Source organism: Dermacentor andersoni, chromosome 9 (genome assembly GCF_023375885.2).
Source record: "Dermacentor andersoni chromosome 9, qqDerAnde1_hic_scaffold, whole genome shotgun sequence".
In the NCBI taxonomy this organism is placed as follows: Eukaryota; Metazoa; Arthropoda; class Arachnida; order Ixodida; family Ixodidae; genus Dermacentor; species Dermacentor andersoni.
Window position 1 is genome coordinate 139530004 of NC_092822.1, and position 443685 is coordinate 139973688.

Genomic DNA, 443685 nt, shown 5'->3' on the forward strand with positions numbered 1-443685 from the left:
CGCTAAAAAAAGCGCTCGCCAACTGCCTGGCCTGTTTGCTTAAAAGAAACTTATGAAGCGATTACATGTCCGCAAGCTCGGCGACTGCCCTGGTTCTCAGTGACCTGTTTTGAGTCAATCTTGACAAAACGCCCTAGAGCCCCAGTTTGCATAGTTTTCTTTTAAGAGCTTTGGCTTCGTAGACGATTGTATCATTTATCTTGATTCCTAACCACCACAGTAGTGTGGAGCTGCTAACATAGTAATCACGGCACGTAAGTGCTCCAACCCATTAGCTGTGACACAGGAGCTCCCTGTTTCAGGAAGAGTGACATTGCTTGACATTATGCTTGACAATATGCTTCTCTTATGTACTGTGGCATAAGGCAACTCTCCCCCAAACAAAAGCACTCGTGCACTACGCTCGCTACGATTATCACCTTCATTGCTGTTCTACCCGACAATTTCTAATATGCTCAGCATTTCTGTCAGCGATACAAGAATGAATATGCCTTGGCCTCTTCAATAGGGCCAATTACCGACAGGCCAGTGAAGGAAGGTTTTACTGAGCTCTTGATCAAAGAATACGAGGCTAGCCATCAAGGTTATCCCCGAATTTTTGAGGAACAAAGGCTCAGATTCATGGTTGTGAATGCGCTCTCCGGACATGATCGTGTAGATATTCACCTGCTATTCTCATAAAAAAAATTAGGGGGTTGAATGTAGTAAAACCACTTTCTGTTTATGAGGCACGCCGTAGTGGAGGACTCCGGAAATTTTGACCACCTGGCGTTCTTTACCGTGCACCTTAATCTAAGTACACGGGTGTTTTCGCTTTTCGCCCCCATTGGAGTGAGGCCGCCGTGGTCGGGATTCGATCCCGCGACCTTGTGCTCAGCAGCCCAACACCATAGTCACTCAGCAACCGCGGCGGGTCCATCCTCTTGGTCCCTCGTGGCACCCCTTTTTGTTCCTCTTACCCTCACCTCTTAGCAAAGTATTAGGCTAGGAGACTTCTCTCCCAGGCCAAGCTACCTGCTTTCCGTCTGCCACAGTGTCCGCTTTCTCTTTGAAAGTAAATGCAATTCAACTTCGTTCCCCTGTGGACGTGCAGTGCCTTGGGTTTTGCACTCACCTACGTTTAGAAATGATGGCTCTTTTACAGGAGTCTCAAGAACATCATTGATAAATCCACGACTAAGATTCGCCGCTTCGTAAAGCCAAGCCTCCACAGCCAGTGCGCAATAACCGTGGCCACACTGTACGCTAAGGCGAAAAACGGGTGAGTGGACGCTTTTCCTAAATCAGTGCGCAATTTCTGGTGTGTTGATCGGGGATAAAGATCCGAAAAATAATTTAAACGATGTTGCGGCAAGCATCGAACTGTTCGTGGCCACAACTTCGTGGTCAGTAGGCAGTATTTGCCCGTGTTCTGTCGTTGCAGCTTATGCGTTTCCTATGAAGTAGATGACACGCTGCATATGTCTTCAAAATCAGTTGAGCATACTAGACGCGCAGGGTTCATTAAGGCTGCAGGGAACTGACAGCGAATAATTGAGAACATACAAAACCAATTGTTAGTTGGTTTGAGAATTCATATGGCAGTGAGCAAGGCACTATTCAATAGCGTGGAACGAGATGAAGAGTTCATGATTTTCGTGCAGTACGTTGAGGCTACGGAAAAGTTTACATTTTTCCCGAAAGTAGTCACTGGAGTCCCCAATCGTGACAAGGGCACTCGCAGAGAGATGAAGATGTGTTCTAGCGCTTATGGCAGACCCTTACAAACCACGAATCACACTTTACCGATAACCTTAGAAAAAGAAAGAAAGAAGCGTGCAATGTATTTTTTCAGAAAAGACCTGTGTGAAAAGACACTTGAGAAGCTAAAAGCCAGCGTAACCAGTGATGGGCCGAAAATTCTTAGCTGTAAGGTTGAGAGACAGCAAGACGACAGTATTGATTACACAGCAAACGCGGAGCGGTAATATTTTAGTTAAAATTAGTACCAAGTAGTGGACTTGGGGCAGGTCATGTACCACGCATAACAGGTACCCTTTGGAGGGAAAATACGGGGAAGGCGGGAGATGGAAATTTAAAATTAGGAGCAATACAGCAAGGTAAAAACGGGAGCTGACGTTTCAGTAGGTGGACTTGTCTTTTTCAAGGCTTTTCTTGGTTTTGTCTCCCTTGTCTTTAACAGGTACCCTTTGTAGTAATATAGTGGACACAGGGGGAAGGAAAATACACTCGCGGACAGCATAAGATAACATGGTTTGATAAACTTAAAAATATTTCAGGCTTCCCTTGGAGTCGGCCCACGCAAGACGCAGGATATTTTGAGGTCTCCAGGAGGAGACCTCGTTCCCTAATTGACGTAACTAGACTAATGATGATGTCTAGGGCAGCATGTTCAAAGACTTAGCTACGTAAACTAGCGTAGCAGACGTAGAGCAAGTGACCGAACCTTGCGTCGTGAGCGTGTTGAGGTTCTACCATTCCAGGACTAAAGTTAAGATGAAAAATTACAGCTGAGCACGTCATCTATTGGATAAAACAAGTAATCGTGAAACAGAAAATTGTCATCCACACAATTGTACAAGCTATAAATAGACCGACACAGGTGTCTCAGAGAGAAAGCTTCGCAGTTGATGAAAAATTCCGCCTGGCTTGGGGATCAAACACAGGACCAATGCTTCTCCGTAGTGGTCGCTCTGCTCGCTTTCTTCCCGGTGAGAGAAAACCGTATCCTTTGTAGCCTCGGGCTGCTACCTGGCTCCACCTTCGGCAGAACTCATCTTAAAAACAAATAATCAGTAGGCGTCAAAAGTAAATAGCATAGTCAGTGCCAAGTGAAGGAAATATTGTCTGGAGGGGCAATCAGATGGCCAAACCACCAGAATAGAAAATTCGGAAGTACAAGGTGCGTTAGCTTGACCATGGGCAGGAGAAATGCCTGGTTTCTGAAGGGTCTTTGCGCCGCACTAAACTTAATCTAGGCTGTTCATGCCGGTGATGAAGTTGCACTTTCTGAGCCCTTTTATTGAATATATCGCTCAACTATACTACGTGCCGCCACACCTGCAGCCGCTTAGTTGTTACGCTGCTTCGTCCATGCTACGCGCTCATTCCATAGTCAAAATCAAATAATGCCGTTTACCGTTACGAAACAACTAACGGGCTACGAGAAACGCTATTCTGCAGGGTTGCGGAATAATTTTGATCACTTGCGTGTTCTTTAACGCGTTTCTATGCCTAAGGACACGATCGCTTTGGGCATTCCTCCCCCATCGAGATGCGGCCACCCCGAGCGGAAACCAAATCCACGAGCTCGGCAGCCGTACACCATAGTTCTCGGTGCTCCAATTACGGAAGCCTCCTATTTCAGCGTCAATCGAAAAGGAAAACGCGCAAGAGCGTCTCTGCTGCAATGTCGTACAGCACGAGTCGCCGTAGGGCCTTTGTAAATCACAAGGCCGGGCCACTTGATTGGAAAGGCAATATACTGTCACGTGGTGGTGACGTTGACGAACACAGTAGCAATACTGTGAAAGACAAAACTAACTTTTATTGGGCGAACCTATCCCACAACAAGAGGCTACACTTATAGCACAACGATAGCGGCGAACACGGTCGGCGATCGTCGAAAATCTGATCAGCGGGTCAAGTGCGTCGGCTTTTATACATAAGTCGTCGAATGTTCTAGAGTAATCGCTGGGACCCGCGTGCCTTCCACAAAGTTCTACGCCATTCGCGTCGCGCATGCCGTGCAATCAGATTACACAAGGTTCGGCGACAACAGACAGCGGATAGAAGCATCTTTAACATTCTAGAAACTTCCGGTACATTGAGACGCGTCCTGCGCTGAGCGATAACACTTCGTGGACGGTAAAAGCGCTCACCCATAAAAAATAAACGAGTTCACGTGTCAATACTTTCCACCTGCCAGAAAAATGGGAGCATGTCCATCATTTCATTGCCAAAGGTGATTTCGAACTCGGAAACGGCCTCTTCTATTCACTTAGTACAAGAAATTGCCTTAACGCCAATGTTGGTTTTCCATGCGGTGCAGGGCACTCCTCGGATCCAAAGGACGCCTGCTGTTCGCGCTGTGGTGTGTCACGTGGCGCGAAGTCTTGTGGATTATGGCTTCCGGCATTGCCTACTACCTCACGCTCATCGCCAGGGCCTTAGTGCTGGAGTGAGTGTGGTATAAATCTGCAGCCATAAGGTATATTGCTGGAATGTGAAAACAGAAAGCTGGCCAAATAATTATTGGGACGTCTGAATGATATAAGTTCGTGGTTTTGTTCTGCATTTTGTGACTGTTGCTTCAGTACGTCCAGCTGTGTTTCAAGTTTAACTGGTAAACTGCGCCACAGCAAACTTCTCATGGGTAATAAATATTACATCTGTAACTCTGCCGAAGACAAGGTTGAAGAACAGAGTTCTAGTCCTAACGCACCCAGGGCTGAAAACTCTTTCTTAAAATCAACTCGGTCGGGTAAGGTGTACTCCGGCAATGGCTAGGACAGGATGAGGGGAGATAGCTCGAAAGTTAATGCGTCCGTACTATTCACTAATATACGCAGTGTCTACCCCAAAAAAGATAACTTAAATGCGCTAATTTGTGTCTATAATGCTGATCTTGTCGTACTAAAGGAAACCTGGCTTTTTAGGCGCATATATAATTTGAAATTATTTCAGTGTAAGAGAAAATTTGATGTGTATCGTTGTGACCGCCCTGATAAAATGGGTGGAGGCTTTCTAATTGCCATTAATGAAATTATTGAATATTATCCTATCTATATTAGTATCAATCAATCTAGAAAGGGTGCGGTGTTACACTGCCGTTAATTTTAAAAACCTGATCTTGGGTGCTTGCTACCGTCGCCATACCTCGGGTCACATTTTTTGTGCAGATGTTCATGATTGTTTGAATCAGATTTTGTGCGCTTTCCTGGTGCACCACTTTTTATTCTAGGCGACTTTAATTTTCCCACGATCAGATGGACCCAGTTGTGTCCCTTTTCGGAACCAACATGCGTGGACGCAGTCACATTTCTTAACGCACTCTCCGATTTTCACCTATAGCAGAATGTTCACCTACCGACGCGTGTAACACCCACTACTCCATCCATACTCGATCTCGTCCTTACATCTGCTCCTGACATGACGTCACTCGTTACTCACATGCCTGGATTAGGTGACCATGACATACTCCATTTTACATTCTCTATTCCATCTACACGTGCACAAAAACGGCTCAAAAAATAAGGAACAACAACGGTGGCAATTACGATGCTATTAACATTGAACTTTCCTCCTTCCTTGATAACTTCATTTCAACCTACAATGAGCAGTCTGTCGAAGAACATTGGAATTCTTTTAGAACAAAACTACTTGATGTAACTAGCAAATTTATTCACTGAAGAGCTATTTACGACAACGCTAACGCTCCCTGGTACAACAGATCTCTCAAGCGGTTATCGAACAAAAAAGCAGGCTGTTTCCTAGTGCGAAAAAATCGCCGAACCCGTAGAGATGGGCTGTTTACAAAGCCGCTTCTACGGCATATTCAGAGGCACTGAAAACGACGAAATCTACCTTTTTGCATTCAACGCTTCTGTCTTTACTCAAAACTAACAGTAAATGCTTTTGGAATGCAATGAAAAACAGCAACAACAACGACGCATCTCTCAATAGCAATGGTGAACCAGTTCCGAAACATCGTTGCGCCTCAATCTTTAATGACACCTTTACAAACTTGTACTGGGACCCAATCTTGACTATTGCTTGAGAGCACATCGTACACCAATGGGTCCCATAATGCTAGACCAGCCGGCATTCGTGCTATTACGAAAAGACTAAAACAATCATCTTCATGTGGCCGGGATGGCATCAACGCTATTCTTGCAAAACACTAACGAGTACAGCTCTATTATTCTAAATTACATTTTCACCAAATCGCTCAGCGATGGATGCTTACCCAAGGATTGTAAAGTAGCCAAGGTCGTGCCTTTCTACAAGTCTCGTGACGCAGACAACCCAAGTAATTATCGTGCGATATCGCTAGCATCTGTTCCGTGCAAAATATTAGAACACGTCATCTTTACTCACTTAACTTCTTGGAGTCAAAAAACTGCTTTCATCTATCCAAGCATGGTGTCCGTAAACATTTCTCGTGTGAAAGACAGCTACTTACATTTACTAATGACCTTCACGCATTCCTTGTCGCCGACCTCATAACTGATTGCATGTACCTGAATTTTGCGAACACTTTTGATAGTGTAAAGGATGAGCTTTCTATGCTAAAGCTAACCAGCCTAAACGTTGACCCTGTAGTACAGCACTGGATACGCGACATTCTTTCTAACCGCACTGAATTCGTCACGGTGAATGGAACCGATTCTCTAGAGCCACCAGTTTCCTCCGGAGTGCCACAGGGCTCCCAGTTTTAGGCCCATTACTATTTTTCATTTACACTAATGATTTACCTGCTAGCATCGCTTCTTTGGTCTGCCTTTTGGCTGGTGATTGCGTTATCTACCGCACCATTTCTAAATGTACTGACACATTAATCCTTCAAACTGACCTAAATAATATTTCTGCTTGGTGCGAAATGTGGAGAATGAACCTTAAAATTCTTAAATGCAAATCAATGAGAGTATGCCTTGGCCCAACTACCTTCTTCACAGCACGGCGCCTGAATCCGTAACTACACATAAATACCTCGATGTACACATTACTAATGACCTTTCATGGAAGTACCACATCGAGCACGTAACATCAAAGGCCAATCGCATGCTTGGTTACCTGAAAAAAAACTTCTCTCTCGCACCTTCATCACACAAGCGACAGTTATATATCACTTATGTCCGATTTAACCTCGAATATGCCTCATCAGTCTGGGACCCTGGCCTTGCAACCCTTACCAATAACTTAGAGGCAATGCAGAAACGTTCAGCACGTAATTACCATCGAACTTCCAGCGTAACTAACACGAAATCGATACTTAATCTGCCCCCGCTTGCAAATAGACGGAAACTATCTCGACTTGGCTTGTTTGATAAGATCTATCACCATAACCATGTTCTTAGGACCCGACTGATTAAGCCGCCTAATTTTGTTTCATCTCGACTTGACCACCACCACAAAATCCATATCCCTCACCAAAATACTATAACATATACGCACTTTTTCCTGCCCAAAACCAGCTTTGACTGGGACCATCTTCCCGCCTTACTAGTTAGCATTACCAAATGTGACCATTTTTGTGAAACTCTTGCCAGCGCAGTTTAACGCATTCCATCAATTTTTTAGTAAGCGTCGGTAGGAAACTTCATTTTTTAGTGTGTTAATCGGCTGCAATAGTATTTCTTTGCGTAATTATTATACAAGCCTTGCATGACAGTGTTTGAAATTTCGTTGTTATTAGAAATTACATTCGTTCCCATTCTTTGAAATTTCAATTGTGTACGTGCAAATAACTGTACTTAGCTGAAATATTGACCCCTCCCCTCTATAATGCCTGCATGCCTTGAGGGAACAATAAATAAATGAACTGTGGACAATTTCGAGGGGGGATATAGTATAGATATATTTTATGGTCAGCTTTCCTAGAGAAGTTCCTGAATTTCCCAGAAACTTCCGCGACCAGAGTGAACCAATGGCATTTCCAACATCGTCGCAAATAGAACAGAGCTACAAACTGACATAGCAAGGTGCAAAGATAAGTTAGCTGCTGACCTATCATGAGAAAGAAAGGGTTCTATGTCCTGCGGCCATATAGAAAAGGCTTAGCATGTCAAACCTCATGCACTATTTAGCGAAGAATAATTTGAGAATCAAATACCTTTACTGAAATGTGTGGATGTTATTGCTACACTCATGTCAGTGTACTGTAGCATGCGTTTCTATTCGAATTCAATTGGAGTATCTATAACCACAGGTCAAAAGCGTCATACCTGCCATGCGCCAGACGTTCACGAATGCTTAATGTAAGCGTTGTTGATTATTTATTTATTTTGAAGGGTTCGCCATTTGTATAAGTCTTTTGCACATACTTTATGCTCGATATAGTTTGTAGCGATTAGCTCAATATGTCCGTTGCGACCCCCATCACCACCCCCGCCCGGCAATCCTATATGCTGTGCCCGTGAGGGCCCTTATGCTCAACAAATAGAAAAACAAAGAAGTCTGGCTGAACACATTCATGCTGCATGTCCATGTAAGCAAAGTTTTCTTAGTTTTGGAGGACGGTGCATCAGAAAACAACGTGCACGTCTCTTAGTTGCGCATTACGACGTGTCCGTGCTTTCAGATCCTTGGATGATTGCGTCCTAAATCCCGCGGAGAAATTAAGAGCACATGTAGCGCGAAAACAGAAAAGTCTACTGGGACTGATCAACGCTGTGGGATATGTCCAAATTAGGTGCTCTATAAGCCGATAAAATTCTATGTATATTGTGCCACGATTTCCAAAAGTTGTGAGAGCACGGCATTCTGACATCAGGGTGCGCACGCGCAATTCATACCTGTTAGAAACAGGCACCAAAGTTTGAGGCACTGGCTAAGGAAGCTTCGTTTATTAAAGAGAAATATTATTCCGGTGGGACCTATCTCTCTATGACTGTTAACGTTAATGCGATTAGCCTTCAAGCAGTGTAGCGATACACCGTATTGCTGAAGACATATTTGTTTATCATCGGAAGCGGTCACCCTAAAATTTACACTACTTCGCCTATACACGTGATATAAGCTGTCTTCGAGATCGGCCTACTTTGCTATTACACTCACTTGACAGGGTCGGCCGTGTCCATGATTACTTACATGGCGGCGGCTCTATGACGATGACGCAGTGACGATAATGGAATGATGAAGAAATGCCCTCCATGGAATGCGATATGACGCCGCGTCACAATCTGAGGACGATCCCAATATAACGATGACATAACGACGACAGCGCGACCACCGCGGCATGAGAACAATGGCGCGAATCACGTGATGACGACAACGTGACGACGGCGATAACGTGACAAGAATCGGATGACGAAGATGAAACGACGACGACGAAATGACGACTATGGCATGCAAATGGTGATATAATCACGATTGAATGATGATAGGATGGTTACGCTAGAATAGGGAATGACGTCGATAAATGACAAAGGCGTAACGACCGAATTGGATCAATCTTGAGAAAAGTAAACTGTCGAGCTAGTTGGTTTCATGTGGTTTTTTGCAAAGGGGAGCGCAGAATAATCGTTGCGAAAAAAGAAGACGCGGAAGGGAAAGACGCCCAGATGCAACCAAGTATAATTTCAGAGACGAACAACCAGGAACGAACGGTATTGCACATGCGCTGCCATCGAGAACTGTAAAAAATGTTAAGATATATATGTATATATATATATATATATATATATATATATATATATATATATATATATATATATATATATCATCATCAGCCTGGTTATGCCCACTGCAGGGCAAAGGCCTCTCCCATACTTCTCCAACTACCCCGGTCATGTACTAATTGTGGCCATGTTGTCCCTGCAAACTTCTTAATCTCGTCCGCCCACCTAACTTTCTGCCGCCCTCTGCTACGCTTCCCTTCTATTGGAATCCATTCCGTAACTCTTAATGACCATCGGTTATCTTCCCTCCTCATTACGTGCCCTGCCCATGGCCATTTCTTTTTCTTGCTTTCAACTAAGATATCATTAACTCGCGTTTGTTCCCTGACCCAATCTGTTCTTTTCTCATCCTTTACCGTTACACCTATCATTCTTCTTTCCATAGCTCGTTGCGTCGTCCTCAATTTAAGTCGAACCCTTTTCATAAGCCTCCAGGTTTCTGCCCCGTACGTGAGTACTGGTAAGACACAGCTGTTATACACTTTTATCTTGAGGGATAATGGCAACCTGCTCTTCATGATCTGAGAATGCCTGCCAAACGCACCCCAGCCCATTCTTATACTTCTCATTATTTCAGTCTCATGATCCGGATCCGCAGTCACTACCTGTCCTAAGTAGATGTATTCCCTTACCACTTCCAGTGCCTCACTACCTATTGTAAACTGCTGTTCTCTTCCGAGAATGTTAAACATTACTTTAGTTTTCTGCAGATTAATCTTTAGACCCACCCTTCGGCTTTGCCTCTCCAAGTCAGTGAGCATGCATTGCAGTTGGTCCCCTGAGTTACTAAGCAAGGCAATATCATCAGCGAATCGCAAGTTACTAAGGTATTCTCCATTAACTCTTATCCACAATTCATCCCAATCCAGGTCTCTGAATACCTCCTGTAAGCACGCAGTGAATAGCATTGGAGAGATCATATCTCCCTGCTTGACGCCTTTCTTTATTGGGATTTTGTTGCTTTCTTTATGGAGGACTGCGGTGGCTGTGGAGCCGCTATAGATATCTTTCAGTATTTTTACATACGGCCCGTCTACACCCTGATTCCGCAATGCCTCCATGACTGCTGAGGTTTCGACTGAATCAAACGCTTTCTTGTAATCAATGAAAGCTATATATAAAGGTTGGTTATATTCCGCACATTTTTCTGTCACCTGATTGATAGTGTGAATATGGTCTATTGTTGTGTAGCCTTTACGAAATCCTGCCTAGTCCTTTCCTTGGCAGAAGTCTAAGGCGTTCCTGATTCTATTTGAAATTACCTTAGTAAATACTTTGTAGGCAACGCACAGTAAGCTGATCGGTCTATAATTCTTCAAGTCTTTGGCGTCCCCTTTCATATGGATTGCGATTATGTTAGCGTTCTTCCAAGACTCGGGTACGCTCATGGTCATGAGGCATTGCGTATACAGGGGGGCCAGTTTTTCTAGAACAATCTCCCCACCATCCTTCAACAAATCTGCTGTTACCTGATCCTCCCCAGCTGCCTTCCCCCTTTGCATAGTTCCCAAGGCTTTCTGTACTTCTTCCGGCGTCACCTGTGGGATTTGGAATTCCTCTAGACTATTCTCTCTTCCATTATCGTCGTGGGTGCCACTGGTACTGTATAAATCTCTATAGAACTCCTCAGCCACTTGAACTATCTCATCCATATTAGTAATGATATTGCCGGCTTTGTCTCTTAACGCATACATCTGATTCTTGCCAATTCCTAGTTTCTTCTTCATTGCTTTTAGGCTTCTTCCCTTCCTGAGAGCATGTTCAATTCTATCCATATTATACTTCCTTATGTCAGCTGTCTTACGCTTATTGATTAACTTCGAAAGTTCTGCCAGTTCTATTCTAGCTGTAGGGTTAGAGGCTTTCATACATTGGCGTTTCTTGATGAGATCTTTCGTCTCTGCGATAGCTTACTGGTATCCTGTCTAACGGAGTTACCACCCACTTCTATTGCACACTCCTTAATGATGCCCGCAAGATTGTTGTTCATTGCTTCAACACTGAGGTCCTCTTCCTGAGTTAAAGCCGAATACCTGTTCTGTAGCTTGATCCGGAATTCCTCTATTTTCCCTCTTACCGCTAACTCATTGGTCGACTTCTTATGTACCAGCTGCTTCCGTTCCCTCCTCAGGTCTAGGCTAATTCGATTTTGTACCATCCTATGGTCACTGCAGCGCACCTTGCTGAGCACGTCCACATCTTGTATGATGCCAGGGTTAGCGCAGAGTATAGAGGTCTATTTCATTTCTAGTCTTGCCGTTCGGGCTCCTCAACTTCCTCTTTCAGCTATCTCGCTTGCGGAAGAAGGCATTCATTATCCGCAAATTATTCTGTTCCGCAAACTCTACTAATAACTCTCCCCTGCTATTCCTAGTGCCTATGCCATATTCCCCCACTGCCTTGTTTCCAGCCTGCTTCTTGCCTACCTTGGCATTGAAGTCGCCGATCGGTATAGTGTATTTTGTTCTGACTTTACCCATCGCCGAATCCACGTCTTCATAGAAGCTTTCGAGTTCCTTGTCATCATGACTGGATGTAGAGGCGTGGACCTGTATAACCTTCATTTTGTGCCTCTTATTAAGTTTCACAACAAGACCTGCCACCCTCTCGTTAATGCTATAGAGTTCCGGTATGTTACCAGCTATGTTCTTATTAATCAGGAGTCCGACTCCTAGTTCTCGTCTCTCCGCTAAGCCCCGGTAGCACAGGACGTGCCCGCTTTTTAGCACTGTATATGCTTCTTTCGGCCTTCTAACTTCACTGAGCCCTATTATATCCCCTTTACTGCCCTCTAATTCCTCCAATAGCACTGCTAGACTCGCCTCACTAGATAACGTTCTAGCGTTAAACGTTGCCAGGTTCATATTCCAATGACGGCCTGTCCGGAACCAAGGATTCTTAGCACCCTCTGCTGCGTCGCAGGTCGGACCGCTGCCGTGGTCAGTTGCTTCGCAGCTGCCGGGGACTGAGGGCCGGGGTTTGATTGTTGTGTTCATATAGGAGGTTGCGGCCAAGTACTGCACCAGGGTGGCCAATCCTGCTCTGGTGAGGGAGTGCCTTACCTGTTCTGGTCACCGGGATCAGGCCACACTGGCGTGTTTATCAACACGCGGATTTTTTTTAATCCGGTGGAAAATTGCGCGGCACCGGGATTCGAACCACGGACCTCTTGCACGCGAGGCGGGTGTTCTACGTCTACGCCACCGCTGCACAATTTCTATAGAATTCTCGATGGCAGCGCTTGTGCAACAACGCTCAATCATTTGTGTATATATATATATATATATATATATATATATATATATATATATATATATATATATATATATATATATATATGTATATATATATATATATATATATATATGTTTCGGTGGCAGCAGCAGCAGCAGCAAAGTCCTCGCCCTGCGATCTCCGATTACCCTAGTCTTGCGCCGACCGATTGTAAACAGCGCCTGCGAATTTCTGGTTTCATCGCGCCACCTATTATTCTGCCGTTCTCGACTGCGCTTCGCTTCTCTTGGAACACATTCTGCCACCCTAATCGTCTACCGGTTATCTGCCCAGCTCTATTTTTTCTCTTGATGTCAATTAGAACATCGGGTATACCCGTTTGCTATCTTATTCACACAGCTTTCTTTATGTTTCTTAACGTTATGCCTAGCAATCTTCGTTCCATCGGTCTTTGCGCGCTCCTTAAGTGGTTCCCAAGCTACTTTGTCAATCTCCAAGTTTCTGCCCCATATGTCAGCACAGGTAAAATTCACTGATTGTACACCTTCATTTTTTAATGATAATGGTAAGCTTCCAGTGAGGAGCTTACAATGTCTCTGGTATGCGATCCAACCCATTTTTATTCTATGAATTCCCTTTTCATGATCAGGGTTTCACCGAGTCTAGAGGCTGATTGGCGATCCTGAACTTCCTTGCCGGACTATTCATCATTGTTTTTGTCTTCTGCATATTAAACTTCGACCTCACTCTTACACTCGCTCTGCTAAGGTCCTCAATCATTTGTTGTAACAGGTCTCCAGTGTTGCTGAACAAGACAATGCCATCTACAAACCGAAGGTTGCTGAGATATTCGCCGTAAATCTTCGCTCCTAAGCCTTCCCAGTTTAATAGGTTGAATACTTCCAAACACGCAGTGAATAGCATTGGAGAGACTGTGTTGCCTTTTCTGACCGCTTTCTTTATAACCTTCCTACTTCTGGAGAATTAAGGTAGCTGTAGAATCTCAGCAGATATTTTTCAAGTGTTTTACGTAAGTGGCCTGTACTCCTTGATTACGTAATGCCTCTATGAGGACTGGTACCTCTACTGAATGAAATGCCTTTTCATAATCATTGAAAGCGATATAGTGAGGCTGTTTGTAATCTGCGGATTTCTCGACTACCTGATTAATGACATGGAGGATCCATTGTAGTGTATTACTTCCAGAAGCCAGCCTGTTCTCTTGGTGAAGTCCAGTGTTGCCCTTATTCTGTCGGAAATTATGTTAGTGAAATTTTATATAATACTAGGAGTAAGCTAATGGGCCTATAATTTTTCAATTATTTAACGTCCCCCTTTTTGTGTATTAGCATAATGTTTGCATTCTTCCATTTTGCTGGGACCTTTGAAGTCTATAGACACTTCGTATAGAGAGCCACCAGTTTTTCAAGCATTGTGTCCTCCATCTTTGAGTAAATACACTCTTATTCCATCTTCTCCTGCCGCTTTTCCCCGTTTCATGTCTTGTAAGGCCCTTTTAAACGCATCGCTAGTTATAGAAGGAGTCTCTGCAACCTGTTCATTACTGCTGTTCATTATTTTACAGTTCACATGAATGGCTTGGAGCCTGCCATAGAGTTCACCATTGAAGAGGAGACCGACGGCGGTCACCCCTTTCTAGACGTACTAGTTTCCCCACAATTCTAAAGTCTAAAGTTCAACGTTTTCCGAAAACCCACACATACCATCCGTTACTTTCACTTCAATTCTGTACATCCTGATTGCCAAAAAGGTTTGTTTGTTTCATCACTCCACCGTCGAAAAAATGCCCATTCCACGCGAAAAGATCAGGTGGCTGAAGCTGAGCACGTACGCCGCTTTCAGTCGAGCTGTGACAATCCTCATCATGTAACTGAATCTGTGAAACGCCGACTTGACCGTCCAAAGTTGCAACCAAACACAGGTACCCAGAAACGAGCTGCCAATTTATATGTGCCAGGCATCAGTGAAACCATGGCACGTGTATTTCGTTCGTATGACGTACAGACCGCGCATGTGCTAGCTCGAAAACTGAAGAATCAGCCAGTCCAAGTCAAGGACGAGCTCAAGAAAGAAAAATTTCTTGGTGGGGTGTACTTGATTCCTGGCGCCGACTGCCCACCTGTGTATACGCCTCGTGCACCGCCTATAGAGGCGCCACTGAAAGCCACCTAGTGGACGCTTCCAACAGTACACGCGGGAGCAATAGCAGACGACAACCCTTTGCAGCAAGGATGGCTGAAGTTCGTGACTGCGATTTCTCCTTTGTTCGGGTGCCAGGCTGCTTCTTCTGCGGTGACAGCTGTAGGGAAGATGCTGACCTCTGTGCAATCGGGTATGATCACGGTGTTACCGGTGTTTGGGACAACATGGTCCACATACGTGCAAGGCGTGCCCCGCAGACAAACGCCATGAACCCCATTTACATGACGTGGAGCTCATGTTGACTAGGCGATACATTTTGTTGAGTGATGCGATCTCTCGATGTTTTTTTTTTATTCTACCCTTGCCACAATGCTGCTTCTGTACCTGAATAATAAGCACCCGTCGTTAGTGTAGACTTATATGAAACAAATCCGCACGGTGCAATCTCTGCATATGCCATTGTGATTTTTCTGCCGATGAATACATGTGACATCGCCGAATAACTGCAGTCGAAGTCGCCTCAAGAAGAGTGATTGCCAATTTATTGATGGAAACGCGTACACTAGCCAACGAAGTCTCCAAACACACGGGTTAATAAAAGCGCGTGTTAGTGATGTACCGCCGATGCATTTCTGCTGCATACGCCGATGAACTACCATTCCCGCTGCAGTTTGTGCAATTTTAAATTCCCCAAGAGAGCTGCTTGGAAACGTACAAAGCTAAAGACTGACTAACCTTTCAGTATTTTTTTATATTACTAGAGAGAGGTGCCACATGATATACTTAAAGGCAGAGCAGCGCCAGACAAAGTAGATGAGCGCTGGCGGCAAGCGCCGGTTTAGTCGTCTGCAGCGTAAGTATAAGAAAGAATTCAGGTGAGTACAAAACTCACAAGCAAGAAGGGACTACGTTGTGAAACAAACAAATCACTCGGCGTGTTAAGTTTGCTCAGGCAGCATCGAGGTGTGATGACTTCCCAAACGGGACGCGAACTTTTCAGCGACAAATGCAACAAAAATACCATATGCAGCAGCTATTAGCAATTCTCGCCGTGAACTACCTATTTTCTAAACACATTTCCAAAAACGCAAACAATATCTAAGATGCACTCGGGCGAAAAGAATAAAGCTGTTAAAGAAGCACTTCCTTGGTATCATTCCGATAAGACACAGCGTGATTTAATCCTTTACAAACAAGGCAGGGTGAAAACTTCGCAGCTCAAAAGAATCGACAAGAGTTATACATGGAGCAACTAGCAACAGTTAAACATGTGCGAAGCCACGCATAAAATGGATGTAAAACATGAAGTGCGCAACAGCTGGTGCGAGGATTTACCGCGTCACATGAAACCAACAATTTCAGTTCTTGCAAACTTCAGTAGCTTTAACATACAACGCAATGCGCTCGTGTAGTCGTGCTGCCTAGCTAGCGCGACGCGATAAAAACGCGGAAAACAATATAAGCGGCAAACAGCATTCCGAACTTTAGCGAAATGCTTTTAAACCTCATTCTGCACTGCAGACGAACTTCGTTGCTCACGCGTCTAACTATGATCGAGCGGAAAAAAACACCGACGAGACAAAGGAAAGGATGAGAACAAAAAATTTCCCTTCGAAGCGACGATCCATTTTTGCTCCCGTTGCTCCCGCTGATGAGGCTTTGCCGGGAATGATTAGAACCGTATCGCCGGCACGTTTTCACCGGTATTTGAGCCCCCCACCCTGCAACAATTCTTCTTCGACATTCCCTGAAGCTTTGGCTACCCCACACGTGCGGATGGTGTTGCCTATCTTGCTCTGAAAACGTGAATAAGACGGAGAAGCACGATCAGCGACACAACAAACTACGGCGCGCGCCAGGCTCCTCTCCCGCGTGTTCTGCGCAAGGCCGCCACCAGTGGCGCGTCCGTCGGCGTGCACGGCGCGTATATCGGCCAATTAGGTGACTATGAACGAAGGTTACACGATCACCAAAGGGACCTCAGAAACCGGCACACAGATCAAAATGCACTTGCTTAGCACTCTATGTCTGCCGCACACGACATAAACTGGGCAGATATACCTGTGATTGCGCAAGAAAAGGACAGAAAGTCGTGGCTCTATCGCGGATCATTGATGATCCAGACGACAGCACACACGCTTAATCGCAATGACGGAGATTTGCCTCCAATCTATGCAACATCGGAGCTGTATGTGTCACGTCTTCCTTTCGTCCTTGTCTTTTTTACGCCCTATAAGCCTCACGATGTCTTACCAACAAGCCCTAATCACTGCATACAACTATGAAAGATGCGTGGGTCCGTTCATGCGCCGTACTTAAAGACGAACGCAAAATCGTTTTGCCTCATGGTGAACAAGGTTCCCGTGGAGGAGCCGAAACGTCATTCCATCTTTCCTTTTTTTTTTTTTGGTCTGTGCCATCTAATTTTCGTCATGCTTCAGATAGGGGTATGTATTGTGGCTCGTCTGGGTACTGTAACGGTCAGTGTAAAATTCTTCCGTTGCGTTTGCTATAGGTTGCTGATGACATTTCCCTGCTTACTTTTCAGTGCATACATCTTGGTTTGTCCTATTTCAAGTTTCTATCTCACTGATTTCATGCTGTGTCCATTTTTTACGGCTTCCTCAGTCTTTCTCACCTTATAACTTCGAATATCCCTTATTGTCTTCTTGTTGATCAGTTTTGACAGTTTTGCGAATTTCTCTTATCTCTTGAGTTGGACACTTTCATTATTTGCCGTTTCTTTAATAGGTCCTTTTTTACTTGGGAGAGCTTGCCTGCTGCTTGCCTTGGTTGTTGGATTTCGAGACGATCCCACCGCTGTCAACCAGATGTTGGATCTGGAGGACAACCACAATTACTGTCCCCCAGATTTTTGGACCTTGAGTTGGGTGTGGGAGTTGGCCGAGGTTGAGGAGGACGTCGGGATGAAAACTGGAGGTTTATTTACATTATTTACAGTGAGAGTACGAAGAAATGAACACTCATGAAGTCACAACGGGCCGGCAGCAACTCGGACGCTGCGACCCGTGGCAAGAAGCTCGAAAGAGATGAATGAAGGAATGCTCTCTTGCTGCTCCCGGCCTGTGTCTTTTAAGCCCTTCGGTGTCTCGAAGTCACGTCACGTTCGGCCAATGGGCGAGCCCGCTCAGGTGACGCCATTTTCGGCCAATCGGCGAGCCCACTCAGCTGTCGTCATTTGCGGCCAATGGTAGGCGCCCGTGCGATTGTATCACACCCGGCGCACAGGGTCGCTCCTTGGGCCCCAATTGTCCGAGCGCTTACTTCTCTCTGCGGTATTGCCATCCTGACTTGCAAGCGCCGTGACAACGGCGGATAAGTGGATTGCTGCCAGGGCTTCACGGTGCATTACAGCCGTCTTGCTTCGGGACCCACGTTACCTGGAACAGTGCCAGGCTCCGCTACACTTTCGGGAAGAGTCAAGCAGTGAATAGCTCCACCTGCGGCGCACGAGGTGGGGGACGCCAACTCGTTTGCACGTGCCGCGCCTCGGCAATGTGGTATACGTGCTTCTGCGCTCCTTAATTAGGTGTGACGCTATTCGATGTGGTCTGGTGAACTCGAAGGAAGCTCAGGAAAAGGTCCCGTATCTAACAGGTCCTCCTCGCCCCGGAAGCTTGGAATGGCCGGTGAAATCAATTCGCTGGCCATGAGGAACGCTGAAAGAACCTGCAGGGGTACTGGTGTCGAGCCTTGTTTGAAGAACTTCGGGATCCTGGGCCCTGGAGAACGTACGTCAAACAAACAAACAAAAAACACAGCGCTGCACCACGTTAAGCACAGGCTCTTCACCCCTGACTCGCCAGGCTATTACTGAGTCAAAATGAACCCTGATCTTTTATTTCTCCAATTTTGACCAAGCAGTTCCAACCACCTTTCCAAACCGCTATCCATTTCTCCCCGAATGCCGACAAGGCCAGAGTGACATTGTTGTTGCTAAACAAAGGGCCGTTGTCGTTGCAAACAAAAAAGGAAAATAGCCGAAGATAACTTAAGTTCCATAACTACATGAACATCATGTTTCCAACCTATCGCAGTGGCGTACTTATCGCACGTATTGAGGCCACTGAACAGTCCGGTCAACTCTACATGTATATAATCGCAAGCGCGTTAGCTTTGTGGTCCCTATTCCGAGCTCGTACTTGCGTCGTAGGCAAACGTTTCTTCGTTCAGTCCCTACAGGACACGTAACCTAAACAAGAACTTAATTTCCGCAAATTACGCACTCCGCAGAACCCTTTAAAAAATGCGTCTCCTAATAACTCGTTCCACGCATGCTTATTAGAGAAGTGAGAATACCGCTGCCCTCAACACACACGAGCAACCCAGTCATAAATCTGATTCCTTCCGTCCGCACAGGACACGCGCTAATGGAACTAAGAACGCTTCCCAGCGCAAATCTTGCACTTACTGAAAACCTACGTGGTTAACCTTAGAAAATAAAAAGCGCATAAAAAAATAACGTTAACTAATACACACGTGCGTTACGATAGGCCTCTCACCGATAACCTTGACACTCAGGTTACTCACACACACAAAAAAAGAGCCTATCTACTCAATAATGAACATCTCGCGAAACTACATGCTTACATAAAACTTATCTTTCCAATCTCGGAGCTTCTCGAACAAAAACACAAACAAAGCTGATTTTTTTACATATGTGAAAGAAACTTATCTCGCGAAAATTATTCGATGCTCAAAAAATAAAACAAAACACGTTTCACTTCTACGGAAGCTCTCTTGGCCTCCCGTGCCAAACGTTTACGTCTGACTCATACTTTGAGCCGTACTCGAGGTGGTCGCGGTTCGAAAGCTATTCAGGCTACCCAGGTACAACAAAAGGGCGGACTCACTATCAGCTCCTCCAAGACGTTACAGTCTCCTGCCAATTTGCGTCCTGGCGCCCCTATTTCCTCACGAACTCGATTGACCGCGTGGCGACTCCCTACCACCTGGTCTCGTCTTGCCACCTTGCGCTTCTTTGTACTACACGCTGAACTTCGAAAAGAACGACGGACCGACAAGGAGCATAACTGCCCCGTGCCCTTTTTCCGCGTTCGTGCAGAACATGCTTCTCGGTCTCTTTTTGACCTGTGGCTCGAACGCCTTTGATGCGTCAACATCGTCAACAACGACCACACCTTTCTTTTCCTGGCGCCCTGCCCTTTTGGGTCTCTCGCCGTCTTTGGCTGCGCTACATTAGTCACCGCATTGCTATCTTTACGGCGCTTCTTTCTGCGGCGCTTTTTCTTCGAACACTGTTTAATGCCGCTTTCCTGTGCCTCGTGCTGGCCAGTACACATTTCGTCGGCCCGGATCGGTCTCCTACCCGCACAGTCTGATTGATTTTCATTTAAATCAACACTCTCTCTGCGTCGACTGGCGGACAGCTCAACCTACTCTTGAACAATGCAGCAGGCTTTACTCGAGCTATGCAACTCGCACTCTTGCGAACTGCCCTCTACTACATCGCCCAGCTCACGCTGTGCGTCGGCACACAGCCCTTCGGTCTTGTTCGCTGCCTCACGCGCACAGTCTGAATGATTGTTAACTGAATCATACCTATCTTGGCTACCTTGACTGGCGGAGAGCTGCACCGACCCCTGAACAATGCAGTTGTTTTCTTTTGAGCTACGCAGCTCGCAATCCTGAGAGCTGCCCTCAACTGCATCGTCCAGCTCGCACTTCACTTCGGCACGCAGATCTGACTCGACATGGGTGCTCGCGTCTGTCGGCTCAACAGTACTCTCTACCTGGTTAGCAACCTCGCTAACATTACAAGCGACGCACACGCGCGGTAACTGTGCCAATTTCTTCGCAGCTGGCTTAGCTGTCTCTACAGTCCTCTGTTGGCACACCACCTCGTCGCTCTCATTCTGGCCTTTAACGGCCTCTGCTGCCACTAAGGCATCGTTAACTTCTAGCACTTTGAGTTCGTTTATGAACGTGCTGCTGATCTCGCAGGTGCAACTCCTTCCCTCGGCTTTCGATTGAAATCTGCTGTCGACTTCCTCCCAATTTCGCTGCGTCCAGCCTACAAATTCCTCAAGCCGCTCTTGACCTCGTGCGTTTAACTGCTGCAATTTTTGTATCTGTTTCTTCACTGCTGCCATTTCTTTTTCAACCTGTTGCCGTTCTTGCTCACGCTCTTGGTGTTCTTGCCTAATTGATTCCTGTTCCGGTCTTTTTTTTAGAGTTCGTTTACCTAGTCTTTCGATGAGTTTCAAATCATTGCCACTTTGCAAAATGGTCTTACGAATTTCTGATTCTGTCAAGTCCTCTTCTACCTTTACCTCGATCTCTTCACATAACCACAAGAGGTCAGCTCGTCAAACACATTAGGACCATGGTCGCTACTTTAAGCTTTGGCTTTGCTGCCACACAATATTTCCTGTGATACCCACGCAAATCAAAATACAAGTAAAAGATCCCCAGCGAATTGAATCAACAAACACAGCGAAATTGAAGCCTGGTAAATCTTACAGCCAAAACCAAACGTTTACCCACTGAAGCAGCACCATATCACCAGTCCTTCTCCGCCGTATCCTGTCAGTTGCAAGAGGTGGTCAATCTCAAGTCGCCTCCAACTTGATCAGGATACAGGTCGGTCACCATGTGCCAACGTCCGTCAGCTGCCGTTGCTGTCACAGAGTCGTAGGCCGATCTACGGGCCGTAGGCCGATCTCACCGCTGCCATCCAGTTGTGGGATTTGGGGACGATCCCACCGCTGTCAACCAGATGTTGGATCTGGAGGACAACCCCAATCGCTGTCCCCCAGATTTTTGGACATTGCCGTTGGGTGCGGGAGTTGGCCGAGGTTGAGGAGGACGTCGGGATGAAAACTGGAGGTTAATTTACAATATTTACAGTGAGAGTGCGAAGGAAATAACACTCATAAAGTCATACCGGGCCGGCAGCAACTCGGACGCTGCGGCCCGTGGCAAGAAGCTCGAAAGAGATGAACGAAGGAATGCTCTCTTGCTGCTCCCGGCCTGTGTCTTTTAAGCCCTTCGGTGTCTCGAAGTCACGTCACGTTCGGCCAATGGGCGAGCCCGCTCAGGTGACGCCATTTTCGGCCAATCGGCGAGCCCGCTCAGGTGTCGTCATTTTCGGCCAATGGTAGGCGCCCGTGCGATTGTGTCACACCCGGCGCACAGGGTCGCTCCTTGGGCCCCAATTGTCCGAGCGCTTACTTCTCTCTGCGGTATTGCCATCCTGACTTGCAAGCGCCATGACAAAGGCGGATGGGGGGATTGCTGCCAGGGCTTCACGGTGCATTACAGCCGTCTTGCTTCGGGACCCACGTTACCTGGAACAGTGCCAGGCTCCGCTACACTTTCGGGAAGAGTCAAGCAGTGAATAGTTCCACGTGCGGCGCACGAGGTGGGGGACGCCAACTCGTTTGCACGTGCCGCGCCTCGGCAATGTGGTATACGTGCTTCTGCGCTCCTTAATTAGGTGTGACGCTATTCGATGTGGTCTGGTGAACTCCAATGAAGCCCAGGAAAAGGTCCCGTATCTAACATTGTACCTTACCTCCTGCTTCAATTGCTGCCTCTGAAGCCCAGCCTAGTTACAGTTTCGTTCATTACCTCTATGTCATCTTTATGTCGCTGTTCTAAGACTGCATATTTGTTTGCAAGTGCCAGCGTGAATTTGTGTACTTTTACCCTCTCTACTGCATCTAGGCTGGCCTGTTTCCTCTCGACCAATTTTTCTCCTTCTTTCTTCAAATTGAGGTGAATCCTAGCCCTCACTAACCTAACACCCACAAAAGCTCACAAAAATTAGTGGCCACTTTGCTGCGTATTTTAAGGAGGCTTCGCAGTAGAAATGGTGGACAGATGCACAGATGGAAAAGGACAAAGACCCCGTGTTATCCGGGTGGCAGCGACGGAGGGAAACAGGAGGGACAATAGTAACCCACAGCCTTCCCCTGTGCCTGCTAGTGCAGCCAATTCACACAGCAGCATGCAGCTGCCTGAACGCTTCATTTATAGCACTGACCAGGCTCAAGTCGACGTGCGGGGGAGCGGGGTGGAGTTTGAAGGACGAAAAATTAGGGCGAAAAAAAGAAAAGCGGAAATGCTCTGCGCCAAAGACAGGCAAGGACGAGAGGGTGTTGGTGCGGACAAGCACGAACTTTCAACTATATTTTCTTTCTGTCAAAGGCGTCTATACAGAGAGCTTACTACACATGCGAAATGGTGCCACATACAAGCAAAACTATTGGAATCGGAGCATTATGATACGTCACCCCAACATGCCATACCATGACACTTTCTTCGCTGCTAAACCTAAAAAAAGAAATGGGAGCTTCACTAATACTTCCGCTCTATCTCGAGTCAATAGAAAACGGTCCGATCAGCTCTCTGGCCAGGCAATTTTTGATTTTGCCGAGAATCTTGATCCAGAATCCTTGGTTGTGATCCAGAATCTTGAATCAGGAGGCATTGTTGCCTCCTTTTGCCGCGCCTCGTGGACATCCTGTACCACCTATGTATGTCCAAATAAACTCAATTGAATTGAATTGAATTGAATCATAGCCGCGGATCGCGCATGTAAACTCTACAATGCGCAAGCAATTGCGCAATACCGTTGTTTCTTGTCGAAAGCTCATTTTTGTTTGTACGATCAGTAAAGCAGCGGCTATAGTTTGCGCGAAACGCCGCACCTAGCTACTGCTATATATATATATATATATATATATATATATATATATATATATATATATATATATATATATATATATATTGGTTGTAAATAAAGGAGGCAACCGGGAACATTATGCAATAAGAAAGCGAAAAAAGCGCTGCGAAAAAATTACCACGACCACAATAATCAGACCTTCTAGCTTAGAGATCCCAAGGTAAGCACATTACCACTGCGCCACGCCGGCACTTGTTGTTTTGTAAATAATCTACCATGTCAGCACAGAGCCACAGTTTCAGTTAGTGCGTACATGTCTCGCACAGACATGGTAGAAGCGCTATCGCACTGCCTTCAAATTTGCACCTCTTTCAGGTAGAAGTTGTTACTCGTCTTGAACGGTATGCCTTGAAGTGGCACAGCACTCAGTTTTCTTTCGCTAGTGGTATGGTAATTGCAAAAATGTCTTAACCGCCGACGCGGGACGCTGTACGGGCTGTCGCTGCCGATTTTGATAGGCGTTCCTTGTTTATCGCGCAACGGAAATGACACATTTTATTGGTTCAATAATGAGCTTCAGTCGACTTCTGTGTAGTCAGACTATCTCCCTCAGAAAAGGTTCGGCTAGTAAAGCTGGCAACTTCGGCGACAGCCCATATACTGGAACCCCGTCACATCGGAGCGCGTTGCTTCGGGTGCTGACAGTGTAGAAACAAAAGCAATGGTTTTGTTAAAAGTACAGATGCGAAAGCTCAGCTATAGAGTATTTCTTTTCTCGTTAGGCTTGTTCGTTGCTGAGCCCAGATAGCTCGCAGACTAAATTAGCGGGTACGCTAGACCTAACCTTCGGAAGAAGGGAACAATGTCAACACGAGTAAATGTTTGTATTTGAGCCTGAGAGACTTCTTGCTATATTATTTTAGTACAAAAGAAAAAATTGAAGCACGAGAATTGCCTCAGGTTTGTAATCGATACGATAACATGAATGAATGCAATTTTGATTCTGCAGTTAAAGTAATTAGTGGGTTTCACGCGCCAAAATCATTATCTTATCATGAGACACGCCGTAGTGGGGGACTCCGGATTAATTCTAACAACATGAGATTGTTTAAACTGCACCTACATATAAGTAGACGGGTGTCTTTGTATTTTGTCCCCAACGAAACGCCATGGCGGCGATTTCCCGTGGCTTCGTGCTCAGCAGAGCCACTAAGCAACCACGGCGCATATTTGTGCACTTAATGCGCCAGAAATGCAGGGAACAGGGATAGAAAGGTTTGTCAGTAGATAACCCTGACGGAATCCCCGTACCCTTAGAGACAGTTAATGGTAGCGCCAACAGTGGTTGTTGCCAGTATTAGAACATTATACAAGATCATAAAATAATCGCTTGTGGAATGCGAAGGAATGTGAACAGGAAAAGAACGTACGTATAGCGAAATACAAAAAAGAGAAAGACAGACCAATTTTGATAAAATCAGTGGCAGGTTTCCATTCGAACGCGTCGAAACGGCTGCTGGGTTTGTATATTACATGCCGGCTTCATACAACTGCTACAACTCTCAGTCATCTGTTTCATAACAAATATAAACGCAGTAATCGGCTGCGTAATCGCTTACAAACAAATGTAAAATCATTACAGGAAATTGTCACCGGCATGATATGAGACATGCGGTGAACGTGCACGAAAATAAGCTTGCGCTGCTGCGGAGGAATGAGCCCTCGTTGACGCCAGGTGAATAGAATAAAACTTGGAGGACGCTTAAGCTTCCATTGTAAGAGTCGAACGCAATGGCATTATCTGGCTGTGTCGTTAATTTCATACAATTACCTCATTCGTAACTGTCATATTGTCACGGGAATGAGAATAGCCAAAAGGGATAGGAAATTACATTTACATAATATATACAGAGAGAGGCGGCTGCAGCATAGATAGCAGAACAAGAATACGAGCGCTGCCCCGATCGTCGTCTTCACCGTCTTTCTGGCGCATTCTTCCATGCTCGGCTTCATGCGTGCTTCAGTGCGCGGGAATAGCGCGTAACATCGAAGCCCCGCCGGCGAGAGCGCCGCCTCGGCGCCTAAGGAGCGGTCGTGTCCGGCAACCTAAAGCTTAAGCCGGGAGACGTGCACGATATCAGTGGCGGACGTGGCGTCAGTGATCTGGCATAGGACCTGGTAAGGCCCGGAGTAGCGGGAAAGAAGCTTGGACGACAAGCCAACGTGACGGCAACGCTTTCAGCGGAGTAATTAGTAATACTTATTAGTAATTAGGAATACTACAATTAGTATTCAGTAATTCAGTACAATATTCGTAATTATTTATGTAGGCACCAGTGCCTGTATTTAACACAATTCATTACGTTATTAAGTTAAAGACAACAACCCTTACTAGGTGTCCCTACCACACCTAGTCTCCGCGGCCACTAAGGCATACCTCAAACGGCAGCTGGAAAAGGGATTTGTGTTTGAGTTTCCACGCAACAGAATTATGTTTTCTCGTATATTTAAATTACAATCCAACGCAGGTTGTGTGTAAGGCGTACATTAGTGTAAGTCGTAAGTCGTGTGTAATGTGCAGGTTGTGTGTAAGTCGTACATTACGAATTTTGCGACACATTTTATACTGAGAAATTCTTTCAGTTCAGTAACGCTTCTGCGCCACGTGGAGGGCGGGCGTGGTTCGGGATGCTTGGTTCGAGATGATTTTTCTCCAAAGGCTTTACTCGCCTGGCACCGATTTCGATCTGCCGACTTTCGGCGACAGCTCCTTCGTTTCGGCGCCTCTGTCATCACTGTATCGGCGGTGAACAATTGGCTGACCGTCGGCAGAACGAAATTGGTGTCGGGTCGGTGTAGTGTGAGTGAGCCTTAACGGACAGCATTGCCGACGCCGACAACAGGCTTTCTTCAACAGGAGGCCTTAAAGCTATCGCGTTAAAATACGAAGTATTAAAGAAAGGAGGCGTTATCCACTTTTGCGTATTTTCGTTCAAGAACACACCCGTGCGACCCAGTTTCAAAAAAAAAAAGAAAAGATTTGGCATTTTCACGAGAAAGGCAAATCAGCGATTGCGATAGCAAATTGGTCGGCAGCTTGACGAGGTAAGGATATTAGTTTTATCGGCCGTATAAAATAGCAAACACTCGCTTACTAACTCAATAAAAAGCACTGTGTCACACGCGCACAGGTAAACATGAACAAATCTCGATCAATGACCGCGGAAACTCGCTGTCACAACGCTGGAGTCGAAACGCGGCAGCAGCAGCGAGCGAATTGACCTTCGTGCTGTCTCTCGCTTCAATCGTCGAACTGATCGTCGAAAGTGCAGCGCATAAAAAGCCACCTGCACTCGGCGTGGCGTACTTTGTTCCCATCGCAGATCGCTTTGAAGATGAGGCTCGCGCGGGTAGCGCAGTTTTCCCATATCGCCGATCGCTTTCGTGATCACCGTAAGCATCCGCCGCCGGAATAAAACGCCCTCCTGCCTCACGAGCCAGAGAAGACGGCGCGCTTCCGCCCTGGCTTCCTCCTGGGGTGCGGGAGATTGAGCCGCGATCGCCGGCTGTCCCTCGCGAACTTCCACTCGTGCACACAGCGTACGGCGTGTGCCGACGAAGCTAGCGTCGCCGCCGTTTATAGGGAATGCGCTTTGAGTGTTCATATAGCTGCTATCGAAATAAAATGGGCTCGTTTCAAACCGGAAAGCGCTGGAGGCTGGTGTTTGTTATAGGGATTTTTTTGCCCGATGTCCGGCACAAACCAGGAAGACGAAAAAAACGCAGACCAGGAAGTGAAGCGCATAACTAAAACCAAGAAGCTCAAGTGGGTCTCTCCCTGGTTTGGGTCGTGCCGTGCGCAGTTCAAGAACAGCGAAAGGCCATCTTTCTGCGACGGCGTGTGGAAACAGTTGAGACAAAGACAAACTGATGGGAGCGAGGCCCAAGGTTCAAGGGCAAGCTATCGACTGGAGTGTATTTTAAAATGCATGGCCGAAAAAAAAGAAAGAAAGCGATGAAAACACCGTCGTAAACGAGAAACACGTTTTTCTTCCATTGCCGCTTAGGACACCCACTTCTTGGCTTTCCAAGCTGATAGAAGGAGCAATCACATATTCACCTGCAGTTCCGGATAACGTGGTATATGCTTTCAAAATTTCCTTATTTGTTTTACAGCGAAGCTGCTTATGCGGACCCTATGCCTTCGTAGTAGGACTTCACTAAAACGGGGCCACGTGACCTAGTGGGAGAGGAAAGGAAGAGCTAAACAGGGTGACAGGGGTCGGAGTGACCCCTTTCCACCTGTGAAACTGCTACCTTATACGCCAACCTTATACGGTTGTCGCACGGTGCCTTTTCGGCGATCGAGCCAGATTGGCATCGAAATTATCGATGATTGATTCCACCCTGCCACGAAAGAAACAAATGCTATGCTGGCGTAGAACGACAGAAAGCTGAGCTAGTTGGTAAGGATTCACTGTGCAAAAAAAAGGTGTTGTCCACTTCTCTACTCTAGTGTCCTGTCCGCACGCCTCAGCTCTTTTTCGCATAATGAAGCTATGCTGGCGGTTTGCGAACGGCGGTTGAGGCCAACGAACAGCGCCCAGCGATTGAAACGCAATACTAGGAGCCCGTGGTTGCCGGCCCTTCTTGCTGGCACAAGAAGTGCCGGCAGCCACGTCGGTCGTCGAACCAATGCAGTCAGTCGTCAAAGCGATTGCAGCGCCTGCATCTCCAGTGGCAGGCCTTGCGCCCAATGTACGGAGCTTTGGATTAGTGGCTCCACACATTCCATGCCTGCTACCGCTATGAGAAGATCACAAATAGCGCGTGCTCCTGAGGAAGAAGCTTCCTACCGGGAAAAGAATGGTAATACAAAAGATCTTCAATACAGACTACTTTCGAAATTTTACTTGCATGGTGTAACACTCGGTGTAACAACCACAGGTTCACTGCTCGGCCATCTTCGCAGGCTGGAAGGGACGGTGATTTTTTATCTGCGATCTTGCTAGAATTGAAATGCCAGCGAAAGTGGGCTTGCATTTGCATCTTCCGCAATGGATATTTTTGCTCTTCACTTGTTCCATTTCGTTCCTTAGTGTTCCTCCTCGTGTATGTTCTTTCTTCACGCTAGCGCAAAAACACGGAACTCCCGTAACTAGCCCGATTTCAAGCTTTATTGAACGCCTACCGACTAGCCGAATTCATCACTATAGCTAAGCACAGGTTTGCCAAGCAGGGCGGCCATTTAGGACAAGGTTGTGCGCGCTGTTTTTAAGATGGGACTGCTCTGTTTTATCACCTTGAGAAGTGACCAATAGTTCATATTTGCACCTTGCTGCAGAACTGTTGTAAGCAACGTCGAATACAATATGAAGAACGACAAAATTCAGGACACTGTGGTAATATGCGCTCTTTAACCGGACGTAGGGAAAATAAATGGAGACAAAAAGGCTTTGTATATTGTGGAATTTATTAAAAAATCGTAGGAGCAATAGACCAGAGGAGGAAAAAAATACCTTGAGTATAATCGCTACCCTCTGCCATATGGCACTACCTGAAAATTAATGCAAAAATGCTCCGAATGGTGAAGCCAAGAAGAGAAAGCACCTTAGTATACAGCGGGCCTCATTTCGTCGTTTATTTTTTCTTTCTTTCGAAAATTTAAATGGCGAAAGTTGGCGGCTACACTGTTTTCTGATTAGTTTTGAAATTGCAAAAAACTATACAGGCAAGCCATCTTTTGCCGGTGTCACTGTTTTGGAAGTCGCATGTTTCTTTCCTCTACATTGTTAATTTTCGAAAAATTGATTCCTTTATATTCATCTTAAATTTACATCTACTTATTAGAAACGCAGGCAGATATAATGAAGATGACCTAAGGAGAACGATGACGTTTTAACTTGTATTCCGTGTAATGTCCGTGTCTCAAGCTGAAGAAAAAAAATTATATTACGGGGTGTTACGTACCAAAACCACTTTCTAATTATGAGGCAAGCCGTAGTGGAGGACTCCGGAAATTTCGACCACCTGGGGTTCTTTAACGTGCACCTAAATCTAAGTACACGGGTGTTTTCGCATTTCGCGCCCATCGAAATGCGGCCGCCGTGGCCGGGATTTGATCCAGCGACCTCGTGCTCAGCAGCCTAACACCATAGCCACTGAGCAACCACGGCGGGTTCAAGCTGAAGAAACTAAACCCAACGGTTAGCGGCTCATGGCAACTATACATATGTGACCCTATTGAATATATGAGAGTTCACGTTCAAATTATTTAGCCAACTTCTTACAAGGAGCGAGAAATTCACATGACTAGTGCATGTTTTCTTTTTTTTTCTCTGCCACTTTCCTAGGACTTTGATTGCGGGAACATCGCGCACGTCGTGCATGGTCGTTCTCTTCGCGATGGCCTGCATCGCCGAAGGCGCTTTTACCTGCTACACGAATCATATCAGCCTGCGTTTTTCAGAGCGGATCCAGGTACTCACCCAAGGCGCGATCTTACGAAGGGTAAGTTACAAATATTTTTGCCAAGATATTCTACGCAATATTGAAGTACTGGCGAAAGTCAGCGGTGAGGTTCCATGTTTGTTCCTGTGCCGACAGAAGCCGGAAAAAACCGTCTTTTAAGTCAGCAGACACTGACTCCAAGGAAAGCAGAAAATAAATTACCTGTTTTTATTGAAATGTAGCCTTAATAAAAGAAGGTGCAAAAAAGCGTGCTACACATTTCAAATTCCGGCCTTGAGTAGCCCTATAGCTACATATCCAGGACTGCATTAAGCACACGTACACAAATATCCGGAACAGTGGACGTAGGGACACATGCCGCAGCAGCTGAAAATGGTGATCATCGCGCGCATCATGCGAAGTTTCTGGGTTCCATAGCCACCTGCAGCACGTTGTGGTTTGTGGCGTAGCTTTGGCATTACACCTTAGCTTAGCCTTTGAAATGCCTTCAAAACGGAGGCATGGCTTTATCTTTATCACATTGCCTCTTCGGAATCCGGGCAGACCAATTCCGTAGGCACTATGGATCAATATTGTGAGCCAACCGAACAGCTGCGGACGCTTTTCAGTGGGAGAGAAGGAAGCGCGAGCTGACGCAACCAGCGCCGATAATAGCCATCGCGGAGGATGATCGTTGTCACCGTGACAGTCCCCTTCCGCCAGTACCGGAACGGATGAGGGCACGTTATCAAAATCCGATCATATTTTTCGGCTGTTTCGAGGGCAACGAAGAGAGTGCCATTCAGTGCTCTCGTGTAGAGTCGGGCGACTGGAAAGAACCATGCAAATGCAGCCTGAACAGCCCTTTTTAATTACGCAAACAAGATCGGCCTTCTGGGAGCGCTTTATTGCGCTCCAAAACGACCATTCGAAGCTGTCAGCCATGTCTCCATTGCGCTGCCGGGTACGCCGCACAGAAAGCGACAGTAGGATAAAGCGCCGTTGTGTCAAACGTCGCTGCTCAGCGGCATCGAATGTTTTTTTTCATTTTCATGTTACAGTCGAATGCCTTCATAACAAAATCCTTGGTCACATAAGTCACTTCGCTGAAATGATGGCGCACCATACCATTCGCAATGGAGCAGACCAAACGCCTATAATGAGAGACAACCTCTAGTTAACGTGAATTCAAGAGATACTTTGTTAAATAGGTCGCTGTTTCTTGCACGCACTTCGTCTGACAGAATGTGCAACCGCAGCCGACCTCACCATGCCGACGACATCCTTCGTGATGGGGTGACGCCAGGTGAAGCTGCAGGTGGTCAAACCCAGCTGTCGCCTTCCTTGCCGTCCTGAGTGTTTACAGGCTATTCATCACTGCATCCTTCGTTCGAATTCGAGTGCTTTACGCCTTACAGAAGACTCCGAGGATGCCGTTGGTCTTCAGTATACGGTAACATCATCAAATGCGATGTATTGTTCAACCGACGTTGTTAGAACAAGCAGCGTACGAGTTGAGCAATAGCGGAGGCAGTACAGCAGGACTGTGAAGTTCACTGACATCGGCACACTCGGCCACTGCGTCACTAGCTCTACCGTTAGCGCAGATGCGTGGCGACTGCACAGCACACTTTTCGAGCAACCTTTGAGCTGTCGTCGTTCAGGAGAGCACGTTGTTGGGCGAGTCGGTCGTACATACTTAAAGAAGGGAATTGCGCTAAAAAAGACACGGACGAGTAAGGATATGGACGGGCGGGCATGTTTGTTGTTGTTGCCTTCGTTGTAGAGTAAACGGGAAAGATATGGGCGGGGCATGACGAATGATTCTTTACAGAGGTTATTTTTTGAAGAGGCATTCGACTGTATTTTATTCCTAAACTTGCAATTCGTACCTGCGAGCAAGAGAAAGAACTGAAAGAAAGATTCTCTTCGCCTAGGATCCGTAAAGGTAACGTGGAAAAAGGTGGCGGTGATGCCGCGTTCCAACACATCATGACATTAGAGTATAGGCGAAGTTGCGCTGTAGAATATTATTCACCTTTTCGCGAATACTCTAAGGAAACATGACACAAAGAACCGAGCCCACATTAGCTCACTCAATGTGTGCTTTCTAAGCTTTGGGCAAACGCTGTGCATTTCATATCCATTTTTAACATCCAGGACGCATTACATAAGGAAGGGCGCATACGCAGGTGTAGAGTATCAATGGTTGTACTTGGCTTATGGAACAATAAAAGTGAAGAAAGAACGCCACTAGCTCAGAAAAAAAGCTCAACAATGACACACAGACGGTGATCCACAATGAGCGAACTCAAACAGCAAACGAAAAAAAAAATGACGTGCATCTACACGGCATTATAAAGCATGAAAACAAACTGTGTTCCTCTGTGGTGATTGAAGAAATAAAAAGCAAAATGGCATCCATCTATCTATCTATCTATCTATCTATCTATCTATCTATCTATCTATCTATCTATCTATCTATCTATCTATCTATCTATCTATCTATCTATCTATCTATCTATCTATCTATCTATCTATCTATCTATCTATCTATCTATCTATCTATCTATCTATCTATCTATCTATCTATCTATCTATCTATCTATCTATCTATCTATCTATCTATCTATCTATCTATCTATCTATCTATCTATCTATCTATCTATCTATCTATCTATCTATCTATCTATCTATCTATCTATCTATCTATCTATCTATCTATCTATCTATCTATCTATCTATCTATCTATCTATCTATCTATCTATCTATCTATCTATCTATCTATCTATCTATCTATCTATCTATCTATCTATCTATCTATCTATCTATCTATCTATCTATCTATCTATCTATCTATCTATCTATCTATCTATCTATATACTGGGATAAATACACGAATATGCAGAGGGAGATCATGACTAAAGTTGAGGTAGACGTGCATATGCTTATTATTAGAAACGACAAGGTAGTTTCTGATGGGAAACGTTACCGTGAGTACAAGTAATAATCTCGTCTGCAATTATTCCCATTGTACTACTGTGTTGACGAAAGGAGCGTTCATCGCTAAAGTGCGGCTACTTATAAGTGGTACAAGAAGACTGATTAAAATTGTTTGCATCACGCTGTTTTTTGTGGTTATTTCTTGTATTCTGCCGTAATAGTTCTTGCTTTACCGTTTCTTTTTATATAACTTTGTATAACTTACCGTGCCTTTGTAACCACTCCCCTCTGCAATGCATTTGCATTTGAGGGCATTTGGAATAAATAAATAAACGAGCGGATGGCTGCGGGATGAGCAAGATATGACGTCACTGGGGGCGGTAGTAAAGCATGTGACGAAGGCACAGACGCGATGATACGGCGAGATGCAACAGGAGTCAGGAAGAATGAAGGGATGCTGGTGTAGTTGGAGTAATGGAGAGAGAGAGAGAGAAATGCTTTATGATAGAAATGCGGAGAGGTCTACCTGAGAAGTTGGCCTCTGGCTTTCTTTCCCGCAACTGGGGTAAGGGTTAGGGAGACACAGAAAAACAAAGAAAGAGGAATGAGGTGGCCATGCAAGACTGCAGTGAATGTTAGTAATCAGTTCAGTGCTCGATAGCTACAAATATGGATCCTCGTCACCGGACGAACACATGAATGTGAAACAGTTAATTAGTGGTTTGCGATTATAGCTCGCCATTGTGAAAACCAGGTCTGTTGGTAACGCAGTGGTTCAGATGGTTTACACTCTCGAAGCAGTGCTTGTGGCTAAACAAAAGCGTGCAAATGCGGTTTTCTTGAGGGCCCGTGTCACGCATGCCTGCATGCACAGTACTCGTGTACTTCATGCCGATGTCGATGATGTGCTCTTACACCTGATCAGTGTACCTTGTGCCTAAGACCCATCGCGTAGCATGACATACGCACTCCGTAGAGTTCTATCACCCTGCAATGCGCTGGGAACAGTACGTGTCGTGCACACCTGCGAAATGTTTGAATATTCGGCGCAATAAAGCGAGTGGCACGATTTTGAATGGCTTCAAAATTAGTGCTTAGGTTGGGAAAACCGCTAAGTACACGGTACACAATGAATATGCTGTTTGAGGACGAACAAATGCAACACAGGGAATGTAGTGTACAAGTTGCGTCGAAGGTGTGTGAAGCACGAGAGCGGATGATTTCGATGCGCCGTGACAGTGAGTGCTTCACATATACTCCAAAGTACTTATAACATTACGTGGTATACTAACAACTGAGTTAAGTTTATAGCTCTTATGGATGACGATGTACTTGCAAGAGAACAAGGTGACTTGCACATGCCGAAGTAAAAGGATGTGCCATGTTTCATACCAGGCTCTCGTAGTGCATAGATCGTTTTGCAACGGTCTGATATGGTCTGGGTTGTGAACGGCATCGTAAACGACGCAGTCATCTAAAGAAACCCTTTGTTTAGGTTTTGTGTCTGACTGGAAATCATTTACGGATATGCGTAACAGCAATGGCATATAGCCCAGAATCTTGTGGGACGCCTGACGTCACATTAACCAGAGAGGAAGCACATTTGTTAGCGGTGATGAGCTGCCTGCGCCTTGTAAGGAATGATGAAGCCAAGTGATTAGGTTGGGAGATAGAGCGAGGGATGACAGCCGAGCGAGAAACGTGGCGATGGGAAAGCCAACGATTCTATTTTGTATGTTGCAGCCCATTCTCGATAAAAGTACCAACAATGTTAGATGCAGTATATATAGGAGTATTTGAGCGCCTTGACAACATATACGAGCAGGTCGCCCACATGGACGCATTTGCGTGGACACACTTGCTTCCGCAGGAGTGCGATATGCATGCATATAAATATGGGAACATGTTTCTAACGAAGTCCTTGCTGACGTTAGCACTTGTGTGTGTCCCCTTGCTTGTCACTGTCGCCAATGCGCTTACACAATATTAATTATGCCTTACCAACAGGGTAGAACATGGACTCTCGTTATATGCCCGTGAATTTCACAGTATTCAAGTCTACCCATTCTGTTAGAGGAATTTATGAGCGTTAAACTTAGGGAAACGCCTCAACACTTGCAGGTGCTCAACTACTCTCCCACGGCACGTGCCTGTACATCATCTGGTTACATTGTGTCCGTAATGGGCGTAGACTGTACCATCATCTCGTTCAACGCTCAGCTCATGGTCTCACCGCTGCCCGGGCTGGTCAGCATGCCAATCGTCATCTACATGCTGAGCACCCGCATAGGCGTAGGCCCTGGACTATGCTGCGGATCCGTGCTCCTTGCCGCACTAGTGGGCTTCTGGGTCTTCGTCGTGACTTACCACAAATTCCAAGTGAGCGCACCGTAGTGTACCTGATTTAGTGGCTACCGGCAGATAGCTGTGTTTCCATTTTAGTAATTATGATTTATGATGTATTGCCCACAGTTTTAGCTACAGCAAATGATCGATGCTGGGCAAGTGTGATCTATAGCTATATGTTCCCAGCATATGAGATCTTATGAAGTCTAAAATCGCATTCTAGCTAATGTGGTATTACAAGAGGATGAGCGGGGCGCGTGAAAGGTGACAGTGCTTGGATCATCGCCCTCAGATCATGTATGGAGTGCAAAACCGTATTGCAGCTGTTCGGGTGGCAAGGGATGCGGAGGGGGAAAGTCGGGAATAGGTTCACTCACAACTTAAAACTCTGCATGGAGCCTTCAGTAAGAGTATTTGGCAGTGTACGGTAGGAAAAGCCGAGAGGGAGGTGAGTGAGTGGTAGCCGATAATAGCTGCGTTGCCTAGCCTTATTCTGCGTGGTTTCTATAAAATGACTGCAGCTTTCGGTGCATAGAATAGTTGGGATGTAGGTGGAACCTGAATGATTGGCAGCGTGTGGCTAACGTGCTCGAGTTCCTAACCTCTTCGGAAATTTGTTAGCTTCAAGGCAATGGCTAAGTATGGTGCGTGTAACCGTTTGTAGCCCTGCCTGGCAAGATAGGCTTGGTGGATGTAGTTGAAAAATGGTCACTGGCGATCATGCCTTAGTAACACAGGACTTTGTCCAAAAATCTTAGCTGGGCTGCTAATTAGCGTGATGGAAAGTTTAATTTTAAGTTTTCGTTCTTTTGACGTAGCAGCACGGACATGACGTCAGATGATGGCGACCGAGCGACGCCAGCGCCAAAGACAAAGAGGTGGCCTAATAGCAAGGCCGCAAGATACCAAGCGGCAGTTCGCAAACCAAACAGGCAGCTGTCGGCGGGGCCTTTTCCTGGAATCAAACTGGATCACTGTTCAGTCTTTGGCCTTACTACGCTTTTTAGCCGCGCCATCGCTTTCCTGAAGGCGCAATGCAGTAACGCCCTTTAATGATGAATGAAGACTCAAAATTGTTCTATACCTTCCTATATGAACATTCTCATAGCCGCCCCATTCTTTATGCGCGTAATATCACTACAATTCATTAGTCACTGCGACAAATGTTGAGATGTCTGCGAGTGAAAAGTCGCCACCGGCAATAGCTGCTCACTTCCCAGCATAGCACATTTTCTTACGGACTCCTTAGATTATTGCACTTGCGAATGTAGGGAAGGGTTGCAGTGGCTGCGCCAGAAGAGTGTAAGCTTCGAAGCTACAAAGCACACATGTCAGCAGCAACAACACCGAGGCCAGTGGAAGAAAATGCTAGGAAGCCCGACTTGTTGCTTATGGTCTTGTGCAATCGGCACGCCAAGCGCAATTTGGCGGATAGAAGTACAAGGGACCAATAAGACAAGCACGGGTGCTTCTGTTTCTGCATTTTACGTCTGTGTTATTTTCTTCCGAATAACACGTAGCGCGGCCCTTTCAGACTGTAGAAGCGCAGGTGGCGGGCACCCACGTCCGAGAAGAGGGCCAGTATTAGCTAACGAAACGTAAAAAAATATCAATATAACATTTCAGCATGAATGTAGTGTGCTCAACTATAACGCCCAACACCTCTTGCGAATGAAACCGGTTGCCGAAACCGCCCAGTATTCCAGCCTGTTCTTGAATACAGCAGAAATACATTCGCGAAGGCCTACAATAACGCAGCGAGTCTTCAGAGATGCACATTGTATGCATTGTTTTGTACTGCGAGAAAAGGAGCGTATGATAGCTTGAAGCAAAAATATAATGCGTAATTGAACACTCTAAATTCTCTCAGGAAATAGTTCAACTCCAAAATGTCCCCCCTTTCCCTGGTGGTAACGCAGTACGGTTATTCTCGACAATAGTATTCTCTTGTAAACAGGAATTCCCTGAAAGCAAGCATGGGTTCACACAATGACTGACGTATCATGAGGTCATCGTCTACTTTGCTTCTTGATTTGGCGGAACTCATGACAAGAAAGTGCTGCCATGAGCAGTTGTTTAAGAGGCATTGACGTTGTCTTTGTTCCGCAGAGGCGCAGCATGAAGTTTCGTGACGATCGGGTCAAGCGCATGCTGGACCTGCTCAGCTCCATCAGGACTGTGAAGATGTACGCTTGGGAACAGAGCCACCTGGACTCCCTTAAACGCCTCAGGGAGAGGGAACTAAAGGATGTGCTCAAAATTAATCTAATCAGCGGAACTGTTGATGCTCTCTACAGCGCAATGAGCTCCCTGGTAAGGTCTAGCGGCTGCGCTAACGACAACCTTGGCGCGCACTCACTCGCAGCCTGTCGGGCAGGATGGTTCAGTAACACACGCTACGGAGGGTTCACCAGCGAGTGCGTTGGTCGAACTCACTTTCCTTTGACGAAGCTTGATAGCAGTAATTCAAATAATTTCAACAATTACTCAATGCAGGGTCCGCACCAATTCTGAAATCACTGTTTTGTGGTTCATGCAAGCGTCCTACCGTTACCGTCAGCAGAAGTTGCAATTTCTCCTGTGATCAACTTGGATGCAACGTTGTCGTGTTCTAGTTGATTAGGATTGACCATGATAAAGTAGTAATCTAAGGCAGTAATATTTTTCAAATATTACCTAAAATAGGAAATATACACGGTTTCGTTTCATTTACCGAGCGACACTCTCGTTAACCTTAAATTATATTTTTCTTTCCAATTTAGCAGCGGGCTTCCCAATTGACATTTGCTGCGATAACGTGGACTCGCTCAAAGTGTCACTAAATTTGACCATCATACCAGGGTGATCATGGCGGAAAGAAAGTGAACACCGACCCCCGCTTCACAAGTTTTAAAGTGGCCTTCCGCGCGAGACCCTAACGGCTCGTTTGTTTTCTTATGAAGCTTAAATTCTGTGCTCGATGTCGGGTTTTCTTCACAATAATTCGTTAAGTATAACAGCATGAAATCGGAACGGCACACTCAAAAATTGACTGTAATATGCGATGCGGATGGTGCTGTGGACCCACATACAGACTATTATTATTATTATTATTGTTTTTACTATTTGTTTTGAAAACATATGTATACATGGCAGGAAAGGGAAAGGGAGGAGCAGGCTGGCAACTGCCCCCGGGACGGTCACAACGCCTGCCTACTTTTCAGAAAGGAGTAGACAGAAACACAGAAATGGAAGATAGGTAAATGTTTGGAAGCAAAACTAGAGTTTTCAACGCACGAATACATATCCTCTGTCAGGGAATCCGAAAATAATGCGGTTGGATACCCAACATAAAATAAATACGAGGGCGAATCAGAAGTTTTCGCCCTATTTCTTTTTCTTTTTGTAGTCGAATTGCGGTTGTAAATGCGAAGTCAACATATCCATTCCGAGTGGTGGGCCTTTCTTGGCCCGGCCTTATCTGCCGGTATCTGCGCCGCACGGCGCCGCTGTCAATAGTTGAGGATGGCGGTTGTGTTTCACACGTCCACGGCGTACGAGCAAGGGAGTGTGGTTCATTTTCTATGTAACAAGGGACGAATGCCCAGCGAAATCCACTGGGAAACGCAGCCCACGTAAGGAGAAATGTGTGTCCTTTTGGGAAGTGTGGAGTGGTTGGGTTGTGAGTTCGCAAATTGGCGCGGAGACTTGCACGACAATGAGTGTTCGGGGAGGCCGCGTGCGTCGCTGACCACAACATGACAGAGGGCCATCCCAAATTTAGTGCAGTGATAAGACAAATGTCTGAATCGGTGTGGGGACTACGTGTAAATATAGTGTAATCTACGTAGAATTGTACGTATATTTGCAATTGGCTGTATGTTTTTGTGTTGGTTAATAAATATAGGGGCAAAGAATTTCTGATTCGCCCTCGTAAAACAAGGTTCTATGTTTTATTCGCGTGGTTATGAGGTAGCAATAGGAGACGTTACGTTTTGTTGCTGCATCACGCATGCAGTTAAGGAGCAACGAATCGCGATAGAATCCTGATGCTTACTTGTCCTATTATCACGAGCAAATGGTGCCTTTGATGCAACAACAAAAAGGTAAAGAAAGATACCGACATGTTCAATAAAGGTTTAGTTGTTGTGAGTACGGTTTGGTACTACCGTTTTATTGGAGTACACCAACAAAAACGCGGATAGCAGCGTTGTTAGTTTCCTATGGCGAAGCTGCAACAGCGCGCTAGATGGAGCAGTTTCCTGTTACGTTACATTTCCTTGCAACACAAGTATTGCAGTACAGAGTTGTCCTCACTTGAAAAGATTTACGTGAACAAATAAGGGAACACAGCAGTAGCGGCTAAATGAGGCCCGCAATGTGCGATTCCACATAGCGTCGCGAGATGTCACCACCATCGTTGTTGTTCACATTTTCATTGTACCGCACCACTAAAAAGCTAACTTCGAAGTGTCTCAAGACCCCCCTAATTTTAGGGAGTCTTAGAAGTAGTGGACCCAATCGGCCCCGCATCTGCAAAAGCCCAATGAGGATAGCTATACACACCTGTTAGTAGGTCGTCGCATTTCTCTGAGCACGGCGACATGCATGTCCAAGGTGCACGACACAGAGTTGTTTGTCTCATGTGGCTACTACAATCGTGCTATGCTTCTTGCTCCATAAAACATAAACGCTTCAAATTGCATTGTGGGCTTTTCTGCGTTTTGTGTACGCGCATTCGTTGGCGTCCCCTAACTTTCGCTCACTTATTTCGAAAACTTTTGCTTATGGAGTTGACTGAGGGACCAGGTTTGCAGCTGTGTGTGCACACCCCTGAACAAAATTATACGGACCACAGGGTTGCCGAAAAAAAAAAAACTGAATTTATTCGTAATTAACAGGCATAAGCGCAGAAACTGACGCGTGCACTAGAAATTTGCAACGGTAAGCTTGGACTGTAGTCTTATTTCAAGTTACAGTCACAGGAAGAGGCGACAATCAGGGTTATGCCTCAATCTCTAGTCCTTATACTTTTGGTCACGGGTGTACAAAAAAGCAAAAGCAAAAAGAGCACACAAGAACTTAAGCGACTTGTAGTTTAACCTAAGAGAACAATCAAGAAGCTAAGCGAAGGCGGTTTGGCTAAGATTAACTAATAAACAATAAAGACTGACTCTCTTCTATCAACGTCACTTAACTTTTCCGCAGCCACCGCCAACTGAATCCTGTCTGTAAACTTTCTAATGTCAGTACGCCACCTAGTCTTTTTCTGCACATGACTTTTAATTTTTTTTTATCTTTTCGTAGCCCTTCAGTTAATTAGCAGATTGGTAGCTCTAGGTCCTGCAATGACAACCAAAATTAATTTCATCATCCCAGTCTTAGCTACAGCATATGTTAGATTCGTACACTTCCTTCCTCTTAATAACCACTACGCTTATCACTTTCCGGTGTTTCACTAAACCTAACAAGACTGTTCTAATGCGCAGCTGACGTTAATAATGTACGGAACACTTGCACTCTTGGACCCCACGCGACTTTTGACGGCATCAGAAGCTTTCTCCAGCGTCTACTTGATCTCCCTCATCGAGAACTTTTGTGCATCCCTGACTATGGCCATGAGGGCCATGAACGGAGTAAGTGTCTACTAAAGACTTTCTTCCACTCAAAGGACTTTCACGGCCACAGAATGCACAAGCTCCCAGAAACGCTTCTGTACAAGCAACTCCTTTAGGGTACTCTCGTTGTCTGAAAAAATTACTTCCGATAACATTCTCTATTCGTTAGCCAACAAGTTCATAAACTCTTCAATATATTTCCGCACGAGTCCAGCGTGCGAAATCGCTGTCTGTGTATTCACTGCGATTTTCGATATGTGCACCAGAAAAGAACTGTAGGCTGCTAGAATTTTCGGTATCCCATAAATTTAGCTTTATGAAGTGCAAGAAATCATGGTAAATGTGGAATACCGAAAGAAACATAGTTATTTATTCACAAAAACCGCTATCTTAACTGAACCGTGCTCATCTGTTTCTGACGAATATTGCAGCTATTTAATATGTAAAGCACCACGCACGGGCAGCGGAGTAAATCTCCATTCACGATGGGGGGGGGCAAGGAAATCATATTACTGAACAGCACAGCCAAAAACATAGCTGCTTATTTTCATGTTTGTTCTGCGGTGCCCTAGCGTCGCTGGACGTATCAAGCGAACTGTGACGACAACAAAAGGTTGCTAATTTTACTATCCATCAGGTACGATAACTAGAGGGGACAGTTGCTAAAGACGCATGCGAAGCAGCCTCCAGAGCAGTCGCGTTTCCTCTCTGCACTTTAGCTTCAGGTCTCGGTCACTTGTGTGCCGCGTGGCTTGCGCCGCTGGCCTCGCTCGCTGACCACAGCCGGCTCTCTCGATGCGCGCCTCTCATGACCGACTAGGGCGCGAAAGCAATGAAGCGCACGCCGTGCTGCTCCCCGCCGAGAGAAAAACACCACACGCGATGTGTTCTCCAGACATGAACACAACTACATCTCTTGGCAGATGGCGACGGAAAATGAAGCAAGAATTTCCCTTATTTCTTCATTCTCATTGCAGCAACCAGCTTGTTATAATTTACAGCGGTCTGAGAGATGTGTTTCATCAAAAGATGGCCATCTGTTTTTCTCGAGCACAACTCTGCAACACTCGCTGCCTATTTCCATCTAAAATATATAAATGAATAAGAATGTTGTAGCTTTGGTAGTAGCCTTCGATATTTTGGTTGCAGAACTGCTGCCTCAATAAATGTTGTTTCAACAGACAAACCTATCACTTGGTCGTGTGGCCACGCTCTGCACTGCTGAAGAAGCTTCAGACGATTGTGCCGCTGGAACAGACTCCTGTGTTCAAAAAGGTACGTAGTTGCTTACGGCTACAAAGTTCCACGGTTAGGCTGTGTGCTTCAATCCAACGGTAACCTTCCGTTTTTACTTGCATCAAGCCATTTTTCACAGGTTTGTCTTGCGGAGAATTCATACTCTAATTTAAAATAAAGATTGCACTGCTTCTTGCACGCTTGGGTAATTGCATTCCTCTGGGCCATGGGCCATGCCTTAATCGCGTAGTTCCTTTTGCAAAGGCTGGCGATGATTACGAATATGATGACCTCCCTTTCAAGACCTAAGCAATGAAAAACACGAGCACGTTGCTTGCGCCACATTTATTGCGATAACCATTATATGAAAACTCCAGGAGTGTTTTTGGACTGGGCGTCAACGTGACGTTCCGTACACAGGTCAAGGGTGATAACACCGTTGCTGTCTGTGTGGACGCGAGGGGGGCCGACGATGGCGGCTCAATCTAGCGCACGCGAAGGAGGAGAGCTGACCCGTCGTCTTGCGTCGCGCGTAAGGGGCCAAACATTCCGCCCGTCCGTTCCGCCCTCGCCGGCCCGCGTGCCGACACCCAAAAGGCGGCTGGTGTCGCAAAACTCGGTGCACGCTCAGTCCCAACGAGCGGATCGCATGCGCACACCTATTGTACGACGCGGCCTATTGACAGCTGGCAACCGTTCGGCGGGGCAAAGGTGCTCAAGGTTGGCAACTATCTTTGACAGCTGACATCGTCTCTTTTACGTAGAGGAGGCGCTGCAGCAGACGAAACTGGCATATTTTTGCAGATATGATTCAAGTTTCCGCGTCACGGTGAAAATGCGACTCTAAACTGCCACATTCTGTTCTGCAGCCGCATGTGTTGCAGTGGCACCGTCATCCTTCTTCGAAACACTGCACAGTCATCGTATCTGCGCCACCTTTTACAGATGTATTTCAATTGCATCATGTCGCAACATGCGACGTATTCTCGAACGATTACTTTCAGTACGTCTTGCCTTGGCTGGTTGAGCAAAACCTCTCGAATTATCCAACGTGTTGCGTTCTACGTCACGCTAAAGTGATAGTGTCGCTGGTAGCGATTCGTCCGACATCGGTGTGTTCGGCGCGATGACCCAGTTTCTGTAGTGCTAGTGAGAGCTTGCAAGAATATTGAACACAAGCACATCTGTTGTGAAATACAGCTGCGTAGGTCGCCAAAAGACGCCTCTTTACCTCTGAGCACACGTAAATGTATGAGGCTCCGAGTACAGCTTGCTGATATGCTTGCATTTGCTTGCTCATGCTTTTTTTCCACTCTGCCAATTTTAAGAGAGTGCTTAAAGCACTTGGATGCATGAAATGCTCTAGAATTTTTTAGATATATAATGCCACCAAAGATGAGGTATCAAACATGTATAAAGGAAATTTATTACTTGCTGCTTGTAAACTTTCCAAACAAAATATAACGGTAAATGAAGTGCTCAGCGATGAATGAAGTTCTCACTGCGTGCAAAAGGGTTGTGCATAAGTGGTTAACTTCATGCAACAAGGAATCGAAGGTTAAGCAGTGAGTGTACAATTCATTATGACTGGCATAAAAGCAATATGTATGTATAGCGGTGAACTTATGCACATATATACTCATGAGATGTTTCCAAGGGGAGTATGTTTATATTGCTGACAGCAGAACTTATTTTGAGTGAAATCAAACAATTGCATTCTTTCTTTTCAGACTGGGTGGCCAATCTGTTGCCACCTTACTACATAGACATACCTAATTTAGCATTTCAACAATGTACCAAACATTACCAAAGTGCACAAAGTTAAGCGGTACCATTACGGGCATGCTCCCTCTCTCATCCATGACAGCAAACAAGGATGATCGACTTGAGACTGTTCGATACTGTCAGCATCATACATGCGTGTTCTATTTTGGTTGCTCTACATCTAAAAAATAACATCACACAGGATGCACATGATACATGAACTATTGTATGCTCTACTCACGTTATTTGAGTTAGTTGGGCATGGGCTATTTGTTGTATGTCTATTTATGTAGTAACAACATAGCTAGCTGATGCACAGCCATATTCTAGGAAAATAAAAAATGCATAGCATAACATAAGCAGCTGGTCAGTACCTTTATTTTGTTTGAAAGCAAACCGAAATTATCAAGTGACTTAGCTTAGTAGTGAGTTCAGTGACCTCTCATGGTCTGAAAAGGTTGACGTAGTTAGTGGTTTTGTGTTTGTCTTCAATTCGTAGCTGCTTTAACATGCCCATGAAAATAAAAGGAAGGCTCAAATGGCGGAAGACAGGGCTGCACAAAAAGTGAGGAAACATTCATTTCCATTTCCAGCAACTGTAGTTAAGGAAATTTTTGACGATGTATTTGGCGTAACCATATCGGGAGTCGAACGCATTCGCTGTCTTGGTAGGCCAAAGCAGGGCGATGAGCAAAAATCCAGGCCTATCATTATGAAGCTTGTTGATTACCAAAATAAAACCAACATTATGAAAAACTGCTCAAAATTGAAAGGCTCCAAAATTTCCATCGGTGAGGATTTTTCCCAGCCTATTCGAGAAATTAGAAGGAAGCTGTGGGCTCACACGAAAGAATATCGCGATCGACAGGAAAAAGTACGCCTTGTGTATGATAAGGTTAAAGTAGAGGGAAGGCTCTTTTCTTGGGACGAAAACAGCAATAAAATGATGGCGGTAACAAAAAACGCCAAGCAGAAGGCAATGAAAAAAGATCTACCAAGCGAGCCACGTATCACGAGAAGCCGAAGTCAGCAACAATAATCAACATAAATGCTCGAAGTCTCATTAATAAGGTAGATCAGCTAGAAGCAATACTCCTGGCACATGCACCTGATATCGTCAGTATCACAGAAACATGGCTGCATTCCGGTATATCCGATAAGGATGTTGTACCCCCAGGATATGCGATAGTGCGCAAAGACAGGGAATCACGCGGTGGGGGTGTCGCGCTTCTTTTTAAGGAAGGGATCCACTTTTCTACTATGCCCGACGTAAAAGATACTGAAGCTCTGTGGTGCAACGTGCATCTTCAAGACACGATCGCTAAAGTGGGCGTGTTCTACAGGCCCCCGAATGCTGAAAGTGGGTGCCTTGAATCTTTACTTGACTATATGCAATCGCACGTGCACGGGGGCTCGATTGTACTTGCTGGTGATTTTAACCTTTCCGAGATTGAGTGGTGTTCCCTTGTCCCTGAAACAAAAGCTCAAAGCATACTACTGGACATTATGCTTGGCATTAACCTTGATCAGCTTGTTGCCGTTCCAACTCGTGCACAGGGAACGTCATCCTCCATCTTGGACCTTGTATTTGTCAGTAACAGTCTACCTTTAAATGAGTCGCGAGTAGACATACTTGATGAACTATCCGGCCACAAAATGGTCTTATGCTCATTGCCATTCACTAGCCCACCTACATTACGTGGCCAATTAAAGCAAATACCCGCCTTTAACAAAGCCAATGATGACGCTATAATGACGTACCTTGCACACGAGTACCCGGAATTTCATGATTTTTGTACCGATGAACGTTATAGTATCGATGCGGTTTGGTTAGAATTCAAGTTTCATGTCATGCACTGTATGCGTAATTTCGTCCCAACTGTGTACAAATAAACTCGCAAACGCAATCCGTGGATCACGCGTGAAATAATTCATACTAAACGTAAAATCAAGAGGTTACGAAAAACTAGCAAGCAACGGAATGTTGCAGGCTACCGTTCTCAAGTAAATTCCCTTACTAGATTACTTAAGGAACAAGTACGTAATGCTAAACAGAAATTCTGTGGCTCTACATTGCACGAGTTTATTAAGAACGCGCCTCACAAATTCTTGCAGTATATGAATGCAAAGCGGACTAATCCAGCTTCACCAGATGCGCTTGATCAGGCTAGAGCTCATGATTTTAACGACTATTTTTGTTCTGTATTCACAACTGATAATGGTACTGCGAAAATTAATCCTTCGTTTTACATTCGGGATAATCGATTGCTAGGCACGCCTACTTTATCGGAGGCAGGTATTCTTTCACTCCTATTAGGCATCAATGAAAAGAAAAGTAGCGGTCCAGACGCCATTCCCTACAGCTTTTTGAAACGGTACGCGGAGCCAGTCAGCAGATATCTTTATCTCATATATTCCAAATCTTTGAAAGACTGTTGCCTTTCGGGTGAATGGAAAATCGCAAAAATTACTCCCGTACTCAAATCGGGTAATGCAGCGTCTCCTTCTAATTACCGGCCTATTTCTATCACTTGCAGCAAAATTCTAGAGCACATTGTATTAAAATATCTCATAAGTTTTATTGAGTTGAACAATATCCTGCACATGAATCAGCATGGCTTTAGATCTGGATTATCCGCTGTTACACAGCTTGTCGAAACACTGCATCACCTGGCCCTCGGCATTAACGAGCGCATTCAAACTGACGTCATTTTTCTCGACTCCTCGAAGGCGTTTGACCGCGTCTCGCACACTGAACTACTCCTTAAACTTAATTACATATTAGATGATGGCCCAATTTACCAATGGATTACTAATTACTTAACTGGCCGCTACCAATTTGTACAGTACGGCTCTCACTCCTCCGACCTTGCTCCAGTGTTATCAGGCGTTCCCCAGGGATCTGTATTAGCTCCAGTTTTGTTTTTAATATTTATAAATGACATAGCTAACTATGCTGAAGTGAAACTCAGGCTCTTTGCTGATGACTGCATGCTCTATAATGAAGTACGACACCGCGATGACCAGGTGAAATTAAATAATGCCTTGAATAAGATAGCTCAATGGTGCATAGACTGGCAAATGACAATAAACATTGATAAAACCGTATTCATGTCCAATACAAATAAAGCGTCTAAGCTTGATTTTCCATACCACTTTAACGATGTGCCACTTCGAAGTGTAAACCAGTATAAATATCCAGGTCTCATAATGTCGTCTAATCTCAGCTGGACAGAGCACGTGCGTCAAGTGTCAAATAAAGCATTAAACGAACTGTTCTCCATTAAACGGGCCTTGTCCTATTCTACACATGAAACAAAGCTTCTTGCATACGTCACTTTTGTCCGTCCAGTCTTAGAATACGCCAGTATTGTCTCGTTCCCTCACACTGCGAACGATATCACCATTTTGGAAAGGGTGCAGCGGAAAGCGGTGCGTTTTATCTTTAACAGATACGGACGCCTTGATTCACCTACTACTCTGTTACAGCGTGCTGGTCTAGCTACCCTTGAAAGTCGCGCAACGCTTTTTCGGCTCAAATTTGTATACCAACTATTGCATAGATCTTTCCGTATAAACCCTGACTCTTACTTTAAATTTCGGGATACCAGACCGACCAGAAGACGGCACGCATGGGAACTTGTAGAATATACGTTTATTAATAATACGTTTCGTTATTCTTTCTTCCCACGCTCAATTCGTGAATGGAATGCACTGGATGTAGTCACAAAACAGCAGCCAACACTGGCAAAGTTTATGGATTTAATTGAGCATGCTGCATGAGCCTAAAAATTGTCAATATAAGTAACCAAATTGCTTTCGTCATGCAATCCATCCCGATTCAGTTTGTGCTAGGAACGCACTTGCCTACACTTTTTGTTCTGTGGATTATGTATTTGAATGATGCCTTCTACCCTGCATTTGTTTTTTTATTTTCCTGCTGGTTGATGTACATTGGTTTTGTTGTGTGTATTATTATGTATGAATGTACTACTACTATTCTTGAATAGTCTCCAATCATTATGTCCTCATTTATTGAATGTTTTAGTAGTGTTAATTGATGTGACTTGTTGCTCACCCCTGTAAAAATTCCCATGGGCAGTTGGCAGTATTCTATAAATAAATATAAATAAATTAATAAATAAATTTTTTATTTGCATAACAAATCAGCGAATAGTTCCTTAGGTTCAGTTTTGTGAATAATGCAGAAGGTGTTCTGCGTAAAACTGAAAGATTGTAGTGCTCCATTATCTACTCACTATTCGGGCAGCCAAGTGAATGATACCCCCATTAGCACTGTAACAGCACAGAAATTCGCAGTAAGGAGGCCATAGTGGCTGAGCCTCTGTTTTAGGCTTGTAGCGCAGCTGCGGACGAGCAAAAAAGGAAGGAGGTAGAGGCTGTTTTTCCGTTCCCTTTGATTACCCCTACCTCCTTCCTTTTTTGCTCGTCCTGAGCTGCGCTACAAGCCCAAAACAGTCATGACAAACCAACTCTCCCAAACTGCCACGCTTTTGAGCGTCTGTGCCAAATGTAAAATTGTTCCAGAAGAAAACACGCATACTGGTGAATTTGGTATGCATTCACATCTACTTTTCAAATCTACACATCACAAGTATTCTTTCATTCCTTGGTGCATTGCTCACCATCATACAGACTTTGTTTCAGCGCTGTGTGTGTGCAGTAATATAACTTGGCAAATCAAAGCTTTGGTTATTCAGTACACTGAAAGGAACTTTGCGTGTGGGTTAGATAATATAATACTTCTACATGTGGGTCAGCTTAGTATCATCAGCCGCTTTGTTTACTCGTCGTTCACTGTTACGCCTCGACTATACAATGCTGTAATCCTGAAGGCGCACTAAAACAGTTTGGCTATGCATAAACATCCTTTACATCGCACTTAAATTGATGTGGTGTAGATCTGCTGTCACAATCTGCTTATACGCATAACTGCCGAGCATTCAAAAAAGCATTTGAAATGTAAGGGTCGATGCTCAGCTTAGCAGTTGTGACATTTTACATTTATTGTGCAAGGCCAAATCGATGGACAGGAAGGATACCACACAAATGCTCGCGTTGTGACCTCGCAGTCACAATGCAAGTAGTTTTCTGAGGTTTTTAGCTATGAACATTTGAAGCAATCTGTAAATTCAAAACTGTATTAAGTAAATTGAGACACCATGAAAAGCAACAAAACCCTATGGTGCACAAATTTTTTTGTCACATCAGCTCTTTGTGGTTAAGGTCAAATATATATCTGCGCTATTTGTAGCTAAAACAGCATGCATTTCACATTTAGAGCTCAGAACGTTCAATGGAAAAGATTTTTAATGTGTTAGACATACATAAGGTACCTTGTCCAACGCTTTGCACACAGATAGCTATGTTCGGCACAGCTTGAGTAGCACATTCATAATGGACTGCTACATACCAAAATCTGTGTTGCAGCCTTCCTTTAATATTCTGCCCTCCGACACAGAAGTACAGACAGTAATTTTTCTTTATGTCGATATTCAAAAGGCAAACAGGTTTTCGGCATCACAGGTCCCAATCTTCCACACATTGCACTTATTGTATGTCCTGAATGTGCATTCTTTTGCGGTGGCATATCTTCTAATGTGAAAATAGTTTGTTCGACGTAGTTTTACCTCTATATTTTTGAACTTACCCATAAGTTCTTTGCTCTACTTGTATATACCTGCTTCCGCACTGGTATCTGTGCTGTGCCTTTATTAGTGCAGCAAAAGTTGTGAAAGATGTCAATTCATAGAATAGAAAGCCTATTCAATATAAACAAGAAACTTGCAAGCAAGGTAATCATGACAAACGGGCATTGCAATTTGTTGGGCGTGTTGGTAAACTGACTTGTAAAGCATATTCAGCGCCAGCAAACAAGGACAGAAGGGAGACGACACCACAATGCGCTATACACCACATAGCGCATTGTGGTGTCGTCTCCCTTCTGTCCTTGTTTGCTGGCGTTAACTGTGCTGTCCATGACAAACCAGCTGAGATGGCGGCACAATTCTACGTTTCACTTGTGATGGCACAAGTGTTCTCATTTGTGCCACCAGATGGTTGTGACTGGTATGCTCGCGAAGGTTTGGGTCTAGTAAAGCAATGAAGGGGGCTAGTTGGTGAACGTTCATGGTTATATTGCGCTCAGTTTTACAAACACGATATTAAGGAAGGACAGGACGTGGACGGATGTAGCGCAAACTACCAACTGTTTAATACTGGTAAAGAACGCGCTTATATACAAGGAGATATGGAGCGAGGGGGGGGGGGGGGGAAGGGTTACATATAAGATATGACAAGGTGACGACGTGTGATCATAGTTCGGGTCAGGCATACATTGTTCACATGCACCCGTTCGCCCTGGCAAACTCGACCTCAGCTTTGATAAGCGCGATGGACGGAGTGCTTACGCACATCTCTTTTTCTTTAGCTATCGCAAGCGCCTCCCATATTTCTCGCTCCGTTTTTGTTTTTGATGTTCCAATGACTGTGGTGCTTTCTATTAGTGGGGCGCATTTGCATTGTTTGCAATGTGCAGCCAAGTTGCTAGGTGCTGTCAGAAGCTGACACGTGTATTTGTGCTCCCGTAACCTATCATTTAGACAACGTCCAGTTTGCCCAATGTATACTTTCCCGCAATTTCTCCTTGTATATAAGCGCGTTCTTTACCAGTATTAAACAGTTGGTAGTTTGCGCTACATCCGTCCACGTCCTGTCCTTCCTTAATATCGTGTTTGTAAAACTGAGCGCAATATAACCATGAAGGTTTGGGTCATTCATATTTCAAGGGACGAGTAACTGTTGCACACGTGCAACATCTTCCTCTGCCTATTCAATGACTTAACTAAATGCAGCAGGTTCAGCTGTGTGATTATTGGTGTAGCTGAAGTTATGTATCACACATAGTTTCCGCACACTACCTGATTGGCGAAAAGCATGCAGGAATTGGTCTTGTGAGCTTTTGGTTCAGTGGTGGCTTTCCACTAAACTGACTGTTGAAGAGGCAAATTTCACTTCATCAAAAGGCCCAAGTGAAAATGAGCCTAGAACTCATCCCGCCAAATACAGACACCATATATGAGTGAAGAAACAACACATGACAGAACGATGAGCAATGGAATTAATCTCACTAGTAGACAAAGAAGCGAAGCTGCATGGTGTATTTCACTGCTGATATACTAAACAAAAACCTGTATACGAGTTGTTTGGATGGCATAATCAACAAGACCCCTCTAATAATCGATGGCAAAAGCTGAATAAATAGCCGCTGCCTCAGGTACTGCATTGGTCTAAAATATGCATTCTCGCATGCAGCGGATACAGTCCATAAGTTCGTTTACATACAGGTATGAAATGTAACTACACCATGTAATAAAATTTAAATAAGATCAGATTAATCCCATATACAGCATCTTTGTCGGGGTATAGTTTTAGCAACATGCCTTGATATGAGGAGTTGTGCTGTTTTATTCACGCGCACGTGCACGTAAATGCATAGTACACATACATCTGTGTTTACGTGTTACTGTGTCCATCAAATGAACAGCAAAACTTATACAACAAGACAAAAAAGAAATAATTATTTCGTAGCAGTCTAATTTCTATTAACTACGCAGTGATTTTTTTCTCACATGCAGCAACTCAACTCGGTGCTGACATTGCTAATCTAAGCTAAACATGGGTGTCATTTCCACAATATGATAAAATAAAGAAGTGACCATGTGTATGGCCATAAAATTGATGGTTTTACAATATCTTATCTGTCTCAATGGGTACTAAATTTGTGTCAAAAAGGAAAAATTCAGCACACTGGCAAAACAATGGGGCCAACATAATATAGGGAGGAAACACGCTGCCGACGAGTCACTTGCAGACTTTGCAAGCAGTTCGTCCTCATTGGCTGGCTTCGAACACAAACTAATGTTGACATAATTGTGGAAAACTTGTGTTCAGGATATACTCATGACAGCCAATAGGCACGTTTTATAGTGAGAGCAGTTGACTGTTCAAGGGCAACGCACTGTGGCCATGAACATGCTCAAGAATGACAAGAGGCGAGGCACCTTTTTCCATAGTCTCGCAGTGCAGCTGAAAACGGTTCAGGTAATTAGTCGAACCGTGGCCTATGCAAAATGAAGATCAGTGAGAGAGCAACTTATAGTGTCCAACATCCTACACTTACGAATGATAGGTACCAGTAGGTATTCACCACAGAAGATCAGGCTGATCTGTCAGATGCATCGGAGCTGAACTACCAATGCATGTCCCCAGTAGAAATAACAGTTGAAGGTGTCGCATGCCTGATAAATAACCTCAAGCTAACCATATCCTGTGGCGTGGAGGACATTAATCCTGAAATTCTGAAAAACACCGTCACAGCATCTAGTAAAATTCTGTCTCACATCTTCAGGCAATCTTTAGAGACTGAACAGCTGCCTTGAGATCGAAAGATAGTAAAGGTCATACCCATATTTAAGTCGGGTAATAAACACGCGCCGGAAAACTACCGCCAATATTATTAACATCTATATGCTGTAAAATGCTAGAACATGTAATTGCATCAAATGCCTGGAAGCCAACGAATTTTTTTCCTGACCAGCACGGCTTTCGAAGGGACTTCTCTTGTGAAACGCAATTACTAGAATCAACAACTGATTTGCATGCTAACATCGAAGAGGATCTCCAAACTGATTGTGCTTTTCTAGATTTCTCAAAAGCGTTTGACCTCGTAGCACATTGCTGTTTGATTTTGAAATTATCTGCTCTTGAATTAGACTCTCCCACATTAACATGGTCCCCCAATTTTCTTTCTAATCGTCAGCAATTCACAACAGTTAACAATTTTTCCTCTCGTCTTACACACGTTACTTCAAGTGTAATAAAAGGCAGCGTTCTTGGGCCATTACTATTTCTAATATACATTAATGACTTATCCAATAACATTTCGTCTCACGCGGCTGCATTCTTTATCGTTCCATCAAATGTGCCGATGATCATGCAATCCTCCAAAAAGATCTTGAACTTATTTCTATTTGGTGTAAGACTTGGGCTAATGAAGCTTAACGTTTCTAAATGTAAAATGATCTCTTTTCGCCGCAAGCATACCAAAGCTACGTTTCCATATCACATGCATAACATCAGTATTTTGCATGATACTCAATATAAATATCTTCGTGTTCACCTAACTTCAAGTCTATTGTGGTCAACGCACATTGCACACATATGCGCGAACGCTTCAAGATCATTAGGGTACATAAGACGCAAGTTCAATTCAATTTATTTCCAGAATTACAAGTGTTCTGGTGGATACCAAAGGCTAAAAGCTGTTGGAAAACAGCTTGACTAGGCCGATGGTCCATTACAAGGCATACATGGTGGTTGCATCAAAATTGTAACATTGTTAGACACTCAGAATAAGTTAATTACATAAATGCACAATAACAAGACCGAAAATAATATAAAGACTAAGAGAAAAGACAATTGATACATCAGAAAAATGGAAGTATGTGTGTAAGGGTTACTAACAAAACTAATACAAGTCGCTCTGATATAGAGAGTAGATAATACAGACTAAAAAATGAAAAAAACATTCGATACACCAGAAGATAGAAATACATGTGTATGGGTTACAAAATTAGTAATACGTACAGTTGTCTGTGAAAGAACGATAAACAATCACTGATCACATGTTTACAAAATGTATTCGCAGTTCCTCCGATGAAGAGGTATATGTACCTTTATATTTATTTAAAATATGTGGTAGATTATGTTTTAATGACTGTAGGTTATATTTATTACGAAAGCACGGGACATACCATGTATCACTATTTCTTGTATTGGAAGAATTGAATTTTGGTGCCAAAGATGCAGTAGACACTAGGAAATTTTTGAAGGCAGTATTTGAGAAATAAAATGAATTTAGAAGGTGAGACGTGTAGAAATATTATATTTTTATAATTTTATGCTTTAAGAACGCTGGCCGCGTTGTCTCCAGATAACCCATGTTGTCAATGTGCCGAATCATTTTCTTTTGCAATGAAAGCATTTTGATAATGTTTGTCTTTCCTATAGTCGCCCACACTAAGCTACAGTAATTTAAATGGGAAAAAATAAGGCATAATAAATGTTCAGTTTTGCTTTGGTTGGAAGAAGACGCCGACATCGAGACAGAACGCTTGTGATAGCAAACATTTTTGTGCAGATATTTACAATATGTTTATCCCAAGTACGGTGCGAGGAAAAAGTGACGCCTAATATTTTATGTTCATCCACAATTTGCAGTTATTTACCCGCACACACTAAGGTTTGATTACTAGTAATAACTTTATTTTTTGCGCGAAATAACATTACTTTAGTTGTCGTAGGGTTTATTTTTAGGCAATTAGCAACTGACCATTCAGATAGCTTATTGAGTAGATAGTTACATTTTTCCATTAATTCTTGTGGATTCGGACCAGAAATGAGAAGATTAGTGTCATCGGCATACACGATAAATTTTACAGTTGTATCAATATTAGCAATGTCATTAATGTAAAGGTTAAAAAGCATAGGACCTAGTACGCTCCCTTGTGGCACACCATTTAGTAAAGGAACAAAACTTGACTTGTCGTGTTTTATGCATTCTGATTGTTTTCGATTAGTAAGGTAAGACTCAAATAATGCTAAAGGAGTACCTCTAATGCCATTCTGTGATAATTTCCATTGCAAAATTTTATGATTTATACAATCGAATGCCTTACTGAAATCAATGAATAGTGTCAATGTGAAGAGATTTCCTTCTATGTTTTTTAATACATGCTCCTTGAGTGTGAGCAAAGCAGTTTCTGTTGACCTACCTTTACGAAAGCCAAACAGAGCACTAGATAGAATGTTTTGTATGTCGAAAAAGTTTGATAAGCGAGAAAAAATAATCTTTTCTAATCCTTTGGAAAATACTGGAATGATTTAGATGGGTCTGTAATTTGACACGTCGTTTCTGTTGCCTCCTTTAAAAAGTACAGTTACCCTACTCATTTTCATCTTTTCTGGAAACACCCGAGACTGTAAAGCTAGATTAAACATATGCGTTAAAGCGGGAGTGATGTATTCTAAAACATACTTGATAGGTTTTATTTGGATATCATCAATGTCAAGAGCTTTACTATTTTTAAGGTTCATGATAGCGCTAAATACCTCAAATTCACTAGTGGGATTGAAAAATAAGCTGTTAGAAACGGAAAGAAACGATGACGTATCAGGCCGAGTTTGCTGTGGCACGGTTATACTTGCAAAGTACTTATTGAAATGGTTTGCGAGTGCTAAACCTGAAATTTCATTGTTATTATAGATTATCTTGTCTGGTGAGGTAGCATGCTTTTCGCGGCCAAGAACCTTATTGATAATTGTGCACAAGGTTTCAGGATGTTTACCAGTGGCGTATGCAAACAGATGCTCATGATAAGCATTCTTAGCGCGTCTAAGTTCTGTATTTAGTTAGTTTCTCTGCTTTTTAAACAGTGTCAGCATTTCAGGCGAGCGTGTTGTAAGAAATCTGTCGTACAGTTTATCTTTGTGTTTTATCATTTTAAAAAGTTCCTGTGTAATCCAGGGTTTTCTTATTTTTTTTGATTGCTTAATCTTTTTGAAGGGAAAATGTGCGCTGTAGATTTGTATAAACGCTGACATAAACTTGGAATACGCGACGTTTATATCACTTATTTCGTATAGGAAAGACCAGTCATAATTGCAAACTGTGCGTTTGAAAAGATCCATATTTCTATCAGTTATATCTTGTATAGTAAACACATGTGACTCTGAACAACTTTTTCTCACATTGAAACGATATGTCATAAACACAGGACAATGATCAGTGACGTCCGACGTTACTGTTCCAGTATGCTCTACGACAGTGTCAATATTCGTGATAAGAATGTCGAGACATGTAGACGAGGACAACGTAACACGAGTTGGTGTGCTAATTAGGTTTACAAATCCCGCACAGCCAAGTCTATTAGTAAAATCCAGTGTAGCAGCAGTATTTTCAAGAAAACTTATGTCAGTGCCTCCCCCGCAGACAAGTCGAAATTCGTTAGCAGATACATATTCCAGTAAATTATCAAAGAAATTTAGAAAGCCAAATATATTTCCATTTGGCGGGCGATATACGACCGAAATTATATCGGAGGAATGTTTAAGCGTTAAAATTTTATAGTCGTTTGTTGTTTTACAAAACTCTGATACTTCTTCACAGTTCCATCCCGACGAGACATAGATTGCTGCACCCCCTCCTTGCCTATTAGTTCAATTTAAAACGCAATCAGCATAGCCATCAATGTACAGCAGAGCACTGCTGTCATGATACCATGTTTCGGTAAGCATAATGATATCGAACTTGAAAGAAAACAGATTTAAAAAATTACTAATAATTTCTTGTTTGCTGACTGCAGATCGAGCATTCAAGTGTAGAACGGAAATGCTAGAGTTAGAATGTAATTGTAAACGATGCGGTAAGATGAAATCGTGATATGCCATGGCAATTCTTAGTGAGCGTTTCCAGTTACGTCAGAAACAGCAGACGTAATCCTAGCAAGATCACGTTCTTCCAATATTTGCACAGCGTCAGATGTATCACTTTCCCTTGGATAGATTTTCCCGTTGCTGGTGCACAAAGATTTCCATTTAAGCTCATATTTCCTTTTCACTGCCATGCCAAGCAGCCTCTTCAGCGCTGGGCACATATGTTCGTTCACATAAACGGGGCATGTAGATTCCAATCGTAGGTCTCTGTTTGATTATTGTCTTCTTTGCTTTTTTCAAGGTGGCGTCACGTTTAGCTCTAGATTTAAACTGAACGACAATGTTTTTTTTATCCGGGTTGCGTGTTGGAACCCGGTGACAACACTCAACCTCAGATGAACTGATTGGCTCATGGATTGCAGTGCCTATATCAGACAAAATAGTAGCAAGGTCCTCATTTTCTTTCTTTACAACGCCCTGTATTTCCAGATTAGCGTTTCGTGAGTACTGCTCCGAATGCGTGAGTCGCCTTTCAAGTTCACCTGCTTTTTTTTCCAGAGCAGCACATTTAGCACGCAGTTCGTCGTTTTCCTTTGCCTGACTTGAATTCTTTGAGACCTCAGAATCAAGTATTTGTCTCATTTCCTCGATTGACTTGTGCATAAAGTCAATACTCTTACTCATTTGGCGTTGCTCATTGCGCACCTCCTAGATCTCGTTCCTAAGGTCACGTTCTGATGCATCTTTGAAGGCTTTGAATTCTTGTTTAATTTCTTTGACCAATTCAGCTCTTATCTCTTCCTTCAGCTTTGCGAGTTCCTTAGCCATATCGGCAGTCCTAACATACAGCAATTAATGCGCGAAACAAGCAAATACACACTCAAACTTGGCAGTGGTGACGACACCGTATGAATATAAATGCAAAGGTATATGTACAGTAGGCACTAACCTGTAGTAAGAACAAGCAGTAACGTTTAGTTGAGCGCCAAGCAGCGTGGTCACCACTGCCAAGTGAAAGGACGGGTGGCTGGTAGTCTTCTTTTATAGCAAAAGCGGTATGGCAAGATGCCGAGATATTTCCTGGAGCTGATGATAGGCACCACGCCTCCTGGTGGTAACCAGTCCAAAGGCTACGCCTTCCGTGCTTTCGCTGACCACGGCGATGCACGTGACGAAGACCGCTTCTTTCCAAAACGTCTAAATGCAGCTCCAGCAGAAACGGCGATCTGTAGTAAGAACAAGCAGTAACCTTTAGTTGAGCGCCAAGCAGCGTGGTCACCACTGCCAAGTGAAAGGACGGGTGGCTGGTAGTCTTCTTTTATAGCAAAAGCGGTACCGGAAGATGCCGAGATATTCCCTGGAGCTGATGATAGGCACCACGCCTCCTGGTGGTAGCCAGTTCAAAGGCTACGCCTTCCGTGCTTTCGCTGACCACGGCGATGCACGTGACGAAGACCGCTTCTTTCCAAAACGTCGAAATGCAGCTCCAGCAGAAACGGCGATCTGTAGTAAGAACAAGCAGTAACCTTTAGTTGAGCGCCAAGCAGCGCGGTCACCACTGCCAAGTCCAGTTGCATAATTCTACTAAACACGTTCGTAAACTAGCATATCTATCATTTGTTCGGCCTCAGCTTGAATACGCGACATACATCTGGTCTCCGCATCAGAAATACTTGATCGAAAAACTCGACTCTATCCAGAATAGGGCTGCGCATGTTTTTATTTCACGTTCTTATGACTATAACAAAACATAACACAAATTAAACCTGACCTCTCACTACAGACTTTGCATGATCGGCGTGATATAACCCTTCTATCATTATTTCCTAAATATGTTCACAATACAGCACCATCAGTCCTGCCTTTTGAAGCTCCTCAATACTGGTCACACCGGCTGTACGATCAGTTCAATTTCATGCGTATCTACGGAAAGACTAATTCTTTTAACTACTCCGCTGTTCCAAGAGCCATTTGTCTTTGGAACAACCTTTCTAACACCATCGCTTATGATAGTGGCCAGGAAAAATTCCGGCATCTTCTAGCAACGCATTTTTCAAACTCTACATAACCTAACGTGTTATTTTTTTGTTTCCTGTTATTATTATGCTACTACCCCTTAAATACTGTTTATTATAGCCAAATATTGTCCCGCTTGCTCTGTAATTCTATTGGTTATATTTTACTTTGTGAAAATTTCTCACCTCCCGCGTTCTAAAGCATTCAGTTTGTCCTTTGCACAATTTTTTGCACTACATTACTGCATGTTAGCGCATTTCTTACACTGTATTTCTTGTATATGTATTCACATATGTATTCTAATTGTTGTATAACCTTTGAGTGTACGCTCCCCCCTTACACAATGCCTCTAGAAGCCTGTAAGGTATCCTTAAATAAATAAATAAGTATGCACGTAGATGAAAGTACACCGGAAAAACATTTAATGGACATACTTTGCCGTCCCAAGTCAGTTTAATCCACATTTGCAAATGACTGTAGGCAGAATGAACACGAGGATAGAAAATAAAGCACTTATCAGGCGCCTAATGCTGCTACTTTTGCTATTGTTCACTTTAAACTGAAGGCCCGTGCCAAAACGCATGACACAAAGCAGATAATCCGATAGAGTGGATATACAAAGTAACAGAAAACTTTTGCTTACCCAATTCTGCCTGCATTAGTAACCTGACCATAGCTAGCTAATGAGGAAGAACTCTAGGCAAAATTTCTTACACTCAGTTCTGCTGGCTGCTAGCAGAATATCATATATGACCATGCCTGTGACACTTCTTACGTGTCATTGCTTGTCTTACGCGTTCATTTTAGCGCCCATTTTTCTATTTGACAGCAAATGTAAAAATTTTACTTAGTAAGGAGGAAGTATCCACCTCTTGCCTATAACTTATTCATCTAACATGCCACTGGCGTCTTCACAAACAGCCTTTGTGCTTAGCCACCAGCCAAAAACAAGCAGTTAGGATTTTTGGGTATGTAAGCCGCTCGCATCACAAAAGATAAAGCAATTTACTTCGTGAAATATATAAATTCTTGCTATTCACATCAATGTCCACATGATAAAAAGCAAGGCTGCCTGAAATGTTCATTCATGACATTAGTACTGTCAGGCGTGCGCACATTTCAGGACAGTGCTGTATGTCTTGACGCACGTAACTATAATGATGTTCCATAATCTTCCCCACAATAGAACCACCTTCAAAAGTGCAGTAACAACTTTCGAAACAAACGATACGTGCACGAAGCAGAAAAGGCCGGTGTCATAGGGCTTATCTACAAAGGTACTACATATGAAAACGTAATCGGCAACCATGCTGCACAGTTCACTTCTGAGCACACCTACATCGCGTAGAACGAGCACTTCTACACCCACAACGCTGCGACACATCGCACATATGTATTGCCATTTGTAGCTTGCGAACACATTTCGTAACAGCTCGAACGTCGTGGTCACATCGGCGCATCGCAGCCGGCAAAACAGTTTACACGCTGTATAGCACACCCGGAATCGCAGCGATAACAAAGCAATACAAACTTACCGCTACTTATCGTATCATAACTTTTGAAAGTTGCGAAGGACTGGCGTTCGCCACTTCGCAGCAACGCACCGCATACACAGAACAGATACCGATCGTGTACACTGGGTGCGCCGATCGGACACTATTTATTTCTCCACGCCCTGAACATGTGTCCTGCTCAGAATGCACGTGTATGTGATGGACTTCTCGTTTGCGACGTGCACGCGGAGCATGGCACAAAAAATCACGAAGTCGACGGCTTCAAATATTTCTTCCCGACGTTCTCGAAAAGACAACGCACTTCCTGCGCTTCGTCTGTTTGGGTCGGCGATCACACGCACTGATGAGGCCTGGAAGGGTACACCGGCTTGCTGCCTTCGACGACTGTCTCCGTGGGTGCCAGATAACTTCAGTACAAATCACAAGGAGAAAAATAGGCTGTTTCTGACGCGGCTGCAGCTTAGGCCTCGCGTCCCCGCTTCGGTTCGAGCAAGCGCCATGTTTGCCATGACGACGGCTGACGCCGTCCGCCTCGGACCAGCCAGTGAGAGACCAGCAGGAGTGTGGTTGGCAAAGTTGCGACCGCTCGTCCGCATCGGCTGGAAAGCCATCCGCGCGCAGGAGGACGAGGGCGTAACGGATGGGCAGACTGACCATGTAAGGTCGTAAGGGAGTGGGAGGGAGGGCAAGCGGTGCTGGGCTCGAGCAGCAACTGCATACTTCGTGACCGGGCGCAACGGGAACTGATGATCGCGGTCGCACTTGCTCACGCCAGCGTTTTGACAGCGAGTGTCCGCTGTCATCGAGTGTGATGTATTCTTGTTTGCCTGTACACGTTGACACCATGCTTGTTCATTCAGTTAATCCGCCGCGGTTGCCCAGTGGCTATGGTGTTGGGCTGCTGAGCACGAGGTCGCGGGACCGAATGACGGCGGCCGCATTGGTGCGAAATGCGAAAACACCCTCGTACTTAGATTTAGGGGCACGTAATTTAGCCGCAGGTGGCCCAAATTTCCGGAGTCCTCCACTACGGCGTGCCTCATAACCAGAAAGTGGTTCCGGCACGTAAAACCGCATAATTTTTAATTCAGTTAATGAATGAACGCTACTAAGTTCGTGCGACCGATAAAATTACTATCTTCACTAGCTATCGCTGTCGATTAATTTGCTATTGCAGTGGGTGCTTCTTGGCCTTTCGGGCAAAACTGCGACATTTTTATTGCATTAGCGATTGAATGGACGCTCCAGGCGCATTTCTGTCGTCGCGGTGAGATTCCGCATACAATCCAATAGCGATAAAATTGTCGCCGCGCACCGGTGTGCTGCACGTGCGAGTGAAAACTTGCGAGGGTGAGCCGCCTATCGCGGCTCCACCTGGCGCACTCAAGCAAGAAAAGCGAAGAGGAAGTGCACTGTAGCGCGCAGGGATCCCGGAAGAGGGTCGGGTGAGGGGGCGCGTTCTACTCCGGGCCGCTGTATCTCGAAAGCCACCTGCGACGAGGACAGAGTCTGTCGCGCGCTGTGTGTTCGCGACTTCGTTCGCGTTGATGAGAAGGGGCTGCGTCTCGCAGTTTTATACCCGTCACATTTTGGTTAATGTGCGAAGGTACGCATCTTTGCCACGGAGCTCTGTAGCGGACGTCTCATCCAGCCTGGGAACATGCTTCCAGCGCTAGAATAGCAGCTTGGGATTGTTAGTTTTCCATTATGGTGTTAACAGCGCAAAACGTAGACGAGACACGAGACGAGAAGACGACACCACAAGCGCTTGTGGTGTCGTCTTCTCGTCTCATGTCTCGTCTACGTTTTGCTCTGTTAATACTAGGATGCTTCCAGCGGAAGGCACCGTGTCTGCAGCTGCATTGCCCATTACGCCTACCCAGTACGCTGCTCTTCTTCAGCCACGAGGCCCCGGCAAGTTAACCGGCCTCGATGGTATTGACGTAGAATGGTTGCAGATGTATGAGTGCGTCAGCAAGGTGAGCAGGTGGCATCTGACCATAATGCTGACCATTGCCATGTTCTACCTCCACGGAACACCGCGAGCATGGTTTTGCACACACTATCGAGGCAGAGCTAACAAGCTGGGAACTCTCTAAAGAGAAGCTGTACGACGATTTTGGCAATTCGACCGGTCGACAACTAGCTGCCAAGCAACAAATTGCCACGCGTGCCCAAACTGCTACCGAATTGTATGTTTCCTGCATTCAAGACGTCCTTGCCCTCTGTCAGAGAATCGACACGTCCATGCCAGAAGTGGACAAGGTTGTATAAATCATCAAAGGCATCGCGGATGACGCATTCCATCTTCTGGTCTTTAGAAACCTATCGACTGTCGACACCATCATGAAGGAATGCCGCCGTTTCTAGCAGTCGAAGAGTCGCCGCATACACAATCAGTGTACACGGCTTAAAAATACTGTAGTGACCTCTCCTTGTACCAACATTGTATCCGAGCCGCGAAGGACGTGACAGCAGCAAGACTGCCAGAACAAGAAAAACGCAAGGTTTATTCAGAAGTGTTGCTTTTATAGCCGACCAAGTGATAACGGGCTGACCGCAGCTCACATGTCAGGAAAAGGCGCACGGTCATGCACGTGCCTGATACATCGTTTCGTGTGAACAAACAAAACAGACTCTTGACAGATTATTTAACCAATTTGATTAAGTGCCTCGTCATAGTGAAGGCGTTGCGGGGTCTATTGTTCCGGGACGATCTTCTCGGAGCTGGAGTCCGCACAGAATCCAGTGTTGGCGTTCCTTCTGTGTTGGCTGTGCACTGTTGTGCCCCATCAGCTATTCATGACGATTCCGAGGCCTGCGATGTTGACCCGGCCGAAGAATGCATTGCAGGTACCAGAGGGTTGTCGTCAGGCGTGATCGCTTCGGTTGTGTCGTCCCCGTCTTCGCCGCTCGTCTCAGCATACGGCTCATCCGTTCGTATGAGGTGTTTGTGGTTGCGCCGCAGAACATGCCCATCTTCAGTTACCAGCTGGTAGGACCGTGGAGCTTGCGTGCCTCTTACACTCGCTTTCCGGGACCACGTTCTCGCTCTTCGCAGCCGTACCAGCAGTTCACGTTCCCTCGAGAAAGCCTCGGCAAATGTTTGTGTTGTGCGTGCTGGCAGTGCTTCTTCACCTCGGTGCAGGGTACTTCGTGGAAGTCGGGAAGATTGGCTCGCAGGCGCCTCTCCTGCAACAGTTGACCAGAGGATCGCCCGTCCTCGAGTGGAGCTGAGCGATATGCCAGTAGTCCTTGCCAGAAGTCGTCCCCGGACTCCTGGGTTTTTTTCAAGATGCGTTTGACAATCTGCACACCTTTTCCCGCCAACCCATTTGACTGCGGGTAATGAGGACTAGAGGCTACGTGTGAAAAATCATAGTTTCGTGCAAACATGGCGAAGTCATAACTTGAAAATTGAGGTCCATTGTGCATGAAAACTTCTAACGGGACGCCATATCTTGCGAAGACAGCGCTTAGTGCAGCTATCGCAGTCCTCGAGGTAGTGTCCTGGAGTTGTTGGACCTCTGGAAAGATTGAGAAGGCATCATAAGCGACAACGCAGGAGTCTCCAACAAAGTACAATATTTCCACTCCAACCCTGTACGACTGGTATCTGGGAACTGACCGCATCAGTAGAGGTTCTTTTGGTTGCGCATAAGCATATTTCTTGCAGGTTGAACAGCTTACATGTAGCGCTACAATTTCACTGTTAAGGCCTGGCCAAAAAACAAGGCGGCGTGCCCTCTCTTTGCACTTGTGAACACCAACATCTCCCGCATGAATTCTGGACAAAATCTTCTTTGGCATGCTCTGGGGTACGATTACTTTGGAGCCTTTAAAAGTATCCCATTCACAACAGATAGTTCTTGCGGAAAAGGCTTGAGTTCACCCTCAAAGGGTTGGCTCCTTGACAAACGTTCCACCACTACCTGAAGGTAGCTGTCGCGCGCAGTTTCTGTCCGCAATTCGCACGCTGCCGTTGGCGTCACCATGTAACCTAGGGCCTGCACTGCGTGAATTTCCATGTCGTCCATGTTTGTGTCTTGTCTGCTGCAGTCATCAGCCGTGGATCATGATAACATTTCAGTCAGAACTAGGTTCTTTCCCGGAATGTAGCGTAAAACAACGTCATAGTTAAACAGGCGAAGAAAAAAAAAACATTTGCAGTCGCGGCTGCATGTCATCTATTTTCTTCACAAGTACCAGGGGGCTTACCCAGTCAGTAGGCTCCTGTTGTTTCACGATGATTTCAGCCCGCACCATTCTTTCGAGTTAAGTTTTGCGAGGCTCCTCCTGTGCCAAAGAAACACGACGAGCTGGCTGGACAACCGGTACTGAGCCAGGCTAAAGTACCCGAGACAGGCGTCACGTGGTAGGTGACATCCCTCTATTACCTACTTAAAGCTAACACGCCAAGGATGAGGAGGCCGCTTCTTTGCAGCAGCAATGAGCTTTGGGTTTTCACAAACCGGCATACCCGAATTTTGTCAGAGCTGACGTGTCTCGCGACTCGAAAGTCCTTAAAAATATATCCCAAATATAGCCATGTAGCTAACTCAGAATTTGCGATGTCAACCGTGATAAAAAGTAGCCCTATTCGTCTATTAATAGCCCAATCTGGCAACCCTGAATCTACACACATTTTCTTTTTTCTGGCGCCTGGCTGCAAGATGGCGACACCATCTAAAAGCGATGGCTGACAATACTTCGACCGCAGCAGTGGAAGGTAGAAGGGAATCCCAGCCTGCTCATGCGGGTCGTTGGCCGTTGATGAATAAAACTTTATTTGAAATGGCTCTTCGTCCGTGCCGTCCGCCGCTTTGGTGCCGTGTGATCATGTAGTAGCACCCGGAGCGGGGGGTGTGTTGGCACCCTGGACGTGCCTTATGTGTTGCACAAGGAGCGACCAAAAAGCGGCTCGGTGGGGTTCAGGCGGAGTGGTCCAGCTCTCCCAACAGTAAGGGATAGATGGGCTCAGGGAAGAGGTGGGGAGATAGTAAGGCGAGGACTGTGCACGGGGGCAGGTCCAGTACGTGTGGCGAACGTCGGGATAGCCGCCGCACACCGGACATGCCGGATGGCTGCGGCGTTGCTCAATAATGTGTTGCATGGCGTCATTCGCCAATGTTAGAGTTTGAGCCTGACGAATTAGGGAGCCATCGTTGCGGGTGAAGGAGGAATCGGGGGCCGGAAGGGTACATGCAGACGAGCGCAGTTCGCGGAGCCTAGCGCGGCTTTGTTTGCGGTGTTCAGCGTGGCGCATTCTGGCGCAATAGGTGTCAGGCCATGGAATTGGAACGTTCGGTATTTTAGACTCGCGAGCGAGGGAATGAGCACGCTCATTTCCCTGCATCCCCTGATGGCCCGGCACCCACTCCAAGAGGACGTGTAGTGACGGATGTTGTTGCATGTGTAGCGCGAGGGATGCCACAATATGACAGGGAAGTAGGTTGTTTGCGAAAGAACGAAGGGCTTCCTGGCTGTCTGAGCGAACGGTTATGGTTGGCGTTGAGTGAGGGGGAATAGTAATGGCTTCCGATATGGCAAGGATCTCGGCGTCGGTTGGAGACGGTACTCCGCTATGCCAACGAGTGATGTCACCCTGAGGGCCGATGACTGCCGTCTTAGATGCGGTCGGCGAGAAGGCGGCGTCAACATAATAGGTGTCATGCGCTGGGCCAGTTAGATGGGTCGCCCGCGCCTGTCGCCTGCCTGCGTTGCGTTCGGAGTGCATATTCCTTCACATCCAAGGTGTTGTGCAGGGTTGCGCGTTCAACATCGATGCTACGGGCGTACCTGGGAGCACCCATTTCAATGCGGTGACATCTTCGCAAAGAAGCCTCGAGTCGTTTGGTCTGGGTGCGTGTAAGTGCAACGTATGGCAGGCCATAGAGGATTCGGGAGTAGATTGCTGCCTCAGCAATTTTACGGAGTTCGTGTTCACGCAGGCCTGTGTGGCGCTTGCTTACGCGTGTCATCATGTGTATGACCTGACTTGCCTGATGGAGAATGCGCCGTAGCCACTCCGCACTACGTCCATTCTCTTGCCACAGAAATCCGAGGATGCGGACGGATTTTCTGCGCGGTATAGGTTCGCCGGTCATAGTCAAGGTGATGTGGGCGCGTTCAGCAGCTGCTTTGCGCGTAGAGGAATTCAGTACGACGACGTACTCTGATTTTTCCGGGGAGCATGTGAGGCCTAGCTGGTGTGTGTAGGTGTCGACGATGTCTAAGCCGGTTTGAAGTGTGGCTTCCTGTTCGCCTGGGTTTCCGGTGGCACACCAAAGTGTGATACCATCAGCGTATATTGCATGGTGTAAACCTGTAACGAGGTTGAGCTTCGCGGGGAGGTCCTTCATCGCCAAGTTGAAGAGAGTCGGTGACAGAATGGAACCTTGTGGCGTCCCTCGGTTTATAGGGAAGCACATGGATGGCTGTGTGTCCGGACCGATGAAGCGCACTTGCCTAGCACTGAGGAAGCCGCAGGCGTAGCGAACCATGCGTTCTCCAGGTTTGGTGGCTGCTAGGTTGTCAATGATGACTTGGTGCAGAACATTATCGAAGGCGCGTTTGATATCCACGCCTACAATTGTCCGGAGTTGTGCCGAGCTAGGGTGATCGTAGACATCTGTGCTCATTTGCAGGGCCACGTCTTGGGTGCATACGTGCCTGCGGAAGCCGATGAGTGTGTCTGGGAGATGGCCCTGGCTCTCAAGGTGCCATTCTAGTCTCGTCAGGGCCATCTTTTCCATCAATTTTCCCGCGCACGATGTGAGGGATATCGGTCGAAGGTTTTAAGCGTGTTGGGAGGTTTGCCAGGTTTGTGGAGGAAAATAACTAAAGCTTTCTTCCATGACTGTGGAATGTTCCCCGTCTCCCATGCATGGTTAATGAGGTGTAGAAGGTGCTTCTGGTGGTTTTCTCAGGCACGTTGCGGAGCATGGTATATGTTATCTGATCCGGACCCGGAGTTGTATTGCGTCGGAGCTGCATGAGTGCTGACCGCAGCTGCTGGAGTGTAAATGCGGAGTCAATCCCTTCTGGCTTCGTTGCTGATTGCGGAAAGGGTGCAAGTGGTGGTGGGTTGAACTCCGGGTAAAATGTCTCTCGCAGTTCTTGGATAATTTCTCCTGTGGAGCGCCCCGTCTGCATTTGATATCGTTGGAGGGCGTAACGAGGTTTGGCTTGGCCCTTGAGAGTGCGAAAGATTTGCCATACTCTAGGTGTGTGAAGCTGGCCATTGAGGTCTTCACATGTTTGCCACCACCGTTGAGATGCCAGTTCAGCGTATTTCTGGCTCTCCTGAGTTATGGTGTGTATACGTTGGTGGAGCGTCCTATTATTCTTTGCACGGCGCCACCAGCTCATCAGTCTGCGGCGTCGTTCCCAGAGGGCTCAGAGGTGAGTGCCGACCTAGGGTTGATCCTCTGTGGCGGCAATGCGGGAAGCATGTTGGGACACAACCTGCAGTACATTGTTTGTCCATTCTCTGGGGTCAGTGTTCTCATCAATCTCATCCAGTTCGAGTCGTTTACGCGCCTTGTTCCAGTCAACGACACAGATGGTTTTGTGGCGGGGTGTCGGACTTGGCCTTTGTGTACGCAAGGGAAGCCGGATCTCAATAATAGTGTGATCGCTCCCCAGAGTGTCTTGGGTATTCTCCCATTGAATGTTGGAGCGGCTGATTGACCAAGTGAGATCAGGGTTTGTGTCCTTCTCACGTGAGTTCCCCAGTCTGGTGGGAGTGGTAATGTCGTTTAGGAGAGAGACTTTGTAGTTTGACATGAAGGTGTCTAACTTGCGGCCGAGCGCTGATGTTTGGTCATATCCCCAAGAGGGGTGTCGACAGTTGAAGTCTCCGAAGATTAGGACAGTATGGTGAGGTGTTAAGCGTTGCTGGGAGGGGTCGTAGCTTGATAACGGCCAGATGTTTTGGTTTGGCGTCCAATAACAGTTTGAAATATCTAGACTTTGACCATGAACATCTGCCCTCGTGCTCACGTGCTCAGTAGTCGGAGTATTCATATGCGTAGTGTCGAGTTGGATTGTGGGCAAGGAGCTCTTGACGTAAGTCACCGTCACTGTAGGTGTAAGTGGGTCTGACGTGCCCCGTTGTTTGTATGTAATACTAGGAGCAACAAAATATTCATAGCCAGTGAGGGGAAAGGCACCGTGGGTCTCCTGCAACACAAGAATATCCGGTTCTGTTTTCATGAATAGCATATGTTGCAGGAGATGTTTCTTGCGTCTGAAACCACGAGAGCATTGCCATATCGTGAGAGATGGGGATGGTGGGGTTCGGATCGGAGGTATTTGCCTAGAGTTAGTGGCCACGTTGCGATTCAGAAGAGTTATGAGGGATGGGGCGTTTGTGTGCGTGCATAGTGTCCTCTATATGTTGGAGGCGGGTGGAAATTTGAGCAAATTGGTTTGACAAGGGGGTTAGAGTAAAGCCCCTCAATTTTTCAAAAGTAGCGCCATTCTTAGATCTTTCCGCCACCCCGCTCACCCTGGCGCGTCCCTCTCCACGACTCCTGTCGCCCCAGCCTCCTCCGCTCCCCCATTGGCCAATCTGTGTCACGTGGAAGCAGGCGCCGTGCTTTTGTATATTTTTTTCTTTCCAGCGCAGAGCAGGCGCCGTGCTTTTGTATATGTTTTTCTTTCCAGCGCGCGCCGACCTCCATTGTTGGGCCTGCGCGACGAAAGTACGCAGGCGGACTGACGGAGTGCGTTAGCGTAATAGAATGTGTAGGGCGGAGAACGTAATTGCGGTGCCATGCTGCTGCGCCTTCGGTTACCGCAACAGACACAGCGAGGGCAAAAAGTTTTTGCTTTGCCGTCCGGCGGGAGCAACGCAAAAAGAAGTGTGGATTCACAGGATCGGGCGGGCTGACTTCGAGGAAGTGGCGCAAAGAACGCACGGCTTAGTGAAGTAAGGGCCACGGCTTCTCACAACCTCTTATTTCGAGCCTAGTTCACGCCTTCCGCTTCGAAAAAGTGTGTGCTCATGCTCTGCGTGATTTTTAGCGCGTTGTTTGACTTTTTTTTTTCGAATGTGCTCTCTTTGTTTCATGTAGTTTCGTCTTGCGGTGAAATGCACGCATCTGCAGCTGGCCTGTGACATAAAAGCGACTTTATTCCGGGTGTGTTTTGAGCTCCACCAGAAGTTACCAAATTCTCGACGCTTTTGCAAGGCTCAATATGACTTACGACGCAGTCTTCTAGCTTCGAATGTACGCCCGCATGTATTGATTTGGTTTGTGGTGATCAACGTTTTTAACGTTCCGAAGTGACTAAAGCGAGGATAAAGACGGGGAATGCGGGAGATGGAAATTCAAGACGACGAGCACAACGTGAACAAGGTGAATGTAGTTGCCAACGTTTCGACAGGTGGACTTGTCTTCTTCAAGACAAGGCCTTGAAGAAGACAAGTCTACTTGTCGAAACGTTGGCTCCTGCATTCACCTTGTTCACGTTTTGCTAACGCTAGGATGCAGGTCGTAGTGGATGGCTCAGGATAACTTTATCTAGCTCGCCTGGGGATGTTTAACGTGCACTTTGATCGTAGAGTCGTACGTGGGCCGGTAAATTCCTCGTTGGCGTTTCATAATATTCGCGCGGGCGCGCTAGCGCTGCTTTAGAAGTTGGCGCCTTGGCGCAATTGTATTTCTTCAAGAAATTTTATTTACTAGTTGTAACAACTTGCCATTATTTCGTATTATTGACGGCGCCTCCAGGGCACCAAAGCGGCAACGGGAACACCAAAGCTAGAACCAGGGCTGGATGGGGCTCGCGGAAGCCTGTGCATGCCAAGGGGGTATAAGATCGCGGACAGCCAATTTTGTATGCGAACACTCCCTGCGACGCCTGCATTATTGTAATGTCACGTGCTCTTCAGAGGCCTCCGTTAGCCATTACATGTGCCCTCCTGGAGCAGTACTTGTAAAAAAAAAAACAATCTGTCGTCACGATTACCAAAGCACCCGCAATGAAAAAAACGGCCCTGTTGCCAGACATTGCTGCACACAGCCATACCGGCTGTGTGCGGTCAGCAATCTCTCACGCGCCGGCCGAACAAAAGTATCCTGCAGGTACGTAAATGAACCTACGAAACCACGTACACATACTATCACGCTGTCAACACCTGAAACTTCGGTAATTACGCCCGTGTTTGAGTACACCGCGTGCTTTCGTCGTGTTTTAGCAACACGAACTATCAGCGTCGCGCGCTTTACGCCTTAAATACGCCTTGAATAATGTCCTTTTCTCTATTTCTTCCGCAATTCCAACACGAAATTCTAAAGGCCAGTTACCAACTGACGAAGAAAGATCTCGATTGAAAAAACTGCTCCGCAGGGCTCGAACGAACTTTTCTGCGGATTTCCTCCCGTAGCGTGTTAGCCGTCGTCTGCTACGGCAGGCCCACCACCGGCGGCGCCACCGTCGAGGCCGCGCCGAGCGGAGGAGGAGGGAAGTGAATGGCGTTACTTTGGGAGATTGAGGGGCTTTAGGTTAGAGTGGTCAGAATGGCGCGTTGTATCTGTTCAGTAATTATAGTTGCGATAGTAGATTCGATCGCTTGTTGCACGATGAGACGAATACGTGCATCTAACTCCTCTGACAGAAGGTCTGAGCTCAATGGGGAGGGCTGCGGAGCGGGCGCAGTTTCTGGGAGAGCTGTACCACTCACCTTTAAAGGCGTAGACTGCGTCTGTCGCTGGTTAGGTAGCGCAGGCCAGTTAGGGTCGTCAGCAGCAGGATTGGGTTTAGGTAGTTGCTGCCACGAAGGACGACGCGGATCGTGTTGATCACTTTGTGATTTAGCTGTCTGGCTGTGTCTGAAGTCCATCATCTGCTTGTGGGAGGGCTTCGGTTTTGTTTGGGCCCATTTTGACTGGGCTTGCGGTGGTGACTTTGACTATGGTTGCGACTGCGGCTATGGCTGCGGCTGCAGTCAGTGTCGAGTACCGCAAACCGGTTGCTGGTTGGCACGCCGGAGTCTTCTCGAATAGGCGGTCGAGAGAGGTGGTGGGCTGCTGGGTGATTTGGATTGATCCGTGTCGGTGCTTTGCGCCGGCGAAGTGCCTCCTCTGCAGCGCGGCGGTGTGGGCAGTTTGCGTCCGTAGCCGGGTGGTCACCCCCGCAGTTGCAGCAGCGCATATCGCACTCGTGAGGAGTAGTTGACGTGTCAGTTCCAGGGGGAAATGTTGCCCACAAGATCTAGAGCACGAATATGTTGAGGCGTTGGGGCAGACATCAGATCTGTGTTTCAGGCTGTAACAATGCCAGCACTGAAGGCATTTCGGCTTGGGTGGGTAAAGCCGGTAGACCGCTGAAAACAGGATGGCGCTCTTTGGTATTTCAGGCCCCTCTACCATGATGATGAGAGACGCCGTCTTGCCAAGTCGCCGAAAAGACAGGATTTTTCGGCCCCGAATAAGGAGTTCTTCCCGTACGGCGTCTTCAGAAAAGGAGAGTGGTACACCGTGCAGGACGGCGCGGGCGTTCTGTGGGTCGTTGGCGCAGTACGCACTCACAGGGTGCGATTTTCCGCAGACATCCACGGACTGTAAGGCGAGTAGTTTGGTGGTGGCCGATGCAAGCTACGCGTCGATGGCGATGAGGTTTCGGGTAGTTCGAATTTTCACGACTGTGTCCTGCCTCTCGAACTTGGCAAGGTGGGCCGCCCGACGAATTTGTACGCTGAACTCGATTGGTGTTACTGTGGAGAGGTTAAAGCCATCGGTCAACTTCACAACTATGGTGGTGGCCTCGTCCTGCCGTGGTGCTGAAGGGGTCGCGCACGTAAATGCTCCCTATAAAGCGTCACCAAAGTCCATGCCCTGTGGGTTCAGCGTGGTGGACTGCGCAGGCTGCGATGCAGTCGTAGCTGTTGAGGGCGGCGGATCCATGCCGAGCACGGCAGCGACGGCGGCGAAGCGCCTGCAGTGCGGCGCGGGGTCGGGGGACCCTGTGCTGAGGCCGACCGAGGCCGCCGGTGTTTAGGCGAGGCGCAGTGCGGCGGGCCAAAGTTCGCCCAGCGATGACAGGGAGCTGTCATAGTTCGGCGGAGCTCTCGTTGCGCACGTCCGCTCGGGGCGAGCACCGAGCGCCGAATCGCCGTTGATGGAAAGGGTGAGTGGGTTTAAACGCAGACAGCCGCGATGAGCCTGGAGAGTGGGCACCGGAGGAGATGGTCCCGCGTTGCGCATTCGGTGCTCCGCCTCGCAACCACGCGGACAGTCGGCTTCGCGCTTCCAAGGGGAAGTCGAGTTCCGCAAACAAAAATGGCACAGAAAAGTGTGCTCCTGCTTCAGACCCAAAACACCAAAGTGGCCAACATGAACGCATGTGGTTAACCGTTATATTATAAATATGCGTTTCGTTTGCACGGCACTGCATTTCCTCTATAAAGTACCTGAATAAAGTGTTCGGTTTTATTTTGGACACATATCGAACGAACACAAACACCTGTTTGAGCACTCCTTGAGTATTTAGGGAAAGCTTCGCTGTATATAGATTCCAAGAGGGCACGGTAGATCTGCTGACTTTTTTGAGAGAGGGCCAGCACATCTTGTCTGTAGGACAAGTAGGGAGGGCTCATTTGACACCTGGGTACGTACTGCCAGCTGTTCCTTGGCGGCAAGGTGTTTAGTAGAAGCTGTTTGCCAAAAAGGCTGCTGCTTGAAGGCATCCCAGCTGGTGAGTTCTCACTCCTGTGTCTGGAAGCAGACTTGCGGTGTTCCAGTCAAGTATAAGATTTCATTAGCCAGCACGGTATCATCATAGTGGTTTTGATGACTAACGCACTCGTGCATACCAGGCAGTCGTCAACGTCAAGAGCCTTCTGGCGTGAGAATGTGCAGGCATCACGGGCTTGGGGAACTGCGACATGCGATGTAACCGAAACTGGAACAATGCCTTGATTTGGACGGGTTGGTTCATCTTGACAGTTTTCATAAAAGGCACTAAAGACGAAGACGATAGGAACACATACGAGAGGACCTAAAAACAGGCTGTCGAAACTGCAGTTGCCGGTGCTACCGAAGTATCATCACCAAGAGCCATGGCTGAAAGGTGGATGGCACGGTCGCTGCGTAGATCGGTGGTGAGGTACAAGAAACATCCACCTCCATTAAAATCTTACGAGGAAATAAACTATGCCGAAACTGTTTAACGCAGTGTATATACACGAATCACAAGCGCATGCAAGATCGAAGCGAGTCCGCGAAAACACAAGGCGCGTCGTTGCCTTCATCCAGAGGCCACCCTCTTCCTTTTCGGCTATCACATAGCAATATTGACGCGTATACTCGTTTATCTTTCTCGGGTGACCGCGTTTCCTTGGCTAACAAATGGTAAACGTTATCACTCAGCGCACGACGCGCCTGCATGTATCGGGAGTTTCTCGAATATTATTGATGCTTCGATCTGTTGTCTGTTGTCACTGAGCCTCGTGTAATATGATTGTATGCGTGACGCCAATTGTGTAGTACTTTCTGGAAAACACGCGGGCACCATCAATTACCCTGGAAGCTTCAACGACTCATGTAAAAACTACGCGCTTGACCCGCCGATGAGATTTTCGACGATCGCCGACTGTGCTTGCCGTTGTCTTTCAGCATCGAGTGCCGTCTTGCTGGTCATAGGTTCGCCCAATAAAGAATGCCTGTTTTCAAGCCACGCTTTTAACAGTGTGTTACTCTGCACCGTCACGACAACGTGGCAACATATGCACATTCATTGGCTGTTTGAGAAATCCCTAACTTCAGCACAGTCTTCTTCTAACTGGACAGATAACCAGGCATCGGCATTGCGAAGACTCGCGGAGGTTGTCCAACGTGCATAGCTAACCGTATATGGCTCTTGATGAATTCCACACTATAGTGATTCTAGGCATGGTGCAAGTTTCTCTTTTATACATACCTAAGAACACTGCAGAAGTGATCGTGCTATCTGTTTTTGTTGTTCGTGCCGTTGGAGGAACAATGTTCCAACCTAAACTTATCTAACGGCTGCATCTACTTGTTTTTTGAGCAGCTCATTTTCACGGGCACTGATTCGAACTTGAGACGCAACGACGAAACCCATATTATGCGGACAAACCATGAAAAGCGACTTCATTTACCAGCTGCTATTATCTTGCGGAAAGTTGTACGTTGGTCAGAGCGACAGTGTGAGAGTGCTAAAACACAAGCACGCCCTGACCACCTTATTCCGAGTTAGCAGACCAAACGCTGTTCTTTGCGATGTTCTACTAAAACCATCATTCTCGCCCGCAGCCATAATGAGCTTAAGTGAGAAATCATAAAGGCTTTTCATACTTCACTAGTTCAAGGAGAATATATAAGCCAACTATCGATATCTAAAAAAATAATTAAATTATGGGGCTTTGCATGCCAAAGCCATATTTTGATTATGAGGCACGTTGAAGTGAGGAGCTCCGGATTCATTTCGACCACCTGGGGTCCTTTACGTGCATCCATTGCAACGTACACGGCCGTTCTTGCATTTCGCCTCCATCCTAATGTGGCCGCTAGAGCCTGGATTTGTCCCGTTTCCTCGGGTTTAGTACACAATGCCATAGCCACTACGCTACCATGGCGGGTCAACCATCGATATGTCTATCCCATGAAGTACAATACCTGCTACATTTTTGCTCCCCCTAATCTTGTTGTCCATGTGAATGTATGAACTCCTGTTTATGTTGCCGGAACTCAAGTTTTCTTTTCCTGTTTTCTTTATTTTGTTACGCTATGCAGTTTTTGTTACCTACGCACAAGGGGCCGTTTCGCAAACGTTTATATTCCGCGTTTCTCGAATGAACTGCAGTTGAAAGAGCGCGCACCATCCTGTTCCTTTCTCTCTGTCTGCGCCCGTGGCGCTGTTTTGTAATTACGTCTCCCCTCTACCACCTGCCCGTACGTTGTGATGTTCACTGTTCCGTGACTTTGGTTGTCGGTTCTAGAATTCTGCCCAAGTCCGCCTAGAAGCCAGCGATTCTACTGATCGTGGCAGCAAAAGTTTTGCGCTCATCTTAGACGTTGCTCTCAGTGTCACATAAACCCGTACATCACTGTCTCGCGCAGGGGAAGTGTTTCTCCAAGACTGCACCTACTCGCGGACAAACCGGGAAGACTGTGCGCCAGCGCTGGAAGGTATTCACCTCAGCGTGCCAGCTGGTTCCCTCGTGGCGATCGTCGGTTTCGTCGGTAGCGGCAAGTCCACGCTCCTGTCTGCCATCCTCGGGGACTTGCATCGTGTTAAAGGCACCGCTCGCATCAACGTGAGTGAAGTGCCGGACTACACATTAAAATGAAAGAAAAACTAATGTTAAGGAACGCATCTGTACGGGAGACCGATTACTGCGAATGTCACGCCTTCACACTGCTAGGACCAAAAGCCAATTGTGGAAAGCTACAAACATGTGACGCCGGATGACCAATTTGAATTATCACCAGCAAGCCTGGGAATTATGGCAGTTCTGTAGACCTGCTAAGAGTAGAGCTTATTAAAAACATGTTTTATAATGCACCGTATCGGAAGTATGCTAAGATAAATGGTGTTTAAACGTTTAGGTTACCTTAATTTGAGTGTTTGTTGAGATTGAAATAAATTCTGGTGTTTTACGTTCATAAGCCGTTTTACGCATGAGCACAGGTTATGAGGTATGTCCATAGCTGGATCCTCTGAATAAATAGTTCTCTCCACCTTGCGGGTTTCCGCAGAACCATTATGTCCTCTGGATTATTTTTTACCACCTTGGGTTCTTTCCAGTGCACGGTACCCTACACGGCAGTTTTTTTTATTTTGCTCCCATAGAAACGCGCCCCCTGCGGCCGCCATTCGATCCCGTGCCCGGGCTGAGCAATGTCATGCCAACGCCACTATACTCTACCACGGTGCATGTTTATTGAGATACGTAGCTGTTGTCCACAACAACAAGAACGAGTCAAATTTTGTTGACTTAGTAATTATAGCTCACAACCATATACTGGCTGATTAATACCGAGGTTTCTTCCTATTTGAATCAAGTGGAACTTGGACCAGTATTCTTTGCGTAAATTATCGAAGACCGTTTCCGGAAACAGTTGCGCAGATCTCCCCCACTAATGAGGGCTTTTCGGTATGGCTCAACTATTGCACGGACAAAGTGGAAAATCAAGACGCACGCACTGCGTACGTGCTCTAGTTGCGCTATACAGAGACCCTTAATGGTGACGTAAGAACAAGTCCGAGTCACAGAAACCCCTTTCTTTGGTTTTATTTTTGGGGCTGCGGGTGGGTGACCGGACATTCGCTGGCTGGCCCGAACTTCGGTCGATTCGAGGCCGCACACATTATTCCTGGCGCAATGTGAAGCTTTAGAAGAGCGCAGTTTGCGCTCCACTTCGCTCAGATTGCACGTGGGCAGGCACTGTTGCGAACTGCGCAGATATCGTATTTTAAGAAGAGAGGTGGATCATTGTATGACCTCGCCTTCGTCAGAAGGCCGTGGCAGAAAGACAGCACACAAATTGCGTCACCTATAACTAAAGCAGTGAGGATCCTCTGCCCCACTGCCGCCATTGCGTAGCCGAGTGCGCTAACCACTGAGCCACCGCTGCACTCCGTTGCGACAGTGATGAATGAGAGCGTGACGATGATGGTGATGATGATTTTTTTTGTCATCCCCTTTGAAATGCGGCGGTTACAAACCTAGCCTGCTCAATTTACGCAGATCTGCTATGCCTGTTTTTCATCCTAGCATTTTTGCACACACCTCCTTAATCTATTTGTTTCCGCGAAACTTCAGTATGTTTATCTTGTACCGTTACGTATACCGGTACATGATCCGGTCGTATGACTCTCTTCCCTGCTTTATTTTCCACCAATACTCTAAACGCCTCCTGCTTATCTCGACTGCAGAACGATTGGTACTTCAGTCCCCTTTAAGTCCAAGCGCTTCTGGAAGGCGTACGTTGCCTACTAGTCTCGCTGGGTGAATGCCTTCGCATTCTGTTAGGATGTGCTCAGTGATCTCCGGATTTTTTTTTTTTTTTTGCAGCGTACGCATGCTTCTTGTAATTGGGAATATTCGATGCGGTATGTTTTGGTCTAGGCAACCGGCTCGAGCCTCAAATAGCAAGGCACTTCCCTTGGTGTTATCTTACAAGCTTTGTTTTCTAATTTGTACTTTCTAATTCTTGCAAATCTGTACGGTCTATCTTTCCATTTGCATTTCATTTCGCTGTTTCCGTTTCTCTCACTTTCTGCTTCCTCTTGGTTCTTTATCTGCGCTTTCAATTATCTTGTACTTGGTTGGCAGCGTTCTTGACCTCTTTCTCGATTCTTTGTCGAGGCTTTTCAGGCACGGATAGTCGGGCACTTTAGCCGCCTATTTCTTTTGATCCGAGTCTTTCTTCAAAACTAATTTTCCTCTGCGCTTCTCTTACTTCAAACGGGGCCCAACCCATGTGCCCTTGCACTGCCTTATTTGTAGTTTTGCCGTGGGCTCCCAAAGCCAACCGGCTCATCGATCTTTCGTCAGCTTCCGTCAATATCAGATTTCAGGCACAGAATGGCATTTCCGAACATTCACGCTGGCACCATGACTTCTTTCCAGATTCCATGCACCACTTCATATCTATTGTGGTTCCAAAGTGCCCCATGTTTCATTATTGCTGCATTCCGTTTCCCTTTTATTTTTAGGTTATCCTGGTGGGTGCTTGAGTAAGTCTCCTGCATCTATGTGTACGCCGAAGTATTCATATTCTTAGATTACGGGTTTGACTTGTAGAATCGACGCCACGTAGTTACTGGCCTCTTCATTAAAAATTGAATATTCATTAAAACCTGTGCACGTGGCTGGGCTCTGAATGGCGGGCGATTCGCTAGATGGCAGATTTAGCAGCTGCGGAGCGAGAACGGCGAGATGCGGCCGCTGGCCCTTCCGCGTCGACGGCCAATCGCCGGCGCCGTCGCAGAGGTCGGACGACGACGACGGCGTCCACCGTAATGAGGTGGAGTTCGCCTACGAAGCCGATGGAGAAATGTAGTGTCAACACCATGGCGCCGCTCGGCAAAGTAATGTCATCGTGCTGAAAAGTGGCGCCATCAAGAACAATGTGCGCGAGACACGACTTTAATGAGAACCCCGCACGTAAAACTACGCTGGCAGATCGCAATATGGCCGGTTCGTCGTTTTGATTTCGAAGGGTGGCAGTTTGAGCTAGTCGGTATTCCATGGTCTAATAAGCTTTAAGCGCGAACGAAGTGGAACGACAAGAAATGCAGACAACACAACAATGTTTTGCGTTGTTGCCATCTTAAAACAACGTTACACCCGGAAATGTAACATAACCGCAACAGTGCCGTAGCCAGAAATTTCGTTCGAGGGTGGCTCACGTTGCAGCAAGGCCTCCTCCTTATAGAATTCGTTTAGGGATCAAATACATGAATAATAACTGTATTGCCATTGCCAAAGATGCTGCAAACGAATTCTTGAACGCTCCGCACTGGCGAAACAAGTAAACTATGTAATATTTCATAAAGGAATGCACTCGTATGTCCTAAAAATTGTGCCAGAAATAACTGATATCAGTGCTTCCATGTCTTTTGGCTATTTAATAGGTTAAGAATATATCACACGGACTTCAGAACTCTATCTGTTCGAAACCAGCAAAACAGTGAATGCCGCTGATATGAAAAACGTAAAGGGCACGAAATGAGCAATTTGGCATATATTTGAATGAAACTTTTTTATTTTTATTTACTTTGTCAACCTCGTTTACGTTTTGTACATAAGCAACTGCGAGGCAAAAATCACAATGACGCTGTACTTCGCCCCAATGTATTGCGCAGGAGCAGCTGTCACCGTTTGAGTATTGTAATTGCACCGAAATTGTAGTGGCAACAGAGAACACATAAAAATTTGGAGTTCTGCAAAATATATATTTGAAGTGCGAAGATACAGTGAAATATACAAATCCGAAGATACAGCTATATAAAGGGCAAAAAGTTTCACTGGAAAGAAGGTTCGCTGCATGTATACCAAAAAACTCGCCGCAATATATTGAGGACGACGACGAAGAAGAAGCGCTCGTCCCTAGTCAGAGCTCGGCTCCGTGATTGCTAGCCAATTACGCAGTGCTAATTACCTCGTAGCAAAGTTTTGCTTGCACCAATGTGTCCGTGAAGGCGAGCGGCATCGACCGATACCAGCTGACCCCAGAGGTGCGTTTTTCTTTGCCACATTTGGTGACTGCATCTACTGCCGCCGTGCGGAGGATTGCTAGGCTTAGGCGTGTTCCGCGGACACTCGGCCCAACAACACCGTCGCACCGACAGCGGCCTGCCGTACATCCCGGCGGCTGCCGCTCGTCAGCTCCGAGATGGAGGCGCCCTCTGAAACAACAATGATCGTGGACAATCACTTGTGCGTTCAAGTTCAGGGAACAGAGATCTCACCCGAGGAATACCACAGCGACGCCGGATGGACGCTCGCGGGGGAACGCATGTCGAGGCTGCGCCAGCGGACCCCCGCCAGCGGCAAGCCCGACGGACCCGCTGGGAGTCAAACAAGCACGAGGTCAAAATTCTACAAGAACGCCAGAGCCTCGGCCATCAAGGCAGCACGCATGCCAGCCATGCCACTAGAAGAAACCAAGATAGTTGTCAGACCCAGAGGGGGACTGGACATCGTCAAGGCCGGCACCACCACCGTCGCTGCGGCCATACTCACTGCGGCCAAGATCACGAGCGAGGAAAGCGCCGCGGACACCATCTGCCCCAACACACAACAGAACATCATGGTCGTAAGTACACCGAACGAAGACAACGCGGCAAGGTACGCTAAAATCCAGGAGATATCCATTCAAGGCAAACCCTACGAGGTCAGCGCATATCGCACGGCACTTCACGACACCGTGAAGGGCGTCATCAGAGGCATCCCCATCGACGCGAGCGCCGAAGAGCTAGATAGAAAGATCGTCAACGAGAGGAACCCGCTAGCAGTGGCCTCAAAAAGGATTGGAAGCACGACCACTGCGATTGTGGTGTTCCAGGGGCCCAAGGTACCGAACTTTGTCCGATACGGAGTCACCCTGATACCGTGCCGCCTCTACAAGAAACAGATCGACGTCTGCCAGCAGTGCGGCCGAGTGGGACACCGCAAGGACGTTTGCCCGACCCCCACAATCAAGACGTGCCTGGCCTGCGGACTCACGAACCCTACAGAAGACCATCGCTGTACCCCAAAATGCCAGTTGTGCGGAGGCGAACACCCGACCGGAGACCGAACGTGCAAGGCGAAATACAAGGTCCCCTACGTAGTGCGCAAGCGACAATGGGAGCGCCGACAGGCCGAACGCCAGCTGCTGTCGGAGAGCGATTTCCCGCCACTCGACAAGCCGCCAGCTGCGCGAAAGTCGAGGACCCCATCGGAAAACCGCGCGCCCAAATCCAAAGACAGCAGTTGTTGCAAGAGAAGCCTCAGCAGGAAAACGTCACCATCACGTGAGCGAGTGAGCTGGGTCGACGCAGCGAAAGGAAACAACATAAGGAACGCACAGAAAATCACCGAAACCACGAAGAAAGAAGATATTAATAAGGTCCGGGAGGCAAATGAGCTCCTAAGACAAGAAAACGCGGCGTTGCGAGCGACCATCAACAACCTCATGAAGGAGATCGCCGAGATTCGTCAGTTGCTGCTCGGCAACGACGAGCCTCTACAGAGACCCACGCCAAGCACAAGCAAGGCCGAGGAAACGACAACGAACATCCCGGAGAAAGCCATAGAGGAACCGGCACCGAAGAAGCGAGCCATCGAGGCCACGCGCACGCACACAGAAAACGATCGCATCGACAACCTCGAAGCGAAATTCGAAGCGACATTCAGTAAACTCGAACAGCTAATCACGACAAACATCGCAGCAGTGACAGCACTGAAACAAACAATGGAGACCTACCAAGCCGATAACACGAACAGATTCGCCTACATCGAAAGGACCCTACAGCCGATGGTAGGCCACCCGACGTTTGCGCCCCTCTTCGCGCATCATCCACCCAACCAGGGAGCCCCGTACACGCCAACGCAATCATGGCCGCCAACGCAACACCAGCAACAGCAGGTGTAACCGCGTGGCAGTGGAACTGTCGCGGCTTCGGAAGGAAGAAGGCAGTCATCCAACAGCACATCGTACATGCCGCGCGCAAGCCAGACGTTATACTACTACAAGAAACACTAAGCGACGCACCGTCCCTCCCCGGCTACAGAGTGCACAAGGGACCACCCGACGGCAGAGGCCTGTGCACCCTGGTCAGGAAGGGACTCACGTTCGTCGAACATGACTTGCAAAGCAATAACAAGATCGAGCACACACTCACCGAAATCATCCCGGGCAAGAAGAGGAAAGGAAGCATATTTCTGCTCAACGTCTACAGCAACCCATCTCAGAGAAAACATAGATTCAAGACATTACTGCACAGAGCCAGCACCGCAGCGGGCCGCAACACGCTGATCGCGTGCGGAGACTTCAACGCGATGAACCCTGCCTGGGGCTACAACAAGTACACAGCAAAGGGCCGCGACCTGTACCAAGACGCCACGGAACTCGACTTCACCCTCATCACGGACCCGACACATCCGACGAGAATTGGTAACTCCGTGTCCCGGGACACGACTCCGGACCTCACGTTCGTCAAGAACGACATCCGGGGCGCGATCACCTGGAGAAACACGGGGATCGACCTAGGCAGCGACCACACCATCGTGGAAATCGGCATACCGGAACACAACGACACCAGCGTCAAAACTCACAGATGGATAGACTGGGATGCCTTTCGAGACGCCAGAAGCCAGAAGAGCGACGGTGACGACGAGATCGAAGACATCGACTCGTGGACGGCCGAAATCACCATGAGCGTACGCGACGCGACCAAAGAGATTGAAACGGGCGCGGAGATCGACAAAGTAGACAGCCGGCTTGCGCATCTCATCGAGGCCAAACAGTCGATACTCAATCGCTGGAAGAAACAACGGCTTAACCGTAGACTGCGAAAGAAGGTGGCGGACCTGAACCGAGCGATCGAGGATCACTGCCGCGCTCTCTGCATGCAACAGTGGAACGAGATCTGCAACGCGGCAGACGGGCAGATGCATAGCGGGAAGACGTGGAACCTACTGCGGCACCTGCTCGACGAAACGAAGACCAAGTCGCACCAAAGGGACAGACTCGCCAGGCTCATACATCGGGCGGTCTCAGCACACGGCGTCGATGAAGTCACCAGGCGCATTAACGACAAATACCTGCCGACTACACCTACCGAACAACACGCGCCGTACAGCGGCCTGCCTAACGCGAAGCTCGATCGTGACATCGACGTCGAGGAGGTACGCGCGGCCCTGCACGACCTCAACAGCCGGTCGGCAGCCGGCCCGGACCTCGTCACGAACAAGGCGCTCAAGAACCTCGATGACGGCTCGATTGAAAAGCTCGCAAAATACTACAACAAGTGCTGGAGAGCGGGCGCGCTGCCAAAGCTGTGGAAGACAGCCAAGACCATCCTGATCCCCAAGCCGGGGAAGCCGCCGGACACGGATAACCTTCGGCCCATCTCGCTCACGTCCTGCGTGGGCAAGGTGCTGGAGCACGTCCTGCTCAACAGGTGGCAAGACTACCTGGAACGAGAAGGGCTGTACCCGGCCACTTTGATCGGCTTCAGACAGCATCTCAGCACGCAGGACGCGATGCTGCAGCTCAAACACCAAATCATCGATGATGGTGGCAGCGCCCGCGACAACAAAGCCATCCTAGGGCTCGACCTGCAGAGCGCCTTCGATAAGGTGAAACACTCGGCGATTCTGTCCCAAGTCTCCAAGCTCAACATGGGGGAAAGATCCTACAACTACATCAAGGACTTCCTCACGGACAGGACCGTCGAGCTACGAGCAGGCGACCTACAGACGCAAGAGAAGAAGCTCGGGAGCACCGGAACACCGCAGGGATCGGTCATTTCGCCGGTGCTGTTCAACCTGGTAATGATCGGAGTGGCCGAAAAGCTCGGGCGCATCGAAGACGTCAGGCACACCATCTACGCGGACGATATCACGATATGGGTGACCGGTGGCAGCGACGCCCACATCGAGGGCGCGCTGCAAGCCGCCGTCGACGCAATAGAAGACCAGCTGGAAGGCACCAGACTGAGATGTTCGCCGAGCAAATCGGAGCTTCTCATACTCCCACCTACCAAATACAGCAGAGGCAAGTCCAGACAACGCGAAAGCGAAAAAATCAGAATAGTGACCAAATCCGGCAACGTGATCCCCGAGGTCGGCAAAATTAGGATCTTAGGCATGGTCATCGAAAAGCACGGAAGGAACGGCGAAACCATCACCCGTCTCAAGGCAAAAGCAGCCAACGCGATTCGACTCCTCAAGCGAGTCACTTCCCGAAAGGCTGGCATGAGAGAGGAGAGCCTAATTAGGCTCGTCCAATCTTTCGTCATCAGCCACGTCGCGTACGTTGCAGCCTACCACAGATGGCTGCAACATGAACGAAACAAGATCAACGTGCTCATCAGAAGAGCGTACAAGACGGTGCTGGGCCTGTTCGAGTCCACAAGCACGACCCGCTTGTTACAACTCGGGCTACACAATACGCTCGAAGAAATAGCCGAAGCGCAACGGACCTCTCAACTGGAGCGGCTGTCCATGACCGAAGCCGGGAGGAAGATACTGGACGATCTGGGAATAAGACGCTCGAACGAGGTGGAGATGAAGCTCCCCGTCCCCGAAGAGGTCCGACGCCAGACCAGAATCGACCCCATACCGAAGAACATGAATCCCGAGTTCAACAAGGGAAGAAGAGCGGCGAGGGCCAAGGCTCTCATCGACCAGCATGCCAACGACGAACACGCGCGGTACGTGGACGCGGCCGAATACCAACGGAACGCCTTCGCAGCGGTCGTCATAGAGGCGTCAACCGGCGCCACAAGGACGGCAGCGAGCGTGAGAAGCACCGAAGCGGAACAAGCGGAGGAGGTGGCCATCGCCCTGGCCATCGCCGACGCAGACTGCCACACGGTGCTGAGTGACTCAAGACAGGCGGTGCGAAACTTCTCCAAAGGGCAAATCTGCAGGGAGGCTGAGCGCGTACTGCGAGCGGTAAAACCAGACGAACGAAAAGTACGACTCAAGTGGTTCCCGGCGCACGCGGGCGACGCGTCGGAACGCAATGAGAACCATAATGAGACGGCACACGCCGCGGCGCGAGCGCTAACCAACCGCGCCCCGGCGACAGACCGTCCGACGTGGTTCGGAACTAAGGACCGCATGACGGATTACAATGAAATCGCGAAGGCCTACCGCTTGGCTCGCAGGACTCTTCCACCCCCGCACCCGAGATTGAGTCGAGCGGAGGCGGTAGTGCTGAGACAGCTCCAGACCGGATCGCTACCGAGCCCGAAACTGATGAATCGCATGCACCCCGAGACATATCCGACAGATATGTGCAGAGTCTGCCGGAGGGAGACCGCAGACTACATGCACATCTTGTGGGACTGCATGAAATATCCAGAAGACGCTAAATCAAGAACACTCCCACCGCGGCTCGAGGCAGCCGCAAGGAGCTACGACCGAGACGATCAGCTCTGGGCCGTCCAGCAGGTCCTCGAGGCGCTCGAAAGGCACGGACCCAGCAAGCCGGCAACGGCGAGCGGAGACCCGCGCCGAGTAACGGCAACTTCGAGGATGACGTAGGCCCTCGTCGGGGCGCGCGAGCGCCCAACTGCAGGCATAAATGAAGTTTCTCCAATCCAATCCGCAATATATTTAACTATACGTATAAGTCTCCAATTGATCTAGGTATCTTAAGCAAAAAAGTCACCGCACGTAATGCGTCAAACAAGGCAAACATGTCGCGCAGTGACATATTCGTAGATCACAGAATCCTCAGGCCCGCCCCCCGACGCACCGCGGGCGTCGGAAGGCGGCTTCCTCCCCGCTTTTCTCTCTTGCGCACAGAAGACTGAGCCGCCATAGAAGGCTCACGCTTTCACTTACACATACCGCATGCTGCGTACGACGGCGATGTTATCAACCTTGGACTGCATACGTAGCATGTATGACTGAATGCTTTATTTTCAACAGACCTAATACAGAGCCTGCTAGAGGGGCAGACGCTAAAGGCTTAAAATGCCTGACAAAGGCCTCTCACCCATTACAGTTTCGCAAGCGGCTTTAGGCAAAGATAACTGTCACGCTTTCATCACAAACAAATAAACAAAAAAACACGAAAAACACAGAATATAACCATTTTACGTTTTTATAAGAACAGTATCTATGTATGTCTGTATTACATACATAATGTATGAAGTACATATATACATTGAGCATACATTTCACGTGCGTGTTTTTTTTATTATGCAACTATACCCATACAATATATGAAGATGTTTGTATACACACATACATATTGCACGCCTTTGCATATTTACACACACCAAAAGAAATCAAATAGTAAGTGGAGAAACAACCACAGCGAACATTTCTGAGAGTAGTTTAATTCTGAAATGATTAATACATATGTTGTTATTTTTGAAAATATTTATAGTGGTACCAAAATCCAATTTTTCTTTGAACTTATTTAATATATCAGCTACCTGATATTCCGTTTTCTGTCGTCCGTATTCAGTTCGTATTTTAGGAGTGCGTCGTTTTTGGAATCTTAGACAATAGCTAGGAATTTTTTCATCTTTTGTGTAGAGTTTGTTTCTGTGTATTGATTGCAATAGCTTGAAATAGTATAACTTGTCTGCCCGCAGTATACCATGTTTTATAAATAAGGGAGCCGTTCTTAAATCTTGCATTTTACCATAATAATTTTCAAAACACCGTAAAATCTTTTTTGGAGTATAACAAGCGTGTTGTTTTTTTGTTTTTGTGGTGGTACCCCAGACAAGTAAACCATATGTAAGTTTGGAATAGAAAAGAGAATAATAAAGAGTTCGCTTTGGCCAGAGTGGGTTATCCTGTACAAACATCCAACTGTACGTGCTAAACCTGAAATGAGATAATTTATATGTGTAGTCCAACTTAGTTTGTCTTGAAACTACACCCCGAGAAATTTTTGTTTTTCAACGTGTTTAATTGCGCTTTCTTCAAATTGTAGCATTATGTTTCTGTACAATGGTTTGTTAGTAGGAAGAAATATCATGTATGTAGTTCTGGAGGCATTTAATGTCAGCATTTTCTGTTTTAGCCATCTGGATAGATGAAAAAGATATGCATTGGCATCGCGCTCAACTGTCGCAAGGTTATGGCAACAAAAATATATATTTGTGTGATCTGCGTACATGATGACGTCAGAGGTACCAGGGATAGAGACAATATCATTTATAAAGATGATGAATAATAGTGGCCCAAGTATGGAGCCCTGAGGGACGCCGTGTTTTAGTCTCATTTCCGTTAAAAATGCTCCGCTATTCTTTACAAGCTGAAAACGATCTGATAAGTAGCTTCTGAGAAGATCAAGAGCAACGCCTCGGACTACATACCTGGATAATTTGTTTAGTAATAAATCGAATTGTATAGAATCAAAGGCTTTCCTGAGGTCTAGAAATAGACCAAGCGTTTATTTCCTATTTTCCATATTTTCGATGATTTTTTCTTTGGTATTTACTAGAGTCTGCTCAGTTGATTTGGGCTTGCGAAAACCATATTGGTTTTCTGCTATTAGTTGACGTTTGTCAAAGAATACCAGGAGTCTTTCATAAATAAAGGCTTCAAAATTTTTTGATATTGTGAGAAGTACAGATATGGGACGATAGTACGGTAAGTTGTTTACAACACCCCATTTAGATAGATTGCATTGCATTTAGATAGATTGAAAGAATGTATTTGCATTGAGAGCGCCAAAATTGCATTCTGTTTCGCAAGAAGATACATAGGAACCGGCGTTAACAAAGTGAGTATTCATAGCATCAGCCAATCTTTCCGCGCGCAGCGTTTCTCCATCTATGGTGAGCTCCTTACAGTACCTTTTTTCCTGGAAGTGAGCGAGTTCACCAGAACCCATATCTTTCTGTGGTCGTTGCAAATTCTTTCAAGCGTTTTCTCGTAGTATTGGTGCTTTGCTTTTTTCAGATCAGACGTGAGGGTGCTTCGGTATTTTTTGTATAGTTCGAATTTATCAGGCGCCCGCGTGCTTACAAAGCCATAATATAACTGATTATTTACTTTGATACGATAATATAAATCTGAGGTAACCCATGGCTTCCTTCGCTTTTTTTATTTCTAGAAGATATTTTTACTGGGAACGCAGCAACATAGCAAGCGCGAAGCAACTTTATGAATCTATCATACGCATCGTTTACATTTTCTTTGCAATAGACAGCGTGCCAATCAACTTCTTTAACTATATGAAAAAACGTTTCCCTCGTTTCGTCATTTTTTCGTCGCTCAGTTGTCAGCTGTTTAATTGGTTGGCTGTCTTTTTCTAGAGCAAATGAAGCAAAAAATACAGGGGTGATCGCTTAAGTCATAGGATAGAATCCGAGTTTTTGATTCGCATGGGTTTACATTCGAAGCACATATATCTAGTACTGTTGCACTGTGCGTAGTAATCCTGGTTGGTTTTGTGATGTAGTTTGTTAAACCGTAAGTGGAAAAAACAAGTTCTAACTTTTTCGCATATGGGTCACCTGAAATGAGATCTATGTTCATGTCGCCCATAACGACACAAGGAGTATTAGAAGTAGTGGACTCAAGTATTGTGTCCAGAAATTCTAAGAATTTATTTTTATGCCCCTGGGGTGGACGATAAAGCGCAATAATTAACACTTTGCTAATGCGCATGCTTAGACACTAAGTGTCTGCGTTCGTAACTGATACGTGTTCAAGGATCTCATTAGACGATGTAACCCTGAAATAAATGGCTATTCCACCACCTTTTTTTCCATCACGACAGAGGTATTCTGAACGGTAGCTTCAAAAGTGTGGTGCGTGTGCTTTGTCTGTTATCCAAGATTCCGTAAAGATTAAAACGTCAATATCAGAAGATACGGACGATAGCAATGCCGCTATATTATCTGCTTTTCCCTTTATGCTTCTGCAATTTATGTGTCTTACTGTAAGCCCTTTTTCTGTTGGGGATAACGCGCTATTAAATTCATTGACAGTACAATATCTGCAGTTGTCGATCAGTTCAGCCATAGTGATATGAACAGCACAAATGAACAAACAAAAAAGGAAAAAAAAAGAAGGCAAGACTATTCCTACTCGCTGTGGATTTGCTCCAAGTCTGGCGTATCAGCGATGTGGATAACAGGGGATTCCACATTTTTTCGTGCAAGCACCCTGCCTCCGGACGTCCACACAAATTTACAGTGTGCTTCCTTCTTTTTGTGAATCGCAGCCGCAAGCAAGTTTTTATTTTTAGGTGTCAAGTGCTCATTTACAAAGATTGGTCGTCGTTCTTTCGTGCCAAACAGCGAGCTGTTGAGCCTTTGCTTCCTACTTTTCGACAGCAGAGCATTTCGCTTGCTTCTTCTAACAAAGCGCACAATTATATTCTGGACGCCCGGTTTCGGCGTGCGAACCCAGTGACACGTGTCACCGTCGTCATCTTCGACACATTCCCCCACTCTCTCGCCTATTTTTTGCATCGCGGTCAGTGGGTTGCAGCCAGCGGGGGCTCCTTTCACCTCCAGATTGTTTAGGCGCTGATATTGCTCGACTTCCTCGCACCTCTGTGTTAGCTTTGAATTTTCAGCCTTCAAATACATGTTTTGTTTCAGCAGTTGCTGCATTTCCATCCTCAAGCTTTTTATGTCGGCGGCCGTATCTTTTACGTCATTGCAGATTTCAGTGCAGTAGCACACGCCATCCTTCAGCTCTGGAATACCTGCTTTAGTCTCCCGCGTCTCCGCTCTAATATCAGGCCGGAAAGTCTCAAGTGCTTTGGCTAAGTCACGTAGTTCTTTCAAGTTTGTATCTTGCTTTCCAGCATCCTTTCCCGCCATGTTCAAAAAATCAAAGCAGTCGAGATACACACAATGTTATGCACCTTGGCAGCAGCAGCAGCACTAGGAAGTGCGAAAAAAAATTTTTTTTTTCAATGGATGGAAAGAAGCACTAACCTGCAATGATACAGGGCAGATTTTTAAGGACGGGGTCTTTCGGTGCCACTGCCGCTGCCAATGTCGCCTCCTTCCGCGCTTCTTTTTATACGGTTGGTCCGTTGACGGCAGCGTCCCCTCGTTGCAACGATGATGTGAACGCTGCGACGTGCCTTGCAGGAATGCAGACGGTGGCAGACGGTTTTGCAGACGGTGACGGCAGGAATGCGCCTGGAGTTTCCATAGAATTGCTATCGCAATAATATAACAGTATCCGGCAACTGAAGAGTCCTGTGGACCATTACTTTCCGCAAAAGAAGCAGAAGTACAAAAATCGAACCTTCGCCATGTCACAATTCGCTTAGCGACAACAATGTCTTTCTTTTTCTTTTGTGGGGCTGCAGTAGAGAAATAAAAAGAAAATACTCGTATGAAAGCATGCGGCCACAATCGAATGCCTACTTTGAGCCCCTAATGTGGCTACCGAAGTAATATTGAAGAAAACGAGAGACGCTTCGTCCACTGACAACCATGCGCATACTGCTCGGTATCCTACACCGGCGAGATAAAACACTTTCTGGAGAGGTTGCGATAAGATCGACGTGATTAAGATCGACGTGATGGTGAAGCCCTCAAGCGAACGCGTTGCAATTCGTCGAGTCTCCACAGTGATGGCGGCGAGGGACCATTGTTTCTCTTTCACGTGTGCTAGCCGGAAAGCGCTCCAAAACCCTGCCAGGCCAAAATCCACTCGGCCAGAGAAAAACAAACGCGCCCCCAAGTGCGCCGTGCGGTGGTCAGAGCAACACAAGAAGAACGGATGGGCTCTGGCTGGCTCTGGTAGCCCGCGGGTAGCGAGAACAAGAAAAGTGAAAAGACTCAATGTGTCCTCGTGAATAAAAGTGAAAGCAGAAAAAGTAATTAAAAACGTAGTTACCTTTGCTGGCTTTACTTTCTTGACATTGATGCTTTGGTGCAGCTGAAAAAAATTTTGATATTCTTTTCCTTGACATGACAGCACAAATGAACCACCACAACGCTTCATCTTGTCGGGCCTCGCTGCGTGCTTTCTCAACTTGTCTGATAGTGTGTTAATTGGGCTTGATTCTTACTATGGCCCGATGTACGACTTTAGAAAAGTCAATGCATCTTTGGCGTCAAATGTTTATAAGAGCAGTGAACCCACAAACTTCCGAAATTCGAAATCAAAAGCCCGACTTTGGAAATGCCAATGCACCTTTCGCATCGAAAGTTCATGAGAGCTGTATACCCATAAAATTTCGAAATTGAAATTGAAAAGATTCCGCGTCCTCCTCAAGATGCCGCGACGAGCCCGGTCGCCAAGAAGACGCCCTTGAAACTTTCGGCTAGGATGGGGCTCCTTGAGCGATGTGACTCAGAAGCATGGCCGTTGCCACGAAATCCTGCCCGAGTTCGCAATGTGCGCGCCCAAATGTTGTTTCGAGCACGAAAAAGACACTCTAGACAACATTTAGAATGATTTCCGGCGCCGTGGGTTGTTTTCGTCGGTGATGCATGACAGCACAATTTTTTTTTCGGGGGGGGGGGGGGGTTAGAGCCTCTTAAGCACCCCCCCCCCCCGCCCACCCGTTGGCTACGCCCCTGAGCCGCATTGAAGTCAGCAACGCTTCAACGCAGCACTAAATTCAGTAGAACAGTCAGCGACAAGTAATGCTCTCGTATTTCCACATCATAAGAATTGCTAAGGTGCCCATAGTTCTAACGCAAGAGCGTTAAGGGCCCCGTGCCGCAGAAAATTCAGTGTCGGTGTCGGCGGAGTGTCAGTGAGCGAAAATTACCCTACGCTATTAGGCATATGTATATGCCACGCTTTGTTATATGCAGGCGGTATATGCGGGCCATATTGCCACACCATACTATCACTAAGATTGCTCATATTCCGTGTTAAATTCTCGAAAAAAGTTATTGCATGGAATTTTGAGGACGGCAGGCCACAAACAAATGTCATTAAAGAACACACCGACAGCGCATGCCTTTTATGTTGAATCATCTCAGGCAGAAGTGCGAAACAATACCATAAACCTCAAAATGGTGTAATTTTTTTGGCAGGGTGGGGTCCTACCTCAGGGATCAGTTCACGAAGAGGCTGTGTTTCTACCAGAAAGCTCGCCTCCGTGCATAGGGTGCGCCGCCAGCGTTTCCGGGTAAACAGTACGGTTACATAAGCTGCCGTTGCTGGCAAGCGTCAGAAGCAGTGAGGGATCTTTGAATGCTATCACGTTCCACCCTTAAAGGCGAAGCTTAAGTGTCCTGCAAATTCTTAGATTAGCGTGTCTTGCCGAGCCGTGCGCCATTAATTCGGCTGCAAAACTAACAAGAAGGCAACTGGACGCACCCATACGCTGCACTCAATCGACTTAAAATAGCGGAGTGAGAGAAGCGTTCTACGTTCCGTCGCTCACACAAGGGAAGGTGTTCTGCGAGAGCCCACCTAATGTACATGTCCGTTTCGTCTGCGGCTGAATTCTTGATTGGTTGTGGCGCCTCGCTGCTGCGGATGCGCAGCTCAGCCCAGCCAATGAGCACTTCAACAGCAGATGAAATCGACATGTCCACTAGGTGGACCTCCCCAGCGCTGTGCGCACGCTGTGCGCCTTCCCTCTAAGCAGTTGTGTGAAAATTGTTGGAATACACCAGTCTGGGTGAACTGTATGGTGAGCGCTCAGCTTAAGGTGCCTATTGTATTAACGGTAGCAGCTTTATGTCACATATGGAAACAGGGCAAAATTAATTGGCGCATAGATACACGAATAGATTGTAGTCATACAAGCACACCACAAACATGAGCGCTTTAGTGATGCGCCATTTCATCGCTCTGCTGAGCGCGACAGAAGCTAACCGTGTAGCAATGGCCGACAGAGGAATCTGTACCCGTAATAGAAAACGAGCACTTAAAATACAATCCTCACAGGCACACAAGCATGTTTCGCACCAGTTTCCGCTAACATTCAATGATACTCTCAAGCTCACTTTAATGCTCACGTGAACTCGCTCTCTAGCAGCTACTCATGCTGGAAGGTCACATCTACTTTCACATTCACTTCCACACTGACGTCCACTCTTGCTAACCGCCATCCTTATTAGCACCTAACTCAGCAGCAGCCACTCACGTTCGCACTCGCGTGCACTCACTCACACCCTTCGGTACTCCCGCCTGTATGAGTCCGTGCATGAAGCCATGAGCGATAAATGAAAATGAAAATCTTCCGTGCCCGAGCTCTGTCGTGGCTGCGTGATGTCTCAAATCGTAATCAATGAGCAGCCAGGTTCCTAAATTATATTCATGCGAAAGGATTATATATCTCGAGCCGAAAAACCGGCTGTGCCCGCAATGAGTGGTACCGAAATTCTCACTATACTGATGTCAACAATGTTTTGTACAGTCATTAAGGTGAAGTACCATACCGTACGCTCCGTGAAAAAAGAAAGTACAGTCAGCCATACCTATAGTCCTTGCAAAAATAAAGCAGGCTATGAAGGTGGATTAAAGTGGTTTAAAGTTGGTAAAAATTAGACAAAGGTGGATTAAAGTGGGCTTTGACTTTATTGAAATTTAGACAATATACAGTTGTCCGGGTGAAGAAGGCTAAAGGTGACACACGTGGTCACCTGACTAGGCCCTAGATACCCTGAATTCACGCAGGCACTGTTTCGACATGGTAAGTTACGAAGTACAAACAATTTTTTTTTACAGGAAGACTACAACAATTCACATACAGCAATATACATACATTGTACATTCAAATCAATCTAATTAAGAATGTATCATAACTACAAACATGTTCTATTGACCAAAATATACAAAGCAAGGAATCCAACTGGATCTCCTATACGACAAAAAGAATGTTCACATGACAAGTATGTTCACGTGACAAAAAAAAGGAAAAGAATTTCTAACTGGTTTATACACGATTTAATAAAAATCTCCTTGCCTGGTTACGGAAAGCATGCAAAGAGGAACAGTTTTCCATGATGTCTATCTGAGCAGAATAAAGATTTAACAGATTAGGAATTTGCCAACTTAACAGCTGTGTCCCGTAATTCGTCCTACATTTAAACTTGATGAAGTTGGTTCTCCTAAACTCATAATGGGAATCATGTTTGGTATACATAAAAGCGAAGAGTTGTCGATCAATTTTGAAATCTGAATACGCAAGCTCTGATAATCGCAGTTTATATAGTGATTGAATGTCCAGGAGGCGATTCTGCGAAAAATATACAGATGTTGATTCACGTTGTGGTAGATTTTCAATAAAGCGCACACTTTTTTTCTGTAATCGGTGGAGGCTTTCCATGTTAGACCTAGTAGTGGTGCCCCAAACAAGCAGGCAGTAATGCAGTCGCGAATGAACAGTATTAAAATACAGTTGATGTAGTATATAACGAGGCAACAATAAGCGAAACTTATTAAGCATAGCAATACAGTGTGCAATATTGCACTTAATATAGTGAACATGGCAAGACCAACGAAGGTTTTCATGAAACTGAATACCTCAAAATTTATTTGTGTTACCTTTCTTAGCGGTCGCGACTCGAATGCCACATCATTATTAATATAAACAGGTCTGTTAACAGGGGTAAAATTAATGTACTTGGTTTTGTCAACATTTAATGAGAGTTCATTTGCAACCAGCCAGTCAGATAGATCCTTAAGCCATAAGTGTACACGCGGAATTAAGGAACCTAAATTGTTACCAGAAAAAAATACACTTATGTCGTCAGCGTAAAGGATAATAGAAGGGGTTTGTGGGATAGATACCATGTCATTGATGTATAAAAGAAACAGTAGGTCCTAGGATTGACCCCTGAGGAAACACAAATTTGATTAGCTCAGAATTACACGTGGCATTATTAATAACAACATACTGGGAACGACTGGAAAGGTAGTTCTGCAATAATTTAACTGAAGTGCCTCGTATTCCATAATGCGGTAGTTTGCTAAGAAGTGTATTATGTTTAATAGAACCAAACGCTTTGCTGAAGTCTAGAAAAATACCTAGTGTGTACAATTGATTTTCTATGTTGTTTCTAATTTTCTATGATTTTCTAAGTTTATCCTTAATACTGAGCAAGGCGGATTCAGTTAATTTCTTCCTCTGAAATCCGTACTAGATGGAAGAAATTAACTGGTGTTAAGATAGGTAGTAATCGATGTATTAATCACTTTTCCTACTATTTTAGAAAACAACGGTAGAACTGATATAGGTATATAATTACTAATTATATTTGCAGCACCGTTTTTAAACAAAACAGCAACTCTTGCCATCTTCATTTTTTCGGGGAATATACCTGTTGTCAAGATTAGATTTGTTATAAGACAAAGTACATTAAGGGCATTATTACCTGTTGGGCAGTATACCTGTTGTCAAGATTAGATTTGTTATAAGACAAAGTACATTAAGGGTGGACGACGACGAAGTTTCCCTGCTAAGGTGGCTGCTCACCGCTCCTGTGAAAAATCTCGCCTTCCGCGTAAAAACGTTCCATACATCAAGAGATTGGACCCCAACACATCTGAGGACGCCCCGGATGCTCATGCGCAGTCCGGTTTTTTGACATTCAGCGAATGTCACTCCATCGGCCCTGCAGCTGAGTTGTACACTGGGACTAGGCCTAGCGCCTCCGGTGACGCTCTGGAGGCGGTAGATTCGCCGGCGCCGCTCGTCACGACGGCGTTACCGGCCGCACAATTGACGCCTGAGCCTGGATCCCAGCTCCTGGCTCCTGCTCCAAGTGCTTCGGCTACAGCCCACCCATCGGCTTCCCAAAATGCACATCAGACCGTGAGTGATCTGCCCTCAGGGCGGAGCCCGGCGATGGCTTCCCAGACACCGATCGGGAATGGGACTCCAGTTGTTGTGCATGATGAAACGAGTACTCCTATGGACTTGTCTTCTGCGCTACCATCTGTGCCGTCGGCCGCCCGTGGTTCTCAGAAGCGTCCTTCGGAGCAATCTGCACCAGATTCGTGTTCGGTCAACAGCGGCTCCCAAGGCAAGCGTTCCTGTCTAACGACTGACCACCCAGTGGTGTCGACACCGGGCTCAGTTTGCTATAAAGCAACCATTAAAGCTCTGGCCCCCACAAGCCTCACGGAGATTCCGAACAGGATTATTCAGGCAAACCTAGACGCTTGTCTTGGCACCACAGGCTTCCGCGGCTTCACGGCCCGGAAGAAGTCAGATACCATCGCTGTGTGGCTCCCGACATTGGCTGCTGTCGAGCGTTTGCAAGCGCTTCAACGTCTCTCGATAACGAGCGAGGTCACCGTGCCGGTCCAGGTGTACCTGGTAGAGGGCTCGGATCTACAGCGCTGTGTCGTTTACAACGTTGACGTTGGCGAGGACCAGACTGCTCTCCAGCGTGAGCTCTATTGTCCTACTCACCGTGTCATTCAAGCGCGTTACATGGGAAAGGGGCGCTCTTGCATCGTCACCTTGCAGGGCCCACCAACTCCCCCAGCCCGCCTGTACTACTATGGCTGCATTCTACCGCCTCGGCCATATAAACCCAGTGTCGTCTATTGTTACAAATGTTTCCGACCGGACCACATGCGCCGATCATGTCCATTTACAGCGCCAGATGAAGCTGTATTAGCTGGCGCAGTGTCTTATCGATGTGGACTCTGCAAGACCGACGACCACGAGATCACTTCTCCAACTTGTCCCACAAAGCAAAAGGCCACTCAGAAGGTTCGTCGCGGGATTCCTAAGCAATGGCCTCAGCATGCTGCAACACAACCAGTGCTGACATCTAACAGGTTTGCGGCGCTCCAGTGGGATGAGGACGACTGGCCAGAGCTTTCCGAGCCCGACCCGCCTGCACCCCATTCCCAACAGACTTACAGTGACAAAGTTCGCAAAGACTGCCGTCGCCCGCTGGTTATACAGAAGCAGAGCGGGCCGGAACATCCGCGTGATGATATGGCAGCAGTTGACAATCAAATTGCCCGCCTTTTAGCGGAGGTATCCAAGCTCCGACAACACCGTGAACTACTTGCGCGTCGGCGACGTGCAGTGGAATCTCACACCACTACAAGTATCGATTCCGCTGCAACATTGTCTCTGTCACGCCCCGCTGTATCGGTCGCAGAGTCTACCAGATCTTCAGCTCCGTTGCCGGATAACTCTACAACATCCCTTTTGCGGTTCATGGTCAGCCAGTTATCCAACCTGACATCTGTGATTTTGCAACGTCTTGACTCGTAATCAAAATGGCGGGCACAGGTGTTTGTGGCGTGCTTCAATGGAACTGTAGAGGGCTCTCCACGAAAGTGGGGGAGCTTAAATCCCGTCTACGTATGAACAAGCTGCAGGTGTGGGCCCTGTTACTACGGGAGACCAACGCCTTGCCTGCCATTCCGGGCTTCAGTGGATACGTGTATCCTTCGATGAGTGACCATCGCGTGCACACAGCTGCCCCTCCAGGAAAGGCGGCAGTGTATGTGGATAGGCGCTATCCTCAGGTCTGCCTTTCTCTTGAAAACTGGTGTAACTCATATCAGGAGGTAGTGGCAGTAGCTGTGAAGTTACCCAAGGCAACTGTTGTGGTAGTGTCATACTACATAAGACCAGCCGGTGGCTCTTCTTCAAGAATTAATCTGGGCTGGTTGGTGAATGTCCGTCGCCAATACCCAGCGTGTCCTATTTTAGTTGGTGGTGATTTCAACGCCCCTCACCCAGATTGGGGGTACCCTACTTCTAGCCCTCGAGGTAGGCGTGTGCGGGACGCCTTCGCGGATGCGTTGTTTGTACTACTGAACCATCCCGATTCAGCAACGTGAGCTGTGCCTCAAGCTCGACGTACAACATACGCACCGGATCTTACGTGGTGATCGGGTCCCGGCACTCCCACTTGGCACCTGGAGCCCGACTGCTGGGGTAGTGACCACCACTGTTACGTTTCGCCTACGACGCGCGGTATAGCCGGCGCGGATGCAACGGACGCCGGGGCTTCGTTCAAAGCGGCGGACATTTTGGCCCGTTCGACGCCGCCGCAACGCCTCCCTGCCAAGCGCGTCCAGGCGTGTTTCAATGCCACGTGTCTTCGTGTGTGCGTGTGTGTGTGTGTGTGTGTGTGTGCATGTTGGTGCCCACGCTTGTCAAGGCGCGGCAGCCGGGGAGAGGAGCTCCCCAAGTGTGAAGCGAGGAGGTCTGACCGGCGCCGGCTTGGCGGATGCGTCACTACACTCGTCTCAACGTGTCTCTCAGCCTGTCCGTGCCCCGCCGTCACGTGGCCTCGTCACGAGGCTTTCCTCTTGCCCTCGACTCCGAGAGTATAAGAGCAGCTGCCCCCGGACGCCAAGAGAGAGGCTCCGATTTCTTCTGTTGAGTAACGTGCTCTCCCGTCTCTCCACTTCGGTCGACATGACCGGCCGCTCTTTTGCGATGCTAGAATAAACAAGTTGTTCTGTTAGCAGTCGACTCATGCTTTGCCAGGACCTTCGGATGCTTCCAGTTGTGCCCCAGGCCGCCAGGCCAACGCTACCCTTGGGGCTTGCGACCCATTTGCAACAACTCGTGCTAGCGGTGCGATTGCAATAACGGGAGTCAGCGCCGAGATTCCAACACCACCCTATCATCATCGGCCTTCATCCGTCGCAGGCCCGCCGATTGCGCCGCAAGTGTTCTGTGGTCAACTGGGACAAATTTCGCACCGTTCTCCAAGATACCTCTGTGGACTCGTCACCACTACTTGTTGACCGCATACAAAGCGCGCTCAATGAAGCTACAACCATCAGCTGGGTAGACGTCGATCGACCGGCACCGGATATCGGCCTGCTCAACTTGTGGGCTGCTCGCAGACAAGCTGAGCTGGCAGCATGGGCACGTTGCAAGTGCTAGGCGGCGCCCTGTCTTTCCGACCCCTAGCGCCATCTGACGAATAGTTGCGCGAATGTGGTAGGATTACTCACGGCGTCAGCAGCCCGCGCTGCGTGTTTGGCGTCCTGTCAAACGGCAGCGATGGCGCGAAACAGCGTGCCGATATTAATTTTAACCGGGTTTCGGGAATTACAAGATCTTCATAGCTTTTTTAGGGAAAAGAATTTAGAGAAATGAAGTCGTCTATTTGAAGTGGGGCACGTCTACGGCGTGAGCGAAGTGCTGAAATCGCACTGATCGGAAGTGACTGCTAGGTTTATTCCGCAAACGAAAAAAAATGCAACAGCGAGATGCGTGAATCTCAGCTTAAGTTACTTCGTTATCTATGGTGTTGACGCATGAAATTATAGGCGACATTGATTCTTGAAGATCGGCGACAGCAGACAAATCCTAGCGGGGAGCTGCGATTGCCGTGCTGGTATCGCAGGGAAGTGCAAGGACGCCGCGGTAGTTTCCCTGTACATACAGGACGGCAAATACGAATCCAAAACATCTCATCCAAGAACGTGGGGCGTACGAACGACTCGTAAGACCTACCAGAGGTATTCTAACGTTGCTCTCCCCAAACACAAAAAAAGGGGATGAACTTACCAGTTGTACGCTGGGAAAATATTTTCGCCCAAGTTACTGGAAGTGCGATACTTTTATGTTGCGATTTTTCAGTGCGTGCAAAGGAGGTTCCAATAAACCACGTTGTCAAAACTTTTGGTGATCTCATCTGCCCCTTCGTTGATATGCTGGGCGCAGAAGGGTGTATGCCAGCTCAGCCGGCTGCTACCCCTCCTTAAATCTCTCAGCAAGCCCTAGCGCTGTTTGAATGGGAGACGATTGGGAAAGAGTTCCACAGCTTTACTGCGGTATAGTGTGGGAACAAACTACTTTGTTTGCTGCATATGCCGGTACGCACTGCAGGCAGTGACGTAGCAAGGGGGGGGGGGGGGCGTGGGCTCCGGGTGCAAGGGGCCAGTGGGGGGGGGGGGGTGTCATATACGTCTGGAGACGCGCGGAAATTGTTGATATCCTCGCCTTCCTCGAATAAACCCGGGGCAGGTGGGGGGGGACAGAAGACCTAGCTACGCCACTGACTGCAGGTGTCCCGTTGCTGCCATCATTGCTGTAAAAGCAAAGAATTCAGCGTTATAACGCACTTGGCATAACGCCGGAACATAAAACAGCTTATGCCGTCGGACGAGCGCTATCCAGTGCTGACGCCGCTCTGGTTCATATGGTCGGCTTGGAAACCTGTAAAACTTTGTTCCTCGTGAGTTGGTGTACGTGCTGTGGCAGCCCACTACTCAACAGCTGGGGCTGCACTTCGGCATTGCTCAGAAAAGGCAACAGCTACGCGCGAAACAGTGCACATACAGGCTTTCCGAACGCAAGCGAGCCGGTCGTATCCTGCCGGTTCCGCGCTCGCCGCCGCGAGGGGCGCCCTAGTAGGCGCGGGAACTACGTGCGCAACCTGCCTATACCGAGACCCCACTTCTGCACGAGCACGTACAAGACTGAATTTCCTTATTGCTAAGGCCCGCAGATATGAACGCGACCTCTCGCGGAGGCACTGGCATACGTGGTGTGAGCGGTTTTCATCCAAGACATCGAATGGTTCTCTCTGGCGAACCTTCCGTGCCATGGAACACGGTGGCCGCCGTCCAGACGCGGCAGCCACAGCCTGCTTCGCTGCTGGCTTGTCGCCGGATGATTTCGCCAGAGAAGCAGCCCGGAAGTTTTTCCCGCAGTACGACGTGTTGCCTCAAACAGCAAATGGTGCTCCCTTGGCAGGCATTCAGACACATATCGACAGGTTACCATCTACAGCAGACTCCGAGGGGATTGCAAGCTCTTTCACCATGCCTGAGTTGCTTGCAGCGATAGATGGTACCAGTCGCAAGACAGCACCAGGTCCAGACTCTATAACTTATGAGGCCTACAAGAACCTGAGTTCCGCTGTGCTGCCTCAACTCCTCGACACCATTAACAAGGTATGGCTAGATGGCGTTGTCCCTCCAGGCTGGAAGTCAGCTATTGTGATCTCGATTCCGAAACCAAGCAAGCCGCCGACTGACCTTGGCAACTTCCGACGCACTTCCCTAACGTCAACGTTGTGCAAGCTTGCTGAGAAAATGCTAGCCACACGAACGTCGTGGTGGCTAGAGCACCACGGTTTCTACCACCCTGCTCAAATTGGCTTCCGTCCATCCATAGGTACTGAAGATGGGCTGGCTGTCTTGGCATCCTCGGTTTTATCGTCAACTCGTAGCCACAGTGTCCGTACTGTCCTCGCTATGGACGTCGAAAAGGCGTATGATAACATCAGTCATGCTGCCATCTTGGTTTCAATTGACATGCTGCATTTTCCCCCTAGAGTACGGAATTTTGTCAAATCTTTCCTTGAAGACCGACATTTTGCAATTCGCCTCAGTGGTGACGCCGTCGGCTCATTTGTCCCTCTTCGTGGCGTACCCCAGGGATCTGTATTATCACCCACATTATTCAATATTGCTTTCATCCCGCTTGCATGGCGCTTGCACGATGTACCCGACATAAAGTTCCTGTTGTACGCTGATGACATCACGGTATGGAGCACTCATCACGACCTGCAGACTCAAGCCGCTGCTCTTCAATCAGCTTTAGATATCACGGCGACTTACGCCTCTTTGGTCGGCCTTAGGCTTTCCGTCAGCAAATCTGCTTACATGTCAGTCGCCAATCGCTGGGGCCGGCGTAAACTCTCTGGAACACCCATTCGTCTTCATCTGTACGGAACCCCTCTTCAACAATGTTCAACTATAAAAATTCTGGGTCTGATGGTACACGGGTCGGGAACCGGAACTGCTTGGCTCTCCAGCGCTAAAAAGCAGGCAACTCAGACGTTGGGTCTGATTAGGCGCATTGCTCCTAAAATGGGCGGCGCCCGCTCATATGTTGCGCGACAATTGATGAAGGCGGTAGTGCAACCACGCCTTATTTATCAAGCCCAATTCCAGCATTTGACGAGGGCACAATGGGATCGCCTTGAGGCTGTTAATCGCGAGGCAATGAGGGTCATCACTTGCCTTCCCCGCATCACCCCGATCGTGGCTCTCCAAGAAAATGCACAGCTCAACACACTAGATGAGCTGGTGCAGCAGCGACGTGATGCTCGCAAGCTTAAGACCAGCCTTTCACACGCACCGTGAGCTCTCAGGGCTTACGCTTTCTCGAACTCGCTTCTACCACCACCATCGCCAGTTCTTCCTCCATGGAGTTTTGTACAGCTGAGTGATAACAAGCCAACTGATATACATCGCCCGACATCAACTCACGCGGCGGCGTCGCTTCGTGACCGAATTGTAGCTCAAGATGCCCACCTGCCGCTTGGCTCCATCGTCATTTACGTTGATGCAAGCATTAAGGGCTGTGAAACAACCACTGCAATTTATTGCCCATGCGCACCTGCCCTTAATAAGACGACCCGGTTTCAAGTCCAAGAACCTCCTTCCTCCTTTTGTGCTGAGCTCCTTGCTATCCGAGAAGCGTTGTGCTCTGTAGCCGCCTTTCCCATGGTCCCCACGGCCCGCATCGTCATCCGCACTGATGCCAGGCGACGCGGCTTCTGCGACGCGTCAGTCGCAGCCCTGACATATGCCAACAGATCCATCTTCTGGCGGCACGCATCCCGCAGCCAATATCTGTCGAGTGGATCCCACGCGACCTTCTAAGCTTCCAAAGCCGTGCGGATTCTGCGACCCGTCTAGCGACCTCTCCATCGTCACTGCCTCAACTCTTTCACCTAGATGATGCCACCCTCCTTTTAACAAGAAAGGAGCACCTCCGGCGCCGCACACGTGCTCTCATACCTCCGTGTGCGGTAAACCTCCCCCGCGGTCTTACCCGTGCAGAGGAGGTTGCGCTTCGGAGGACCCGGGTCGGGGTAGCCCTCACTCCTGCCGTGACTAGGAAGTGGCCGCACTTTCGCCCGCTATATCCTCGTCCTGAGTGTCCACTCTGCAAGTCGCGAAATGTTGAAGCCGACATCCACCACCTGCTGTGGGTTTGCCCGCACTGAAACCGACGAGGCTCCGGCACCTCGCAGCAGCGGGACTCTCGCCGCATAATCTGAGCCATTGCACTGCTTGGACGCAGGGACCGCATTATCGATCCCTCTTGGACTTCATTAAGTCAGCAAATCTTTTTTCATTCATTTAATCATCCTTATTCACCCCCATCACATACCCTTGTATGCCCTGAGGCATTTATCCTCGCATTAAAAAAAAAGTACATTAACTATTAGGTCAGCAATTGCTTTAATTGGTGCTACCTTAATGCCATCAAAACCGCAAGAACAGTTATTTTTTAAACCTAATATAATATCATTGATCTCTGCAGGAGTAGCTGGATATAAGAAAGGCTGTGCTGAAGATTATATTCCATGTATTTCCTAATATTACTGGGCGTTCCTGCAGGAAAATCTCCAAATGCCAAAAAATGTCTGTTGAACTCATTGGCAAGAGCTTTACCACTCAGAACCGTTCCTCCAATTGTCATTTGTGTAGGTATATTTTTTTCTGTAGAAGGTCTTTGACTGTACGCCACGTTTTTTGAGGATCAAAGGAGATATCTGAAAATTTATGAGCGTAGTATTGAATTCTTGATTTTTTTATATCTGCACCTAAGTGATTTCTTACTTTTTTATACTCTTTCATAACTGTCAAGTCTTTAGATTTTAGAAACTTGGAGAAAAGCCTATTTCGTATTTTGATTCGCCTGAGCAGGTCACGTGTAATCCAAGGCTTCCTTCCTTTTCTGCACTTTTCCATTGTTACAACTGGAAAGCGCATTCGTACGACTCTGTTATTTTGTGCAAGAATTTGTCGTATAAAATATTAGGATCTTCGTCACACTGCAATTGGCTCCATTCGACAGCTAAGACGAAAATATTCGATTTTGCTTTGGTTTATAACGCGGTAACTATTTGGTGGGCAAGTATGTTCGAATATTTGCTTAGTTGACCTTTCCATAAAGCAGAAGGTTGACAGGTGATCGCTGATGTCGCTCAGGAGTACTTCTGCCGTGGTACCACGAATATCACTGTTTGTTAGGCATAGATCAATAAGTGTTTCACTGGAGCCTGTGATACGAGTAGGCGTTGCGATTATATTGGAAAAGCCATCGGCTAACATCATATCAACAAATTCGTTGACAGAATTTGACTGTTCTACTAGGTTATTATTAAAATCACCCATTAATACCACAGGTCTAATTTGTAAGGAGAGGTCGCCCAGTACTATTTCTAAAAAGTTGAAGAACTCTTGGAGACGCAGAAGGTGGCCGATAAATTACGCCAAAGATGAATGCATTTGTCCGAATAAAAGTGATTCACAGGAAGGGGTCAAAACTGTGAACTGTGGAATTATTTCGTAAGAAAAACTGTTTTTCATGTACAAAGCTACACCACCTCCTTTTTTAGTTTTCCTAAATAGTGCTCCACACCTATAACCAGGAGAGCGAACAACATCATTCGATTCAGTATACCAGGTTTCAGTGAAAGCCAGCGCATCCAATTCGTGGTTCAATGACGACACAAAAATATCATTTTCTTCTTCTTTGTTTTTTAAACTACATGCATTCAGATGATAAAAGGAAAAGCATGCGGATTTTGAAAACTTCATACATTTAAAATAGTTAACATCGTGATAAGGACTGTTATCCATTTGAACTGTCATTCACAGTAGATTCACAGAGAAATAGCACATTATATCATGTTATCAATGTCACTTTCACCGCGGATGCGAATCGCGTCGGCGCCTTCAGTTTTTCGTGCAAATATGTGACCATTTTTTTGCCACACAAACCGATAGTTCTTTTCCCTGCCTTTTCTACTTGCTAGCCAAAGAAGGCGTTTGTTGAAAGGTGTCAGGTTGTCCATAAATTTCACGTTTGGTGCTTCATTCTCAAGGCGCGAGCGATTGCGCATCCACTCTTCCTTATGTAGGACGGATGAAAACCGAGCAAGAAGGATAGGCTTCTTTCCCTTTCGTGCAGGTAGCCTATGAAGCGCATCAAGGTTACTGTTCTCAAGCAGTGGTAGCTGAAGTTTACATGCGAGATCATTCATTTTCGCGAGCAGGTCTACGTGTGCCTCCACTGCGAGGCCATGTACTTACATGTTTTGCCTGCGACTGTACTGTTCCAGCTCATTTAGCTGCAGTTTCACTTCCTTCGGGCTTGCGGGCGTTCCCGACTCTATGGCCTCGACCCTACTTTCCAAAACTGTAATGTCAGAGTTTTGCTTGCCTACCTTACTTAATATTGTATCATATTTGTCAGAAAGGTGCTGTATCGATGTTTCAATGTCACGGACTGTTTTCAATAGTTGTGTCAAATTGTCAACTTTAGTCACGAGGGTAAGCATGATTGTTACCTTTTCATCTAGCTCTTTCAATCTCTTCTGAATGTTTAAGTCTTCCGTTGGTGTTACGGTGTTGCCACATCTTTTTTTTTTCCAAGTTCACATGTTGCACAGTTCCAGCTAGATTTCAGTGAATCACCCCTGGCACGGAAATCGGATGTTTCCACCCCCGAGCATTTCCCTAGATGGTACGAGTACTTGCAACCAGTGCATGTTATATACATGTCATCTTCAGGCAACGCACTATGACATGTCAAACACTCATTTCCTTCCATGTCCGAGATCACCACGAATACTCTAGTAGACACCTCACTGTGGCAACAGTGGGCACAATCAGATCTACAGCCCTTACAAGAGAGGCTAAAAGTACCACCAACCTGTGAACAAGTGTAGAATTGCTTTAAGAACGCGTTCAGTCTGCCGTCCACTGCTGCCACTGCGTGAATGCCAGCAGAGCCGGTAGTGTCCGTCCTTTTGTATCCAGAGTGTGGTCACGTGGCTTGTCCGCACTTATCGATGCGAAGATCGGCACGATGATTCTTCGGCTGTCAGCCAGGCGTGCAGGCGGAGCTCTGATGATACTCCAAGGCCTTCGTGATATCCCAGTGGCTTCCTGTGAACAAGTGTAGAATTTTTTAAGAACGCGTTCAGTCTGCTGTCCACTGCTGCCACTGCGTGAATAACTACTAAAGTAGATAAAAGTGAATACTACTAAAGTAGATAGAAGTGAACGCTACTGAAGTAGATAAAAGTGAATAAACGTGGATTAAGGTTGATACAAATTAGAGCAAGGTGGATTAAAGTGAATTAAGGTGGAATAAAGTGCATTAGGGTGGATTGAGGGTATTACAAATTAGACCGAGACGGATTAGGCTAAAGTTGGGAAGTCATGCTGCTTTTGCATTCAAGTCATGCAAGGATACTTAAGTGACAATCACTTTCTGCTGTAGCAGTTATACGGACTATCAAGGTGCGTACCCGCCGGTAGGGCCACCGTCGCCATGCTGTCCTACGCTCGACAGCGCATGCGCGGCTCTTGCACTGAGGGTCAGGGGGCATCCGAGACGTGGAGTGCGTTTGGTTGCAAAAAACGACGAAGCGATGTGGATGCACTATGAACGCTGCAGCACTCAATCGGTTCGGTGGTGGAGCCGTGCTGTCTTCCACTGCTGGCATGAGGGTTGTGACCGCAGACGAAAAGCAAGCTCCTGCTCAGCTGCTGTGGGCACTAGTCTCAGCGGAATGGACACTAAGATAACGTTATCTAAAAAGAATCACACCCATTGCACGCTTCGAATGTGGGTTACCAGCAGAGAAAGGCAAAGCACATCACTGAGCACTTATTTCGTGGTTTTTCTCTACCGCTTCTGCAGAATACTCTGCGGACACTCACAGTCGCTACTGAGAGCGGCTCAACCTGACGAGGTGTCCCAATTGAAACGCGCCATGTGTGTCAAGTCGCTTGCTTGCCCGCAAAAAATTCACAAGGGCGTCCTATGCTGCTTTTCGATGCATGCGTCCGTGGCGTAATGATTTCCTCTTTGGCCACCGGGGTGACCGGACGTGGAATGTCTGGCTCTTCACGAGCGGTTTCCACGGCCCACTTGGGCTACGGTAACAGGATTGCAGCTGAAGTCGATAAGCATTTCGAGATTATTTTGCAACATTTGCCAAGACGATGTGTCGTTTTGAACAGAGTGTTCTTGCATGGACAAGTTCGAGCGCCGCCCTTCACGGGTGAAGATTTCCGGCGCGCTTTGGAAAAAGAACGGCTGCTCCCTAACGTCGTGGCTTTGCGCGCCTACGAGATCAACCACGTGTGGGCCGTGGCATTAAACCACCCGAAGGGGAGGAAGTGGCTGGCTAGATTAAAAGCACTTCAGGTCAAGGGGCGAAGCTGTCTGGTTATCTACCCGCAGAAGCAGAAGGTGAGGCTCCGGCTTCATTGGTTGCTACACGGCGTGGCAGACGACGACGCGCGCACGGCGTTGGCGCCGTTTGGCAAGGTGAGCGAGGTCACTCGGGAGCGCCAGCGTGCGGAGGGAGTGAACGAAAAAGGTTCGACAACCCAAACTGTGTTCCTGAAGCTCAAGAATGGACTCAAAGTTGACGGCCTGCCAGACCAGATTCACGTCCCCGGTGAACTAGCACTGCTGGTTGCACCACGTCGGCTTATGCAGGGCTTGCGCTGCCATTGTTTGGGAAAGGTACATTCGTCGCGAGTACAAGTTGCCACGGTGCTCAGTCTCACTCGTCCCAGCGTTTTAGCCACGTCAACGCCGAGTGCATCCGTTCCTACGCTTAAGGGGCGGGAACAGTTGATAACGAGTATTCAACGGTGCACATTATGGATGTGACCGAGGCAGATGACGCAGTGAGAGGTAGCGGAGATGTCACCACAACTGGGCTACATCGCGATGCCTCAACTCCAGTAAGTGAAGATCGATCAGAGGCATTCCGCAGCCAGCCGGACCCTGCAGTAAAATTGGCTGAGGCAATAGATAACTCGGCAAAAGGTATAAGTTCTCAAGTAGCCGAAGCGCCTGCACTAGTGTCTAAACAAAGGACCGCGAAAAGCGTCCCGTGAAGTGTGGGGTGCTGCCGGCGCATCGCCAAACGTCAGCGATGTCTTTTGCAGCACTGGCGTTGTCTCGGCGGTTAAAAGACACCTGGAATACGCCACAAGCCAAGAAGACAAGGTCGGTGCGCGAAGTACATCGCTCGGTCACATCGAGGGACCGCCTGTGAAAACGTCATCCGGCAGGGGCACGAACCACAGGGCAAGGCCTGGAAGCACAACGCATAGGAAAGTTGTCGACAATCCACTATCGCAGAGTGGTGAAAACATCCTACCGGGCGGTCCCGGAGGCATTGAGCTAGACACGCAAAGTAAGCGCCATGCTCCGGGCCTAGCTTCTCTACGAATCAATAATCGTTCCTGAAACGTCACTTGCACTGGCCACTTTAAACGTTAGAGGTTTGGCGTTTAGGAAAAAAACGAAGTCAACTGTACGGGTTCTTAATGGAAGATGATCTTGACATCTTCGCTGTGCAGGAGACAAAAGTGGAACGGGATGAGAAGAGGGTAAACATGCTGTGGAGGTTCACTGCACTGTATCACTGTGTAGTGAGCTACGCTATTGGCAAGTCTGGAGGGTACGTCTTCCTTGTTAAAAAGAACCCACGACAGGCAGTGCAAAATGTTTCTTCCTGTTTTTCCAGTAGATTTGTGCTGCATGATTTCACATATTGTCATATTGCATGGAGTTATATGTGTGTTTATGCTTCAAGTGTGGTACACGAACGGGTAAATTTCTTTTCTAACCTAAGACAGTATATGTGCATTGTTAAGCAGCTTGTTTTGGTTGGGCATTTTCATTGTGTTTTGAATTCAAGTGATACGTCAAGTGGTAGAATGGTTAAAGGCAAAAGCAGTGATGTGTTGTCAGAAATGATTGCAGAGTATGAGCTAGGGCATATTACAGAGTGCCCGGAGGGCTTCCGAGCTCTGAAGTAGACTCATATTCAGGAAAGCAGTCATGCCCGCTTAGACGTACTGTACCTGTCAGTGGATACGATCACAAAGTGCCGCAGTTACGGTGTTTCGATGATTTCGTTTACTGATCACTGTCTTGTAAACAGTCAAATAGGACGAAAGAAAGAAAGACTTTTTCATGGGTGCTATAGAAACTGAATTCAAATGTATTAAGGGATGAATCTTTCAATGCAGCAGTGATGCACGAAATTAAGAATATTGATGAAGATAGGATAGGCAGTGGGAATTTTTCAAGCAACAGATAAAATTAAAGCGCTAGAAAGATCCATCATCTAATTGTTTGAATCCAAAAAGAAAGAGAAAGGGCTAAAAGGGAAGCTGAAACGGTTTTCAAATTCCATGAATTACTGGGATTGGGAAGAACAGACCTATAATGTATGGTTCTGAAATTTTTTTTCTTCGTTTTGTTAATATAAGGGGCGGAAATTGCTTTCTAAATCCCCCCGCGGACACGCCCCCGTCGCTTCCCGGAGTGCCGGGTGAGGAGGCAGCCGGAGGAGAGAACCGGCGAGAGTGACGTCATTCCCGGGGAGTGTGCCGGCGGGCCGGTTTGCTGTCATGTGCTGGCGTGTTTATTTCCGTCCTGCGCATTACTAGACGACGCTATGAGAGATGTGCCGCCGCTGACGTTTGCTTTCTTTTGCGATTTGCGTGAACTGTGCTTTCTTTCTGTGCTGCGGGAGTGCCTACAGCCAAGGGCGCCCAGCATGCCCTCGTTCTGTCCAGCATTCGGCTGTGCGCACACAGGCGGGCGAGACAATGTGGTGTTTCACATGTTACCGAAGGCCAAGAAGCTTGCAGCGCAGTGGGTCGGTGCGGTAAGGAGAGAGAATTTCGTGCCCACGAAATCAACTATGCTGTGTTCGAACCATTTCCGCGACAGTGATTATCATCGGAGATTGACAACGATGCGGGCAATCGGTATGCCAATTCCGGTGTTCTGGTGCCGACATTTATGCACTCAAGAAATGCGAACATTTGCAGCCATGAACGTCTGGTAACATAGCTTTAGCGTAGCCAGATAGCCTTACGACCAATGCGGAAACGTGTTGTTGCTAGCGTTGATAGGCTTGCCTAGCGACATTCGACGTACGGTTGCAGTTACCGTAAGGTTACCGTCTTTAGCGCACGGCGGTGCTAAAACTTCCCAATATCTGTAAGTCAGCACTAGCATGCAGCACACATACCGATTCTTGATCGAGCCACAATCGCAAAGTCGTCGAACCATGATCTGAATATTGCACATGTAATCCCCCTGGCCATATAGATCTGGATGTGTATGAAAGCAGCTTCCATGACTGTACCTCGCAGCACTGTATGTGCGCGCTTTGAAACGCGGTACTTATGTAGGGGACCCTGTATCAACACGTAAAAACTTTAGACAAGCAACGGCAAGGTGCTTGACATCGCGCAATTGCACTCGTGCTTACAATCTAAAGAGAAGTTAGTGCTTCGGCATTCTTCCAGTAGCAAGTTCCCAGTGACAATTTAGCGCGTTTTTTCTCCTTTCATTGCAGCGTGCAGCTACATGAAAAAAACATACGTACCAGCCAATATTTCCGATGCACGAGAAGGTGCACACATCGTTCTCGCTGTTGGCACACTGAACATCGTCGTTGCCGGCATCGTTTTCTGTATCGGTTGTCGGTTCGAACATGTAAGGCGAAAATACAAGCTGTCCGAGGCATCGAGAACGCTTCATAATGCTTACAACTCATTTGTGAAGCCAGACCAGGACAGCGTGCTACGCTCTGAAACGGCGGCGCCGACCGGTGATCCCCGTGAATGACGTCACAGCGGTCCCGACTAATCACGGGCAACAGGGGCGTTCGCGCGATGCCCTGAGGCGCTGGTGCACGTTTTCTTGCAAAAAACAGCCGCTTGCGTTTGTTTCCGCCCTTTTAAAACTAAATATTCGTAGAATGCCGCAGGGAACTCATTTTTTTCGAAAAGTGTTTCAGCTTCCCTTTAAGACGACTCTTTAAGAGCTGACAGAGCTTGAATGCGAAAAGCCAGGTGTATGCCGAAGATCTGCGTAGTATCAAGCAGAAACTAGAGCTTTATGATGAGGAGCGTTATCGTGGAGCACTCGTGAGACCAAGCGTAGATACGATGGGTACGCCCACTTGGACTCGAAAAAGTGCAGAAGCACGTGTGTGTTACTGAAGACAACAGGATAGAAATGGCAGCATAAGACGTGCTTTTGCTCGGCATTACGAAGCGCTTTTTGCTTCTAGACCTGTGGATGCAGCTAGCTTTAAAGAAGAATTTCTTGAGAAAATGCCACGGCTTCACGTCGACACCAGGACAGTGTTGGAATCACCCATATCACAAACGGAAGTTGAAAAGGCTATAGGTAACCTGAATCTCGGCAACTTGCCAGGGTCCGACGGTCCGAGCGCTTCGTTTTAGAAGAATTTAAAACTGAATTATGTCATGTGCTTATGTCATGTGTGTCATGTGTTTTTAATGAGGCATATGCACTAGGTGCCCTGCCCCGGTCATTCGGGGACGTACGTACTGTAATATTAGCAAAGACAGAAGAGACAGAGAAGTTAATATTGGTTTCCTCATGAAGGCCTATATCACTAACTGTTTATGATTATAAAATCTTAATGGAAGTACTAACAAGGCGACGACAAAAAAGTAATTAAGGAATTCGTTGGTTGTCACCAAACATGCGGCATTATGCGGTGTTCGATTGTGACTAATATACATAGGATTCGGTGCGATACGGAGTGTTAAGACATTATGCAAGCAGGGGTAGCAATTTTACAGCTCGATCTTGAGAAAGATTGTGAAGGTCATAGTATTTAGCTTGCCATTCTAGACCATGGTAATGTCGGATCTATCATCAGAGATGGGTAGCTTTGGCGTACTGGAACTGCACTGCGCGTTTAATTGTTGACAAGTTAGTGGGGGCCCCCGTCAGCCTAAAGCGTTCTGAACGCCAGCAATACCCTCTGAGCCCCCTTCTATTCAGTATATATATAGAAACAATGTATTGAAAACAGCGGTATTCACGGCTTCGCGTTACCTGCGTCGGAAGTTAAAATTCTGGCGTATGCGATGACGTCGCAGTTTGTTGTATAGATAAAGAAAGTGTAGCTGCAGCTATCGCAATAGTGAAGGGTTTCGGTAAGGTTACTCTAAGCCTGGTAAACTGGGGAAGTGCCTTGGTTTCTGACATGGCATGGCCTTCGACCCCGGTCACTTTCGCCAACGTTAAGTGGCTGACGACACCCGTTCAATACCTAGGCGTCCCGCTGGAATATTACAAAAATAGCGATGAGTATTGCCAAGAGGAAACAAGATAAACGTAGATAAAAGCGAACAGGTGGTAAGGTGGCATCTGTCGATGTTTGGATAAGCTGCAGTTTGTAATTTATTTTATGTCGCAAAACTCTGCTGTGTAATGCAGGTATTGCATTGTTCAACTGTAAACATACAGGAGCTGCACCGAGTATCCGCAGTATTTGTGTGCGCTTCGAATTGGGAACGATGCAGTAGCAAGAATTAGTTGAGATGAGTTAAAGATGGAGGTTTGCGAATGACGCACCTCTTTATACGACAGTTCATAAGCCGGTTCTTATTTTTCCGTGACTTAAGCGATCCTTTTTTTCCCGCCGTGTTCCAAGTGAAGTTCAGGAGCGCGTTACCTGGCTGTGTAGTTTGTACAGAGAATATGTCCGGTCCTGGTTGTGGTTTTCTTAAAGAACTTATTTTAACTGTATGGTTCTTGTGCGTTATATATTCTAATGAATATCTTTTCTCAGTGAAACGTAAAAAACTGCACAAGGATGTACGCGACGTAGTTCTCTCTGTCCAATGTACAGGGTGATATACAGTGGAGGAGAAGGGCAAGACGTGCTCAAGCGGGTGAAAATAATGAAAGTAACACGAGGGACCAAGTCCTTCTTTTTTAAGCTTCACAAGGGTACATTGGCTGCCAAAACCTTTTTCGAAGATCACGTTTTTTTCTTACTTTGGGGGTCACATTGCTTGATCTGTAAGAAACCAGAAACTATAGATCATGCAGTTCTACATTGTTGGCCGGGTGTCTTCTTTTGGGATGTACTTCAGAGAACCATAAAGAAATTTATGTTAGATCCCCAGGCTATAGAAAACGAAGATGGACTGCCGTTTTACCTTATTATGCTAATTGCCCTTCACTGTTTATGGCGCGCCCGTATGGCGAGGTTTACCTGCGATCTGTATGCTCGGCCCGCACAAATGTATTTTTGAGAATACGTGTCGAGGTTAGTAGAAATTCAGAAAGCACCAGGATATGTACCTGCATGGCTGCCCTTGACTGCGCTCAAAGATTTCTAAAGTAGTCAGCCCAGTAAGCCTGACACTTGGTGTTGAAAACTTACTATTTTATCTTGTTTTCCCCACTGCCATTTGTTGTTTTATATAGTAGAACAAAAGCGGCAATAAATAAAGAAAAGCGTCCGTGGCGTAATCGTTTCAATGTAGTGCTTCTGTGCTAGAGGTCCTGTCCTCGAGTCCTGCCTGCGGATGAATTTAATAATGTTTATTTAATTATTTATCACACAGTATTTGTTGCAAATGACAATTTTACAAAGTAGAAGAGACGTCGAAAGCCAGAAAGACGAAGTTTAGGCAAATCCATGTACATTCCGTAATTCCCTTGCTGGCTGAACCGCCCCGGTTGCAGCTACAGTAGGCAGTAGCGCCACAGTTCCCTCTGGTAATTATTTTATGAAACTGTGTACTTTGTGGTTTCTCAGCTTCACTCCGGCTATTGGTTTGCTTTGCTTCCTCATTGTGGGCACGGAAGCTTTGAGGCACGGACATTGAAAACTTTGTAGGAGGTTAGACCTATACGGCTCCACTGTAAAAAAAAAAAAGTTCACTCCCCATCCCAGCCCTGCGGAGATGGATGCCCAGCAAAGCTGTTGAAGAAGGAACACTACAACTTCTGAGGGTGGTATGCAATACTTTATTCGTGGTTCGGGTGCTTGTATGGACGTGGTTCTGTATTGAAACATACGTTGTTCTGCATGTTGTATGCGTGATTCGAATGAACGTATGCACCACCGTTCCCTTCACTTAACTGAGTGCTTGTCGCGGATAACCCATTGCTGATGGTGATTATTTCTGTTCATGGACGGACACGAAAAATGCCAACCACCGAGTGGCTAACAGCTTGGCTGTAATATCTCACGGGTCGCTGACTAACGACGGTGGTTTCTCGTGGTCTCGTGCACCATCCTTACAGGTGCCAACTTCTCGAAGTTGCTATTTGAAACGTGTTGAAACTCGGCGTATCATCTAAAATATATTTTTTGGAATATGCTGTCCAGTAGGTTACGTTGGTGTATTGCAGCCAGTTTCAGCAGATTAATGAAGTGGCAACGTCGAATATTCCTGGCTATAATCCTGACGTTTTAGTATTGTGCCATGAATGTCCGCGGGTAGCGAGGCTTTTATTTCCAGCGTCAGTACGCACCGGCGCACTGCTAATGTTAGAAGCCACGCAACGAAAGGTGGGTTCGAGCGGACTTTGCAGGTACACCACTATAAGGCGCAGAATGCCCGGATGGAAGTGCCAGAGAGAAGCCCGGCGGCAGTTGACGGTTCATACATGACTTGTTTCGGCGGTGACGATGCGGTGTGTCGTTACATTGTTTGAGTGCTAGTCGCATTACCGTTGTTAAGAACTGTGCACCCAGGGCCAGGCGTTGACCTGGCGGTCTGTAGCTTGACCAGTATGTTGGGGCCCAGGCAGAGAAAAGACAATCGACGTAACCAGTAAGAAAGAGGCAAAGACCTTTTATTACATTGTTACGGAGCGGTAAGCTCTGCAAGCATCCTTACAGAGAGCGACACACAATCAAGCTTGCTCAAATTAAGGCTGGTGGCCGGGGTGTCTTTTAAAGAGTCTGGAACACCCTCACTCGATACATCGATACATGTATCGAGCCACCGCTCGATACATCAAGACAGCTCAAGGGACTTTCTAACGGCAACAGTCCCAGCAAAGAGGAAATCTCCCACGTGAGCGAGCGCGCTCACACACACACACACACACACACACACACACACACACACACACACACACACACACACACACACACACACACACACACACACACACACACACACACACACACACACACACACGCACACGCACACGCACACGCACGCACGCACGCACGCACGCACGCACGCACGCATCGCCAGCGTCTCTCTCGCTGAGGAGGAGAAGACAGAGGGAACGCACACACCAAGCTTTGTGAACACACGAAGCGCGCACGAAGTCTAACGTGATTGCGCCGTGTCGGCTTCCTAGGCGTTTCTTCAACACGGGGCGGGCGGCTCGGCGTCTTCAAAACGTACGGGCTATGGCCGTTGCTTTGGCGTCATGACATAAATTGCTCACCACATCGTGGCCTGTGCCCGAAATTCTGCTGCGGTCTTGGGTGGGTTGCGCAGCAGTCGGCGAACAGCTTTGGTTTTATACCACGCATCAGTAGACGTACTCTCTCCTCCTCAGACATTTTCGGGTGGGCGTGACAGAAAAGATACACCATCTCTTCCGTGAATACAACGACGTTCTCGTTAAGGAACTCTACACGGGCTTGCAATAGAAGTTCGGCTCTTTTTCTTTTGATGGCGCTTGTGAAAGTCTTTAGGAACTTGTTGCAGAAAAGACGTCATGTCTTTAACGAGGACACTAGATTTCCGAACTAAGTCCTGACGGAGTATTCCAATGAAAACTAACGTGACGGAGCTTGCCTTCTGGGTTCCACTTTTTGGAGGTTCACACTCTTGCAAACGTTTTGAGGAAGACCTCCGGGTCTTCCGATGGAGCTCAGCAGAATATATGTGGTTCCCTAGGTTAAAAGACATGTCTTTTGCCGCAATTGAAAACTCACAAAAGGGAGACACACCTTTCCTTCCTTTTGTGAGTGTTCCTTTTGTGAGTGTTGAATTGCGGCAAAAAACATGTCTTTTAGCAAGCACCAACTAGGCCAACAAGCAGTTCTGTTGCAACATATTCCCTAAGTTGCTGAAGCACAACCATCGATGGCGACATTAATGTTCTCATTGGGGATGCGGATTTGGTGCTGATCTTGCTTTTCTTCCCTGGCAGACCGTGCTTCAGGCGCGACTTACGTAGTCTGTGGCTTGCTCGATGATCCGGGTGGCGTTGGTGTTGCCTTCGCCGTTCAGACTTGGATCACGGCTTTGCGGGCGCGTCCTTTACATGAACGCACGAGCACCTCCACCAGATGTCACGTTGTAGTGACGGTGAAAATTGCAGTAGCAAAGCTTTGAATTATGAAACAAACTCTTTATTTGTGAATCTATGCCCACAAAAGCAAGCGCCACTCAAAGCACAATGGTAGCAGTGAGTGCAGTCGAAATTGAGTGCAGTGAGTGCAGTCGAAATTTGATCTGCAGGTCAAACACGTCGCCTTTTATACATGACTCGTCGAATGTCCCAGCATGATCGCTGGTGCTCACATACCTTCCAGAAGAGACAACACTATTCGTGTCGCGTATACAATCTCATTAAACAAGGTACTGCGTGAACATACACGAAAGGTAGAAACAGCGATAACATTCAAGTGAGTTCCGAATCATGTAGATGCCTCTTACGCTGAGCGATAACGCATGCGTTCACTTTGATCTAAAGCTCTATAGCTTTACAGCGCAATAAGCACTTGAACGCACCTAGCCGCAAACATGTTTCTTTTGCGCAGCTACCTTGACAATGCCTCTAGAAATGCGTGACTTCCGAATCCAATAGCACCTAGCTAAGCGGAAATAAGCTCTATTTTGCCAACAGAAATGAGCGAAATGTTTTTACCCTAAATCAGCAAAATAAAAGCGAGCACGTTCCATAACCTTTCATTGTACCTACGCGACACAAATGATGAACGCCAATACATGACACTTATAGCGTGCCAGTGACACAGAACTTATCTGCTTCTGTAATCTAGCTTTTGTTCTACTGATTCTGGGGCTCTAGTGCAGGGATTGAGTAGAACTCGGGCGCAGGGTGTAAATAAAAGCGGATCACCTCTATTACGCACCACTCTAAGTTTTAACTGGTATCTTTGCGTCGTTGAACTAAAGCTTCGCCAACAGGTAGCATGAGAGCCACCGCTACTAAAACATGCTGCTACAGGCTTATTTGTTATTGTTTCTTTTGTTTTCGATGCCCCAGGGTACTATCGGCTACGTGCCTCAAGCAGCTATAGTGTTCAACGCGACGTTGCGGGACAACGTCCTCTTCGGCAAACCGTATGAACCAATTCTTTATAGACGAGTGCTGGAAGCCTGTGAACTCCTCAAGGATATCAATACGTTTCCTGCACGGGACCTTACTGAAATAGGAGAGAAGGTGAGATACTACTCATTGTTTAGTATTCATCAGTAAGTCAGGTGTTCAAAACCCGAAAATCGAGAGTAACGCCACGAATACGGTGGCTGTATGTTTGTTGCAGTTAAGGTGCAGTTTCCATCGAAGAAAGCAGTGCTAAAAACACGGACTACGAAGGATAGTCAGAAGACAACACGCGCGACGTCTGCCAACAGTTGTTTTGATTTTACGTACATAAATATGTACATTTAAGAGGAAGGAGAGTAGGGAGGAAGGAAAAGAGAACAGACTGGAACTTCAAGTCATGCATGGGTCTGAAGATAAAAGTAAATGTATACATAATGAACAGTCCCAGAGAAATATGTACTTTTTGTGCGTGAGGATGATTGAAGGGGCTCTGACGCAATTGGCGCAGTGAAGAATAGCCTGATTGCTCCCAATCTTGTCGTCCTGTCTTCTTCCTTTCTCATCCATGTCTTTAGCGCTGTTTTCTTCGATGGATTCATAAAAACGAGCTCGTGTTCATACGCTGCTAAGTTACGATGCGCAGTTTAATTAGGTTGTGCCTACGGCAATAATAATAACCTTGCTTCTATAGTAAACAAATATAAGGTGTAACGGACGAAGAAGACGACGTGCGCATTGGTTGGAAGAAGGCGAAGTGAACAAAGAAATTCTCAAATTTTATTTTTCATTTTAAACTCGAATAGCCATTTCTTGGCCAATCCGCCATAATGGGTAGGAGCCATATGCTCGATAGCAAACAACAGTACGAGGAATAAAACCTGAGGTCGGACCGCGTCTGTCTGCGTTACACGTCGTTGGGTGGCAGCGGTGGGAGCTCGTCTTCTGGTTCCCACGCCGGTGCTCGTGCAGCCTCGAGGAAGTTATTTACGGCGACCCCGTTCAGAAAAAACTTAACCATTCAGAATGCCAACCCGTCGCGGTGACTTAGCGGCTGTGCTTTTGTGGGATCAAATCCCAACCGTGGCGGCCGATTTTCGATGGGGGCGAAATGCGAAACATACCCCTGCATGGGGCCACGTTAAAGATGTCAAAAATTAACCCGGAGTCCCACACTACGGCGGGCCTCATAATCAAATCATCGTCATCATTATCATTTATTATTCCCTTAAGGGTTCCATCGGGGACATTAAATAAAGGGAGGGAAACAGCGATGGGAAAGTGCCATACATCAGCTCAAAAAAAAATGCAAACAAAGGCAACAGAAAAATAAATAATAAACTGTAGAAAACATCAGGTATAAACAGAACAATGAAAAAATCTCAAACTGAGTAGCAATAAATTAAAAAGAAAAGTGTACACGTAAATGTGAAACACGCTAAACATAAGTGGCAAAAAAGAAGAGAAGGAAAAACAGGCGATGACACAAGCAAGTCGGATCGCTGGGAGAGGAAACGTGAGGAAAAGTGGCTATTTTGGGTTGAAATGGTCTGATAGTAAATGTCTGAATTTGGAGGGATGTGACTCTAAAACCACGGTTTTGGGAAGATTGTTCCATTCTTTTATGGCGATGGGGAGGAAGGATTTGTTGAAGGCGTTGGAAGAACCATGCAAGCGCTGTACGCTAAGGGAGTTAAACAAACGATGAGATGAGCGTAACGGAGCATGTAATAAGTTCTCGCGCAGTGCAGGAAAATTAAAGTATAATTAATGAAAAAGACAGAGCATTGCAAGTTTCCAGCGGAGTGCTAGGGGTTCGAGTCCGAGAGTCAATTTCATGTCAGTAACGCTGTGCCAAGGTGAGTACTGGGAAGTTATGAAGCGGGCTGCCCGGTTCTGAATGGCTTCGAGCGACTGAGTCAAGTAAACCTGGTGAGGGTTCCATATGGCTGAGGCATACTCCATTTTAGAGCGGACGTATGTTTCGTATGCTAGTTGCCTGATGGATGGAGGGGACATAGCCAGAGATCTTCGGATGAAACCAAATGTTCTGGAAGTGTTAGCACAATGTTTCGTGATATGGTCCACCCAAGTTAGCTTGTTAGTTATTTCGACTCCTAGGTACCCGTATAAGTTTGTTACTGATAACGCCGTGGAGTTCAGCGAGTACGGGAAAAGGGTAGCGGAACGTTTACGTGAAATGTGCATGCATTTACATTTTGAAATATTAGGCTGCATAAGCCAGTCAGAACACCATTACTGGTTTTTGTTTAGGTCATCTTGTAATGATTCCTGGTCGGTATTATCGGAGATGCGGCGATAAATGACGCAAGCGTCCGCAAAAAGACGGACGGATGACGGATGGATGGCAGGTCGTTGATGAAAATTAGGAAGAGAACCGGAGCAGGAACGGAACCCTGGGGAACTACAGAGATAACGTCAATAGTTTTAGACGCATGGCTGGCGATGACGGTGAACTGTGAGCGGTTAGTTAAAAAGCAGCGAATCCTGGATAAGATAAGAGGGTCGAGTGATAAGCATGCAAGTTTACACAATAGACATTGGTGAGGAACGCGGTCAAATGCTTTTGAAAAATCTAAGTAGATGACGTCTGTTTGGAATGAAGAATCTAAATTAAGGTGAAGATCGGTTGTAAATTTGAAAAGTTGAGTTTCGCAAGAGAAGCCTGCCCTGAAACCATGATGTTTGTGAAAGAAGAAAGAATTGTGATCGAGGTGATTCGCAATATGGGAGTAGAGTATATGTTCAATGAGCTTGCATGAGATGCAGGTTAATGAAATGGGACGATAATTAAAGGGGTCCAGCACGCTCACCGCTCTTAAAATTGGCACAATTAATCGTGGTTTTAGGTCGTGAAACGCTACAATTCACTCATTCAGTTGAGAATGCCAGTCACTGCAGTGGAGAATTCAGTGGAGAATGCCAGTCTGATCAAACCCCGGACCTCAGTCTCCAGCAGCTGCGAAGCAACTGACCACGGCGGCGGTCAGACCTGCGACGCTGCAGAGGGTGCTAAGAATCTCTGGCTCCGGACAGGCCGCCATTGGAATATCAACCTGGCAACGTTTAACGCTAGAACGTTATCTAGTGAGGCGAGTCTAGCAGTGCTATTGGAGGAATTAGAGGGCAGTAAATGGGATATAATAGGGCTCAGTGAAGTTAGAAGGCCAAAATAAGCATATACAGTGCTAAAAAGCGGGCACGTCCTGTGCTACCGGGGCTTAGCGGAGAGACGAGAACTAGGAGTCGGATTCCTGATTAATAAGAACATAGCTGGTAACATACAGGAATTCTATAGCATTACCGAGAGGGTGGCAGGTCTTGTCGTGAAACTTAATAAGAGGTACAAAATGAAGGTTATACAGGTCCACGCCCCTACATCCAGTCATGATGACAAGGAAGTCGAAAGCTTCTATGAAGACGTGGAATCGGCGATGGGTAAAGTAAAAACAAAATACACTATACTGATGGGCGACAACAATGCCAAGGTAGGCAAGAAGCAGGGTGGAGACAAGGCAATGGGAGAATATGGCATAGGCACTAGGAATAGCAGGGGAGGGTTATTAGTAGAGTTTGCGGAACAGAATAATATGCGGATAATGAATACCTTCTTCCGCAAGCGAGATAGCCGATAGTGGACGTGGAGGAGCCCGAACGGCGAGACTAGAAATGAAAAAGACTTCATACTCTGTGCAAACCCTGGCATCATACAAGATGTGGACGTGCTCAGCAAGGTGCGCTGCAGTGACCATAGGATGGTAACAACTCGAATTAGCCTACACCTAAGGAGGGAACGGAAGCAGCTGGTACATAAGAAGTCGATCAATGAGTTAGCGGTAAGGGGGAAAATAGAGGAATTCCAGATCAAGCTACAAAACAGGTATTCGGCTTTAACTCAGGAAGAGGACCTCAGTGTTGAAGTAATGAACAACAATATTGCGGGCATCATTAAGGAGTGTGCAATGGAAGTCGGTGGTAACTCGGTTAGGCAGGATACCAGTAAACTATCGCAGGAGAGGAAAGATCTGATCAAGAAACGCCAATGTATGAAAGCCTCTAACCCTACAGCTAGAATAGAACTGGCAGAACTTTCGAAGTTAATCAACAAGCGTAAGACAGCTGACATAAGGAAGTATAATATGGATAGAATTGAACATGCTCTCAGGAACCGAGGAAACCTAAAAGCAGTGAAGAAGAAACTAGGAATTGGCAAGAATCAGATGTATGCGTTAAGAGACAAAGCCGGCAATATCATTACTAATATGGATGAGATAGTTCAAGTGGCTGAGGAGTTCTATAGAGATTAATACAGTACCAGTGGCACCCACAGCGATAATGGAAGCGAGAATAGTCTAGAGGAATTAGAAATCCCACAGGTAACGCCGGAAGAAGTAAAGAAAGCCTTGGTAACTATGCAAAGGGGGAAGGCAGCTGGGGAGGATCAGGTAACAGCAGATTTCTTGAAGGATGGTGGGCAGATTGTTATAGAGAAACTGGCCACCCTGTATACGCAATGCCTCATGACTTCGAGCGTACCCGAATCTTGGAGAAACGCTAACATAATACTAATCCATAAGAAAGGGGACGCCAAAGACTTGAAAAATTATAGACCGATCAGTTTACTGTCCGTTGCCTACAAAGTATTTACTAAGGTAATTGCAAATAGATTCAGGAACACATTAGACTTCCGTCAACCAAAGGACCAGGCAGGATTCCGTAAAGGCTACTCAACAATAGACCATATTCACACTATCAATCAGGTGATAGAAAAATGTGCGGAATATAACCAACCGTTATATATAGCTTTCATTGATTACGAGAAAGCGTTTGATTCAGTCGAAACCTCAGCAGTCATGGAGGCATTGCGGAATCAGGGTGTAGACGAGCCGTATGTAAAAATTCTGAAAGATATCTATAGCGGCTCCACAGCCACCTTAGTGCACCATAAAGAAAGCAACAAAATCCCAATAAAGATAGGCGTCAGGCAGGGAGATACGATCTCTCCAATGCTATTCACAGCGTGTTTACAGGAGGTATTCAGAGACCTGGATTGGGAAGAATTGGGGATAATGGAGAATACCTCAGTACCTTGCGATTCGCTGATGCTTGCTTAGTAACTCAGGGGACCGATTGCAATGCATGCTCACTGATCTGGAGAGGCAAAGCAGAAGAGTGGGTCCAAAAATTAATCTGCAGAAAACTAAAGTAATGTTTAACAGTCTCGGAAGAGAACAGCAGTTTACAATAGGTAGTGAGGCACTGGAAGTGGTAAGGGAATACATCTACTTAGGGCAGGTAGTGACTGCAGATCCGGATCATGAGACTGAAATAATCAGAAGAATAAGAATGGGCTGGGGTGCGTTTGGCAGGCATTCTCAGATCATGAACAGCAGGTTGCCATTATCCCTCAAGAGAAAAGTTTATAACAGCTGTGTCTTACCAGTACTCACCTACGGGGCAGAAACCTAGAGGCTTACGAAAAGGGTTCTGCTTAAATTGAGGACGACGCAACGAGCTATGGAAAGAAGAATGAAGGATGTAACGTTAAGGGATAAGTAAAGAGTAGATTGGGTGAGGGAACAAACGCGAGTTAATGATATCTTAGTTGAAATCAAGAAAAAGAAATGGGCATGGGCAGGACACGTAATGAGGAGGGACTATAACCGATGGTCATTAAGAGTTACGGAATGGATTCCAATGGAAGGGAAGCGTAGCAGAGGGCGGCAGAAAGTTAGGTGGGCGGACGTGATTAAGAAGTTTGCAGGGACAACATGGCCACAATTAGTACATGACCGGGGTAGTTGGAGAAGTATGGGAGAGGCCTTTGCCGTGCAGTGGGCATAACCAGAATGATGATGATGATGCCAGTCTCTTGGTATCCGCCCCCGGTCTCCTACACATTGGGGACACTCAATTTAGGGCTACTGTGGCTTTGAATGAACTCGATCGTCTCAGCCCATGCTCTGGCGGCTGGCCGGCGTGGCAAGGTGCAGGAATGCTTTGAGTATTTTCCCCTTGAAACACAGTCCTACGTCATCTAGTTGGCGAGTGCACTCGCTCTCCGTTTCGTCGATGGGCATTTGAAGCCTGTCTATCGCGCGTCGCAGGGACTCCGCCACCGAGGACAAGAATCTCTACCAGAGCTGGCTTATGACGTCCACTGAACTGTATGGAAAGCCTATGCCGGTCGGGCCGAGGAGGCCATGAAGCTGTCACATCGCATGTTTTATTGCGGATGCCATTGAAAACCCGGAGGTTCAAAGATACCTGCGCCTGAATCATCCAAAGAGTCTTTTTTCTCAAGTTGTGCCTTTAGTTGGAAAGCAGCGGAAGCCACAACTTTACCGACGCTCGGAAATCGTACTGCATCGTCATCGCATCAGCTTACATCGTGTGTCCTCCCCAGTGGTATTTCAACAGCAGTCAGTCAACATTCGGGCACCTGCACATTTGGACATTTGGACATTTTCGGGCACCTTGGAGATTTTGTACATTCATCTTACCTTCTCCTGAGCGGGTCCGCGGGTCTATTGGACAACTACTGCTTCCACAGACGGGTTAAATGTCCCCGTGGAGGCCATTGCTGATTCAGGCGCTGTGATTAGCATAACCGATGCCAACTTTCTTCAGTTTCCGACCTTAAGGACAAGGTGTGGTATACGTCCACCCCTTCACGTCTGTCAACGGGCCACGGACGCATGAAGGTCCGCGTACACCGTTGACTAGTCCGCGATGGTGCTATTTGTCGTTGTTTGGAAATAATGCCGGACAATAATATTGATCTGTGACTGGTGCGTAACTAAACATTTCTTTTCCCCGGCAAAGTCAGCAACATTTCATCGCTTACGGTTCGTAGTTAAAAGAAACAAAATGTGTTGGCATTGAACACCCAACTGTGCTTAGTTTGCCCATTCAAGAACACCCCTTGTCATCGGCCCTCTGCCTTGCTTCTCTCACTGCTTTAATGTCCTTGGGCGGACAAATAATTGCAACTGTGGGAAGCTGCATCTACGACCGCTTCCGCGCCGCAATACAAGCCATCCACGCCAAATTCTCTGGAGGTATACCATGCATGGCAGCGCGTCATCGTGATGGCTCCTTCCACGATAATGAAAATGTTGAGACACGCCAAATTACTGTCGCCCTTCGTGTACCAAGGGGGGCGGCAGCTTGGGTTCTTGTTTTCTCCCGTGATGGAATGTGGTCGGGTGACCAGGAAGTTGTCGCACATTTGGAGTCGTCTCTCGGAAAGAAGTGCCTGGTGCAAAAATGTGTCGCCAAAGTTTTCGTGCTGAATCTGCCTATTAAGCCTGTAGATGTCACGTGGTAGCGACGGTTGAGGACACAGCAACAAAACTTTTAATTGTGAAAATAACTTTATTGGGCGAACCTGTGCCCAGACAAAGCAGGCTACTCTCAATACTCAGCGAAAGCGGCGAGAATCGTCAAAAATCTGATCAGCGGGTCAAGCAGGTCGGCTTTTAATACATCAGTCTTCGGATGTTCCAGAGTAATCACTGGGACCAGCGTGTCTTCCACAAAGTTCTACACTATTCGCGTCGCGCATACATACAATCAGATTACACAAGGTTTGGTGACAGACATCGGATGGACCACTTGATAACATTCCAGAAACTGCCGACGCATGCAGGCGCGTCCTGCGCTGTGCGATAACATTTGTTAGCTGGTGAAACGCGGTCGCCCCATACAGATAAACAAGTGCACGTGTCAATATATATATATATATATATATATATATATATATATATATATATATATCATATTTCACCCAATAAAATTCAGTGGTGAGTCTACGCGCGTCCTGTCCACTTATACTTCTGTTCTCCGTGTGTTTTTGCGCAGTATTACGAGATGAATGCCTGCAGAACCAGGCTATAGTCATTCTCCGGTCTTCCGGAAAATGGTTACTCGTCATTCCATCGGTTACGAGAGCAGATGTATTGGCTTTATGTCACGACCTTCCATCTAACGGTCATATCGGTGTACGCAAGACGGTTGGGAAAGTTCTTGAAAGATTCTAGTGGCGTCACACAGTAAAAGACAATCGCGAGCTATGTTTCACCTTGCATCATTTTTCAGAAGAAAAAGCATTGGCCTCATCGGCCAAAGCCTGCTATCAAGCCTATTTTTCCACCCGAAGCTGCGTTTGAAGCCGTGAGGAATATTTCTAAGAACACCGAGTAGGTATAGTCCCGTGATTGTCTTTACACCAATCACCTGAGCAAATGGGTATAAGCAAATGCTTTCAAGGATGTCTCTGCATCAAATCTGATCGTCTTTTTGAACAAAAACCTTATCTTGAGACACGAGACACCTCGCTAGGTGATTAGAAATCGCGGCACGCCTTTCATGCCATGGGTCTTCACACGTGTGTGTCAAGATCATGGCGTAAACCATGATCCCACATCTCTGTGCCGTCCACAAAGAAAGAGCGTAGTGGAACAAACCAACCGAACCTTAACATACATACTGACACGTGCACTTGCGTATGTTTATCGGGCGCCGACGGTTCGCCGCCTAACAAATGTTATCGCACAGCGCGGGACGCGCCTGCATGCATCGGAAGCTTCTCGAATGTTGTCGACGCTCCTATCCGCTGTCTGTTGTCGCCGAACCTTGTGTTATCTGATTTCATCGCGTAACGCGAATGGTGTAGAACTTTGTGGAAGACACGTGGGTCCCAGCGATCAGCCTGGAACGTTCGACGACGGCTGTATAAAAGCTGACGCGCTTGTCCCGCTGATCAGATTTTCGATGATCGCCGAGTGTGTTCGCCGCTACCGTTGTTCTTTGAGTGTAGCCTGTTTTTGAGGGCACAAGTTCACCCAGTAAAACGCTCGTTTCGTTGGTCACAGTTTTGCTGCCTTCTTAACCATCACTACCACGTGACATCTGGTGGAGGTGGAGGTGCTAGTGCGTTCATGTACCGAACGCCCCCACAAAGCCGCGATCCAAGCCCGAAGCCCGAGCACAAAAGCGACATCGCCCAAGACCAGCGTGCTAGCCGCAAACTGCAAGGACTGCCCCCAGAGCACGGACTTCTGCTTAAGACGACAAAGAAGATCGTGGCCAAGACAACCCCAATGGCGGCCCCAGCGTCTCCCGTTATCCTGCAACAACCTCGGGACCCACCGATATTCCACGGAGCAGCTACTGAAGACCTGGGACGTCATTCTCGGCATGGACTTTCTGAACCAACCCGGCGCAATCATCGACCTGAAGTCGGAGTCGTTAACGCTGTCGGAAGATCGTGCGATGCCGCCGGAGAGCTCTCGTAGTCGCCACACCTTAAGCGTACTTGAAAGTCAAGTCAGCATCCCATCCCGCTCCAGCATCGTCATTTCCGTCGGCACCAAAAGACCTGCCGACGTAGGCGTCATCGAGGGTGACCAACGTCTATTGATAGACCGTGAAATGTCCGTCGCAAGAGGGATCGCTCGACTGCGCGGAGGAAACACGAAAGTGTTGCTGACAAATTTCAGCCGGGAGTTCAAACACATCAACAAAGGCACGACGATCGCATACATCGATGAAATTCTGGATGCCAGCAATGCGTTTCTCCTCTCGGATTCTGCAGCATCTACCCCGACGACCGTAGTTCCCGAGCCAGACTTCGACATAAATCCAAGTCTCTCCGTGATTAAGCAGCAACAGCTCAGAAGTCTGCTTCGACGATACAAAGACTGCTTTTCGACGTCATCAAGAATTCGACAAACACCGGTCGCAAAGCATCGCATAATAACCGAAGAGTGCGCTCGACCACTCCGCCAAAGCCCTTACCGAGTTTCGACGCGAGAACGCGAAGCTATTAGGCAACAAGTGGACGAAATGCTGCGCGACGACATCATTCAGCCGTGCAAAAGCCCGTGGGCATCTCCTCTAGTCTTGGTGAAGAAAAAGGATGGAACCCTACGTTTCTGCGACGATTATCGTCGTCTGAACAAGATCACGAAGAAGGACGTATGCCTCCTCCCACGGATAGACGACGCATTGGATCGACTCTGCAACGCTAAGTACTTCTCGTCGTAGATCTCAAGTCTGGCTATTGGCAAATAGAAGTCGACGAAAGAGATCGCGAAAAGACCGCCTTCATCACCCCAGACGGCCTCTACGAGTTCAAGGTTATGCCATTTGGACTGTGCTCGGCGCCTGCAACGTTCCAGCGCGTGATGGACACGGCTTTAGCGAGATTGAAGTGGCAGACCGGTCTCGTTTACTTGGATGACGTCGTTGTCTTCGCCGGAAATTTCGAGGATCACCTTAGGCGGCTCGAAAAAGTACTAGAGGCCATGAGGCCTCACTCTGAAGCCGGAAAAGTGCCGCTTTGCTTACGCTGAGCTTCTGTTCCTAGGCCACGTTAACAGAAAATACGGAGTACGCCCTGACCCGCAGAAAACAGATGCCGTCTCAAAGTTCCCGCAGTCCATCGACAAGAAGGCAGTGCGCAGAGTCCTTGGCATGTGTGCCTACTACAGGCGCTTTGTCAAGGACTTTTCACGCATCGCTGAGCCGCTAACGCATCTAACCAAATCTGATGTCGAGTTCAAGTGGCAAGCGCCGCAGGCCGACGCATTTCAAGAACTAAAACGACACATGTAGTCGCCGCCGGTAGTTGCAGATTTCGATAAAGACGCCGATACCGAAATCCACACTGACGATAGTAGCCTAAGCCTCGGTGCCGTCCCAGTCCAGAAGAAAGACGGACACGAACGGGTGATATCTTACGCTAGCCGGTCACTGTCAAAAGGGGAAGGCAATTATTCTATCACCCAAAAGGAATGCCTGGCCATCATTTGGGCTACCGCAAAATTCCGCCCTTACCTATATGGGAGGCCATTCAATGTGGTCAGCGACCATCACGCGTTGTGTTGGCTAGCTAACCTAAAGGACCCTTCAGGACGGCTGGCGTGGTGGAGCCTCAGACTACAAGAATACGACATCACTGTAACCTACAAGTCCGGACGAAAACACTCAGATGCCGATTGGCTATCACGCGTCCGCATTGACCCACTGCCGCAAGATTACGAGGATGACGATGCCTTCCTTGGAATGATAAGTGCGGGGGACTTCGCTGAACAACAACGAGCAGACCCGGAGCTAAAAAGCCTGGTCGACTATTTGGAAGGGCACACCGACGTTGTCCCTAGGACATTTAAGTGCGGATTGTCTTCGTTCACGCTTGAAAACAACCTACTCGTGAAGAACTTCTTATCAGTCCGCGCCAACCACCTTCTTGTTGTTCTGTCGGCGCTGCGTCCAGAAGTACTGCACGCGCTACATGACGATCCGACCGCTGGGCACTATCCCGGACATTATCGAGGATACAAAAAACGTATTACTGGCCGCGCCTAACCGCCGATGTCGCCCGTTATGTCAAGACATGCCGAGACTGTCAGCGGCGCAAGACACCACCGACAAGGCCAGCGGGATTACTACAGCCGATGAAGCCTCCTTACCGACCTTTTCAGCAGATCGGGATGGACTTGTTGGGACCATTTTCGACATCAACTTCCGGAAATAAGTGGATTGCCATGGCGACGGATTATCTCACCCGCTTCGCTGAACTTAAAGCTCTACCGAAAGGCAGCGCAGCCGTAGTGGCGAAATTTTTCGTCGAGAACATACTGCTACGACATGGTGCTCCAGAAGTCCTCATCACCAACAGAAGAACGGCATTTACAGCAGAGCTCACACAAGCGATTCTGCAATACAGCCAGGCAAGCCACAGGAGGACAACTGCCTATAACCGCAGACAAATGGTCTGACGGAGGGCCTGAACAAGACCCTCGCCGACATGCTAGCAATGTACGTCGACGTCGAGCACAAGACGTGGGACGCGGTCCTGCCGTATGTAACCTTTGCTTACAACACGGCGGTGCAAGAAACAACACAGATCACGCCATTTAAGCTCATTTACGGCAGGAACCCGACGACAACGCTCGACGCCATGCTGCCCCACGTCACTGACGAAGAGAATGTTGACGTCGCTAGCTATCTCCAGCGCGCCGAAGAAGCCCGACAGCTCGCCCGCCTACGGATCAAGAACCAACAGAGGACCGACAGCCGACATTACAACCTCCGACGACGTTTTGTCGAGTACCAGCCCGGCGAGCGTGTTTGGGTTTGGACCCCGATACGCCGACGAGGACTGAGTGAGAAACTATTGCGACGCTATTTCGGACCCTACAAAGTAATTCGACGTGTTGGCGCACTGGACTATGAGGTCGTGCCAGACAGGATTTCGCATTCACAGTGGCGCCGCGCACGATCTGAATTGGCCCACGTGGTGCGTCTTAAACCATTTTACGGACGCTGACGAACTTCCTTATTTTGTTGTTTTCTTTGCTACCTGTGGTTTTCTTTATTATTTTCGTTTGCTTGCAGCATCGAGTCGATGCTTTTTAAGAGGGGGGTAATGACACGTGCACTTGCGTATGTTCATCGGGCGACCACGGTTCGCCGCTAACAAACGTTATTGTGCAGCGCGGGACGCGCCTGCATGCATCGTAAGTTTCTGGAATGTTGTCGATGCTTCTATCCACTGTCTGTTGCCGCTGAACCTTGTGTTGTCTGATTTCATTGCGTAACGCGAATGGTGTAGAACTTTGTGGACGCCATGCGGGTCCCAGAGATTAGTCTGGAACATTCGACGACTGCTGTATAAAAGCTGACGCACTTCACCCGCTGATCAAATTTTCGACTATAGCAGAGTGTGCACGCCGCTACCGTTGTTCTTTGAGTGTAGCCTGTTTTTGAGGGCACAAAATCGCCCAAGAAAACTCTCGTTTCCTTGATCAGTTTTGCTGCCTTCTTAACCGTCACTACCACGTGACAATACTGACCTGTTTTGTATGCAGTGATCACACGTACTGGGAGACGTACCTTGCGGTATGTACCGTATGTATACCTCATATCAGGATACTACCGGATATTCACCAGTCGAGCGGTACGGACGAAAAGCTCTGCCAGAGGATCTGCTGCTTCACGAAGTTGAAGACCTCGGCAAGACGTTGAAAGTTCCTTCTCCACGAAGAATCTTGAGGATAGGAGCAGGCAATCGGAGAAACTTTATCGAGAAACCGAGGCCAGTTCATTGCGTTCAGACCAACAAGGCTCTACTGCGACCGTTCTGTCAGGGGATTTCTGGCACTTGCGGGGCCACACCCGCCAACGCGGACACTGCGCCATGTTTTTTTTTTTCCACGCTATAGCGACAATGTCTCATTAGGTACGTTACATACGCTGAGGAAAAGAGTACGGTGCTTTCCGGCGCACGTTAGTAACTTAGAACGCTACGTTCCTGCACCCAAAGTTCCGTAGTGGACATATAATAGAGCGCTCAAAGCGCTGTTCACGCGACGAAACAAAACGGGAAAGTGGCAAGGAACGCATGCGCCAAATATCCCTCAGAGCTAATCGGCTTTGGCACAAGAAGAGAAAGCGTGCCATAATGGCCAAGTGGTTGCACTTATTGAGCTGCTGCGCTCGGAAAAGAAAGGAAGAACGATTTTGTCGCTTTTAGCCTCTTCCTGTCGTTTCTTTTCTTTCATTTTCACCGTGTGTGAGCCTACGGTTGTATAATATATCAAATTTAGTTGAAAGGCAGCGCTATCTCCTCGTCACATTTTGGGTTTTTATTTTGTTCCTTCTCTTAGATAGTGCGCTGACCACCATTAGGGATATTTAGCGTCTCCGCTATTCCGATAAACACAAGCTTGCTGGGCGCTTCTCCGGATGAGCGTAGACAAAAACGTTAACTTACTGCACGGTGCCGCCACCTGGTGAGGCAGAACTCAAATATACAAACACAGAGATAATATTGCAGTAACCAAGTGTATTCTGCGTCGGTGGCTGGGGTAAAGTTTCGTCAGCGGCGTGATCGTGTTGCTGCCGAAAATTCTGACCAGCAGCGACATAAAATACACTTGCTTACTACAATGTTAAAAAATTATATTTGGGGTTTTACATGCCAAATCCACCTTATGATTATGAGGCACGCCGTAGTGGAGGACTCCGGAAATTTGGACCACCTGGGGTTCTTTAACGTGCACCTAAATCAAAGTACACAGGTGTTTTCGCATTTCGCCTCCATCGTAATGCGGCCGCCGTGGCCGGGATTCGATCCCGCGACTTCGTGCTCTGCAGCCCAACACTACAATATCAGCTCTGTGTTCGTCTGGTTGAGCTCTGCACCACCAACCGCCTGCACCGTGCAGGCCATTCAGGTTTGCGTTTCCGCTCATCCGCTAAAACACCCAGTCCGCTAGGGTGTACCTGAATACCAGACAAGCTGAATTTCTTGTTATCGCTTCAGGGTGGGTCTACCGTCCTGTCGCATAAAATTGTGTAATGGCTGTTTTGTTCCCAGAACAAGCGTCGCATGGAACCACCTTCGCTCCACTGTCGCCAGCATAACTGATGTCCTCTAGTTCAAGATTGCTTTACAAGATGCCTTGTAATTTTTTTAGCTGCACGTCTTGTCACTCTTTTTTCACTCCTTTCTGTAGTGTCTTAGGGCCCTGAAAGTATTTTAATACATTATTAAATAATCACTGAATTTCAACGTCAATGCATTGGGAAGCAGATATTGTGAATCGATATCGCGGACGCGTTCTTTGGCTCAGAATTTCCGCAAAGCCGACGGGACATCACTCAGCATTGCTGAGTGTCAGTTTCGCAATTTAACGTGCATCCTCGAGCGAATAATTATAGAAGCTTTCTTTCAGGCCCTTTCAAGTCTTCTTTTGAAGCTTGCTTGAAGTAAAAGAGCAAATTCACGGCATGCAGTTTGCACTTTACGCCCTCGATGCACGAACTTTCTCACCTCGCGAGTTCTTTTTTCTTTTTTATTCTGGACAAGAGAGCCATGACGGCGCGAAGATGTCAACTACGTCTTGATTTCTCTTCGAGATTATGCCTACTTAGATAACTGGTCTTTTATTTTTTATACCCGTGGCTGTTCACTCTCTAAAATATGTAGGATTGCCGTCAATATAGTAAAGGTTGCGCCTTTCATCTTCCCAGGGTTACAACCTGAGTGGCGGCCAGAAGCAGCGCTTGTCTTTGGCCCGGGCTGCCTACCACCAGTGCAGCATCTACGTCCTCGACGACCCGCTGAGCGCACTCGACCCGCAAGTAGGATCCAAGGTCTTCAAGAAGCTTCTCGGCAAGAACGGGATGCTCAGGGACAAGGTATTATACGGCAATGAGCAGATATTTCCTCGGCAATTACGTTTTGGTACGCACAAGCTTACAGTGGGGAGGGAGAAGATATGCCTGCGAAAATGTTTCCTGATTTAAAGGCACGAGAAAGAATTACTCCCTTAATACCAGGCGGTGTTACAAGCGCCAGAACGTTCGCAGTGTTTAGGTTATTCAAATTCCAGGGTGCCAAATCATGTTCTGGTTATAAAGGCACGCTCTAAGGTGGGGCTCCCGATTAACTTTGACCACCTGGAGTTATTTAACATGCGCCTAAATCAATGTACACGAGTTCTTTTGACCTCATCAATATGCGGCCGCCGCGGCCGGGATCGAACGCGTGACCTCAGTAGTAAGGCATGCCGGCCTCAGCGTCTGATCTTACCTTGTGTGGGGTAAACATGCGACAGAGTTACATGTGGCGTGAGCATGCCACAAGCGATTGCTTCGGCTGATATCGGTTAGAATAAATATTCGTAGATCGCTCCAGACATCTTTTTTCGAGAGGAGAACTATCTTCAATATGGATTGTAGTCATCTTCGTTCGCAGAGGTGCCGCATTAATGGTGCATTAATGGAGAGACAAGGCTCCTTCGTTCTCTTTCCTATCCTCTCTTACGGTCCGTACCAATGGCTTCGTTAAAATCGTTTCGCCTCTTCAACAGTTAATAGATCAGTTGCAGAGTATGGCACCGGCAACTCACAGCATGACGTCGGCCACTCAGAGCTGTCAGCGTTGCATTAATCTTTTCTGTTCTAGCAATGATTGTGTGACGATTCGATTACACATTCGAAGATATCTGCGGAGCAATCTTCGGTCGAGAAAAAGAGAACTTCATTCATTCTGGAGGTGCCGCTCCCGGTGGTGAGATTAAAAGACATGGATCTGTCTGCCTCCTCTTTTCTATCCGGCCTTTTGCACTTCTGGCATATTATCACTTCTTTCACCTCGGTCTTCAACTGTCGGCACGCTGCAGGGCGTCGCATCAGCGAACCATTCTGCTAGTAGGCGAGACCATGCTCTTCTGGTGCAGCATTTTTCCTGAGAGCTATAACATCCGCCAGCCGCTCTGTGTGACCATAGTTCGAATCCACTCGGGGAAATGCCCATTCATTTCTTTATAAACTTCCCCCAAAGCAATTTGAGATTCCCGCAATGGACGGCACTGGACACATACGGATGTCAAGTTGACCTGGGGAGTACCGGTGTGCAAATTGCCACCTAATTTTTACCCGCACTTGGCCGCTGCTGAAAGTTGCTGCGTTGGTTAAATTGGTGACATAAATTGTGCCGTCTCTTCCTGTGTATCCTTGTTCGGAAGGGCACACAGATGCCCCGAAGTAGCTAGGCAACGTGTCTTCTACATTCGCACCGTATTCTCAGTGAGAGCTTCGGTAACTGCTAGCGGATATCTTCGTCATTTCTTTGTGCAAGTCTCTAGTTTCTTGAAAAGTCTCGCTATTGACTTCGTAGCGTAAGGGGCTGACCTGCCTGTACGATGAAGGCGAAGAAACCAGACACCGGGAAAGGTCGTTGTGACTGGGGTGACTAGCGGTAGGAGGAACGTGCGAGGCCCGATCAGTCCAATAAATGAAAACTACATGTTGGGATCATATGGTGTCGAAGCCAACAAGGCAGACATTCGCCGAATTTTCGAAAAGTACACGGTCGAGAACGTAAACATAAGATTCCATGGAGAAAAAAAAAAGGAGCCCGGCGTTTCCGTGCCGCCAAATTTCCAATAGGCGGGTGTCCTTCCGGTCGTCTAGAATTCTTGTAGGGCACCAGGCCGGTAGCATGATTGTACCATTTTATCGGTAAGTACTCGGCGGCAACACTCGTCTGCCTCGCCAAAGTTGTGTTGAGGACGAGGGGCGCCCAGAGACGGTCCCAAATGTCTATAGGTCCCCATTCCGAGATGACCTCCCATATTCAGGTGCTCCACCGAGCACCAAGTCGCGTGACACTTCTAGCCATTAGGAAAAGCCGGTGGGCTTTCGGCGGCACCGCGTTGAGCACCGCCATGCGGTGCGTAAATTTAGACGAAAGAAAGCAAAAAAGAAATCGGCATAACCGTTCTCCTGATGACTGTCGACGGCGATGCGTTAGAATGGAATCACGCTTATATTGCGCTCAGTTTTACACAGACGATATAAGTGAAGGACGGGATGTGGACGTAAATGGATAGCTAATGAAAAAGAGATGTGCGTAAGCATTCCGTCCATCGCGCTTATCTATGCTGAGGTCGAGTTTGCCAGGGCGAATGGGTGCAAGTGAACGATGTATGCTGACACGAGCCATGATCACATGTCGTCACCTTGTCATATCTTTTTATATCCCCCCCCCCCGCGCCATATCTCCTTTTATATAAGCGCGTTCTTTAACAGTATTAAACAGTTGGTAGTTTGCGCTACGTCCGTCCACGTCCCGTCCTTCACTTATATCGTCTGTGCAAAACTGGGCGCAACATAACCATGAACGTTCACCAACTAGCCCCCTTCATTGCTTTACAGAATGGAATCAGTCTAGCCGTGCAACGTCTTGCCACTGTCGAATCGAGTTTTTTATGAGGCGTGTAATTCAACGGAACTTCACTTTCGCGCTTCTCAAAGGACACTCGGCGCCATCTAGCGCCGTCGCCGCTAAGTGCGAAGCCTGGCGTGGCATCCGAATTGCACCTGTGAACGCTGAGAAACCCGTCATGCGGTGACCGGGCTCCTCTCTCGCGCTTCTTTCTGGACGCGCCGTCTATCAGCGCTGCCGAGAAGCCCGCGCCTGGCCTCCGAGAACCATGCCGCGCCGGTGAACATTGAGGATTCTTGCCTCGCTTGCCGCGCCCTAAGTGGCACGTACTCGGTAACCAGAGTTGGCGAGTCATTCATTGAACAGTGGCATATACCCAGTGCGTTCGTGGCGTAGCTTGATAAAGCGTTGGTCTGAAAGGCGTTCATTCCTAGTTCATTTGTGATGCATCCCGCCAATGCGTCGTGTTGCGGTCCTTGAAAAACCTATGCGACTTGGGCTCGATTCCGCTCAGCATCGAAAAAATTTAAGGGATCTTTTTCGTCACTGTAGGGCGGCACATTGCTAGTGGCACATACCTGCTGACCCAAGATGGCTTCAAAGCCATTGATTGAAGAGCGGTACACACCTACTGGCAACGTATAGCGACCCAAGATGGCATGCATCAAAGAGATTCATTGGAGACCACCACAGACCGACTGGCACATAACTAGTGCTCCGAATCGGTCTCAGAGTTTCTTCGAACAGCTGTGCCTAGCCAGTCGCGCATCCACAGTGACCCATGTCGCTGTGAAAGAGCTTCGTTGAAGAGTGGTGCATATGTACACATTGCCGCGTACTCAGTGAACCAAGTTCGTCCGATGGTTGGTTTGAACGACGTTATTTCAGCAGCGCAGCACGATGTGCTCACCACCCGGCCAGTGACCCTGGTAGGCGGGAAAACAGTTAGATACATAGATATATATCCCCGAAAAGTGCGTGAAGTACCCAAAGAATACTAATCCAGTATTAAACGAAAGAGAAAAAACTATTACCAATGCTAAAGCCAAGGCTAGCTGGCTACTCGCCATTTAAAGCATAGTTACAGGGCTGAAGGAAAACAGACAAATTTCACAAGGTGGGCGCTAGTTCCTTTCTTGCTTAACGCCGTAGCGAAAGAAAGAGAAAAGCAAATGTAACAAAGGCGCTGCAAAGAAAAAAACTAGTTGAAGAGGTCATCTCTCTCGAGAAGCAAATGCATGGAGATTTTTGTCGTGTATTGGATGGATACACCATGTGCGTTGTAAGATGGGCAAGTCGACGCTCTAGCCTTTGTGTATAACCTGCCTTGTGTGCAAGCTCTAAGTATTTGAGCACATCATCCTGCACCCCTCACAAACAAGAGTACACTGGCAGAATCGCCGCATCCCTTGCCAAGTGGTGGAGCATGCGTGTCGTATGCGATAGGTACTGGAAGTAATGTAATTAAATATTAATTTTCCTTAGGCACATTCTGTTTGCAATATTTCTCTTTTTCTCTTATCTGCAGTGTATTTTGCTGTACCATACCTAATATGTCTTCTATGCAGTTTAAAAAAGGTGTTCATTGGTTTTTTGTAAAAAAAAATATTTAAGCAAGTGCAACAACGAACTTCGCGATATATAATGTCTTTAAGAGCCGAAGCGTACAATTTAATAATATCACCACAAAAAATATATGACCTAATACTCGTTCAATTGGCGTAGGTACTCGTAAACACTCCTGTAATTTCTTGTCCCTTTTCGGTAGACCCGGCTTCTTGTGACCAATCAGGGCTACCTACTAAAGCATGCCGATCAGCTGTTCCTGATGTGTGGAAAGACGGGTGTCTCCTACAGCCATCCAGAAGAGCTGCTCAAGGATACGAGGGCACCTGCCACACTCATGCTCGGCAACTCTGGTACTTCGGCGTTGGAGCGCGAGAAAACGTGAGACCGCTCTGCTCCTGTATATTTCCGCTTTCGCCAATAGGCGGCGTCCAGAACGTGGCGTCCGTGACATTCTTTTGGCTGTGCGATTCTTTACGGTGCGTACAGTCTGCAAAAGCATAGCCTTCGAGATTGAGTTCTGTTGCTCAGAGGGAGCCATCGCATGGTCTTGGACTTGGACGCCGTCTACACTGAAAGGAAAAAATCAAACCTAACTGGCCGCCTTCAGAAACCCACATTTGCAAAATTCCTATGGCGCGCTTTTTTTCTAGACCATGTAACATATTTCGGTAGGCTACAGAGTTGTAACTAATCGCAGGCTACATTTTATTGCTGCGAGCGCAAGCAGTGCATCCGAATTAAAGTGATCCAATGACCCTGTAACGCCGAGCACTTATCACGCACCATGCGGCGGTCTAAGCATAAATGGACTAATGCATTTACGCTATTAAAAACTGAAGATAAGCATTTGTGTTTGCTGGCGTATCTCTATGTCTCCTTGGACGTATCATCATCATCATCAGCCTGGTTATGCCCACTGCAGGGCAAAGGCCTTTCCCATACTTCTCCAACTACCCCGGTAATGTACTAATTGTGGCCATGTTGTCCCTGCAAACCCCTTAATCTCGTCCGCCCACCTAACTTTCTGCCGCCCTCTGCTACGCTTTCCTTCCCTTGGAATCCATTCCGTAACTCTTAATGACCATCGGTTATCTTCCCTCCTCATTACGTGTCCTGCCCATGCCCATTTCTTTTTCTTGATTTCAACTAAGATATCATTAACTCGCGTTTGTTCCCTCACCCAATCTGCTCTTTTCTTGTCCCTTAACGTTATACCAATCATTCTTCTTTCCATAGCTCGTTGCGTCGTCCTCAATTTAAGTAGAACCCTTTTCGTAAGCCTCCAGATTTCTGCCCCGTACGTGAGTACTGGTAAGACACGGCTGTTATAAACTTTTCTCTTGAGGGATAATGGCAACTTGCTGTTCATGATCTGAGAATGCTTGCCAAACGCACCCCAGCCCATTCTTATTCTTCTGATTATTTCAGTCTCATCTGATTATTTCAGTCTCGTATAACATTGACAAACCTTGACATTGACGTATTACGTGGATGTATAACCTGGACGTATATAGTAGCGACATTGCGCCATAGTGACAGACACGCTGGTGGTATGTACCGACAAAGTGCGGCCCCGTTTAGATGGAGTAAACTCTACGTATAATAAGCTCAATGCATGTGCTACAGTGCAATCTTCGAGAAGCCGAAGTCAAGCCTGCGCACATCTACAAAAGCACTCCCAGTGTGAAAACTAAAGCCAGTCAATAGAAGAGACATTGTACTGACAAAAATTTACCAAAACTATCACACGTGTGCCTCACTTATTCGATGGTACTTCACGGTATTTGTGTCTATGTGTGCTACTTCTTGTTACCGCGCTGCTGTAAACGGCACTTTCTGTATGCTGCGAGGGCTGCGGCTTATGCACAGCGTAATTTCTCAGAATAAACGCATTTTTATTAACAGAGGCTATGAATGTACGCAGAGTTGTTGCAGACAAGTTGCTAGGCAATCTAGACATACTTTGCTACAGGAAACTTATGTTTCAGGAGAGTAATTACTCAAGCTTATTTAATACCTTTTTATTTGACACTGAGAGGCAAATGCTTATAGAGCGAATTTGCAGGTAGCCCAACTTTATTGACCCCCGTTTCCTTAAAGAAATAGAAGATTAAAAAGAATTATGGGGTTTGACGTGCCAAAACCACTTTCTGATTATGAGGCACGCCGGACTGCGGAAATTTCGAGCACCTGGGGTTCTTTAACGTGCACTTAAATCTAAGTACACGGGTGTTTTCGCATTTCGCTCCCATCGAAATGCGGCCGCCGTTGCCGGTATAACTTGAATATCGCACCCAATTTATGGTATCCTTCATCGGTATCCATCATCGTCCTCGTGAGGAAGAAAAATGCCACATTGTGGGTCCGAGCTGATTTAACAGGGGAACTAGACAAGAAAAACGTCTAGTGTTTGACACACGAGACCCCTTTGGCAACGCTCAGTATTGTTCCTGAATGAGCTAGGTGTGCTGCTATAGGCTGACATAAGTAAAATATTAGGCGATTTGGGTCAAGGCTTAGGAACGTGACGAAACAGCTTCTGCTGTCTTAGATACAGCTTTCGACTTCAAACTTGTCCCGTCCTATACTTACCTCGGCATCACTATCAGCAATGACTTATCATGGCGCGAGCACGTAACAAATCTAATATCATCTGCGAATAAAAAACTAGGCTTTCTTAAACGTCATTTTCACGACGCCCCTCAAAATGTAAAGCTACTTGCTTATAAATCATTAATCAGGCCAAAACTTGTGTATGCATCCGCCATCTGGAACCCACAGCAAGCATACCTCATTGACTCATGAGACGCTATGCAAAACAGAGCCGCCCGTTTCATTCACCGCTCATACTCATTCTATATTAGTGTTTCATCTCTCAAGCTACAGACCGATTTATGCAGTCTTTTCCTCCGTCATCGTATTTCTAGCTTGTGCCTATTTCACAAATTTTATTATTCCCAGCTCAAAGAGCAGCCATACATGTGCGCACCGCCGTCACGCACGTCTCATCGAATTGGTCATCCGCTGAAAATTTCACGCCAACGTGCCCGTACGACTATATTTTCCAAGTCATTTTTCCTCCGAACAGCAAGTGACTGGAACGACCTTCCCCATGAAATTTCAGCCATCACCTGTCCATCAACCTTCCTAGAAAAAGTTACATTCCACCTGTCATCATGAAAAAAATTGTTTTGGTTTCTCATGTTAACCCCACCCCTTATGTAAAACCCTCTACAGGGGGCCTTTAAGGAAATAAAAATGAAATGAAAAGGTAATTTTATGTTTACTTTGAGCAGCTCCTCCAGTATTTCACAGCCAATATCTCACAATACTTGGCAGGCTCGAAATAGCATATATGTATCCTTGAGCTCAAAGAGGGTGTTGTCTTCTCGTGCTGCTCTTTTTTAATTTTTGTCACCCAAACAGACAGCAGGAACCGTTTCTTTACATGCAGTTTGTTTTCCGCCAGTATCGCTGCTATCAAGTTTGTCGCAAAACATGCCCATGGAATCAGAACATTCTTGAACGTAGTCGCTGATTCTATAACGAACGTCATGGACGAAAACTAATCCGAAACTTTTAAATGAAGTCGCGGAATCATCCACTATAACATCAAAAAAACTCGAATTCTGTAGGCGCGTCTTACGGCAAGTTTTATAACAGCGATACTGGTGAAAAAACTCTGCCAGAACTGATCTCACGATGACTGTAGACGGTAACGCGATTAAAATTCGAGCAACGTAGCGACACATCGTATATCTGAAGTCACATTTACTTAACATGCGCATTGCTCATTCTGAGACTATTGTTACCTGCACTATATGTGGCATACTCCGATATTGACATACTTTACCAGTGGCACTTGCTTGCCAAGGTCGCCACAGCTAAAGGCATGATGGCGATGACTGTATGGCGCCAACGCATTGATGACGATAAAATGACGCAGAAAGAATGACGTTGATGGAAGAAGTGCAAAGGCGGTATAACTACGGCGGCATGACGACAATTGTATGTCAATTCCTAAATTATGAGAATCGCAAACGACGATAGCATTATGATGACGACATGAGGACAGTGAGACGACAATAGTATATGCCTACAATAGCGTGACGACGGTGGTATGACGACAACTGGATGATGAAGTGAGGATGGTGACGATGGCATGACTACGATGGCATGATGACAATGCTATGACCATTCATGATAGCGACTGTCTCAGGACGACGCAATGATGGTATGACAACGGCAGCGTAATCGCGATTGAATGACGGTAGCATGATTACCATAAAATGATGAAAAAGAATGGCGTGGGTGGACTGACGAAGGTGGTATAAAAAGAAAGGCAAGACTACAAGTGTTACTGAAGTAACAATGATGTTAAAACGACGATAGGATGACAAATACCTTACGACAATGATAGGACGACGGCTGTTTGACGACAACAGCATGACGAGTCGGATTTCAAAATTAGAATTACGTCGATGTAAAGGCCGTGACTGCATCGCGACGACAGTATGACAACGAATGCATCACGGCGACTGTATGACACTGACGGCATGACAAGGCTGTGAGTACAACACGATGACAACGAGTGCGTGATAAGAATGGCGTGACGACAACTGTATCAAGAAGCCTGTAAGAGGATGCTTGGGTGGCGACGATGGTATTACGAGAGTCAGATGACGAAGCTAGAGTCATGATGACGGCAAGACGGGAACGGCATGCTGCATAATCAAGCCTGAACGATGCAATATGATTCCACCATGCCAGTATGATTGCAAGAGAATGACAAAGAAAGATTGATGCCACTAGAACGATGAAACCATCATGAAGGTAATGGGATGGCGTTACTGAAGTGATGACAATGGTCAAACGAAAGCGTGACAACGGCTGTGTGATGGCGATGGAGTGACGGCATTCACATGGCGAAGTTCGAAAGACGACAATGGAACCCCCCTTGTGACTTTACGAGGGCGTTGTGACAATGAATGCACGACGACTGTTGAAGATGATGGTGTGGCCACGACAGCTTGAGTACAGTCGGCTCAAAAGCAGCTAAATATTAAATTATGGTTTTACGTGGCAGAACCACGAGCTGATTATGAAGCAAGCCGTAGTGAGGGACTCCAGAAATTTGAGCCACCTGGGGTTCTTTAAGGTGCACCAAAATTAAGTACAGGGGTGTTTTCGCATTTCGCCCCCATCGAATTGCGGCCGCCGTGGCCGGGATTCGATCACGTGACCTCGTGCTTAGCAGCGCAACACCATAGCCACTAAGCAACAACGGTGGGTCTCAAAAGCTGTAATGGCAAAGATGAAACGACCGCGGCTGCAACGCAGCCACGAGCACATGCCTAGTGACCCAAGCTATAAACAACTGGACCCACGAGTTCGTATTAAAGGCGTGATGAGGACAGCAGGACGAGTCTGCCGTTGGAGTGAAGATGATTGAACGACGACCCCGACGGCATTACGATGGTGGTGTGACAACATGCATGCCGACTGTATGACGACCATGGCGCGATGACGACGGAACGGTGACACTCGGATGACAAATCTGTATGACGACGATGGTGGAAGGACGATAGCACCACGAGCACATACCGAGCCGCCCAAGCTATTAGACAATTTCGACCACAGGTTCGGGCAAGAAGGCGTGATGACGATGACATGACGAGAGTCAGATCACAAAGCTGGAATTAGGACGAAAGAATGATCATGCCGAAGGTATTTATTTATTTATTTATTTGTTTATTTGTTTGTTCGTATACCTAAAGGCCCATTCGGGCATTACATAGGGGGGGAGGAAGCCAGTTACAGTCACAAACGTGTAAAAAAGAACATTGGTAAGATACAGTGACATAACTATATATACAGAAAGAATAACATACGCAAGTAAGCACTCAACACAGAAATAATCACACATTTACAGTGACATAACTATATATACAGAAAGAATAACATACGCAAGTAAGCACTCAACACAGAAATAATCACACATTTAGGAAAATGTTCAGCTTGTTAAGAAAAACATCATGGTTAATGGTAGATACAATGTCCCTCGGTAGTTTATTCCAATGATATATTGCCAAAAGTAATGGTTAATCACGATACAGATTATTGCGAGCAAAAAAGGGGTTCACTTAAAATGGGTGGTCGAAACGCTGAAAAAGACTATAAGATACATTGATGTAAGATTCGTGGAATAGGGAAACACTATGATAAAGAGCGTGAAAATGTGATAACAATGTTGTTAGTCGGCGGTTTTGAAGAGTGGGCAACGAAAGTGATTCCTTGATATCCGTAACAGTGTAGTTTCGCGAGTATTTCTTTGTGATATATCTTGCTGCCTTGTTTTGTATTACTTCGAGTTGATCGTTCAGATATGTTCGATGACCACCAGAAGAGAGACAAAGACAAAAAGAGAAGGAGAGACAGGAAGGTTAGCCAGTGTAAATACCGGCTGGCTACCCTGTGCTGGGGAAAGGGCTAAAGAGAATAAAAGGAGAAAGAAGAAAAAAAAAGGAAAACAATTCACACAGTAACGCGATGCTACGCGCAACAACAGTCAAAAGCGGTCGCACAATTCACAGGACCTTAAAAACATCAGCGAATCCCTTAAGGCCTTGAGTGACGAAGCCCGTCCAGACCAGTGTCCTAGAACTTTCTCTTCTGTGGAGGGGCGATTGTCCAGTTTTTCGAGCGCGGTCACGAGCACTTTTCTTGGCACATCGTAATGTGGACAGTCACAGAGCAGGTGCGCGATCGTCACCTCACAGCTGCAGGTGTCGCAACCAGGGCTTTCGGCCATTCCAATACGGAAAGATTAGGAGTTCGGGAATACCACGCCGATCCACAGGCGGTACAGAAGGGTTGCTTCCGCTCGTGGTACCCCTGGTGGAAGAGCGTCGTAAACGTGGATCCAATCTGTGAAGACGTGCGTTCGTGAATTCACTGGTGTTCCACATAGTTTGCGTAAGCTCGCGTGCGAGGGAGCGAAGAGCTGTGGCTGCATCTTTTCGTGACAGTGGTATGGGCATGATATGGGTACCATCGTGGGCCGACAGGGCAGCTTTATCCGCACTGTGATTTCTCAAAATTCCGCAGTGACCCGGTAACCACTGGTAGATGATTTTGTGCCCCTTGTCGATTGCGTGATGGTGGAGTAGTCGGATGTCTGCGACTAATTGCACATTCGGTCCGTGGTTAAAAGGGGACAGCAGACATTAGAGAGCTGCCTTTGAATCACAAAAGATGGACCATAAATGCGGTGATTTGGGGCCAATGAATTCCAGAGCAACAGCCATACCTGCGAGTTCTGCTGCCGTCGATGATGTAACGTGAGACGTCTTGAATTTCATGGTGTCAAATTGAGGGCAATTACCGCAACGAACGCACCCACGCACACATGGACGGTTCTGTCTCCTCTGCCACGAGAACATACCTAGCGGCCCGAGCAGGTAGACAACTTCGGGCACTTGGTCTGCTTAGGAGGACATACATGCATACACACACATATACACACACGTACATACATACATACATACATACATACATACATACATACATACATACATACATACATACATACGTACGTACGTACGTACGTACGTACATGCATACATACAGACAGACAGAGATAGATAGATAGATAGATAGATAGATAGATAGATAGATAGATAGATAGATAGATAGATAGATAGATAGATAGATAGATAGATAGATCAAAACGGCTGAAGTAGGCAAATATTGCTAATCGCCTTAAATGGAAGTGATGCTGTGATGAGGTGCGGAGAACTTTGAGGTGAGAATAAATGAGGCGTAGTTTGCATAATGTGAATAACGGTGTAGTGCACCTCCAGATTGGAACCACTCAAAGCTTTTAAATTAGGTGGATTACTGCTAGGTTGGCTTTGAGCCTGAATTGCAGCAGGAAAGATGCAGTAATTTAATGCGGGATGGAGAACTTTGCCATTACCTTATTATTCTTCATAAATGAGACAGGAGATAAAAGTATAAGGGAACATTACCGCCGAAGGGAGTCGAACCGATAGCCTCGGCAGAAGACGTACGCTGCTCTACCATTTCAACTACTGCGGCAGCTGTCCACCAACTTCACTATTTGCTTGAAGTGCCTCCCTTAACAGTGTTAGCCAGCGCTATTGACAATTATGGCGGCTGGTGTGAGATATCCTACTAACCACAGACGTCGCGTGCTACTTGAGTTGGCAGATGGATAACGAATCGTCGCATGCTGCCTCACGTCTACCATAGTCGCTGTGTAATCATTCAGAACAACTACGGGAACCTAAAGGGTCCATAATTAGTGATAGCCCTATGAGGTCAACAGACAATGCAGCCGCCAAACCCATGGCGGAAATTAGGTTACGTAATTGAATTGTAGTATTGATTCTCATTTTGGGTTAAATTTTGTGATAAGCGTAATTTTGTATGGAACGGAAAAAAAGAAGTGAGAAAGGCAAGAACATTCAACTTCCCGCTGTTGGGCTCTGAATTCGCAACATCCGCATGATGAGTGCGACTTAATGCCAATCGAGCTTTGATGGCGGCTATAAAAGACCGCGGCTGCGGCAGTACACCCTATCTTCAACCACAGGCATCACGTAGTACCTTTCTCTTTACTAAGAATGTGAAGCTTATCGCAAACTTTAACACTCACTCGTAATTGCTTCTACAATTCAAAGGAAATTCGTTTGATGTATCTTTTCTATCTTCATTGTCTCTTGGTTTCATATGGCTGTTAGTAAATCTATACTGCAGTCATACTCGTAGCTTTAACGCATATGTTGCCGCCGAAGAAGAGCAAAACTTTATTTGCACAAACGACTTCGTTGCCCTTAAAACGTGGCAACAGCGTGTGGTCAGGCCCTTATTCCAATGTACTTCCGGCCGTCGCCGTCCTTTCTGGATAGGGCAGAGCTGGATAGTAATGCCTCCCACCTCACTCTCGTGTTGTCCTCTTCTTGCCCTTCGGTGTGCGCGGTGCATTCCCATGTGATGTCGTAGAGTGTCAGCGCGCTCCCACACCATGGGCATATGTCTCTGTACGTTGTTTGGTAGTGCATGTGCAATCTGTGGAGGTTTGTGTATGTATCCGCTTGGAGCCCACTTTACGTCGCAGAGTCCACGGCTGAAAGGTTCTTGTTAGAGTCTTCTCAATTCCCTGTAATATTGCACGATTTCATTATAACTGGGATCGATAGCTGTCGGCAATTAGTGAATCCTCGAGCCGCCTCATCTGCATGGGAGCTCCTAGTAACATCTGTATCGGGCATGCGCTGTCTGCGCTACCTTATGAGGACAGCACTGATATCATGTGTGCGTTGGACTATTTAAGAGCGCGCCAATAAACCCTTCGCGGCTTCTTGTTCCTGCCGTGTAGTTGCCTCGATCTTTATCAGACACACGTCGCGTACGGTACATGGTGTCAGAAGTGGGCACTTCGGGTCGAAGCGTGGATCCGGCGGAATCCCAACGATGGAACTACTGAAGGCACCGCCGCCCTTGCAACTTACCCGCAAACTCTCTGAGCAATGGAAGCGTTTCAAACGGAAATTTGACTTGTTCATAGTGGCAACCACGACGAAGGAGCAACCCCGCACGGAAGCTGCAAAAGCGGCACTCCTTCTGAGTGTGGCTGGTGACGAAGCACTTGACGTGTTCAACACGTTCAAGTTTGAAGCACAAAGATCCAAGGAAGACTACGCAACAATCGTTGAAAAGTTCGAGTCTTACTGCTCTTAGGTAAGCAACGAAGTCCATGAGCGATATATGTTTCGCTCGAGGAAGCAGGCAGATGGGGAACCGTTCGGAAAATTTCTTCGCGACCTAAAAAAGCAAGCTGGGCAGTGCAATTTCGGAGAACAGCGTGATTCAATGATCCCGGATCAAATGGTGTTCGGCACGAATAACTCAAAGTTGCGCGAAAAAATGCTTCGCGAACAACAGTTGACTCTAGTGAAGGCGGAAGAATTTTGCAAGGTCGCTGAATCTGTGGCGCAACGAAACCAGGTCCGGAGAGCCACGGATAGCCACATTGACGCTATTGCGGGGCCCGTAACTGCACCGAAAAGCAGAAACACCCAAGATGGCAACAAGCAGTACCGCTGCACAAAGTGCGACCGGCGGCACAGACCAAGGCAGTGTCCTCCATACGGAAAGAAATGCAACGTATGCCACTTGCCCAATCATTTTGCGGTGTGCTGTCGAGAAACGTCCAATATTGCCGAAGTCAGCAAGGACGACTTTGACGGTAACTTTGACATCCTAGATGTTGGTGTTGGGAACAGAAATGCCAAAGACTGGATAGTGGAAGCTGAGGTCAAGGGCAACAAGGTCTCCTTCAAGGTAAACACCGGGTCACAGGCCAGTTTACTGCCGTTTTCGGCATATCGGAAAATGAGTGCGGCGGGACCGTTGACTGCTGCTACCTCGGTACTACGGGCCTACAACGGAGGCGTCATAACACACGTCAGAGCAACGTCGCAGGAGGTGACGGTAGGAAATACTTCCGCCACAGTCCAGTTCTTTGTCGTAAAACACGGCAGTTAAGCCATACTAGGACTGGAAGCGAGTGAAGCCTTGGGCCTTTTTCAACGCACAGTGGCCACTGTAAGCGCCTCAACAGACTACGAAGCAGTGACGACTTTCCAGCACCTCTTCCAGGGATTAGGCTGCTTGAAGCAACTATACAGCATGGTCCTGCAACCAGCAGCGGTTCCTGTCGTTCAACCAGCGCGGCGAATTCCCCTTTCCCTGCGGGGCCCTCTTCAGGAAGAGCTGCGAAGACTGGAGCGCGAGGCCATCATCGCAAAAGAGAACGACCCCACGAACTGGTTAAGCCCTTTGGTTACCGTCAAGAAAAAGGACGGCAGAATTAGAATTTGCATGTACCCCCGGAAAATTAATGATAACATAAAAAGAGAACACTTCCAGCTCCCAAGGCGCGAGGATATGGCAGGGGAATTGGCCGGCGCAACTGTATTTAGTTGCTTGGACGCAAACTCCGGCTTCCACCAGATCGCACTTGACGAGCAGATGTCGAAAATATGCACTTTTGCTACTCCTTTTGGCAGGTACCGTTGCCTCCGATTGCCCTTCGGCATCGCCTCAGCGCCTGAAATCTTTAATAAAAGGACGATGACTCAAGTATTTGAGGGCCTTCCCGGTGTACATGTGTACATTGACGATATTTTGGCATGGGGAGCAAACAAACAGCAGCATGACCAGGGACTGGTTGCGGTCTTGAAAGCGGTCGGAAAAGCCGGCTTAACGTTCAACGCAAAAAAATGCCGGTTTGGTGTTACGAAAATACAATTCCTGGGCGATATCATTGGACGTGACGGCATCTCGCCAGACCCAAAACTTCTTAAAAGCTTGCTTGAAACGCCAGAACCCAAAACCAAATGTGATGTTCAGCGCGTGCTCGGTGTAATCAACTACTTTGCAAAGTACGTGCCACGGCTTTCTGAGCGGACTGCGCTTCTCCGAGCGCTTATCAAAGCACACGCACTATTTGAGTGGACTGAAAACCACAGAAAAGAGTGGAAAGGTATCACTCAAATTTTAACCATGACACCCGTACTCGCCATCTTTTATCCCCAAAGTCAGCCCAAAATAACATGTGATGCATCAAAAGATGGCATGGGTGCAGCGCTCTTGCAGTGTCACGATGGTGATAAGTGGCACCCAGTGGCATATGCATCCCGTGCGCTAACACAAGCTGAGCAGCGTTACGCGCAGATTGAAAACGAGACTGAGCATTTCGTTCGGCTGTGAGAAGATTCACCACTTCGTGTACGGCTAAGTGTATTTCCTGTAAGTTTTTATTGAAACTGACCATAAATCGTTGTTATCTATTGCTGCGAAAGGGATCTGCGACATGCCTCCCCGCCTTCAGAGTTTTTTTTTTAAGACTTCTGAAATATGATTTCGTTTTGCAGTACGTACCAGGAAAACACCTCGTCTTGGCCGACATGCTGTCAAGATCGGCTCCGGCTAGTCACGAGGACATCGCTGGCGCCGCTGACGACGTGGAAGTGCACGCAGTGCAAGTCCTGGGCTATTTGGTCACGGGCGCTACGCGACAGAAGCTGGTGCAAGAAACCGCGCGTGACGGTTACTTGAGCACTGTCATCTCCAATTTGTCATTTGGTGAGAGCCTGCAGGCTCAATTCAAGTCGTTTTCGTCATAGCTTTCCGTCGTGGATGGTATATTGCTGAAAGGAACAAAAGTGGTCATACCTAAAAGCATGCGATGTGAAATGCTAGGACGAATTCATACTGGGCACCTAGGATTGCATAAATGCAAAGAAAGGGCACAACGTTTGGTTTTTTGGCCTGGGCTCAGAAGCGACTTATCCCTGCTGATTCAAAGTTGCTCTACTTGTCGGAAGTTTTCATACAACCAACCGAAAGAACCGTTACTCATGCGCCCAATCCCATTATGTGCATGGGTTCGAGTTGGTGTAGACATTTTTTCTTTTGGGAGAAGTTCGCACGTCGTAGCGTTTGACGCGCTTTCAAACTTCCCGGAAGTCCAGAAGCAACAGGACACCACTGCATGTGCAACAATTTCCGCACTTAGGGCAATGTTTGCCAGGTATGGCGTACCTCTGGAGGTGTACACTGACAACGGGCCGCAGTTTTCAAGCTATGAATTTGCAGAATTCGCAAGAGAATATGACTTCGCTCATGTCACATCCAGTCCGCGCTTCCCACAGTCCAACAGAGAAAGGGGTACAGATCGTGAAACTTCCCTTCAAGAAAAGTGAAGACTCACGCGAAGACTTTTGGCTAGACTTTTTGGCCTACCGCTCTACATCACTTGTGGACGGCCGATCACCTGGAGAACTTCTTCAAGACAGGCGTCTCAGGTCGAATGTACCCGATTTTGACGACGTGCAGCCTACGCCAGTCAAGAAACATCGTCAGAACAACGGCGGAAAGCATTTATCACCCTTGGGCAAAGGGTAGATCGTAAGGCTCAAGGACATAACATGGTCCCCGAAAGGTATTGTGATGGGTAGAACGCCTCCGAGGTCCTACAAGGTGGAAACAGAAGGTGGTCGGGTGTTTAGACGTAACAGACGGCATCTCCTTGAGACTCGCGAACAGTGGACAGCAGACGAGAGTGATGATGATGACTGCGGTTCGTCTTACAGCTTATGGCTCTTCTGCTTCTGTAATGGTTCCTCTGGAAACCGAAAGACAGGGCTTTTCGGTTTACGACAACTGACACCATGTTCTTTGCGTTGGCCCGATATGGTGAAGCATCCGTGAGTCCGTCATGGTCCAAGTAGATTGCTGTTTTTTCTATGTCTTATGCTCTAGCCTATCTCATTCCTTCGTGTAATGTCGAATCCATGTTTTGTTGTATTGATGATACCCCATCCAAATATCCGATCTGGCAGGGCAGCTCGTTAGTGTTTGGGTGTGCTTGTATACATTCTCCAAGGCCGACTGCTTGAAGAAGAGGTCTGCCGGCTGTCGTTGGCGCCAGTCGACTCCTCTGCGCAGAGTTGGTCCTCAGCCAGCTCATCAAATGTATTGTGGAGGCAGAGGGCTAGAAGCTTCTATTTGAAATCGATTATAAATATTTCTTTTGTAGAACAATGTTCGATCGTAAATTTTGCTATTCAACTTCTATTATGCAAATTGCACTGCAAATACTGTGCTGTGACGTTTTTAGCCCAACCTTCGTCGTACTCTTTGAAACAAAGTAGTGTATTTCTTTTTTCTTATTGGTTAATTGTATCAATGTAATACTTTGACTGATAGACCGAGTTCCTTGACAGCTGATCTGAAAATAAAGTTGAAATAAGTAAAACTATGGTTAAAAAAGGCCAGAGGTCTAAAAGACGTCAAGATTCATGCTAACGACTATCGTAAAACGTCTACTACTAATCACCCTCTCTTTTGAATCACAGCATTGAAGCTTACGACGTCCGCCGGGGTGAATCCACAGCAAAAATGATTAAAGAGGAGAAAAATGTATCCACGAAGGTACGTGCATGAACATTTCTTTGCACTAATCTAACGCTAAAGTGCTGAAACACAAGGGGAACAATTCATACTACCCTCTTAACTAAATTCTTGAAACTCTGGCAATAGATGGTTCCAGTTTGCTAACTAAAGGTACTATTTTTCCGAGTATATAAAAAAACCCAAGGGGGAATCCAGGCCATCACGAACAGTATCTTGTACAAACTCATCGCCAAAGTCAATGCTTAAAGCATTGTTTCATAGTTTACGGAGTACACGAATAACACACGAGTAGAACGCGCGGCTTACTACATATTAACAAGTTCATTGCCAAATTCATTATTAGTAGCTTTATAAGCTTAGTCAATAGGCTGATTGCGACACAACAAGACTACATGACAATAAGTAGATGAGAATATGCACAATAGAAACAAAACGTTCCAACAAGCACAGTAAAATCAGCAAGAGAAATACGCTACAGAGCAAGCACCGTGCGCATTGAATCAGCTATATTTTCAATGAAGCTCAAATGCGATAAGATGAGTTTCAGTGCTTTATCATCAACATCGAATGTACTAAAGAGTTTCTCGTGCCAGTTTAGAATGTAATTTTAAACAATGCCTATTTAGCCAGCTGGGAGTCAAAGATAAGTCACGAAGTTTATTCGCATGTTTATCTAGTAGATCACATAATTAAACCATCGCTTATAAGAGCAGCGATCTTTACCGATGAGCGAAGATTTTGCATCCTCACGAAACGCTTCCTTTATACACGTCACTCGCAGAGCGCCGTGAATGTGTTGTGGACCACATTGAAGTTGTGCGGCTGGAGTCTCTGGCCGGGCGTGGTGTGCTTCGCGGTAAGCGCTGTCACCACTTCGTGGCAGCTAGTGTGGATCAAAGACTGGACGGACGCAAATCGACCGGACAGTGCGAGCAGCCCTTATGATTCCCGCTGGATGCGTGGACTGGTGGGTTTGTCCGTCGCGGCCGGTGAGTACGAGCACCATTTGTCTTGTGCACTTTCTCCACCGTTAAACAATAATGGAAACATCCACAACACTTACAGTGCGCCGTGTAAGGGCTAGGCGTGCCTCTCTCTAAAGTGTTCTCTGAGACTAGATCGTCAACGGCAGAAAACTGTATTCTCGGGTTCTACGAGTCAAAACTACGATCTGATTATGAGGCAAGCCGTACTGGAGGGAGGGCGCCGCGGGTTAATTTTGACAACCTGGGGGTTCTTTCACGTGCACCGTGGTACAAGAGAGCCTTTTCACTCCGCCTCCATCGGAATGCTGCTATCGTGGCCTCGATCGGACCCGCGACCTCAGCAGTGCAATGCCCCGGTGGGTGGTCAATCGGCAACCGCGCGTCACATACTGCGAAGTTGTTGGGCTCGAGTTCGAGCTCTACGGGCAGTCTAAAAACGAATTAGTAGCTTCCTCTTTTATCGCTTACGAGAAAACTGATTTTAATGTCAAAACACTTCTTTTTATAGCGCTAGTCAAAGCAAGAGCAATCAAACGCTTTAAGACGCGATGGCGCTTTGCTGACGTTCTGTCTCAGAAAAATATGGGGCGATATCGGAAATAGCGCCGTCGAAAAACATGAATATAATGCGAATTATGGCGGCCACATTGCCCGGTACCGGATGTAGTGCTTAAAAAACACCGGACGAACACGACGTCGCGGGATCGAAATTTCGATGGGGGCGAAATGCGAAAACACGCGTGTACTTAGATTTAGGCGCACGTTAAAGAACCCCAGGTGGTCGAAATTTCCGGAGTCCTCCACTACGGCGTGCCTCATAATCAGAAAGTGGTTTTGGCACGTAAAACCCCGTAATTTCAAAAAAAAAAAGACACCATGTAGCATAGCCATGGCGTGCTCGCAATAAGGCCAGACCAGTGAAGCATCAGCGTTGTCAGTAGAACAAAATGAACGTTTATTCAAAGGTGTAGAGCGTATTTGTAAGTAGCCGAGTGGCAGGAAGATAGGAAGGAGCACGTGTTAGTAGTGATAGTCCGAAGTCTGAAGGATCGCCAGTTGAGGCGATAAAAGGTGCGCGCGCTTCGAAAACACGTGAAGTTGCAGCATACCTTCCTCCTCAGAAATGAAAGCGTTGCACTGGCTTGCGTTCTCTCGTTGAGCGTCTCAGAGTTTGTTGGGCGACACCTGTATGCAGCAGGGCCACCGGAATATCTGGTGCCGCAAAGTCTGGAGAACGGGTGCCATTTGGAATGCGCCGAGCAGTTATGCCTTCATCCGGATTCACCGTTTCCGGATGGTGTAGTTGTGTTGCTGGGTCTGGCTCACTGCGATGTCTGGTGGTTTTAGTTACTGGCGGTTTGTCCCCTGGTACTTCTTGTCGCGGGCGGACCTGGTCTACGTGCCGCTGGACGACTCCGTCTGATGATTCCACGGTCACTATTCTCGCTCCCGACGTCGCCTTCACATGACCGGGCGTCCACTTGCTCCCCACACCGTAATTGCGGGCATACACTTCCAGGCAGCGGCAGCCAGTCATCTTGGCCCTCTTTTGGTCCTGCAAGTGCTGGAGGAAAGCAGGTGTCCAAGCGTGAGCGTATTTGATAGCCCAGAAGTAGCTCTGCTGGGGATTTACCTGATTTTCGCGGAGTCCTCCGGTAGTTAAAAAGCAACTGTACTAGGTTATCTTCCAGTTTTCCTTTCATCATTTTTCGAAGACCATCTTTTATAGTTCGCACTGCCCTTTCCGCCGGACCATTAGACTGGGGATGGTATGGAGCGCATCGAAGGTGCACAATGTTGTTGTTTGCCACGAACAACGCGAAGTCTTGACTGGCAAATGGGGTCCCGTTGTCAGAAACGATCGTGCGCGGTATTCCAAACCTGCCGAAAATGCCACGCAGACAGTTAATGGTAGTCTGCGTTGAGGCATGCGACAAAGGTATTACTTCGAGCCATTTGGTGTGTGCGTCCAGTATCATTTTTCCGCAGATCGGACCCGCGTAGTCAATGTGAATACGGGACCACCTTTCGCCTTTTTCAGGCCAGTACGACGGGAGCTGCAGTTGGCATCGGCAGATTTTGCACACAGTACTGACACTGTGCAGACACGTCTTCAATATTTTTGTCGAGGCCTGGCCACCAGAACAAAGAGTGTGCGACAGATTTCATTGCCGGTGAACCCTGGTGCGTTTCATGTAGAAGATGCAGCACTCGCTCCCTTGCTTCGGTCGGTATTATGACCCTATCACTCCAGTACACCAGTTCATGTGCTACGGATAATTCAGAAGGGTTTGGGTGCGAGCTAGTTGGTACGGATCATTCATATTTAAAACAGCGACAAAAAACACGGACAAGGGAGGACACAGGACAAGCGCTGACTGCCAACAACACCTTTATTGGAGCCTGCGCAAATATATACGGTTTGCAACAGGCACAAAGAGAGTGAAAGAAGGGGAGGGGAAGGCGAGTCATCGTCGTTCAACTACTGCTGCGCATGCGTCAGTAACATTAAACAAAATAAAATAAAATAAAATAATATTTTGTTTAATGTCACTGACGCATACGCAGCAGTAGTTGAACGGCGATGACTCGCCTTCCCCTCCCCTTCTTTCACTCTCTTTGTGCCTGTTGCAAACTGTATATATTTGCGCAGGCTCCAATAAAGGTGTTGTTGGCAGTCAGCGCTTGTCCTGTGTCCTCCCTTGTCCGTGTTTTTTGGCGCTGTTTTAAATATGAACGGATAATTCGAGAATTCGAGCTTACGGTCAAAAAACGGCAGTACGGCCCGGGCCATTCCGTTTGCGTTTCTGGGCCACCCATGTAATATGTACCGTTTGACCTCGACCAGGACAGGATCAAAAGCCGTTAATACTTTCAGCTCACGCGTTGTTATGGTGCCATTGTTCAGCTGGTTTAGCGACAGCACATATACATATTCGGGTGGCTCACCGTCATCATCAGATTCCGGAGATCTCTGCGGAAGTCGGCTCAGGGCGTCAGCGTTCAGCGCCTGTCGTCCTGGTGCGTACTGTAGCCGGTAGCGGTAGGCCCCCAGGTGGAGTGCCCAACGTTGTATCCGTGCGGCGGCCATTGTGGGCGTCTGCTTGTCCGATTTCAGCAGGCCCAACAATGGCTGGTGGTCAGTCACTAAGGTGAATTCCCGACCTAGAAGGTAGTCACGAAATTTCGTGACGCTGAATACCAGTGCCAGTGCCTCTCGCTCGAGCTGCGAATAGTTGCGCGCCGCCTGCGTTAATGTTCGCGAGCGGAAACCGATGGGCCGGTGAGCGTTACCGGTCGTGTGAAACAAGACAACTCCCACACCGTACGGAGACGCGTCACATTCAAGTTTAAGTTCCTTTGAAGGGTCGAAATCAACTAGAACCTTGGCTGCTTTAAGGCTTTGCTTGGCAAGATCAAACGCGAGCTCTTGCGGTTGTTTCCATTGCCAACGTGCGTTCTTTTCAAGCAGTTGATACAATGGGCCAAGTGTGGTTGACATGTTGGCAGAAACCTCGCGTAAAACGTAATTATGCCCAAAAATGAACGTAGCTCGCTGACATTACAGGGGCTCGGTGCCTTCATGATAGCGTCAAGGTTTTTCTCTGTCGGATGACGCCCATCACGATCGACCCGATGGCCTAGATAAGTTACTGCTGGGCTGCGCAAGTTGCATTTCTCGAACCTTAGCTTTACACCGCGCTCTAGGAAGCGCTTTTCAGCCTTTCGCCGCCGTCACTCGCTTTTTCGGAAATGAGCACATCGTCAAGATAAGCCTGTGCTTCTAGAAGGCCAGCCAATACCTCATCCATTTTTTTTTGGCATATCGCAGGCGCAGAGGCTATGCCGAAAGGAAGTCGATTGTAGAAAAATAGGCCTTTTGGCGTATTAATGACGCAAACTTTCTTCGCGTTATCGTCTAGCGCCACTTGAATGTATGCATCTCGTAAACCCAGAGTGCTGAAATAGTCCCCATCGTGTAATCGGGCAAACATATCCTCAATGATTGGCAATGGGTATAGCTCAGTTGCACACGCTGGATTTACTGTGGCAGTGCATTAGCCGCAGATTCTAACTGCGCCGTCTTTCTTAAGCACTACGACTATGGGCGTTGCCCATTCAGAGTGTGCCACCGGCGACAGCACGCCCAGAGAAACTAAACGGTCTAGTTCGAGTGACACTCGCTCGCGTAGCGCGTATGAAATGGGTCTGGCCTTGCAGAACTTGGGTACGGCGCCTTCCTTCATGTGCAGGCTGGCTGGAGGACCCTTGATCAGCCCCAGTTCCTCAGAGAAGACGTCGTTGCAGTCATTGAATATGCTGTTTACGCTGCATTTGCTCGATTCATTTGTTGCCGCCGAGTTCTCTACAAAACTAACCACTGGAGCACCTGCGCTGTTCAGCTGCTGGATTAAATCGGGAACGCAGAGGCTTGGTCCCACACAGTCCATGACTGTCAGCGCACACTCCACTGTGACCCCTTTATGGCAAACCTGGAGCGCAAGCTCCCCACGTACTGGAAGGCGTCCTGTGTAGCAGGATAAATTGAGACTGGACGGTCTCAGTTTTGGCCATTGCTCACGGTGCTTATAATATAGTTCACGCGGGATGACACAAACAGGCAACCCGGTATCAACTTCCATGCTCAGCTGCACACCGCACCAAGCAAACGTTCGGCGGATCGGCGGTTCCAGACAGCTTTTTCGTTGGGATACCAAAGTTCAAATGTGGGCGGCTTCGGGTTCCTCGTCGGCTGAGGCTTCCGTCCCCACGAGGGTGTTAGTTTGGGCCGTCCTTGCAGTGCCTTGCTCTCGAGCCCCGCGACTTCGACATTTCCTTGCAAGGTGGCCACGTCATCCACAGCGGTAACAGCGAGCGTTAGACCAGGGGCAACATGCGTCATTATGTTTTGTACTACCGCACCTTGCACATTCTTGACGTGCGGCAGCCCTCCTCTCATCTACCAGAGTTTCTTTCTGATACCCCTGTACTTTTAACACGGGCGTCGTTGCCGGTCTGATCATTTCTTTTACATCACTATCCGCAGCCTCAGCTGCAAGGGCCATCGCTTCAGCGTCTTGTAGCGTTAATTCTCGCTTTGCCAGTAGCTGCTTCTGCAGGGCACCTGGCCGTATTCCACAAACAATGCGATCTCGAAGCATGGGAACCAAAGCATTGCCAAAATTGCAATTGTCAGCTATTCGGCGAATATCTACCAGGAATTCATTAATAGGCTCGCCCTCCGCTTGACAACTACTGAAGAACTTGTAGCTTTCGGTGATTTCGTGTCTCTTGGGACTGTAGTGCTCACTCAAAACTTCGACGACTTCTTCATACGTCAATGCATTTGGCTTGCGCGGAGCCACCTTCCCTGCCAGCACTTGGATCGTATGCGTATTTAACGCAGCAACAAGCAATGCTCTTTTCTTAGTCGAGTCTTCAATCGCATTCGCTTCAAAGTATGCTTCTACTTTAATAAGGTACGGCTTCCACTTATCTTTGCCTTCTTCGAAGTCGGGAAGTAGGTGAGCCATGATGGCCTTCGTTTCTCGGTTCTGCGTGGGTTCCGGTTCAGCGTCGACTTTCACTGCATGGGTGATGTCCATCCTCGTCGCCACTGTAGCATAGCCATGGCGTGCTCGCAATAACGCCAGACCAGTGAAGCATTAGCGTAGTCAGTAGAACAAAATGAACGTTTATTCAAAGGTGTAGAGCGTATTTATAAGTAGCCGAGTGGCAGGAAGATCGGAAGGAGCACGTGTTAGTAGTGATAGTCCGAAGTCTGAAGGATCGCCAGTTGAGGTGATAAAAGGTGCGCGCACTTCGAAAACACGTGAAGTTGCAGCACACCAGACATCATGCGAATTAAGGTGGCCCACTTGTCCAGCACCAAGCATAGTGCAAACAAAAACCGTATATAGCGCGAATTAACGTGGCCCAAGCGGCCGACAACGCACAGAGTGCGAACATACTGTATATGGCGCAAATTAGAGCCCATGGCCCAATAGGCTGACACAGCGCATAGTGCAAAGAAAGGATGTAGTGCGAATAATGGCGGCAAAATTGACCGGCACCATACATATTCTAAACAAAGAAGGATGTAGTGCGAATTAAGGCGGCCTAATCGGCCGAAAGCACACACAGTGGAAACAAAACAAGCCTACAGTGCAAATTAAGGTGGCCCAATCGGCCGACACCACAGACGGCGCAAGCAAACAGAGGATCCAGTGCGAATTAAGGCGGCCCACTTGTCCAACACAAAGCATAGTGCAAACGAGCACCGGATGTATTGCGAATTGAGGTGGCCCGATTGCCCGACACCTTGAAAATTGCCAATAAACAAAGAATTTGTTGCTTTGCCCCCTATATATTTACCCTATATCCAGTTTCAAGTGCAGAAGTTCATTCTGTCATATCATCACTTAAAACAACAGGGGCGGGTTTTGATTCCATTCACCGTTCAAGAATAAAGTTAATTAAAGATACAACTTCGCAGGTTCTTGCTAACATCATTAGTAAAATGTTTAGGAATGGTACGTTTCCGACCTCCCTCAAAAACGGAAAAATAGCTCCCATTTACAAGAAAGGTAACCGTGAATGTTTAAATACCTACAGTTCAATCTGCATTATTCCATTTTTTTAGCAAAGTAATCAAAAAGCTTTTGCACCAACGCCTCATGTCTTACTCAAAAACGTTCGACCTACTCTCTCCCCATCAGTTTGGCTTCTGTCCAGGGTTGTCAACTGAACTGGCACTCATTAATTGCACGCACCAAATTAAACTTGTTACTGGTAACGGATCACTATTTGGTGCAGTTTTTGTTGACCTTACTAAAGCTTTCGACACCATAATTCACACAATTCTCTTTCATAAACCCGAAAATTACTGGTCCAGCTTTGACTCCTATAAAAAGGTACTTTAAAAAACAGGTCGCCGGTTTTCGCAGTCGATGGCAGCATTTCCAGTGCCAAGACAACTAACCAAGGAGTACCTCAGGGTACTCTAGGCCCTTTGCTGTTTCTATTCTATATCAATGACTTGCCCTTACCACTTCGCCACACTGACTGCTTACTATATGCGGATGATACAACTGTATACTCACCTCACGAAAACATCACGGTATTGTAAGAAAAGCTCAATTCTCATTTAGATAATGTCAGCGTTTTGTTGGAAGAATAACTATTTGCGCATTAACCCACAAAAAACTACTTTGTAATATTTCATCACAATTATTAAAGTGGCTCCCGTGGTGCTCACGATAGGACAAGAAGTATTACCGGCTACTAACAGCAACGAATTTTTAGGTCTTACTTTAGACGAGCATTTAAAATATAATCTTAGCGTTCATTCACTAATACAGAAAGTGTCGTTTGGAATTTATGCAATCAATAAATCCCGTAACTATTTCCACAGACACATTATTCTTTCACTATATGACATTGATAGCCATCTCTCTTATTGCATATCGTCTTGGGGTAACACTTATTACTGGCACCTCGACGCCTTTCAACACCATCAAAATCAAGCGCTCCGACTAATGACCTTTATTAATATTTTTACACACTCTAAACCTCTTATAACTGAGGTTAAACAGCGCGAAAAAGACGAGGACACAAGGAAACAAATACCACAGACAAGCGCTGACTGCCAACTGGAAGTTTATTTGGAATTCACCGGAAATTTATACCTTTTTCAGCATGGGCATGCGCACACCAGTCGTAAAAATATCTGCGAAACTGCAACATTATAATCTTTCTCCAAAAAATGTTAGTACTTTTCCCGACAAGGCAAGAGAGGGAGTGCTTACACATTTATTTCCTTCCTTTCTAACGTGAAAAGCCTCTACGATTTCCCTTTGTCACATAAAATGGGGGCTATAGCTGATCCTATACAGATGCCAGTGCGTTGGACGTAGAATTGGCCATCATAATTAACAACAGTTGAATGAAGGTAAAGGTCTAAAAGCGTTGAAAAACACCTACAGAATTCTGAAAATTAACTTCTCCGAAATCTTCTATCCTATCGCGCACAGCGCACAGCAAACCATCTTGCTCTGTATCTGAATCTAAACCTCTTTACCAAAGCCTGAATATTCTGTAAGTAACAGAATTGTTGAAACAAAGGCTATCACGTCTTCATGCTTAAACGTTATCGCACCTTAACCTGGGCTCTTACAAATTATTTCCTAAAAAATACAAACGTTAACAGGTTTTCTGCAAAGGATAATTTACTACTTTCCCACGTTCGAACAAATTCTGGAAAATTAACTGCTGTCTTCTCTGGGACATCATTTTGGATTTCTATAGCATATGAAATTAAATCATCACCGGTACACATGTTTCGATAGCTCCACAAGAAATATCTATTGGACAAGTTGCACTAATTATTATTTCTGCTAAATCTTGTTTTATTTATAATATCTGTAGCTTCCGTATATATATGTATATTGTGTAAAATCTATGTGTTTCTATTGTTCCTGTTCGTATCAATTTTGCTTTAACTTATTGCGGCAACGCTTTCTAGAGTGATGTTCTTCGGTTTCTGAATTCATTATTTTACATAATTTCATGGCCTGTGCTATTCTTCAGTTGCATATGTTCTCCAGCTTACACTAATTGTTGTATATTGTCATAACATTTTATATCATGTTTTCATATTATTTGCTTGTCTTATTTTTGTACTATTGCGTTTCCCCTACCTTTTCGGTTAATATTTATTGCTCACGTATCCCTTTTATGGCATGCTGCAATCCATACTTGATATGTATAGTATATGGTGGTCCCCCAGACAGTTTCATAACTATGTGACCACCAAATGCAATAACATCACTAATGCTTTTATCATGTACGCAAGAAAATGTGAATAAATTTGAATAATCAAGTCAAAAGAGTATAGTGCAAATTAAGGCGATCCAATTGGCCGACCGTTTGGCAGGCATTCTGAGATCATGAACAGCAGGTTGCCACTATCCCTCAAGAGAAAAGTGTATAGTAGCTGTGTCTTACCAGTACTCACCTACGGGGCACAAACCTGGAGGCTTACGAAAAGGGTTCTACTTCAATTGAGGACGACGCAACGATCTATGGAAAGAAGAATGATGGGTGTAACGTTAAGAGATAAGAAAAGAGCAGATTGGGTGAGGGAACAAACGCGAGTTAATGACATCTTAGTTGAAATCAAGAAAAAGAAATGGGCATGGGCAGGACATGTAATGAGGAGGGAAGATAAGCGATGGTAATTAAGGGTTACGGACTGGATTCCAAGGGAAGGGAAGCGTAGCAGGGGGCGGCAGAAAGTTAGGTGGGCGGATGAGACGCTGACGTCGTGCCTCGGAAAACTCTACGAGAAAATCGTCACCAAGCGCGTCCAGCGGCACCTAGAAAACGGAAGATACTATCCAAACTCGATGTTTGGGTTCAGGGCCAACCTCTCGACGCAAGACGTTCTGCTGCAGCTCAAGAAGGAAGTCCTGACTACAATGCCGAGAAAGGGCGAAAACGTCGTCATGGCCCTCGACGTCAAAGGGGCCTTTGACAACGTCAGCCATGAGGCCATCATGGAGGGCCTCAACAATACAAACTGCGGCAGGAAGACCCACGACTGCGCCAGGGGCTTCCTCTCGGGCAGAACGGCGACGGTCGGCCTGGGCGAGCTGAGGAGCGGTATCTTTGGAACGCCTAGCAGAGGTACGCCCCAAGGCTCGGTAATCTCGCCCGTACTATTTAACGTGGCGATGCTGGGCCTAGCGAAGAGACTCGAAAAGATCCAGGGAATCCGGCACGCGATGTATGCGGACGACATCACGGCCTGGACCACCTGCGGAACCTTGGAAGAAAAGCGAGCGGTGCTGCAAGATGCGGCCAAGTGCGTCGAAGACTAAGTGAAGGAGAGGGGCCTCAGGTGCTCCACCGAAAAGTCTGAACTGCTAAGAGTCGGCAGACATCCCACCAAGGCGAAACTGGATGTCAGCCTCGAAGGACAACTCATCCCCGAACGCAACATGATACGCGTCCTCGGCATGTGGCTGCAAGGCAGCAGGAAGTGCAACCACACCGTCGGCCTCCTCAAGAAGTCGACCGAGAACGTGAGCAGAATGATAAGCAGGGTCTCCCACAAGAGGCACGGCATGAGAGCAGAAGACACTCTCAAGCTCGTCAACAGCCTGATCGTCAGCAGAGTCATGTACTCGCTACCCTACCAAGTGAGGACTAAAACGATCAACGAAGAGATTGACGTCGTCCTGAGGAAAGCCTACAAGACGGCGCTGCACCTGCCGAGAAACACCTCCAACGAAAAGCTGATGCAACTAGGGGTGAGCAACACCTTCGTCGAAATGGCGGAAGCACAGCGGAAAGCGCAAATGAAAAGACTAACGGGGACCTGCACGGGGTGAAACCTGATCGGTAGGCTGGGCTTCGAAATAGGAGACGTAGACCGGTACGAGGACGTACCGGCGGGAATTATAAAAACCTTTAACGTAAAGCCTATACCGAAGAAGATGGATCCCAGGCTCCACGAAGGCAGAAGGAAAACTAGGGCCGAATACATAGAAAAGACAGTGCCTACAGAAGAGAACACTCTCTTCACGGACACGAGCATAAGTGTAATAGGAAGCGAGGCAAAGGCCATCGCGGTAGTAATGAACAAGGAGGAAAAGCTTGTCTCGTGCGTCTCGGCCGAGATACGGAGCGTAGCTGAAGCCGAGGAAATCGCCGTGGCGCTGGCGGCGATGCAAGGATATAGGGAGAATAAATCGCTAAATATTCTCACAGACTCGAAAGAGACCTGTCGCAACTACATGAGCGGCAGAATATGCAAAACTGCCCTTAAGATCCTCAGAGGGGGTAACCCCTCGGAGGAGGCGAAAATCAAACACAATCTGATCTGGATACCTGGACACGAGGGCATAAGGGGTAACGAGGCGGCGGACGGTCTAGCTCGAGCTAATAGATTCCGGGCGGGGCAGCAGCAGTAGTACCGCGCTAGTTACGCCGGGATCCTCAGTGACAGTTATTCGGAATTACTGCAACACTACAGGGGGACTAGATTCAAGTACCCACCGCCCCATAAAGCGCTGCCGAAGGAGGAAGCAACGGGCTGGCGTAGGCTCCAGACAAACACCTTCCCCAACCTTTTCATATTCAACAAGATGTTCCCAACGCAGTATAGGGACACCTGCCCCTGGTGCGGGGCTACACCCACACTCTATCACATAACTTGGGAGTGCGAACGGAACAACGCATTCCGCGATCATAAACCCCCGAGTGCGGAGCATTGGGAGAGCCGGCTCGTCAGCTGCGAGCTCGCCGTCCAAAGGAGGATGGTGGAGCACGCTAGGGACGCGGCCAAACTCAGTGGAGCCCTGGACTGAGGGACCACCCGTGCTGAAGGGGCTTCCCTTCGACGAGAAGACAGCGTGAAGAAGAGAAGACCTCGATCCGCGAGAATTCCATTTTATGATTCAATAAATGTATTTTTCTCTCTCTCTCTCTCTAGGCGGGCGCACGAGATTAAGTAGTTTGCAGGGACGACATTGCCACAATTAGTACATTACCGGGTAGTTGGAGAAGTACGGGAGAGGCCTTTGCCCTGCAGTGGGCGTAACCAGGCTGATGATGATGATGGTGATGATGAATTGGCTGACACTACACATAGTGCTAAAAAAGGGTGTAGTGCGAATTAAGGTGGCCTAGTTGATCGACACCACACATATTGGAAACAAAGAAGGATCTAGTGCGAATCAGGCCAACACCACGCATAGTGCAAAAAAAAGGGTGTATTGCAAATTAAGGCGGTCCAGTTGGCCGACACCACACATAGTGTACACAAACAAACAATATAGTGCGAGTTAAGGCGGCCAAATTGGTGGACACCACAGATAGTGCAAAAAAAGAATGTAGTGCACATTAGGGCGGCCTAGTTGGTAGACACCACACGTAGAAGAAAAGATGTAGTGCAAGTTAAGAAAGCATGAGTAACCGCTATATTTAAAGGAGGCCATAGAAATAATTTATTAATTTACCAGATGACATGGGTGCTCCCCATTTTGTCAAAAATCGTTGAAAGTTAATAACCAAAGGCTGATTTTTGGCGAACACAATATAATCACTTCATTTCACTTCACTTTATCACCTTAAAGACACCGGTTTGGGGGTATATGGATAAAAAGAAAACAGATCAACTGAAGAACCACTGGGCTGTACCAAAGATTACAAAGATAGACAGTGGGAAGTTCACACTTGGTTTATTTCTAGACTTACAGAAAGCTTTTGACTCAATAAAGGGCCATATCCTACAGGACAAACTATCTAGATACGGGGTGTGGGGAGTTATACTAGAGCTCATTAAAAACTACTTGAGTGACCGCTATCAAATTGAGCAAATAAAACACTACAACATCAAAGCTAAAGTTAACGCATGGAGTTCCACAGGGGTCAATATTAGGACCGTATTCATTTCTCGTTTACATTAATGACACTGTAACTATGCCCAACTCTCCTGCACTTATTATGTATGCCGGATGATGCTACCATCTTTTTTAAGTCCCCAGATTAATAGATATGGAAAGAAGGGCCAACACCTACCTTGCGTCCCTCTCGGTCTGGCTCCGGAAATATAGGCTGCAGCTTAACATAGCAAAAACAAAGTACATAATATTTCGTACACTTAACAAGTCACTAAGTTGGGAAATAGTTTTAACTCTTGAAGGGCAACAGATAACAAGGGTTAAGGAGCAAACGTTTCTTGGTGTTTGGTTTCAAGAGCACCTTTCATGGAATGTACACGTTAATAATTTAGCCTCTCAACAATCCCGATCTGTTGGATGCTCGTACAACAGGTCAATTATTGTACAAAAGAAAATATGGCGTATTTATGAAAACTATGAGGGGCCATGTTATGAACTAAGCCCATTACCATTATTTTTTTAATACAGAATGCTTAAAGCGAATGACGTTTAAGATTTTAAACGACTACAGCACATACATAACAATGCACTATATATACACTAAAACATTAATGAATTCCTTAAAATATGAGAGCATAATAAAACGAACACTAAAAACAAGGACCAATTAAGGCAAACAAACAACGAAATACCAAGTGGTAGGAATCCTAAATAAGCTAAAAAATAACATAGGCTTAACGATAATTAGAAATGCATTCAAAAACCACGTGAAGCAATTTATTTATTTATTTATTTATATATTTATTTATTTCCTCAAAGGTCTCTGTTGAGACATTACATGAGGAGGTGGGGAGTTATTGACAAAGATAGATACTACAAATTACAAACGGATATTTCCGGTGATTGACTAACACTGTTACTAACATTGTTACTAACACAGTGTTTGAGAGAGTGATTATTGCGACATACATATTATAATTCGCTTTTCCTTTTTTTTCTGTTTTACGTGGATACACGTTCATGTTAATGTGCTGCATTTGAGTGTACTATTGTAAATTACATGTACAACCTGTGCTTTACCTGTTTCTGGACAGGGAGAGAAAAGGGGAAGAGGGGCCAAAGGGGAACATTTACTATTTCACCGTCTATTTTAGCAAACAAACTGTAACCGATTAATTTGTCATACTCTGTTGTTCAAAATTTTTATGTAAACTCATATACAGTGTGTGAAAATATGTAACGTTACGTATGTTCGCTCACTGCCAACGAAGTGTCACTAAATGATGTAAATACACGCGTATATTGCGCGTACATGGGCGTCTCTCAAGTGCTGCGCCCCTTTTACACCTGCATCTTTCTTGAAATTGTATTTAATATGAAATAAACATTCAGTCATTCATTAAGGCGGCCTAGTTTGCCGACACCAGACATATTGCAAACAAAGGATATAGTGTGAGTTTAGGCGGCCTAATTGGCCGACAGCAGACATAGTGCAAACAAACAAAGGAAACGATATAGTACACATTAGGGCATCCCAATCGGCCGACACCACAGATAGTGCAACGAAACAAAGGATATAGTCCGAATTAAGGGGGCCCACTTTTCCTACATCAAGCATAGTACAAACATACACCGTATATAGTGCAAATTGAAGTGGCTCGATTGGCTGACACGTCACATATTCCCAGTGAACGAAGAATACAGTGCAAATTAAGGCGATACAATTAGCCGACACCACACATTTATTTATATATTTTGTACTGAAGGCACTGGGCAGTGGGCATGGTGCTGGTGTGCTTGTGAAAAAGAAGACGACGAGAAGTGCTTGCTTCCCTGTTACGATATAGCGCCGACCTGTTTTAAGCCTAGCGCTACAACCTATAACTAGTGACCCTTTTGCTAGGTGAACACCCCCGTTGCATTTGGTGGAGCTGCTGGGTTTCTCTTCTACATCCTGGAACTCCGCAGCCGAACGCTACCACCAGCTGTTCCAATGGATGAACCAGGACCGTCCCAGGCTGCTGCTCCCGTGCCCCCCACCATCGTCTGTTCTGGCGTGATCCGCCAGCGCGATCCGGCTATATTTAGCGGCACAGACGACCACGACGTGGAAGACTGGCTCGCCGAATATGACCGTGTAAGCGCCTATAATAAGTGGGACGACCGCGCCAAGCTCACAAATGTCATCTTTTACTTGACTGACGTGGCAAACCTATGGTTCCGCAATCATGAAGCCGATTTTACCACCTGGTCGGCTTTCACGGCGACTTTGGCAGAGGTCTTCGGCCGTCCCGCCGTTCGCCGGCTTCGCGCTGAGCAACGCTTGCGTGGTCGAGCTCAACGCCAGGACGAGACCTTCACCAGCTATATTGAAGACGCCCTCTCGCTATGCAAGCGCGTGAACTCATCTATGGACGAAGCTGACAAGATCAAGCACGTCATGAAAGGCATCGATGACCATGCCTTCCAGATGCTCGTCGCGAAGAGTCCGCGGACGATTGCCGAAGTCATACAGCTATGTCAGCAGTATGACGAGCTGCGCAAGCAGCGTGCTTCAACGCGCGCTGCTCAGCAGGACACCACGGATCTATCTCCGTTGGATTTCGGCCGCGACGCTGCCGACATCTCTGCTTTAATGCCAGAGATAAAGCAGTTTATCCGTCTGGAAGTTGCCCGCCAACTCTCTCTGGCGAACAGCACACCCGAGCCGTCGACAACCTTGGCTCCTTCGCTTCGCCACGTCATTCAGACCCAAGTTGCCGCGGCGCTGCCATCTGCCCCTCCTCCGCAGCCTGCAGCTGGGCCGCTAACGTACGCTGACGTTGTCGCCCGGCCTTACGCTCCTCCGGCTGCTGATGCCTACCGGGCCACTGGAACCTTCCATGTGCCGCCGCCACCTTCACGCCCGATGGTCGTCCCTTACTCGGCCGCTGGAGCCCCTGTCGTCAACCCGTGGCGTACATCTGACAACCGGCCAATATGCTATTTCTGCCATCTTCCGGGCCACGTAGCACGATTCTGCCGCCGTCGCAGCCCCCGTTTACCTGACAGTGGGGGCGCCTCAAGCTACAGGCCTGCTCGACTTCCGCGTCAGGACCCATCTAGCCTTCCTCCGGACTCATCTTACAGTCGCCTCCCTTTCGATGCCCGTCGGTCACCTTCCCCACGTCGCCGATCCATTTCCCCGATGGTTCGCCGACCCAGCCCAGCCCGAGAGGAAAACTAACAGTCGCAGTTCCAGAGGCAAGAACTGCGTTTACGTCGAACATTTCAAGGCCTCATTCTAACCCGGCGAACGAAATTGAACTCTCCGTAGATGGCGTCACCGTACACGCACTTATCGACACCGGAGCCGCCGTTTCTATTATTAGTGAGAAGCTTTGCCGCAATTTGAACAAAGTGACCATTCCCCTTACCTCTCTTTCTCTGCGTACGGCAACCTCGCATCGCATTCAGCCTTCAGCGTCGTGCACAGCCCGGGTTGTCATTCAAAACGTTATGTATGTTATAGAATTTGTCGTCTTATCTCGTTCGTCACACGACGTTATTCTTGGATGGAATTTCCTATCTTTCAACCAAGCACTTATCGACTGCGCTCGTGCCGAACTTACATTATCAGTGCCGTGCTTCGACCCTGACGACCATTCTTCTCCTAAAGTTGTTGCCGCCTCTGACATCGATATCGCACCTTTCTCCGCCGCTCTGGTTCCTGTGTCATGTAACTCTGCTGCAAACTCATCAGTTCTGTTTACACCGTCGGCCACTTGTGCGCACCGCCGGAACTTTCTGCTTCCGTTTGCTGTCGTCACTTTTTGCGACGGTTCTGCTGCCCTTTACGTGTGCAATCCGTCCGCCTGCCCATCATCCCTACACCGCGGCGAGTGCCTGGGTACCGCTGAAGCTTTCGATAGCGTTCTCCTGGCCACCACGTTTGGTGATACGGCATCACTTCCGATTTGTTCCGTCACTCCTCCCGCCGCGACTGATGCCCCTGTAGACGTCTTCGCTCGTGCCGTCGACGCAGAACTCACACCTGCGCAGCACACAGAAATTATCAAGCTCCTCCAACGCTTTCGTTCCTCATTTGACATTGACCAACCAGCCTTGGGCCGAGCGTCCGCAGTCGTTCACCGTATCGACACCGGTCCACAAACACCATTGCGCCAGCGTCCGTATCGTGTGTCGGCTGCTGAACGCCGTATCATCGACCAGCACGTTGACGACATGCTGGAGCGTGGCATCATCCAGCCCTCTAACAGTCCCTGGGCATCTCCGGTTGTCCTCGTTAAAAAAAAAAAGATGGCTCCATTCGGTTCTGCGTCGACTATCGCCGCCTTAACCGAATAACGCGCAAGGATGTCTATCCTCTGCCGCGCATCGACGATGCCTTGGACTGTCTGCAGGGAGCGGAATTCTTTTCCTCGCTGGATTTGCGCTCCGGCTACTGGCAAGTGCCAATGGCAGAGGCCGATCGTCAAAAGACAGCCTTCGTAACGCCTGATGGGCTATATGAATTTACTGTCATGCCGTTCGGCCTCTGCAACGCGCCTGCCACTTTCGAGCGAATGATGGACGCCATTCTTCGAGGGCTGAAGTGGAAAACGTGCCTCTGCTATTTGGATGACATTGTGGTTTTTTCCACCGACTTTGCGTCGCACCTCAACCGCCTCGAGCAAGTACTTGCGTGCCTCTCCACTGCAGGACTGCAACTAAATTTGAAGAAATGCCACTTCGGCGCTCGTACGCTTACTATTCTCGGCCATGTAGTGTCAAAAGACGGTATCCTTCCGGACCCCACAAAACTTAGCGCCGTATCCGAGTTCCCTAAACCAACCACCATGAAAGAGCTTCGCAGCTTCATCGGCCTGTGCTCATATTTCCGACGCTTCATCCGTAACTTTGCCTCTATCATTGCCCCCTTGACGCAGCTTCTCACCGGCAGTTCTGACCTATAAGCCTGGTCCTCGGCGTGCGACGACGCATTCCAAGAACTGCGACGCGTTCTCACCTCGCCTCCAGTGCTGCGACTCTTCGATCCCTCTGCTCCAACTGAGATCCATACGGACGCTAGTGGTGTCGGGCTCGGCGCTGTTCTTGCACAACGCAAGGATGGCTTCGAAGAGTACGTCGTCGCGTATGCCAGCCGCACCCTTACCAAAGCCGAGGCGAACTACTCGGTTACTGAGAAGGAATGTCTGGCCATCATTTGGGCTATCGGCAAATTCCGTCCTTATGTGTACGGGCGTCCATTTGACATCGTGACCGACCATCATGCCCTATGCTGGTTATCTTCACTAAAAGATCCAACTGGTCGGCTTGCCCGTTGGGCATTGCGCCTACAAGAGTACGACATCCGCTTTGTTTATCGCTCAGGCCGAAAGCATTCAGACGCAGACGCTCTATCCCGGTCACCCCTGCCCTCTAGTCCTGTCCACTCGTCTATTTCTACCTGCGGTGCCTTCGCCCTCAACATTTCCGACATGCCGTCAGAGCAGCGCAAAGACCCATGGATCTCTTCGCTTATTGACTTCCTGTCCAGCCAGTCGCCAGCACCGACCTCTCGGACGCTTCGTCGCCAAGCCACGCACTTCATCATTCGAGATAACCTGCTGTACCGCCGCAACTACAATTCCAGCGGCCGTAAGTGGTTGCTTGTTATACCCCGACACCTACGCTCCGACATCTGCGCCACGTTCCACGACGACCCACAATGCGGCCACGCTGGTGTATTAAAGACATACTCTCGCCTCCAGCTTCGGTACTACTGGCGCGGTATGTACCGTTTCGTTCGCCAGTATGTCCGGTCATGCCACCTATGCCAATGACGCAAGACGCCACCTCAACATGCCACCGGCCCCTTACAACCTTTACCATGCCCCGCGCGCGCGTTCGACCGCGTCGGCATTGACTTATACGGTCCGCTTCCCAACACTCCAAGCGGCAACCGCTGGGTTATTGTTGCTATCGACCACCTCACGCGGTACGCTGAAACTTCAGCCCTAGCATCTGCCACAGCAAAAGACGTCGCCAGTTTTATCCTTCAAAACCTGATTTTACGCCATGGAGCACCTCGCGAATTACTGAGCGACCGCAGTCGCGTTTTCCTCTCAGACGTCATTGCAGCATTGCTAAAGGAGTGTCGCATCATTCACCGCACTACCACGGCATATCATCCTCAAACTAATGGGATGACAGAACGTTTCAACCGCACCCTTGGTGACATGATGGCCATGTATGCTTCATCTGACCACTCGAATTGGGATCGCATTCTACCTTTCGTCACCTACGCTTACAATACCGCCACGCAAAGCACCACTGGGTTCTCCCCTTTCTTTCTCCTTTACGGACACGAACCTTCATGCACTATGGACACGATTCTACCTTATCGGCCAGATGCCTCGGAGTGGACGACTGTTTCTAGAGCGGCTGCTTACGCCGAAGAATGTCGCCAGCTCGCTCGTTCGTTCACATCCCAGGACCAGTGGCGCCAAAAGCTTCGCCACGATTCATCCAATACGGCTACGTGCTTTGCGCCTGGCTCGCTGGTCTGGTTGTGGGTGCCCTCTACTCCTCCAGGCCTTTCCTCCAAGCTGCTCTCCAAGTACCACGGTCCTTATCGGGTACTGAAACAAACATCCGCAGTCAACTACCTCATCGAGCCAATTGAAACGCCTTCCGACCAGCGTCGTCGGGGCCAGGAAATTGTCCACGTCTCCCGGCTCAAGCAGTGCCATGACCCACCTGTAGCCAGGATGGCTACTCTTTCGGTGGGGAGTGATTGTACTGAAGGCACTGGGCAGTGGGCATGGTGCTGGTGTGCTTGTGAAAAAGAAGACGACGAGAAGTGCTTGCTTCCCTGTTACGATATAGCGCCGGCCTGTTTTAAGCCTAGCGCTACAACCTATAACTAGTGACCCTTTTGCTAGGTGAACACCCCCGTTGCAATTTATTTATTTATTTATTTATTTATTTATTTATTCATTTATTTATGATGCCCTCAGGGTCAACAGACATTGCAGAGGGGAGGGGCACAAAATACAGAAAAACAACAAAATTTCAACTACAAAAAGCAGCACAATGTTTCTAATTATGTGATAGTAGTTATGAAGACGCAAAATACGTGTTACAAAAATATTATATATATACAAAGAAGCAGTCCAGTTTTTCTAATCATACAATAATAGCTATAGAGAGCCAGACTAAAACAACATGTTACGGAGCATTGGTTATTGAAGTCACAAATTTTTCATGATCTGAAATTGTTACTACCAAGTTGGGAAAGCTATTCCAATCATTTGATGTGCGTCGTATGCAGGACTGTAGTAATGATTCTGTTTCACACAACGGAATGCCAACTTTATGGGCATAATCCAGACCGTGCGAAACGTAGTGGGGAAGAAGTATTAGTAAATCACGCAGTTAGGGATGATGATACAGTTTGTGAAAACGGCTTAAGCCAAGCATCGCACGTCGAGAAGGTTGAAGGTTGAAGTTTATTTTCCTTCAAAGATGAAAGAGGGAACTGCGACAAAAGCCGGTAAGCCTGACGAGGTCACAGTTACTCAAAACAGTCGATAGAGCAGTGCGCAACACAGAAATAAATATTAACCATGAGAAATATTACTTTCGATACAAAGACAGTGTTCCATAAATCAAAGGCAGTGTATAAACATGACATGAGGTCGCTGAAGAAAACACACACAAACAACTTGACACAAAAACAAGAGATGTTTCGCTTAGTAAAAAACAAATTATATTGAGTCAGTGCTGATTAGTAATTTTTGATGTCCTTTTTAAATTTGTTCTTAGGGGGATCAAACATGACACTTAAAGATGGGTTATTGGGAACGACTGGAATCTGGTAATCGAGTTTTTGTTTGCCGTAATTTGTCCTCATTTTAGGGACCAAGTTTCTGTGTTGCCGAAGGGGGTATGTAGTAGGAGGGCGGTTTGGAGCAAGCGTAGGTAGATTAAGGTTAGCTTTAATTACCGTGATGCTCGCGATTCGATTGCAATTAGAGAGCATAAAACGGAGCGAATTATTTTGCACCATTTCAAACGGATGTACCAAATTATAATAATGCGGATCCCAAACCGAAGCGGCATATTCTAACTTAGGGCGAATGAGTGTTTTATACAGCATTAGTTTGAGAGACGAAGGTGATTTTGCAAAGTTACGACGAAGATATGCGAGCATGTGATTAGCGTTGCAGACAACATGAGAGATGCGAGTATCCCATGTTAGATTGCTACTGATGTGAACTCTGAGGTACTTATATGAAGATACGCTGACGAGTAGTGAATTATTTAGGTGATAAATGGGTAAACTAGTAATCTTTCTAGACACTCACATGAATTTGCATTTTTAATGTTTAGCTCCATAAGCCATGTATTACACCACTCAAAGACTGCGTTGATGTCAGCTTGAAGAAGAGCGGCGTCATTTGCACTTGCTATTTCTCGGAAAATTACGCAATCATCGGCAAACAAATGAACGGATGAGGAAACGCAGGATGGTAAATCGTTAATATAGATGAGGAAAAGAAGAGGACCGAGGACTGAGCCCTGCGGTACAACAGAATGGACTGTGCATTCTTGAGAATTCGCGCAGTTTGCTGAAACAAACTGAGAACGGTTAGCAAGAAAACTTTCAATCCTGTATAAAATGCAGGGATCGAGCTTAAGTAGTCGTACTTTATAGATGGGCAGTTTGCGACACACTTTGTCAAAGGCTTTAGCAAAGTCAAGAAAAATCCAGTCAGCCAAGAACCTATTGTCAAGAATGGTGTTCAGTTTGTGTACAAAAAGTATTAGTTGAGTTTCCCACGATTATGATTTGAGAAATCCATACTTTGATGGTGCGAAAAATGAATTCGACTCCAAAAAAGTACCTATATGAGAAGCCAACGTATGTTCTAGTGTCTTAAAAGATATACTTGTGAGCGAAATTTGTCTGTAATTTAGAGGGGAATGCTTATTGCCTGATTTATGGATTGGAATTACCTTCCCGACTATCCACTCGAATGGAAAATAACCATTGTGCAATGACTGCTGGAAAATTTTTGTTAAGATGATTGATGTGTAGCAAAGTGTGCTTTGAAGGAATTTCACATTATTGTGATAACTGCCCGGCGCAGAGGATGGTTTTAGTGACCTATCATAGCTGATAATGAGAGGGAATATTACGTGATGGTCATTTGGTCGTAGGTGTGGCGGTGTGGAATTGCTGAGTAACGAAAAATGTTTTGCGAATACTTCATTTAGTACTCCGGGACACTGGTTGGCCGGTATAGCGTCACCATTAACGTCACTGAGCGCTATTATATTATTGTCTTGAAAAATAACCGTGCGCCAAAATTGTTTAGAGTTAGTTTTAAGCATAGAAGGTAATGTGCTGCTTAGAAAATTATCTTTGGCGTCTTTTAGGGCCTGCGCGTACTCATCGGCACTCTGTTTGAAGGCTGACCAACGAGCATTGGTACGGCTTAGTTTAGCCGATTTAAACAGGCGTTTTTTTTTAGTAGACAAGCGTTTTAGCTGACGATTATACCATGGTTTTTTTTTAGATTAGAGGTGATCGTGTAAACAGGGATGTGCCTATCTGTTAATTCAGTCACTTTATTAACAAAGATACCCCAGTTTGACTGAACCTTACGACATTCAAATTCACGCAAGTATTCATCAAGGAACACTGCGAATTCATTATTAATTGAAAGAAAGTCAGCCTTGTTATAATTTCTTAATGTCTTGATCATTTTAATCGGTTGAGGTCGGTCGAGGCAAACTTTAAATGCAGATAGGCAATGATCGCTGATACCTGGCAAGCATGTTAGGACGGAATTAAGATCGGGTCGGGTACTAAAAGCAAGGTCAAGTGTATTAGAAACAGACGTGGTTATTCTTGTTGGTTCCTTAACGATTCGGGTCAGCGAAAAGGTATTGCGAAATTCTGAGAAATCTTGCGCCATAGAGGAGTTAGGATACACGGTGGGGGATCATTGTTCCACATAATATTCGGCATATTAAAATCACCAAGCAAGAAAATTGCCACTGTGGTGTGACGAGAGCAAACACTATGAATGACATCGTGCAAATCGCTCACAAATGTTGCATTGAAATTTGCGGGGCGATAGAAGACACCCAAAATTAATTTTTGATGGGCTAGTTTTACGACTGCCCATACAATCTCCAAACTTGATGCAATTTTAATGCAATTTGAAGGCAGCCTTTTATTTATCGCCAGCAGTACAACGCCTAATTGGCGTGTATCGCGGTCACAGCGGTAAGCAGAAAAATCGCACGAGTTCATGAATAATTCATGGTCCCCGATTTATGGATGAACCCATGTCTCGGTTAACGCGATAATGTCCAGTCCGCACGTGTCGCTGACCGACTCCAGTGCCACGCGTTTGTTGATAATGCTTCGGATGTCAGTAAAAAGAACTGATGTATTCGATAGGTTGCGTTTGTTGATCCTGTCGCGTTCCTATCTCACAGAGCGAGCAGGGGACGTCGACTGCCCAGGCGCATGCTCTGTATTGTCTGCAGCTCTGCGGGTTCGGGACGACTCGTTTTCTTTGACACATTGATTATCGGGTCGTAGACATATTATTTCTTATTGATTATTACCATTTTGTAACGCACTTGGTAGGCGCGTGCGCCAGGTTGATCTTCAGCAAATTGGAATAGCTCGCACCTCACTTCACGCGTGGCTGCACAAGCCTTCGCTAACGCTTATGTTTTTCTCTTTCAGTATTACTCTTGCTGAAAGAACTTTAACTTTTATTTTAAATGAGAAAATTTGGCGATCATAAGGCGTCATTTGTTTTGCGAATACGATTCTAAGCGATGTGCGCGCTCGATCGCGTTGTCCAACAGGGCGTCAAGCGCATCTGCTAAGATGGACCTTATCTTGGACTCGAATTGTTCCCACGATTCTTGAGAATCTGGAATGCCTCGAAGAATTATGTTGTTGCGTCAGGAGCGGTCCTCTTGCTCGTTCAGGCGGGATTCTATATGGCCAAGATGGACGTCAACCGACTTGACTGAATCCTCTACGCGATTCACAGCGCGCTCTGGGAGCTCAGTCGATTTAGTTTTTGTTTCACGCTCATCAAGCCTCTTCTGGATTGATGTAACTTGAGCTTCGATTTTCTTTTGGCTCGTCCTTATATCTTTAGCATCAGTTGCCAACTCCTTCTGGACTTTTGCGGAATGAGTTGAGCGCGTATGGAGGTCTTTAACGAGGGTAAATATGACTGTCATCTTTTCGGAAGGGTCATCGGGCAATGAATCCATATCGAGCAGGGATTTAGTTTGCCTGTCAGGGCCCGGATTTGCTTCCACATCACCAGAACAAAGTAACAAATAAAGCATCGAAAAACAATCACAGGCAATGTTAGCAAGTACTTCCGGGCACGGAAGCAGGACCAAACAAGGATTATCATTTTTCTTAGCGTACAAACAATGTGGCTTACGGACCTGTAAAAGGAAGAAGCGTAGAAATTGAAGCATACTGCTCCTGGCCGTGCCTCCGTGCCCACTGAAGAGACCTTTGCACCGCCGTCCATTTATGTCCGCTCCTGGCTGTGACGTCATCGTGCAAGAAGACCATGCGCAGAAGGATGGGGCTATAGCGCTTGCATCTGGCCTTCATTTCTTTTGCGGCTGAAAGTCAGGCAGTCAGTAACTGCAGTTGCGGGACGGGAACGGCCATGCACGTGTGGAACATGGCGAGGCTTGCACCGACGACGCTTGCAGCACCAGAAAAGAAGCCAGATAAGCCTGTCAAAGACAGAAGCGTGGAAATTGAAGCATACTGCTCCTGGCCGTGCCTCCGTGCACACTGCCTCAGTGCAAACCAAGGATGTAGTGCGGATTAGGCTGGCCTAGTTTGCCGACAGCAGATATAACGTAATCAAACAAATGATATAGTGCTAATTAAGGCGATCCAATTGGCCGACACCACACATAGTGCAAACAAACGATATAGTGCCAATTACGGCGGCCTAGTTGGCCTACACCCGACATAGTGCAAACAAACAAATGATACAGCGAGATTTAGGGCGTCGCAATTGGCCGACGCCACACATAGTGCAAACAAAGGCGTAGCAGGAATTCATATGGTCCTATTGGCCGATACTACATAGTGCAAACCAAGAATGTTGTTTGAATTAAGCGGGCCTAGTTGGCCCACAGCACACATATTGCGAACAAATGATGTATTGCTAATTAGAGTGGCTAAATTGGTCGACGCAATACATCTTGGATACGAGCAATGAATGTAATGCGAATTAAGGCTGCCCAATGGGCCGACAAGACATCACCACACATAGTGCGAACAAAGGATATGGTATGAATTAAGGCGGCCTAGTTGGCCGACACAAGACATAGTGCAAACAAACAAACGATACAACGCTAGTTAAGGCGACCCAGTTGGCCGAAACCACACATAGTGCAAACAAACGATATAGTGCGAATTAAGGCGGCCTAGTTGGCCGACACTACACATAGCGCAAACAAACAAAGGATATAGCCCGAGTTAAGGCGTGATAATTGGCGGACGCCACACATAGTGCAATAAAAGACGTAGCGTGAATTAATATGGTCCAACTGGCCGACACTACATAGTGCTGACCAAGGATGTAGGGCCAATTAAGGTAGCCCAGTTGGCTCACATCATACATATTGCAAACAAACAAATGATGTAGTAAGGTGACGTAAGGTGGCCAAATTGGCCGACAGAATACGTAATACATACAAGCAATGAATATAATGCTCATTAAGGCTACCCAATTGGCCGACACCATACATAGTGCCATTAAACAAATGATATCGTGCGAATTAAGGCGAACCAATTGGCCGGCACCACACAGTCAATGGAAGGATGTAGTGCGAAGTAAGGCGATCGAATCGACCGACACCACACATAGTACCAACAAAGGATATAGTGCGATTTAAGGCGGCCCAATCGGCCGACAACATACATAGCGCAAACAAAGGATATAGTGTGAATTAAGGGGGCCTAGTTGGCCGAGATCATGCATAGTGCACACAAAGAATATAGCACGAATTAAAGAGACCTAGTTGGCCGACACCACCCATACTGTAAACAAAGAATATAGTATGAATTACATGGGCCTAGTTGGGCGGCACCACACATAGTGCAAGCAAAGGATATAATGCGGATTAAGGCAGCCAAATTGGACGACACGACACATTGTGCCAGTAAACGAAAATATAGTGTGAATAAAGGTCACGCAATCGGTCCATACCACACATAGTGCAAGCAAAGGCTGTAGTGAGAATTAAGGCAGCGTACTTGGCCGACGCCACATATAGCGTTATCAAACAAAGGATTTAGTGGAAGTTAAAATGGTCCAATTGGCCGACGCCACACATAGTGCAAATAAACAAAGATTAGAGTACGAATTAAGACGTCCCAATTGGCCGACGCCACACACAGTGCAAACACCGCATATAGTGTGAATTAGGGGCGCCCAATTCGCTGACATCACAAATAGTGACAGATAGTGCAATTAAAATAAGAATATAATGCGGATTAAGGCGATCCAGTTGGCCGGCACCACACATAGTGAAAATAACCAAAGGCTACAGTACGAGTTATGTCGCCCAGTTGGCCAACACCACCCATCGTGCAAACGAACACCAGGTGTAGTGCGAATTATGGCGGCCCAATTAGCCGAGGCCACATATAGTGCAAATAAACAAAAATATAAAACGAATTAAGGCGACCCAGTTGGCCGACACCACACATATTGCCAGCAAACGAAGGATATAGTGTGAAATAAGGCGGCCCCATCAGCCGGCGCCGCACATAGTGCAAGGAAAGGATGTCGCGCGAATGAAGACGGCACAATTGGCCGACACCACACATAGTGCAAGTAAGCTAAGGATACCATACGTATTAAGCAGCCCAATTGGCCAACACCATGCATAGTGCAAACAAATATACCAGGTGTAGTGTGAAATATGGTAGCCCACTTGGCTGGCACCACACATAGTGCAAATAAACAAAAGATATAATGCGAATTAAGACGACCTAGTTGGCCGACACCACACAGTGCAGGCAAACAAAGGATATAGTGTGAAATAAGGAGGCCCATTGGCCAGCGTCGCACATAGTGCAAGGAAAAGATGCAGTGCGAATTAAGAAAGGCCCAATTGGCAGACACTACAAAGTGCAAATAAGCTAAGTATACAATATTTATTAAGGCGGCCTAACTGGCCAACACCACGCATAATGCAAACAAACACCAGATGCAAACAAACAAGTAGCAAAAGTCCCTTAACGGGTGTAGAATTAACGACCTCTTTAAAGGTACCCCGAAACGATTTTGATGATTTTCTACAAACGTACTTAGTTGTTCGAGTAGGTCCCTCTGATCATTAAGGGTCACATTTAAGTGCTCCGCGTAAAGTCTGTAATTTATTATGAAGTTTTAAAAATATGCATCGCTACCAATCGCAGCGGTACTGCTCCCTTCAGTTGTGAGCCACCCAACCCCAATTAAGGCATGTCGGAAAAGGGCGGAATATATTGATACGGAAGAGCCGCCACAGTGTGGATGCACTGAGGCGGAAGAAGACGACGTGTACCTGCTTGATATAGCGTCGGCATTTCGGCCTCTGTTAGCTCCCCTGTAAATAAATTGTAAATAGCATTGGGCATCAGCTACGCGTAACATTAATTTGGTGGAGGCGGACGTTTCCCCTGCCCGTCATGGAGCTCCGCAGTGGTCGCAACGGCGACAGTGCAACTCCGGCTCCTGCGGGCGGCACTTCATCTACGCAAGCGTCTCCGCCTGCAGCCTCGACCTACGTCGCCGTTCCCCCCCCCCCCCCCCCCCTCGGGATCTTGGTGTTTTCACCGTAGTCGGCAGTCCTGATGTTGATGACGGGCTACGATTATACGAACGTGTCAGCACGGGTCGCAGGTGGCATCCGACTATTATGCTTGCCAGCGTTTTTTTCTATCTCGACGGCGCTCCACTGGCATGGTTCCACACTCACGATGAGAAGATCTGGAGCTGAGATCTCTTCAAAGAGAAGCTCCGCGAACTTTTTGGCAATCCGTTTAGTCGCCAAGTCAATGCCAAGAAAGCCCTTGCCACACGTGTACAGACGTTGACCGAGTCCTACGTGTCGTGCATTCTCGACGTCTTGGCCCTCTGTGCCAAGGCTGACCCGAACATGTCTGAGGACCATAAGGGTAATCACGTCCTCAAAGGCACTGCTGACGACGCCTTCAATTTACTGGTGTTTACGAACGTCACCTGCATCGATACGATCCTCAAGCAGTGCCGCCGTCTCGAGCATGCTAAATGCCGCCGGGTATCCCAGCACATCACGCGACTTCCCAACACAGCTGCTACGTCTTCTTGTGACGTCCTCTTCCACCAGCCGTCGCGATGTAACAACTTGACCCGCATCATTCGTCGTGAAGTCGAAGCAGCACAACCGGCGGCCCCTTCATTCCCGTCACCTGATCATTCTCCGGTGGCACTCTCCTTCATCCAGGCCGTCGTCCGTCAACAGCTGTCCAACGTCGGCCAGCAATCGATTCGTTCCGTACGCTCGGATCCTCTTTCTCCACGCACGTCCCCACCTCGCTCTTCTTACTCTTTATGGACAGCGCAACTCCTCCGAATAGCGAACCGTGGACGACAAGCCGATCTATTTTACCTGCCGACGCATTGGACATGTCGCTCGCCACTGCCGCAGCCGCTGGACTTCTCTGACGCGCTATTCTGCTGATTATCACCCTCGTCCCTCTAGTGCGTCCTTTTCCTTCGCTCCTTCTATGTCCGCCCCATCATCGGACCCTGCGACACCTTTGACACGACCCCGCTACTCCCGCTCGCCTTCTCCCTCCTGTCGTCAATCTAGTTCGCCCCCGTCACGCCGTGTTCCTTCTCCGACCTACTCGCCGCACCAGCGACCGGAAAACTAGACAATGCAGCTTCTGGGGGTGAAGATGCAATGACGACATTTGCACGAAATCCTCGCTTCACCTTACCTACGAACAAGAAGCTTTTGGACGCTCTCGTCAGCAATGTTCCTGTGTGCGCGTTCATTGACACCGGGGCGCATGTATCCATTATGAGTGGTGCTCTTCGCCGTCGGCTCAAGGAAGTTCTGACGCCTGCCCCGAACCGAGTTGTACAAGTCACCGACGGAGGGACTGTCGCTATTGTTGGCATGTGCTCTGCCCGACTCACCATTGCTGAGAGACACACCGTCGTCCTCTTCACCGTAGTTGAGCATTGCCCTCATGAACTCATTCTCGGTCTGGATTTCCTTGCAAATCATTCTGCCCTCATTGACTGTTCGGCCGGCTCACTTCGCCTTGACTTGCCTCTTCTTGCCGACCCTGTGGACCCGCCTCCCAGCCATCTGAGCTCCATAGATTTTATTCGCCTACCACCTCACTCTGTGACACACGTGGACTTGTGCTCACCAGCTGTACCTGACGGCAATTACGTGGTCGAAACAAATTCCGCCCATTATACTTATACATGGTGTTACCGTGCCGCACACCGTGCTGACAATTACTGGCAACCACACTTTCTTTTTTTATTCAGATACCCTAAAGGCCCTTACGGGCATTACATAGGGGGGGGGGGGGGTTAACAACAGCATATTTCAAACACAATTAGGGGGGAAAGGCAATATAGAACACCGTGGTAAAGATAACCGAATACAACAAGAAAATATAAAAAAGAAAAAAAAGAGAGAGAATTGCATACATGTTGAAAAAAAAAACACTCGGTAAAAAGCCTCTAGATACACTTACAATGCGTCAAACGCATAAAATTCTGCTTTTACTCAACATGCGTAAAACTGCGCTTCCAATTACTTACAAATGAGTCATGATAACGTGTAGAAGCAATTTCTTTTGGCAGCTTGTTCCAGTGATAAATAGCAAGGAAGAGCGGTGATTGTCGCAGGAGATTCGTACGCGCTAACATGGGGCGCACTTTGAAGGGATGGTCGAGGCGGGGGAAAATTTTTTGTGGGGGTTTGATATGAGATGCTGTAAAGGATGACGGTGGTATGATACACTCTGTGGAAGTGGAAAAGCAGTGCTAACAGTCGTCGTGTTTCTAGAGACTGTAATTGGAGGGACTCTTTGATAGCCGTGATGCTGGATGTTCTAGAGTATGTTTCAGTGATGAAACGTGCTGCTTTATTTTGTAAAGATTCCAGCTTGTTTATTAGGTAAGTCTGATTTGGAGTCGATATTATGGAAGCGTATTCAATCTTTGAGCGAACTAGAGCTGTGTAAGCTAATAATTTAGTTGACTGATTTGCTAAATACAAATTTCGCCTGATGAATTCGAGTGTTTTATTTGCTTTCGACATTATTTCATCAATGTGATCATTGCATGTAAGGTTTGAAGTTAAATGGACGCCCAAAATTTAATGTAGACACATTCTCTATGCATATGTTGTTCATAAAATATGAACTTAAGGGAACGTTACTGGCTCTGGTAAATGTCATTGTTTTTGTTTTAGAAACATTAATTTCCATTTGCCATTGCTCGCACCAAAGTGAAATTTTGTTTAGTTCGGCCTGTAAAATATTAGTGTCTTCAGAGGTGATAATTTGTCTGTAAAGAACGCAGTCACCTGCAAACAACCGAACTGTTGAGGTCAGGTTGCTACTGATGTCATTAATGTAAATTATGAATAAGATTGGGCCAAGTACGGATCCCTGAGGAACGCCAGATTTAACTTGTGCTAAAGCGGAAAAGTGATCATTTACGCAAACAAACTGATAGCGATTGGTTAAAAAACTTGAGATCCGATTAACAATTTTACCATGTATGTTAAGCCGGCTAAGTTTCATCATTAAGCGAGAATGGGGAAGTTTACCGAATGATTTCGTGAAGTCAATAAATATGGCATCGATTTTTATGGAATCGCAAACAGCTTGATGAAGATCAGTTATAAGTCCAAAAAGCTGTGTTTCACAAGAGCGTCCTTGCTGAAATCCATGTTGATTGTTAGGAAGAAAGTTATGTTCAGATAAATATTTCATAACTGCGGAAGATATGATATGCTCAAGTTATTTACATGGAATACTAGTCAAGGATATAGGTCTATAGTTTGAGGGCACTGATCGGTCACCTGCTTTGTAGATGGGAGTGATACGACCGATCTTCCAGCCATCTGGTACAATTCCTGTATCTATTGATCACCGAATACAACATTGCTGGAAAAGGGCGGCTAATACGGGAGATATTATAGGGTTGGTCATTTTAAGCATCTTTGTGGAGATGCCCTCTGGACCTGGCGCTGAGTTATTCGAAAGTCGATCGATGGCCGATTTTATTCCCTCCGGTGTAATTATGAGGTCATTCATAGACGAGTTAATTGAAGGAAACGTACGGTCAGGTGGAAATGGATTTTCGTTTGTGAATACAGAGCTGAAAAACCAGTTCAGTTCAGTCGCAGCTCCAGATGGTGAGAGTAGTACGCCGTTATTAACGATTGGTATGGTGGATTGATAGTGGATTGCCTTCCCCTTGTCAACATCTCGCCAAACGCGCAAGTTCTGCCTTAGGGAATCTCATTGGCTATAATTAGCGCTTTGCAGGATGACGAGGTCGACCCATTCACATTGGAAGATCGTTACAGCTCATCCCATGCCGTGACGTCATCGCACGGTGCTGACGTTGACATTGAGAAGATGGTTTCCGCTGACCTTACACCTGCTTAAGCTGAAGCCCTTTGCCGCGTTCTTGAAGGCTATCGCGACATTTATGTCTTTGACAGTCTACCCTTAGGTCAAACGTCCATTGTGACCCATCGGATAAATACTGGCGATGCGAACCCTGTACACCGACGTCCATAACGTCTTTCTGCGTCGGAACGAGCTGTTATCCAACAGGAAGTAAAAAAGATGCTTGAAAAAGACATTATGGAGCCTTCATGTAGTCCCTGGCCTTCTCCCGCCGTTCTTTTCAAAAAGAAGGATCGAACGTGGCGCTTTTGTGTAGATTATCTGCACCTGAACAAAATCACAAGAGAGGACGTGTGCCCTTGGCCACGTATTGATGACGCTCTAGACTGCCTGTATGGTGCCACCTATTTTTCTTCTATCGACTTACGGTCCGACTACTGGCAGATATCCGTCGACGACATGGACCGAGACAACACTGCGTTTGTTACCGCTCACGGCCTTTATCAGTTCAAGGTGATGCCTTTCGGTCTGTGTAACGCGCCCGCCACCTTCGAACGAATGATGGAGTCTTTGCTTCAGGGGTTCAAGTGATCCACCTGTTTGTGCTATCTGGACGACGTCATCGTTTATACGTCCACATTCGACACGCATCTAGACCGTCTTTCAGCGATTCTTGACGTGTTCCGCCGCGCCGGTCTCCAGTTGAACTCGTGAAAATGTCACTTCGCACGCCGCCAAATCACCGTCCTTGGACACCTCGTGGATGCGAGAGGCGTGCGACCTGATCCGGACAAAATTAGCGCCGTTACGAACTTTCCTGTTCCGAAGTCTACCAAGGACGTTCGTAGTTTCGTAGGGCTGTGCTCTTATTTCCGACGCTTTGTGAAGGATCTTGCGACCATCGCATGTTCCCTTACGGACCTCTTGAAGAAGGACGCCCCTTTTTTTGGGGGTCCCGACCATGCCGCATCTTTTTCGCAGCTGACTACTCTCCTTACCATGCCTCCAATTCTGGCCAACTTTGACCCGTATGCCTCAAAGGAAGTTCGAACTGTTGCCAGTGGTCACGGCATAGAAGCAGTGATAGTACAACGCCAGCATGGACATGAGCACGTTATAGCCTATGCCAGCCGACTTCTATCACCCGCCGAGCGCAATTATTCAATCACACAGCGCGAGTGCCTCGCTCTTGTGTGGGCTGTTGCGAAGTTTCGTCCATACTTGTACGGACGCCCATTCTATGTCATCACTGATCACCACGCTCTCTGCTGGCTATCCCCGCTTAAGGACCCCACGGGACGACTCGCTCGCTGGGCGTTACGCCTGCAAAAACATACTTTCTTCGTGGTATATAAGACGGGACGCTTGCACCAGGATGCCAATTGTTTGTCCCGCTACCCCCGTCGACGAACCGGCTCATGCGGACACCATCGCTTGCGTTTTCTCTGTGTCCCAGTTGCTTCCAATCGGCAACGAGCAACGCCGCGGTCCTTCCTTAAGAGGCCTCATTGACCGTCTGGAATCAACGCCTGGCTACGTCTCTCTCCGGAGGTTTCTTCTCAAGGAGGGGACATTATACCGCCGCCATTTCGATCCACATGGCCTTGGCGCTCTGTTCATCGTTCCATCATGGTTGCGTTCGACTGTCCTCTACCAACTTCACGACGCTCCCTTGGCTCGACACTTGGGCGTCTCGCGCACATACGACCGTGTGCGCCGTCGATTCTTTTGGCCGGGTCTCGTCCGCTCCGTGTGGCGCTACGTTGCCGCTTGTGAGCCCTGTCAGTGCCGGAAGAAGCCCTCCACACTTCCTGCTTGATGTCTCCGGCCGATCGGCATCCCACCCGAACCCTTTTTCCATGTTGGTCTAGACCTTCCTGGACCATTTTCTCACTCAGGCTCCGGAAATAAATGGGTCGCGGTGGCTACTGATTATGCTACGCGGTACGCAATCACCAGAGCCCTCCCGACAAGTTGTGCTACTGACCTTGGTGACTTTCTTCTCTATGACATCATTTTAGTGCACGGTGCTCCGCTCCAATTATTCACTGAGCGTGGCCGCAGCTTTCTCTCGGCAGTCGTCGAGGACATCCTGCGCTCCTGCTCGACAAAGCACAAGTTCAGCACGTCCTCTGCCACCCACAGACCAATGGCCTCACGGAGCGCATCAACCGGACCATCACCGGCGTGCTTTGGAAGAACTTTGCGACCGACCACAACGACTGGGATCTTCACTTATCATATGGGACGTTCGCGTATAATTCGTCACGTCACGACACCGCCGGCCATTCACCATTCTATCTCCTATATGGAGGAGAACCCGCGTTGCCCTTCGACACTTTGCTGCCCTCGGACACACGTTCAGCCACTGAATACACCCGCGTCGCGATCGCAAACGCCGACCGCGCATGCCTACTCGCCCGCACCCGTCTCGAGGCCTCACAGGAGCATCAGAGACGCCTCTATGATTGCTATTATCGCAACGTGCACTTCCCACCGGGTTCTCTGGTGCTTCTCTGGTCACCCGTTCGCCGTGTGGGCCTTTCCGAAAAGCTGATATCGCGCTACACTTGCCCATACCGTGTGCTGCGACGAGTGACCGATGTCATGTATGAAATCATTCCCGCCGACCTGTCAGCGTCATCATCAGCTGCAAGCGACATCGTTCACGTGGCGAGACTAAAGCCATACCACACACCTTTAGCTCCGGATGTGTTGCTTGAGCACCGGGACGGGGTGCTTCTACAGTCGGGGGTGATGCTACGGAACAGCCGCCACAGTGTGGCTTCGGCGTTCAGGACGGCCTATCGGCGTTCAGGACGGCCCATCCCATTCAAGCCATCTCGATAGCCTACCTTCTTGGCCGGTCAGCGGATGCTTTGTCAATGCCTCGTGCGGCGAAGTCGCTTGCAGGGATACTGCGAAGAAACCTGATTTCCACCATATCTGCCGGACTGTCAATGCATGGTCGAACTGCGCGTGGCACAGTACCAAGATAACTATGAGCACACCGGAGATTATAAAAGCATCGCATCGTGTGCTCATCTTCAGTGGGTCCGGCGGCAGCATGGAATGCACTCGCTTCAAAATCTTATGCTCTGCTTCGCAGGTAAGCTTGAAGTACAATTTCAAGAGCTATAGAAGTGACAATCGTTCTCTGTTGCTGCTGCCGGACCCCGCAACAGTCCTCATGAATGTGTTTCTTTCGTTCATAAATTCATTAAAGATGCAGTTGCTATTGTGCGGTGATGTGGAAACTAACTTTGGCCCCGACATTGAAAAGAATGTTACTCGAATTACTCTCAGGACAAACAAAAATTAGCCAAGAGCGAGATGGTCTTTTCTCTAGAGTTGCATCCTTCGAAGAGCGATTAACTGGTATAGAGCAGTCTATTGCACCAATCGCTGACGTTGCGTTGCGCGTATCTGAGCTTGAAAAGGCTAACTGACCTTCGAGAGATCGTTAATAAAGCGGATCGCAAAAACGATGATTTAAAAAATAGCTCCCCAAGAAATAATTTGTTTATATTCAGCTCCCGCGAATCTTCAGAGGAGTTGCTGGAAGTGGTAACTGAACTGATTACATCGAAACTAGAAATTAAGTGCAGCGATATCAAACGCTGTCATAGAGTGGGAATGCGAAAAAGCAATAATCCAAGACCTGTAATTATTAAGTTGCTGGATTTTAGAACTAAGGTCGGTATATTAAGTAATGCAAGAAAGTTAAATGGCACACAAATATTTATAAATGAAGACTTCTCTGTTCGCGGCGTGAGGCAGGTGCGCCAGGATCTGTGGCTGAATTCGGCTGAGATAAGGAAAAGTGCGCAAAAAGACCGGATGCACTATGATCATCTGTTGGTGGACAACGTTCGGTACTCTTGGGATGACAGCAAAAAGCTATCGTTAGAGAAAGCTGTCGCTTGACCGCTATGATTGACTGTTTCGAGCGGAATGCTTCACGCTTTTGAATTTAAATGCACGTAGCCACATTAATAAAATTGAAAACTTTAACTGGCTTATTGAATGTCATATTCCATCAATTATATGTGTGACTGAGACTTGGCTAAACGAATCCATTCTTGATCATGACTTCTTGCCTCCTGGTTACACGGTTCTAAGAAAAGACAGGCCTTCTGGCCATGGTGTTGAGTGGTATTGAGTTCTCTTTACTACCTCAACTTCCAAATGTTGAATCAACATGGCGTAAACTAAAGCTTGATGGTCTCGCTATTGTTATCGGTGCTATCTACCGTCCCCCAAATACCGCCCCTGACATTTTTTCGGCTATCAGTGATTATATTGTCGGACAAAAGCTAAGCTGTTCTAAACTGGTTCTAACCGATGACTTTAATGCAGCCGCTATAGATTAGCATTCGTTATCATCAACTGGCCGTGATAGGATAATTTGTTATTCGTTAATTGACATGTCAGTAGCTTTCGATCTATCGCAGCTGGTTGTTGATAGAACGCGCGAAGATTCTGTCTTAGATCTTGCTTTGTCAATGATGACTTGGTAAAGAATGGATATCAGTGCCGTGTTCATGACAGAATTTCTGACCATAAGGCTGTTACTGTTCATCTAAATGTTGCTTGTGTACCACTACGACCAACGTTTAAAACTGTCATGAATTTTGAGCGTGCGACCCTTCTATTATTGCTAAACCTGCATCATGTTTTGATGATGTTGTGTCTTGTAGTGAACACTACAGTGTTGATATGTTGACTAACCAATTTTATAGTATTGTAAGGAAGATAACCAACGTGCGCTCAGAGTCAGCAGCATCGGAAGCATCAAGCGCGCGGCAGAGGCTCGAGCTCGGGAACTGCTCGGTGCATGCTAGAACCGGCGGTCGCTACGAACCTCAAAAAATTTCCTTTATAAGTAGTGGAGGTGCGGGGAAACGTTCCATTCTACCATCCTGGAACTCCGTTCTCGGGCGCTACCCTCCGCCATGCCGGACGCCGACGAGCAGACTCTTCCATCGCCACCCGTCCCTTGCGCTGGCACCGTTCGCCAGTGTGAGCCTCCCATCTTCAGCGGAACCGACGACAACGACGTTGAAGAGTGGCTGTCGTCCTACGAACGGGTGAGCGTTCACAACAAGTGGAATGATTCGGACAAACTGACTTACGTATCATTCTACCTCGCGGGCGGGGCCCGCCTCTGGTTCAGAAATCACGAGAGGGATATCCGAACATGGTCAGCGTTCAAGACGTCGATTACAGAAGTATTTGACCGACCCGCCGTCAGGAAACTCCGAGCCGAGGAACGTTTGCGTACACGCGCACAAGACATGGGTGAGACATTCACCAGCTATATAGAAACGTTCTAGATTTGTGCAGGCGCATGAACGTTGTCATGACGTAATCGGAAAAAATCAAGCACGTCATGAAGGGAATCGATGATGACGCGTTCCAGATGCTTCTGGCCAAGGACCCGCGCACTGCTGGCGACGTCATCAGCTTGAGCCACAGCTATGACGAATTACGTAAGCAGCGAGCTCTGACAAGGCGACATCCCACTCCAAATGCGGCGTCACTCTGCAGCCTGACCACCGGCCGAGAACAAGCCTCCTTGATAACCCTAATCAAGGATTTCGTCCGCGAAGAAGTCGCACGACAGCTATCTCTGGTGTCCGTTACTCAGGAGTCTGCCAGCACTTTGTCATCTCATCTCCGTAACGTGATCCATGAAGAGGTCGCGGAAGCGCTGCCGGCTGTTCACCAGTAGGATGTCGTAACTACACCACTCACTTATGCTACGGTTACTGCAATGGCCCCTCGCACTGTGCCCGTGCGTCGCTTCCAGCAGCCCGTGCAACGCCTTCCCCCTCCCGTCTCCTGGACCAACACTGCCGTCGCTAACTCATGGCGTACGCCGGACAATCGCCCTATATGCTTCGCATGTAGGTATCCCGGTCATGTCGCAAGGTTGTGCTGCCGCCGATGGCAGGCGTTCGATAACGATCGCCGAGCGCCCTATGTGCCGCCTGATTCAAATACCCATCACCAGCTCGCTCCCAGACTGATTGCCGTCCTCGCTTCGAACGCCTCCGATCACCCTCTCCACGTCGCCGATCACTTTCCCTTATCCGTCGACGACCCATCGCTAACGAAGAGGGAAACTAGACGACGCACTTCCTGAGGCAAGAACTGCGCAAGTGTCGACATGCCGAAGTCCTCCTCCTTTATCTGAAAACACGGAGGAAGGAAACTAAGGAGAGGCCCTACCCCCTCCGCGCGCTAGGAGAAAAGTGTGGCGGAAATGACGTAGTAGGTTCTCATTTTTTTGCTGCTTTTTTATTTTTTTGTTGTTGTATGGCCACGCCTTTTGGGCCACAATGGCGGCGTTGTTATGGTTTTGAGCGCTCACACGTGTTGCTCTGGTAGGTTTCGGGCCGTGGCAAAGGCGCTGAGTGGGCGGGTTTGCGTTAGTCACCGTGCCTTGTTGCGCTGTGTTACCTGCACCGTGCTCTGCCAGATGTTGCACGAGCGCGCGCGCTCCGCGCGCGACACCACGAGCAGCGCGGCGTGGTTTCGCGAAAGATGTAAACAAGAGAGGAGGGTGGCCCAAAAGGCGCAGCATCGCCATGAGCTACGCCAAATTCCGGCTTCACTTTTGCTTCACAAAGAGTGACGTCAGGGCCTCTCCTTAGTTTCCTTCCTCCGTGCCTGCCAATGTCATTGATGTGTTTGTCGAAAATGTCGCTACAGTCCCCCTCGTTGCCGCTATTTCAGTTATGGATGCCACGTTTTGCCGTTCGCTTCGCAAAGTGACGTCGTCTCTGTCTGGATTGTCGCTTCGAACGGCGAGTGCTCAACCCATTTGCCCTACCGCTGCTTGTACTGCCCGTGTGACCATACAGGACGTTTTGTACACGATTGAATTCATAGTTCTTTCATCGTGCTCGCACGCCGTTATTCTAGGGTGGGATTTTCTCTCACGACACAATGCCATCATCAATTGCGCTCGGGCTGAGATTGAACTTTTCTGCCTTGGTGACGTGGCCTCCGTCGATGCTCATCCTGCCGCTAAAGTTGTCGTGAAAGAAGACACCTGTATTCCCCCGTGCTCTTAGCATTCGTACCAATCTTCTGTATTACCATATCCGACGGGACGGTTGTCTTCATGCACTCTCATCACTTTGTTACCCGAAAACCGCTTCCTTTGCCCTTTGCAGCTCTTGATTTTGCCGCCGGTGTTAGCACGATACCATTTACAATCATATTTCATCGCAGCTATCACTACTCCGCCACGAATGCCTTGGTTACGTCGAGTCAGTCGATTCAACACGAATTGTCTCCGTCCTCGACGAAGTGCCTTCTACTGCCGTCCATGAACTGAGTGCCCTCTCCGTACCCGACTCATCATGGACTGGTGTGTTCAGCCCATTCATCGCCGAAGATCTGACGCATTCGCAGCGATATCAACTTCTCGCAGTCCTTCAGCACTTCCGCCGTTCTTTCGACGTTGCGCAAACATCTCTTGGCCGTGCATCGACGGTCGAGCATTACATCGACACTGGCTCTCACTCACCGCTGCGACAAAGACCATATCGCGTGTCCGCTACGGAACGTCGCGTCATTGCAGACCAGGTCGATGACATGCTCCGTCGAAGCGTCATTCAACCTTCCCAAAGCCCATGGGCCTCTCCCGTGGTCCTCGTCACAAAAAAAGGACGGTTCCATCCGCTTCTGTGTTGATTTTCGACGGTTGAACAAGATCACACTGAAGGACGTCTACCCATTACCACGCATCGATGATGCTCTGGATTCTTTGCAGGGAGCCGAGTTCTTTTCTCCGCTGGATTTACGGTCAGGCTACTGGCAGGTTCCGATGGCACAGGACGATCGCCCAAAAACTGCCTTTGTTACACAAGACGGCTTGTATGAATTCGCCGTCATGCCTTTCGGACTTTGCAATGCACCTGCTACGCTCGAAAGAATGATGGATAATGTACTGCGTGGCCTCAAATGGAAAATCTGTCTTTGCTATCTTGACGACATTGTGGTGTTCGCCCCTGATTTTGCAACGCACCTGCTCCGCCTCCAACACGTACTCACTTGCTTGACCAACGCCAGGTTGCAACTTAACCTGAAGAAGTGTCGATTTGCTGTTCGTCAGCGCATAATTTTAGGCCATGTCGTGTCAAAGGAGGGCATTCGCCCCGATTCCGAGAAGCTACGTGCTGTTACTGCGTTCCCAAAACCTACCACTATGAAAGAGCTACGCAGTTTTATCGGCCTCTGCTCTTACTTCCGGCGATTCATTCGAAACTTTGCGTCAATTATATCGCCTCTCACCCAACTCCTTGGTGGCGCTAGAGATCTCTCATCATGGTCTCCAGTGTGTGACGATGCCTTCGGAACCTTGCGCCGTCTTCCTACGACGCCACCCATCCTTCGCCATTTTGACCCTCAAGCGCCAACCGAAATCCACACCGATGCAAGCGGTGTAGGCCTTGGCGCTGTGTTGGCACAGCGTCAAGCTGGCCACGCAGAATACGTCGTCGCATACGCGAGTCGCACGTTAACCAAGGCGGAGACCAATTACAGCGTTACAGAAAAGGAGTGTTTGGCCATTGTGTGGGCGCTTGGCAAGTTTCGCACATATTTATACGGTCGATCGTTTGACGTAGTGACCGACCACCACGCACTATGTTGGCTGTCGACGCTCAAAGATCCATCGGGCCGCCCTGCCCGCTGGGCATTGCGAATCCAAGAATATGACATCCGCGTGGTTTACCATTCCGGGCGAAAGCACTACGACGCTGACGCGCTATCCCGATCGCCGCTTCCCCCGAAAGCCAGTCACGACTCCTCCTGCGAGTGCACATTATCCTCTCTGGACGTTGACACTATCGCTGCTGCAAAACGTAGTGGTCCCTGGACTGCATCTCTGCTCGACCTTCTCTCGGATACGTCGAAAGCTCCGGCGTCACGTACGCTTCGGCGCCAAGTTCCTCATTTTGCGATTCTAGACCAGCTACTATATCGACGCAACTATGCCCCAGAGGGACGCGCCTGGTTACTCATCATTCCGAGAAGCTGGTGATCAGAGCTCTGCTCCTCGTTCCACGTCGACCCTACGAAAGACTTCGACCTACGAAAGACTTCGACACCGCTATTACTGGCGGGGAATGTACAATTTCGCTCGAAAGTTCGTCCGCTCTTGTCATGAGTGCCAACGCCGCAAAACGCCACCGCACAACTCCGCCGGTGAACTCCAGCCTTTACAATGCCCATCCCGACCCTTTGATCGCGTGGGCATAGACCTCTACGGGCCACTTCCGTTGACTCCTACCGGCAACAGGTGGATAATCGTTGCGGTAGACCACTTAACCCGTTATGCGGAGACCGCTGCTCTACCAAATGCTACAGCGCAAGAGGTCGCCAGTTTCATACTTCGCCATTTTCTCCTTCGTCATGGGGTCCACGTGAACTTTTAAGCGACAGAGGCCGCACCTTCTTATCTGAAGTCATCGAACGACTGCTTGCTGAATGCGCTATTGTTCATCGTAAATGCACTGCTTATCACCCACAGACTAACGGTACCACGGAACGCTTTAATCGAACTCTTGGTGACATGCTCGCCATGTATGTCTCACCTGATCACTCTAATTGCCACCTAGTTCTTCCGTTTGTCACCTACGCCTACAACACCGCGACTCAGGCCACTACCGGACTCTCACCCTTTTACCTTCGTAACGGTCGTCATCCTTCGCACACAATTGACACCATTCTGCCCTACCGGCCGGACCCATCCGAGTGCCTGCCGATCGCGGAAGCCCCCAGACACGCCGAGGAATGCCGCCAGCTGGCCCGCCGATTCACCTCGGACGACCACAACCGTCAAAAAGCCGTTCACGATGCCCAGAACTCTACTCCCACTTTTTCTCCCGGGCGCTCTCGTCTGGTTGTTAGTGCCACACCGCACGCCTGGGTTCGCTTCAAAACTCCTTCCGAAGTACGACGGACCATACCGCGTTCTCGAGAGAACATCACCCGTTAATTACCTGGTTGAGCCGCTAACGCCGCCGTCCGACATGCGACGTCGTAACCGCGGCGTCGTTCACGTTCAGCGTCTCAAGCCATATCACCATCCTACCGTCCTCCCTGAAAACTAAGTCGCCAGGATGGCTCCTTTATTTCCGCGGGGCCATTGTAAGGAAGATAACTAATCTGCGCTCAGAGTCAGCAGCAGCGGCAGCATCAAGCGCGCGGCAGAGGCTCGAGCTCGGGTACTGCTCGGTGCATGCTAGAACCGGCGGTCGCTACGAACCCCAATAAATCTCCTTTATAGTATAGTTAATGATTGTATAGCGCAATTTGCTCCCCAAAAGAGTATAAAACGCCATGCTACACACCCATGGTATGCCAGACCAATTATACAACACAAATTTCGCATTAAGCGACTGCGAAAACGACGGACTGCACATATTAATAACGGTGACTCCCTAAATAAATTACTTAAATCAGAACTAAAAGCCAAAATGAGTGAACCTAGAAAGTTCTTTTTCAATACCACATTATACTCTTTTATGAAAAATAATCCACTAGAGTTTTGGAAAACCGTCCACCCTGCTACCACCTGCCCGTCGTCCTTCGTAATAAATTATGTCTCCTGTTCGCACCCTTCAACAATCTCGGAGGCATTTATTGGCTCTTTCAAATCTGTGTTTGGGGATGACAATGGTACCACCCCCGACATTGGTATTATCGATGAAATGGCTCCGTTTCCATGAATTGGAATTAGCTATACCGGTATTTATAGCCTTCTCTTGAACATCGACATTACTAAGGGTGCCGGACCGGATGGTGTACCAAACACGTTTTTGAAGCACTATGCAGAATGGAATGCTCATTACCCAACCATAATTTTTTGTAAATCTTCAGAGATCTTCAGAGACGATTGCGTTATTTACAAAACAGTTACTGACACCTTTAACCAACAATCCCTACAAAATAACCTAAATCTGGTACAAAACTGGTGCAACGACTGGCTAATGACACTTAATATAAACAAATGGAAATATATATCTTTCCACCGTCACAGTAATCCTCTCCTGTTTCCCTACACTACCTCTAACGTTCCTATCGACCCTGTCCAATCATATAAATATCTCGGTGTTCATCTTAGTCATGATCTTACGTGGAATAGCCATATCGCGAATATTATTTCACCTGCTAACAAAACGCTTGGCTTCTTAAAGCGTCATCTCCACTCTGCGCCCCTGCATGTTAAGCTACTCGCATACAAATCACTAGTTCGACCAAAATTAGAATACGCATCGCCCATCTGGTCCCCAAAACAAGTATACCTTGCTAATTCACTTGAATCAGTTCAAAACAGGGCAACTAGATTCATTCATTCCTCGTACTCTTTTGATATCAGCATATCATCTTTGAAATCGCAGTCCAACTTACCCACTCTTGCACTTCGTCGCCACGTTTCTAGTTTGGGCTTATTTCATAAATTCTTTTATTCCGAGCTATCACAGGAACCCTACATCTGCCCTCCCCCACCACGTTTCTCTCTTCGCACCGGACATCAGCAGCAGGTGTCTCGACCACGAGCACACACAAAAACTTTTGCTTCGTCATTCTTCCCCCGGACTGCTTGCGACTGGAACGGCCTTCCCCAAGAACTTGCTGCCATCACATGCCCATCTATGTTCCTTAACCAAATTACGCGTGCGCTTGCATCACAATAGTAATTTTTGTATAACTCGTTCAAAATTCTTCTGTATACTGTTGTTAACCTATATGTGTCCCACCCCTTATGTGATACCCTCACATGAGGGTCTTTAAGGAAATAAAGTGAAAGTGAAAGTGAAAATATGTACTGTACCGGCCCTTTGGAAAATCGCCAATGTAATTCTTGTGTTCAAATCGGGTAATAAGCAACCAATTTCCAACTACAGGACTAGCTCATTAACATGTACTTGTTGCAAACTCTTAGAGCACATAATTCACAAACATGTCCTTCAGTATTTCACTACTAATAATATATTGTCGCAGAATCAACACGGTTTCCGCGCTGGTTTTTCTACAACTATTCAACTCATTGAATTCACTCATGACGTCGCTTCGGCTCTAAATAATCGAGGTCAGGTTGATGCCATATTCATTGATTATAGCAAAGCGTTTGATATGGTGTGCCACAGAAAACTTCTTAGGCTCAATAAAATTGATAACGATAACAAAATATTTTGGCTGGATAGCTGATTGGCTACATTTAAGATCTTAGTATGTTACTTTTAATCACGCGCAGTCATCGTGGGCCACAGTCACTTCCAGGGTACCGCAGGGCTCAGTCGTTGGGCCCCTGCTGTTCATTATTTATATTAATGATGTCACACAGATCATTAGAAACACACCAGTGAAACTGTGATTGTACGCTGGCGACTGCGTGCTCTATACCAGAGTAACTAACAGACGAGATCAAGAGGTTCTTAACAATGTATTTTCGTCCTTTTGTGGTTGGAGCAACGCGTGGCAAATGGGTATTAATTACCAAAAACTGTACAAATGAGTTTCATTATTGAAAAGGAGCCGTTAAGTTTCAGTTATAGTTGCAATGGGCACTACCTAAATTCTCTGAATACCTTCAAATATCTTGTAGTTACCTTCACTGAAAACTTAAAATGGCACCTTCATATTGAAACAATTTGCGTTAGGGCACTTAGGAAACTGGGATACATAAAGCGAATCCTCAAGTGCTCGACTAAGGACTGGAAATTAACAGCATATAAATCCCTCGTCAGACCGTTACTGGAGTACGCCTCAGTGGTATGGGCACCATACACTGCACATGACATTAGTAAGCTTGAAGCCATACAAAAGAAAGCAATACGGTTCATTTTTCGCCGATATGACCGCAACGTTCCTCCATCATCTCACGCATGCGCATTATAAATAGAAACCTTGGCTCATCGACGCACACTTGCAGGTATCACTTGGCTACATAAGATTGTACACGGCCAAAGTTGCATTCATGCCCCCATTTCCTTCAGTGATCCCACTGGGCGTACCACTCGCCGTTCGGACCCACTTAATGTTGTTTCTTTCCAGTCTTTTGTAAATTGTTTCAAGTATTCGTTTTTTCCAAGCACTGTTGAAGTTTGGAACAACCTAGCTGGCTCCTTGCGGGAAAACCTAATGCAGAGTTTTTAAAAGAATTGTCTAACGCCTTCTTGTAATTACGTATCAAATTCATTGTATGTTGTTTTGATCTTGTGTCTGGTGTATCCACTCCTGCTATGTCTCATGTATTGAGACAGCAGTATCTGTAAATAAATAAATAAAAATATACATTATGGATACTGTAAATTTTCATGGAATGAGCAGCATTTCCCAGAAAATTTTCAAGGCTAGAACGCCATTTTCTGCTTAAGTATTGAAGTGTGAAAGTCTGATCTCTCAAGTATTGATCTGAAAGTCTGTTCCTTGGGTATTATAACAGTTTAATTGACGCTGTATTTTTCCCACAGCTAAACATACATGCTTAAGAAACGCAAATGTTGTCTGAGTATCACTCCGTTTGCGCTATGTCAAGAAGCATGCAGAAACTCCACTGGAGTTATCTAGCTATGCCTAAGCGTACCCCAAATTTTTGTTGGCCCACCCTCAAATTCATGTTACGCTACCCCTAAATTTAAGTTGGCGCACCCCCTAATTTCAGGTGGGTCCACGCTCAAATTTTAAGTTGGCCCATCTCCAAACTTTAAGTTGGCCCACCCCAACTGGTAGCATCCCCATGCATGTCTATTGAGCCTTATGTATCCTATACGTATTCTCCCTGATCATTTTCAATTTTTTAATTGTTGCTTATCGCTTATCAAGCTACTAATCATCTACATTTACACTATTATAACCATAATCTGTCTTTGCAAATTACGCTGTTTTGTGCAGGTGCAAGGTGCAACTTTTCGCGCGACAGACAAGTTTGCTTGTGGTGTTCGCCAAAGAGTGCTTACACTTTAAAAAAAGAACTGTGCAAGGAGGAAAAACTGCGTCGAAATGCTGCACAACTAGGAGCGCACGACATCCGCAGTAAAGTCGCGCGGTGTCAAAGGTTGCGAATAAATACCTGGGATGCACTGTGTTATTTAGAAACCTCCTACTTAACTCACTACGGCGCGTGGAAGGTGGCCCGTTGAAGCTTGCGCGACGGATTCGTGCATCCATATAGTTTCTTCGCTTCACAATTTGCTTGCGGGATGGCATTGTAAAAAGTTTTTTTTTCTTTCACTCAAGGGATTATCGCTACTGTAGGCGCAGCAACTTGTGAGGAAGAATGTAAACAGCGCCAAGGAAGCGCGCTGATCGTAATGACACTTCACGACGAAAGATACCGTCACCATATTAACCACATGCTACATACACCACGGCGCGTATTTATTCATTGCATAGAAAATGGTGCCGAAGAGACTTCTGAAAGTGCACGCTTTCTTCTCAGATGAAAAAGAACAATAAAATAATAAACAATAAACAATGGCGGTAGTCCAATCGGAAAGGGAAGACAGGCGCGGATAAGGGAGAAAGGCGGATAGCCCGCGCAGCGACGGAAAAGTTAAAAGGATGGCGCATGCTTAACCATTGAGGGCCATTAGAACGACCTCGTTGGTACAGCCACCGGGTGGTACAGAGCTGAACCGAACACAGAGCTAATGTAGCGGTGACCAAATGTATTGTACTGCGCTGCTGGTGTAAATTTTGGGCAGGTGGGTAAACGTGAAACGTTGTCTTTTTAAATGTTTCAGATGTATTTTTCACTTAGGGCGATATAACGTAAAGCTATTCCAAGCTTTTCTATCCCAATTCTGCAATCGACCGTCCACGGTTGTCCAAAAATGTTCCAGTCGATCTAGTCCCCGTGCGCCTGCCTGTCACGCGATGTCACGAGAACCGCGAAAACGTCATGTATGATATAATATGTGAGCACTGCTTAGGCATCATTAGACTGAAGGAAACAAAAAACTACTTTTTCGTCATTAGTGAAAAAGGCGTCTTTGGATCAATTGCTACTGATCAAACGTTTCGGGCTGCGCTCACTTCGCCTGTCTGCCATGCCGCGTCACAAAACCGTGATAACTGACCGCGTCAAAGTGACGCGCACGCGTTGCAGACGAAATAACATGCCGAACAAAACTTCTGTTATTCTGAAAAGCAAGAGACTCTGAAAGGAATGGAAGATGAATGTCTGCCTATCGCTATGGCATTGGCTACTCGAAGTTGCCGAGAGGCACTGGATATATTTGCGTATAATAAAAAAACAAATACGTGGCAATGTAACGTTATCGAGACCTTTCGGCATACGACGTCGCTCTTCCAACACTTCTTTGCTGATGATTCGTTTTAGCGGCATTTCTAATCTTAGGTTGCACGGCGTCACGTTTTCAAACAGCCCCCGCAAGCTATGTAAGAGGAAGCGGACCAATCGCAGACGCCGGCACCACCCTGCTTCTCCGGTTACCTACGTTCACTATGCTGACTCGGCCCCATCGAAACTCTCTCCGCTTGAGTGTGTTCCTCGCTCCTTCTCAGCCAATTAGATAAGGAAAAATGCTCAATCTAGACAATACTATTCGCTTTGAAAGCAAAGGAAAGTGACATCCTATAAATGAGAAGAGCGTTCCATTGGGTTTTTGAAACAACGCCGCGGGTTACCGCTCCATCCTTGTGTCGGTGGTTACGTAAATCTGACGTCAGGAGATTGAAACAAAAACAGATTGGAATAGTTTCACGTTATGTGGCCCTTGGTTGCAGCCTCATTAGCTCTCTGTTCTGGCTGGTAAACTCTGCCCCACCAGGTGGCTGGACCATGCTGGCCGATGAGGCCGCTCACGTACGTCTGCGATAAAGCTCCTTCGATACAGTGGTACTAGTATGGAGCGGCTGTAGTTTACATCTCTGCCAATCAGTCAAAACATCCAGCCCGCCTGTGGTTACCACAATACTGGACACGCTCGGCGCTGTGACAGAACGCTCGCAACGCACGCTGCTTGGATAGCTCTCGCTGACCAACGACGGCCAGGTGGCTAGCGGAGAGGGTGGAGAGGTCTTGCGCGCTGGCCGCAAGACAACTGGAAGTAAACCACGTCGCATCATGATGCAGAGCCAGTGTAGGTGGAGCTTAACCCCGACAACTCGGCGAACGAGTTGAGATAAGGAATGACTAGGGAGGGGGGTAACTTGTAATCGTCCGTAGCTTTCTTAACTAGAAAAAGTTGCAGTGTCGCACGATATGCGAAGCATCGACTACGATAGCGAATTAGTAGCCAGCTATATGAAGTAAGAATAGTAGATTTGTCAACCGTATAAACTTACAAGTATTCGCTTACTAACTAAATTAACAAGCCTAATGTCAGCACGAACCGGCAAACATGAAGACATCACATTCGATGACCTCGGACACTCACAGTAAAAACGATGGCTGTAGGAAGCGCCACAACAACAGCCAGCAAACTGACCTATGTGCTGCCTGTCGCTTCAACGGAGACTGAGGAATGAGAACGCAGCACGCACAAAGGTATGAAAAGCCGCCGCACCTAGGCTACCTAGACTCCACCCGTAACACAAATCGGTTTTGAGATAGGGCGTGCGCGACCGCGCATAACGCAGCTGCTGCCGAAGTACAACGGTGCCCATCTCCCTGCTCTTCCCCCAGAACCATGCGCGCGACGGAAGACGACGCAATGCCTCACCGCCTTACTGCTTTGCGCTCCCGAGATTGAGCCGCGATTGTCGGTTCCCCTCACTCGATTTCACTCCCACGTACAGCATACGCTGCGCGGCGACGGTGTTATCGCTCTTGCAGTTTATAGGGAACATGACGGCGACAGTGACACTGACGGCGAATATGCGCTGTTAGGAACGGCCTGCAGAGGTGCCTACATGCAAGGTTTTCTCAGCCAGCTGCAGCTGCGAGCGTGGTGAGCTTCCCCGAAGCGACCATGGAAGCCTTCCCCACGTGCAGCGGCGACTCGTTTTGTAGGGACGACGCTGTGCCGCACAACACCCCCTCGGCACCGCTATGACTAAATGAAGTCGATGAGCCAGCCTTTGTTAGTGAACTCGCAACTATCAACCTGGTCTGTCGGGAGCGGGGGAGTTCCCGAGGGAATGTATCTGGCGGCACCGTCCCACGCGCCTTTCAAGACGCAAGACCCAGTTCTGCGAAGACCGTCTCACCTCGATGGTGGCAGTAAAACCTCTGCGGAAGTGTGTGTATATGCCCTGCAGCTTATAGGCGGCTCGGCTACCATGTCTCTGGTAAAACGTTTTTTCCCTCACCTAAGGATCTAGGGAGGACAGCGTGTTTAAAGGCATCTGTTGTGCGGCTGCTGAGGGTGCTTTCTCTCGCAGTCATGCTAGACTGAACTGCAACGTCCTTATATAGATACTGTAAATAAACCCATATTCCTCGTTCTCGATGAAAAGCAGTCCTTCCCTTCAACAAGTTCCTCAGCGTGGATAAGTTGGACGACGGCATGGGCAAGCTACCATCTATTTCATGCCCGACTCCAAACATGACAGCGCCTGGAGTGTCCATATAATTGCTATCGCAATTATAAGAGGCGCTTCATCTTGTGGCGCGAATGCTTTACGGCAGTTGTACACTACACGTCTGCAAAACTTGTCCCATTCGTTTCAGAGAGCATTTAATGTCGATTGAGAAAGCGCCAAGAACGAATGCGTGGTGTGTTTTCGGATTTCTGTTTCTTCCATATTTTTGGCTGATCCGGTCAATTGTCAATTTCAGGCTGTATGGTGCTTAGGAGAAGTTTCGCTCTCAGTAGGCAAGAGTAGTGTGCTAATGAACTCGTGTGGCCAAACCAGTGGATGTTCACGGAAATTCTTTTGTTCGCAGTGGCCAGCCGCCTAACGGGAAGCGTGCTGCTCTCCTTCGCCATGAATCGACTGTCGTGCGCGCTCCACCACGAAATGCTCGAACGAGTGCTGTTCAGCCCAGTGTCGTTCTTCGACACGACACCGCGAGGGAGGATCTTGAATCGATTCACCGCTGATCTCAGCGGAGTGGACAACCGCATGGCCACACTAAGCCGCCAGATGGTTCAGAACGGTTTGGTGGCCCTCTCCCGGTTGGCGGTCATCGGGACGGAGAGCACTGCTGTCATCGTGGTCGGTTTGGTGGTGCTCATCGTGTTTGCCGTCGGCACAGTAAGCCCAAAATCTCCTCGCAACGAATTCATTTATTTATTTACCTTCGTGTACCAATGGAGAATTGCAGTTGGGGGCACAACAGACAACGAGACATAACTAAGCAAGACATTGAGTGAGTATTTCGGTCTGTTTTTCGAAGATATCAGTTGTGTTTCCATTTTCTCGTTCGTAAATATTCAATCATTATACCGTTGTAGCGCTAAAAGTCAAAACACAGCATGCCTGCATCATGGTGTATTTTGAGAGTGCGACATACGACGCCCTACACCCACCCCCTCAAAATAATGACACTGCACTGTCTCCATACGAACAAATTTATTTTTGTTTAAAAATAAAAAATTTACTGAAGGCTTAGCTTGGTTAAGCCTGGAAGATTGCGAAAGCAATACCCTTGGCTGCGCCTTGGTTCGGCTGATGGTGTGGCCCTTTGTTAAACTTACGGCTATACATCATCCGACATAGCGCAAGGCAGCGCGCCGACCACTGCGAGGAGCCGAGCTGTAGCCCCATTTATCCTCCTAGCGTGACGTCACACCAGCGAGCGCCCTCTCTCGGTAGCGCCGCAGCAGCGGCGCGCAAGGCCTCGCCTCCACCATCGATGCCGCGAGCTGGGGCCCCATCTCTCGGTCTGGCGTAACGTCACACCAGCGAGCGCCCTCTCTCGGTAGCGCCACAGCAGCGGCGCGCAAGGCTTCGCCTCCACCATAGCTGCCGCCAGCTGGGGCCCCGTCTCTCGGTCTGGCGTGACGTCACACGGTCACGTGACGCGCAGCTGTGTAAGGAGACGCCACGACCAGCGATGGGCCGAATGTGCGAGCAGTATTGCTTTCGCAATAAAAAGGCAGTTTCGCAGAAAGGGCGAAGCAATGAATGTGATAACAACACATTATGTTATACGAATGCTAGACGAAGTTAGGCTAGCAGCTTTAGGAGCAATATGAATTGTAGTAAACTTGAGTCTGGTAGTAAGCTGGCGTGCAGCGGCGTGCCAGGCCGATATGAAGAGAGGCAATCCAGTCGTTGTGGTGTGAGCCTCTCCTCTTGTCCTTTGTGTTTTTGACTGTTTTTTTCGTTCATGAAGAGAGAGACTCGATGTCCACGACAAGGCGAGAGTGAAACGACAAATTGCTCATGAGAAGCGGCTCCCATCGTCATCGCGTGTAGGTGCGAAGGGCTATTGGGAAAGCTGGTGCTACCGTCGGCGTGACGTGGTTTGAGGGATTACGTGGACACAGCGGCCACTTCGGCTGCTTCGCGAGTGCCGAAGCGAGCTGAAAACCAAAGTTTAAAGTCCCGGCTGCGCTGCGGTTCTGATTAAGTGGTGAGGCTTTACTGCCTTGGGTGTCTGCTTGACAACATTTCAAATTACTATAACAGGTAGTGGCTGCCTTTGGAGGCGTGCAACCTGGTAGGCTACCGCTCGGTGTCGCAATGCCGGATGTACGCAACGGAGCACGGTGTCAGCCTTATTCACACGTAGCCACAGGACAAGGAGCTGCGTGAAGCTTGGCTCGCGAATCTTAGAACCCGTCACGATCCACCCGGGTTCGTGAACAAGCGAGGGCTCGGGGCACCCTCCGATCGACGGATGCTCCGCAGCCTGGTGGTGCTGAACGATGACTGACCCCGAGTAGCCGTGCTCGTCGGTGTTTATTGCGGTGCGGTGACCAATGTTGCCTGCGGAGCTTATTAGCAGGCGACCGAGCCTGGCGGCGAACGAACATTATGCCCGAGGGGGCGTCACACGCTTGCTACACCCCCTTACCCCCAGTTTGTTTGTTAAATAAAATACAAACGCTCATGTTCAAAATACGAGGCTCTGCCTCTACCCTAGCTGGGTCGACGCTGCCTGCTATCCAGGCGCGTAACGGTCCGGTGGCCTCCGCCGTCGAGTACTCCGCCTGGGCACCGGTGTGGCAACGCCGGGTGCTACCTGAGCCAGCCTCGCTCCATCCGGAGGGTCCGTAGTGGTCGGCCCCGTGGGTGGTGCTGGGCTGGCCACCGGTCCAACGGGCGCCGCACCACTGGCAACGGTTGCCGCCTCCGAGGTGGGTGGTGCTCCACTGGAAGCAACTGGTGCTTCCGCTTGTCCTCCTGCGGGCTGGAACTCATAAGTGGCAGTCGAGGCTGCTGACCAGGTCCCGAGGCGAGGCCTGACATGGTCGGCGTGTCTGTGCCGCATGGCCCCGTCTGGCATGCGGAGGAGCAGCGATGAGGAGCTGGCAGGAGGCACCACCTGTCCGGCAGACCGCGGATGGGCCAGGACGGAAGTTCCTGGTGAAAACTGCAGCTCACGACTCTGGCAAAGGCCCGGGACGGCACCCTTAGTCAGCAGCCAGCTTCTGCTTCAGCTGCTTCAAGAACACTGTGGATCGGAGGTCCGGATGCAAGACTTCCAAGGGTGTCTTGACCATCCGACTCAGCAGGAGCTCACAGGTGGCACGGCCAGTGACATCGTGGGGCGTGGTCCGGTACTGAAATAGTAACCGGGCAATCTGCGTCCGGAAATTCCCAGTCTGGCTTTTCTTGAGCTTGTCTGATGGTTTGCACCACCCGCTCGGCTGCACCATTTGAAGCAGGGTGGTACGGCGGAACCATCATCCGGCGCATTCCGTTTTTCGTCAGCCAGGCCACGTATTCTGAGCTGGCGAAAGCAGGACCATTGTCGGACGCGATGACATCCGGCAACCCTTGGGCGGCGAAGACCTGTCTTAGCGCTGCAATGGTCGCGCCTGCTGATGGAGTGGTGACAAGTAAAACCTCCACCCACTTTGAAAAGGCGTTCACCACCACCAGGAAGTAATGGCCCTTGAAGGGTCCCCCAAAATCCACATGTAGGCGGGACCAGGGTCTCCGTGGGAACGGCCAGGGGGTGCTTTCCACATGACGCAAGGCTCGCTGATGCTCCTGGCAGATTTGGCAGCTCTGCACCACATGCAGGCTGGCTTCCGGGTAATCTGGCAGACGAACGCCCAGTGCATGAATTCTGTTTCGGCCCAGCAGCGTCGGCGATGACCCCTTCGTTAAGTAAAGGGGAAGGGTTGCCTCCCTGTCGCCAAAACGAAAGATGACCTGTGCCTGACCCTGGACCTGGGAGAGTTCCCCGGAGGAGCTGCGCAGCATTACGCCCGAAGCCTCGACGGACACGCCGGGGAAGGTACGCTTGAAGAGTTTCCCGGCCATTACTGCACGCTGGCCCCTGTGTCCAGCTCCATGGAAATGGGGTGCCCGCAGATTTCGACGGTTAGCATGTACGGCGGCACAGACGACGGTACAAAGCCTGTGTGCCACATGTCGAAAATCGGCGGGTTCTCGGCCCCGACGTGGAGCCTGGCCGCGGAAGAACTTGAGCCTGCTGCCGCACGTCACCGCCGCATACGTTTGCGACGGCTACCCTGGCCGCGCGCTTGTGCGGTACCTGGGCTTGAATCAGGCTGCTGCTGCTGTTTTGCTGTTCGTCCCCCCCCTTCGGCATACACTTGCCAGGTGCCCAGTTTTCCCGCACGCAAAGCATTGTGCTTGAGAGAACTGGCACTGTGAGGGGGAGCGGGCACCACCACAGCGACCGCAGGTACTGCCCTTTGTCGCCAACTCGTTGACCGCCGCTTCCGCCGACGGTGAGCCAGTCGCACGGGCAATCTCGCCGGCGTCCTTGGCGGCAGCTTCCATTGCCTGCACTGCCTTCACGGCGTCTTCCAGCGAAGGGTCGGGAAGCTCCAGGAGTCGCGTCTGCATGGCGGGGTTGTTGATGCCGCAGACAAAACGGTCCCGGAGCAGCGAGTCCAGTTGGTCCCCGAAGGCGCAGGCACTCGCTAACTCTCGTAGCGCAGCAACGAATTGCCCGAGCGTCTCTCCTTCCCGGCGGCTCCGGTTGTTGAAGCGGAAACGCTCCATTAGTGTGGACGGTGCTGGGTTGAAATGCGAGCGCAGTATGGCGAGCAGCTCATCGAGTGTCTTAACGTGCGGCGTGGCTGGCTTGACAAGGTCGAGCAGGAGGCTGAAGACGTGGGTCCCGCAGCTGCCCAGGAAAATGTGCCGCTGTTTGGCCTCGGGTGTGTCATTTGCTCGGAAGAACACGTGGACTCGCTCCTCGTAAATTTGCCAGGCCGACCCATCTCCCTCGAACGGCTCGAGCCTTCCGTACAGCGGCATGACGGCAGCAACGGGGGGCGGTATTTCACCGTTTTCGGCGGCGTGGGACGATCCATGGGTACTCGTCGCCATCCTCGTCGCCAGTTTCACGAGGATCCCATCCTTGTCGCCAGTGTCACGAGGATCCCATCTTCGTCGCCAGTGTCACGATCCACCCGGGTTCGTGAAAAGGGAGGGCTCGGGGCACCCTCCGATATACGGATGCTCCGCAGCGTGGTGGTGCTGAACGATGACTGACCCCGAGCAGCCGTGCTCATCGGTTTTTATTGCCGTGCGTTGACCAATGTTGCCTGCTGAGCTTGGGAGGCCACCGAGGCTGGCGGCGAACGAACATTATACCTGAGGGCGCGTCACATGCTTGCTACAGAACCATCAGACAGCCATCGGCTACAACTCAAGCATGCAGCATGCACAGACGCGAGGAAGAGTTTTGCTACAGCGCCGGGACTGCGATGTTCAGCGAGCAGCAGAAAACGTTTTTTTTTGAAGCGGACTTTGCCTACGCGGGAGCTGCGTTCCGCGCAACGCCTGCTGTCGACGCCGCCCGATTTCGCCGCCTACGTCGATACAGCTCACACGCCGACATGGAATATCAAGTCGCAGACACCTCCATCAGCCGTGCCGAGCTTGAAGCTGACTCACGCTGGGTCCGTGCCGTGAAAGCACACCGTGCAGCCGCGGCCCACCAGCCCGTCGTCTCGCCACCGCCTGCCTCGCCACCATCCAAGACTGCCTGCACTACCACTCTCCGTCGTCACGCTCCCCTACCTCGCCTCCCAGCGGAGGACTTCAAGATCGTCTACAAGCCGGGAGGAGGGCTTGAACTCCGCACAACCACTAACGGAGCCCTGCTCCAAATCCTTTGCACTCGTGCGACCATCGACTACGCCAGCGCACGCACCGCCGACCGTGTACGGATAAATCCGTACAACTCCCTTACTGTCAGCACCCCATCTGAGCCGCGCGCTCGCCTCTACCTCCGAGTCTCGGAACTCCGCCTGGGTGCCATATCTTACCCCCTGCGTGCCTACATGGCCGCACCCGACAACGCCCTCCGCGGCATCATACACAACGCAGTAGACTCCCAAACCCAGGACGTGAATGAACGTGAACACCCCCTACGCCATCGCTGACGCACGCCAGATGGGGCGTTCCCAATCCATCCTCATCACCTTCGCCGGCACTTCTACTCTTCCCTCCACCATCGTCTTCAACTGCGGGGTCTACCGCTGCCACCCGTTCCGCCCGAGAGTCGAGGCCTGCACGAACTGCTGGGCTCCTGGCCACCGAGCGGATGTCTGTACCAAGCCCAAGTCCGCCCTCTGTCACTGTTGCGGCCAGGCCCACAAGCCAGTCAAGCCCCCGGCCTGCGTCCCCTGCTGCATCCTGTGCAAGGGAGCCCACGTCACGGGCTGGCGCTCGTACGGGCTCCGGTTCGAGCGGAACGGCCCGTCATCGCCCCCGGCCACCTCCAAGCACCAGCCTCCCCCACCAGCGCCACCCACCGTGCCCATCCTCAAGACCTCCCGGCCTTCCCGTCCCCGCCGCCACTCTGTCTCCTGTGGTGCCCAGTCTGCCAGCCGCCACCGTCTCCTTCCCACCTCTGCCTAGGTCCGAGGCGTCCACCGCCCCCGCCACCACCACCACATCAGTGGTAAGCTGGAAACCGCAGCCTCACACGTCGGACCCCTCAACCGCGGCCCTCCAGGCCACTATCCCTGCCCAGCAGCTCCAAATTCAGGAGCTGTCGCGCCAGCTTGCAGGCCGCGCTAGTGCGTCTGTCCTCCCCCGCTCCTCCTCCTACTTCCCCAGCTCCCGCACCTCCACAGCCGCCGTCGCTAGCTGTGGAGCCGATGAATACGGCATCCTCGGCTGCATCATCGCGTACCTCCTCTCCCAACCGCAGTCCCCCGCTCAAACGCCGATCACCTGCCTCCGGCCCCGTCGCGCCCGAGCGTGACGTGATTCGCCAAACAACCTCCTTCTTGGAGGCGTTTGAGAAGCGCGTCATGGCCCGCTTTGCGCGACTTGAGGAGCGCGTCGCCAGTATCGACACCCGTGTGGCCGCCATCGAATCCCACCTTACCGCCCTAAACACCAGGGTCGCGGCCTTAGAGGCCCGCCAAAGCGCGACTGAGGCCACCGTCGCACAATTGTCGCTCCCTGCCCCACTCACCCCGGCACCTACCCCAACTCTGTCGGGGGACTCCGCCATCTATCATGGTCAGACACCCCATGCGCCTTAATTTCTGGCAGTGGAACTGTCGGGGGTACCGCACCAAGCGGAACACCCTGCAGCTCCACCTCCAGAACATCCCTCCCGACACTCTCCCCCCCGTCCTAGCACTCCAGGAACCCCTAACTCCCGTGAAACTGCGCGACTACACCTCCTTCCATCCTTCTTCTGAGGTCCACCCAAACGTTGCCACACTGGTGCAGCGCAACCTTGCTGCCGTGCAGCACCAGTTGGACGTTTCGGACTGTGCCCATCTCCTCCTTGAAATCCTTCCTCGCCGTCGCACTGAGACAAGCCTCTTTGTTCTCAATGTGTACAGTCCTCCCAAAGCCCCTTCAGCTCCTCTCCTCCTCGTCCTCCGCCGAGCGCTCTCCTGCGCTGGCCGCAATACCCTGCTCGTTCTTGGCGACTTCAATGCCCCACATACCAGCTGGGGCTACCCCCAGAACACTTGCAAAGGCCACTCACTCTAGACTTTCATCCACAACCAGTGCCTTTCGGTCCTTAATGACTTCGCTTGCCCCACCAGGATCGGATCTAGTGTTCAACGAGACACCAATCCGGACCTTACCCTCGCCAAAAATGTCGCCAATCCGACCTGGACTAATACAGGGGTCTTCCTCGGTAGCGATCACTACGTCCTCTGTACAACTTTCCCACTCCCCTCCCTTGCTCGCGCCTCTACTCGTCTCACCCAGATAGTCGACTGGGACCGCTTTCGCTCCACTCGTCTCTCTACTTCCTCCTCTGCTCCTATCACCGATATCTCTGCCTGGACCGAGACCCTTTTGGCGGACGCCCACACTGCCACATCCACACTCCCTACAGCACCACACTCCACTACGGCAGACAGCCGTCTGCTGCACCTGTGGGAGGCCTATCATGCTGTCCACCGCCGGTGGCAGGCTCAGAAATACAATCCCCGCCTGCGCCTCCGTTTGGCCCGATTCGCGTTGGACATGGAGGAACATTGCGCCTCTCTCGTTAGACAACAGTGGGGCCAGACCTGCGACCGCATGGCAGGCAACCTGGGCCTCCGCGACACGTGGTCGCTTCTCAGGGTGCTGCTAGACCCTACACACACTAAAGCTTCCCAGCGCAAGGATATCTCCCATCTCCTTCATTCCTCCCCACTCGCCGATACAGACTTCCTGGCGGCCTTCCGGGACCACTACCTCTGCACCGACCTACCTACTCCGCTTCCCACCTACTCCGGCTCCTCAAACCCTGACCTTGAGGCAGACATCACCGTGGACGAGGTTCGTGCGGCGCTACTCACACTCCGCACCACCTCGGCCCCGGGGGCGGACCGCATCACTTACAAGGTACTCCGCAACCTAGACACCCCCTCCCTCGAAACCCTTACTGATCTCCTCAATACACATTGGCAGGCTGGCACTCTTCCATCCTCCTGGACCCATGCACGTGTCTCATTCATCCCCAAAACCGGCAAACCTATTGCCCTCAAACACCTCCGCCCCATCTCTCTCACCTCCTGTCTCGGCAAGCTGTTCGAGCATGTCATCCTGGCCCGCCTCCAGACCTATCTGAATGATCATGACTTTTATCCGGACTCCATGTTCGGTTTTCGTCCCCAGCTGTCCACCCAGGATGTCATGCTCCAACTTTCCGAGGATGTCCTACACCCCTCTCGCCACAAACGCACTCGAGCTATCCTGGAGCTGGACCTTACTAAAGCATTCGACAATGTACACCACACCGCCATCCTGGATGCTCTCTCCTCCCTCCATGTCGGACCCCGTGTCCATGCTTACCTCACTGCGTTCCTCGCCCACCGCACAGCCGAAACCTCATACGGCCCACTTTCTTCTCCTTCCTTCTCCCTTGGCAACAAGGGTACCCCCCAAGGCTCTGTCTTGTCCCATCTTCTGTTCAACATCACCCTCTTCCTGCTGGCACGTGCTTTACGAGCTATCCCAGCTCTGTCTCATGCTTTCTACGCCGATGACATCACCCTCTGGATGACCACCGGCAATCTTGGCGACATGGAGACCGCTCTACAGGCAGGTGTGGACGCGGTAGCAGCTCACGCCCGGGCCATCGGGCTGAGCTGCTCCCCGACCAAATCGGAGCTTTTGCTCCTTCGGCCTGGGCGGATGACCCCCCTGTCGCCTTCTCCACTCACCGTCTACCTTGACGGCACACCCATTCCTCTCGTCTCTACCCTCCGCATCATCGGACTCTTTCTTCAGTCCAATGGCAAGCACACCACCCTCATCACCCGACTCGCAAACACTGTACACCACACTGTCCGCCTCATACGCCGCATTGCAAACCGCCACCACGGCATGCGCGAACACGACCTCCGCCGCCTGGTCCAGGCCTTTGTTCTCAGCCGCTTCATTTATTCTCTTCCGTATCTCTACCTTTCTCGTACCGAGGAAGACAAAGTCAACAGCCTCATTCGCCACGCATATAACTCAGCCCTGTCCCTTCCCACATCTACGTCGACGGCTCGGTTGCTGTCGATGGGCGTCCACAACTCCCTGACGGAGCTGACGGAGGCCCATCGCACGGCCCAGCTCCTCCGTCTCTCCCGCACCCACCCGGGTCGCGCACTTCTCTCCACCCTTAATCTCTCCCCTCTTATTCCTCTTCCCACACCACTGCCCATCCCTTCCCATGTCTTCCCCCTCCTAACCGTTAATCCCCTCCCTAAAAATATGCATCCCGAACGCCACCCCTCCCGTAGAGCAGCGCGAGCCTCCGCGCTCTGGCGTCAGTACGAACGGCAGGGCGCCGTGGCTTACGTAGATGCTGCCCCGTACCGCCGCTACCTAGCACATGCCCTTGCCGTCACTGACAATTCTCTCCGACCCACTCTTACTGCCTCAGTCTACACTTCTACCTCCGTCGAGGCCGAGAAGGCAGCTATTGCCCTTGCCATCACGCAAACCTCCGCGAAGTACGTCTTCAGCGACTCCAAACCTGCGGTCTACAACTACGCGGTTGGACGGGTGGCACACCCGGCCATCGGAATCTTGCGTTCCGATACCGTTCCCTCTCGCCCCATCCGAATCATCTGGGTGCCCGCTCACTTGGCCCATCTTGGTAACGAGGCGGCCAATTCCATCGCTCGAGATTCGGCTGACCGAGCAAGCCCGTCGCCGCCCGGAATGCATACGCGCGACGCGCTCCTCACGTACCGCGATATCACGCAGCACTATCGCATCTCTCGTCTCACCTTCCCCCCTCCACACCAATCCCTTTCCCAGCCCCACCAACACTTATGGCGCCACCTTCAGGCCCATACCTATCTTACTCCCGCACGTCTTGCCCTCTTCCACCCCGGGACGCACTCGCCGGCTTGCCGCTTATGTGACGGCTCCCGCGCCGATTACGCTCACGTCCTATTCTCCTGTCCTGCACACTTGCCCCTTGCCTCTTGGCGCCTAAGCAATCCGCAGCAGTGGGAGGCTGCTTTGTCCAGCACCGAGCCGGATATCGAACTCCGGCTGGTGAACTGGGCGGAGGACGTCGCGACTAGGCATGGCCTGGACGCCACAACCGGCACCCTGAAGGCCGCCCACAACGCTGCTTTTTAATTTTTTAATTTGTTTTTACTTTTGGCCTTCTCATCAATAAAAGTTTTTCACCACCACCAGAAAACGCGCACTGAGACGCTCGCCCGTGCCGGCTGCCCGGAATGTCATGATGATTTCGTCTATGAACTTGTTGATGCTAGAAACTGGCAAGTTCACTGGAACGGAAAGGGAGCGCTAAGACGCACATTAAAAAAAAGGCAGGGATATGGTCATGTTTGTGGGCTCGGTTGCTGTACCACAATGCAGACAACTAGCCCATTGCTCTTCGCCAGCAGGTGCTCGTAGCTATCGCCACCCACGAGCAGTTGTCATCACCGATAACTCTGGTTATCAAGACGCCAGTGGAATGTGCGCTGCTGCCCCTCATCAATGAAACAGGCACGTGGTCACCTTTTACGCCATCTGGCGCCTACGCCATAGGAATCGACTCTGCAACCTCATCTGTGTCAGCGCCACCATGCGACATCTGGATGCTGGATTTCCTGTGGAAGGTCCCATCGGCACTGACACTAGGGCTCCCGCCGAGTATAAAGCTGCCGCGATTGTGGACACCGCTCTGTGGGCTCGGCTGCTGTACCACAATGCAGACAACTAACCCGTCGCTCTTCGCCACGCAGGTTGGTAACAAGTATTCGCTTTTCGCAAAGAAGTCTAGCAATTATCTTCTGGTACAGCTGCCGAGCCCCCGGCGCTGTGTCGCAATGTTGAGAGTGTGTGTGCCATTGGGTCCTTGCTTCTCTTGTCTGGAGACATCGAACCTAACCCGGGTCCCCATGTTGCTGACCTTGTACTAAAAGAGCTGCAAAGCTATCAGCCGGCCAAAAAGACATCATCACAGAAATGAAAAGCATTAAGAACCAACTACTGGCAACGAATAAGATGGTGTCTAATTTCACTTCCCGAGTGACAGTAGTCGAAAAACTTTGCGAAAGCATCATCCTGTTGCGAAATGAAATCGAAGCCGTAAAAGCTGAAACTACTAAAATTACTGACCTGGCCACTTGCTTGGAACGGCGTATGTATGACGCAGAAAACCGATCACGTAGAAATAACCTAATCTTTTATGGTGTTCCTGATACTAATCCCTCGGAAACATTCGCCCAGTCCGAAGAAGCTGTAACCCAGCTGTACTCTCGGCTGTACAGAACGCCCGCTTGTTGCTTTTGCGAAAGCAAAATCTGCTCGCTTTTCATTGCGTTACAAAACATTCCACATAGGTAATAAACGCTACATATTTGACAAAACATCACAGGCCGTCAAAGAAACAGCCTTGCGATCGCATTATCCCACGAATATAGGAACTAGCCCTGCCATCCCACGTAATAATCTGTCTTCTTCAGTAATTTTCACGAACATACGCAGCTTTCTGCCAAAGGGTGAACACGTATCAAATCTTTGACGGAGTAGTTCTGCGGAAACCCGCAAGGTGGAGAGAAGGGAAAATCAGACATCCACCCGTTCGTAGCAATTGCTACAAAGGAAACCCATACGGGTTCCTCAAAGGAAAGCCTCATAGTTCAAGAAAAATTCGTCTTGGTCCGGGACTCGAACCCGGGACCACCGCCTTTCCGGGGCAGCCGCTCTACCATCTGAGCTGACCAGGCGGCTAGCAGATGGCAAGGCGAAGTCGAATTTGTCGACAACACGAAGCAAAGGCAAGAGTTTGACGTACTCCACCTTGCGGGTTTCCGCAGAACTGTGATAGAAAATATTAAGTTGTTTTCATCATCTGGCATCGATGACATTACCTCTAAACTACTAAAAATCACGAAACACATTTCTGCAGAGTTTCTATATTTATTATTTTCACAGTCGCTTTCCACAGGCACCATGCCGAACGAGTGGAAGATGGGGATGGTTACTCCAGTCTACAAACTGGCAACAAAAATTCTCCCCTAAATTACCGACCCATCTCATTGACAAATGTTCCCTGCAAGATCACGGAGCATGTAATCTACTCTCATATTATGAACTTTCTAGATGCTAACAACTTATTTCATCCTTCACAGCATGGGTTCCGCAGGGGCCGTTCTTGCGAGACCCAGCTTGCACTATTTCTTCATGATGTTCATGCTAATCTTGACCGTAACATACAAACAGACGCCATATTCTTGGATTACGCGAAGGCGTTTGACAAGATCGCTCATGAACGCCTATTACTAAAACTTTTTCGTTTGCATTTGCATCCTGATATCCTAAACTGACTTGAGCAATGTTTATCTAACCACTCATAGTATGTCTCATTTAATAACCACGCTTCAAACGTTACACTCGTCCCATCAGGCGAACCACAGCGGTCCGTCCTTGGCCCCCTTCTTTTCTTAATTTATTAACGACTTACCCTTGCATGCGTCCTGCCATATCCGCGTGTTTGACTATGACTGCGTTATTTACCGCGCAGTCAATACCATCACTTACCAAATACCTCTTCGATCCGACCTTGACTGGGTACAAGAATGGTGTGATGTTTGGCTGATGACGCTCACCTCTAATAAATATAAACTTTTCTCGTTTACCCATCGTTATCACCGTCTTCGCTTTTCTTATCGGATTGGTGATGTCACCGTGGAATCAGTGGAATCCTACAAGTACCTAGGTATCAGCTTTACTAATAATTTAACCTGGAATGCGCATGTTACTAATGCTATTTAATCGGCTAACAAGACATTGGGATTTCTATGACGTCACCTTCGCCTCGCTCCATTGCATGTAAAACGGTTAGCCTATAGATCATTGGTAAGAACGAAACTCGAATACGCATCTGCCACCTGGGATCCGCATCAAGCGTATCTTGATGCCCTCGAGGCAGTTCATAATCGCGCCTTATTCATTCCACATACTCTTACAGCGTCAGCATATCATCGTTAAAAAAGAATCTTGCTTATCACTTCCATCTCTTCATCACCGCGTTGCCACCCTTTCCTCCTTCCGACTCTCAATCGACCACCATACATTGTTCCCCCAACGCGCCAGTCACGACGCATTGGCCATCTCCAGCAGGTAGCACAACCACATTCACGCACAGATACATTTTCAGCCTCATTTTTCTACCGAGCATCTAAAGACTGGAATGGCCTTCCTCATCAAATCGCTGTCATCACCTGCTCTTTACGAATTGTTCAAGATGTAACAACTATTTATTTACAGAATCGAATGTAATATACCACTTCTTTGTATATGTTGTATTCCCACCCCTTATTTAATACCCCTACAACGGGGTCTTTAAGGAAATAAAATAAAATGAAATGAAATGAATTAATACAAGTGGATTACGAAGAAGAAGCAGAGGGAAATCGCATGCTGAAAAGACCGATAAACGTACAATGACGCAAGTTGAGAAATAATATTGAAATGTCCAAGAATTTAGAAGATAAAAAAGATTGAATCGTTGGGACGGCACATCACAGTCGCCGTAGGCATCGAAGTCTGTATAACAAAATAATTTTTGAAGTGTTCTGATAGCGTCCACGCAACAATTCTTGCTAGTGTACTGTCAAATGCTCATATGCTGCATCCTAAAGCTCAGGGAACGGTGGGAAAACGCTCTCACTGCGAAAGCAAAACATTGTACGTGGACATGCACGCAGACGCGCAGTCGGTCGCTGTGAACCCGTACGATCGCTGCACTGAGGCTTCATTCTATTATGCTCCATTTGGTTATACAGACAACCCACTATAAGAACATATTTCACATAGTTTACTCTCAGCATTTGCCTACCTTTCACGCAAGAAGCCGGATCGGCAGACTCCATCGCGGCGACCGCGCGCAGTGGCGTTCACTGTACGTATTCGGTAGATAGCGTCTGTAAACGATTTTGTGCTTTCAGTTTGCCTAAGATTACTATATCGACAGCCAAACCTTCCCTCGTCTTGAGAGTACTTACATAAATGTCCTGGAGGGCTGCCGCGTGTTGCTTTACTGAGCGCCGTAAGCGAAACCTACGAGGAGCGCGCCACGTGATCCCTCATACTACGCAAGGGAGGCGCTTCCGACAGATGGCGACTACGTAAGTCCTCGCCCCCAATATTGGGGGCGAGGACTGCCTATTAGTAACGCGATCGAGATTTTATACATCACAATAATTTTGACCACCAATCAATCTTCTCGCAATATTGTAGCACTCTTCAATGAAGCACACTAAACACACTGGTTTATTGTGGGCGAACTTGTGCCCGGAAACTCAATATTAAGCATTCACACACACTTTAAAAGAAGAGTTAACAGCAGCCTATTCCACAGTCAACCACATCTCTCCGCCGAACGCACTTTTCACGCGCCCCGAAGGCCAAGAGCCACGCCGTGGCGTCTCATTGGACGGCAAACTCGGGCGCTGCCGTGAGCGCGTGCACGGGAGACACGCGCTGTATCGCCATGCGCGAGGCGTTGCTGGCGCTCTTCTAATGGCGATGCGACGAGTAATGGGTTTTAGCGATGAGACGCTTGGAAAGGTGCCTCACGAGAGTGCGCGTAACTGGCATGTGGAGAGCTCTCTGCAGCATTAGTCCCCCTCCGAAAAAGCATCGTCCCGATGTGTATGAAACAAATTTATCTATAGATGTGTTTTCATTGCCTGTCGTAGTAAGGCTATATGCGGACTACGTGTACGACCTCCGCATGGATGTGCCGCTTTGATCGCTCATGCTCATGAGGGATGACTTCGTAATTCAGGTCAACTACTCGGCTAATAACTTCGTAAGTTCCAAAGTATCGGCGAAGGAGTTTTTCATATAGTCCGCGACGACGCACTGGTGTCCACACCCACACTTTGTCGCCCGGGTGGTACTAAATGTCTCTGCGGCGCAGGTTGTAGTAGCTTGCGTCCCTACGTTGTTGCTGGCGGATACGGAACCGTGCCTACTGCCGGACTTCTTCAGCTCGTTGTAAGAAGTCGTCGACGTCGTACGGGTTGTTGTTGTCATCATCTACCGGCAACATAGCATCCAGTGTCGTTGTTACTGTGCGGCCATGGACCAGTTGAAATGGAGTGACCTGGGTTGTCTCCTGTACTGCGGTATTGTAGGCGAAAGTGGCATAAGGCAAGATTGCGTCCCATGTCTTATGTTCGAGGTCGACATACATGGACAACATATCGGCCAGGCTTTGGTTTAGACGTTCCGTCAGGCCGTTTGCTTGGGGATGGTATGCAGTGCTTTTTCTGTGACTGGTGTGAGTCATCTTCATCAAACATTGCATCAAATCAGCTGTGAAGGCCGCTCCTCGATCGGTAATCACGACCATTGGTGCACCATGTCGCAGTACTATGTTACAAACGAAGAAATTTGCAACTTCAACAGCCGTTCCTCGCTCAAGGCAGCCAGTTTCAGCATATCGTGTTAAATAGTCCGTCGCTACTACGATCCATCTCTTCCCTGACCATGATGTTGGGAACGGGCCAAGAAGATCCATTCCAACTTGTTGAAATGGAGTCTTTGGTGGGTCTATGGGTTGAAGAAGACCGGCCGGTTTCACGGGTGATGTTTTGCGCCTTTGACATTCGCGACATGTCTTCACGTAATGCTGCACCGACGCTAACAATTTAGGCCAGAAGTATCTGAGACGAATTCTGGCGAACGTCCGGCTGACACCTAAGTGACCCGACGATGGTTCATCATGGCAAGCTTCCAAAATTTCTGGTCGCATGGCTGACGGTACGAGTAAGAATTTTTCCTGGTTGTGTTCAAAGTTTCTCTTGTAGAGCGCATTATCTCGGAGGCAAAATGACGATAAACCTCTCATAAACATGCGTGGGACTTGGACGTCGTCTCCTTCGAGGTGTTTGATGAGTGGGAGCAATTCTGTGTCGGCCCGTTGACGCTCGGCGATTTCCGAAGTTGTCATCGCTGTAAGAAACGGGAAATGTTCTTCTGGAGTCGACTCCACTGGTGAGCGGGACAAGCAGTCGCCATTGTTATGTTTTCGTCCAGACCTGTACACGACAGTAATGTCGTATTCTTGGAGCCTGAGGCGCCACCTCGCAAGTCGTCCAGATGGATCTTTTAGGTTTGTCAGCCAGCAAAGAGAATGGTGATCGCTGACTGCACGGAACGGCCTGCCGTAAAGGTATGGTGGGAACTTGCTGATGGCTCATATGACAGCCAAACACTCCTTTTCTGCCGCAGAGTAATTTGTTTCAGCTTTCGAGAGAGTGCGGCTAGCATACGCTATGACTTTCCCTTCCCCATTTTGCCACTGAACTAAAACCGCGCCGAGACAGAGATTGCTTGCATCTGTGTGGACTTCTTTGTCCGCTGTCTCGTCGAAGTGTGCGAGGATCGGTGGGGCTTGCAATCGTTCCTTTAGTTCATTGAACGCAACCTCTTGCTCAGTATGCCACATGAAGGGCACGCCTTCTTTAGTAAGTTTCGTCAGAGGTTCGGCAATTTTCGAGAAGTTTTCTACAAATCGCCTGTAATAAGCACATAGTCCCAAAAATTGACGTATACCGTCTTCTTGTTTGTAGGCTATGGAAATCGTGCAACGACAGCAGTCTTGTCGGGATCCGGACCAATACCTTGCGCGCTAATTACGTGACCCAGGAAACGAAGTTCTTGGAATCCAAACTGGCACTTTTCCGGTTTAATGGTTAGGCCTGCCGAGCGGATGGCTTGAAGCACTAAACGCAGCCTCTGGACATGCTGGTCGAATGTTGCGGAAAATACGACTACGTCGTCTAAATAAACTAAGCATGACTGCCATTTAAGACCCGAAAGGACACTGTCAATCATGCGCTGGAATGTCGCCGGCGCACAGCAGAGGCCGAATGGAAGCGCTTTGAACTCATACAGGCCGTCTGTGGTTACGAAAGCAGTTTTTTCACGGTCTCTTTCGTCTACTTCAATTTGCCAATATCCGCTCTTGAGGTCTAACGAAGAGAAAAATTTTGCATGTCGTAGGCGATCCAACGTGTCATCAACGCGGGGAAGGGGGTATACATCCCGCCTGGTCACACTGTTCAATTTCCGGTAATCAACACAGAATCTTAATGTATTGTCCTTTCTCACAAGGACTACGGGCGACGCTCACGGGCTGTTTGATGGCTGAATGACATCGTCCTCAAGCATCTCTTGCACCTGACTATGATCTCTCGTTCAACCGGTGACACTCGGTACGGATGTTGGTATACTGGCCTGGTCGCTTCGTCTGTTATTATACGGTGTTTAACGATTGGTGTTCGCCGTACCTTTGACGAGGTGGAGAAACACTCTGCGAATTCATTTATAAGGTCCTCCATCATTTCTTTCTGGGCTGGCGTCAGACTTTGGTTGATCGCAACTGATGTTATGGCGTCATGCATAGTTTGGACAGCAGGCAGCCTTGACGCTAAGCTACATACATCTGTGACCGCAGTAGCGCTGTGCAAGAAGTCGATGGCTGTGTTCTTTGCGACGTGCTGAAATTCACTTCCGAAGTTTGACAGCAATACATCAGCACACCCATCGCGTAGTTGAACAATTCCTCGTGCTACGCAAATACCTTTTTTCTACAGTAGCTCAGCGTTGGCCTCCGCTATACCTTCCGAGTCGTCGAATGCTTCGTTTCTTACGCGAACCAGCATGCTGCATCGTAGTGGCACGGTTATGTCATCGTCGGTAACCCGCAAGGCAACGTGTTCTAGCTGCTCCGACTCTTGCATGTCTATAGCCTGCTTCGCAGAAAATAACACGCTAGAATTCTGCAGGTTGATTATGGCACCATTTGTTAGGAGAAAGTCCATTCCGAGTATTAGATCCTTCGAACATTCTGGTAGCACGACAAAATCAGCGACGTAAGAAAAACCCCGGATTCCGATTCTCGCTGTACATCTACTCAGGGGCGTAATGGCCCGCCAGCCGTACGTATCTGGGGTCCACTCCATGGCATCAAAACTTTTTTCAATTCCTTGGTGAGTGCATACCTCACGACGGAATAATCGGCACCTGTGTTAACTAATGCACTCAATTCATGACCGTCTATTGTAATGCGCAAGTCTAAAGAAATTCTCTGTTCACTTATTTTATTCATCCGCTTCTGTTCGTCGCGGCTGCTCGGTAAACTTGACGGAGGATCTTGGCTTTTTCGAACGTCAGCGGCCTCGCCTCCACAGGTCGCTAGCTTCAGTTTTCCGGACGTGGGCTCAGTGGACGACGTGTTGGTGAAATCGAGGATGGCCGTGGACTTGGTGATCGGTAGCGTCCAGACGTTGATGATCGGGGTTGGTGTTGGTGTCTAGCAGCCGGATCCTGTTGTCCGGTCAAGTAGTCCTGAATTTCGATGGGTCTTTTTCCATTACGGGGACAAGGCGCATTTATCGTAAAGCCGCGAAGACCTGCTCTGCGATATGGGCACATTCTGTAAAGGTGTCCAGCTTCCCCGCAGTGGAAACAGAGTGGCGTCCGGTCGGGTGCACGCCAGACGTCACTTTCTCGTGGCCTCAGCTCTGCTAGAAGGGGTCCACTGCGCAGAGTCGGCTGGCGGCTGCTGGGGGTCGCGAATGGAGAACTATGCCCGGTCGGTTGACATAACACATTCGCGTACGTTTGCATGCGACGTACGGGTGGTGGTTGGTCATGATGAACAGGCGGTTCCTCACGTCCTGGCTGCAGAATGGCGTGGCGAACTTCATCTCGAATGACGGCGGCAAGAGTTGAAACTGTCGGCGTGGCTTCCGGTAGCTGCAGCTTTCGAAGCTCCTCCTTTACGATTGATCTCACCAGTTCTCTTAGCGCTTCGGTGTTACTGCCTGGGCCTGCTGACAGGATATCGGCCGGTGCACTGGTGACATCACGATTGTAGTGATGGGCACGCTGCTGCAGCGCCTTCTCTATGGTCGTCGCTTCGGCGCGAAACTCAGCAACACTGTGTGGTGTGTTGCGGACGAGTCCTGCAAACAGCTCCTGCTTAACGCCACGCATCAGATGGCGTAATTTCTTCTCTTCGGTCATGTTTGGATCCGCGCGCGTGAAGAGACGGGACATGTCCTCGATATACATGCCGACACTTTCGTTAGTGCGCTGGTTTTTCGCTTGTAGAGCGTGCTCTGCCTTCTCTCGCCGATCGGTGCTGGCATACGTGGTAAGCAGCTGTCGCCGAAATTCTTCCCACGAAGATAGTGTCGCTTCATGATTGACGTACAACGTCCTCGTTGACTCTTCTAACACGAAGTACACGTTGCGAAGCAACCGTGTCTCGTCCCAGCCGTTGAAATCGGCCACTCGCTCGAACTGCTCTAACCAGTCTTCCACATCTTCGAACGTATCGCCGTGGAAGGACTCGGGCGTGCGTGGTTGGTACACGATGAGCTGGGATGATGCCACTGGGCTGGTCATGGTTGCACCGTCGCTGGTAACTGTTGCCCGCACTGCTGCAGCAACAGGAAGCGGTCCGAACTCGGGTGGGTCTCCTCGGATGCGGCGGCTTGTGCGCTGGTGTACTGGAGTCAGTTCCCTGGGTTCCAATCGCTGAGGGTCGGGGCTCCGTTCTCTTACGAACTGGGGACTTCCAATCATACCCCGCACCTCCACCAGAAATGTAGCACTCTTCAATGAAGCACACTAAACACACTGGTTTATTGTGGGCGAACTTGTGCCCGGGAACTCAATATTAAGCATCCACAGACTTTAAAAGAAGAGTTAGCAGGAGCCTATTCCACAGTCAACCGCGTCTCTCCGCCGAACGCACTTTTCACGCGCCCCGAAGGCCAAGAGCCACGCCGTGGCGTCTCATTGGACGGCAAACTCGGGCGCTGCCGTGAGCGCGTGCACGGGAGACACGCGCTGTATCACCATGCGCGAGGCGTTGCTGGCGCTCTTCTAATGGCGATGCGACGAGTAATGGGTTTTAGCGATGAGACGCTTGGAAAGGTGCCTCACGAGAGTGCTCGTAACTGGCATGTGGAGAGCTCTCTGCGGCGATATAACCCTCGGGAAAAGATTTACAGGGTTTCTTAAGATCTCCCTTAAGACGTGAACGGCTAAAACCTTCTCTTTCTCCTCTTATCATTCGCCTCTTCTCTTTCTCTTCTTTCTTTTAGTCATTACTGCTCACTGCTAAGCATATTTAGTCATTTATAATCAATTGTCGGCATTACAAGCCGTCGTTAAACATGTTGGTCATATCATAGTCATTAGTAGCCATTACAAGTAATTTCAGTCATTATTAGTCATTACTTGTCATTTCTGTGCACTTTTAGTCATGTCTAATTAATTGTAGTCTTTAAAAGTTGTCTTTAGACGTATTGGTCATTTCCTAACCATTACTAGTCATGACAATTTATTTCAGTCATTATTGGTCATTACTGCTCACTACTAAGCATGTTTAGTTATCTGTAATCAATTGTGGTCATTACAAGTCGTCGTTAGACATGTTGGTCATATCCTAGTCATCAGTAGTCATTGCAAGTAATTGCAGTCATTATTAGTCATTATTGGTCATTACTAAGCATCTTTAGTCATTTGTAATCAGTTGTAGCCGTTACAATTCGTCGTTAGATATATTGGTCGTTTCGTAGTCATTAGCAGTCATGAAAAGCCACTTCAGTCATTAGTCATTACTAGACATTTCTGGTCATTTCTAATCAATTGGGGTCATTAAAAGTCGTTGTTAGACCTATTGGTCACTTAAGAGTCATTAGTAGTCATTACAAGTCATTAGTAGTCATTTTAGTCATTACTACTAATTGCTAGACATTTATAGTCATTTCTAATCAAGTGTGGTCATTACAAGCCGTCGTTATACATATTGGCGATTTCCGAGTCATTAATAGTCATTACAAGTCATTATTACTCATTATGAACCTCTATCAATCTTTATCATAACGTTATCATTCACTTAACTGTCACTATCAATCATTTTTCATTCTTTAATCGCTCTTCATTTGACGTGATGACGTTTCGGCGGACACTCCGGCGGTCAGGTCTGCCGACACAAACTTTTTTTATGTATTTTTATTTTTTTTATTTATTTGTGTCCACAAGCAAGGAGGTACATGGTTGTGGCGGAAAAACAAGGGGAAAAAGCTGCGGAGAAAGCAGTCTGACTGGTCCCAGGTTCCGTTTTCAATGGCAGTAGCAGGGCAGGCGGGAAACGAATTAAGAAAAAAAAAGACGAGAAAAAAAGAAAAAAAAATGCAAGAACACGAAGGGCAAAAATCTCAAAGTGCAACCGTACACAGCCAAGATCGCAAAAACACTTCACGCAGACTTTCTGCGAAACAAGTGAGCACATCGATATTGCATCTGGTGAGATTAAGTAAAATGGGCAGCCAGTGGCATAACAGTTGCTGGCCATAATTAGTACGAAGTTGAGAAACACACCAAGTCTCAGGAGCTCGGGTTGTGTAAGGGGTTTCTCGTTTTGTGAGATTAGCGAGAGAGCTGAGGGCACCAATATTTTTCTCATACCTTCTGTAGGTTGACAAGAAGCGCAGGTTTATTAGGGCAGGCAATTTAAGGGTTCTAAGCGCGCTGAAAAGAGGATCGGAATGAAAATCACGAGGGTTATTACAAATGACACGAAGAAATTTATTCTGGATAACAAACAGGTTGTGAATATTTGTGGCTGAAGTTGTCCCCCATACGGGGCAGCAGTAATTTAGGTGACTGAAAAAAAGTGAGTTATAAATCAGCAATTTCACGGATTGCGGCAGGCATATAAAGGAATGGGCAACACCCAACACCTGTGACAGTTTGCCGGTGAAGGAATTTACATGCGAGTGCCACGTCATATTGTCAGGAAAACACAAATGATGATGCACCCGGCGTCGGCGAGACAGACAGCTGTACAAGATAGCGTACACAAAACTCAAACCGGCGTCCTCAGCCTCTACTACTTCTTCTTCAGCACCCACCTCTTGCCGAGCGCGCGTTCCAGTCACTTCTTTCTCAGCGCTGGCGTGTTACACCTAGGGGCCTTATTCCCTCGCCAAAAGAAAAGCATCGACTCCGATGCTTAGTAAACTACGATGCTTACTAAAAAACGTGGAAGTGTGGAAGTCGTATAACATCGGGTTGGCGCCGCCTTAACGCGCGAAATACGATTTGAGGCGAATAACATGCACTATCTCCGAGTGGTGCTGTCGACGCCGAGGCGACGCGGCACGGTCGGGAATGACCTCATAGTTCACTTCACTAACGCGGCGTATCACTTTGTAGGGTCCAAAGTATCTTGATCTTGGCTTCTAGCGCGAAGTGAACACGGACACAGAAAGAAGCAGACAGGACGAGCTACTATCTACTAAGTATCTACTAAGCAGCTTCTCAGATAAGCCTTGGCGACGGATTGGAGTCCATACCCAGACTTGGTCACCTGGCTGGTACTCAACTTGCCGATGTCGAAGGTTGTAGCGTCGTGCGTCTGTACTCTGCTGCTTCGTGATGTGTACGCGCGCGGGTTGACGAGCTGCCTCTGCGTGTTGAGTAAGTTGCTCGGCGTCGAAAGTAAGTGATGCGTCGGTGTCGTGCGGGAGCATTGCGTCTAGTGTGGTCTGGACCTCGCGCCCGTAGACAAGACGGAACGGTGTGAATTGTGTTGTTTCCTGAATAGCGGTGTTGTACGCGAATGTAACGTACGGCAGGACTTGATCCCATCTTTTATGCTGGACGTCTACATACATAGACAGCATGTCAGCAATGGTTTTGTTTAGCCGTTCCGTCAGTCCGTTGGTCTGCGGATGATAGGCAGTGGCCTTGCGATGCTGCGTGCAGCTCAACTCGAATATGTCCTCTATCAGTTGGGCTGTAAAGGCAGTTCCTCTGTCGGTGATGACGTATGATGGGGCACCATGTCTGAGGACTATCTGATCTATGAAGAACTGGGCAACTTCGTAGGCCGTGGCACGTTGTACAGCTTTCGTCTCGGCGTAGCGTGTTAGATAGTCTGTGGCGATTATAATCCACTTGTTTCCGCTGGCTGACAAGGCAAAGGGTCCCAGAAGATCCATGCCGATTTGATCAAACGGCGCGCTAGGTGGTGCGATGGGTTGGAGTAACCCCCCGGGTTTCAAAGACGGCGATTTCCTGCGTTGACACTCACAGCAGCTTTGTACGTAACGCTTCACCGTGGTAGAAAGTCTGGGCTAGCAGTACGTCTGGCGCACTCTTGCAAGATTACTTGAAAATCCCAAGTGTCCAGACGTGGGTTCATCATGGCAGGCTAGGAGAATGTCATCACGGAGGGCGGCAGGTACGACCAATAGATACTCTTTGTCGCTGGCACTCGAGTTTTTCTTGTAGAGGACACCCTTTCGGGGGCAGAAGGTCGATAGATTGCGAGAAATGTGTCGTGGGATTGTAACATGTCTGCCTTCTAGGTGTTCGATGCGAGGGCTTATTTCGGCGTCCTCGCGCTGCCGTGTGATCAGGTCAGATGCGGTGAGGGCCCCAAGGAATGCACCGTCTTCGTCCATGTCCTTATCACAAGATTTTACGGGAGCGTTCGACAGCGTGTCTGCATCTTCGTGTTTGCGGCCCGATTTGTAGACGATGGTAATATCGAACTCCTGAAGACGGAGACTCCATCGAGCAAGTCGTCCGGACGGGTCTCGTAAGTTGGCTAACCAACACAAGGAATGGTGGTCTGTCACCACCTTGAAAGGGCGACCGTAGAGATAAGGCCGAAATTTCATGATGGCCTACACAACCGCTAGACACTCTTTCTCGTAAGTGGAGTAGTTGATTTCGGCGCGTGAAAGGGTGCGACTGGCGTAAGCGATGACTCGCTCGACGCCTTCCTGCTGTTGAACGAGTACAGCGCCAAGACCGATGTTGCTTGCGTCTGTATGTACCTCGGTGTCAGCGTCCTCGTCAAAGTGCGCGAGGACGGGTGATTTCTGCAGGCGCTGCCGTAACTCGGTGAAAGCTGCGTCCTGCTCATCCGTCCAAACGAAAGGTGTATCTTCTCGCGTGAAGCGTATGAGTGGTTCGGCGATCCGGGAGAAGTTTGCGATGAAGCGACGATAGTACGCACGCAGACCGAGAAAGCGGCGTACTGCTTTCTTGTCACGAGGAGTCTGAAAAGCAGCAACAGCAGATGTTTTGTCTGGGTCAGGCTGGACGCCATCGGCGTTCACGACATGTCCGAGAAACTTCAACTCTTCGTAACCGAAGTGACTCTTTTCTTTCTTTCTTTCTTTCTTTCTTTATTTACTGTTAACCCTCGCTTGAGGGTTGTTACAGGGAGGGAAAAATAGTACAACACAAGCAAATTTGACATTTCATAGCATCAGGTTGGGTGTTCACGATACAAAATATCAATCAAGCATTCAAATTTGTGCACATCCGTCTGAAGGACAACAACATCAGGTAAGGCATTCCACATTTCAATTACATCCGGGAAAAAAGAATAACGAAAAACATCAACACGTGTGTTATAAGGCTTGACGGCTCTGCTGTGGTTTATTCTCTCGCTACGATTTGCAGGGAACTGGACATATATTTCCTTTTTTATCTTCAGAACCCTTTGAAGTATCTGAAAAAATAATCTTAAGTCTGGCTTTCTTCCTTCGGGTTTCCAGCAACTCAAGCCCACACGAACGCAGAATTGTTGTTACCGAGTCAGTCCTTCGATACCTTGAAGCAATAAAGCGAGCAGCCATTCTCTGAATTCTTTCTAGTTTGTCTATTAAGACTTTTTGGTGAGGGCTCCAGACAACGCAAGCGTATTCTAAAGATGGACGTATGAGAGTTTTATAAGCAATTAATTTAGCATCGTTCGTTGCATGGTCCAGCTTTTTCTTCAGTGAATACAGTTTTTGTGAAGCCGTCGAGCACAGGTTACCGATATGTTTACGCCAGTCTAAGTTATGTGAAATTGTGATCCCTAAATACTTGAATGTATCTACATTTCTTAGTTTGTTGCTTGCAGTATTATAAAAGAATGGTGCCACACTTTTTTTGTTAGTAACATGTGTAAAAGTCGATTTGTTGTAATTGATTTCCATGTCCCATTTTTCACACCATAGGTGAAGGGAATGAAGAACCCGGTTAATTCTGATTTGGTCGTCAATGTGTGTTACCGTAGAATAAATTAAACAGTCGTCAGCAAAAAGCTTCAATTTCACAGGGAACTCGACAATCTCTGTAATGTCGTTAATGTAAACCAAGAACAGCAACGGGGCTAAAACAGACCCCTGGGGAACACCAGAAAGCACTTCTAACGCAGGGGACAAGCACTCGTCCACACGGACAACCTGCCTGCGATTGTGTAGGTAGGCTTCAATCCATCTTAGAATAGTGTCGTTTATTCCTGTTTTATGTAACTTGAAAAGTAATTTATTGTGCGAAACTTTGTCGAAGGCTTTCGCAAAGTCTACGCAGATGACGTCCATTTGTTCTTGGGCGTCTATAGCTGAAGTAAAATCATGAATAGTTTCTACGAGCTGGGTTACTGTAGAAAGTCCCTTTCGGAAACCATGTTGGTGCTGATAAAACAGTCGTTATTTTCAAGAAAAACGAGGATATGCTTACTTATGATATGCTCTAAGACTTTACAACAGACGCTAGTCAGGGAAACTGGGCGATAGTTATTTATTAGCAATCGGTTACCGTTTTTAAGAACAGCAGTTATGACTGCGCAACGCCAGTCTTGTGGCAACGAGTGAGTTTGCAATGACTTAACAAAGATATTATTTAGGAAAAATGGCACCCACTCCGCGTATCGCTTTAGAAATTGGGTTGGTATTCCATCCGGCCCGCTAGCCTTCTTAAAATCTAAAAGTAGTAGTTGGTTAAACACGCCTGCTTGAGTGACGACAAGATTTTCCATCCCACATGAAAAGGAAGACGGCAGACAAGCGACTGCGCAATCGCTGCTTTGGCGCTGAAAAAACTGATCGGAAGAAATTATTAAAATGACTCGCAATATTTGCTTTTTGCGTTACTATTACATTGTTGACTTGGATCTTGTTTATTTGTTCTTTTTTATCATTCAGATAAAGCCAGAATTTCTGTGGTGATGTTTTCATAAAATTATTTAATGTTTGCTTAAAGAACTGCTCTTTTGATTCCTTCAGAGCCGTTTTCAGTGCCCTTCGCAATTTCAATACCTCGGCGGAGATACCTTGCCTTTTGCGTAAACGCTTTATTTTACGCTTAATATGAATGATATGTCGATTAATCCAAGGGTTCCGTCGTTTGATATTTTTTAGTCGAGTTGGGATGAAACTATCAACGCAATGTGTTATAATTTTCTTGAGGCGCTGCCAGTTAAATACTATATCGAACTTAAAACGTAGAGATGTGAAGCTAAATACGCGCAGTTGCGAACTCTGGGAGATGCCACGGGCAAGGACTAATTACACATACCAAATGTTGCGCTTTACATTACCATCTTGTCTAAATAAAATCAACACTGTATAAGTTTCAATATTATGCTTTTTTTTTCTTTGTTTCCGCAAAAATGGAATAAATTGTTTTTGTAACAGTGTATTTGCCGAATTGTGCATTGCAGTATGTTTTGTGTGACACATTTGTTGATTTTATATATGTATAATCTGCATTAGTAATTAGCGTTAATTTCTTTCGGTTTCAATTGTACGTGAGTGCTATATGTACTGCACATACATTCTGTTTCACTTGAATTCATTTTACACATATATGTATGTATATATTATACATATGCATTATGCCTGACACTCGTGTTATTGGGACTTAGGTGATTCTAGCTTAATATGTAATACCTAACCCTATGCTCTGTCACTGCTTGTTAAAAGGCGCTGCGGACCTTGTCAAGCTATAAAAGGCTTTTTGTTCGCGGTCCTCAACATTGTGGTGTTGAAAATAAAGTGAATTGAATTGAATTGAATAGTTCGTCAACCGATTCACAATCGCAGACAAGTTCAAATTGATTAAATGATAATTCTAAAAAAATCGAGAATAGATGTGTCGTCTGCCCGGCTATAGTTCTTAACTTTCACAGGTATAAACGGCTGGGAACGAGTGCTTGCGCTCGACACTATGTGTACAAGAACCATCTTGTGATCTGACAGACCATCATCCACAGACACTGTATAGTCGCCTATTTTATTCGAAAGAAACACCAAGTCCAACAATGAGTGATATTCAGGCGTTACCCTCGTGTTTTCTTTCACGATTTGCTTTAGATTGTGCGAGATCATCATTTGAAGCAGCTTTTCACTACTAGAAATTTCTACGTGCCCAGGTAGGAAACTGTCCCAGTTAATATTAGGTAGATTAAAGTCCCCGGTCATTATTAGTCTGGTGTTATGGTCCAAATGATTGCATAGAAAATCATTCAGCTTATCTAAAAACTCGGGTGCAGTGACAGGTGGCCTATATATTGCGCCAACAAGATATACAGTTCTCGCGTAAGTAATTTTGCACCATACTGTCTCAGGAACGATACATTCAATCATTACAACATCAATGTGCTGTTTAGCAATAATCGCAACGCCTCCACCGCGAGTGTCTCTATCCCATCTAAACATTCGGTAGTTGGGTGGCACTATACATTGGCTAGGTACATTGCTGTTCAACCATGTTTCGCTTACTACTAGCACATGAGGGGTCTCTGTGAGCAACACGTATTCTAACTCAGTTACCTTATTAACAATACTGCGTGCATTCAGTGACAGGATTCGGAGCTATGAAAGGGTTGAAGTACATGGGGAATCGCTGGGACTGCCTGAGGGGCCAGAATCACCATGCGTGTCATCTGTCCTTTGTGTGCGATGCTTATGTTTATTTCGGTGGTTTAGAAGGAAACGTGCGTTGTTTTCTTGGTCCCATACGTAAAGCTTATCGTTTACCTTGAGCTTGTCGTCAGTCAAAAATACCTTCGCGCCCTTCGCCCTTTCGGCAGAAGCGCTCGCCCACAACTTTCGTCGCACGTCTACTGTTTCCTTTGCATAATCATTGCTGATACTAACTGACTTTCCTTTAAGTTTTTTGCAGTTCTTCAATACCTGCTCCTTTTCTCTGGTATCATAAAACTTCATGATAACTGGTCTCGGTCGCTGACTGTTTTTCTTGCCAATGCGATGAAGTATTTCGACAGTTTTAACTTGAACCCCTAGTTTTTCATGAAACAGTTCATGAAAGTTCGCCTCTGAGTCACCGCTTTCCTCCGAGATTCCAAAAACCAACAAGTTGTTACGCCGGCTGCGGCTTTCATACTCGATCAATTTTTCAGCCTGGCGCTGAACTATAGCCTCAAGATGCCCAATTTTCTTGTTCATTTTCTGCATCATAACAAGGAATTCCGTCAGTCGATCTGTTTTTGCGTTTAACTGCACAACGTTCTCACTTATTGAGGATAGTCGGCGATCAGTCGCCGCCTGATTCTCTATAACTGTTTGCAGCAGTTCGGTCGATTTAGGCCCGGGATGTTCTATGTCTCCTGACACTAATAGCAACATCATGGACCAACAGTCAATAAGAATGCAACAACACCTGCGAGGGCACGGCAGGATAACCAAAAATCTGTTGTCACTTCGGTAGGAACAATCAGTACCCTGATGACCAACCTGCACAAACAGCAGAAGCGGGTGAGCCATGCTGTCCGCAGGCCAGGTGCCGTGCCCTCTGATCTGGTCGTAGTCGCGTCGCTCCTTTAGTAGGTCTGTTGCTGATGACGTCACACCTTGCAGTTCGTATCCCACGAATGAAAAGTTCGTTGTCACGTGGTCAGAGTGAGACACCGAAAACGGCATCATTCCAGCACTAGTCGTCGTTATCGTAGCTGGCCTTTCATGCAGGATCCACGGCAGTACCTGCACAAACAGCAGAAGCGGGTGAGCCATGCTGTCCGCAGGCCAGGTGCCGTGCCCTCTGATCTGGTCGTAGTCGCGTCGCTCCTTTAGTAGGTCTGTTGCTGATGACGTCACACCTTGCCGTTCGTATCCCACGAATGAAAAGTTCGTTGTCACGTGGTCAGAGTGAGACACCGAAAACGGCATCATTCCAGCACTAGTCGTCGTTATCGTGGCCGGCCTTTCATGCAGGATCCACGGCAGTACCTGCACAAACAGCAGAAGCGGGTGAGCCATGCTGTCCGCAGGCCAGGTGCCGTGCCTGGCTTTAGTGTGGGATTAGCGGAGCGGAGCGCCTCAAGCACCGCCTCTAAACGCTTCAGATGTTCTTCGAAGGTCGCCGCAAACACGACGACGTCATCTAAGTATACTAAACAACTGTGCCATTTCAGACCCGTCAGAACAGTGTCCTTCATTTTCTGGAATGTGGCCGGTGCAGAACACAGACAGAATGGAAGTACTTTAAATTCATACAGTGCATCCGGGGTAACAAAGGCAGTTTTTTCACGATCTCGTTCGTCAACTTCAATTTGCCAATATCCTCTCTTCAAATCTATGGATGAAAAATACCTGCTTCGCCACAGTCGATCTAACGAATCATCGATCCGCGGAAGCGGATAAACGTCCTTTTATGTGACGTTATTCAACTTTCTATAGTCAACACAAAACCTAAGCGTTCCGTCTTTCTTGTTGACAAGGGCCACCAGCGACGACCAAGGGCTTTGGGATGGTTGTTTGACGTCATCGTCAAGCATTTCTTTCACTTGTGCATTAATCAGGTTGCGCTCTTTCGCCGATACGCGATAAGGCAGTTGTCGTATGGGACGAGAATCGTCATACGTGATAATTCGGTGTTTCGTGATGGGCGTCTGGCGTACCTTAGAAGAAGATGCGAAGCACTCCTTGAACCGAAGTAGCAACTCGCGCAACGCTTCTTGCTTTTCCTCTGAAAGGCCTGAATTCATGTCGATATTGCTGAGTGTCTGAGCGGGGTTGTCTTTTGTCATAGACGCAAAGCATTCAGCAACGTCCGCTATGGGCTCAGCAAAAGCGATAGTAGTACGACGAAACAGGTGCCGATGTTCCTAGCTGAAGTTCGTCACGAGGAGCGCAGAATGTCCACCTCGAAGCATAATGAGACTGCGGGCTGCACATGCACCATGAGTCAGCATAAGGGAGGAGTTGCCCTCTGCAACACCCTCGCCGTCGCGCAGATCGTCGCATACGACCGCTACCTGGACACTTGCGCGTGGTGGTAAAGTTACACTGTTGGCGTAAACCCGAACCGCGTTAGGTCGACAGTTGTCGCGGATGTTCGCTGCTCTCTCTGTCGAAAAAGTAACTGTGCGCCCCCGGAGGTCTATAACGGCACCATACTCTCGCAGAAAGTCGACGCCCAAGATGAGGTCCCGAGAACAATCGCGGAGTATAAGGCAGCTGGCTGGAAACGTACACCCACGAATTTCTACTCTGACCATGCACATGCCCAACGGTGTTACGATATGCCCGCCAGAAGTACGAACTTGCGTTCCAGACCAAGGCGTGATAACTTTTCTGAGTTCCGTAGCTAGTTTTCCGCACAAGAATGAGTAGTCGGCACCCGTGTCCAATAACGCACTAACGTGGCGGCCATCGAGCACAACAGGTATGTCTAGCGAGAGTCTGTCGCTGAGTTCGGCTGCTGTCGTCGTTGAATCGTTCTGAATAGAGCGTGCTCGCGTCGATTGGAGGTCTTCGGAAGGGTGATTATCAGCGGCCTCGCCCCCGAAGGTCGCTGTTCTTAGTTTTCCTGGGGAGGGCTTGGCGATCGTCCCTGCGCTGCCATTGGAAGGCTTCTAGGAGCTGGGCAAGATCGCCTGGGGGACAGCGAGCGCGACTGCCGCCGCGGGAACAGTGGCATACCCTGCTGGTTCAGGTACTCTTCAATTGCCTGAGGCCTTTCGCCATATCTGGGCCTTGGTGAATCTGCGGCAAAACCTTGCAGTCCGAGGGGGCGGTATGGGCACTCGCGGTATACGTGACCGGCTTCTACACAGTGCTAACACAGAGGCCTTCTGTCCGCAGTACGCCAGACGTCAGATTCCCTTTCAAGCGGGCGCCAATCCTCCATACGTTGGATGGGTTGCACTGATGGGAGCGACGGGACGTATGACGCAGCGTAAGACGTGGCGGGGATGAAATGGGTAGGAGCGCGGACAGGGACTCGCCCCAATACTTCCGCACAAGACGGCCGCTGCAACTGTGTTGTCACAGGTGGTGCATTGCTGCTTGGAACGGGACCTTGGATCGCTTGCTGCACTTCACTTCGCAAGAGGGCAGGAATGGAACCCAGCGTGGGCTGAGGTGGGCAGCTGAGCCGTTGAAGCTCATCACGCACCACCGAGCGGATAACGTCTCGGAGAACGTCCAGGTTCCCCAAGGCAACCGCGTCCGTCAGTGAAGCAGCATTCGCGTGCCTGTCATACGTAGTGGAGCGCTGGTGGGAAGGTGAAGTAGTGTTCATTTGCCTTTCATGGAAAGCTGAGCGCTGGTGCAGCATCTTTTCCATCGTGGTGGCTTCGGTTAAGAATTCAGCCACGGTCTTCGGCGGGCTTCGAACCAGGATAGCAAATAGCTGTTCTTTAACTCCCCGCATTAGCTGGCGCAGCTTCTTTTCCTCTGACATGGTAGGGTCCACCCGACGAAAGAGGCGCGTCATATCCTCTACGTACGACGTCACGCTTTCATTCGGCAGATGAATGCGGGATTGGAGCGCCCGTTCGGCGCGTTCGCGGCGATCAGCATTGGTTTATGTCTCCAGCAAGGCACAGCGGAACTCGAGCCACGATTTGAGGAGCCCTTCTCGTACCAAGTGTGAGCACCGTCCTCCAAGCTGAAGTAGACATTTCTCAACTTCGCCGTGTCACTTCTTTCGGCTAGCCAGTCTTCTACATCCTCGAAAACATCCCTGTGGAAGACTTTCGGCACTCGGAGATTCTGCAACAGCTACTGAGTTGCCGTTGTGGCCGTACCTTGCGTAATGGTCGCTAGAGACGTCGATGTTCCTTCTATACTGGTCCGTAGGGGCGTCGATGTTGTTGCGGAGCGATGATCAAGCTCCGGAGGCAATCCTCGGATTCTCCTGCTGGCCCGGTGAACAGGGGTGTCCACTAGTATAGGGCTGGTACTCCTGCTACCTGGAGGGGTTTGTGGCATCGGATGAACCGTACCCCGCACCTCCACCAGTTTTGTCACGAAAAGACAAATGAAGATGCACCCGGCGTCGGCGAGACAGACAGCTGTACGAGATGGCGTACACAAAACTCAAACCGGCGTCCTCAGCCTCTACTACTTCTTCTTCAGCGCCCACCTCTTGACGAGCGCGCGTTCCAGTTACTCCTTCCTCAGCGCTGGCGCGTCACACCTAGCGGCAATATCATGATCAAAGTGCACACGCAGACATTTGATTGATTGTACAACTTCAATAGTACAGGAGTTAAGCACAATATCTGCAGGTAGCACGACATTCATATTTCTTGGATGAAAGATAAGGCTTTGGTTTTTGCGGAGTTGATTGTTACATCATTTTCGAAGGACCACTGGTGTACTTAGAGAGCACACTGTTAGCACGTAAGACCAGGTCATCCAGGGATTTGGATAAAAAATGAAGTGGGGTGTCATCGGCATAGATAATGTACATTGTGCCAGAATCAATGTTAATAAAGTCGTTGACGAAAATATTGAACAAAAGAGGGTGCAAGATGATCCTCCACCATGAGCCTAGAAAGGCTTTCGCCTTAAAAATGATGCTTCTGCATGCTTCGTCACATTCGAAGTGGGTGAAGCGAGCCATCACGAACCTATGTTTGTGAATGCGCTCAGCAAATCATGCCCTCATCGGATGCCTGGGTGCTTTTAAAGAGAAAAATGGTAGTTGCGGGACGCAGGTTACCCTGTACACGACTTCTGTCAGTGGCGGAAAATGCGCAGAAAAAGCTAAAGAAACCGGGTGGCACGTGCGAGCGCGATGGCGAAATTGGAAAGAAGGTAGTTGTGCCGCGCATGCATGCGATGTCACGTGGTTTAAAGAAGGTGCCCGTAAGTTGGAAGTGGACGTCGTGCATTTGCAGCTGCACAAAAACTATCAAGCTGCCGATCCCTTTGAAAAGACTCGCCGGGGATACGCGAGGAGGCACTGGTGCCCTGTTGTGGCCACTGCTGTGCTCACTGGTGCCCTGTTCTCGTGCGGCAACGCGTACACATGGCAGACCCGCAGACGCCTCAATGGCAGATTAAAGTATCATAGGCAAAAATTCAACTGTTATCGAGATGGGCACGTTACACAACACACTGTGACGACTGTGGGTGCGAATCAATGTTTAAGCATTGTTCCATCATGTACAAAAATACGGATAAAGATACGCGGGAAATCGTCGGAGCAAGCTTGATTGCAAATGAGGGCAGCTCCCCGGTGAGACGTCGGAACACACATTGCCTATCTGGAAAATGCTGGTTTGCACGTGCGTGGATTTCAGATTTGTATTCTTTTTTTTTTCCTGATTTAAGTACCGTACCCTGCTAAAATAAAATAAGTTGAAAGCTAGCGCACGTTCTGCCGTCTTTCTTGTCCATGTCGATTGAGCGCTATTTAATTACTGCAGCAAAACAACAAGCTCTAAAATATGCCCCGGCTAAATTTTTAAAATTTCAACCGTGTACTTCAGTAAGCGGTCAGGTCAGTCATCTAACTGCATAGTAGGGTCTCTAATGGCAGTTATTACCTCTCTGTGTTGGAAGGCAGGGTATCCTTTTGGCGTACCAGGATTGAGCTCTACGTCGCCCCGAAGCATGAGCAATTTGGCGACAAAGACACGCACTCGACAGCAGTAGACAGCATAACAATTGGGCACTGGACGGCAGTGTGTCTCAGAACTTTCGCGTTCGTGGTTTAATTATGGGAGTTACAAATAATTAATGAGCCCTCGTATGGCCGGTTTTTACGATGTGATGTTTGCTTGGTGTCCTCGGTGAAATAAATGAGGTGGCTTTTTTTGTCACAGTACGGACCTGGTAATTGTTGATGTGCATGCAAAGTTGAAAGCGAATGAGTGAAATGGATGCTAGGCAATAATTACGTTACGTATTACGTGCTTTCAAGCGTTCTAAAGACGTCTATTGAGAGACGTGTAATTTAGCCTGTTATTCAGGCGGAAGTACAGCAGCAGCACAGATCAAATTTAGCGAAAATTGGTGGAAAGCTACGGGAAATATATGTTGGAAGCCACATTGATGTCGAAAAATACAGCCTTCAGAAAAAAAAATCCCTATAAAGAGTTACAAAGTGCCTTGTGGCCGCTATCACCTATGCTTCCAAACGTCCCAACCTAACTGTAGATTACACATTGCTTAAATTTCGTCAAAAAAGGGGGGGGGGGGGCGGTAGGCAGTGGCGTAGCCAGAAATTTCGTTCGGGGGGGGCTCATGTTGCAGGTGGGCCTCCTCCTTAAGAGGAAACATTAGGTCGGATGCTCCTATCCAAATACATGTAGAAGGAGAATTCGTTTTTCTCGGCAACCACTGCACCAAATTTGACGAGGTTTGTTGCATTTAGAAGAAAAACCTAAATTCTAGTGATGTTTGTTTCGAATTTTCTATTTTGGTCGTCAATATTCTATTGAAAAGCGGCAAAAATCGAAAATTTTCAGAAAACGAAACAATTAAGTTTACAACTCTGTAAATCAGCAATGAAAATTGATATCACAATGCTGTGAATTGCACATAATAGTACATCTTCAGCGGGCAAAATTGATATGTTACACATGAGACTCAAAAAATTAAGTGTTATGGAAATACGGCTTTTGCAGAATCCTTGTACATAACATAACCAATTCACGTAAGATACAAATTTGACATATAGAATTTGTCCGCTTTGAATGGTGTAATGGATGCCGTTTACAGAACCGCGATATGTGTTCTTGATGCAGAGCTATTAATTTGTAAACTTCATGCTCGTATTCTTTTTTGCGAACTTTGGAATTTTTAAAAATATTTTAAACAGAGTTCAGGCCCTAAATCGAAATTCCGCTTCCAACAGACACTAGAATTTAACTTACTCTCCCAAATGCAACAAATTTCATTAAAAGCGATTCAGGAGTTATCTCAGAAAATCGTTTCTGCGTTTTACATGTATCTGCATAGGCCGCGCCGGAGTTGGGCCCGACCTAAAGCTTCCTCTTAAACAATTTGCCTAGGGATCAAATACACGAATAATAACTGCATTGCCATTGCCAAAGATGCTGCAAACGAATTGTTGTACGCTAAGCACTGTCAATACAAGTAAACTATGTATTTTTTCATAAAAGAATAAGCTCGTATGTGCCAAACATTGTGCCCAACATAACTGATGTCAATGCTTCCATGTATTTTGTCTATTTAATAAGTACAGAATATATAACACGAGCTTTAGAACTACATCAGTTCGAAGCCAGCAAAGCAGTGCATGCCGCTGATGTGAAAAATGTAAAGGCGACAGGTGTGAGCTGTGTGGCGGATGCTGCAGCGTTTCCCGCTTGAACTTTACCAGTTTTGTATTAACCACATCGGCGACGTGGGAACGGGCATTGTCGTGGAACAGGATGACCTCATTCGTCAATTTTCCACGTAGTTTGTTCTTGATTGCGACACGCAGCCGATCCGGCGTTTCACAATATCGGAATCAATTGATAGTCTCTCAAGATTTAGCAAATTCTATCAGTAATGGCCCCTGACGATCGAAAAATAAAAGTCAACAGCACCTTTCTGGCGGAAATGACTGCCTTTGCTTTCTTTGGGGGAAGTGAATTGGAATGTTTCCATTGTAAGCTTTGCCGTCGTGTTTCAGGCTCGTAGTAGTGACATGATGGTTCGTCTCCGATCACAATTGCAGACAAGAAATCGTCACCTTTATTGTGATACCGGATAAGATGAGTAAAGGCAGCGCCGATCTTCTCCTTATTCTCGCGGTGGTTCAAAATCTTGCGCATCCATTGCGCACACAAGAGCCGATAACCGAGATGTTCATGAATTATGGCGTGAACCAAGCCGTGACTGATGTTCACGCACTCTGCCAGTTCATCGATGCTTATCCTCCGTTCTTGTCTCATCAGCTCATCAACCTTTGCAATTTTGTTAGGGGTGCACGATGGCTTTGGTCCGGTCTGGGATCGCTTTTGCAACTTTCACGTCCTTCTTTGAACCGTTTGTTCCAACGCTTCACAGTGGCCAATGAAATGCAATGTTCCATGTACACGGCAGCCATACGGCGACTAATTTCTTTTTGGGAAACACCTTCAGCTGTCAAAAACCTGACGGCACCACGCTGCTTAACCTTTGGAGAGTCCATTACGGCACGCAACCATGTTCAACCTGGTGTATGAGAGCATTAAAGAACATTTATCCTCACACCTGCGTGTCACTGTTGTAAATGAGAGATGCCCGTGTGCTACGCGCAGGCCTTGGAGATAATGAACAGAACCATAATTGCGCGGGGTGGGTAGGCTCACTTTAATTTGACTCGCCTTCGTACATTAGAATTGCGAATATACAATGGAATATACAAATGCGAAGATGCAGCTTGATAAAGGGCAAAAAAGTGCCACTGGAAACGAAGTTCACTGCACGTATACACAAAATCTCGCAAGAAGACATTTAAACATACCGATAAGTAAGTCTCCAATAAATCTACGTATCTAAGAAAAAGTCATGGTATATAATGCGTCAAACAAGGCAAATAAACATGTTGCGCAATCACAGATTCACAGAATCCTAGATCCTGCCCCCATTCCATCCACTCCCCCCGATGTATCGCGCGCGACGGAAGGCGACGCGCTTGCTCCTCACTTTTCTCCCTTGCGCACACAAGATTGAGCCACTATCGTCGCCCCCCCCCCCACCCCCCACACGCTTTCACTCGCACATACAGCATGCGGCGCGGAGTCACGATGTTATCGCACTTGGACTTTATGCGGAATATGAGGGCGACGGCGACGGCAGGAATGCGCATAGAGTGTCCATATAATTGCGGTCGCAATAATATAATAAGAGTATCCGGCAGCTGAAGCGTCCCATGGCCCATTACTTTTCACAAAAGAAGTAACAAAATACCACTTTCACCATGCGACAATTCGCTGCACTACCACAACCCTTCTTTTTTCCTTTTGTGGAGCGAGGGCACCGTAATGAACAAAAAAAAACGCAAGGTATGTTGGTCACGATCGAATGCCTACATTGGGCAACTAATATGGATATTAAAGGAATATCGAAGAAAACACAAGACGCTTGGTCCACCAAGAACCATGCGCATACTGCTCGGTATCCTACACCGGCGAGACAAGACTTTCTGGAGAGGTTGCGCTCAAGCGAACGCGCTGCAATCCGTCGAGTCCCCACAGTGATGGCGGCTAGCGGCCATTGTTTCTTTTTCTCGTCGGCTAGCTAGATAGCGTCCAAAGCTCTGCCAGGCGAAAATGCACTCGGCCAGAGAAAACCGAACGCGCACCGAAGTGCGCCGCGCGGTGGTCGGGGCAACGCGAGAAAAACGCATGCGCTCTGGCTGGCTCTGGCAGCGCGCGGGTAGGGGAGCGAGAACAAAAAAAAAATCGAGAGGCTGAATTTGTCCTCGCGAATAAATGTCAAAGTAGAAAAAATAAATAAGAACGCGGTTGCCTTGGCTGGCTTTAGTGTCATCACTGGATGCTTTGGCGCAGGTGAAAAAAAAATGTTTATATTTTTTTATGTGACATGACGGCACGAATGAACCACCACAACGCTTCGTTTCATCGGGCCTCGCTGCGGGCTCTGTCACTTGTCTGATAGCGTGTTGATTTGGCTTGTCTCGTTGTATGGCCCGATGTGCGACTTTGGAAAAGTCAATGCACCTTTGGCGTCAAATATTTATGGGAGCATTAAACTTACAAAGTTCCGCAATTGAAAATCTAAAGCACACGATTGGAAATGTCAATGCACCTTTCACATCAAAAGTTTATGAGAACTTTATACACATAAAGTTCCGGAATTGATATCCACGCGCTCCGTAAATTCCATGATAGAGTGTAGATTCCGCGAGATGCCGCGGCGAGCCCGTTCGCCATGAAAACATCCTTGAAACTTTGTGCCGGAATGGGGCTGCTTGCGTTATGTGACTCCCGGTGCATGGGTGTTGCCACGAAATTCAGCCAGAGTTCGCAATTTTCGCGGTGAAACGGCTTTTCGAGCGTGAAAAAGACGCTCTAGACAAAATTCAGAATGATTTCGGGCGCCGGGGGTTGCTTTTGTCGGCGATGCATGGACAGCAAGAAAAAATTTCGGGGGGGGGCCGAAGCCCCATAAGCCCCCCCCCCCTGGCTACGCCCCTGGCGGTAGGCATCCTGAGTGCAATATGTGACAGAAGTTTCGCGTTCTCGGCCTAAGTAGAAACATAAGATATTACTGAAGCCTCCTTTTCATTTTCATACGATCATACCACATTAGCAGTTGGTTTCTCTGGTGTCTTCGGCTGAGTGAAAAAGGTATACCTTGATTAAATTTGTTGGAAATAAGGGACACGTATGAGCAATATATAGGCATTGTTTAAAGTGTGCGGAAAAATTACTGTTCTTGCAATAAATTACGTATAAAAGCAATGAGGAACTTCATAAGTGTAATGTTTCACGAACAATGCCGGTTTTGTTTCGCTGCTTAGGGATAGGTGGGTGTGCAAGCGATATCCATCATCATCATCATCATCATCATTATCATCATCATCAGCTTGGTTACGCCCACTGCAGGGCAAAGGCCTCTTCCATACTTCTGCAACTATCCCGGTCATGTACTAATTGTGGCCATGTTGTCCCTGCAAACTTCATAATCTCATCCGCTCAGCTAACTTTCTGCCACCTCCTGCTCCGCTTCCCTTCCCTTGGAATCCAGTCCGTAACCCTTAATGACATTGGTTATCTTCCCTCCTCGTTACATGTCCCGCTCATGCCATTTGTTTTTATTGATTTCAACTAAGGTGTCATTAACTCACGGTTGTTCCCTCGCAAAATCTGCCCTTTAATTATCCCTCAACGTTACACCCATGATTCTTCTTTCCATAGCTCGTTGCGTCGTCCTCAATTTATGTAGAACCCTTTTCGTAAGCCTCCAGGTTTATGCCCCGTACGTGAGTACTGGTAAGACACAGCTATTACACACTTTTATCTTCAGGGAGAATGGCAACCTGCTGTTCATGATCTGAGAATGGCTGCCAAACGCGCGCCAGCCCCTTCTTATTCTTCTGATTATTTCAGTCTCATCATCCGGATCCGCAGTCACTACCTGCCCTAAGTAGATTTATTCCCTTACCAATTCCAGCGCCTCGCTACAAATTGAAAACTGCTGTTCTCTTCCGAGGCGGTTAAACAAGACTTTAGGTTTCTGCAGATTAAATTTTAGACCCACCCTTCTGCTTTGCCTGTCCAGGTCAGTGAGCATGCATTGCAATTGGTCCCCTAAGTTACTAAGCATGACAATATCGTCAGCGAATCGCAAGTTACTAAGATATTCTCCATTAACTCTTATCCCCAAATCTTCTCAATCGAGATCTCTGAATACCTCCTGTAAACATGTTGTGAATATCATTAGAGAGATCGCATCTCCCTGCCTGACGACTTTCTTTATTGCGATTTTTTTGGAATATGGTGAGCTTCTAAGTGTAATAACGACAGAAATACGGAAAGAGAAACAACATGTTCGTCGGAAAAGAAAAAAGAAACCGAAAAGCTGGTGGAACAAGGAGATACGAGAAGCGATCGCCGAACGACTGAAAGCATCTCGAGAGCAAAGGCAGGCAAAGAAGGCGCAGTTGCCACAGGATAAAGTAACCAGTAAATGGGAAATATACCGGGAGAAAAAGTGTATGGTTCAAATACTGGTGCAAGCAAAATTAAAAGGTGAATGTGAACGTTGGTTGTCAGAAATACGTGAGAAAAAGAAGGCCGCACGTAGAATAGTTTCGAACCGCATAAAATTATTAGGGAGGAAGTCAACAACAATACAACAACATATCCTAGACGAAGATAACAAGAGATTGGAAGGAGAAGAGGCAATAAATTACATCCGAAAAGCAACAGCCGCATCTTTCGAAGGCAATGACGAGGTTGTGCTTGATGAAAAAAAAAAGAGCATGAAAGAGACCCAAGTAGAAAAGGAGCTGGTGCTGACAAATTTAAACTGGAAGGAAGTGGAAGAGAAAATTCCTAAGCGCACAGCCACAGGGCTAGACGAGGTTCCCGTTAGGCTGATAAATGAACTAGGACCAAAGAGTAAGGAAGCTCTTGTGAAAGCAGTGGAAAAAACTTTAAAAGATAGACGAATACCAGACAGTAGGCGATAAAGTAGAATGAACTTCATTTATAAAGGTAAAGGGGAGAAAGACAGAATTCACTCGTATAGACCGTTGACCATTACATCGGTAATATACAGGCTAGCAATGCAGGCAATCAAATTAAAGCTTCCAGCATGGGCAAAGAATAATGGCATCTTGGGAGAGCTTCAGCATGGCTTCAGAATAGGTAGGCGTTTGGATGATAACTTGTTTGTTCTTACTCAGTGTATTGAAATGTCAAAAGCAGAAAGCAGACCTTTGTATGTGGCCTTTTTAGACATTACAGGAGCCTACGACAACGTAGACCGCAACATTTTGTGGGATAGTCTGGAAGGGGAAGGCGTAGGTAACGATTGTCTACAGCTTTTGAGATAGATTTACCTAGACAATACCGTTTGCGTTGAATGAGAAGGGATGAGGAGCGAGGAGAAAGTCCATATCAACAAGGGACTGAGGCAGGGGTGCCCTTTATCCCCGCTGCTGTTTATCATGTACATGGTGAGAATGGAGAGGGCGCTAGAAGGAAGTAATATCGAGTTTAATCTCTCATACAAACAGGCGGGTACAGTAATAGAGCAGCAACTCCCAAGTTTATTTTATGCGGACGACATTGTGTTGCTAGCTAACAAGCAAAGTGATTTGCAACGTCTGGCTACTAACTGTGGACAGGAAAGCAACAATTTAGGTTTTAAATTTAGTGGTAGAAAATCAGGTGTTATGGTATTCAATGGAAACAGTGAACAGACAGTGGAGATGCAGGGCCAAGGAATACCTCGGGTAACAGAATATAAATACCTTGGTATATGGATAAATGAAGGCAATGGATATATGGAAGCACAGGAAAAATCCATAACAGTAAAGGGAAAGAGAAATGCAGCCATAATGAAGCACAGAGCGCTATGGGGATACAATAGGTACGAGGTCCTCCGAGGTATGTGGAAAGGTGTAATGGTTCCAGGACCTACTTTTGGAAATGCGGTGGTTTTCTATAAATCAGAGGTACAATCAGGACTCGACGGGAACCAAAGGTCAGTGGGTCGCCTCGCATTGGGCGCTCACGGGAAGACTACAAATGAAGCTGTGCAGGGTGATACGGGCTGGACTAGTTTTGAAGTGAGGGAAGCTCGCAGCAAAATTGAGTATGAAGAACAACTGAGGAATATGGAGGAAAGTAAATGGGCTCGGAGAGTGTTCAGGTACAGGAAAACATTGATTCACAGTGGAGGAAAAGAACTAGGAAGCTTACCAGCAAGTATGCGGCCTGTAGGGTGGACAGCACTGCAACAAAGAAGATCAAGCGGAAAGTCAGAGAGGCTGAATTATTCTCATGGGTGGCGGCAATGGAAAAGAAACCGGCCATGAGTAACTACTTAAGAGGAAAAAACGAAATCAGGGAAGAAACCATTTATGATAACTCAAAGGGAAGCTCATTACTTTTCGAAGCCAGATCGGTATGCCTTAGAACACGGACCTATAAAGCGAGATATAAGAAGCAAGAAGAAGCATGTGCTTTCTACGGTAAAGCTAGGGAAACTACGGAGCATGTTTTATTAGAATGTGAAGACGTCTACCCAGCGGGCGATTTAGGCACCACTGGCTTCCTTGAAGCCCTTGGGTTCAGAGGGAGCAGTGGTAAAGCAAACATTTCCGCAATAGAGATTAGTAAGAGGCGACTGGAAGATTGGTGGAAGAAAAGTAGGGAAACGACAAAAGACGGGGTCGTACACAAGCACAGTTCGCTATAGGGGATCAGAAAATTTGGGCGTGGTAGTTCAGAGTGTTTTTTTTTTCATTGTTTAACCTAGGTAGGATATTAGGCAGTAGAGTAGCGAGAGCTTGGTGGCGCAACCCACCGCCCCGTTCCAAAGGCGACGCTCATAATGTCCATCCATCCATCCATCCATCCATCCATCCATCCATCCATCCATCCATCCATCCATCCATCCATCCATCCATCCATCCATCCATCCATCCATCCATCCATCCATCCATCCATCCATCCATCCATCCAGTCAAAGCGAAGTATAAGGGGCTTTATGGCTGCCGCGAGCTTTCTCCAGGAGCAGAAGCTTGATGTGGGCGAGTTGGTTGAGCATACTTTATGAAAAAAGAGAGCGCTACGAAGACGAGGACGAAAGAACCATCCCTCACCCGCGGGAAGCGGTCTGTTTTTCTGCACGACGATTGGTCTCCCTGCCGTTGCCCTTGGAAAGGCGCGAATGTTTGCTTTTTTCGTGTGTTTTTCGTTTTCGTCCGCGCCGTTTTTCTTCTCAGCTCGGCTGGCTCAGCCCTATAGCTCGGCGTAGCGAACGTTGTACGCTGTGTCCCCTGCTCTCTGTGCTAACGCTATGCTGTGCTGTTGCAGATATAACTGCAGCAAGAAGCCTGAAGATGGTTATGCAATATCTATGACACTACAAGGATAGCGTGACGGCTTGCGCACGAAGTAGTGGCTGCATAAGATTGGCCGAAAGAACTTTGTTCTGACAGAGAACAGTGTTGTTGGCTTGGTGATACGTCTTTCTTATTCCTTCTATCAAAGCATCCCCTAATGCTACATTTATTTAGTTCTTCCGGGCTGCGCACCAGCGTTTTAGCTGCAGCAATTTGTACGGTGCATAAAAATGGCGTTGTTTTCAGCATGCGTAATATGGTGCTAATGGTGGAACTCCATCACCTCGCACGTCGCCAACTGTTGTTATTGAGTCGGAAATGCAGAACTATAGGTTGTTTTCTGCTAGGAACAATTCTGAGCTATGATAGAGCCTCTCGATCGCACTTTTCGTTATTGCTACGATACGTTGCCATTTTTACTGAAAGTCTAAATAGCGGGTTGTAGAGGAGGTAATATTTTCAGCTTACGTCGATGTGTGCGTCAGTCATACAATGAATGCAGGCCCCCCAAAAATTAGCGGCAACTATACCTGTGGTATTGCAGATGATGAGCACAAGCTAGTCCACAATGCGTTTCTTAAAATTTTATCCATCTTAATACAATGCCTAATCACTAATTAACTTTGCTAATAAGTAATCATCTCTTATACACGAATGGACATGCTTTGGTTCGCTTCTGACCTTCCTTGCATCACGCGATGTTTTCTATACATTTTTAAAACAAATTTTTGTGCGCAAACAAACAGGGTCAAAGAAGAGGAGCAACACAAGGACGAGCGCTTTCTAGCAACTTGCTTTATTTTCGAAGAACTTCCTGCTTAAGTACCCGTAGATCTGCGCGATCTAGTCAAGAGAGCACACGTAATGCGCATATAAAACATGAGGTAAAATACCGTAGACCAAAGCCACCCAGCCAACACAAAAAACAGCAAGACGCATGTGAGCACTTACGATGAAAATTCGTTACAGATGTGATGACAGAAGGGAATTTTCCTTATCCAGCAATGAAACAGAAGGATGGCTGATGCATTTTTCTTTTTGTTTTTCAATGCAGTGCGCTTCCACAATTTCTCTCGCGGTTTCTTCACCCAGCGGTGAACAAGTGCTTTAGGAAATGTGATGTAAATGTAGAAAGCGTAAAAACGAAGGCGGTGGAGCTATTGATAAAATGTGATCAAGAAAAGCTTGCGTCAAATGTGAAGAACTCAAAAGGAACGAAATCGGAGATATAAATTATGGCAAAAATGCACAAGCGATGAATTCCGTTTAGGCCATTTGGGTCCGAGTGAGGGTGTTCCTGCAGTAAATGTTGAATTCCTTAGAAGTACAGGATCCCTACTTCTTAAAAACCTCTGAAAACCTTGTGGATTTTCTAGCATCGTATAGTACAAGTTGCAGCTGGGGATTCAGCTTAGATGTTCAATATCTCTACTATTACCGCATGGGCAGTGTTAAAGATTGCATAACAAACGAGAATGACGAGATGTCATTCCGCAACACGTGCGGGATGGCTATTGAATCCTTTATGAAATTCTACATTTTTATTTAACGAATACAGATTTAGGATTCTGTGGTGAAACGTATTTACACGCAAGGGGTGTGTGCATCGGTTCAAAGGTAGCTCCCATCCGTAGTAGCATTTTTTTTGAACCATAGAAAGAGAACTGGCAAAAGATTTAGAAGGTGTAGTATGTAAGGTTTGCAGATATGTGGATGTCTACTTGATTTTAGGCTGTAATGTAGACAAGGGTGATTTCAGGAAAGTATAGAAACCTTTAATTCTCTGGGCAAGGGCTTGACACTTACTTCGGAAGAACCGGTAGATAAGAAGCTACAGTTTCTTGATGTCAAGCTAGAATTTCTACCGGAACATGTTTGTTGGTCATTTTCGCCCCCACTTCGAAAACCGTTAATGAACTATGCCTCAAACCATTCCAGTCTTGTGAAGAATGGGATAGTCATTTCGTGTTTCCGGTCAGCGTTGGTGAAGTAATGTCACCACAGTGTAAAATTGCAATTTTTGAGCAAGTTCATAGGTTGATAAAGGCTGGGTACCCGCTCGCTGTGATGCTGGCCTCATGTGATAGACTAATAAAGAACTTAAACAGCATAAAGAACAATGCACAAAGTATCAAAGGCAGAAGGATTTGGCTTCCAAGGTTTCAGTGATTCCGTATGTTCACGGCCTTTCACACAGACTTAAAAAGGTGGCTGGGAGTTACGAAGTAAAAGTGGTGTTTTCGGCAAAAATCAAAATAGGTAGCGTGTGTTCTAAGACTAAAAATAAGTTCGAAAGAAAGGATGATGCTAAGAATGAATGTAGCGTTAAACACCCGCGTAAGAACCACTTTGTTGATTGCGCGAAAAACGTTGTTTATCAGATTTCTATAACGCGTGGTCATTTATACGTAGGGCAGACTTCGATATGCATCAAGACGAAACTAAGGGAACACTTATCTAGTCTAAAAGGTCGCCCAGGTACGCATATGGCAATGCATTGTCAAGAACACGATTGCTCACCGTGTCTTAGTAGCACCGAAATTTTGTATAGGCATAGGAATCAAACCGCAAGAGAAATTGTGGAAGCGCACTGCATTGAAAAACAACAAGAAAAATGCATCAGCGATCATTCTGTTTCATTGCTGGATAAAAAAAATTCCCTTCTTTCATCACATCTTTATCGCACTTTCATCGTAAGTGCTGGTTACGTACGTCTAGCTGTTTTTTATGTTGACCGGACCAAACGACCCGGTCGTTTGGTCCGGGGTTTAGAATAGAGTTTTACGTTTGCGGATAGCGTCTTGCGCTGACAGCGCCACGACGGCGTCAAAAAAAAGCTATTAGAAATAATTAAATAAAATATACCATTTTATGAAAGGAATAATAATTTTGACTTTCGTGTATTCGCATTTAATTACAATTTAGAGGTTATTCTGTAAGCAGCAAACAATTAGTTGCGCTTAGTTTTGAGCAAACCAACTTTACTAGCCTTCACCAGCCAAGCTTAGCCGTGTTAGGCCTACGAGCCATAACATCCACAATCGTATTCAATATCAGCGGCGTCTAATGAGTCAACCTTCATAACACACGCTAGTTGAGAAAGCAATAACCGCAGTCACTTCTCCTAGCTTGCGAACTTCCCGCGTTACCGCGAATCGAACACAGTTTGGTGCTAGGTTAGAGCCGTTGCTTCGATGGGTGCCGCCAGGTTTGCCGGCGCAAAACTTTTGGGGCCGCTATTTGGGCTCCCGCTAAATCGGTGAAATAGCGTTCACAACGCAAAACCCAAAGACAGTTTGTGTCTTGCGCATGCGCAGTGGCTTCGACGCTATTTCTTTGGGGCCCCAAAACGTTTGGGGCCCCTATTCTAAAACTCTCTATTGGGGCCCGTCGAGGAGAATCGAGGAGAAAGGCGCCGCGGGGAGGAGAGTGTCGCTACTTTCAAGTTACCAAGAGGGTTTGGGGCCGCTCCACCTTCAGGGGCTCGGCGGTTCGCATCCAGGAGCGTTCTGCCAAGGAAACTGGATGGCAGGATCGAGTCAAGGGACACGAGGGTTGCAATGTGGGCTTACTCGTAATGCATCTTGAGGGGGTGTACGGTAGCGCGATTAAAATACGGGACAAAAGAAGACACACAGGGACATACACAGCGCTGTGTGTGTTCCTGTGTGTCTTATGTCCCGTCTCTAATCGCGCTACCGTACAGCCTTTCAAGAGTCAAGGGAGCCCCGAAAAAGGAAACAGGGGTACGCCACCCGAGCAAAACGCCAGAATCGTACAGTTGGAAAGGGAAAACGCGGCGCTGAAGGACGCTGCGAAGAACTCAGGGCAGAGATGGCAGCATTTAGGTCGGCTAGTAAGCGCGAGGCTTCACAGCTCCCGGAACCCGCCAGGGTTGACACACCCGTGGAGATTTCCGTCGAGGCGCCCTCCAAAGCGCGTACGGCTAAAAAGAGGGCCCTAGCGAAATCCGTTCGTGACGAGGCACTTCAGGAATTTCAGATTGAATTGAGAGTTACGCTCAAGTCACTCAGCGAAGCGGTCGCGACGCTTAACGCTAAGTTTGACATCTTTTTAGGGCAAGTTCAATGCGCTTAAGGCCAGAGTGAGAACATTAGATGCGAGGAGAGGAAAACTACAGTTTTGTGCTCTTCCGAACAAAGCGCCTTTTTCGGCCGGAATCTCGGCACCTTCTGGTACCCAAAACCTCCAAGCGGCTATACCTCGTAGCATTTTACAGGATAGGCTAACTTGCAGATCCACTCATGGAGGCTCATCTTAAGGTAGTTGAAATGTGGCAATAGAATCGCTGCGGTTTGCAGCGCAGGACGGCTATCCTCTAGCAGTTCATCAGATCTCATTCGGAGAAGCCACATGTCGTTCTACTTCAGGAAACAGTTTCCGATGGTGTTACGTTACCGGGGTACAAATCGCACGTCGTTTGCGGTGAAGGGAAGAGGGGCATCTGTAGGCTCGTCTCCAAAGGATGCAGTTCCGTTGCGCATGTTCTTTTAGGCTCCGGCAAGGTTGAGCACTCCTTTGTTGAAATCATTACGAGTGGTCAGCTTAAATGTAGCATCTTTATACTTCTCATTTACAGTTCACCTAAAGATCTAAAATAGAAGTTCGCACCGCTCTTTAGCAGGGCAGCCGGTAAAGCCGGTGGTTCCCCTCTCATCGTTGCCGGCGAGTTCAACGCCCGCACCAGGCGTGGGGTACTCGCGAACGACACGCAATGCAGAAGCCCTGTGGCAGGCAACGGCTAATCACGACCTCACGCTCGTCCCGGACCCGGCTTTCTCGACCAGGACCGGCAACTCATGTTCGATGGACACTAAGCCGGATTTGACCTTTGAATGTCGAGGGTGTGTCTTGTCAAAACCTTAACGAGGATTTAGGCAATGATCACAACGTACTCGCGACTCGCATCAACGTGAAGAGCAAACCGCTTAGAATATTCACATTGACGAACTGGGATGAGTTTCGCAAGATAACAAAGGAGCGGGTGCAGATCCAGGACTCGTCTATCGACCTGGAGCTCTGCGTGACACAGCTCAAAGAAGACATCAAATCGGCAACAAAGAAGGTCCAGACGGACTTAGGTGTCGACAGAATGGACAGGCGCGTCCCACTCCTTCTGGAGGGGAAAAAGGCACTTCTCGACAGGTGCAAGGGCCAGTGGCTCAACCGCAGCTTCCGCAAGAAGATTGTGGAGCTTAGCCGAACCATTGAAGACCACTGTCGATTCCTTGCCAGGCAACAATGGCACGAGGTGTGTACCTCGGTCGATGGCCAAATGCGAGTCGGCGGCAAGGGGAATGTACTCAAGCACCTACTGAACGAGTCGAACTAGAAATCCAATCAGAGTCCGGGCATTACCAGAGTAGTCCACGAGGCCAGGCCGTCCAAGACAGAAGAAGCCATCTTGGACGCGCTGACAAACAAATACCTACCTATCGGCACCTCGAGCCAGGCGGATTACCCGTCCTATAAGGGGCCCCCCTGCCTGGACCTCCGCAAGCTTTCAACTACAACGAGGTCAGGGAAGCTCCCCAGAACCTCAACGGCAGATTGGCCCCGGACTCCGATGGCGTTTCCATCAGGGCACTTCGAATCCCGGACAACGGCTCCATCGAATTCCTTACTGAAGAAATCAACCCCATCTGGAAGCACGGCGCTGTCCCAGAGTGCTGGAAGTCAGCGTCGGTCGTCCTAATCCCGAAGCGGGGTTGGCCTCCAGGGCTGGGTAACCTCAGACCCATCTCCCTCACGTCCTGCGTAGGCAAAGTGGCAGAACACGTTATACACAACCGCATCTCAAGGCACTTCCAGAGGAACATTCTCTTCCCGTACAACATGATCGGTTTCCGCCTGTGACTGTCGACGCAGGACGCGATGAAGCTACTCAAGCACCAAACTATTAACAAGAAGACGATTGATGTCAGAACGATCCTAGGACTCAACTTGGAAAAATCCTGCGACAATATCACCCACGCGCCCATAATATACTCTATTTCGGAGCTCAGGCTGAGCGACAAGTTTCTCAAGTTTGTCGGTGCGTTTCTGCAATCCACGAAACCCACGCTGAAGATTGGCGATCTTAAGTGCGACCCCGTGGATTTGGGCCCGAACGGTATGCCGCAGGGGGTAGTAACCTCCCCGCTTTTAAACAATATCGCCATGTGCAAGCTAGAAATCACTCTCCAGAGTGGAAGGCATGAACCGCACTCTCTACACCGACGACCTCACCATGTGGTGTGCCGGCGAAAGCGAGGGCGAGACCGAAACTGCGCTTCATGAAGCCCTTGACCAAACCGAACGTTTTCTCACCAACACGGGCTTTAAGTGCTCTTCAAGCAAGTTGAAGTTACTTCTATACAGGCCCGTCAAGATAGGGCCCAAACCTAACGGCTGGAAGCCGCGGTCGGCCGTCGACATAAACCTCCGCACGAGTAACGGTAACCCCATTCCCAGGGTGCACGTCCTTAGAGTTGTCGGCATGATGACTGAGTCGAGCGGCTGTAATGATCGAACGATCAAAAAAATCACTACAAAGACGGAGAACATGATCGCGCTAATCAACAGAGTCTCCAATAGGTGGGGAGGTCTCAGAAAAGACAACCACCTGGAGCTCTTTCACGCCTTCCTCACGAGCCACATCATCTACGTGGCGGCCATGCGCTGCGGGCAAAGCCATGAGAAGCTGGACACGGTAATTCGAAAAAGCATAAAGAGGGTGCTTGGCATTCCCATGCAAGCCAGCACTGAGCGACTCGTGCAGCTAGTGGTTCACAACACCCTGGAAGACATCATGGATGCACAGGAATCTCCCCAGGTAGCTCGGCTGTCGACTACACCGGCCGGAAGGAAGATTTTGGCCGTACTCCGCCTCAACTCCACGCTCGTTGCGGAGCGGCGACATCAGCTCTCCGATGCCCAAAGGGCAAGCATTTAGGCCACTTCTTTTTCTCGCAGCGTTTATCCATAGCACATCGTCGGCAAGCGCAGGGCCAGGGCGGTCGCGCTTCTCAGAAACGTTAGGGACGAACCTCGCTCGGCTTGCTTCGTAGATGCCGCCCAGTATGGCCGCTCGACCAGGTTCTCTGCTGTTGTCATGAATCACAAGATTTCGATCCTCAATTCCGCATCTTTCAAAGATTCTACTACCTCGAGGGCCGAGCAGGCGGCAGCTCTCGCCCTCCTGGATGATAGTATATCCCAAGTCTACACAGACTCCAGATCGGCAGCTAGATCCTTGCTTCAGGCTCCATTTTCGTCGAAGCCTCTAAAATTCTCAGCAATAATTCTCAGCACTTGGTTCCCGGCACATGTCGGTTCTCAGCTTCACTCCCTCACCAACCTCAATGATGCTGCTTACTCTCGGGCGCGCGCATTCTAACCCTCCGCGTCGGGGAGGACGCAGGTATGCAGTATGAGTACGGGCAATTTAAAGGCATCGTATTCACCTTTAACGAAGTCAACAAGCACAATCTAATGGGCAGGTGGGCTTATCCGCCTCCGCACTGTAATCTTTTCAGGTCTCAGGCAATAACACACCGAATTTTGCAGACTAGGTCACATCTCAGTTTAGCTTTCCTCAGCATTATTTCCCCTGACGCCTTCGAGTTTACGTGCAGGGACTGCTAATCGGTTAGCAGCTTAGAACATATGCTCTGGCGGTGCCCCTCGCTACGGGGACCAAATGAAATCACCGAGAAAGAGTGCAGCTCTGCCGTTAAGAGTTCCGAGCTTCTTCCAAAACTCTGGTCTGTCAAGAGAGCCCACGATGCGGCGGTGAGGCTAGGCCAACCCGTCCCCATGTAGGAGTGGCCCGCGGTGCTGCTCTAAGTGCGCCGCTTCTCAGAGCCCCAATAAAGTTATTTGTCTGTGAATAAAAAAACCCGGACCCTCGGTTCCCTATATTCTACTCGTTTATTGCAGGACATATTGTCTCTGATGATATCTTTTCCCGTAGTAGTGGCGGTGAAGAAGGCAGCAAAACTCTGATTACCGAAGCTAGCGTTTTATTGGGCGAACTTCTGCCCTCGAAAGCAGGCTACACTCAAAGAGCAATGATAACGGCTAACTCTCTCGGCGATCGTCGAAAATTTGATCAGCGGGTCGAGCGCGTCGGCTTTTTATACATCAGTCATCGAAGGCTCCGGAGTAATCGCTGGGACCCGCATGTCTTCCAGAAAGTTCTACATCATTTGCGTCGCGCGATGAAATGAGATTACACAAGGTTCGGTGTCATATACTGCGGATAGGAACATCGATAACTTTCGAGAAACCCCGATATATGTTAGCGCGTCCTGCCCTGTGCGATAACATGTGTTAAGCGGTGAAACGCGGCCACATGATAAAGATAAACAAGTACACGTGTCAATACCCCCTCTTAAAAAAAGCATCGTCCCGATGCTACAAACATAAGAGAGCGAAACACAAAAGGACACATAAACAAAAGTAGTGATACAACGAAACTAAACATAGTCCAAAGTAACACAGGCTAAAAAAAAAAGAACGTCCCTGTCTTTTACGAATTGCGCTAAATGCTTTGTAATTATGATTATTTCCGGTTGTTCACCAACGAAAAGGCCCCAACATGTCCATGCCAATCTGCTGAAATGGTCGGCAAGGAGGCTTGATCGGCTGTAGTAATCTCGCTGGCCTTGTCGGTGGTGTCTTGCGTCGCTGACAGTCTCGGCATGTCTGGACGTAACAGGCGACGTCGGTGGTCAGGCGGGGCCACACACTGCCTACTTTTCCTGTATTCTCGACAGCGTTCGGGAGAATCCGAGGTGCCCAGTGGTCGGATCGTCATGTAGGGTGTGCAGTATTTCTGGACACAGTGCTCAGGGAACACGAAAGTAGTTGGCGCGGGCTGGTGAGAAGTTCTTTACGAGTAGGTTGTTTTTCAGCAAGAACGAAGACAATCGTCGCCGAAATGCCTCTGGGACAACGTCCGTGTGCCCTTCCAAAAACTCGGCAAGGCTTTTTAGCTCCGGGTCTATTCGTTGCTGTTCAGCGAAGTCTTCCGCGTTTATTATTCCAAGGAAGGCGTCCTCATCCTCATCATCTGGAGGTGGCGAGTCAGTGGGGTCACATGATAGGCAATCGGCATTAGAGTGTTTTAGTCCGCACTTGTACGTTACAGTGATGTATTCTTGTAGTCTGAGGCTTCACCGGGCTAGCCGTACGGAAGGTTCCTTTTAGTTCGCTAGCCAACACAACGCGTGATGGTCGCTGACGACTTTTAATGGCCAATCCCGGCCACGGCGGCCGCATTTCGATGGGGGCGAAATGCGAAAACACCCGTGTACTTAGATTTAGGTGCACGTTAAAGAACCCCAGGTGGTCCAAATTTCCGGAGTCCCCCACTACGGCGTGCCTCATAATCAGAAAGTGGTTTTGGCACGTAAAACCCCATAATAATTTTTTTAATGGCCTGCCATATATCGGAATATCGCTGTAGGCCAAATAATGGCGACTGATTTCTTTTAGGTCGTACAATAATTGCCTTCCGCTTGTGACAGCAACTGGCTAGCGTAAGCTATCGCCTGTTCAAGTCCGTCTTTCCTCTAGACTAGGACGGCAGCGAGACCTAGGCTACTGACGTCAGTGTGGATTTCGGTACCGGCGTCCTCGTCGAAGTGCGCAAGTACTGGAGGCAACTGCATGCTTCGTTTCAGTTCATGAAATGCGTCGGCCTGTGGCGTCCCCCATTTGAACTCGACGTCACATCTTGTCAGATGTGTCAGCGGCTCAGCGATGCGTGAAAAGCCCTTGATAAAGCTCCTGTAGTAGGCACACATGCCAAAGAATCCACACACTGCCTTCTTCTCGACGGGCTGCGGAAACTTTGCGATGGCACCTGTCTTCTGGGGGTCGGGGCGGACTCCAGATTTGCTGATGATGTGGCCTAGACGCAGAAGTTCATCATAAGCAAAGCGGCACGTTTCCTGCTTCAGAGTAAGCCCTAATGACCTGATGGCCTCTAGTACCGTCGCAAGCCGCCTAAGGTGATCGTCGAAATTTCTGGCGAAGACAACGACGTCATCCGAGCAAACGAGACACGCCTGCCACTTTAATCCTGCTAACACCGTGTGCATGGCACGCTGGAACGTTGCAGGCGCCGAGCGCTGCCCGAATGACATGACCTTGAACTCGTAGAGGCCGTCTGGCGTGACGAAGATTGTCTTTTCACTGTCTCTCTCGTGGACTTCTATTTGGCAGTAGCCAGACTTGAGATCCACCGACGAGAAATATTTAGCGTTGCAGAGCCGATCCAATGCGCCTTCTATCCGTGGGAGGGGGTATACGTCCTTCTTGTTCAGTCTTGTTCATCTCGTTAGTCGACGATAATCGACGCAAAAACGTAGGCTTCCGTCCTTTTTCTTCATTAAGACAACAGGTGACGCCCACGGGATTTTAGACGGCTGGATAATGTCATCGCGCAGCATTTTGTCGACTTGTCTTATAGCTTCACGTTCTCTCAGCGAAACTCAAGAAAGGCTCTGGCGGAGTGGTCAAGCGCACTGTTCGGTTATTATGCGATGCTTTGCAACTGGTGTTTGTCGAATACTCGATGACGTTGAAAAACAGTCTTTGTATCGTCGGAGTAGAGTTCTAAGCTGTTGCTGCTTAATCATGGGGAGACTTAGGTTTATGTAGAAGGACAGTTCCGGAACCATGGCTTTCAGAGTAGATTCAGCAGAATCCGAGAGGGCAATGTAGCGCGACGTAATGTCGATGTAACACGCCAACTTATTCATTGCGCAGTCCAAAGCTTGATTGAGGGACATCACAAACCTGTGTGAACAAACTGATAGCAAAATAAGATGCCCACCCACTGTCACACTGTAGATCTTTTCACCGTAGTCAGTTCTTGAACGTGATCAGTACAGACCAATTTAGGTAAGAAAATACGAAGCGTATACTCTCTGTCACACAGACACACAAACAATGCCTTATATGACATATAACACAACAAACACCACTGCTAAGTATAGAGTCTCTAACTTGCCTGCAAACTACAGGATCAAGTCATCAAAGTTCAAACATCAACATATGGATCGGTGTGGCACGTCGGACGAGGTCACGGCTGGAATGGTGTAGACGGTGGGATGCTGCTGTGGTGCCCTCCATGGAATCAGGAGGAAAGACGACCTAGCACGGTGGGGCAGAAACGTAAGCCAGGAGAGAAGGCCGGGAGCACGAAGCTGTGGTCAGTGTTTCGCTGAACAACCCGCCGACGAACGCCAGCTTTGGGCGTTGAGCCGTGGGACGGGGAACACCAGGCAGGAGCCCGGACCCATCGTACTACAGGCGGCTTCTTCCGCCGCTTCTGCCTTCTGTCCTCGGCTTCCTCACTTGCTCCTCCGTTCCACGCTTGCGCCACAAGGCACACCGGCAATACTTTATTTTATTTTCCTTTTATTGCGGTAGCAATTATAATGCTACCGTGCAGTACTTGCGATGACGAAAAGGCGAGCAGTGTGAAGACGACGACGACGATTGGAGGCTAGTGCGGGCCTCTTGGCTGAGTGCGGCGTATTTACTTGTATATATACTTGTATATGGCTTTAGCCCTGCGTCTTCCTACGTAATGCCCCAACCACTGGCACGCGCCGAAAGCTTCGGCGCGCGCTGGCAAGCGAATGCGTCGCTTCGCTTCGGCTGGAGGGAAAGGGCGCGCAACCACTGGAGACAAGCTCCGACGCGCGCCGAAGCTCGCTCCTCGGCTGCGGCGCACTGTTGCTGGACTATTCTGTCTTCATCCGTCAAAGTCCGGCCTAAAACAGCCTGCTGTAAACTAAGCTTGAAACAATAAGTTAGTGATCTGTATGTGCTTTTAGATATAAAAAACACGTTTGAATAATGAATATACACCTGCCGCAACAGTTTTTTATTTTTGAAGTAACAATAGTGTACAAAATATCGACATCAGCGCTCGCGCGTCGTCTGCCTGCAAGATCGCTTTGCAAACACCTGCACGACGATGCCATATATCAAAAACTGTTGCACCATTTCATTTTTTGGTAGCTTATTGCACAGCCAACTATGTAAGAATTAGCCGTGCAATGTATAACTGAAAAAAATCTGTGTTGGAAATATTGCCACGTAGTAGTGACGGTAAATAAATAGTGCCGGCTCAATCGCAACGATAGCGGCGAGCAATGTCGGCAATCGTAGAAAATCTCATCTGCGGGTCAAGCGCGTCGGTTTGCTTACGGCAGTCGTCGAAAGTTACAGCCTATTCGCTGGTGCCCGCGCGCCTTCCAGAAACTATAACACAATTCGTGTCGCGTATGCAATCAGATTAGCAAGGTTCGTCGACAACAGACAGAACCATCGATAACATTCGCGAAACTTCCGATACGTTCAGGCGCATCGTGCAGCGAGCGATAACGTTTAACATCTTTTAGCCGGTGAAATACGGTAACCGGACACAGATAAAGCATCCGTGTCAATATAATTATGCTTCTTGGTACATGAAAGAACCGTGAAAAAGTGGGTTCTGAGAAAATCAGCACAAACGAATTGAAACACCTGTAGCACTCACAGAAAAAAAAAACTAGAATAGCTAAAATGTATGTAATTCGTATCTTCTCTCCCCCCAATTCTTGATTCTGCCAAATCTAGCCCATGGAGCACCTCTATTATTCTAGGTTGTTTTGATGCATCAACACCGCATCCAGAGGCCTTCACATTGAGTGTGTTGCTACAAAACATTTTCACAGTGTAAGGGCCATGTTCCATTGTAACTGGTTTCCACATATCAAGTTTGCCTTTCTTTACATTAATGAAATGACATACCTTCAGATAATAAAAGCTTGAGAATTAGAGGGTTTTAATAGGAGTCTTTCGTTGCCCTTTGCCAAGTCGTACTATTGAAGCACTTATTCGAATGTATGGGAGCAGCTCATTTGCATAGTATAAGAAATATATAAACAGGTTATTTTCACAATTTATACACTTCGTCAACACAAAAAGAAAAATTGCAGTTTATTGTTTTCAGCCTGCTATGATGTTATGACTGAGAAAGATATATTCAATTTGTTCTGCGAGGCACGCAATAATTGCTGTGGCATACTATTTTTTTGCACAACACTGCATACAGTAGCCAGCCATTATTAAAACTCAGAAGAATTAATAGCACAATGCATATGATCAGGCACATAGCATATTGTTGCAATTTCTTAATTCATGCCAGAACGACGACCACAGGCGTCCTTCTCCAACAAGGTCAGCATCCATTGTGCCTCCTTACCATCGGGCTTCACACCCTCAGCACGTTCAACCTCAGCTTTGTGGTGTTTAAAGCAACCTCAAGTGCGTCTTACGGTTCCAGGGATAAGAAAGAAGACCGTCCTGCCTACCTTGGCCTTGAAGCAAGCAGCTCTGTATTATTTGCACACTTTCTACTTTGATCGAGTCCACATATATACGGATGGTTCTTCCACTCAGACCAGCTCCACCAGCGCAGTGGTTATACCATCATGATCACTAAGCATCCAATACAAGATTTCTCACTTGACAACATCGACCAGTTTGGAGCTTGTTGCCCTCCGAGGTGCCGTTGATTATATTAATAACCAACCGGCTAATCGGTGGGCAATATTCTGCGATTCAAACGCGGCCTTACAATGTCTTCTGTCATCTCTTCGTCGCGGGTCATGTGAACAACTCGTGTCGAAGATACGAGAAATGCACCATCACGTGATCAAGAAAGGACACGACGTCGTGTTTCAGTGGCTGCCTGGTCATTGCGGTATCTCCGGCAATGACCTCGCTGACGAAGCTGCTAGGAAAGCCCACGAAGGAGCAACCCTTGTTTCTATACCTTTATCGCGGACCGACGCAGCCCAACACTTAGGCAAGCTAGCGCACTCTTTTGACATTGGAAAAGTGGCACACACGTGAATTCACTCAACATCGATTGCATTCCCTCGATCTCTCTATGCAACTGCGGCTGTTACCAGGTCTTCTGCGAAATGAGGAAACAGTGCTGTGCCGCTTACGTTTCTCACTCTCTTCTTAATTCATGCCCTTTTTTTAATTGCACGAAAGCTACTGCACTAAAATAGTATACTAGCACATACTTAAAAAGCACAGTTTTATACTACAATAATAATCAATCATTCAAATTTTTATTGTAGTGCCCAGGAACAGCTAGAGAGCCTTTGTACTGGTGCACTTAACGAGCACTACGTGAGACAAAATGTAGAGAAAACATGAATGTAGTAGACAAAAAAATGGAAGATAGAGAAACAAATAGGGAAAAACGGAAATGCGGAAAAGTAAAAGGGAGTTAATCCTATGTGATTATCTACAGATACACAATACACAGGAAATGAACTCTGAAGTATGTTTTGGAGTCGAGTCTTATTAGCACCATCTTGTAACAAACCCAGGCAACGAATGTGGAATGCTACCTGTTATACTGTTGCGGCACAAACAAATGCATATAATCAAGAAGCTTTAAGGAATGTATAATGTCATGGACCACCTTATACAGGAACAAAAGGTGCGATTAATTAAGACTTGAATCTAGAGGTGCGAGTTGAAGTATATTTGAGAAGGCTCAACTGTGGTCGCCATAATGGCAAAAGTGGTGCTTTAAAATAGATATCAATTTATTCTGGATGCGTTCAATGAGGTCAGAATTAGATTTGCTCATTGCACCCCCCTCCTACAGAGGCATACTCTAGTAGTTGGAGGCACACAGCAGAATTTCAGAAACACAACAGGTGAGTGGAAATCATGCAATATACGGCATGCAATTCCAAGAGCGTGAAGGGCATCTTGTGTAATTATCTATGTGAAGAGAAGCTTAGCATTTTGTCGAATTACACACCAAGATCTTTCATTTCATCGACCCTAAGGAGTGGAGCATCACGTAGGGTGTATCAAAATTTCACATGGTGCGTTTTGTGCATATAACTTAATGCCATAGTGTTGGAAGCATTTAAGAGTACTTATTGCTTCTGCACCAGTTTGAGAGTGAAAAAATGTCTTTTTGGAAGTCGATGCAGTGGTGAACACTGTTGACAGTCTGAAATAATCTGAAAGTCTGAAATGTCGGCACACAAAGTCATGCTGTTCATTTATTAAAATGCTCTTAGCACTAACAGAAAGCGAGGAATCCCATATCGATTCGAACACCTGACGCACTGAAGAGGATAGATATAGGTCGGCAGTTAGTAACTGCACATCTAGCACCTGATTTGTGCATGGGCAATGTTCATGCTACCTTCCGAGTGCTAGAAAAGGTACTAGACTTTAGGGAACTATTGAAGATGCTTGTGAGAACGAGGAACAAGTATGCTTCCATACGTCTTAACCCTTTCAGACACTACTTTATCCCGTTGATTGAAACGTTGCTTTCACCACATCTCTTGCATCCTCAGAATCGTAGAAAGTGTACAGCTGCAGCAAATATTAAGAATTTTCAATTGTTTAGCGAGTTTTGTCAAGTTTACAAAATTTCGACTCCATGCGAAAACTCACTACAGGAACACAAAATATGAAAACATGTACTATTTCGTGTTTTGAAAAGCTTGAAAAGCACTTATCCAGCCACTTGACAATTATGCCTGGTGCACGACATTGTAAAAAACAATGAAAGAAGTGAACCCGCTACATACAACATACTGACACAGAGTAACAACACCCAGCCGTCTACCTTCCCACTCATTTTGTTAAAACATTCTGCACATTATTCAAAATTGCAGCACAGTTCCAATAATAAGTGTTTCAAGATGTATGAAACACATTTTAAATACCATTACTTTCATCAGTGCTTTTGCTATTGATGCACGCTCCTGCTGTGCCCAATTGTGTAGACAGCGTCTCAAAGGGTTAAGCTCTGTGGAGGAAATACCATCAACACCACAAGAAAGGGATAGTTTAAGGCACTTCATATACTTGGAAATGAGGTTTTCATTGACTGTTAGCATACACTGCGCCAGACTGAGAAGAAAGGTTACTTGAAGCATATTTCACACCATATAGCAAACAGAAATGTTCTGCAAAGGCATCAGCAGTGTTCGATACAACACCACTATGTTCATGAAGAAGACGTACATCTTTGGCACTCCTTTTAGAAGAGAGAGCCCACAAAGCTCCAGAAATATTCTGAATTATGCGTCACGCTGGCTTCAACACAATCAATGTGGTCAAAGTGATGATTCTAATAATAATAATAATAATAATAATAATAATAATAATAATAATAATAATAATAATAATAATAATAATAATAATAATCTTAGTGGTAACTTGGCACACTAGACTAAAAAGAAGGCTGATGCCTGTATGTTAGAGCATCTGATAACCAGCCATCTAAAGCAGGAATTTGCAGGATGCAGAAGACACTTCCTTCCCCTCCACGTGCACACACACTTGCTCAATAACACAGCACGGCACACACGCACACATTCGACAGGTGCACAACACACAGGAGTGCCAATGAAGTCTGGTTCCAAGGAAGGAGAATCCAATCGCCAGTGGGGTGGAGAGAAAGCTCTGCATGCCAGATATAATCATGGAGTTGTGGTGTCGGGCCATAGGGGCGTGATGAGGGCTCGGGCTGTGCTGACCACTTGTTCAGACGAACTGAAGAAATATTAGTGCTGTCCAGAGAGACGTCAAACACCCTGCAGTATAGACTAGTGCAATGTTGCATTGGTATTGCAGGGTGTGCTACTTGAGGGGTTTGAGGCAATCCTCGAAGGCTGGCATGAGCTTGTGACAACCAAAAAGACGGGAGTAAAGGGTGCGTATTGTCCGGCGCTGAACAAGCTTAAGCTTGTTAGCGTCGCGAGTTTGGTACGGGAACTATACTGATGAGCAGTACTCAAGTCGTGACAGAATGATAGAAGTGTAGAGTGCTCGGAAAACCTTAGGTCATCAGGGAAGGGCGACACGGGACACAAACCCAAGAAAGGGCCGGTGCTTACATACAGTGCTGGTGACATATGCGGAAAAGTTGAGAGAACAGCTAAATGCTACACCCAGAATGGGAAGGGCCCGAACAGTCTTTATAGAAGTGCCTCCAAGGAAGAAGGTTGGACATGCAGCAGTTTCGTTGTAGCTGATACGCATGGCAGCACATTTTACGGTGCTACTACAAAGTTTGATATTGTAGGCCCAGTCGTTCACCTTTACAGAATGTATTTATTGTAAGCAGGTATGCTGTGCATCGGCATATTGTTGTTGTGGAAGCGTTAACTTGTTAATCAAACACATTCTGCGCAGATGCATTAGTAACTTGGTTTTGAGTAGTTCTTTGTCCTGACTACAATTTATAGTATCGCAGCAAGAAACATTTTAGTAGAGGCTGAAGGCATTCCAGCAGTTTAAGCATACTGACTGCACAAAACACTGATGACACCTTTTCACGTTCCCCACAATGCACTCACACCATCTACACTTTCCATAAGCAAAAAGTGAGATAAAAAATCAATTACAGTATCATTGACTCAGTACTTGCTGCTTCTGAAGCGGGCATCGAAGCAATCGTGGTATACGCTGCTACATGCATAGGTCTTGCATGATGCAGGTCCTGCTATGCACTGCACACAGGGCACACGTTGCAAACAGATAATTTCTCTTTGCAGTGCTCAACTATAACGACACACCGACTCAAACATGACTGCGTTGTCACGTATGCTTCAGTGCGTCAGTGTTCTTGATTGCTTCACGAGCGATTTATGCCCAACTAGCCCAAAAGACGGACGCACTAGAAAGAAGTGAGTGAATGAGTACAGTGAACTTGTACTGAACTGGATTCACATGCCGAATAGAAGAGCGCAGTGTCAGCTGAAACAGGCGGCACGGCTGATTATGTAAGTACTTCCAATAGTTCGGCTACTAGTGTATTTCGCTTTCGAAAGTTATCTTTATCACTGGAAACAGCGCAGAGCTTGCCCGTTAAACTTGAGTCAACCGACACCACACGAAACACGCCGCGGTTGACCAACCCAACTTCCACACGGTTCATTCACCACATCACAGGTCACACGAAGTCAAGAGTGCCATATTTTAATTCACTGCAGCACCAAACGGACCTGAAAATTCATTTCCTTCGACAGAGTTTCTCAGGTGAGTTCGTTCACTCGCCAGTTACGAACTCGATGGACGCGCTAGGCCTACGCGTAACGTAAACATCGGCGGTAGGCGAGTGTTGATTATCCAGACTTCGGAGCTCGTAAACGTGTTTCCATTCGTTTTGAGCACAACAATATGCACATACAACAAGCACAGACGTTGCGGCAATCGTGATTCGGTTGGCTGTTTTAGCAGACGATCGTACCGAGCCCGGCGGAACCCAGTGGGCAGGTTGGATTAGTCGGCGTCGTTCGAAGTCGCTTCGGATCCACGTCGCACTGCCACAACCCACGGTCGTCGGTCGGTCGTGTCGTTGTCGGCCTACTATTACAACACTGTCTTTCAGGAACACTGTCGCGCGCGTCGTGCGTCCAAAAAACTCGGACGATCGTCGGTGCCGGCGCCTTCGCACGGTCGGCCATTACAGCCCTAGCAGCCGGAGGCTCCGCAGCCTCCGATTGGTTGACGCCTGCGAGGCGTCGCAGCCTCTCATTGGTGCACGCCGGCGCAGCTTCGCCGCGCGCCGGCAAACTTCTAGCATCGGCAGTAGACATAATCGCTGCGCGACGTTCCGCTTCAGCGAGTTCCCGACCGACGCTTTGACCCATTTGACCCTTCGGCGCGCGCCGAAGCTTTCCAGCGCGTGCCAGTGGTTGGGGCATAACATATCTGGTGGAGGTGGACGTTCTCTGTACCTCGTCGGAGCTTCGCAGTGGACGCTACGTCGAGCCTTCCTTCATGGCTCCCGGCTACGACAAATCGATTCAGCCGCCTCCGACACCTGCTGCCTCTTCGACGACGTACATCGCTCTCTCCGCTCCCCGTGATCCTGGCGCATTCTCGGGCAAACATGGGGAAGACGTCGAGGACTGGATCAGCCTGTACGAACACGTCAGCCGCAGTAACCTGTGCGACTCTACTATCATGCTCGTCAACGTAGTTTTTTACCTCGGTGCCACATCTAGAGTTTGGTTTCGGTCGCACGAAGATGAACTCAGCAGTTGGAATTCGCTTAAGCAAAAGCTCCGATACTTGTTCAGCGACCCCTACGGTAACCAAGTTGCCGCGCAGAAGGCGTTATCCGGCCGTGTGCAGACGTCGACAGGAGTTCGCAAACAAGGAGTTCGCAAACATGGGTCTTCAAACCATCTGCTCGGCCCATCGCCCTGATACACACCCGGCGTCTTTGGTTCCGCCCCGTTCCGCATCTTATTGCCCACCAAGTTTCCTCGACCCATCTGAATGGCGCACTGCTGACGACAAGCCCATTTGTTTTCACTGCCGTCGAATGGGGCATATTTCTCGGCGCTGTCGCAGTCGCTGGAGTTCCCCGACCCGGTCTGCTTATACTGCCTGCTCTCGCCCTCCGGGTGTCCCTTCTCGTCCCTACGCCGCACGCTCCGATTATGCCGCCACTGATTCTCCTGCGCCAAGCCGCCCCTATTCTCGGTCGCCTTCGCCCCAACGATGACAATCTCACCCTCCCCAGCCCCGTCGCTCCTTTTCGCCGACTCCCTTCGAACGCCTCTCGCAGCCGAAAAACTAGGCAATGCAGGGCCTCGAGGTCACGCTGCATTGCTCTCTACGCCGCCAAATCCTCTACTGACGTTGCCCATTCATCTCAACCTTCTTGATGTGCAAGTCGACGGTGTTTCTGTATCTGCTCTTATAGACACTGGGGCGCATTTGACGGTAATGAGCGCTGACCTTCCTAAGCGCCTGAAGAAAATAACCACGCCCGCCACGACGCCTGGTGTCCGTGTCGCCGATGGCGGAACAGCCCCCGTAATTGGTATGTGTGCCACCCGCGTCTCCTTCGCCGATCGCTCCACTATCGTGCTATTCACAGTCATCGCCCACCTTCCCCACGACATCATCCTCGGATTACACTTCCTCTCCGCACATGCTGCTCTCATCGATTGTTCCGCCAGTACTCTCCGCCTTGACCTGCCTCTTCTGGATCCCGGTGAACCACACCCCAGTCGCCTCAGTTCCGTCGAGTTCGTTCGCTTGCCACCTTCGGCACTGACTCACGTTGACTTATTGTCATCCGCACCAGTGCCCGATGGTCACTACATCGCGGCTCCTATGCAAGACGTACTCCTTATACACGGGATCACAGTACCTCATACAGTTTTATCTATTACGGCGAATTGCGTCTACCTGCCAGTGGTCAATTTTGGCTTGACGACACAAGTGCTGCCAAGCGGGATGTCTCTGGCCCAGCTTTGCTCATTCGAGGGCCACTCAGTAGCATCTATTTCAGTAGACGACAATTCAGCCTATCCTCCTCTACCATCGCAGTCGGCAACTTGTACCACCGCCGACTTACAGAAGATGATTGCGCCCGACATGCCGTCCGCGCATGCTCGCGAGCTCTGCCGCTTTCTGTTTTCCAACCACGATATTTTTTACATTAACGATCTTCCTTTGCCAAAACTACAGCTGTTAAATATCGCATTAGTACCGGCAATGCCCCTCCTATTCATCGCCGCCCGTATCGAGTGTCACGGGCTGAGCGTTAAGTTCATCACGCAGAAATTCGCAAAATGCTTGCCAAGAACATTATTGAACCGTCATGTAGCCTATGGGCGTCGCCTGTTGTACTTGTAAAGAAGAAGGATGGCTCATCGTGGTTTTGCGTGGATTATCGGCACCTTAACAGGGTTACCAAAAAGCAAGTGTATCCCCTACCTCGGATTGATGACGCCCTTGACTGCCTCCACGGTGCTCGTTATTTCTCCTCTATTGACCTTCGCTCTGGCTACTGGCAGATTGCCGTGGACGATCTCGACCGCGAGAACATTTCTTTTGTAACACACGACGATCTTTATCAATTCAAAGTGATGCTCTTCGGTCTATGTAACCCTCCTGCCAATTTTGAACGCATGATGGACTCCCTTCTTCACGGTTTCAAATGGTCCACGTGCCTGTGCTACTTGGGCGACGTTATAGTATGCTCCGCAACGTTCACTACGCACCTCGACTGCCTCTCAGCAGTCCTAGACGTTTTTCGTCGAGCCGGTCTGCAACTCAACGCATCGAAGTGCCAATTCGGCCGTCGCCTGATTACCGTCCTTAGACATCTCGTTGACGCGAACGGAGTGCAACCGGACCAAGGCAAGATCCACTGTTACGCACTTCCCTGTTCCGAAGTGTGTCAAGGATGTGCGCAGCTTCATCGGCCTTTGTTCGTGATTCCGCTGCTTCCGCCGTTTCGTGAAACATTTCGCGGGCATAGCACGACCACTAACCGAGCTTTTGAAGAAAGACGCCCCTTTCCAGTGGGGCGATAACGAGGCCTCTGCATTCTCGCATCTAATCAACCTTTTCACAACGCCTCCCGTTTTGGCCCATTTCGATCCTTCTGCGCCTACCGAAATCCGTATTGATGCCAGCGGTCACGGAATTGGCGCAGTACTGGCACAACGCCAGGGCGGCCACGACCGTGTTATCGCTTACGCCAGCAGGCTCCTTTCACTCTCGGAGCGCAACTATTCCATCACTGAGCGTGAGTGTCTGGCCCTAGTTTGGGCGGTGCGAAGTTCCGCCAATACTTATATGGCCGATCCTTTTCCTTTGTCACATCCGATCACGCGCTTTGCTGGTTATGATCACTGAAAGATTCTACAGGAAGACTTGGTCGCTGGCCCTTACGCCTCCAATGATATTCGTATTCTGTCACCTGCAAATCTGGCCGACTACACAAGGACGCTGACTGCCTGTCTCGCTAGCCGGTAGACAAGCGTGACGACGCCGACAGTAGTACCGGCAACGGCATTTTCTGTGTCTGCCTTCGCTAACGTCGCCGATGAGCAGTACCGAGACCTACGTAACAATATGGACACTCCAGGTGCATTTATTCCAACGGCGTCGCCGGGATGTTGCGCACGAGTGAAAGTGTGTCAGGGTGAGCAGGAAAACGCGGTTCAATCTCGCGAGGGCGAGCGAGGAACGCTACGCGGGTGGCGTATTTTCATCCGCTAGCAGCTACAACGGGGCCTGCCACTTTTGACGGCGCTCGACGTTTCTGCGCAGGCGCGAGTAAGAGCGGGCGCGAGAGAGAAAATCTGGGGGCTTTTGCTCCTTGAATATATGACTCAGCCTAGGCACTACGGAGGAGGTTTCTTAGATTGCGTTGTATTCGTTTGTCCCCTGACATGCCGTCATTGCGGAGTTCGGTCGAGTTGGTTTATACGCTCCGCCGCTGGCTGCCCGCGCGGTGAGGCAGTGGGCGCGGACGCCGCTTGGTGATCGCTGTGTCTGAAGGGACAATGTTCTGACTGGTGTTTTATAAGTCACGGGTCGAATTTTTCGTCGCGACGATAGATCGGATTTTTTACAAGCACTGCTCCAGGAGGGCACATGTAACCGGCAAACGGAGGCCTCAGGAGAGCACCTGAGGTTATATTAAAGCAGGCGGCGCAGGATCTCCGGGGCACCCAAGCGGTAGCGGGGGGATCAAAGCTGGAAGCCGGGCGGCCCGTGGGTTGGGGCCGCAGAGGCCGAAGCGTGCCTGGGGGTGTTCGCATAAAACATTGGCTGTCCGCGATAGCGGACAGCCGATCTTATACTCCCCTGGCACGCGCAGGCCTCTGCGAGCCCCAACCCACGGACCAGTCCGGCTTATAGCTTTGATATCCCCGTTGCCGCTTTGGTGTCCTGGAGGCGCCGCCAATAATGCGAAATAATGACACGTTGTTTTCATTAGTAAAAACATGATCGATTAAGTATGATTGCGTCGAGCCGCCAACTTGCGATGCTAAGTTCAGCACAACCGCGCCCCGCGACTTCTGCCGGCACGGCGCGCCTAGGGACAAGCGCATACACCGCGCCCCAAGGGACTCCTCCGTAGTACCTAGGCAGAGTCGTATTTTCAAGAATCAAAACTCCCCACATTTCCTCTCTCGCACCCGCTCTCACTCGCGCATGCGCGCAAACGTCCGTCGTCTCCGCAAGTTCCACGCCCCGTTGTACCTACGAGCAGTTGGAAATACGCGCCCGGGGTGCGTGCCCTTTCCTGTCGCGCGTAGGCAGGCGGGTCAGGCGAATTAGCAGCGGCGTACTTCTCCGGTGGCTGCTATGGTGCGTCAATGTCCTCCTCGCCTGCCGCTCCGTACACAGAAGAGACAACCGCGCTGTCTACTTGGGCGTTGGTCAAGCGAATCGCGAATGCCGTAGCAGACGCCTTTGGCGGAAGCCGTAGGGACGCGTTGCCGGTGCTCGCGTGTCTTGAAAGCGGTCTGCGAGGTGGTCAAAGTGCCCGCCCGCGCGGGCCTCATTTGCAAAGCGATCTGCGATGTTTCCAGAGTGCGCGTAGAGCCGGTGGCTTCGTATGCGCTGTGCTTCCGACACTTCGTTCGCGTTGAAGCGAGAGATGCATCAAGGTCAGCTCGCTTGTTGCTGCCGCGATTCCTGACTCAAGAATTTTTACAGCGAGGTTTCGCCCTCATCGAGCGAGATGTGTTCATGTTTACGTAACTTGGCGCGCTTGACACCGTGCTGGCTAACATAGTTAAAACACGTTGGCGGGCTAATTGTTTTGAATCCATGGTAGAATTTGTGCGCGACAGAACGAAGACGTAAAAAGAAGTGTCTGTTTCTTTTTACGTCCTCTTTGAATAACGCTTACACATTCTATCATTGGTAATTTATTTAGTATAAGCGAATATGTTTACAAGTTTATATGGCCGTTAAAGCTACTGCCTTTCTTGGTACAGCTGTCCACTAATTTGGTATCGCAATCGGTGCTTCGCCTTTCGGGTGCAACTGCGAACTTTTTTTCGGTTGCACGATCATGCTCGTCCCTTCATCGTCAGCGTCGTTGTCGTCTTTGCGTTCTGTAACACAGCAACATGCACCCCATGGCACCCACCGTCGGTTACACCGCCGAAGCACTGTGTTATATAATATATAGTGTATTTAATAAATCGCTCATACGGCAGTCTGCCTAGGCTGATGTGATGCTAGTGTTTTGCGGATTGTGAATATATTAGGTAATGATGGAGGAAGTCTAGAGTTTCAGGTAGTAGCTGGCCGTATCGTGGGGCGGATAGCAGCGACTTTATGGCTGCCCAGGAATCACAGAAAAAGTGTGTCACAGAAGACTGTAAGGTGGAGAATCTTACATGGTTGAAGGGTTTGTCGCGGGTCACCAAGCAAGGGAAAATAATCGCAGGTGCGCCCGTCTCCCGGCGAACTGATTTTATTGCGTGCTGGTTGTGTTTGCAGGAAAGAGCGCAGATTCGGCACTGATTGAATGAAGTGATTAATGTAAATGTGAACGCGATTTTCGACTGCTTCACACAGCAAGGACACTGTACCACATTTTCAGCTGCTTCCGGGCCACTGTGGTAATAATAGGCAGCGAACCTGGCGATGAATCTGTATTGTGTGTTCGAGAAGAGGGCGTGCAGCAACCCATATCAGAACAGATGTGTCAATGAAACTTCTTGTTCCAAATATAAGCACGATAGCGCAAAACAGGAGCATGACTAGGAAGAAGAGAGGACAAGTATCCATCTTTTTTCCTTCCTTATCTTGCACGACCGTGAACGACTGATAATTAATGATAATGAATGAATCATTATCAGTGAGCCCGGTTGTCAGTTCTAATGTCTGAAACTTAGCACGCCCGCGCGTGATGTTACATTGCTGAAATGGAACACGTGCTCAAGACGGCCTTCCGGTGCACGATTACCTTTTCAACCCCGGACTATTGACTTAATTAACGTTGTGTTCAGACACAGCCAGATCGAAACACAGTTCGCACAAATTCGACGTATAGCTGATAGATATAATGGCGACCGGGCTTTTCCGTGACACTGAAAGAGGCTAAGGTAAGTGAGCATATATCTCCAAACATGCCTGGTCCACAATTCTCACCGTAAAGGTGTTGAAAAAATCGCATCTATGCGTTATGTTCTCCTACTTTTCCATATTACGCGCCGTGGTTTCTCAGTAGAGTTGGCGTCGCGCTGCTCAGCACGACGTCGCGGGATCCCGGCTGCGACCGTCGCCTTTCGACGGGAGAGAAATGCAAACGCGCTTGTGCATTGGCTGCAAGAGATCCAGGTGGGCGAAATTAATCCCCCACTACGATGGGCCTCCTAATCACAACGGGGTTTGGGCGCGTAAAACCCCGAACGATATTTTAATTTTTATTTGCCCTATATTGCTGTTTCTATAGCATTGGGCTTCTAGTGGGTCTACAGGGCATTTTAAATATCACTCTACAGCACGAAAATGCAGGAGATTCGCTAGCATTGTTGGTCGATGTTCTGACAGTGGTAGATAAGCCCACAAAGGAGAGCGCAATCAGGAATAAGGGAGTAAAGAGAGAAAGAAGCGATTACGGCTCATTGATAGCATAAGACCGTTTCAGATTTTAACCGTGATTTTCAACAGTATAATCAATGTGAGCGTTTCGCTGTGCTCTATTTTTTATATCGTATCTGCAGACCGTTACGAGTTCAAGTAGAAGAGAACATGTTATCAAGTCGAAGTACATGCAATATAAGCGGCACAATATCACTGAAAGCTACAACACATGTTATACACATTTAAATATGTCTGAAGGCACGGTAATATCGAGCATCAATGCAATTTTAACACTGCAATCCACACACACACACCTGGTGACGTATGACGGAAGACTGTACGGCGGCAAGCGTTTGTTAGACGAAAAATTGTCTTTCTCCGCAGGCACTGCTGACTCGTGCGGTGAACGCAACACGTTTCATCCGAAGCGCTCACTTCTCGCGCCTGCTTCAGCACGTGACGGAGACCGTGGACTCGCTGACCATTGTGCGAGTATTCGGCATGAGGGAGCGCTTCTACGAGCGCTTCTGCCGCTTAGCGGACCAGAACCTCCGCGTCTCCCTCGCCTCGGTCACTTGCAGCAGACTGGCTCGGACGTTCGCGATGGCCTGCAGTCAGACCATGGTGCTCGCCACGCTTGTCTTCACCGTAGCAATAGGCGGCGAAGAGTACGGAGACACACCGCGATCAAGCAGCATCGGGCTGACACTGAACTCTTCGTTGGCGGTGAGTGCGAGGCCGGAAGTTTGATTACAAATCACGCACATCCAGCACATATGTTGTAATCTATGTGAAGCGATGCTTTAGAGAAGCATCTAAATAACTGCTGTAAAACCAACGGAGATAACCCCGATTGTGTTTGTCTGCATCTCACGCAGTGTATTATCGTGAAATGTTCGTTTATCCTCCAGAAAGGTCACGACTTTAATAATGTTTTGTACTTTCTGCTTTTATGCTTTGCACCGCTCACAAGGTATGCCGAAATGCAAAGGCCAAGTGTTCACGCCAGATTAGGCGAATTCACAGTGTGTACATACTTTAAGCTGCGATGTCACTCGCAAGGTATCGAACCTAATCTGAACTGAACCGTTATTTTCAGCTGAACCATAACTGAACCATACCGATCTTTTTTCACCATTTTGGAACTGCACTCGAACCAGTTCTAACCGGCTCGGCCATTGGTTCCACTCGGAGTCGGTTTTGAAGTTCTACGTCCGTGCATGCTGTTGCACGGACGTGCATGCGTGCACGACAGCAGACGATGCCTCTTGCATCAATTCGGTGAAGCGCGTGTAGTTTTGCCTCGGGCTAGCTGACTCAAGTGCACGCATTATCGGGTCAATTGTACACTCTGGTTGGCACGCACTCCGTACACAGAGTTGCCGACGCTGCGCCGTCGTGGAGGATACCAGTGCAGCAGCATCTCCTGGGTTCATCTGCTTGCTCTCCTATACGCGTGTTGCACCCAATAACTAGCGACTGATGTTCCTTCTGCGACGCCATTCTGGCTTAGTGGGCGTCCACGGCAAGTGCGAACCGTAGCTACTAAAATATTTGTGGGAAAAAAAACGCACCTGGAGAAAGTCAAAGCTAACCGAAGCTTTTTTTTTTTTTTGCGAGGGCGGTAATAAGTGACCTACGCCTTAATGCGATGCGTACAATTTTTTATTCAGCCAATTCTTACGCTGCGCTGCGGAGCCGAAGAAGAGCAGATTGAAGAACTGCGCGCAGAGTAGAAAATACCTGCCTGCCTGCCATCTCGTCTTTACACCCCTTCATTCATCTGGCAAATAAACACATCTCATTTGTAACAACGCTGCCGTGGCGTACCAGAAATTTTTTTGGGGGGTGACTCACGTTGCAGCGCGGCTTTCTCCTTAGGGAATTTGTCGACGGATCAAATACTTCAATAATAACTGCATCGCCATTGCCGAAGATGCTGCAAACGAATTCTTGAACGCTACACACTGTCGAGACAAGTAAAATGTGTATTTTTTTCATAAAATGATATATTAATATGTCCCAAACATCGTGGCAGAAATAACCGATATAAAGGCTTCCATGTTTTTTTTTGTCTATTTAATAAGTACAGAAAATATCCCATGAGCTTTAGAACGTACGTCAGTTCGAAACCAGCAAAGCAGCGGATGCCGCTGAAATAAGAAACGTAAAGGCCATGAAATGAACGAGTTGAGGACAAATATTTTAATGATATATTTTATTAAGGAACCTTGTTTGCAGTTTTATACATGTGCAACGGCCAGAGAAACATCTCTATGACACTGTCCTTCGTTCCAATGCATTGCGCAGGAGCATCCTGTATTGTGAGCAATTGCACCGAAATTATAATCGCAACCTGGAGCACATATAAAAAGCAGGAGTTCTGCAAACTATACATTATAAATGCGAAGATAAGATATAAGGGAATAATGAAATGCGAATATACAGCTTGATAAAGGGCAAAAAGTTGTCACTGGAAACAAAGCTCACTGAATGTATACGCAAAATCTAGCAACAAGATATCTAAATATACGTATAAGTCTCCAATAAATCTACGTATCTAAGCGAAAGTCACTCTATATAATGCCTCAAACAAGGTATTTAGACATGCTGCGCAATCAGAGATATTAAATTTTACGCATAAGAACACAGACGTTCCAGGCAAGAACAAACCTATGAGCGAAGTAATCGTGATACGCAGTTGGGCCATCCTGCGGTAGAATCATATTAAAATTGTGATATTATTCTACCACATAGGTTGAAAAATAGAAGAATGCAGAAATAGATACAAAAATGTGTATTTTAGCTGCCTGCACAGCGACAATTATTTTGCGGTGTTGCAGCTAGGCTGGCGTTCTTGGCATGGAATCCACCAAGCCCATCGACTACGACGTCAAGTTGTAGAAAATGAAGGAGAAAGGCTTTATTTGCTTAGTTACACGGCTTCTGTGCGGAAGCGCACTCCATGGAGAAACAAGTTAAACGTCTCAGTTTACATCAGCACCCTCTGTCCTCACTCTCGAAAAGTCTCCGCTTTCAATACCATCGTTTTCCTTAGGCGAGTCGACTAGGGAGTCTGAAGACTGTCCAGCAGCAAATCCCCCTTGTCTACTCCGTTATGATACCACTCCCACGCTCGCAATAGGCCGCATCCCCCGAAGAGACTGGTTTGGAATTTGTGGCAAGAAAGCAACCAGCGACACCCCGCTCGTCGTCGCTCCTTCTTTTCGTCGCTCAGACTGCCAGATAAAGGGCGGGGTGAAAGCCTTTCGTGAAACACTGCAACAGTCGGTCTCCGCGCTACGTTCACTTCTGGGTAGGCGCTGATAGATGGTTGGTGATTTGATTTGTGCTATATGTCTAATTAACTACTCCTTTGAATTTGGTGTCGTGGTTCCCGCCTTTTCATACTTTGCTCAGGTTTCCGGGTAATGGTGGAGTGAGCGCCCTTAATAGGACCGTTCAATGGTCGGTGTCCACGTTGCGTTTACGTCTGGATACGAAGAGTGGTAGTTTTGACACGTGGTAATCGTCCAATTAATGCCTTTGTGGTGTTGAGACGTAACTAACACCTCCACCGCCAAGAAATCCAACCTGGCGGTTACCAGATGGCAGGCTGCCCCAAGCGTCGATGTTCATTCGTGGCCGCGGGGATCATTCTAGTTGTAATGGCTGATGTCACACGGCAGCTCGAGAGGGTCTTTGCTTCGTTGTGTCCACATCACTGTTAATACAAAGCAGACACACAAACACTCGTTGGTGTTCCCGACCGACACGGCTACCGGACGCTTACCCCGTATCGTATCGTTTACGTTTTACCCATCTCTCTTTCTCTGTTTTTTCTAGTCGTGCTCAGCTTTCGACAAGACAGAAACAAGCGGTTAACTTCCTCATCATTAGCGATGCGCACAAAAGATGTTCCTAAAAACAAATTCTCAGCTCGTGGCCCTGGCTCAGCTCGTCTGCATTCTTATTCCTGTCAAACCATCTCATTCGTCTCGCGTTTCTTTCTTTTATTTGCTTCAGCCATGCAAGAGGGCCATGGTCGCTCTCGACCATGAATTTAGCGCCTTGTATATCGCGTTACAGCTCATGGATTGACCATTCCATGTCAAAACATTCTCCTTCCGAGTTGCTAAACTCTGTGTCAGTTTTCGACTGAGGTACCCCTGAGGGTGCGCTTCACCTCTTTCGTTAATTTGGGCATGGACGGCACCTTGACCACGGTTGCTGGCATCACATCAGAGAACGCATTCTCTGCAGAAGTATGGGGAGACAAGCACAGACCGTGAAGACAAAGCTTCCTCCTCGAGCAATTCACCTTCTCCAAATAAGCTCTGCTAATCTTTACATTACCAGTTCGCACACACATTACCACTTTCTTTCTCTTGTCCACAAAGCACCACCACTAATGCAAAACAAGACCATGTTGCATAACTTACGCACTTGAAATTTCACGAAGATCTGAGCTTAATTCTAATTTCTAGCACACACGCTCTAAGCGATACTAAAACGCTGCTGTCTGATGAATACATGTGCGAAACACGCATCAACGCTTTGCTTCTTTGTGTCCGAGCATGACACGCCTCAAAGGGACAGTACTAACACTTTCTAAATGATGCGGTTAAACAACGTCCCCGCTAAAGTACGCGTCTTTCCTTCAAAGAAGAAAAATCTCGCGACCACTTCCGAAAAGCGAACTGATTCATAAGCGCGCCACTACAGGCATAAACAATTAACTTAGACTTGGCGGTGCAAGCGTATAAAAGCAATGAATCCTAAGTGCTAAACAAAAAACATGTCGAAAAACAAAGGATTCTGAACATTACGCGCGTGATAACCACCTCCTTAACACTCGAGGTGGGCGCTGTCTGAAAGCTGCTTTCAAACTTGTCAACCCGGGAATACATATGGCACGTATGTCATTCACCTCGCTGCAGAGCCCCGATAGCTTTCGTACTGTGCACCTGCCTTTCTGGCATTGCCCTTGGAATACACTGCTAGGTATGACTACGTCACGTCGCCTAACCACCTCGTTCTCCCCTGTCCGACATGCTACACCTTGAAAAGAACTAAACGAGGGGAAACGTAATTGCCCCCTGGTTTTTGTCTACCTCCGCACCAAATGTCGCTTTGTTTTCGACCTCGTATGACAATTCGGACGGGCTCTGACTAAAACATTCCAACCGACTCACGCGCCTTTCTAAAATTTTCTCTGCGCTCCCCACAGGGTTTAGTGGCTTTAGATTTAGTCAGCCACCTTATCTTCTCTACCGCAGTTCTGAATTTGCGAAGCCTCTTTCTCTTGCCACAGTTTCTGGTGCGCCGTTCCAGGTGCCTTTCTTTACTTTCTGTAGGCGGCCCCTCGTCCTGACCAACTTCTTGAATTTCGCTCGGGAAAATCAGAAAGGCGTCCTCCTCCGAGAGACAGAGAGAGAGACTCTTTAGTAGAAAAACAGATAATTTTGCCGGCACGTATACAACCGCTGGCATGCTACTCTGTATAGGGATGGGGAATGGGATTAATAGATTCCAGAGGAGAGTGGGAGAGAAAGAGAATAAAAATAAATATGAAATGTGCAAGTGCACCTGACACAATTATTTAGAGGTGACATGGCGGGCAAATTAAGCTTTTCTATACAAAATGTTCAATCTTTAAAGCTTTCCTATTAGACCAATTTCTAACAGGTATTTGAACAATATATACAAAACCCGCCGCTGTTTTGAAGGGCCGGACATTGTACCTGAGATGCTGGGTAATGTTAATGGTTTGTGGAAAATCATATCCATTTGTTGCTCAAAAATTGTCTCTCATCGCGGTGCGCGGGGCATTCTAGTAATATATGCTACATTGTATCTAAGTTGCCACAGTTATCAAAGTAGGGGTTAGTGGTCAGTCCTATGCGGTACAGTTCGTGTATGCCACGTTCAGTCTAAGACGATGGTATAATGTCTCCAAGTGTCGAGCAAGTGGTCCTGGAATTTTTGGTCACATGTCTGGGTCAATGTAACGCAGGAAGTTATCTTGGTGAAGCGGCAGACTCCACATGTTGTCTTTATCTGGATAGGCATATTTCTATTGGTGCCATGTTCGAAGCGTCGGCTGTTGTAAAAAAAATGTTCTTTTGAAATTGCGGTATTGGAGTCCATTTCGCGCAGCTTCATCCGCTTTTTCATTTCATGAAATACCGGCATGGCCCCGTATCCACTGGAACTTGATACAATGCCCAGCGACCTTAGCCTCGTGGTGAAGATAAGCGATGTGAAATGCTGCGGGTTGATTATTACAACGCTTGGGCTTGTTACACATACTTTGTAGGGCTGCTTTTGAATCCGTGAAAATCATCCATATCATTGGCGGCTGCTGTCGAAGTACATACACAAGGGCTTCCTTAATTCCGTATAGCTCTGCTGAAGTAGATGATGTCACTCACTTAAGACGAAACGAGAATCGTTGCCCTGTAGAGAGAACAAAAAGTCCGCACGCTGAGCGATGTGGAGTTGTAGAGCCCTCTGCGAAAATGTGCGTTGCGGCTGCGTATTCTTTGTGCGTATATTCCAAAGCTACCTGATAAGTCACTGTTTGAGGCATTTTCTTTTTCGCACCGATTCCAGGGATATATGGCTCGATTTCGTGTGGGGACAGTGTCCATGGTGGGATGTTTCGTGGCATAATTTGTGACGCCTGAACAGGAGTCGAAATAGATATGCTTCCGACGGCCTGTCCAAAGCTAGATGTGGCACGGGTTCTAGATATATCCTTTAAAAAGTGGGCCTTCGTATGAATGACGTGTCGGAGGTGAATTCAAAGTGTCTCTTGAGAAGATAGCACTTCAAGAGGCGGGCATCCAGCTTCTGCTACAGTTCCTAAGCGGGGCGACCCCTTCGGAAGGCCAAGACATACGCGAATACAGTTGTTCCCTGCTGCCTCAAGTTTTCTCTTGCTTGTGGGAGACATTTTGTGGAGAATCGAGAGGCAATACCGTAGCGTTCCGTCGACGTAGGCCTTATGGAGGGGCACCATTGATCGACAGTTGCTGCCGCACTGTGATCCGCCTGGAAATCGGAATACGTGCGACGCCGAGGATATGTTCTCACTCAGTTTTTCACTTAAGGCGACCACGTGAGGTTCCTATCGATCGTCATTCCAGGAAACCTTTGCGTCTTGACGTATGGAAGGATACGACTCGCAATTTGCCGAGAAGGTTGGGCCCCCGTTGGAAAGGAGCCTACAGTACTGTTCTGCAACCTCTTTCAGGGATGCGCGCTCATGTAATGAGAGCACGATAAAAAGATAAAGCCGTTGCAGCACTTTGCCAATGCCTCTGACGACTCGCCAGATTTTTCTCAGTGGTTGTTGTATGTCCAGTGTCCCACAATAAGCGGGAGGGACTCCCGCCTATTTGGTTCAGTTTGGTGAGGTAATGCTGTGTATGTCTTTGTGCCCATCGACAAGTTCTGAGGTCTTCGATATTTTTAGTACGTAGAGCCTTCCTTCGGCACGCCTTCGAATGGCACATAACCTTTCGAATTATTCATCGTTAGTAGGTACATTACAATGCTTAGTGGCAGAGCGGGTACTTTGTTTGAGGCAATGAGCTATTGTCGCTATTAATTTGCCATACGTAGTCGAGGTTGTGATCCCTTTGTCTACGGCTGCTGTGTAAGCTTCCCAGTCTACTGACTTCAGTTTCGCTTTTCTGGGCGACGTCCGAAAATGAAGGGCAGAGATTAGGATGGGGTAGTGATCACTACCTCGAGTCTCGAAATCTGTACACCATCCGAACATAGGGGCAACTTGACTTGATGCGAATGTGACGTCAATGCAGTGAACAGTCTTCTGATTTTTCAGGTATGTTATGATACCATCGTTCGAGGGCTCTATATTGCACCTTGCAAGTAGCTTCGCCAGCTTAGCACCCTGAGGACATGTATGTGAACTGCCCCAGATCTCGTTATGTGCGTTAAAATCACCACAAATAATTTATGGAGATTGAGTGCTTGTCAACAAGTTTTCCAATTTTGACACGTTGAAAGGTGATCCTGATTTGAAGTAGACGCCGATAAGGGTAAAAACTTTAGATGCAGTCACTGTGGTTGCGCAAATATATTCATTCTTGTCATGTGGTTTTACGTCAATCACAGAGGCAGGCACGCCGCTGCGAATTCCAAAGAGCTGTCAGCTAATTCCGTTTTGTCGCCTTGAATAATCCATCATCCTAAACTGCTCGTCCACCCGAGACTCGGAAATGACCATAAAAGGGAATCGGTACACTCACGCAAGATACTTAAAGTCTGCTAACTTCGAGCGAAAGCCGCGAGTGTTCCACTGGAATATAGTGCATGTGCGGAAGTGTTTGTTGGTGGTCACCACTGGGCGATTCCACGAGAGATCAACACGGGTAAAAAAATTGCATAATTTAGATTTCATTGAATAATTTATATTTTATGCGCATAATCAATCGGTAGTACCAAAGTGAACGTGGTTTTGTTTTCCAAATGAATATTTTAGGTGGAAAAAATAACCGGATTCTTCCGTGCGGAGGTGCCTATTGTCAGAGTCGTTGTATGATCCCACCGCTGTTACCAGTTGTAGGAGTTGTCGGACAATCTCGCTGCTGCCACCATATGCAAGATTTGGAGTCGTGGTTGAAGGACGATGGGAGAAACTTGAGGCGACAGGACTATAGGCGAACAGGGTTTATTTACATTATTTACAGTTTAAACAAGACATACATCGACAGTCTAGCGTGACTCCCAAATGGAGCCCGCAAGACAAAGCATACAGCGATCGAGCACACAGCTCACAAGTACATTTCGAGCACACAGCACGACGACGAGCACACTGTAGCAGCCGACAATCGCTGCTTATAAGCACTGCGTTCGACGTCATCGTTCGACGTCATCGTTCGACGTCACCGTAGACCAGCTGCCTCTCCGCGGGACGGTTTACACACGCACACACAAGTTTCAGTGCCCCCACCGAAGGCAGCTGACCTTTGCAGCGCGGCCGTCGTGTTATCCGTTGTCCTGCGTCCCCATAGTCAGGTGGTCACGCCCGAACCCATCCGGCGTCTCTAAATTCCAGAGCGGACCGACGCTGCACATTGTCTAGTGTCTCGAAAAGAGCATGGGGAGGTTCGGCCAATTACCTCCCCTCGAGAAGTCCCCTGTGCTGACCCCCGCCGCGTGGCTGCCGGTTGTCCACAGTGCTCTGAAGTAGGTTCATGGTAGGTTAGCGCTGTCGTCGCTGGTTCTCTGAAGGGCGCCACCAGCCCGGATTGGTCGACGCACCTGCTGCGGGCTGAAATAGCTGCAGGCCGATCCTAACACTATATAATGCACAAGACATTTTCACAAATTCACAACGATGTGAAATACAATATGTTAAAGCTACAAAGAATACATTCTTTTGTTTAGAACCTAGACGTAAAGAAGGGTCAGCTAGCACTGTTTCAGGGTTCCGTGCAAAACGGAAGTGTTTTAGAAAAATTCCTTAATTCGCGAAAATCTTCAAAATTTGCTATATTTACGAATTTTATCAAATAAACCAATACATGTAGCCTTTTGAAATTTGCTGGACTGCGAGATCTTAACCTATTCAACAATTGTGCTGAATATTCTTGCTGTATCACAAATTATCATTTCTACAATTCGCCTCAAATTTGAAGCTTTGACAAAAAACAAACGCTATTTAAAAATCAAAATAAAAACACACCATCGCAAAAATTTCGCAGAATCTCGTAAACAACTGTTCACATGCACGTGAAAGAGAATATTAAAAAAAAAAAAACATGTTGCATTATTTTGTTTGTAATCACAATACAGGTGGTAGAAATGAGAGCTTCGCCAGAATGCAGTAAGATGCTAAGAAAAAGGGAAATCGGGATAAAAAGAGCGTGTTTAGGCAAGTCTCTGAGTTGCCTAAATATGACCGTAATTGCGACGTAAAGCCAGTTATAATTATCCTTATAATTAATACTTCTACATAAAAGTGCGTTTAGTACACTACTTATTCGCTTGAATGGCAGTAAAGAAGCGTCAACGTAACCATTACGTGGCTCATTTTATTTAACAGCAAGTGCGTGCGCCTTGCAGCGTAGGTAATTTGTGCCTTCTGTTAGTGTAGGTTTGTATTTCTTTATGTGCTACAGATTTAGCTGTTAACTCTGTATGAATGTACACAGGTAACAGAATGTATGGCAAGTAAGTGCTTCTAAAGATGTCGTACTGGTCATTACATGAACGTCATTATACAACCTAAGAGGCGGTGGTGGGAGCGGCGATGGTGATGGTTTAGCCAGGGTTAGCTGGCAGATAGTTCCAGCGAATGCTTATTTTATCGCCTCTGAAGGAAAAGAAAAAAGGAACTGTTAGAATACTGTGTAATCATAAGTTCACAGTCCCTAAGGATCACCACTTGTCGGAAGGTTCAGTTTCTTAGAAAAGTTGGAAAGAAGCACGAGACTTCCTCTTTCAGACACTTAGGTCTTTTGCGAAATATTACCTGTTCCGCGCACTCTTGAGGAAATTGCCTTCTGTGCAAAGCCTCAAGTAGAGCATTTATTTCTTCATCGAAGTATTGGCAGGACCAGATGAACTCTCGCCCAAACTTGCTGGTATACAATGTATAGGATAGTTGTTGAAGTACCACTGACGAATGCTAAGCGATGATAGCGTGCTGAGAACGCGTCCCAAGTTTGCGAAGCGCTGCAGTACTGGCAGCTCTTTCCGCATTGTTCTATAGGACCAACTGATCCAGAGGGCCAGATCACGCAGTTCTAATGGAGTGAATCCAATACGCAGTGGCACAGTTGCTTGCCTTTTGACTTACTGACACGTCAGTGTACAATTGTTGATGATTCGCATATGCCGCATGGAGGCAGGGAGAGGGCACAAGGAACTTCGAGCACAGACGATGTATACGCTCAGAAAGGCTTGATCCTTTTCCAATTACCTGCAGTAGTTCGAGACACTAATACAACGCGATCGAAATTAGTGGCGCCAGGCTCGCTTAACCAAATGTGCCAAGACCGTATGCCTGGAACACGTGGCAAAGATTTCCACTAGTTCTTTTTGAGGCGGCGAAAGTTCTCTACTTCATCCACGTCTGCATAGAGCAGTTTTAAGTTTTTCAGCGTTGCGGTCATCTGCGCCACCATTTAAGAGGCTGACCTAATGACTGTAGTGCTGTCTGCTCTGGGATTGTGCGGCGAGGCCTGGTGCTTTACTAAGCCACCAACACCATCGCAAGCGTTTTTACCATGTCCGGTGGCCGAAAAAAGCCACTTTGTTGACGCGTGCTCCTTCTGTGACAGCTGGTAAAGCTGATACTTGTTTTTCAAATGGCAACTGGCGCCGTCAGACACGTATGTAGCATGTTTGTCAAGCTGAAGTTCTTCCTTCATGCACTCATAAATTTTTTCCAGGGCAAAGCAAGCGTGTGCAGCATCATGACATGCGTCATCACTGATGAGAGCAAAACATTGAGTGGGTCATCTACTCATGAGGACACGCGTAAATAGCGAGACCTGTTTTTTTGTGCCAATGATCGTACGTGGTTCGGTACAACAGCTGGCCAATTCTCTGCAAAGTCAAAGACACGGGATCCGTGCTGTTGATTCCGTTTGGCGTCGTGTATTGCTGATGCTTGACTGCCCCTTATGTAATCATGGGTGATCCACTTGACAAGCCATACACCAAGCTCCTGGAGAAAGGTAGCAGCCTGTGCTGTCTTTTTGACGAGGTCGCCATTTTCCCATTCTGCATTGTTTACCTATGTCTCTTCAGGGATTCCCAAAGTTGAAGTAGTAAAGGCATCCTCATTTGCACAATAATCACAATCGCCCAGGAAACAATCGGTCGCGGGTGAGGTGCAAAGACGTAGTTCTTTGAGGTGGGTGATTGAGTAGGGACCTTCAGTGAGCTCTTCTAGCGCGGAAACACGCTGTGTGGCGTTGGCGCAATACATGCAAAGGTACACTTCTTGTTGTGGAGCAAGAAGAAACCATTTCGGTCGGAGAGAATGAAGCTTTGAGAGCCCAATAGATTTATCCGGATTGGCTTCCTCAAAGAGACGATATGTCTCCCGTACCGAGCGGGTCATGAACCCCTTGGCAGCATACTGGTTGTTTCCATCAATCGAAACAGATACTACATCATTTTTGTTGGGACTCTGCCAAGAACATCCATGCTCGTCTTTGGTATAACATTCCACAGCGGTCTGGACGTCTGTTGGGTTCAACCGTGTTCACTCAGGTGTGTCTGGTATTTACCATATTCTACGTTTCTCGCGCCAACGTCGGGATTTGTATACCATGTAGGCTGACAAATTTGGAATGAGAGCTTGAACATTTCGGCGCTCCAGTTGGCTTGGCAGCAGAGTCAACAAGCGCATTCACTTTTGGTACGAAGAGCACATGTCATAGGCTTCTATAAAGTTGGTGAACCATTCGGTGCACATGCCGCATTTGCTACCTGAGAGGTCCAAATGGCGCTTGCATTAAATGAAGTGAGAGTTGGACCTTGCAGTGTCACCGAGTTTAATTTGCTTTAGCACCGGGCGAAAGTTCCTTAGTCGCGAATTCCACTTCTGCTGATGAACGTGAGGCAAAGTTTCAAGTGGATGTACGCACTTCTTTTTACCTCCCACCTCGTCTTCTTCCGGAAAGAATTCATCGCCTCCCGTGGATTCACTTCCCATTCTTCTACACTCTACCAACTCGATTAAAAGAGACGATTCTTACTGCAGCTGCATCTGAAAGCGTGAAATGAATTTGGGCGCCAATGATGAACGAGGAGAGGCATGAATCCACGAATTTATGTCGGAAATTCAGACATTTTAGAACGGCGTGGTTGAAATAATAATTATAGTTTACCAAAACTGCCTTTACGTCGCAATTACGGTCAAGTTTAGGCAAGTCAGAGCCTTGTGCACGCTCTTTTTACCTCATGCACCTCATGCACCTCATGCGACGCACCGAGTCTCCACACTGTGAGATGTGCAATGTGACTGAGACTATAGGTCATGTGCTTTGTGAGTGCCCTAAGTACGTGGAAGAGCGTGAAAGGTTGGACAACGACCTTACGCGTCTCTACAGCGCACCGTTGTCGGAGGACGTTATTTTAGGCCCTTGGCCAGATGCTCAATCGAGTTTCAAGGCCATTCAGGCATTACTGAACTTTTTAAAAACTACGGGCCTGGATTGCAGACTTTGAGCATGCCAAATTGCTTGCGATATGTTCTACATCTTCCTTCTATCGTCATCGTCACCCATCATGCACCTCTTCCCTCTTTCTTTCCCTCTTCCCCTTCCCCCAATGCCGAGTAGCTGGCTAGAGGAATATATCTCAGGCCGACCTCTCAGCATTTCGTATAATTAAACTTCTCTCTCTCTCTTTTTACCCCGATGTCTTTTTCTTAGCACCTTGATGCATTCTGGCAAAGCTCTCATTTCTACCACCTGTATTGTGATTACAAACAAAATAATGCAACATGTTTTTTAATATTCTTTTTCACGTGCCTGTGAACAGTTGTTTACGATATTTTGAGAAAAAATTACGATGGCGTTTTTTTTATTTTGATTTTTAAATAGCGTTCATTTTTTGTCAAAACTTCAAATTTGAGGCGAATTGTAGAAATTGAATTTGTGATACAGCAATAATATTCAGCACAATTGTTGAATAGGTTAAGGTCTCGCTGTCCAGCAAATTTCAAAAGGCTACATGTATTGGTTTAATTAATAAAAAATCGTAAATATAGCAACTTTTGAAAATTGTCGCAAATTAAGGAATTTTTCTAAAACACTTCCGTTTTGCACGGAACCCTGAAACAGTGCTAGCTGACTCTTGTTTACCTCTAGGTTCTACACAAAAGAATGTATTCTTTGTAGCTGTAACATATTGTATTTCACATCGATGTGAATTTGTGAAAATGCCTTGCCGTTATATTTTTGCTCCTAAAATATTTATTTGACAAAGAAGCCACGTTCACTTCAGCGCTGCCTAGTGATATGCGCCTAAAATACATAATATTCATTGAAATCTAAAATGTGAAATTTTTGACCTGTGTTGATCTCTCGTGGAATCACCCCACTTGTGAGACGATTGCCTGGCAAAGCAGCTAGCGTTGCAACTCCGAAGAATCACGGCGTTGCACCGTGAGAGAAGACGACACCAGCGGTTCCAAAGCCAGGACGGCCTCTACCACAGGGATGCTTAAACGATGGACTGGCACGGATAATGGCTTTGATTGCTGCGAACATGATGGGAATCAGCCCACTTGATATATGATTTACAGCGCTACCATCTAACAACGTTTCTTGGTTCTTCCTCTTCTTCTGCTTCGACCTTGGGGACGCTTGTTGATGTTGTGGGCGTGCGGCTATATCACTTGAGGGCCTTGATTGACTCTTTGCAGTTGAAGGCCTTTGCTGATTTTTTCTCACGACTGAAGCGAAGGAGTTTTTTGAAGCCGTGTCGCTGCATTGCACCGTGCCGTGTTTCTTTTGGTTTGTACGTGTATATATCAAATCCGGCTTAGGTAGTGGTTCTCGTAGTTTCTGCACTTTTCCCTCGATCTGCTGCATTGTCCTTACTAGTAAGATCTTGATGAGGGCTAGTTGGCTCATACTTAGAACTGAGGTTAAGCAGCGCGGAAAAGACGAGGACACAAGGAAACAAATAACACAGGCAAGCGTTGACTGCCAACTGGAAGTTTACTTGAAATTCACCGGACATTTACACCTTTTTCAGCATAGGCGTCTTTCAGCGTCTTTTTCGCGCTGTTTAACCTCAGTCCTTATTAGAGTGGCTGTTTTTTTTTTTTTTTTTTGGTGACGCCCTCCGTATGATGCAGCATGCTCAGCTCCACAGTTCGCACATCGAGGCTGGGAACGTGACGTACACTCCGTATGCGTATGTGCACCACCGCATATCTTGCAGCGGATGGGGCCTTTACAATATTTCGCTAAATGTCCGTCTTTTTGACATCTGAAACATTGAGTAGCGGACGCCGAAGGATTGATTCCCTTACGGTATAACTGCAGAATCCAAGCGACACTCGGTTTGGTAAATGGGCGACCTTAGAAAAGCGCAGGATGACCGAGCGTCTTGGGTTTCCGTTACCACACGATCTTCGTTCGGGGCGTACTATACTTGCCTTTTAGCAGATATGACTCCTTGTTCGATCAAACACTCCTTGATGTCGTCATCCGAGTACTCAACAGGAACGTCCTGTATCCTCCCGTACGTGGAGTAGGAGGAGTAGAGTAGGAGTACGGAACTCGGGGTTCTACAGGAATACCCGGTAGATCTGCCACTGTGAGGAGGCGATGAGCTGTCACCATGAGGCTGCCATCCTTGTTGAGACGATGGCTGAGTATCTTTCCTTGGGCTGTTGTCACGAACGCAGAAGCCAGATGATTTGGGATTACTTTCCATAAGCTGCTCTCAAGAGGAGTTGGCTTGAATATAGCAGGAACACCTGTGGCTCTTTTCTTTTTGCAAGAGACAACAGTGAAGGCTGTCTGGTCCATCTCTTCGTTGTCTCCTGTTGATTCCCTTGTCTGAATCTCATCTTCACGTAGCCTCTTCCTTGCCTTTTCTTTTTCCTCCTCCGACTTAACTATGCCTCCAGAGCTGGCTGTTTCATTTTACTTTTTCGCACTGAGTTCATCATCGTACTTCAGCGCCTGACCTTCTTCCCGAATTTCGGAAGGGGAACTCGGAAAAATTTCCTCCTCCGGCTGAATTACGTCTCCCGAGCTAATTGCTTCAACCTCCTTCTCTGCACTGTGTTCCGCGTTACAACGCAGCGCCTGCTCCTCTTTCTGAATTTTGGCCGAGGAAATCAATTGCTAGCGAAATGCCTCGACGAATAGGTTGTATTTTCCGAGCAAACTCGCCTTCACGAAAGCTTTAAATGGCTGCCTTGTCTGCGCTCAGTCGGACTACGACTTGCGCGACTTGTCCCGGCATCAACTCAAACTGCTTCATCCATGTGTCCTGGTGAAATGATGGCTTGTCACAAATCCGTTCGAAATTAATCAGGTAGAGACCGATGCCATCGTCTGTTTGGTACGGCTAAAGCAAACTCGTCATTCTCACGCTTTCTGTTTGTGGCGGCGCCCTGCTCCTTGGTCTCGCGATGTCTAGTCTTATTTTCGCGAGTTCAATTTTATGATGGCTCCTCCTTTCCTGCCACACCTTCTCTTTTCCCTTGCGCTCCTATCTCTGGCGCTCCTTCTTTTCCACTCTTTCTTTCTTTTCGTGTTCCTTCTCTCTCAGGACATATTTTTTCTCAGGCATCTGTGAGCTCGTCCTCGTGAAAACCGACTTCGTCAATCGCAGTACGCATTATTGGCTTCCTAAACCTATGGTTAATATCCATACCGAGCTCTGCTGCCAAGAACAACAGCTCATCTCCCTTTAACACTGTAATATCCATGCTTTTTGAGAGCTGACTAATACTTCCCCTGTATTGCCCGCACACCCTGTGGCGATCAATCAGAGCCAATTGCCTGATAGAACCCAATCCTTATTGTCCGGCAAAACGTAGTCCCTCAAGCACTCACCCAAACTCGAGCTTGCGAAGGTCGTGTCTTCCGACGCCACGTTCCCAGGTCCGCCGATCCCAGACGGTGGAATCGCCTTCTGCTGCCCTTCCTTCCAGATTCCTCGAGTTCTCCAAGACTCCACGCCGTTACAGCGACGGATGTGTCTACCTGAGCCACGAAAAGGAGGTCTGCTGATCCTGGATCCACAGAAGTCGCTCTTCCGTCTGTGGTTTCCCTCGATCTTGCGAAGTTCGTGTCTCCCGGACCCACGTCCGCCGATCCCAGATCGTGAGGACTGCCTTCTTGATTTTACTGCTGCCCACCAGCTTGTTGCCGCTAGGCTGGCGTTCTTGGCATGGAATTTAAGCCCATCGACTACGACATTATGTTGTAGAAAATGAAGGAGAAAGGGTTTATTGGCTTAGTTACACTGCTCCAGTCCGGAAGCGCACTCCATGCAGAAGCAAGTTAAACGTCTCAGTTCACATCAAGACCTTCTGTCTTCAATGTCGAAAAGTTTCCGATTTCAATACCGTCGTTTTCCCTAGGAGAGTCGACTAGGGAGCCTTAAGACTGTCCAGCAGCAAATCCCCCTCGTCGACTCCGTTATAATACCAAGCCCACGCTCGCAATAACCCACAGTAACTCCGCCCCCGAAGAGCCTGGTTTGGAATATGTGGCAAGAAAGCAACCAACGAAACGCTGTTCCTCGTCGTTGTCGCTCCTTCTTTACGTCGCTCAGGCTGCCAGGTAAAGGGCGGGGTGAAGGCCTTTCGTGGAACCCTGAACAGTCTGTGTCGAGGGTGCGTTGATGTCTGGATAAGCGCTTAGGGATGGGTGGTGTGTTAAACGTCTTATTAACTGTGATTCCAAAATTATCGTCGTTCCCCTCCTTTTCATCCTTCGCTCAGGCTGACAGGTAAAGGGCGGGTGAGTGGCTTTTGTGGGACCCGCCAAAAGTTGGTGTGCATGCGGTGTTGACCTTTGGATAGGCGCTGATGGATGGGCGGTGAACTACTGACACCTGCTGCAACTTGATATCCGTAAAGGGAACTCTCATCTGTCTAACGGCATGTCAAAGGCGATTTTGGTGCCGTTTTCCTAATCTTAATTAATTGAAATCCACTGTGCAGACTAACGTGACCATATGGTCACGCTGGTCTTTAATGGGGTAAACAAATGACTCTACCAACCCGATGCCATGCACACGTCGGAGCAGCAAGCATAAGTGGCATAAGTGGCATAAGTGGCATAAGTGGCTCCTGCACTCGCTTGTAGGCAAGATCGCCAGGCCGATTTGGGACAGCTCTCAACGAGCCTGGTGATGTCGCCGTTAAGCCCTGGCCAGGAAACAAAAATTTATGGTTCTTTCTTCGCATCTCCGCAAGCTCAGATGGTCCACGTGAATTCTTGCAAGCACTTTCCAATGCGTGCTCCCTGGTACAACTCCAATTAAGACGTCCCACATTACATCATCGATGGCTGCAGAACTCGCAGCTATGCGTGCTGCTCTGCACTTTATTGGCCACAAATAATCACAGTCATGGACAATTTTCGCGACTCGAAGGCAGCTCTCCAATGTCTGCTGTCCGCTTTCTACCACGGATCTAACGTGCAGTTAGTCGCAATCATTAAACTACCTCACCATCATGGAATCGACGGGGGAAATAACATCATCTACCAGTGGATACCAGGTCATTGCGGAATTTCGGGAAATCACAGTGTGGATGACACTGCCCGATCGACCAACAATGATGCCCAGATTGTACCAATACCACTGTCGAGAACACCACAGCCGAGATGGCGCCACGAGGCTTCGCTCCGTCGCACGTGAGCTTACGCAGACTCTGTGGAAGACCAGTGACTTCGCCAGCGCACGTCCACACAGACGGTATCCACGTCAGAAACTCCGTCTTCCACCAGGGTTACCAGGAGCGGAAGCAACACTTCTGTGGCGCCTGTGGCTCAGCGTGGCATTCATGAACGCCTATTTCTTTGGCATTGGAACAGCCGACAGCCCTGCTTGTCAACTGTGGCTGCGAGAAAACGATCAAGCACCTTCTCTCTGACTGTCCTCGTTACAATGTGTCCAGAAAATTGCTCGCGACTGCGCTCGAAGAAGTGGACGATCGCACCTTCAGAGAGAAAGAAGTCCTCGGACACTGGTGCAGACGGGTTTCGGCACTCGGGGCCTTAAGGGTTCTGCTCAAGTTCTGAAGGGATTGTGAATTGTAGGACCGACTTTGAAAGTACTGTCGCATAGCATCGCGTTGTTGTGTGAATATTTCTCGGTTTATTTTGTTTTCTTTCTTTCACATTTTATTCCCTTTATCTCTTTCCTACGCACAGGGTAGCCAGCCGGTACTTACACTGGCTAACCTCCTTTTCTTTCCTTCCCCTTTTTTCCCTTCGTACTTGTTACGACGACTTTGGTGCCTTCCAACATGACCCTATTCAGTACTGTCATTTATGAGGCAAGGCGTTTCAGAAATACTGGCTGTTTGGCGTGTTGGTATGTGCTCGTTCGTATTTTTCTATCTCGTCCCTGTTCCTTTGCGGCATCCTTCCTTGAGAAATGGTTTCATTTCGGCTACAGAGTTGCTCCCTCTTGCCAGGCTGGTGAGGGCTGCTTTCAAATAGTCAAGAGCAGATTCTGTCAAGAGCTAGTTTCTGATGCGCTGCTTCGTGGACCATGGAGCCACTATCCGAACGGTGCGAACATCGACGTCCTCCGTTGCCCCAGCGCTGTCGGCTTTTGTGCCAAAAGACAACCACGGCAATATGTCTGCTAGGAGAAGTTTCTTATGGGAATAAACTGCAAGGAATAATCGTATTTCATGAGCCTCAGGAAAAATATTTGCAAGAGAAGTGGCATGTCGAAATATTATTTTAACCCTACTGAAAGCATAGGCTTGCGATCAGCTTCTATGACGAATATTTGCCTATAAACAGACTGAACTTTTGGAATCCGAAAAAAAAAACGTTCAGCGCTTATTTCTTCATTTGCGCACAGCGCTGTTCGGCTTCCACGAGCACGCGCAAAGCGTATTGAACTGGTTGCTAACTCTTATCTGCTTACGCTTGCAAGAGAGCTGATCCAAAATTGTCTTTCGAAGCACCACACATCATCTTGATTTCTTTACTGGCATCCAAAATAGCTACCACTGGTGCAGTAGTCAGGACATCAGTGACGCTCTTCCATCACTTGGCGTATTTTTGGGCCATATGAAACTGATTTGACAATTAATTAGGTCTCGCAATAGCGCGGTCCTTTCAGACAAGCGTGGCACGTAAGGGAGTAGTTGAGATCTCCAAGGATTTTGTGTAGATAGACCAGCTTTTGATTTCGCTGGGTCAAACTTCAGAGAAGTTTGTAGCAAACTTCAGAGAAGCTTTAGGTTACGCTCTATGCATTTGCGACTGATGACGTTACCCAAAAACTGTACTTCTGTCACCCAGACTGGCACTTCTTAGCATTGAACGTGAGGTCTGCCCCCTCGTCCACCTTAAGGACTGCTTTCAGCCTTTTGTCGTGCTATTGTTGTGCCCATGCTGGAATGCAGTCTATGAAGAGCCCCTGTACAACTTCACTCAGAATTTGTTGAAGTACTGCTGGCGCCGAGGAGATGCCATAGGGCAGCCGAAGATAACAATATCTGCCAAACGGAGTTCCAAAAGGGCATATTTTTCAGGTTTGCTCCTCTAATGGCATGTGATGGAGCCTGGAACTCGCATCTAATTTTCTAAAATAGCTGGTACCGGCGAGCTCTGATTCGAGGTCTTCACTTTTAAGAAGCTAATAATTCTGCTTGTTAATGGGCTCGTGAATGTCTACTGGATTCGTAGGTTTCAATTGATAAGTGTTCCTGCCTTAAGAAGGTTTGCGTGCGAGCCAGTATCCATATTGAGCAGCATTTGACGATTCGCCACTTGAAGGACGACTTGCCATTCCTTGCTTTTCCTGGTTTCTTTAGTTACGTCAACGATTCGGAGGTGCCGGCACTTTGTTCGCTTCCGTGGCCGATGAGGGCCTTTCCAAATTGTTTAGGGCAACACACGTCAAAGTGATGAAGTTTATGGCAGTAGGTGCAACTTCTATCGCAGGAAAACGCCTCTGGTGTCAATTACATTTCTTGCACATTAATTATCTTTTTGACAATGGCAGTCTCTTCTCTCCCTCACTCGGTGAGGTGCGGATTGTAATGGCGTCAAATCTGCCATTAACTTGACGCCAGAGTTGATTCCATTGTGCTAAAGCTTCGGCAACCTTGAACATTTCTTCTGCTCTTTGCAGCTTTAGGCCCGTTTCCTGCAACGTTTTTCTCATTTAACGTTGGGGCGTTAGTGACAAACATGATCTGATCTCGGACCATTGAGTACTTCGACTCACCGTAGTTGCACTGTGCTTGAAATCGCGAAATATTTCTGAAGTAGCAATGCTTCAGCTTGCTTCCTCAAACGATGTACATATCACTCGTGAACTTCATTTCCGATCTCAAAGCAGTAGGCCTCGAGCACCTGCACGAATGGTCGCATGGTCTCCTTGCTTTGTTCACTCTCGAACCTGAAGGTACTTAACGCATCAAAAGCATCGTATCAAGCGACGCTCAGCAGAAGGACTGCTTTTTCAGCGTCGGTCCTAGGACGGTCTTTGGGCGCAGTCACCTGCCAAAAATTACGAGAGAACTCACCTCACGATGGCTGTCGATGTTATCGATGGTGATGCGATTAGCATTCGAGAAGCGTAGTGATTATAGTGTCACGTTGTAGTGACGGTGAAGAAAGCAGCAATACGGTGGAATACAAAACTAGCTTTTATTGGGCGAACCTGTGCCCACAAAAACAGGGTACACTTATAGAACAACGATAGCGGCGAACACGGTCTGCGATCGTCGGAAATCTGATCAGCGGGTCAAGCGCGTCGGCTTTTGAAGAACAGTCGTCGAATGTTCCAGACAAATCGTTCGGACCCGCGTGCCTTCCACAAAGTTCTACACCATTCGTGTCAGGTGATGAAATCAGATAACATAAGGTTCGGCGACAACAGACAGCGGATAGAAGCATCGATAACTTTCCAGAAACTTCGGATACATGCAGGCGCGTCCCACGCTGTGCGATTACATTTGTTAGGCGGCGAAACGTGGTTGCCCGATAAAGATAAGTACACGTGTCAATACCCCCCTCCTAAAAAAAAAAAAAAGCATCGACCCGATGCTGCATACAAATGAAAGCAATAAAGAAAAACACCCGTACCAAAGGAAACAAAAATAAGGAAGTTCGTCAGCGTCCGTAAAAGGGTTTCAGACGCACCACGTGGACCACTTCAGATCGTGTGCGGCGCCGCTGTGAATGCGAAATTCCGTCTGGCACGACCTCATAGTCTAGTGCGCCAATAGGTCGGATGATCTTGTACGGTCCGAAATAGCGACGCAACAGCTTCTCGCTCAGTCCTCGTCGGCGTATAGGGGTCCAAGCCCAAACACGGTCACCGGGCTGGTACTCGACGAAGCGTTTTCGGAGGTTGTAGTGTCGGTTGTCGGTCCTCTGCTGGTTCTTGATTCGCAGGCGGGCGAGCTGTCGGGCTTCTTCGGCGCGCTGGAGATAGGTAGCGACGTCAAGATTTTCCTCGTCAGTGACGTGCGGCAACATGGCGTCGAGCGTCGTCGTCGGGTCACTGCCGTAAACCAGCTTAAATGGCGTGATCTGTGTTGTTTCTTGCACCGCCGTGTTGTACGCAAAGGTTACGTACGGCAGCATCGCGTCCCACGTCTTGTGTTCGACGTCGACGTACATTGCTAGTATGTCGGCGAGGGTCTTGTTCAGGCGCTCCGTGAGACCATTCGTCTGCGGATGGTAGGCGGTTGTCCTCCTGTAGCTTGTCTGGCTGTACTGCAGAATGGCTTGGGTGAGCTCTGCTGTAAAAGCCGTTCCTCTGTCGGTGATGAGGACTTCTGGGGCACCATGTCGCAGCAGGATGTTCTCGACGAAAAATTTCGCCACTTCGGCTGCGCTGCCTCTTGGTAGAGCTTTAGTTTCAGCAAAGCGGGTGAGATAGTCCGTCGCCACGACGATCCACTTATTCCCGGATGTTGATATCGGAAACGGCCCCAACAAATCCATCCCAATCTGCTGGAATGGTCGGCGAGGAGGTTCGATCGGCTGTAGTAACCCAGCACCTCCACCAGATGTCACGTGGTAGTGACGGTGAAGAAAGCAGCAATACGGTGGAATACAAAACTAGCTTTTATTGGGCGAACCTGTGCCCACAAAAACAGGCTACACTTATAGCACAACGATAGCGGCGAACACCGTCTGCGATCGTCGGAAATCTGATCAGCGGGTCAAGCGCGTAGGCTTTTGAAGAACAGTCGTCGAATGTTCCAGAGTAATCGTTCGGACCCGCGTGCCTTCCACAAAGTTCTACACCATTCGCGTCAGGTGATGAAATCAGATAACATAAGGTTCGGCGACAACAGACAGCGGATAGAAGCATCGATAACTTTCCAGAAACTTCGGATACATGCAGGCGCGTCCCACGCTATGCGATTACATTTGTTAGGCGGCGAAACGTGGTTGCCCGATAAAGATAAGTACACGTGTCAATAGATGGTAATGCAATTAGTATTCGAATAATGTAGTCACAGACGGTATTTCTGAAGTCCCATTTACTTAACATCTGTAGTGGCCGTTTTGAGAGTTCCCGCATTCGGTTATACGCTGCGTACTCCGGCATCGTCTCAATTTGCTATGGCAGTCGCCTGCCAAGGTAGCTCATGAGCCAGTGCAGTGAAGAGGATAGAATAACGAATTAATGACCACGATGAAAGGACTAGGCGGTATCATGACGAGAACATGACAAGCTGAGGATTCCTAAATTATGAAGAAAGTATAACGACGATGGAGCGACGACCACAGTATCATGACAACCGGATGAAGAAGCTTGAAATTGCGACGATGGTGTTACAACGATGGTATGACCACGAATGCATGATAATGACTGTCTGACGAGGACACAATGAAGACGATGGTATGACAAAGGCGGCATTATCACCAGTGGTTGACGACATAGTAATTGATGTAGAATGATGAAGAACGAAAGACGTCAATAGATCGACGAGGGAAATATGACGAGAACGGCATGACGACAATCAAATGGCTTTACTGAAGTGATGGCGATGGTAAAACAACAGCGTGATGATTACATGACGACAATGAGGACGCGACCATGTGACGATGCCGTGACGATGATGGCATGAGTAGAGTTGGATGCCAAATTTGAAATGAGGACGTTGGAACGACCGCGACCGTATAAAGATGGCGGGAATGACAATGAATGCATGGAAACGTCTTTATGATGACGATGGCATGACAATGGCATGAAGGTAATGTTATGATATCGAGTGTGTGAAGACAATGGTGTAATGACGACTCTATCGCGAACGTGTATAAAGAGGATGAGTGACGACGGAATTTGGATGACGACACTGGCGTGACGAATATTGCATGACCACAAGAGCAGGAAGACGATGGCGTGACTACGGTGGCATAAGCACGACTGACTGACAACAGCATATTTATAGTAAAATCACGGAGAAATATTGCCGTCCGTGGAGTAACGAAGGTCGTATGACGACCGCGGCATGGCCACACTGAGGTGGCATTACCGAAGTGATGACGATGGTAATACCACAGCGTGACAATGACGACAATGGTATGACGACGCCTGTGCGACGACAACGCGACGTATTGCCATAGTTGCTTGGCGAAGTTAGTATGATGAAAATAGAACGGCCACAAAGTCATCTCAGTGACAGTATTGCAAGGAATGCATGTCCATGATTGTATGACGATGACACAATGACGACGACAGCATGACAAGGGCATTAGGGCAATGTGAGGACGACGATGTTAAGGCGACAGCGGCATGACGAGCGCCCGATGATGAAGCTGGAGTGACAATGATGGAACGACAACGACTACATTACGATGGTGATGGATGTCACATCGAATTCATGACGACTGTATGACGCCGACCGCCTGTCGACGATGGGATGATGAGAGTTAGATGAAAAGAAGGAATGACTAGGATGCAATGACCACGACCGCTTCACCGTCTCGAGGACATACCCAGTAGCCCAAGCGTGCAGACAACTTGGGCCACTGGGTTGGCGTAAGAGGAAGGATAGATAGATAGATAGATAGATAGATAGATAGATAGATAGATAGATAGATAGATAGATAGATAGATAGATAGATAGATAACTGCTGAAGATGGCAAAGAATGCTAATCTGAATAAAACAACTCAAATTTTTACTTAAGATATTTCGAGTTCGTAGCCAGGATACCTGTGAACTGTAAAAGCTCCGGTTATTTCAGGTCCATCTTGGTTGACAACGTCCGCCTATTCGAAATGACAAATAATGCTTCAGCGTGTTAGAAGTCACAGCTTCACTGCTACTGTGAACAAATATTAGGAAGAACTCGGCAGCAATATTTATTGTGACTTGTTTGGACGGTAACTAGCGTATGTAATGCGGTCCTGTACAAAGGATTGGAGGTCAGAGACTGCATTTTGTTGGGTTTTGAGTGGTTGCCTAGATGACATCGCTCTGTTCACATGTTTTTACGTGATTTGCCCTCTCAAGTGAAAGATTTTCATTGGCAATATCAGTGGGGCATTCTACGTACAAGAGACAGGCTTGAACGTTGGCATATGGTTGCGAATGATAAATGCATTCATTGCGCACAGAGAACAACGAGCATGTAGTAAAGGAGTGCGTTGTAGCACGCACCTTCTGGAAGCTAGTTGCAAGTATGTTTAGAATATCCATCGTGCGGCCCCCACAGCGACGAGATCGGTTTGCGAGTCTCGTCTACTACAGCGCTAGCTACGTTCTGTGGTGCTTCCGCAACATTGCAGAACGATCGCGGCAGTCAAATAGAGCATACCCCAGAATGCGAAAACTACACGTGATAGTATGCGGTCATCTTGAAGAACAGTTGTTCAAACTCGGTGAAGCCGAATTTCTTCGCCGCTGGTCTTTGCGTTACCTAACCGTCTCCTGAGGCGAAATCTGTCTACAGCCAGAATAATGCTCAATTCTGTTTGCCTGAATTGAGAGTTCGTATTGCTATGTGCCTCGAGTCTCTCTAATAAATTCGAGGCTGACAATAATTCTTTCGCGTGGACGCTGTAATGATGTTTTGTTGTTGTTGATGTTGTGTGTGGCAAAGCCAGTGTCAAACAGACACCATTTATAATTTCATTTGATAATCTGTTTTGTTTACATCAAGTATGATGTATTACATGTGCTGTACCCTATATTGTATTTTACGTTCATAACACAGTTGTAAGCGTGCCTACGGGTGAATAAATTTCCTTGGCAACTTGTCCGGATAACGGCTCTGGCTTTGGGCTCACGGACACTTGAAGGTCGCTGGCAATGGGAGCATAAATAATGTCGTCCTTAATAACTTTAGTATGGTCGTGCCATGGCCATTTCAGATCTTTATATCTCTTCGTCACACTATTGAGGCGCTGCCGTCGTAATACCATCGGCATCATTCTGGCATCACGACGCCCGTTGACGCCATCATCGACTTCATCGAAGAAGTCGTAGGTGCCGGAGGGTTACAGTATCTGCAACATCACGACGGCAACAAGTTCTTGGCAGCTGTCCGCTCCGCGGCTGAGGCAGCCAAGATGGCGGCAAAGGGCTCTCTGCTGCTCGCCAACAAGGTCGTACCGCTGGAACGCACGGGCACTCCAGTGGTTTATGTGACGGTCTATCGTCTTCCACCCTGTGTCAGTGACGACGCCCAGATTGCTGCCCTGGCGCCGTATGGGAAGTGCCGAGGCATTTCCGACGTTGTTTTCAAGGACGGGACGGGCATCGGCCATGGCAGCCGACTGCTAATGCTCGAGATGGCAAAACCGCCACCCAATTTCATCATGGTGATTGGCTTTCGGGTAATGCTGGAATACAAAGGAATGAAGAGAGTGCGCGCCTAGTGCGGAGCAGAAGGTCATTTTGGCGGCACCTGCACATCAGCTCGATGCACCCGATGTGCCATTTTCGGCCATACAACTGCAACGTACAATGCGCTATGCAGACGTTGCAATGGTGAGCACGCCACTGTTGACTGTGTGTTGCCACGTTCGTATGCTGCTGCAGTGACACCAGTGACGCCCGCCCAGCCACCTCTGGGAGAGAATACATATCAAGAGACAGCCCAGACGCAAGCCACTGATCAACCAGGAAAAGAAAGTGCCCCAGAGGCGCCAACGCCAGCGACCCCCGATGCCAGCGACGCTGCGTCTTCTCCCTCTACTGACGAAGAGAGCAACGAGACGCCACCTGTCACAATGGCGTCGTCTGCTACAGAAGACGACGAGGAGGGTACGTTAGATGCCCAGTCTACGCTATCACAGCGGGAACGGCTCCTTGCATGTGCTACAACACCGAACGCTAGCGAGGACGCGGATGGACGCCATCGCGGCCTCCCCGAAGTCTCGGCTGTTCTGTCGAGAATCACACCGGTTGCCAAGACAACGACGGCACTTGCGAGGGGTACTAGTACAGCGGTGAATGAGAGACGCACGCGCTCGCAAACAGCGTCTGAAGAAGCCAAGAGAACGCTGTCTTCAGAGAGCTCTACGTCATCGGAACCGACGGCGACACGTTCCAAGAAATGCAAGAAAAATTGGAGGACGCTGAAGCTTCGCCTGCAAGAGTGGAACGCGATAGCGTTCCCGTCAACCCGCCAAGGGGTATAAGTCAATGTGCTACGGCGCAGCGATCACTTATGAGGCGCCCCGCATCGGACTTTGCACCCACCAATCACGCGGTGAGCGCCGAGCAACGCAGCGTTCGGCGTGGCAACGAAACGTGCGCCTGAGCAAGCGGAACGAACCAAAGAACTCGGTGTCTCTGAGGGAGAAACGATCTACGCGAGCCAAACTATGGGTCTGGCGCCTCGATATTATCGTCCTCTATCTCGCTTGGGAGCACCACGCAGACGCATGACTCCTCCGAAGCTGCTCGGCACACATCGCAGGGGACACTTTTTCACCAGACGCGCTATGGCGCAGCGATCACGTCAGAGGCGTCCCGCATCGTACGCTGCACATAGGAATCGCACTGTGAGCGGAAAGAGGAGCCGCGTCGCCTAAACACGAGGTTTCGAGTGATGCACGCTGGAAGTTGGAAGGGGATAGGGCGAGAAAACTTATTAAACGCAAGGGTAGTGGGGCATTCTCGTACCGGTCCCCGCCAAAGCCACCTAGAAAAATATGTAAAGCCTCCGCATCAGCTCCTCTCCCCTGTCAATACGTCACGAGAGTCGGATGATAGCGGTGGATGGGGGAGCGCTGCGTTTCTAGAACGCGGCGCGCGTTCTGAAAACAAATTTTCTCCGTGGCTGCAACGCTAGAGCGGCAACGCGTGGAGGATTTGCTTGGTGGCTTTGGTGGGGCATGCTGCACCGTAAACGCGATTGCTTTTCTTCGATTGTGCGTGGTTCGTCGTACACGGAAGCGCAACGATGCCTGGCTGTTGTTGCGCACCAAAGTGCAAGTCCAATTATGACGGAGGACAAAGTGTCCGAGTGCACAAGTTCACATCTGACCGAGCCACTCGGGAAGCATGGACGAGAGCAGTTCCTCGGAAGGACTTCTCGCCAACGAGGTACACAGTGGTAAGTATTTCTTCTCTCTATTGTTATTCTGGCTTTCCAGATGAATAGGTTTCGTCAGCATAGTGCGCAATTCATTCGTGCACGCGTGCACAATAGATGGGTCTCTGCACCTGTTGACGCGCTTGTAAATTCAACATTTTCGTCGAGCTTCATACCTGTAACGGCTTGTCTTTTTTTTTATTTCAGCTCTGTGAAAAGCATTTCTTGCCATCGGATTACTTGAAGACGACATCTTACACGGACGTCAAGACAGGAAAAGTGGTCGAAGTTGCCATGAAAAACATCCGTCTGAAGAAAACTGCAGTTCCGAGCTTGTTTCCCAATTGCCCTGCCTATTTATCGCGTCCGCAAGTGTGCGTTCGAGAAGCGCAGGCTGCCAAAAGAGCGCGCTTGGAAGCCACATATTTGCAAAAAGAAATAATGCTTTCTCAGCAAACCCAAGCAGAAGAGGACGCCAAAAATCTGGTTGCTAGCTTTGCGGACTTGCTGAAGGCCTTGCCAAGCTTTTAGTGTTCGGACTTCTGGACAGTTTTGAACAAGGGCTCTAAGGTTTTCTTTTTGGACTTGTCACTTCAATCTGCTCCTGCAGTCCGTACTTCGGTGATCGTGTCCACAGACCTGCGCGTCGAAGTATTTTTTGGTGAAACGGGTGTGAGGAAGTCTAGTGAGGTTTTAGTTCCTGAAAAGCTGTGCGACTTGAGAGATTTGAAAAGTGTGTTACACATGATCGAACAGACACGTAAGGATATCAGCACTGAGTGTTCTGAAAAGGCCCGTCATCTACTGACATTGGTTTCGACATTGCTAGAGGAAGTAAGTGGAAAACATTTCTCATGCGAGTTGCAACAATGGCATTTGGAAGTACTTAAATTCTTGAAGAGTCAAGTTGATCTTGTTTTGAATGATGCTGGCCGATATCCCCCCGATTTATTGGTTTTTGCTAGCCTTTTGTTCACAATTTAACCTCATGCATATGGATTCCTGAGAACGATGAAGCTTAAGATGCCGCATCCTGATACGATCAGAAGACTGTGTTCATCGTACGATGTACGCCCTGAAACGGAGCAGCAAGAATGTAGCTTTCTTTCCTATGCAAAGCGTATTGTAAGCACATATAAAGAGCATGAAAAGACTGTAACGTTAATGATTGATGAGATTCACCTTCAATCATTTTTTTATTACGAGGCTGGGTTGGTTACTGGTGCTGCGGTAAATTCATCGACTGCAGCAAAAACTGCCCACGTATTTATGATACAGAGCCTGCTTTCTTCAAACAAGGATGTAGTACACATCCTTCCTGTGGCACAAATCGATGCTAAGGCACTGCACGACTTCCTTAGGAAGATTGTTCTTGATCTAGAGGCATTTGGTTTTAGAATAATCGCAGTGATCTCGGACAATAACTCCATAAACAGAAAAGCCATGTCCTACTTCGCTAAGCCGGCAAGTGTCAGCATTGTTTACCAGCATCCTGCTGACCCATCACGACCCTTGTTTTTTGTGGTGGACCCAGTTCACATACTAAAGTGTATAAGAAATAACTGGCTGAATCAAAGAAACATTGGCAAATGCATGTACTTTCCTGAACCGAAGAGTGATGAGGCTGAACCAAAGATACAGCATCTTTCAAGGAATTATGCCAGCTGCACGAAGCTGAAAAGCATGAGCTCTTGAAGCTAGCACCAACGCTCACTTTGAAGGCACTGAACCCCTCAAATATGGAACGGCAGAACGTTAAACTGGCCTTAAAGATTTTTAACTCATCTACTGTTGCTGCTCTCAGTGTTGCAACGTTCCAGCATGTAAAGGAAACCTCTCAATATGTCGACACCATTTTGACTTGGTGGAACATTGTTAACGTCAAGACGCCAAGAAAAGGACAGCGGACAATAGTTTCATCGTCATGTCCTCAACTAGAATTCTTAGAGAGAATAGTTCAATGGCTTGATCACTGGAGAAGCCTCGAACATGACAATGGCCGCTTGACAGGTGAAACGCACATAGCTTTCAGCCACACTACCCATGCCTTGCACGAACTTGCCATATACTGTCTCAAAGAGGTTCATTTCGAGTATGTTCTTTTGGGCAGATTTCAAACTGATAGCTTAGAGGATCGCGTTGGAAAGTACCGGCAATTGTCTGGTGCCAATTACCACGTGTCTATAAGGCAGATATATGAACTGAAAACAAATTGCGTTTGCAGAAGGTTCTGGACCTGCCAGATTTGGACATTCTACTACCACCGAGCGCGAACACGTTGGAGACAAGTGTACATTCAGGAAACGGCCAGTTTCAAGTCACTGTGACCGACTCCGACATTGAGAAAAAAACGTCAAGGCTACCGGCACTAACCTATGTTGCCGGCTATTGTGCCCATGCAGCTCTAAAAAAGCTGACATACGCATCTTGCAGTGAAAGCCTTGTGATGCAAGACGTCGATCTACATGACCCTGAGAATGCATTAATCACGAAGATGACAAGGGGTGGTCTGAAGTTTCCACGAGCAGTTGTAGTTAATACTGTTCTCTTTACTGAAATTATATTGGACAAGCTCAGGACACCAGAATATGCCGTACGATTTTTCACCTTCCTAGGCAGAAAGATACTCTTGTCGGCCTTGTGTTTGCTACCCTTCATGACTTTGAGGATGTCGATGTGTGTGATTTCGGTCATCCTGCGCAGGAGGTAATGGGGCATGTTGTTAGTGCTGCAGCGAATACACTGCTGAACAACTTGTGCCGCACAGAAAACGACAAATTACGTAACGCCAAGAATGACCGAAAATTGCAGACCTTGAAGGCCTGAGATGTTTCTCATTATTTATTTTTTATTCATGAAGCTCTGTTTTGTTGAACATCTACGCATGTTTGTGTTGACAAAACCCTTGTAAAAAGAAACCTGTGGCGTAGCTAGGACTTATTTGCCTACATTATCAAAATTTAAATCCTGCATTTTGGCCAATTCAAATGTTATTTGAGTGCATTGTGCTACCTGTTTATGATTCGAACTCTCCATGCTACCGCAATCCATAAATTGCATGTTTTCCTTTAGGACTGAGAGTAGGCCTCTCGTTTTTTACTTACTTTTCACCATTATCTCAGTATTTTATGAAGACCAATAAGGCCTGCAAACAAGGCGGGTGGAAATTAAATAACGACAAGAAATGGTACAACAAAGACGGAAGCTTATTCTATTGGAGAATTGGTTGTGCGTGACCCTATAATGATAAAATTTTCACAATAAAATTAACCTCGATATTCGTGTGTCTAGCGAGGACTGTTTTACGCAATGCAAGAGTGGGAATGATAATTGTATATGGAAGATTTAAAATGTTTGTTTCTGAATGCAGTTCTTATCATTTGTGAATAAAGTATATTCTGTGTCTTCAATATGCAGCTTTCCTCTTTCTTTCATTCCGTCTAAAGTTCAGTGACTAAGCAGCATGCAGTTTGCTTGCCTTAGTCCCGACCAAACATCACAAGCACAATAAGGCAGGTCGTGTTGCGATACACGCAAAAACCAAATTTGTTGCCAATCAAGTAATCTAAGGAAGGTATGAAAGAATGCTGCTTTCTATGGTGGTGTTGACTGCGCTGAACCAGCGGCTCCCCCTTATTTTTTGCGTCAGCTATACGTGTCTTGCTTTGGAAACGAAGCATCTGAATTGATAGGTTGCTGTCACTTTAAGGACAGCACTAATTTTCTCATGCCATAGTATCCGCGACGCGCAAAGAGACACACTGCAAGCGCAACGAACCTAGGCGCGGAGACGCCGACGGCGTCGACTGTCCGGCCCATCCAACTAGCGTGACGTCACACCGGCATGCGGAGGCCTTACATTTTTTTCTACGTGGCTTTGTCCCCGCACGGCCCAAAGAGGAGAAGCGGGCGAGTGGCGCGCCACGCGTCGGGGCAGCGCCGCACATTGCGAGGAGGGGTCTTCTGTGTTTGCCGCAAGATGGCTCTGCGTGTGATCAGAGCGCAGCAGAAGAAATGTAGCGGAAACGTACTTCGCTACTCGAGTAACTGCGACTTCTGTAAGTTACATGCTCATAATTACCGATATACACCGCAGTATAACTTTCTGCGGCACGTTTCTAAGGCAACACTGCATTCACTAGAGGCGCTTTTGTACCGCTTTGAAGCATCGGACTCGTGGCTGAGTGGTAGCGTCTCCGTTTCACACTCCGAAGACCCTGGTCCGCTTCCCACCCAGCCCATCTTTCAAGTTGTTTTTTTATTTATGAAGTGCCTCCCGGTATTTATCGCTCACGGCCAACGCCGCCGACGCCGACGACACCGGCTTTTCTGCGACGCGAGCTCCTTAACGCTGTCGCGTTAAAATACCAAGAGACACCAACTACCATGGACGCTGTCTCCGATTCGGAGACGTACTAGCGATGGCGCCTTACACTGCTTCTGCTGCCCGTAAGGGCTGCTTTTCCTCTGCTCCCCGCTACGAAGCTCAAACAGCGTTGACGGAACGATGTTTGGCGCATACATCGCGTTCCCGTCCCTGTGCGAGCCTCTGCAACCTCGGTATATTAGGACTCAGCTTGCTTCTCGCTAACCTGTGTGAAGAACATGAGCAGTGCCCGTTTCGCGTTCGCTGCTGTGATACTCCTATGAAATTGATTACTTTGCTGTGCTCTGGCTGTTGCACTGATTTAGGGCGCCGATTCTGTTCGCAACTAGTTTGTGGTAAGCCATTTGCCTTAGCCTATTTCTGTACGCAACTAACTCACCATGTGTTTGCTCATAATGGCACTTAACGCACAAGGATTTCATAACAGAGATAAGCAGAGAGAAGTAATTCATTTCGCCCGCGAGAAAAAAGTCGACATCTTTTTTCTTCAGGAGTCTAACTTGAGAAACAAGCAGGAAGTTAAAAGTTTTTGTGATGAATTTTCTGTAAAAGCTTATTTTTCATATAGTCCCGGGAGATGTCGCGGTGTAGGAGTGGTGGTTTTTTGTGGGGTGCTTTTACATGGAAGTAACCGCCTATTAGATTTGGAAGGTCGTGTAATAGCTTTTGATTTTTTCTGGGCCGAGAGGAAAGTTCGGGCATTGAATGTCTATGGACCCGCCGTATGTTCAGACCGTAATGACTACTTTGCGAGACTCTCCGCATTTTTGTTAGACAACCACCCTTTCGTTATCGTTGGCGATTTTAACTATGTGCTCAACCCCATGCGTGACTCACGAAGCCCAAGACAAAGCGCTTCCAATGCGCATGTAGCTGAATTATCTCGTATAGTGAAAGAATACAATTTAACGGATGCCTGGGTCCATATGCATGGTGGATGTTTTGGCGCCACATGGTAGCAAAGGCAATCGCAATGTCGACTAGATCGAATGTATTTCCCCCAGCATTAACAACGCATATTGTCCAGTGCAGCATCCTCGATCTCCATGCGGACGCCGGGCACATTTCAGATCAGCGAGCTTTCACTGTCGTGTTGAACCTCGAAGGAAGGCCAGGTGAACGTACTGATATGTGGAAACTAGACATTGCTTCTTTGCGTGACCAGGCGACCCTAACCGAACTAAAAGCGTCAGTAGCTTTAACAGTATGCGATTATGAATGCAATATCGAAGCGTTGGATACTCTAAAGGAAAGGTGGAGGTCACCATGCATAGCAGCTAGCAAGAAACGGAAAAGAGACTGCACAGCTTTCTGAGTGTCTGAGAAGGATAAGAATAGTACGAAACGATGGCTCCCAACCACACTTAATGCGCGAATACCCAGACTATCGGCGTGATCCATACCATCGACTTATGAGCTGGTACTCTCGCACCTATGCAAAGGCGTGGATGACAAGCAGGCCAATTTCTGACCCTCAGGTACTGCGGCTCGCTCGTACATCCAGCACGAGGCAGCTCTTTTATTGAAAGGATTATAATAGAAGATGGCACAGAGAGCGGTACCAGGCGAGATATCGAAAGAATTTTTTGGAACTGGTTCTCAGACGCATTTTCATCGGAAAGGATTTATAATGCACAACACTTGGGTGAACAAATTCCGGAATTTTGCGCTAACGTACCTCAAGTGGAAGATGCAGAAGGCCGGAATTTATTGACTCCAACAAATCTGCTAGTTTTTGATGTTATACGATCTATCCACAGCGGATCAACACCCGGTCCACATGGCTTACCAGTCGAATTTCACCGGTCTCACTGGGAGGAAGTGGCACCGCTTCAGTAGCGCTACTCAACGGCATTCTTGCAAGGGAAGGTATTCCTAAATCGTTTAAGCGGAGTGGCGTAATGCTCTTGCCAAAGCCCGACTCCAATCTTGGAGAACCCTCATAACGCTGCTCAGCGCAGACTATATATTATTGACAACACTTGTAAATCGCATGAAGATATTATTGCCGAAAATAGTCAGTGTACATCAAACATGTTCCGTGCCTGGTCGGAGTATATTTTCGTCTCTCAACTTAACACGTGATATTATACAATACACAACAGCGCGTGAAGCTTCAGGAATATTAGTAAGCTTGGACCAAGCCAAAGCGTTGGACCGCTTAGAACACCAGTACTTATTTGAGGTTTTACGTTGGTAATAACTTTCCTGAAGAGTTTGTAGACATCCTGCGGATGTTGTATTCGGGTACAACGGCTGAGCTACTACTTAACAGCATTCTGGCACCTCGATTTGATGTGACAAGGGGAGTGCGGCAAGGCTGTCCTTTGTCAGCCATATTGTTTGTGCTTGCGATTGACCCGTTGTTAAGGCATTTTAGCGAGGGCCCGCTCGTAAGAGGTCTTCCTATGCCGGGAACGGGGTGCATAAAAGTATCAGCGTATGCGGATGACATCACTTTGTTTTTGCAGGATGGGGACAGCCTTGTACAGTTATTTTGTATTTATAATCAATATGGTTTAATGTCAGGGGGCAATATGATTATGAGGAAATCATCATCAGCCTGATTACGCCCACTGCAGGGCAAAGGCCTCTCCCATACTTCTCCAACTACCCCGGTCATGTACTAATTGTGGCCATGTTGACCCTCCAAACTTCCTAATCTCATCTGCCCACCTAACTTTCTGTCCCCCCTGCTACGCTTCCCTTCTCTCGGAATCCAGTCCGTAACCCTTAATGACCATCGGTTATCTTCCCTCCTCATTACATGTCCTGCCCATGCCCATTTCTTTTTCTTCATTTCAACTAAGATGTCATTAACGCGCGTTTGTTCCCTCACCCAATCTGCTCTTTTCTTATCCCTTAACGTTACACCTATCATTTTTCTTTCCATAGCTCGTTGCGTCGTCCTCAATTTAAGTAGAACCCTTTTCGTAAGCCTCCAGGTTTCTGCCCCGTACGTGAGTACTGGTAAGACACAGCTGTTATACACTTTTCTCTTGAGGGATAATGGCAACCTGCTGTTCATGATCTGCGAATGCCTGCCAAACGCACCCCAGCCCATTCTTATTCTTCTGATTATTTCACTCTCATGATCTGGATCAGCAGTCACTACCTGTCCTAAGTAGATGTATTCTCTTACCACTTCCAGTGCCTCGCTACCTATCGTAAACTGCTGTTCCCTTCCGAGACTGTTAAACATTACTTTAGTTTTCTGCAGATTCATTTTTAGTCCCACCCTTCTGCTCTGCCTCTCCAGATCAGTGAGCATGCATTGCAGTTGGTCCCCTGAGTTACTAAGCAAGGCAATATCATCAGCGAAGCGCAAGTTACTAAGGTATTCTCCATTTACTCTTATCCCCAATTCTTCCCAATCCAGGTCTCTGAATACCTCCTGTAAACACGCTGTGAATAGCATTGGAGAGATCGTATCTCCCTGCCTGACGCCTTTCTTTATTGGGATTTTGTTGCTTTCTTTATGGAGGAGTACAGTGGCTGTGGAGCCGCAATAGATATCTTTCAGTATTTTTACATACGGCTCGTCTACACCCTGATTCCGCAATGCCTCCATGACTGCTGAGGTTTCGACTGAATCAAACGCTTTCTCGTAATCAATGAAAGCTATATATAATGGTTGGTTATATTCCGCACATTTCTCTATCACCTGATTGATAGTGTGAATATGATCTATTGTTGAGTAGCCTTTACGGAATCCTGCCTGGTCCTTTGGTTGACAGAAGTCTAAGGTGTTCCGGATTCTATTTGCAATTACCTAAGTAAATACTTTGTAGGCAACGGACAGTAAGCTGATCGGTCTATAATTTTTCAAGTCTTTGGCGTCGCCTTTCTTATGGATTAGGATTATGTTAGCGTTCTTCCAAGATTCCGGTACGCTCGAGGTCTTGAGGCATTGCGTATAGGGGCTGGCCAGTTTTTCTAGAACAATCTGCCCACCATCCTTCAGCAAATCTGCTGTTACCTGATCCTCCCCAGCTGCCTTCCCCCTTTGTATAGCTCCCAAGGCTTTCTTTACTTCTTCCGGCGTTACTTCTGGGATATCGAATTCCTCTAGATTATTCTCTCTTCCATTATCATCATTGGTGCCACTCGTACTGTATAAATCTCTATAGAGCTCCTCAGCCACTTGAACTATCTCATCCATATTAGTAATGATATTGCCGGCTTTGTCTCTTAGCGCATACATCTGATTCTTGCCAATTCCTAGTTTCTTCTTCACTGCTTTTAGGCTTCCTCCGTTCCTGAGAGCTTGTTCAATTCTATCCATGTTATACTTCCTTATGTCAGCGGTCTTACGCTTGTTGATTAACTTCGAAAGTTCTGCCAGTTCTATTCTAGCTGTAGGGTTAGAGGCTTTCATACATTGGCGTTTCTTGATCAGATCTTTCGTCTCCTGCGATAGCTTATTGGTATCCTGTCTAACGGAGTTACCACCGACTTCTATTGCACACTCCTTAATGATGCCCACAAGATTGTCGTTCATTGCTTCAACACTAAGATCCTCTTCGTGACTTAAGGCCGAATACCTGTTCTGTAGCTTGATCTGGAATTCCTCTATTTTCCCTCTTAGCGCTAACTCATTGATCGGCTTCTTATGTACCAGTTTCCTCCGTTCCCTCCTCAGGTCTAGGCTAATTCGAGTTCTTACCATCCTGTGGTCACTGCAGCACACCTTACCGAGCACGTCCACATCTTGTATGATGCCAGGGTTAGCGCAGAGTATGAAATCTATTTCATTTCTAGTCTCGCCGTTCGGGCTCCTCCATGTCCACTTTCGGTTATTCCGCTTGCGGAAGAAGGTATTCATTATCCTCATATTATTCTGTTCTGCAAACTCTACTAATACCTCCCCCCTGCTATTCCTAGTGCCTATGCCATATTCCCCCACTGCCTTGTCTCCAGCATGCTTCTTGCCTACCTTGGCATTGAAATCGCCCATCAGTATAGTGTATTTTGTTTTCACTCTACCCATCGCCGATTCCACGTCTTCGTAGAAGCTTTCGACTTCCTGGTCATCATTCTTATTAATCAGGAATCCGACTCCTAGTTCTCGTCTCTCCGCTAAGCCCCGGTAGCACAGGACGTGCCCGCTCCTTAACACTGTATATGCTTCTTTTGGCCTCCTAACTTCACTGAGCCCTATTATATCCCATTTACTGCCCTCTAATTCTTCCAATAGCACTGCTAGACTCGCCTCACTAGATAATGTTCTTGCGTTAAACGTTGCCAGGTTCATATTCCAATGGCGGCCTGTCCGGAGCCAGGGATTCTTAGCACCCTCTGCAGCGTCGCAGGTCTGACCGCCGCCGTGGTCAGTTGCTTCGCAGCTGCTGGGGACTGAGGGCCGGGGTTTGATTGTTGTGTTCATATAGGAGGTTGTGGCCAAGTACTGCACCAGGGTGGCCAATCCTGCTCTGGTGAGGGAGTGTGTTACCGGTTCTGGTCACCGGCATCAGGCCACACTCCAGGCCTGTTTATGCAATTTTATCAACACACGGGTTTTTTTTTTTTTTATCCGGTGGAAAATTGCGCGGCACCGGGATTCGAACCACGGACCTCTTGCACGCGAGGCGGGTGTTCTACCTCTACGCCACCGCTGCACTCTTTGGAACTGGTTCTCAGACGCATTTTCATCGGAAAGGATTTATAATGCACAACACTTGGGTGAACAAATTCCGGAATTTTGCGCTAACGTACCTCAAGTGGAAGATGCAGAAGGCCGGAATTTATTGACTCCAACAAATCTGCTAGTTTTTGATGTTATACGATCTATCCACAGCGGATCAACACCCGGTCCACATGGCTTACCAGTCGAATTTCACCGGTCTCACTGGGAGGAAGTGGCACCGCTTCAGTAGCGCTAAGCATTAAAGTTAGGTCGCGCCGAGATAACACTACCAGGGGACATTCAACAGATAGAGCATATGCAAATACTAGGCATCAAATTTTGTACAAGTGGTGTTTCACCTCACACGTGGCGAGACATTGTCAGCGACATTAAAAAACAGTCGGGAACAGTGACTGCATCGCCACTACCGCTGGCAGAAAGGGCTTTCTTTATTAAGAACGTATTGTGCAGTAAACTGTGGTTTGCTGCAACGGTAGTCCTCCCGCCGTCACCAACAGTACGTGTTGTACACTCACGTATTTTCTCTTGGTTCTGGCTAAACAAGTCGCAATACGTAGCGCAGCAACTTTTGCGTCTGCCGAAATCAAGCGGAGGATGGAGCTTGCCGTGCATAGTCACATTTGGTAGGCTTTTGTGCACTAAAAGTACATGCGATCTACTTGATGATGATGAGTATCCAGGTAGGCCACTGCTCCTTTATTGGCTGGGCCATTACCGTCGAACGCTTATGCCGCAGAGTACAGGCAACTCGCTTCCGACGGCGGTAACGCCAGCACCGCAGTATGCGGCCGGCGGCTGCGCGCTTGCAAAGCTAGCTGGTACAACTAAGAATTAAAAAATGGCGTGCGACTCCAGTTTCCAGGCTTTGTGAAATCTTGGGTGAGACATTTGTACCTCCATGGACAGCTACTAGACAAACATGGACAGCCGTGCTTTCACCTGATTTCCCTTCTCAAGTGAACGCTTTTCATTGGCAATATCAGTGGGGCATTCTACCTACAAGAGACAGGCTTGAACGCTGGCATATGTTAGCGAATGATAAATGCATGCATTGCGCACAAACAGAGTCCGACGCGCATGTAGTAAGGGGTACGTTGTAGCACGCACCTTCTGGAAGCTAGTCGCAAGAATGCTTGGAATATCCATCGTGCAGCCACCACATCGCCGGGATCGGTTTGCGAATCTTGTCTACTACAGCGCTAGCTACGTTTTGTGGTGTTTCCGCAGCATTGCAGAACGATTTCGACAGTCAAATAGACCAATGTAGCACAGAATGCGAAAACTACGGGTGATAGTGTGGGGTCATATTGAAGAACAGCTGTTTAAACTCGGTGAAGCCGAGTTTCTTCGCCGCTGGTCTACGCGTTACCTAACCGTCTCCCAAGGCGAAGTCTTTCTACGGCCAGAATAATGCTCAATTCTGCCTGCCTCAGGCAGAGACATTGTATACGTATGTGCCCGGGTGTGTTTCGTAAATTCGAGGCTGACAATAATGCTTTTGCATGGACGCTGTAATGATGTTTTGTTGTTGTTGTGTGTGGCAAAGCCAGACACCATTGATTATTTCATTTCCTAATCTGTTTTGTTTACATCAAGTATGATGCATTACATGTGCTCTACCTTATATTGTACTTTAAGTTCATACCACACTTGTAAGCGTCCCTACGGGTGAATAAATTTCGTTGTCAACTTGTCGGGATAACGGCTCTGGCTTTGGGCTCACGGACACTTGAAGGTCGGTGGCAATGGGAGCCAAAAGCATTTCATCCTTAATAATTTTAGTATGGTCGTGCCATGGCCATTTCATCGTCCGCATCATCATCAGCCTGGTTACGCCCACTGCAGGGCAAACGCCTGTCCCATACTTCTCCACTACCCCGGTCATGTACTAATTGTGGCCATGTTGTCCCTGCAAATTTCTTAATCTCATCTGCCCACCTAATTTTCTGCCGTCCCCTCCTACGCTTCTCTTCCCTTGGAATACAGTTCGTAACCCTTAATGACAATCGGTTATCTTCCCTCCTCATTACATATCCTGCCCATGCCCATCTCCTTTTCTTGATTTCAACTAAGATGTCATTAACTCGCGTTTGTTCCCTCAGACAGTCTGCTCTTTTCTTATCCCTTAACGTTACACCTATCATTTTTCTTTCCATACCCCGTTGCGTCGTCCTCAATTTAAGTAGAACCCTTTTCGTAAGCCTCCAGGTTTCTGCCCCGTACGTGAGTACAGGTAAGACACAGCTGTTATACACATTTATCTTGAGGGATAATGGCAACCTGCTGTTCATGATCTCAGAATGCCTGCCAAACGTACCCCAGCGACTTCTTATTCTTCTGATTATTTCAGTCTCGTGATCCGGATCTGCGGTCGCTACCTGTCCTAAGTAGATATATTCCGTTACCACTTCCAGCGCCTCGCTAACCATCGTAAACTGCTTTTCTCTTCCGAGACTGTTAAACATTACTTTAGTTTTCTGCTGATTAATTTTTAGACCCACTCTTCTGCTTTGCCTCTCCAGGTCAGTGAGCATGCATTGCAATTGGTCCCCTGAGTTACTAAGCAAGGCAATATCATCAGCGACTCGCAAGTTACTAAGATATCCTCCATTAACTTTTATCCCTAATTCTTCCCAATCCGGGTCTCTGAATACCTCCTGTAAGCACGCTGGGAAGAGCATTGGAGATATCTTATCTCCCTGTCTGACGCCTTTCTTTATTGGGGTTTTGTTGCTTTCTTTATGGAGGACTACGGTGGCTGTGGAGCCGCTATATATATATCTTTCAGTACATGTACATACGGCTCGTCTACACCCTGATTCCGTAATGCCTCCACGACTGCTGAAGTTTCGACTGAATCAAACGCTTTCTCATAATCAATGAAAGCTATATATAAGCGTTGGTATTATTCCTCACATTTCTATCACCTGGTTGACAGTGTGAATATGGTCTATTGTTGAGTAGCCTTTACGGAATCCTGCCTGGTCCTTTTGCTGACAGAAGTCTAAGGTGTTCCTTATTCTATTTGTGATTACCTTAGTAAATACTTTGTAGGCAACGGACAGTAAGCTGATCGGTCTATAATTTTTCAAGTGTTTGGCGTCCCCTTTCTTATGGATTAAGATTATGCTAGCGTTCTTCCAAGATTCTGGTACGCTCGAAGATGGCCATTTCAGTTTTGTATATCTCTTCGTCACACTATCAACACGCTGGCGTCGTAATACCATCGGCATCATTCTGGCATCACGTTGTTGTCACGCCACTGCCATGCTGTCGCGGTTGTTCCATCCCCGCCATTTTGTCGTAGTGCTTCGAGTTTTGTCGTGCCATTGTCGTCATGCCGTCATCATTATTCCATCATAGTCGTTGTGTCGTCGTCATGCGGGGCATGCGAATGATCGAGTGTAACGAGTTTATGTTGAGCTAGGCAGTTCCCAGTCCAAATGTGTCCATTTGGGTCACATGATCTCTGCTTGAAAATACGGGCTAAGCAGAAACATAGTTCTTCACAAGTACCAATGAAAGCTTCGGTAAATCGATTCCCGCAGACTTTTATTATTCAGGCGAAAATTTTAGTTGGCGCATTGGTATAAAATTTCAGTCTGGAAAAGTCAATGGCCTGAAAGTTCAGTGGCATAAAAATTGGGGGTCCAATCCTCGAGCTTTGGTGGGAGTCGAACCCATGACCTTTAGTGTTAATACGGCAAGGTTAATTTATATAAAGTTATGGCCTTGGAACGCATCATCTCTGGTGGGAGTCGAACCCACGACGTTTGGGGGTATTGGGGGTTTGGGAGTAGACGAAAGTATTTAGGGTGCCACCATGCCACACCATGTCGCTAACAAAGGTCATGTTTGCGAGCACCTTAACTCTGAGTTAACTAAGATAGAGCTATTTAAGGCACTCGAACCGACGACTTTCGTGGCAGTCGAACCCACGACCTCTGTGTTACTTAAGGGGAATGTAATTCAGGCATTCCTAATTAGGCTACAGTTATTTAAGGCAGTCGGAACCACGGCCTTTAGTGGGAGTGGCACCCACGACTTTTGGTCTTACCGCTCATTTAATTAAGGCACACGAACCCTCCACTTTATTGGGAACCGAACCCAACGCCTTTGGTGTTAATTAGAGCAGGCTTAATTAGGATAGAGGTAATTCAGGCTCTAGAACCCGCAACCATTGGGGTTAATTAGGGCGAAGCTGATTAAGGTACAGGTATTTCAAGTACGGTTAATTAATGCACTCGAACCCACGCCAGTGATGGGAGAAAACAAGTAATAGGAAGTAACAACGCATTCAAATGAGGATGTCAAGTAATTTAATGAATGCCTCGTAGGTGCGCAGACTTTTGCCTTGAGCCTCTTTGGCGATGCTAAAGTGACTGTCAAGTTTTTATTGTTCAGTTTAGCTGGTTTATAATAACAAAATGCTATATTTAGTTATCCTCTATTCTATTACGACAATTAGCAGCTTCCTGAAAGCCCTGGGCCTTTTTGCGTCCTTGTGATACTGCGGTCCCTCATTATCACTTGTGCAGATGATAATTCGTTGCAGCTTCTCTATGCCTCTTCATACAGGGCACTCGCGAACGTGTCCGAGCTAGTTTGGAGCATTGAGGCAAGTGGTGTCCGTTAGAAGTCTATGAGATGAATTTTTTTTACACTTGATCGTCACCACGTATTCGTTTTCAATAAAAAATCAGTTATACACCGCATTTCATAAAGTAATTCTTCCAATATTTGTAGTACCTCATCCCTGATGTTCTTTTGTCTGTTATAGATCCCTATGACTATGGCGATGCTGTGCGTCACCTTCCTAGGCATGACTCAAATTATGGTTTCCCTGGAACGGGACATCGAGTACACAGAGCTGCCAATAGAGGTAAGTGGTTCAAATGTCTTTCTTTTCTATGTTGTCCTTTGTCAGCAGAGTGTTACACGCTCTGATGAAAAATAACTTTAATAAATATCAATAACACAGATGTATTCAAAACAAGAATTCTACGAAAAAGAAACTTGTGCTCCAATTCGCGCTGCGAAGGTGGTTGGAGAGCGAAGCTGTGAACGACACCTAGAATGATTACCCATTGCGACGTTGCTTGAACTTATTCACATTTATTATTTATTTATTTCATATTACTGTGAGCCTTTCTCAGGCTCTGACAGGCGTGGAATGTACATTAGGTGGTACAACAGGTTTGGTGTTCCGGAACATGAATGAAAAGAAACATATCTTATATAAATAATAGAATCAAAAAGTGTGCAGAGCCGTAGAATCGTACAATTCATGACTAATAATCAAGAAAGCTATGGCTACAACACATTTACGAGAGCATTTTCAAAGAAAGATTCAACATTCGCAACAAAAACATCAAGTGACACATTATTCAGAATATGGCGAGGCAGGCTATTCCATAGTTCTATGGATCGAGGAAAAAAATAAAATTTGAATAAATCACATCTAGCAGCAAATGGCCGTATGCACAAGTCGTGGTTGATTCTTTTGGAGTGGTGGTGAGGTGGCTTTAGGTACAAATCTTTAGTTACGCTGATGCAATCGTGATATAACAGGAAAAGAAATTTCATACATGCAGTTAGTCGTCGGAATTCTAACGTCGAGATGCTAGCCCTTTTACGGAGAAGTGTCACGTTAATGTAGCGGGAGTAACGGGAATAAATAAAACGGAGTGCTAGGCTTTGAATTCTTTCAAGTTTCGTTTTCAGGTAAGACTGATGGGGGTTCCAAACTATGGCGCTGTACTCCAGAATGGGTCTTACTAGAGTCATATAGGCGTTTAGTTTTGCATGCGCTGGTGCAGCTGACAATTTTCGTCGGACGAATCCAGGTTGTCGGTATGCTTTTGTACATACGTTATGTATGTGGGATTCCCAACTCAATTTCCCAACCCCCAAGTATTTTACTTCATTTTTACGTGTCACAGCAGATCCTGATAAAAGGTAAGTAAAATAGATGGGCATTTTTTCCCTTGTTATGGTGACAGATGACGTTTTGCGTACATTTATTTTCATATCCCAAGTTTTACACCAAGAATCAATGTTGGTTCGTGTTAAGTGCAAATTATTTTGGTCATCTTGTGAACTAACCGTAGTGTACACAATGCAGTCGTCTGCAAATAATTTCAGTACAACATTTGCAGTGACACAGGAAAAAATGTCATTTATATAGATTTAAAAAAGTGTAGGTCCTAATACTGATCCCTGTAGAACACCAGAGCAAACGTCTAGGCTATTGGATTTGGCATTTTTTATTTCGACGTATTGAGTACGGCCTGAGAGGTAAGCTGCAATCCAGGAAACTATGTTTGAATTAATAGCAGTAATTTTAAGCTTCTCAATTAATTTACAATGCGTGACAGAATCAAAAGCCTTTGCAAAGTCAACGAACACTGCATCCACTTGCAAACCAGTGTTAATAGCAGCCGCGAAGTCATGTGTAATTTCAAGTAATTGCGTAACTGTTGATAGTCCCTTCCTAAAGCCGTGCTGGTTTACATATAAAAGGTTGTTGCTTTCCAGGTAACTTATGACTGCTTTGTTAATTACATGCTCCAATAACTTGCAGCAAGAGCTGGTTAGTGATATAGGCCTGTACATACTTACCAAGAGCCTATTCCCATTTTTTTTTTGAACACCGGGACCACTTTCGCACAAAGCCAGTCGGCGGGCACGGATGCTGTTTCCATGGGTAAGGAAAAAAAATGTTTGAAGAAGGGGAGACAGTTGTTGCGCGTATCGCTTTAGAAAAGCATTGAGTAATCCGTCGGGCCCAGGCGATTTCTTTTCATCAAGCTGTAGCAGTAAGTTAAGAATGCCGCATTCTGTTATGACAAGGTCAGGCATGCGGGAATGGTATTCCGCTTGATTGAACTCTGAGGCAGAAGCATGGGTGAACACAAACTGGAAATAGTGATTAAAGGCGTTCGGGATACAATTTGCGTCATCTGTAACGGCTCCGTCTATTTCCATTTGGTCGATCGAAGTCTCCGGTTTTGCCAGGTAACGCCAGAACTTTCTTGGCTGGTGTGTCAGATAATTGGTCAGCGTATTTATGAAGAAATTGCTTCTTGCTGAAGAAATTTTTGCTCTGAGCATTTGCGAAACTTCAGTTATAGCATCGACGTTGGTTTTCTTTTTACGCATTCTTTGTAACCTTCTTTTGAAGCGGACAATACTGCGTGTAATTCAAGGTGTCTTCTCGCTTTTTTACTGATGGGATAAATTTTTCCTCACAGTACGCTACTATTCGTTTCGTTTCAGCTTTAACCATAAGTCATTCACTTTTTCAAATCCCGACTGTAAAAGACTGTCTAGCGTTATTTCAATGTAATCAATAGCACTGACATCATCTGCCCTGCTGTAATCCTTGACAGATATACGAGATATACTGGTGATTTGGGTGGAACTGAAACTGAAGTTATCAAAAGTAAGTAAAAGCATTTTATGGTCCTAGATTCCATTTTCGATACGGATATCAGGGTTTAGCGTCTTGGAAACGAAAGCAAGATCAAGAATGGAGCTTGCTTGCCCTTGTATATGCGTTGGCTCCCTAACAAGCTGGGTTAAAGACAAACTAAACATAAGATTCAGAAGCATTTCACAACTACTGTGCTCGTTTCCACCAGTTGTCAGATTTCCCCAGTCAATCCCCGTGAAGTTGAAGTCTCCGACTAAGATAAGTTTAGTACGCTCGTTAATTTTACGGCACAGAAAGTTGCGTAATTTAGCAAGATAGTCAGTCGGTGCACTTGGTCGTCGGTATATGCCGCCAACGAACACTAACATTCCATTGATAGTAATACTGCACCACACACTCTCGTGATAGGGCATTCCTTCGTCTGTCTTAAATGATAAGCCTTCTTTAATAGCAATGGCAACGCCCCCTCCCCGGCCATCGCGGTCGAAACGAACGATAGAATAGGAATTGGGAAGCACCTATCAACCGTGAATGTGAGAATGCAACCAGGTTTCAGTGATGACAATTATATCGGGGATGTACACCAGCACTATAATAAACATAATATCGAGAGTTGAGGTGAATTTTGTCACGAGGTGGAGTGACTGTTTTCATAAGCGAAACGGCTTTCACGCTTCACGAGTGTCCTCTTATTTTCAGTGCTATCCCAGGCATACAGATCGCTGTTTATTCTCCCTTTATCAAATGTAAGCTTGACCTTGTCTCCTCTGGTGCGATTTTCTTGGGATGAACGCCATAGTTGCCGGCGCATTTCCCGTACTACTGGTGAGAACTCTTCCGAGATAGGTATCTTCTCGCCTCGCAACTTGGAACAGTTTCGAAGAACAGACATTTTCTCCGTGAAATCGAAAAAACTAAGAATTACTGGGCGTTCACGTGCAGTACGTTTCTTGCCGATACGATGAATCCGTTCGATAGATTTAACTTCAACTGCAAGAATTTCCTTGAAAATGTCATGTATCACGCGTTTTTCCAATGTTGCCGGGCTTTCGTTGTCTCCCTCTTTGAGACCATTTATGATCAAATTGTTCCGACGACTTCTGTTTTCCAGGTCTTCTAATTTATTGCTTAACCGTGCCATCTCCCGATACATGACGACATTCACATGCACTTTAGCTAATTATTAGCCAAAGGTGTTTCAACGGCCTCTTAGTTGGCTTGCGCCGCTACTACGTGAACCTACAAAGGCTGGACCAAAGACAGGCTAAATGCACTTAACCTGGAAACACAGTCGATCGCACACAAAGCAAATAAATCCACATTTTGTGCCGAGAAATTTCTTCTTAGATTTACAGATTGCGCTTGAACGATTGATTACATTGAACCTTGGTTGCATGGCCGCGTTTTCGGCTTCACAACATTTGTCATCATCCTGCCGCGCTTGGCGCTTGCGCTGAGCGTCCTGGGCACGATGTCCATCAGTGGCAAGAGCACAACGCCATTGTTCACATTGCCGCCTGTCTCATTCGCCGCTCCTCGCATGCACGCGGCTCTTCAGGAGTCCTCACTATAAGTGGCCTTCCCATAGCACTGTGACAACAGCGCTTGGTTAGGTGAGCCTTTCTATACAGAGGGCGTCCCACGAAACTTTAGCCGTTAGAGGAATATGGAAGAAAGTAAATGGGCTGGGAGAGTGTTGACGTATCTGTACAGGAAGAACATTGATTCACAGTGGAGGAAAGGAACTAGGAAGCTTACCAGCAAGTATGCGGCCTGTAGGTGGGCTGTAGGTGGGCTGTAGGGTAGGCAACACAGAAACGAAGATGGTCAAGCAGAAAGTCAGAGAAGCTGAAATAATCTCATGGGTGGCGGCAATGGAAAAGAAACCTGCCATGAGCAACTACTTAAGAGGAAAAAACGAAATCAGGAAAGAGAGAATTTATGATGGCTCAATGGGAAGTTCATTACTTTTCGAAGCGAGATCGGGATGCTTTAGAACACGCACCTATAAAGCGAGATATAAGAGGGAAGAAGAAGCATGTGCTTCCTGCGGTAAAGCTAGGGAAACTATGGAGCATGTTTTATTAAAATGTGAACACGTCTACCCAGTGGTCGATTTAGGCACCACTGGCCTCCTTGAAGCCCTTGGGTTCAGCGAGAGCAGTGAAAAAGTAAACATGTCTGCAGCAGCAATTAGTAAGAGGCGATAGGAGGATTAGGGGAAGAAAGGTAGGGAAACGACAAGAAACGGAGACGTGCGAAAGCACAGTTGACGGAGCTGCGAAAGCACAGCAAAGTTGACAGTAGGGGATCAGAAAATTTTGTTGTGGGAGTTCATAGGTGTTATTGTCTTTTTTTATTGTTTGAAGATTTGAACTTTTATTGTTTTAAGGCTTGAAAACGATGACACGATAACGGCATGGCAGCGAATGTTTTACGACACAATGGCAACGAATGCACGACAATGGTGACATAATACTGACTGAATCACGATAGCGCGATTACGATAGAGTGACGAAAAAATGTCGTCGACGGAACCACGAAGGTGGAAAGACGACTGCAGCATGACGACAATGGGATGACGTTTCGGAAGTAATGACGATGCTAAAACGACAGCCTGATGACGACAGAATGATGAGAATGATATGACGACGACGTCGTGACGATGGCGTCACGACAACGGCATGGAGGGAGTCGAAGATTAAAAAAAAACCCGCGTGTTGATAAAATTGTATAACAGGCGAAGAGTACGGTCTGATGCGGTGACCAGAACCGGTAACGCACTCCCTCACCAGAGCAGGATTGGTCACCATGGTGCAGTACTGGGCCACAACCTCTTATATGAATACAACAATCGAACCCCGGCCCTCAGTCCCCAGCAGCTGCGAAGCAACTGACCAAGGCGGCGGTCAGACAAGTGACGCAGCAGAGGGTGCTAAGAATCTCTGGATCCGGCCAGGCCGCCATTGGAATGCGAACCTGGCAACGTATAACGCTAGAACGTTATCTACTGAGACGCGTCTAGCTGTGCTATTGGAGGAATTAGCGGGCATTAAATCGGATATAATAGGGCTCAGTGAGGTTGGGCGGACAAATGAAGCATATACATTGCTGCAAAGCGGACACGTCGTGTGCTACCGGGACTTAGCGGAGAGACGAGAACTAGTAGTCGGATTCCTGATTACTAACGATATTGTTGGTAACATACGAGAATTCTATAGCATTAACGAGAGGGTAGCAGGTCTTGTTGTGAAACTTAATAAGAGGTCCAAATTGAAGGTGTCACAGGTCAACACGGCTACATCCAGTCATGATGACCAGCAAGTCGAAAGCTTCTATGAAGACGTGGAATCGGCGATGGGTAATGTCAAACAAAATACACTATACGACCTCAATGCCAGGGTAGGCAAGAACCAGGCTGGAGACAAGTCAGTGGGGGAATATGGCATAGGCTCTAGGTATAGCAGGGAAAAATCATTAGTGGAGCTTGCAGAAGTTAATATCTTGCGGATAATGAATACCTTTTTCGCGCAAGCGGGATAACCGAAAGTGTGCTCGAGGACATAAATTCCTTTAAACCGAGTATACAGTTCACGACTGAAAAGGAAAACAATGGGCGAATTCCCATCCTAGATATCGTCGTAGAGAGGACTTCAAGCGGCTTGAGGACTACTGTCTAGAGAAAGCCAACGCACACACGAAAGTACCTGAGCTTTGACTCGGCGCACCCAATTGGGCAAAAGCGATCGGTCGCAGCAGCACTCTTTTCCCGGGCATTCCACGTCTGCTCCAGCCCCACAAAACGTAGGCAAGAGCTACAGGTTGTGAAAAGGGACCTGTTGAACAATGGCTACCCTCGACAACTGCAAAGAACGCAGGAGCTCAAACAGTGAAGCCGCGCCGTGAAACGGCGAAAGAAACAGTGAAGTGCGCGACGGTACCCTACATAGTGGGAACAAGCGAATCCCTAGCACGAATCTTTAAGGGCTCCAGTGTTCAAATCGCCCACGTGCCTTCTCGAAAAATTAGCGAACAGCTGGTACGCGCAAAAGACCTTTTGCAACACACGGACTAATCGGGAGTGATATAAAAGATACCATGCAAGGAGTGTGACGTGTCGTACATCGGCGAGAGCGGAAATGTTAAACGACGCTGGAAACAACCCATGAATGACGTTGCCAAGGACCACACAGCCGCGAACGCCCTGGCGGAACAACATGAACGAACCGGACACATCATTGACTGGGATTCGGCAGCCATCATCGCAAAAGAAAAACACTTATCTGCCCATTTGCTTTTAAAATCATTTTACATCCAATCAACTACACACACGATAAACAGGACGCGGGGTAATCCCGAGATATACACCCGAACGCTGCGCCATCTCACCCATAAATAGCCGCGCGCCCACGCTTACATCTTCATTGTGATCAAGGGACCCGCACGAAGCCAGAAACGTAGCTTCTTTATATTTAGTTTATTCTTGGCGAGTGCATGTTTTTTGGCACTATTATGTTTCCTCGCCAGACGAGTTTTCATCGAACACTTGACTAACCTAGAATAGAACTGGTAGAACTTTCCAAGTTAATCAACAAGCTTAAGATAGCTGACATAGGAAGTACCATATCGATAGAATTGAGCATGCTCTCAGGAATGGAGGAAGCCTAAAATCCGTGAAGAAACTAGCAATAGGCAAGCATCAGATGTATGTGTTAAGAGGCAAAGCCGGCAATATAATTACTAATATTTATGAGATAGTTCAAGTGGCTGAGGAGTTATATAGAAATTTTTACAGTGCCAGTGGTACCCACGACGATAATGAAAGACAGAATAGTCTAGAAGAATTTGCCATCCCGCAAGTGACGCCGGAAGAAGTAAAGAAAGCCCTGGGAGCTATGCAAAGGGGGAAGGCAGCTGGGGAGAATCAGGTAACAGCAGATTTGTTGAAGGATTGTGGGCAGATCCTTCTAGAAAAACTGGCCACCCTCTATACGCAATACCTCAGGACTTCGAGCGTACCGGAATCTTGGAAGAACGCTAACATAATCCCAATTCATAAAGAAGGAGACGTCAAAGACTTGAAAAATTATATACCGATGAGTTTACTGTCCGTTGCCTACAGAGTAGTTATTAAGGTAATCGCAAATAAAATGATGAACACCTTAGACTTCTGTGAACCAAAAAGGACCAAGCAGGATTTCGCAAAGGCTACTCAACAATAGACCATATTCACACTATCAATCAGGTGATAGAGAAACGTGCGTAATATAACCAACCCCTATATATAGCTTTCATTGATTACGAGAAATCGTTTGATTCAGTCGAAACCTCAGTAGTCATGCAGGCATTGAGGAATCAGGGTGTAGACGAGCCGTGTGTAAAAATACTGAAAGATATCTTTACCGGCTCCACAGTCAACGTCGTCCTCCATAAAGAAAGCAACAAAATCCCAGTAAAGGCAGGCGTCAGACAGGGAGATACAATCTCTCCAATGCTATTCACACCGTGCTAACAGGAGGTATTCAGAGACCTGGATAGGGAAGAATTGGGGATAAGAGTTAGTGGAGAATACCTTAGTAACTTGCGATTCGCTGGTGATATTGCGTTGCTTAGTAACTAAAAGAAACAACTGCAATGCATGCTCACTGACCTGGACAAGCAAAGCAGAAGGGTGGGTCTAAATAATAATCTCCAGAAAACTAGACCAATGTTTACCAGTCTCGGAAGAGAAAAGCAGTTTACGATAGTTAGCGAGGTGGAAGTGGTAGGGGCAGATAGTGACCGCCGATCCGTATCTTGAGGCTGAAATAATCAGAAGAATAAGAATGGGCTGGGGTGCATTTGGCAGGCATTCTCGGACCATGAACAGGAGGTTGCCATTATCCCCCAAGAGAAAAGTGTATAACAGCTGTGTCTTACCAGTACTCACGCACGGGGCAGAAACCTGGAGGCTTACGAAAAGGGTTCTGCTTAACCTGAGGACGACGGAATGAGCTAGGGAAAGAAGAATGATGGGTGTAACAGGGTTATCATTTAACGTTACACCCATCATTCTTCTGAGCAGATTCGGTGAGTGAACAGATGTGAGTGAACAGGAGCAGGAAAGAGCAGATTCGGTGAGTGAACAAACGCGAGCTAATGACATCTTAGTTGAAATCAAGGAAAAGAAATGGGTATGGGCAAGGCATGTAATGAGGAGGAAGATGGATGGTCAGGTTACGGACTGAATTCCAAGAGAAGGGAAGAGTAACAGAGGGCGGTAAAAGTTAGGTGGGCGGATGAGATTAAGAAGTTTGCAGGGACATGGCCACAGTTAGCACATGACGGGTTGGAGATGGGAGAGGCCTTTGCCCTGCAGTGGGTGTAGCCAGGCTTGATGATGGTGATGATGATAATGATGATGATGATGACGACGACGAGGATGGAACAACCACGACATCACAACGATGGTGTGGCAACGAATGCATGACGACGACCGTGTGACCACGGGACAATGATAATTATGGTATACATTAGAATGATGACGATCATATCGCGCAGACTGTATCAAGACTGTGGTGTGACGATGACGGCATGGCGCGAAAGTAATGGCGAAGATGGATCGCTGACAGTAGAACGACGTTGACAGCCTCACGACAACAATATCACAACTAATGCATGACGAGAGTTGGATGACAAAGCATGAATTACGATGACGCAATGACCACGACGGCATCACAAACGCGAGCACATACATACTGGTCTAAGATAGTAGTTAACCTGGGCCACTCTGAGTCGACACAGGGAACGTGACGAAGACGGCATGACGAGGGTGAAGCAACGAAGCTGGGGCAATGGTGGAATGACCATGAGCATTTACCTAGTGCTCCAAGCTATTAGACATAGGCCACTGAATCGGCAAAGAAGCGGGATGATGATGTCATGAAAAAATCCAGATGACGATGTTGAAATAGCGGCAACAGCACAACCACAATGGAATGGCGACGACGGTATTGAAGATTGTATTGTATTGTATTGTACGACAACGGATGCATGACAGCGACAGTGTGACGACGACGCAATGAAGATGATAGTTCGATCACGGCACCCGTATATCACGACTGAATGAGAACACCATAAATACAATAACCCGCCATCGTTGCATAGTGGCTATGGTGTTGGGCTGCTACGCACGAGGTCTCGGGATCAAGTCCCGGCTACGGCGGCCGAATTTAGATGGGAGCGAAATGCAAAAACACCCTTGTACCTAGATATAGCTGCACAATAAAGAACCCAAGGTGGTCCAAGTTATTCCGCAGCCCTCGACTATTGCGTGCCTAATAAACGAATGGTTGTTTTGGCATGTAAAACTCGAGAAACTCATTTATCTAAAAGAATTAAATTACCATAAGACTACAGAACAGTGACGTGGATGACACAACCACGGCAAAATCACGACGACAGTATGAAGACGATGGGACAACGTTTTTGAAGTGCTGACTATGGTTAAGCAATAGCATGACGACGGCACTGACGACAATGGTATGATGACGACTGTCTGGCAAAGATGGCATGACAATGGCGGCCTGGCAAAAGTCTAATGAAGAAGCTGGAGTTACGACGATGGAATGACCACAATGGCCGCACGACGACATCACAAGTAATGCATGACGTCGTTGTGACGAAGGCATGACGACTACAGCATGAGGAGAACCGGATGACAAAGCTTCACTGATGACAATGCAACAACTACAATGACACCACAACCACAGGCACATACCAGGTAGCACAAACTATTAGCCAACATAGGTGCTGAATAGGTGTAGAAGCTGTGAAGACGATGTCCTGACGAGAGTGAGACGCCGAAGCTGGAATGAAGATGATAGATCGATGACACCGGCATCATGGTCACGACCACATGCCTGACGGGCCAAGCTATTAGACAGCTTAGTTCACTGAGAGGGCGTAGAAGACATGACGACGACAGCATGACGAGAATTAGAGGACTCTGTGGGATGACGACGATAGAATGACCATGACGGCATCATGATGACGAGCACATCACTAGTTGGGCCAGGCTGGGAGACGACTTGTGCCACTGACAGCTTATGCCACTAGGTCGGCGTAAGCGGAAGGATCGATGGATGGATGGCTGGACGGACGGACGGACGGACGGACGAATAGGCGCTGACGTAGGCTAAGAATTCTAATCGCATTTCAAAGAGAGCACTAGAATTTTTTTTTCTTTGCCTTGCATTGACAGTACGTGTGTTGCGTGGGTGTATTGTATTGCTGTCATCCATCATTTAAGAGAACATTGACGTGTGCACGAGGCATGTTTCATATTTCTTTTTCGTTTTTACAGAGATTGTGATTTAAACGCGATACCGTCGCTCGGCGTTTAGTGCTGCCTTGTGTCACTCCAAGCGACTTCCTTTTGTGTAATCGTGCAGAATGACGTCGAATATATTACCATCGAGGAAGCACCCAATGCCAAAAGGAATCCGATGGCCAGAGACTCCACGGCTAAGCTGCATCAAGTCGACAAGACATGGCCCCTTGAAGGCAGCATTAGTTTCCAGGACTTCTCAGCGTCGTACCGACCATCAATGCTCGAGGACTCTCTCAAACACGTCACCTTCACTGTGAACGCGAGGGAGAAGGTGAGTGCATGTCGCAAGAGCAATTAGACAAAGCGCATTACGAGTCAAACAATGTGGACGTAAATACGGAAAGACATGTATATAATCTAAACAAACTGGTCAAAGCATTGTGTTAAATACTCTTGAGAAAATATTATTGTGGTTTGCGTATACGTATATACACACGTCTAACTTCGATGGAGCGGTGCGTACTAGCGCGTTAGCGAGCGGCACCTGCAGGCTGCAACGACACTAAAAGCAGAGTGCGCTCGCGCAGTCCGCGTGAATAGGCGCTTGCGTGCAGCGATGTTTACGACCTCCGACGTTTTTCATACGAATGTTTCCTTGCCTGCCACAGACAACCTCGCATACCCGAGAGAAAGCGGCAGAAAGCCAATGGAAGCTTCTGAAACTTTCAGCCATTATTCTTTATGCAGAGCGCGTACAGGACCAGAGTACGAGCAAAATTATTGAGTATAAATCGAGCTGAACGGTTCTGGACCGATTCTAAGGTGTCAATTAGCGTTGATTGAGCTGGATTCCAGACGGCTGAAGCGTACTCGAGGTTTAGACGGATTAATGTTTGATATAGCTGTAGCTTAAGGTGTGCTGGCGCTTGGCGAAAGTTCCGGCGAAGGTATCCAAGCGTACGACAAGCATTGTTAGTAATGTAGTTAATGTGAGAGTGCCATGATAAATCGTTCGATATGTAAACACCAAGGTATTTGTAAGTACTAACCTGCTCTAATTTACCTCCGTTCAAGGTGTACGTAAAAGGTTCAGAAGTGTTAGAACGCGAGATTGCCATACTTTTACATTTATTTACGTTAAGGGTCATTAGCCAAGTATTACACCAGTCAGAGACGCGATTAAGATCAGCTTGAAGAAGGTAGTTGTCGTTTTCGTTAGTTATTCTACGGTACATGACACAGTCGTCTGCAAAGAGTTTTATGGATGACGTGATGTTACGCGGAAGGTCATTGATATATATTAAAAAGAGCAAAGGACCTAAAACTGAGCCTTGCGGAACGCCAGATTTAAGTGCACAGGAATGTGAGGAACAATCATTAGCGGTTACGTACTGCGTGCGGTTAGTCAGAAAGCATTCTATCCATTTGAGAATATTGGGGTCGATGTTCAGCGTGCTGAGCTTCAGTAGTAGTAATTGGTGCGAAACTTTATCAAAAGCTTTTGCAAAGTGTAGAAGCATACAATCAACCGGAATTCTATTATCTAGTGCTAAGATGACATCATGCGTAAAAGACAGAAGCTGAGTTTCGCACGAGTGGTGCTTACGAAAGCCGTGTTGGAACCTGCTGAAGAATGAGTTGGTTTCAAGAAATGCTATAAGGTTAGAATAGATTACATGCTCAAGCATTTTACAGGGGATACTTGTTAAAGAAATTGGTCGGTAGTTTAAGGCAGAGTGTTGGTTACCGGATTTAAAGACGGGAATCACCTTCCCCACCTTCCAATCAGTCGGCAAAGTAGAGCACTGGAGATACTGCATGAAAATGTGTGACATTTTGATGCATGTGACATTTTCATACCCCCCTCGACCCTATACCGCATCCTTTTCCTTCGCCCCTTCTATGCCCACTCCATCATCTGACTCTGCGACACCTTTGCCACGACCCCGCTACTCTCGCTCGCCTTCCCCCTCCCGCCGCCAATGTCGCTCGCCCCCGTCACGCCGTGCTCCTTCTCCGACCTACTCGCCGCACCCCCGACCGGAAAACTATACAGTGCAGCTTCTGGAGGTGAAGCTGCATTGACGACATTGGCACAAAATCCTCGCTGCACCTTACCCACGCACAAGAATCTTTTGGACGTGCTCGTCGACAATGTTCCTGTGTGCGCGTTGATTGACACCGGGGCGCATGTGTCCATTATGAGTGCTGCTCAAGAAAGTGCTGACGCCTGCCCCGAACCGAGTTGTACAAGTCGCCGACGGAGGGACTGTCGCTATTGTTGGCATGTGTTCTGCCCGACTCAGCATTGCTGAGAGACACACCGTCGTTCTCTTCACCGTCATCGAGCATTGCCCTCACGAACTCATTCTCGGTCTGGATTTTCTTGCCCATCATTCTGCCCTCATTGACTGTTCCGCCGGCTTACTTCGCCTTGACTTGCCTCTCCTTGCCGACCCTGTGGACCCGCCTCCAAGCCATCTGAACTGCATAGATTTTATTCGCCTACCACCTCACTCTGAGAGCCACGTCGACTTGTTGTCCTCTCCAGCTGTACTTGACGGCAATTACGTGGCCGCACCAATTCCGGCCGTTGTGCTTACACATGGTGTTACCGTGCCGCACACTGTGCTGAAAATTACTGGCAACCACACCTGCCTTCCACTCGTCAATTTCGCGCTAACCACGCAAGTTCTGCCTCAGGGGATCTCCTTGGCTATAATTCGCGCTTTGCAGGATGATGAGGTGGAGCCATTCACAGTGGAAGATCGTTACAGCTCAGCCGATACCGTGACATCATCGCACGGTACTGATGTCGACATTAACAAGATGGTCTCCTCTGACCTTACACCTGCTCAAGCTGAAGCTCTTTGCCGCGTTCTTGAAGGCTATCGCGACATTTTTGACTTTGACAACAGACCCTTAGGTCAAACGTCCGTCGTGACCCATCGCATAAATACTGGCGATGCGAACCCTATTCACCGACGTCCATACCGTGTTTCTGCGTCAGAACGAGCTGTTATCCAACAAGAAGTCACAAAGATGCTTGCAAAGGACATTATCGAGCCTTCCTGTAGTCCCTGGGCTTCCCCCGTCGTACTTGTCAAAAAGAAGGATGGAACGTGGCGCTTTTGTGTAGATTATCGCCACCTGAACAAAATCACAAAAAAGGACGTGTACCCTTTGCCACGTATTGATGACGCTCTCTACTGCCTGTACGGTGCCACATATTTTTCTTCTATCGGCTTACGGTCCGGCTACTGGCAGATATCCGTCGATGACATGGACCGAGAGAAGACTGCATTTGTTACCCCTGATGGCCTTTATCAGTTCAAGGTGATGCCTTTCGGTCTCTGTAACGCGCCCGCCACCTTCGAACGAATGATGGACTCTTTGCTTCAGGGGTTCAAGTAATCCACCTGTTTGTGCTATCTGGACGACGTTATAGTTTATTCGCCCACATTCGACACGCATCTAGACCGTTTTCAGCGATTCTTGACGTGTTCCGCCGAGCCGGCTTCCAGTTGAACTCGTCAAAATGTCATTTCGCTCGCCGCCAAATCGCCGTCCTTGGACACCTCGTAGACGCCAGAGGCGTGCGACCCGATCCGGACTAAATTCGCGCCGTTACGAATTTTCCTGTTCCGAAGTCTACCAAGGACGTTCGTAGTTTCGTAGGGCTGTGCTCTTATTTCCGACGCTTTGTGAAGGATTTTGCGACCATCGCACGTCCCCTTACCTACCTCTTGAAGAAAGACGCCCCTTTTTCTTGGGGACCTGACCATGCCGCATCTTTCTCGCAGCTGACTACTCTCCTTACCACGCCTCCAATTTAGGCCCACTTTGACCCGTCTGCCTCAACGGAAGTTCGAACTGATGCAAGTGGTCACGGCATAGGAGCAGTGTTAGCACAGCGCCAGCGTGGACATGATCGCGTTATAGCCTATGCCAGCCGACTTCTATCACCCGCCGAGCGCTATTATTCAATCACAGAGCGCGAGTGCCTCGCTCTTGTGTGGGCTGTTGCGAAATTTCGTCCATACTTGTACGGACGCCCCTTCTGTGTCATCACTGATCACAACGCTCTCTGCTGGCTATCCTCGCTCAAGGACCCCACGGGGCGACTCGCTCGCTGGGCGTTACCCCTGCAAGAATATACCTTCTCCGTGGTACATAAGACGGCACGCTTGCACCAGGATGCCGATTGTTTGTCCCGCTACCCCGTCGACAAACCGGCTGATGCGGACGCCATCGTTTGCGTTTTCTCTGTGTCCCAGTTGCGTCAAATCGGCAACGAGCAACGGCGCGATCCTTCATTACGCGCCCTCATCGACCATCTGGAGTCAACTCCTGGCGACGTCTCTCTCCGGATGTTTCTCCTTAAGGATGGGACATTATACCGCCGTAATCTCGATCCACACGGCCTTGACCTTCTGCTCGTCATTCCATCGCACCGGCGTTCGACTGTCCTCCAGCAACTTCACGACGTTCCCTTAGCTGGACACTTGGGCGTCTCACGCACATACGACCGTGTACGCCGTCGGTTCTTTTGGCCGGGTGTCGTCCGCTCCGTGCGGCGCTACGTTGCCGCTTGTGAGCCCTGTCAGCGCCGGAAGAAGCCCTCCTAACCTCCAGCTGGATATCTCCAGCCGATCGACATCCCACTGGAACCCTTTTTCCCTGTTGGTCTAGACCTGCTCGGACCGTTTCCTCTCTCGGGCTCCGGAAATAAATGGGTCGCCGTCGCTACCGATTACGCTACGCGGTACGTAATCACCAGAGCACTCCCGACAAGTTGCGCTACTGACGTTGCTGACTTTCTTCTCTATGACATCATTTTAGTGCACGGTGCTCCGCGCCAATTACTCACTGACCGTGGCCGCAGCTTTCTGTCGGCAGTCGTCGAGGACATACTCCGCTCCTGCTCGACAAAGCACAAGTTCAGCACGTCCTACCACCCCCAGACGAACGGCCTCACGGAGCGCCTCAATCGAACCATCACCGACATGCTTTCCAAGTACGTTGCGACCGACCAGCACGACTGGGATCTTCACTTACCATATGTGACGTTCGCGTATAATTCATCGCGTCACGACACCGCCGGTTATTCACCGTTCTATCTCCTGTATGGCCGAGAACCCGTGTTGCCCTTGGACACTTTGTTGCCCTTGGCCACACGTTGCGCCACTGAATACGCCCGCGACGCGATCGCACACGCCGACCACGCGCGCCAGCTCGCCCGCACCCGTCTCGAGGCCTCACAGGAGCATCAGAGATGCCTCTATGATTGCCACCACCGTGACATGCACTTTTCTCCGGGTTCTCTGGTGCTTCTCTGGTCACCCGTTCGCCGTGTGGGCCTTTCCGAAAAGCTGATGTCGCGCTACACAGGCGCTTACGGTGTGGTACGCCAAGTGACCGATGTCACCTATGAAATCATCCCCGCCGATCTCTCAGCGTCATCATCAGCTGCAAGTGACATCGTTCACGTGGCAAGACTAAAACCCTACCACACACCTTTCACCGCGGATGTGTAGATTAGGCACCGGGACGGTGCTTCTACAGCCGGGGGTGATGCTACGGAACAGCCGCCACAGTGTGGCTGCACTGAGGAGGACGAAGACGACGTGTGTGCCGGTTTGATATAGCGTCGCCATTTTGGCCTCCGTGAACTTACCTGTAAATAAATTGTAAATAGTATTCGACTTCAGCTTCACGTAACAATATTATGGAAGAGTACACTTCACTGTTTTTTCAGAAAAATTCGTGTTTATCTCATCAGTTCCGCAGGCAGACGACAGCCTAAGTTTCCTGATTAAGTTGATGACTCCTTCAAATTCAATCACGAGAGAATCCATTGGAAAAAGCCTGCTTTCGCATAGCTGCGGCACTGAGATTGCTCGTGAATCGGAAAAACATTGCCAAAAAACGTGGTTAAGAATGGAACAGCATTCTTCGTTGCGCAGTGCACGCCCATCGGAATCAGTATGTGAACCTTCATTGGTTTAACGCTTTTCCAAAACTTGGATGGGTCAATAGACAATAGCGAGGGAAGCGTAATGTTGACATAGTCACTCCTGGCGTTTTTGATGGAAGAGCGATATGCGGAAAGAGCTTCGCGATAAGCGTGCCAACGACAAGCACTGCTGCCGAGCTTTGCAGAACGGAAGAGGCGCTTTTACTTATTAAGAAGCCTTTTGAGGTTTGTTGTAAATCATGGCGCTCGCTGCTTTTTGGGTATAACTTGTAGTGGTACGTGCCTGTCGATCAATGAAGCGACTTTGTTTCTGAAGAGGCTCCAATTCTGCTCGAGAGACCTGTCATAAAAGCCAGGCATATTATTATCAATGAACTGTTCCAGTTCCTTATTTATTGCTGTATAGCCCCCTTTCTTGCAGTTTCTTATTGTCTTGGTAATAGTAGTTCGGGGTGTAATGTCGACGTGTAAGTTAAATGCAAGGCAGCAACGGTCGCTAAGACCAGGAAAATAAGTCAGTGAGTGCACTAAGTTTGCTACGAGGTCAGGATCAAATCCAACACGTTAGCAGACGTAGGGCCTACTCTTGTTGGTTTGGTGACTTGTTGGGTGAAATTGAAATCTGAACATAAATTAACAAATACTTTATTCTCAACGGTCGTCTCAGTGTTCGTAGGGCTGGTACCTGACCAAGCAATCTTAGGAAAGTTAAAGTCTCCTTACAGAAACAAAGGAGCACGCGGGAATTGTAGAACTAATGAGTTCAACACGTCATGCAATAATTCACAAATATCAGGTGTCGCGTTGGGTGGCCTGTAACACACAAAAAAGAGCGCTTTGATGACGGAAAGGGATGTTCGCACAAACAAGCTCTAAGGAAGAATTCAGTGGTATCATATGTGACGCTAGGTTATCGGCTACAGCTATAAGAACACCTCCCCCTTTTCCGGTGTGACGATTGCATCGATAGATGGCGTATTTTTTATCGCAGTCAAGTAGTTCACTACTGGCTACTTCGGGAGAAAGCCAGGTTTCTGTAAGCGCCACAACGTCAGCAGAGCACGAGTCACTGGTAGCCGATAAAGTGTCTCTCTTATTAATCATGCTTCGCACATTTGAAAGCAGCAAGGATATGTTTCGTGGAACAGGAGGCGTAACGTTTGTTGTGTTAGGACAAGGAAATGGCACGACCTGCAGACGTAGAAGCGGACGAGAACTCGTTTGAAATTGCGCCACTGACAGATTCTAGTTCACAAATACTATCGGTTGCTCGCGAGTAGACAAAGCACTTTTTCTGTATATATAGTTTGTTGTAACGTACCGTGAACTGCTCCTTACTAGCTTTTCCGTATTCAAAAAGCTTTTTGCGCACACTTCTTGTAGCCTTGCTGAAGTCTTCATTAACCGACACGTCACAAGCCCTCAGTCTGGATCTTGGGGCTAGAATGCCCTCGCGTAACTTGGAAGACGCAAGTTTGATTATGACAGGTCGGCACTTTCCCGGTGTGAATTTCCCCAGCCTTTGAGCACGAGATATGCGTTCGTCATCGGTACTCTGGTTAAGCTTTAACGCTGTGTTAAGGATTTCACAAACCTTTTCTTCACACTGGGCCTATGTTTCGGCAACACTGTCTTCAATGCCATGTAATATAAGATTATCTCGGCGGGAGCGATCTTCAAGCTCCTTAAGACGTTCGGTTAATGTTGCCAGTTGCGGTGACACGCCCAAGCTCGCGTTTTCTCTAGTCAAGTGCATAGTGTCTTCTACCAGAGAAAGCCTGTTCTGAATGTCGCAAATTTTTTCAAGTGAATTCTGCGCTTCTTTGACAGCGTTTAGAGATGCCATAACTTCATTGTGCTCTGCACCAACGTTCTTGTGAAGTGATTTTATCAAAGAAAGAAGTTCTTTGTGCTCTGTGCTTGGCTCCTCCCTCGGAGGCCCAGGGTTCCACTCCACATCACCGGCAAGAAACAATAGCCTTGTTACATATACACACTCGCAACCAAGAGAGAATAACACTTGTGGGCATGGAAGTACTAGCAAGGAACGATTGCTAGACCTTTTACAGTTCAGCGAAGGAGAAGAACCCACCTGCACGATAAAGCAGAATGGCGATTGAGGCGGCTGCATCACTGCAGTACTTCCATGCCCACTGAGCGGGGGCGGAGGAGGCGAGCTGCTTAAGAAGCCCTCTTGCGATGCATACGGTGATGTGGAAGACTGGGTTATGGTGAGTACAGGCTGGTACTGGCGAAGAAATGAAGCGGGCCCATCCCAACAGGCAAAGGGTGTTGATGGCAGTCCAAGGGCGAACACGGTGTCACATCGGGGAAACGGTAGCTCGGTTCCTGCGCTGCCTTGCTGGATCCACGTGGTAGCAGTTATCAAAGCCTGCACGATAAAGCAGAATGGCGATTGAGGCGGCTGCATCACTGCAGTACTTCTATGCCCACCCAGTTTCCTAAAAGACATGTTCCTCATGACACCTTTTAGGCATGCATTTTGATACGAGAGCGTCAAATGGCCTATTGAGTGAAAACACCGGAGCCTGTGGTCTGGACAAGCGGAAAATGGCACCTAAATTTCCATTGGCTGTAACACCACGTTACAAGCGCGCCTCGACGAGCAGAGCGGGCGAAAGGAAACACCTGCTGCCGCGATAGCGCGCCACCTGTTGCGTCAGGGGAAAGGGCATCGCCGCGACGTCACGTCACCCTCGCTCTTCGAAGCCTTTGTCATCCGCGCGTTCGTCGTCCACTCTCGCTTGCGTTCTAACGACGCCTTGGTAAGGCCAAATCAAAACGCGCCTAGCGTGTCAAGGCGATCGCTGGCCCCAAATAGTGGCCAACTCGAAGGACCACTCAGCGGCATTCAACTGCACGTTATTGCCTTTTCACTCACAACTCAGAATCAGAATCAAAATTTATTATTACAAGTTGGGTCACACTACAAGTATTTAGTATGCAGAAGGAGGTCCCATAGACTGCAAGTGCATAGTTGTCCTCGGATTTCTTGCGGTGATAATTATGTCTCTGCATCTTACTAATGTTCTTTTTTATACGTTTGTTATTGTATCTGACTTCCCCCACTCCCTAGGTAATACCATGTAAAGCACATTTCAAACCCTCGACCTTACTTACTCAATGAAGCCGACATTACTTCGAAACAAAATAGAAAATCCAAAATTAACTAAATAAGAAACATTAAGTAATTAATCACTTACTAAATTATATTCGATACTTATTGAAATTTACGAATTGTTGCTAGTGAGTTTGTAAGACATATCGACTTGGAGCGAATTCTGAGGTGGCACCGGTTTCGATAAACGCGTCATCAGACTAGCGGCAAGAATGCGCTGCTGTTGCACCTGCCTTTTAGGAAAACGAGGTTTTATACATAGAAGCGTAACAATGACCACATCGCTACTCTGTTTCGTTGCACATTTTGAAGAGGAATATCTATAAAGGAGTGTCAAACTGATAACTCAATTGAAGTGGATACGCCTGGTGATCACACCGGTATATACTTCGTGAATTTGGGTACGTGCCGTAAAGTAATTATTTAATAAAATACTTATTGCATTCTCTTAGGTAATTATTATACATTTTGATTTCACGTAGAAGTAATGTGCGTCTCGTCAAATAATCTAGTTCAAGGTTTAGAATTGTGCTATCAGCCACAGCAGATTTCAAAAAAGTTCCGGATCAGTTAAGAACAGGCCACTTTTATAATTCACTCAATCTACTATGATCGAATGGCTGCATTCCTTTTTTTGCGATTTCAGAATAAAGCAACGCCCAATATCCAACTTAGTTACTTGACTTCTTTCTGATGATTGGTTTGCTTAGGTAAATTTTAAGAACGTCGCTAGTCCTCGCGGTCTGCTTTTCTTACGTGCATGCTGGAGACAGCTTTGTACCTGAGGTACACAAGTGGTGTGCTGAGCAGTGTTCCCCTTGTTTTGACTTGGTTATGTTTGCCTAAAAAGGGTGATAAAGATGATGGCGGAATCTATAGACCTGTATCTACACTGCCAGTGTTTCAGAAGAAGTTAGAAAAAGTTTTCCACCGTCAATTGTACCAATTTCTTGAAATACATAATGTTATTTCACATATTCAGTTCGAATTCAGACAACACCTACTGAAGAAATGGCATTAATGTAGCAAAATGAGTTCTCGTGGAAAAATATCGTGCCAGGTATGTAAGCGGACTTTAGCAAAGCTTTTCATAATATTCAGCATTATACGTTGTTTCAGAAAATACAATGCTATGAAATTCGTGGTCGTCGGCTACGTTTGACATCTTATCTTGAACATAGGAAACAGGTGGCCAAGGTTTACAGAGATTACGCTGGACTGGAAGCATGTTTCTAAGGTGGTCCGCAGGGACGCATCCTTGGTCCTCTTCTTCTTATAGCCTAGCAAAAATGATCTAATTCACATTTGCATGATACAGGGAAGCCTGTAGGGTCATAACCCCGAAAATACATTATTACAAAGATAAATTGTCCTACATAACGCCTACACTACTTAACAAATATGTGGAAGGTGGCATAAATCTTCTACAGTGTACACCGATCGAGTTGCGAAAATTAGATTATGGGGTTTAACTTGCCAAAACCACTTTCTGATTATGAGGCACGCCGTAGTGGAAGACTCGGGAAATTTCGACCACCTGGGGTTCTTTAACGTGCACCTAAATCTTAGTACACGGTGTTACGTATTCGATGGCTAGACGCCGAGGGCGGCAGGACGACCGGCCCAGGGAACAGACGACCAACGCAGCGCCAGGAAGACAATCACGTTTATTCAGTCGGCGACGCGCTTTTTGAGCACTAAGCAGCCAATCAGGGAGTGGCAAAAGAAAAGATATCGTGGCAAGCGGGGCAATCTGATCTGTAGATTGCAACGGAGAATGCGACCAGCACCGCGAATGTTACAGCTCGGCCAAAGCTACCCTTTTCGGAAGGCGTTCGAGAGGATGACGCTTCTTGAACAACTGAAGGCGGGTACAGGAGGGCAAGTAGCTTGTCCAAGCACAGCACTGAAGCGCTTGCAAGATCATATTGTCCTTGCGCTTGGAAAAGACGTTGAGGTGCTCAGTGGCAGAGGCGGGCAAGTTGAGCTGGACATCGCAGTAATGGTGGAGAAGGCACCAAGCGTCTGCAGGCTCGAACAACAGGCCCGTGGAGAGGGGTTGAGACGTCCAGGAGGAGGTGACGCTCATATTTAGCACTGCTCGCCGAGTGCCGGAAGGCTGCCGAGCACGTAGCGACAGGGAGCGGGCCGCAGACCTCTGGTTCATTTAGGACGATGCTCAGCGTCTCTATACGTTCGATAAACGGCTTCATTAGATTGCAGTGGTAGATTGTCACGTCGTTGCGTTTACCGGGCGTCGTTACCAGGTAATTTGTGTCTGAAAGCTTTTGCTTAACCGTGACCGGGCCATCCCATGCTACTTCCAGTTTGTTTGCCTTTGACGACTTCAAAATTAGCACTTTATCGCCTTCCTTGAAGGTTCGAGTGCGTGCAGATCTGTCGTAATACGCCTTCGCGCGTTGCTGCGCTTCTGCCATGGTTACCTGCGCCAATTCTTGCGATTCACGAAGGCGTTTCAGCAAGGTGAGCACGTACTCGACAACGGATTTGTCTATGAGTTTGTCTTCCCACTTTTCTTTTAGCAAGGTAAGCGGGGAGCGAAGCGCTCGACCGTAAACAAGTTCCGCCGGGGTGAATCCAGTTGCTTCGTGAGTGACTGAGCGCAGAGCAAAGAGCATTGCGGGAACAGCTGCGTCCCAGTCGGTGCCCTTCTCGAAGCAGAGCGCGCGCAGAATGCGCTTCATTACCGAGTGAAGTTTTTCAACTGAATTGCTTTGCGGGTGGTAGACAGAGCTGTGGTGAATGGATATGCCACATTTCTGCAAGAATGTCGTGGTAAGCGCGCTTGTAAACACAGAACCTTGGTCGCATTGGATTTCACTGGGAAATCCGATTCTGGCAAAGACGCCGAGTAGCGCGTTGACTACAGCTGTGGAGCTTAATTCCGGTAACACCACTGCTTCCGGGAACTTCGTGGCAGGGCAAATGAGTGTTAGCAAGTATTTGTTGCCCGCCGATGTGACTGGTAATGGACCAACGATGTCGACTACCAATCTGCGAAAAGGTTCGCCAATCAAAGGCACTCGGACCAAAGGCGCCTTGAATTTTTCGTTTGGCCGTCCGGTCCTTTGGCAAACGTCGCAAGAACGTACCCATTGCTCAGATTCCTTGAAGCACATCGGCCAGTAGTAGTCGTTCAAGAGTCTGCTTTTAGTTTTATTTATTCCTAAATGGCCAGCCCAGCTATTGGTATGAACCAGATCGAGAAGTGCAGCACGATACTTCTGGGGAACTACCAGCTGTTCGAAAGAGCGGCCTTTCTTGTTTTTGAATGTTCGGTACAAGAGGCAGTCTTTTACAGTGAACGATACTGCTCCCTTTTGGTTCCGTCTTGACCTTTCCCAGCACGTTTGCAGTGACTCGTCGTTCGCTTGATCCGTTTTGAGAACGCTTTTGTCTACTTTTGCAAGAAGCTGGAAACTGTCACTGACTGGGCTTATCGTTTCGTCTCCGGGCGCGGAAGCGGCCGGGGAGTTATCAACGGATGGTGTGGCTGGAACGGCTTCGCTCGTTGCGGCAGCTAGTGACGAATCACTTTGCTCTGGAACGTCGGCGGCACGAGTAGCGTTAGTAGCTTGCGCTCTTGTGTGGGACCGTGTGACGACCATTACAGGGTTCGCATGTAGTTCCATTCCAGCGTTGTGCAAGTCCCTCATTGATCTGTTAGAAAAAATATAAGGGATTCTTTGCGGCAGCTTGTCTGAAACAGCGGCTTCAGTTTGAAATTTGCCGAAGGCGCCCGTCATTTCAACTTTGGCTACCGGCAAGCACTTTGTGTCGGGCTCTAGTGCCTGACGCACCCATACACACGATCCGGTAAAGTCTTCGGGCCTAACAAACGACGGGTGGACGATATCAAATGTAGCTCCTGTGTCACGTAGAACCTTGCAACTGACGCCATTCACCGTCATGTCATAGGTGTAAGGCAAGAGTAAATCGCTCTCTTCAGTTAGCAAGTTAACGGACACAGTTGCTTGTCGGCACCCTACTGCGATATGGCCTGGTTGTTGGCATTTGTGACAGACTAACGGTGGTTTTTCTTCGAACTTGGAACTTTTTGGTTCACCCGAGTTGACCGCATGCACTTGGGCGGGAATGTTCTCGGATTTCCCTTGGTTGCGTTCCCTCTCTGCTTTCTGAAACCTTTTGAATGCTCCCGACGGTTTCTTTTGCACTTCTGAAGTTTGCATTCTGCGGGAACAGTATTCGTCAGCCAAAGTGGCTGCCATTTGCAACGTATGTACGTTTGACTTGTCCTGAATCCACAGGCGCATTTGCTCCGGAATAGACGCATAGAATTGCTCTAGCGCGAACACTTCAATCAGACTTTGCTTGTTCTCGTATGCGTTGGCACCTTTAAGCCATTCTTCCAACAAGCTCATGGATTTATAGGCGAATTCCGAGAATGACTCTCCTTGACTGCGCCTCGTGTTACGAAACTTCATCCTTAAGGCTTCTGCAGACAAGCTGTACCTTCGCCTCAGCTGAAGCTTTACTTTATTGTAGTCACGCGCATCTTCCTCTGGCATTCTCGCGACTACGTCCGCTGCTTCGTTTGGAAGCAATGTCAAGAGGCGTTGCGACCAGGTCTCTTCTGCAAGTGCTGCTCTAGTACAGGTCCTTTCAAAGTTGACAAGGTACAAAGTGATGTCGCTACCAGCCCTGAAAGGTTGCATGTATCCGCGCATGTCGAAACTGTCAGTTCGTTCAAGGCTATGCAGCTGCATCTCTTTTAACTTCAGCTCTATCTCTCTTTCCTTGAGCTGTTCGGAAATTGTCTTCCAACATTCCTCGACTTCGTCGTCTTCCGCTCCACATTTGGATATTGCTTCAATAATTGCAGGTTTACGCATTGACTTCTGTACAGAGATACCTAACTCTTCTGCTAGCAACAGTAGGTTGGGTTTCGTTAACGATGCGAGGTTCATGACTGCTGAGAACAAGTGCTACTCTTACACGTACTAATATTTAGCAAAGTCAAAAATCCTCGACTACAAAGTAAATGCCGCTAATGCTCCCAATGAAGTCAAGTAAGCCGTGCTCTCACCAAACCGGACGCCAAGGCCACCGCCGACGTGCGCTCCATCCGCTATCCGCAGACCGCTGCCACCAGCTGTTACGTATTCGACGGCTAGACGCCGAGGGCGGCAGGACGACCGGCCCAGGGAACAGACGACCAACGCAGCGCCAGGAAGACAATCACGTTTATTCAGTCGGCGACGCGCTTTTTGAGCACTAAGCAGCCAATCAGGGAGTGGCAAAAGAAAGGATATCGTGGCAAGCGGGGCAATCTGATCTGTAGATTGCAACGGAGAATGCGACCAGCACCGCGAATGTTACAACGGGTGTTTTCGCATTTCGCCCCCATCGGAATGCGGCCGCCGTAGCCCGGATTCGATCCCGCGGCCTCAAGCTCAGCAGCCCAACAGCATAGCCACTGAGCAACCACGGCGGGTGTTGCGAAAATTGCATATGTTAGTTTTTGAAGTTACATTGCCTCTCAGTCCACCCTTATATTTGTTTTTGTAGTTTGTCTGTGAATAATAATAATAATAATAATAATATACCTTTATTCATAAAAACAAATGGTACAAAGTGCCAAGGCATTAGGAAAAAAATTGCTGCAAAAGCAACTTGACTGGTCCTAATAACCAGAAGGTCCAAAAGGCAGCAGACAGCAAGGAGAGAGAAAAAAAAGAAGAAAATGAAAGGAAAGAGGAACACCAAAAATGGAGAAAGGAAAGAGTAATGGCATGTAGTACATAGATCTCACTTAAACAATTTGCTTCACACATGAAACAGCTCGGGAAAAACAAACAATATAGATATATAGATACACAAAACTCCGAAAAAGAAAAACATTAAGCACATGGTTGAGATGCGATGAATGAGATGCTCCCTTTCTTTAACAGATTTCCTATAATTTGCATGTTGTTGGCATTGCAGTTGCTGACTGTTTTATGCACAAGTAGCTGTGGGTCTTTCTCAAGCGGCCTCTACAAAGAGCAGCTTTTGCCTACAGCTCCCGCCATCAATGTGACGCGAAATTAAAGAATATTATTATTATTATTATTATTATTATTATTATGATTAAATACTAGACATTCTACGAGGGACGTCCATTCTATACTTTTTCCTGGAGCGTGTAGTATATTTTCTTTCACAATGCTCATATTTATTGCCTAAAGTTGGCGTATCGACTTATGTGCGTGTGGCACGCATATGCTTGTTTAGGAGAACACTTTCTTCAGAGGGCTTTACTTATACATGGTGTGCACCCACTCGCAATCTCCTAATCGTATCGGACGACCATCGATCCCGCGACGTGCCAGCTGCCTTGTGGCGGTGAGGGACGGTGGGATCGGGTACCGTACGCGCAGGCACGCAAGGCGATTTCCAGTTCGAATGCCATCTACATCGCGCTTTGCCTCACGAGCTCCTGCCGCAACTTCAAGGCCGCTGACAGGCCGTTCATTCGACGCTCGTGCGATATTATAAATAATTCCAGGGGTGTACAATATTCACCGTGCACATAGTTCTACTGCTTTATCCAGAGTCGCAATACGTATTTTGTATGGCTATTTACGTATTATGTTGGATGACTTCTTGCTCTTATCAGAAGTAACGACAGTGGTGGAGCAGATTAATGTGTTGGACTGCTCAGCTTCTCTCCACGAAGTGTACTTTTTCATCAAACGACGCAGTAGTAAGGCTGAAGTGCGGATGTCAAAATGAGAGGATGAAAAAAGGGCACTTTCGAATGCCGTAATGCCTTTTATGAGGACATCGAAGAAATGTAAGATGTAATGTCAACAAATAGCTGCACTAAAGAAGGAATTACGTTCAACTACACACAAATATTCATGGGAAGTTTAAAGAATGCTTCGAGTAACCAAACTCTTTTGAAGGCAACAGACTCTTTTTTGGTAATATCTAAACACCTCATCATTGATGTAAGCACTGCAGGGAAAAAAGGTTGTTCCCGTATACTTCCGTTGTGACGCGTTTCTCTCGCTTCTGTGGTGGCTGGAAGTCAAACAAAAAGCGCAGTATCTATGCAAGAGCCGCACCACACAAACGCGATGGAAAGCGTATATGAACTATATAGTTACACTGCCTGTCCAACCCCTTAAAGAACGCCGGTCCACCCGAACGTCCTTTTCGATTTCAGGTTGGCATCGTAGGCCGCACGGGAGCTGGAAAGTCTTCCCTGGTGCTGGCTCTACTGCGCCTGCTGAAGAGCACAGGCGGGCGCATCGTCATCGACAACGTAGACATCGCATCGGTGCCCCTGAACAGGCTACGCACCGCCATCACAGTTATTCCTCAGGTGCGACTCTTGTGACGTTCATAAACCACCGCGCTCCAAACCCATACTGCCCCGTTGTAGGGACGGTGAAGAACACGCTAACAAAAACTGCGAGTCACGCAACTACCTCCCTGTTGGGCGAACCTCCGCCCAGACAAAACAAGAGACACTACGACAAGGACCGGCCCAGTCGGCGACTGTCGAACTCTGATCTGTGGGTCAGACGCGTCGGCTATTTAGACTTCAGTCGTATGCACAATATTCGCGTCGTGCATGCAACCTGATTTCAAAAGATTTCAGGGGCGTCCCAATAGTGATGTTGAGACCGAATCGAATACGAATAACATCGGGCCAGAAGGGAATCGAATAAAATATCCTATAGTTCTCGAATAGCTTTCTTTCTTTAGTTTATTTCCTTAAAGGCCCTCATTTCAGGGAGTGTTACATAACGACTGGGAGTATATCTTGAATAAGAAGTACAAACAGCGAAGATTATTTAACATTGAAGATAATCAGTAACGCACTCTTGGAAAGTAGATGATGTAGCGATGGAGACGATGTCATAGGCTAGGCCGTTCCAGTCTGTAGGTGCTCTAAAAATAATTAAGCAGAAAGCACAGTTGTGTGCGATGGCGGACGGGCAACTTGAAATGGGTGACTTGTGCGGTAGGAAATGTGTGCTGCGGCTGTAATACACGGTTCTTGATTGAGATAAGAATAAAAAGAAAACTTGTAAAATAAGGGCGAGGATAGCAATGCGGCAACGATAGGAAAAAGGCGGTAGTGCGAATGGTGCTTTCAAAGATGAAAAACTGACGTATGAATATGAGGAATGAATGAATCGGGCGGCACGATTTTGAACGTCTTGCAATGCTGCGATTAGATACGCTTGATAAGGGCTCCAGACGGCAGCTACATATTCTAATTTGGGTGTTAGAAGTCTTTATACGCGAGCAACTTAACATGTAGTGGGGCAGGGCGAAAGTGGAGCTTAAGAAAACCGAGTGGTTGACGCTGAAATGACGCTACTAATATAGGCGCGCCATGATAAATTCGAAAAGACGGTTATCCCTAGATATTTATATGGCTGTCCTAGTTCAATCTATGTGTTAGAAATTGAATGATGAAAGCGATGTGGATTGTAACGGCGAGAGAAAGACACGAGTTTACATTTGGTAAGATTGAGGGACATTAGCCAATCATTGCACCAATTTAGTACGCTCTTAAGATCTGTATGAAGTATATGTTGGTCATGGCAATTAGTAATGATCCTGTAAATGACACAGTCATCAGCGAGCATTCGAATACTACAAGAAACATGCAGGGGTAAGTCGTTAATATACAAGATGTTTCAGCGAGCACTCAAAATTTTTTAAAGGTTGCCTGTGGCATATAGCTCGAAGCAGCGGACATTACTTGCACCAGAAGTTGAAATGCGAAATCGACGAATTAACAAGAATTCGGTAATTAACTTTTTAGCTAATTATCTTATGACCCATATTTGAATATAAAAATTCTAGCAGTGGATTTCTCAAGGCGGATCCACTTGGAACGAATTCTCAGAACGACACCAGTTTCGAGAGATAAATTCCCGAACTTTGCGGAGAATTGCATTGGCGTCCCAGTTGGGTGCTTCAGTGCATGAAACGACGTTTTGTTAACAAATTAACTGGAACGCCAATGCATTTCTCTTCAAAGTTCGGGAATTTATATCTCGAGACTGGTGTAGTACTGAAAATTCGTTCCAAGTGGATCCGCCTTGCGAACGCTACGCAGTGGGCCTGCGGCGGCGTATGAACGGTCAAGCCTTCTCAGCCGTCCCAGCCAAATGCGAGGCCTCTCCTAGCACTGTCAGCAGAGCTCAGAGGCTAAGAGTGATGACCGGGATGATGGGATAAACGGTCTTTCGAGGCAACGCTTTCACGGGAAACGCATTACCCGCAAGAGCGTGTATACCCAGCCCTCAGGCGTAGCCTGCGCCTAAAGAGCTGCGCGATTCATTCGGCCACTCCAACAAAGCCAAGCCCTTAGCTGCAGGATCTCAGAAGAGCTCTTCAAGCTGAGCCAACTTCAGTTTCCTATTTGATAGACACAGCACAAATTTATCATTTATATGGACACACAAATATTACAATAGAACATCACATGTCTTCTCCGCAACCTTGATTGTCTTCAAGACGTTATTCATAAATTCAGCGCACAGGTGCTGTGTGTACAGGAAACCCACTTAAAATCTAAACATACAGATTTTTTCAACAATATATTACTCTTCGTAAAGACCGCGACGATGCCATATCGTCTTTTGTTGCTGTAACAATTGTAATTTATAACGCCTGATCCCGCTTAGAATTCCGAACGACCCTTAAGATAGCTGAAGTTGGACCTGCACTGCTAGAAACACTTATTACAGCATGCTCACTTCATATATATTTCTAATTATTAGCTGCATAAGCAAGAATTTGTCTTTAATAGATAAGCTATCGAACCCTACGTGGTTCCTGGAGATTTGAATGCACGCATCAGTCTATGGGGGGACTCTCGCTGCGGTGCAGAAGGTCGGTTAATGGAAAGTTTTCTTTTTTCCACTGGGCCATGCTTGCCAAATGATAAAAAACGACGTTTTGCAGTACTTCTGATACCACATACTCCTCCGATTTTAATATGGCATCTCCGCCACTCATTCCGTGCATCTAATGGAATGTTGTTAAATATGCCTACGGCTTCGACTACTTTCCCTTAATGCTAAGTACAACAAAACAGGATAAATTCTCGCCGTACATTCATAACATGAACTCACCCATTTGTCGCGGTGTGACTTCTGCGCCCTATGCATAGATAATGCTCTTGCATATTTCACAGCTTTCCTCATTGATGCTGCATCCAAATATATCACACAAACAAAAGGCGCGGCTACCAAACCACAAGTTCCGTAGTGCAATGCAGGAAACCGCGCAACCAGCAAAACAAAGCGGGGGGACACCTTCGCGATTCCCCGATTGTGGAACACCTAATTAATTTACAGCTAACACCTAACATAGTAACACCTAAGATACCAAGGGAAAAGGACGCATCGAGAGGCTCGGAAAGTAGAATGGCAAATGTGCATCTCCGATATAAAATCTTACAAACATGAGCGAAGAGTGTGGAATAGAGTAGATTGAATAAAAGACCGGCAGCTACACCAGCTACCTTGTGTAATTACACAGCAATATAGCCTCGAAAGCCAGGCATATTTTCTGGCAGCATAATTTGAACCGATCTTCAGTCTTTGTGCTATTCTGAATCATTCCTCAGGTAGAAACAACGAGCACAACTTCTGGAGCGGATATTGACAGGAAGTGGTGCATACAGTCGTCCGTTTATGTTATCAGACCTTCAGGCACCCCTTAACTGCTGTAATAACTTTTCTCCAGGATCTGATCAGATCATATATGAAATAATAAAACACTTACACCTAAACCCAGATAAGATATCCTGTCTAATTTCCACGCCATATGGTTTCCCGGGAATATCTGGTCCTCTTGGAAATAGGCCGTTATATTTCAAATTCTCAAAGAGGGCAAGGACCCGTCTTTATGTACCAGCTACCGGCTTATAGCATTGACGAACTGCCTTTGGAAGTTGTTCCAGAAGGTGATAAATCGATGCCCGTTGTACATAATGGAAAGCAATGAGCTACTCTATCGATACCAATGCGGTTTCAGGGAGGGCCGATGACAACTGACTATCCACTCCGCAGTGAGGCAAATAACAGGGGCGCTTTTATTTACACAGAGTACTTCTTGTCGTTATTTCGGGACATTCACAAAGCCTACGATGCCACATGGCTCTCCTCAATTTTATGCTATCTGTCCGCACTGGATTCCCGCGGTAGCATGTACATCGAAACTGAAAGCTACATGTCTGGCTGCACATTCTGTGTAAGAGTTCGCAACGCTGCATATAAACAATTCACCCAAGAGACTGGTGTACTTCAAGGCAGAGTGCTTAGTTGTACTTATTGGACAAGTGAATTCACTTCATACAGTCATTCCACGCATCATGTTTTATTCCGAGTACGTTGGCGATGTACAGATAGGTTTTAAATCACACAATATTGCGACCGGCGAATCCAAGGTGCAGCTTTCATTAAACGAATTATCTGAATGGGCAAGAAAGTGGCGTTAAAGTAAACACCCATGAAAGTGTCTTCGTACTCTGTCAAACAAGGGAGGCGTAACAGTTCCAAGTATTGCAGTCAATAGAGGTGAGCTCTCTGTGAGCAGCGAGCATAAGCTTTAGGAATTATTTTAGACTCTAAGCTTACGTTTGTTCCTCATCTCATGTATCTAAGGGCGAAATGCCTAAGTGCAATGGACCTTTTTAAACTTCAGTCGCGCGCAACTTAGGGTAGTGATCGGAACTGTCACCTGTATGAATGAAGTGTTGTCCACTCACACCTAGACTACGCAGCTATAGTTTATCATTCTGCTACGCCAAGATTATAATTCTACGCCTGGGCACTGTTCACCATCTGGGTGTCCGTCTCGCGACCCCAGGGTTCAAGCCAAGTTCAATCCAGAGCCTCTACGCAGAGCCTAATCAGTGGTCTCTTCATCTAGAGAGCTCATATACCAGTTTCACATATTTTCTTGGAGTACACCAGAACATCTACCATCCTTCTTATTCACCCATAAATGATATAACATCTGCCACACTTTTTCATAACCGACCTGCAACGAGAGAGTGGTCCTTATTGCGTGTTACAAACCTTAGTGAGGCAATGGGTGTTCCAGTTTCTTGAACGTTGTCTCATGGCTCCAGTGGAGCTGCTACCACCGTGGCAGTGGCACATTGAGTGTGACACATTGTTTGAAAAGGTCACTAAGCGTGCTCCAGAGAAGCACACTAGACTGTATTTCCTAGAACTACACGCAACGTACTCGGGCTCACAATTTTATGCGGACGCATCAAAATCGCATGCCGGTTTGTCTTATGCAGCACTCGGTCCCTCCTATTCAGAGTCCGACGTTCCCTGAAACAAGCTTCTTCTCGGCAGAGCTTTGTGCGATATTGTCGGCTGCGAAACCAGTCAGAAAATTGAAACTGCAAAAAGCAATTGCATTCGCAGACTCCCTAAGCTGCGTGAAAGCTTTAATACCGTTGCAAGAACACAGATACCCTCTAATCTTTATTCTCTGCGATGCGTTACTTATGCATCTAACCAACGTATTATAACATGCTGGCTGCCTGGGCATACAGTCAATGAAGGCAACGTGCTTGCCGATAAAATTGTAAAATCCATAGCAACAAAAGCTACCAACACTTCCATAGCTATTCTTGCAATAGACCTGAAACCATTTTTGCGCAAAGAACAAAGCTATTGGCCACAATTCCGGGATACTGAAATTTCGAAAAAGGTGCATTTATATAGCCGCGTTTGGCAAATAGGCTTTCAACAACGAAAACACGACCAAACTGAGATAATTCTCCGGCGACATAGGGTAGGCCACAGAAATGACCTGTTAACCTGTGGCGTACCTCCTATCTGTGGCAATGCGACTCCTCACCGTCCTCTCTGCCTTGTTAGAGTGTCGGTAACCAGATACTGAATGAAAAAAAAGCAGTTTCCTTTAGCCTACTGACAGCAAATCAGTGCATCCGGCTTGCTTCTTGACAAAGAACCGTTTTTTAGCAGTAAGGCCATTTTTAACTTTTTGCGTGGTGGTGACAATTCGTAATTTGTAAAGCAAAGAAATCCATAGCACAACCTCTCACTTTTGGTACAGTGGTGCGTTCTTGTAGAGCGCGTGCGTCTGGTCCCTCACGTTCAAGGGCTGCAGACACCCGTGCTTGTTGGTATGTTATCCACTAATCGCGTATATTTTTTCTCCATAACACGTCTCTCACATGATGTGTCATCATCCTAGTTTTGAAGCCTAATACTTTAAGCAGTTAGCGGTATGAGGGAAAATAGAAGAATTCCGGATCAAGCTACAGACGAGGTATTCAGCTTTAACTAAGGAAGATGACCGTAGTGTTGAAGCAATGAACGAAAATATTATAGGCATCATTAAGGAGCGTCCAATAGAAGTCGGTGGTAACTCCGTTAGACAGGATACAAGTAAGTTATCGCAGGAGACGAAATATCTGATTAAGAAACGCCAATGTGTGCAAGCCTCTAACCCTACAACTAGAATACAACTGGCAGAACTTTCCAAGTTGATCAACAAGCGTAAGACAGCTGCCATAAGGAAGTATAATATGAATAGTATTGAACCTGCTCTCAGGAACGGAGGAAGCCTAAAAGCAGTGAAGAAGAAACTAGGAATAGGCAAGAATCAGATGTATGCGTTAAGAGGCAAAGCCGGCAATATCACTAATAATAGGGATGAGATAGTTCAAATGGCTGAGGAGTTCCATAGAGATTTATACAGTACCACTGGCACCCACGACGATGATGGAAGAGAGAATAGTCTAGAGGAATTTGAAATCCCACAAGTAACGCCGGAAGAAGGGAAGAAAGCCTTGGGAGCTATGCAAATGGGCAAGGCAGCTGGGGAGGATGAGGTAACAGCAGATTTGTTGAAGGATGGTGGGCTGATTGTTCTAGAAAAACTGGCCACTCTGTATACGCAATGGCTCATGACCTCGAGCGTACCGGAATCTTGGAACGACTCTAACATAATCATGATCCATAAGAAAGGGGACGCCAAAGACTTGAACAATTATAGACCGATCACTTTACTGTCCGTTGCCTACAAAGTATTTACTAAGGTAATCGCAAATAGAATCAGGAACACCTTAGACTTCTGTCAACCAAAGGACCAAGCAGGATTCCGTAAAGGCTACTCCACAATAGACCATATTCACACTATCAATCAGGTGATAGAGAAATGTGCGGAATATAACCAACCCTTATATATAGCTTTCATTGATTACGAGAAAGCCTTTGATTCAGTCGAAACCTCAGCAGTCAGGGAGGCATTACGGAATCAGGGTGTAGACGAGCCGTATGTAAATGTACTGAAAGATATATATAGCGGCTCCACAGCCACCGTAGTCCTCCATAAAGAAAGCAACAAAACCCCAATAAAGAAAGGCGTCAGACAGGGAGATAAGATATCTCCAATGCTCTTCCCAGCGTGTTTACAGGAGGTATTCAGAGACCCGGATTGGGAAGAATTAGGGATAAAAGTTAATGGAGGATATCTTAGTAACTTGCGAGTCGCTGATGATATTGCCTTGCTTAGTAACTCAGGGGACCAGTCGCGATGCATGCTCACTGACCTGGAGAATCAAAACAGAAGGGTTTGTCTAAAAATTAATCTGCAGAAAACTAAAGTAATGTTTAACAGTCTTGGAAGAGAACAGGAGTTTACGATAGGTAGCAAGACACTGGAAGTGGCAAGGGAATACGTCTACTTAGGGTAGGTTGTGACCGCGGATCCGGATCATGAGACGGAAATAATCAGACGATTAAGAATGGGCTGGGGTGCGTTTGGCAGGCATTCTGAGATCATGAACAGCAGGTTGCCATTATCCCTCAAGAGAAAAGTATGTCTGTACAGCTGTGTCTTACCTGTACTCACGTACGGGGCAGAAACCTGGAGGCTTACGAAATGTGTTCTACTTAAGTTCATGACGACATAATGAGCTATGGAAAGAAGAACGATAGGTGTAACGTTAAAGGATAAGAAAAGAGCAGATTGGCTGAGGAAACAAGCGCGAATTAATGACATCTTAGTTGAAATCATGAAAAAGAAATGGGCATGGGCAGGAGATGTAATCAGGAGGGAAGATAACCGATGGTGATTAAGGGTTACGGACTGGATTCCAAGGGAAGGGAAGCGTAGCAGGGGGTGGCAGAAAGTTAGGTGGGCAGATGAGATTAAGAAGTTTGGAGGGACAAAATGGCCACAATTAGTACATGACCGGGGTAGTTGTTGAAGTATGGAAGAGGCCTTTGCCCTGCAGTGGGCGTAACCGGGCTGCTGCTAATGATGATGATGACTTTAAGCGCATAACGCCGGAAGTTTTAGGCTTCCGTACGGTCGAGATGTACAGTCGTGAGCACGCTTAGCGTAAACACGGGAGCGCGTGCCCCACGGTGCTATCAGCGACGCCTACCGATGCGAACGCGAAGTTCTGCACATGCGCAGCATTTTTGCGGCGTTGCTATTTTGCCATCGCGCGCATTGCATCATCGCAGCGCGCCGTCGTCGTCTGCTATATTTTGCCTCGGCTGCTATCGTCCGGCTTACCGCGATCTGCCAGTTACGATCAATGAAACAAGAGCTGGCTAGGTCTGTGCGGCAGTACCGGCCTTCGATTTACCTTTAGCTTAGACTTTGCGTGTCTTCTATACCAAATAAGCGCCCATTGAATTACGTTTTAAAACAATGTTACTACGTTACACCATCTCTTGCCTGCTTCTGAAGCTACCGCCGTTCGTTCTTTGTCACTTCGTCCTTATTTAAGAGCGTTCGCGTGGGTTCCAGCTTTCGCCCTGCTTGCCGCAACAATTACTAACAAAACGTGTAAATAGCTAAATGGAGTCAGCACTGTAGGAAAGGATCCTGCACTACCGCTTTGATGATTAACACATCTTTATCCTCCGTCGTATCCTCTTCATCTTCATCCTGCGTCGTATCGCGGATGCGTCCTCATGCTTAAAAGCCTGAATTATTCTATTCACGGTCTTCAATGGCCTGTTAACCGATGTTCCGATTTGACGTTGGGTGCACCACTTATATGCAAGATGCACAGTTTCACGCCTCTGCTCCTCGGGAAACCTAGCCATGGCAGTATGCCGTCACCTGTGGAACGTTCAGAAACACCGTCTCCATTTATATATTTGCTCATAGCATGCTGGGTGGTGGCGTGATCTTTATCATAAAACCTGCGGCAGCCGGCGCGCAACATAGCAGACGACGAAGGCGCTTTCCGATGACGCGATGCGCGCGGTGGTAAAATATTCAAGCCGCAAACGCACTGCGCATGTGCAGAACTTCACGTTCGCGTCGGCAGGCGTCGCTGATAGCACAGGGCGGCACGCGCTCCCGTGTTTACGCTAAGCGTGCTCACGACTGTACATACCTTTCGAAATCCACAATTTCTTGACAAATTGACGAATCCTTGACTCTGTTTAGCCACAGCTGCTCCTTTCACCAATGACATCCAATCATCAATCAATTCTCTAGAAACAACATAAAATTACTTGTGCATAGGGCAAATAATCAACCTTTAACATAATCAGGACATGTTTCTGATTCTTAGAAACCAAGAGCTGGGCGAGGTGGTGTGGTTCCATCTTAACGCAAAAGCGCGCGAGAAAGACAGACGGGAAAAAGAGAAACGGCAAACGTGGGCGTGGCTCTCAACAATTTATTTCATAAGATAACATATAGCAATTTGCGAAATCTCCGGGGCTAAATTCCCTATTTACTGCGAGAGCCGCGGCCTTTCACAGCGAACATAACAACTTGCTTGCGATGCACGCAATGTAGTTTTCGTAAGCTGCAGTATCGCCACGTGCGTATTCTGTAATACTCTCAGAGAGCGAACCACTGTGAGAGCGTGCGCCTTTTGCCCCACTTCCTCGACTCTGATATAAACGCTCAAATTACCGATCGTCACTACCATGCGATCGCTGAGTCTGACACGAAGCTGCGTGTTCCCGCAGGGGCACGAAAATAAGCATCTAACCATCGACAGAGCAAAATGTCCGTGATCGTCAGCTTTGGTGAAAGAGCGCATGGGAGAAACATGTTCACGCGACAGTTTGCGGGCCTCTGCCTGAGGTATGTGGCCTGCAAGATGGGAGAGAGGCAATCCGTAAGACAACGCTTGCTGGTGCATTATTTATTTATTTATTTATCTATTTGTTTATTTATTTGTATGTTTGTTTATTTATTTATTTATTTATTTATCTATTTATGATTTACCCGCAGGGCCTTTCGGAATTAGAGATGGGAGTGGGTTATACCAGAAGTAGGCAGAAAATATATTACCAGCTTGCTTCTCTCGCCCGATCTGTGAAGTGGTTTCCAGATATTGAGACACATGGGAGTGATAGCATTCCCACCTATCTAAACATCAAAGGCTTGTCGTCGAGATCTGGTACAAGGACTACCATTCGGATGATTCAGCTATCCACTTCAAATCTTATATGGAAGATGCCTGCCGCGAGGGCCTACCCTCTGGGTTAGAGCAAACAATTAAAAATACGATGCAAAACGCCACTCGCATGATGACGATCTCTTCCACGTGAAATGACTTCGACATGGAGTTAGAGCGACTTCGAGCACTTCGTCGCCGGGCGTAATGTCGATATCGGCGTAGAAAATCAATCTATGACCTTAAGGCAGCAAAAGAAGATTCAGCATCGTATGGATAGGTTAGCGTCGGAACGTTGGACAACGTTCTGCCATACACTAAGCCCCCGCAAGTCACTGTCTCACATTTCGAAAACGGTGCAAGGTCTGCGTTGCCTTCCGGAACAGCGTTTTCCATTCAAGGCAGTCGCGCTTTTCCAAGGGCGGCAAGACATCGAAGTCGCAGAAGACTTTTGTGCGCGGATCGCAGACCAAGCGACTCGTCCAGGTCCTCCAGCCCGATACGACGTCCCCCATTCCCCTGATTGCCGCATGGACCTTCCTTTTACAATCGAGGAGCTCAAAGCGGCACTAGCTCTCTGCAGGCGCTCTTCATCTCCGGGTCCAGATGGTATATCATACCGAGCCTTTTGCTGCCTGGGAGAATCCGCACGTATAGAATTGTTGAGCGTTTACAACTCCTCATGGAAGGAGGCAAATGTTCCCGACGAATGGAAGGTAAGCCGCCTGGTGCCACTCTTGAAGCCGGCAAATCCCTACTAGAGCTCACCTCTAACCGCCCAATAGCGCTGGCCAGCTGTATAGTAAAGATAATGTAACGGATGATCCTTGGCGGCCTGGAATGGTCCCTTGAACACTACAAGATTTATCCGAATTCCGTGGCTGGTTTCCGACTTGACCGCTCTTCCATCGACAATGTAGTTGATCTCGTTTCATATGTCCAGCACGAAAAGTCCCGTAAGCGTTTATGTCCAGCTTTATTCTTAGAGGTGAAAGGCACATACGATAACGTACTACATAAGGCCAATCTAGACGCTCTTGCGACGGTTGGCCTAGGTGGTCGGGTCTTTTAGTGGATTGCAAGTTACCCATCTGCAAGATCATTCTTTATGGTAACCGACGATGGCCCAACTACGCGACGCTATACCAGCAGGGGCGTTCCTCAAGGCGGTGCGTTAAGCCCTGCACTATTCAACCTCGCTCTTGTTGGACTTGCTGTATACTTGCCAACTACCTTCAAGATTTCAATATACGCAGACGACATCTGTGTCTGGACTTCGGTAGTTACACGTCCTCAGATACGTGCGCGGCTTCAAAGAGCGGCAACTTTGACTTCTAGCCACTTGTGTAGATAAGGTCCCAGCATATCATCAGAAAAATGCGCACTAGTGGCATTTACTCCCACATCAATGACGCCTTATGTCGTCTCAATCAATGAGCGGATGATTTCCTATGTCAGGGCCCACAGCTTTCTTGGCGTAATTATTGACCGAGACCTCTGTTGGAGCCCGCACGTGGCCTACAGGAAACGGCACCTGTCAGGAACTTCCCAGTTGTTTAAATACTTGACAGGAAAGACGTGGGGGACGTCAGGAGCCGCAATGCTGAAACTCTACAGAGCCCTCTTTCTCGGTTTTTTAAGATATAGTCTAGCTGTACTGAACAATACCTGCAAGACAAATATTTGTGTTCTGCAGGCAGCACAAGCTCAAGCACTCAGAGTTTGCCTTAGTTTTCTCAGATGCACGTCAACAGAGGCAACTATTGCGATTACTCGGGTCCATCTCGGCAAACTCACATTACGGTGGAAGCCCTGAGAACGCACATCAGGCATTTTGCACGTGCCCCCTATCACCACCTTGCAACACTACCTTCAGACAGGCACCAAACATCATTCTCTAAAACTATCGTCAAGTACGACAAACTTCCCTCGGGCTTCACCGCTGCATCTAAACCATCCATACCCCCCTGGTGTCTTATCAGCCGCAGAGTATATCTCAGTGTACCAGGAATTGGGAAAAATACTGAGCTGTCGTCGCCTGTGCTGAAACAACCGTCTGCTTCTTCTCCACGAGAGGTATGCGGACAGTGTACATATTTATACTGATGGTTCCACAAACATCCAGTGTTCGTCCGGTGCTGTGGTTGTCCCAGCAAGAGCTATTACCATCAGGTTTAGGGCTGACCACCCAACTACATCGACTTCTGCGGAACTAGCTGCCCTTCGCGCTGCACTCTTTTTCGTCAGTCGGGAACCACTTCGACAGTGGTCAATCTTCTGTGACTCAAAGGCAGCCCTGCGTCGCGAGCCATACGAACAGCTCGTATTCGATATTAGATGCCTACTGCATACATCACAGGAGAAAGGAACCCACGTGACGTTTCAGTGGCTACCAAGCCACTGCGGCGTCATAGGAAATGAAGACGCCGATGATGGCGCTCGGGCAGCTCTTGAAGAAACACAGGAAGAGGCCATACCACTTTCATGGTTCGACGCAGCTAGCAGACTTCGAGTGCTTGCACAGGAGATCACGCTCTCTCTATGGTGTACACCAAACAGCCAGACCAACCGGAGCAATCGTCAATACCACCTGCCCTCTTTGATGCATTTCTGTATGCCAACTGGACTCCGCCGAAGAGAGGCCACTTTGCTTTATCGCTTATGGCTAGGGATGACATTCACGAAATCTTACTCATTTGGCATTGGAATGGCCGCCAACGCTCTCTGCAATGCCTGTCTTTGCGAGGAGACGCTAGAACACATTCTGTACGACTGTCCTTAATATAATTGTCAGCGACAGTCCCTGACGTCCCTTCTAGCACAGCTTGACAATAGAATATTCTCACTTGATACGATTTTCACATGTCGCCGACAAAAACATCGCAGCTGAAGGCGACGAAAGGAATACTTCGGTTTTTGAAAGACAGGGTTGGACAAGCGGCTGTGACAGTGATATCACGTACCACGCAAGAGTGATGGACTCTGACGATGTGTGTGTTGTACTATGTGCTCTCTCTCTCTCTTCCTTCCCCATCTTTCATCGCCCCCCTCCCGCTCCCATGTGCAGGGTAGCAGAGCGGTTGAGCTGTACTGGTTAACCTCCCTGCCTTTCCTTCTCCACTTTTTCCTTCCTTTCTTTGTGGAACATACCTCGCCCGTCTCTGTGCTTTCCTGGACTTCTCACTGCTGAAGGATCGACATTTGAGCGAGTTGGTACTGGTTGAACATCTAGAAGGGCCAGCGCAATATTACGAAGACAGAAGGCAGGAACGCACAGTGGAAGGGGCAGCGCAATATGACAAAGACAGAAGGCAGGAGCACACAGGACAGCGTTGAACTGAAGTTCAGCGCTGTCCTGTGTGTTCCTGCCTTCTGTCTTCATCATATTGCGCTGCCCCTTCAAGATGTTCTCACTGCACTTGTGGGGTCTACCACCCCCTACATCGCGGTGATGGATGTACAAGACCCCGAGGACCCTCCCGGTTCCCGTTCACCCGCGGACATCGGTTCGAAGAAGCGAGGAAATACATCGAGTTAAAGCGAGGACACAGAGCTCTTTTCCGCATCAGGTGACGATTCCTTGGAAGACAGCTTTCGACTTGTCCAGTACCGCAAGGCCAAACGATGGCCTCAACGATGGCGTCAACGATGGCCTCACTCCATCCTGTTTGTGCCACAGAATGCCAATGACAACCTCCGCGTCCTCAACAGGCAAGCACTCTCCGTGTATCTAGAAAACACCGTGCCGAACGAGATCAAGGATGTCAGGATAAACACTAGGCGAAGCATCCTCGAAATCGATGTCACGAGCCTGAGCGCGCTGAACCTACTACAACATGTAGCGCAGCTGGGTAACATCAAGGTCCGCTCCATCGTGCCAGCGAATGGTGCCACAATAACAGGAGTCATCTATGACATTGACAATGAAATGCCTAACGCAGACCTCGCAGTTCTCCTAAAACCAGCACGTGAACACAACGCCATTGTGTATGTTGGTTGCCTCGGCAACATACGTTGTGTGAGGATAACGTTAAAGGGGACTGCCTTCCATCCTACGTTAAGGATGGCCTCTTTCGCGGCCAGGTTCGACCATTTATTCTAAGACCAATGCAATGCTTCAACTATCAGAAGATTGGCAATGTGACTGGTGTTCGCAGAAATGCTGCTGTGTGCCCGCGATGCGCCGAACCCAACTCAGAAGACAACTGCAGCGCAACTACGTTGATGTGTCCAAACTGTCAGGGCGACCACTGCGCCTCTTCCAAATACTTTCCCCAGATCAAGAAAACGATCACCATTCTTAAACAAATGGCGAGAGACAACTATGCCCACAAAGAGGCCTCTGTAAAAGTGCGGCGAAGCCGACGTCACCGTCGAAGGACTTCACGACGGCAAATGTCAAATTTTCAAGAAAGGTCAACTCGTCAAGCAGCACCATCAGCGGAAGTTTCCTGCACTCCAACCACCGATGTTGGAAGGGAGATAACTGCCAGATCTCTTTTGACAAAGGAATCGCCGCGACTTCCGCGTGCACAACCGCCAGAACAGCCGCAGAAGAAGCGGCGCCCAGTACAGCAAGGTGCTCTTTCCGACGAGTCGCGGAAAACAGATGAGCAGGTGATAGCTCTTATTAGGCCTTTAATGAATGTCATTCCCGTGTTGCTAAACAACATGCAGACACCGTATGCCAGAAGTGCGCTTCAAGTACTGGACGCTCTGAGTACGGTGCTGGCTACCCTTGAGTAGATCATGGCTCCCCAGCCACTGTCCTTTAGGGATGAGGTCCGACAAGCAGCTATTTTTCAGTACAATGCCCGTGGACTCAGAGAGCGCATTTCAAATTTCCGTCACTTTGTGTATGCCAACATGTTTCCCAGTATCGTCATATCGGAGCCGAACTTATCGAACGTGATCAGAATTTCTGGATATGAATTGTTTATGTCGTCAACTGCCGGTGAAAACAATAAGGTGTTGGTGTTTATTCGCCGTGACCTCACTTACATTCATCAGCCTGTGTCACCTAATGACGATAATCAATATATATATGCCTAAACGTAAGGGAAAAGATTTTATCTTTACTTTTGTAGGCGCCTACCTATCTGCGTCAAGTCGATTCAATCGCAAAATACTACAAGATCTCTTTTCCTCAAATCTCAATCCCTGGGTCATTATTGGAGATTTCAACGCCCATCATACACTCTGGGGATGTTCGACGATCAACGCGAGAGGCACAACTCTCGTATCTTTTGCATCCAGTAATGAACTTTCGCTGCTGAATGATGGAAGTCCTACGCTTCTACGTGGCTCCTCATACATCAGCTGTCTTGACTTGGCTTTTGTCTCATGAAGCCTTATCAGACGTGCTGGGTGGTTTGCGGACTTAGAGATGCACTGAAGTCACCATATCCCCACGTACGTCGAGATCACAGGATTGTTCCCTTCGAAAATGCGGTTTACTATTCAAAGAGTGGTCTGGTCTAAATTTCAGTCTATCATGAAAGAACACTGCGACGCCAATCAATATTCCGACTTGGAAGAGGCAATCAAGAGCGTGGTACAGGACAATATGCGTACTCTCACATGCTCTTCGAAATTGACGGGATTGGATGTGAAACGACGTGCTGAACGAAGATACTGACGTACGAACACAATCTACGATTTACGCGCCGCCAGACGCACGCAAAAAAGATCCAGCGCCGGTTAGACAAGCTCGAATCGCAACGTTTGACTACTTTCTGTGAGTCGCTAGATCCACGCAAGCCTTTATCGCAACTATGGAGAACGGTTCGCGGTCTCCGGATACTCACGTACAGCGGTTCCCACTCAAGGCTCTTGCCCTCTCTCAAAAGAGATCGGAGAATGACGTGGCAGAGGATTTCTGCGCAAGATTATCCAGCCAACTCCCAGCTACCAACATTCCGTCGCCTTCGAGTAGTTGTTCACCACCACGTGATCACCGCATGGACCTACATTCTCAATCCACGAACTTAAGGCAGCATTAGCTTTGTGTGGTCGTACATCAGCGCCAGGACCTGACGGAATTTCCTACCAAGCTATGTGTCATTTGGGGGAGCGGGCGAGAGGTGTTCTCCTTGAGTTGTACAATGAATCTTGGAGAGATGGCACGCTACCAAGAAGCTGGAAGAAAAGTCGCCTTGTTCCACTGCTGAAGCCTGACAAGTCGCCGTTGGAACTCTGATCATATCGCCGGATCGCTTTGGCAAGCTGTGTGGGCAAAGTAATGGAGATGATGGTCCTAGGACGCCTGGAGTGGTACTTGGAGTACCACAGCGCCTACCCGGATGCCATGGCGGGTTTTCGACGTGGTCGATCATCGATCGATAACGTCGTCGCCTACATTCAGCATGAGAAATGCCGTAAGCGTCTCTGCGCTTCCTAATTCCTCGACGTCAAAGGGGCGTATGACAACGTTATGCACGAAGCCATCCTCTCTGCTCTCGCAGAGGTAGGAATGGGTGGTCGGATGTTTCAATGAATACGCAGCTATCTCCCCAAGCGATCCTTTTTGTAAGCACCCATGAAGGTCATATTTCTCTACATTATGCTACCGCTGCGTCCCCCAAGGCGGTGTACTTAGCCCTGTGTTACTAAATCTAACCCTAATTACTCTCCTTGAGCCCGCGCCAACCACAGTCAGGCTATCAATGTATGCGGATGACATCTGCATATGGACGTTTGCAGTAACATGCCTACAGTTGCGAGCAAGAATTCAGAGAGCCGCCACCCAAACTACTATCTACCTCCGTAATCAAGGCCTGGAAATTTCTTCCGAGAAATGCGCACTAGTGCCATTTAAGCGCAAACACATGACAAACTCCAGCATAATGATAAATGACCAAATAATATCCCGTTATCGATCATACAAGTTTCTAGGTGTCATAATTGACAGGGACTTGTCATGGAGCCCTCACGTATCATACGTGGAAAAACGGTGGACAGGCATCTGCCACCTGTTTAACTTTTTCACTGGCAAGACCTGGGGAATGTCGACAAATGCCATGTTACAATTGTACAGGGTGCTTTATCTCGGCTTTCTGCGATACAGCTTGCAAGCAATAACCAATGCAGGTAAAACGAATCTACGCACAATACAAAGCCTTCAGGCTCAAGCGCTCCGGATCTGTCTAGGCCTTCCTCAGAGTGCTCCAACAGTGGCTACGATAGCAATCGCTAGGACCACCTTGTCAAGACCTACATTTCAATTGAAGTGCTCAGGACCCATATAAGGCATCTAGCCAGGACTACTCGTCCCTACCAGCGCGCAGACCATGCACATTTTTCAGCCAAACGAAAACCGCATAAGATGAATCATTGCCAGCTCCGGCTGCGAGACCTTCGATTCCTCCCTGGTGCATCGCTCAGCCAAAAATCAACCTTAGAGTACCTGGCATCGCGAAAAAAGCTGATCTATCATCACCAGCCCTTAAAGAGCTCAGGCTACTATTTGTGTACGAGAGCTACCGCGAATCTCCGCATATCTACATTGATGGATCTGTCCTGCCAAACAGCTCCGCAGTGGCAGCCGTGATACCTGCGAAAGTTACAACAAACAAATTTAAGACGACTCACGCGACAACATCGACGGCAGCAGAGCTCGCAGCGCTCTTTACTGCCCTTCATTACATTGGTGATGAACCACCGCACAAGTGGACGGTATCCAGCAATTCGAAGGCGGCACTGCAGTCTCTACTGTCACCTTTACGACGCGTATCGCACGAAAAGCTAATATTTCACACTAAATAATCGTTACACCATTTAAGTGATGCAGGTCATGAAATAACCTTCCAGTGGCTTCCAAGTCACTGCGGGATTATCGGTAATGAATGGGCCGATCAAGCTGCACGCTAGGCCCATATTGAGGCGTACCACGTATCGATTGCACTTTCTAGAACTGACGCAGCACGGCAGTGCACCACGTCGCAATGTAATGTGCGACATTTAAGAAATACTCGACTGCACTCCCTTGATCCCAAATTAAGTCTTCGAGCGCCATCACAGCTTCGCTGTGGAGACGTTACGCTTTTGTATCGACTGTGGTTGGGCGTTGCTTTTACCAAACCTATACATTCCACATAGCGATGACAGACACCGCAACCTGTGACCACTGCGGCCAAGAAGAATCGATTCACTATATTTTGTGCGCTTGCCCGCAGTACAGTCCACAGAGGGAATGCCTTCGTCACGAACTTGACCAGCTGGACGACCAGCCGTTATCGCAAAAAAGAACTTTACACCATCGAAAGGACCTAACGTTACAGAACAAGGCCGTGCAAGCACTATTGCGCTTTTTGCGATCTACCGGCCATGCGAACTGGAACGCTTTTTGTGTGTGGTTGTCTGTGTGTGCGTGTTTTTTTTAACGCTTTCCTCTCCCCTCTTTCTAACCCCTATCTCCCATTCCCAGTGTACGGTAGCAAACCGGAGACTGATATCTGATTAACCTCCCTGCCTTTCCTCTTCATCTGTCTCTCTCTCGTGCTAATTATGCAATGTTAGCAGCAAGTTTGAATAAGTACAGTAATAGAACATGGCATATAATAAGTAACATTAAAAACAACCAACATTAGTCCGTACGAATGCTTGCTATTAGGAGTGTTAGCTAGTGCTTTTCTAAAATTGTCACTGTTACTAACGAAAACAATAGGAAGTTCACTCCAATCTTCTGACTCTAAGAGCATACTGTATTAGAAGCACAAATTCTGACTTTACGGTGACATGAGTAATACGGTAGCGACCTAAATTTCGGATGAAGATGAGGGTGGTGATGCAACTTATAAAAAATTAAAGGCAAGAAATTCTTCGACGTCTTTCCAGTGGATGAAGACCTAGATTTGATCTCATTGCAGATACGTTCGCACCACGGTTGTCGTTCCAAAGAATAAAACGAATTGCGTTGTCTTGGTTTAGTTCAAGAGATAGTATTAGGCTTTCGTTGAAGGGGTCCCATATAGCTGCAGCATATTCTAATTTCGGCCGTAAAGGGGTTTTATATAGTCGTAATTTTAAAGAAGATGGAACACGAGAAAAGTTACGGCGTAAGTGTCCGAGCAAGCGGCTGGCTTGGTTAATCATATCACCAACAAGATGATTCCACGTAAATTTAGATTTTATATGCACGCCTAAGTACTTATGTGAACTTATTGTTTCTAAAGCAACGTTATTGAGGTAGTACACAGACAGGTTGTCAATACGTTGGGATACACTCAGAAGTTGACACTTGTTAATGTTGAGTTCCATTGGCTACAATCGGCACCAATTGCTGACGTTATCAACCTTGGCCTGAAGAAATGTGATGTCGTGTTCGTTAGTTAGTTCTCTGAAGATTACAGTGTCGTCTGCAAGTAAGCGTATGTCAGGAGTTATTGCTGAAGGTGAGTCATTATTACAGATAAGGAATAATAGAGGCCCCAAGATATTGTGACATTGTGGCGCACTGGGCTGACCGTTGCTATGAGGTTAGTCATGACCATCAGCTATTATTATCTGAGAAAGGTTAACGAGAAATGATTGAATCCATTTGAGAGCGTTATAGTTAAGGTCTAATTTGGCTAGGTTATAAAATAAAGGCTTGTGGGACACTTTGTCAAAGGCTTCTTAAAAATACGAAAGGATGCATTCGGCAAGAAAAGAATTATGGAGTTAATGAGTAAATGGTAATAATTGCGCTTCGCATGGGAATGGTTTTCGAAATCCGTGTTTTGATGGCGAAAATATGAATTAGACTAAACAATTCGAAAGGTTATTATAGATAATATGTTCTAGTAATGTTCAGTAGGTACTGGTCGAACGATTATTTGTAGATGACGTTCGGCTGTCAGATTTGTCCAAAGGAATAATTTGCCTGTTTTCCATTCGGACGGAACAGTACATGTGTTGGGCGACTGTTGAAATATTTTAGTTAATGCGATGGAACTATAAGAGCAGCTGTCTTTCAGAAATTTACCACTGATGTTATCAAAGCCGTGTGCCGAATGTACCTTCAATGGGCCTATTAGTTGAATAGCACCAGGAACTTCAACAGTCACTGGAGGCATAGTTAAAAAGATATCGTCATTCAACACAGGTAGTTCAATGTCAGCAGAGCACAAGAAATTTTTAATAAAGAATTCAGGAAAGTATTTTTGAATTCGAAAGCATGCCCTTAGGCATAATACAAAATATGTTAAAAATACACGAACAGATTCGACTCGTGCAAGAAATCTAGGAGTGAACGATGATGTGGTCCATGAATCCAACGTTCAAGGTCGGGTTGGCGGTCAGGCGGTAGGCCTGTTTCTTGGAGGTGGCGGAGACGGCTTAGATGAAGTCCTGGGCACGTCCATAATAGGTGTGTCGCTGTCACATTTTGGATTGCTGTGTTGCAAAATGGGCACGATGAACCGTAAGGACCATGGTATTGTTGTGGCCAGAGAGCGGTCACAGACGGGGTGAGCGCGACCCTGACACGTAGCCTCCTTAACGTAACCTCCTCTCGGCGGGTTAACCCACCAGGAAGGTCTCACCCACACGGATGTATGAGAGCTCGTGTGGTACGTCGGAGGTTTTCCTTTTCCAGGATCAGTCGTCCACAGGCGTCTTCAGGAAAATGTGGAAGTGAGTATGTTGTAATCTGTGGGTGGGTTGCCATATCTGCTTCAAGGAGACCCGGCAGGGCTGCTCGAGGCACCCACTGGACGCGTATCAGGATATTCGTAGGGGCAGCAAGACGGTGAATGCTATCTGAGAATAGAGTGGACCGAGATACCCTCCGTATGTTGTGGATGGCTTGAGTAGAGTCTGTGCGAATGATGAGTTGAGAGTATCGAGCATCTCGAACAGTAGGTAGCAACGCGGCCAAACCGTCTCGTATGGCAGCAAGCTCGGCAAGGTAGGCCGGTGGTGCAGGATCGGCAACATACGAGCACGTCTGGCCTGCCTCTGGTATCAATGGACACACGAGAGCTGTGTGAATCATGGTGCCATTAACACTGGCATCAGTGTATACTACAAGAGTCGCATCGTCTTGATGGTCATCGGCGCGATGAAGGTGGGGAAGCATGGGCATTCGCCTGACGAGAAACCGGGCTATACAAACGACCAAGAGGCTTATTGTCACTTAATTGTACCCTTTTCCATGGAGCTACACCGGGTCTCGTAGATGCTGGATTGTCTATTTCGTGTCCCATGTACCGGGCCAGTGAAGCAGCCGAGCAGAAATATGATGGCTTTAGGGCGCGCACGCATCGACGTTGGTTTACGAGTTCGTCAATAGTGTTGAGTTGGGACTCAGCCTGTAGGTTTGGCAACGTAGTGAGTCGTGATAGTCCCGTTATGGCCCGCATGGCTTCGTTATTAATGGCCTCAAGGCAAGCCCATTGTGCCTTCGTGAGATGATGAAACTGGGCTCTCTACACGAGTCGTGGTTGCAATACAGAACGGGCAAGAAGGAGAGCCATCTGGTGCTCTCTCCGCCAGATTTCTTCACAATCCGACGTATCAACTGTATCGTTTCTGCGGCCTCTTGCTTTGCATTCTTGACCCATGGTCCCGCAGATCCGGAGGAATCCATTTCAAGGCCGAGTACACGTAGAGTTGAAGCCTCGTGTAATGTTTGCTGATCCAGAGTTAACTGAAGAGGCCGGAGTGCCAGTAGACGCTGTCCATACTTGTTCGCTACTGACATGCACGTCGTGTTGTCCTTGGAAATGTCAAGGCCTATCTGAGCACACCAGTTGTGCGTCATGTTTAGGGCCTCTTGGGGCGCTTGTTCTTGGTGGCAGATTTCAGGATCAACTGACCAGACAGTGATGTCATCTGCGTACATTATGTACTGTGCGTTATGTATCGTGGCTAGATTCCAAGTGGAAGGAGAGCAATATTTAAAAGGACCGGTGTGAGCGCAGATCCTTGTGGGACACCCCGATGTGTGACGAACTGACCTGCTGCTTGGCCAGCCAGGCGAATGGAGAAGGTGCGAGCGCACAGGAAGGCTTCGACGAATGTGCAGACGCGGCTAGGGAACTGAAGCCAATGGAGAATTCTGACAATTTTTTCGTGACTCGCATGGTCGTACGCTTTACGAATATCCATTGCCAGAATCGTGCGAATTCTTCGGGAGCGGCCTCCGATGAGAACCATAGAAGATAGGTACGCAAGGCTATCCTCTGCGCCTAGATGAGCACGGAACCCGATTTGGTCAGGATGATACCAGGAGTACCGCTCGAGCCACCATGTAATACGTGTCTTGAGCATACGCTCCATCAGCTTGCCTAACGTTGAAGTTAGTGCTATTGGGCGCATATGGGCGATATTATCTTGGGGTGTTCCGGGTTTGGGAATAGGGACCATTTCTGCATGCAGCCAAGAATCGGGAATGACTCCTGTAGCCCAAGCTTCGTTTATGGTCTTCAACAGCACTTCGGGAACCTTGCCTTCCGTGTTTTTATAAAGTTCACACGGTATGCCATCCGGTCCTGGTGCCTTGCATGGCTTCGACAGGTCTATCGCCGCTAAAAATTCCGCCATAGTGAAGACAGCTTGTATACCATTGATGTCGGAGAGCGTAGGCGGCGTGCCTTCGTCCACGGGAAGGCAGCTTTGAACAACGAAGGGAGGCGGTGCTGTGTCCAAAGCCGGAAAAAAGGTGTGGGTGACAATTTCTGCGAATACTGCTGGTGTCTGGCCCGATGCTAACAGGGCGCAGGCTCTGGAGGGCGCCGACCACGTTCCATTACTCGGAAGGTGAACCAAATGGAGGCATTGGACGACGACGGTCCGAGAGAAGAGCACCAGTCCATCCAGCGGCCACGTTCTAAGCGGTGTTCATGGCGCCGAGCTACTGCAGTAAGGCGCTGGGCCTCTCAGCGAAGGGTATTTGATGCAGGGTCACGTTCTGATGCAAGTTCTGCTTGGCGGCGCAACGCCCAGAGACGCAGAAGTTGCAAATCAGGAGCGGTTCGCGATTCATCAACTCGCGACGTACGTGTCGCCTCAACTAATGCCGACTTAAGACAATAGGACGGGTCCAGCATGAAGTTGGATACATTGCTTTCTGATACCGCCCGGTATCGATGCCAGTCCACCACTCGACATAGTCGGCGGAGGCGGCCTGTTCCGCCCGAAGATAAGCCAAGGTGTCGGATGGTCGCTACCCCAGCAGTCGGGTTCACATGACCACGAGGCGGTCGTCCTTCCTAGCCACCAAGATAAGTCCGGTGAGCGTGGCGGCGCGCGAGGGTGGTCACGCCGACGAGTAGGCACTGACACATTATTAAGCAGAGTGAATTGGGCGTCCATAAGTGTGTCCAGTACACATGTATCACGCGCACTGGAAATAGCGTATCCCCATGTGATGTGGGGCACGTTAAAATCTCCTGCGACCATAATGGGGCAACCAGGATGTTTCTGTCGTAGGTGCGCCAGCCAGCCGAGACACAACCGAGCCGCACGCCCGCTGTAGGGGCGGGCATAGTATGAAACGATGATAACGTCCGTGCGTTGGAGACGAAGCAATACGGCCACGAACCCTTGCCATAAGGCACACCATCGTGAAAGATCAACGCGAGTCTGATGAAGAGTGCATCTTACATACGCTGCAGCCTTTCCTGGAGGGACATCAAGCGTAGCACTCCTACGATCCAGCATTGAAGGCGATGAGTATGCCACAAATCCTAGAATGGGTGGCAGGCCATTGGATTCTTGAAGCAGTAGAGCCCAAACACTCAGCTTCCCATATCTGAGACTCTGACGTAGCTCTCCAACCTTCCCCGCGATGCCGCGACAGTTCCACTGTAAGATGCCTTCTGGCACACTTCAAGACGTAGCAGCCATCATAGATTAAGATTGGCCAGTAGAACTGAGGTGAGATGCTGGAGCTGTTGCGGAACGAAGCGCAAGAGTTCTTGGGGTGAAAGAGGTTTGAACGGAAGGCTTGAACGGACGCGTGCGCAGTACGCAGCCGTAATACAGGATACGTTCAGGTGGGGAATTAGGACCTGGAAGCGTGATTAGGCACGTACGACCACTGCCTAGGTAGCGAGCAGCCACGACCTTGTGTGTGGGACACGATAGCTCCTGCAGGAGCCTCTCGGTATCTTCGTCAAGGTCAGCGCCATTAACCACGTAGCGTCTTAAATCGGTACCACTGGCGAGGTACGCCTGGACTGGGAGGACACATTCTTCCGAGACTCGTATTTGTTGCAGTTCTTCGAGTTTATAAACTAGTGCCATAGCAGACACCCATACTGAGACCGTATTAGTGTCTTTGTGTAGAGCAAAACCTTGAAATGGGGAAGTCTCGAGGCAAGCGTCCAGGGCCGCTTGAATGATACGATTGTGCAGAGTGGACATGTCATATCTAGCACGAGGCTTTATAACCACTTTGTACCACGATGTCGTTGGCGACTCCGGAGACGTCCGTGTCGTTCGTGCGGGCAGGCCTTGTGATGAGCGAGGTTTTTTCGCGGCTGCTGGAGCTACATTTTCATCCGATGGAAGGCCAGTAGCTTCCTTCGTTCTCTTGGCCGATGTGTGTGCCACGACAGCAGGGCTGTCCTCCTTCATGTTGGTGGTATCCATGCTCAGGGTATCGCCTTCGCACGTTGCACTTGACCCCCCGAAGGAGACGCTCCTGACTTGGATGGCAGTTGCATCGGTAATGTTCCGCTCTTTCGACGCAGTGGACAGCAGCTTGGATGCTCCGCGCCGACGCGGCGAGTGCCGCGGGGGCACTCGCACTCACGAAGCCGTGCAATAACTCGAGTTGGACGACGCAGCAGGAGGGTGTAGATGACGACGGACCTTGTAGATAGGCGCCAGTAGTAATTACGAACCGCGAAAGCCGTCCATAAACAACAGAGTTCCAGTAGCGGGGAAAAAAAAACCAGCAAACGGGGCGAAAATCCGGAGCTACGGAAAAAAACGTCCGAGCGGAACGAGTGCTGGAAACGCCCCCCCCCCCCTCAGGAAAGTTGCGCATAGGTTTTTCGGAACAAGATTACCAGAGTGATTGTAAAGAGCAATAGAATCATCGGAAAGCGGATGTATGGCGCGTCATAATTTTTCACGTTAGCTATCATCATGGATGTTAATGTGATTGATAGGATGTTTATTTAGCGTATTTCATTGTGGTTACGTAGGCGTTACGTGCTAATATGTAGGCTGTCCAACGCGAGTCGGTGGGTTATTGCTTCGCGGAGCGATGCAGTCAGCTTTTTTTTTTTTTTTGATAGCCGATTTAAATAAATGTGGTATCAGTGCGTGCAGGTTCCAAGATGGAATGTTTGTATTGATTAAACGAATTACCTCCACCGAGAAAAATATCCCAGTATGACTGAACAGTACGATTTTCAAAATCACCCAAGAACACGTTAAGAAATAGACTCGTTATTCATTGCTTCAAAGTTCTCTCTTAAGTCTCTATTTTTTGGATCTCCGAAAGGTTCATAAACGGAGTATGAAGGTGAATACTACGTATTGAGTGGTAACTAAAACTGGGTAAGCAGTAGATAACAGAGGTACGGTTGGTTGAGGTCAAATCGTGAATGTTTGCGGAATTGGAAGTTATTCTTGTGGGCGGCGTAATTAACTGGAGCTAACAAAAGTCTAGCAGAAATACCTAAGAGTTATAGTGAATCAGAAGAGGAGGATAATCAGTTAGGTAGACCGCTCTTCCAAACTCTATTAGGAAAATTGAAGTCACCCAAATAAGAAGCATAACTGCGAGTCGGCCTAGTTGGAACAGATTCATTATAAAACTTCTTGTGCGCAAACAGACCAGGTGGCTTGTGTCCACGTCTTTTTATCACAAGTGTTATATGTACTACTAACGTGCTCTCTTGATTTGATCACGCAGATCTGCGGGTATCATATGCGCTGTAGGCGTGCTCTGTTGACTAGATCGCGCAGATCCGTGGTCATTTAAGCAGGTGGTTCTTCAAAAATAAAACCAGTTGTTAGAAAATGCAAGTCCTTGTGTTGCTCCTATTCTTCGTCCCTGTTTGTTTGCGCACAAAAAGTTTTAATATGAATCAAATAAGAAAAGTGGTGTAGAAGAAAGCTTTGTCGTAATGAAACTAATGACATCATGCAATGCATTAGCAAATGCGAATGACGAGGAAGGTGGACGATAATAGACGCCTAAAATTATCTTTTGATGCTTCGGAGTTGCTCTAACCCACGCTGATTCCATATTCGTGCTGATGTAAATGGATGACGATGCGATGCATTTCGAAAAGGCAAGAAGTGAGCCGCCACCACGACGCTCTCTTCGGTCAGAGCGATATACTGTGCATTGTTTAATTGCTATCATCAAAACGTTCAGAGTCATGAATTTCATTCGATAGCCACATTTCACTTAGGGCTATTATAATGTCTGAACATGGGCCAGTTGCCGACGATAATGGGTCACGGATTTAAGAACACTTCTGATGTCAGTGTAACGCATGCTGGTCTCACTACATTGCGCATGCCAACCGCACTTCACGCGTCCCTAAGTAGGAACGTGTTGCAAAGCAGCCGCAACGTGATTCAGGCCGACGTTGCGTCCTGGCATCTCCTGTATATTATTCGAGTGAGAATGGTGCATGTAGCGGTTCTTGTTTATTAGCAGTTTCCTGTGACTGAGTTTAAACTGTAGTGAGTCTGGTTGAAACATAGCAAACTCAATGAGATTTTTACGCGCAAGTCGGGTGGCGGGTGAAAAGTCCTCATTAACTGCGATTTGGCTATATCTTGATTGTGCGCGTGATGAATTCACTGTCTCTTAGGCTTCGTAGTTAGTAAATTTGGCAGTTATCGTGCGACATTTCTTAGTTTGGTAAGCGCCCAGCCGGTGGGCTCGCTGATTTGAATTGCTGTGAAAAGGGCCAAGAGCGGCGTTAAGTGCTGGGGTTAGTTTTTCTTCGGTACGTTACCAGGTTTCCTTCGAGTCACGTAGGCCACGAAATGCGATTTAGAGCACAGCACCGCCATTCAATATATATATATATATATATATATATATATATATATATATATATATATATATATATATATATATATATATATATATATTGCCACTATGACGTGGGGCTCCCATGAAAGACGACGAAGCGCGTAAGCTGCACGTTCTTCTGGCCCGCCATTAAAGCGAAGTGTCTATTTTGTAAGACTCCGTCTTCAATCTGCGTTACATTCTTGTGGTGGAGGTGTGGAGCACATGCTACCACTCCCAGATCGAACGCCGTCTACAAGCCCAGTACGAAGTCCGGTCAAGCTGACTCCTGTTCACGTACGGACAAGCCGTCGACTTCAAGGACTGCCACCTGAGCACGAGCCTCTACCCAGTCGAGTTGACAGGGTGAGTACATCAGTTCCGTCTTCTTCCTCAACGGCACCGACCGCGGTCGTCCTTAACAAGCCACGAATCCCCACATCCTTCCTTGGGGACACCTTCGAGGATATTGAGGACTGGCTCAATCAGTTTGAGCGTATCGCAGAATTCAACGGCTGGACTCCAGAGCGCAAGCTACGCAATGCCTACTTTGCCCTCGAGGACTATGCGTAGACATGGTTTGAGTACCGTGAGGCGGCTTTATCGACATGGGACGAATTCCGACGCCAGCTGATCAGCACATACGCAAGCCTCGATCGCAAGGAGCGAGCTGAATCTGCAATTCAGGCGAGAGTACAGCGGCCGAACGAAAGCGTCCCAATGTTTGTCGAAGATATGTGCCGACTTTTCCGACGCGCAGATCCATCCATGCCGGAAGAAAAGAAGGTCAGGAACTTGATGCGCGGTGTCAAGCAAGAGTTATTCGGTGGCCTAATACGCAACCCACCAAAGACCGTTGCAGAGTTTCCCGCGGAAGTCATATCAATGGAAAAGGCACTGCAGCAACGAACAAGGCAGTATAACCGCGACGTGTCGACCCTATCGCGTGGCCCTCTCGCTATACCCTTGGACAGTACCGACGCCTTGCTGGAGCTCATTAGGCTTGTTGTTCTAGAAGAGCTCCAAAAGCATCGGGTGGCTTCGGTATCGGTACCGCGACTCGCTCTGGCTGAGGTCGTCCGGGAAGAAATCAGGCAGGCAGTACAAGTCCCGGAGCTCAGCGAGACACCACATTACGAGGTACGGCAGCCACAGCCTCGCATGTCGTATGCGGAAGCTGAGCGAAGTTCGTTGTCTCCGACTTTTCATGATGCGCGCGACGTCACGGACTGTCATGGTGTGCGCGCTGTTGAACAAGCAACTGGCGGCTTCAGGACTCGCCGCAAGCTGTTCATGGCTGAAACACGACCACCCTGCAAGAGTGACGTATGGCGCACTGCAGACCGGGGGCCCTTGTATTTTCATTGCGGTGAAGCTGATCACCTCTACAGGACGTGTCCTTACCGCCGAGCTGGGCTCCGTGGATTTTCACTGAATGCGTCATGCCCGCGCAAAGGTAAACGCCCCGTGGAGATTGAAGTATACCTCGCGGACGCCAGAAACTCGTTTGGCCCACGATTCCGTTACCCCCTGTCACAGGCGCCCGCCCGAAACAGGTCTTCCAGCCCCGTCTTCACGCCGAGCGCAACAAGACGTCGCTCACACAGCCCTGCCTCGCGGGAAAACTGAGTCCAGCGACCTGCGAAGGTGAGGTCGCCGACGTTGCGAACGCTGAAGATCCTCCACTAACACGACCGCGAAATGACGTAATTGAGACGCAGAGAATGCAGTGTAGTTTGGTGTAAGTATCTTGCGACGTACCAATTACCATAGATGACCACGAAGTCACCGCGTTAATCGACACGGGTGCGGACACGTCTGTTATGAGCCAGAACCTCGCGCGTATACTGAACAAAAGTTTCGACGCAATGAACCGGAACTCACATTCATACTGCAGGAGGGCACCTCATAACTCCAATGGGCTGGTGCACAGCACGAGACAACCTTCGGGGCTTCACGCACATCGGCGACTTCGTCATTCTTCCTGAATGTCCAAAGAACCTTATACTCGTCATGGATTTCCTTCAGGCGAACGGTGCCATCATCGACCTGCAAGAGTCCAGAGTCAGCTTCGCTACTGCGCAAGCCATAGCGAACAGTAATGAATACGACCGTGACATCGCGCTTCGCGTAGCTGACGATCACGTCACGTTGCCACCCAAGATAAGCGTGCTTACCCTTCTCCGATGCGACATGGAAGACGACGCCGAAGGAATTACTGAGGAAAACATCCCCCTGCTTCTTGAGCGCCACATTTGCATAGCCAGAGGGCTTCTTCAGGTGCGAAACAAATGTTCAGTCGTTTTGCTAGCAAACTTTAGCAAAGAGTATAGGCATGTACCGCGAAGAACGACAATCGCATTTATTCGCGAAATCAGTGATGTTACTGACATTGGCACATTGGAAATCGCATGATTTCAGCAATTTGAGTTACCCAGCCTAAATGAACGGATTCACGCTAACGCTGCTCTGCCAGACGATCAGAAAGACCGTCTACTGAGTCTCGTCAACGAATTTGCGAACTGTTTTTCACCGTCGTCCAAAGTACGGCGCACGTCCATCACAAATCATCACCCTCAAACCAATGGGTTAACGCAACGTCTGAACAGAAGGCTGGCTGATATGCTCTCCATGTATATCGACGTAGAGCTCACGACGTGAGGCGAGATTTCACCCTGTGTGACCTTCGCGTATAACACTGCTGTACAGGAGACTACACAGTTTACGCCATCCGAACTTGTATACGGGCGCCATGTCACGTCCACACTTGACGCCATGCTACCTCTGGCTGATAATAGCCCGACCAGCGAACACGTAGAAGAGTTCGGACAAAGAGCCGAAGAAGCACGTCAGCTTGCTCGGTATCGTATCCGGAGCAAACAGCATGCCGACACCCTTTGATACAACCAGGGTCGACGCGGCGTCCATTACAATACCGGCGCCTTCGTGTGGGTCTGGACGCTGTAAGAGTTGTCGGACGGTCCTACCGCTGTCGACCAGATGTAGGAGTCGTCGGACTATCAAGCCGCTGCCACCATTTGAAGGAGATGAAGGTCGTAGACAGGAACTCGATGAACAGGATTTATTTGCAGGATTTACATTTAAAGCATGACATACATTGGCAGACTAGCGCGACTCCCATATGGAGCCCGCAAAACTAACATACAGCAAACAGCTTACGAGCACACAGCTCACTATTACATTTCGAGCATGACAGAGCACTCAGCTCCCAACAACGAGCACGACACGAGCACTCTCTAGCAGCCGGCAAACGCTGCTTATAAGCTCTCCGCTGGACGTCATAGTTCGACGTCATCGTTCGGTGGGGACGGAGCAGGAATGGTCGGGAAGCTTCGTCCAATCATTGTAAACTTGCCGCCGCCCCGCAGTATCGTTTACGCCCACACACACGCAAACACACAGGTGCGAAGGTCTGGAGCCGACGACAGAGGGGCGCCGTTCCGCAGTATCGTTTACGCCCACACACACAAAGGCTCCGGAGTCAACGACCGAGGGCTTCGTAGAACTGTGCTCCGTCTCGGGTGGCGCGGCGGAGTACCACATTCCTGAGCTGACCGCGCGCCACGTGGCTGCCGGTCATCCGCAGTTCTCGGAAGGGCTCCCTGTCTGGTGGGCTTGGAACACGTGCAGCGGGCTGAAAGCTGGCACGTTGCCACCCCGTACGGCCATTCCTAACAGCTCCTCCATGGCCCGGAAAATCTCGCCTGGCCAGTGCCGGCAACCGCTGGGCAGGAAGAGAATGGCTGGCGAGCAAGATGACGGCTTTGCTCTCTGCAACCCCTGCGTACTCGGAATGCCTTCAACCATCTTACAACAACTGGCACAGAAAGGTCGACCCGGCAACACAATACCGCTCAGCGTTCAAACGCCCGGAATTAGCTGCTAACCCACCAGGCCTCCTATCACAATTTCCATGCAAGTCACTCAACTCGGAATCCCAAATTTTGCCCCAAAATTTCGTGCCGCCAGAGCGAGCGTTCACGTTCCTCCTGAGTTCGACCAAACCCGACCGTCGCGCTGCACAAGAGTACAGGTTTACGCAGAATTAAACCGAAGCCTTTCAAACACCAATACTCAAACATAACTTCAGCAGCGTAACTTCGCGAACAGCCTGTTCCTAACCTATCACAGTGGCGTACTTATCTCATGTACTGCTGCCACTGAACCGTCTGGCCAACTCCACAGGTACGTCATCACAGACGCGCTAAGTTTGAGGTACCTATTCCGAACACGTGCTTGCATCATACAAAGTTTTCATCACGCTGAGTCACATTTGTTCCTTTAATCCACACAGGACACATTCCTTAAACCAACAACCACACTTGCGTAACTTACGCAACACAGAGGAACCTTTGAACAAATGTGTCTTTTAATAACTAGCTCTTCGCACGCGTACTAGAGAAGTCAGAATACGGCTGCCTTCGACACACACGAGCAACCCAGTCATCAACGTTCTACTTCCTTCCGTCCGCACAGGACACACGTTAATGGACCTATCAGCTCTTCTCAGTGCAAATGACGCACTTACGGAAAATCTACGCGTTTAACCTTAGAAAATTCAAAAAATGCTTAAAAAGAAAGAAGGTTAAATAACACACACGCGCGTTACGATAGGCCTCTCAACGATGACCTTGACCTTCAGGTTACTCACGCATACACAAAAAGAAAGCCTATATACTTATTAATGAACACCTCGCGAGACTACAGGTTTACTTAAAACGCGTCTTTCAATTCTCGAGCTTCTCAAACAAATCATAAACAGAGCTCATACCTTACATATTGAAAGAAATCCTAGTCTCAAACCGCGAAAATTTGCAAATGTTCAAAATTAAAACAAAACAACACGTTTTCCTACTACGGAAGCTCTCCTGGCCTCCCGTTCCCGATTGCTTACGACTGACTCATACTTTCAGCCGAACCCGAGGTGGTCGCGGTTTAAAAGCTACTCTGGCTACGGAGGAACAACAAAAGGGCTGACTCACTATCAGCTCCCCCAAGACGTTACGGTCTCCTGCCAATTTGTGTCCTCGCGCCCCGCTTTCAACATGACCTCGACTGACCGCGTCGCTACTCCCCACCTGGTCTCGTCTTGCCACCTTGCGCTTCTTTGTACTGCACGCTGAGCTTCGAAGAGAACGACGGAACGACGAGGAATTTGACTGCCCCGGGCCCTTTGCCCGCGTCCGTGCAGAACAAGCTTCTCGGTCCCCCTTTGACCGGTGGCTCGAACGTGTTTGATGCGTCAACATCGTCCGTGACGACCGCACCTGTCTTTTCTCCGCGCCCTGCCCTTCTGGGTCTCTCGCCGTTTTTGGCGGCGCTACATTAGTCACCGCATTCCGATTTTTTCGGCGCTTCTTTCTGCGGCTCTTTCTCTATGACTTCTCTTTCATGTCGTCATCTCACGCCTCGTGCTGGCCGTTACACATCTCGTCGGCCCAGATCGGTCTCTTACCCGCACAGTCTGAGTGATTTACATTTAAATCAACACTCTCTCTGCCTCGACTGGCGGACAGCTCAACCGACTCTGGCACAATGCAGCAGGCTTTATTCGAGTTATGCAACTCGCACTCTTGCGAACTGCCCTCTACTGCATTGCCCAGCTCGCGCTGTGCATCTGCACACAGCCCGTCGGTATCGATCGCTGTCTCACGCGCACAGTCCGAATGATTAACAACTGAATCATCCCTATCTAGGCCATCTAGACTGGCGGAGAGCCGCACCGATCCCTGAACAATGCAGTTGTTCTCTCGTGAGCTACGGAGCTCGCCACCCCGAGAACTATTTTCAACTGCATCGTCCAGTTCGCACTTCACTTCTGCACGCAGATCTGACTCGACATGGGTGCTCGCGTCTGTCAAGTCCGTAGTATTCTGTACCTCGCTAACGACCTCGCTACCATGAGATGCGACGCACACGCGCGGTAACTGTGCCAATTTGTTCGCAGCTGGCCTAGCTGTCTCTACAGTCATCTGTTGGCACAGCACCTCGTCGCTCTCACTCTGGCCTTTAACGGCCTCTGTTGCCACTAAGGCTTCGTTAGCTGCTAGCACTTCGAGTTCACTTGTGAACGTGCTGCTACTCTCACAGGTACTACTACTTTCCTCGGCTTTTGAACAAAATCTGCTATTTATTTCCTGCCACTTTCGCTGCGTCCAGCCTACAGATTTTTCAAGCCACTGTTGACTTTGCTTGATTAGCTGCTCAAAACCTTCAATCTCTTTGTTCAGTGCATCAATGTACTGCCTCGTTACTGCTGTTTGGCCTTCTTCCTGCGAAACCCTTTTTAGTTTCTGCCTAGCTTTTTCCTGTTTTTGCCTAAATTCATCCTGTTCTTGCCTAATTGCTTCCTGTTCCCGTTTCTTACTTAGAATTCGTTTGCCCATTTGCTCTATGAATTTCAAATCATTCTCACTTTCGAGAATTGTCTTACGAATATCTGATTCCTTGAAGTTCTCATCTACGTTTACCCCGATCTCCTCACACAACCACAACAGGTCAGCTCCCGTCAAACACATTAGGACCATGGTCGCTACTTTAAGCTTTGGCTCTGCTGTCACACAATACTTGTTGCGATACCCATGCAAATCAAAATACAAGTAAAACATCCCAGCGAATCAAATCCAAAAACACAGAGAAATTGAAGCCTGGTAAATCTTACAGCCAAAACCAAACGCTTACCCACTGAAGCAGCACCATATCACCAGTCCTTCCCCGCCGTATCCAGTCAGTTGCAAGAGGTGGTCAATCTCAAGTCGCCTCCAACTTGATCAGGATGCCGGTCGGTCACCATGTGCCAACGTCCGTCAGCTGCCGTTGCTGTCTCCGAGTCGTAGGCCGATCTAGGAGCCGTAGTCGGATCCCTCCGCTGCCATTCAGTTGTAAGAGTTGTCGGACGGTCCTACCGCTGTCGACCAGATATAGGAGTCGTCGGACTATCTCGCCGATGCCACCATTTGAAGGAGATGAAGGTCGTAGGCAGGAACTCGATGAACAGGACTTATTTGCAGGATTTACATTTAAAGCATGACATACATTGGCAGACTAGCGCGACTCCCATATGGAGCCCGCAAAACTAACATACAGCAAACAGCTTACGAGCACACAGCTCACTATTATATTTCGAGCATGACAGAGCACTCAGCTCCCGACAACGAGCACGACACGAGCACTCTCTAGCAGCCGGCAAACGCTGCTTATAAGCTCTCCGCTTGACGTCATAGTTCGACGTCATCGTTCGGCGGGGACGAAGCAGGAATGGTCGGGAAGGTTCGTCCAATCATTGTAAACTTGCCGCCGCCCCGCAGTATCGTTTACGCCCCCACACACGCAAACACACAGGTGCGAAGGTCTGGAGCCGACGACAGAGGGGCGCCGTTCCGCAGTATGGTTTACGCCCACACACACAAAGGCTCCGGAGTCAACGACCGAGGGCTTCGTAGAACTGTGCTCCGTCTCGGGTGGCGCGGCGGAGTACCACATTCCTGAGCTGACCGCGCGCCACGAGGCTGCCGGTCATCCGCAGTTCTCGGAAGGGCTCCCTGTCTGGTGGGCTTGGAACACGTGCAGCGGGCTGAAAGCTGGCACGTTGCCACCCCGTACGGCCATTCCTAAGAACGCCCATCCGTCGCCATGGCCTCTCGGAAAAGTTGCTGCGCCGGTATTTTTGTCCCTACAAGGTTACACGTCGTTTCAGTGGCGTGACCTACGAAGTCATCCCCTGCAGTTGTGACCCCGGTTCGCCCCGTCGTCGTCCTCGCGCTTAAGTTGTTGCACCCTAAAGGGCGCAGATGGTGCATGGTGCCCAATGAAGCATGTGGTGACCTCTTGAACAACACTTTCAGTCGAGCTTTCATCGACGAACCACCACTCGACCAGTTTTGTACCGTCTTTCTACGATAATTCGTCCAAGCGAGCCTATCACCATTACTGCAGCAGGTGTATCGCGGGCTATTGACAGGCTCCCGCTTAGCTCCACTCCTGGACCGGATGGCTGCAGCTTAAAACTACTTCCCACATATCATTTCTACTGTGTTTAATTTTGCAACAATCACCCTATACCGACTGTGTTCCAGATGATTGGAAGTCTGGCCATATCATACCCATATTTACATCCGGTGAGCCCTCATGTCCAAGCAGTTTCTTGTAAACTCCTTGCGCATATAATGGACTCCCACATTATGGGTCATCTTAATGCAAATAATCTGTTATTCAAAAATCAACATGTCTTCAGATACAAACGGTCTTGCCAAACGTAGTTGTTCGAACTAACCACTGACCTACATGACTCTTTGCATAATTTACTTTATACTGGCGAAATATTTATTGACTTCTCGAAAGCCTTTGATCGTGTTCCCCATAAACGGCTAATCATGAAAATAAACAGCATTAAGTTAGGTGAGAAAATTACCCAGTGCATTAACGACTTTTTATCTGGTCGCTAACAATTATCAATTAATAATAACAACCAATCTACTTTCTGCTGCGTTATGTCAGTGCCTCAAGGATCAGTATTAGGCCCGTTATTATTCCTAATATATATTAGTGACATAACTACGAATATAACTTCAACAATACGGGTGTTTGCCGATGATTGTGTAATTTATAGACAGGAAACCACCCATGATGACGTTGCCATATCACAAAAAGATTTAACCACATTAGCTCAGTGGTGTCGCGTATGGAAGATGGAAATTAATGCAGATAAAACTAAGGTCATGACATTCTCTTCCAAGATAAGCTTTCCGTCAAACGTATACACTTTATGCAATTGCATACTCGAATGAACCTCTTCCTTTAAATATCTGGGCGTTATTCTTACATCTGATTTAAGCTCGGCCATGCATGTTGAGCATATTACTAACAAGGCAATAAAGAAATTTGGCTTTTTAAAGCGCCGTCTGTACCTTGCAAACAGTGACAGTAGACTCCGTGCATACATCTCCCTTATCAGAACAACCCTCGATTACGCCTCAATTATTTGGAACCCTCACACAGCTAACCTTTCTGATTCCATCGAATCAATTCAAAATAAGGCTGCCCGCTTTATTTTGCGCTCCTATTCTCCATATCAAAGTGTGTCTGCGTTAAAGCAGACCCTTAATCTTCCGGATCTTCACACACGACGAAAATATTTCCGTCTGTCTTTTTTTCCCTCCCTTTACTATTGCGGTTGATTCTGTCGAAACCTCAGCAGTCATCGAGGTATTACGGAATCAGGGTGTAGACGAGCCGTATGTAAAAATACTGAAACATATCTATAGCGGCTCCACAGCCACCGTAGTCCTCCATAAAAAAGGCAACAAAATCCCAATAAAGAAAGGCGTCAGGCAGAGAGATACGATCTCTCCAATGCTATTCACAGCTTGTTTAGAGAAGGTATTCAGAGACCTGGATTGGGAAGAATTGGGGATAAAAGTTAATGGAGAATACCTTAGTAGCTTGCGATTCGCTGATGATATTGCCTTGCTTAGTAAGTCAGGGGACCAATTGCAATGCATGTTCAGTGACCTGGAGAGGTAAAGCAGAAGAATGGGTCTAAAAATTAAGTTGCAGAAGACTAAAGTAATGTTTCACAGTCTCGGAAGAGAGCAGCAATTTACAATAGGTAGCGAGGCACTAGAAGTGGTAACGGAATACATCTACTTAGGGCAGGTAGTGACGGCGGATCCGGATCATGAGACGGAAATAATCAGTAGAATAAGAGTGGGCTGGGGTGCCTTTGGCAGGCATTCTCAGATCATGAACAGCAGGTTGCCATTATCCCTCAAGAGAAAAGTGTATAATAGCTGTGTCTTACCAGTACTCACCTATGGGGCAGAAACCTGGAGACTTACGAAAAGGGTTCTACTCAAATTGAGGACGACGCAGCGAGCTACGGAAAGAAGAATGATGGGTGTAACGTTAAGGGATAAGAAAAGAGAAAATTGGGTGAGGGAACAAACATGAGTTAATGATATGTTAGTTGAAATCAAGAAAAAGAAATGGGCATGGGCAAGACATGTAATGAGGAGGGAAGATAACTGATGGTCATTAAGGGTTACGCACTGGATTCCAAAGGAAAGCAAGCGTAGCAGGGGGTGGCAGAAAGTTAGGTGGGCGGATGAGATTACGAAGTTTGCAGGGACGACATGGCCACAATTAGTACAAGACCGGCGTTGTTGCAGAAGTATGGGAGAAGCCTTTGCCCTGCAGTGGGCGTAACCAGGCTGATGATGACTATTGCGGTTCATCTTTTTCATCTGCTCTCATCTTACGCGCCCATTATCTGTCCACCCGCAATGACCATGTATGAAAAGTGTCTCCAATATTTGCTAGGACCAAAAAATTCCGGAATTCCCCTTAGGTGTTATTAGTGAATGAATGGAACGCCCTGCTCCAAGATATTGTAACAATCACTGACCCGTCTGCCTTCCAATCAGCCCTGCGCAGATATTTAAACGTATAAAATGTATATGTTCAGCTGCCACTTCTTGACTGGGCTGTGTTATATATATGTATAAATTTTTAAATGTACCTTTTCCCCACACCCACCTGCCACTTGTACCTTGTTGAAAAGTGCCATGTACAGCGAATGTGAATTGTACCATGGACACTCACCCCAATTTCTTTTCGTTTTTTTTATTGTCGTTTTTCTTTTTTACAAAGTGTTTATTTTACCGAAATCTGTGCTTGATTGTTGCCTTCAGTTATGTTTATTACGTTGAAATACCATCTGTGAATTGTATCCCCCCTCTCGGGGCCTTTCGGGTATTGAAAATAAATAAATAAATAAATAAATATGTATATATATATATATATATATATATATATATATATATATATATATATATATATATATATATATGTATGTATGTATGTATGTATGTACGATACTAACAAATTTCGCACTACTACCTGGCCCTTCAAAATGATTTTGGCCTAATGCATATTTGGTGTAACACGTGCTTAATGGCTTTAAATGTATGAAAAAGTCAGGTAATTTTTTTAGTCGTAAGCTTGACAACTCACATTTTTTATGCAACGTCACTTATAAAGAAATGTTACATCCACTATCATGATAATATTTGGGTATTCACCTAACCGACAACTTCTCTTGGACAGACCACATTGCAGCCATTTGCGCAAAAGCTTCAAGGACATTAGGTTGCCTACGTCGTAATCTAGGTAATTTACCTGCAACATCCGCAAATTGGCCTATCAGATATTTGTTCGCCCACAGCTCGAGTATGCATCACCCACTTGGTCCCCACATCCTACCTGCTTAATCAACATGCTTGAATCAGTCCGGAACTAAGCTGCCTGTTTCATCTCACGTAATTACAGTCACCACTCCAGCGTAAGGCAAATGAAACTCGATCATTCCCTCCATCCTTCAGTTTTTCGCTGTAATATCGCTCTGTTATCCTTGCTTCACAAATACGTTTATAATGCCACACAATCCACACTGCATATCCAGATCGCCTCAAACAGGTCTTGCCGATTAAATAACCACTTAAGTATTGCGCGCATGTACGGTACGAAGCATGCTTTTAACTTTTTTGCACTCCTTACGGCCATTCGCTTGTGGAACACTGCCTGATCATATTGCGTGAGAGTGAGATCAAGATAAATTTCGTCATCTCCTATACGAGCATTTTTCATAATAGCACTTCCAAATCACTTTATCTTGTTTCTTGCACTTGGCAATGTACTTTGAACTTTTTGCGATGTTTTTATTTCTATTGATGCATTGCTATCTCGCTCTTATGGAATGCTATTTTATGCTGCGTGACACGTTCACTTGTATGCCCTGTATATATTATTTTTCATTTGCGTCTCTTCCCCGAAATATCCCTTCAAGCATTGTACTCCCTCATGTGTTCCCGAAATGTTCCCGATGTACTCCCGAAATGGCCGGATGTCACATCGTCATGCATGGGGCGTAGAACGGTGGAGCGGAGACTCTCGGGGACAACAAGCAGAAAACGCGCTCCATGCCCGGAGTAATTAGTTTTGTAGAGCAATTTATCACGGACAGTAAAGCGACCGCTGCCTTTAGAAGCACGGGAGGCAACAAAAAGCGGATCGAGGGTAACATCATTCCGTTGTTCTCGCTGAAAGTCTGCCGCGTCAGGGAACGTAGAAATAACAGCAGCGAGACAGTCGTCAAAATTCTCAGCATCGCAGTCGGTAGTGTCAGGATTGGGGGCTCAATCCCATCGCTCGTGATTCGTTGTCAAGGCTGGAGTGGGGCATGAATTAGAAGGTAGCTGGCCCATGCCGACGTCCAACTTATCCACGCTGAACACGTTGATGAAGGGAAGGACTGCTTCTCATCGAGAACGAGGAATATGGATTTAGTTACAGTATTTATATCAGTCTAACATGACTGTTTGAGAAAGTACATTAGTCTAACCTGACTGCTTGAGAGAGAGTGTTCTGAACAGCCGCACAACAGCGGTTTTTAAGCACTCGGTCCTCTCCCGATACAAGGTGATGCGAACGTTCGTTTCGTTATCGCAAACTAGCCGCCTCCAGGCAGGACGGTCTACAAACACACAAATGCGCACACCTGCGAAGGTCCGGAACCGACGTCAGAGGGGCCCCGTAGAACTCGGAGCCGTTTCGGGTAGCGCGTTGTCTTGCGTCTTGGTCGGTGCATGGGAAGCTGCGCCAAACGGCGTTCCCGCGGAAAATGGCGCACCCGTAGCAGATCAGGTCCGCGTTGGCGAGTTTGGGAACAATAGTTGGCCCGCCGAACTCATTCTGTCACAACGGCGATGAGGCTAGAGGTTGGCGGCGGTTTCAGCACAAAGCCTGCTTCACCGAACGCATCTTAGCTGAAGCGACGGAGAGTGGGGGATGCGCGTCTTGTTCCCCGACACAAAGTCGATTTAGTCACGCTGTGGCTAGAGGTTGGCGGCGATGCTCCCGAGATGTTGCTTCCCCAGTCGCAACTGGGTGGCAAACTTGCACTGCAGCTGGCCCTTCTTAACAGCGCCTCCATGGCCCGAAAAATCTCGACTGTCTAGCGCAAGTAACCGCTGGGCAGGAAGAGAACGGCTGTCACCGCCCCAAAACATCCAAGAAGGACAGGCAACTGCAAAATGAACCCCACAACACGGATCTGCGCCGAGATGACGTACCACGTAACTTGGCTCTTACTTTAGACCCGCTAGGCTTAAAAAAAATACATAAGTGCTGAAACAAAAAAAATGCTACATTTCGCTATGCCAATTTCTGAAGCAATTTCGTGCTGACAAATTCAGCAATCATGGAGGGAATCCTGCTAATTGAGAGGGGATCTGCTTGGCTTAAGAAAATTAACACTAGTAATCCTAAAATTTAGGAGGGACCCTCAAACGCAGAATTCAAATTAGTCTGCTCAAACCATCCGCAATGCTCTGCAACTTTCCCTTCTTATATCTAACGGAGAAGTTGTACTCTTGGAGAGTGAGGCTCCATCCGAGCAAGCGGCCATTTTTGTGTGACATTTGATTGAGCCACGTCAGAGGACAGTGGTCGGTCTCGAAGATGAACGTCGTGTTCTTTCTAACGAATACTGCGTTGTTGTGGTTCGAGAATCACGAGGAAACGCTTACAACATGGGGAAGATTTGTTTCCGAAATCAAAGAGCGATTCGGCGACTCCGCGACGAAGAAGAAAAGGGCTGAACAGACGCTACTGCAGCGTGCGCAAGTGCCAGGCGAAACCTGCACGACCTACATTGAGGCGGTAATAAAACTGTGTAGGATGGTGGACTCTGGAATGCCTGAGGAAGACAAAGTCGGGCACATCCTGAGAGGAATTGCCGAAGACGTTTATAATTTCCTCATCGCAAAAGACAACCTGGCTTCCCTCGCTGACATCATTTGGCACTGTCGTACTTTCGAGCAACTGCAGACGAGGCGCATCACGCCGAAGTTTGGCAGGCTAGCCAATGTGACGACAGTTGTAAGCGTGGACAGCAACCAGCCTCTCGATCTGGCATCAACGATCCGACAAATAGTTCGGGAAGAGCTGAGCCTGCACGCGCAAGTGACACATCCAGGCACTCATAGCTTCGGCCAGATTTCGAGCCAAACGTCGCATCCTTCTCCCCGTATCCTGCGGCGAGGGGTACTGAGGATTATGAAATCGCCCCCAGACAGCAGCCTCGTTTCTACGACAGAGGCCCTACTTACAACGCTCGGCCACAACGAGAGCAGCCGCGTTTTTACCCCCGAGGCCCTGTGACTTCTGTCAGGCCGCGACAAGAACAGCACCGACCCTACTACCACGACGTGACTTATGAACGATATAACGGATTTCAGTGAGCAGCAGAGACACGTTATCCACATGACAACGAACTTTCTCGCCGCCCGCAGCAGCCTAGCATTCGTTTCGAGGAAGATGCTGGGAACCGCGACCCTCCCGTGTGCTACAACTGCGGTTCCACAGGCCATATAGCTCGGTATTGTCGCCAATGCCGTCAATTACGAAAGACACCACCGATGTTCTCGCCACCCAGAACCCGTACTTCATATGACTTGCGGACGACCGATTTGCTTCCAATGGACCACTTCTCACACGCGACCAGACGGAGCAATTCGCCAGCTTCTGAGCGGAGTTTGACGCCACCAAGTAACCGTCCCCGTCGCTATCCGTCCCCTCGGCGCCGTTCTTCGTCACCACTGCCGGGAAACTAGCATCCGCGGCCAATGAGGTGTGTTCGCCGGACGGTCTTTCCAACAAATACCTGTCTGTTGTGATGTTCAAAAACAAAGTGAATGTCTCGATTGACGGAATACCGACCATGGCGTTAGTTGATACTGTGGCGACTGTGTCTGTGATGAGCCTCGCTTTCAAAAACCGTCTAGGCCACAAAGTTATGTTTTGTTGGAACGACGGTATTACCTTTCCTGGAGTAGGCGGCGAGTGGCTTCATCCCCTTGGTGCTTGTGCTGTGAGTGTTTTGTTGGCTGGAACAGTGTTTGTGTCGGAATTCCTTGTTCTTTCTCGTTGATCGCACGGTGTTATTCTTGGTACAGATTTTCTTGAACAGTGCGGCGCTTCCGTGGACTGTAGTTGTGGCGAAATATCATTGAACAAGTTATTTATATTAGCACAGTCCGAACAAAGCTCGGGTGGTGAAGACAAGGACACAGACATTCTCAGTGTTCTTGATGAAGTGATTGCACCATCGTGGTGCCTGATGCCCGTTAGTGTTTCTGCAACTACTGTTGATGCTGATTGTGTTGACCTTGTAGTTAGGCCACTCCGCATAAGCTGTGCTAAAAAAGATATACTTGTGCCCTGCTGTGTCGTGTGCATGACGAATGGAGTCGCCACATTGTGGGCGCTGAACTGTTCCGCCATGCCGGTCGTCCTTCCTTGCGGTATGAAAATCGCTCTCTTCGATACAGCCGCATGTAGCCCAATAGCGGCATTAGGTACGGACGTTTCTACAGCTTGCTCTCCTTGCGATAATCGCCATTCGGAAGAGCTAATGCTCGGCATGATCAGCAAGCCTCTCGGTACATCGGAACGGCAAGCACTGGTACAGGTCCTTGCCAGACATGAGGCTGCATTCGACTTCACGCATGGAGATGCACCCCTTCATTTACCGTCGTCCCGCGCTCGTCACAGAATAGATACCGGCTCAGCACACCCCATCTGCCGGAAGCCCTACCGAGTGTCATCGTCCGAGCGCAATGTTATTGCAGAGCAAGTCAAGGAGATGATGAACAAAGGTGTCGTTTAAGAGTCGTCTAGTCCATGGGCAGCCCCAGTAATCCTGGTGCGAAAAAAAGATGGCTCCTGGAGATTCTGTGTGGACTACAGATATCTAAACGCAGTGACGAAGAAGGATGTATATCCACTACCACGAATCGGTGACGTAATTGATTGCTTACACGCTGCTTCCTACTTCTCAACACTTGATTTGCGACTGGGTTATTGGCAAATACCTATGGACCCTGCCGACAAGGAAAAGACCGCTTTCGTGACTCCAGATGGCCTATTCGAATTTAATGTTATGCCTTTTGACCTTTGCAATGCTCCTGCCACCTTTGAAAGATTGATGGACACAGTACCATGTGGTCTAAAGTGGGAGATATGCATGTGTTACCTCGATGATGTTGTAATCTTTGCCGCACGTTTGAAGAACATAACGAACGCCTCAGCCTCGTTCTCGACTGCAGTGAGAAAGCTGGACTGGTTCTAAACTAATGAAAGTGTCGGTTCGGCGAACGTCAAACACTGGTCCTGCGACACTTAGTCGACAAGGATGGCGTCAGACCCGATCCTCGTAAGATTGAAGCGGTGAGCCCCTTGAAGCCACCGCAGTCAGCACGAGAACTCCGCTCATTCATTGGCCTATGTTCGTATTTTCGTCGTTTTGCTCCCCGGTTTGCCGAGATCGTTTACCCGTTGACAAGTGTTTTGCGACAAAATGCATCCTTCAATCGGACACCAGAGTGTGACGCATCATTCTCTCAACTGGAGTTTATACTAACGTCAGCAACCCTCTTGCGTCACTTCGATCCATCTTGCCCGACTGAAGTTCACACTGATGCTAGTGGAATCGGAATAGGAGCGGTGCTTGTACAACGTCACAGTGGCGCAGAACATGTTGTCGCATATGCCAGCCGTTGCCTGAGCAAATCGGAACGCAATTATACGGTTACGGAACAGGAATGCCTGGCAGCCATTTTCGCTATACAAATGTTTCTGTGTTATCTTTACGGTAGACCATTCAAGATTATCACCGACCACCATTCTTTATGCTGGCTCGTCGGTTTGCGTGATGCCTCTGGTCGCCTCGCATGTTAGGCGCTGCGCCTCCAGGAACACGACTTTGTGGTATCGTACAAGAGTGGCCGTCATCACGCTGACGTAGACTGCCTCTCTTGGATTCCTCTTGCGACTACTGTTAAGAACGGCCAGCTGCAGTGCAAGTTTGCCACCCAGTTGCGACTGGGGAAGCAACATCTCGGGAGCATCGCCGCCAACCTCTAGCCACAGCGTGACTAAATCAACTTTGTGTCGGAGAACAAGACGCGGATCCCCCACTCTCCGTCGCTTCAGCTAGGATGCGTTCGGTGAAGCAGGCTTTGTGCTGAAACCACCGCCAACCTCTAGCCAGAGGTATGGGCGTGGTACTTAGTCAGGTCGGCGACGATGCCAGCCGTAAACTAAATGTAAGAGAGGAAGCCTACAGCGCTTCAGAGAAGGAATGCACTTGTTTAGGTTGGGCCGCCCAGAAGTTGTGTTACTTGTACTGAGCGAAGTTCATCTTCGAGACCGACCACTGTCCTCTGACGTGGCTCAATCAAATGTAACACAAAAATGGCCGCTTGCTCCGATGGAGCCTCACTCTCCAAGAGTACAACTTCTCCGTTAGATATAAGAAGGGAAAGTTGCAGAGCATTGCGGATGGTTTGAGCAGACTAATTTGAATTCTGCGTTTGAGGGTCCCTCCTAAATTTTAGGATTACTAGTGTTAATTTTCTGAAGCCAAGAAGATCCCCTCTCAATTACCAGTATTCCCTCCATGATTGCTGAATTTGTCAGCACGAAATTGCTTCAGAAATTGGCATAGCGAAATGTAGCATTTTTTGTTTCTGCACTTATGTATTTTTTTGAAGCCTAGCGGGTCTAAAGAAAGAGGCAAGTTAAGTGGTACGTCATCTCGGCGCAGATCCGTGTTGTGGGGTTCATTTTGCAGTTGCCTGTCCTTCTTGGATGTTTTGGGGCGGTGACAGCCGTTCTCTTCCTGCCCAGCGGTTACTTGCGCTAGACAGTCGAGATTTTTCGGGCCATGGAGGCGCTGTTAAGAACGGCCAGCTGCAGTGCAAGTTTGCCACCCAGTTGCGACTGGGGAAGCAACATCTCGGGAGCATCGCCGCCAACCTCTAGCCACAGCGTGACTAAATCGACTTTGTGTCGGGGAACAAGACGCGCATCCCCCACTCTCCGTCGCTTCAGCTAAGATGCGTTCGGTGAAGCAGGCTTTGTGCTGAAACCGCCGCCAACCTCTAGCCTCATCGCCGTTGTGACGGAATGAGTTCGGCGGGCCAACTATTGTTCCCAAACTCCCCAACGCGGACCTGATCTGCTACGGGTGCGCTAGTTTCCGCGGGAACGCCGTTTGGCGCAGCTTCCCAAGCACCGACCAAGACGCAAGACAACGCGCTACCCGAAACGGCTCCGAGTTCTACGGGGCCCCTCTGACGTCGGTTCCGGACCTTCGCAGGTGTGCGCATTTGTGTGTGTGTAGACCATCCTGCCTGGAGGCGGCTAGTTTGCGATAACGAAACGAACGTTCGCATCACCTTGTATCGGGAGAGGACCGAGTGCTTAAAAACCGCTGTTGTGCGGCTGCTCAGAACACTCTCTCTCAAGCACTCAGGTTAGACTAATGTACTTTCTCAAACAGTCATGTTAGACTGATATAAATACTGTAACTAAATCCATATTTCTCGTTCTCGATGAGAAGCAGTCCTTCCCTTCATCAACGTGTTCAGCGTGGATAAGTTGGACGTCGGCATGGGCCAGCTACCTTCTAATTCATGCCCCACTCCAACCTTGACAACGGATCACGAGCGATGGGATTGAGCCCCCAATCCTGACACTACCGACTGCGATGCTGAGAATTTTGACGACTGTCTCGCTGCTATTATTTCTACGTTCCCTGACGCGGCCGACTTTCAGCGAGAACAACGGAATGATGTTACCCTCGATCCGCTTTTTGTTGCCTCCCGTACTTCTAAAGGCAGCGGTCGCTTTACTGTCCGTGATAAATTGCTCTACAAAACTAATTACTCCGGGCATGGAGCGCGTTTTCTGCTTGTTGTCCCCGAGAGTCTCCGCTCCACCGTTCTACGCGCCATGCATGACGATGTGACATCCGGCCATTTCGGGAGTACATCGGGAACATTTCGGGAACACATGAGGGAGTAAATGCTTCAAGGGATATTTCGGGGAAAAGACGCAAATGAAAAATGATATATACAGGGCATACAAGTGAACATGTCACGCAGCATAAAATAGCATTCCATAAGAGCGAGATAGCAATGCATCAATAGAAATAAAAACATCGCAAAAAGTTCAAAGTACATTGCCAAGTGCAAGAAACAAGATAAAGTGATTTGGAAGTGCTATTATGAAAAATGCTCGCATAGGAGATGACGAAATTTATCTTGATCTCTCTCTCACGCAATATGATCAGGCAGTGTTCCACAAGCGAATGGCCGTAAGGAGTGCAAAAAAGTTAAAAGCATGTGTCGTACCGTACATGCGCGCAATACTTAGGTGGTTATTTAATCGGCAAGACCTGTTTGAGGCGATCTGGATATGCAGTGTGGATTGTGTGGCATTATAAACGTATTTGTGAAGCAAGGATAACAGATCGATATTACAGCGAAAAACTGAAGGATGGAGGGAATGATCGAGTTTCATTTGCCTTACGCTGGAGTGGTGACTGTAATTACGTGAGATGAAACAGGCCGCTTAGTTCTGGACTGATTCAAGCATGTTGATTAAGCAGGTAGGATGGGGGGACCAAGTGGGTGATGCATACTCGAGCTTTGGGCGAACAAATATCTGATAGGCCAATTTGCGGATGTTGCAGGTAAATTACCTAGATTACGACGTAGGCAACCTAATGTCCTTGAAGCTTTCGCGCAAATGGCTGCAATGTGGTCTGTCCAAGACAAGTTGTCGGTTAGGTGAATACCCAAATATTATCATGATAGTGGATGCAACATTTCTTTATAACTGACGTTGCATAAAAAATGTGAGTTGTCAAGCTTACGACTAAAAAAGTTACCTGACTTTTTCATACATTTAAAGCCATTAAGCACGTGTTACACCAAATATGCATTAGGCCAAAATCAGTTTGAAGGGCCAGGTAGTAGTGCGAAACTTGTTAGTATCGTACATACATACATATACATATATATATATATATATATATATATATATATATATATATATATATATATATATATATATATATATATATATTATTTATTTATTTATTTTCAATACCCGAAAGGCCCCGAGAGGGGGGATACAATTCACAGATGGTATTTCAACGTAATAAACATAACTGAAGGCAACAATCAAGCACAGATTTCGGTAAAATAAACACTTTGTAAAAAAGAAAAAACGACAATAAAAAAACGAAAAGAAATTGGGGTGAGTGTCCATGGTACAATTCACATTTGCTGTACATGGCACTTTTCAACAAGGTACAAGTGGCAGACAAAAAAAAAAAAAAACCGTGTGTTGAGAAAATTGCACAAACAGGCCTGGAGTGCGGCCTGATCCCGGTGACCAGAACCGGTAACGCACTCTCTCACCAGAGCAGGATTGGCCACCCTGGTGCAGTACTTGGCCACAACCTCCTATATGAATACGACAATCGAACCCCGGCCCTCAGTCCCCAGCAGCCGCGAAACAACTGACCACGGCGGCGGTCAGATCTGTGACGCTGCAGAGGGTGCTAAGAATACCTGGCTCCGGACAGGCCGCCATTGGAATCTGAACCTGGCAACGTTTAACGTTAGAACGCTATCTAGTGAGGCGAGTCTAGAAGTGTTATTGGAGGAATTAGAGGGTAGTAAATGGGATATAATAGGGCTCAGTGAGGTTAGGAGGACAAAAGAAGCATATACAGTGCTAAAAAGCGGGCATGTACTGTGTTACCGGGGCTTAGCGGAGAGACGAGAACTAGGAGTCGGATTCCTGTATAATAAGGAAATAGCTGGTAACATACAGGAATTCTATAGCATTAACGAGAGGGTGGCATGTCTTGTTGTGAAACTTAATAAGAGGTACAAAATGAAGGTTGTACAGGTCTACGCTCCTACATCTAGTCATGATGACCAGGAAGTCGAAAGCTTTTATGAAGACGTAGAATCGGCGATGGGTAAAGTCAAGACAAAATACACTATACTGATGGGCGACTTCAATGCCAGGGTAGGCAAGAAGCAGGCTGGAGACAAGTCAGTGGGGGAATATGGCATAGGCTCTAGGAATAGCAGAGGAGAATTATTAGTAGAGTTTGCAGAACAGAATAATATGCGTATAATGAATACCCTTTTCCGCAAGCGGGTTAGCCGAAAGTGGACGTGGAGGAGCCCGAATGGTGAGACTAGAAATGAAATCGACTTCATACTCTGCGCGAACCCTGGCATCATTCAAGATGTAGACGTGCTCGGCAAGGTACGCTGCAGTGACCACAGGATGGTAAGAACTCGAATTAGCCTAGACTTGAGGAGGGAACGAAAGAAACTGGTACACAAGAAGCCAATCAATGAGTTAGCGGTAAGAGGGAAACTAGAGGAATTCCGGATCAAACTACAGAACAGGTATTCGGCTTTAACTCAGGAAGAGGACCTTAGTGTTGAAGCAATGAACGACAATCTCATGGGCATCATTAAGGAGTGCGCAATAGAAGTCGGTGGTAACGCCGTTAGACAGGAAACCAGTAAGCTATCGCAGGAGACGAAAGATCTGATCAAGAAACGCCAATGTATGAAAGCCTCTAATCCTACAGATAGAATAGAACTGGCAGAACTTTCTAAGTTAATCAACAAGCGTAAGACAGCGGACATCAGGAACTATAATATGGATAGAATTGAACAGGCTCTCAGGAACGGAGGAAGCCTAAAAACAGTGAAGAAGAAACTAGGAATAGGCAAGAATCAGATGTGTGCGTTAAGAGACAAAGCCGGCAATATCGTTACTAATATGGACGAGATAGTTCAAGTGGCTGAGGAGTTCTATAGAGATTTATACAGTACCAGTGGCACCCACGACGATAGTGGAAGAGAGAATAGCCTAGAGGAATTCGAAATCCCACAGGTAACGCCAGAAGAAGTAAAGAAAGCCTTAGGAGCTATGCAAAGGGGGAAGGCAGCTGGGGAGGATCAGGTAACAGCAGATTTGTTGAAGGATGGTGGTCAGATTGTTCTAGAGAAACTGGCCACCCTGTATACGCAATGCCTCATAACCTCGAGCGTACCGGAATCTTGGAAGAACGCTAACATAATCCTAATCCATAAGAAAGGGGACGCCAAAGACTTGAAAAATTATAGACCGATCAGCTTACTGTCCGTTGCCTACAAAGTATTTACTAAGGTAATCGCAAATAGAATCAGGAACACCTTAGACTTCTGTCAACCAAAGGACCAGGCAGGATTCCGTAAAGGCTACTCAACAATAGACCATATTCACACTATCAATCAAGTGATAGAGAAATGTGCAGAATATAACCAACCCTTATATATAGCTTTCATTGATTACGAGAAAGCGTTTGATTCAGTCGAAACCTCAGCAGTCATGGAGGCATTACGGAATCAGGGTGTAGATGAGCCATATGTAAATATACTGGAAGATATCTATAGCGGCTCCACAGCCACCGTAGTCCTCCACAAAGAAAGCAACAAAATCCCTATAAAGAAAGGCGTCAGACAGGGAGATACGATATCTCCAATGCTATTCACAGCATGTTTACAGGAGGTATTCAGAGGCCTGGAGTGGGAAGAATTGGGGATAAAAGTTGATGGAGAATATCTTAGCAACTTGCGATTCGCTGATGATATTGCCTTGCTTAGTAACTCAGGAGACCAATTGCAATGCATGCTCACTGACCTGGAGAGGCAAAGCAGAAGGGTGGGTCTGAAAATTAATCTGCAGAAAACTAAAGTACTGTTTAACAGTCTCGGAAGAGAACAGCAGTTTACGATAGGTAGCGAAACACTGGAAGTGGTAAGGGAATACATCTACTTAGGGCAGGTAGTGACCACGGATCCGGATCATGAGACTGAAATAACCAGAAGAATAAGAAAGGGTTGGGGTGCGTTTGGCAGGCATTCTCAAATCATGAACAGTAGGTTGCCACTATCCCTCAAAAGGAAAGTGTACAACAGCTGTGTGTTACCAGTACTCACATATGGCGCAGAAACCTGGAGGCTTACGAAAAGGGTTCTGCTGAAATTGAGAACGACGCAACGAGCTATGGAAAGAAGAATGATGGGTGTAACGTTAAGGGATAAGAAAAGAGCAGATTGGGTGAGGCAACAAACGCGGGTAAACGACATCTTAGTTGAAATCAAGAAAAAGAAATGGGCATGGGCCGGACATGTAATGAGGAGGGAAGATAACCGATGGTCACTAAGAGCTACGAACTGGATTCCAAGAGAAGGGAAGCGTAGAAGGGGGCGGCAGAAATTTAGGTGGGCAGATGACATTAAGACGTTTGCAGGGACAACATGGCCACAATTAGTACATGACCGGGGTAGTTGGAGAAGTATGGGAGAGGCCTTTGCCCTGCAGTGGGCGTAACTAGGCTGATGATGATGATGATGATGACGACAAGTGGCAGGTGGGTGTGGGGAAAAGGTACATTTAAAAAATTATACATATATATAACACAGCCCAGTCAAGAAGTGGCAGCTGAACATATACATTTTATACGTTTAAATATCTGCGCAGGGCTGATTGGAAGGCAGACGAGTCAGTGATTGTTACAATATCTTGGAGCAGGGCGTTCCATTCATTCACTAATAACACCTAAGGGGAATTCCGGAATTTTTTGGTCCTAGCAAATATTGGAGACACTTTTCATACATGGTCATTGCGGGTGGACAGATAATGGGCGCGTAAGATGGGAGCAGATGAAAAAGATGAACCGCAATAGTCATCATCAGCCTGGTTACGCCCACTGCAGGGCAAAGGCTTCTCCCATACTTCTGCAACAACCCCGGTCTTGTACTAATTGTGGCCATGTCGTCCCTGCAAACTTCGTAATCTCATCCGCCCACCTAACTTTCTGCCACCCCCTGCTACGCTTCCTTTCCTTTGGAATCCAGTGCGTAACCCTTAATGACCATCGGTTATCTTCCCTCCTCATTACATGTCTTGCCCATGCCCATTTCTTTTTCTTGATTTCAACTAAGATATCATTAACTCACGTTTCTTCCCTCACCCAATTTTCTCTTTTCTCATCCCTTAACGTTACACCCATCATTCTTCTTTCCGTAGCTCGCTGCGTCGTCCTCAATTTGAGTAGAACCCTTTTCGTAAGTCTCCAGGTTTCTGCCCCATAGGTGAGTACTGGTAAGACACAGCTATTATACACTTTTCTCTTGAGGGATAATGGCAACCTGCTGTTCATGATCTGAGAATGCCTGCCAAAGGCACCCCAGCCCACTCTTATTCTTCTGATTATTTCCGTCTCATGATCCGGATCCGCCGTCACTACCTGCCCTAAGTAGATGTATTCCGTTACCACTTCTAGTGCCTCGCTACCTATTGTAAATTGCTGCTCTCTTCCAAGACTGTGAAACATTACTTTAGTCTTCCGCAGATTAATTTTTAGACCCACTCTTCTGCTTTACCTCTCCAGGTCACTGAACATGCATTGCAATTGGTCCCCTGACTTACTAAGCAAGGCAATATCATCAGCGAATCGCAAGTTACTAAGGTATTCTCCATTAACTTTTATCCCCAATTCTTCCCAATCCAGGTCTATGAATACCTTCTCTAAACACGCTGTGAATAGCATTGGAGAGATCGTATCTCCCTGCCTGACGCCTTTCTTTATTGGGATTTTGTTGCCTTTTTTATGGAGGACTACGGTGGCTGTGGAACCGCTATAGATATGTTTCAGTATTTTTACATACGGCTCGTCTACACCCTGATTCCGTAATGCCTCGATGACTGCTGAGGTTTCGACAGAATCAACCGCAATAGTAAAGGGAGGGAAAAAATGACAGACGGAAATATTTTCGTCGTGTGTGAAGATCCGGAAGATTAAGGGTCCGCTTTAACGCAGACACACTTTGATATGGAGAGTAGGAGCGCAAAATAAAGCGGGCAGCCTTATTTTGAATTGATTCGATGGAATCAGAAAGGTTAGCTGTGTGAGGGTTCCAAATAATTGAGGCGTAATCGAGGGTTGTTCAGATAAGGGAGATGTATGCACGGAGTCTACTGTCACTGTTTGCACAGTACAGACGGCGCTTTAAAAAGCCAAATTTCTTTATTGCCTTGTTAGTAATATGCTCAACATGCATGGCCCAGCTTAAATCAGATGTAAGAATAACGCCCAAATATTTAAAGGAAGAGGTTCATTCGAGTATGCAATTGCATAAAGTGTATACGTTTGACGGAAAGCTTATCTTGGAAGAGAATGTCATGACCTTAGTTTTATCTGCATTAATTTCCATCTTCCATACGCGACACCACTGAGCTAATGTGGTTAAATCTTTTTGTAATATGGCAACGTCATCATGGGTGGTTACCTGTCTATAAATTACACAATCATCGGCAAAGACCCGTATTGTTGAAGTTATATTCGTAGTTATGTCATTAATATATATTAGGAATAATAACGGGCCTAATACTGATCCTTGAGGCACTGACATAACGCAGCAGAAAGTAGATTGGTTGTTATTATTAATTGATAATTGTTAGCGACCAGATAAAAAGTCGTTAATGCACTGGGTAATTTTCTCACCTAACTTAATGCTGTTTATTTTCATGATTAGCCGTTTATGGGGAACACGATCAAAGGCTTTCGAGAAGTCAATAAATATTTCGCCAGTATAAAGTAAATTATGCAAAGAGTCATGTAGGTCAGTGGTTAGTTCGAACAACTGCGTTTGGCAAGACCGTTTGTATCTGAAGACATGTTGATTTTTGAATAACAGATTATTTGCATTAAGATGACCCATAATGTGGGAGTAAATTATATGCGCAAGGAGTTTACAAGAAACTGCTTGGACATGAGGGCTCACCGGATGTAAATATGGGTATGATATGGCCAGACTTCCACTCATCTGGAACACAGTCGGTATAGGGTGATCGTTGCAAAATTAAACACAGTAGAAATGATATGTGGGAAGTAGTTTTAAGCTGCAGCCATCCGGTCCAGGACTGGAGCCAAGCGGGAGCCTGTCAATAGCCCGCGATACACCTGCTGCAGTAATGGTGATAGGCTTGCTTGGACGAATTATCGTAGAAAGACGGTACAAAACTGGTCGAGTGGTGGTTCGTCGATGAAAGCTCGACTGAAAGTGTTGTTCAAGAGGTTACCACGTGCTTCATTGGGCACCATGCACCATCTGCGCCCTTTAGGGTTATTACCGTGTCGGTATCTTTAGGGTTAATTACACGCCAAAACATTTTTGGATCAGACTTTAACGAAGTGGGCAGGGTATAATTGATATAATACTCTTTATCTTCTTCAATTGTTTTTGTGATTCACGAGCTAATTCTTTATATTTTTTCCACACATAATCAGTTTTGCTTCGTGGGGCCTTATTATACGCTCTTTTCTTCTTATTCAGGCAATGTTTGACTTTTTTTGTAAACCAGGGAGCATTTGTTCTTCATGTGAATGAAGTCTCAGGGTTGCACGTATTTTCGATTTTCTTAAGGAAGTCTTGGAACACTATCTAATTGTCATTAGTTGTACGATTAACAAATTCGTTTGAAAAAGAGCTTGCAAACTCGGTTAGCCTGCTATTCATTTTTCCAAAGTCTGCCTTTTTGTAATTAAGTATGCGTTTTAGCTTTGTTGGTTTTTACAAAGTGGGAGCGGGTGCGAGCAATGTGCTACTGTATGGCCACTGATTTCATCAAAGACGTGAACTACAGCATTCGTTGGATTGTTTGTTAGGACTAAATCGAGGGTGTGTTCGCCTCGTGTCGGCTCCTTTACCAACTGAGTTAAATGAAACAAGTTTAATGCTTGAAGGAAGCGAGATATATATACCTCGAGCCGGGCGGGTGTTAATGGCGATGACCAGTTAATAGCAGGGTAGTTAAAGTCACCGCCAAGCAACAAAATACATTGTGGATACTTATTATAAATAAATTCAAGCACACTGGTCATGTGGTCAACGAAATCAGGTTTGGTGTCAGGAGGCCGATAACATACGCCGATAATGCATGTGCGGCCTTCAAATCGGGTTTTTACAAACATCAGCTCAAGAGGGGTATCAATAACTACAAGAGAAGGTTGATAAACAGTCCTTATAGCTATGAGGACACTACCTCCTCTAGACAAAGTTTTATCTGCGAAATATTGGGAAGTAGTCAGGAAGTGATAACTCGCTATTGGGTATGTCACCCCGGGGCCAAGTTTCTGTGCCTAGTATAACATAAGCAGAGCACGTGTGAACTGTTGAAAGTAATGAATCAACCTTATTTATAATGCTGCGAAAGTTAGCCATAAGAATAGATAAGTTATGTGCACTTCTTCTGACAGGCTCGATTCGTAGAGTTTGTCATTCTGAGGCACGTGGTTGTGGTGTGGCTGCCTGAATTACACGGGCGGAAATCGCATCATAGCAGTAGATGTGCCCTTTAAGCTTCAATTTGTTTTATCGTACCGTGTAACGGTCATCCTTCCCTTTATTTTGTTTAGCGAAGTCACGCAGCATTTTCCTTGGGGAAAAATCTTCCTCAAGCGAGATCTTAGGTTCAACATCTCTGAGTTTATGCGCATTGCGAAGAAGTGCGTCTTTCGTCTTGAAGTTTAGATACTTAATAATTAACGGACGCGTAACATCAGGTCGAGGCTGCCCGATTCGATGCGCGCGTTCAATGTCTTCAGTGTGCGAGGTTATATTTAGGTGAGTGGACAGAAATCTCTTACTAACTTCTCGCTAGCGTCATAGTCTTCCTTCGCAACTTCAGCTATACCTTTGATAATCCGATTGTTTCTTCGTGAAATATTATTCAGTTCATCTACAACATCTTCTAAGTCGCCATTCGTGCATGACAAAGTCATTTTTACTTCTTCAAGTGAGTCATTAACAGCTTTAACACCAGTGCCGATTTCGGACACAATAGGTAGATTTTTTTCAACTGCGCTGACTCGGGACCCAATATCGGCAACATCTCGCTGGATTTCTTTCAGAATAGTTGCAGTGGTGTCAAAATTCTTTTTCTTGGCATCCATGAATTCTTTGAGTAGCGCATATACATCAGCTTCTTTGGGACCAGGGTTGGCTGCAATGTCCCCAGCACAGAGCAACAGCAGCGCTAAGCAAAATGACAGGGCAAGCGAGGGCTTCGGGCAGACGACACAGATTAAGCTGACTACTGCATGTGAGCGCTCAGTTAGATCAATCTTGTTCCGGTGGTAGGTACTGAAGGCACCGATGCGAACCCTGTAGGTAACTATGTCAATTCCCATCACTCAAAGAGGTACAGGAATGTTGGGCAAAAAACAGCAATGTGGGGATAAGCAGCCACGGTACTAGTTAAAGAAGAAAAAAAAATAAGGGGTGTTAAGTGCTACTACATACCTAAAACGCAGCAGTGAAATGTTGCAACGATGTCGTGCGTGACCGCATATCCCGGAGGGCCAGAGCGAAGCAGTGCCTTTTATGCGGTGCGGTGGTGCTGGACCGAGGAGTCACAGCGCAGGCGCAGTAGCTTGCCCTACCAGGACAGCGACGTCAGTCGGTGGACACGTGGGCCCGGCCGTATCTTCACGGACGTGGTAGGTCGAGGCACGAGCAGCAGGCGGCGGCGATGGCAGAAATTTAAAACACAGCAGCGAAATGTTACAACGATGTCGTGCGTGACCGCATATCCCGGAGGGCCAGAGCGAAGCAGTGCCTTTTATGCGGTGCGGTGGTGCTGGACCGAGGTGTCACAGCGCAGGCGCAGTAGCTTGCCCTACCAGGCCAGCGACGTCAATCGGTCGACACGTGGGCCCGGCCGTATCTTCACGGACGTGGTAGGTCGACGCACGAGCAGCAGGCGGCGGCTATGGCAGCAATTTAAAACACAGCAGCGAAATGTTACAACGATGTCGTGCGTGACCGCATATCCCGGAGGGCCAGAGCGAAGCAGTGCCTTTTCTGCGGTGCGGTGGTGCTGGACCGAGGAGTCACAGCGCAGGCGCAGTAGCTTGCCCTACCAGGACAGCGACGTCAATCGGTGGACACGTGGGCCCGGCCGTATCTTCACGGACGTGGTAGGTCGAGGCACGAGCAGCAGGCGGCGGCGATGGCAGAAATTTAAAACACAGCAGCGAAATGTTACAACGATGTCGTGCGGGACCGCATATCCCGCATGATATATATATCATGTATACACGAATACACGCTCTTCTATGCTCTCCCATCGTCTCTCTAACTCCGCCACGTGACCGGGTTGCCATACTTCACGAGTATACTTTTTTTCCACTTTGGCACTCCTAATGCTAAAATATTAAAAATCTTTTTTTCTCAGGCAGAAGGATCAGTACACACAAATTGCTTGTTTACTCTTTGTTTTTACATCCCGCAGGATCCAAGCCTTGTGCGGGGTACGCTGCGTGGCAACCTAGATCCCACACACCAACACTCCGACGACGAGCTATGGCAGGTACTGCGTCAGGCGCACCTCGCCGACTTCGTTTCCAGCCAGCCGCGGAAGCTGCTACTCGAAACGGGAGACGGAGGAGGGAACCTCAGGTGACGATGCCGAGATTCCTCAGCAATAGAAAAAAAGTCGCTGTTTCGTCCGGAAGGCGAAGCATCGATTGTGATAGTGAATTAGTAGACAGCTATACGCACTAAGGATAGGAGATTTATCGGCCGTATATACATGGAAACATTCGCTTACTAACTGAATTAAAAGCACGGTGTCAGCGTGCCCAAACAAACATGAACATACTGCACGGTGACCGGGCACACTCACTGTCAAAACACTGGCATGAGCAAACGCGGCAGCAGCAGCGACCGAAGTCACCTTCGTCTGTGGCTCCAGCACTAACTCACCATCAAGAACACGTCACGCGCAAAGGTGCGAGCCATCTCCAGTTCGCTTTCAAGATACCGCGCGCGCGCCCGTGCATAGTGCGCAGTTGTTGGCGGAGGGGTTCGGGGGCGGGTCCCAAGCCTCGCGTGTCGCGCTGACTCCCTGTTTTCGTCCCTTCCGCGCGCGATATTGAGCGGCGATCGTCAGTTGCCGTCGGGCCCGATCGCGAAATGCGCAGTTGCTGCAGGATCGGAACGCTGCGCCCCCTCCCTCCCTCCCACAGCCCCACGGCCTTTCGCGCAACGGAAGGCTTTTCACTCCGGTTTCCTCCCTCGCGCGTGTCAGATGGAGCCGTGATCGTGGCCTCCCCATGCGTGCTTGCTCGTACAGCATACGGCGCGTGGCCACGGTGTTATCGCCCTTGAATTTTGTATCGAACATCACGCCGACTGCAATTATGCGCATGGAATGTCCATATGATTACTATCGCATTAAAACCATAGTGACATCCTCAAGGACAGCGTGCCATTTATGTACATATTTATTTATTTCAGGATATTTTACAGACTCCATGAGCATTGAGTAAGGGAGGCATCACTGCAAGAAAGTTGTACGCGTGAATACCGCAAAGATAAGTAGACAGAATCGCTGCGAAACAGGGTTACATTACAGTAAACAGTAAGATTACGGGTTACAGTAAAGAAACATCGCATAAATTTTATCCCGCACATTGCTTGCACACGTTATCAAATATCTTGCAAAACAAATGCAGTTTAAAGTATGAAAAGCAAAAGGATCACAATACCGATGTCAGTGTGCAGGAAAAGCAAGAAGAAAGGAGAAAGCAGGGAGAATAAAGGCAAGGAGGTCAACTAGACGAGCGTCCGGTTTGCTACGTTACACTAGGGGCAAGGGGTGTAGGAGAACGAATGGAGAATGAGAATGAGCACTGAGTGTGCGTGGGACCGGGAAACTACAAGCCGTATCTTAAACCGGCGCACTTCAAGTAGTGTGCTAGTGCACGAATCGCTTTTATGTGCCCGTGAAGGTGTGGCCACGTCCAAGTACCTTTGTCTCAGAAAATGGTCTCGAGTACGGTTGACTTACAGTTGTCGTTGTACGTCGTAGCGAAGACAGATACACAATAGGTGCTCGATGGTTTCCTCGCACCTACAGGAGTCGCACATTAGGCTATCGGCCATGCCCATGCGATAGAAGTAAGCTTTCGTGAATGCCACTCCCAGCTACAAGCACCAGAGCAAGGCTGTTTCGCCGCGGCAAAGGTTAGGTGGCAGTTGTAGCCGTAGAAAGGCGTCCAGCTATGCCATCGGCAATTGAAGGCACTTGAACTCCAGAGAGCTTGTGACTTTTTGCGCGCAAGCAGATGAAGTTACGAAGTTCCCTGGCAGCGTCCGGCCTAGCCAAAGGCACTACGCGTCTGGGTGTCTTCATGAGCAGACCGGACAGACCTGTCAATAACGTCGTTGCCGATGATACCACAGTGACGAGGAACCCGCTGAGATATCATGTTGTGCCCTGTTTCCAGAGGATGTTGCTGGACTTTCCTTATGTCGGATATCATCAGCTCGTATGTTCTGTGATGTAAGCAAGTAAAACGAATGGAACCTGGCCTGCTTCTGATATTTGATGCTTGCTCTTACTGTGCGGTCATGATCCCCTTTATAGGCAAAATGGTAACAGTGTTCTGTTCCTGCGCATGTCGTTGTGGTACCTCCTACATTTTGAAGACCTATAAGGAATGTGTGGGTGTACAGGAAAGAAAAGTACGTCTCTATATTCAAGATGCATAAAAAGAAGGATTGGAATTATACTTACACTAAATGCAACACGCGTGCTACATTTAGTTTTAGAGGAATTGCCCGTGACCGCATTGCCACGTTCTGCAAATTGTGTACAGGGAAGTTAATGGAACTGAAAACCGCCTTTATGGCCATGAAGGTCTGAAAAACCTATATCTTGTGAGCGGTCTCTTGGTTAAGACCCCCTTGGTAAAACCTTTAAAGAAATACAATTAAATGAAACGAAATCATTCGGGAAATAATTTATCATGACCCCGCATGAAACTTGCAAAACACGTCCTGGTATCACATTATTCTGTGTCCCGCGCATACCGTTAGAGTTACGCCAAGTACACGTATGTTTCTTGAGTTTATGTCTGACTAGGCAGGGCATGCGGCAATCAGATAAGAAAACATTGCATATCCCTTGCATGAAGAGCAAGAAACGGCTATCTAAATCCACAGTAACAGCCCATACAGCGTCCCGGGTCGGTGGTTCATTTAGGACTTTTTTCGAAGTTAAAATACCAATCGCAAGTGAAAATCGATGTTGTGGCACTTTCAAGCATACTACTGAATATGGACAGCAAATTTTTCTTTCTGGTGCAGGCGTGACTTTTAGTCGATAGCCCATCTACCATGTTTGCGCGAGACGTATCTCTGCAAAACTAAAACTGCTCGATCTTGACATGGCAAATTATCCATCCATGTACATCGGCTGGCGTGGCGTAGGGGTTAAGTACCGGGCTTGGGATCCATAGGTCTGGCGATGGAATCTTTTTTTTTTTTTGTATTTATTGCACTGAAACGCTCTCTGGGGCTTTCGGTAATAAAAAAATATATATACAGTGGCCAGGCACCGCATATTTAACGCGCAAGAGCTGTTTTTAGCACAAGTACCCAGCGCCTCCCAGTACGCCGCGCCTGCCGAGCGCCACAGTATCCAGCTCGCGACACTGCGCCCATAATCCGGCGTGGCACTGGACACTGGATGCTGGGTACTGGGTTTCGCGATAGGGAAAGGCAAGAGTTTGACATAATAACTCTGCGGAAACCTGCAAGGTGGAGAGAAGTACTGAATAAAGGAATCATAGCAATTGATACAGAGGAAACCCATACGGGTTCCTCGAATGAAAAGCTTCGCAGATGAATAAAAATTTGTCCTGGTTCGAGACTCGAGCCCCGGACCACCGCCTTTCCGAGGCAGCCGCTCTACCATCTGAGCTAACCAGGTGGTAGCAGATGGCAGGGCGAAGTCGAATTTGTCAACAACTCGAAGCATGATGTAATAGTTCAGTGGAGACCCGCAAGGAGGAGAGAAGTAATTAATAAAGGGATAACCAGACATTCACCCAATCGTAGCAATTGCTACAGAGGAAATCCATACGGTTTTCTAGAAAGAAAAGCTTTGCAGAAGGAAAAGAACTTGTCCTGGGGTGCTATGCAGGATGCGCCGAGTTTGGCGAAACTCGGGACCTTCACGAGCTCTGGCGACACCCCAAGATGAAAGCACAAATGGTACCGAGACACAGTTTATCTTTCAAGAAGCCTCCAGTTTCATTGGTTTATCTAGATTCACTCTGGGTGGCTATCATTCCTTGGGCGTTGCCTTCTGGGCGGTCGACAAACTGGGGCTCACGTGACCATACCGTCGGTGCATGGTCGTGCCTTCTTTCACTTGCTTGTCGTTCCACCGAGTGCATTACACGCACAAGCGAGTTATAAAACAAATGCATTTATTACAATATTATTAGTTAGTTTAACGTGGTTTAAAAGCATTTTAAAGCTTACAAGATGTACACTGAATGTGTATTCGACTAATTTGTAATTTAGTACGCTTCGCATTATACCACGAGGGAACGCTGTGGTGGCGTCATCACATACATTCATCGGGCGAGCATGGCGGCTAAACATCGAAGAGGCCCAGTGTAAACAAACTCGTACAACGAGCTTGCTGTGCGCGACGTAGTGATCAGGCTCGACGATGACCACTATTTCTTGGATAGTTCTGTTCCTCCGTGAGCAATCTTTCCGTGCGCCCCGAAAGACTGCGAATAGCTTAGGCGATTTTACAGATCGCAACGCGTACTTACTGTTCACGGCACAATCCTGAACAAACAACTTATCCGGTGCTGCTTCTGTGAGTGCGCTGAGTTCCTCCACTCTGCGTGACTGCGAGCGTCACGAATATTGCATAGTGTGTGCAAAAGGAAGACAGCCGATATAGCTACGATGCGATAAGGAGGTGGTGCCGACGATGGATCTCGCAACCAACACAGTGACGGAGGCATCGACAAACTGCAGATAAGTATATTTCTACTGTTTCATATTTAGCATAATAATAGTGCACGGATTAAGTCGCTTTCGTAGTAACGAACTGAATGTCCTGCAGTTTAAAAAAGGCATTGAGAGCCAATGAGTGTTCGTGCTTTTACATGTACGTGGGCCCGCGAAAATATGGAAAAGATAAAGGTAACCTTCACTAACTTAGTCATAAAACAGAAGTTCATCAGTGACATTCAGCCCGCAGAATCTATGGAAGAGTATCTTTATCCAGGTGAAATATCAATAGCAGGTACTGATATAAAGCAGGAAACTAATACAAAAATTTGATGGGTTGAACAGCACATGGGAAACATTACCGAATCGTGATCGCCACGTTACCGATATCCTTGAAGAATGTTTAGAATCGTTGCATTCTACCGGTTATGCAATATGGGACATAAACCTGGAGGTTAACAAAGAAACTTGAGAAGTCGAGGACTGTGCAGAAAGCGAAGTAACAAAAATTGTTGGAGATAGCATTAAGGCAGGAAGACAGTGGCGTAGTAAACCGTAGCAACTGATATGCTAGTTGAGATTAAGAAAAAAAAAATGGAATCGGTGGGCAGGCCATGCACATCTTCAATCACTTGTTGCCAATTTATAACAGGTGATTACATAAGCGTGACAGAATGGATGTCAGGGAGAGAGAAGTGCAGCCGAGGATGGTAGAAAATTGCGTAATGGGACAAAAATATGATGTTTGTAGGCATAGGATGCAATCAGCTCGCATAAGACGGGATTGTAGGGAGCGCCATTGATTTTGCAGTGAAGAAAAATAGGTTTGTGGTGCTGACAGTAGAAACTCGTGAAGGTTCGAGGACACGTCAGCTGTTGGCACACTAATAAACATTACAATTGGCTCCGAAAAATACAACCCGTTATGAAAAATAAAGCAATGTTGTCCCGACAAATTGTTTTATTATGCATACACTAAAGGCTTCCACAGTCAAGGGCAGTTAGTACCAATAGTGCAATGAGCATTTTTATCTGTAAATAATGGTTTGTATGCGGTTGATTCATTCCAACAATCCACTTTTTTTGCAGCAACACATTCTGCTGCTGGAGGCACTCAACCGCCTGGTGGCAGTAGGCGAGCGCCAGGCACATGCTCTTGAGAGTGTGGCAAGGTCCAGAGGGCTGCTCTGCAACAGTAGGATCAGTGCACTCACTGCTTTCCAGTCGAGCCCCCAGAACAAACCCTCTCCAATGAGCGGGTATTAGTGCGTCCAGCGGCACGACGTCAGTGTAGAGTGTGTGCCCATTGGTGCAGGCTTGTGTTCACCTGCCATTGAAGTGCAGATTCTGCGGCCTCCTAAAGTTGTATCCAACTATAGAATCACGTAATGCCTTGCACTGGTTGCATAGACTTTAGCAACTTGATAGCACACAATGATCAGGAACAGAAATCTATAAAGGCACCCAAGCAAAGCTGGCTGGCCACACTTCCAATATGAGGGGCTGTAAACAGTTCTCACCAAATATTCCCATGACATCCTTGAAAAAGAGGTGATGTTTGGCACTTTAGAATCAAAAACAGATTACAGTGAATGTTGTGTACCCCGTTAAAACAAACTGAGCTTGGTTATCTGCACAGCATGTAATCAAAGCTTGTGCTTCACATAGGAAACAAAGTGCTCTGTCCAGTACAAATGTCGAGTTTGCTGTGGCACCTATTATGTCATTAGTGTCAACATACAAATTTTCAAAGGCCATTCATTTCACCATTATTTCTGTATGATGGTTCTTTCAATCAGTGCTTGTATTACATGAGCAGGTGGATTTGAAAGCAAAGCTTTGTTTGCAAACCTTCAGACTTCCATAATTGTGTGGCAAGGCACTGGCATGGTGTCGAATAGCTCACACTTCCTTGGTCCTGCGCCAAAGAGGCCCAATGCTCTATTTGAAGTTGGATCGCACAACAATTCGACGGCACACAAAGAAGAGTAACACACACAGCAGTGCGTTCTGCTGTGTGTATTTCTCTTCCTCAGTCCTGCACAAAAGAGGCCCAATGCTCTACTTGAAGCTGGACCGCGCAACAATTCGACGGCACACAAAGAAGAGTAACACACAAAGCAGAGCGTTCTGCTGTGTGTAATTCTCTTCTTTGTGTCCCGTCGAATTGTGGTGCAATTCAGCTTCAAGCTTCTATACCGATACAACGAGTCTTCAACCTCACCAATGATCTAGTTATTAAGCCACAATGACGCACATCTTTGAATGTCCCAACACGAATTAGCTCTCCAACAAATCACTGCAAGCATAAAATTTTGCTGCACAGGTGTATGCACGTGCCATATTCTGTACCACCAAACTCGCAGGAATCGAAGGGGCAAGCATTAACCAGCCTTACTGCTGCCGTTACCATCATCATCATGACACCAATAGAAAGACAGTGCTGCGTTTCAGTAAAGGGAGTGCCGGAGGGAAAGGCATGACAGCGCGGCTTGAGGCTTACAATAAAAATAGCATTTACAAGACATGTTCAATGCCAAAATATGCTGCATATCGCTCATCCTACTTTGGCACTGCGGCAAGCTTTTACACGTTTGAGCATGTCACAGTTTGTGTAATCATTGCTCTAAAGCTGTACAAAAGGTCTACTCGCTCTGCAATCTTTATTTTTATCATGGCGGGTTAAAGACCCACTTTTCATTGGCATCTGCACCACATTTCTCCCGATATGTAATTTTGCCTTGGTGGTTCACGACATCTTCACGCACACCGATTTCTGCAGGGCATTGGATCTGCAATGTTCTACTACTGAAGAATTAGAGCCCTATTATGAGACGAAAATATACGATTTGTCCATACAGAATAACGCTGCGCCCCCCCCCCCCCCCAAGAGAAATACACTGAACCACTGGTACGTGCACCAACAGTGAAAACAGCAAACACTCTGAAGTATTTTCTTCACGCAAGCCAGCACACTAAGATTCTCAATGCATTTTCATTTTGCCATAAATGCATAGGCACAACCGGCTTGGTGCGACATCCGCATCTCGCACTGCAACAAATTGTGCAATAGTGTGGCCGATAGATGACGCATGACGAAAATTCAGCATTATGCATACTAAGTAAGTTGTACTAAGTACTAAGTAATCTCATAAAAAAAAACTAGTTCTTTATGATATTAGCATTCACAGGGTACCTCACACAATTTGTGATATCCATTTATCTATTTATACTTCATTAACCTCTTTCCCCCAAAAAGTGAGCCATTTGGAAGGCACCCTGAAAGACAAGTAGAACAATCGGTAAAAAGTCAGCAACCAGTGAAAAAGTCAGTATTATAGGCTGCCGCATGTGTGACGTCGGAAACACAAAATTTAAGTCGGCTACAGAGAAGTGACAAATTTGGCAATATGGTGCGTCTAGACATTGCTTCAATTTCTAATCACAGTAACGCTGACATTGAAGGCACCTTAATTCCTACGTACGTTGCGTCGACACACCCGACTACGTTCGTAATGTTTCCGCGAAGTAAGAAGCGTTTTTTTATAAATGCCCGCTCAGCCGCAGTCTTCGGGAAAGCCAGCCACCGCTTCCGCACTGCCGCATCAATAAGCGCATCAGACATCTCTGACACTGCGGCTCACAGTAGTTTGATGACGTTCAATGTAACGCTCGGCGCCGACGCTTCCCTAAAAACTCCCAGTCCCGTAGAAACGAAGGGCGCAGAGGACTTCCTCTTCAACGGTGAGCAAATGAAGCCCGCCACGCTGTCTCCACAGACGAGAGTCTTCGCCTAGCTCGTCACACAGCCAGCGCACTGATGTCTTCGACAGGCCAAAATGACGCTGAAACTCCAAGGCGGTCATGTACGCGAACGGGTCCAGACGGTCATACTGACGCTTGCTGCCGCTGGCTGCAATAACACAGGCTGCTGCTGCAGCCGCCATGTTCCCGAGTTGAACTCGGAGGGGGTTACGCGATGTACGAGTTTAGCACGAGTTCGCCTGTCAATCAAAGCCAGAGGTCACGCCCAGCGCGAGGCATGTAACTCTTGTGCGCGCACCCACCACGGTTGGGCCACGCCCAACTTGTCTTTCGGCAACAGCGACGCGGTGCCGAGCCGAGAAGCATCAACAATATTCACCACCGACATGAAACACGCACAACACACTGTCATCGGTGATGTATACTGCGCACTACTATCAAAAACAAAGCGTTGACTGTCGCTGGCTTCTCGGGCCCCGCAGAACGGTTTCATTGCCTGCATTGTGGCGACGTAGCGCACAGTAAATAATTATCGGCACGTCACTGTAGCTGCTTGCAAGGCGTCGATGCGCCGAGGGTGACGACGATGCTCAGGAGTGCGTATCGCAGCAGTCGTTTGAGATGGCTGCTCTGTCATCGGTGATGTATCGGAGCCACAGCGTCGTAAACACGATCAGCGTCCGAGAATCGCTCGCTTTTCTAGACCCAGTGCAATGGCATTTCTTCATCACAAGCACTGCGCACTCGACAGGTCCAACACATTCCTCCGTTCGAAGACTCATTTCATAACTGCACACAAGAGCCCTCACCTGCCAAAATGCGATTGCTGCGGTGTCGTTACGATATCCATCTGTGATCGCTGCTGGCTCCAGCAGAGGTAATCCGCAAACACCTTGGAGTGCACAAAACACTCAAATACTGCGTACATGCGCTCAGAGGCACTTTCACTGGGCAAGCGATGATAAGCGATGAATTGTGTCGCGGGGAAGCACGCAATTCTTCGCGAAGCATCGCAGAGGCTTCGCGCAGAAAGATAAACAGTACACTATCCCTGAACTGAGTCACTACGGAGCCGACGGACCGCCATTTTGCACCGACAGCCGTTCCTCCCGTTACGGTGACTAGTGCATAGTTTTTAGTTGCTAAAGCGGGACCCTTAAAGCGCCTGCGATGAAGAGTCGTACCGCGGCGCTGCGTTTCTATTCCACTAATAGAGAAAGAGTGACTGACCTTATTCAATGACTGACTTTATTGAGAATAGCACTATAGCGCCCCTAGGCGACTTCTCACCGCATGAACTGCCTCGTGCGTGCGACCCGCTTCAATGTATCCGCTTCTAAGCTTTCGCCTCACTGTCGCCACTCGCGGCAAGGAGTGCAAAATTTAATAATTTGCTCGATCTCCGTTTGTCATCCGAAATTTCTAGCATTTACAACGAAAAACAGACACTTAAAGAAATAAAAATGTTCCTTATTTTATTTGTTGTATTTTAACGTATTCGTGTGAGCGAAAGCGTAGGTGCAAGAATGCGCTGCATGTACCCTGTTCGTATTCGATCGAGGATATAAAGATAGTTGCCGAAAGAGGAGGCACGCCCTTGACCCGCCCGGGAAAGGCGTGGCAAGCGGCTCACGGCAAGTCTGCAGACAGACAGCGGGACAGTCACGGTATTGCTAAGTTGCGATAATCCGTTGATAACAATACGCGGCGCTGGCGCGTTTCGTTGTGCAGCCGTCTGCGCTTGAAACGTGGAAACAGCGTGCCGCGCAGGGTGCGCTCATGTTGTCATACGCGGCTTTTTGTCTACATATTTTTTTGCCTGCAGCCTTTGCGCGTTTCACGCTATCTCCGTTCACTGACTGCCGCCAAGCAAACTCGGGTAAAACTCGGGTGAACGAGAAACTCGGCGCATCCTGCATAGCACCCCTGGTCCGGTTAAAACACGTTTGCGGGCTAGTTGGTTAGAATCCACGGTAGAGTGTATAAGCGCTATGTCTGTGTATCTGTTTCTTTCTACGTCCTCGTTCAGTCGCGCTTATACACTCTATCCTGGTCCGGGACAGGAAGCCCGGACCAGCGCGTTTCCGGGGCAGCTGTTCTCTATCTCAGCTAACCAGGCGGCTAGCAGATGGCAGGGCGAAGCCGAACTTATCCACAAATTGAAGCAAAGGCAAGAGTTTCACTTGATAGTTCTGTGGAAACGCGCAAGGTGGAGAGGAGAAGGATGAATGAACGTTTATTGTGTGAAACAGCGAGAAAGTGTCCTTTCTTCGCCCTAGGTGGGTGGCTCTCTGAGTCCAGAACGCCGTTGGCTAATGCCGCAGCCCGGGTCCGGTCCACCAGACTTCGCTGATCTTCCAGGCTCAGTGCCTTTAACATTGCCTCCCACGTTCTTCGATCGCTTGTAGCGGTTCTGGGGCATCATCTTGACTGTTGTACTCGCGGTGTGGGCACACCAACACCATGTGTTGAAGGATGTCTGGTACCTCACAATATGGCATAGGTATGAGAATTCGGTGGGGTGCATTCGGTGCGGGATAACTCCATGGACATAAGTATTCGTTTGTAGTCTGCGGAGGGCGGTGGCGTCTTCCTTGCTTAATTTTGGATGTGGTAGAGGATATTGTCTTCTTTCGAGTCGGTAATGTTGCAATATTAGGGCGTAATTTCTGGGAATGTCCTCCACCCTCGTCGATTTCCGGAGACCGTGCGGCCGTGTAATGTGGAGAGAAGTAATTAATAAAGGGAAAATCGGACATCCAACACCCCCAACACGCGGCCAACGTTATTCAAGCGATCACGAATTACGCTGTAACCAGAACCGGCCTACCTTACTCAGCAAGAATCCAATCAAGTAGACGTGCCGAAATCGGGAAAAGAAGGCGTAGAAAACTTCGTGGTAGTAAAGAAATCACGTGCTCGAAGGCGCATGCTTGTTAAACCGAATGTATTTAGGTACTGTTTATTGCTTCACTGCTTGAGTCCATAGGGGAAAGAATTCACCGATGATTACGATACTCTCTAGTGCAAATCATGAGCACAGCTATATACGCGTTTTTATTTCGCGATATACTGGCTGGCGCAGACTACTTGACTCGTGCGGCACGTTCCAAACGGAGCGAAGTGGCGCGTCTGCTTCGCTAATCGGCAGCGCGTGGATTTCAGAGCCATTCACAGCGCGTTTCACAGCAGCCGCCGTAGGCAGACCTCCGCTCATGCGGTGCTTTGTTTCCATAGAAATGACGTGCGCTACTCTCGTGCCGTATCGTAGTCATCTTCGCCGCACAGCCCAGCTTGCGCCACACTACGCTTTTATACTCACGCTTTCGTTCCACCGACGACGAGAGCAGCCATTCATCGCGGTGAATCACCAGTGTCAACGGTGACAACACCCAGGGGAGCGCCACATCGAGCCTCACTCGTACCCGCTCGCCACCACCCCTTGTAGGAGCAGTGATCCCCCTCACACATACTGGTACCGCAGACTGACTTCCACAGCAGACGCCGCGGACGAGTGTGGTCCTCCCCAGTTCACGGCACCCTGCCCCTCCCACCCCCTCGGAAGCGCAGATGATATCGCCCATGCGACTGCAGATGCCTAGGCCACCGGCAACTCTGCGTTCCGCTGTACACACCTCCTGCGCTATCGCCTTTCTTTCATCTCCTACTGCACTCCGTTACCACTTCGTGGCGCTTGTTCACTCGGTTGCGCCGACGCCGCTGGACAACGGCGACGCTCACCCCAGGAACGGAGGCATAAGCGCTGAGCTCTGAAAAGGCGGCCATCGTTACATCTTTAGGGGAAATAGAGATGGGGGTGCGTATAAGCCCATTGGTTATACGAGTGCTGTCCTGAATATTAGCTTCTCGGCGAGACGGCCGGACTAGCAGCACCCATGGTCAGCAAAGTATGGTAGGGTATGGCTAGAAGGCTTCTCTAGCGCAGAAGTTTGCTTAATCGTACTACCTTATCGCACTACATTCCACTACATTACCCGTCCTGTAGCGTGGTTCAGGTGCCTAGCACGCGAGAAACAGAATATCTGTGCTTATTCTTAGGATAGTTAAGACATGGTTGGCTGTAAAATGTAAAAAGTTCATTCAAGTAAATGCTCATACAAGTTGGTTATTTTCGTCATCAAACAGTGCTGGGCAGCGGCAGCTGGTGTGCTTGGCACGCGCCCTGCTTCGAAAACCCAAGATCCTGGTGCTGGACGAGGCTACCTCGCACATGGATGGTGACACGGACCGCATGATCCAGGCGACGCTCCGAGGCAGCTTCGCGAAATTTACACTGCTCACCGTGGCCCACCGGCTGCACACCGTGCTCGACTACGACAGGTAGGCCTGGACCCACAGTGTTCCCTACAGAAATTACTAGAGTGAATTTTGGCACTAGTGTCTACAGGAGCTGCAGTATGTCACTCCAGCCATGACGAGTAGCATACACATATTTCTCCGTACTTTGGCATTCTGAATCCAAATGGCCTTGTAACTTCGCGGATTGATCATTTTCAGCAGGTTAGCACATCCTGTATGCAATAAGTCGCTATAATATGGCGTGCGCGCTAAGACTTATTGGCTTGCTTTCTTTAGAAGCCTGTGGGTGCCTGGAGAGCCACAAATACAAAACGTAATAGAAGAAAGGGCATCAGGAACCATCAAAAATGATCGGCAATGTCACCGATAACTTATTTATGCGACTTGCTGCGTATACCTATGCCATCCGTGAGTCAGACTCTATGGACTCATCAGCAGACACGCGAAGCGATAAGTTCATTCACTGCCAACAACATTGCCAAATTATTCCGAGACATAGTACAATTTGTAGTCAAACCACTTCAGTTGAAACTCCATACGAACTCCCACTTGATTATTGTGGCCAATTTGGCATGTTGGTACATACTTGAATCGCGGCAGCACAAAAAAGACACAAAGGGAGTCGAGACTACAAGGACGAGAGCTGAACTTTCAAAATTATTGTCAATGATTCACAAATACATACATGCTGTCCGAGTCGGGGGTTAGGATCTGGGCATGTCTAAATATGCCAGCTCTTTGTCTGTAAGCGCGATGAAGGGCATGCTAACTCATCATCGCCCAAGTCTAGCAATCCGTTGAGATTCTACAATTTCCCGTAAGGGAAATCACGCATTCCTCCATCACGCTTTCAGACAAAGAGCTGGCATACTTACTTACGCATGCGCAGATGATAAACCCTGGCTCGGAGGGCGTGTATTTATTCGTGAATCATTAACAATAATGTTCGTGGAAGTTCTGCGCTCGTAACTTCCGTCTCGTCTCCATCCGTCTCTTTTTTGGTGCTGCCGCCTTTTCATCTCCCACTATCCCAAGTATCACAGCTGCAACTTGGTTGCAATGGCTATCCATCAAGCGGTGGCACTCCATACGAAAGGGTTCGCTGGGAATCGGGCGCTATCGATTTAAATATATTTATTGCTCCACACCCCTCGTGTCACCTTATTGCATCCGTTCTGAGGGATTGGCCGAGAATGTGCATACATCACATACGCAGTGCCCAGTTTGTCGGTCTGGGCACACACCCAGTAGCACATACCAAGTAGCTAGGTCGGACAGCGGCCACCAGGAAGTTGTCGGTTCAGGCACATACCCAGTTGCGCATGTTGTAGGCTCGGCAACACAACAGCTAACATCTTGAAGGGGCAGCGCAAGACGACAAAATAAAAGGCAGGAAACACACAGGACAGCGCTGAACTCACAACTAACTTTATTGGAAGGCATCATCATCACCACTATTATCATCATCAGCCTGGCTACGCCCACTGCAGGGCCTCTCATATTCTTCTCAAGCTAACCCAGTCATGTGCTAATTGTGGCTGCAAATGTTGTTCCTGCAAACTTCTTAATCTCATTCCTACACCTAACTGCTACGCTTCCCCTCTCTTGGAATCCAGTCCGTAACCCTCAATGACCACCGGTTATCTTCTCTCTTCATTAGGTGCCCTGCCCATGCCCATTTCTTTTTCTTGATTTCAACAAAGATGTCATTAACTCACGTTTGTTCCCTCACCCAATCGGCTCTCTTCTTATCCCCCCCCTTAACGTTACACCCATCATTCTTCTTTCCATAGCTCGTTGCGTCGTCCTCAATTTAAGTAGAACCCTTTTCGTAAATCTCCAGGTTTCTGCCCTGTAGGTGAGTACTGGTAAATTAGAAGGCATACACAAACTTAAGTACTACAACCTATACTTACGCGCTCTCCCACCGACGGCGTCATTATCAGTGCACATGCAAAACGCAGAACCCTGTAATCTATAACTATGCGTATGTGACATATTCACATTCTCGGCCAATCTATCAGAACGGATGCACCAAGGTGACACGAGGGGTATGGAGCAATAAATATATTTAAATCGATAGCGCCCCATTCCCAGCGAGCCCTTCCGTATGGAGTGCCACCGCTTGATGGATAGCCATTGCAACCAAGTTGCAGCTGTGAGTCTTGGGACAGTGGGAGATGAAAAGGCGGCAGCATCAAAAAAGAGACGGATAGAGACGAGACGAAAGTTACGAGCGCAGAACTTCCACGATTACAGTGGAATCTAGTGGCTTAAGAATGGAAATTCGCTGATACAAATTTAATGAAGGCATACTTACGCAACACGATCCTTTTTTTTCTGGTATAGTAGGCCGCAGCAATCTCTCCCACAGTGTGATTGCTATACGTGGAAAGTATTGTGCTGCCTTCACAGATTGGAGTACACTCATGCTCAGAGCAATGCCGCGTGACATGTGAGTAGGCATTAATCCTTAGTGAGCATTTATGCTCTGATAATCTCATGTTCCGGCATCGACCTGTTTGGCCGATATAGACGTTACCGCAGGAAAATGGAAGCTCGTAAACAACTAGCATTCTACAGTGTACAGGTGGGGACGTGTGCTTAACAGTGAAGCCTTTCCCAGCATCAGTGGAGGCAGCCTGTGCCAACTTCCTATCAATCTTACCTCAAATTTTGATCATCTTGTTAGGGGCAGAAAAAGAACCTTTACATCAAAGCTGCTTGCTACATTTCTGAGGCTGTGTGATAGTTTATGTACATATAGCACTATGTATAGCAGTTAGCACATATATAGTGGCCCTAGTTGAGTCTCCTCCCATAACAGGCCAAGCCCTAAATGTGGGGAAAAGCCGCAGAAAGCTGTCTCTGTAATAAAGCCACAAGGAACATCTTAAGCTACAAGCATGAACATTGGACATATACCGGTCTTGTCCATGGCAGCTTACCGATAGGAGCGCGAGGGTTCCCTGGGAGTTTATATCGTAGGAAACTTTCTTCGTTCTCACAACTAGTGGAGACAAGGGCGCGGCCGCGAGGTGCAAAGTTTGATGGAGAATCCGAAAGAGTTGCTGAGATCTTTGTAAATGACATCATGTCATCCCGTCAGCAAGGTGCGTCAAAAACTGCGCTTACGAAATCTAGTAACTGTCACTTTATGACGCTTCCTGTTTCCGGAATACATTGTTCATGAGCCTTCCAAGCGAGAAACATGACTGTCACTCTGCAGTGCAAATGTACGTTGTACGATTGGCCGCTCTGGTGTCCCGGACGTGTCGAGGTAGTGCTTGCTAATGTGCCTGCCGAAAACCCCACGTCTTCAACGACATGTAGCTTTTTCCGCCCAGGTACGGTATCGTTTGTGTAACCAAGTGCACATAGAAACAGTTATGAAGCAGAATAGCACTAGGTTAGAACTGAACTTCCAGTGATTTATTCTCGACCCAATTTTACGTATACACCTAATCCAAGTGCGTCTGCAAGGCAACGGAGTCTTACCTGGCGTCATAACGGCTCTTTCAAAGAACACGAAAAATATATTTTTTTTCACCTTCAGTTTTCCCCTTACCAGAAAGGCCAAACGGAGGTGTCTAAGCTGTGTTGAAACAGGGGCTCTGAAGAGAAGAGAAAAGGAAGCCGCGAAAGAAGGAGTAAGACAAAACGATACTTGTGACACTAATGCATGGAGATAACGTTAGATTTGTAAAGTGTAATATAAGCGCGGGAAATTATTGGAAATGTTCAATTCGCTAGGCAATAGAAACATATTATTCAACTACATGACAGTGGGATTGATATTTTCTTAGCCATTCAATATTTACTCGCAGTTTCATAAAGCCTTAACATAAAGCCCGCACACGCCGCCATTGGAATCTGAACCTGGCAACGTTTAACGCTAGAACGTTATCTAGTGAGGCGAGTCTAGCAGTGCTATTTGAGGAATTAGCGGGCACTAAATGGGATATATTAGGGCTCGGTGAGGTTAGGAGGACAAATGAAGCATATACAGTCAGTACTAAAAAGCAGGCACGTCCTGTGCTACCGGGGTTTAGCGGAGAAACGAGAACTAGGAGTCGAATTCCTGATTAATAAGGATATAGCTGGTTACAAACAGGAATTCTATAGCATTAACGATAGCGTGCCAGGTCATGTTGTGAAACCTAATAAGAGGTATAAATTGAAGTTGGCACAGGTCTACGCGCCTACATCCGGTCATGATGACCAGCTAGTCGAAAGCTTTCATGAAGACGTGGAATCAGCGATGGATAAAGGCAAAACAAAATACACTATACTGATGGGTGACATGAACGCTAGGGTAGGCAAGAAGCAGGCTGGAGACAAGTCAGTGGGGGAATATGACATAGGTGATAAGAATAGCAGGAGAGAGTCATTAGTAGAGTTTGCAGAGCGGAGTAATTTGCGGGTAATGAATACCTTCTTCCGCAAGCGGGATAATCGAAAGTGGACGGGGAGCAGCCTGAATGCCGAGACTAGAAATGAAATAGACCTCATACTCAGGTCTAACCCTGGCAAAAGGATAGAAAGTTGGGCGAGTTGGTACGGTAACATGACCTTAAATAAGCGCTCGTCCTGTCTGCTCCTTTCTGTGTCCGTGTCACTTCGCGCTACATCTTAAGATCATGCTAACCCTGGCATCATACAAGATGTGGACGTGCTCGGCAAGGTGCGATGCAGTGACCATAGGATGGGAAGATGTCGAATTAACCTAAACTTGAGGAGGGAACGGAAGAAACTGGTACGTAAGAAGCGATGAGTTAGTCGAAACAGGCAAAATAGAGGAATTCAAGATCAAGCTACAGAATAGGTATCCGGCCTTAACTCAGGAAGGGGACCATAGTGCTGAAGCAATCAACGACAATCTCAAGGGCATCATTAAGGAGTGTTCAATAGAAGTCGGTCGTAACTTCGTTAGACAGGATAACGGTAAGCTATCGCAGGAGACGAAAGATCTGATTCAGAAACGCCAACGTATGAAAGCCTCTAACCTTACAGCTAGAATAGAACTGGCAAAACCTTCCGAGTTAATGAACAAGCGCAAGATAGCTAACATAAGGCAGTACAATATGCATAGAATTGAGCATGCTCTCAGGAACGGAGGAAGCCTAAAAGCAGTAAAGAAGAAACTACGAATAGGCAAGAATCAGATGTATGCCTTAAGAGACAAAGTCGGCAATATCATCACTAATATGGATAAGATAATTCAAGTGGCTGAGGAGTTCTATAGAGATATATACAGTACCAGTGGCACCCACAATGATAATGGAAGAGTGAATTGTCTAGAGGAATTTGACATGCACAAGTAACACCGGAAGAAGTAAAGAAAGACTTGGGAACTATGCAAAGGGGGAAGGCAGCTGGGGAGGATCAGGTCTCAGGAGATTTGTTAAAGGATTGTGGGCAGATTGTTCTAGAAAAACTAGCCGCCCTGTATACGCAATGCTTCATGACCTCGAGCGTACCGGAATCTTCGAAGAACGCTAACACAATCTTAATCCTTAAGAAAGGGGACGCCAAAGACTTGAACAATTATAGACTGATCACTTTACTGTCCGTTGCCTACAAAGTATTTACTAAGGTAATCGTCAATAGAATCAGGAACACCTTAGACTGCTGTCAACTGTCCTTGCAGGCTACTTAACAATAGACCATATTCACACTATCAATCAGGTGATAGAGAAATGTGCGGAATATAACCAACCTTTATATACAGTTTTTATTGATTACGGGAAAGCGTTTGATTCAGTCGAAGCCTCAGCGGTCATGGAGGCATTACGGAATCAGGGTGTAGACGAGCCGTACGTACAAATACTGAAAGATTTCTATAACGGCTCCACAACCACAGTAGTCGTCCATAAAGAAAGCAACACAATCCAAATAAATAAGGGCGCCAGGCAGGGAGATACGATCTCTCCAATGCCATGCACAGCGTGTTTGCAGGAGGTATTCAGAGACCTGGATTGGGAAAAATTGGGGCTAAGAGGTAATGGAGAATTCATTAGTAACTTGCGATTCGCTGATGATATTGTCCTGATTCGCTGATGATATGGCCAATTGCCATGCATGCTCACTGACCTGGACAGGCAGTGCAGAAGGGTGGGTCTAAAAGGTAATCTGGAGAAAACTAAAGTTATGTTTAACAGTCTCGGAAGAAATACTGTAGTTTACGATAGGTAGCGAGGCACTGGAACTGGAAAGGGAATATATCTACTTAGGGCAGGTAGTGACCGCGAATCCCGATTATGAAGCTGAAATAATCAGAATAAGCATGGGCTGGGGTGCGTTTGGCAAGCCTTCTCAGATCATGAACAGCAGGTTTCCATTATCCCTCAAGACAAAAGTGTATAGCAGATGTGTCTAACCAGTACTTCCCTACGGGGCAGAAACCTGAAGATTTACGAAAAGGGTCCTACTTAAATTGAGGACGACGCAAGGAGCTATGGAAAGAAGAATCATGGGTGTAACGTTAAGGGGGGGGCGGCGGGGATTATAATGTGCAGATGGGGTGAAGGAACAAACGGGAGGTAATTAAATCTTAGTTGAAATCAAGAAAAAGAAAGGGGATGGGTAGGGCATGTAATAAGGAGGGAAGATAACCGATGGTCATTAAGGGTTACGGACTGGATTCCAAGGAAGGGAAGCGTGGCAGGGGACAGCACAAAGTAGGTGGGCGGATGAGATTAAGAAGTTTGCAGGGACAACATGGCCACAATTAGCACATGACCGGGGTAGTTGGAGACGTATGGGAGAGGCATTTGCCTGCAGTGGGCGTAGCCAGGCTGATGATGATAATGATCATGACCTGTTTCTTAACTTTGACTTTACCTCACCTACCCAACACGGCTTTCCCTCAAAATGTTAATAATGCACACAGCTATGCTGTCGTCTTCATACTTCCGCGTGTTTCCTACACTTTGCAAGTTCCTTGTGACAAGATAAAGGTTCTCCTTTATCTGACTACCAAAGGCTGACTACCAAAAATGACTCTTGCTGTGTTGCTATGCTAGGTAAAATTATCTTATATCGTAGTCGCCTGCTCACTTTCAATGGTAATTGAAACAAAACACCGTTGAAATTTCAGTGTCTGAATGGCGCACTTGTGTGATCTACCGGATGGGAACAAATAAAGCGCGCAGATTTCGATTATCTTCAATTTCAATGGTGAATGAAATCTAGCGTATTATTGTGGTATTAGTCATTTACCTACTGTTATACGTCCTCAGTCATATTTTTTTAAGTGATCCCTAGCGTTGCTGAAGAGGACGCTGTTATCTCTAAAGCGTAAGTGGCCGAAATGAGATATTCCCGAGGTCCTCACATTTCATTTAACCCTTGGCAATCTCATTTTCAATGCTCATGCAAGGTCTAGTAGGAGCCATTAATTGTGTTTGATTGGCCGACACGCTTTCTTCTTATTCGGTATTTAGAGGCTTTTCTTGGGAATACTTATGCTAAGTGTGGAATGTGAGCGCATAAGGTCCTATAATATGCATGTCATGGCTGCTGGTACGGCCACCTAATCGCTCACTTTTTCTTTATTTGAGATGGCCATTGGGGTGTTGGTGGTGTGTTGCAAACTCCTGAATGCTGTGATTGACGTAATGAGCGGCAAATTTTTCTCTTGAACATTCCTTGCTAAGGCACCTTCTCTAGGCTCATTGAAGTCAAATGCTCGACTCATTCCTTCTGCAACATTGAAGCCATGTAGGCAGTCTTAAACTTCTTGCCTTCTTTACCGCGTCGTTTCTTGTGGATCGTATTATGCCGATATCTTTCCTAATGCAGAAAAATGCGAGAAAGTTGAAAGCAACAAAGGTATGTAGATACGAGTGCCCCTAGCCTTCACCAGTTCGTCGTATGTTTTGGCTTCGGGCTTCACTGGGGCCAACAAATTCTTCAACGCGCGGTAGGCCTGTTTTGCAATGGTCGTCACGAAAGCGGACACCTTCAAGTCGGCGCTGACCTGGGTAGCACGGATGTAGTGTTCGAAGCGTTTCACATAACATTCGAAGTCTTCGTCTCCCTCCACCGTGAACGGGTCGAAGCGGCCGAAGGAAGCCATGCTGTGGTAGTCGGCCTATACGCCTGCTGTTCCCAAACTGATGGAGCCACAACCAGCGCTTCAGCCGTGGCCTGGTTATCGTCCGCTATGAGTGTCCCACCCTCGTCGCCACTGTTGTGTCTTCAAGTACGCAGCAGCCTACTTGCCAGAACACATGTTTATTGCAGCTTGCAATACAACGAAAAAAAACCACAAGGCACTTACGTGGCCGTCTTATATAGCTTTACAGAGCTACTAATGAGTGACATCACAGACACACACACACAGGCACGTCCGCTTTATCTAGGATACACAATTCAAGACTTCAGTGACGTCAGAGTGGCACTACAGGTTCTATCTAAGAGGTGATGACACAACAGAAAACAGACAGGACAACGCTGCACTTACAACTGAAATTTATTCTGAAAACGTTCCACAAATCTACGCCACGCATGCGCATACAAGCAAGAACAATAACAAGGTTGGTAGTCAATTATCAACAAAAGTTCTGCACGTACACTAAAGCGTAGTCACACCCCTTCCCGACAAAGGCAACAACACGTGGATTAACATGATAGATCATGTTAATCCTTAACATTTTATCGCGTTAATCCACGTGTTGTTGCCTTTGTCGCGAAGGTGTGTGACTACGCTTTTGTGTACGTGCAGAACTTTTCTTCATAATTGACTACAAACCTTGTTATTGTTCGCGTATGCGCATGCGTGGCGGAGATTTGTGTAATGTTTTCACAATAAACTTCAGTTGTAAGTCCAGCGCTGTCCTGTCTGTTTCTACTTCTTGCGCTCGCGTCCGTACTTGCTGGAAACCATTATACGTTCACGATGCCTGCAATTTCATTTAGTTTTCAACTACGCTCAACTTCATCTCCCATTGTAGACTTTATCGGTCATTTGGCTTCGTGGTCGCGCGCTTGATGCCGTTCAGACTCCCCGATAGCTGAGAAGGCTTCTGACTTATAACTTGACCGATAAATGAGATGGCAAGGCTGTCTCGGAAATGGCTGTCGTCCTGCGTTTGCTCCCCGCACCAGGACAAATATTGATGCAAAGCATTCTTTCTCTCATACCAGGCACTTTCGGTAGGTAGACAGAAAGGTTCCTCCCTCGCCTCATTTAAGAACTCTTCAATGAAAAAAGAAAGAATTTCAGTGCGCTATGGAAATCACAGCAGCCCGACGCTTTTAGGCCCCTATCCCATGCCTGCCCACTAGCTCTTCAATATGACCGGCGCGTGCGTCACGTGAGCACGCGTGCGCGAGGTGCCAAAGACTTGCCGCCGTCTTTCCGATGCGTCAGAACTGGGAGTGTGCCAGTTCCTCCCATTTTTCCCTCGTGGCAGCTAATTCTTTCAGATGCTGTGCTAGACCACCGAGAACGGCCCACATGGCCCAGTCTTTTTCTCTTGGCAGCTAGCGGTACACAAAATTTGTGCGGCATCGTGCCGCCTTCGGGACTGGCCCGTGTGTCGTAACGGAAAAGAATGCAACGGTTCCTCCCCAGAGCAGAAGCACAACTGTCGTCTCCATGCCGTTATCATCGGCTTTCTTCTGTCGTCATTTACAGGCTCGCGTGAAACACACACTTTCTTGCTTTACACAAGCACCCTCGTCCATCTGACAGCTCAAAAAGAATCCTAAACGATACCGATCAGACAGCTACTTGCGAAATGCTTCACATTACGTCAATTCCCACAGTTTGTGAGATCTTCATACTTTTTTTCTTAATCGGCCAAAGCTTTCTTTACGAGAAACACGCTTCTTGTGCTTTCTGGGCGATGTCATTGACCTTTTAAAAAGAACGTGCGCATACTTCAACTGTATTGACTCGCCGTGACAGTCTCCATGCTAGTGCTAACACACGTTCCCTTTTGTCATTCTCTTCATTTCCTTGCAGGATCCTCGTTATGAGCGAAGGCAGCGTTGCCGAATATGCAACCGTGCAACAGCTTCTCAGCGACAGCAACTCATTGTTCTACGACATGGCACGCAAAGCAGGGGTCGTGTTCGGCGACTTACCACCGAACAAGTCGTTGCATTCGTCGGAAACTCACACCCATCTCTAATCGTACCTCGGTTCTTGGAATGTTTATCACTTTGGGCACACGATTAAATGTAAAGGAGGCGTGTATGAAAGAATGTGTGTTTATGAAGTTCTCTACAAGGTGGACATCACGTTCTAGCAGAAATGTTTCAATCTGTGAGTAGGCTTCAATATATATATAATGTGGGCCAGCTATTTCATGCAGGGCGGTTATCATTAAGTAAGGCTTCAGACAATCGACGCTAGTCACCGATAGGTGAGCCGCTGAAAAGTTGCATGATATTGTTACTACGAGACACAGCAAATTAAAAAAAAAAGAAAGAAGAGAGGCCGTTGGAGGGTAACAACCTAGGGAACAGAATTTGTTTAAAATACATGCTTTGCAACGCTTAAGTTGATAGCCCCCTGCGTTACACCCTTCCGATCACCCAAGAAGAAATTCCTTGAACTGTTAAATAATCAAACATTAGAAGTGGTGGGTAACAATTCTCTGTGCGTCTGTTTCAGAACTTGAAAGCAATCGTGTTGTATAGGAACGATAAATCCTACTGCTCAACGCTTGATGTGCTATTACGGGTACAGGAAACGATGCATACACATATTCATGACATAGTACACCTACACCACTCGTCATCTAGCGCTGAGTATGTTGTGCCGCTTCGCTGGCTTCTAGCACACTGCTAAAGGGAATGTGAAGCCAGAGATGGCCCGTAAGGGTCCCCACCACATGACATTTCTAAAAGTGGTTTCAATAAACTTACGATGTCGCCTTTGACGGAGCGATGTGTGATAAGGGGACACTAGGGAAATTTGTGCTTACAGCTTGAAGTGCTTGCGTTGTAGGAGAAGGAGGAAATAACTTTATTGTCTGTCCTGCAAGTTGTTGGGGAGGGCCGAAGGCACCGCCACGGTGACGGCCAGGAGTTCGTGGGTCCCGGAGGCATCCTCGGCCCGCTGGACGGCCCACAGTTGATCCTCGAGGGCGGGGCGGAGCCCCGCGGCCTCCCAGCGCGTGCGAATGCTGTTGCTAGAGGCCGCGTTCTCGCTATCGTTACATGTCCCTCGACATTCCCATAATATATGCTCCAGAGTTGCTATGGATTCAGATTTGTTGCATTTGTCCGTTTGATATATATCCGGATAGCTGATGTGCGAGGGCGCAGGATTCGGATACGTCCTAGTTCGTAGCAACAGAACTGTTTGTTGGCCTAGTTGGTGCTTGCTAAAAGACATGTCTTTTGCCGCAATTGAACACACGAACTACACGAACTAAATCGAATGAAAAACGGTGTGGCACATTTACCTGCGCACTGAAAGGCCTGCATGTGCAAACCACGGTTTTCTGAGATTAGGATTCTTCGCAGAAGTAGATTTCAAACGGCACGTGAGCTGATGGAAGCTTACTACATAAAAAAGAAAGGTACAAATTGCATTAGCGATACATCTAGCGTGCTCTATAAACCGGAAACTAGATTGTTTGACCACTGGGGAACGTAGATCTGTGAACAGCCAGCGCTTGCGTGTATGCATATGTATATTCATGGGACACAGCCCAAAATTAGATCAGTTGGAAGTGCCGCCCGTGTTGTCTTTATGTGTCTCCCTTTTGTGTGTGTTCAATTGCGGCAAAAAACGTCTTTTAGTCCTAGTTTTTAACTGCCCCCATGCGGCAGACAGCTTCTTGGTCAATTTTAGGCGAGGTCGCGGGAATATGCTCCTCTGTAACCTATAGTGTTTTGCGATGTCATCATATGTGGTCATTCTGTACTCCCATTCATCTAGCGCACCGTCACGTCCGGAGGGTGCCGGGGCGTCACTTTCGACCGCGCCGCTTGTGTGCCGCCTCGTTGTTGCCGTCCTGCGCGAGGGCGTGAGCGGGTGTCCATGTAATATACCTCCTGCAAGAAGAATCCGCAGTGCCTCCGGTGAGATTCGGCCGTTGGCAAAGTTTCTTACTGCCGTCTGAGAGCCGCTGACTATCACGGTAGCGTTAGTCTGAACTACTGCGAACGCTATGGCTACTTCTTCCGCTGTGTAGTTACTTGTGGTGCATATGGTCGCGCACGTCTTACACTGTTTCTCGCTATGGATTACGGCTGCCCTGAACCCCCGTCTGTGATTCCATCAAGCCGTGTCTACGAAGACTGCGTCCTTGTCGCTGCCGAATTCCTTCTGTATCTGCTTCGCTCTGTTCTCTCGTCTGTCCTTCTTGTGTTCTGGATGCATGTCCTTTGGTATAGGGGCTAGTACCATTGCTTCCTTCATTTCTCTTGGGATGTTCCCCTTGACACCGTGCTGTGTGTTCCTAGTCCGTGAGGGCGAATTCACTAAGCGGTTTGCTCTTCGCATTGATGCGAGTGGCGAGTATATTGTGATCACTACCTAAATACTCGTTCGGGTTTTGGCAAGACAAAATCCCGACGTTCTTGACAAAAGTCAAATCCGGCGTGGTGTCCCTCGAACATGAGTCGCCGATCCTGGTCGGGAAGTCCGAATGCGTGACGAGCGTGAGGTTCTGGTGAGCCGCCGCCTGGCACAAGTCGTCCCCCTTGCGCGGCGTTCGCGAGTAACCCCACGACCGGTGCGGGGCGTTGAAGTCGCCGGCAAAGATGACCGGGGGTTCGCACCGCCTTGGTAAAGAGCGGTGCGAACCTATGCTTTAGATCCTTAGATGAACTGTAGATGTGGGGCATAAAGACGCCACATTTAAGCTGACCATTCGGAATGATTTCAACGAAGCAGTGCTCAACCTTGCTGTTGTCTAAATAAATAGCCTGCGCAACGGAAGTGCATTCTTTGGTAACGAGCGTACAGATGCCCCTATTCCCTTCAGCGTAAACGACGTGCAGTTTGTAACCCGGTAACCTGACCGCATCGCAAAGTGTTTCCTCAAATAGAATGACGTGTGGCTTCTCTGATGGGATCTAATGAACGGCTAGAGGACGGCCCTCTTGCGCGGAAAACCCCAGCAATTCCATTGCCAGATTGTAGCTGCCCTAAGATGAGCTTCCATAATTGGACCTGCCCGATAACCTATCCTATAAAATCCTACGAGGTGTAGCCGCTTGGAGGTTTTGACCCGCCGTGGTTGCTCAGTGGCTATGGTGTTAGGCTGCTGAGCACGAGGTCGCGGGATCGAATCCCGGCCATGGAGGCCGCATTTCGATGGGGGCGAAATGCGAAAACACCCGTGTACTTAGATTTCGGTGCACGTTAAAAACCCCCGGTGGTCGGAATTTCCGGAGTCCTCCACTACGGCGTGCCTCAAAATCAGAAAGTGGTTTTGGCACGTAAAACCCCAGAATTTAATTTTTTAATTTTTGGAGGCTTTGGGTACCAGAAGATGCCGGAATTCCGGACGGAAAAAACGCATTGTTCGCAAGAGCACAAAACTCCAGCGTCCCTGTCATAGCCTCCAATGTGCTCAATCTGAACTCCAGCGCGTTGAACTTGCCGTAAAGTACGCCAAATTTACCGCTAACCATCGCGACCGCTTCGCTGAGTTACTTTAGCATAACCTTAATTTCACTCTGAAGTTCCTCGACCTCGTCGTCGCGAACCCTCTACGGCCCTCTTTTTTGCCATACGTGCTTCCGAGGGTGCCTCGACGGGAACCTCCGTGGCTGTTTCAACCCTGGCGGGCTGCGGGCGCTACTAGTATCCGGAGCATCGCGCCTGCTAGGCGGCCTACATTCGGCATCTCTGCCCCGAGTTGTTCGATTGCACACTTCAGCACCGCGTTTTCCCTTTCCAACTGTACGATTCTGGCGTTGTTCTGCTCTGGCGGCGTACCCCTCGTTACCTTTTTCGGGGATCTCTTCACTCGATTGGCCCAACCAGTCTCCTTGACAGCAGGCTCCTGGATGCGAACCGGTGAGCCACCCGGAGCGAGAGTGGCCCCTTGAGGGAGCGCGTGGCAGCCGGTCCCTGCATCGCCCTTTCGAGGGCGCCCTAGTTGGTCCAGGCGGTCCAGAAATCGCGCCTACAGGCGAAAAATCCTTTTGTAGCCGCGTGGCTCTTTTCTTCTCTGTCTGATTATATAAAGCATTACATATCTTTGTTTAAAAGACCTGTCGGCCACGGAGTGAGGCCTCCCGCAGATTGCGCACTTCAGTGAACAGACGTGTTGGGCGCTTGGGGAACTGACTTCGCAGGCCCTGCAGACCACATTTTCGGGAGTCGGGCAGACGGCGGCTTGGTGACCAAGTCTGCCACATGCGTAGTAGACCTCCGTTTGTCTTTGGTAGAACGACGGTGGTCGAATTCTTGATTCTTCTAGTTTCGAGAGCCTTGGGGTTCCTCGGCTGTATGATGAGACTTCTAAGATGCTCGTGATCATATTCCAGGTAGATATTTCTGATTTTTCCCTTCCACGCGTTGTCAGGCGCAGCGAGGTAGGAGATGACCTCGTAGTTTGCTGAGCCGAAAGAGATTGCTTCGACCCCCGCATAAGCCTTGGCTTTGCTTTGCGAAGGGGTGCTGCGCACCAAAACGTTGTGCATGTCATTGGCGCAGATGATGCCTTTCGCGCCATTCGCGAAAGAGACCTTATCACCGATAACGACCTTATCAGTCGTTATGCGTGCCCAGTTTTTGTACGTATAAGTTGACTTCATACTACAAATAAATCAGTTGTAAGTTCAGCGCCGTGTTTGTCTCCTCCTCTTTCTCGTCCTGTCGTCTAGCGCTGTTTGAATTTTATTGTTACCATGGAAAACTACTCGCCCAATCCGCTGCCCTTCTGCGAAAGAGAGACCCGCCGCCGTCACGGGAGCGTGGGCGATCTTGACTGACATTTTTAACATTTAGGCCTCCCCGAGGCCGGACGATGACTCTGAAGTGCTCTCTCGGCAGCAGCAAGACGTTTCTTCACGCTGGCGGGAGTGCGGGAGCCGCCATTGCTATGCCACTTGGCGTGTCTGTGGGCTGCTCGCTCTCGGCGGGCAGACGCTTCTGGGAAGATTTACACTCAGTAAACGCCGACGCCCAAGCGGCGCACTGAAACTCTTTGGGGGTAATCTCTTCCCCCTCTACTGTAACTTGCATGGCCATCTTGAACGAAGTAAATGAGGCCGCGCGGGAGCTAGCCCGCCAAGCGTCCGTCAGGGAGGTAGGCCTAGGCTGTTATACATAACACGCCTGTGGCGTCGTTCGGCAAAGAGCCTCTCGAAAAACTGGCAAAAAATCCACCCACCGTGGAAATTTGGCATTGGCTTAGTCCTGATGACTTCAGGCGTCGAATCAGACAAAAATCACGAAGAACAGAGCCATATTCCCGACCGAAAATATTTGAAGAAGTAATATCCGATGTTCGCAGCGGCCGCCCGGCGGAACTTCTCCGGACTAGGGGAATAGCACAAATGAAATTCACGCAGCAACTCCTTGGGGAGTTATCTAATTATGCGTAAGCATGGTGCCGCTTGCTTATCTCCATGGAGCCGGGTATCATTATCAGTGTTGTGAAACTGGATCCGACAAATGCAATACTTATCAACCTTATCAGTCGTTATCCACGTTATCGGACCGGATCCTGTCCTTATCGACCATTATTGGTCGGTATCGAACCTAAGGCGATTGATCCGATCCTTATCAACCCCAACCTGTCCTTATCAACCTTGTCGGACATGATCCGACCCTTATTAACATCATAAGACATGATCTGACCCTCATCAACCGTTAGCGGCGCTTTATTACATTATCAGAATTGATACGACCACTTATGCCTACCCATGTATATCTGCGTTATCGCTCTTTAGCACCTTGTCCATCCGCGTCGAACCATTATCAACCGTGCCGAGATCCATATAACCCCTCGTCACTCCTTATAGAGTTATTGACTTCTTATGTGTCTCTATCTTGCGACGTGAAGTGCATGAGCGTTCACAGGTTTGTGGAATTTTGGTCCGCGAGGGAACGCCCCAAGGGAAGGCGCATCTCGCGAAAACCGAAAGGCAACGCAACGCGGAAAAGCGCGTTTGGCAATTGTGGTATAGTGTCTTCCTCTGAGAGATGTCCAGTTAACTGTTTAATCATGTTGTGGTCAATTTTGGCTAGATGGCGAACCGCCTTTCGGTCACGTGTTTGGCTTCGACCAATGAGGTGGTGACATCTTGCAGGGAACATCTTGCAGGGCATTAAACGGCCGCTGGTCGGCCCACTCCTTAGCGTGGTTTGCCTCAAGAGCGATCGTCTCTCCGCCTCCCTCTCTCGTGTCGGCGTCGCCGGCGCTCGCCGCGCGCTCGCCGGCGACACAACAGCAATAAATTTTCTCAATGTCGAAATTTCCCTGATGTTTACAAGGCACTATGTCGGCTCTAAATGTAGTTCTAGAGATCGCTTCTATTTTCAACAAACACAATTTTCAACAAAACCTTCATAGAAATATTTTATACATTCTATTCTTTACAGTGATTTGCCTTACGTGACGGACAGGCTTCCCCGCTGGATAGGAATAGAATATCTTACAACCTCACACCTATACGGTGACACATACATAATGCGACTTTTCTTGGAGCGGAAGTTCGGCGTCGACGTCGCAGTTTTTCGAGTGTCAAGGGGAGACGCTGGCGTCGGCGTCGAGAGCTGTCGCACCTCACTTCGGATCCGCCAATTTTCGGCCCTCGTGCCGGTTCTTTTAGCCCTATCCGGACAGTTTCTTCACGAGTGGGTGAAGCAAGTCGTCAGGACCATTTCGATACCAATCGTACACCAATACTCGCCCGGGGTGGCCCAGGAGAGTTTTGGAAAGCCCTTGACCACGCCGTGCGCCGACCTAGGCCTATCCGGCCTAGCTCGAGTGCGGCCGCCCGCACGCCAGCGCTCAGACGAAGGGACGACCACCCGGCCGCCCGCCGCCGCCTCGTCGTCCATCTCCCGGCTGCCCACCGCCATGGAGATCGCTGTCCAAGGACAAGAGGTGACCCCCGAAGCACTTTCCGATGCTTCCTGGCAGACGCCAGGCCTCCGCGCCCAAGAGCAACGCCGCGCAGCGTTCCGCCTCGCCGCCGCCGACACAGCTAAATCGCCGCGATCGAAGCAGGCAAGTGCTTCGCCTCCTCAGCCCCGCCGTCACGCTCCACTCCCTCGCCTCCCGGCCGACACGATTCACGTCGTCGGCCGCCCCAAAACCCCCGTCGACCTCACCAAACTCCAGCCTTGGCATTTATACACCGCCTTGCTGCAAGCAGCGAGCCTGCAAGACCTCCCGCCTGCATCTTGCGACACGGTGCGGATCCACCCGGTCAACAACACCTTTACGCTCAGCGTCGTGGAATCGGCACGCGCTCAAGCCTACCTCCGCATCACCTCCCTCACGGTGTCCGGCACCACTTTCACCATCCACCTCTACGCCCCACCGCCGGACGACGCCCTACGGGGCATACTCTACCACGCCTTCGACGACTTCACGGATGAAGCCATCCTTGACGATCTCCAGGCAAGCAATCCTGCACTTTCTATTGTGCGTGCCCGCCGTATGGGCAAGACTCCCCACATCTTGGTCACCCTCACGGTCCCTAAACTACCCCGGTGGATCTTCTACCATGCAGTCCACCTTCGCCTCCTCCCTTTCCACAACAAGGTGGAGGCCTGTTTCAACTGCCGCTCGACTGGCCACCGGAACGACGTGTGCCCCAAGCCACAGCAGGACAGGTGCCGTCGTTGCGGCGACATTCACCCCCCACCGCTCGAGGGCTCGCCCCCGACTTGCACCCTCCGCTGCATCGTTTCCAACGGGAATCACTCCACGCATAGCTCCAACTGTAAGCACCGCTACGTGCAGCGCCCTCAACCCCCGAAGCAAACTGCACGCGGTCCTCCGCCGCCTACGCCCTCCAAGTCGACCAGTGAATTCCCGCCCCTCGCTCCAGCGGCGCCCAAACCAGCCTCTAAGCTGGTTTGGGATGACGTGGTCGACGTGGTCCCGCGGCCCCCCCGGCGCTCCCTCGGCGCTCCCTCGGCGTCCTCCTCGCCGCAAGTCGTCGCACTGCAGCAGGAAAACGCCTCCCTACGACAGCAGCTCACTGCACAAACCGCTCAACTTGCGGCACAGAAGACCCAAATTGAATCCTTCCAAGCCCAACTGCGAGCTCTTGAGGAGAAGCTCGAGGCAGCCATCACGCTCCCATCATGTCTGCCCTCCTCAACTGCCTCCTCCTCTGACATGGATGTTCAGACTTCCGAAGGAGGCACTAGCAAACGCCGCAGACCCAATACCCCCCTTGCATCTCTGCACTTTTCCGAAGAGGTCCAGGCAGCCATCAAGACGACCCTGGTGGACCTCGAAAAACGATTGGATAGCCGTTTCAACTCGATATACCAGCTTCTCACGGCACAACAAGAAGCCCTCAATGCCATGCGCATGGACCTCACTGCCTATCCCCCCGCCACGTCCTTCCAATCTCTCCAAGAGACGGTCGATAGCGTTCAAGCTTCCATGCTCCCAACTATCTGAGCCAAGCCACCCCTCCACGTCCGCACGACCTCATCCTCTGCCGCCCGACCCTCGCAAGCACCAGCCGAGGCAATACCTTTTCCTTCCGCTACTAATCATGGCTGACCGCTCTGTCGTCACCGTTTGGCAGTGGAACTGCCGTGGTTTTCGCCCCAAGCGTAACCACCTCCTTCTACACCTTCAACAACTGGGTCCCTCGGTCTCTCCTGACGTCATCGTACTACAGGAGACTCACGCCACCATTTCCCTCTCGGGTTACGTCGCCCACAACCAAGTAGCTCATCACCCTCTGCCCCATCCCGTCACGGCCATCCTCACTCGGCGGACGCTCACGGTCAATCGAGCCGATCTGCCCTTCCCTACGGTCTACCATGTCTTTATCGAGGTCCTACCTCAGCGACGTGAAGACCCCTCTCTTTTTATTCTTAATGTTTACACCCTCCCACGCGTCACCAAACACTTGTCGCTCGTTGCTCTGCTCCGTGCCGCTGCAGCGAGAGCAGCCAAATCCCCCCTCCTCGTTCTCGGTGACTTCAACGTCAGGCATCCGGACTGGGGTTACTCCAAGGCCGATGGCCCCGGCACGAGGCTGTGGCAGCTCGCACACGACCTCCACCTCTCCCTGCTCACCGACCCCACGCAACCCACGCGCATCGGCAACAGCGTGTGCCGCGACATCTCCGTACCTCAGTTGTTGCCGTTACGTGCACGACGCGCGCTGGTCCAATACACACCAGTCCCTCGGCAGCGACCACTGCGTCCTCGCCATCCAAGCCCGTACCTCCCCGTGCAAGCCGCGCCCACACGCGACCCGCTATACGGATTGGGATGCGTTGCGAGCCCGCCGGCTGCACTCTGCCGCCCCCGACATCGAGGACATTTCGATGTGGACCGACCAGCTACTGGCGGACCTCGACGGGGTCACCACCTCGATCCCCACCACGGAGGACCATCCGGCAATTGACTCCCGCCTCGCCCATCTGTTAGCCGCTCGCACGAGCCTCACCAACCGTTGGCACAAGCAACGTCACAACCGTCGCCTGCGCCGCCGCATCGCATACCTCGATCGCGAGATCGAGCATCACACAACTGTGCTCGCCCGCCAACAGTGGGAGCAGCTTTGCTCAGGGATCTCCGGTCAGTTGGGCTGCAAGCAATCCTGGCATCTCCGCCACCTCCTCGACCCTGCTTCCGCCAAGTCAGTCGCTCGGCAACAATTACAACGCGTTGTCCGGGCCTACCCCGGCGACACACCGTCGCTAATAGCAGACCTGGCCGCCAAATACCTCCAGCTGCCACCCCCTGGCACCTCTTCTCCCCCTCTCGCGTCCTACTCCGGGGCCCCCAACCCCGAACTAGATGCCGATATCACGGAAGCTGAAGTCTACGCGGCGCTACACAAGCTTCGCACCACCTCCGCCCCCGGTCCAGATCGCATTCCCAACAAATTTCTCCGAAATCTTGATGCCCCTTCGGTCGTTGCCCTCACTTCGTTCCTGAATGAGTGCTGGCGCTCCGGCAACCTCCCCCAGTCGTGGAAACACGCTCGCGTGGCTTTCATGCCGAAGCCGGGCAAGAAATTCACAATCGAGAACCTCCGGCCCATCTCACTCACTTCGTGCGTCGGCAAGCTCATGGAGCACGTCGTCCTAGCTCGCTTGCAAACGTACACAGACGCTCACCACCTCCTTCCCCACATCATGATTGGTTTCTGCCCCCACCTCTCCACACAAGACGTCCTCTTGCAACTCCACCACGACCTTCTCAATCCGCCCACCGTCTCGGACACTAAGGCTCTCCTTAGCCTCGACCTTCACAAGGCGTTCGACAACGTCTCCCATTTGGTTATTCTTACCGAACTCGCCACCATCAACCCCGGCTCTCGCACCTACCACTACATTCGCTCCTTCCTCGCGGCCCGCACGGCCGAAATCATCGTGGGAGATCTCTCGTCCACCACGTATGCGCTTGGATCTCGTGTTACCCCTCAGGGCACCGTCTTGTCGCTTTCTCTTTTTAATCTCGCCCTTCGCTCACTTCCCGACAAGCTCGACCGTATCCCCGATCTCAAACACACCCTGTACGCGGACGACGCAACTCTTTGGGTCACGTCTGGCTCCGACGGGCACATTGAGCAGACGTTGCAACGCGCAACTGACGTCGTCACAAGTCACGTGCACACGGCCGGTCTCGCTTGCTCGGCGGCCAAATCGGCCCTCCTCCTCATGCGGCCCCCCTACCGGCGTCACCACAAGACGCCTCACCCCACCATCACGATTCACGCCAATTCCACTCCCGTTCCCGTCGTCTCGCATCTCCGGGTGCTCGGGCTGATAGTACAGTCAAACCGCCATAATGCTTACACCATCGACCAGCTCTCGCTTTCGGTTTAGCAAACCGCGCGCATGCTCGCTCGTGTCCGAGCGCGGCGCATGGGCATGTGCGAACACGATCTCCTCCGCCTAGTCGACGCTTTCGTCGTTTCCCGTCTCACGTACGGCCTTCCTTATACTCGTCTTCTCAAATCGGAACGCGATAAGGTCGACGTCCTCATCCGCCGTGCATACAAGACTGCTCTCGGCCTTCCCCTCAACGCGTCCACGGCGCGTCTCCTCCGCCTGGTAGTCCACAACACGCTCGACGAACTGATCGAAGCTCACCGCACCGCTCAGGTGCAACGCCTTCATCGTTCGCCGACCGGTCGCTACATCCTCTCTTCCATCGGTCATGACACCTCTTCTCACCCGCCAGACCTGGTCTCACTAACGCATGCTCTTCGGGCAGCCTTTTCCATCAAGCCGCTAGCCAAGAATATGCTCGCGGGACACCACAACGCCCGTCGCCAAGACCGTGCGGCCACGCTTCACGCCAAGTACGCCGACCACACGACCATCACCTACGTGGATGCGGCCCGATACGCCTCGCCCGGGGACGCCTTCGCAGTCGTCTCCCTCTCGCCCTCCTCGGCACCCTCGGCACCCTCGGGGCCGACAATCACGGCCGCCACCGTTCGAACGCCCTACGTCGTCGAGGCTGAGGAGGCGGCCATCGCTTTAGCCTCCACCACGACCGACGCCAGCGTCATACTCTCCCACTCCAAGCACGCTATCTCCAATTTCGCCCGAGGTCTCGTCTCGCCTACCACCTTACGGCTCATTCGCCCACTTCTACTGGAGGACGAACCGTGTCACATTGAACTGGTCTGGGTCTCCGCCCACTCGGTTCACCCCGGCAACGAGTCGGCTCACCAACACGCTCGAGGATTCGTCGACCGAGCGGTGGGCCCCTCCGCGTCGGACGCCCCGGTGCCGGAGCCCCTGGTCACCTACCACGACATTACCCAGCACTATCGCCTCGAACGGTACGCCTACCCACCCCCACATGGCAGTCTTCCCAAGCGGTCCGAGATCGCCTGGCGTCGCCTCCAGACCCGCACCTTTCCGTGCCCCCTAGTGTATTCGCACATCCACCCTGGTGTCATTGATCCACGCTGCTGCCTGTGCGGCGACGTTGCCTCCTTAAACCACATCCTCTGGGGCTGCCCGGAAGACCCCCCGCCCGCCGACCTCGTCTCGCCACCCCCCACCGACGAACAATGGGAGGCCCTTCTCTCCAGCACCGACCGAGACATCCAAACACGGGTCCTGGCACGAGCTGAAGACTCCATCGTGAAGCACAACCTGGCAGCCTACGTAGTTTAGCCTCCCTTATCCCTTACCCCTTCTAATAATAAAGTTGACACTCACTCACTCACCCGAGTGTCAGAAAGCGCATTCTTGCCAGATTTTACCTTAAACATCACGTTTGTGCACTTTAAGTGCTGTGCGTAGGAGATATTGGGCTAAGAGACTTTCGCTGCTGCCGAAGCGGCTAGCGAAGGCCGCTCTGATTTTCTCGTTGGTCATACATTGACGAAGTAAATGCTAGAAGACTGCAACGATTCCCAGAGTTACTCCCGTGGTTATGAGCGATAACATAAACACGTGGGCTTGTGCGGCTAACATTCGGCTCCAATAGCGGTGGCGCGGCAGTGCTGCCTGGCTAGTGTTCGTATCGTATCGTATCAAGAACTTTATTGAAGTCCTGAGGAGGGTTAAGCCGTTATCGTATCTGAATGAAATAAACATTTTTGGACACACAAGCCTAGATAATTGCACGAACCCCTGACGCCGTAGGCGCAGCAGCGCGATGTCGGAAGTGCACGTCCGAACCATATGATAAAACTGTGGTGGTCCAACCATACGCACGCTTCTCTCATGCCGACGCCAACTACAATGGAGCAACTGTACAAGCAACGCCTTTAGAACGGAATGAGATGTATAACAAAGGAACAAAGGCTGTTTGACGTGGCGCGATTGGAACGAAAACAATCGTTCTGCCGCGCACGTCGCAGAGCGATTTTCCCTGACAGCTTTCACATACGTTTGCGGCAGCGTGATTTCCTTCGCAGCGACGCGCAAGGTTGCCGCCTGCTCTCGAAGTATTCATGCCTACATCGTTAAATAACAGCAACAGGGAAACTATTCAATTATTCGACTTTACGACAGCTTGCAGATGCGGTGAGTGAGACGCTGCATAGCATCGCAAGTATGAGCATACGGCTTGTGCGGCGTCGGTGGGGTGGTTCCGTTTAGTACACTCTACTTTCATTGCTACTATAGAAGCCACACCTTTTTGTCCAGGAGGAGTATTTGCTTTTGCAGAAGAGCAAGCTACTGTTGCGAGTGCATGTATAAGCAGCTGGCACAATTTGTAGCGATTAAGAGGTTGACGACGGTGGCGATCAAGTGGGTGCGTGCCTTATGTTGAGGCGGCGTCTGCTCCCGGCCTGGATAGCGTGCAGCTTGTCCTTTTGAACGAGGGCGGCGGACATGGCATGCGCACCCGAAAAATCGGAATTTATTCGGTTACGTGCGAAATACGCCAGAAAGAAGGACTGGGTGCCACTCACTCTTCTCCCGACGGGCGCCGATTCGTCAAGTCGAGACGCTTGGAATATTGGGGATGTGGAAAAATCAGAATGCTGGAACATCCCACACCCTTCAAAAACTAAAGGGTGTCACAGGAAACGTAGACAGAATGATACGGACAGTGGCAAGAAGCAGAGACGGCCTAACTGAGGGAGAGACCATCAGCCTAGTTCACGCATTCGCAATTAGCCGCATCACATACGCCCTTCCGAATCAGGCCTTGACAAACCAAGAGATCCCACAGGCAAACACAATAATAAGAAAAGCATTCAAAGCCGCCCTTGGTCTCCACGTATGCGCTAGCACAGAGTGATTCGAGGGACTGGGTCTGCATAACACTTTTGACGAGTACGCAGTCGCGACGATGTATGCTCAGAAAGAGCGACTTTGTTCTTCAACTCAGGGCAGGGAAGTATTGGCGAAGTGAAGCTTTGTCCTGAGACCCCAGTATTGCGGAGAGGAAACAGCACATATAGCCCGCAACGTTAGATCGCACATCGTGGTTGCCCCATTTCCCAAAAACATGCACCCCAAGTACCGTCCCGGACGACGCAGAGCAAGTGTAAAGACACTTCACAAATGTTTTGGCATGGGACCGGGAAGCTTAGCTCGTCCTGCGATGTTAATATATTAGTTTAATTCTTCCAAATATTATCCTAAGGTGCATCCGAAGGTTTGTTCCTCTGAAAACTAAGAAACAAAACCCAAAGGCCCCTTTGATGACTAGAGAATTACTGCACATGTCCCGTCATATTTTGAGACTAAGACGCCTAAAGCGGGCGGGTGACATCCATGCTACAGCATAGTTTCATATTAGTAAGGATGAATATCGAGTTAAGTCAAGGGAAGCCAGTGATTTTTATTATAATGTTACATTAACTAATTTATTGCGCAGTAATCCTAGAAAATTCTGGAGCACAATTTGTCCTAAACGTAAGCTCTAGCAATACTTTTATCGTTAACAAAGCAGCCTCTAGTGATCCTAAACTAATCGTCACAGCATTTATCGAGCATTTTCAATGTGTTTTCACAATAGGCAACCGCGATATTCGTCCTTACAGCAGTGATGTGTATCCCCCTATTGAAGAGGTCTTTGTCTCGGAGGAAAATGTTCGTAATATGGTCCTGAACCTCGATACAATAAAAGAGTTGTGGCCCAGATTAGATTCCTAACACTCTTCTGCATCGTTATTCTCTTTGTTGCTGTCGCTGCCTAACGCTCATATTCAAGAAATCAGCAAGTATGTGCAGCTGGGCTAGTTGGTTATGATTAGCATTATGAAACATACTTAGCGATATACTTTCTAGTACATTGGGCCCTTTCTCCCCTCCTCTTTTATGTGCAAACCCTTCACCGGCGTTCGTGTCGTCTTTCTCTCCTCGTCCTTGTCCAAATGTGCGCTGGAACTATGTTTCATAATAAGAAATCACTATCCGCTAGTATAGTCCCTTCGGCATGGAAAACAGCAATAGTTATTACGTTATATGAATCTGGCGACAGAAAACGTTGAAATATAGGCCGATCTCTCTAATATCCTACTCGTGCTACACAGGCATATTTCAGACTAACTTGTTAATAACAATATTTCATCTAACGTTCAACATGTTTTTCGTCGTGATTACAGTACTACCATTCAATTGATACAATTTAGTCACGGCATTGTTTATGCGCTTGGTTTAGGTTACCAAACTGATGCTATCTTCATTGGCATCTCCAAAGCTTTTGATACAGTTACTCACTCCAAACTTTTATGCAAGCTTGACTCAATATTTAACCATCCTTCTGTCATTCGCTGGGTTGCATGTTTTCTCACCGGCTGTTCATAAAGCGCTTATTTTAGGAACACCGACTGTTCTCCCGATCGCACAGTGTGCCGCACGGTTCCGTCCTGCCGTGCGTCACCTTCGAGGGGTTAACATACGCTTACACGCGGACGACTGCGTGCTTTATCAAACTGTCATCTCACCTGATGATCATATTCTTTTTAACGATTCCTTTGATCATTTCTGCCAATGGTGTAAAACCTGGCAAATGACTATAAATTTTAAGAAAACTGTGTACATATAATTTGTCGGCGTATGATTCCGTCCACGTTTTCTTATGCAGTTAATGGTTGCGCACTGAAAAAAGAATGCCTGAAGATAAATACTTGGGTCTCTGTTTTACTAATAACACGTTTTGGTCGCATCATATCAATTATATTTGTAATAAAGCCCTTAAAAGCTGGGCTACTTACGGCGTTATCTGCGCGCAGCTCCACTAAAAGTTAAAGCAATCGCTTACCAAACAGTTATCCGTCCATTTTTGGAGTATGCCTGTGTGGTGTGTTATTATTATTATTATTATTATTAACTTATTTTGAAAACATATATATATTTAACACAAAAGGGTAAGCGAGGAGCAGGCTGGCAACTGCTACCGGAAGGGGCACAATGGCGGCCTACTCTTCAGAAAGGAGGTCACAGCAACACAGAAATGGAAAATAGGAAGGAGACGGGGAAAGAGGAAAGAAAGAGCAGCAGGACAAATCTAAAAGAATAAAGTAGAACACACAGTAAAGATCACAGAAAGTAGGGCCGGTCACTGAAGGTCACGCAACTACAAAATGGTAAATAGAAGAAATAGTAGCGACGCTACAAACGTGAACCTAAGTTAGTTAAATCGAGAAAGGTAAGTAGAGGGCGATGAGCCTGATGACACCGAGACGCACAACCAATGAGGTACAAACATTCGTCCAGTGTCGCACACCGCAGGTCACGGAGATCATAGTCGGTCACCAGCGACATGCGCTGCGCACTGAAAGCGGGAGACTCCAATACCAGCTGCTCAAGTGTCTCGCAGCAGCCGCATGACGTACACGACAGAGTGGCCACACGTCCTTGCCTGTAAAAACGGTGGCGCTCGTTCACGCAGCCAACCTTCAGTTTGTGTAGCAACGCTCTAGTCTGACGAGAGAAGCCTCTACCGCGAATTCGGGGCGGGAACGTTCCATTTGCGACGTGCTGGTTCGGATGCTGCTTGACTAGGTGTCGACGGATCAGCAGACGAGCGTCATCAAGCTTGCACAAAATTTCAGGACAGACAGAGTGGTTATGAGCGCAAGTAGAACGAAAAAACCAGTCAAAAACACAAAGTACAAGAGGAGAGGTTCACAACTCTCCTCTTGTCCTTTGTGTTTTTGACTGCTTTTTCGTTCAAATATGTACCAACTGGCCCAGATTTCAACCCTTCCGCAAGTTGAAGCCAGTCAATCAGCCTCTTTATTTCTGGCGATTCCTACGTGTGAAGGTACACTGAACAACGAGAGAATAGAAATTCCGCAGTCCTGCAATACCCCACGTAATTAAATTTCGTTTGCAGAGTCAGTGATGCTGCGCATGACAGCTAAATCTATCTGACTGCATTGCTACGTGCTAAGGGCAGCGTGGCAATCTGTAAAGACGGCAATATTCTATGTGGTTAACTACTCTTTCACGTATTTCATTGCAACATTAATCGCTGCTAGCTCCGCAGTTGTTAGCGAAGTTGGATGACGTATTTGAAAGATACGTCTTCCAACTCGAAGGGCAGAAAAGAAGCTGCAGAGGCGCTTTGACCGTTGCTGGGTACAGATGTGTTTGTGACTACTTGAAAATAACCTGGAAATCTTTCGAACATGTGAGACTGAGCCAATTATAATGTTTCCGAAAGAAGCATATCATACTTTTTGTGTATGTCGGTGATTGTGAGGTAAACGGGGAATACGTGTTTCGTGATATCTTTTGGAGGCGGAGGTGTAACTGAAGCAGCATGTTCAGAAATGTCAGGGATATTCATAAATAATGCCGCCATTTTTCCCATGCGAGAAACTACTAGAAACAATTTACTTCTCATCCGAATATGTTAAGGTGAATGAGACGATCAAGTTTAGTTTAAAAGTTTAAAATCCTTGGAGTGTATTTTTCATCTAATTTACATTAGGATGCCCATATTAAACATCTCTGCGGCTACCGGTGCTATGGCACGTTGCCGCACGTTTCTACCTGCGAGAGCAAAACTTCATATATAGTGTGGCCTCTTCTTATCGTACATAAATTAGTCTTACCTTGTCTGGGCTACAATCATCATCATCATCATCATCATCATTAGCCTGGTTACGCCCACTGCAGAGCAAAGGCCTCTCCCATACTTCTCCAACTACCCCGGTCATGTGCTAATTGTGGCCATGTTGTCCCTGCAAACTTCTTAATCTCATCCGCCCACCCAACTTTCTGCCGCCCTCTGCTACGCTTTCCTTCCCTTGGAATCCAGTCCGTAACTCTTAATGACCATCGGTTATCTTCCCTCCTCATTACGTGTGCTGCCCATGCCCATTTCTTTTTCTTGATTTTAACTAAGATATCATTAACTCGCGTTTGTTCCCTCACCCAATCTGCTCTTTTCTTATCCCTTAACGTTACACCTATCATTCTTCTTTCCATAGCTCGTTGCGTCGTCCTCAATTTAAGCAGAACCCTTTCCGTAAGCCTCCAGGTTTCTACCCCGTACGTGAGTACTGGTAAGACACAGCTGTTATAAACTTTTCTCTTGAGAGATAATGGCAACCTGCTGTTCATGATCTGAGAATGCCTACCAAACGCAGCCCAGCCCATTCTTATTCTTCTGATTATTTCCGTCTCATTATCCGGATCCGCCGTCACAACCTGCCCTAAGTAGATGTATTCCCTTACAACTTCCAGTGCCTCGCTGCCTATTGTAAATTGCTGTTCTCTTCCGAGACTGTTAAACATTACTTTAGTTTTCTGGAGATTAATTTTTAGACCCACCCTTCGGCTTTGCCTCTCGAGGTCAGTGAGCATGCATTGCAGTTGGTCCCCTGAGTTACTAAGCAAGGCAATATCATCAGCTAATCTCAAGTTACTAAGGTATTCTTCATTAACTCTTATCCCCAATTCTTCCCAATCCAGGTCTCTGAATACCTCCTGTAATCACGCTGTGAATAGCATCGGAGAGATCGTATCTCCCTGCCTGACGCCCTTCTTTATTGGGATTTTGTTGCTTTCTTTATGGAGGACTACGGTGGCTGTGGAGCCGCTATAGATATCTTTCAGTATTTTTACACACGGCTCGTCTACACCCTGATTCCTCAATGCCTCCATGACTGCTGAGGTTTCGACTGAATCAAACGCTTTCTCGTAATCAATGAAAGCTATATATATAAAGGTTGGTTATATTCCGCACATTTTTCTATCACCTGATTGATAGTGTGAATATGGTCTGTTATTGAGTAGCCTTTACGGAATCCTGCCTGGTCCTTTGGTTGACGGAAGTCTAAGGTGTTCCTGATTCTATTTGCAATTACCTCAGTAAATACTTTGTAGCCAACGGACAGTAAGCTGATCGGTCTATAATTTTTCAAGTCTTTGGCGTCCCCTTTCTTATGGATTAGGATTATGTTAGCGTTTTTCCAAGATTCCGGTACGCTCGAAGTCATGAGGCATTGCGTATACAGGGTGGCCAGTTTCTCTAGAACAATCTGCCCACCATCCTACTTGCAAAAGCTTACTTGCAAAATCTTACTTCCAAAAGCTGGTAACACTTCAAAGGAAAATCTCTCGGTATATAGAGAACGTTAATGGGCTTTCACCAACAGATAATATATTTGTGCACCGGAGAAACCTTGTGGATAAATTATACGAAAATAGACTACTAAAAACAATTTACTTCTCATCCGAATATATTAAGAATTTTTTGACATCCCTTGCTCAGCTAGAACTCTGAACTCACACAAAACATACTACACGAAACCCCGAGGTATGGAAGGTACCATGGTTTCGAAACAGTTACAGCCTACAGCCCTTACCACATAATATACCGACTGTACTAAACAAATATAAGCACACAGCTACGCTAAATACAAATGGTTTGCCCGATTACTTTCCTTATAGCGACACGTAAGTATATTGCATTCCAGCGTAAAATGTTATTTTTATGCATACGTGCGATGCGTAATGTTTGTTGTGTATGAAGCCTTCTGTGTATACATCATGTGAGTCATACTGCCATGTAAGGAACCCTGGGCCTCCTTCAAGCTGCTTCGAAAGCTCTTTGCCCAGGTGTCCCTCCAGTTCCTTTTGTTTCTGGTAAATAAAATTGATGGGTTGATTGAAAGAGCGATTTACCATTTGGTGTGCTATGGAATCCACACAGAATGTGGAAATGGTTTAGAAAAAGGCTATCAGGTTCATGTACCGTCGATACAATAGCAGCTTTTCTCCGTCTTCCAAATTTTCAGAGTTAAGTGTAACTACTCTCAGCATCCGTCGCAACATAGAATCACTGAAGCTTTTGCACTTACGTAACTCACCAAACACTTCTTCCCTTAGTACATACATAAAATTTACTGAACCTTTCTCATCTAGGAGGTATCAGCATCCTAATATTGAACCTCTTCGGCAACGAACTGATGCGTTTAAATATAGTTTTTTTTCTCTTTAACAATTGAATATATATCGGAACTGGTCGCCTCGTGACATTCGTTTTCTTCCAATGCGCCATTTTTTGCTTAGACATCAATGTTATTGATCTATACTTTTGTTGTTTTCTCTCTCGCGTGCTGCTTACTTCGCATATTTTTGTACGATATACAACTGTATAATTCCCCAGTACTGCCATAGCCCTAAAATGGCTGCAGTATGTAAAAAATAAACAAACAATACATAACTTTCGTAAGTCTTCGCAAGCCTATATTGCTATATTTTACACGTGCGACTGAAATACGCCCACGCCGTAAAAATTACCCGCACTTAAAGTACAGACTGATGAACTAGAACACGATTTCTCATTTTCAGGCGTTATTGGACACTGCAACACCGCCGTGGCTATGTCGCCTGACACTCCGCTTTTTGTGCAGGTGCTTTTTGGGATCCTTTCTTTTGCTGCGGCCTGTGGGAGCAACGCTTATCATCGTCGCGGGCCTGCGTACAACGTGCCCACGGTGGTAGTTTCTGCAGGCGTTTGCGATCATTCAACATGGATCAAGACTGCGTATCCACTGCACGTGGCTACATCGTACGGCGCAGCTAGTTCGAGCACATTGACGTCAACTGGAGACCACGTGACCGTCTGGCTGGCAGCTGTAAAGGACGGTTCTGGCTCGTCGCTCTCCAGTGGGCACGGCAACAACGCTGTGGCTATGTCGCCTGACACTCCGCTTTTTGTGCTAGTTGGTGACCGAAAATACGGCTTTCGTAGTAATTATCCTTGCATAGTTGTGTTGCCGTGTCCACACACGCTTGTAAATTGCGCGAGTGAATGTTTCTCAGTAGCATTCCTACTTCAAAAACTATCAGGAGATGTTGAAGAGAATCCTGGGCCTCTTGAGGATATGGTGAAAGAGATGCTAAACACGCAGAAAGAAATCCTTGCTAACATTTCTGAAATTCAGGTGAAGCAGTTAACCTCAGAGACAGCCATTTCGGTTGTCCAGAAACGACTGGAAACAATCAAATCTAAACTACAGTGCGTTGAAGACACCAACACCCGACTTGTTACTGTTGAAGGTTGCGTGAGAACTCTTTATGATCAATTCCTTCAAACGTCAGAACGAATCGATGATTTCGAAAACCGTTCAAAGCGCAATAACATTATTGTTAGAGGAATAGAAGAGGCCAGACTTGAAACTGAGGAAATACTCCTGCGAAAGGTTAACGACGATGTGTTTGGAAACATTGGGCAAGAATGTCCCAGGAACATGTCGACCAGTGATACTCCGAGTAGGGGACTTTAGGAAAAAGATCTAAAATATTTAAAACTGCTCAAAATTAAAGGGAACCCCGTTCAGCGTGCAAGAAGATTTTTCTAAAAGAGTTGCTACTGCTCGAAAAAACTTGCAGAAGTCGACACCTGAGGAGAGGAAAACCGGAACCAACGTGACATGGGCATTTGACAAGGTAAAGGTTAACAATGTGCTCTACGCCCGGGATGAAGTTAACAGCCGCCGATACGCACACCAGGCCCCTTCGGCCGCGCTTCGCTCGGCTTCGGGTGCCGACTGACTTGACCAAAATCAATCTGCATGTTTTAAGATCATTAACCTGAATGCAAGGAGCGTACTTAACAAACAAGATAGCCTAGAAAGCGTTGTAATAGAGCACGATCCAGATGCAATGGTAATAACAGAAACATGGCTGAACCCGGATGTGACTGATGTTGAGGTAACGCCCCTCGGATATTGCATAATGAGAAAGGATCGGCGCACTAGAGGGGATGGGGTAGCTATACTTCTGAAAAGCGACATTCCTTTTACGGTACTTAAAGATCCAAGTAATCTCAAAACAGTCTGGATTAAAAATACCTTAAATGACCGTAATTTGCTAATCGGTAGTGTGTACCGGCCTCCCAACTCGCCTGTAGAAGTACTTGAAAACTTGGAAGCCTTTATGAACTTGCACATGCATCCAGATGACAACATATTCCTTGCGGGCGATTCTAATTTGGCTGGAATTGATTGGCCGTCGAATTCTTCAGGAGGAACCGAAGTACGGAGTTCTGATGAGTTATTAAATATTGCATTTAATTATAACCTGACTCAAATTGTGTCTGGCTTCACAAGAGTGGGGGCGGAAACTTGAACGATTTTAGATCTTGTTTTCGTTTCACATCGCCTATGTTCTTTTATTATGAGCTGTGACATCGAAGACGGTATTTCGGACCATAAAATGGTAGTGACGTCTTTAAATTTGTCTGTGCGCAAACTCTTCCGTGCATCAAAAATACGGTTCTTGAATTTCGCATTAGCCGATGATGTATCTATTTTAGATTACCTCGAAGTCTCGTTCCCAGGTCTTGTCCACTCTGGCGCAAGCGTGGACGAGCTAAGGAATTTCTTTTCAAACATGGTCGAGCACTGTGTGGAAAGCTTTGTCCCAAAACGTTTAAAAACAACTAAACGAAAAAATCCCTCGATAACCAGAGATAATTTATGCAACAACAAAGCTAAAACGGAAGCGAAAGTCTTCTTCAAAGAATTACCAGCCATTCGACAAAAGCTGCATTTCTAGTATGAGTCGCGAATTAAAAGGGCTAATCAAAGAATTTAAATATAGATTCTATAATGTCAGATTAGAATCTTTCCTGAAACACGCCCCCGGAAAATTTTGGCGATATATTAACCCCCCAGCTGCTTCTTGTTCGCATGAAACTGGAGATAGCGCTCTAAAGAAGGCACAGGATGTCAACTCTTTCTTCTCGTCAGTTTTCACACGCGATAACGGCTCCCTGCCCGATTTTACAGATGAATCTGAAAGGCCGCCTTTTCAAGATATAAAAATTGACGAACAGGGTGTACTTAACATCTTACTCCACATGAACACTAAAATAAGTACGGGGCCTGACGGAATTCCTAATAAATTTTTACAAAGGTACGCAGAGTGGGTTTCTAAATTTCTAACTGTAATTTTTTAGGCAACCAGTATTCCTTTCCCAGGGCATGGAAGCGTGCTAAAGTTATCCCAATTCATAAAGGTGGCTGCAAATCAGACGTTAAAAATTATAGGCCCATCTCCCTTACTAGCACTTGTTCGAAACTACTTAAACATATCATATCTAAGCCTATTGGTATTGGTTTGACAACTACCATATCCTAAACAAATGCCAACACGGGATCCGTCAGGGACTCTCTACAGTGACTCAACTAATCACGATCTCACATATACAATAAATAACCGAGGCCAAACAGACATAGTATTCTTAGATCTGGCCAAGGCTTTCGATAAGGTGTCGCACCCAAAGTTGCTATTAAAAATTAGAACTATATTAAAAAACCCTCGCTTATCTGAATGGTTTTCGTCCTACCTAAGCCATAGAGACCAATTTGTCGCATATGAGGGATACCGGTCTTCCTTTTCGCCTGTAGAGTCTGGAGTATCCCAAGGAATTAGGCCCCATGTTATTTTTATTATTAATCAATGACATGCCGCATGACATTACAGTTCCCATCAGACTCTTCGCAGATGATTGCGTATTATATAACCGTATCGAATCACCTGCCGATCAGACGGATTTAAATTCAAATTTGCAAAAGGTAAAAAACTGGTGTGACAGCTGGCAAATGGTTCTGTACTCTGACAAAGCGGTTTACATGTCTATCACTAGAAAACGAAGTATTATTGATTACAATTATTCCATCCAGGGTGTCACGTTAAAAACAGTGTCAACATTTAAATACTTGGGTTTAAAGCTTACCTCGGATTTGTGTTGGAATGAACAAGTTGATTACGTACCTACCAAGGCCCAGAAAGCCTTGTGGTCGCTTAGAAGAAATCTGTATAATGCTACCTCTGATGTAAAATGCCTGGCATATAAAACTCTGATTCGACCAGTTATGGAGTATGCAAAAATTGTGTGGGGCCCATACACTTCATCTAATCACTCTAAGCTGGATAAAATTCAGCGGATTGCTGCACGGTTTATATTTAACAAATATCGTCGTTCCCGCTCTCCTACCCAGTTACGTGAACTTGCTGAACTTCCTTCTCTAGAATCTAGAACTGAGTGTGACCGTCTGAAGTTTCTTTTTATTATTATTCATGGTCATGTTAAAATTGACAGTGATGACTATTTTCACTTCTCTCCTAGTAACTATTTTCGTCATCGCCACAGTATGTATACCCTTCTCCAATTACTCGCAATGATTGTTTTAAATACAGCTTCTTTCCGAGAGCAATAAAACAATGGAATATATTATCAGACTCAATAGTAAGGACGTAATCTTTGCGTAATTTTCGTGAATATGTCAAAAGCACATGTGCACACATACGATAACTCGGCCTAATGGTTATACTGTACACCTGGGTATTGTATTTCATGCTGCGTTTGCCATGGTGCTACTATCAGTGCATTCCCCAAAATATACCTTATTTTCTTTATCGTGTAAATATATTTTTGCTTGTATTGTAACCTACCACTCCTGTAATAGCCCAAAGTTGGGCTGACAGTATCACTAAATGGATAAATGAAATGAAATAAATGAAATATTCAGCGAAACCGAATGGTCCAGTTCATACATACTGACGGATCGTTTAAATACAGCCTTTTGGAACGTAGCCCTTGGGCGCCCGTTCCTGCATTTAGAGTCCATGCCCTTCGGTGTCATCCCTCCGTGTAACCGAGCCAACGAGTACAGCGAAGTATGAACGAGCGAGCGCGGAGCGTAACGGGGGATGAGAGATGGCGGTAGCGCACAAAGAGCGCAAAGAGGAAAGCGGACGAGGAGGGTATGGCGATAGCGTGAGAAGAAAAGCGCAGTGCCGTGCAAAACTGGCTCTGCGGTGATGACTGTTACGAGATGGCACACAGTTGCGCGGCGTCGTCTGTTCACCGATGGCATGCGGCAAGTGCGTACACCATATACCTTGCATGTACTACATAGCGGCGGCTATGAATCGCGCCCACGCGTCACCCACGAACTGCCTCTCGCGATCTTCCGATGAGCGAAGCAGTCACGCCAAATCTGGCTAGGTTTGGAATGTGCCGCATGACACGGATTGTCCGCGCCATCCAATACATGGCGAAATGTAAACACGCACAGAGCGGCGCTCAAAGTTTGCATTGGGAGTATCGTAATCGTCGGTGAACTTTTCTCTTAGCATAAGCATTTTCTCTTAGGGAAACAAAAAGAAGCAAGAAATGCAGGAAACCGTGGGTTGATACACCGCTTCTAAAACGAATAAAGGAATGAGACAGGCTTTTTATTACATTGACAAAGACGAGGCTACCAGAATACTTAACGGAATTTGAAAAGGACAAGAATAAGTTGGGCCGTGATATAAGGTTGCTACGTGAGGCTATTATGACGATAAGTTTACTCATATTCTAAATTATCAAGAAAATTTTCTGGAAACATTGAATAATATGCTGCCGCACAAGCAACAAAGCTCTGTTTCTGAGTTCATCGATAAAGGCGTCCCATTCACGGGAACTTCACTCGCAGATTAATCACATTTTTCAAAATGCGGCACATCTAATGCCTTGGATATTGACGGCCGAAATTATAGGTCATATATTCTGATACGAAGGATATCTGCACCACAAAGACGACATAGGATGGCCCAGGCATTTGTATAGACAAAACTGCATAACAGGCAAGAGAGAGAGAGAAGGGAAGACGGAAAGGCAGGGAGGTTAACCAGACTGAGTCCAGTTTGCTACCCTACACGTGGGGGGGAATGGGGAGTGAAAGAGGGAGAGAAAGAACTTAGGTGTAGGATGTCTGTAGTCGGGCACTCAAGTCTGTTGCCCTCAGGTAGCGAAAAAGCGCTCGAACTGCTTTCTGGGCCAATGAACTGTGAGGCCAGGCTCCCAAGATCTTCGCTTCCGTAAATGGCCTGTCATCCAGTCTATTTAAGGCGCACTGGAGAGTCTCGCGTTGATTATCGAAGCGAGAACAGTGGCGCAGAAGGTGACTGATGGTCTCTTCACACTTGCACTTCGCGCACATTGGTGAATTCGCCATTCCAATGCGATAGCTGTAGGAGTTGGTGAATGCTACTCCTACCCACAGCCGACACAGCAGTGTTGCGTCACGTCGTGGAAGGTTCGCTGGTAATGTAAGTTTCAGTGATGGGTCGAGGCTGTGTAAACGACACTTAGAGTTCTGTGGTGTATGCCAGCAACCTAACGTGATTGTACGAGCGAGACCGCGAAGCTCTCTTGCAGCGTCGACTCTGGATAAAGAAGGAGTGTCGGTGAGCCAGCCTGGGCACGTCGGGCAGCGTCATCGGCGAGGTGATTACCAACGATGCCACAATGTCCCGGCAGCCACTGAAATGTGATATCATGTCCTCTTTCAGAAGCGCAATGGCAGGTTTCGTTGATTTGTGACACCAGCTGTTCATAATTGCCACGTCGTAAACTTCTGAAGCTCTGGAGGGCTGCTTTCGAGTCACAAAATATTGGCCATTTGTTGGGCGGTTCTTTTTCAATGTATTCGACAGCAGCGCGAAGAGCGGCCAGTTCAGAGCCTGTAGATGTCGTTACGTGTGGTGTCTTAAACTTGATGACGACCGATTGAGATGGTAGAACAACGGCGCCCGTAGAATTTTCCG

General features: G+C 47.6%; 3 protein-coding genes and 1 long non-coding RNA gene across 4 annotated transcripts; all 4 read left to right on the top strand.

The window, feature by feature from the left end:
* The first annotated feature begins 41999 nt into the window (after positions 1-41999).
* On the top strand, positions 42000-116167 carry LOC140213138 (uncharacterized). Its single transcript, XR_011890110.1, has 3 exons — positions 42000-42081; positions 74945-75141; positions 116027-116167. It is a non-coding gene; the product is annotated as an uncharacterized lncRNA (long non-coding RNA).
* LOC129384501 (uncharacterized) lies at positions 78918-81097 on the top strand. The gene has a single exon (XM_055070035.2). It carries the CDS (start codon positions 79229-79231, stop codon positions 80969-80971), a length of 1743 nt encoding a protein of 580 aa, XP_054926010.1. The 5' UTR covers positions 78918-79228; the 3' UTR covers positions 80972-81097.
* A 19458-nt stretch (positions 116168-135625) lies between the features above and the next one.
* On the top strand, positions 135626-417920 carry LOC126529754 (ATP-binding cassette sub-family C member 2-like). Its single transcript, XM_050177255.2, has 11 exons — positions 135626-135800; positions 149372-149447; positions 150211-150418; positions 199410-199720; positions 267992-268333; positions 310655-310756; positions 321742-321951; positions 337929-338087; positions 394441-394607; positions 406884-407078; positions 417031-417920. Exons 1-11 carry the CDS (start codon positions 135682-135684, stop codon positions 417197-417199), a joined length of 2058 nt encoding a protein of 685 aa, XP_050033212.2. The 5' UTR covers positions 135626-135681; the 3' UTR covers positions 417200-417920.
* A 7806-nt stretch (positions 417921-425726) lies between these two features.
* Positions 425727-428022, top strand: LOC126529726 (uncharacterized). Its single transcript, XM_050177220.1, has 3 exons — positions 425727-426311; positions 426367-427201; positions 427304-428022. Exons 1-3 carry the CDS (start codon positions 425727-425729, stop codon positions 428020-428022), a joined length of 2139 nt encoding a protein of 712 aa, XP_050033177.1.
* Positions 428023-443685: the final 15663 nt, after the last annotated feature.

What these genes read in the sequence shown, in the direction of transcription:
- LOC129384501 (XM_055070035.2), top strand. Translation starts at nt 79,229, where the DNA reads ATGGAGGCGCCCTCTGAAACAACAATGATCGTGGACAATCACTTGTGC.
- LOC126529726 (XM_050177220.1), top strand. Translation starts at nt 425,727, where the DNA reads ATGGCTGACCGCTCTGTCGTCACCGTTTGGCAGTGGAACTGCCGTGGT. An exon ending in GCGTGTGCCGCGACATCTCC is followed by an intron (nt 426,312 to 426,366) that starts GTACCTCAGTTG and finishes AATACACACCAG; the next exon opens with TCCCTCGGCAGCGACCACTG. An exon ending in GGCTTTCATGCCGAAGCCGG is followed by an intron (nt 427,202 to 427,303) that starts GCAAGAAATTCA and finishes AAACGTACACAG; the next exon opens with ACGCTCACCACCTCCTTCCC.
- LOC126529754 (XM_050177255.2), top strand. Translation starts at nt 135,682, where the DNA reads ATGTGTGGAAAGACGGGTGTCTCCTACAGCCATCCAGAAGAGCTGCTC. An exon ending in GGGTTTGTCCGTCGCGGCCG is followed by an intron (nt 150,419 to 199,409) that starts GTGAGTACGAGC and finishes TTTTGTTCGCAG; the next exon opens with TGGCCAGCCGCCTAACGGGA. An exon ending in CTGTGAACGCGAGGGAGAAG is followed by an intron (nt 321,952 to 337,928) that starts GTGAGTGCATGT and finishes TTTCGATTTCAG; the next exon opens with GTTGGCATCGTAGGCCGCAC.